We start from the raw sequence: 576716 nt of genomic DNA on the forward strand, positions 1-576716 counted from the left end.
TTTTTTTTTTTTAATGTAACCTCCAAAGTGCCCCGGCTGAGAGTTCAGGGCTGTGTCAAAATCAACACGGCAGAGGCTGGCCTCTTCCTGGTGCTTGGCAATGGCTTGATAGGTCCTTGTTGACTGAACGAACTTTCTAACCCGTCAGTAGGATGGATGCTTAAAGATCAGAACCGTGGCTGAGCCGACTGCCTGCTTTGCATATTTACAATGAATTCAGAGTGACAGTTCAGTCCCTGTAGTTTAAGATCATCACACTCTCCTTGTCCTCCAAAGTCAGTACACTGCTGACTTAAAGCGGGTCACTGTGCCTGAATGGGAGACAGCCGGAGTAAACTTCAGTGAGATCAAAAAAGGATGCTAGTGCGAGCAGAAGAAAACATCACAAGACAGCCCCTGGTTTTGTCGTTGGGCAATGTTTCCATGCTAAAATTACAGCTTCACATGCGTCTTCACTTTTTTCCCCACGCCGACATTTCTCACTTCTCAAATTGCCAGGAAACAGATTTTGGGGCAGTTTGGAAGGAATAAGAGGAGAGTAAAAATATACATGCTGGGTGGAGGGAGAGGAAAATGTATTTCCAAATCTAAAAATATAAAAGTTGAATGCCAGCCAGAGGAAAGGATTTCTTTTTTTTTTTTAATGTTATATGCAGTGCCAAATATTCTCTCCTCGGGGACGCAGAATAGAAATAGAAACTGTTCGAGTAGATCAGTATCGTGTGGAAGTTACAACTTTAGATCTGTAAGGAAACACAGAAGGCAGGAAACCCAACCATGAATGCTTTCATTCATAAATGCGGCTTCACGTCTGCCAGGCATCTCTTACCTCCATCTTTAAGAGACTGGAAATGAGACAGCACTCTGATTATCGACAACAGCACTGCCTGCTTACTCCCTAAAGTCTGAGAGGAAGGGCTACGTACATGGGACACGGGTATTCTAATTGCCTGGCAGTATCTGATGATAAAATCCTAGAAATCATCATTTTTCAAACCATGTTCGTGATGGTGAATTTGGGACCAAAAGTGTTGTTGGTCATTTAGTGAACCCTGATCAAGTTGGAAATAGGAGAAAATTCACATAACATGGCAGAATCCTAAAGGGATCGTAAAAAAAATAGAAGAGATGGAGGGAGGAAGATCTGGTGCTTGTCTCAGAGAACACGCTTTTATTTGAAAAAGATGTTTCCCTCCAACGTGGAAGGATGGGTGGCATTTGGCACAAACATTTCCCCCATGGACTGACTTTGTCAAGAAGGTATGCAGGGGAAGTTTATAAAAAATTATTCAGAAAGGTCTGGGCCAATACATTTAATAGAGTAGTAACAAGGGTCTGCCCTCAGACCCCCACCCAGCAGGCACGTGTGCAGGGGGGCAGCTTCGATTGAACTGGAGGGTGGGGGGACGGGGACCGGACAGCTTCTTGTCTCTCGATGCTAATAAGCTAACCTTCCAGAGTGGAAGTTGCCTGAATTCTGAAGTTCTGTACGTAATAGACATTTAGAATATCATCATAAGAATGAATCTGAGTATTTCCTTCCACCAAACGCAGATCTGCTGTGGCGGATCCTGGACTCTGTCAGCCTGGAGGGGGAGGCGCTCAGGACCCGTGGCGGGGAGAGGGACAGTGGCTGGGGTAGGCGGGTAGCGGGGACGAGGCCGGGCTCAGCTCGGGGCTACGGTTTCCTCCCTGGCCCGCATCTCTCAGCCCCCGTGGCCCCAGAGGTGACAGCACCTCTGCAACCAGCCTGCCCTCAGGCCCCTGGGGAATACATCACCTCACACAGCTGAAGGCAGTTCCCCCCCCCCCCATTTAGCTCCATTCCTTCCCTTCCCTCCCCCAGGACCCTGGGGGGCAGGTTTTAGGTTTTAATGAGGTGGGCGGGCTCTGGCCTTTCCCTGAGGCCTGTCCACGATGCGCTTCTCCAGTTCTACCAGAGATGCAGGGTGAACCAGGCGCCCCCACCTACACCCCGCCCATCCGCTCTGTCCCCAGGGCTCAGTGTCCGCTGGTCCTATTCCCATCAGGTTCTCAGCTTCGGCCGCTTCTTCAGCTCACCTGCAGGCCTTTAAAACCCCGAAGGCCAGGCTGCCCAGACCATCAGAATCTCTGCACATGGGACCCAGGCAGCGACTTTTACTGAAACTTCCAAGGTGATTCTACTGTGAAATCGGGGCTGAGAAATACCAGGATAGATCAAGACACAGGTCTTAGGAGAGAAACACACCTGGGAGAGGTAAGACTTTGTCTACAACCCCTAACGCCTAATCAATTACAGGTTCTTGGTCTTAGTCGGCTGATTTCAGCAAAAGACTATGGAAAATGTACTTGTAGCAAGGCACTGTTCCATGGAAATAGGAAGCAAGCCACATAGATGATTTTAAATTTTCTAGTAGCCACGTTAAAAAAAAGAAGAAAAACAAATGGGTGAAATCAATAGCACTATATTACAGTATTACTAGTAATTTATTTTAGTAATCTATTAGTAATCTATTTTATTATTTAACCCATGCTATCCAAAATATAATATTTCAACAATTAATCAATCTAAAACATTAGAGGTATTTTACATTAATTTTTTTTCATCGTCTCCAAAATCTTTTGTGTGTTGGGCACTTATGTCACGTCTCAGTAGCCGGATGTCAAACGCTCAGCAACCACGGGTGACCGGTGGCTGCTATATGGGAGAGTGCAGTTCTAGCAAATTAACTAGCAATGATTTAAGAAGCTGAAAAATACAGTTATCGGTGCATATAAAATAAAACCACGTCACACATAAAACCACTCCTCTATCCACAAAATGCACACATGCACACTGTCAAACAGGCACCCCTTACCGGCCAAGGTGCTCACGGCACCTCCCTCTTGGCGCCTCCGAGAGCCACAAGGCACTGAATTAATTCATGTGATGTCTTGGAACCCAGTACTCCACAAGCACATTGAATATTTGTCACTATTATCATGAGACAATCAACTTCTTCGAAAGAAAATTTTCCACCGCCGTTGTTTGTTTCTACTGACCCGTTCACGTTTTTATCTGCTGGCAAGTTTCTTGTGAAAAAAAGAAAGACAAAAACAGGTACTAAGGTTTAATATATATAAACAATATATATCAATATACATATTATATATATTAACTATATATCAATATATATTATATATATTAACTATATAAATCAATATATATTATATATATTAACTATATATCAATATACATATATATTAACTATATATATCAATATACATATTATATATATTAACTATATATCAATATACATATTATATATATTAACTATATATCAATATACATATTATATATATTAACTATATATCAATATACATATTATATATATTAACTATATATATCAATGTATATATTATATATTAGCTATATATATTATGGTATATTGTATATATTAACTATATATGTTAATATATATTATATATTAACTATATATCAATGTATATATTATATATATTAACTATATGTGTTAATGTATATATTATATATATTAACTATATGTGTTAATGTATATATTATATATATTAACTATATGTGTTAATGTATATATTATATATATTAACTATATGTGTTACTGTATATATTATATATATTAACTATATGTGTTACTGTATATATTATATATATTAACTATATGTGTTACTGTATATATTATATATATTAACTATATGTGTTTATATATGTGTGCATATATACGTGTGTGTGTGTGTGTGTGTGTGTATATATATATATATATATATATATATATATATATATATATTGGGGTGGGATGCCCAGTGTGGGAGGATTAAAAATAAAGTGAATGCCATCCGTTAACTTTGTTGTTGATGATGGTGGTGATGGAGGAGTACAGGTGTGAACTGGGAGGATATTCCCAGTGTTCCCTACTGGCCAAGAGCCTCAGCAGGACCGTGGCCAGTGGTGACTATTGCCAAGAGGGGGAAAAGGGAGGAGGGAGGGAGATTGCAGGGATGGCCAGAGTGACATCCTGGGAGGAACCAGCTCTGCCCCGAGGGTGGCTACGGTAGCACTTCCCAGAAAGGAATGATTACTTAAGTAAAAGTGTAATTACTGTCAGTGATTATTGCCACAGCTTTTCCTCTTTCAATTTTATTTTTTACATTCACTTATTCATTTAGATATTTATATATACACGTCTATTATTTAACTGGATTACTCTTAAATACAATAGGCTTTACCAAAAAGAATAAGGTGTGATTTGATGTGATTTTCCTTATCTGTGATGTCTGTGCTTCCTCTTTCCTGCCGGTTCTACAAATTTTGAGAAAATGGACTCAGATTGCAGTTTTAGTCAGTTTTATCTTTTTCACCTGTTTCTTCAGTCTACTGATACACAGTCACGCACAGAACAGAAATGCATCGACAATGAACTGAAAGACTGAAAAATTGCAAAGAAAAATAAACTGCCCAAGACTCTTTAACCAATCAAAACACGTGAACTAGGTAGGACACTGGAAAGCTTCTGCTTTTCACAAGCATGTGGAAATATAATACTTGGCAAATTGCAAAATCTCATTTCACAGATAGTTGAAGATTTTGCTGCTGAAAATACAATCCATGGACCAAGCATAGCATCTCCCAGGAGCTCATCAGAGTCTCAGGACCCTCCCAGACCTACTGAATCAGAATCTACATTTTAACAAAATTCCCAGATGATCCACGTGCACGTTACAGTTTGAGCAGTATTAGTTCAAGGCATATTTGGGTTGAGGGCATTTGTGCAGCTGATACAATTAAACTTAAGCTGCTGCTGTTAAATCTCTGGAGGAATGGAGCTTGTGACGCTAACTAAAAAAAAGGCATAACCTCACTTCAAACCACCTGCATGATCACAAAAGGCTTAAAATGCAGATGTCAGGAAACAAGTGTTTATCTGATGATGATTTATTCTTCTTGCTTTTATAGGGAAAAGAGACCTGAAAGGTAGGGGGAAAGACTCTGAAAATGAGGTGGGGTTGAAGACAAATACAGTGATTTTGCCAGGCATCTTCTTCTACCTCCAGCTATGTGAGGCAAACAGAAGCTGAGTCAGAAGGTTCTTTCTGTCTGGGCCAGCTGCTCTCACATGTGTACACATGTGTGTGTGTGTGTGCGTGTGTGTGCAGGGACATCATCATGTAGTCTGGATAATTAACTAGTCACACTGTCTGCACGTGATATTGGAAGTTTATGGGCTTTTTTATTTTCTGAAAGGACAGCCAACTTTCTTTTAAAGGCATTTCATTCCCTGAGAATCTATTATCTACAGGGCCATTTTGCTCATCGACTTTGAAAAGTAGGGAAGAGAGATGTAATTAAAATATATTTGGTGACTAAGGAGTGAATTGTTTAAAACATCTTTGGACTTGCAGGCGGCGGCTGCAAAGGGAAAGTGCTGTAGACCCTGCAGAACCCTTGCATTCCTCCGGACAGTGATTCCAAACAATCCTGAACCCTCCTATGCTTGCAGTGTTGTTTCATGCACGTGGTTTTGCTCTATCTTTTTCGGGGGGGGAAGGGAGGATTTGTTTTTACAAAATAAACACCACATCAAATATTCCCAGGTGTATAATGAAGCAGCAGTTCCTGTCCCCTCCCCCAATCCCATTTCTATTTTTAAAAATATTTTTCACTTAATGTACAATCCCTTTTTAAAAATATTTATTTATTTATTTATTTGGCTGTGTCGGGTCTTAGTTGCGGCACACGGGATCTTGCTGTTGCAGTGTGCGGGCTCTCTAGTTGTGGCGCATGGGCTCTAGAGCTCACAGGCTCAGTAGTTGCGGTGCGGGGGCTTAGTTGCCCCGTGGCATGTGGGATCTTAGTTCCCCGACCAGGTATTGAACTCCCATCCCCTACACTGGAAGGTGGATTCTTAACCACTGGACCACCAGGGAAGTCCCCCAATCCCATTTCTGATGCCTCCCCCTCTAAACAACTCCTCCAGCTCCATCTGCCATTATTTATCTGCATATTTCTTTAAAAAATGCTTATACTGTTGCTTATTGATGTCTTTTCCAATATTAGACATTATTTACTGAGTCCATATTATGGAAGGTGAGAATTTAATCTTCTTATACGATACACATAGACATGCAATTTTTCTCCACCAATCTCCCCAAATAATTATACACCATTTTGGGTAAATTCATGTTTTTTATTATGATGGCAACGTAAATATTGTTCAGAGCTAAACTATAATGCACTTGTATTTCCTTTTTGTACAACTTTTTGTTTTTCTTGGAGTTAAGGATTGCTTCCATTTTTATGGTTTGTTTACTTTTAATGTACCTATTACTAATTCATTCTCAACCTCTATTCCACAGCTGAGAAATTCCTTTCAACATGATCAATAATTCAGAATAATCTATCATTTCCTTTTATTTTTTTCATTGACGTATCCTTCCTAGAGCTGTCCTCCTGTTGTAATGTGGGTGGGCCAGTTGGTTTCTAGGACTGTGATAGAACTGTCTTCCTGGGAATTCTCCTTACCATTATACAGAGTCAAATGGCCTATATCCTATTTCCTGGATCCTTTTTTTCTCTTTCTTCACTCACTTCTTTGTTTTACTGGAGCACATTATTTAGAAGAATTGAAGGTGAAACGTTTGGGGCTTTTACGTATTCTTCTGATTCTTCTATCATTCCTAGTGCTTGATAGTTTGACTAGGTCGAGAACTCTGTTAGAAATTTCCTCTCAGAATCTTTTTTTTTTAATTAATTAATTAATTTATTTATTTATTTTTGGCTGTGTTGGGTCTTCATTGCTGTGTGCAGGCTTTCTCTAGTTGCAGTGAGCGGGGGCTACTCTTCGTTGTGGTTCGCGGGCTTCTCATTGTGGTGGCTTCACGCAGGCTTCAGTAGTTGTGGCACATGGGCTCAGTATTTGTGGCTTGCGGGCTCTAGAGCTCAGGCACAGTAGTTGTGGCGCACGGGCTTAGCTGCTCCGCAGCATGTGGGATCTTCCCGGGCCAGGGCTCGAACCCGTGCCCCCTGCATTGGCAGGCAGATTCTTAACCACTGCGCCACCAGGGAAGCCCTCCTCTCAGAATCTTGAAGGTTAGAAATAATTTTTTTTTCTCTTGTCATCTAGCTTTCAGAGATGCTGGTGTCTGACATCACTTGATTTCTAATCCATGCATATATGAATCTCATCTCACTTTATACCATTGGATCGTCTCCTTCCACCTTGACTGTGGGCCCAGCTAGAGGACTCACCTTGGTCAAAAGGACTCTAGTAAACAGGGTGCAAGTGGAGGTTTGAAAAGTGCTTGTGCATTGGGCTGGCCCCTTCTTGCTGCTGAGAACCCTTCCATCACCCTAGTGAACAGAACAAACTAGTTTCCTGGAAGATAAGAGATTGTGTGGAGAGAAGTCCCAGCCATCCCAGGACACCCCAGACACGTGAGCGAGGCCGTCTGGGATGATACAACTAACAAGCATCCAGCTCGGACCAGAAGAACCACCCAACCAACCCACAACTTAAGTTGCTAGGTTTGGGTGATTCGTTACACAGCAAAAGCTAACTGATACACTTCCCTTCCATTTTCCAGAAGCTGTTAGAAGAGTCTCCTTATCCCTGCTGTTCTCAAATTTCAAAGATGTGCCTCGATGTGGATTTTTTTTTTTCATCAGTTGTGTTGGAGACTCAGATCTCTTCCACTCTCTGGAAACTCATATTCTTTAATTCTGAGAACATTTCTCATATTTTCAAAATTATTATTTCTTCCCATCTATTTTCTCTTTCTGGAGTTCCTATTATTTAAATATTGGACCTGAAAACATGCCCCATTGGGTTAACAGAAACTGGTGACTAACAGAAATTCTTGAGCTTGTCTTACAGAACAACAGATAAGGGAACAGATTGTTAAAAACCCCTCCGCTTGTGACCTGCCTTCACTGACCAAGCTCACCTTAATTATTTTTTGGCTCCCTAACTGCCCCCTATAGATAACACCTTTGAAGTAGGGGTTGCTATAGTAATGGGGGCTTAAGTTGTTTTCCAGGAACTTGGAGTTGGCTCCAGTGCAGTTGAAGCTGGGTAAGACTGGTTAGGAATGCCCACCCTAAAATTTGGCCTGCGCAGGTGTCCAGTGAAATACATCTTGACATCAGAGGGCTGAAAAACTCCACCCTCAGATCGTGCTAAATGCCTCCATTTTTTTTTTAACAGGCATCCCGTGGAAAAGCATGTAACCCAGATACACCTGCACACAACACCGGTTACCTCACTTTTTCCCTACCTCCAGTCACCTTTTCCCACACCTAAGACCACCCTGCTCCTTTATCCCATAAATATCTCAAGCCCTTGCCTTCGGGGAGGCAGATTTGAAATTTGTTCTCCATTCCCCTTCCTTGGCTGCCTTGCAAAGAAACCTTTTCTGTGTGACAAACCTCCATGTCTTAACGTTTGGCTTGCTTCAGGTCAGGCAAATAAACCTGGCTTGGTAACAGACCTACTAGATTGCACTCCCATTTTTTTTTTCAAGCTTTAATTCCTACTTCCTGTCTCTATGTCTTTTTCTTATACTTTCTGGGGTATTGCTTCAATTATTGAATTTTTAATTTATAATAATAACATACTTTGTTTCTGAATGTAATTTTTATAATATTTAGTTCTTCTTTTCCCTGCATGAAATACCTTATCTGTCTGTGGATCTTAGTTACAGCATTATCTTTTTAAAAAAATCTCTGTTCATCCCACTTTTTTTTTTCTGTTTGTTTTATTCTCTCTTTTGGGTTAGAGGCTGTACTCAGCTGTTCAGTGGCTTTTGATTATTCATAGTTTTGGAGGGGTTTTTGTGGGGTTTTTTTGGTTAATATTTATTTATTTATTTATTTATTTTTTTTTTATTTATTTTGGTTGCACCGGGTCTTAGTTGTGGCAGGCAGGCCCCTTTGTTGTGGCTTGCCGGCCCCTTAGCTGCAGCAGGCAGGTTCTGTAGTTGCAGCAGGCAGGCTCCTTAGTTGCGGTACACATGTGGGATCTAGTTCCCTGACCAGGGATCAAACCTGGGCCCCCTGCATTGGGAGCACGGGGTCTTATCCACTGTACCACCAGGGAAGTCCCGATTATTCATAATTAAATGTAAAGCACCACAAAGCTTCTTGGAAGCTGTGTATATTGGCAGAGTTTGTGAACTGGTGGCTCTCCCTTTAGGGTGACCATGTCACAACCTGGTCATTTTATTGGAAGGATGAAAAATGTGAATATCTATGAGGCTTTTCTCTTGGGTCAGGCGATTTCCCCAGGAAAAGTTCTCCAGTATCCTACTGGGGGGGTTGCAGGGTAGGGTTAAATCTCACTGCCAGCATTCTGGGACCTACGTAAGGCAGGGTCAGTGAGCCAGCTCTTACTTAACCCCGATTTCCAATGCGGTGGTCTGGAATGTAGGGGACACGGGTTCGATCCCTGGTCCGGGAAGACCCCACATGCCATGGAGCAACTAAGCCCGTGTGCCACAACTACCAAGCCCGTGTGCCACAACTACTGAAGCCCACCCACCTAGAGCCGTTGCTCTGCAGCAAGAGAGGCCACTGCAATGAGAAGCCCGCGCACCACAACGAAGAGTAGCTCCCGCTCGCCAACAACTAGAGAAAGCCCGTGTGCAGCAATGAAGACTCAACGCAGCCAAAAATAAATAAAATAAATAAATTTGTGAAAAAAAATCATAATAAAAAACATTAATTTATCTAAAATGTTATATAATTATTTGGGGAGATTGGCAAAGAAAAATTGCATGTCTATGTATATGGTATAAGAAGATTAAATCTTCCCCTTCTGTAGTATGAACTGTGCTCTGAGAACTTGCTTCCTATGCCTCTCCAGGGAGTAAGGCTGTCCTCTTCTCCCTGCCGTTGTCCCTGCCTTGTCTGAATCCTGAGCCTCAGCAGATTCTGCACTGGGAATCCATTGCCTTGCCCCTTGGCTTTTCGTCCTGTAGTTGCTGAACTCTCAGCTTGCTTCTGTCTGCTAAATGAGTTTACTAGCATCTGTAACTGTGCGGCTAGTTCTCATCGGCTCTTGTCTCCTCCATTCTCTTTGTTCTTATGAATTTATGCCTTTAACAAGTTTTTTAATTCTCTTTTCTTCTCATCTTAAGTGAGGTGTTGATAGGAAGCTCATGTGTGCAGCTCAGCTTGTTTCACTGAAACCTGTAGTCAGCTTTTCATATGAATGGTGAGTGCTGTTGTACAAGCTAGTTACCCGAACTAAAAATAATTGATTACATGGGTGGTTGGAGTCAATGCATCTATCTGACCCACTTATTTTATAAAGAAATAAATTTTTTATCTGAAGGCAACTACCCATCCCAGCTGTTTCATTGCCAAGCACATTGCCAAGGATTTATCAAAATGTATACTTACTGGGCACTTTGTCTTTTCCACTTGATCTGAAGGAAAAGAAACAGAGTAGCAAGGGATGAAACTTCAAGCTCTTTGCTTGTTTAAGTGTCAGAATGTTGTCACGATGAATGATGGATGAGAGCCTGGGTCAGCACTATTTACAGAAAAGCACATGATGTTTTGTCTCAATGAGCAGGAAGATGTTTCCTGATAAAATGTGGTAAAAGCTTGTCGTTTTTTCCAACTAAGCAGTAAAAGGAAGTACACAATGTAAAATGATCAATGAGACGCTCTGAGTCATCAGTAACATAGGAAAATGTGCAGCTAGGACAGGAATGGTGTTTTTTCTGCAGGTTAAAAATAAGGTTGAATGCGCTGAAACAGAAAGCAATAACAGCATGGCCTAGGAGCCCAAGTAACTATGGGACTCCAAGGCATTTAAATGTAGTTCGTGCTTTTTAAATAAAGTTACTGAGTGGTGGGGACAATGAGGTAAACCATGGTGATTCTATTTGCTTTAGAGTCAGGTTTATTAAGGTATAACTTACATACAGTAAAATTCACTCTTTTCAGTGTACGTTCTATGAATTTTGACAGATCCATTCAGTGATGGAGTCACCACTGTGATCAGTCCCATAAAACTCTCCCCTAATTTCCTTCTGTTCCCCAACCCCAGCCCCTGCAACCAATGATCTGTTTTCTGTTCCTGAAATTCTCTCCTTTCCAGTTTATCATATAAATGGAATCATACAGTAGACAGAATTTTGACTCTGGCTTAAATATTTCTGTACAGGTTTTTGTGGGAACATAAGTTTTCATTTCTCTGGGATAAATGCCCAGGAGTGCAAGCTGGGCTTAAATGGTAGTTGCATATTTAGTTTGTAAAGAAACCACCAAACTGTTTTCCAGAGAGGCTGTGCCACTTTACATTCCCACTGGTTATGTGGAAGTGATTCAGCTTTGAATTTTTTTGTAAATTTGTGTTAAACTGCTGAAACTGTCAAAGATTTACTCGGGTTAAAACGTATGCACTTTTAAGAATGTTTTCTTTCTGGAAGTGTCATGACTAATCTCACTGTAATAAACAAAACTAAGTCACTCCCAAAAGGGAAAACAAAAATCATGCTGGCCTTACTCTTTTCCCCCAGAAACTTTAAACACCAGGGAAAAAATGGAATAATGATGTTTACAAAGTTCTTGGCGGGGAGAGAACATGGGATCCATGAATATCCAGCCAATATTCTAATCAGGCATCTCACAGACTAAGGAGCTCTGGGAACAGAGCAGCAGCCCCGCGGGGCCCCTGGAAAACAAAGCAAAGCAAAACAAAAAGAAAATACTGTAATGAAATCCAGCCAAACCATAAACGAATCGAAATGAAGAATGGAACGAGAAAATTGTAATAAAAAAATGGCAGTGCTCATTACATCCACTCAATTATAGACGGAAATCAAACAACTGGAGGATGTGTAGTTGTAACACAGATGTATATATAAGTTCTGAAAAGTAACAATAATACAAGCAACATAATCAGGAGACTAGGGCAGAGCAGACAAAGATCATTACAAAGATCATTATAGCTTTCATTACAAAGAGACAATAGTGCCCTAAATGGAAACTTACGATAAAAAATACTTTGATCTCAACGATTTTCATTAAGATGTTGAAAACACATATACTATATATGACGTAATATAATATATATCTTAGGCATTAAAGGAAACTTTTAGGTACCCTTATTTCTTTGGTAGTCAGTAATCTATTTAGTTTTAACTCAGTTCATTTGGAAATGACCAAAAAAAAAAAAAAAAAGACTGGGTGTCCTGCCAGGTATACTGCGCAGTGAATACTAACCAGCTGTACATCTATTTATAAATACATTTCAGCATTCCTGATTGCTTTGTGTGGTTTAAATTCTGCTTTGAACCGATTGCGACATCTTACTGGTTCTTTCATAATGAATGAGTTGAAACCTTTGTCATGTGTTCATTTCATATTTGTATGAGAATCACAATTTTACCTTTTCTAAAAATTATCTTTTAGCATTCATTTAATGTAGCACATTGAGGGCAGTTGGTGGTGGTGGGATGAATTGGGAGATTGGGATTGACATGTACACACTAATATGTATAAAATGGATAGCTAATAAGAACCTGCTGTATAAAAAACTAAATAAAATAAAATTCAAAAAAAAATAATGTAGCACATTGGGTTTTGCTGATAGGAAATTGTCTCCGAAATTTCTCCCTGTTGAAACACCTGGCAGGCAGGTGAGCTTACGTTGTCAGTCTGCCCTCCTGGAGCATTTGTAGAAACCTTGGACATGGGTTTGTGCCCCAGGGACTGTCACATGCCTCTGTTTGGGGGCTTTTGGAAACAGTGCCTGGAGCTGAGCTTGGACCTTGGTGGGGGGGGGGCGTCTTTCTTGGGGGGCCTGCCTACTTCCTCTGTCATCGCTCTCTCTACCTGCCCTGCCTGGGCCACACATCTGGGCAGGAGCTGCTGAGATTCCTGTGGGGCAAGTAGGGCCCCAGGGCAGTTAAGAGCTGTGAGGGCTTTGAATTTAGACTTCAGTTATGTGGGTTGGCTTGACCTCTGCAACCTGCCCCCCAGAACTTTACCTTTATTTAAATAACTCAAATTTACATTTGAAAACTGCTATTCCATTCAGTTATTTGAAAACTTAGCATGACTGGAACCATTTGGGTATGCCAAGCCACTTTTTAACCATACATTTTATGAAATCTAAATGCAGAACAAGAATTTCCTATGACAGTTTAGCTCCTGGATTGAAATATGCTGCAAATGTAAAATACACACAAGATTTCAAAGACTTAGCACCAAAAAAAACAAAAAAGCAAAACATTACATTAGTTTTTTTTTTTCCTACTGATTACATGTGAAATGATATTTTTGATATACTGTGTAAAATAATATATATATAATTGCAATTAATTTCACCTTTCTCTTATGTTGTGAAACATGATACTAGAAAATTTGCGATCGCATGCATGGCTGTTATCACTGGAACAGGCCACTCTGGACTGTGAATTCTCCCATCCCTCTCCGCTTCCTTCCTCATTTGCCAGGCGGCACCAAGTGGTCCTGAACCCCGCTTTTCTGCTTTGGGTTCCTAACCCCTGGCAGCGTCTTGTCTTCTTCCCGGAGGATCACTCTGCCTGCTTTCCCCTGTCACTCCAAGGAGGGGTTTTGAAATTCTGAGAGGGAAGACCCCCGACTTTACAGGCTTTCCCGGCTCTGGCCGCCAGAGGGCGCTGCGTCGCCGCCGCCGTTGCTAAGCAAGTCTTGGCCCGGAAGCAGTTTCCCATCCCGCCCCGCCCCGTGACTGCCGCGCACCAGACGACTTCCGGTGAGGCGGGCGCCGGGTCGCGGCGAGCGGGCTCCAGCGGTGGCGGCGCGATGACCACTCTCCGGGCCTTCACGTGCGACGACCTGTTCCGCTTCAACAACATGTGAGTGAGGCGCGCCCGGCCCAGCCGCCGCCGGCGCGTCCCCGGGGTCGTGGGGGGAGGGGGCCGGGCGGACGTGCGGACGCCCCGCTGACCTTGGCCGGGCGGCCGTCCCCTCGCAGCTCTGCGCGCGGCGTGGGCGCTTCTCGGGGGCTGGGGGCGCCGGGCGGCCGTCCCCTCGCACCCCTGGGTGCGGTGTGGGCGCTTCTCGGGGGCTGGGGGCGCCGGGCGGGGCGGGGGCGCCTCTCAGGGGACGGGGCGGGGGGCGCCGGCCCGGCTCTGACCCCCGGCTCCGGCCCGCGTTCCCCTCCGGGCGGGGGCCGTAGTGGCGAAGTTACCTTGTATCCGCGCGGGGTAGTACTGTGGCCCCGTCCAGGGCCCGGCGGGTTTGCGCGTCTCGTTACTGTTGCTGCGCATCCCGGCGGGGGCATTGCTGCGGGAGGCCCAGGGCATGCACGTTTCTTCATTCTAGTTAAGTCAAGGACTGTGACTTGCAGGTACCATTTTTTTTTTAAGTTTTATTATGAAAGTTTCTATCAACTTAAAAAGTTGATAGAATTTTACCGTGAACACGTGTAGACTATCAGCTGGACTCTACCGTTAACATTTTGCTACATTGGCTTCATCACATTTCTGTCCACCCACCCATCCATCCATGCACCCACCAATCCCAGACCCACTTTAAACACCCCGGGGCAGTTATGTGAAAACTAGGGACCAGAGAGTTCAGATTCAAGTGTCAGGAGGATGGAAAGAACTTGAGATGAGGTGGCTAGAAACATTCAAAGAGAGGCTAAGCCTTGAAGATGGGTTAAGTGTGGACAGGGGTGAGGAAGGAGGTTCTGGAGGAGGAAGCAGGTGCGGGCGTGGCCGACACCTGGGAGGTGAGTGATGGTAGGAGCGGGATTCTGTAACTCAGCGGTCAGAGAAACTGGTGAGACTGGACTTCTGCTCCACTATTGGGGGAACTTTCTGTGGGGCCTCTCCCAGTCGGAGCAGTGTAACTAAGGCGACTGTTGAGGGCTCGCTGTGCCTGGCACTGGAGTAACCCATTTCCTCCTGACAATTCTGTGAAGTAGGTGCCCTTCTCATCCCCGGTTTTGGTGTGAGTAAACTAAGGTCCTGAGAGCGCAGGGGAATGGCCCAGGTGGTAGAGCCCTGTGTGGGAGTGGGCGGAGCAAGGAGACTGATCAAGGAGATTGGCTCCAGGCGGATGGTTCTTAGAGTGGTCCGTGAGCACTGGGAACTTTTTGGAAATGCACGTTCCCGGCCGCCCAGGAGCCTGAGCTCGCCACCACAGAGCTGTGTGCCGCGGGCCGGCTGGAGGAGGTATACCAGGCAGGTGAGCCATTTAGGTGGTCTTGGCAATGGCCCGGAGATGATGACTTGACAAAGGCTTGGGTTTGGGAAGCGCAGGCCCTGGAGGTGACAGTGTGCCTTGAAGCTTCAAGAATAGATGAGACAAAGCCTGATGGAGAACCAGTTTTAACCGAAGACCTAGGAAGGGTCAACACTTTTATACGAAAATGAATAGAGTACAAGAAAAATAAGCATGACCATTTATTTATAGCAAAACATTTGATTTCCAAGAATCATGTAGCTTGTGAAGTCTTCTTCAGAATATGCCAATAGGGGAACTCCTCTCCCTCCTCGTTTTCTCCTACTTCTCACTTTGATTAGGGCACTTCTATCAAGAACTCCGAGAATCACTGGAGTAGGGTGTTGCAGTAGTAACTGAAAGAAGCAATGGATGTAGAAACGTTGCAGTTAATTTAACAAATATTTTATTCTTGGCAAAATGTTTTATGTCTATTGTGCACCAGTGCTGAAGAGACAGTAGTGAACAGAACAGAAAAAAAATGTTATCTTTATGGAATTTACAGTTTACTTATTTAAATTGGCTGTGCTGTGCGGCTTGTGGAATCTTAGTTCCCTGACCAGGGATTGAACTCGGACCCTTGGCAGTGAGAGCCGAGTTGGGGGAGTCAGAGTCATAACCACTGGACCGCCAGGGATTTCCCGGGATTTCCCGGAATTTACCGTTTAGAGGGGAGAGTAAGATAGAACTTAGCGTTCAGTACAAAGGAAAAAATGTGAGCTGGAAAGGGAAATAGGGAGTGAGTGGGGATTCGGCTTTGGGTGAGGTGTTCAGGGAAGGTGTCACTGCAGAAAGACCTGCAGGGGAGGGAGCCTGTGGGTACTGGGGGCAGGAGACTTCCAGGCAGAGGGAGTAGCACGGGCACAGATTCCTGTTTCGGAGGAGGAGGAGGCAGCAGGAGGAGGCAGCGGTGCTGGAACAGTGAGTGTGGGGGTGTGAGAACACCAGGTGGGATCGGAGTCAAAGGGCTCGACCTTGGAGAGGCCAGCATAGGACAGCAGGTCTCCGCCAAGGGCGCTCAGACACCCAGGTGGAGAAGTCGGCTGGGCATCCGGACGTGGGAGTCTCAAGTTTAGGTCTGGGCTAAAGATAGAAATTTCGTGGTCAACACCATGTGGGTGGTATTAAAACCAGGTGGCTAGGCACTTCTCTGGCAGTCCAGTGGTTAAGACTCGACGCTCCCAATGCAGGGGGCCTGGGTTTGATCTCTGGTCAGGGAACTAGATCCTGCATGCCGCAACTGAGATCCCACACGTGGCAACTGAGATCCCGTGGTGCTGCAGCTAACACCCAGTGCAGCCAAATAAAAACAAACACAAAAAACCAGGTGGCTAGGTGACATCAGTGATGAGTGAGTGCGGACAGGAAAAACGAGGTTCCAGGAATGTGCCCCAGGGCATCACATGTTAAAGGAGGCACAGTGGTCCTGTGAGGTGGGAGGAAAGCCTGATGGTGGGTCTGGAGTCAGAGAGGACAGCATTTCAGGAGGACGGAGCACTGAACTGTGTCAAGTCTGCCGGTGGCTAAGTGTGCAGCAAGTTTATACATTTCTTTCAGGGGAGCAGAGTCCTGGGTCCCGAGAGGTGGGGGGATCTGCTCACCAGCACTCCAGGCCTGGGTCCAGGAGAGCAGGTGGAGTGTGGACGCAGAGGCTTAGGGTGGGTGGGGTGGTGGTGGGACCTTGGTGAAGCTTTCTTCTTACTGCTGTGTTTTCTTCTTGAAATGGGAAGCAGCTGAGATGGAAGGGGGAGTGTTGAGGAGACAGGAGAGGGTATAGAGTAGTCCTGAGAAGCAGGGGAGAGTGAGTCCCGCATGGATTAGTGATTCTCCAGGTGTGGCCAGGGGCGCCTCAAGATTGTTTTGGGGGTTCTGCAAGCCATTTTAATGATAACACTAAGGGTTTTGTTTTGGGGTTTTTTTTGCCTTTTTCATTCTCATTCTCTTACAAGTGCACGGTGGAGTTTTCAGTGTTTGTGATCGTGTAATACTAAGCATAACAGGCACCAAAATTAGAAATCAGCTGCCTTCTATTAAACCAGACATTAAAAAGATCTGTAAAATTGTTAAAACAATTCCATTCTTGTCACTAAATTTTTGTTTTTGAAAATAGTGACTTTTTGGTTTTAAAAAAAAGTTATTCATATTAATGTATAATTTATTTTTTAAATGAATGTTTTAAACATTTAAACCTCAATAGATGTAACCCACATAAACAGAAGTTCTTGGGGTCTTCAGTAATTTTTGAGTGTAAAGGGATTCTAAGAACTGCTGGTCTCCAGAAATGCAGTGTGACTGCATTGTTAAGGGTCCAAAAGAAGAGTTTGTGCAAGAGGAAGAGTTGAAGGTAGCTGTTTTTGGGTCTGGCAAAATATTGGTTCCATTAATTGAATAGGAAAGTAAGGGGCAGAGTTCTTTGTAGACAGAGGCAGGTGTGCATTTAAGAAACGCTGATTCGGGAGTGTTGTGATCGGGCGTGGCAGGCGCTCAGCAGCTCCAGAGCCAGATCAGGAGCTTTCCTCTGGGAACAAAATTGAAAGTATGGGAGTGGGGGCAGTGGGGGGGCAGAAATGTAGAAGAGTGGTGAGCAGAAGCCTGAGTGGTGAGACAGCCCGCATTTGGAGGGGGGAGGGAGGGAGGAGGAGAAATTGGCAGGGAGGGTGCTTGTCAGATGCTGCAGGGCTAGGGTTACTACCCCCATCTGTGATTGACACGCCAGGTTGGTCCCCAGTTCTGGTAACAGTTTATTGCCATTTAGAAAATGGAAGGTTTTAGGGACTTCCCTGGCAGTCCGGTGGTGAAGACTTGGTACTCTCACTGCTTTGGGCCCGGGTCCAGTCCCTGCTCCGGAACTAAGATCCCACAAGCCGCTTGGTGCAGCCAAAGGGGAAAAAAAAAAGGTTTTGATGATGTATTAACTATAAAGTAACTTGTAAAGAAGAAGCAGTTAAATGAAATGTACAGATGTCTTTATAGTGGCTGTGATGATGGTTCATTATGGTCATTAGGTAAATTAAACCATCTTTCTTAGCTGTAAAGTTGGTTTTAAAGTTGTGGATTTAACATGTTTTGTTTTCCCTGTGCATGTTATTTTTAGTTGTAGTCTCCTTATTTAAACTGGTTTTGTAAACACTGCTTACTGTTGATATTTCTCTTGTTTCTTTTAGTAATTTGGATCCACTTACAGAAACTGTATCCTTTTTTAAAAAGTTAAATGAAGACTTACTAAGAGTAAGGAAAATAGAGGATCAAAGGAAAAAATAGACTGGAGTACTGAAAATGTTTAAAACTTGGAGGTCAGGAAACATAAGCAACATTGAAAGCAATTGAAAATAAAAACACTAAAAACCTGGGAACAAGAGTTATCTTACACCTGTTGACAAGCCGCTAATATAATGACCTCATAAATCAGGAAGAGTACAGTCCCCTGCCCACCCTGCCCCTCAGTAGTAAGCATAGCTGTGAGCAGCAGAAAGCGGTGACTTTAGCAGGAGGGGCTATTCCTGCCTGATGTGAATGAGTCTAGAGTGGATGAGCAGTCCTGGTGGCTCTGTGACGTCCCCAGCGACCAGGCTCGGCAGTGGAACCACTCTCCCGTTCCCGGGTGTTCCTGGCGTCCTGCCCAGGTGGCTCCGAGCGTACCGCATCCCAGCCATGTTCCTGGCAGGAGGATCCACAGAGGGGAAGGTGAGTGTTTCCTTCCCAGACTCCCAAGGGTACCTCTGGGAGGTGCCACGCAGCCTTCTGCGTCCTGTGGACCCCTGCCTCGTGCTACACCTGCCTATCTAGAACAGAGTCTGGAATGAGCCTGACTTACATTGGGGCGTGTTGCTAAAGTGAAAAAAGGACTTTGGCTGACATTAGCAGTATTTCTCATGCTCCCCGCTAGAGACACGGGCAAAGATGTGTGAAGTGAGGGTTTTCTGACCCTAACATACAACCCCCACCCTCTCAGGAGCGTGAAACACAGAGCTGGACTTCCGGGCTATGTGCCGTGTCCACTGTGGGGTAGGAGGGTAGTATTAATTGATAATTTAACAAAGAGGGCATACAGGATGCTATGAAAATATTAAAAAGAGTTCGGTCTCACCAGTTAAAAGACATGCAGATTAAAACCAAAATGAGATACCATGTTTTATCTATCAAATTACCAAGGATTTCAAGCAGTGATAAAACTCAAGGCTGATGAAGGTGAGGTGAGGGGAGCAGTCTCATAAACTTCGAGTGACAGTAAATGCTAGTCTTTCTGGAAGGCACTTTGGTAATGTAATACCTAGTAATTCAATGTCCTGGAAGCTGAAGATAATAAGAAATAGAGGCAATTATGTCAGGGGTTGACACACTAATGTGCATGGGCCAGGTTTGGCCCACTGCCTGTTTTTGTAAATAAAGCTTTATTGGGCACAGCCATGGTGAATAATGTACATATTGTCTGTGTTCTTCTCCTTGGTTTTCACAGTTTTTTTTTTTAAATTGAAATATAGTTGATTTACAGTGTTGTGTAAGTTCAGTAGTTTTTTGTGGTAAGAATGCATAACAAGCTAGAAATAGAAGAACCTTTCTTAATTTGGTAAAGGTTTGATATTAAAAACCTTCAGTAAGCATTATACGTAAGTGAGAAATTAGATTCGTTCTCTTTAAGATTGCGTGTAAGATGAGAATGCCTACTGTCACTACTGCCCGTTACCATAGTTGCAGAGGAACTGACCAAAGGTATTGGAAAGAAGAAAGAGGTGAAAGAAAGTATAAGGATGAGAAAGGTAGAAATAAAACTGTCATTATTTATAATTGATAATACTCATCTATCTAGAAAACAGAACAACCTGTTAAGAATAAGCGAGTTCAGCAATGTTAGAACCAAGATCAAGTTTTGAAAAATCAGTAGCATTTCTGTACACTAGCAGTAGAAATCAAGAAAATATTTTTAATTGAATACTTAAAACATGAATACCTACTTAACATTATGCATAAAACTAAAAAGTTGAAAGAATGGAAGCAGATTTTTTTTAATATCTAAAACTGACAGGAAGTGAATAGCTGGAATATATAATGAATTTTTTTTTCTGTTTTGTGCCATTTTTTTAAAATTTTATTGGAGTATAATTGATTTACAGTGTTGTGTTTCAGGTGTACAGCAAAGTGATTCAGTTATACATATATTCATTCTTTTTCAGTCTTTTCTCCTACAGGTTATCACAGAATATTGAGTAGAGTTCCCTGTGCTATACAGTAGGTCCTTATTGGTTACCTATCTTATATATAGTAGTGTGTGTATGTTAATCCCAAACTCCTGATTTATACCCCCCCCTCCCCTCCACGTTTCCCCTTTGGTAATCATAAGTTTGTTTTTGATATCTGTAAGCCTGTTTCTGTTTTGTAAATAAGTTCATTTGTATCAGTTTTTTAATTAGACTCCACATATCAATGATATCATATGATATTTGTCTTTGTCTGACTTACTTAGTATGATAATCTCTGGGTCCATCCATGTTGCTGCAAATGGCATTATTGTCTTCTTTTTTTGGCTGAGTAGTATTCCACTGTATATATGTATACCATATCTTCTTTATCCATTCCTTTGTCAATGGACATTTAGGTTGCTTCCATGTCTTGGCTATTGTAAACAGTGCTGCAGTGAACATTGGGGTGCATGTATCTTTTCAAATTATAGTTTTCTCCTGATAAATGCCCAGCAGTGGGATTGCTGGGTCATATGGTAGTTCTATTTCTAGTTTTTTAAGGAACCTCCATACTGTTCTCCATAGTGGTCGTACCAATTTACATTCCCACCAACAGTGTAGGAGGGTTCCCTTTTGTCCACACTCTATCCAGCATTTGTTTGTAGACTTTTTGATGGTGGCCATTCTGACCAGTGTGAGGTGATACCTCATTGTAGTTTTTTTTTTTTTTTTTTTTAGATTCCATATATATGTGTTAGCATACAGTATTTGTTTTTCTCTTTCTGACTTACTTCACTCTGTATGACAGACTCTAGGTCCATCCACCTCACTACAAATAACTCAATTTCGTTTCTTTTTATGGCTGAGTAATATTCAATTATATATATGTGCTGCATCTTTATCCATTCATCTGTTGATGGACACTTAGGTTGCTTCCATGTCCTGGCTATTGTAAATAGAGCTGCAGTGAACATTTTGGTACATGACTCTTTTTGAATTATGGTTTTCTCAGGGTATATGCCCAGTAGTGGGATTGCTGTGTCGAATGGTAGTTCTATTTTTAGTTTTTTAAGGAACCTCCATACTGTTCTCCATAGTGGCTGTATCAATTTACATTCCCACCAACAGTGCAAGAGGGTTCCCTTTTCTCCACACCCTCTCCAGCATTTATTGTTTGTAGATTTTTTGATGATGGCCATTCTGACCGGTGTGAGATGATATCTCATTGGAATTTTTTTTTTTTTTTTTAAAGAGAAAAAAGGCTTTCTTAAATCTGGAAAAAGAAAGCACAGAAGAACCAACAATGTTTCAAACAAAGTCACAAAAATTATCATCATCATCATCAGTTCACTCAGTCCCATGTAATTTTTTTTCATCCTGATCTTTTGTTAGCACTTTTTTGAATTCATCAGTTTTCCATTAGAGTTATGAAAATACTTATTCATTCAGTTCAGCAGTATAGTCAGTTACCAGAAACCTGTACTTGTCAGAGTCTTTTCCATGAATTCCTTGAAGATGAAACCCTTTATAGGAACATTTTTGCAAAAGCATCAGAGTACACCCAGAACTGTCTGTAAATGACAAAAGACTTAAAAATGACCACGGTTTAAGATTTGATGAAAGTTCATAATAATGCAATTGACAAGGAAATTTAGTTATTTCTGAGATATACATTTTAAAATAATAACTAGAATTATGACTTATAACATTATACCAGAACATATAAGATTTTTAGGAATTTCATGTAATGTCTGAAACACTTATATTAACATATTTCCATACAAATAACCCAAAGAAAGTTTTAGTAATAGTTGGTTTTTTTTAATTTTTAAATTTTATTTATTTTTTTATACAGAAGGTTCTTATTAGTCATCAGTTTTATACACATCAGTGTATACATGTCAATCCCAATTGCCCAATTCATCACACCACCATCCCCACCTCCCTGTGGCTTTCCCCCCTTGGTGTCCATACGTTTGTTCTCTACATCTGTGTGTCAACTTCTGCCCTGCAAATCGGTTCATCTGTACCATTTTTCTAGGTTCCACATACATGCGTTAATATACGATATTTGTTTTTCTCTTTCTGACTTACTTCACTCTGTATGACAGTCTCTAGATCCATCCACGTCTCAACAAATTACCCAATTTCGTTCCTTTTTATGGCTGAGTAATATTCCATTGTACATATGTACCACAACTTCTTTACCCATTCGTCTGTCGATGGGCATTTAGGTTGCTTCCATGACCTGGCTATTGTAAATAGTGCTGCAGTGAACATAGGGGTGCATGTTTCTTTCTGAATTATGGTTTTCTCTGGGTGTATGCCCAGTAGTGGAATTGCTGGATTATATGGTAATTCTATTTTTAGTTTTTTAAGGAACCTCCATACTGTTCTCCATAGTGGCTGTATCAATTTACATTCCCACCAGCAGTGCAAGAGAGTTCCCTTTTCTCCACACCCTCTCCAGCATTTGTTGTTCGTAGATTTTCTGATGATGCCCATTCTAACTGGTGTGAGGTGATACCTCATTGTAGTTTTGATTTGCATTTCTCTAATAATTAGTGATGTTGAGCAGCTTTTCATGTGCTTCTTGGCCATCTGTATGTCTTTGGAGAAATGTCTATTTAGGTCTGCCCGTTTTTGGATTGGGTTGTTTGTTTCTTTAATATTGAGCTGCATGAGCTGTTTATATATTTTGGAGATTAATCCTTTGTCCGTTGATTCGTTTGCAAATATTTTCTCCCATTCTGAGGGTTGTCTTTTTGTCTTGTTTATGGGGTCCTTTGCTGTGCAAAAAGCTTTCAAGTTTCATTAGGTCCCATTTGTTTATTTTTGTTTTTATTTCCATTACTCTAGGAGGTGGATCAAAACAGATCTTCCTGTGATTTATGTCAAAGACTGTTCTTCCTATGTTTTCCTCTAAGAGTTTTATAGTGTCCGGTCTTATATTTAGGTCTCTAATCCATTTTGAGTTTATTTTTGTGTATGGTGTTAGGGAGTGTTCTAATTTCATTGTTTTACGTGTAGCTGTCCAGTTTTCCCAGCACCACTTATTGAAGAGACTGTCTTTTCTCCATTGTATATCCTTGCCTCCTCTGACATAGTTTAGTTGACCATAGGTGCGTGGGTTTATCTCTGGGCTTTCTATCTTGTTCCATTGATCTGTGTTTCTGTTTTTGTGCCAGTACCATATTGTCTTGATTACTGTAGCTTTGTAGTATAGTCTAAAGTCAGGGAGTCTGATTCCTCCAGTTCCGTTTTTTTCCCTCAAGACTGCTTTGGCTATTCGGGGTCTTTTGTGTCTCCATACAAATTTTAAGATTTTTTTTTCTAGTTCCGTAAAAAATGCCATTGGTAATTTGATAGGGATTGCATTGAATCTGTAGATTGCTTTGGGTAGTATAGTCATTTTCACAGTATTGATTCTTCCAGTCCAAGAACATGGTATCTCTCTCCATCTGTTGGTATCATCTTTAATTTCTTTCATCAGTGTCTTATAGTGTTCTGCATACAGGTCTTTTGTCTCCCTAGGTAGGTTTATTCCTAGGTATTTTATTCTTTTTGTTGCAATGGTAAATGGGAGTGTTTCCTTAATTTCTCTTTCAGATTTTTCATCATTAGTGTATAGTAATGCAAGAGATTTCTGTGCATTTAATTTTGTGTCCTGCAACTTTATCAAATTCATTGATTAGCTCTAGTAGTTTTCTGGTGGCATTTTTAGGATTCTCTGTGTATAGTATCATGTCATCTGCAAACAGTGACAGTTTTACTTCTTTTCCAATTTGTATTCCTTTTATTTCTTTTTCTTCTCTGATTGCCGTGGCTAGGACTTCCAAAACTATGTTCAATAATAGTGGTGAGAGTGGACATCCTTGTCTTGCTCCTGATCTTAGAGGAAATGCTTTCAGTTTTTCACCATTGAGAATGATGTTTGCTGTGGCTTTGTCGTATATGGCCTTTATTATGTTGAGGTAGGTTCCCTCTATGCCCACTTTCTGGAGAGTTTTTATCATAAATGTTGAGTTTTGTCAAAAGCTTTTTCTGTGTCTATTGAGATGATCATATGGTTTTTATTCTTCAGTTTGTTAATATGGTGTATCACATTGATTTGCGTGTATTGAAGAATCCTTGCATCCCTTGGATAAATCCCACTTGATCATGGTGTATGATCCTTTTAATGTGTTGTTGGATTCTGTTTGCTAGTATTTTGTTGAGGATTCTTGCATCTGTATTCATCAGTGATATTGGTTTGTAATTTTCTTTTCTTGTAGTATCTTTGTCTGGTTTTGGTATCAGGGTGATGGTGGAGTGTTCCTTCCTCTGCAATTTTTTGGAAGAGTTTGAGAAAGATGGGTGTTAGCTCTTCTCTAAGTGTTTGACAGAATTCACCTGTGAAGCCATCTGGTCCAGGGCTTTTGTTTGTTGGAAGATTTTTAATCACAGTTTCAATTTCATTACTTGTGATTGGTGTGTTCATATTTTCTATTTCTTCCTGGTTCAGTCTTGGAAGGTTATACCTTTCTAAGAATTTGTCCATTTCTTCCAGGTTGTCCATTTTATTGGCATAGAGTTGCTTGTAGTAGTCTCTTAGGATGCTTTGTATTTCTGCAGTGTCTGTTGTAACTTCTTTTTCATTTCTAATTTTATTCATTTGAGTCCTCTCCCTCTTTTTCTTGATGAGTGTGGCTAAAGGTTTATCAATTTTGTTTATCAAAGAACCAGCTTTTAGTTTTGTTGATCTTTGCTTTTGTTTTCTTTGTTTCTGTTTCATTTATTTCTGCTCTGATCTTCATGATTTCTTTCCTTCTGCTAACTTTGAGTTTTGTTTTTCTTTCTCTAGTTCCTTTAGATATAAGGTTAGATTGTTTTGAGATTTTTCTTGTTTCTTGAGGTAGGCTTGTATAGCTATAAACTTCCCTCTTAGAACTGCTTTTGTTGCATCCCATAGGTTTTGGATCGTCGTGTTTTCATTGTCATTTGTCTCTAGGTATTTTTTGATTTCCTGTTTGATTTTTTCAGTGATATCTTAGTTATTTAGTAATGTATTGTTTAGCCTCCATGTGTTTGTGTTTTTTATGTTGTTTTCCTTGTAATTCATTTCTAATCTCATAGCATTGTGGTCAGAAAAGATGCTTGATATGATTTCAGTTTTCTTAAATTTACTGAGGCTTGATTTGTGACCCAAGATGTGTTCTATCCTGGAGAATGTTCTATGTGCACTTGAGAAGACAGTGTAATCTGCTGTTTTTGGATGGAATGTCCTATAAATATCAATTAAATCTACCTGGTCTATTCTGTTATTTAAAGCTTGTGTTTCCTTATTAATTTTCTGTCTGGATGATCTGTCCATTGGTGTAAGTGAGGTGTTAAAGTCCCCCACTATTATTGTGTTACTGTCGATTTCCTCTTTTATAGCTGTTAGCAGTTGCCTTATGTATTGAGGTGCTCCTGTGTTGAGTGCATATATATTTATAATTCTTATATCTTCTTGGATTGATTCTTTGATCATTATGTAGTGTCCTTCCTTGTCTCTTGTAACATTCTTTAAAGTCTACTTTATCTGATATGAGTATTGCTACTCCACCTTTCTTTTGATTTCCATTTGCATGGAATATCTTTTTCCAGCCCCTCACTTTCAGTCTGTATGTGTCCCTAGGTCTGAAGTGGGTCTCTTATAGACAGCATATATATGGGTCTTGTTTTTGTATCCATTCAGCAAGCCTGTGTCTTTTGGTTGGAGCATTTAATCCATTCACGTTTAAGGTAATTATCAGTATGTATGTTCCTATGACCATGTTCTTAATTGTTCTGGGTTTGTTTTTGTAGGTCCTTTTCTTCTCTTGTGTTTCTCACTTAAAGAAGTTCCTTTAGCATTTGTTGTAGAGCTGGTTTGGTGGTGCTGAATTCTCTTAGCTTTTGCTTGTCTGTAAAGCTTTTGATTTCTCCATCGAATCTGAATGAGATCCTTGCGGGGTAGAGTAATCTTGGTTGTAGGTTCTTCCCTTTCATCATTTTAAGTATATCATGCCACTCCCTTCTGGCTTGTAGAGTTTCTGCTGAGAAATCAGCTGTTAACCTTATGGGAGTTCCCTTGTATGTTATTTGTTGTTTTTCCCTTGCTACTTTCAATAATTTTTCTTTGTCTTTAATTTTTGCCAATTTGATTACTATGTGTCTCAGCGTGTTTCTCCTTGGGTTTATGCTGTATGGGACTCGCTGCGCTTCCTGGACTTGGGTGGCTATTTCCTTTCCCATGTTAGGGAAGGTTTTGACTATAATCTCTTCAGATATTGTCTCGGGTCCTTTCTCTCTCTCTTCTCCTTCTGGGACCCCTATAATGTGAATGTTGTTGCATTTAATGTTGTCCCAGAGGTCTCTTAGGCTGTCTTCATTTCTTTTCATTCTTTTTTCTTTATTCTGTTCCACAGCAGTGAATTCCACCCTTCTGTCTTCCAGGTCACTTAACCGTTCTTCTCAGTTATTCTGCTATTGATTCCTTCTAGTGTAGTTTTCATTTCAGTTATTGTATTGTTCATCTCTGTTTGTTGTTTTTTAATTCTTCTAGGTCTTTGTTAAACATTTCTTGCATCTTCTTGATCTCAGCCTCCATTCTTTTTCCGAGGTTCTGGATCATCTTCACTATCGTTATTCTGAATTCTATTTCTGGAAGGTTGCCTATCTCCACTTCATTCAGTTGTTTTTCTGGGGTTTTATCTTGTTCCTTCATCTGGTACATAGTCCTCTGCCTTTTCATCTGTCTGTCTTTCTGTGAATGTGGTTTTTGTTCCACAGACTGCAGGATTGTAGTTCTTCTTGCTTCTGCTGTCTGCCCTCTGGTGGATGAGGCTATCTAAGAGGCTTGTGTAAGTTTCCTGATGGGAGGGACTGGTGGTGCGTAGAGCTGACTGTTGCTCTGGTGGGCAGAGCTCAGTAAAACTTTAATCCACTTGACCGCTGATGCATGGGGCTGGGTTCCCTCCCTGTTGGTTGTTTGGCCTGAAGCAACCCAACACTGGAGCCTACCTGGGCTCTTTGGTGGGGCTAATGACAAGGAGGGCTCACGCCAAGGAGTACTTCCCAGAACTTCTGCTGCCAGTGTCCTTGTCCCCACGGTGAGCCACAGCCACCCCCACCACCTCTGGAGGAGAACCTCCAACACTAGTAGGTAGGTCTGGTTCAGTCTCCCCTGGGGTCACTGCTCCTTCCCCTGGGTCCTGATGCACACACTACTTTGTGTGTGCCCTCCAAGAGTGGAGTCTCTGTTTCCCCCAGTCCTGTCAAAGTCCTGCAATCAAATCCCACTAGCCTTCAAAGTCTGATTCTCTAGGAATTCCTCCTCCCGTTGTCGGACCCCCAGGTTGGGAAGCCTGACGTGGGGCTCCGAACCTTCACTCCAGTGGGTGGATTTCTGTGGTGTAAGTGTTCTCCAGTCTGTGAGTCACCCACCCAGCAGTTATGGGATTTGATTTTACTGTGATTGAGCCCCTCCTACCGTCTCATTGTGGCTTTTCCTTTGTCTTTGGATGTGGGGTATCTTTTTTGGTGAGTTCCAGTGTCTTCCTGTCAATGATTGTCCAGCAGCCTAGCTGTGATTCTGGTGTTCTCACAAGAGGGAGTGAGAGCATGTTCTTCTACTCTGCCATCTTGGTTCCTCCCTCCCTCATTGTAGTTTTTTTTTTTTTTTTTTTAATTTTATAGCTACTTTATTTATTTATTTATTTATTTTTGGCTGTGTTGGGTCTTCGGTTCGTGCGAGGGCTTTCTCTAGTTGCGGCAAGTGGGGGCCACTCTTCATCGCGGTGTGGGGACCGCTCTTCATCGCGGTGCGCGGGCCTTTCACTATTGCGGCCCCTCCCGTTGCGGGGCACAGGCTCCAGACGCGCAGGCTCAGTAGTTGTGGCTCACGGGCCCAGCTGCTCCGTGGCATGTGGGATCTTCCCAGACCAGGGCTCGAACCCGTGTCCCCTGCATTAGCAGGCAGATTCTCAACCACTGCGCCACCAGGGAAGCCCCCTCATTGTAGTTTTGATTTGCAGTTCTCTGATATTAGTGATGTAGAGCATTTTTTTTTTTTTTTTTTTTTATTATTTTTTTTTTTATAGCTACTTTATTTCTTTATTTTTGGCTGTGTTGGGTCTTCGGTTCCTGCGAGGGCTTTCTCTAGTTACGGCAAGTGGGGGCCACTCTTCATCGCGGTGCAGGGACCGCTCTTCATCGCGGTGCGCGGGCCTCTCACTATCGCGGCCCCTCCCGTTGCGGGGCACAGGCTCCAGACGCGCAGGCTCAGTAGTTGTGGCTCACGGGCCCAGCTGCTCCGTGGCATGTGGGATCTTCCCAGACCAGGGCTAGAACCCGTGTCCCCTGCATTAGCAGGCAGATTCTCAACCACTGCGCCACCAGGGAAGCCCAAGAGCATTTTTTAATGTGCTTTTTAGCCATCTTTTTTTTTTTGGAGAAATGTCTATTTAGATCTTCTGCCCATTTTTTGATTGGGGGGTTTGTTGTTTTGATATATAGCTGCATGAGCTATTTGTATATTTTGGAGATTAATCCCTTGTCAGTTGCTTCATTTGCAAATAGTTTCTCCCATTCTGTGGGTTGTCTTTTCGTTTTGTTTATGGTTTCTTTTGCTGTGTAGAAGCTTTTAAGTTTAATTAGGTCCCATTTATTTATTTTTGTTTTTATTTGCATTACTCTAGGTGGTGGATCAAAAAAGATACTGCTGCAACTTATGTCAGAATGTTTTGCCTGTGTTTTCCTCTAAGTGTTTTGTAGTGTCTGGCCTTCATTTAATTCTTTAATCTGTTTTGAGTTTATTTTTGTGTATGGTGTTAGGGAGTGTTCTAACTTCATTCTTTTACATGTAGCTGTCCAGTTTTCCCAGCATCACTTATTGAAGAGACTGTCTTTTCTCCATTGTATATTCTTGCCTCCTTTGTCGTAGATTAGTTGACCATAGGTGCGTGGGTTTATCTCTGGGCTTTCTATCCTGTTCCATTGATGTGTATTTCTGTTTTTGTGCCAGTACCATACTGTTTTGATGACTGTAGCATTGTAAATATAGCCTGAAGTCAGGGAGCCTGATTTCCTCCAGCTCTGTTTTTCATTCTCAGGATTGCTTTTGCTATTAGGGGTATTTTGTGTTTTCATACAAATTTAAAATTTTTTTGGTTCTCGTTCTGTGAAAAATGCCATTGCTAATTGATAGGGATTGTAGTTGAATCTGATTGCCTTGGGTAGTATAGTCATTTTGATAATATTCTTCCAATCAAAGAGCGTGGTATGTTTTTCTGTTTGTGTCATCTTCGATTTCTTTCATCAGCATCTTATAGTTTTCACAGTACAGGTCTTTTGTCCCCTTGGTAAGTTTATTCCTAGGTGTTTTATTCTTTTTGATGTGATGGTAAGTGGGATTGTTCCCTTAATTTCTCTTTTTTGGTTTTTCATTGTTAGTGAACAGAAATGGAAGAGATTTCTGTGTATTAATTTTGCATCCTGCAACTTTACCAGAATCATTGATGAGCTCTAGTAGTTTTCTGGTAGCATCTTCAGGATTTTCTATGTATAGTATCATTTTATCTGCAAACAGTGACGATTTTACTTCTTTTCCAATTTGGATTCCTTTTATTTCTTTTTCTCTGATTGCCATGGCTAGGACTTCCAAAACTATGTTGAATAAAAGTGTTGACAGTGGACATCTTTGCCTTGTTCCTGATCTTAGATGGAATGCTCTCAGCTTTTCACCATTGAGAATGATGTTAGCTGTGGGTTTGTCATATATGGCCTTTATTATTGTTCAGGTAAGTTCCCTCTATGCCCACTTTCTGGAGAGTTCTTATCATAAGTCGGTGTTGAATTTTTTCAAAAGCTTTTTCTGCATCTTTTGAGATGATCATATGGTTTTTATTCTTCAGTTTGTTGATGTGGTGTATCACACTGATTTGCGGTTATTGAAGCATCCTTGCATCCCTTGGATAAAGCCCACTTGATCATGGTGTATGATCCTTTTAATGTATTGTTGGATTCAGTTTACTAGTATTTGGTTGAGGATTTTTTTTTTTTAAAGATTTATTTATTGATTGATTGATTGCTATGTTGGGTCTTCGTTTCTGTGCTAGGGCTTCCTGTAGTTGCGGCAAGCGGGGGCCACTCTTCATCGCGGTGCGCGGGCCTCTCACTATTGTGGCCTCTCTTGTTGCGGAGCACAGGCTCCAGACGTGCAGGCTCAGTAGTTGTGGCTCACGGGCCTAGCTGCTCCGCGGCATGTGGGATCCTCCCAGACCAGGGCGCGAACCCGTGTCCCCTGCATTAGCAGGCAGATTCTCGACCACTGCGCCACCAGGGAAGCCCCTGGTTGAGGATTTTTGCATCTATGTTCGTTAGTGATAGTGACCTGTAATTTTTTTTGTGTTATCTGTCTGGTTTTGATATTAGGGTGAAGATGGCCTCATAGAATGAGCTTGGGAGTATTCCTTCCTCTGCAGTTTTTTGGAAGAGTTTCAGAAGCATAGGTGTTAACTCTTCTCTAAATGTTTGATAGAATTTGCCTGTGAAGCCATGTGGTCCTGGACTTTTCTTTGTTGGAAGTTTTTACATCACTGTTTGAACTTTAGTACTTGTGATTAGTCCGTTCATATTTTGTATTTTTTTCTGGTTCAGTCTTGGAAGGTTGTATCTTTCTAAGAATTTGTCCATTTCTTCTAGGTTGTCCATTTTATTGGTATATAGTTGTTTGTAGTAGTCTATTATGATTGTTTTTCTGTGAGGTCAGTTGTAACTTTTTCATTTCTGATTTTATTGATTTGAGCCCTCTCCCTTTTTTTCTTGATGAGTCTGGCTAAAGGTTTATCCATTTTGTTTATCTTCTCAAAGACCCAGCTTTTAGTTTCATTGATCTTTTTTGTTGTTTTCTTTGTCTCTGTTTCATTTATTTCTGCTCTGCTCTTTATGATTTCTTTACTTTTACTAACTTTTGTTTTTTTTGTTTTTGTTCTTTTTCTAGTTGCTTTAGGTGTAAGGTTAGGTTGTTGAGATTTTTCTTGTTTTCTGAGGTAAGACTGTATTGCTATAAACTTCCTTCTTAGAACTGCTTTTGCTGTGTCCCATAGGTTTTGGATTGCTATGTTTTTGATGTCATTTGTCTCTAGGTACTTGATTTCCTCTTTGATTTCTTCAGTGATCCATTGGTCGTTTAGTAACATATTGTTTAGCCTCCACGTGTTTGTTTTTTTACAGTTTTTTTTTTCCTGTAATTGATTTCTAATCTCATAGCTTTGTGGTCAGAAAAGATGCTTGATGTGATTTCAATTTTCTTAAATTTACCGAGGCTTGATTTGTGGCCCAGTATGTGATCTGTCCTGGAGAATGTTCCATGTGCACTTGAGAAGAGAGTGTATTCTGCTTTTGGATGGAATGTTCTATAAATATCAGTTAAGGCCATCTGGTCTAATGTGTCATTTAAGGCCTGTGTTTCCTGATTGATTTTCTGTCTGAATGATCTGTCCATTGATGAAAGTGGCATGTTCAAGTCCCCCACTATTATTGTGTTACTGTCGACTCCTCTTTTTATAGCTGTTAGCATTTGCCTGATGTATTGAGGTGCTCCTATGTTGGGTGCCTATATATTTACAATTGTTACATCCTCTTGGATTGATCCCTTGATCATTATGTAGTGTCCTTCCTTATCTCTTGTAACAGTCTTTAAAGTTTGTTTTGTCTGATATGAGTATTGCTACTCCTGCTTTCTTTTGAATTCCATTTGCATGGAATACTTTTTTCTATCCCCTCACTTTGTCTGTATATGTCCCTAGGTCTGAAGTGTGTCTCTTGTAGATGGCCTATCTATGGGTCTTGTTTTTGTATCCATTCAGCCAGTCTGTGTCTTTTGGTTGGAGCATTTAATCCATTCACGTTTAAGGTAATTATCAATAAATGTTCTTACTGCTGTTTTGTTTGGGGTTTGTTTTTGAAGGTCTTTTTTCTTCCTTTCCTCTTGTTCTCTTCTCTTGTGATTTGATGTCTATCTTTAGTGTTGTTTGGATTGCTTTTTCTTTTTTGTGTGTGTATCTATGGTAGATTTTTGGTTTGTGGTTCCCATGAGGTTTTGATATAGCAGTCTGTATAACTACAAGATTGTTTTAAGTTGCTGGTCTCAATTTCCAGGGTATTTCCAGTATCCTGCATTTGTACTCTTCTCATGGTTGCTGATTTTGATACCATATTTATGTGTGGTTTCCTGCCTTTATGTTTGCCTTTACCAGTGAGCTTTCCCATTTGTAATTTTCTTGATTCTAGTTGTGGCCTTTTCCACATAGAGAAGTTCCTTTGTTTTGTTGGGGTTTTCACAGTTTGAGTAGCTGCAACAGAGGCCATATGGTCCACACAGCCTTGAATATTTAATGTCTCCTTTTTTGTTTGTTTTCTTTTTAAATTTTTATTGGAGTATAGTTGCTTTACAGTGTTGTGTTAGTTTCAGGTGTACAGCAAAGTGAATCAGTTATACATTTACATATATTTTCTCTTTTTTGGATTTCCTTCCCATTTAGGTTACCACAGAGCATTGAGTAGAGTTCCCTGTGCTGTACTTTAGGTTCTCGTTAGTTATCTTATTTTATACATAGTATCAATAGTGTATATGTCAATCCTAATCTCCCAATTCATCACCCACTCCCCCCACCCCCCAATCTGGCTCTTTATAGAAAATGTTTGTTATTTTGTTAGCCCCTGAGTTATGTCAGTAACAGCAGTAAAAATCAACTATAGATACGTGCAACAGGGCTACATATCAGAAACAAAGTTGAGTGGAAAAAGCAAAAAAACCCTCAATTTTCATTTGTATTTAAAAAATTATGACCTATTAAAGACTTCTCCATGTTTATAAAAAAGTAAAAGGATTTTGAAGAATTCTGAACGACAGAAAACTTTTCACTGTATATAAGGGAAAGTATTAGGATGCAAATCAATTTATGTGGTGTGCTTCCCGTTACACTTAAAAGTTTTTGGCAAAAGTCCCATAATCCAGGTGAGGCCATGTTTCAGAGTAACCTGCCAGGGCTTCTTGGTCCATGAGCTTGAGCCAGGGGCTCCTCCAGTAGCCAGAGAAGAGATGGTTATGATGTCAGTGGCTGGATGGCAGAAAGACTTGTTGGCCGCCACGTTAAGGGTTATGTTTGAAGAGACAGAATAAAGGCAGTCCTTCAGAGGAGAGTTTGAAGAATTTACACTGAACAGATTTTCCAGGAAGTTTAAAAAAAATGGTTGATGGTGTCCCCTTATAGAACTGCATCAGCAAGCTTATACTAAGAAGGACAGGAATGAGTACAAGTCAGCAAGGACACCAGGGTTGAAGAGTTAAGTACTGAGCAGTACTCAGGCATTCACTTTTTTTTTTTTTAATTAATTTATTTATTTTTGGCTGCGTTGGGTCTTCGTTTCTGTGTGAGGGCTTTCTCCAGTTGCGGCGAGTGGGGGCCACTCTTCATCGCGGTGCGCGGGCCTGTCACTATCGCGGCCTCTCTTGTTGCGGAGCAGAGACTCCAGACGCGCAGGCTCAGTAGTCGTGGCTCACGGGCTTAGTTGCTCCGCGGCATGTGGGATCTTCCCAGACCAGGGCTCGAACCCGTGTCCCCTGTACCGGCAGGCAGATTCTCAACCACTGCGCCACCAGGGAAGCCCAGGCATTCACTTTTAAGTCAGCTTGTTTTTTTTTTTTTTTTGCATTACTAGAAATGGAGACCTTGAATTGGTGGAGGGGAAAAACTGGGTTTGTTAAGTAGCCTCTGGAAATACTTAAGTTTAAAGTTATTTTCACTGTCCCATGGCTGAAGCTAATGTAGGAACTAGTCATTAATTTCCCAGTGCAATTATGGAAAAATAAACATTCTGAGCATGTGCTGTTTGCCAAGTGCCAGGGATAGAGGGAACATGGCATACGTGTTCTAAGGGGAGACAATAAACGAGTAAGAGTATCAGGTGATTATCGATAAAGTGCTGTGCAGGGATCTAGACACATTGGCAGCAGCAGGGAGACAGACAGTAGAACTTGGGAGCCTGGTTCTCTGCTGTCTATTGGATGCTACTGTCTCCAGTCACATTTGAATTTATATATTCAGGCAATTTTCTTAAAAATTAGTGCTAACCTAAATATTTCATCTAATAAATTGATTATAGAAGTCATACATATGGCTGGGGATAAACAATATGCTTTTTTAAAGGAAACTTCGAAATACCCCTTTCATGAAGAAATCTGACTGTCCATTACTTTGCATCCTCCTTAACAAGACTCTAGTATGGGATTCCTTTTTACTTACAGTACCTCGCCCACTGGCCAGAGTACTTCATCGTTGCAGAGGCCCCTGGTGGAGAGTTAATGGGTTACAGTAAGTATAATACCACTAGTACTTGTTTGGATAGGCAGTTGAGATTAAAATATAGGTTTTAACTGATTATTTTAGATTGATCACAGAACTGGAAGTATAATCATGATGCCCATAATTTTATTTCCTTTTCAACCACTTGACAGCTCACTGACCCTTCTGTTTTAGGTACTATGCTAGGCCCAGGGGATACAGCAGTGACCCAGACAGACTTGGTCGCATTGCTAACAAAAATTTGAGCTGTAGATTGTCTGTTATGTGTACATGACACACATACATACCCACATGAAATGTAGATATTTTTAAAAATACATATCAAGTAAAAGCATTAATAACAATTAGCTAGATGACTTTTAAGTATTACTTGCAGATCAGAAGTTGGTCATTAGTTTCCTTTATTATCATGTACCAAACAGCCTTTCTGTATGTGTAAATCCTCATGTTTAGTTACTGGATGTGATCTTTCATTGGCAGTCATGGGCAAAGCAGAAGGCTCGGTGGCAAGGGAAGAGTGGCATGGGCATGTCACAGCTCTGTCTGTTGCCCCAGAATTCCGACGCCTTGGTCTGGCTGCTAAGCTTATGGAGTTACTAGAGGAGATTTCAGAAAGGTAGGCACCTGCTTTGCAAATGATTTTTGAACTCTAACCATTTGAGTTTTCTCTTGGTGAACGTTTTATCAGATTTTTTCCTTCAGATTGAATATCTGTCATGATGCTCAGTTTCATAGGAATTTCATTTTCAGCCTTTAATAGTCCTTACAACAATTCTGTCACATATTCAGAGTGATATTATTGTCCCTGTTTGGCCACTGAGGAAAATTAAGGCAAAGTGAGTGACCTGCCATAGGCTTATGAGCTGGGTAATTGGTGGAATCAAAATCTAGCCCTCAAGGTTTCTGTTAGTGTTCTTGCCACTGTGGCAGGTGTTTCCAAATTCTCTGTTAACACTGTCCTTGGCATCTCAGTAATTTTTTCATAGTGCCCTAGGCTAAAGAAAAGTGTAGTCTTAAGCAGTTGTGTCCCAGCAAGCTAGTAGCTATTCGGAAAAAACAAATTGAAAGAAAAAAATATTTCCATTTCATTGTTAAATAACTGTGGTTACCTCCTAATGAGATGCGTGCACCTGCTGGGCATTGCATGGCTTCTCAAATCTTGGAACCAGATTCTGCAGAACTGCCAGCATTCTTGTTTCATGTTGATTGATTTTCATGTGGTCCTGGGGTTTTTTGTTTTTTGTTTTTTTTTTTAAGTTATACAATTTTTATTTATTTATTTATTCTTGGCTGTGTTGGGTCTTCGTTTCTGTGCGAGGGCTTTCTCTAGTTGTGGCAAGTGGGGGCCACTCTTCATCGCGGTGCACGGGCCTCTCACTATCGTGGCCTCTCTTGTTGCGGAGCACAGGCTCCAGACCCGCAGGCTCAGTAATTGTGGCTCATGGGCCCATTTGCTCCGCGGCATGTGGGATCTTCGCAGACCAGGGCTCGAACCTGTGTCCCCTGCATTGGCAAGCAGATTCTCAACCACTGCGCCACCAGGGAAGCTGGTCCTGGGTTTTTTAATCACAGGAACTGCCAAAAGCCTGGCTTCGTAAAGATACTATGTCAGTCACCAAAAGGAATATAATGTGATATGATGTGTATTTGTGAACTATATAAAGCTAGTAGTTTGCCAGTGTCCAACATGTAAGGTTTGCCTATGTTTTCCCCAAACATTTGAAATATGCACCTCCATGAGTTTGAGAACTGCAAACATTGTGGCTTTTTTCAGACCTGTTTTATGTATCAAACAAACACTATGTGTTACTTTTATTAAATCCATTAAAGTGGAACGTTAAGGAAGTAACCATGGCCTGAAAACACTGAGCCAAGTCAAGGGCAAGAGGAACCTGAGCTCATTCTTAATTTAGCTGAAAAAGTCTAGTCCTTAAGAACTTAAAAAATTCTTCCTAGAGTGAACACAGAAGAGGAGAAAATCTTTAGCAAGATTGTAGTTTACACACATTGGTTAATGGCATATCTTGTTGAAAACAAGTATTTGGCATTATCATGTATAGTTGACAGGGAGTTAGGAACTGTGTTCTTCTAATTGCACATCAGATTTAATGTATTTATAGGATAGACCATCTCTTAGAGTAGAAAACCACTATGCTCCCTTCCCTTGCAGTTTCTAAACTTTCATTACTTTACAGTAGTTGCTAAGATTTAAGTGACCTATATTTGTATAGGGGTGTGTGTGTGTGTGTATACGTATATACACACATACATATATACATGTATTTTTAATGTACAGATTAAATGTGTACACTAAAAATAGAAACAGTATATAATATCCAAAGAGAAAAATAGAATAATAAAAATCAATTCAAAAGACGAAAAAAGTTAAAGTAGCAAAACAAATAAAAAGCATGAATAAGGTGGTAGCAATGAATCCAAATATAATTGATAAATACAACAGTAAATGTTAATGGACTAATGACTCCAGTTAAAAGACAAAGACATTATGCCAAGTGAAGTAGGCCAGTCACAGGAAGACACCTAAAGTAGTTAAATTCATGAAGAGTGAAATGGTGGTGGCTGGGGAAGGGGGAAATGGGAAGTTACTAAAGTTTCAGTTCAGCAAGAAGAATAAGCTCTAGAGTTTGATGTATAACATTGTATACCTACACTCAAAGATCGTTTACATTTAAAATTTATTGAAAGGGTAGATCTCATGTTAAGTATTCTTAGGACAGTAACATTAAAAAATGATAGACTGTCAGAACTGTATTCTATTTACAGGAAATACGTATAAAGTTAAAGATACTGAAAGATCGAAAGTAATTTTTAAAATTATCATGCAAATTCTAACCACATGAGGGTGTGCTTAAATTAACAACAGTCACATTATAGTTCAATAATTATGAGAATAAAAAAGGGTCTGCATACTGATAAGAGTTAATCAGGGAGATGTAATAATTAAAAATTTTATGTACCCAGTGACAAATTCAAAGTAAAAATGCAACAACTGACAAAACTACAAGAATAGACAAATCATCATAATTAGAGATGCGAACATGCCTCTTCCTAATTGTCAGGACAATCAGAAATTGATTAAGGGTACAGAACAGGGGTCAACAAACTTTTTCTGGGACAGACAGTAAACGTTAAGGCTTCACAGGCCACCTCCAGTCTCTATTGCTTTCATATATGTATTTTAACAACCCTTCAAAATTGTAAAAAACCATTCTTAGCTTGAGAGCAGCATTAAGAATAGGTTGCAAGCTGACCCCTGCCTTAACTAATTTCAGTCAGTAGCCAGAATCTTTCCACAAAGAAAGCTATGGCTTCTGTGGCAAATTTCACCGACAATTTAAGAAATAATGACACTAAGTTTACTTTTACACACAAAAAGGGAACAATCACAAAACCTGACAAGAGACATGAGGAAGGAAAATCTCATGACAGATGCAAAGTCCCAGAAAATTCTTAGCAAAATGGATTCAGCAATTCATGAAAAGGATGACATATCAGGGGAAGTTTGTTTTAATATTAGAATGTATTCTACCAGTTAATAGGCTGAAGAAGACTTTTTTATCTCAGTAAATGTAGAAAACGCTTTGATACAATCCAGTGTTCACCCCTGATAAAAACTGTTGTTAGCAATAGAAAGGGAAAACTTACTTACTTAACCTGAAAAAAGAGTATTTACTGAAAACCTGTAGTAGAGATGAGTGGTGATGCAGTGAATGCTTTCCAGGACAGGACAGGATGCCTAAAGTCGGCTTCTCTTCAGTAATTTACTGGGAATCCTCTACCATACAGTGAAGCAAGAAAAATAAAAGTTAGGATTGAGAAGAAACAAAACCGTTATTTTGGATAGATAAGATAGTACAAATAGAAAACCTACAGGAAGGAATCTACAAATGCTTAGAATTTTAATAAAAGTTAAGCTAAGTTGTTGTTGGATAGAAAGTTTTAGTATAAATTAAATTGCTTTTCTACACAAACAGTAACATTTAGAAGAGGATGTGATTTGCATTGGCATCAGTATATTAAGCCCTTAGGAGAAATCTAACAAAAGCTGTGCAAGACCTCTCTCAAGTTTATACAACTTTACCCAGAGACAGTACAGATGACCTACCTAAGTGGAGGGAGGAACTGCCTCTGCAGCATAGTTACCCGTCTCTACAGTAGACAGCTAACTGATCCACAGAGTCAGTGTAACTGCAGCCCAAATGTCAAGTCTTTTCTGTGCGACTTGTTGATTCTGAAACTTAAGAGGGAATGGAAGGAGCCAAAAAGAGGTAAGACACTCTTGAACAACAAAAGAGTGAGTGGAGTAATTGTCTAGGCTAGTGGAACAGAATTTGAGATGCAGACTCAGGAACACATGGATTTAGACACACCTTGGAGGAGGCAACTGCAGATCCGTGGTGGGAAAGGATACACTTTCCAATAAACGTGGTGGGACCACTGGATATCCATGTGGGAAAAGATTTTCCCCACATTAGTACCTTATACACAGATCAATTCCATATTTATTAAAAACCTATATGTGAAGAGCAAAACTAAAAAGCCCTTAGGAGCACCTTCAAAGGAGAGTGTCTCCATGACCTCAGGGTAGAAAAGAACTTCTCAAGCCCTAAAAAGTGCTAACTGTAAAATGAAGGTTCATATATTCAACTTCACTACAGTGTGGTAACTTTGTTCATCAAAAGATACATAAGGATAATGACATGTCACAAATTGGAAAAAGATTTGCAAATTGGGGAAAAGACTTGCACCATCCTTTACACAAGGTTGAATATCCAGAATACAGAGAGAACTACAGGTGGGGGAGAAAAATAAAAAATGTGTGAAAGACCAATAAAGACCATACAGAATGAGAAATCTAAATGGTTGGCACAAATATAATCAGCCTTGTTAGTAATCAGAAATGCCAGCTGAAATTGCCCTGAGATGCCACTGTATCATAAGACTTTCGAAAATAAAAATGTCAGCTGCTCCAAGCCACCCCTGTGGGGTGGAGTCTACCCGCTCCTGTGGGAGTGTCAGGTGGCACATGTGGGCTGGGAGACAGGCATTATCTGATAAAGTTGAAGGTGTCCCTGTGAGCCAGCAGTGACACTCCTAACTGCAGACCTTAGATATCGTACCATGAGACCCACAACAAAAATACTCATAGCAGCATAGTTGATAATGTATAGGACCACAGACATCTCATAGTGTGTCCATACAGGGACACACTAAACACAGGGAGGATGGACAAGCTCCAGCTGCCCCGGGGCTGACTCAGTACCGACTGAGAGGTGAGTCACTAAAGAGTAGATGAAGTATGACTCCATTCAGGTGACGTTCACAAACAGGAGAAATTAAACCAGAACAGGTGGTAAGTCTACTGCATAAAGCAAGGCGCTGATGATCACACGAGTCAGGACATGGAGACCTGGGTAAGAAAGGGGCTGTCACTGACCAGAGGGACCCAAGGGCTTCAGAGCTGTGACCAGTGTCCTGTAGTTATACAAGGCCACATTGATGCTTTCTTCAAAACCTTTAATTTGTGCATATGGGTGAAACTATTGTATGACTAATTGGTAAAATGAACATATCAATTACTATAATATCAAATACACAGTAATTTTTTAAAGCCAGGTAACAGAATTGTGGTAAAAAAAAAACAACTTTCTTTAAAGTTTATCTTTTAAGAAAACCTGTAGGTTTTGAAATGTTACAGAAACGAAGTTATCTTTTTGTACTGCAAAATAATTGCTATAAATCCTCAGCAGTAAGAATTGCTAACATGATGTAATCAGCTGCAGGGTTCCATAGTACCATCCTATGAATAGTCGTCAAAGTAGTTTTAAAAATTATGTATTATTTTCAAGGATTTCTCCTATTCTTTTTTTTTTTTTTAATTACAGAAAGGGTGGATTTTTTGTTGATCTCTTTGTAAGAGTGTCTAACCAAGTTGCAGTCAACATGTACAAGCAGTTAGGCTACAGTGTGTACAGGACGGTCATAGAGTACTATTCGGCCAGCAACGGGGAGCCCGACGAGGATGCTTACGGTGAGCTCCCTTCTGGGGTGGTGTCCCCGAGAGGAAGCCGAATGTCTGCATTCATCCTGCAGACTGAAATCCTCAGCTATTTTAATACACTTAAGAGAATCATATTTAAAATTTGAGCTATAATATTTAAATCTGCTTTAACCTGCCCTTATGAACCTACCACTGATTAACTTACATTAGCTAACCACTGGTTAATTACTATCAATTATTGTTTTACTGGTACAGACACATTATTTTACTAAGGTTCTGTCAAAAGAACATTTGTAGGAAGAGCTGGATCCCAGCTGGGGTTTGGTGTACTCGCGATTGAGAGTCTCACTTATAAATACATTTCTCTTAGAATATGATAGAAGTAGGGGTAGGGGACAAAACCTCTTATAGTTTTTTTTTTTAACCTATACACTTTAAATTTGATATAAAATATTCTGATATTTGGGTACTTACATTAAACTTTGCTTCCTAACAGATATGAGGAAAGCACTTTCCAGGGACACTGAGAAGAAATCCATCATACCATTACCTCATCCTGTGAGGCCGGAAGACATTGAATAACCATGAGCAGTGGTTCTTAGGCTGATGATGCTCCAGATATTTTATGGAAAATATTATTTTCATTAGATGATCCTGGAGCTCTATTAGGAGAAAAGGGAATCGTTTAGATCTTAAAGACTTCAAGAAAAAAACAGGTTATAAACTTATTTTAAGTCTTGTTTCCTGTTAGCAATATCATACCTTCTAAAGCTGTCCACTGTAATAAAATTCAGCCAAAAAAGGCAGCTAGGTCAAAAGGAAACATTCCACTGTTATGGTTCATAATGTAATATTCATGGTATGCTGGGGAAAAAGCTTGCTCCAATCTCCTCCTAAATTCTGTGCCTGAGAACCACTGCGGCATATATATTTTTTATTTTGTATTGAACTGTTAATTGAAGCTTTAAAAAGCATATATGAAAAGTGTAAATCTAAGATGTATAATAAAATGCACTGTTGACTCTATGAGTATTTTCTGAAAGTTTGTTGGTCATTTATAAACCTCAGGTTATCAGGATTGGAGAAGGTCATCATTTAGGGTATATGTTGTTTCCCTTACATTTTTCATTTATATACAAAGCATTGTTTAAATGCTTACTTGGACAGTCCCTGCCCAGCACACTTAAGCGTCCTTCTTATTGCAAAGTTCTTCCCAGATACTTGTTTCCATACTGCCGGTCTCAGGTCATTTCTTTGTCTAGTCTCACAGTGCTTTGCTTAAATCCTGCCTTTCAAAATACAAAAAGATGCTAAAATAAAGGGGAAAAAGAACCTAATTCCCAAAGAAAGGCCATGTAATTAGATCACAGGCTAACCACATATTTTCTTGTGTAGTTTTCATCGCATGCAATATCTGAAAATATCCAGTGAGTAAAAGTAGCTAAAGAAAACGAAATAAATCACAGAAATGATTTTTAAATCCTATTACTTTTGAAAAGACTTATTTTGGTGGAGTTGAGGGTGAGAGAGAAGGGAGGTTCTCCCAGGAGAGTAATTTTTTCTTTCATGCATTTCACACTGGCACGTTACCTGCCCGAAAGTGGCCTTAGGAGTTTACATGAGAACTTGACTATTTTTTTTCCTTACACACACATGCGACACAAACAGAACATGATCATGATTAGTCACTTAGAGTAGCATGTGGCCTGTTCTCATTTCACCCCATGGCCCTGTGCACTTAGCCAACTCAGAGCACAGTGCCCCTCTTCGCTGACTGGACAGACCCTGGAACTCAACAGTCAGAGCCTATGATCCCAGCAGCCGACACTGGTCAGGTGACTGAAGCAGCGAGGCTAAGAGTAGGTTGCTTTCACCTGCTAGTCCTGTTTCCTTCTGCCCCCAAACGATTTTCAAGATACAATTTAACACTATATTGATTAGCTTTTATTCCCTTGGGTGAATAATACACTTGAAAATGTAATAATAAATTTGCAAACAATAAATTTGCTAATTGGCCTTATAGGTGAAAAAACACAAAGAGATGGTTCTAGTCAAACAGCTTGCGCAGTGAACAAAAAAAAATAGGCTTGAGAAATATAGGCTGGATTAAAGGAAACAACCTCTCAGATGAGTTAAATTAAGGCAAGTATTTTTTGCCTGAGAATATAAGCATATCAGCCAGCACATTATCATCTTGTGCTGCTTTGTTTCATGACTTAGCATATAGTTACCTCAGCTGTTTTTCACGTTCTAAATCGAGGCTAAGTTGAACGTGTCAGGTTTTACAGGTAGACAGTCTACTGCAGCACGCTGGGCAACATTTATTGGTGTTCTAGGTAGAGATGATTCCCTTGTCCATTAAGTTTGGGAAACACAGCCAGCATTGCACCTGGGGATTCATAATGTATAGGAGTGTTGTCAAGGGCCCTGAGAAGCCTAACGATAAAGAGATTTGTCAACAAGGCTTCCCAAACTCACTGGAGCATGGGACATTGTTTTTCACAGCTCTTAACATTACTATTCTTTAAACAAGCCACTGCAGAGCTCAACCAGTTTGGGAGACTGATTACAGCATAAGTGAAATTCAACTAAAATGGTTTTGGTAAAAGACCTTGTTCAGAAATACAGTAACTAAATTATTTTCTAACTCGTGTTTTCAAAAACACTTAGTATAAATGGCCATTAAGAAGGTACAGCTATTTAGAAGTTAATCTAAGCACATTCAATTCCACAAGAAATGAACATATTTAAGAAAGTGGCCAGGAATGAACATTTTATTGAGCACTTACTCTGTGCCAGGAATACTCCCTTTCTAATTTAATCTTCAAAATGAGCTGGCAAAAGCCCATTTTATGAGTGAAGAAACTGAAAATAAAGGTTAAGTTATGTATCACCAAGTGGCAGAGCTGGGAATGGAACTCAAGTCAGTGTGACTCTTAAGATGTAAATAAGTTACAGGATTCAGATGAATGCATAAAACATCTTTAGGAAGAAGGCAAGCATGAGAAAACTTCACCTGAAAAGTTACTGTGAAATGTAACTGAGAACTTCTAAAAAAAGACTCTTCCAAAATTTTGCAGTTCCATCTAAAAGACACGCTAAGTGTTACCTTAATGAGATTTCCTAATGCATGATGCATTAGGACAACACAAAATGTTGAGACTCAGACGAAGAAATCCAACAGTTAAAAAAATTCCTTTACTTGCAACCCACCCCTAACTAACCCAAGAACCTTTTAAAAATAATTCAAAAGTAGCTGCCAAAGATTCCCATCAATTCACCACTGGTGAAATATCCGAAAACTTACAGGAGTTGCAAGAGTTCCAAACTATAAATCTACAAAAATAATAAAACGTCTCTCAACAGGAAGAGGAAGGCCCGGATTCCTGCTCGGCAACGTCCGCATCTGGGTCTTGCTCGCCAGGCTCCTTCTCCTGCTGCTGTTTCTTCCACAGTTTGGCCATGGCCAGGAGCTTGAGGTTGGGCTGGTTGGCAGCATCTTCCGGAAAGATGTAATCGTAGTATTCTTCCCAGCCTGCATCCGACTACAGGAAAAAAGTAAACAGTTAAAAGATAAGCTAACACATGGCTGGAATACATTTCAGTTAAAGTGGAGAATTCTCACTGAGAAACCCAGGGTTCAAATTCAACTTATCTTCATTATGCAAAACAACATCAAAGTCTACTTGGAAAGTAGAATTTTCAAAGAGAAATTAGAAGGGCCTAGCCCAGTAGAGTGGGCGTGAGTAATTGCTGTTGGATGGGTGTCGCTGCAGCTGTAGCTCACTGAGAGCTACAACCTGGTGGAAAATGCCCTAAAAATCTAAGCATAGCTCCTGTATGGTCAATCAAGAAGACAGTCAATGTCTTCAACCCCATCTTGCAGTCTTACGTGTGAGTCTTTAAATTTTTAAAGATTTACTTAGTATTAACCCAGTAGTGAAAGCCATAAATCTGTGATTATCCTGACTCCCTGACTTTGCATCCCACCTCCAATCGGGCACTGATTTCACTTCCTAAAGGTCGCCCTGGTCCCAGCTCCCAACACCACCTTGCTTTGCTTACAATAGCCTCCAGACAGACCCTCCTCCAACGAAGCCCCTCAAATCAACCCGCAGGAGACACCAACTATGTCAGAGCTTTACTACAGCCTAAAAAGCCTTCTCTGGATTGGCTCCTACCTAAAGGCTGAGTTTCAATTCCCTCCACCCTGACCTCCTGCTTAATGCTCTGGAAATACATTTCATACAGTTTCTGGAACCAAGCACCAGGAAGAACCTTTGCCAACCCCCACCCTCCGTTCTCCAGCCCTGGGTGGACCATACACCCTGCTGTGTTGCCATGGTAGCCAGACTGTGACTGTCTCCTCCTCCAGCTGTCAACCCCCTTTCTCAGATTGTATACATGCCACTTAAAAGTACACATTTCAAAGTCGGGTGCATTTCTGCTCAGCTGGCATGAAAGGACCAGCTCAGGGGCTCAGTTCTTACCCCATCATCAGCTTGGACCTTTCTTCTCTTCTTGACTTTCTCTGGCATGAGTTTGTCTACTCTCTCCTTATCTGATACTGTTCCAAATTCATCTTCAAAGCTTCGCCAAGATTCCAGCAGCATAAGTCTCTCTTCCTTTTCTTCACAGTTTCGCATGGTTTTGTTAGCCTCTTCATAAATTTGTCTGCATTTAGCCAAACTTCCTTCCTTCCCTGAGGACAACTCAAACTGTGCAAAACTGATCCATACCTTAAAAAATATTATTACAGAACCAAGTTAACCATGTCACCCAGAAAACAACATAATAATACAGCTAATTTCTTGTTAGTGACATCTGAGCATAGTAATGTGTTCATCTCTAGTATTCCAATACAACATATTGACTAGATGCTTCTGTAATGCTGAAGCAGTCTGCTTCTATATCCAATTAGGTGTCTGAAATAGTCTCAAAATCCTGAAGTTTAATTTTGTATTCAACCCTACGGTATCCAAGTTATTTACACGCAGTATAAATATTGACCTGGTATAAGCTTAACATTCCAAAGTTGTCTGAGACTCACAAGCTCTCTGTAAAAGGAAGTCATTTAAAATAAATATATTAAAAAATCCCACATACTTAAAATATAGAAATACACTATTTCTTCCGGACTGCTGATTCAAGCAAAATCAAAGACAACCCACAAAGCACAGGATACCTTGACATGTTGTGTCCGTTGAAGCAATCGTCGGTAAAGATTTCGTGTTCTTTCAGTTTCTTCCTGCTCAATTTCAAAATCAATATATGATTTCCAAAGCACCTAAGAAAGATAACTTCATAGGTCAGTCTTGACATTTAAGAAGCAACATGCTCCTATCCAAAGCACAGCCTAACTAGCATTCCAATCTAGGAAATCTAGGAACCTAGAACTTTCATGACCAATTAAGGAACAGACAGTATGTGGATACAAGAAATACTACTGGTGTTTACAGACTGGCCAAAATTTGGCTAAGAGTCTACATTATAAGAAAAAAGACCTTGGGTTCATTTTCAGATTCTCTTCTGGACTTACCAAGAAGAGCAGGGAAACTTGCCAAACCTCCCAGGCACCGTCTTGAGGCTGCCACATACCAAGGACTTGCGGGGAGAAAACAGGCCTGGATCGGCCACTGCACACCGTTTTTGCCTCCACTCTAAGTTCCCTGATGTGCCTGAGTCCAACTCAACAAGCATCCAGGGCACAGCTGCCCACCCGCTTGGCACAGCCCGTCAGGGCACAGGGACCAGGAAGATGTGGCCCGGACGCTTGGAGGCCGCAGTCTGTGGAGTGGCTGAGGCCAAGTGATGGGACCAGTGACACATAAAGCCCTGCCCAGTGCAGTCGGCGGGGCCTGGTGAACCGGTCAGTGCAGGGTCACACCAGAGCAAGAGTCCCTGAGCGAGCTCAGTGGTTCCTGAGAGGTTCGCGCTGTCCTAGCTGTGGTTTGGCGCCACCTCGCGGCTCAAGCTTAGATCCTGACGGGATGATTTTAGGCCCTGTGGCCAGCTGGGCCGGCCTGGACAGGGGCAGTGGTACCTCCAGGAACATCCTGGTTTAGTGAGAGCCTAATCCAGGCAAAACTGCACCAGAGGGATCCCGGGCTGTGCAGTCTCAACCTTTACCTCCCTTGTTCTCCGGGTGGCCTTGACTGCGCTGCCCTGGCTCATCCTCTTTAGCCTTCTGTTAAGAGAAAGGGAGGAAGATCCCACCCATAAGATCCCAATTCATCCTGGTGTCACAGTGGGGCTGTGCTGTGCTGTGCTACCCGACTAGAGAGGGCTGCTTCCTGTCTCCAAAACAGGAAGTCCTAATCTGAGTGGAAAAGACTATAGGTGAGATGGTCTTTATGCTCTAAGAGGCACACATATTCCGAAGGTCATCTGAGGTAACACTGGGCAAGCGTCTAAGATAAAGCCATAGTCACCCCGTGGGCCTCACCTCCGGCATGTCCAAGCGTGGCTGACTGATGGCTAACTCGTAGATGGCCCGGGCTCTCTCGATATCGCCAAGGATTGTCTCTAATTCTGCAAATTTAATCCAAGAGGTACAATTTTCAGGCCCAAATTCCAGGAACTTTTCATAAAGCTTCCGGCATCTGTCAAATTCTCGAAGCTGTAGCTCCAGTTCTATGTAACCTTTAAATAACTTGTTCTTTGGACACTTGCCTATGGAAGTTCCCTGGAAAAGAAGACAACCGACCACTGTGATGCCCGAGTGGGTCTGACGTGTGCAGACATCCTCAGCCTGGCCTAGAAGCTGTTCTCCGCTGAGCAAGAGCCTTGGCGCGTCAACACGGCACACCACCCTCTCCCTCTGCAGTATCGCACTGCTCAAACCGGCTCGACAGAGACCAAAGGAAACCTTCCAATTCACTTAGCTGTCAAGTGGGCCTGTTTCGCAAGAGATAGTGTTCCAGAACCGTTCGGAAAACTATTTTGAATTTCACCTGGTTTCTCAGGATGTCCTAGTGAATGCGGATGTCAGATGGACAACACCTCCCATGAGTAAAAGGATAATCAAGGGACAAACCCTGCTGCCCACAGCCAGGGTGAGAGTAGCTTACCAGAAGGATAGCTGCATCTGATCCTATTAAGAAATTTTAGAACACTTGTTAAGAGGAAGGTGCACTTAATACACCAAAAATCTTGTACAGGATCAGAATACTAAAGATCTAAGATTCAATGTCTCTAGCCGGAGGAAAGATCTGGTAACTGGCAGCTCTAACTGTCCAGTGTTGACACAGAATAACTTAAGCATCATCACCCAATCCTTCTTCAAAGGCCGTGCTTTCGAACAAGTCTCAGGTTATAAAGGCACAGTATTTCTGCTGCCTTCTCAGGAGCAATTACATAACCTGTAAGCATTAAGATTTTAATTTCCTTCTCGAAGGACTTAATGATGCATCTTGAGCCTTTCTTTACTCACCAAAGCTCTTCTGGCAAATGGTAAATTTTTCTGTCTTATTTCAAACTGTGCATACAGTAACCACATTTTGGCAAATGTGAACTAGAAAACAAAAGCACAAAAACTCACATAAGTTAAATTTAAATTAACAAGGGCCACAGATGAACTTCCCTAAAGCTTCAGAGCTAGGACGGACATATCTTCTCATTTATAAGCTAAGATGACAATATTTGCCAGCAATTAGGAACAGTCATCTATACACTTCACTGTAACGCAGGGCTCTGCAGCCCCTACTGAGAGGCGGCTTTGTTTGTGGGTGTGCTGTGATCAGGCAGAACACGCCCCTCTATTCTAGAAGGCAACTCGGTCAACACCTCTGTCTCTCATGCTGGGAAATACACAGAGATCACGTGTCAACCATTCCCAGAACACGCGTGTTCCCTGCACCTGCGGACGACCACGCAGGTGTCAGCAGCCGGTTGGCTGTGCCCTCTCATGCTGAGCTCAGTCTCTTCTGATTACCATCCTCCTGGAATTTCTCCATTAGCATCTGTATCAGTCATTGGTCACTTAACACAGGCTGTCTGCTCAACTAGACTGTAAGCTGTTTTCAGAGACAAAGAATGTTATCTTATGTTTTCCACAGAGCCTAGCACAGGGAAGAGCCAATCAATAAACATGATTTCACTGAATTATTTCACAAGTAACAGATGCAGGAGTTTGATGTGTATGGAACAGAACACTTAGAGCAAACATACCTTTTTATGAGGAATGAGTTCCAAAGAGGCTTGGTAAACTTGTCTTGTCCTCTCGGGATCCTGCATTAGGATACGAAATTTGCACAAAATATTCACGTCTATTACTAATACTAATTTCACTATTACTAATAAAAATGTACACCCCTAACATTGAATGTTTCTACAAGTTATTTTCAAACACTGATTGCATTTATGATCAAAATTGAACTGCCTTTGGCCATCAAACTTTGATCACAGAATCACCCACAATACAGCCCTCAAACTCTTTAGCCTGACGGCAGAAACAAAGATGTTCTACAGTCTCGGATCAGCAGCAGAAAGTTAACCTTTTCCTATTAACTTTCACACAACCAATTTCTGAAACTTTGCTAAAAGAAAGAATGTGCAATCCAGCTGTGATCCCTCTTCATGAGAAAACCCAGAAAACTATAAATAATGAAACTAAGGGCTAGTTCATTGTTCCCTTTCAAGTTCCAAGTAATAATCTTGTTGCACCTCAAGGTTTAAAAAAAATACAGCAAAACTAAAAACCACCTCCCCTGTGTCCACTACAGGTGTATAGAGTTTAAAATGTGGCAGAGGGGACTTCCCTGGTGGCACAGTGGTTAAGAACCTGCCTGCCAATGCAGGGGACGCGGGTTTGATCCCTGGTCCAGGAAGATCCCATATGCCACAGAGCAACTAAGCCCATGCGCCACAGCTACTGAAGCCCGCACACCTAGAGCCTGTGCTCCCCGCAACAAGAGAAGCCGCCGCAATGAGAAGCCTGCGCACCGCAACAAAGAGTAGCCCCCACTCCCTGCAACTAGAGAAAGCCTGCATGCAGCAACAAAGACCCAAAGCAGCCAAAAAAAAGCCCAAAAAACAAAAAACAAACAACCTTATAAAACGTGGTATCAGTTCCCAGCCGCACCAGCAGGGCCAAGGCACAGGGGGAGAAGCCCGCCCCCACCCATCCCAGGACTCGACTCTGCACCTTCGCCTCCAGCTCCTCGTAGAGGGCATAGTTGATCCATAGGTAGATGTAGCGCTTCCAGTGCCTCTTCTCCTGCACGGGCGGCACATTGGCAATGGCTCGCTCGTAGACTTCCCGCACCGTCTCTGCCTCTGCGTCGCTTTCCACCAAGCGCAAGTAATCGAACCATGCGTCGTAGTTGTGCGGGTTAGCCTAGAAAGACAAGGTTAATAATTAGAAACCAGGGCTTCCCTGGTGGCGCAGTGGTTGAGAGTCTGCCTGCCAATGCAGGGGACGCAGGTTCGAGCCCTGGTCTGGGAGGATCCCACATGCCGCGGAGCAACTGGGCCCGTGAGCCACAACTGCTGAGCCTGCGCGTCTGGAGCCTGTGCTCCGCAGCAGGAGAGGCCGTGTCAGTGAGAGGCCCGCGCACTGCGATGAGGAGTGGCCCCCGCTTGCCGCAGCGGGAGAAAGCCCTCGCACAGAGACGAAGCCCCAACACAGCTAAAAATAAAATAAATAAATAAATAAATTTAAAGATATTCAAAAAAATAATAATAATAATTAGAAACCAAACCCAGAGCTGCACCTGTGGGACTATGTGGGCTGAAAGAAGGCAGCAGGCTGACTTTCTGTACTCTAGCAACTTTTTTCTAGACTTTACAGGCTATTTCATTTAAAAATACCATTCTTGAGATTCTATAGTAGGAAAGGAAAAGGACTATAGAAGACAGACTATTAGCCAGAGGTCCCCCCAGCAAAGCCCCTTGTATCTACAACAGCTTATTTTTTTGGACTATACCAATTTTTCATTTTTTTTCAAGAAGGTATAAGTGGAAAGATGACTTAGAGACAAATACATAAAGATCGATAACAACTAATGTTTTCTGCTCTTTTGTTCTTCCTAGTGAAGCAGCAAACGGTGATCAGAGCGGACCCCTGTTCTGGTGGCGCCCTGGGTGCCTCTCCCCCGCAGGGTGAAGGGTGCCAGCTCCCCGTCTTCCCAGCCCCTGGCAGCCACCACACTTGGCTGAGTAAGGACCCCTGCTGGAGGGTCTGGCGCACACGAGCGGGTGACGTGGAGATGAAGCACACTGAGAACTGGTTTGTGGAAGCAGTATCCATCGGTGGGTCAGTCATTCCCGGCCAGAGTGAAATGTGACCGTCTCATCTCCTGCTCCAGGACTTTCTGCAACTGCCCTGATTCCCGCCCATTTTCCAAGCCTGCTCCTCCAGCTTCCTATTGATTCTGTAAACCTCCCAGTATCTATAGCTATGAAAACAGACATCTATTTTTTTCATAAGTGTCTTTGTTTATACATGTGACTCCATAGCACTACGCCTAGATTTACAATTCCGATGGAATTATACCATGCTTACAACCGCAAAACCTGTCTTTTCAATTAACAGCAATATGTCTTGAACATATCTTGCTGACCCCATTTAACACCAGACTTAGTCCTTTGTTTGGAGATATCTTAATCAATTTGGCCAAGCAGAAGTATTTTAAAATACAGAGCAGAGCAGTAAAGGAAAACACTACTACCTCTGAATTCAAATCAAAATAGTACGTTACAGACAGAAATGAGAATGGAACCCTAACTACAATACGTCTTTTGTTCAAGCAATTAAGCCAAAAGGTAATGTATAAAAATGGGTTTTTTCGATCAATCTCTGACTCTTCCATCTTCTTTAAAAAATGAGCTCAAATGGATTTCAGACTGCTTTTGCTCAAGTTCTTTGTGTACAATCAGCAACCAACAAAGTGACTTCCAACATGCGAGTGGCAGAGCAAATCCAAGCGCTGTCTGCTTGCCTTTTCTACCAGCCCCGTTTACCTCCCCACCTGGAATGCCAATTTACTGCAGACACATGACGGAGAGCGATGCTGTCGCCCAGGACTAGCCAGCAGGTCCCTGCCAGCACAACGACTCACCGCCAGCACTCACCTTCACCTCCTCCTCGTACTGGAACCTCCGTTTGCTCACGATGATGTCTTCAATGCCCCGCCTGTCACCAAACTTCTTCTCAAAGACGGTGTAATTTTTAAAGAGCTCCTGGGCTTCCTGCTTTGAAATTCGATCCAGGGCATACTTATAGATCACTCGTACCCTCTCAAACTGAAAGCAGACAGGATGATTATCTTCCAGAACACAGCACTCTCATTCTAGCCACAACTTGAAAAGTAATTATGACATAAAACATTACTTGTAAGTTAGATTATGAGGCCTCAAAATGTCCAAAGTATGACTTTTCTTCTCCCTTTTGCTGAGGTACTTTCAGCCAGGATGGACAGACACTATCCTCTGAGCCCCACATTTAACAGCGTACCTAACGCTGCCAGCTGGACGTCGTCCGCGCATCTCAGACTCACCCGAGCTCGCTCCTCCCACCCAGCTGGGTCCCCCGTCCTGGGGAGTCACACCCCCCACCCTGATCACACACCTGCTCTGTCAGGGGCCTCCCCAACTCCTCTCTCCTGCATTCCTCACACTCGCTGCTTCCACAGCCCAGCCCTCTCTACCTCCTCAACACAGCCCAGCCCTCTCTACCTTCTCAACACAGCCCTTCACTTCTCCCCAGGCCCCTGCCGACCCACCTCCATTTCTCCCTGGACCATGTGAAAAGCACCCCCATGCCCACTCTGCCGTCCTCCCCCCAATACACTCTGCATGAACCAGCCAGAGGCTCCCCTCACAGCACAGATGACAGCCGACCACTTCCTGCTTAAGACCCTCCACACTTCCCACCAGCCTGAGGAATCTGAACTCACCTCTGGGACCTGTGCAAGACCCTGCATTCAGATCCCAGCCAACCCCTCCCAATCCTGTATTATTTGAGCTACATTACAGGATTATTTTCCATGCACATACTATGGGAGAAAATAACTGACTTCTTCTGGGGCAATCTCTGTTTCCATTTCATATTCTGTTCTCTGTACTGAGGGCTCTGGGCTTTTTGTTTCCCAGGTTCATTACCTGTAAAGCCCTTTAATCAGGGTATCAAATGACTCTCAGTTTACAGATAATATTCTCATTCTAGGTTTAAAGACTTAATTTTGAAGCAGAGCACAACAAAATTAAGACAGTTATAATATAATCCATAATCACTCACTCCCCCAATCTGCAGCTTGGCCAGATATATGCTGTTTTCCTTGAGAAATCACGTTTTCATATTTTGAAAGCATTTTCTCCAAGGGTAAGTGAATAAGAAAATGTAAATGAACTCAATGTGCACAAAAAATAATCTTTTCTAAGCTGTTCTGCAACATAATCAAGTTCCTTTAAGTCTACTTACTTCTTTCTGATTTTCCTCAAATTTGGCAAAGGCAACATAAAGGTGTTCATCCATATGTTCATCCCCAAAGAATTCGACAGCTCTCTCATACACCTTCCGCGCATGGGCAAAGTAACCATGCTTTTCTTCAAAGCGGGCGTACTTGATCCAGTTCTTCACATCAGGGTGCACAAGAACAAGTGAGCGGGATTAAAGAAAAACCAGGCAGAACAACGTGGCTTAAAAAACAAAAACCCAAACCCAAACCCAGAACCTCAACACCACACACTATGGGTGGCTACAGGGGTGACAAAACATGTACAAAGGTGGAGACCCACTAACCTGTGACCACCCAAGCGGCCGTGTCTTGTTTGTGTGGCCTCCTCCAATGCTTACTCAGTATTCTAGGAGTGGTACAAACAGCAGTCTGGAGCCACGAAAAAGCTGAAGCCTATGACTCGCCATGTGATCTGGACAAGTCATTTATCTTATCTAAGCCTCCGTTTTATCATCTATAAACAGAGGAAAATAATACCAACCAACCTCATTTGATGACTGCCAACTTTAAATGAGAAAAATGTGTGTAAAGCTCTTAGCAATTTCAGGCCAAAAGAATGTGCTCAACAAACGGCACTTTTTGTAGTATCTGCTCAGTAACGTTAGTATTTGAATTACTGATTAAGAAAAAAACATGTGGGAGGAGTCAAGATAGCTGAATAGGAGTACATGGAGCTCACCCCACCCCACAAATACATCAAGAATACATCTACAAATGGAACAGTTCCCACAGAGCACCTGCTGAACACTTGCAGAGGACCTCAGACACCTGAAAGGGCAAGAAAGGTCCCTGCATAACCAGGTAGGACAAAAGAAAGAAACAAAAAGAGGAAGGGGGATGGGACCTGTGCCCCTTTGGGGGAGCTGAAGGAGTGGGGAGGTTCCCACACCCAGGGAAGCCCCCTCCCTGGTGGGGAGATCAGCTGGGACAGAAGAGGAGCTTCAGGGAATTGCAGAAGATCACAGCAACTGGTCTGTGGCAGGCAGGACAGAGTGTGACTGACACAGATGGTCCCTGCCTCAGCCCTGCACACCCCAACCTGAGATGTGTGTCTGCCGGTGCAGAAGGGGCTGGGTGCTGGAACGTGGCGTTGGAGAGCAGATCCGGGGAGAAGACTGCCATTGGCTGCACAAGACAGCCTGGAGGGACAGGAGTTTGGAGCTCCGCAACCAGGAACGTTTGTGGAGGAAGCTGAGGCTGCCATTGCAGCCTCCTTCCCCACGTACCAGGCCCTGCCTCCATGCGCACTGGGAGAGACTCCCGCCTGGGTGGGCTTGAACACCCCGATTCCTGGCCCAGCCCCCTCTGACCTGAACCCAAGGAGGAACAGGCCAAGATACATATTAATCAAAGTGACAAAAATTAAATACAAAGAAATGATATCAAAGCAACAAGGGAAAAGCAACAAATAACACACAAGGAATCCCCATAAGGTTATCAGCTGATTTTTCAGCAGAAACTCTGCAGGCCAGAATGGAGTGGCACCATATATTTAAAGTGATGAAAGGGAGAAACGTACAACCAAGAATACTCTACCCAGCAAGGCTCACATTCAGATTCGATGGAGAAATCAAAAGATTTACAGACAAGCAAAAGCTAGGAGAATTCAGCACCTCCAAACCAGCTTTACAACAAATGCTAAAGGTACTTCTTTAGGTGGAAAAGAAAAGGCCACAACTACAAACAAGAAATGGGAAAGCTCACTGGTAAAGGCAAACATAAAGTAAAGGTAGGAAATTATCCACACACAAATATGATATCAAAACCAGCAACCGTGAGAAGAGGAGAATACAAATGCAGGAAATGGGAAATGCACTTGAAATTAAGAGACGAGCAACTTAAAACATCCTTGTATATATATATACATAGACTGCTATATCAGAACCTCATGGAAACTGCAAACCAAAACACTACAATAGATACACACACACACACACACACAAAAGCAATCCAAACACAACACTAAAGACAGTCATCAAATCACAAGAGAACAAAAGAGGAAGGGAAGAAAAAAGACCTACAAAAACAAATCCAAAACAATTAAGAAAATGGCAATAAGGACATACATATCAATAATTACCTTAAACATAAATGGATTAAATGCTCCCATCAAAAGACACAGACTGGCTAAATGGATACAAAAACAAGACCCATATATATGCTGTCTACAAGAGACCAACTTCAGATCTAGGGACACATACAGACTGAAAGCGAGGGGATGGAAAAAGGTATTCCATGCAAATGGAAAGCTGGAGTAGCAAAACTCATATCAGACAAAACAGACTTTAAAATAAAGACTGTTACAAGAGACAAGGAAGGACACTACATAATGATCAAGGGATCAATCCAAGAAGATGTAAAATTGTAAATATAGATGCACCCAACATAGAGCACCTTGATACATAAGGCAAATGCTAACAGCCATAAAAGGGGAAATCGACAGTAACACAGTAATAGTGGGGGACTTCAACACCTCACTTTCATCAATGGACAGATCATCCAGACAGAAAATCAATCAGGAAAACACAGGCCTTAAATGACACATTAGACCAGGTAGACCTAATTGATATTTACAGAACATTCCATTCAAAAGCAGCAGAATACACCTTCTTCAAGTGCATATGGAACATTCTCCAGGATAGATCACATATTGGGCCACAAATCAAGCCTCGGTAAATTTAAGAAAATTGAAATCATATCAAGCATCTTTTCTGACCACAACACTATGAGATTAGAAATCAATTACAGGAAAAAAACTAAAAAACACAAACACCTGGAAGCTGAACAGTATGTTACTAAACAACCAAAGGATCACTGAAGAAATCAAAGAGGAAATCATAAAATACCTAGAGACAAATGACAACAAAAACACAACAGTCCAAAACCTACTGGATGCAGCAAAAGCAGTTCTAAGAGGGAAGTTTACAGCAATACAATCTTACCTCAGAAAACAAGAAAAATCTCAAGTAAACAACCTAAACTTACACCTAAAGCAACAAGAGAAAGAAGACAACAAAACCCCCAAAGTTAATAGAAGGAAAGTAATCATCAAGTTCAGAGCAGAAATAAATGAAATAGAAAAAAACAAAAGGAAAAAAAATCAATGAAACTAAAAGCTGGTTCTTTGAAAAGATAAACAAAACTGATGAACCTTTAGCCAGACTCATCAAGAAAAAAAAGGGAGACGTCCCAAATCAATAAAACTAGAAATGAAAAAGGAGAAGTTACAACTGACACCACAGAAAAACCAAGGATCACAAGAGACTAAAGCAACCATACGCCAATAAAATGGACAACCTAGAAGAAATGGACAAATTCTTAGCAAATTCTTAGAAAGATACAACCTTCCAAGACTGAACCAGGAAGAAACAGAAAACATGAACCAACCAATCTCAAGTACTGAAGTTGAAACTGTGATTAAAAACTTAAAACAAACAGAAGTCCAGGACTAGATGGCTTCACAGGTGAATTCTATTGAACACTCAGAGAAGAGTTAACACTGATTCTTCTGAAACTTTTCCAAAAAATTGCAGAGGAAGGAATACTCCCAAGTTCATTCTACAAGGCCACCATCATCCCGATACCAAAACCAGAAAAGGTACCACAAAAAAAGAAAATTACAGGTCAATATCACTAATGAACACATGCAAAAATCCTCAACAAAATACTAGCAAACCTAAGCCAACAATACATTAAAAGGATCATACACCATGATCAAGTCAGATTTATCCAAGGGATGCAAGGATTCTTCAATATCTGCAAATCAATCAGTGTGATACACCACATTAACAAACTGAAGAATAAAAACCATATGATCATCTCAATAGATGTAGAAAAAGCTTCTGACAAAATTCAACACCCATTTATGATAAAAACTCTCCAGAAAGTGGGCACAAAGGGAACATACCTCAACATAATAAAGGCCATATATGACAAACCCACAGCTAACATCATACTCAATGGTGAAAAACTAAAAGCATTTCCTCTAAGATCAGGAACAAGGCAAGGATGTCCACTGTCACCACTTTTATTCAACATAGTTTTGGAAGTCCTAGCCACGGCAATCAGAGAAGAAAAAGAAATAAAAGGAATACAAATTGGAAAAGAAGAAGTAAAACTGTCACTATTTGCAGATGACATGATACTATACTTAGAAAATCCCGAAGATGCTACCAGAAAACTACTAGAGCTCAATCTGGTAAAGTTGAAGGATACAAAATACACAGAATCTCTTGCATTCCTATACACTAACAATGAACAATCAGAAAGAGAAAATAAGGAAACAATCCCATTTACCATCACATCAAAAAGAATAAAATACCTGGGAGTAAACCTATTACCTAAGAAGGCAAAACACTTGTACTTACAAAACTATAAAATGCTAATGAAAGAAATCAAAGATGACACAAACAGATGGAAAGATATAACATGTTCTTGGATTAGAAGAATCAGCATTGTCAAAATTACTATACCACCCAAGGCAACCCAGAGATTCAACGCAATCCCTATCAATGGCATTTTTCACAGAAGTAAAAAAAAAATTTTTAATCTGTATGGAAACACAAAAGACCCCAAAACAGCCAAGGCAATCTTGAGGAAAAAAAAACAGAGTTGGAGGAATTAGGCTCCCTGGCTTCAGACTATATTACAAAGCTACAGTCATCAAAACAGTATGGTATTGGCACAAAAACAGAAATATAGATCAAGAGAACAGGATAGAAAGCTCAGCGATAAACCCACACACCTTTGGTCAACTAATCTATGACAAAAGAGGCCAGAATATAAAATGGAGCAAAGATAACCTCTTCAATAAGTGGTGCTGGGAAAACTGGACAGTTATATGTAAAAGAATGAAATGAGAACACTCCCTAACACCATACACAAAAATAAACTCAAAATAGATTAAAGAACTAAATGTAAAGCCAGATACTCTTAGAGGAAAACAGGCAGAACACTGACATAAACTGCAGCAATATCGTTTTGGTTCCACCTCCTAGAGTAATGAAAATAAAAACAAAAATAAATGTGACCTAATTAAACTTAAAAGCCCTTGCACATCAAAGGAAACCATAAACAAAATGAAAAGACAACCCACAGAATGGGAGAAAATATTTGCAAACGAAGCAACCAACAAGTGATTAATCTCCAAAATATACAAATAGCTCATGCAGCTCTATATCAAAAAACCAAACAACCCAATCAAAAAATGGTCAGATCTAAACAGACATTTCTCCAAAGAAGACAGATAGATGGTCAAAAGGCACATGAAAAGATGCTCAACATCACTAATTATTAGAGAAATGCACATCAAAACTTCAATGAGGTATCACCTCACACCAGTCAGAATGGCCATCATCAAAAAGTCTACAAACAATAAAGAGGGTGTGGAGAAAAGGGAACTCTCTTGCACTGTTGGTGGGAATGTAAATTGATACAGCCACTATGGAGAACAGTATGGAGGTTCCTTAAAAAACTAAAAATAGAACTACCATACGACCCAGCAATCCCACTACTGGGCATATACCCAGAGAAAACCTGAATTCAAAAAGAGTAATGTACCACAATATTCACTGCAGCACTATTTGCAATAGCCAGAACATGGAAGCAACCTAAGTGTCCATCGACAGATGAACAGATAAAGAAGACATGGTACATATATACAATGGAATATTACTCAGCCATAAAAAGAAACGAAAGTGAGTTATTTGTAGTGAGGTGGATGGACCTAGAGACTGTCATACAGAGTGAAGTAAGTCAGAAAGAGAAAAACAAATACCAGATGCTAACACATATATATGGAATTAAAAAAAAAAAAAGGTTCTGAAGAACCTGGGGGTAGGACAGGAATAAAGATGCAGACACAGAGAATGGACTTGAGGACACAGGGAAGGGGGAAGGGTAAGCTGGGACGAAGTGAGAGAGTGGCATGGACATATATACACTACCAAATGTAAAACAGATAGCTAGTGGGAAGCAGCTGCATAGCACGGGGAGATCAGCTCGGTGCTTTGTGACCACCTAGAGTGGTGGGATAGGGAGGGTGGGAGGGAGTCGCAAGAGGGAGGGGATATGGGAATATATGTATATGTATAGCTGATTCACTTTGTGATACAGCAGAAACTAACACACCATTGTAAAGCAATTATACTCCAATAAAGATGTTTAAAAAAAAAAAAAAACTAAATATAGAACTACCATATGATCCAGCAATCTGGGCATACATGTGGAGAAAACTGTAATTTGAAAAGATACATGCACCCCATGTTCATTGCAGCAGCATTTACAATAGCGAAGACATGGAAACAACCTAAACGTCCATCTACAAAGGAATGGATAAATGAGATATTGTACATATATACAATGGAATACTACTCAGCCATAAAAAAGAACGAAATAATGCCATTTGCAGTAACATGGATAAATCTAGAAATTATCATACTAAGTGAAGTAAGTCAGGCAGAGAAAGACATATATATATCACTTATATGTGGAATTTAATTTAAAAAATGATACAAATGAACTTTTTTTGCAGAGAGAAACAGACTCACCAATATTGAAATCAAACTTAACAGTTACCGAAGGGGAAACGTCAGGGGAAGTGATGGATTGGGAGATTGGGATTAACATACACACACTACTATATATAAGATAGATAACTAACAGGGACCTACTGTATAGCACAGGGAACTCTACTCAATGTTCTGTGGTAACCTATATGGGAAAAGAATCTGAAAAAGAATGGATACATGTATAACTGATTCACTTTGCTGTACACCTGAAACTAACACAACATTGTAAATCAACTATACTCCAATAAAAATATAAGGGGAAAAAAAAAAAAAAAGGAAGTTCCCTAGCAGTCCAGTGGTTAGGACTTGGCGCTTTCACTGCCATGGTCCAGGTTAAATCCCTGGTCGGATAACTAAGATTCTGCAAGGTGCATGGCACAGAGAAAAAAAATCTTAAAAAAAAAAAGAAAGGAAGAAAAAAAAAAACATGTCACAAAAGGAAAACTTCTAACCAGAGCCAAGAGAAAGTTCTGAATTACCATTTACTTCTTCACAGGACGTATGTATTTTTAATCCACCTTCCGTGAAGAAATTGTTAATTTCTAAAGTAGTACTACATTCAAATAGGGCAACGATGTAAAAAGTGCAGGCTCTAAAGTGGCTACTGGGTTCAAATCCCATCTCCATCACTACCTGAGAGACCCTCTCCTGCCTGTTTCCTCATCTGTAGAATGAAGCAATTTCCTGAATCACAGGGCTGTGGTGGGGATTGAATGACAATATCTGTAAAGTGCTTAGAATAATGCATGGCACAAAGCAGGCACTATAAATGCTGTTGTTAAACTAGTCATATCCAAATGAGTAGTCATATTTAAGATGTTAAAACTGCATAATAAAGTTGAGTCTTGTATCTCGCAGTAGTTATGTTCTATGAAGTCATTCTGCCTAGCAAATACCATATCACTGCTCCTAGGGGAAACACATACACACACGTATATATATATACACACACACATCTCACACAGATTGTGATTTTAAATCCTAAAAACAACTAATGTTGGTAGATTCTCTTGTCTTTATTTCATGAAAGAGAAAACAAGTCTCAGAAGTGTTAAGTGACTTGCCTGAGGCCGCCCACTCACTGGTGCTAGAGAAAGGATTCAGCCCTGTCCAGCTGGCCCCAGCGCTGAAGTGTCTCTCTCTCCCCTGTACCGCCCCTCCCATCCCTCGCCCCGGTCATCCTTGCAGGAGAGCACAGACAGAAGGCAGATGCTCGTCTTGTCTGTCCTCAACTGGGACCATGTGTCTTGGGTGATTCAAATTTTTCATCACTCTGGGCTTGTCTGCAAATGACTGCCAAAGTACCACAAATACTGATTTTGGGTTTACAAATAAACTTTAGCAAGCAGAATTCACGAGTACAAGAACAGTGGAAAAGTAGAATCAACTACTTCAAGTTGCTGAGAGTGCTTTCCTGTGTTACCATCTCCTCTTCGCAGTCAGCCCACAGCGGGAACTTTTATTTTTCTTTCAAAGATGAGGACACCAAGGCTCCAAGGAGTTACCCGACGCATTGAGGTCACACGGCTAGTAAATGGTGACCCTCTAGATCGACTCCAGTACCAGTGCTGATGACCAACATACACCCCAGAACAAACCAGGACCCACTGCAGTGGCCAGGGCCTTAGGATGTCACCTTCCACAAGGAACCACAGTGTTAATGCCAAAGTATAAACAGACCAAAGTCTCACTGGAAAAGATTCAATTATCCAGACCACAAACTTTTTTTCTGACCAACCTGTGTCCCTAGAAAATATAAACGAAGTCTATGGAGCAGATGTTGACTTCTAGGCCAACACCAATGACCACATGTCCCAACCAGACCACAGCCCCACGGGAGTGCAGCAGCTGGGAAAAGGGCACCACGCAGACCCGTTAGAAGGATATAGCGCTCATAAATGGTGCGGGCCCGATCCACCTCCTTGTATCTCAGCTCGAAGTTGATGTAGGAGTGCCAGGCCTGCTCCTCTGGCTGCCACTCCATCCAGCGCTCGAACACCTGCCGGGCACCCGCCATGTTCCCCAGCATCTCCTCCATGTACGTGTACTTGTACCTTGAACAAAATCATCCCCAATTATCTGTCATGGTCAAAATGACTCAGGGAAAAACACAGTCTCTGGCAATTTCTAGCTCTAACTTTGTTCAACATGAAGAACATTTAGGGCTTTATCTTCCCTAAAGGTTAAGTCAAACATGTTTTCTTATTAAAATGTAAATCTGAAAAGGATCAACCATTGGAAAAAAGGATTTTTCTCCTCAAAAGTTGCTTAGTTTGACAAGCTGATTTTTATGCATAAAAGATTACAACCAAAATTTGTTCTGATTACACAGCTATTATACGTTGAGATTGTAACTTAGCAGACTAGAGGACATTAGAAAGTACTGATAGTATGTTTAAAGAAAAAATAAGATGTAAGATTAAATATATATACAACTATAAACAAAATAAATACACAAAAATGTGGAAATTTGCAGTCTACAAAAAGCCATTTCATTAGATCAGAAACTTACCAGAACTGGTTGACGCGAGGCAGAGTCGTTATGGCCCGGTCCCAGATATTTCGGGCATGGTTGACCTGGCGATTCTTCATTTCCATTTCTGCATATTTCAGCCAGAGTGTAATATTTCGATAGTCCACATCCAAAGCACGTTCGTATATGGATCGAGCCCTAGAGAAGCAAGATTTGGAGGGTATCAGAAACAGTACATGCAACACACATGGCAAGCATTTGAAACCATCTGCGGGGCTCTGCTATTTTGTCAGGTGTTTACCGTGAGCCGGGTTCTGGGCATAAAAAGGTGAAAAGATGTGATGTTCTCAGGAACCTTAACAAGACTTAGAGAAAGACTGACATGCGTGTAATTGCAACGCAATGTGATAAATGTTATAGTCAAGGTCGGCACAAGGAAGTAGAGGGGAAAGAAAGAAAAACGTCTGGTGGAAAAGGCCAGGCAGTAGGTAAGAACTTGGGAAAAGGTCCAGAGGCCAAGGTGGGGAGGGAGGAGGCTCAGTGCAGGCAGAGAGAACAGCCAAGTGTCAGGTCGAGGAGGCAAGATGTGCTCAGGGAGCGGCAGGTTCTCAGGCCCAGCCAGAGCAGGGGGCATGCTGGGAGAACGCAGAAAGGGGGACAACAGGAAGGCTCAGGCTGTGATGTCATCTTTTTGGCCACTGGTTTTCAGTGGAACAATTTTTATTTAAAAAAAAAAAAAAATCCCAATATGGAGAAAGCAGATGGAACTGCACTTCTCTGGCTACAAAGTGTGTGCCCATGGTGAGACCCACCTTGGAGAGCCTCCACTGCTCCCCGCAGGACTGTTCCACCACAGTGGCCCTCAGGCCCCTCAAAGGAACCCTAGGGTCCCATGGAACAGACTTTGAAAATTATTACCAGAGGCACACGCTTTTACTCGTGCTTTAACTTTTTCTATGTTTTAGTATCTGGTGATCTATGAATTTTTATTTATACAATTACATGCTCTGTGATTTTTACCTTTGAATCTCCTTTAGACTCTCTTCCCATTGTGCATATTTTATCCAGTTACTAATCACGGTCCTGTTTTTTCTTATGTTATCTTCAAAAGTCTGGCAAAAGGCAAAAAGTGTCAAATTAAAGGGAAAGTGACTAAAAATGGCATCGTCTTTTGTCTATTGATCTTTGTACCAAGAAGTTTATTCATTTTGCTCTTATTTAAGAGAAATTACATCCTGGAAGCCTTAAGAAATAAGAAACCTACTAAAGAAGGTTATGGTCACAAGTGTTTCCTTAAAGTCTTACATGCAAACAAAGAGAAAAACTTTAGATAAAAAGAATTATTAGTAGAATTGTTGATATTTTCTCTTATTGCTCATGACAACTCACTGGTACTTTAACATACTCTACACTTTTCCTAATAAGAAAACGTTTTTACCTATTTAAGTCCTCTCAATGTCTCAGAATTTCATACACAGTTCATTGAGGATAACTAATAAGTAGATACAGTAAGATCAGCAGTTTAAAATGATCCCACATCCTAGGGTGAGAAGGTCGGATCAGATCCCCAAGTCTTCTCGCGGCTCGATCCCAGGTGTTACCTCTTAACACACAAGGCGGTACAGACACAAGAACATAATGCAGTCTCGCTAATTCCACCCCTCCTCCAGCTGTCTGTTGTTCTGCCTGTTAAACTTCCACTCATCTTTGATTCAGCACCAAGCATTCTGTCTCTGATGGATTTAATTTCTTTAAGACAGACAACTCACGGCATATTTCACAGAGCTCAGCACAATGCAATCACCTGGTAACCAGAAGTTATACTATTCATGTGGCTAGAAAAAACACTCACCTCTTCTTAGCTTATAGTCTCTCTAACCAGTGAGGAACTTTTCAAACTCTGACCTATAAATTCCTAACAATATCAACAGACTAAAAGAAATCACATGGACCGACCTTTCTCTTCCTTAGTTTGTAATCATTTAACTCTTCTTCATCTGTGATCTTCTGTTGAGGGGGAGGTGGAAGAAGCTCAAGTTCTCTTTCCTTAGCTTCTCTTAGCAGTTGCTCCGCAGTTATCTGCACCTCAGCTGGGGCTTTGTTTTTCACCTTTTAAGACAGGAGACATTTCTATTTTTAGCAAGTGCTCTTCGCAACAAGGTTTAAGGAACAAACGAACATTTTTCTGGATGTGAACTTTATAAACATTATTACAAGATGCCCTCTTTGCATGACATGCTCCCATTTCTCTATGAAACAAAGTAAAAAAAGTTATTTTCTATCTTACGCAGGGTATCCATTACAAAGCCATAGGTAAAAGCCTCAAGAGACAAGAGAGCAAAACCAGCAAGTTTTCCCTTTTAGAATAGTATAATAATAAACTTCGAGGCTGCCTTGGTAAAATTCTCACAAAAGGTTTTGTTTTATCAAGATGTGTGCCATTTCTTATCTGGCATTTCAACCTCTATTTACAGAATTCTTCAATTTCTGCCCCAGGTGGATAACTGCGTTTGATTTTTCATGGCATTTCAAAGACATATTCAGTAAGTTCCCATCATTAGACTGTAAGCTTCTTGAGGTCTCAGAGCTGTGCTGTCCAACACAGCAGCCATGAATCATGATTTGGTGAGTCCAAACTGGGCTGCAAGTGTAAAACACACACGGGATTTTGAAGACTTAATATGAAAAAGAGAATAAACTACCTAATTAAACTTTTTATATTCCTCACATGTTAGAATGACACTATCTTGGCTACACCGGTTAAATATAATATATAAATTAAAATTCACGTCACCTGTTTTAACTTTTTAACACAGCTATGAGAAAACTTACAATTACCTATGTGGCTCATGTTATATTTCTATGGGACCCATGGAGCCCAATAAAAGTTTATGGAACTGAATTATAAGAAATATTAAGTATTTAATGCCATGTGTGGAATGATGATGGTGATAATGATAATGACGATGGCTCATACCTAATGAGCATTAACTGCCAGAAGCTGTGCTATGTGCTTTCTACGCATTACCTCAGGGGGTCATCTACATGGGTATGTAAAGGACAGGCTCCAGAAACAGACTGGAGGTAGAGTATCTGTAAAGGCTTAGAACAAAGCCTGTCACATATATTAAGCACTCGCTAAGTATTAGCCGCCGACGGAAATATCAGCGCGTATCAGATATTTTGTTTAATTGCTTAAATTATGCCAACACACAGCTCTTGTCATCTACTCTCATTCCCTCCACTCTCAGCTGGGTAATTCCTATTCCGACTTCAAGGGTCAGCTTAACCATCTCTTCCTCAGCAAAGTTTACGCTGGAAACCCCTCACACAAGCCCAGATGCCACGGCATATTCCACTCGGCCTCAGTAGCCTTTGCAAAGTTACCATTTTACCCTTAAGGTAACTTACTAGAGGACTGCTCGTCGCCCGCCCTCGTTGGAGCCCCCCAGCGCCTAGAGCTTGCCCGGCTCAGCTGGCCTGTATTGAAGGACCCCACTCCTTCCCCCGCAAAACACCTCCCCACACGACGGCCCCGCGGACACTGGTGTGCCTCCCCGCCCCCCGCCCCCCAGCGGCTGGCCCTTCCCTCCCGCTTCTCCGCGGTCCCGCACGGGGCGGGCCGGCTCCCGGGACCACACGCCTCCCGCCCCGGGCATCACCTAGGCGGAGCCAACCCCTCCCCTAGGCCTCCTTCCACGAGGCCCCGCGCCGCCGCCTACCTTGGCCACTTTGGGGATCCTCTGCTTCCCGGCCGCGGTGGAGGCCGCCATGGCTGCAGCGGGAGACTCAGGCGACCCCTAGACCCCACAAATGGGCCCAGAGACCTCGCCCCCACCGCAAAACTCTCCGACAAGCTGGATCCCGGAACGGGAAGCGGAAATGGCTGGAGTGACCTTTGACCTCCCCTCCCGCGCCGTGACGGAGGCAACGTCGTTTCTGTGGTAACCGGGCTGCGCGTCCTCCTCGGAGCAGGGGTTGGAGCACGGCGTCTGGAGTTGCAGGTGAGGTGGGGAGTGCTGGCTGCCCGGCAGGGAGGCGGGCAGGTTCCGGGGCGTCCGGGGCGCATTCTCATGTCGCTTCAGCGACTGGGATGACCGTGCGAGGACGGGTGGCTCTGTGGAGCCGCGGCACCGGGCAAGGGAACAGGAACCAGGCTCCGGTCCGGACGCTCGAGGGCGGGGGAAGAGAGGCCGGCCAGAAAACTACCCTTCCAGGCATGCCGAGCGCGATCTGCTGCGCTCCTCGGCGGCTCGGCGGCCCGGCGCCGCGGTGCATTCTAGGCTTTGTAGTCCCTGAGGTCTACTCCCACTTGGTTTCTGGACAGTTGTGACCCAATAATTAACTCTAAGGCTTGTAACTAAAAGCAACTGAAGGTATTTTAAAGCCAGATAATAGAAAAAAGTGAAAATAAGTCATCAGAGTACTAGTAAATAAGCCAGCCTTGTGGTCAGATAAGCAGATATTTAAAGTTTCTGTGACTGTGTCTTAATTTCGTCAATTCTCTTAGCCCCAATGTCCTTAACTATACGACAAAAATAGTATCTATTTCACCAGGTTTAAAGAGGAAATCTATGTAAAGTGCCCAGTAAATGTTAGCTGGTATAATTCTTGACCTGTTTTCAGAAACAGAAAAATTAATTATGTGCACACAAATGGTTAAGAGAATTTTTAAATAATAGACTTTATTTTTATAGAGCAGTTTTAGGTTCACAGAAAAAATTGAATGAAAGGTACAGAAAATTCCTATTTCTCCCGACCCCACCCCCAACCCCCCCACTATCAATAGTAGTACATTTGTTACAGTCCTTGGACCCACATTGACACATCACACATCATCATCACCCAGTGTTCATAGTTAACAGAGGGTTCACTCGTGGTGTTGAACAGTGTATGGGATTTGACAAATAATACATTGCCATGTATCCATCATAATAGAATGGTAAAGAATAGCTTCACTGCCCTAAAAATCCTTGCACTCCACCTATTCATCCCTCCCTCCCCTTTTGCTTCTGCAACCACTGACTTTTTTTGTCTTCAATGAGTCTTTTTCAGAATGTCATATCATTAGAATTATATAGTGTGTAGCCTTTTCAGATTGGCTTCTTTCACTTAGTAATATGCATTTAAGATTCCTCCGTGTCTTTTCATGGCTTGATGGCTCATTGGTAATTTTTGACAGTTACAAGTCACTTATTTATATATTTATGTATATATTTATGTACTTAGAACTATCACATCTACCTCTGCTTTCAAAAAAATATTGCTTTCAAAAAAATTTTTATGCTGATTTCTCAAACGGAAGTCATTCATAACCGATATAAAAACATTTGCCATAGTTCTGTACCACCATATTATTATTTAAACATTTTAAAGGTATCTCATTTTTCAAATCTTGGATAAATTGAATGAGATTTTATATAACTGCAATAAAGAGAAGTAAATAAATAAATAAATAGCTATTAAAAAGGTATTTCCTTTGAGTTCCCTTAAATTTGTAACTCAACACAATTGATTTGACAAAGTTTAATCATCTGTAGCTGCCTCTAAAAGATTCAAACACCTTAGAATGTTTTATTTCTGATTGCCTTCCTTCCACCTCACAAGTTTTTAATTGTCTGGTAATTCAATTCACCTATTGTTTTTAAAGCAAAATTCATCATCATTATTACTTTTTTTTTTCTGGCCATCAGTGCTTATTTAGATACACATGCATGTTTACTAGTCTCTCCCCAGCGTTTCATCTGTATTCTGCTCCTTTCTGATTTTAATTTTCTTCTTCCTGATATACATCTTTTACTAGTCCTTTCAACCAGGTTCTTTGAATGGTAATTTCTCTCAGTCTTTGTAGTAATTGTCTTATTTCACTTTCATTTTTAAATGATCATTCAGGTAGGTATAGAATTCTAGGTTAATGATTATTTTTACCTCTGTATTTTTAAAATACTGTTCTGGTGGTCGGGAAATGATAGCCCATAGGCCAAATTCAGCACATTATCTATTTTTTGTGTGGCCCATGAGCTAAGAAATTTTTTAAAACATTTTTAAACAATTGAAAAAAACCCAAAAGAATATTTCAGGATACACTCACTATTATAAAAGTCAAATTTCAGTGTCCATAAAGTAAAATTTTATTGGAATACAGTGATCATGAAATTTGTGCAAGAATATATCTAAACAGCAACATCAGAAAGCCAAATGATATAATACTGTGTTTGAAAGAAAACCATACACACTGTATAATTCCATTTATAGGGTGTTCAAAAAGTGGCCAAGGCATCTGTATGATGGAAGTCAGAATGGTGCTTACCTTTGGATGGGGCAGCCTTCCAGGGCACTGGGAACGCTCCATGCTGCTCTTTTTATTTTTATTTTTTTAATGTTTTAAATTTTTTAAAATATTTATTTATTTATTTATTTTTGGCTGCATTGGGTCTTTGTTGCTGCATGTGGGCTTTCTCTAGTTGCGGTGAGCGGGGGCTACTCTTTGTTGCAGTGTGTGGGCTTCTCATTGCAGTGGCTTCTCTTGTTGCGGAGCACGGGCTCTAGGCGTGCGGGTTCAGTAGTTGTGGCACACAGGCTCAGTAGTTGTGGCTCGCAGGCTCTAGAGCACAGGCTCAGTAGTTGTGGTGCACTGGCTTAGTTGCTCCACGGAATGTGGGATCTTCCTGGACCAGGGCTCGAACCCGTGTCCCCTGCATTGGCAGGCGGATTCTTAACCACTGCACCACCAGGGAAGTCCCCACGCTGCTCTTAGAGTCAGTGCAATGGCGGAAATGAACTTCCCAATGGCTAAGAACATAATAAGATGTTTTTCCTTAGGAAGAAAGGAGAGAGTAAACAGAGAGGAAGGGAGGGAGAGATGGACGTAGGAAGGGAGGAAAGGAAACAGAGAGGGAGGGAGAGACACACACACATTGAGGCCTCGAGACATCGAGAGAGAGAGAGATTGAGCTCATTTGCTGCCTGCTGTTCTGTCAGCAGCATCCCCACCGTGTCTCTCTGAACATGAGACTCTCCACCGTTGCTGTATTAGAGAGTCTCCTCAGATTGGCTGTGGGAAAGGCCGAGTTCTACAAAGAAAGCAGGTACTTTATCCTGGAGCTTCCCAGAGACTTTCATGGGCATAGTGGCCCCTGCGGAAGGCCTTTGCAAGCAGCGTCTCTTACACTTATTTGACCACAGGACTCTTTTCCCTTCAAAATACCTCTCAGGACTGCTGCCCCTCAGGGCTCCAGTTTGGGGAACTCTGTATGGACCATGGGTGGCAACTGTATTTCCCCTGTAACTCTTGACCACGTGCCATGGCGGCCAATTAAATATGAAGATGCTGAATCAGTAAATAATTCCTTTCAATGTTCTTCAGTCCTATTGTTTGAATATTTTAAAGCAGCCTTGTGGGAAACAAAGAATACAGTTGCAGACATTTCTAGACAGGCCAATCCTCAGAAACATCATTCTCCTGGAGAGACACGTGTCAACTGGTTTTTGGGGACAGTCGTCACAGCCTACCCCCAGGGGAGATGCGTCCCACCAGCCACGCTCGCTCTGACCACATGGAAATTGGAGGAATGTCCTGTTTCGTAAGTACTGAAGCCAGACTGGCTTGTCATCTCAGGCTAACAGTGGGCTGTTTTTCTCTCTTTCGGGGACAGGATCAAAAATGTCAGTACTCACTTCTCCAAGAGGAAAGGTGGAGGTGGTTCATTGCCGAAGAACAGAGTCACAGGATATTTATTGCATCAAAAACCTCATTAGAAAATTTACCCAGAAGCTGTTTGGGAGTCTTAATATCATCTCTCTTCTGTAAGTACATAGCAAAGGGACTCCACTCCTTTGTCCTTAGGGTGGGGCTTGTGGCAAGGAAAGGGCAGCAGGAAAGTCTGCCCTACTGAGCGGGAGATCTCGGGGAACAACCATTGCTAAGTCCCATAACAACATGTAAATTGAAAAGACTTCTCGTGACTTTTGGATTCAGGCAAACTAGGGTTCAAATCTCAACTGCCCCACCCACTAGTAGAGTCACTTAGCTACCCGTTTTGAGAATTTATTTTCTTTCAGACTCTGTGCTTTGCCAACATCATCTTGTTTAACTCTGAGGTAGCCACTGTCATGCCCATTTTACAGATGAGAGAGTGGAGGCCCGCCCAAGGTCCAGCAGTTAGTAAGTGACAAAGCCTGGATGTGCTCTTAGCCACTCCTGTTGAAATGTTCTTCTAATCTTCAAAATATGCCTGGGGGTTTTTTATAAATCTTTTTTCTCCCTGTTTTGTTTTTTTTTTTTAGACACCAGAATATGAATATCCTATAAGCTGTTCCTCATTATTTTTATTGAAAATGGTAAGAGAGAGCACAGTGTTTTGGATTTCATAAAGCTTCAGGTTAAATACAATTGAAATGTTTAAACTAGGCCAGCCTGAGACATTAAAATTTGCAGTTTCTGATCACCACACTGATGAATGTAATGTAAATTTGGCACAGTTTTGTTGGAGAACGATATGTGTATAAAAATGCTTTAAAAATATGTATAACAATGAAATGATTTCATTTTTTTTGGCATTATGGTGAATTAAACACCTTAATGATGTCCTCTGGATGGAAACATGTTGATACATAAACACACACGCACACACACACACACACACACACACGTACGGACTGTGCAGAGAACATTGTCAAAATGAAATCAGAAACTTCAGGACAATAGCAGGAACCCATGCCACTTTCTCCTTGAGGATTTTTGCTACATTCTAGAAACCTCATAGTTTTGTTTTGACAGGTTTGCAAAGAACAGAAGATAAATAGTCCATCCACTTAAGGAAGGAAATATTAGATTTCTTTGTATAAAACTGTGCTGTTCTTTGTAAGGATGGAGACAAACCCACTGCATAAAAGTAAGGAAACTAGCCTGTTTCAACCTCAGCATGAATGAAGGGGGATAAAGCCTCCCCCAAGAATTCATAAGCACGTGTTGATTCAAGGTCTGTGTTAATTATCTGCATGGTCCCCAAAAGCTTCAAAACTTCCCAAGTAATGAATGCATTTTCAGACCACCAAAACTAAGTTAGTTTACCCATAGACTGAATAAAGTAGAGGAAGTGGAGAATTTGATTAAAAGTGGTTGCACGTTAGTAGTGTGTCCAGGAGACCCACTGGAATAAGTACAGCTCAGGTCTGAAGGGGTGGAGCTTCAGCTCAGACTTCAAATAAGACTCACAGGTAAAATTCCAAGGAACATGAGCTCACAGTCGAAAATCACAAATATACAAGGAGACATTCACCATTAGTGAGAACCAACAACAAAAAACCATACAGCAGAATCAGACTCTCAAAGACTTCAGATATTAAGTCAAAGAATATAAAATAACTATGCTTACTTTGTCTAAAGTGAGAAGATATATTTTAAAAGACCATAAAAATGAAAAATGAGAACTGAAAACAGTCTAATAGACCACCTAGAAAAAAATAGAGTTAATATTAAAAACTCTGTGGATGAATTAAACATCGTAATAGACACAGCTAAAGACAGAAGTAGTGAACTGGAGCATCAATACCAATAAATTACCTAGAATTCAGCACAAAGAGACAGAGACAAAAAATTTAACAAATAGGTCTAATCAGACTTCTAAGAAGTGCAAGAGTCAATATTTGAAGAGATAATGGCTGAGAACTTCCCAGAATTGTTGAGAAACACCAATTCTTCTAGAAAACTCAATGGATCCCAAATAGGAAAAATACACAGAGAATTCTACAACTAACCACATCATAATGAAACAGCAAAACACCAAAGCTAAAGAGAAGATCTGAGAAATAACTATAAAGAAAAGACAAATTACCTGCAAACAACTAAAAATTAGACTAATGATGATTTCTCACTAGCAACAATGGTACCCAGAAGATAGTGGAATGTCTTTATTATTGGAGAGAAAATAACATCAAACTAGAATTGTATACCTAGAGAAACAATTTTTCAAAATCTAGGGGAAAATGAATGCATTTTTTAGACAAACAAAAACTAGTTTACCAGTGAACCCTGAATTAAGGAAATTCCTCAGAATATACTCTAGGCAGAAGGAAGAATATCTCAGCCGGAAAACCCAAGATAAAAGAAGGAATGTAAACAAAAATATGTACAAATATGAAAAAAATCTAGCTTGTATAAAATAATAACATTAATAATGACTAATCTAGTATAGGTATTAAATATAAATGGTAAGTTATCAGATATGAATAATAAGTTAGTTAAAATACAGGACAAAAATAGCAGATAAATTGGGAGTCATGTGATTAGATTGAAAGTTCTCTTAAGATATTGTTCAGGAGGAGGGTGTGGTAGCTAGTATTCAAAGGTGCTCCCCCTCCCTCCCATGAGCCACATGTCCTGCATTAAGTCCTTTTGTAGTCCCTCCTTGCCCTGAATCAGGGTTGGCCCTGTGTAACCAATAGAAGTCAGCAAAAGTGATGCTTTATGACTTCAAGTCTAGATGATAAGAAGTCTGAAGCTTCCACTGGGCTCTGGAATGCTCCCTCTTGGAACCCAGATGCCATACTGTTAAAGGCTCAAGTCATGTGGCCACACGCAGGTGCTTCACTTGGCATCCTCAGCCGAGCTCCCAGGCAACAACCAGCATCAACTGCTAACAGTATGAGTGAAGCCGTTCTAGACATTGGATATTCAGGTGACTCCGACCATCAGCGCCAATTGACTGCCATCACCTGAGAGACCCCAACCAAAAACTGCTCAATCAAGCCCAGCCAGCCCACAGAACCATGAGGGATAATAATGAATTGTTTCAAGCCACTAAGCTTAGGGGTGGTTTGGTACATGTCAGTTGATAACTGGAGCAGAGGGTAAAGACTTTGTTAGAAATATATGTTAACGTGGCTAGAATAATCATTTAAAGATAGGTGTAGAGATTATAGCTTCTGATCTATAGAGGGAAAATGGAACAAGAAATTTATAACAAACTGTATCTCAAAGAAGGCAAGAAAGGAGGAAGAAAAAAGAAACAGAAAACATAGAACATATTAAAATGTAATAGGAAGATAGAAAACAGTTCAGTTATATCAGTAATCAAATGTATTTGAACAAATTTTTCAGTTTAAAGGGAAAGATGGGCAGATTGGCTGAAAACAGAACAAAACAAACAGCAGTCATATTTTATATATATAAGAGACACACCTAATATATAAAGTCACAGAAGGATTTAAAGTCAAAGTATTGGGGAAAAAAGATGCCAGCCAAAAGCTCATCCCAAAAAAAGGCTAGTGTTGCTATATAAATAGCAGACAAAATATACTTTTGGCAGAAAGGATCATTGCAGCTAAAGAGGGTCATTATAGCAATATAATGATAAAAGGTTTTGTGCTTGAGGGAGGTATGACAATTTAAACTTGTATGCTCCTAATGACAGTCATAAAATATATAAAGCAAAAAATCAATAGACCCAAAAGATGAAATAGACATACCCACCATCATAATGGGAGATTTAATATACCTCTCTTAATAAATGAAAGGTCAAGCAAACTGAAAATCAGTTACAACAGAAAAGATTTCAGCAAGAACCCAATTAAAGAACTTGATCTAACGGATATATGTAGAACACTGTAGCCAGTGTTAGAACATACATAATCTTGTCAAGTAGACATGGAAACATGTATAAAAACTAACTTCCTCTTAGGCCATGAAGCAACCCCAGCAGTGGTTAGTACCACATAGCGCGTTCTTTTTTTTTTTTTTTTTTTTTTAAATTTATTTTATTTATGGCTGTGTTGGGTCTTCGTTTCTGTGCGAGGGCTTTCTCCAGTTGTGGCAAGCGGGGGCCACTCTTCATCGCGGTGCGCGGGCCTCTCACTATCGCGGCCTCTCCTGTTGCGGAGCACAGGCTCCAGACGCGCAGGCTCAGCAATTGTGGCTCACGGGCCCAGCCGCTCCGCGGCATGTGGGATCTTCCCAGACTAGGGCTCGAACCCGTGTCCCCTGCATTGGCAGGCGGATTCTCAACCACTGCGCCACCAGGGAAGCCCTAGCGCGTTCTTTGACAACAATGCAATGGAGTTAGAGATCAATAACAAAAAGATAATTAAGGAATGCCCATATATTTGAAAAGTTTTAAATGCAATAGTAAATAATCATGGGTCAAAAAAGGAAAAGAAAAATTAGACTACATGAGCTGAATGAAAATAAAAATATATGTTAGATATATAATTATACGTATGTAAATGTAAATACACACAATACGTGAAATCAAGTTAACTCTGGTGTTGCAGCTAAAGCAGGTGTGGGCGTTGATGACATTGGAGGCTCCCATGCCTCCCCTATTCTCTGGACCTCTGTGTTCCTCCCCGCACTGTAGCCCCTGCCTCTGAAATCAGCCTGGAGCTGTGACTCATCCAGTAGAATGTGTTGGACATGTGCTGTGCTGGTCCCTGGTCCCTGAGCGCCCTACCCCTGCTGGGCCTTGGAGTGGCTGTAAGGGTGCCTGGAATCCATGTGTCTGATGTGTTTATGCATTTTCTGAATTGGCAGATACAAAAAGCGTAACTTACATCATGTGGGAGGGGAGGGGTGAAAGTTTTTTTAATGTGAAAATGGGGCCCTTGTAACATAACATTGAGACCTGCCTTAGAAGCCAGCCTATTTTCAGAAGTAAAAGTAAATTTACATTTTCATTAGTGTCCTGGAGCTCCCCAAAGAGCTCCCTTGCTACCCAGCCCTTGTAGCCTTTCGTTTTCACGTTAGGTAACTAACTCCCATCCGTTCGCCCGGCCAGCCTCAAGCTTCCAGACCCATCTTACGGGCATTTCTAAAACTGGTGGTTTTTCTTTTCTCGTTTATTCAGTTTCCTTTTATTGACTGCTGGCTCAGTCACAGAGATACAGGAATGAGTAAAAGTGGTCTCACCTAAAAACCCTGCTCAATTTTAGGGGAGGACGTGAGCAGATTGGGCAGAGCGGGTGAGCGGGGAAAGGGCCAAGAGAGTGGGCCACTTGGCGTGCACATGGCACAATGCAGTCAGGCGGGGCGGAAACTCCGCGGTTCAGAGCACGCGGAGGGGGACGTAAAGGGACTCTGAGCCCTGTTTCACTCGCGCCGCTTAATGAGGCAGAAGATGCGGACACTGTTTCACCAAGATTTCCACCAGGTACGGTTAAGTAAACCGAGTGTTGGCTGAACTTGGAAAACTCCTTAAACCAATTGAACAAATGAAGCACTGCTCTAATGAAAAGAACTCTGATTTCTATTGCTGGATAATAGCTTCGAGCTTTCATATATTTTCTGTGAAATACATACCTGTGCTCGTGCGTGTGTCTATGTATTTTTAAGGGCTCCTTTGGTTTGGATTTGGCTTATTACAAAGAATAATTTTAAACCAGCTTTAAAGGAACACACCTTCTCCCTCTACCTTTTTCCTCCTCTCCCTCTTTTGCTCCCGCGATGATTTTTTATCTGTCCTGTAGAGGGCCTACTGGCTGAGAGGTAATAAGAAGTGAAGTTGTACATGCAAAAGGATATGCTGCCAAAGTTACTTTTTTGCAGTCAGGCTCTCTGGAAAGTGCAGTGCATTTTCCCACTGAAACAACGTTATTGGTGACTGGCTGCCCACAAAAGCCTATTTAATCTATAATGTCTGTGCCATATAGTACCCTGCTAATTGTACTACAGAACACAACCGCCACCCCAGGTTCCCAGGGGTAAATGCATTTCAAGTTCAAATTGGGATTCCAGGAACACGTTTCCCTTGCTTCCCTGAGGGGATGGCAGCTGCCTGCTCCCAGCTCTTGCCCACTTCCTCCTCCACCACCTCTATCACTATCCTTGCTGATGCTCCGTGGTCCTGTGCCCTGGGCCTTTTCTCATCTGGGTTAGAGTGAGGACTGTCAGCGTGAAGCCGTAGGTTGTGGCTCTGGGAGCCCGGAGCAGGGGAGCCCAGAGGACCAGGAGCTGGAGGGAGCCCTGCGGGAGTGGAATGAGGGGTAGGGGCTTTCAGTGAATCAGACGGGAGGAGCTGGGGGGCTACCTCCTCCCGCTAACGAGCGCCCTGTGTGGATCCCCTGTTCTCGGTACCAGAGGGCAGCCAGCTGCAGTGCCTGGGCCAGGGGCAGCCCTGGTGGAGTCCCCAGTGGCTGAGGACTATGACCTTCTGTGAGAGGGGACGGCGGCTGGAGGTGCTGAGATTGGTGTCCTGCACCGTGTTTCCCAAAGGTGCCCACAGCTCCGGTGGTACCCAAGTGATTTGACTCAAACCATGCAGAGCCATTTTTGTTTCAAGTGTCATCTCTTCATTTTTATAGTTACCTTCTGTTTCTAGGAAGGTATCATGGTTTTCCATTTATGATAGCGATGTAAAATTTTTTGATTGAAATAGACTTATTTCAGCCAAAAGTGAACTGGCTTAAAGAAAATAATTAAGTACTGGAAGTGCATGTGTGTGAGGGACACATAACGTGGGCCAGTTGGCCATCCTAAATGTACGTGTTTAGGGCAACACAGTGGAGCTGGCAACATGGAGAGGATGGGAAAGACTACAGTCAACAGTCTCCCCAGCCTGTCTCCAAGGGAGGGGTGTTGGACACTTTATATCATAGATGCGACACCTTTCTAATGAAGTGTAATTTTCTGTAAAGATGTGGTTGGTAGCACCAGGTGTCCTGAAAGATGCACTTCCAGAGTTGCTGCCACATGGCTCCCACCTCTTCCAAAGGCTATCATACCTCGTGCAGTGGTTGCCGAGCTCCAGTAGCCAAAGGTGGGAGAAAACGACACCTCTTCATCTCACTTTTGGTACCTTCCTCATGTGTGCAATTGGAATCGTTTCCACAGGGAGAAGGCAAACCTTGCCATCACTCTCCACAATGACCAGGAGGAGATCATGGCCCAGGCCACCTTCCTGGACTATCCCAACTGGAATGTCGCCCCGCAGGACGACTGGGTGTCTGTGTTCCGGGAGCTGGACAGTGAAATCCCATGCACAGTGAGTAACCGTGCACGTTGCTTATGGGAACAGCTTGAATTTGGAAGGGAAGTCCTATGTTTGCTTATAGGTCTTCTCAGTTTTTAGACTGAGCAGTTCAAAAGTCACAACAGAAAGTGTGTGACATCATGACAGACAGAAATGAACTTATCTGGTGGAGAGGGAAGGGGAGTCTGAGAGCAGGAAGCCTCAGAGGAGGACTGGGGGTGGAGCACTGGCGAGGAATTAGCGCATCAGGACTGCACTTCCCAGGCCTCCACGCTGTGCTCCCAAGTCTTTGACCTGCTGGGAGGGACCTGCCATTTACACATCTGCCCCTGAAATAATGACAACAGAGCCTCAGATTCAAGTCACGCTCTGTAATTTTCAAAGTGCCCTCATGGGCTCTGGCTTATTTGATGTCTCCCAGCTGCGGACACAGGACACCCTGTCGACCCACAGAAGCCAGGTCATCGGGTCTCAGGGAGTTGGGCGTTGGTAGCCTGAGCTGTCCCTCGGCTGCCAGAGCCAGGCCAGCATCCGGCCCCAGTTGCTGCAGAGAGCCAGAGGCTGCATCTGCGGGCAGCACGCTTGCCCTGTCAGTGGAGTTCAAGAGCGCGCCTCGGAGCCCTGGGGAATGGCAATTGTGTGAACGAGTGGACTTGCGCGCAAGCACACACGCAAACACGCGCGGCCCAGCACTTAGTTACCCAGCATCTGTTCAGCTAGAGGCTGCCTCCCCCTGGTCCCCTGCGCTCACAGTCACCACTGTCAGAAAAATTATCTCAAGCTTGGAAATAGGCCAAAAAGATTCTTTCCATTGTGCTTGTACTTTTGATTGATTTTCTATTGACTGAGCTATTTTACAGTTCCGTAGGAACAGTGATTAACTGGTAGATTTTTGTCCATTTGAGATGTAAATAACTTCAGTGTGGTGGAAGAGATAACCTCAAAGGTTACAGTTTCTGGCCCAGTGGGACCTGAACTCTTTTGTATCTAGCTGGGCAATCTTCTAACATTTCCTCATTAAAACTGCCTGAAGCCAGCTTCTCAAGTGCAATGAATTGTTTTTTATCATCTCACTGGCCGCCTCATGAATTGATGGGTTGAATCAATCTCTGATACGGTGCATTTTATATTTGCATTAGGGTCATGATTTTACCTTTTTGAAAATTATAAATTAACACCATTCTTCCTAAATTCTTTCCCCTTTTGTTCCTTTTCTTGTTCTTTTAAAATTGTTTCTTTTTAAACTACTTCCTTCAATAGTGTAGAGCTGGGCCCTCCTGTAGGGTACATCAGCCATATGTAGCTATTCCGGCACTTGAAATGTGGCTAGTTTGAACTGAGATGAGCTCTGAGTATAAAATATGCACTGGACATCAAACACTCAGTAGGAAAAAAAGAGTATAAAATACCTTGTTGAGAATTTTTATATTTACTACTTCTTAAAAGGATAATAATGTGAATATATTAGGTTAAATAAAATATACTAACATTAATTTCACCTGTTTATCTTTACTTCTTTTTAAAAATATATCTACTAGAAACTTGAATATTACATATGTTCCCAGCATTTGTGGCTTGAATTATTTTCCTATTGGACAGCATGGGTATAGAGGCTTATGGCTTAATGGATTACCTACCCCGGGGGTATCTGCAACTAAAATAATGATTTCTATCTTAAAGCTAAGGAATAAATATTGAACTGTAATATTTTTGATGGAAGAGAGAATTTGGGGGATAAATCAGCCAAGTAATAAACCATGCACTAGCAAGGCGAGTCCTGATCAGAATGTAAAGCAGATGCCATGGGGTTAAGTGAGCCCATGCATGGGACGTGCTCACATTGCGACATTGACCTGTCACTGTCGCTGTTGTTATCTGGACTCTGGAGTTCGTGTTGCTTGCCTTTGGGGAGTTTTCAAGCTCATGAACTAAACTCATGATTCTTCTCTCGCCATTTTATGCCCGATAAACACCTTCTGAGTGTTCCTAGGGCACGTGCCACCCAACAGGAGGGGAGACCAAGGCACACGGATGTGCAGGTGGTCACCCAAGGCCGTCTATGAAATTGCTCGGGAAACAAGAGACACAGAAGTGCTCCTGTTGTCCAGATCGAGGTGCAAGCACTGCCCTCACCTCACCGCTCAGCCCCCGCCCATTTGCATCGTCTCTAGAATTTGAGGATTCGTCCGTAAACACAGGGGTACTGAGTTGGACAGAGGGATGTGGATGTGTAAAGCAACTCCTCATGACCAGCCACTTAGAAAGTCTTCAGTACAACTGAGTCACGTTGCTGTACGGAAGAAATTAATACAGTGTCGTAAATCAACTATACTTCGATAAAATTTTTAAAAAAAGTTACGGGGCAGCGTTCTTTAAAACCCCTAAAGACGTGACCCGAAAACCATGTTAGAATCTTGCTACTTTGTTTTCCGCTCCCAGGTTTTTTGGGTCCCGAGCGTAGTATTTGCTTCTGACTCTGGGAATGTTGAACAAAACAAGCCGTTGGATTCCTAGTGGGGCATCTGCCTTCCATCCTCCGAATTCATGAGAGGCGCTTTCCCTGGTGTCACTTGAATAGAGCAGCAGCTGCTGACTCCAGAGCCCCGGGGGAGGGGGATTGTCTTTCACTTGGGCTGAGGCGCCCTGGGGACAAGACCACTGAGTTCAGAATCGACTTCACTCCCCCGCAGGCACCCCCCCTGCCCACGGCCGGCCGTAGTGAGGCGGGAGGAAGGGCCCGACACGCTGGACTCATTTACAACCCCCCTTTCCTTGAATAATTCCGAGCTAGGAGGACGGAAAGTGGCTCGAACCCTGCCTGGGTGTCTCCTTATTTTAGACATAAAATATCTTCCACCGACACCAGGCAGCTCTGTGCCGTGGCTGCCCCCAGACCCTCCCCCTATCTCCCACCCCTCCCCTTGCTCTGACTCAGCCTCTAATCGTGTCCTCTTTTCTTCTGCAGCCTCTGAACACGTTGTTCATGCACCTCTTTGTGGCCGTGGACGAGTATTCTGTCGGCTGCTGCAAAGAGATTATTCGGTGAGTGGCCACGGCGTGGCAGACAGTGACACAGGACACTGGCAGCAGCATTGTAGACGAGACACGTTCATGTCTTTATCATGTCTTTAACTATCTGGATAGTCAAAAAAATTTTTTTAAAGGAAATTCTTTGAGGTGTTCAATTTGCTTGTACTTTCTGGCTCTAGTCAAGCATTTACTCTGAACGGTGGTGATGTTTCTGAAAGAAAACAATCCTTCCTTTGAATGGACGCCTTTAACTACCACTGTTGGAGGCAAACAGGTCACGCGGTCATTTGAAAATAATGGATTTGGGGGGAGGAGGGGAAGAGAAAAGGTCACAGGCTTGGATGTTTCTAAAAATAGTTTTCCTCAAGCTCATCCTTAAACATGTTATTAACAGGACCGCCTGCAGAAACCTGATCCGCGGGGCTTCCGCCACAACGGGTCTCTGCCAGGCTGCACAGACATTTGGGGGTGGTGGTCTCAGCTCTCAAGTCACTTTGCAGTGTCACACCAGACCATCCAGATGCCAGGGCAGAGGTTAATCTCAGCAGAAACCTGGTGCGCCGTGGGGACATGGTGCCTTGGTTCTCGCTGCCTCCATGGAACAGATAGAAGAGGGGGCATTGGAATCCAGGGAAAAGCAGAGAAGAAAAAGGAATTGCCTCGAAGACGTTCTTGCCTTTGCAGGCAGGGAGCAGGGCGCCCAGGTGGATCTATGAACGCCTCAGTTTTGTAGTGAAGGCGTTCGTCTCGCCAGGTGCTGGCTAATAGGATTTGTTGACACGCCGTCCCCTCCCTTTCCCTCGCCAGGACCGTGTTCGAGACGGTGCCAGACCTGCACTTCACATTCCTCATCGTGCCGTCCTACATGAGCCTCGGTAAGTCCTCCTCCACCACCTCCGGGCCCCAGTCGCTAACCTCGGGAATTTGTGCTTAAAGTGGGGCTTTGGGGATGGGACATAAGAACCATGGGTCTCCAGGTCCTCAATGTATAACGTGCCCATTCGATTGCAACAATTAAAACACACGTTAGAATGGAAACTACATTTGTCCTGAAGTCCTAAAGTTATTCCTTGGTAAATCGAGGCCTCACTTGTTTGTCTCTGGGATTTAGGCTCGACTCTCATAACTGTGTTTGACCAAGTGGGGAACATTCCAAGCCTGACGTATGATGAGGACTTTGCCGTGCACATATGTCACAGGCACAGCCACTACCCTCAGCTACACATCCGCAAAGCCAGGTAAGTGTGGAGCCGTGCCTTTTGTTACCTAAGCTTTACCCTGACGGTTACCTTACAAAGAGTTTAAAAATTGCCACGTCTTACAGTAAGTGATTATAGCTTGAATGAAATTGCTTTATAATACCCAGAAGCATTACTTCATTTGGAGACGTTTACAATTCCCCTTGATGACATAATTTGCAGGACTGAATATCTGATGAGACCCATTTGGTGCCGTGTGGTCAGCAAAGCTGTGCATTTACTACTTAAGGGTTTCTGAAGACACACAATCCTTGGCTCCACACTGAGTGAAATAACTTTCAAATAAAACAAACATAGAAATGAATCTGCCTATTTAGTTTTCCCGGTAAAGCCCACCTTTTTTCCAGCATTCAGTGAAAGAGGGTTCTGTTGACCCCAAAGAGGAGTTTTCCAAGCTGAAAGTCTTTACCATCCACGGCCCACATGACGTGCCTTGTAGGTCAGCAGTCTCAAGGCGATAGCTGTGGCAGATTCTGTTTTCCAAAGAAGGCCATCTTCTATCCTGCACGCTCTCCTATAATGTGGCCTGGTCACTCTTCTCATCAAGAGGTGGGGTCCGTGTCCACTCTTTTTGAGTCTGGGTGTTTTATGGCTGCTGTGGCCCACACAGCATGGCGGAAGGAATGCTCTGTGACGTGGGAGGTTGGGAGGCTTCTGCCTGGTTCTCTTGGGATGCTCGCTGTGGAGGAGACGAGGGGGAGAAGTCTGACTGCCCTGAGACCACCGTGCCGGAGAGGCCACGAGTCAGTGCTGGGCCCGCAGACCCAAGGGGCTACTGCTGACAGCATTCACCGTGTAGACGTGCAGCCCAGGAGAACCCCCAGTGTCTGCAGCCCCGCTGACATCTGACTGCAGCCGCATGAGAGACCCCAAGCACGCACTGCCCAGCTGAGTCCTCCCAGGTTTCTGATGCACAAAAGTGTGAGCAAAATAGAACGGCTGTTTTGAAATAAGAGGGCCTATAAAATCATTTCACAGGGGTGGTTGGTTCCTTTATCAGTGAAGAGTAAGCTGCATCTTTTGGGGGCAACCATTGCCATATTTGTTTTTGTTTGTTTGTTTGTTTTTATTTTGGGCCGCACCACGTGGCACGCGGGGATCTTAGTTCCCCGACCAGGGATTGAACCCGTGCCCCTTGCAGTGGAAGCACGGAGTCCTAACCACTGGACCGCCAGGGACTTCCCACCATTGCCATATTTGATGAGTGCTGGATTTCTTTAGCAAGTATCGAATCTAAATTTTTAAAAAGCAAGAGCCTAATGTTTACCAGGCACGTAGTATTATGGCATAATTGTTAAGAATTTGCAATAATGACATCGGGTAGATCTTGATCCTGATCTTGGTTTTACTACTCACCAGATGGGTTAACTTAAAGAAGGAACTGGGCCTCCGCAGGCCTCAGTTTCCTCTCTGTCCGTGGGTGTGAGCATATTGTCTGCTGTATGGGACTGTTGTAGTGATGGGATGAGCTGATAAAAAATCAAGTACTTAGCACACTGCCAGTCACATGTAGGTGCCCAAGGAAATTAAATATTATTATTAATATTATTAGAGAGTTATGTGGGGGAGAGAGACCCATCTATGATAAACTGTGATGCTGTGTAGCTTGAAGGAGGGAAGGACAGAGACGGATGAAGACAGCTTCAACCCCCCCAGGCCCCCCAAATCTAAATATCCATCAACATGTAAATGTTCACAGACTGTGGTACCTCTGTACAATGGATACTACTCAGCAATGAAATGGAATAAACTACGTATACACACAATTGCATGGATCAATCTCAGAAAGCTTATGCTGAATGAAAGAAGGCAGACATAGAAACAAAGACCATATACCGTTGATTTCACTTGTATGATGTACAAAACAGGAGAGGTCAGATCAGTGGTTGCCTCTGGCGGAGGGAAGAGTGATGGTGGGAGGGATATGGTGGGGAGACAGTGCTCTGTGCATTGATCGGGGTGCACGCAGCTGTCAAAGGTCATCGAGCTGCACGCTTAATATCTGTGCACTGTACACTATACTGTTATACCTCAGTGGGGAATATGTAAAAGAAAAGAGGCTTCATAGAGAAGATAGCCTCTGAATCTGGTCAGGAAGCATGAGTCAGAGTTCAGCCAGATGGACAGAATGGGCAAAGGCATGGAGGCAGGAAAGCACCCGGAATGTCTGCTACCAGGCAGGTGGGCAGATGTGAGGAAGAGCAGAACTGTGATGAACAGGCTTTAACTTGCAGCCAGCAGGGAGCACTGAAGACAGGCGTGGTATGGGCTGTATGTTAAAAAGAACTGATTTTCATGTGGCCAGTGGCTTGCAGGGGAGGAGCACAGAGCAGTCTGGCCAAGAATGATGCCGGCTGGAATTCAGGCAGTGACGAATCAAAGAGGTCCAGGTTGGGGAATGGATCAAGGCAGGTGCATAGATGCAAAGAAATGTTTGAGAGGGAAGGTGCAGTTTGATCGCCAATTGGTTAGAGAAGTTGAAGGATGAGAATGAGTTAATGGTGACTCGGGGTTTCAAGTTTAGGGGGGATGGTGGATTCATTAACTGAAAGTGGAAGTAATAGCACTAGATGGACAGGAGACAGTTGGAAATACAGGGCTTCTCATGAATGAGGAGACCATGAGAATAAAGGAGATGGTCTAGTTGAGGGGGAGATTTTAAAGTGAAAAGCAGAGGATTAGAGCACAATTTTGAAAGATGAAAGTGAGCCGTTAATGATTGTAAAGAAAAATTGGAAGAGGAGTATTGTAGAAGTCAAAGACTCTTAAAGTGGCAAATCAAATAATTCGTAGGGAAATAGAATAATTTGAATACAAAAAAGGGACCGTTGGATTTGGTAATTTAAAAGACACAGATGAGATGAATAAAATTGATGAACTACTAGCCAAACTGACCAAGAAAAAAAAAAAGAGAAGATATATCACTGATACCAGTATTGAAAGAGGAGATATCATTACAGATCCTATAGACATTGAAAGGATAAAGGAAGACTGCAACAACTCTATAAATTCAACAATTTGTGTTCAAACACAAACTACCAAAACTCATTTTAAAAATAAGAATAGGACTTCCCTGGTGGTGCAGTGGTTAAGAATCCGCCTGCCAATGCAGGGACACGGGTTCGAGCCCTGGTCCGGGAAGATCCCACATGCCATGGAGCAACTAAGCCCATGTGCCACAACTACTGAGCCTGCGCTCTAGAGCCTGCGAGTCACAACTACTGAGCCCCGCGCGCCTAGAGCCTGTGCTCCGCAACAAGAGAAGCCGCCGCAGTGAGAAGCCCACGCGCCACAACGAAGAGTAGCCCCCGCTCGCCGCAACTAGAGAAAGCCTGCACAAGCAACGAAGACCCAACGCAGCCAAAAATAATTAATTAATTAAATTTATTTTTTAAAAAAAGAATAACTTGAGTAATTCTATACCTATTAAAGAAAAGTCCAGTGAACTTTGGGTGAGAGGGAGGGTGGCTACCTGCCCTGACACTGGCCCCTCCCCCAGCCCCCGCCCATCCTGACTTGCTTCTTCTCTTTTCTTTCCTCTTGTTGTTGTGGCCCTGAACTCTGCCCCTTCCAGGATCTGGGCCTCAGCTTTCTCCCAGGCTCATCCCTTTGGCTCCTCTGCGCCAGTCTTGGCCACTCAGTCCAGTGCTCTACCTCTGGCCACTTGGCAGTTTTTTAAATTATGTTTTGAGAAATTTCTGAAAATTAACTTCTTAGGCTCTTGTAAGTAGTCTCACAATTGCTGTAATTTTGTCTTCATTTCATTCAAAATGAAATTATTAAATAAAATTTAAAAATCTCATTTTTTTTCTGCCAGTTGCTAATTAATTTGGGACATGGGCTCATTTAATAAAATGAATTATATTTTCAAATCAGAAAAAATTTTAAAGAAAAAATTACTCATTGTTTCAGTCTTCTATGTGAGTATGTAACTATACATGCAAATGCAAGTACGTGTGTGTATTCTCTCTCTCTCTCTCTCTCTCTATATATATATATATACGCACATATATGTCTATAGTCATGATAATATGTTCTGTTAATTGTATTTTCCACTTAAGGTAGCAGCTCATCCATCTTCCAGATCAATTTTGTTCTTTTTCATGGCTGTGTGGTATTTCATTGTGCAGTTCTACTATAATTCATTTAAGTATTCCTTATTTATGGAAATTTGTCCTCCTTTTTTTCTATAACAAGAAATGCTGTGGTAAACAGCCTTGTACATATATTTTTAAGCATTCATGCTATTTTTGTCTGTAGTATAGATACCTACAAGTGGAATTCTGGGTAAGGTTGTATTAAACACTAAAATTTTAAAATAGATACTACCAAATTATTCAACCAAAATAGTCATGTCAATTTATATCCTAACCAATAGAGTCTCGTTTTCTTGCACCCTCATTTATGCTGGACGTTTCAGTTATTAAAACTGTCTCCAATACAACAGTAATTCGTGGTAACTGGTGGTTATGAGCTGGTCTCCCGGTTCCCTCCTTCCCACCCCCTCCTTCCTTTCTTCCTTTTACCCTTAAACACTTGAGTGTTATGAGTGCTAACCTTCATGGGGACAGGCTGTCCTGGCCTGAACTAAACCTCACAATTCCTTTCCCTGAGGTCATGCTTATTCAGCCTCTGAGGGTGAAATGTCCTGCTGGTCCAGAAAATCTGCAAGAAGCAATTCACGAGAGGAACATAGTGCTGGTGGCAAAGAGATGACAGAGGGTACTTTGTAATGAGGAAGGGATGTTTATAAAAAGAGAACTTTTTAGTATATAGTAGTGAAATACAGAGATAACTGGCATTATGAGAGTTGATGCTTTTGCTTGCAGAAGGGGAAGTGTAACACATTTTAAGAGGCCCTCTGTCTACAGCGTTCATATTAGAGTTTTGATACTTACAGGTGTAGGACTTCAGGTATCTGGAAAATGTACTTATGTGGATGATCTCCCTCCTTAAGGATACAGGAAAAAAGGACACTTCAGAGTCAGATGGGCGTGGCCCTGCGTCCACTTAGACTGCCTCATTTCTCTTGTTTCCCCCGCATTTATTTCTCAACATCTGTTTCATCAGTTGTTACTTGCACTGATAATTAATGGTGAAGAACACAGTTCTTAAGACACTAAACCAGTGAAGAGTTTGGGGATGTAATTATCCTTCTGCGATTTACCTAGCAACGCATTCAGAGCCAGCGAATTAACGCTGTAATCCCCAGTCCCGTTTCTTTGATTTACCCATGTGGAAAATTGTGCTGTAATGTGCCCCTCTACTTAGACACAAATTACTGAAGTTCCTGTTCTGTATTTTGCATAATATATGAAGTAAAGCATAGCTGCTTCTAGACACACCTTTATAATCTGTAATGGGCTTGATTAATCATTGGTGGTGGATTTGAGATGTTCTCAGATTTAGAAGCTATTGGAATGGCCTTTCTGGGGGGAAACCTACCTTTTTCAAGTCCTCACAGGGATAGGAGAGGACTCACTAAGGAAAGGATTGTGTGCTGTCAGTCAGTGTTGTAAAGTAATTTAAAGTTTCCTTTACATAGTACTGCTTTTTTGCTAATAACAAAAATTAAGTTAGGTCAACATTTAGGACTTTACATCAGTTTAGGACTTTAAAATGTAAGATGTGGTGTTTTTTAAATGCTAACTTCTCATCTTTTAAAGCAGTTATTTGTATTAAGCGTTTGAGAGTCTCATGATTATTAGGAATCCACTTAAGCTTGACTTCTGAGCAATTTCATGTAAATGAACATTCTGATGCTTAAGTGATAAATATCCTAAAGCATTCAAAAGAAGTTGTAGGGCAGTTAGGAATTTCACCACTAGTCTTCTTGAGTCCTGATAAGTGACCCAGCAAATGGATTTGGTTCACAATCCAGCTGGAACTATGGTGTGCCAACGTAGACTTTTGGATCAGATCCCAGTGGCGTAAGTGCAGGGGCCTCTGGCCCTGAATGTGCTTTGAAGCACTTCATTCCGAAGTCGTCCATAACTTGTAAAATCATGACATTTTCCAATGAGTAGAAGCTAAATGGTTCCAAAACCCATGTTAAAGTTTTGAATGGAATATACAGTTTAGAAATGATGGATTTGATTCTCCTAAGGAAGACCACTAGAGGTCACAAGAGATCTTGGAAAGAAAAAGGTGCTTTGTTTTACACATCTGAATAAAAAGAAAAATCTAGTTGCTTAGCTGGCGCCCACTGTAGGTTCTCCAACCCCAAGCTGAAACTGTTCGTGGTAAGGGTTGGTTTAAGCCAAATACATTGCATTTTTTAGCACTACCCCTAAATTGGATTCTCTGAATTTTTCTTTATTCATTGATTTTTTTTTGTCAACATAGAAATTTATTTGAATTCAAAATAATATGGTTATATTTAGGATGATATAATAATTATGTAAAGCACATATCATCGTTGGCTCTGAAACAGTTCTAAAGATGTCATTCTTTTGAAGTCAAAAAATATGTAGTAAGCATGTACAAGGAAGCAAAAATATAAAAAATAAGTTTGCTGAGTATTGGGAGTTGTTACAAGAGGGGCACACCAAGGTAATGTAACAGAGTCCAAATTACATAGCATGCAGCAAGGAGTTCTCTTGCCTTATCAACTCCTGGAAAATGAACCGGTAACCTCAGAATGCAAGAATACCATCACTGGGTTAATAGGACAAACTTTCTGAGGGACACAGGGAGTAATTCACTATACTTCCCCTTTCTCTAACCAACTCCTTTTCTCACACCGATTTCTTTTCTTTCCTCCAGGATAGGTTTTATCCTGTGGGAAAAAAATTTGGTATTATTTGTAAAGTGGAGTAAATAATATCCTGATTGGAGTAGGCAACGTTTTAGCTGACGATGCTCAAGAATCAAACTTTTGAAAAAGGTCAATCAGCTAGCTAGCAGAGACCATCAGTGGCTTGCAGAAAAAAAACAAATTCAGATAATATGTGCTTGCTAAATAGATAAAAAGGATAAGCAGTTAAAAATGGGTGAAAAATCCCAGGGTTTACTGTGACCTAGACAATCAAAAGCAGACAGGTGACCTTTGATTAAGCCCATTTACTTGTGGAGTGAGCTATAAGGGGCTCCAAGATAGAGTGTGGTTTCCAACAGCATCCACAGCCAAAGGGCAAACTCAGAATGTCTCCTCCTCTCGTAGAAACTGGAACACGGATGAGAAGTCTTTTTGGAGTAGCCCTTCACACACATCATCCTGTAGATCTGATGGGTCTGAGTGCCCAGAAAGATTCAGCTCTTCGTGCTGGTAGCAGAGTCTTTTGTTAATCTCAGATCCTTAGCCATGAGTGTTGTTCTGAATCCACCCTGATAGTTATCAGCCGAGGGAACTCCATCCGTCACCCCAGGTACAGGATTATAAGTGTCACTTGACCAACATCGTCCTGAGCTCATATTTAGGATTTTAGCCCAGAGTTTTGGGTCAAGCCCTAACCTGATTCCCAGATTCATAGCTTCAGCAGTTCCGGTCATACTAATAGCTAACAGCGAGTTGTTGCAGATCTTCGCAGCCTGCCCACTCCCAGCAGCTCCACAACATGCCACATTGGAGCCCACGCATCCCAGCAGCTGTTGGGCAGCAGCAGCAAATTCTTCTGCGACTCCTCCCACCATAAACATGAGGTTCCCAGGCCGAGCAGCTCCCACACCACCAGAAACAGGGGCATCCATGAAAACTGCTCCCATTTTCTCAACTTCTTTGGCCAATTCTTTCAAAACCATAGGATCAATAGTGCTGGAATCTATTAACAGTGAGCCTTTCTTCACTTTTTTCAGAATTCCATTTGCTCCAGAATAAGCTTCTATCGCATCGATGCTGGTGGGCAACATTGTGATAATTCTGTCAGCTTTTTCAGCTACATCTGCTGGGGAAGTCACTACCTGTTCACGTGCATCTAGAAACTCTTTGCGTGCATCAGGGAACACATCATAAATACTGAGTGGATAGCCATGTTTCATGAGATTTTTTGCCATTGGACTCCCCATGTTGCCTACTCCAGTGAATCCAACTGGAGTCTTAGAAGCCACTGACCTAGAACACACGGCTGCAAGGCTGGCCACTGCTGGTTGCTGCCGGCGGCTCCACGGAGCCATAAGGAGGCTGCCATGCTGCCCCCACCCTGCCTCCCCGTGGTGACTTCCGCGGCTCCCAGCTCACCCACTGACTGCTAGGGTGCGCAGTGCAGCGGGTGGGATCGGCTGCAGCTATTCATTGATTTCTTAAAGAATATGCACACATATATACACACTCTCTCAGGCTTAAATAAATACAACATTTATGGCATTTAAATATCAGAATCACTTTTCCAACGGTACATTTTTAAGTCTAGCTAATGAAATGCGGATCCTCTCTGGTTGTGGAAGATGCCATCAGACAGGAGAGAGGAGGCCATGCCAGTATTCTGAACACAAAGATAGGCTGCGGCCGTCCTTATGGCCCCTAAGCAGGAACTTTCCATCTGTAAGTTCGCAGTGGTTTCTTTGCTGGCAAGGAGACAACGCACACCTCCCGCATCCAGGGAAGCCACCTGTAGGTTCTCCTCTAGGCTTGTGATGCTACAGAAGAGTGGTCCGGATGCTGAGAGGTCCACCTGCCACCAAGGGACAGTGCCAGCCGGCCGGGCAAGTGTCCTGGGGTCTGGCATCGCGCTGCTCCTTGAAAGCCCCGTTCACTGATGTAGTGGAAGTGGTGAGTGAGTTTGTCCTCCCTTCTCCCCACCTCTGAGGAAGCCAGCAACAGCCACCAGGGCCCTGTCATCCTTCACCTTGTCTTCTCCTGGGTTTACAGGACACCCAGGCCCCAAGTGAGGTGTCCTGAGAGGCTGTTGATTTTCTTCAGTTTCGGATCCCACCCCATTTTCACTGGCATGTTTTTCAGAGTTCGATGGACATTTAGGGGCCTGGATGATCAAACCTGTTTCTTTGGGATGGACCTTTTGTTTCCTCCAAACAAGTTAAAATAAAATAGTCTAGGGCTTCCCTGGTGGCGCAGTGGTTGAGAATCTGCCTGCCAATGCAGGGGACACAGGTTCGAGCCCTGGTCTGGGAAGATCCCACATGCTGCGGAGCAACTCGGCCTGTGAGTCACAACTACTGAGCCTGCGCGTCTGGAACCTGTGCTCCGCAACAAGAGAGGCCGCGACAGTGAGAGGCCTGTGCACCGCGATGAAGAGTGGCCCCCGCTCGCCGCAACTGGAGAAAGCCCTTGCACAGAAACGAAGACCCAACACAGCCATCAATAAATAAATAAATAGATAGATAGATAGATAGATAGATAGATAAATAAATAGTCTATAACCCATTACATTAACACGCACGTGGTCGCCTTCTCCAAGCACGTGCTGGCTGGAAGCTCCAAAGGAAGGTTGATCCTTATTCAGCGGTGTCGGCCTCATTGTACTTTGTGTTGATCAACCCTAACCTTCATAATCATCACCACCTAAACTCTGGGGGTCACGGAAGTGCTGGGCACGTGGCCCTGCTGTGCCCAGCGGCTCCACGGGAAGCTGTGGCTCTCCTCCTATCCGAGCGGCAGGCAGTGCTCAAATTTAAACATTTTACTGAATGAATTGTTTTCAGTAGCCAGGGTGTCTGTTTCCATGGGGCTGGACTTTGTCATATGCCATTTGAGACTCTGCGAGGCTGATGTCATACTTTATCATTAGCACCGGGGCTGATGCAAGATCATAAATCATCGATTACCCCAAGGAATGCGTTTCGTAGAACAAGTTCCTCTTTATCCATTGAGGAAGGGCTGAAGGGAGAGACTCTTCAGAGCTCCATGATTTGGATGTTTTCTTCTTATTCCCAGAAGAATAAGTGTTGAGGTGTGATTATGGGTCACTTTGTTCACGGGCTGCCGAGGGCTCACGATTAGGCTTACGGCCCCAGGTCTCTCTGAACCTTTATTCCTGATTTTTATACCACAAAGTAGTATTTTTGTGTCCATCATATAGATGAAAGCCCATGGTACACAGTGGTAGCTGTCTTGATCCACTTAAGAAGATTAGGATATTGAATTACTTTCACATAATTTAAAATAATTATCTCTATTAATAAATACTGATGTGGACTTTATTTTTTGGCAGGATATTTGAAAGTGGATTTGTTGGCTGTTCTCTCCTAGAATCTTCTTGTTTTGTTTTGTCTTAACCAGTATCGTCCAGGACTCTTTTTACAGAGAAAAGCCATCTCCATTAGCAGCACCCTTTTGCGGGTGGTTTTGCGGGGAAGTGAGGGGTTTCTAGAATGCACTGGGGCCTTCTCGGCCCTTCTAGCCGAGGTCCTGGGCTCTCAGGTGTAGGCAGCTGATGGGGGTTTCGGGGCATATCAGATGGTGGGGGGACTGTGAAGTTCCCCACAGCAGATGCTGCCGGGGGCCGACTGCCTGCCTGAGAGTGACCTTGAGGGCGTCCCCACGCTGTACCCTCCCTCTCTCCTCGTACCTGCCCTTGTGCAGGTGAGACACCAAGGCTCAGCAGCGAGGGGACTGGGCCAGTTTCTCAACCAGGAGAGGCAGAGGCTGATTAGAGGGCTGGGAGCTGCCAGTGTGGAGCGGGGGTCACTCCCCAGAGGCACCCCCTTGGGCCACACGTCCGCACCTGCAAACAGGCCGAGCGACGGCACCCCAGCGCTGTCAGTGCGTGCGGTAGGGCCCCATCCACGTTGGCTGTCACTGTTGCCCCTGGGCTGTGGGCTCCAGGGTGTGCAGATGTCAAAGGTCAACAAAGCCGGAGGATGGTAAGGACAGATTTTAATCCGTAATAACCGTTGTGATAGGGGGAAACATACAGGGTGGACTGAACTCAACTTTGACTTGTACGGAGGTGACTGGGCCTTTTTTTTTTTTTTTTTAAACAGCAATTTTTTTTTTTTCCTTTATAGCTACTTTATTTATTTATTTATTTATTTTTGGCTGTGTTGGGTCTTTGGTTCGTGCGAGGGCTTTCTCCAGTTGCGGCAAGTGGGGACCACTCTTCATTGCGGTGCGGGGACCGCTCTTCATCGCGGTGCGCCGGCCTTTCACTATCGCGGCCCCTCCCGTTGCGGGGCACAGGCTCCAGACGCGCAGGCTCAGCAGCTGTGGCTCACGGGCCCAGCCGCTCCGCGGCACGTGGGATCTTCCCAGACCAGGGCTCGAACCCGTGTCCCCTGCATTAGCAGGCAGATTCTCAACCACTGCGCCACCAGGGAAGCCCGACCGGGCCTTTTTTTTTTTTTATTTTAATTTATTTATTTTTGGCTGCATTGGGTCTTCGTTGCTGCACGCCGGCTTTCTCTAGTTGCGTTGAGTGGGGGCTACTCTTCGTTGCAGTGCGTGGGCTTCAGTAATTGTGGTGCGTGGGCTTCAGTAGTTGTGGCATGCGGGCTCAGTAGTTGTGGCTCACGGGCTTAGTTGCTCCACGGTGACTGGGCCTTTTGAAGAGGAAAGGAGGGAAAATAAAACATAAATAAAACATAAATAAATAAATAAAATTAAATAAAATAAAGAGAAAATGAGGGAGCTGGGAGGGGAGTGAGCAGGGTCTCAGTAGAGTCAGGGAAGTGACAAATTACAAAAAATGGGAAGGCGGGGTTGGTCCCTGTGAGACCCATCTGAGTCACTCACTAGCCCTGATGGAAATTAGGCTCCTGACCTCCCACAGAGGCTGGGAGACGGGGCCTTATCCTCAGGTGTCAGCTGGAACAAACAGGAACTTCTTCTGGCAGCCCTGAGCTTTCTCAGGCAGGCACTTTCAGGGGGTCTCAGGTCATTCTAGGGCTGTGGCCTTGAGCTGTTAGGAACTGTTAGTGTTTGTTCACGTCTTTTCAGGCCTAGTGGAAAAGAGGCTCAGGGTGTTCTAGGCTAGGGTCTGGTCATGGAGTCTTTGTCACTCATTAGATGGAGCTGCTATTAACATCAAAGAGAACATATTAGAAGATGAAGTGGGATGATGAAGATGGCAGAGTAATGAAATAAGGGGGAGGGAGGATAAAGGTAGTAGCCAAATCAGTTACACTAGAAAAAAATAATACGAATATGGAACATTTTCAAAGAAAAGGACCAGGAAAATATATAAGAACATCCTAGACAGGTAAAATAGAGTAGACTTAATCAAGAATCTGCTAAAAAGAAGAAAGGAATGTGGAATATGGCAGCAAAATGGAGGCCAAGGACCAGCATCCTCGTGCTGCTGTAAACCTGGTTCTTGGGTCCTCCTCTCCCCACCCACACTGGTGGTCGAGGTCACGGTAGAGGTCCTGAGTAGGAGGGTTGAGGTAGACGTGCCCAGGATGGTGAGCAGACCTTCGTTACCTTCAAGCCAGCATCTCCCCCTCCATGGAAGTAGAGAGACGTTTTAGGAGTAAAGGGTACCATGGGCCCGTTGCATGGGAGGAATGCATAAACAAGCTTAAATATTCTTTATCTTAGTAATTCCCAGAGTCTTTATAACTGTGACGATCCATGAGGGACCCTATAGCGGAAAAGTGTTTTTAGACAGTGGATTTCTTCTAAGGGGAGGAAGGGCTGCTGGAAGCAATATCATAGAAGCAGTGCTCCTTGGAGCACTTTTGGGAGGTGCTGTGCCCACCTTGCTGTCCTTTGGCTCGTGAGTGATACTGCCCTGCAGTCCACGCCCAGCCGGGCCGAGCGTGTCCCCTCTGCCTGGGACATCCCACCTCCAAGTCTCGACACAGCTTCCTCCCCGTCTCTTCACTCAGGTCTCACTCAAGTGTCACTCCGTGACCCCGTCACTCTCCATCCCAAAGCAACTTACCACTCTTTGAAATGTTCCAGGTGATTTGTTTGTTACATTTTCGTTGTCTGTTCCCCCCATTAGAATGTAAGTTCATTTCGTGGGCGTGTTGCTCTATCCCTGGCATTTAGAACAGGGTCGCAGGAGCAAGCAGAGTAACCAGCACTGAATTTAAGCCTTTCCGGTAAACAGGGTGGAAGATCACGACGACCTCGTGCCAATATTCCTGCACCATGACACCATCCTGAAGGAGACTTATGGCGAATACTTCCTGGCTGAACTCATAGAGGCCCAAGATGAAGAGAATCATGCCGTCGTGTGTGAGGTGCGTGATAACCCACCTGGGGGCCCGCTGAGGGAGAGGGATGAGAAGTGAGCAGCTCTGGTCCTGGTTTGCTGAGCATCCTGGGAGCTGCCTCCCTTCCTCCTTCTAGGTGGTGTGCCCGGCCCGCCTCCCAGCTGTGCCATCACCCACCTCCCCAGGGTTCCCGCTTTAGGTTTTCAGGTTTTACGAGGTCCTTCCAGATGCCCAGTCTTAACAGGCTCCAGCTCAAACTAGATGCAGCTGACTCCAAGTTCCTGGAAAACAACTCAGGCAAACATCTTATCGTTTGGGCTATGTGCCCCTTGGAGAATGTGCAAGTCTTTGGTAGCAACAGTTAAAGCGAGCTTGAGCATGATGGTGGGCTCCAGGTGTGATGGATTTAACTGATGATTACCCTTGGTTTCAGGAGGTGAATTCTATCTCAGAAAAAATTTCTGATGCCAGGATGCACTGAGACCAATGAAAGCAATCTTTTGGGGTAGAGCACATCAGTATATTTAAAAAGCTCCCCACGTAATTCCAATGTGCAGCCCAGGTGGTAAAACATTTATCTACATGATGGAGAACACATCGGGTGAAGAACAGGATTAATTTAGATATACATGGGCGTTAGTTTCTTAAGGTGAGACCTGGCCCTGAAAATTAGATTCTGATATACTAGTCCATGATAGCTGTTTCTTCTACATTGAAATACTTAATTTTTATTCTTTCATGTTTAGGTTTTTGCATTGTCTTTTAAGGACTTGCTTTCAAATATTGTCGTTTGACCTTTAGCTCCAGGCTGGTGACAGAAGGAAGGGTCAGGAAATATTTGGGCCCAGCAGCACCATTTTGAAAAGCCATGTCTTACACGATGAGACAAAAACTACTGATAATTAAAATGATTCATACAGACCCAAATAAGGGCTTTTAATGATCCAACTGTACCTATTCAGTTTTGTCAGGTCTTTGTTTTTTGGAGAAGACCTTTATTTATTTGTTTTTACAGCTTTATTGAGATATAATTGACATATAACGTTGTATAAGATTAAGGTGTACAATGTGTTAGCTTGATACACTTATATATTGCAAAATGATCACCACCATAGCATTAGCTAACACCTCCATCATGTCACATAATTACCATTTTCTTTTGTGGTGAAAACATTTAAGGTCTACTATCTTAACAACTTCCAGGTATATCATAGAGTATTATTAGCAATAATCAACATGCTGTACATTAGATCCCCAGAACGTATTCATCTTATAACTGGAAATTTGTATCCTTTGATCAACACCTCCCCTTTGCCCTGTACCTAACCCCTCATAGCCACCATTCAACTCTCTGTTTCTTTGAGTTCAACTTTTTTAGATTCCACATAAAAGCAGTATCATACAGTATTTGTTTTTCTCTGGCTGACTTATTTCACTTAATATAATGTCCTCAGGATCCATCCTTGTTGTCACAAATGGCAGGATTTCCTTCTTTCTCATGGCTGAATAATATCCATTACATATATGTGCACATATACATGTATACATACATATGTACATACATACATACATACCACATCTTCTTTATCCGTTCATCTGTTGATGATCACTTAGGTTGTTTCCATATCTTGCCTATTGTGTATAATACTGCAGTAAACATGGGAGTACAGAGATCTTTTCAATACCCTGTTTTCATTTCCTTTGGATATATACCCAGAAGTGGAATTGCTGAATCATATGGTAGTTCTATTTTCAATTTTTTGAGGAACCTCCGTGTTGTTTTCCATAGTGTCTGCACTAATTTACATCCCCACCAACAGTGCACAAGAGTTCCCTTCATCCTTGCTAACACTTGTTATCTCTTGTCTTTGGTGGGTATTTTTTTTTTTTTTTTTTTGGCCGCACTGTGCACCACGTGGGACCTTAGTTCCCCAACCAGGGATCGAACCTGCACCCCCTGCATTGGGAGCTCAGAGTCTTAACCACTGAACCACCAGGGAAGTCCCTTTCTTGTCTTTTGATGGTAGCCATTCTAACAGGTGTGAGGTGATAATCTGATTTTGATTTGCATTTCCCTGATGGTTAGTGATATTGAGCATCTTTTCATGTACCTGTTGGCCATTTGGATGTCTTCTTGGAAAAATGTCTATTTAGTTCCTCTGCCCATTTTAAAATCGGGTTGTGTGGTTTTTTGCTATTGAGTTGTATGGGTTCTTTGTATATTTTGGATATTAACCTCTTATCAGATATATGATTTGTGAATATTTTCTCCCATTCTGTAGGTTGCCTTTTCATTTTGTTGTGTCTTTTGCTGTGTAGAAGTTTTTGGTTTGATACAGTCTCACTAATTTTTTCTTTTGTTGCTTGTGCTTTTGGTGTTATATCAAAAAAATTGTTGCCAAGACTAATGTCAAGAAGTTTTCCCCTATGTTTTCTTCTAGGGCTTTTATAGTTTCAGGTCTTATGTTTAAGTCTTTAATCCATTTCCAGTTCATTTTTGTCCGTGGCATAAGATAAGGGTACAATTTCATTCTTCACCATATGATTATCTCATTTTCCCAGCACCATTTATTGAAGAGACTACCCTTTCTCCATTGAGTCTTCTTGGCTCCCTTGTCAAATTTTAGTTGACTGTATATGTGGGAGTTTATTTCTGGACTCTCTATTCTGTTACATTGGTCTATGTGTCTATGATGCCAGTAGCGTACTGTTTGTTTTTATTTTAATTTATTTTTAATTTATTTATTTTTGGCTGCATTGGGTCTTCAATGCTGCGTGCAGGCTTCTCATTGTGGTGGCTTCTCTTGTTGCGGAGCATGGGCTCTCGGCGCATGGGCTTCAGTAGTTGTGGCATGCGGGCTCAGAAGTTGTGGCTCGCGGGCTCTAGAGCGCAGGCTCAGTAGTTTTGGCTCATGGGCTTAGTTGCTCCGCGGCATGTGGGATCTTCCCAGACCAGGGCTTGAACCCGTGTCCCCTGAATTGGCAGGCGGATTCTCAACCACTCAGTCACCAGGGAAGCCCCCATGTACTGTTTTGATTACCATAGCTTTGTAATATTGCTTGAAATCAGAAGTGTGATGCCTCTGGCTTTGTTTTTCTTTCTCAATGTTGCTTTGGCTTTTGGGGGCCTTTTGTTGTTCCACACAAATTTTATGATTTTTTTGTTTTCTGTTTCCATGGAAATGCCTTTGGAATTTTGATAGGGATTAATTGAATCTCTGGATGGCTTTGGGCAATATGGACATTTTGACAGCATATAATTCTTATGGTCCATGAACATGGGGTATTTTTCTATTTCTGTCTTCTTCATTTTCTTTCATCAAAGTCTTGTAGTTTTCAGTGTACAGATCTTTCACCTCCTTAGTTAAATTTATTCCTAGGTATTTTATTGTTTTTGATGCTATTGTGAATGGGACTGTTTTCAGTATTTCTTTTTCAGAGATTGTATTTCTAGTGTATAGAAATGCAACTGTGTGTTGATTTTGCGTCCTACAACCTTACTGAATTTGTTGATTAGTTTTAACAGTGTTTGGGTAGAGTCTCTAGGATTTTCTGTATGTAAGATCATATCATCTACAAACAAAGACAATTTTGCTTGTTCTTTTCCGATTTGGATGCAGTTTATTTCTTTTCCTTGCCTGATTTCTCTGGCTAGGATTCCAGTACTTTGGTGAAGAGGAATGGTGAGAGTGAGCACCCTCATCTTGTTCCTGATTAGAGGAAAATCTTTCAGTCTTGCACCATTGAGTATGATGATAACTGTGGGCTTGTTATTATTGGCCTTTGTTACGTTGAAGTATGTTTCTTCTATACCCAATTTGTTGAGCATTTTAATCATGAAAGGATGTTATATTTTGTCAAATCCTTTTTCTACATCTATTGAGATGATCATATGATTTTAATCTTTCACTCTATTAATGTGGTGTATCACATTTATTGATTTGCATGTATCAAACCTCCTTGCATCCCAGGGATAAGTACTGCTTGATCATGGTGTATAATCCTTTTAATGTGCTGTTGCATCCAGTTTGCTAATATCAATATTTTGTTGAGAATTTTTGCATCTGTATTTATCAGGGATATTTATCTGTAGTTTTCTTTTCTTGTAATGTTCTTATTTGGCTTTGATATCAGGGTAATGCTTGCCTTATAAAATGAGATAGGAGTGTTCCCTCCTCCTTAATTTTCTGGAGGAGTTCAAGAAGGATTGGCATTAATTCTTCCTTAAATGTTCGTTAGAATTCACCAGTGAAACCATCTGATCCTGGGCTTTTCTTTATTGGGAAGTTTTTGATTACTGATTCAATCTCCTTACTTGTTATTGGTCTGTTCATATTTTCTATTTCTTCATAATTCAGTCTAGGTAGCTTGTCTGTTTCTAGGAATTTATCTGTTTCTTCTAGGTTATCCAATTTGTTGGTATATAATTTTTGTTAGTAATCTTTTACCCTTTGTATTTATGGAATCAGTCGTAATGTCTACTCTTTCCTTTCTGATTTTATTTCAGTCTTCTCTCTTTTTCTTAGGTAGTCTAGCTAACAGGTTGTCAATTTTGTTTACCTTTTAAAAAAACAGCTCTTAGTTTTGCTTATCTTTTCTATTATTTTTCTGGTCTCTATTTCATTTATTTCTGCTCTGATCTTTGTTATTTTCTTCCTTTTGCTAACTTTGGGCTTAATTTGTTCTTCTTTTTCTAGATCTTTATGGCATACAGTTAGGTTGTTTATTGAGATCTTTCTTTTTTCTCAATGTAGGCATTTACCACTATAAACTTACCTCTTAGACCTGCTTTTGCAGCATCCCACAATTGGTTTATTATATTTCCATTTTTGCTTGTTTCAAGATATTTTTTGATTTCCCTTTTGGTTTCTTCTTTGACCTCTTGGTCTTTCAGGAGTGTAATTTAAAATTTCCACATACTGTGAATTTTTCAGCTTTCCTCCTGTTATTGATTTCTAGTTTAATACCACTGTAGTTGGGAAAAATACTTGGTATGATTTAAATCTTCTTAAATTTGCTAAGACTCATTTTGTGATCTATCATATGATGTATCATGGAAAGTGTTCCATGTGTTCTTGAGAAGAATGTGTACTCTGCTGCTGTTGAATGGGATGTTCTGTACACGTCTGTTAGGTTGATTTTATCTAAAGTATGAATCAAGTCTAACATTTTCTTGTTCATTTTCTCTCTGGGTGGTCTATCCATTGTTGCAAGTAAGGTATTGAAGTCCCCTGCTATTATTGTACTGTTGTCTATTTCTCCCTTTATATCTGTTAGTATTTGCTTAATATATTTAGGTGCTCCAATATTGACTGTATATATATTTATGATTGTTATATCTTCTTGATGAATTGACCCCTTTATCATTATATAATAACCTTCTTTGTCTCTTGTTAGTGTTTTTGGCTTAGTCTGTTTTGTCTGATATAAGCATAGCTACCCCTGTTCTCTTTTCGTTTCCACTTGCGTGGAATATTTTTTCCATCTCTTCACTTCAAACCTATATGTGTCCTTAAAGCTGAAGTGAGTCTCTTGTAGGCAGTGTATTGTTGGGTCTTGCTTTTTATCCATCTAGCCACTCTGTATATTTTGACTGGAGAATAAAATTCATTTACATTTGGAGTAATTATAGGTAAGGACTTACTAATGCCATCTTATTGTGTTCTGGCTGTTTTGTAGTACCCTTGTTCCTTTATTCCTTTCTTGCTGCCTTCCTTTATGAATTGATGATTTTCTGTAACGAGATGCTTTGATTCCTTTTTCTTTATCTTTTGTGAATCTACTGTAGATGTTTGCTGTGTGGTTACCATTGAGGCTTACATAAAACATCTTACAGATATAACAGTCTATTTTACACTAAAGACTTAATTTCAATTGCACACAAAAATTTTACCCTTTTACTTCCCCTGTTATGTTTTTAATGTAACAATTTATCTCTTTTTATATTACATATTCATTAATAAATTATTGTAGCTATAGTTATTAAAATATTAAAATTCTTGTCCTTTAATACCTACATTAGAGTTACATGGTTAATGCTTCACCATATTAAAGTTTTAGCATATCCTGAACTTGACTATATACTTACCTTTACTATTGTGTTGTATATTTTTATATATTTTCATGTTATTAATTAGCATCCTTTCATTTCATCTTGAAGAAATCCTTTAAGCATTTCTTGTAGGGCAGGTCTAGTCGTGATGAATTTCCTCAGCTTTTGTCTGTCTCAGAAAGTCTTTCTCCTTAATTTCTGAAGGACAGCTTTGCTGAGTAAAGTATTCTTGGTTAGCAGTTTTTTTTCTCTCAGCACTTTGAATATATCATCCTGCTAACTCCTGGCCTGTAAGGTTTCTGTTGAGAAATCTGCTGACAGTGTTATGAGGGGTTACCTTGTAAGTCCCAAGATTTTTTTCTCCCACTGCTTTCAAGATTCTCCTCTTGTCTTTGATTTTTGAGTTTTATTATAATGTGTCTTTGAGAGGATCTCTTTAAGTTGATTTTATTTGGTGACCAATGAGCTTCATGAACTTGGATATCTATATCTGTCACCAGATTTGGGGTGTTCTTGGCCATTATCTCTTTAAATAAACTCTCTGCCCCCTTCTCCCTCTCTTCTCATTTTGGAACTCTGGTGATTCACAAATTGGTCCTTTGGATGGTATCCTATAAATCATAGGATACCATCCTGTGACCCTTTTCATTCTTTTTACTATGTTCTCCTCTGACTTGATACTTTTAAAGTTCCCGTATTCAATCTCATTGATTCTTTCTTCTGATTGATCAAGTCTGCTGTTGATGCTCTCTGTTGCATTTGCATGTCATTTGTTGATTCTTCAGCTCCAGAATTTCTGGTTGGTTCTTTTTATGGTTTCGCTCTCTTTGTTCAACTTCTCATTTTTTTTTTCCACACACACACACTGTATTTTATTTTTACAAGAGATAAATAGACTGACACCAAGCATTGTACATGGATGACCACAATAAAAGCAACAGTGATTGCAATTACCAAACATGAAACACACTCATACTATGTCATAATATTGACATTCAGTCCAGTAATCCTCCACTGTAACAGCTCCTTTACTTTGCAGTGAAAATTGATTTGTATATTCTTTGCCTCTGAGTCCTTGTGGGATTTTTTTTTTAATTCAGACAGAAATTCACAAAAATTATACTCATCCTCATCAGTTCACTCAGTCCCATGTAATTAATTTTTTTTTATCTTGATCTTTTGTTAGCACTTTTATGAGTTCATCAGTTTTTCATTAGAGTTCTGAAAATGCTTATTCATTCAGTTCAGCAGTACAGTCAGTTACCAGAAACCTGTACTTGTCAGAGTCTTTTCCATGAATTTCTTGAAGATGAAACCCTTTTATATGAACATATTTGCAAAATCATCAGAGTACACCCAGAACTGTCTGTAAATGACAAAAGACTTAAAAATGACCATGGTTAAAGATCTGATGAAAGTTCATAATAATGCAGTTGACAAGAAAATTAGTTATTTCTGAGATATACATTTTAAAGTAATAACTAGGATTATTACTTATAACATTATACCAGAACATATAAGATTTTTAGAAGTTTCCTGTAATGTCTGAAACATTTATATTAACATACTTCCATACATATTTCCATACAAATACAAATATAAGATTTTTAGAAATTTCATGTAATGTCTGAAACATTTATATTAACATATTTCCATACATATTTCCATACAAATACAAATATAAGATTTTTAGAAATTTCATGTAATGTCTGAAACATTTATATTAACATATTTCCATACATATTTCCATACAAATACAAATATAAGATTTTTAGAAATTTCATGTAATGTCTGAAACATTTATATTAACATATTTCCATACAAATAACCCAATGAAAGTTTAGTATTAGTTGTTTTGTTTGTTTTTTTATACTGCAGGTTCTTATTAGGCATCAGTTTTATACACATCAGTGTATACATGTCAATCCCAATCGCCCAATTCAGCACACCACCATCCCCACCTCACCGCCGTTTTCCCCCCTTGGTGTCCATATGTCCATTCTCTACATCTGCGTCTCAACTTCTGCCCTGCAAACTGACTCATCTGTACCATTTTTCTAGGTTCCACATACATGCATTAATATACGATATTTGTTTTTCTCTTTCTGACTTACTTCACTCTGTATGACAGTCTCTAGATCCATCCACGTCTCAACAAATGACTCAATTTCGTTCTTTTTATGGCTGAGTAATATTCCATTGTATATATGTACCACAACTTCTTTATCCATTCGTCTGTTGATGGGCATTTAGGTTGCTTCCATGACCTGGCTATTGTAAATAGTGCTGCAATGAACATTCGGGTGCATGTGTCTTTTTGAATTATGGTTTTCTCTGGGTATATGCCCAGTAGTGGGATTGCTGGGTCATATGGTAATTCTATTTTTAGTTTTTTAAGGAACCTCCATATTGTTCTCCATAGTGGCTGTATCAATTTACATTCCCACCAACAGTGCAAGGGGGTTCCCTTTTCTCCACACCCTCTCCAGCATTTGATGTTTGTAGATTTTCTGATGATGCCCATTCTAACAGGAGTGAGGTGATACCTCATTGTAGTTTTGATTTGCATTTCTCTAATAATTAGTGATGTTGAGCATCTTTTCATGTGCTTCGTGGCCGTCTGTATGTCTTCTTTGGAGAAATGTCTATTTAGGTCTTCTGCCCATTTTTGGATTGGGGTGTTTGTTTCTTTGATATTGAGCTGAATGAGCTGTTTATATATTTTGGAGATTAATCCTTTGTCCGTTGATTCATTTGCAAATATTTTCTCCCATTCTGAGGGTTGTCTTTTCGTCTTGTTTATGGTTTCCTTTGCTGTGCAAAAGCTTTTAAGTTTCATTAGGTCCCACTTGTTTATTTTTGTTTTTATTTCCATTACTCTAGGAGGTGGATCAAAAAAGATCTTGCTGTGATTTATGTCAAAGAGTGTTCTTCCTATGTTTTCCTCTAAGAGTTTTATAGTGTCCAGTCTTATATTTAGGTCTCTAATCCATTTTGAGTTTATTTTTGTGTATGGTGTTAGGGAGTATTCTAATTTCATTCTTTTACATGTAGCTGTCCAGTTTTCCCAGCACCACTTATTGAAGAGACTGTCTTTTCTCCATTGTATATCTTTGCCTCCTTTGTCATAGATTAGTTGACCATAGGTGCGTGGGTTAATCTCTGGGCTTTCTATCTTGTTCCATTGATCTATGTTTTTGTTTTTGTGCCAGTACCATATTGTCTTGATTACTGTAGCTTTGTAGTATAGTCTGAAGTCAGGGAGTCTGATTCCTCCAGCTCCATTTTTTTGCCTCAAGACTGCTTTGGCTTTTCGGGGTCTTTTGTGTCTCCATACAAATTTTAAGATGATTTGTTCTAGCTCCATAAAAAATGCCATTGGTAATTTGATAGGGATTGCATTGAATCTGTAGATTGCTTTGGGTAGTATACTCATTTTCACAATGTTGATTCTTCCAATCCAAGAACATGGTATATCTCTCCATCTGTTGGTATCATCTTTAATTTCTTTCATCAGTGTCTTATAGTTTTCTGCATACAGGTCTTTTGTCTCCCTAGGTAGGTTTATTCCTAGGTATTTTATTCTTTTTGTAGCAATGGTAAATGGGAGTGTTTCCATAATTTCTCTTTCAGATTTTTCATCATTAGTGTATAGGAATGCAAGAGATTTCTGTGCATTAATTTTGTAGCCTGCAACTTTACCATATTCATTAATTAGCTCTAGCAGTTTTCTGGTGGCAGTTTTAGGATTCTCTATGTATAGTATCATGTCATCCGCAAACAGTGACAGTTTTACTTCTTCTTTTCCAATTTGTATTCCTTTTATTTCTTTTTCTTCTCTGATTGCCGTGGCTAGGACTTCCAGAACTATGTTGAATAATAGTGGTGAGAGTGGACATCCTTGTCTCGTTCCTGATCTTAGAGGAAATGCTTTCAGTTTTTCACCATTGAGAATGATGTTTGCTCTGGGTTTGTCATATATGGCCTTTATTATGTTGAGGTAGGTTCCCTCTATGCCCACTTTCTGGAGAGTTTTTATCAGAAATGGGTGTTGAATTTTGTCAAAAGCTTTTTCTGCATCTATTGAGATGATCATATGGTTTTTATTCTTCAATTTGTTAATATGGTGTATCACATTGATTGATTTGCGTATATTGAAGAATCCTTGCATCCCTGGGATAAATCCCACTTGATCGTGGTGTATGATCCTTTTAATGTGTTGTTGGATTCTGTTTGCTAGTATTTTGTTGAGGATTTTTGCATCTATATTCATCAGTGATATTGGTCTGTAATTTTCTTTTTTTGTAGTGTCTTTGTCTGGTTTTGGTATCAGGGTGATGGTGGCCTCATAGAATGAGTTTGGGAGTGTTCCTTCCTCTGCAATTTTTTGGAAGAGTTTGAGAAGAATGGGTGTTAGCTCTTCTCTAAATGTTTGATAGAATTCACCTGTGAAGCCATCTGGTCCTGGACTTTTGTTTGTTGGAAGATTTTTAATCACAGTTTCAATTTCATTACTTGTGATTGGTCTGTTCATATTTTCTGTTTCTTCCTGTTTCAGTCTTGGAAGGTTATACCTTTCTAAGAATTTGTCCATTTCTTCCAGGTTGTCCATTTTATTGGCATAAAGCTGCTTGTAGTAGTCTCTTAGGATGTTTTGTATTTCTGCGGTGTCTGTTGTAACTTCTCCTTTTTCATTTCTGATTTTATTGATTTGAGTCCTCTCCCTCTTTTTCTTGATGAGTCTGGCTAATGGCTTATCAATTTTGTTTATATTCTCAAAGAACCAACTTTTAGATTTATTGATCTTTGCTATTGTTTTCTTTGTTTCTATTTCATTTATTTCTGCTCTGATCTTTATGATTTCTTTCCTTCTGCTAACTTTGGGTTTTGTTTGTTCTTCTTTCTCTAGTTTCTTTAGGTGTAAGGTTAGATTGTTTACTTGAGATTTTTCTTGTTTCTTTAGGTAAGCTTGTATAGCTATAAACTTCCCTCTTAGAACCGCTTTTGCTGCGTCCCATAGGTTTTGGGTCGTCGTGTTTTCATTGTCATTTGTCTCTAGGTATTTTTTGATTTCCTCTTTGATTTCTTCAGTGATCTCTTGGTTATTTAGTAACGTATTGTTTAGCCTCCATGTGTTTGTCTTTTTTACGTTTTTTTCCCTGTAATTCATTTCTAATCTCATAGCGTTGTGGTCAGAAAAGATGCTTGATATGATTTCAATTTTCTTAAATTTAATGAGGCTTGATTTGTGACCCAAGATGTGATCTATCCTGGAGAATGTTCCGTGCGCACTTGAGAAGAACGTGTAATCTGCCGTTTTTGGATGGAATGTCCTATATATATCAATTAAATCTATCTGGTCTATTGTGTCATTTAAAGCTTCTGTTTCCTTATTTATTTTCATTTTGGATGATCTGTCCATTGGTGTAAGTGAGGTGTTAAAGTCCCCCACTATTATTGTGTTACTGTCGATTTCCTCTTTTATAGCTGTTAGCAGTTGCCTTATGTATTGAGGTGCTCCTGTGTTGGGTGCATATATATTTATAATTGTTATATCTTCTTCTTGGATTGATCCCTGGATCATTATGTAGTGTCCTTCCTTGTCTCTTGTAACATTCTTTATTTTCAAGTCTATTTTATCTGATATGAGTATAGCTACTCCAGCTTTCTTTTGATTTCCATTTGCATGGAATATCTTTTTCCATCCCCTCACTTTCAGTCTGTATGTGTCCCTAGGTCTGAAGTGGGTCTCTTGTAGACAGCATATATATGGGTCTTGTTTTTGTATCCATTCAGCCAGTCTATGTCTTGGTTGGGGCATTTAATCCATTCACGTTTAAGGTAATTATCGATATGTATGTTCCTATGACCATTTTCTTAATTGTTTTGGGTTTGTTTTTGTAGGTCCTTTTCTTCTCTTGTGTTTCCCACTTAGAGAAGTTCCTTTAGCATTTGTTGTAGAGCTGGTTTGGTGGTGCTGAATTCTCTTAGCTTTTGCTTGTCTGTAAAGCTTTTGATTTCTCCATCAAATCTAAATGAGATCCTTGCTGGGTAGAGTAATCTTGGTTGTAGGTTCTTCCCTTTCATCACTTTAAGTATATCATGCCACTCCCTTCTGGCTTGCAGAGTTTCTGCTGAGAAATCAGCTGTTAACCTTATGGGAGTTCCCTTGTATGTTATTTGTCTTTTTTCCCTTGCTGCTTTCAATAATTTTTCTTTGTCTTTAATTTTTGCCACTTTGATTACTATGTGTCTCGGCGTGTTTCTCCTTGGGTTTATTCTGTATGGGACTCTCTGCGCTTCCTGGACTTGGGTGGCTATTTCCTTTCCCATGTTAGGGAAGTTTTCGACTATAATCTCTTCAAATATTTTCTCTGGTCCTTTCTCTCTCTCTTCTCCTTCTGGGACCCCTATAATGCGACTGTTGTTGCGTTTAATGTTGTCCCAGAGGTCTCTTAGGCTGTCTTCATTTCTTTTCATTCTTTTTTCTTTAGTCTGTTCCGCAGCAGTGAATTCCACCATTCTGTCTTCCAGGTCACTTATCCGTTCTTCTGCCTCAGTTATTCTGCTATTGATTCCTTCTAGTGTAGTTTTCATTTCAGTTATTGTATTGGTCATCTCTGTTTGTTTGTTCTTTAATTCTTCTAGGTCTTTGTTAATCATTTCTTGCATCTTCTCAATCTTTGCCTCCATTCTTATTCCGAGGTCCTGGATCATCTTCACTATCATTATTCTGAATTCTTTTTCTGGAAGGTTGCCTATCTCCACTTCATTTAGTTGTTTTTCTGGGGTTTTTTCTTGTTCCTTCATCTGGTACATAGCCCTCTGCCTTTTCATCTTCTCTGTCTTTCTGTAACTGTGGTTTTTGGTCCACAGGCTGCAGGATTGTAGTTTTTCTTGCTTCTGTTGTCTGCCCTCTGGTGGTTGAGGCTATCTAAGAGGCTTGATGGGAGGCTCTGGTGGTGGGTAGAGCTGACTGTTGCTCTCAACTTCTCATTTTGTTTGTGTGTTGTTTTCCTGATTTTGTTGAATTGTCTTTGTTTTCTTATAGCTCACTGAGTCTCCTTAACACAGCTATTTTGAATTCTTTATCTGGTAAATTAGAGATTTACCATTTACTCTTGTCTTTGGGTTCAGTTACCAGAAGATTATTGTGACCCTTTGGTGGTGTCATACTTCCTTGATTTTTCATGATCGTTGAGTTTTGCTGTCTTCACATTTGAATAGCAGTCACCTCCTCTGGTCTTTGGAGGAGAAATAACTTCTCTCAGCTCTGCTAGAGATTCTGAGGCTTCCTCAGACCTTCTATGGGTATGCCTACTCCATGCTTCTTGCTCTCTCTTGTGGCAGAATTCTTAAGCTTCTATGTCTTCTCTGGACCCTGCAAAGCACCAGGTCGAGTGCTTCTGTATTCCCAAAGGTGGCACTACAGCTCAAATTTGTGGTCTCTTCCTGGCCCACAGATTGGGCTGACTTTCTCCACATGCTCCTTAGCCATCTGCCAAAGTCTGCTCACGGCACCATTAGGAGCATACACGGGGAGCTGCCACAAGGTGGGCTGGTGTGTGCGTAAGGCATGTGGAGCACTGGGGGTGCTCGTGGGCAGGCTGGCAGGATTCATGGGTGAAATATTCCCAGTAGCTCGTGGGTGGGCTTCTTGATAGAATCCATGATGCCTGTTAACGTCCTCTGGGGGGTCCTACCTGCTGCTGTCCCAGACTCCTTCCACCCCCCAGTCGTGAGCTCCCAATTTAGTACTCTGGATCTGGCAAGAGAGAAATGAACCCCTCTGGCAACATCCTGCATCGCTAGGGAAGCCAGGTGCTCACTTACACAGTCTCCCTTACCCGCCACGGGATAAATTAGGGGGATAAATCTTGGCCCTAAGCTGTGCTGCCTTGGAGGATGGGTGTTGTGGGGAAAGGCAGACTGTTTGTCTTACCCACTCCAGGGCATCCAAACTGGTATTTTTTTTGCTCCAATGGAGCTGAAACTTCTCCTCGGGAAACCTGAACTTCATCAAAGGCTCTCTCATCCATGAGTGATCGTCTGAGTCACTATTCTCAGGGGTTCCTGGACTGAGGCTGAGAGAGGTTAGAGCCAGTTCAGCGGCCTCTGCAGGGTCCACAGCTGTGACCGAGGTCTGTCTGCCTATTTCCTGATGCAAAGGTGGGCAAGACTCCTCCCAGGCCCCTTGGTGGATGGTGCTGGATCCCACAGCTCCTTCAAAGGCACTTTTCTTCATGGATGGATGCCGAATATTTGCTGTTGAGCAGGGGACAAAAATAAGGGGTGTCTTATACCACCATGATGCTGACCTCACTCTGGAGAAGGCTTTTAATTCTTTGGTTTCAAGGTGCGAGTTTGCACCCAAATCTCTTGAGTTAGTTCTTGTGAAGAGCAGCTGCCGTGACCTCTTCCCTCAGTTCCTTCCCTCTCGTGTCATGTGTTATCAGTGTGTGTAAATATCAGAGGAAAGTCGTAGGCTGAAAATTGCAGTCCCAACCCCGCAGGGATCCTTTGGTGTCTCCAAAGACACAAACGGAATCCAGGCTGATCTCTGAGAGGCCGTGCTGCCTCAGACATCAGAGATTGCATGTCCCATGGAGATGTGACCATGGGTCTCAACCTTAAATGGAAGGGAAGGAGCAGGACCTGTCAACAGTGAGCAAACCAGCCTAGGATCTGGGAGTGAAACTCTGGTCTTCACCAAGCCCTATCAGGTGTCTTAAGCCTTTCTGGGTTCAAGATCAGTGCAGTCACCACCCTGCCACCTACCTGCCAGGACCCTCCTCCCAACCACCTGGGCTTCCTCAGACCTGCCTTTTGGCAGCAGTGTGCTGGAGCTCGCTCACCCTGGCTCACGAGAGCCAGCTGCTAAAACTTTAGGAACTTGGCAAGCTGCTTGTTAAACACAGCCATTGTCAAAAATTAAGTTATATCAACTAACAGTGTAGTAAATTATACTAAAAACAAAATTAATAAATCCTCAAAATTCATTACTTTGTAATTGTTTTACTCTTATTTGTCCTCTTGGGGTCATTTATATCTGTGGTCTCTGCAGAGTGGAAATACTGTAGCTACGGCTACTGCACATCTTCTCCCAATTCTCTACTCAGTGACATCACACCAAGAACTTACAACGGGCTGCAATGGGAATATTTACACCACAGAAATTGGCAAATGTTACAAATAAGCTTTTCCCTACAATGCCGATTAGGCATTAACCAGCACACTATACTTTTAGGTGACCAGAGATAACGGACATAGTACACCAAGCCTGTCCCTTCCCAAACCCGTCCATGGGTCACAGGCCATGGGTGTGGATGCCCTGAGAGCCATGTCTGCACCACTGGGGGACCCTCGACTAAAGGCTTTTAACTGCGAGCACTTTCTTAGACTTAATTGCAACTTTGGAGGAGTTCTGAGTCATCACTTTGCTGCAAGTTGCTTTTCATAACTTTATCCTGGCTGACCTTGACATCTGGTGTTTACTCCAAACTGCGATTTCAGGGCAGGGCGGTTGGAGGCCAGGGGCAGCTCCTAGAGACAGATGGGCAGAGCGTCTGCCTTGGCAGCATCCGCGACGTGGGCAGTAGTGGTCCGAGGAGGCACTGGAGCAGAGCCTGCCAGCCCAGCCATGCCTTTGACATCAGGTAGGAAGGATCAGAGCTGGCAGTGGTCACAATGAGGGTACCCAGAAGGGGTGGGTGACGTAGGGCTTTTTAGATGGAAGCATGAACAATGCAGTGCACATGGGCCTATAAATGGACCTGCTTGTGAAGGCGCGGCCACTGCACACGTGGTTTATAGCGATCTGAGCTTTATGCATCATCATATGGACCCTCAGGGAAAACCAAGGACAACAACAAACTCCCAGTTTGCTCTCCAGTGTGAGATAATTAAAGGCACCTTTGTGGTGGAAAGTATTGGTTACCTGGAAGACAGACAGCAGCCAGCAATCAGTGCCTTTTCACTGTACACGTAAGAAAAAAAAGTCCATCAAATCAATTTATTTTTCCAGAAAACACACACACACACAAAGATGCATTTGAATACTCCCACAGATTCATATTTAAGAACAGTGTTTCTCAAATCAGAGCAGTCATCCCAAAGAAACCCAAAGGAAAAAGCAGACACTTCCACAGTACGTCCTTGCTCTATTGAGTCCGTCATTCTTCACTTTTGTGAATTGTCACAGTCCTGAGATGAAAGATGGGAATATAACAGGTTGCAGAATTGGAGAACGTGAAATCTTTGTTCCTAATGGTGAAACGTGTTTTTCTCATTTTCATCAGAATGTGTGATCCATGCCATTTGAAATCAAATTCCAAACATGACGAGCCATTAGTGTAATAGCTCATTACTAACAGCAGTCTTATAAATAATACATTCTTATCATGCACATGCAGCTCGCCATGAAGCCAGCAAAAGGTATTTCAGGCCATGGAAGTTGCATCGTGCCAGCGTGGCTCTAGATGAGAAGGACATCTCCATGTGAACCAAGATGGATGCCAATTTTCCCTGCCGAGAGGGAGGCTGGCCGGCTCTCTCTGCACATATGGTAGAGGGATTGGTTAATCAGCGTCTGCTGAGTCTTGGGCCTAAAATTACAGAGAAGCCAGACAACTGTGGCTATGCAGCCTTTGTTCACGCGTGCAAACAAGACAAACAATCACTTGTTATTTGGGAAAAAAATTAAAATGTGTATTTTGGACTTCTATTAAAGTGTCGATGGCTTTATAAAACAGCTGTGTAAATCCAGCCTTTTACAGCTAGTATTTTGGGGAGCATGTAAAGAAAAGAATATGCATGGAAAAAATTAATTTTTAAAAATTCTTTTTGTATTCCAGTATTTGGGAGAAAGTACAGGGAGTCTTTACTTTTCAAACACATCTTTGAGAACAAGTGGTTTTAAACCAGAAGAGAACATTTGAGAACAAACAGTTTAATACCTAATTTTTTTCTCTGTTGTTTAAAGGAGTGTTGTAGCTTCTTTCTCTACTTTAGGAAGTTAAAGTATTAACCATTTTCTCTGACTGGGCATTTATGGAATGATGCTGCATTCTTAGGAACAGGGAATGCTGACGATTGTTGAGTTTGTTTGTTTTTTTAAATTTATTATTTATTTTTGGCTGTGTTGGGTCTTCGTTGCTGCACGTGGGCTTTCTCTAGTTGCGACGAGCGGGGGCTACTCTTCGTTGCGGTGCACGGGCTTCTCATTGCGGTAGCTTCTCTTGTTGCAGAGCACAGGCTCTAGGCACGCAGGCTTCAGTAGTTGTGGTGCACAGGCTCAGTAGTTGTGGCTCGCGGGCTCTAGAGTGCAGGCTCAGTAGTTGTGGCACGTGAGCTTAGTTGCTTCGCGGCATGTGGGATCTTTCCGGACCAGGGATTGAACCCATGTCCCCTGCATTGGCAGGCAGATTTTTAACCACTGCACCACCAGGGAAGTCCTGTTGCATTCTGCTTCCTGGATGGAATGGCTGTCTAGAGAAATAAAGTCTGAATTCTGGTGGGATCGCACCCGCCCAGTAAATGCTGGTTTCTTATAAGAGCTGTCAGAGTCAAATCAGTCACCAGAATTTGCTTAAAACTCACATAATGATCAAAGGAATTATTTATGTGAAATTTATCTATTTTCCTTTTTTCCCAGTTTTATTGAGATATAATTGACACATAACATTGTATAAGTTTAAGGTGTCCAACCTAACATTTTGATTTATGTACATATCGCAAAATAATTACCACCAAATAAGATTAGTTAACCTAAGAACTCTGCATTCTCTCTCGCCTCTTTTAAAATTCTAAATGCTTTCCTTGCAGAGAAGAATGAAATACAGAATTACTGATGGAACATAATAATTTCAATCACAGTCATCTCTCAATGTGGTATTAAAATTTGATAGAATTAAAATTCGTTGTTAATTTATAATATTTCAGTACCAGTAATAGGTACTAGCTCAGCTAGGTACTCACAAAAAGATAAGTTGTTTCCTCTACTCGCAATACTTATGACCCCAAATGTGTTGCATTTTTCCCATACCAGCCAACTCTCCAGCTTCCTAGACACCAGCTAGGTGTCCTGCAGTTTGATTCACTTCTGACACTGCCCAGACTTAACACAGGCCCTACAGTTTAAGGACTCAGGCCCACAAGACTGTCCCCTGCCCCTGTCAGATGCCAGTCACAAGACCCAGGTTGTCACCTGTACTTTCAACTGACCGACTATAAATCAGGGTTTCCCATGACCCCCTCCTCGGGTGTGACAATCTGCTGGAAAAGGCTCCCAGAACTCAGGAGAACACTTTACTTGCCACCATCGATTGATTGTAAAGGATACAATTCAGGAACAGCCCAAATGGAAGAAGTGAGTGGGGGGAGGTGGGGAGGAGGGGGTGGGGAGCTTCCATGCCCTCTCTGGGCTCACCGCCGCCCAGCACCTCAGTGTGTTCACCAGCCCGAAGATCCCGAGCCCCATCATTTAGGGGTTTCTCTGGTGGTTCCATTAACGACTGATTAAATCATTGGCCACTGGTGGTTGAACTCAATCTCCAGCCCCCTTCCCTTTCCCAGAGGTCGAGGGGACGGGGCTGAAAGTTCCAACCCTCTAATCACAAGGTTGATTCCTCTGGTAACTGGCTCCCATGCTCCGAAAGTCACCTCTTTAGTGTAAACTCAGGTGTGATTGAAAGGGGCTTAATTATGAAAAACAAAAGATGCTCCTCTCAGGAAATTACAAGTGTTTTAGGAGCTTTGTGCCAGGAGTGAGGGATGAAGACCAAATATTTCTTATTATGTCACACTGTCACCCTCATCTTCCCATTTATGTGTTCCTCATCAAAGGCCTAAAATGATGAGGGCCATTGCAAGAGGTTCAGAATCAGGTAGGATGCTGGGAGGTGATGCAGTTGTAGGTCAAACACACCTGGTGAACAGGTGCAATGAGTTTATTTCACTCAAAGCTTCCCACCAAACCTCCTTCCTCACATCTCCTCCCCATGAGACCATCCAATCAAACAAATAAATGAGTTTAAGAAAATCGAAGAGTTCCTACCTGATGAGGAGTGAACAACCATGAATTTTCTCTGAACCGGGGGTCAACCGGATGGCCACTGGAACAATGGCCAGTCTTCCTGAGATCCGCATGGTGGAGGGGAGGAGAGTGGATGGGAGGGCTGGGCTTGCAGTGGGGAAATAAAAGGATATGGGGCAGGCAGGGGCATTGTCTAGGCAAAGTTCCAAAGAGCTTTCCCTAAGGAACAGCCTGGTGGCCTCCCTAAGTTATATACCCACCTCTGGGATTGCCCGCAGTGGTCGTCCATGGCATCGTTTTTTGAGCCTGTCCTGTATGCCGTGCATTGCTCTGGACACTAGGGCTGCTCCCTCCCTCAGACATCTCCGGGTGCCCATGGGCTGGGGCTCCTGGGAGTTTCATGATGAGCATTCACCTGAGGTCGGACAGTCATGAGATGTTTTGGACGTTTCAGGTGGAAGGTGTAGCTGTCGGGTTCATGAGCGTGTGCTCGAGAGTGAACATGCAGCTCCTGCATGAGTGCTTTGACTTGGGACCCTTCCACGGACTCTGCACCCCGCATCCCGACGACGTCCTGGAGCCACCCCAAGAGCTAAGCGTTCAAGGAAGTTCAGGTACAGTGGCCATCACAGGAGCGTGTCAGGAATTCAAGCTTTACATGCTGTGCTGTGCTCTTGGCTACGTGCTGGAACTAGGTGGCACCTACTATAGCTCTGTCTCCAGTCCCCTTTCAGGAGTAGTTCCTGGTCCAGCTCATCCTTGTGCATGTATCTGTGAGCACAGGGAGTCAAGGGTGCACTGCAGCCTTGCCACTGAAGCTTTCCTGAATTCAGAACATCTACCTTCAGGATGTTCATTGTTAGAGGTAAGCTGTGGGGAAATAATTGATAGCATTTCAGGATTTTACTCAGACACACACGTACAACACAAAACCTGAATATGATGAGTGAATTTTTCAAGTCAAGAACTCGAGAAATTATATTAAGTTTTTTCTTTTTAAAATGTTTTAAAAATTGAAATATATAGCTGATTTACAATGTGTGTTAGTTTCAGGTGTACAGCAAAGTGATTCAGTTATACATATACATATATATTCAGTTATACATATATGTGTATATATATACATATATATTCTTTTTCATATATGCCTTTAAGTTTTAATCCCAGCAGTTAGAGCTTCTGTGTTTATGTCTTCAACAAATTATTATGTAATACAGGTCTATTGCAAGTAGTCAATACTTGAACTGATTCTAAAATAATGTCTGTATTAGGATTTTCACCAAGTGAAACTAGGTCATCTCAAACTTTGGTATTTTAATTTAATGAGGTCTTCCTGCATCCATGAGTATCTTTGAGGTTAAGTGTTTCGGTTCTTAAATCAGGCAGATACAAAGAGAGTGTGTAAATTCACTTCTCCAAACCTGGGTTTCCTCATTCATAGAATAGGAATAGTAGTAATACATCCCACGTGGGGTCTCGCCGAGACCACTCACATCCAGGGCTTTATTCAGTGTCTCGGGCAAAGTTAGCGCTCAGTCAGCATGGACCATCATTTCGAGCGGTCATTATTATCACTTTGTGGTTGGCCTTTCACCTAGTTGAGTCTTCCCAGGTTAAAATCGGGGCATTTTGAATTGCTCTACTTTCTTGTGTCTGAGAGAGTATACCAAGACTGTTCAAAAAAACAGGAAGAGGAGCGTGTTGGGGGCATGATTGACAAGCAGAGGACTTGTTGATCTAAACAACGGCAGGTGTGGGTTTGGCAGCTCTTACCTGCTGGACGGGAAACCAAGTGCAGGGAGCTCGTCTGAATGTTCACAGTCGTTACAAAGAACTTGCAGAGCTGAAGCTGGAGAGGTGGTTCCCTTTTGTACTGATGACAGTGCTCTTCCCGAAAGAGAGTTTTGAGGTCTTTATTGTCTAATGGTGAAGGCTGGCTTGCCCTTGCTTCTCAGCAGAGACGCAGGAGAGTTCTGAAGGACTTTTCAGCATGAGACAGTCCTCAACAAAAAGTTATCATTGTCACTTTCGAATGTATCAATACAATATAAATTCTTCTCGAAGGCAGCATTAAGTAAGTTTTATGGCTCAGTTTTCTCATGTCTAAGATGGAGATAAAAATAGTATCAAACCCAGAGAGTTGTTGGGAAGATTAAACGTTAGAATCTACATGATGTCCTTAGCTCTGTGCCAAACACAGAGTAAGTTCTGAAAAAATTGAAGTCATTTTTCCTCTGCCTGTGACTGTTGTCATTATTAAAAATAAATTGAAAAGATATAGTCCTTTCCAGTGTGTTTCTGAGTGGCTCTGAGGTTACATAGAATGACTCGGAAGTTCCTATCTTAGAAACTTTATGGGCAGGAACAAAATTCAAAATTTAGGCTGAACCCTGGACTTCAAAACACACATAATCTATTTAGTACCTCTGTCTAGCAAAAAGCCCCAGAGATATGGAAGCTGAAAGAAGTCTTACTTCTCTCTACCACCTTTAATATTTTTACTTAAAATTAGTTGATCTAGAACAGGATGGTAAGTAAAGGAGATAGGAAAACTTCTCTTGTTATTTTGTGTGCCTTGTTTACTTTTGAAAATCCAGCTTTCTGTTCACTGATGCAAAGGTGATTATGAAGTTGTCTCTAGGGAGCACTATTGTAGACTTCCAAATAACTCAGGGATGGATTCTCAAATCGTCAGCAGCTCATTATATCTAAGAAAAGAGTCATCAGCACATTTTGCTGCGATCTTCCCATCAACAGCAGCAAAGAATGAGGCTCCAGAGAAAATCTGAAATGTCCTATGATCTGCTGTCCATTTTTTTTTCTGATGAAAGTCTCAAGTCAAAGGAAATATAATTTCTCTAAAATATGAACTAAAATGCTTGTTTCAATGGGCACACACCATTATGCCCTATGCCTTCAATTTTGTTTATGCTTTTAACTTTTCAAAGGATTTTCATGTATATCATCTCATTTTATCCTCATAACTTGATGTAGGAGAGCTAGGAAAGGTGACACCTGCCCACACTCCTAAAAGGTGTTACAGCTCAACAGGGGCTGACCCAGAACCCAACTGAGGCTTCAGCTTGGCAAGGTGACTTCTTATCTAGGATGGCTGTGATTGAAAACTCCAGTGGTGGGTCTGTTACACAAATACATCATCAATTTTTTCACTTCAATGAGTTATCACTTTTAGGAGTTCTAGGTGACGTCTATGTATATGCGCGTGCACGTGAGTGCTTTGGACAACTTCCATCTTCTGGTATCTCCACCTCTGTGTCTGTGGGATTTGCCAGAACCGTGTGAGGCCACTCTGCCCTGCTCCAGAGGCAGGCTGGAAGTGCCAGGACATTGACACCCCAGGAGCAGCCTCTGCTTCCCTATTTCTTGTCCCTGCACCCCTAGTGCTACTTTCTCCACCAACTCCCAGGTAAACAGTTGTGCTTGAATCCTTGACAGACTGTACCTCTGAGAGAACACACCCCAAGGCACTGCTGGTCTAGTCTTTTCCCACCAGCTGTGAAAACATTTATTTACACACAACTGACAAGAGTCGGGGTATAAATACCCCAGCTCCCTCACCCCTCGGGTGGGATAGCTCTGAGACACAAGTTTTTTGCTGTTTCTCAACGTTTCTCCAGTATCACCTCCAGCTGGTGATCCGTGTGATGACATGTGTTTTGTTAGCTGCCTTCCTTTCCCATTCTCTCTTCCTCACTTCCCTACTGTGCTTCCTGGAGTCACCTCCCAAATGAACTCTTGTTCTCAAATCCTGGACTCAAGGTCTGCTCTTTTCCCACAAGCCGTGAGACTTGCAATTTCACATGAACCTCCACCCTTCCAAGCAGAATAACAATGTCATGGCTTGACATTCCTGAGCTCACACAGTGGTCCCCCTTCTTTAGCTACTGCACACATTGTGATTGACTTGCTATCTCATCATTTCAGCCATATCAGAAGTTTCCATTGGATCTAAAAAGTGTAACCATACACATTCACTTTGCATTTTACTTGAATAATTTTTACATGATCCCATTTTTTTAGTCACCTATTCTTCATATACAAATTATTACACACACTTGTACATTTGGGTTTTTATCCACTAAACCTTGGGACTAAACTGGAACCAATGTGAACAAAGTCAAAGTGATCTCGGGTGGCCTCGGCCTGCAGTGGCTTGAAGCAGGATTTCAGTTCCCTGACCGGGAATCAAGGTTGGGCCACAGCAGTGAGAGCGCTGAATCCTTGCCAGTAGACCAATATCCAGTGACAAGGCCCTGCCCCTTCAGCTTTGCAGAAATGAATTCCCACAAAGTCGGAAAGTAGTAAAACAAAGTGTTTATTAGGAGGAAAGAGAGTACGTGTGAATAGACACACGGGCGGACAGAGAGAAGGTGGTGTTTTAAATCACTTACATGGGGCATTTCTTCTGGGTTTCCTTTGGCCAATCATCTTGCTTTGCCTGGTTCTGAGTCCATATTTGGTTTATCTCAGGGTTCTCCCATGTGTGTGTGTGCATCTCTTAGTCAAGATGGATTCTAGTGGAGAGGCCTATGGGTAGGTTGATATCACTCCCCTTTTGACCTCCAAGGAGCCTTTCTGTGCATGTGTAGTCGGGAAGGTCTCCTTGACCTCGAGAATGAGAAACATGTGGTCTCTATCTCTTATCTAGGCGGGGCTCAGCCTCTCCTATTAGCCTCCTGCTATTATCTCTACCTTGGAGTATCTGTCCACAAGGGACAAACTCCAGCTGCTCAGCCTGGGGCCCATCTATCTCCTGCCTCATAAGCATGCAGATTTTGTCCCAGTATAAGGAAAATCTAGTAAAAGTTTATTTTTTATTAAGTGGAGTACCTAGTTTAGAAGTAGCAAGTTCCCCAAATATTGGAAGAATTCATAAAGAGTCATAGCTGCTCAGGAAAGGGCTTTCTGCTTGTGTGGGAGATTGTACTAAATGAAATCTAAGATCCCTCAAATGGCAAGAGTCTGAAAGCTTAGTGAACACGCAGCGGCGACCATGTGCTGGCAGTTTATGAATATTTTCCTTCAGCGACAATACAATGGCTCAAGACAATATTTTTTTTTCCAGTTGGCTCCACCACTGGCCCTGCCCAGCGACTGCAAATCAGGCTGTCTTTTGTTGACTGCATCATCACAATAAAGACTTTGGAACCAGAATGAGCTGGCAATTTTCTTGATGACGCAGAAGGCAAAATAGGGCACAGCCTGCATTTCCACAGCTGTATTGGCATCGAAACATTTACCAGTTAAAATTAAAAAACTGAAAACAAGTGGAAGACAAAACTTTTGTTTGTCACGTTGGCTGGTGTGACCTGGGGAGTGGGAGTCTCGGTTTTGAAAGAGCCCTGAAAGGTGAATCTCAGTACGTACACAGGGCCCACCACACAGAGTCTCTGTGACCTCGACGTGCCCTTGGCAGGGAGAAATACAATTTCATACAACAGAATCACGGGCGTCCCGAAGAATATCCAAGGCAGCCCCTTATAACCAACCCACCCAGGAAAAGTGCTGCTTACTCTACCTTTATTTTATTTTATTATTTTTTAAAATTTATTTATTTATTTATTCTTGGCTGCTTGGGTCTTTGTTGCTACACGTGGGCTTTCTCTAGTTGCGACGAGTGGGGGCTACTCTTTGTTGCGGTGCGAGGGCTTCTCATTGCGGTGGCTTCTCTTGTTGCAGAGTGCAGGCTCTAGGCACACGGGCTCAGTAGTGGTGGTTCGTGGGCTCTAGAGCGCAGGCTCAGTAGTTGTGGCGCACGGGCTTTGTTGCTCTGTGGCATGTGGGATCTTCCTGGACCAGGGCTCGAACCCATGTCCCCTGCATTGGCAGGCGGATTCTTAACCACTGCGCCACCAGGCAAGTCCCTTACTCTACAGTTAAAAGGCCCTTTGAAATATAATTTTCATAACATCTCCATCCAAAAACATAGCAATGTTGCCTTTTAAATGAAAGAAAATCACTCTTGCTGTAAGGAAATGTTTCTTTGTGTCTTGTTTAAATTTCTTTCATGGAACTTACACTTGCTTCTTACCTCAGGGTCTCTCCTCTGCAGGGCGAGGAAATGTCTGGAACAAAGATGGCAGGGCTAAGAAACAATGGCTAAACCGAGTCTGATTTATTGGATGGTGATAGCCCAGGCCTTCTAGCCTCTCTTCCTAAGGTTAGATTTTATATGCCTGGGTGGCTTTCTGTTTTAGTTTATTCTTCTTTTAACTTGGATTCCAAATGTGGATGAAACATTCATCTACAGAGCATAGCAGTATTTCTGCCAAGAGGTTTGCATTCTGTATCTCAGACCATGTATTTACCACCTGGTACGTTCCGTAGTTATTGAACTAGTGACCCACTAGGACTCTGTATACGTTTGCTCGGGCTGTTTTAGCAGAGTACCACAGACCATGGGGCTTAAACAACAGAAATTCATTTTCTCACAGCTTTGGAAATACAGAAATCTGAGATCAAGGTGTCAGCAGGGTTGGTTTCTTCTGAGGTCTCTCTCCATGGCTTGTAGATTCTTTTCCTTGTGTCTTCACGTGGTTTTCCCTTTTATTCCTGTCTGTGTCCTAACCTCCTCTTCTTATAAGGACACCAGTCACATTGGCTTAAGGGCCCAGCCATCTGACCTCATATTACTTTATCTCTTTAAAGGCCCTTTCTCCAAACATAGTCACATTCTGAGGTATCAGGGGTTAGGAGTTAAACACGAGTTTTGTGGGGACACAATTCAATGTGTAATACCTAGAATCCAGTGTCAGCCGTTCTCTGGAGCCCTGTGGTCAAGGCTGTATGGTAATAATGCCGATCATGGCAACAAGGTCCCTTCTACTTAATGTTCATGAAAGCCTGATATACTGACTTATATTTGTCACAATTTAAATTTCATCTTTTTTTTAAACCACCAAATGTCTTTTTAGTATATGAAGGTTACAAAATTGCGTTCTTCTAAAACTTTAGCCACTCTTGCCAACTTTGATTTTCTAGAAGTAACTATGTGAGTTCTAATGCTTTGTTAAAGATGTTGACAAAACAAATAAATAATTCCAGACTTATGCCCAGGCTGACATGATTATCTCCAAGGTTGGCAGTGTCTACGAAAAATTAATCAGTCACTCTAAGAAAGAAATGGGAAATTTTATTGGAGCCAAACTGAGGATTATAACCCAGAAACAACCTCTCAGAAAGCTCTGAGAACTGTTTTACCCCTTAGAGGTTAAAGCACAGTTACACAGGTTTTTGAGACAGAGAGCTGTACATTAAATGATGTAGATAGTTTGCACAATCCAGATCTTTAAGTACAAAGTGGTGGGTCATTGTGATCCCTTACAAGGTCAAGAAGGAATGTTACCTTATTTTTTATTTTTAATTAATTAATTAATTTATTTATTTTTGGCTGTGTTGGGTCTTCGTTTCTGTGCGAGGGCTTTCTCTAGTTGTGGCAAGCGGGGGCTACTCTTCATCGCGGTGCGTGGGCCTCTCACTATTGCTGCCTCTCTTGTTGCGGAGCACAGGCTCCAGACGCGCAGGCTCAGCAGTTGTGGCTCACGGGCCCAGTTGCTCCGCGGCATGTGGGATCTTCCCAGACCAGGGCTCGAACCCGTGTCCCCTGCATTAGCAGGCAGATTCTCAACCACTGCGCCACCAGGGAAGCCCAGGAATGTTACCTTTTAAGGAGCTGGCTTGTGGGTGCGGGGAGAATGTTGCTGTTTATGGTTGAGCAGGTACTTCCGCCAGTGGGGAGGTCTGGTCCATGCATAATGTCGATACACAACGCAGATACACAGCAGAGGGGTAGAGAGGAGAACAAGGGGCAGAGAAAAATGTTTACGTTTAAATTTTCCATGACTTTCCTTAGAATATGAATTTTTACTTCATCAACAGTATAAACTCTTGCATGGGTTCCCTGGGTGGAACCCTTGGGCTGGTAACCTACCAAGAAGGAGGCCATCCAGACTTGCAACCAGTCTTGTCAGGGTCATTGCCCCGGAAGCCTTTTGATTATTTAATAAAACCTAGTGCTGATTTTCCACCTTCATTCAGATACTGGTTTCTAAGCCCTTTTGAAATCTTTAAAAACAGCAGCAACGAATGAGGGTACCCTCTGAAGACTCCGTTATTACACAGAGCGCAGGATGACTGGGAACCACGTTCCTACTCCCCTCAGCACTGGGAGCCACTGGTTAAGTGATGATTCTGCTGCGCTCGCCGCCAAGCAGATTCATTTCTCAGTGGTCGAAATACAAATGCATTTGTATATAGGACCTGGAGGTCTTTGAAAGAAAACTGGCGTTATTTATATTCGTTATGATCGTTATGTACTGGGATTATTTTCTCAGTAGGCGATGTGTCTTTTGCCCATATTTATGAAGCAGGGGAGAAGGCATTTAATGAATTTCAAGAGTGTATTTGACTGTAAAACACACCTCTCTTAGTACATTCACATGTAAATAGCCCTTTTATTTGTTCTCTCTGGTGACCTTTCTTCTTTTGGGGGTAGATCGCACTTTGTTGTTGTTTTATATTTCCAAATGGGAGACTGAATGATAATAATGAAAGATTATGCAAAAAATCCATGTTTAAAATAATGTTGATATGGCACTTGTGTTGCAGGATAATTATAGTAATTTGGCTCTTACACTATATGGAGTCAGGAGTTAGTTGCTAGAAAATACGGTGGTAAGGGTGATTCAGAGGGTTTTCATCCCAACAGGCTGTTTGATCCTGCTGACTTTTCTCTTGAAAATCAATTGCTTGCGATGAATACTCTGAATTCCCCCTTGATTAAATTGGCTGTCGGCGGGCTGCACCCATTGCACTGGGGTCACTGTGAGTTCTGTGTCTGTTTACACAGGGGTTTTGACGACTCTTAAAATATCACGGAGCAAATTTAATCCAAGCAAGCGAAGCAACTGAAGAGGCAATTGCTAAAAATCAGTCTTTGCACGTGGCAACAAGGGAAAACATATTAATTCTAAGCCCAACGTGAAGCCAGTTAATTTCATTACGGGGTTGCAAGCCTTTTCTCCACTGCATAGTGCTCTGGCTTTGGGTGTTTTCAGACTTCCAGGAGCACGTGGGCTCACTCAGTGGAAGACCGGGGACAGTCACCTTGGACGCTGGTTCCGACTTCAGGTTCATGTTTGACGATGTTCCATTTCCCCTCAAGGTTACTCACATATTCAGATTTTCTATTTCTTTTGAATCAACTTTAGGAAATTAGATATTTCTAGAAAAGCATCATTTAGTATACGAAGGTTAAAAAATGATTAGTGTACAGTTGTGGATCTACATATGTATGTATCTACAGTGTGTATGTTTGTATATGTATATATACATACACACACGAACACATATGTATATAACAGTATATATATACTCTTAAAATGATTAAAGAGGACAATTTAGGTGATATAAACAAACTTTATTTAACACTTCATGAAGTAGACAGTCTCTTTTCAGAGAACTGCAAAATGGCCGAGAAAGCAGGAAGCTTTTATAGGATAAAGAATAAAGAACAAGAAAGAGAAAATACCTGATTGGCTGGGGTCCTGCAGTCACCCTTGTTTGGGGTGAGAAGGTCCAGGGTTGAGTTGGTGGTTGGGGATTGACTGAAGGATCGACTGCATTTCTGGTCGTGTTGCATTTACGAGGACACGAAAGTGACCCAAGTTTTGGTTTGCTGACCTGGCACGCCCCCATCCCCACCCTGGGCAGGAGTGGCCCCATCTTGGGCCTAGAAAGTTATTTCAGTTCTTTATATATTATGTCTCCAACTCCGTGTGGAAAAAGACTTGTCTTTTTTTATTGAGTGCTGATTTCAATCTACATAAAATATTTTTAGAGAAAAGAGAAACATAAGTAAATCCCCAAACTAACTATACAAAAAATTATTCATAATAAGTGTGGGAAAATATTCAGCTTCCATAAAACTAAAATGCACGTTAAAACCCAAGATGTTTTTCTCCCCGCTGTTGCCTACTAAGTTATAAATATGTGTTGTAATTAAGATGCTCGGTTCTAGGCAAGAAGCTTGGCAACTAGTCCTCGGTTTCTGACAGCTATGAAGGTTGTATTTCTGGAATACAGTCCAGAAATGGTTACCAGAATCCATTAAGTGCTCATATTCTTTGACCTCAACTGTAGCAAGTCTGAGGAAATAATCCTAAATCTATAAAAAGATACACGTTCAAGACTTTTCCCTAAGCTTAATCATAATACTAAAAATGAACGAACAGAAAATATCCAAGTAAACAGACAAATTAAAAAACCCCAAATCTCCCTTAAGAGAGGGATGGCTAAACTTGTGAGTATTCGCTGGACAGCTATGCAGTAGCCTTTAAATTTATTTATTTATTTTTGGCTGTGTTGGGTCTTCGTTTCTGTGCGAGGGCTTTCTCTAGGTGTGGCAAGCGGGGGCCACTCTTCATCGTGGTGCGTGAGCCTCTCACCATCGCGGCCTCTCCCACTGCGGAGCACGGGCTCCAGACGCGCAGGCTCAGTAGTTGTGGCTCATGAGCCCAGTCGCTCCGCATGTGGGATCCTCCTGGACCAGGGCTCGAACCCGTGTCCCCTGCATTGGCAGGCAGACTCCCAACCACTGCACCACCAGGGAAGCCCTGCAGTAGCCTTTAAAAAGTTTACAGACAGTGAAGGGAAATGGGTACGATATAATCTTACGTGAAAAAAATAAACGCGACGTGAATTGAAGTGTGAGTAAAACTGTCTAAGAAAATGACAACATGGAGCTAGTCACAGACAGTTCCTTTTGTTGAAGACAAACCTTCTGGCTTGTAGCTGATTGCAAGAGCTTTCAGGAAAGCATCGGAACAAAGCAATAACTATTTGTGGATGACAAAAGACTTAAATGGCTGTGGCTGAAGATCTTATGAGAGTTCATTTAAAAATTACTCAGTTGACAAGGAAACTTGGTTGTTTCTGTGGCATACTACATTTTAAAATAATAACTGGCATATTGGTAACATTATGTTGTCCTTGTTTAATATCAGGCAAAGCAGTACTGGGACATACGGACTGCAAGGACATTGACAAATTTCTAGGCAATTCATGTAATTCCTGAAATATTTATATTAATAACACTTGCCCATACAAACATAACCTAGGGAAAGTTAAGCATCTGTTCGTGTTTGACAGTGCTTTTCATGCAACTCCACACATCTATTTTTTTTTTCCTCATTTTGTTTGGTGGCTGCATATGGGTGTGCCGTAGTTATGTTCATTCTGTTCTCTTTTTTTTTTTTTAAACATCTTTATTGGAGTATAATTGTTTTACAATGGTGTGTTAGTTTCTGCTTTATAACAAAGTGAATCAGTTATACATATACATATGTCCCCATATCTCTTCCCTCTTGCATCTCCCTCCCTCCCACCCTCCCTATCCCACCCCTCTAGGTGGTCACAAAGCACCGAGCTGATCTCCCTGTGCTATGCGACCGCTTCCCACTAGCTATCTATTTTACGTTTGGTAGTGTATATATGTCCATGCCACTCTCTCACTTTGTCCCAGCTTACCCTTCCCCCTCCCCATATCCTCAAGTCCATTCTCTAGTAGGTCTGTGTCTTTATTCCCATCTTGCCCCTAGGTTCTTCACGACCATTTTTTTTTTTTTTAGATTCCATGTATATGTGTTAGCATACGGTATTTGTTTTTCTCTTTCTGACTTACTTCACTCTGTATGACAGACTCTAGGTCCATCCACCTCACTACAAATAACTCACTTTCGTTTCTTTTTATGGCTGACTAATATTCCATTGTATATATGTGCCACATCTTCTTTATCCATTCATCTATTGATGGACACTTGGGTTGCTTCCATGTCCTGGCTATTGTAAATAGAGCTGCAATGAACATTGTGGTACATGACTCTTTTTGAATTATGGTTTTCTCAGGGTGTATGCCCAGTAGTGGGATTGCTGGGTGGTATGGTAGTTCTATTTTTAGTTTCTTAAAGCCTCCACTGTTCTCCATAGTAGCTGTATCAATTTACATTCCCACTAACAGTGCAAGAGGGTTCCCTTTTCTCCACACCCTCTCCAGCATTTATTGTTTGTAGATTTTTTGATGATGGCCATTCTGACTGGTGTGAGATGATATCTCATTGTAGTTTTGATTGCATTTCTCTAACGATTAATGATGTTGAGCATTCTTTCATGTGTTTGTTGGCAATCTGTATATCTTCTTTGGAGAGATGTCTATTTAGGTCTTCTGCCCATTTTTGGATTGGGTTGTTTGTTTTTTGATATTGAACTGCATGAGCTTCTTGTAAATTTTGGAGATTAATCCTTTGTCAGTTGCTTCATTTGCAAATATTTTCTCCCATTCTGAGGGTTGTCTTTTCATCTTGTTTATGGTTTCCTTTGCTGTGCAAAAGCTTTTAAGTTTCATTAGGTCCCATTTGTTTATTTTTGTTTTTATTTCCATTTCCCTAGGAGGTGGGTCAAAAAGGATCTTGCTGTGATTTGTGTCATAGAGTGTTCCGCCTATGTTTTCCTCTAAGAGTTTGATAGTGTCTGGCCTTACATTTAGGTCTTCACACGTCTATTAATTTCTGATATCTTTCTTTTACAAGGTAAAAGAACAGATCCTTTGAGATTTTCTAAGGGGGCTCTCTGGAAAATCAGTTCAAGATCAAGCTTTTATTTAGGATTTGATTTTGGGAAGACAAAATACCAAAGGTTGTCAAACACCTTTAAAGGTTTGAACACCTGATTTTATAGGACCACAAGTCACTATGAAAAAATACCTAGTTACCTATTTAATCAAAATAACACTAAAGAATCTAAAAGTAACTATAGGAGGTGACATGGTTGTAAAAACAAACAAACTTTAGCTCTTTTAAAAGCAAGACTTAGTTCTCTTAGTCAAGGACATAATAAAGGTCCACATAAAGCACAGGAAATTATTCTAATAAGACATAGAGTCTTTGTTTCCTAGGCAGATTACTTAAAAGGTAAATAAAAACCTTTGCTATGTCTCATTAAGATAGACCAATAACCCAAGAAAACTTTGTTGTTTCAATAGAGGAAAAGCCAAACTCTAGTTTTGCATTCAAGTGTTATTGATACTAAAGCTCATTAAAAAAAGAAACCTTATAAGTAAATCTGTCCAACCTTTACCAGCTTTGACCAACCACTTAACATAAAATTTCATTCCATAAACCTTCTACAACTTTCTGTATCATTCAGGTTTTGTCCTATTCCTTCCATTTCTTATTCTGAAACGAGTCAATTTCTTTCTTTTTTACCTTAACAAAAACACATTCTACATTCTTTGCGTATTTTTCATACTAAATTGTTTCCCTTTATCCTTAATATTTCTAGTAATTTCAATTATGTATGTTGATTATAATTTTTAACCATTATAGCCTTCATTTTATAGAGAAAATGAGGAAGTAGACAATTGTGGATTTTCTGTCATATACTAACATTTCCTAGCAGACTAGCAAATTTCATGAATTTCATAATTTTTAGAGGTATATGCTTCTTTACAGCACAATTTTTTGACATGGCATATCCAAATAGCTTCATTAACAGATCCAAATATCTTTAACCCCTCTGTAAAAAAAAAAAAAAAAAAAATAGAAGCCAAAAGTATATAAACTTAAACTTAGTAATGAATGTTTTAATGTTTTATCTTCTTTAGAAATGATTTAGAAGTTTGCTAAATGTTTATTACTTAATTTAGCATAACTCGAGTGTAGACAGTCTTGGGGTGTGGTAATGAAGAACGGGTCCTAGACAACTTTGCTCAATTCCCCACTTCATGTTGGTGTGCCTTTCACATTTAGATCTACCATCCACATGGAATTGATTTTCATGTGTGCTGTGGCAGAGGAATTGTTTCATTTAAAAAGTATAGATATCCAATTGACCAAGCACCATTTACTGAAAAGGTCATCATTTCCCTCATTGTAGTGCCACCTTTGCGTAAATCAATTGCCCATATTGTATTTGTGGGTTGATTTTTGGGATTCTTCACTACTTTTTTTTTTTTTTTTCTAATTTATTTATTTTATTTATTTATTTTTGGCTGAGTTGGGTTTTTGTTGCCGCGTGCAGGCTTTCTCTAGTTGCGGAGAGCAGGGGCTACTCTTCGTTGCGGTGCACTGGCTTCTCACTGTGGTGGCTTGTTGTGGAGCATGGGCTCTAGGCGTGCGGGCTTCAGTAGTTGTGGTGCGTGGTCTCAGTAGTTGTGGCTCGGAGGCTCTAGAGCGCAGACTCAGTAGTTGTGGCACACGGGCTTAGTTGCTCCGCAGCGTGTGGGATCTTCCTGGACCAGGGCTCAAACCTGTGTCCCCTGCATTCATAGGTGGATTCTTAACCACTGCGCCACCAGGGAAGTCCCCTCATTGATTTTCAGTTGTTCTTCTTTTCTAAAATGAGTGTTTAAACTATAAGTATTCCTCTATGCTTGGATTTAGCTGCACCTTACAAGTTTTGTTTTATAATGTACTCATTATCAATATTTTTGAAATTTCATTTTATTTATTCTTTGGCTTATAAGTTATTTAAAAGAATATTTACTCCCAAACATATGGGGATATCCTATTTATCTTTTTTAAAAAAATTTTTATTATGGTAAGAACACCTAACATGAGCATTACTTTCTTAAATCTTTAAGTGTATACTGGAGTTTTGTTAACTACAGTCACAGTGTTTTCAGCAGATCTATTCATCTTTATTCATCTTGCGTTACTGAAACTTTACACTTTTGAATAGCATCTCCTCATTTCCCCCGCCCCTCAACCCCTGGCAACTACCATTTTACTCTCTGCTTCTATGAGTTTGACTTTTAGATACCACATATAAGTGAAATCATGTAGTATTTGCCCTCCTGTGACTGACTTATTTCACCTAGCATAATATGTTCAAGGTTTATCCATATCATCACATGTTGCAGGAGTTCCTTCTCTTTAAGGCTGATTAATATTCCAGTGTTTGTACATACCACGTTTTTTCTGTCCATTTGGATAGTCTCGTTATCTTTTTATCACTAGCTTTTAGCTTAATTGCACTAAAGTCAGAGAACCTACTCTGTGATTTTGACCCTTTAAATTTTGTTGAGCATATGGTCAATTTTGGTAAATGTTCCTGGAGTCCATGAAAAAAGTGTATATCCTCTAGTTGTTAGGTGCAGGGTTCTATATGAATCAGTCACGTTTGATAATAATGTCAAATATTTTATCCTTTTGACTTCATCAATTGTTTGAACAATTCATGAGAGGTCTGTTAAAGTCTCCTGCTTTGATTGTGGATGTACCAATTTCTATTCATAGTCTATAATTTTTAGTTATGTATTTTGAGTCTATGTTATTAGGTGCATAATTTTTAAGTCATTATGTCTTCCCTGAACTTAAAGTAAATCAGTTATGAAGTGTCCTTCTTTATCTCTAGTGACATTTTTTGCCTCAAAGCCTACTTTTTCTGATTTTAATATGGCACACCTGCTTTCTTTGATTCATATTTGCACGTTATATCTCTATCCACTCTTTTATTTTCATCCTTCCTATTTCCTTACATGTTAGATGTATCTCTTATAAACAGCATAAGTTTGGTTGTTATTTTTATCTAGTGTGACAACTGTTGTCTTTTAATTATAGTATTTTGTTCATTTACATTTAATGTTCTTATGGGTTTATATCTACCGTCTGACTTTATAGACGTCCCCTATGTTTCTGTGTTTTATTCCTGGTATTTTGTATTTGTGTCTTATTTTCCCTTAGTCTCACCAGTGTCAATTTAATTGGTATTTTTCAAAGAACCAGCTTCAGTATTTACTTGATTCTCGCTGTTATATTTTGTGACTGCATCAGTAGTCCATTGCCACAATAATGCTGCTAACAAACAACTGCAAAACCACAGTGGCATCCCACAATAAGTGTATTTTGCTCATGCAGCTGGGGTCAGCTAGGCAGCTCTGCTGATCTTGGCTGGGTCTTCTCACATGTCTTGGGGTCAGTTGCCTCTTGGCAGATCTAGGCTGGCCTTGGCTCTGCCCCGTGTGCCTCCCGTCCTGTAGCAGGCTGGATGGGGCATGTTCTCATGGTGACGGCAGAGCTGCAAGAGACCAAGTGGAAATACACAAGGCCTCTTGAGGTCTAGGCTTTGAGCTAACACATGTCACTTATCCGAAGCAGGTCCCAGGCTGAGCCCAGAATTGGAGTGGAGGCCACCATATGACAAAGGGCCTAAACAGAGCGAGGCTGAAAAATCAGCATCATGATTACAGCCCATGTTCACAAAAAAAGAATAACGCTGGTGATTTTTGTCATGGCGTTCTTTCTCCCGTCCTCAGGAGACACAAACTCCAGTTTTGCCTGTTGGAGGCTAAAACCTACAGTCTCATGTCAAGACAGTGATCTGGGAATTACCAGTGCACTGAGCTCAAGTTCACTGTACTCTATGGCTTGGAGTCTGCACTGCAGTCCAGGAGGGAGTCACTGTTTCCTTGAACAATATGGAAAAGCTCATTGTCCTGCTTTCATGCAGCCTGCGAGTGTTTTCCTTTGTATCATTGTAGACTTCATCATCAGCCTCTTGCTGTTCATTCAGCTAATACATCCCATATACTAGCCTTTGGGAGCCTGGCCTAGTACCTGGTGAGCCTTGCACGGTCTAGTGGCAGGATAAACATGCAAGACAAATGAATTTATAATCAGAGATTTGTTGTGAAGGGTAGAAAATTGTGGTGGGACCACAACAGAGTTATACCTAAGTCATCTTGGGAACATTAACATAGACTTCATAGAAAAGAAAGCTTTTGAGTCAAAACTTCAAAAACAAATTGGAGCTTTCATAAAGATTTTCCTGGCAGAGGGAACACAATGTGCCTGTGCAAAGTAAGGAGGTGTTAGAGACCAGGGCGTATGAGGGGAAAGCACCAGCTCAGTGTTGCTGAAGCGGGAAGTGAGGGGATGGCAGGAAATAGGAAGCAGGACAGGAGATGGAGGAGAGGCAGCTGAGGTCTTATGAGCCCTCACAAAAGAGTCTAGATTCTATTTAATCACAACATAACTGATGAGCAACCATCAGGAATCTTTAACTAGAAAGGGATACACCGTCAACTTCTAGTTTCTGGGAAGACTTTCCAAGGGCCACTGGACTGTGCTGGAAAGAGATGAGGGGCTGAACCAGAAGCGTGATTGTGGATGAACCTGGGAGATATTTTGGAGACTTAATGGAACTTGATGTTTTACTGCATGTGGGGAAGGAAGACTGTGGAAGAGGGAAACCTCAAGGGTGACTTCAGAAACTAGGTGGATGGTGGAACCGTTCTGCAAGATGGGAATAAGAAGAGTGAGTGAATCGTTTGGTGGAGGTGCTGTGACTTCGGATTCGGACAAGTTGAGTTTACCTTCCTAGGAAGCACTTGGGTGGATACACAGCGCCCAGGTGCTCCCGAGCTTAGACTGAAACGTGACTTCCCGAAAGATGTTCACATCCCAATCCCTGGAACGTGCAAATGTTACCTTAGTTTTGGTAAAAGGTCTTTGTAAGTGTGATGAAGGATCTTGAGATGAAATTATCCAAGACAGAGGGAGCCTGGCCCTGCCAACACCTTGACTTCTGCCCAGGGATACTGTACTGATTTTGGACTTCTGGCTTCCAGAACTGTGGGAGTATACATTTCTGTTGTATTAAGCCACCAACTGAGTGGTAATTTGTTACAGTGGCCACAGGAAACTAGCACAGTTACAAAGAAGACCAAAGGGTCAGAGGCAAACCAAGGAAGGAAGCAGGTCAGGAAATAAGGACATCTCCACTCTTCAGCAGAAATGCTTGATAACACTGTCTGCTCACTGTTTCCATCTTCTTACTGTCTCGAGGCTACTTCTTATCCTTCAGATCTCAGCTTAAATGTCCAGAGGGACGTCTCTGACCACTCAACCTTGAAGCAGCTCCCGTGCTCTTATTTTCTGCATCTAGCAGGGCTTAATGTTTCCTCCTTCTCTTACTGACTTGCTTTGGGAGTGCAAGTTAGTCTTGTTCATTGCTGAATCTTCAACATCTAGTTTGTTAATGTCTACCAGATGGTAGGTGTAAAATATAGATTTTTAAATGAAAGAATGAATCAATAAGTGAACACGCACTGTGCTTTGTTCATACCTCTGCTTTAGCAACTTTCACACTGCAAGATCATTAGAGGTGTGTGTGTGTTGGGGGGGTTGGGGGGGTGCACTCACACCCTAATTACTTGTGAGCCTCTTAGAGTGAGGACTACATCTGATTCATTATGTACTTCGCGGTACCTCTAGAGTGCCCTCAACTCCTCGTTCTCCACCGAACTTCAGTCGAATGAATGATTTAACTTGAACCTCTAATCTTTCCTCTTCTTAAAGCTGAGTGGCTTAAATTCATTTGTCAGTCTTTTCTGAAATCATAATATTAAAATACTAAACAAAATGACCATTTTGTGATATTCTGAAGATAGAAATTTACGTTTATAATTAGACATTTTGGGGGGAATCTTAATTGTGTTAATAATACATGAAACTGTCCTCCTTTAAAAAGTTAGGATAATGCAGTTAAAGTTGAATTCCCTTTGGTCAGTGGCCAAGCCTGGTTCTCCCTCCCATCCCCAGAAGTGGCCATTGTTGTTAGTATGCATCCATCCAGACCTCTTTTTATGCACGTATTCATAGAAAAAACACTACCATCTTGTGGCAGTGTTTTTGTTTTTTTGGGGTTTTTTGGTTTTTTAAAATTTTATTTATTTATTTTTTTGGCTGCGTTGGGTCTTCGTTGCTGTGCACGTGCGTTCTCTATTTGCAGCAAGCAGGGGCTACTCTTCCATGTGATGCGTGGGCTTCTCATTGCAGTGGCTTCTCTTGTTGAGGAACACGGGCTCTAGGTGTGTGGGCTTTCAGTAGTTGCAGCACGTGGGCTCAGTAGTTGTGGCTCGTGGGCTCTAGAGCACAGGCTCAGTAGTTGTGGTGCACGGGCTTAATTGCTACATGGCATGCGGAATCTTCCCGGACCAGGGATCGAACCTGTGTCCCCTGCATTGGCAGGTGGATTCTCAACCACTGTGCCACCAGGGAAGCCTGTGGCAGTATTTTTTACATAAATGGCACCTTTTGGGTATGGGACGTTCTGAAATTTGCTTCTTCACTCAGCTCTTTGAGATCTAATAACATTGATAAGCTTAGGTCTGCGATTTTCCTTTTATCTTCTGGGTAGGATTCCACTGTATGGAATGGGCCACATTTGTCCTTAGATGGAAATTTAAATTGTTTCCACTGTTTTGGTATTGCAAACTGTGCTGCAAAAAACATCCTTGCACACGTATCCCTGGGCCCCTTGCAAGAGTTTCCACAGGCTATATTCCCAGAATCGTTCTTGTTGGGCCTGGAAATACATTGCCACCAAACATGGCCATAGCAGTGGCCTTCCTCCAGAGCCTCTCCTAGTTTTCCAGTATTTAGTGTTGTCAGCATTTTTAACTTTTGCTAGTATGATAGCTGTGAAAGGAGATATTTTTTTAACTTCATTTCTCTCTTACTGAGGTTGGACACTTTTTATGTGTTTATTGGTCATTTGCATTTCCTGTCCATTCATTTCCTTTGCCTATTGTGTTTTTTTTCCTCTTTCCCTAGAATTCAATTGTTGGTCTATCATGTGTGTTGCAAATATTTTCTCCATGTATCTACTTATTTAAAAAATAGGGGGTTCTTTTGACAGACAGAACTTTTAAATTCTGATGGGGTCTAGCATGTCAATATTTTTTTTATGACTTCTGCCTTCTACATTTTTAAGGAAGGGTTTCTCCACCCCCCGGGATAATAGAGATGTTCTCCTATATTTTCTTCTCGTAATTTAAAAGTATTAAAAAAACTTTAAGCTGTTAATATATCTGCAAATGATCTTTGTGTATTGTATGAAATAGGGGCCCAAATTAATTTTTTTCCTTATGGTTAGCACTATTTATTGTACAGTTTATTCTTCCATTCTTCCCGCACCAATGCTACCTTTAACATATATGAACATTCCATAATTATCTGGCTCTTTTCTGGATTCCATTCTGTTCTGTTCCTACTCCCAATAACCCTCTGTTTTAATAACTATGGCTTTATAATATGTCTTTTTTTTTTTTTTTAGAAAAGTATCTCCATTTTTATTTTGGGATTTTGTGATTAAATAGTTATTTTTTTAATTAATTTTTATTGGAGTCTGGTTGCTTTACAATGTTGTGTTAGCCTCCACTACACAACAAAATGAATCAGCCATACACATACAGATATCCCCTCCCTTTTGGACTTCCCTCTCATTTAGGTTACCACAGTGCATTAGGTAGAGTTCCCTGTGCTATACAGTATGTTCCCATCAGTTGTCCATTTTATACATAGTATCAATAATATAATATGTCTTAATATTCATTAGAAAATTTGGCCTGCTCTTTGTTGTTATTTCTTAAAATTTTGTTGACTAACTGTTCTTCCATATTTGCTCTTTTAGAATCACTTTGTTTCATTTCACAAAAAAATCTTGTTAGGATTTTTGATCACTATTTTAAAAAAATGTCAAAACCCACCAGATTGTACACTGTTACTTTTTCCTAAAGCCTTCACAATGTATTATTTAGCTTTCCCTCTGTATTATTTCTGTTAAAGAGCAAGGCAGACACAGGTCTTGGGTCTATACAATTTGGGAGCTCTCTTTAAGAAAAATAATACAAAATTAGGAATGCAATAGTGGGTGCTGTGCCTTGGGAGGGACCTGGACCTCCAGCTTTATTTGCTTCATGGTAACCCCGCCTCAGGGTAGCAGTCTGACTGAGAGAGAAAGTGCTAGTAAACGATGCCTTCGCTCCCACTAGAATAAAGCCCTAGTTCGTGACTACCAAGCTACTTAGGTGGTGTAAGCAATAAAATAACAGTTAAATTTGCAACCTCAGTCGTGTTTCTAGCTGTGTGTTGTATAATACCGCTGCCTTGACTTTTCGCTGGGACAGCACCTCACATCTGAGGATCTCAGGGCACATTAAGAACATTAATTAATTAATTAAACCCCACAAAACCCCAGAGACACAGGAAGGAGGGACGTGGCATCACCTTGCCCAGTTCTGAAACGCAGCCACCTCTGGGGACGAGCAGGGCAGCTGCTTCTTAATAAATGGCAACGCCCACAACACTTTAGCCCAGACAATTAGTCGTTGTCGTTGGTAATTGTCTTGTGAACATTAGCCTGTCAGACGGTGAGGGCTCCAGGATGAACTGTTCACTGCAAACCTAATTCAGTCTCTGAAATTTCTGGCTTTTTAGTAATTTTGTCCTAATCATAAAGTATATTAAATACATAAACAACAAGGACCTACTGTATAGCCCCGGAAGTTATACTCAGTATTTTGTAATAACCTATAATGGAAAAGAATCTGAAAAAGAATATATATATATACACACACACATATACATATACATATATACATAAAACTGAATCACTTTGCTGTACACCTGAAACTAACACAACATTACAAATCAACTATACTTCAAATAAATTAAATAAATAAATAAATAAATAATAAATGCACAGGGAAACTCTAGTTTTCTTTTAAACTCGACAGTGTTTTTGGTAGTTCTTCAAATTTAAAACTTAAGATAAGAAAAGATTATTTTAAAAAAATAAAGTGCAACTTAATAGGGAGTTATTGATAACTTTTTCTGTTTGTTTGTTTTTGATTCAAAACTTTGCTGCTGAGCAAAATGAATCAGTGATGGTAGAAGTCAGGACAGCAGCTACCTTTAAGAGGTGTGTTGGCTGGACAGCAGGTGAGGGAAACTTCTGGGCCCTGGAAAAGGTTTAATATTGATTTAAGGGGTTGTTAACGTGCGGTACATACACGTAGAGATTCATGCACTGTGCCGTATACATGTTGTATCTCAATAACAAGCTGAATTAACCTGAAAAGCACTCTAGTCTTGCTGTTGTGAGAACACTGGAAACACTGTACAAACGATCTGGAAGGTTTTGCAAGGAGCAGGACGTATCCAGGTGCTAGAGACTCGCTAGGTTTCGTTCTCCCCAAAGCGTCTTTCTTCAGAAGAGCGGTTCTGAGTGCTTTGTCCCCTCTCATGTCATGTGCTCTCCACCCAGAAGAGCTACTTGCTCTGCTGGGGTGCCATTCTCTCATTGTCCCTTCAACGTTATGTGCCTCTTCGTCTCTGCCCTTTACACCTCCCTGGGCATCTGATTCTTCTCTTAGGATTTCATTCTACTTCATTTGCCTGCATCTTTGCCAGAAGCAGGTATAGGGCATGAGTAAGTGGGGATTTGGGGTTGAGAGGCGTCTGCAGGGGCCGTTGCACTGGCTGTTGCTGCAGGAACAAATGCAGTGGGAGAGGAGGATGCGGAGAGGGTAGGCTGCCTCTGGTGCCACTGCGTCTGCTGTGATGCTTAGAAACAAGAAGACGGGGCAGCAGGCCACGCTGGCAGCCCAGTATCTGGGGCCTCCAGCAGGTCCTGGGTCCCTCCTGTGTATGTGCGGACAATTCTGAGGAGGGGCAGCCCCTGGGCAAGAGCATCCTAGGGCTGCTCTGAGCTAAGGCCGAAGGGCTGCAAGCAGATGTCAGGGCTAAGAGTCCCCCAGTGGAGCAGACACAGAGTGAACAAGAAAGGAGGGGCCGGGGGTGGCGAGAGAGCGGGGGAGGGTGGGAGGGAGAGAGTGAGACAGTGGAAGAGAAGGTGGGGTGGTGGTGGGGAGAAAGACAGACAGGAACAAGGAAAAGAAAAGAGAGTAGAAGGAGAAGGAAGAAAAGGAGGGGCAAAAGAACTTTTCAGACAACATGGGAAAAAAGTTTTTTCTACTCTAGTTTTTGGTGAACGGTAAATATATGAACACTACCCCGATTATTGACTTTCCAGAACATATTAAAACAATAATGTATAGTTAGCTCCAGGTCTTGCTTAGAAAGTAGAAAAGCGAACATCGTGGCCTCTGTCAGATGCCCGTTCACAGTATTTCCCAGCACGGGGAAAGCAGCCCTTATGCTAATCTCTGTGTTCTGAGAGCACTGACATAGCCGATTGTGGTCTTTTCCATATTCTGCCTTAAAATCATTTCAAAGCCTGCCATCCAGGAGGTTGATAATCAGTTGTTTACAAACTTCAAAGGGGCTCCCGTGAAAGGATCACGGAGCTCGGTCTCTGGCAGGTTCGAGGGCCTCCTGGGGGGCAGCCCAGCCCAGCCCCATCCTGGCCTCAGTTTATGTCCACAGCTCCCTCGGGCCAGGTATCACTGGACCCCCATCCTGTGCGGATGGAGGCACGGAGAGGTCAGAATCCGAGTGCGCTGCGAAGACCCTGTTCTCCCCACCTCGCGGCGCTGCCCTCAGCAATATAATCCTTCAGATATGCTGCAGTTTAGAAACACATGACCACGCTGCCTCCAATTTCCTGTGCTCTGCAGATATTTACCATCTCTTTTCTGTCCTCTTGTCCCTTTTTCTCTGAAAGGCGCCGAGCTCAGGAGCAGCAGCCAGGAATGGCAGCAAATAGTCAAGGAGCCGCAGGAAGCTGTCTCCCCGGAGGCCGGGGAGAGCATCCAGGTAACGGAGATCATCCCCCCAGCCTGGTGCTGCTTGTGCCGTCGGGGTCAGGGGTGTTCCTGGCGCCGGAGTCACTCCCGAGAAGGGAAAGGTCTCACTGGCGTTAAGATCTGGGGGACAAGGGCGGGGAGGAAACAGGCTGCGTGTTTGTAACCAATCAGCCTCACAACACCCTCAAGAATCCAGCTCAGGATGGAACCCCATCCCTTCTCCCCCTGCCTTCTCACTCATCCCCTGGCTTCCGGAGGCTGATGTGGATAAAGCAGCTCGCTTAAAGGTGGTTAGAAAACCCACCTTGTTCACAGACTCAAATGAGGCAGCATTTTCCTTCCTGCCCCACTGGGCCCTGCAGGCTCTAGAAGCACCTGCCACAGCTCCCTGGATTGCTCCTGGCCCACTGGCCCGGCCTGGCTTCAGCAGGGGCCCCTCCCCACACCCTCCTGCTCTGTGAGTGCTGCCACCCTGACCTAAAGGGGGCACACCCCACTGAAGGAGGCCACGGTCAGCCAAGTAATAGAGGACATAGGATTTGGGGGATGGGCCCGGGGATCCAACCATTGTTCCATCTCTGCCACCCTCTGACCACTGATGGCTCACAAAAATGCAAACGCCCATATTGACTGGGCTCTGGGTCCTCACCTGCTCCTGCAGGACCTCAGGGCATGTCCCTTGTGTCCTCTGGAACTGGCCTCACCAAGGGGGCGGGGAGAACGAACGGGCTTACCTCTAGGCTACCGTTGGCGGCCTGGCCCTGCATCAGCACTGCGTGTGGCCAAGAGTCCCAGCACGCGTTTCACTGCACGGGCCCTTCTGCTTCTGGTTTTCCTGACGTTTTCCGTCCACCTGCGGCCAGGATGGGGGCTGGTGCAGTGCCATTGCTTCCTGGACTCCAGCCCCCAGCTCTCTCTTTTTCTCCTTTCCAATCTTGGACAAAATAACATTCCCCCTGCCCATCAGCTCATGCAAAGAAGATCTTGGGAAGAAGAGGAGTCAGGGAGGACCTTTATCTTAGCATTAGGCCACCTGGCTCGTCCTGCTGCATTTTCACATTGTCTCTATGGAAAATGCCTTCTTATACCGCAAACCACAAAAGGACCCACCTGTAGCTGGGTAAGTGTTGTATTTCGAGGGCTGATTTATTCTCTGCACAGAGGTTGGACGCTCACAATGGCCAGGCTCTCTGCTAGGTGCTGAGGGTGCTCGCGAGACCAAAACACAGCCCCAGCCTTCAGGAGGTGGTGCACGGTGGGAAGAGGAAAGCCTCCTAATTCAGTATGTGGAAATGAGGGTGGAAAACATCCCAGAAGAGGGCACGAGGGACACCTGAAGCTTTTAAAGAAGGTTGTTTGGCATGGACTGGATTGTGGGAAATGAAGCTGATGAATGGAATTAGTAAAAAGAACTTAGCGCGAGGGATTTCTGCCTCTGGCAAAGATGGCTAGATTTACTTTTCTGCCTGAAAAAAACAAAAAAATGGCCAAAGCATATGAAATAAGTTTTTAAGACACTGCTCATCAGGTAACAAAGGAGAGTGATGCCCGGGAGGTGGGAAACAAGCCAGGTAAGCCCTCCGAACATCCTGGCCTCCTGCTTTGAGAGAGTCCCTGACCACGGCACAGGGCAGGAGGAACCATGGAAGCCAAGTGGTATGTCCATGGAGACTAAAGCCACTAAGGTTTGCAGGACAGAGTACCAGAGAGGAGAGAGCTGTACAGAGAGATGGTTGACACCAGCGAGGGTCACTCTTGGGTATTCAGCTGAGTACTGATCAGCACATGCTGAGTACTGATGTGTGCATGCACATCAGCCTGATCTTCAAAACTACTGAGGATCAGGCTGAGGAAAGAACTTCCCAAGAGGATTAGCATTAACAGTGCACAGTGCTCATACAAGGCTGGGAATAGTGCGTGTTCCATCAGCCAGACCAGGGAACCCTGTGACTCGCAAGGCATTGGGAGAATGCACAGAGGGTATTGCATCAGTAGCGAGGAATAATTAGCTCTGGAGAGAGCACTGCTCCAGTCCTATCTAACAAATCTTTAGAGCAAGATCCAAAAGGACCAAACTGCTTCCAAGTAATTTGAGTTCCAGAACAAAGTTCAAGAATATTTGTAGGGCTTCCCTGGTGGCACAGTGGTTGAGAGTCTGCCTGCCAGTGCAGGGGACACGGGTTCGAGCCCTGGTCTGGGAGGATCCCACATGCCTCGGAACAACTGGGCCCGTGAGCCACAATTACTGAGCCTGCGCGTCTGGAGCCTGTGCTCCGCAACAAGAGAGGCCGCGATAGTGAGAGGCCCACACACCGCGATGAGGAGTGGCCCCCGCTTGCCACAACTAGAGAAAGCCCTCGCACAGAAACAAAGACCCAACACAGCCAAAAATAAATAAATAAAAAAATAAAAATTAAATAATGTATAATTCAGGTGTACTTTAAAAAAAAATAAAAAAGAATATTGGTAGGAATACAAAATTATCCAGCACCCAAGTAGATTAAATCACAATGTTTGGAATTTTTTTTTCTTAAAGACATAATGCTTTTGCACACTTAATGTCCTACAGTATAGTATAACATAACTTTTATATGTACTGGGAAACCAAAAATTCACATGACTTGCTTTATTGCAATATTCACTTTATCGTGGTGAATGAACCTGGAATATGAACCTGCAATACCTCCAACATATGCCTGTAAAAACACCCCAAATAAACCTTCTAGAGATTAAAACTACAATTCATGAGATGAAAAATACACTGGAAGGATTAACCACAGATTAGACATTGCAGAAAAAGGGATTAATGAAACAGAAATGAGAATTTAAAAAAAATATCAGTGTATCAGTGAGCTGTGGGATAACTTTAAGTACCTAATATGCGTGTAATTGGAATTCATAAAGAAGAGGAGAAAGATGTTGGAACAGAAAAAAATATTCGAAGAAATAATGACTTAAAAATTCCAAATTTTATGAAAACAGTAAACCCACAGGCACAAGCTCAACCAATAACAAGCACAAGAAACAGGAAGAAAACTATACCAAAGCCCATCATAATCAAATAGTGGAAAACCAGTCATAAAAAGAAAATCTTAAAAGTACCCAGAGGAAAAAAAAAAAAAAAAAAAAAAAAAAAGTACCCAGAGGGAGAAAAAAAAAGGACAAGTTGGGAACAGAGGCCCAAAGATAAGGATGGCAAGCAGATTTCTTGTTGGAAACAATGTGAGCAAAAAAAGACGGTGGAGTCACATCTTTAAGGAACTGGAAGAAAATAAACTGTCAACCGAGAATTTTACACCCATTGAATATCTTTCAAAAATAAAGGTGAAATAAAGACTCTGCCTACACAGAAAAGGGGAAAGAATTCATTACCAGTAGACCCAACTACAAGAAATGTGAAAGTCCTTCAGGCAGAAGGAAAATGATGCCAGATGGAAATCTGGATCTACACAGAGGGCGATGAATACTGGAAATGGTAACTAAATGGGTAAATGTGTAAGATTTTGTTTTTATTATTTATATCTCTTTCAAAGATAGTTGACGGCCTAAATAAAATAAAAACAACATAGTGTGGAGCTTTCAACATGTGTAAAAACATCTGACGAGAACAGCACAAAGGCCAAGAGGGCACAATGTAAGGACCCTATTTTAGGGTCCTTATACTACACCTGAAGTGATGTTTTATCACCTGAAGATAGACTTAAAGATGTAAACTATAAACTAAAAGAACACGAAAGTTACAAATCAAATTCAGAAAGTTATCTCTAATAAGCCTACAAAGAGGTAAAGTGGAATCATAAAAATATACAATTACTCCAAAAGAAGGCAAAAAGAGAGGAAAAGGGGAATAAAGAACAGATAGGACAAATAGAAAACAAACAGCAAGATAACAGACTTAAACCTAATCACATCAATAATTACATTAAATGGAAAATGGTCTAAATATCCCAATTAAAGAATGTATAAAGCAGATATAGATTGGATTAAAAAGCAAAACAGTTACATGTGGATTACAAAAAATGCACTTTGAGTAGATACAACAGGTTCAAATGAAAAACATGCAAATAGATACATCATGGTAACACTAATCAAAAGAAAGCTGGAGTAGCTTTATTCATTTCAGACAAAGTGGATTTCAGAAAAGGGAATATTACCAGGGATAACAAAGGTCAAGAGGACATAACAGTCCTAAATATTTATGCACCTAATAGTAGAACTTCAAAATACATGAAGTAAAAATTGATAGAACTGCAAAGACAAATAAATAAACAAACAACTATATTTGGAGATTTCAATATCCCTCCCTTAATCATTGATAGAATGAGTAGACAGTAAATCAGTAAGAATGTAGAAGATTTTAAGAATACTGTTGACCAATTTGACCTAACTCTACCCAACAACGGCAGAATACACCTTCCCACATCCACATGGAATATTTACCAAGTTAGATCATATTTCAAGCTAGAAAAGAAGTCTCAATAAATTTAAAAGGATTCAGGTCATCTAAAGTATGTTCTTCCCCAACAAAAGACATCACAGGGAAATAAAACTTCAAATCAACAGCTCTCATAAACATTGATGGAAAAATTCAAATAAAACTTTTAATAAATTGAATCAGTATATTAAAAGGACAATGTCATGATCAAGTAGGGTTTATTCTGAGAATGCAAGGTTGGTTTAACATAAGAAAATCAATGTAATTCACCATATTAACATTCTAAAAAAGAATACTTATATGTTTATCTCATAAATGCAGGAAAGGTATCTGAAAATTCACATTCATTCCTCATAAAAACTCTCAGAAAATTAGGAGTAGAAGAGAACTTCTTCAATTTGATAGAGGTTATTGTTGAAAAACCTATAGCTGACATCATCCTTGGTAAAAGACTGAGTGCTTTTCCACCAAGGTCAGAAACAAGACAAGAATGTCTGTTCTCACCACTTCTATTCAGAATTATTCTGGCGGTTCAAGCCAGTGAAAAAAGACAAGAAAAGAATTAAAAGAATATACACAAAATTAACATGCAAAGTTCAATTTTATCTCTGTATAATGGCAATGAACAATCAGGAATTTAAGTAAATACCATTTAGAACAGTACAAATACACAGAATACTTAAATCTGACAAAAGATGTTGTCAGATTTAAGTATTTTGTGTATGCTAAAAACTACAAAACATTTCTGAGAGAAATGAAATAAGACCTAAATAAATGGAGAGATATCCCCTGTACGTAATTTCGAGGGCTTGATATTGTCAAGTTGTTGATTGATCAATGAAATCCCAGTCAAAATTTCAGGAGGAATTTTTAGAGAAATTGAAAAAGTGATTTCAAAATTCATGAGGAAGTGGGAAGGACCTAGCACAGACAAAGAAACTATGGAAAGAGAACAAGGTTGTAGGACTAATGCTACTGACTTCAAGATTTATTATAAGGTTCTTGTAACCGAGACAGTGTGGTAATGATGTCAAGGTCAACAAATAGATGAACGGAACAGAACAGAAGATCCAGAAATAGACTCAGCATATAATCTACAGTGACAAAGAGCAGATCATTGTTTGCCTGTGGTTGGCAGAGTGGCCCCGGGTGGGAGGAAGAGCCACACAGAAACACAGAAGCTTTGGGGAGTGATGTATATGTTTATTATTTTTATCGTGGTGATATTATTATAGGTCAAAACTTTTCAAAAGCTACACTTTAAATATATGCTGTTTACTGTATGTCAATTATACCTCAATAAAGCAGTTTTTAAAAAAGCCCTAGTGCATCTTTTAAGTTACACAGAAGAATAAGAATAAAGGAGGAATAACTAACATCGACAGAGAGTCAGAAGATGCTAAGCATCTCTCCATCCACCTGTCCTTATTTTATCCTCAGGACAACCTTATGAGGTAGGTGCTGCCCTTAGCCCCTTTGTACAGATGAGGAAACTGGGGCTCCCTCACTTTCCCAACGCCACGTGCCCTGTAAGCATGGAGGCCAGGATCTGACCCAGGCAGCTCATACAGAGCTCGGGCTCTGAACCACTGTGGGTGTTGATTAATTCTCATGTCTTGCCTTTGTCTTTTGCAGAGAAAAAGCACAGAAGAAGCCGCAATGGAGGAAGCTTTATCACCAGTCCAAAGTGGAAACACTAGTGAGGCGGAGGTAGGGCTTGCGAGGGCCCTGGAGGGGGCCGGTGCGGCTCACTCCTCTCCACCTGTGTCTTCGTGTACTTTCCTCGCCAGGCCTCCCGCCTTCTTTCCCAGTTCAGAGCCGCCTCCTTACTTAGGACCTGCTCCACAAAGCCTCCCTCGGTGAACTCTCACTCCACTGTCATTAGACCTTTATTCTGTATCCGTTGCACAGCTCGGTCCTAGAAGTTACACTTTCTACATCAATAATTTGCAACCATTTCAGTAAATAGAATCTTTCTCTTCTTCCCATTGTCTAGAGAGAAAACATTTTGGAGGGGCAAACGTCTGTAAGAGTTTTCTCCTGCTCTACGTAGAGTACATTCATGTACACACTTATGTGTCTGATGTGTCATTCACACGCATCTCTGGTTCCAGGAACTGCTTCCTCCTGTTACAGATTCAGGCCAAGGGGTGATAGCATCTTCCACCAGTTGCCAGGAGTGGGACGTGCTTCTGGAAGGAGTGGGCCCCAGGCGGGCACAAGTCCGCTTTCCGAGCCTCACGTTAGCATGCGCTGCAGGCCCACTACCAGCTTCTCTGGCACTGCTCACCCCCCAGCACCCTGAGGGTGGGGGCTTCAGTGCCTGCTCTTTCCCTGGGGCTGTTCCTGCAGGCAGGTTGCCACCTCTGGGGGCAGTTGGAGAATCAGCCCCCAGCTCCTCTGCCTTTTGGGTAGGACGGCTCCCAGGGGTGCTCTCCACATCTCCCCGAGGTCTTGGCGGGATTGACAAGTAACCCACTTGTTCATTGCCCCGCGTTGGGGTCCTTCCCTTCCCTCCTCACTCGCCCACTCACCTCGCAGAATTTCCTGGCATCGCTCCCCGCGTGAACTTAGCTCCTTTTGCTTCTGGGGAACCCACATTAGGGTGCCCACTCCTCATGCCCCAGGGAGGAGGGAGCAGGGCACGCAGCAGAGGGGAACAATCTCTCTCCAGTATTTCTAAGAGGGTAGCCATTCCTTTAGGGACCCAAACGAGGATGTGGAGGGGCTCAGGGTGGTCCATACTGCATTAGAGGTACTGGCATCCCAGAGGGTATCCGGGCCAACAGGGAGGATTGATCTCCCATGTTTATCTCCTCTCCCTTCTGGAAAAAACCACCAAAATAACCGTAAGGGAAGAATAAGGGCACAAATCCACACAGACAGGAAGACCGGGAGAGGAGATATTGGAACACGAACACTTTAAAGGTGTTTAGAAAGAAGGAAATCGATGGTGGGGTTTGCACTGGCTCTTCACAGCTGGGGAAGGTGGAGGCCAGGCACCGTGATGAGGAGGGATTCCCCACATGTGCCCACAAAGAGCCCGGGCCCTGGGGCTTCTGCAGAAGGCAAGGGGAGGGCTCTGTGTGACAGTCTGCCAGGCAGTGTTGGGGACAATAGATTCCCTGCAGAGGACACTTAGCTTGTCAACTACCCCCCAAGTGAAAGGACCAGGTGATAGTTCTCTGAAGGGTCAAGCAGAAGCAGCTCCAAATCCAGTGCACGGTGCGAGGCTGTGTGATGGGGAAAGACAGAGAATAGGCGGATCAGTGGGATTCTCCATTTCACGTGAAGGAACCCCTGCCCTGTCCTCCCGCCCTGTTCTCCAAATACAGAAGCCAGCATAATAGTATTCAGAAATATAGAGGTAAAGGCCAAAAGAAAGGAAAAAGATGAAAATGCTAGTCAATGGGGGAGTAGGAGGCTCCTGATTTTCTTTATAACTTTTTAATGCTAATATTATTTTAATTTTTACTATATGCACGCATTACTTCAATTTCAAAGAACTCCGAGAGGATCTCGGAGTGAATCATGTTCCTCTCACTGAGCTGTAACACCTCCTTCGATGCCCTGAAAATGAGACCTGACAGGACTCTGCTCTAACTCTCCAGGTGGCTACGGGCAATTGACTCTCGGGGCTCCCCCTCACTAGCAAGCCACCTGAACAGCCCCAAGATCCAAAAATTCTTGTAGCACAAAATCACAAGGAAAACTGGGGACAGAGGTGTTTTGTTTATGGAATTAATACGCATGTAATAGTCCCACGCTCTAACCTCTATCCAGTGATGCAGTTAAAATATGGATCCCGTATCAAAGACCAACTGAGACCGTTCGTTTTCTGACCTTCGCACGAGAACCTGTTTCCATCCTCAACAATTTTGAAATCTCATTAAGAACACCTCCTTAAAACCGGGCCTGGCTCGGGACGGTTTGTTTCAGGTGAGGCAATCACATCTGTCCTGGGAACGGTGTCCTGTGGAGACAAGGCAGCCACTAGCCCATTAAATGGTAGAAAATAAATAGGATTCCCAGTTCAGTTCCTCCTCTCTCCTTGCTGTAGGACACAGAAAAACTCAGTCAAGAGTACAGTGTGGATTACACGGATTACTGCATCAGCAATATGAGCTCAGCGGCCATCTCTCTGCCTGAAGAGACCAGCAACTTCCGCCCCATCTACAGGGGCGCCTCCACTGCCTTCTGCATCCAGCTGTTTTGTATTGACGAGAAGCACGAAGCAAGGCAAGTGCTGGTCCCCAGTGCGTCTGCCGCGCAAAGACCTTCTCCTGGCCTTGGTGGCCCAACACTTGAATCTTGCAGAGCCAGGGGTTTCCAAGCCTGGCTGCACCTCCTCATTTCTGGGGGAGTTTTTAAAAACCACAGATTCCTGAGCCCCACTTCCAGACTCCAGCCCATAAAATTTGGGTCAGACCCACAGAACTGGGCTGCCCAGGGGCTGGAAAATCATCCCTTCCTTAGCCACATGTTGTTCCCCATTCTCTAGAGTTTGCATTTTGGGGGGACTTTGGGTTTAGGTTGCTGCTTGTCTGCAGTCTTTTAGTTGCAAGTAATAGAAAATCCAGCCGAAACTGGCTTTGGAAAAATGGAACAATTGCCTCACGTAAGAAAGGATAATCCAGTGGTGGGACCGATTTTCAATGTGGCTTGATCTAGGACTTATTAGATACCCCAATCACAGGCCAGGCTTCTCGCTCTACCCTCTACCCTATTCCTGAGCTGACGGCGGGGGGCCAGGCCAGGCCATGATGATGGCTTTGTCCCTTGCTTTGTGCTCCCCACTGAATCGGGGCTGGAGTCTCAATCTGAGAGGGATGTTAGCAGGACACCAAACAAGAATCCAGGGCAGCTGCCACAGGTTGGAGGCCTGGTGCCGGGCACACGAGGCTTCCTGTCCCTCCAGAACACCCCCGTGTTCAGTGCTCGCTGCCCCCTGTAGTCTGGATTGGACCCCTGCCCTCGGTGCCTAGATTCCACAGCCCCTTTGGGATGCCCACATAGTCCACCATTCCGTCCACAGAACAATGTTGAAGAGGAAAGATTGGCCCACTTTGATAGACTGGAAGGTTCCAGAGTATCTTTAAGACGACCAAGAGCACCGCTGGACACTCCCTTTTTAGAGGATGTATTTAATCACATTCCCGGTCTCGAGCTTTCCTTAGAACCATGCTTTTCTTGGACTTTTTTCCTCTCGAGTTTTCGTTTTCTTTGGAATTGAAATTCAATTGAAAGGTTGAAAAGGGAAATCTTTTTATTCTAATTATATTGCAGACATCTAAAAAGCCTGTAAACCCTTCTAGATCTGTCGTGTATATTTATTTTCCCCGGTGCATTCGGATAAGATTGTGCTTTTTGAATTTTCAACAGAAATTTGATGACCCATTATGGTTCACCTATAAATACACACCTGCAGCTGGTCAGAAAATCTTTTGCATATAAAAGAGAAAAAGATCAGAGTAGCTTATAATATGCCCATGTCTCCCCCCCAGCGCCTCCTAAAAGGAAGGGAGGGATCATGTCCACAGAATGACTATCTTGCTTTTTGAATGTGTAGAGATTTTTAATTGCTATAATAGTACTTTTGGTTCTAGAAAAATACTTCATTACTGACATTTGAAGCTTATGTCTTCTGCAGCTGATTACTGTTCAGTTAGACACAAATTCTGGTTACTGGTTGGCTAATCACTGCCTAAGGGGGGAGAGCCATAGGTCTCTTTAAATGTGCACTGATGCTGCATTTGCTTGCAGGTCAGTGACAGTTTTTACTGTCTTGTTTACAGGTCACTGGACTTTATGAATTTTGTTTTCAGTCTTTTTCCTGTAAGTACATGTTGAATTTTGAGTAATATAATTGGTTTTATAAGCTAGAAAAATTATAAAAAAGTAGGATGCCATATTCATTGTCCAAACATTTAATCTGCTATGAATGTTAAGGTTGGAACCACTTCTCTGTTCTGAAAAAAAAGGTTGAATGACATGTCCTGAACTCTTAAAAGTAGAAAAGATTGTCATTTTCAATAATTTTTCAGTCATGCTGTTGTAATAGTTTTCTTTCAATGCATAATTTAATTTAGAGATTGCTTCATCAGTGTCTTATTAGAATCAAATCATGAATAGAATGCTGGTAGTATATGAAAATGTCAGGAATTACTCTAAAGTGAGTTAGACTGTTGTATTACTTTATAGTTTGCTTTGGCTCAAAGAATGCTGACACCATTAGATTGCTTTTCTGAGGGTAGGAAAGTGGGAACTTGCAGTTGATCTTCTGGTTGGTGTCGCCTGACACATGGGATTGACTTGACCCTCTACGGTTGGTTGGTGGATGGCCCCAGGCAGGCACCCAAGTGCAAACAAGGTTCTCCACCTCAGGGTGTCCAGGCCACCTCCTCCACTTTTGTTTCATGGTCGTCAAGGGATAGAGATTCTGACCAACCTCTCATCACTTTGTTGGAGGGAAGAAAGTGGGGCAGGAAGACAATTTAGGTTCCTTAATAGGATTTTTATGACTTTTTTCACGGCTGGTCTATCAGTTTAGTCAAGTCGACAACCACACTTCTTCAGTTAGCTAATTACGGGCAAATTATCTATTGTTTTATTTTTCCTTGATGTTCTTTATACCAAGGCTAAAAAACAAAATAGGTTTAATTCTGTTGCCTGAAAGCTATGTGATCATAGATTGTATTTCCTCATTTTGTTAAGATGATGAAGACTTGGCAATGATGTTCTCCATCGTAATTTTTTTGAATTAATTTTAAGGCATTTTGAAGCTCATAAAACACTGTAGATGGCCCTGAGGGAGGGTTTGCAAAGCCGGCTTCCCTCCAAGATGCCCCAAAGTAAATTCAGTAAGTTCAGTTCATTCCTATTTTGGAGTCCATGCAGAGACAGATCTTCAGTATTATTACAAAAGCAATGCTGGCTTTAAGATAGTAAAAGACATGTTTACTTTTAATTAATTATTTCAGGATATGGGGAGACAGAAACAAAATACCTTCGTTACTTCATCCTTAATCACTCCCATCCATGTTGAAGCAACTCATTACGTTCATTCTCTTTTATGGCTGAGTAGTATTCCATTGTGTATATATACCACATCTCCTTTATCCATTCATCTGTCAATGGACATTTTAGTTGTTTCTATGTCTTGGCTATTGTGAATAGTGCTACAATGAACATTGAGGTGCATGTGTCTTTTTGAATTAGAGTTTTGTCCAGGTATATGTCCAGGAGTGGGATTGCTGGATCATATGGTAGGAATTACTCATTTCTCCCAGAGGAAGCCCCCCAGGGCTTGGCACTTAGTCCTTATTTTCAGCTTGAGTATTTCGACAACGTGACTCGCAAGTTCCCCAGAAGGAGCTGTGTTATTTTGCTAGAAAGAAGGAAGATCAGGTCAAACAGTGATTCACTCCTTTGGGTTGCACACGTGTCCCCAGGGTTTTGGATTTGCCCAGGCAAGGCCTTCACAGGGTTCAGGAGGAGGTGAGATCCCAAAGGGACAAATGAGCTCTGGGAAGAGCAGGCTGCTTCTGCAGGCACCTGGCAGAGAGGGTCACGGTGGACGTGAGGAGCACAGACAGTCCACGGCAGCACTGTCCCATAGACAACAAACTCTACATGTTCCAGCAGCCACATTATAAAAAAAAAGTAAAAAGACACGGGTGAAATCAATTTTAATAATATATTTTACTTAATGCAATATGTCCAAAATTGAATGATTTTAATATGTAATCAGTATGCAAAAGTATTAATGAGATCTTGTACATTCATTTTCTCAGGTTTTAATGTGTATTTTACATTTAGGGCACATCTCAATACAAGCACTAAATTGTCATCAGAAATCCTCGCTCTGCTTTTAGAGTTCATAAAATTTACAGTTGAATGAGTAGATTCACATACCCACATTGTTCTAAACATACATAAAGCTTTTCCAATAACTGAACTGAGTATCAGTTTTTATTTTATCATTTTTTTCTTTTCCATTATGGTTTATTATAGGATATTGAATGTAGTTCCCTGTGCTATACAGTAGGACCTTGTTGTTTATCCATTCCATATGTAATAGTTTGCATCTACTAACCCCAAACTCCCTGTCCAACCTTCCCCCACACCCCCTTCCCCGTGGCAACCATAAGCCTGTTCTCCATGTCTGAGTCTGTTTCTGTTTCGTACATAGGTTCATTTGTGTCACATTTTTGATTCCGCATATAAGTGATATCACTTGGTATTTGTCTTTCTCTTTTTGACTTACTTCGCTTAGTATAATAATATCTAGGTCCATCCATGTAGCTGCAAATGGCATTATTTCATTCTTTTTTTATGGCTGAGTAGTATTCCACTGTGTATATATACCACGTCTCCTTTATCCATTCATCTGTCAATGGACATTTCGATTGATTCTATGTCTTGGCTATTGTGAATAGTAGTGCAGTGAACATTGAGGTGCATGTATCTTTTTGAATTAGAGTTTTGTCCGGGTACATGTCCAGGAGTAGGATTGCTGGATCATATGGTAGCTCTATGTTTAGTTTTTTGAGGAACCTCCATACTGTTATCCATAGTGGCTGCACCAATTTACATTCCCACCAACAACGTAGGAGGGTTCCCAAGTATCAGTTTTGAAATGTAAATTTAATCAAAATGAAATAAAATTAAAAATTCGGTTCCCCAGTCTCACTAGCCACATTCCAAATGCTCGGTGGCCAGACTCAGCTCCTGGCCAGCATATTGGACAGCGCAGATACAGGTCAGGACACGCAGATCCCACTGCCCAGGTTAACCCGCCCTTAGATCTCATCACCCAGGTGGGACCATGCCCTGATAAAATACACAGACATCCATTGATGTGTAATCACAGGACTTTAGAGCAGAAAAGGCCTGGAGCACCACGCTCTCATCTCACAGAGGTGGGGACCACGGCTGGTGGCTGGTGCAGCATCACTTGGTAAACCCAGGGCCTTTGCCATGATACTGTGCAGCCTCGTCGCTCCTGGATACAAGTGAATTTGCAAACGCAAACGTCCTTAGTTTAAAACTCTACTTCTGGAAAAGAGCTGTGCTGACTGGGTCCTATGATTCACAATATTCCTTTATTCGGGTTTCAGTCAAACACAGATATTTTCTCCATATTCTTGCAATTGCTTATCTCCTGAATTTTCTGATTACTTTCCAAATGATAGGAATCTTTAACTTGAATATCATCTCCTTTACACATTTTACTCCTATTTAGTGTTTTACGGCAGGAATTTGTTTAGTGATAAATGATTTTTATCTGGTCTCCAATCACGCCAGGACAAGAACTTCTGCATCATTTCTCTGCCACATCTCACCCCTGAGTTTGTCCTCATACAGAACTTCGTGAAGATCGTCCCCTTCAACAACTGCACCCTGGACCAGGACCTCTACGTCTTCCATCGGGCAGGATTGCTCAAGTAAGCAGACGCGCCTTTGGCCAAAAGATAGTCCATGAAGTTAAAAAAAGAGAATGGAACAGGAGCTCCATGACATTTTAATTTAATGATTTATTTTTAAAATTGTCTTATTGGTGGAAAACTTGATCAAGTGATTTTAACCAGTCCATTTAGGGGAAGAGTCATAGTGAAAGTTGCTGGTCCAGTCAGATATTAGAGCATAATCTAACTCCAAAATAGTCGAAACAATAGCCATGTTGACATTTCTATGGGTGGAACAAGGTAACACAAGAAAGAGTCCCACTGCAGACCCCAAAAGAATAAGAATTGAACGCATGTCTGTGTGTAAAGGTATTATAGACTGATGTATATGATGGCATTTGTGTTACAGTGAGAAAAGGAAGGATTATTTTGTAAATGGTGGGGCAAAATAAAGACAGAAATGTTCTTCATATTCTACAGTAAAATAGATTCCCAAGTGATTGAAGAGTTAAATGTAGATATTGCAATAGTTAAAAATTAGAAACTGTTACCTACAGTGCTAGGTTCTGGGCCAGATTCTGAGAATACAGCAGTGAACAGCCTACTGGTGTGTCCCACATCCTTTCAAAGCTTATAAACACTCCTGTAAAAGTAAAACTGCAGCTGTGATGGGTGTACCAGCAGTGGGTCTGTGGGACTGTGGAGACGTATCATTGGGAGATTCAGCCCAGTCAGAGGAAGCTTTCCTGAGGAAGAACACTGAGTTCTAGACAAGGAGTGTGAGTGAGGATTGAACTTTATTGTGCCTCAGGATGGGGAAGGTCTTTTTAGAACATGGAAGAAAAAAACTAAGATTTTTTTTTTTTACTATATGAAACTTTAGAACCACTCTAATTTAATTAAAATGCAGCTGACTAATGGAAGGATATTTTTAACAAATATAACAGACACAAGGTTGGTATATTTTATATATAAAGAGCTTTAATAAATCAATAAGAAGACTAAAACCAAAATAGAAAAACTAACCCCCCCCCACAAATGGCCAGACTGTTTGCATATGAAAAAAACAAAAAAATCAATGGGTATTAAAAAATCTTCAAACTTATTGCTAATAAGGGAAAAGAAACAAAAGCAAGAATGAGACATCATTTTTGGTCAATTGGCTAGAATTAAAATATAGAAACATTCAAATCTAATGAGAAAAATGTAACGTTTGTCAGAATGTAAGTAGACATAAAATTTAAAAGGGCAGTTTGGCCAGAACGTTAAGGTAGTTTATATTCTTTCACTCTTTACTTCCACCCCTAGATAGAAACATATCCTAGGAAACTTGTTGCAGAGATGCAAACAAAAATTTACATCTGAGGATTAAAGAACATTGGAAATACTCTAAGCATCCAATAGTAAGAGAATGTTTAAATACTTTATGGTACCTATAGGAAGTAATCTATAACTATGCTTACAGTTCATTTTAAGAATATCTAATGATTAGAAAATGCTCAGAATGTAATGTTAGGGTAGAAAACCTATCAATAAATAAAACAGCATTTAAATATGACCAAAATTTCTAAAGAAGGAAAAAATGCATGAACAAAGTAGACTAAAAGGACACGTGCAGATGTAGTTCATGCCACCCAGGCCCCCTCATTCAGTACTAATTTCGCACCTGCGGGATGTGTGGGCGCCACCAGCTTGAAGCTGGGTCCCCCGCCGAGGAGACTGCCCTGGACAGAAGAGAGGGCTTTGCCCAAGGTCCGCCCTCCCGAGGGCAGCCTGCATCCAGCAACTAGTCTGTGTGTGTGGAGCGATGGGGAGGGACACCTCTGAAGGGTCTTCCCAGGGCCAGGACGCCCCGAGGTGTCAGCTGGGCATTTGTTGTGACCCCATGGCTCGCAGTCCATCTTCCCCTCTGCCCCGTCCTGCCCTGCCCCTCCCCATAGGTGTGGAGGGTCCCAGGAGCCACCCTCATCACCCCCAGCATGCGGATCTCTGTGTGAGGCTGCCTCCTGGGGAACCCGGCCAGTGGCGCTAAAGATGGCCCGTGGTTGCCTCGGGGTGGTAGGAGGAGTGTCATGGGTGATTTTTAATTTCCTTTCTCACATTGCCTAAATTTTGGAATTTTCCTACACCAACCTTGGATATAGCAAGTGGTTGAAACCCATCAAATAGGCTTAAGTAACTGGAGAATTTATTACTACACAGAACCAAGGGAAGACGCCGAGGGCAATTCTGGTTTCATAATGTGGTTTATTAGCCCTGTTGGATCTGTCTCTTCTGAGTTGACCCCTTCTCAGACACAGTGGTTGCAGGATGAGTGAGGTAGCTCCAGACCCTTTATCACTTAAGTCCACCAGGTGAAGAGTGGTAGGGATGTTTCTGTTCAGAAGCCCCAACACGGAAGTCTTACTGCATCTCAGTGGCTCAGATTGGCCCTCTGCCGGCTGACTTTGAACCCATCACCGGGTCAGAGGCTGCTGGTTGGTATCCCTTGGGTCTGGTCCCAAAGCTCAGGGCTGGGTGGGGGAGGGGTGCATCACCTATACAGATCTGGAGGCTTTTCTGGAGAAATGGGCAATGGAGCTGCTCCCCACACTTCCATCTTGGGATAGGACCAACTCGATCAATAGAAAGTGAACAGTAGATCTATTACAGGAACAATGTCAATACCGTCCATTTTCTATAATTTAACTTTTTCAAGCTGTCTTATTCACATAGTCTCATTCTTACAAAATATTATGGAGCTCATCAAACTGCGCATTTAAAATGGGTATATTTAACTGTATGTAAATTATGCCTCAGTAAAGCTGCTACAAAATCTTGTGACAAAGGGATTGGTAGAGTAGTTTCAGAGAGCTTTCTCTATAATTGATATATTAGCCTTTTAAGTGAAACTTTGAGAAACCTTCTAAATGATCACTTTATAATTGGGGAATGGTTAAATGAATTTTGGCATATTCGTTCAGTACATTATTACGCAGATTTTGAAAAAATAAAAACAGATCTATATCATGCTGTATGGAATGATATCTGGGATGGTGAGAAAAGCAAGGGTCAGATGATAATAGTAATAATAGTAATGACAGCTTACATTTATGGAAGGTTTGTAGTGTTTCAAGGACTTTCTTAATCACTTTCCATGTGTCTTTACGCACAGTGACCTTATTAGCTAGATACCATTATTATTATCCCCATCTTACAGGTAAGGAAACTGAGACACAGAGAGGTTAAGTAACTAGTCCAAAATGCACACAGCAGAAAGTAGCAGAGCTGGAACTGGAATGAAGGCAGCTGGCTTCCAGAGCCAACTCATAACTGCCTCACGTATTGCTTCTTATGCTGTGTTTTCAGCGTAAAGCTGTTGTAGCAGAGAGACCCTAAAGCACAGTGGCTTGAGCCAGAGGACAGTTCCGCCTCTACCACACAGTGGTCCAGACAGGAGCAGGTGGTCTAAGGAGAGTCGTGGCTTTTCCCCACGAAGCTGTCCAGGGACCCAGTTCCTTCTCTCATTGCTCCTCCATCTCATAGAGCAAGGGTCTTACCTACTGTCCGTGTGGAGAGTCAGGGGTCTGCGAATTTGGATGGGAAGAAAAATTACATCTTTCTGTTACTAACCTCTGATTGAAGTTTGACGTGTCCTTCCACTGTGAATGGAGGCAACAAACCTCAGAAGTGTCAGCGAAGCCGTGACTTCGTAGCCCATAGGAGTCACGGATATTCTCGTGTCACCTTACGGTTGTTGCAGATGTCTCAAAATATGGCTGCTCATCGTACTTTGAAGTTTCAGTAAATTTATTCTCCACCAAAACTTGTTACTTGATGCATTAATGAGGAGGCAGAGATATTACCAAAACACACATTTTAAAAAACATTTTGATAGCTCTACTTGATATAATTTGTCGTCTTTGATTTTACACGTTGAAAAGCATTAGTCTGAGAAGGGGTCCCGAGCACCCCCAGACTGTCAGAGGGGCCCATGGGGCACACAAGTGTTAGACCCCCGTCAGAGTGAGCTCTTTTCCTCTTGGTGCTGTGAGCCGGCTCAGGGCACCGTAGTCACATTTTAGCCACGGGGAAGGGTGCGAAGAGAAAGGAAGGGGAAGACTGTCCTCTTACAGAAGTTACATCACTCCTGGTCATAGTCTGTGCTCAGGAAGTTGGTTGCACAGCCCTGCCGAGCCGCGGGGGAGGCCAGGGGGACAAGTTGCTGGCGGGTCAGGTGTGCGCCCGGCGAAAACTCAGTTGACTCCGTTATTAAAAGGGAGAAGGCGAGAGGGAAACTGGGGGACCATCTTATCTAGTTTTTATCTTGCATATGTAAAGATGTTCTAGAAGGGTCCACGGGACTTTATTAACCTTTTGGGCTTCTGGGGAGCAGGATGGGGACGTGGCGGTGTAGATGGCGATGTACTCTTTGCTTTATGTCTGTCGGTTCCGTTTGATTTTTTTCATTAATAAACTTTATTTTTTAGAGCAGTTTTAGGCTCACAGCATAACTGAGCAGAAAAAGTGCAGAGGGTTCCTACAGACCCCTTCCCCAGTCCCCCCACAGACTCTCCCACAGTTAACATCCCACACCAGAGCTACACCATTTGTACCATCACGGAACCTACAGGGACTCACCATTATCAACCAGAGTCCACGGTTTACATGAGGGCCCACTCTTCTGTTGTACACTCTCTGGGTCGGGACAAATGTGCAATGACGTAACCACCACCACACTATCATGCAGAGTAGTTTCTAAAAATCCCCTCTGCTCCCCCTATTCGTCCCTCTCTCCTTCCCCACAGCCTCTGGCAACCACTGGTCTTTCTCCTGTCCCCATAGTTTTGCCTTTTCTAGAATGTCAGAGTTGGAATCCTACAGTACGTGGCCTTTACAGATTGGCCTCTTTCAGTTAGTAATGAATATTTTAATGTTCCTCCGTGTCTCTTCGTGGCTTGACAGCTTATTTCTTTTTAGCCCTGAATAATATTCCATTGTCTGGATGGACCACAGTCTATTTATCCAGTCACCTACTGAAGGACAGCTTGGTTGCTTCCAAGTTTTGGCAATTATGAATTTCAGCAATTATGAATCTATGTGCAGGTTTTTGTATGGACGTAGGTTTTCAGCTCATTTGGGTATATACCAAAAAGCACAACTTTAGATTGTATGGTAAGAATATTGGGTTTTGTAAGAAACTGCCTCCCTGTCTTCCAAAGTCCTCCACCATTCTGCATTCCCGCCAACAACGAAGGAGAGTTCCTGTTTCCTCATATCCTCGCCAGCATTTGTCAGTGTTTTGAATTTTCGCCATTCTCATAGGTGGGTAGTGGTATGTTGTTTTAATTTGCGTTTCCATACTGACTTACGGTGTTGAGCATCTTTGCATTTGCTATTTGCCATCTGTATATCTACTTTGGCGAGGTGTCTGTTCATATCTTCTGCCCTTTTTTAAGTTTGGGTTGTTCATTTATGTTTGATTTTTAAAAAAATTATGGGCATGCATTACTTCCATAATAGAAAGTGTAGTTAATTTTTTATCACTGAGATTTTAAATTTTATTATGACTCAGGTAAAACTTTCATTAGAATGTTATTTACGCTCTCTGCATTCTTACGTAGAGTGTATTGGTGACATTTTCTTACGACTTGGGATTCTCTTTATGAATAAATACACTGATGAGAGCAACCGGATGATGGGATCAGGATAGGGCCATGGGTCTGCCTGAGGTAGTGGCCTTGTTCTTAGTGGCTTAATTACTTAATTCACAGTCATATTCTTTTCTTGTACACTCTCTCTCTTATTTACTATGTACATGTATTGCTTTTGTTAACAATTAAGTTTAAGTTTTTAAAATAATGAGACTTTCAACACTTGTCTGGAAATTAGTCCTGGTTGCAGCAAGGCCCTAGTTTTTCTTTCTAACCATTTGCAGTGTCAGCTTCATTTTTGTTTTGTTTTGTTTTGTTTTAATCACTCACGTGTAAAGTTGGAGCAAATCATGTACACCTGGGTTCTTTTCTGAAAAATTAAAGACTCACAAACCGAAGTAGTTTCCGTGCCTTTAGAAAATCATGATCCTTGTCACCATTCCCATCTGAGCCCTCATTGGGAGCTTTCCTTTGTTGCTCTGAGTTTTGTCGCCAGCCCACTGACAACTGCACACCCGGTTCTCAGCGTGTCCAGTCTTGTAGTCCAGACTTTGCACTTTTACTCTTGTTCCTGTCTCTCTTGTGGCCATGGCAGTGGGTCACTGTTCTCTAGAGCAAGCTTAGATTTTTAATTCTTTAAATTCTAAACACAAAGAGCTTTACAAATGTTAGGAATGGTAGTTTTGCCTGTAGGATCGCTCAGCTCGTAAAGGGAACACGATATCGGAACCGGCTTCTTCCCTCTGCACTTTGAAAGCCCAAACCACAGGGCCCCTTCAGGCAACTGAGCTTGGCCGCAGGAGAGGGAGGAGGCCAGCTGACCTGAAGACCTTCCCACAGAAACATGGAGGAAGGACAAACTCACACCTTACATCCCAGAGGTATTAGTATTTTTTTAAAAAAATATATTGGTGTTAAGCAGTGGATTTGGAGGACGTTCATATGTCACAAAATGAAGCTAAGAGATGTGAGTGTAGAACCACCTCGAAGAAGACCGGCCGTGCCCTCAGGTGGGTCCCTGGCACCAGATTTACCCCAGGGGCCCTGCCTTCACGGGCCTTCCCTGCCTGCCCCGTCTCTGAAAGTCCCCAGATGTCATGTCCCCCTCCCCCCTCGCCCCCCGCCCCAGGCACTGACAGCCAGAGGTACGGGAGCTCCAGGAGCAACACGGCAACCTCTGTAGGCCAGGCCCCGTGTGGTGAGGCTCTGGGACCCCTGGCCTGTGGGGCTCACACTTGGGTTTTAGTCAGCGAGGCCTCACAAGGGTCTGTTGGTCCGTGATGTCAAGAACGACCATCTGGCGTGGCTGGCAGCCCCGCAAGGCCATCATGGACATGCATCTTGTACCTTCCTGCACCTGGCCTCACCCTCGTGCAGGGAGAGTTCTGTGTTTCAGAGCTGCTGCTTCTACTCCAAGTGCTGTCCATGGATGAGTACCCACCCAGAACTTGCTGAAATGCAGGATCGGAGCCCTGCCCCCGGCCTTCTGAGTCGGTTTGCCTGGGAGTCTGTGTTGTGAACAAGGGCCCCGCTTGATTTCTATACCCATTAAAGCCTGAGAAGCGTTGAAGGTGCTTCTGCTTTTTATGAATAAATCTTTTGGTAGAGAAGAATGGTGATTCTCACTCTCCTCCAAATACGGATTTTCTGTAACCATGTAAGCCACGTGTACTTTATTTTTTTAGTTTTTATTTTTTGGTTGCTTTGGGTCTTCGTTGCTGCATGCAGGCTTTCTGTAGTTGCAGAGAGCGGGGGCTTCTCTAGTTGTGGAGCACGGGCTTTAGGTGCACGGGCTTCAGTAGTTGCAGCACTCGGGCTCAGTAGTTGGGGCACGTGGGCCCTAGAGCACGCTAGCTTCAGTAATTGTGGTTTGCGGGCTCTACAGTGCAGTGCATGCTCAGTAGTTGTGGCGCACTGGCTTAGTTGCTCCGTGGCATGTGGGATCTTCCTGGGCAGGGGTCGAACCCGTGTCCCTTGCATTGGCAGGCGGATTCTTAACTACTGTGCCACCAGGGAAGTCCCGCCACATGTACTTTAAACGTTTAGTTTCTGGTAGTTTTTGGTTCTGTTGAGGTCTTTTTTTTTTTTTTTAAAAACATCTTTATTGGAGTATAATTGCTTTACAATGATGTGTTAATTTCTGCTTTATAACAAAGTGAATCAGTTATACATATACATATGTCCCCATATCTCTTCCCTCTTGCGTCTCCCTCCCTCCCACCCTCCCTATCCCACCCCTCTAGGTGGTCACAAAGCACTGAGCTGATCTCCCTGTGCTATGCGGCTGCTTCCCACTAGCTCTCTACTTTACATTTGGTAGTGTATATATGTCCATTCCACTCTCTCACTTTGTCCCAGCTTACCCTTCCCCCTCCCTGTATCCTCAAGTCCATTCTCTAGTAGGTCTGTGCCTTTATTCCAGTCTTGCCCCTAGGTTCTTCACGACCATTTTTTTTTTTTTTTAGATTCCATATATATGTGTTAGCATACGGTATTTGTTTTTCTCTTTCTGACTTACTTCACTCTGTATGACAGACTCTAGGTCCATGCACCTCACTACAAGTAACTCAATTTCGTTTCTTTTTATGGCTGAGTAATATTCCATTGTATATATGTACCACATCTTCTTTATCCATTCATCTGTTGATGGACACTTAGGTTGCTTCCATGTCCTGGCTATTGTAAATAGACCTGCAATGAACATTTTGGTACATGACTCTTTTTGAATTACGGTTTTCTCAGGGTGTATGCCCAGTAGTGGGATTGCTGGGTCTTATGGTAGTTCTATTTTCAGTTTTGAAGGAACCTCCATACTGTTCTCCATAGTGGCTGTATCAATTTACATTCCCACTAACAGTGCAAGAGGGTTCCCTTTTCTCCACACTCTCTCCAGCATTTATTGTTTGTCGATTTTTTGATGATGGCCATTCTGACTGGTGTGAGATGATATCTCAATGTAGTTTTGACTTGCATTTCTCTAATGATTAATGATGTTAAGCATTCTATCATGTGTTTGCTGGCAATCTGTATATCTTCTTTGGAGAAATGTCTATTTAGGTCTTCTGCCCATTTTTGGATCGGGTTGTTTGTTTTTTGATGTTGAGCTGCATGAGCTGCTTGTATATTTCAGAGATTAATCCTTTGTCAGTTGCTTCGTTTGCAAATATTTTCTCCCATTCTGAGGGTTGTTTTTCGGTCTTGTTTATGGTTTCCTTTGCTGTGCAAAAGCTTTTAAGTTTCATTAGGTCCCATTGTTTATTTTTGTTTTTATTTCTGTTTCTCTAGGAGGTGGGTCAAAAAGGATCTTGCTGTGATTTATGTCATAGAGTGTTCCGCCTATGTTTTCCTCTAAGAGTTTGATAGTGTCTGGCCTTACATTTAGGTCTTTAATCCATTTTGAGTTTATTTTTGTGTATGGTGTTAGGAAATGTTCTAATTTCATTCTTTTACATGTAGCTGTCCAGTTTTCCCAGCACCACTTATTGAAGAGGCTGTATTTTCTCCATTGTATATTCTTGCCTCCTTTATCAACGATAAGGTGACCGTATGTGCGTGGGTTTATCTCTGGGCTTTCTATCCTGTTCCATTGATCTATATTTCTGTTTTTGTGCCAGTACCATATTGTCTTGATTACTGTAGCTTTGTAGTATAGTCTGAAGTCAGGGAGCCTGATTCCTCCAGCTCGGTTTTTCTTTCTCAAGATTGCTTTGGCTGTTCGGGGTCTTTTGTGTTTCCATACAATTGTGAAATTTTTTGTTCTAGTTCTGTGAAAAATGCCAGTGGTAGTTTGATAGGGATTGCATTGAATCTGTAGATTGCTTTGGGTAGTATAGTCATTTTCACAATGTTCATTCTTCCAATCCAAGAACATGGTATATCTCTCCATCTGTTTGTATCATCTTTAATTTCTTTCGTCAGTGTCTTATAGTGTTCTGCATACAGGTCTTTTGTCTCCTTAGGTAGGTTTATTCCTAGATATTTTATTCTTTTTGTTGCAACGGTAAATGGGAGTGTTTTCTTAATTTCACTTTCATATTTTTCATCATTAGTGTATAGGAATGCAAGAGATTTCTGTGCATTAATTTTGTATCCTGCTACTTTACCAAATTCATTGATTAGCTCTAGTAGTTTTCTGGTAGCATCTTTAGGATTCTCTATGTATAGTATCATGTCATCTGCAAACAGTGACAGCTTTACTTCTTCTTTTCCGATTTGGATTCCTTTTATTTCTTTTTCTTTGATTGCTGTGGCTAAAACTTTCAAAACTATGTTGAATAATTGTGGTGAGAGTGGGCAACCTTGTCTTGTTCCTGATCTTAGTGGAAATGGTTTCACTTTTTCACCATTGAGGACGATGTTGGCTGTGGGTTTGTCATATATGGCCTTTATTATGTTGAGGAAAGTTCCCTCTATGCCTACTTTCTGGAGGGTTTTTATCATAAATGGGTGTTTAATTTTGTTGAAAGCTTTCTCTGCATCTATTGAGATGATCATATGGTTTTTCTCCTTCAGTTTGTTAATATGGTGTATTGCATTGATTGATTTGCATATATTGAAGAATGCTTGCATTCCTGGGATAAACCCCACTTGATCACAGTGTATGATCCTTTTAATGTGCTGTTGGATTCTGTTTGCTAGTATTTTGTTGAGGATTTTTGCATCTACGTTCATCAGTGATATTGGCCTGTAGTTTTCTTTCTTTGTGAGATCTTGGTCTGGTTTTGCTATCAGGGTGATGGTGGCCTTGTAGAATGAGTTTGGGAGTGTTCCTCCCTCTGCTATGTTTTGGAAGAGTTTGAGAAGGATAGGTGTTAGCTCTTCTCTAAATGTTTGATAGAATTCTCCTGTGAAGCCATCTGGTCCTGGGCTTTTGTTTGTTGGAAGATTTTTAATCCCAGTTTCAATTTCAGTGCTTGTGATTGGTCTGTTTATATTTTCTTTTTCTTCCTGGTTCAGTCTCAGAAGGTTGTGCATTTCTAAGAATTTGTCCATTTCTTCCAGGTTGTCCATTTTATTGGCATATAGTTGCTTGTAGTAATGTCTCATGATCCTTTGTATTTCTGCAGTGTCAGTTGTTACTTCTCCTTTATTATTACTAATTCTATTGATTTGAGTCTTCTCCCTTTTTTTCTTGGTGAGTCTGGCTAATGGTTTATCAATTTTGTTTATCTTCTCAAAGAACCAGCTTTTAGTTTTATTGATCTTTGCTATCATTTCCTTCATTTCTTTTTCATTTATTTCTGATCTGATCTTTATGATTTATTTTCTTCTGCTAACTTTGGGGTTTTTTTGTTCTTCTTTCTCTAATTGCTTTAGGTGTAAGGTTAGGTTGTTTATTTGAGATGTTTCTTGTTTCTTAAGGTAGGATTGTAGTACTATAAACTTCCCTCTTAGAACTGCTTTTGCTGCATCCCATAGATTTTGGGTCATCATGTTTTCATTGTCATTTGTTGTTAGGTATTTTTAAATTTCCTCTTTGATTTTTTTCAGTGATCTCTTGGTTATTAAGTAGTATATTGTTTAGCCTCCATGTGTTTGTATTTTTTACAGATATTTTCCTGTAATTGATATCTAGTCTCATAGCGTTGTGGTTGGAAAAGATACTTGATACGATTTCAATTTTCCTAAATTTACCAAGGCTTGATTTGTGACCCAAGATATGATCTATCTTGGAGAATGTTCCATGAGCACTTGAGAAGAATGTGTATTCTGTTGTTTTTGGATGGAATGTCCTATAAATATCAGTTAAGTCCATCTTGTTTAATGTATCATTTAAAGCTTGTGTTTCCTTATTTATTTTCATTTTGGATGATCTGTCCATTGGTGAAAGTGGGGTGTTAAAGTCCCCTGCTATGATTGTGTTACTGTCGATTTCCCCTTTTTTGGCTGTTAGTATTTACCTTATGTATTGAGGTCCTCCTATGTTGGGTGCATAAATATTTACAATTGTTATATCTTCTTCTTGGATTGATCCCTTGATCATTATGTAGTGTCCTTCTTTGTCTCTTGTAATAGTCTTTGTTTTAAAGTCTATTTTGTCTGATATGAGAATTGCTACTTCAGCTTTTTTTTGATTTCCATTTGCATGGAATATCTTTTTCCATCCTCTCACTTTCAGTCTGTATGTGTCCCTCGGTCTGAGGTGGGTGTCTTTTAGACAGCATATATACGGGTCTTATTTTTGTATCCATTCAGCCAGTCTATGTCTTTTGGTGGGAGCATTTAATCCATTTACATTTAAGGTAATTATCAATATGTATGTTCCTATTACCATTTTCTTAATTGTTTTGGGTTTGTTATTGTAGGTCTTTTCCTTCTCTTGTGTTTCCTGCCTAAAGAAGTTCCTTTAGCATTTGTTGTAAAGCTGGTTTGGTGGTGCTGAATTCTCTTAGCTTTTGCTTCTCTGTAAAGGTTTAATTTCTCCATCAAAACTGAATGAGATCCTTGCTGGGTAGCATAATCTTGGTTGTAGGTTTTTCTCCTTCATCTCTCTAAATATGTCCTGCCACTCCCTTCTGGCTTGCAGAGTTTCTGCTGAAAGATCAGCTGTTAACCTTATGGGGATTCCCTTGTGTGTTATTTGTTGTTTTTCCCTTGCTGCTTTTAATATTTTTTCTTTGTATTTAATTTTTGATAGTTTGATTAATATGTGTCCTGGCATGTTTCTCCTTGGATTTATCCTGTATGGGACTCTCTGTGCTTCCTGTACTTGATTAACTATTTCCTTTCCCATATTAGGGAAGTTTTCAACTATAATCTCTTCAAATATTGTCTCAGTCCCTTTCTTTTTCTCTTCTTTTTCTGGGACCCCTATAATTCGAATGTTGGTGCATTTAATGTTGTCCCAGAGGTCTCTGAGACTGTCCTCAATTCTTTTCATTCTTTTTTCTTTATTCTGCTCTGCAGTAGTGATTTCCACTATTTTATCTTCCAGGTCAGTTATCCGTTTTTCTGCCTCAGTTATTCTGCTATTGATCCCTTCTAGAGAATTTTTAATTGCATTTATTGTGTTGTTCATCACTGTTTGTTTGCTCTTTAGTTCTTCTAGGTCCTTGTTAAACGTTTCTTGTATTTTCTCTATTCTATTTCCAAGATTTTGGATCATCTTTACTATCATTATTCTGAATTCTTTTTCAGGTAGACTGCCTATTTCCTCTTCATTTGTTAGGTCTGGTGGGTTTTTGCCTTGCTCCTTCATCTGCTGTGTGTTTCTCTGTCTTCTCATTTTGCTTAACTTACTGTGTTTGGGGTCTCCTTTTCACAGGCTGCCGGTTCATAGTTCCCGTTGTTTTTGGTGTCTGTCCCCAGTGGCTAAGGTTAGTTCAGTGGGTTGTGTAGGCTTCCTGGTGGAGGGGACTGGTGCCTGTGTTCTGGTGGATGAGGCTGGATCTTGTCTTTCTGGTGGGCAGGTCCACGTCTGGTGGTGTGTTTTGGGGTGTCTGTGGGCTTATTATGATTTTAGGCAGCCTCTCTGCTAATGGATGGGGTTGTGTTCCTGTCTTGCTAGTTGTTTGGCATAGGATGTCCTGCACTGTAGCTTGCTGGTCATTGAGTGGACCTGGGTCTTGACGTTGAGGTGGAGATCTCTGGGAGATTTTTGCCGTTTGATATTACGTGGAGCTGGGAGATCTCTTGTGGACCAGTGTCCTGAACTTGGCTCTCCCACCTCAGAGGCACAGCCCTGATACCTGGCTGGAGCACCAAGAGCCTGTCATCCACATGGCTCAGAATAAAAGGGAGAAAAAAAAGAAAGAAAGAAAGAAAGAAGAGAAAATAAAATAAAGTAAAATAAAATAAAGTTACCAAAATAAAAAATAATTATTAAAAAAAATTTTTAAGTAATAATAAATTTAAAAAAAGAAAGAAAGAAGAGAGCAACCAAACCAAAAAACAAATCCACCAATGATAACAAGTGTTAAAAACTATACTAGAAAAAACAAAAACAAAAAAACGGACAGACAGAACCCTAGGACAAATGGTAGAAGCAAAGCTATACAGACAAAATCACACACAGAAGCATACGCATACACACTCACAAAAAGAGAAAAAGGGAAAAAAATATATATATATCATTGCTCCCAAAGTCCACCACCTCAATTTGGGATGATTCATTGTCTATTCAGGTATTCCACAGATGCAGGGTACATCCAGTTGATTGTGGAGCTTTAATCCGCTGCTCCTGAGGCTGCTGGGAGAAATTTCCCTTTCTCTTCTTTGTTCTCACAGCTCCCGGGGTTCAGCTTTGGATTTGGACCTGCCTCTGTGTGTAGGTCGCCTGAGGGCGTCTCTTCTTTGCTCAGACAGGAGGGGGTTAAAGGCGCAGCTGCTTCGGGGGCTCTGGCTCACTCAGGCCGCGGGGGAGGGAGGGGTACGGAGGCGGGGCGAGCCTGCGGCGGCAGAGGCCGGCGTGACGTTGCACCAGCGTGAGGCGCGCCGTGCGTTCTCCCGGGGAAGTTGTGCCTGGATCACGGGACCCTGGCAGTGGCGGGCTGCACGCGCTCCTGGGAGGGGCGGTGTGGAGAGTGACCTGTGCTCGCACACAGGCTTCTTGGTGGCGGCAGCAGCAGCCTTAGCGTCTCATGCCCGTCTCTGGGGTCCTCGCTGATGGCCGCGGCTCGCGCCTGTCTCTGGAGCTCCTTTAAGCGGCGCTCGGTATCCCCTCTCCTCGCGCACCAGGAAACAAAGAGGTAAGAAAAAGTCTCTTGCCTCTTCGGCAGCTCCAGACCTTTTCCCGGACTCCCTCCCGGCTAGCTGTGATGCGCTAACCCCTTCAGGCTGTGTTCACGCCGCCAACCGCAGTCCTCTCCCTGGGGTCCGACCTCCAAAGCCCGAGCGTCAGCTCCCAGCCCCCGCCCTCCCCGGCGGGTGAACAGACAAGCCTCTTGGGCCGGTGAGTGCTGGTCGGCACTGATCCTCTGTGCGGGAATCTCTCCGCTTTGCCCTCTGCACCCCTGTTGCTGCGCTCTCCTCTGTGGCTCCGAAGCTTCCCCCCACCCCCTGTCTCTGCCAGTGAAGGGGCTCCTAGTGTGTGGAAACTTTTCCTCCTTCACAGCTCCCTCCCACTGGTGCAGGTCCCGTCCCTATTCTTTTGTCTCTGTTTTTTCTTTTTTCTTTTGCCCTACCCAGGTACGTGGGGAGTTTCTTGCCTTTTGGGAGGTCTGAGGTCTCTGCCAGCGTTCAGTAGGTGTTCTGTAGGAGTTGTTCCACATGTAGATGTATTTCTGATGTATTTGTGAGGAGGAAGGTGATCTCCCCATCTTACTCTTCTGCCATCTTGAAGCTCCGCCAATCAATGTGATTTTTAGTAGACAGTACAGGTATCTTCATGACTAAGATAAAAAAGAGTTATGGAGGTCAGAAATCCAGAACACCAAACACTGGGGCTATAGGTGCCGCTGCAGTGGGCTGGCTGGGGCTCGCCTTCCCTCCGCTGCCTCCGCCGAGGCCAGGATGCTGCTGGTGGTGGCTGCACTGGTGGGCGGCTGGACTGCCGTCTGCCTGACAGACTTGGTGCTGAAAGTGACAACCTCGGGTCTAAGGCACAAGCCCACGGTACCCAAGGTCGGGGCGCAAGGCCCGAGGCCTTTTCTCTTCCCCCACCTGCACTGGAGGCGGGTGGCCAGTTCCCACGTGCGGCCTTCCGCTGGGTGCCGGGTCCGTGGAGTAAATTAAGCAGAGCAAGTTGCAGGCGGGCTGTGGCGGGTCCCACCCGGGAGGCAGGCGCCGCTAGCGGGCTCGGAAGGCCGCGCGCTGCCAAACCCCGCTCTGCACCTGGGAGGGAAATCAAATGTCCGCCTGGAAAGGCATTGTTTGCCTTCGTTGTCTGCCTTCGCTGTCGGCCTTCGTTGTCTTTAAGGCTGCAACCCTCCAGAGACTCTGGTATTGGAAAGAATCTAAATCAAGTTTCTGTTGAGCTCTTAAGGCCCTTCTGTATTGCATAAATAGACCCCTGGGCTAGATTTTATAATAATATTTGAACAATGGCAGTCTTGTGGATTTTTATCTAATACAAAGTAATGTTTTAATTTCTCTTATCTTTTTCTAATTCTTTTTTTAAAATTGAAGTATAGGTGACTTACAATATTACATTAGTATCAGGTATACAACATAGTTATTCAATATTTTTATAGATTATACTCCATAAAAGTTATAAAATATTGGCTATATTCCCTGTGCTGTACATTGCATCTAATTCTTGTCTCTTCATAAACACGCTTCTCACAACATGAGTTCTTCTAAAACCATCTTTTGAAATTTTAAAACTTAGATTATCAGTGGAAATGTTTTCAGTTGGAAATAAAAAAACCCCCAACTCAGAATGGCTTCAGACATAGGGCAGTCATTGACCTCCATAGCTGGGAGGTCTGGAGACAGGCAGGGCTTTGGGGTTTGAATCTTCGGGGTCCTGGCTTCTTTCCGTGTCCGCTCTGCTTCCCCCGTGTCAGTTCCAGCCTGAAGTTGGCGTCCCTCACGTCGGCCTGATGGCTGACACCTGTGACCACCACAGGGTGGGAGCTGGCCGCAGGTGGGCTTTCTTTCCCAGAGGCCCCAGGCCCACGCCCCCCTCATTCACCCTGTACTTGACGTTGAGTGTGCAGGGTGTGCCCGCCCCCATCCTAGGTGCTGGGGAAACAGAAGTGACCCAAACCGACAAAAACCCTCGCCCTCATGGTGCCTGCACTCCAGGTGGAGGAGAAAGACGTAAAGAAGGGAGAGCGAGAAGATACAGCGTGTGTAAGCGTGAGGGTGACCGCGAAGAGGGATGAGAGATGCAGGTGTGGGGTAGGGTGGGGGGGAAGGAGGCAGGGGAACAGCCAGGTGGGCACGGCCCTCCACACCCACGCTTTTCCTGCCGTGGCTTTAAAATACATCATGTCCTTCCATTTTTTTTTGTTTCACTTCTCTTGACATTTGGGATGGATCGTTCATGCCCTTAAGTTTGGTTACTCTAAATTTCATGACCCTGTGTCCTGGTCTCCCACCCGATCGCGTTCCTCTTCCCTTGGGAAATTATATTTGTGTCTGTCACCTGCCCTTTGGCCATGCTGCTGAGCACGGGGACAAATCACTCACTCAGTCGCTAGCAATGCCACCTCTCTCGTCAACAGGTTCCACGCGAGGGCCCCTCTCGTTTCCTTTGTGGCTGCTGGTCTTTGAGAGGATGGTTCCCAGTATTTGTTAGCTTTCATTTGGAATGTGCATAAACTAAATGCTTTTTAACACTGTACTTCACTGAGTGATCTCTGGGATGTTTCCGCATGTCACCTGAGTCTGGAGTGTGGTACAAGAACCTCTTTCCTTTTCCTTCTGCTGCCCTTCATAATCACCCCGGCTCTCCTCCTTCTTTATTCATGAGCAGAGGACACATTTGGGTGAACCAGCCACTTATTCCATCTTCCTGCCCTTCCAAACCATGTTTTCTGAAATTTGCCATTTTTAATTTAGGGGACTATGTTTAGAACTTACTCATCCAACTGATATTTACTGTGCCAGAAATGATTTTCTGTGAATAAATATTGACAGCTAAGTTGAGTCATACCACCATTTGTCAACTTTGCTCAGCAAATAAAAATGCCCTTAGGTAGTTGGCTTTTAAATGTTTCCTTCCCTCAGTGTTTTTGTTTTATGTGTTTTTCCGTGGGTGACTCACTCATGCCTGGTTGTCATCTTTTTCTAGAACGTCACCGTTATACCTATTTTGGGCTCATGTTGTCACGGAGGGTGTTTTAGGGATATCAGTCTTTCTGGTGCTTTTAATCAGCTTCCTTGAAGAGAAGGCAAGAGAAACTTTATTTTGTGGTTATTATTTTGTTTTGTTGTTTGGATTAAACTGAAATGCTGATGGCTGTCGAATTATTTTATGTTTCTATTACATAGATCACTCCTTTGGAATTCAGAAAGACTCAAATTACTTTTTCTTCTTTCCATCATTTAATTTTAATTTACTGGCATCAAAAAATTGCCCTATATTCTGTAAGGCCGAGGGACGACACACACATAGACTGCTAGGTGTCTAAAATCATTCATTCGTTCAACTTAGGGTCGAAAACTCAACTGTTAAATCTTTTCCCTTCTATTTTTATGTATGATTTTCTATTTTGTTATGCATGCAGTCTGATTAAATGCTATAAATTCTGACCTTTGAGGCCAGAGTCTGCCAAAAGCAGGAGAAGAAAAACTCCTGGGAAACAAAACTTTCCAGACCCAGGAAGGGACCAGTGGGCAAGGGCGACATCATTTCTTCGTGGAGAGGCATACATTTCCTGAGGCATCCAAGCACATCAGAGGGAGGACGTGTGAGAGAGTAGTGCCGTGGGGAGGTGAAGGACCACGGGGAAGGGTCAGGAAACGAGGGAGCCCCACGCAGGACCCTCTCAGGAGACCTTGCTTTTTCTGTGGCTGGAGGAAGCCCTGTGGATGGATGAGGACAGCCACAGCAAAGTTCCTCTCTGATTCAAGGCGGCTTTAGAACCACGTGTGAGCCCTTGAGGAAAGAATGGCTAAGCCATCCTGGCAACTGAGCGCGTGTTCACTTCCAGGAAGGTCGTGCAGGGCGACCTGCATAGCAGGTGGGAGCTGGGAGCGTGATTTCCTTCCCGGTTCCGCACCTGGTTATGGGATAGAGGAAGGGGCTCAGTATAGAGGTTATAATGAAAGAATGAAGATCAGAAACTCCTCATTCCAAACTTGTGGAGAGATGAAAGTGGGACCACGTTTAGGTATATCTGGTGGGCCCGCCATCTTTTTCAGTCCCGCCAGGCCCCAATTCTGATATGTAAACATCAAAATGAACTTTGTCTCTTTGGATATTTATTTAGCACATTAAAAGTTCATTCCACAGAAGGTCTTGGCATCATTTTGTAAACTCTCAATTGACTATTCTTAATCTTTATGATTTATCTGAAAATATGGCAAGAAATAAAGATAGCTGCTTGATAATTTGACAATAAATGCAGTCTCCTTTTGGTGTGTGTATGTGTGTGTGACACCCATATATATTTCAAGAAAATTTCATTTTAATTAAGGATCACACGTGTTGAGAATAAAACACTAAGCATCCTTACAACTTTCTTTTTTTTTTTTTAGCATCTTTATTGGAGTATAATTGCTTTACAATGTTGAGTTAGTTTCTGCTACAACTTTCTTTTGAAGTCATTTTATTTTTCCAGAGGTCCTCTATGGCTAAAACATAGACTGAGGTCTGTGTAACTCCCCGTCCATTTCTAACCTCATTCTCATCATTTAAAACTTGAAGGGATTTCAGAATTACTTCTCCGAAGATAGTTCTGGAAGCAATAGTAGGTCAGCTCCACGAGGGCAGGCATTGTGGACTGTCTTGTTCCCAACACCCAGGACATGCTGGGCACACAACGAATGTTTAGTCAGCGTCTGGCTGACTGAGTCAGAATGACTGACTGAGTCATTCTCAATAAAGCCGCTTGAATCGTTGATTTTTAAGGCATGCATTTTAATTGAGGATCTGTTTCTTACGCATATTCATTTTTCTCTTTTTCTGGGTGCTCCTGTCAATTGCCACATAAAAGCAATTAGGACACATACCTATTGCCACAGTTTCCCTTTTGCCGTCTCCAGGTCCTCATCGTCTTATTCCTGGTAAAAGCAGAACTAACAGGCTCCCGATGTGTAAGCAGGTCGTATCCACACCAGCCACTTGGCCTTAGAGCCCTGGTGAAGAGGTCACTTGTGGAGCAAAGCTACATTCTGCTTTTCGAGCTAAGCAGAAAACAATTGAAACATAGCATTCAGAGGCAAACACGAAGCAATAGAGAGCAGCCTTTTCCAATAGAACTACGGAGTGAGCCGCAGAGTATGTGATTTTAAGTGTTCTAATAGCCTCAGTAATTTAAAAATCAAAAAAAAGTAGGCAAAACTAATTGTAATATTTATCAGTTAACCCTTTGTAGTCAAAATATTATTGCTTTCAAATATAATCAGTATAAAAAAGTATCAATGAGATCGTCTACATTCTCGTTTGGGGCCAAGTCTGCAGAATTCAGTGGGTATCTTGCATGGACAGCACATCTGGATCCAGAGATGCTACCTTTCAACGCTCAGCAGCCACGTGTGGCCTGTGGCCTCCAGACTGGACAGCATGGCCTTAGAGCAGGGCACAGACATGCTGCTGCTGCTCAGTCCTCCCCTGAAAGTCCAGGAACTTTCGTGTAAATTGTGAAACACTCTTCTTTGGTAAATGTAAGTAGCAGAGATGAGAGCTTCACAACATACCACAAAATGGTCGTGTTCCCTAATCGACAGTGGATTTTCAAGGACAAACTAACGAAATAATGTTTGAGTTTTTGTGATACTTGGCAGTAAAATGGCCCCTTTCCCATTGAACATGTGAGCACTGCTTTGCGCTAGGAAGAGCCCTGGGCTTTCAGAGTGGACCATGATGTGGTCTGAGCTGTGAGCCTGGCTCGGGGAGGGGTGGGTGGAGGGGGACGATGCCCACATCCCAGAGAGCAAAGACCAGCACAGTGGCTCCCCCAACACTTTTAATAACTCAGTTGTAGAGTTTGTCATGCACAGAAGCCTGGGGGAAATGCTCTGGCCGTCTACGTGCAAGCTGTATCATTCACTCATTCAACAGATGTTGCTTGAACACCTACTAGGTGCCAGGTGTTGGTCTGGCCAAGGGGAGGCAGCAGTGGGGCAAACAGACCCAAATTCTTATCCTCATGAAGTTTTACTTTAGTGAGAGGGGACAAGCAATGAACAAAATAAACAGAAGGTAGGAAGTACTATGGAGAAAAATATGAGATGAGTCAGAGGAGAGATCCCAGAGGAGGGGTGCTCAGCCATCCTAGGACTTTGGCAATCATTGCTGAGGCCCTTAACCTTGGTCCACAGGGAGAATTCAGGAGAAAACCGCATCTTTATTTTTATTAAGACTTAACTAAAATCTAGCATTTCCTTGCATTGTAAAAGTAGGCAACAAACCACAATATTATCAGTAGCACCTGTAACTTTCTCTTCCATTGAAACAACAGGTATTTTCCTATCCTGTCATATCGTGGGATTTGCAGATATCTGCAAATGTTGCTTAAGGCCTATGCTCATTTATACAGCAAAAGTATGGAGATTATTAGATCACTGCTGAATCATGTTGTTTAATGAGGCCATAGAGTGTAATCCTACATATTTTATTTTGTGCATTTAAAAACACTTTTCTGAGAAGGGTCTTTGGCATAAAAGAGCTTAAAACCCCTGCATTTACTGGGATTTGAGTAGAAGAGTGGTATGATCTGACTTAGCTTTTTATTTATTTATTTTTTTTGCCTGCATTGGGTCTTCGTTGTTGCACTGGGGCTTTCTCTAGTTGCGGCGAGCAGGGGCTACTCTTCATTGCGGTGCGTGGGCTTCTCATTGCGGTGGCTTCTCTTGTTGTGGAGCACGGGCTCTAGTCACATGGGCTTCTATAGTTGCAGCACGCAGGCTCAGTAGTTGTGGCATGCAGGCCCTAGAATTCACGGGCTTCAGTAGTTGCAGCTCGCAGGCTCTGGGGTGTGTGGCCTTCGGTAGTTGTGGCTTGCGGACTCTAGAGCATAGGCTCAGTAGTTGTGGCACACGGGCTTAGCTGCTCCACGACATGTGGGATCTTCCTGGACCAGGGATCGAACATGTGTCCCCTGCCTTGGCAGGCGGGTTCTTAACCACTGCGCCACCAGGGAGGTACTGACTTAGCATTTTATAAGTGTCACTCTACCTGCTTTGTTGAGGATGGACTGTCGGGCAGCAGAGGTGGGAGTGAGGAAGACCCATCACGGTGCTGCTGCAACAGCCCAGGGAAGAGGTACTGGTGGCTTGGCCAGCATCCGAGGTCATGAGAAGTGGTTGGGTTCTGGGTGCATTTTCAGGGTGAGCCAGCTGACGTGCTGCCGGGGAGTGAGGCGTGCGAGAAAGAGAACCAAGACTAAGCCAAGGCTTTGGGCCTGAACCACAGGAAGGATGGAGCAGCCATTGACTAAGGCAGCTGCCAGAGGCTCTGGGATGGTAAGAGTGAGATGACAGGTAGAGGGCCAGGCGTTTTCATTTGGGAGAAACAAGATCCTTTAGATTAACTTTATCCAGATCTTCAACAGTATTTTAAACCTTTTGCCCGATACCAATTTGCGAGCAAAGTGTCTCAAACTCTAGCAATATGATGGTGGAATTCGTCATATTCTTGTCATAGTTATGTCAGTTTTTTAATTCAGTATTCTGAAATTATATTGTTAGATCTCTACAGATTTGATATTGTTATATCTTCCTAGTGAACTTTTACTTTTATAGTTAAAGACCCTCTTTTCCTCATAATGCTTTTTGCCTTAGGGTCTAACTTACCTGATATTATTTGCCGCACCAACTTATTTTTTTGGCTCTTCATTGCCATTCCCCTGCCCTTTTCCCTTCATCTTTCTTTGGTATTGTATATATGTGTATTTTGTAACAGCTTTATTGAGGTATAATTCACACTATACAATTCACCCACTCAGAGTGTACAATTCTGTTGTTTTTAGTACATTCACAATTCATCACCCCAAAGGATACCCCTTACCCATGCTGCAGTCACCCCTGTCCCCTTGTCCCCCCCCCCCAGCCCCCAGCAGCTAATCTATATGCTGTCTCTATACACTTGCCTATTCTGGGCATTTCATATAAATGGAATGAAACAGTATGTGGCCTTCTTTCACTTTTCAAGGTTCATCCCTGCTGTAGCCTGTGTCAGTACTTCATTCCCTTTTGTGGCTGAATAATATTCCAGTGTATGGATAGACCACATAGTGTTTATCCCTTCAGAAGTTGATGGTCATTTGGGTTCTTTCCATTTTGGGAACTATTATGGATAATGTTGCTACAAACATTCACGAACAAGGTTTCCTGTGAACATGTGGTCTTAATTCTCTTGGGTATTTTAATAGTACTTTTGTGGTCTTGTTTTTTACATTTATATCTTTAATTCATCTGAACTAGATTTTGGCATAAGGTGGCCATATCAGAATCAAGTTCTTATCTTTCACTTAAAAATTGCTCATACTATTTGTATTATTAAGGTGATAGTAAATTGATCATCTTTGTATCAGTTAATTATAGATGTAGATTGTTCTTGGCAAATATGCTGCTTTGTCCATAGAACGGAAGCATGCATTAGAATGTAAGCACAAATATTCACTACAAGTGAAAGCTAAGTAGGTTAGAGTATTTCACTTTATTAATAGTAGGAGGAGTAGCCCTGCTCTATTTGGTAATAACACCCCAATGACTGGAGAGCATGCATTATATGAACCCTACGTCGTATGCAGGGCCCATTACAAAACGAAAATGTGGGACTCCAGCCTAAGGTGGAGAGGTCATCTCCCCCTCGCATGGGCCCACCGCTCCATCCCGTGGCAAACAGGCACCGGCATACCCTACATACCTGGGCACGGGGTGGACTAGAGTTCCACACTGAGTTGCCGGCCGAACACAGCATGGCACTGCCTGCCATGGGTGGGGACCCTGGGCGAGGACAGCCACCACCCTGCTCTGATTAGACTCCAGGGGCACACGCCTGACCCCGATCCCCCCCATGCCCGTGTCCAGGGCCCCAGTGAGGGTGGAGCGGGATGGCTTAACATGGGACTCCCCGATGCAACCCAGTCGTCACCCCTGGCAGAGGGTGGCAACAGTCACAGGGCAGGGACGGGGAGGTGCCAGGGGCAAGGTACAGATGGGGGAGAAACCATCATGGGTGCTGGTGCGAGGTGGGTACCACGTGTGAACCAAGGCTCCAAGCCCCAGACGTGCTCCACTGTCCTACTTGACTTCACGTAAAAACACGAAATCAAAAATAAAATTATTAAAAATTTCGAGACTCATGAAACCCGCCTGGGTTCAGTGTAATTTTTTTAACTTCTTAACATACTTTGAAAACTGGGGGAAGAATTTGACTTTATGTACAATGTAAATATGACATAAAGCATGGTGCTGCACATTTTAAATTAAATGAATTTAAAGTGTGACATTGTGTTGTCTGGTTAATGGGTATAATCAGTGATTTTTTTTAACCTTATTCTTTGTACTTTTTAAATTTTTATTTTAAAATTATTTTTTAATTTTATTTTTTTTAATTGGAGTATAATTGCTTTACAATGTTGTGTTAGTTTCTACTGTACAATGAAGTGAATCAGCTATGTGCATACCTATATCCCCTCCCTATTGGACCTCCCTCCCACCCCACCATCCCATCTGCACCAGTCCCGCCAGGCCCCAATTGTCTCAGAACAACCCATCTAGGTTGTCACAGAGCACCAAGCTGAGCTCCCTGCACTGTACAGCAGGTTCCCACTAGCTGTCTATTTTACACATAGTAGTGTATTTATGTCAAACCTAATCTCCCAATTCGTCCCCCCGACCCCGCTTCCCCCACTGTGTCCACATGTCCGTTCTCTACGTCTACATCTGTATTCCTGCCCTACAAATAGGTTCATCTGTACGATTTTTCTAGATTCCACATATATGTGTTAATATACAGTATTTGTTTTTCTCTTTCTGGCTTACTTCACTCTGTATGACCGTCTCTAGGTCTATCCACATCTCTACAAATCACCCAATTTCTTTCCTTTTTATGGCTGAGTAATACTCCATTGTATATATGTACCACATCTTCTTTATCCATTCATCTATCATTGGACATTTAGATTGTTTCATGTCCTGGCTATTGTAAATAGTGCTGCAATGAACATTGGGGTACATGTCTCCTTTTGAATTATGGTTTTCTTAGGGTATATGTCCAGTAGTGGGATTGCTGGGTCATATGGTAGCTCTATTTTTAGATTTTTAAGGAACCTCCATACTGTTCTCCATAGTGGCTGTACCTATTTACATTCCCGCCAACAGCGCAAAAGGGTTCCCTTTTCTCCACACCCTCTCCAGCATTTATTGTTTGTAGATTTTTTGATGATGGCCATTCTGACTGGTGTGAGGTGATACCTCATTGTAGTTTTGATTTGCATTTCTCTAATAACTAAGTGATGTTGGGCATCTTTTCATGTGCCTCTTGGCCATCTGTATGTCTTCTTTGGTGAAATGTCTATTTAGGTCTTCTGCCCATTTATTAATTGGGTATGTTTTTTTGATACTGAGCTCCATGAGCTGTTTGTATATTTTGGAGATTAATCCTTTGTTTGTTGCTTCATTTGAAAATATTTTCTCCTATTCTGAGGGTTGTCTTTTCGTCTTGTTTATGGTTTCCTTTGCTGTGCAAAGCTTTTAAGTTTAATTAGGTGCCACTTGTTTATTTTTGTTTTTATTTTCATTACTCTAGGAGGTGGGTCAAAAAAGATCTTGCTGTAATTTATGTCAAAGAGTGTTTTTCCTATTTTTCCTCTAAGAGTTTTATAGTGTCCGGTCTTACATATAGGTCTTTAATCCATTTGGAGTTTATTTTTGTGTATGGTGTTAGGTAGCATTCTAATTTCATTCTTATACATGTAGCTGTCCAGTTTTCCCAGCACTACTTATTGAAGAGGCTGTCTTTTCTCCATTGTATGTTCTTGCCTCCTAGTCATAAATTCAGTGACCATATGTGCATGGATTTATCTCTGGGCTTTCTATACCATACCATTGATCTATATTTCTATTTTTGTGCCAGTACCATACTGCCTTGATTACTGTAGCTTTGTAGTATAGTTTAAAGTTGGGAAGCCTGATTCCTCCAGCTCAGTTTTTCTTTCTCAAGACTGCTTTGGCTATTTGGGGTCTTTTGTGTTTCCATACAAATTGTAAAATTTTTTGTTCTAATTCTGTGAAGAATACCATTGGTAGTTTAATAGGGATTGCATTGAATCTGTAGATTGCTATGGGTAGTATAGTCATTTTCACAATATTGATTCTTCCAATCCAAGAATATGGCATATTTCTCCATCTGTTTATGTCATCTTAGATCTCTTTCATCAGTGTTTTATAGTTTTCTGAGTACAAGTCTTTTGCCTCCTTAGGTAGGTTATTCCTAGGTATTTTATTCTTTTTTTTTTTTTTTTTGCAGTGGTAAATGGGATTGTTTCCTTAATTTCTCTTTCTGATTTTTCACTCTTAGTGTGTAGGAATGCAAGAGATTTCTGTACATTAACTTTGTATCCCACAACCTTACCAAATTTCGTTGATTAGTTCTAGTAGTTTTATAATGGCATCTTTAGGATTTTCTATGTATAGTATCATGTCATCTGCAAACAGTGACAGTTTTTCTTCTTCTTTTCCGATTTGTATTCCTTTTATTTCTTTTTCTTCTCTGATTTCTGTGGCTAGGACTTCCAAAACTATGTTGAATAAGAGTGGCAAGAGTTGACATCCTTGTCCTGTTCCTGATCTTAGTGGAAATGCTTTCAGTTTTTCACCATTGAGTATGATGTTTGCTGTGGGTTTGTCATATATGGCCTTTATTATGTTGAGGTAGATTCCCTTTATGCCCATTTTCTGGAGTTTTTATCATAAGTGGGTGTTGTATTTTGTCAAAAGTTTTTTCCTTGTCTATTTAGATGATCATATGGTTTTATTCCTTAATTTGATAACATGGTGTATCATGTTGATTGATTTGCATATATTGGAGAATCGTTGCGTTCCTGGGATAAATCCTACTTGATCATGGTGTATGATCCTTTTAATGTGTTGTTGGATTCTGTTTGCTAGTATTCTGTTCACAATTTTTGCATCTATATTCATCAGTGATATTGACCTGTAATTTTCTTTTTTTGTGATATCTTTGTCTGGTTTTGGTATCAGGGCTTTGTAGAACGAATTTGGGAGTGTTCCTCCCTCTGCAATTTTTGGGAAGAATTTGGGAAGGATAGGTGTTAGCTCTTCTCTAAACGTTTGATAGAATTCGCCTGTGAAGCCATCTGGTCCTGGGCTTTTGTTTGTTGGAAGATTTTTAATCACAGTTTCAATTTCATTAGTTGTGATAGGTCGGCTTATATTTTCTAATTCTTCCTGGTTCAGTCTTGGAAAATTGTACCTTTCCAAAAAGTTGTCCATTTCTTCCAGGTTGTCCATTTTATTGGCATATAGTCGTTTGTAGTAGTCTCTTATAATCCTTTGTATTTCTGCGGTGTCAGTTGTGATTTCTCCTTTTTCATTTATAATTTTATTGATTTGAGTCCTCTCCCTTTTTTTCTTGATGAGTGTGGCTAAAGGTTTATCAATTTTGTTTATCTTCTCAAAGAATAAACTTTTAGTTTTATTGATATTTGCTATTGTTTTCTTCATTTCTATTTCACTTATTTCTGCTCTGATTTTTATGATTTCCTTCCTTCTACTGACTTTGGGTTTTCTTTGTTCTTCTTTCTCTTTTTTTAATTTTAATTTTTAAATTATTTTTAAATTTTTAAAAGTTGAAGTATAGTTGATTTACAATGTTTGCACTTCTTTAAATGTGTGTTTTGCAGGTTTTCTAGAATGAAGAATTACTTTTGTAGTTAATCAAACCCCAATGTTATGCAAAAAATATTTTACCAGATATTATTTTATATAAGTGTGATCTGTTACAATTCTGTCTCCATTTGGGTGGAGGAGGGAATACATATTTTAGTACTTTAACCTGAAAAAGAAAATGTGTCTCTCCTTACCCAGGACCATTAAAATAAGATTAGCCACTCTCTCGGATACTCCTGGTGTTGAAAATCTCGTCAGCACCCTCATGCTGAATAAAAGCATATTGGAAGATTTACAGCAATACAACGAGGCTCGCAGGGATCCTGTAAGTACCTGCTATGACCAGACTGGCTTCTTTTCCTCATTTTTTGGGACCATTGTGACCCACGTACGTTCAACCCCGATGTTTCCTTGGGCCTAGTTGGAGAATCGTGTGGTGGGGAGCGGCGGAGGTGGTGTTGGAAGGTAGGAGGGAGAAGAAAAGAACAAGGAAACTGAGGTTTAAGGAAGTGGGGCTGTTCTTCTCACTAGTGGCCCTATGAGGGCTGATCAGATGCCCTAAATTCTTATCACAGGGCTAGAAAGTTTGAACTTGATCTAGACAAATATAACAAAATTAGATTTCAGTGCTTGGAACAGGCAAATCTGACCAAGGTTAGTGGATCCTTGGGGTGCCTGGTGCCCATCCCAGCAGCACCCCATTTTGCCCTTCTGGGTGATGGGTCTGTCCATACCCTTGAGGATGCTGGCTGCATCCTCAAGGATTGGATTGGCTCAATGCTGGGTTCTCTTTCTAGTACAGTAACTGTATTGTACTTTTGCCATTGCAGAGGGCAAGCTAGCAGTGGTCCTTACATCATCGCTGCTTTCTTAAGGACCAGGCCAGTTAACTTCACCAGACATGGAACAATGCATGTAGCTAGGGAAATGCTTAATTACTTTTTGATGAATTTTATTAAAAATTTTTTTTCACTGAAGCATAACCAATAAAAAGTTTGATGGCTTTCACAGTTTGAATACGCCACATAACGAGCACCTGTTTCAGGAAACAGACTGACTCCAGCCCACTGGAAGTCCCTTCCAAGCTCTCATTTAGTCACTCTTCCCCCAGTTAGTACCACCTTGACTTCTAAGATCATAGATGCCTGGCTTTTGAGCTTTATTTAAAGGGATCATACAGTGTGTTTTCTGACATCTAGCCTCTTTTGCTCAGTAATGATTGTGAGATTCATCCACATTGTGCTGTAAAGTATTGATACTTCATTGCGTGAATATACCTCAATGTATTTCTTCATTCCACCTCTGGGGTCATCTGGCGAGTTCCCAGTTATGGGCTCTTTTGGATAAACCTCTCAGTTAATTTTAAACTCATCAAGAGGGAGACAACAAACACTAAACGTGGTGAGATGTTTAATATTTATAAAGGCACTGAATTAAAGTAAAACTTCCCTCCAGCACATGTTTTTTTTTGTTTGTTTTGGTTTGTCTTGGTCTCTTTGTTTCTTTTTTTTGTTTGTTCCTTCCCTCCTGGCTCGCTGACACAGGGGTCTCCAAGACACACGCAGGGAGTCTATGAGGTAAAAACTATGCTCAAAATAAGAGTAAGAAATTATTTTCCTTTTCCACTGAATTGATATTCAGCGGAAAGGCAATGGTGGGCAAAACCTCAGGGACCTCAATGTGGATCAAGGCAGTGTCACCAAACTTCCCAGTGGTCTTCGAGTTTGCTGCGATACACTCACAGCAACAACAGAAACAGAAAACCCACAATGGGATGTCACTGTGCACCAGGAGAATGGCTAAAACAAAGAAGAGTGACACCACTCAGGTCTGGCGAAGGTGCGGGGAAATTGGATCACTCCTGTGTTGCTGGTGGGAATGTGAAATGGTACCCCTGCTCTGGAGAACATTTTGGCTGTTTCTTAAAAAACAAACAAAATGCAACAATCATCTCTGAGCATTTATCACAGAGAAATGAAGACCTGGTCACAAATGTTTATAGCAGCTGGAATCAGCCCAGATGTCCTCCAACAGGGGAATGGGTAGGGTGAGCCGTGGCAACTCCATGCAATGGAATAGTGCGCAGCAGTGCAAAGGGATGCACCGGTTTTTTTTGTTTGTTTGTTTAAGTATAGTTGATTTATAATGTTGTGTTAGTTTCAGGTACAGCAAAGTGATTCAGATAAATATATGTGTATCTATACAGTAAGTCCTTGTTGTTTATATATTTTATATATAGTAAGTAGTGTGTATCTGTTAATCCCAAACTCTTAACTTATCCCTCCCTCCCCTTTCCCCTTTGGTAACCATAAGATTGTTTTCTATGTCTGTGAGTCTGTTTCTGTTTTGTAAATAAGTTCATTTGTATCATTTTTTTTAGATTCCACAAATAAGCGATATCATATGGTATTTGTCTTTCTCTGATTTACTTCACTTACTATGGTAATCTCTAGGTCCATCCATGTGGCTGCAAATGGCAAATTTCATTCTTTTTATGGCTGAGTAATATTCCATTGTATATATGTACCACATCTTCTTTATCCATTCATCTGTTGGTGGACATTTAGGTTGTTTCCATGTCATGGCTATTGTCAACAGTGCTGCTATGAACATCGGGGTGAATGTATCTTTTCAAATTAGAGTTTTCTTCTTTTCTGGATATATGCCCAGAAGTGGGATTGCTGGATCATATATATGGTAGTTCTACTTTTAGTTTTTTAGGGACCCTCCATACTATTCAGGAATGCACTGTTGATTCATACATCAGCTTGGGTGGATGTCCAGAGAATTATGCTAAATGGAAAAATAAGCCAGTCCCTAGAGGTTACATACTGTATGATTTCACTTATATGACATTTTTGAAATGACAACATTTTAGAACTAGAGAACAGATCGTTTGTTGCCAGGGTTAAGGATGGAAGTGGGGCAGGAGGCAGATGGGTGTGGTATAATAGGCAACCCAAGAGATCCTTGTGTTGGAACTGTTCAGTATCTTGACTGCAGTGGCGGACATATGAACCTACACAGGGGATACAATTGCATAAATCTTAATACACACACACACACGCGTGCGCGTGCAAAATGGCATCGATGTGGGCTCCCTGCTTGTCATATGATACTAGTGTTTTGCAAAGGTTACCATTATGGGATACTGGGCAAAGTGTAGAAGGAATCTCTCTGTATTGTTTTTTTACAACTGCTGGTGAATCTGCAGCTACCTCCATAGACATTTTAATTAAAATTCAAAAAAAAAGGGAAAGCCAGTTTCCCTTGAAGCTGTAAACATTAACTTACTAAGTCTTAGCCCCTGAGTACATGTATTTGCAGTATTCTGTGTAGGAAAATGAAACGTGCGCACACCGCTCTTGGCTGCAGACTGAAGTATGTTAGTTGTTTCAAGAAAAACGTTTCTGCAGTTGTTTGAATTGCAGGCTGAAGCAGCACCGTTGTCACAGAACAGCTGGCAGACAAAATATGGTAATTCAGTCCTGGGGAGTTGGCAGACTTTTTCTTAAAAATGAATGAGGTGAGAGTGTCCCTCCAAGGAAACAACTGACAGCATGTGTTCCCCCATGACAAAGTCCACGCTTTCAAGAAAAAATTAGACTTTTAGAAAGTCAGTATCTGCCATCATGAGCTTGACAGCTTCCCAAAACTTAAAAAACCTTTTTCTGATGAGACTGGTGGTGATATTACCAAATGTAATGTTTTGATATTTTGTAATGAAATAGGTCAACATTTGGAAAATCTGCATAAGCTTGGTGAATCAGTATTTTCCAGATAGACAGTACATGATGTTACAAAATCATGCATGGGTAAAAGATTCAAAGTGCAAAAGAGACCAATAAATTTTAATGTAGTAGGGTATGCAAAGTTCACTGACATGGCTTCAGAGCCACATTGCAACTTATCTTTAAAACACTACTTACTCCATGTTGAGTTTTGGTGACGCATCAAAGGAGAATATCCATAATTATCTGAAAATATTATTTAAATACTCCTCCCTTTTCCAACTACGTATCTTTGTGAAGACAGGTTTTTTTTTGCATATATTTCAACCAAAATAACATGTTACAACAGACTGAATACAATACAGAAGTAGGTGTGAGAATCCAGCCGTCTTCCATTAAGCCAGATATTCAAGAGATTTGCAAAAATATGAAACAATGCTACTCTTCTCTCTAAATATTTTTATCAAACTAAAACATGTGCTTTAATTAATAAATTCAACAAAAATTAATAAAAGAATTCAAAATTTTCTGTTTTAATTTCTAATATAGAAAATAGTGGTAGACATTACATACGTGAACCAAAGCTCTTTAGCATCCTCAGCACGCAGGGGGCCTGGGGTGACAGTGTTTGAGAACCACTGATGTCACGCTAAAGAAAACAGATTCCCAGTCAAAGGAATGTGGTTTGAATCAATAGATCCATCCTGTACCAGCTGGAGATCTTGGCAAGGCAGCCTCCCAAGCCTTATTTTCTCGTAAATGAAGTAGAGATATAATGGTAATACTTACCTCAGAGGGTTGGAGTGAGGGTTAAATGCATACAAAGAAGGCATTTAACCTATTACCTGGCCCAGAGGTAAGTGGTGATAGGATGGTGGCTTTATCATTGTCGTTATGTGATCACGGTTGAAACCCTTTATTGACAGCTTACGGAAACACTAATAGCAATATTTTTTAGGGTCTTAAAATATCTGCTTCTCTTGTCAGGATGGAACACCACTGCAGGCATTTGTAGCCGAAGTTGCAGAACAAGTAGTTGGCATTGCAGTGATCAGAGATGAAATGGTAAATTGTGAAGTGGATACTACTTCCCTTGATCGTGCCTTTCCCTCTCGTGAATTAGCACACAATGCCTCTTTTGAAGTTTCATTTTTACTTATTTAGGATGAATGTCTCCTTTTCTGAAGGCTGTAGATCTGCTTGCATCCCACTGGGCAGCCTTTCAAGTCTCCATTTTTTTTCAGTTCAAAATGTTTAAAATATTACAAAGAATACATGAAAATATTCACCATCTAAAAATTCAAATAACCCTCAATCACCAAAAAAAAGTCCCAGCTCCCTCCCCAAAGGATTACCATTATTAAGAGTTAGGGATTTGTCCCTTCCAACATTCTTCCTTGCACTTATTTTCATGCATCGTGTGTGTGCGTGGGTGCGTGTGTGTGTGTTAAGTGGACATCTAATTTTATTTTGTCCCAGTGCATAGCCAATTATTCCAAAGTATTTATTACTGAGTAGTCCATTCTTTCCCTACTGATTTAAAATGCTGCCTTTATATTATTAAATTTCCATGTGTCTGTGTGTATTTTTGCTCTCTATTTTGTTCCATGGATTTATTTGTTGATATCTGTTGCACTATCACGTGCTTTGGTATCTGGTAGGGAAGTCTTCTCTTATTTATATTTTTTGCCTAAAATTTCTTGGTTAAACTTGGGTATTTTCTTTTCCAGATAAACCTTGTAATACTATGAATTTATTTGTGCCTATGTAGATTTTACAGAACAATTTAGGCAGAACTGATAATTATAATATTGAGACTTCCCTTCTGGGAACATGGCTTCTGGAAGATACCCTTTATCATGTTAAGGAACTTCTCTCCTATTTCTAGTTTACTAAAAGTTTTTGTTACGCATGGGTGTTGAATTTTATTAAATGTGTTTCGGCATTTATTGAGATGTTCGTATGACTTTATTTCTCTAATGTGTTCAAACTGTCCTTGTTCTTGGATTCATTTCTCTTTTGATTCAATATATCTTTAAGAATTCTTGGAGAGTGAGTGGAAGAGGGTAGGGTCTCTGAGGCCACACACATATACAAGTTTTCATCTGTCCTCACACTTGAACACTCATTCAGCTGTGAATAGAATTCTTATGCAAATTATTTCTCATCAGAGTGCTGATGTTTTTACTCTCATCATCTTCCAGTATCCAATGTTACAGATAAAATACAGTCTGATGTAAATAAATGTATGTATGTTTGCTTTCTCTCTTGAGAATTAGTTTTTCCCTTTTATTCCAAAAATTCTTATGAAGTATCTTATGCCTCTTTTGAGCTTGGGAACATCTTTCTTCTATGATTTCATTAATGATTTCTTCCCTTTCATTTTCTCTATTCTCCTCGTCTTAAATTCCTTTTTGGATGGAAGTGACCCTTCACTGTCTCTTACCTTTCTTCTTGTACTTTTTAATCTCTTGTACTTCTTACTCTTCATTCTAAGAGTTGTCCTTGATTTTATCTTCCAGATTCCTAATTTACTGTTCAGCCACATCTAGTCTATTACCCAGGCCTTCTATTTGAATTTTAATTTCAGAGTTCATGTGTTTAACTTCCAAGTCTCTTCCTTGTTCTCTTATTGTTCCTTTTTTGTAGGAGCTTGTTTGTTATGTTTTATGCGAGATCCTTTTTTGGTATCTCTGAGGACACTGAGATTCTCATGTCTCAGAGAATTTTTAAAAAATTCTCCTCCGTTTTCTGGATAACCTCTGTTTCCTCTGGAGTGAGCTGTATGTTTCTCTAACTGGTCTTTTGCATTTGTCAGTTTTCCCCAAAAGTCTCTCCATGTCATGAATGAGAGATTATCAGTGTGGATGGTTGGCATGGGTTCTTTGACGGTTGTGTATATCTGCTTCTCCATTGCATTGCTCTGGCCACTGGGAGGCTGTCCATGAGCAGGGACTCAAGGCTCTCCAAGTTTTTAGCACAGCTGTGAGGAACAAATTCCAAAGCTCTGAGCCACCCTCCAGAAGTAAGCCATCAAAGCAAGTGACTTTCAGGAAACATAAGTTTTAGCTTTTAAAAAATTAACAATGAAAACGAGATAGTAAATAATAGGAGGGAAAAACTCACCTCTTACTATTGTACCTAAAGTCATTTTTAAATGATGTTTCTCAGAAAGTGCATGCCGTTTGCTTAAAACCTTCTTAGATGTCCTTTCTCACCTCTTTTTTTAGGATATAGAGTACATACGATCCCACTACAATATTGAAGACTTCATATACTTTAGTCACCACCAGCGCGAAGAGCATGGCCACCTGTATCACTTTGCCCTGAACCCCATTTTTCAGCACTACACCAAGTTTTTTCTAAAGGAGATCCTCCGTTTAGGATATAAGTCCTGTCTCTACTACCCTGTTTACCCGCGAACCAAGGAAGGCAAGGTAAAAGAATGTCTTAAGTCACTTTTCCAGCAGATCTGTGTCACGGTGTCATTTGTGTCCTGTGCCATATTTTATTTCTTCTTCACTCCATGTATTTTGATTATAACGTGGCTCTGAATTTCAAATGGCCATATTGAATTTGGTCCTTTTCTTACACTACAGTGAAAACCCAGAAGGCTTTGAATTTCTGAAACCATCACAACCCATATAATTAGTAGGACAAATTGTTGGCTTTTCCATATCTACAAAGCAGACACTGAAAGCTATGGAAAAACACTCTAAGGGATGTGAAAATCAAATTATTTCTCATGTGAATTAGTGAATGCCAAAATGTCCTATGATGTTCTTCAAGCAAAGAGTGTTCTAGTAGTGAACCCATAGAATAAATTAGCTCAGTCCTTAATACTGGTGTGCTATCATGGCATTGCAAAACAGCAGTATAACATGCCCATAAAAGTGATGGATAAAAAGTGGAGATACGTGTTACTGATGTAATCTTTATGTAGTAGATACCTCTATGTCTGCATAATACTTGTACTTACATAGAGCAATACTTCTATAGCAAACACATATCTACTGTGTATACATTATGTATATTGTACACAAATAGCAAGCTCTTGCTTCCTGCTTCTGTGTATCCTGCTTCAGTCTCCTTCATAGCACTTCTCACTCGCTCACATTCTGTCTTGTGCCGTAAAGCTGGAGCTGTTAGTCCTGTTCAGAGCTGCAGCCCTGTTACGTAGAAGAGTCCCACACACTCACATGCGCTCACACGTGCTCACACGCAGTGTCCTGCTTGCTCACAGGCAAGGGCTTCTTGGAGCTGGATCCCCAAGCAGTTCTTTCCTGCAAGATGGTCCCTCTGTCACTGACAGTGTTGATGCAGACTTGAGGGGTGTTGAGAACTGAACCCCCAGGTAGAAATTTCTACCCCCCCTAGGTAGAAATTGTCCCATAAGATCCCATTCGTGACCAAAAACTTTCTTAGTCTCTGCCTAGAGTCTGACATTGTCACGTTTCTTCTTAGTTACCATGGTGAGCTAAGTGGGTTTTTTAAATGCTCTGAATTATTAAACTTAAAAACAATCTAAGGTATATGGGTACATACACATAACAGTAATTTTACCAATGTATCTTATTTGACAAATGCCTTTTGGGGAAAAACAGAAGGAATGGAGGAGAAAGGAGAAAAAACATGGAAAAGATAGGTAGCGAATGTAGAATATGCTCTAGTGATGATTTTTTTCCTATCAAAATGCAGCCCTATAGCAATGTGAATGCCCCAGATTTGAACCTGGGACATGGGAAGTTTAACAGTTTTGCCTTCAAATCCCGGTCCTGCACAATTTCTTTGTACTTCACATTTGGCCAAGTGCCAATTTGGTGACCTTTAAGGATGTGATATTACATTCTCAGTTTTTATTCCCAATGTTGCCTGCCTGTGCCCAGTTGGTAGAAAGTCCTTTTGCATGCATCCTAAAAAATGGTGACTTGAACTGAACTCATTGAGTGTTCACGTATTTCCCTCCATGGTGTGGAATTAGGACCATGTTACGCACTATTGTATATATAACATAGAAACACACTTGGAAACAGATTTCCTCTCTGTCTGCACCTCTAGTTGATTTATACACGTACATTTAAATAAGTGCAAGAAGCAATACCAAATAGTACAGGTAAGAATCTCCAAATTCTGCTATAAATCCCCAGTTGACTGCAGTACAAGTGAGCTTTTGGCTGACATGAGGAAGACGGTTTTCTCCATACCCTCCTGCGAGAATATGTACTGAGAGCTCTTCCAGGCTTAAAAACACAGCTTTGGCTAGAGATCCCTGGGTTCTGTTTTTCAGTGTGTAAAATCAGGTGGTGAAGTTCAGTAGTGAAGGGTTTTAGAAATCCCTTCCAGAAGCTCTAAGAAAGGCCTAGGGGCTATTTTCAGAACCACAAATAAGTCATGTGTAAACCACGTCATTTATTAAACTACAGCTACAGTTCCGTTTTACTTTCTTTGCTTTCCAGGTTAAATTCGGTAAATGTCTCATTAAAAAATTTTGGTTTGACAGTTTAACTCTTGAGGTTTACACAGTTGAAATACCCAAAGCTTAGGGGTTTCACCAAAACCCCTAAGATTTCATAAATGTGAAAGAAATAAAGATCACCATGTTCAGTTTTCTCTGCCAAGTCTAAAAATTGGATAAAATTAATATTTAAAGCATTCGCCTAAAACATGATTTATTGTAGCCCATTTCAGTAAGCATAAATCCAGCTCATAATTTAGTATTAATATAAAGCAGAGTAATCTGGTCCAGCCCCCTTCCCCCTCCACTCCCCCACTCTCCGATTTTATCCTTTTGTTTTAAAACACTTATCTGATCAACAAAGGTCCAGCTGAAGTAGCAGTGACTTTTCACAAACATGAGGATTTTCACATCTGCGCCCTATTGCCCCTCAGATGACATTTTTATCTATGTGCCTTCTTAAAGCAGCTTGTGTGAAACACGCAAAGGTTACCAGGACGCAGATAACACAGCTTAATGGGGTCAAATCGAGCTGATTCATGATCACTACGGAGAAGAATATCCTCCTGGGGAAAATACTTGTGCTGAAAAATCCCATAAACCAAACCACTTGTTTATCTGTCATTCCCACAGAGATAGTAATGCAATTACTCCCGTAATTATCTTCATTAGTGTCAGGCATTATCTACAATTCATTCCTCTGGTCGAAGAGTATGTTTGTTTATTTGCTGGTTTCCCCCCCTCTCCGGTTTGGCCGGGTTGGGAGTTTTGTATTTGTCGAGGCGCGCGCCGGCAAATGTGCGCGCGGCTCCCACGCCCTCCCCCCTAAAATTGAGGTCGCTGTCTCCCAGTTCCAGAGCTCCAGCGCCCACTCGCTGACGTCCGCCCTCCACTACTTGGTTCCCGTGCGGCCCCGACGACAGATTGTCTATCCCCTGGAAAAGCTTGGCATCAACGCCCCATCAAAGGAGGTCTCCAAGGACGCGGTGGGTAGCCGGCGGCAGCAGGCGGGGCGCAGTGCCAGCGCGGGCGAGCGAGCGGGCGGGCGGGCGGGCGTGGCAGATGGGGCGGCGCTGCCTACGCGGAGCCGGAGCCCAACGGCTGCTCCTTCATCCCGGAGCCCAGGCTCCCTCCCAGCGGCCCCTGCCCTAGGGTGGTGCTTCCGCAGCGAGCCCGGAGCAGAGCGGGCGCCACGTGGTCCCTCGTGACGCGCCCCCGCCCCGCCACCGGGGACGCGGCCGCGGGCTGCTGCGTCTCAGTACCACTGGCTTGGGGTTCACCTCCCAGCATCTTTCTGGGTTTAGCCCCCTTGCTCCAAAGCAGACTCCCCTTTCCTTCATGCTCTGCGTTCTCGGTTTGAGAACCTAGGTCTGGCTGCGTGAGGACGTTTGCGGCTGAGTCCTGTGCTAGGTTTGTTCACTCCTGGGGGAGTCCGCATGATGAACAGGACCGTCTCAGCTGTCCTGGGTGGCAGGGGCTTTGACCTTAGATTGCACAGCCCTGGGACACTCTTAGTACCAGAACAGGAAAAGGGACCAAACAGAACTTAGATTTCGCTTTCAGTGGAAGTGTGCGTGTAAACAACACGAGCCGTGTTCAGGAGCTTGGCTGGAAGCGTGACTTTGTCAGGCTGACTTACATGTAAGCTTGTACTGTATGCACACACTTCCACTTAAATACAGTAGAAAAACACCCCTCAGTGGGCTGACACTTGTTCTTTGTGAGAGAGAAAAGAGGAAAGTGGAAAGTTTAAACTCTCCAAACGTTTAGCCAAGGAGCTAAAAATGGTGCTGGAAATGGTGCTCAAATCAACACCCCAGTTTTGCAGGACATGCATCACCCCACGGTCCTGAGCTCCTGCTTTACATATGGCGGGTGGGTCCACCAAGACCCATCTTAGAGGCAGCTGCTTACTGTGACCCAGGCTGCTCTAAGTCCTATGTATAAAGTCCTAAGTCTTTATATTTGTAAAATAAAAAATAAATTTATATTTATTTTCTAAGTTCTAACTTTGTATTTGAGTAGAGACTAAAAACAAATAGCAATTCTTTTGCCCTCCCCAAATCTTCATTATGGAAAATGTGAAGCATGTACAAAAGTAGAGCAAGTTCTACAAAGCAGGGATTCTCCTTCTGTCTGTGCTGAGGGACCTTGTCTTCTTCTTTTTTTCATGTACAATCCCTCATAGACTGATAGTTTTGTGAAATGTGAATTCCTAGAAGAAGGAGATTAAAAACAGAGACCAAATTCAGGTCCTATTATTTTATCACTAGGTTTAACAGACACAGAATTACTCTGCCCACTTGCTCTAAAAGCTTCTGAAGGCAGATGGGCCCGTGTTTCAGCCCGCACGATGGGCTGCACAGAAACAGCTCCAACAGGGTTCAACTCTTGGCCAGTTTTGCATCTTCTACGGCCCCACCCACTTCTCCTTCCTCCCTTATCATCTTGCAACAGATACATGTCATCACTTCATCCAAGACCACAAGTGTGTCCCTAGGTAGCAGGGCCCCAGCATCACACTCTAGAGAGGAAGGGGCCCCGGGCAAATCTGCAGGACCGTGGGGTCGACCACCAGGGGGTCTGCTGGTGTGTGGAGATCCTGGGATTGGACTCCTTTGGAATGAGAGCCAAGAGAGCGCGTCGGGGTCAGGAAGGGTGGCCTCATCTATATCCGTCACTGAAACACAGCTTATGTGATGTCCTGCTGATCCCAGGAGAAGCGGCCACAGGTACAAAGTACAGAGATGCAGCTTCTGTGTGAGAGGTGCTGCCCTCTTGCAGCCACTGCTGAGATGCCTTTGAGTTGGGATAGACCACGTGGCCAGGCCGAGAGAAGCCCTCACATGTCGGCGGCAGCCCGCGGCCCCAGCACCTTCAGCCGGTCCTCAGGGGGCGTGAGGGGTGTGGCTGGGCGGACGGGGAGCAGCACGGGGCTGCCACCTGCTATCAAGAGCCGTGTTCCTGCACCTCTGGAGCTTCCCCATCCTCACCCCACCCCCACCCCTGGGAATCTCCAGAACTGGATGACTTTGAGGTGAGCTGGAGCTCCTGGTGGGGAAAAAGCCAGAGAAAACATTTTGTTTCACTTAAAACAACCCTACCGGGACTTCCCTGGTGGCGCAGTGGTTGGGAGTCCACCTGCCAATGCAGGGGATGCGGGTTCGAGCCCTGGTCCGGGAGGATCCCGCATGCCGGGGAGCAGCTAGGCCCATGCACCACAACTACTGAACCTGCGCTCTAGAGCCCCATGAGCCACAACTGCTGAGCCAGCGTGCCACAACTGCTGAGGCCCACGCGCCCGGAGCCCGTGATCCGCAACGGGAAGGGCGTCCGTAGTGAGAGGCCCGCGCGCTGCACCGAAGAGTGACCCCCGCTCGCCGCAACTGGAGAAGGCCCGCGCACAACAGCGAAGACCCAGCGCGGCCACAAATAAATAAATTTGTAAAAAATAAATAAATAAAATAAAATAAAATAAAATAAAATAAAACAATCCTATCATGACTTCCCAGGTTGCCATGAGTTGAAATCATTGCTTACATTTAATAAGCTTTTCCATGGCCGTCTCTCTGTGCTGTGTCCCCACAGAGCCCCGGCTTATTTCAAGACATAGCAGAGGATGGATTTTGTTTAATTAATTAATTGATTGATTGATTGATTTTGGCTGCGCCGGGTCTTAGTTGCGGTACGCAGGATCTTTGTTGCGGCATGCATGTGGAATCTAGTTCCCCGACCACGGGTCAAACCCAGGCCCCCTGCATTGGGAGCACGGAGTCTTACCCACTGGACCACCAGAGAAGTCCCCAAGGATGGGTTTTTAACTCCCTGCTCCAGGAAGACAACCACTTACCAGATGGGCGGGGCTGGTGCTCAGTATCCGACACTTTGTGCTGTGTTGTTTACTCTGTTGGTGAATTCTGACTTTTTAAGAAGTACTTTACTGCTGCTTGTTATATTTATTCTTGAGAAGGGTTTAGTAAAGATTCAGATTTAGTAAACAAGGTTTAGTGAAAATGTTAGAAATCTTAAAGTTGGACCAGAGGATTATCGAGAGCATAATCCACATGGGATGAGCCTAGATGTTCAAACGTTAAAATACTACATTACATGGGGCTTCCCTGGTGGCGCAGTGGTTGGGAGTCTGCCTGCTAATGCAGGGGACACGGGTTCGAGCCCTGGCCTGGGAAGATCCCACATGCCGCGGAGCGGCTGGGCCCGTGAGCCACAACTGCTGAGCCTGCGCGTCTGGAGCCTGTGCTCCGCGGCGAGAGAGGCCGCGGCGGTGAGAGGCCCGCGCATCGCGATGAAGAGTGGCCCCCGCTTGCCACAACTGGAGAAAGCCCTCGCACAGAAACGAAGACCCAACACAGCCAAAATCAATCAATCAATCAATCAATCAAAACATACGCATCTGATTCAAGATCCTCATTAAAAAAAAAAAAAAAAAAAATCCATAGCAAAACAAATCACTGTTAAAAAAAAAAAAAAAAAATACTACATTACATTATTTTACATTTTAAAAAACATTGTAGGCGGATTTAATGTTTTAGACTGATTATCTGAGTCAAGGTGAGCCAGATGGAAAATTTTTAGGAGGACTTTCTACAGTGTCCTAAGCACATTGATTTCTTAGCAGAGCAAATAGTATTGTAGCCATTGAAGTTGAGCGATTGTCTTACTAAATGAATCCCTCTTTGTCCCTTTAAGTTTTACACTCCCCTCTGCCCGGAGCTGCGAGCATCCCTCTGCGCCCTCACATGTCCACACACTGCTCTCGCTGGGCACTGACCTTTCATACTTTTTATCCCGTCTCAGACTGACCATCCGTTCCCTGGCTTTCACCTAGGAAGCCAGTCTTCAAGGGAACAGATCACTTCAGGCATGAGTAATGGGATAGAAAGCGTTTCATCTCGGTGGGTTGCCAATTTGACTCTGGCACAAGCCAGCAGAGATTGAAATTCATCTCTGGGTGGCAAGGTAGTGTGCTCCCCCCACCCCAAGGTCAGGAAGCTGCTGCCTGGTTTAGATGAGTCGGTGTCCCTGCCACTGAACTGTCCCTGTCATTCGTATCAGTTGACAGTGTGCCCCGTGTCAGGTCACAAGAAAGGACCTGGAAAACATGTGAACGGTTCTCATCACACATCACAGAGGTAGGCCCGGAAGATTCATCATGTCACCACAGTCAACCAGCAGAGATACATGGATAAGAGAAGGCTTTTTCCTAACCGTAATCCACGTGGCATGGACCGAGAAGATTCGTTTCTTAGCTTGAATGGGCTGTCTTGGCCTGTGCATTTGCGTTCTGAGAATTATTCTGATGGGAATTTTTAATGAAATGAATCAGTGTGGCCCACGTGCATGAGAACTATGATCAGGGAAGTACTCAGAATTTGGCTGAATGAACTGATGGCCATATTAATTAAAGACTGTGGACCAATTTGACCCACACTTAACTGTCGGGTGGTTCTTTGGGCAAGCTGGCTTGCTGTCCTTCCTGCCTCCGCATAGGGATTCAAAGATGACCGTGACAGGGGCCCTGTCCTCGGGGAGGGTACAGCCCAGTGTCGGTATTAACGTGGGGCTGCTCAGGGCTGGTTAAACCAGGGATGGGAGAGGGCTGCATGGGTCCCTGAGAGTGAGAGCCAGACTCGGGAGGAACAGCCCTGCCGGGGTCAGACCTGTTCTGCGGAATCCGTTGGGAGGGAATGTGTCTGGTCGGAGGCATGGTTTCCTTTCCAAGACTGGGATTTTAAATGACTCTTACTTGTCATATTAAACACCAGAAAATCTGCTTTGAACTTAAAAAGCTCCTACCTTTGCTTCAGTATTAAGAGATGCTCCCCATCATCCACTTCAGTCACTTTGGTTCTCTGTGTTGATTTCTAGTATTCATAGAATTACCGTGTCAACTCACCTCTCCATTTTTTTTTTTTTTTCAAAATTTTTTTGGACCAGATCAATCCATCATCTTTCAGATGACAGAATCATCTCAGGAATCAGACTTTCAGAGTGATCAACGCCTGTTATTTTTTTTGTGGTTGTTTATCGGTGACGGTCTGTTTAAATCTCAACTAATGAATTATTTGAAGCCTCCGTTTTCCCTTTGTCCTTCTACAAAAGAAAAATGACGGTTTGTTTAACCCCCCTTCTCGGAGCTAAGTGCTGGCCCGATTTTTCCTAGTGTGTGATCTCTCAGGAAGATGTCACGCTCTGGCATTCGGTTACCCTTTGAATCGCCCCTTTCATCTGGGCTGTTCTTCCCCAGTTCAGCTATAATTACCATCTGATGGACTGTTGCTGGATACTGTTTCACTTGTACATCTGCTGCCCTAGGAAATTGCATTATTCTCCCAGCACCTGCTAGATTTTCCCCAGCTTAATTGTTTCTCCAACCCCTTCCTTAAACTTGGAAACTTTCACTGCCCATGTTAGACTTTCCTTGGTTGTACTTGTGTGTGTGTGTGTGTGTGTGTGTGTGTGTGTTTAAATTAGCCCTTTAGAATCTCCTTGGTAGAAGTTGCTAAAAATGCAAACCCATATTTTTCGACATCATATATGCACTGAACATTATTAATGTGACCATGGTGATGATATTTTCCTGAAATGAAATTAACCCACTTTAAATCACCGCCATGAGTCCAGTTTGCTTTTTCAAGCCACTTCCCTGCCATTTCCTACAGTTACCCTACCTATGGGAAATGCATTTCCTCCTATTTATGATGAACCCTTTTCTCTGACATTCTTAGAATAATTTACATAAATTCCTTTGTGAGCTTTTTTTTTTCAAACAAAGAATACAGGTTGTGTGGTCATTTCTTTCCAATTCTTTGAATACTATCTAGTTTAGTATTGTACATAGTGTATATGTGTACATCAAAATGACCTATGAATCAGTGATTTATTCTCCTTGTTATCAAATTCCTCCCTCTTAGAAGGGTTACAGAGTAATAAACAACAACTACTACTACTCTTACTAACATGCTGTCGCTAAAGGCTTCCCATTAAACGAGTTATCTCGTTTAATCCTCATATCAACACTTGTAAATAGTTACTGCTACTGTCGTCTTCAATGTATATAAAGAAAACAGGCTTGCAGGAGGGAGAGTAAGTGACTTGTCCAAAGGCGAATTCTTGACAAAGCTTCAAACCCAGGCAGTTGGATGCCAAAACTCATACCATTATATATGCTCTCTTATCTAAAAAGTTGAAGCAGTGATATCATGGCTTATTGTAGGAAAACCAAACCACAGAAAAGGAAGATGGCTTGACAGAGACCTTTTGGAATCTCCCAGATCTTTGGCACCAGCTACATAATCAAAAGGTGACCCACAGATAATTGGCTTTCCTCCCGAACAGCTGGATTTTCCTCCTGGCTGAGCCATCCAGCCTTGGGTTTGTTCCTGTGCCAGCCTGACCCTGGCTGGGCTGGGAGCAGACACAGGGGTCCAGGATAGAGCCCTGGGGTCAGTTTTTGGACAGCAGCTGATCCGGGCTATCTGCATGTCTCTCTTTGTTGTGTCAGCTCGTTGTTATAAACCTTTCGAAATTATAGTGGCAGCTGCTGAGAAAGGTGGAAAAAAATAATAACCCCGTATGTGGGTCACATTATCTGTTTTTCAAGATTCACTTCCTTGCTATGTGTGGCTTCACGGTGTTGTTAGAAAACCCTCAAGTAAATGCACAGGATGAGCGACTGAAGGTTTACTCAGGAGGTGAGGGGTGGATGGGGGTGCGTGGCGTGATGGACCCGCCTGGACACTGTTTAGAAATTGAGTTGCGGTAGAGTAGCAAAAGGAGGTCTCTAGGGTGTGATAAGAAATTGTGAAAAGTAAAGTTACTTCTTAACATCTCAGTATTGTCAAAAATCAATCCTATATCTTATCATCGTTTTCTAGGATAGATATTATAGGAGAGTTGATCTCTTTCTCTCTCCCCCCCCACCCGCCATCTTCCTCCATCTTCCCTCCCCCCCTTAACAGCTTTATTGACATATAAATCACCTCCCATACAATTCACCCATTTAAATTGAACAATTTATTGGTTCTTAGCATATTCACAGAGTTGGGCAACAATCACCGTTTAATTTTAGAACATTTTTGTCACCCCTCCCCAAAAGAAACCCATTAGTAGTCACTCCCTATCCCCCTACCCCGAGCCCTAGGCAACTACTATTTTACTTTCTGTTTCTACGAATCTGCCTTTTCTGGGCATTTCATATAACTGAACTATACAATACATGGTATTTGTGACTGTCTTTTTTCATTGAGCATCTTTTCAGGGTTCAAGCAATTTGCAGTACGTATCAGGATTTGATTCCTTTGTTTTTGGCCGTGCTGCACGGCATGGGGGATCTTAGCTCCCCGACCAGAGATCGAGCGCATGGAAGCACAGAGTCTTAACCACCGGACCGCCGCCAGGGAAGTTCCCATTGATTCCTTTTTATTGCTGAATAATACTCTGTTGTGTGTACATACACCGTTTTACTTGTCCATTCATCAGCTGATGGACGTTTGAGCTGTTTCTCCTGTTTGGCGACTACGAATACTGTTGCTGTGAACATTTGTGCACGAGTTTCTGTGTGGATGTATGTTTTCATTTCTCTTGGGTATTATCCCGAGGCGTAGAATTGCTTGGTCGTACGGTGGCTCTAGGTTTAATATTTTGAGGAACCTCCAAACCATTTTCCCAAGTGATGGCACCGTTTTACACTCTCATTCTTAGATCAGGCTCCGCATCTCTGCTGGGAAGTGGTGAGGTGCTGGCCAACGCAAGGCCATGCGTGAGCCGTGAACCTGACTGTTCCCTCAGTTTCAGGAGTGGAGCTTTCTCACCGCTTTGGGAGAGCACCATGCACATATTTGGCAGTACACCACCAATCTAAGCTTCAGTTCTTTGGAAAGCAGAGATTTTTTTTTTCTAAAATAAAATCTCTCCTGCACTTATCTTCCCTGCCTCACCCTCTCTGGCCCATCAGCCTCCCAGGGGCCTGCACGAACGTTTCAGAGAGCTCCTGCGGCACAGGGAATGCCCATCCAGACCCCAGGAGTGATGTGGAGGACTTTCTGTTTTTCACACCAGCATGTCCATCACTTCAGCCCACCTTTAATAATGTGATCGCTTTTAAAACAGCTACCAACAGGAAAAAAAAAAAAAATTCTGAGGCTTTCTTAGATGCTGATGGGGTTCTCGCCACAACCCAGTAGGGGGAAAAATGCATTCTGTTCCCTGCAGAGCCAGGGTAATGAAGGCCGCGGAGGTCCAGAAGGGCCTCGGGATGCACCAGCTGCCGGCCGCAGAGCTCTGGACGCCACGGCCCAGCAAGCAAGGCTCCCGGGTGGACCCGAGCTACCAGGCAGGAGCTGGCCTTCGCAGCTAAGTGGCTTCTTCAGAATCCGCCTTCAGGGAGGAAAAGCACGCCCGCCAACAGGAAGCTTTGCTTTGTGTATTTTAAAGGAGCTGGGGATATAAAACGACAAAGGGGACAATTAGAGCTGCAGATGCCCACTAGGGAAGTTACATCTTTCCCTTTGATTAAAATAATATATGTGGTTACAAAAGCAGTGCATATTGATGGTAGAAATTTTAGGGGAAAAAAAAAAGTAAAGAGAAAATGGATGAAACCTGCAATCTGCTATAGATTACCTTTCTTAATATTTTGGTGTTTTTACTTCTAGATTATTTTCTGTGAAAAAAAATACATGCAATTAAATATAGGGTCATACGCACATAGTGTTTTGAAACAAGCATTTTCACTTCCGATGTTGTGAACATCTTGCGTGTCACTGTGTATTCTAGAGCGTCGTTTGGGTGGCCTCCTTGTCCTCTGTGCCAGGCTCTGTGTTATGTGCCCACTTGGATTATCTTGCCACATTCTCAGAGAAGTTTATGTGCTATTTTCTCCATTTTGCAGTGGGGGAAACTGAGGTTAGGAGAGGTTTGGTTATGTAACTGAACATTAATCCAGCAGGACTTGTGGGAATAATCATGAGGCCCCTTGATCTCTGTCTCCCGTCAGTCACCCTGAGAATACGTCCCCCGTGGCCGGGTTTCCCATGCACCCGGACAGAGAGTGGGCAAGTCCTGTGACTTTTCTGGTCAGTTTTAGGTAGTTACAGTGGGTCACTCCAAATCACAAAACATGGTCTTAATTCCGTAAAACGTCCAGTTTTATTTTGTGTAATAATCAAAACTCAAACTCAGTTGTCATCTAAAGATTAGAGTCTGTCCTCCCCATATCCCCACTGAAGCCTGTAGCTGGGGAAGGAGGGCGGCGCCTCCTTGCTCTTTCTAACTCACTATGCCCTCTTATTAGCATCTATTTAGCTTATTATTATTTAGCTTTTGGAAAGAAAGCCTGTTAGTTTCTTGTTCTTGTTTAGCTATATTTCCGGTCCTTCTGGAATTGGGACCAGGGCGGGGAAGGACAGGTGGGAAAGCAGGCATGTGTCAGAGGGTGGTTCCTGCCCCGTGGGCTGGGCGGCTCTTCTCATGCACGTGCTTGGAGCTTCTTTAGAGATTCCTGTGCCTCAGCCTCCCACCTGCATCCCGTAATGCAGGCAATGCACCCTCCAACTCTGCGGCCGGAGTCTGATTTGCCCCTGGAGGCGGCCCTACGGGAAGGACCTCCGATAAAAGCCCAGGCTGTCTGGTCAGCAGATGCGCCCAGCACGGCCACCTTCCCTCCGGCCTCCCAGCAGCTGGCCGGCTCATCAGTTTCGTCAATGTGGGTGGGAACCACATGCCACTGTGCTGTGTCCACTAATTGTGGGAACTCATTCCAGGGTCTCTGAGGCTCCCAAACCCTCGTCTTGTGACTTGAAGGACGAGCCACCCCCCCTACCCCTCCTCCTAGGGGTGGAGTGGCATGCGACCCACAGCACATCAACAGCTCTCATAGAGGAAATTTCCAGAAAAATCCTCTTCTCTCCATTCTTCCAACGCTTTTGTATCTTCATTGTGAACGAGGGGTTTAAAAGTCACTTAACCAGTGTTTGCCCACCTGCTTTCCCATTTTCACGAGAGCAGCTCCTGTGGAATGCAGCATCCTTTGTCATCCTGCTTCACATGTCCTTGGTGACATCAGCTTCCCCAGGCCGAGCAGCTGCTGGGCTGAGGCCCGGGGACACAGTGTAGGGATGCCAGATCCCGAGAGCCACCACTGCTGCTTGTAGCCAGTTCCCTAATGTTTTTGACAAACTTTTATCATTATAAACAACGCCACCATGTCCATCCTTATTTTTTTTGAGTACATTCATCATGAGTTCATTTCAGTAAATTCCTAGAAACAGTTCTGCTAGGTCAAAGGTAAAGCTACTATCTCTTTAATCAAAAGGGATAACGTTGTAGAATTTGAAAATGAAAGCTTGTGATTCCCAACTTTGAAAGATGATTTCTCCTTGCAGTGTGTTTGCGTCATCTAAGTAAACCGCCAGCATGAGGAACCCTCTCTTTTATTGTGAGATGTAGATTTTTTTAAATTCATTTTTTTTCTTTTCCATTATGGTTTGTCCCAGGATATTGAATATAGTTCCCCGTGCTATACAATAGGACCTTGTTGTTTATCTGTTCTATATAAAATACTTTGCATCTGCCAATCCCAAACTCCCAATCCATCCCTTCCCCACCCCCTCCCTCTTGGCAACCACAAGTCTATTCTCTATGTCTGTGAGTCTGTTTCTGTGTCTTAGATAAGTTCAGTTGTGTCATATTTTAGATTCCATATATAACTGATATCATATGGTATTTGTCTTTCTCTTTCTGAGTTACTTCACTTAGTATGATAATCTCTAGGTCCATCCATGTTGCTGCAAATGGCATTATTCCATTCTTTTTTATGGCTGAGTAGTATTCCATTGTATATACATATACTACAGTGAGATGTAGATTTTTAAGCAGATAATCAGGTGTGCAGATGGCCAACAGCCTTTCATTTCCCCGTTTTCCTTTAACTCAGCTGAATCTCTGCTTGGAGCCTCCATTCCACCTGATGGGAGGACAAGGAATCTCCATTGATTCCAGGCACATTTAGCCATTTACCATTTACATGGAGTCCATTCAGGAGTGTTCCCTCCTCACAGGCATTCGCTCATTTTCAGAGCTTCAGCCTGTATTCAGCCGTCCCTCATTTTGGTATCCAGCCTCCCAGCCGGCCCTCAGGGCTCGCAGTGGGGTCCCCTCTTCGGGTCAGGACTCAGGTTCTGGAGCATGAGCGCCCTCTCTCTCCCTCCCTCCCGCACCATCCGGGCTTCGGAAAGCTCCTGGCCGGCCTCATCCTCTCTTGCCCTGGCTCCACCCTCAAACGGCTCCACCTTCTCGGGAGAGGCAGCCGGGCGTCCCCATGAGGCACAGGCCTCTCTACCCTCCGTGTTCTCCAGAACCCACTTGGGGGTCCTGCCCTCTCCTTCTGCTTTGCGGCCTTAACTGAGGGAAGGAGAGGGTGGGCTGCATTTACCTCTCTCTCTCTCCCTCCGACCGGCCTCCTCATCTGGTCTTGGGACAACAGACTCTGCCATCACCACGTGCTCTTCTGAAATCTGTTGTTTGAAGCATCAACTCTGATTTTTTGGGACTCAAAAGTCAGGCTCTCATGAGGCCGAAAAGCCTCTCAACCTGCTCTCTGCGTCGAAATGAAGAAGTGCGTGCGTACGACGGCTGGCGTCTCCTGGCTGCTGCTTGAGGGTCAGGAGGGGCTGGGGACTTGGCAGCAATGAATTGCATCTGTTAATATAAAACAGTAGCCGACTATGATGATGACAGTGATGTACACAGGGACTGCAGACGCGGCAGGCTGCTGGCGGGGCCGGCCCACTCCCTCTAGCCCCTGGAGCAGTTACACAAGCATAGCCCCTTCGTTCCGACGTGATTTTATGTCAGTAGATGCCTGTACTAGAAAGGGCATAAGTCTAACTTTTAGGTCTTTTTGTGAAAGTTTTTAGATGGTACATCTTGTTAATAAATTCTAGTGGAAACAATGTAGGATATGCTTTCTTGAAAGATGTGAAAGACTAGGAGAAACACCAAACAGACCAAGAGCCTAGGGAGGTTTTGCGTTCAAATTGAGCACAGGTGCATTAAAAGTCTTCCACATTTTAGTAATTTTCATAAAGCTGTCTGAGTTTATTTATCATTATTTACACAGTCACTGAATCTGAAGGGAAAATGGCATTTGTGTTCATCGGAGGCAAAGGATTAAATGAGCCTTGGAAACTGAAGTGCTGGGTATCTGGGGGCGTGGCCTTTCTGCCCATTCTGGCCGCATGGCTGGGGAGCTGCTGTGCCCTCCCCGACGATGTGCCCTCCCCAGTGCTCTGCCCACCCCCATGGTGCGCCCTCCGCCATCGTGTGCCCTCCCCCATCGTGTGCCCTCCCCCGTGGTGTGTTCTCCCCCATCGTGTGCCCTCCCCCATCGTGTGCCCTCCCCCATGTGCCCGCCCCTGTCAGAGAGGCAGCTTGAAGGCCTCAGACCTCAGGCTGCTGCTCTTGTCTGGGGTTGAACCTCTTTCAGGAAGAATAAAAACCTTTACCCCGTATGTTGCCTCGAGACCATTAAGCTCAGTCAAGATTACTGATGTCATGATCTCCATAGTAACCAACTTAATAAGCAAGAAGAAAACAAAAAGCATGACTTAAAAACGGGGGAGAAAAAAAGAGAATAAATAAGGTGTGGAAGAAGCGTGGGAGCCAGAAAGGATTTTATGGCTGCTCCTTCGCGATATCAAACATGTTTCAGCCACCGTGCAGCCGGCTCCCGCCCTCCAGGGCTGGGGACCTGTGGTGATAACCGAGAATTACACACTATACCCTGGCTCCTGCCTTGGCGATCTTCAACCATGTCCTGGCTTTTGTTTGTTTTGTTTTTTTAAAAATATAATTCAATGCATTGAAATGATCACCACGGTAGTTGTTATAATCGAGGGTTTTATGGTAGTTTATGTGTTTAACCAAAAGGAGCCGTGCTTCCAGGGAATCAGGCTCAGGCAGCACTTTCTGGTCACCATAGTGAAGCTCTGCTGGCCAAAAGCACCCCGATTTCACCTCAGTATGGTGCCTTCGTGAAACCAGAGGTGATCGCTGATTTTACAAAGCGAGCCGGGTATTATTATCTTTCACAAGTTACAGTTTGCGAGCAGGTCACAGAGATGGTCTGACCTGCTGTCTGACCTGATGGTCTGTCCCACGGAATTATGTACAATTGACAACTATTTTAATTTTTACTAGACGGCCTCCCTCCCCACCCCCTGGGTCTTGGGTCACTCTGGGTTGGTAGGACCGAGGCTACAGACAGACACACAGACAGACAGATACATATGCCGGTGATCTGATTCACCCCAAAGAGGGGAGCAAGTGCCAGAGGCGGAAGGAGTTTGGATGGCTGGGCTCACTTCTGCCCCCGCCCTTGGCTCTCCCTCCCCTTTGACTTCTCAGGTGGAGGCGCCTGACTTACCCCTTGTGGGGTTGTCCCCGCCATCTCCCCTCTCGCTGTGTCCTGCTCCCTGAGAGCTGTCTGCTCTGGGGGATGCTGCTTGGAGCCCGAGAACCCTTGACTCCACTCAGGGCAGCCACGCTGAGACCTGGGTTCCCCTGAGCACGAGGAGGGATGACCTGGCTTCTCCTTCCCAGCTGGCCTGCCCTCTGGGGACTCACCCCACCGGAGGGCAGATGGGGGATGCATCCCGCCAAGCCCAGATTCCAAAAGAATCTCCAGGCCCTGAGTAATCAAATGCATTTGTGTGTCTGTGTGTGTGTGTGTGCGCGCGCGCGTGTGTGTGTTATTTAACTATGGGTTTATTTCAACTTTCTAGAAATATGCATGCATAGGAAATGTATAGAAACAAAACTAGTTGTGTTTAGTGCTTGCGTTGGAGAATTAAAGTTTTTTTCTGAATATTATTGACTTTACAAAATAAAACATAACAAAGCACTGGGTAATTGAATGAGACTATTCAATTAGTCTCATTATATTTCTTTTCAAAATAAAAAAAATATGCTAAAAGTAAGAACAACCAAGTAAAGTCAAGAGAAATGTCAATAATAGTTAACATTTGTCATGTGTTATGTGTGAAAGGCACTCTTCTGTATTCCTTATAAGAATTAGTACATTTAATCTCAACAACCACCCATGGTCTAGAAACTCTCCTTATTGATAAAGCACATAGTTAGGTTTCAAACCCAAGTCTTCTCAAATGCTGCTTATGAACCAACCTCCCTCTCTCTCATTCTCATTCTCTCTCTCTCTCTCTCTCTCTCTCACACACACACACACACACACACACACACACACCCCACAATCACCATCCCTAGAGAAGTGCCCAAATTCCAAGCATGTCTACACCTAGTCAACTCCGAGATCGCAGTGGGTGACCACAGCCTGATTCTGAGTTCTGTTCTTCACCAGCCTCCCCTGTCCAGGTCCTCCCCAGGTGGAGCCTGAGCCCGCTTCTCTACCCACGGCATCACTTGTCCCGGTGTTGTGTTCTTTGTCCCGACTCTGATGCACACCACATTGTGGACCCACCTTTCCCAGAGTCACCCCTGCCCCTGCGTGGACAGGACCCAATGCCCCAGGTCCTGTCTGAACCTCGGGCCCGGGTCCGTCCTGCATGGATTGTTGGGAAGCTTGGAGATGGACAGTTAATTTATGTCATTTGTTCCATCAGTGTTTATTGTGTGCTGACCATGTGGAGGGCCTGTTCTGGGCACTGGGGCTGCAGCAGTAAGAAAGTGGGCAAATCCCTGCTGCCCTGGTGGCTGTGTCCAGTGGGGAGGTAGACAAGGGACAGACGGAAAAGGATGCTCTGTGCCAGGTGGGGCAAGAAGAAAACCCAGGCAGGGCTGGAGGGTGACTCCGGTGTCGGTCATTTAAGCAGAGGCCTGAACTGATGGGGCAGAGGGGTGGTGTGAGGGCCAGGAAGGTTTCTCTTCTTTCTTTACACCCACAGAATGCAACCTGGCCCTGAGCCCTATGGACACACTCCCAACGATGCAGCACTGATGCTTTGACTCCTAATTCATGGTTATTTTAAAGGAATTTAGTTCCAGAAATCCATCAGATGCAGTGGAAACATTTCAAATTATGTTCCCCCTGTTCCTTTTCAGTCTTCCATAGCTTGCTCAAAGCAGAACTAGAGCTAGGTGGGATTGTAATTCCCCTTGAAATGATTATTTCTATTTTTAAAAGGAACAGGGGAAACCCATGGACTCAGATAAGAGTTTAGAATTTCACATGGCCAACTGTTTGGAAAAGGTTAAATATTTTACCTGGATGGCAGTTGGCCTCCCACGAATTCCTAGGAGGGCGTTGTATCTGGGTATGAAAATTGACAAAGTAACTGCTATTTTGAAGGCTCTATTTAACAGATGTGCAGAGTATAGAAATCTATGTATTATTAAATAATTCTTTATAATATGCTCAAGAATAAGCAATTGGTAAGCTTGTTTACATTCTCACCATCTGGGTGCATTCTGTCACCCATCTGTTTCATGTAATTATGTAATTATCAATATAAGGAAAGAATAGGTGATATAATTAACAAAAAAAAACTGATCCTCGCTGCAGAGTAAAAATGACATGCATCTGTTGAATTGCTTTTTGTTTCTCTTTCTTCATTGTTAACTGTTTTTTTTCGTTTCACAGTTGCATTCAGGCTGTCACCTTGTGTCACACCCTCAGGAGAGCTGTTTTTGTCATGCTGCACGCTCTCGCTGTGTCTCTGTCTCTGTCTCTCTGTCCGTCACACACACACACACACGTACACATGCACACACGTGTGCAGAGGCAGAGTGATTAATCAAGAACTAGAGGCACCAACGCCACTTTGTAAGAAAAGAGCAAGGCCTTCTTGGTCTTTCATCCATCCTCAGCCCCTGAGAGAGCCCTGAGAATCATTTCCAGAACATGCCATATAACAGCTAGAACTCTCGGAAGTATTTAAATTAATTAGTGACAGATGGAAGGACAGGGCGAGTGTGTGGTGCTTTCACAGGATACTGGATAGGAACACTGCTTGAGAAGAATCCCCCACTTGGTGCTTTTGTCTGAACGTCAAGGCTTAAGCAATACATGTTACATCATAATAGGACAACCGTCCCGGTGGTTGAGGTTCACGTCCACATAAGCTCACCGGAGTTAGTTGCTGGAGTGGCTCCTTTGTGCGGGAGAGACTCATGGGCCTGTGCATGGAATTGGGCTGCTTCCACACGTGGCACGCCTGGCCAGGTACTTAGGACAGCAGGGGACATCGAGTGGCCCCCCCGCCCCTCTGTCTGCCCAGGCTGGGCTCTGAAGTCCTCCATCAAAGGACGGATGGCTCTCCCTGGCAATCGAGGAAGCCGTCCTCCCAGACTCACTTGACAAAACCTGGGATTTCAATCCTAGAGCGCACAGAGAGGCGACCCCAGGAGCCACTGAGATGACAGTCAGCCCTGGGGATGAAGACGTTGGTATCCTGACATTGAAGTCCTTCCACAGATTCAGTGATGGGAGCAGGGCTCCCAAGAGGGCGTCCTGACTCTCCTGCCCCACCTGGTCCCCCTGCTACAGGGATGCCCTCCTCTGCCTCCTGTGCTGGGGCTGCGCCCGCAGGGGCGGGGGAGAGTGGATAGGGAAACCCGCCTGTCACGCAGGCCTGTAAACCTACACGTCAGCTCTCACCAAGGAGTTAAGCCGGACTCACAAACTGAGCTAGAAATCTCTAGTTCAGTCATCTCTTGACTTCTGCCTAAAACTATTTAAAAAACAAAACAAAACAGTGCTGTTCACTAAAAACAGAGCTTCCTCTGTTTCCTCTTGATAAGTGATCCTTTTACGTGTCGACATGGTGTTATTTCAAGGATCCATCCTCCTCGGAGTATCCCGTGACAGAGCCTCGGTCCAGGCTGGGTCTGCTGGTCCGGGAGGCTTGTGTCAGGGCAGCTAGGGGCTCCCACCTTCACTGTTCCGTGTCTCGGAAGAAAACAAGTAACTCGTTCCCACCTTTGTCTCTCTTTGTTCCTTTGAATCCAACTATTCTTTGATGAGTCCTCCATAAAGCCAGTAACTATCGCCCAATCTATCTGTATTTTGAATTGTTATTTCCATGGATTTTTTTTTAAAGCCGTGGATACCCATAGAACAAGAAAAAAGGAAAAAATTACCGGGCACCCTGTGGGGAGAGGATTTTAAAGGACTAAGTAATGGGGACAAATGTGGCTCGATTACTCAAGGGAATTGGTTGGTTTTGACTTTATATTTACTTGTTTCCTTAATTCTAAGTTAAAATGATTTAATTGCAACCATAACTGACCGATCCATTAAGGATTTCAAAGGGAAGAATGCCATTTGAACCTTTCTTTTGTCATTTCTAGTTTTGAAAAGGTTTTAACATTGATTTCTTTTTCAAGAAACATTTCAGTTTGTATTTTTGAGTATTTTTGTTAACAAAAGAGCATAGACTGGTTGTTTCTCAAGAGAAAATTATTATAGAAGAGTTATTTACATGCATATATCATGCTCAACTTAAAAATTTAAAAATCCCTGTGTTCTATACCAAACCATATTGAACATCATTAAAGCTTAGACTAAATGGTTTTCATTTAACCCGCAAAAGTGGCATTAATTTTTCAAGTGGTAACTGTTGCTTAAGACGCTATTGTGCCTGAGTGATAAATGTTTAATGATTTGGTAGTACATGCATGGCTTAAAATCCATTATTTATTGCACCTTCTCTTGCCTGGCAAAGGTGATGATTTTATAGCCCCAGCAGTCATGCAAACACGTTTATACAAACCGACGGCGGATAATAAATTTCCTTACTGTAAATGTCAGTGGGTTTCATGTGTTGCTGCCATTACATCTTGTTTGGAAGCCGAACGCTACACAGTTATGGGAGCCGACAGATGGTGTCATTAACACGAACGCTGGGGCTGTTTACCGCTGACGTGCATGCGACAAATGAAAAGTTCTGGGCCTGTCTTTGCACTGAAGCGTGATGTCAGCCGTGCACAGGTGTAAAAGACAGAGCAATACGCTTGCCTCTGCCCTTCCGCCCCAGCAAGAGCCATTTTAGTTGTTGTTGTTGTTGTTTTTATACTTTGTGTTTGAATACACAGCAGAGTGAGCAAAGGGGGACATTTTCCCCAGGTCTTCTGCTTGATTTGATACGTGGAGATTCAGACACCCTGCCAGAGACACCTGCCATCCCATGGGTGGTTCCCACAGGAGCGGCAAGCCAGCTCCCCTTTTAAGCCCTCCAGGCCTGGCCTGGCCTTTTGTGCTAATTAATTACAGCATGATTGTTATTGCTGTGCGTGTGTGTGTATGTGTGTGTGTGTGTGTGTGTGTTGTAACTTCAGATATTTAAAATACTTAACTATCTTACTATGATGGGAAAGTTTCCGTTGAGAGCGTGGAATTAGTGTCTCTCAAAAGTGCTGTCAAAATCATCAGGAATGGATTCAAAGAAAGAGGGGAAGGAGCGAAGTAGAAATCTTCTATACCGATGTCCTCTGTGCAATGAGCTCTTCTTTTCATAAGAACAAGGAGCGGAACAAGGCTTTTGCTTTCCCTGATCTGATGTGAAATACCTGCGTGGCTGAAGTTAGCCTCTGTGTTTTATTCACACGTGTCCCCACCTTTGTTCAGCTCTGGCCACTCCCGTTTATGGTGGCCAGCTTCCTTCCTGTTGTGGTTTCTGCTTCGCTGTCTACCAAGCTCTCTTTTAATTTCAATTTAAAAATAAGCTGGGTTTGATTCTTTCCCCCCTGCACGTCCTTCCCTCGAACCAAGAGGCAGGCCCACGGATTCTGATCAAGGTCCTTTGAACTTTGTTTTCAGCCTTAGCGTTCTCCATAGGAATTTTCAGAAAGGCTTATTCTTTCACAAGAGTCGTTGTGTGTTGCTCACACAAAAGCCGAGTGCACCTTTCATTTAGGTGTGCAGAAATGTCAAGTCATGTGCAAGAGAGTACAAACAGTTGTTTGCATCGAGGTGAAAGACATGATGTGCTTAATTTCTTCAGAGCAGCTCTGAGATACTGTTGGATGTCAACGGAAATACCGAGCCTTATTGAAAGACTAAAAGTGCGCATGAAGGCACACCTTAGACGTGAACAGAGGAGCCCTGCTTACAGGACGTGCAAGTGTGTGCTGAAAAGATTCAAGAGTGAAAATAAAGAAACGGCTGCGGGGAGACAGCCAGATTGAAAAGTTGTATCTATAGAATAGCACTCGCGTGGACAGTTCTCAGGAACATGAGTTCTTTTTCCACTGCTGTCATTTTCCTGGCAAATGAACCCGAGGCCTAAACCAGCAGTGCAAATAGCCAGGGACCTGACCTGAGCAAACAGCTTGTTCCCAGGGGGAACAGAAAGTTCCCATCGTGCTCTGTGCCCAGAGATGCCAGGGTCTCTCCTGACCCTGCTCCTCCCCATGCAGCCCCTCTATGTCTGCCTCCCGTGTGGCCCACGCAGGACCACTCTGCCTTCTCAGGACATCATCTGAAAATGCACGTGTAGAGGCTAATTTGTTCTTCAGTGGGACGTGTCACTCTTCCAGACCCTTGCACCGGCTTTTCCTCCCATCCAGAAGGCTGTTCTCTCCCTCGACCACCTGGGAAGGATCCTTCTAAACCCAGCTCAGCTGTCATTTTCTCCAAGAAGACCTTCCTGACTTCCCTGCTGTCATGAGTTCAGTGAACACTTGTTCTTTTAATCCACTCAATCTTGGACTGGTTTGTTACACAGCCATAGCTTCCTGATACACTGCTGCATTTTATTTGTTTACATGTCTGTCTCCTGACTTAATGAGAATTCCTTAAAGACAGGAGCTGTGCCTCATTCTTACCTCAGGGCTGAGGTCAGTGCTTGGCACATGAGAGATGCTCAATAAGTATCTGTTGGATTGAAATTGTTGAATTAAGGTCTGTGTTAAAGTTTTGATGGAAGGATATCAGGCATCGGGATTCTGGATGGATTATCCCAGTGCCCTCAGAATCACTCCATGTATCCAACTGCCTTCTCTGCCAACAAGTCAGACTGACTTGTTGCTAGAATGTTGATTTCATACAGACAGTTTTTCCCAGAGTTGCTTCTCATGCTGGGGAAATGACTCTATGCCATAGAAACTCTTTGCTATATATTTGTCACTTGCTTCTATGGGAATAAGGGTGGATTCCAGTCTACTTCTGGGATATTAAATGCAAAATATTTTTAAGCCTGTGCCTAAATATCAACTGTTCATGCATCCTGATAAAGCACATGTCCCAGATCTGGGATGGAAATGGAAGGATGGCCTGAAGTCCTCTTTCTTGAATCAAATAATGTTCAGACAGATGATACCTGACACATTTTCTGTAAACCTTCTTTTTTTTAGCAAGCGGAAACAATTAACAATACAACTTTTTCACTTAACAAAAATCCTGAGAGAACAAACTTATCACCGATCATTTCGTATATTTCTCTGATTCCTTACCTAATTATTAAGACATTCAAATTCTATATTATAAACATACATATATGTATATTTTTAACATCTTTATTGGAGTATAATTGCTTTACAATGGTGTGTTAGTTTCTGCTGTATAACAAAGTGAATCAGCTATACATATACATATATCCCCATACCCCTCCCTCTTGTGTCTGCCTCCCACCCTCCCTATCCCACACCTCTAGGTGGACACAAAGCACCAAGCTGATCTCCCCGTGCTATGCGGCTGCTTCCCACTAGCTATCTGTTTTACATTTGGTAGTATATATAACTCCATGGCACTCTCTCACTTCGTCCCAGCTTACCCTTCCCCCTCCCTGTGTCCTCAAGTCCATTCTCTATGTCTGCGTGTGATTCCTGTCCTGCCCCTAGGTTCTTCAGAACCATTTTTATTTTATTTTTTTTAGATTCCATATATATGTGTTAGCATACGGTATTTGTTTTTCTCTTTCTGACTTACTTCACTCTGTATGACAGACTCTAGGTCCATCCACTTCACTACAAATAACTCAATTTCGTTTCATTTTATGGCTGAGTAATATTTCATTGTATATATGTGCCACATCTTCTTTATCCATTCATCTGTCGATGGACACTTAGGTTGCTTCCATGTCCTGGCTATTGTAAATAGAGATGCAGTGAACATTGTGGTACATGACTCTTTTTGAATTACGGTTTTCTCAGGGTATCTGCCCAGTAGTGGGATTGCTGGTTCATATGGTAGTTCTATTTTTAGTTTTGAAGGAACCTCCATACTGTTCTCCATAGTGGCTGTATCAATTTACTTTCCCACCAATAATGCAAGAGGGTTCCCTTTTCTCCACACCCTCCCCAGCATTTATTGTTTGTAGATTTTTTGATGATGGCCATTCTGACTGGTGTGAGGTGATACCTCATTGTAGTTTTGATTTGCATTTCTCTAATGATTAGTGATGTTGAGCATCCTTTCATGTGTTTGTTGGCAATCTGTATATGTTCTTTGGAGAAATGTTGATTTAGGTCTTCTGCCCATTTTTGGATAGGGTTGTTTGTTTTTTAGATATTGAGCTGCATGAGCTGCTTGTATATTTTGGAGATTAATCCTTTGTCAGTTGCTTCATTTGCAAATATTTTCTCCCATTCTGAGGGTTGTCTTTTTGTTTTGTTTATGGTTTTGTTTGCTGTGCAAAGGCTTTTAAGTTTCATTAGGTCCCATTTGTTTATTTTTGTTTTTATTTCCATTTCTCTAGGAGCTGGGTCAAAAAGGATCTTGCTGTGATTTATGTCATTGAGTGTTCTTCCTACGTTTTCCTCTAAGAGTTTGATAGTGTCTGGCCTTACATTTAGGTCTTTAATCCATTTTGAGTTTATTTTTGTGTATGGTGTTAGGAAATGTTCTAATTTCATTCTTTTACATGTAGCTGTCCAGTTTTCCCAGCACCACTTATTAAAGAGACTGTCTTTTCTCCATTGTATATCCTTGCCTCCTTTGTCATAGATTAGTTGACCGTATGTGCGTGGGTTTATCTCTGGGCTTTCTATCCTGTTCCATTGATCTATATTTCTGTTTTTGTGCCAGTACCATATTGTCTTGATTACTGTAGCTTTGTAGTATAGTCTGAAGTCAGGGAGCCTGATTCCTCCAGCTCGGTTTTTCTTTCTCAAGATTGCTTTGGCTATTCAGGGTCTTTTGTGTTTCCATACAAATTGTGAAATTTTTTGTTCTAGTTCTGTGAAAAATGCCAGTGGTAGTTTGATAGGGATTGCATTGAATCTGTAGATTGCTTTGGGTAGTATAGTCATTTTCACTATGTTGATTTTCTGATCTAAGAACATGGTATATGTCTCCATCTGTTTGTATCATCTTTAATTTCTTTCATCAGTGTCTTATAGTTTTCTGCATACAGGTCTTTTGTCTCCTTAGGTAGGTTTATTCCTAGGTATTTCATTCTCTTTGTTGCAATGGTAAATGGGAGTGTTTCCTTAATTGCTCTTTCAGATTTTTCATCATTAGTGAATGCAAGAGATTTCTGTGCATTAATTTTGTATCCTGCTACTTTACCAAATTCATTGATTAGCTCTAGTAGTTTTCTGGTAGCATCTTTAGGATTCTCTATGTATAGTATCATGTCATCTGCAAACAGTGACAGTTTAACTACTTCTTTTCTGATTTGGATTCCCTTTATTTCTTTTTCTTCTCTGATTGCTGTGGCTAAAACTTTCAAAACTATGTTGAATAATAGTGGTGAGAGTGGGCAACCTTGTCTTGTTCCTGATCTTAGTGGAAATGGTTTCACTTTTTCACCATCGAGGACGATGTTGGCTGTGGGTTTGTCATATATGGCCTTTATTATGTCGAGGTAAGTTTCCTCTATGCCTGCTTTCTGGAGTGTTTTTATCATAAATCAGTGTTGAATTTTGTCGAAAGCTTTTTCTGCATCTATTGAGATGATCATGTTTTTTCTCCTTCAATTTGTTAATATGGTTTACCACATTGATTGATTTGTGTATATTGAAGAATGCTTGCATTCCTGGGATAAACCCCACTTGATCATGGTGTATGATCCTTTTAATGTGCTGTTGGATTCTGTTTGCTAGAATTTTGTTGAGGATTTTTGCATCTATGTTCATCAGTGTTATTGGCCTGTAGTTTTCTTTTTTTGTGACATCTTTGTCTGGTTTTGGTATCAGGGTGATGGTGGCCTCGTAGAATGAGTTTGGGAGTGTTCCTCCCTCTTCTATATTTTGGAAGAGTTTGAGAAGGATAGCTGTTAGCTCTTCTCTAAATGTTTGCTGGAATTCACCTGTGAAGCCATCTGGTCCTGGGCTTTTGTTTGTTGGAAGATTTTTCATCCCAGTTTCAATTTCAGTGCTTGTGATTGGTCTGTTTATATTCTCTATTTCTTCCTGGTTCAGTCTCAGAAGGTTGTGCTTTTCTAAGAATTTGTCCATTTCTTCCAGGTTGTCCATTTTATTGGCATATAGTTGCTTGTAGTAATCTCTCATGATCCTTTGTATTTCTGCAGTGTCAGTTGTTACTTCTCCTTTCTCATTACTAATTCTATTGATTTGAGTCTTCTCCCTTTTTTTCTTGATGAATCTGGCTAATGGTTTATCAATTTTGTTTATCTTCTCAAAGAACCAGCTTTTAGTTTTATTGATCTTTGCTATCGTTTCCTTCATTTCTTTTTCATTTATTTCTGATCTGATCTTTATGATTTCTTTCCTTCTGCTAACTTTGGGGATTTTTTTGTTCTTCTTTCTCTAATTGCTTTAGGTGTAAGTTTAGGTTGTTTATTTGAGATTTTTCTTGTTTCTTGAGGTAGGATTGTATTGCTATAAACTTCCCTCTTAGAACTGCTTTTGCTGCATCCCATAGGTTTTGGGTTGTTGTGTTTTCATTTTCATTTGTTTCTAGGTATTTTTTGATTTCCTCTTTGATTTCTTCAGTGATCTCTTGGTTATTTAGTAGTATATTGTTTAGCCTCCATGTGTTTAGAGATTTTTAGAGATTTTTTAGAGATTTTTTTAGAGATTTATTTATTTTTTTTTATTTTTTAGAGATTTTTTTTTCCTTTAATTTATATCTAGTCTCATATCATTGTGGTCAGAAAAGATACTTGATATGATTTCAATTTTCTTAAATTTACGAAGGCTTGATTTGTGAACGAAGATATGATGTATCCTGGAGAATCCTCCATGAGCACTTGAGAAGAAAGTGTATTCTGTTGTTTTTGAATGGAATGTCCTATAAAATCAATTAAGTCCATCTTGTTTAATGTATCATTTAAAGCTTGTGTTTCCTTATTTATTTTCATTTTGGATGATCTGTCCATTGGTGAAAGTGGAGTGTTAAAGTCCCCTACTATGATTGTGTTACTGTCGATTTCCCCTTTTCTGGCTGTTAGTATTTGCCTTATGTATTGAGGTGCTCCTATGTTGGGTGCATAAATATTTACAATTGTTATATCTTCTTCTTGGATTGATCCCTTGATCATTATGTAGTGTCCTTCTTTGTCTCTTGTAATAGTCTTTATTTTAAAGTCTAATTTGTCTGATATGAGAATTGCTACTCCAGCTTTCTTTTGATTTCTATTTGCATGGAATATGTTTTTCCTTCCCCTCACTTTCAGTCTGTATGTGTCCCTAGGTCTGAAGTGGGTCTCATGTAGACAGCATATATATGGGTCTTGTTTTTGTATCCATTCAGCCAGTCTATGTCTTTTGGTTGGAGCATTTAATCCATTTACATTTAAGGTAATTATCGAAATGTATGTTCCTATTACCATTTTCTTTATTGTTTTGGGTTTATTATTGTAGGTCTCTTCCTTGTCTTGTGTTTCCTGCCTAGAGTAGTTCCTTTAGCATTTGTTGTAAAGCTGGTTTGGTGGTGCTGAATTCTCTTAACTTTTGCTTGTCTGTAAAGGTTTTAATTTCTCTGTAGAATCTGAGTGAGATCCTTGCTGGGTAGAGTAATCTTGGTTGTAGATCTTTCCCTTTCATCACTTTAAATATGTCCTGCCACACCCTTCTGGCTGGCAGAGTTTCTGCTGAAAGATCAGCTGTTAACCTTATGGGGATTCCCTTGTATGTTATTTGTTGCTTTTCCCTTGCTGCTTTTAATATTTTTTCTTTGTATTTAATTTTTGATAGTTTGATTAATATGTGTCTTGGTGTGTTTCTCCTTGGATTTATCCTGTATGGGACTCTGTGCCTCCTGGACTTGATTGACTATTTCCTTTCCCATATTAGGGACGTTTTCAACTATAATCTCTTCAAATATTTTCTCAGCCCCTTTCTTTTTCTCTTCTTCTTCTGGGACCCCTATAATTCGAATGTTGGTGTGTTTAATGTTGTCCCAGGGGTCTTTCAGACTGTCCTCAATTCTTTTCATTCTATTTTCTTTATTCTGGTCTGCAGTAGGTATTTCCACTATTTTACCTTCCAGGTCACTTATCCGTTCTTCTGCCTCAGTTATCCTGCTATTGGTTTCTTCTAGAGAATTTTTAATTTCATGTATTGTGTTGTTCATTATTGTTTGTTTGCTCTGTAGTTCTTCTAGGTCCTTGTTAAACGTTTCTGTACTTCCTCCATTCTATTTCCAAGATTTTGGATCATCTTTACTATCATTACTCTGAATTCTTTTTCAGGTAGACTACCTATTTCCTCTTCATTTGTTAGGTCTGGTGGGTTTTTGTCTTGCTCCTTCATCTGCTGTGTATTTCTCTGTCTTCTCATTTTGCTTAACTTACTGTGTTTGGGGTCTCCTTTTCGCAGCTGCAGGTTCGTAGTTCCCATTGTATTTGGTGTCTGCCCCCGGTGGGTAAGGTTGTTTTGGTGGGTTGTGTAGGCTTCCTGGTGGAGGGGACTGGTGCCTGTGTTCTGGTGGATGAGGCTGGATCTTGTCTTTCTGGTGGGCAGGACCACATCCGGTGTTGTGTTTTGGGGTGTCTGTGAACTTATTATGATTTTAGCCAGCCTCTCTGCTAATGGGTGGGGTTGTGTTCCTGTTTTGCTAGTTGTTTGGCATGGGGTGTCCAGCACTGTAGCTTGCTGTTCATTGAGTGGAGCTGGGTCTTAGTGTTGAGATGGAGATCTCTGGAAGAGCTCTCACCAGTTAATATTACATGGGGCCGGGAGGTCTCTGGTGGACCAATATCCTGAACTTGGCTCTCCCACCTCAAAGACTCAGGCCTCACACCCGGCCAGAGCACCAAGACCCTGTCAGCCACACGGCTCAGAAGAAAAGGGAGAAAAAGAAAGAAAGAAAGAGAAAGAAAAAAGAAATAAAATAAATAAACTTATTAAAATAAAAAATAATTATTAAAATTAAAAAGTAATTTCAGGGCTTCCCTGGTGGTGCAGTGGTTGAGAATCTGCCTGCCAATGCAGGGGACACGGGTTCGAGCCCTGGTCTGGGAAGATCCCACATGCCGCGGAGCAACTAGGCCCGTGAGCCACAATTACTGAGCCTGCGCGTCTGGAGCCTGTGCTCCACAACAAGAGAGGCCGTGATAATGAGAGGCCCGCGCACCACGATGAAGAGTGGCCCCCACTTGCCGCAACTAGAGGAAGCCCTCGCACAGAAACGAAGAGCCAACACAGCCATAAATAAAAATATAAAATAAAAATAAAGTAATTTCAAAAAAGAAAGGAAAGAAGAGAGCAACCAAACCAATAAACAAATCCACCTATGATAACAAGTGCTAAAAACTATTCTAAAAAAAAAAACCAAAACAAAACACACAAAAAACTGGACAGACAGAACCCTAGGATAAATGGTAAAAGCAAACCTATAGAGACAAAATCACACAAAGAAGCATACATATACACACTCACAAAAGAAGAAAAAGGTGGGCTTCCCTGGTGGCGCAGTGGTTGAGAATCTGCCTGCCAATGCAGGGGACATGGGTTCGAGCCCTGGTTTGGGAAGATCCCACATGCCGCGGAGCAACGGGGCCTGTGAGCCACAACTACTGAGCCTGCGCTTCTGGAGCCTGTGCTCCTCAACAAGAGAGGCCGCGACAGTGAGAGGCCCGCGCACCGTGATGAAGAGTGGCCCCCACTTGCCGCAACTAGAGAAAGCCCACGCACAGAAACGAAGACCCAACACAGCCAAAAATAAATAAATAAAGTGTTAAATTAAAAAAAAAAAAAGAAAAAGGAAAAAAATATATATATAAAAATAAAGGAAGAGAGCAACCCAATTAATAAACAAATCTACCGATGATAATAAGCTCTAAATACTAAACTGAGATAAACATAAAACCAGAAACAAATTATATGCAGAAAACAAACTCCAAGTCTACAGTTGCTCCCAAAGTCCACCTCCTCAAATTTTGGGATGATTCATTGTTGATTCAGGTATTCCACAGATGCAGGGTATATCAACTTGATTGTGGAGATTTAACCCACTGCTCCTGAGGCTGCTGGGAGAGATTTCCCTTTCTCTTCTTTGTTCGCACAGCTCCTGGGGTTCAGCTCTGGATTTGGCCCCGCCTCTGGGTGTAGGTCACCCTCTGGTGTCTGTTCTTTGCCCAGACAGGAGGTGGTTAAAGGAGCAGCTGATTCGGGGGCTCTGGCTCACTCAGGCCTTGGGGGAGGGAGGGGTATGGAATGCGGAGCGAACCTGCGGTGGTAGAGGCCAATGTGACGTTGCAAAATTCTGAGGCGCGCCATGTGTTCTCCCGGGGAAGATGTCCCTGGATCATGGGACCCTGGCAGTGGCGGGCTGCACGGGCTCCCAGGAGGGGAGGTGTGGATAGTGACCTGTGCTTGCACACAGGCTTCTTGGTGGCTGCAGCAGCAGCCTTAGCGTTTCATGCCCATCTCTGGTGTCCTTGTTGATAGCCGCGGCTCGTGCCCATCTGTGGAGCTCATTTAGGCAGTGCTCTGAATCCCCTCTCCTCGTGCACCCTGAAATAATGGTCTCTTGCCTCTTAGGCAGTTCCAGACTTTTTCCCAGACTGCCTTCTGGCTAGCTGTGGCACACTATCCCTCTTCAGGCTGTGTTCATGCCGCCCACCCCTCTCCCTGGGATCCGACCTCCAAAGCCTGAGCCTTAGCTCCCAGCACCCGCCCGCCCCGGCGGGTGAGCAGACAAGCCTCTCGGGCTGGTGAGTGCTGGTCGGCACCGATCCTCTGTGCGGGAATCTCTCCGCTTTGCCCTCTTCACCTCTGTTGCTGCGCTCTCCTCCGTGGCTCCGAAGCTTCCCCCCACCCATCCCCCGTCTCTGCCAGTGAAGGGGCTTCCTAGTGTGTGGAAACCTTTCCTCCTTCACAGCTCCCTCCCACTGGTGCAGGTCCCATCACTATTCTTTTGTCTCTGTTTTTTCTTTTTTCTTTTGCCCTACCCAGGTATGTGGGGAGTTTCTTGCCTTTTGGGAAGTCTGAGGTCTTCTGCCAGCGTTCAGTAGGTGTTCTGTAGGAGTTGTTCCACATGTAGATGTATTTCTAACGTATCTGTGGGAAGGAAGGTGATCTCCACGTCTTACTCCTCCGCCATTTTGAAGATCCCCCCCACCATATATGCATTTTGTATTTAATATATACAGGACCATTTTTATCCTTGGATACCTGTAGGAAAATGCCATCATTTAGGAAGGGCATTATTTAACAGGAAGAATGCCTTTCATCGCTTTTGAATTTGAGTGTTTTCCAAACCTTTGAGGCCACACCTTCATTTCATTTCATTAAAAATGGGTCCTTCATAGGGCTATAGAAGTTGAGAATGGTTAGGCAACTACATGCTAAGTCAATGAGCTTTTGAGAATGGTTAGGCAACTACATGCTAAGTCAATGAGCTTTTTCTAAGAGACACAGATATAACATAATAGTAATTTGTCATTGATTCTGCAAACCATTTCCCTGCCATGGATTTGCTTTCTCCCTGCCTTTTGCTGTCTGTTCACCCCAGGGAGGTCATTTCTCCGGTTTTTGGCTGACTCTGTATTGACAGTGATACCTGGAGGTAGCCAAGTAGCTGAACCCTAACAGACAGGATTTGCTGGGTGTGATGCGGGGCACAGAGGACATTTGTAAACACTTGGCACCACTCCAGGTGGGAAGGGGAGGGATGTGGAGCCACTTGAGGTTATCCTGGCACCTGTGCTAGCACCCCCACATTGGGAATCAGTGAGTCATTGTGTCCCTGAAAAGCCAACAGTGGGTCTCCCTTGCCCATGCTCAAGTATTGCGTCAAATAACCATATTTTCAATGATTATATAACTACTTGTTCAGGCTGTTACCTAATTAAAAACAAGTGAATTTCATCACCCGTATCAAATCTAAGATGCCATTATTATTAGATGGACCCTTACTTTATGTACCATTAAGAAAAAAACATGGCCAATTAAACTGTGACACAATGTCTTAATAAGAGCCCTGAACAGAATATGAATCAGTCATATGTCTTATTGCTTTGAAATTTCTTTTATCTATTCAGAGAGGAGAGCCAATTTACGTACCCTTCAATTGCATTGTTTGCTGCGTGATGGGAAAAAAACTTTTGCATGTGTCTCGGTAACAAAATGTGACACAGCTTCGTCTGCTTGTAGGTATCTATCATCCCTGATTTGTTCCTGTAAAGCATCCGATTGTTTCATTGCAAGAAAATATGGAATTACAGCCATTCCCTCCAATGACTAATATTTGCTTCATTAATATCAAGTTTGCACCCTGCCGCTCGGTTTCTGGGCCTTCATGGGAACATAATAAGTGTTCATTTCGATGCCAAATCATGCTGTAATCTTTTTGAAGGCGTTGTCAGCAGCAGTTAAACTCAACACATGTTGTCCCATAATGCACATGACTCTCCGGAGATGATGACAGTGAACAGCCTTGACCAAGTCATCTGTGCCCAGGAAAGGACAACTGTGTCACTGCTGCTACCTGGCCAATCCCAACGGCTAAGGTGACATTGACCGCGAGGCTGATTTCAGGGATGCTAATGTGGAAAAAATGTGCATCCTAGAACTGACGAAATCCAGTAAAGTCACTCAACTTCTAAAACACCTTTTTCCCCCACATATAAATGTATAAGAATGGGTGCCAGTGATTGTCATGGGGTGGCAATAATTTGAACTTTTAAAAACGTTTGCAAAATAATGATAATAGCCAGGTTGGGAATATGGGTGTAGGAGGGATTGGGACAGATGGAGTTGATAAGAAAAATATAAGAAAAATGCAAGTTAAAGAAATTTACTCATTGAATTATAGAGGCTTAAGGAACAACAGCAAAGACCATGAATTGCCCCCAATATCCATTCCTCCCTTTAGCCTTAGTAAAGAGATCTCAATTTTGTGCAAGGCAGCAATGCACCGAACTAAGAGAATATGTTTCCCAGCCTCCCTTGCATCTGGCATGACCATATGACTCAATTTTGGCCACTGAGCTGGAAGTAGAAGTAGTTGGAATGGGAATTCTGAGATGGCTGCTTAAAGGGCGTGGCTCACTGGAAGGAAGGCCCTTTTTTCTTTCCTTCCTTCTCCTTCCTGCTCCCTGGAATGAGGACGTGATATCTGGATCTCCGGCAGCCATCCTAGGCCATCCTTGAGGATGGAAGCCAAGCACTAGGATGGGGAGTTAGGCAGGTAGAAGTCTGGCTCTGCCTCAGTAGCCCTGGATTATGTATTTCCAGATTTCTTTTGCATAAGTGAGAAATTATCTTCTATCCTGTTAAAGCTACTGTTTTCTGTTTAAGCTGCATTTTCTGTTGTATGCAGCCAAGCCCAACCCTAACTGAAACAGGACCCTCTTCTTTAACTAGGGTTCAAGCTCCCACTGTTTGCCTGGGATAATGTGAAGAATGTAAAGGAACTAAAGGTATTATACTTCTTTAAAGAAATAAGAATTCTTCATGGGTAGGGTTACTAATAATTTTGCAGAGACCAAATTAGTGCCTCATTCACTTCCCAAACTTTACTGTGTGCCTAGCTTGTGCCTGGTGCAATGGTGGGGATGCTGCAGGAACCCCAGCCCACCCTTTGGCCCACGTTGCACGGTTTTGAGTACACTCCTGCCCGTGATAGGAGAGTAAGCCTATCACCTCACCTATCACCTTTGACAATGACTCAAAGGGTCCTTGAGTCATTGTCACTCTCAGCAGATGCCAGAGACAGAACAGTGTGCATTTTCCCCACGTGCTGGAGCTGCAAGAAGTGTTAGGAGCTCCCCATACCCTAACAAAGAGGAAGGTTAAGGGAATCCTTCAGAAAACAAGGCTGAAAACCATGGCGTTGTCTTGACTGCCTCCTCATGCTCTGCTAGGACAGAGGTGATGGCATTCCTATCCTAGTTTTGAGCCCTTTTAATGATTTTAGCAGAAAGGTTTTTCAAAATTGCATTTTGTGTCTGTGGAAGAGATGCCCGACTTATTGGTTCTTGTTTACATGTCTGTATCTCCCTACTCTTTATGTATTTGGTAAATATTGCAATACTTTGCCCCCAAGAGGTCAATTTGTTTACTTTGAACTCTGAAACTGACACTGATATTTATAGCGCTGTCAACCTGTCATTATTTGTTTTGATCAAATTGGGGAAAGGGGAGCTTCTCAAAAAGAAGAGAGAGAATGGAAAAGTGTAAGGAGAAAAAATTACATTTATAAAGCAAAAATAGGCTTATTAAGAATTTCAGAAATTCTATTTCTAAGGGCTTTGAATCTCTCCGTCTTCCATTTTCTTGCCTGGACAGAGCTCCCTTTGAAGTCTTTGGAAGCTTTCTAGAAGAAAAAATATATACACATGGGTGTGGAGCTGAAAATGGAGCTCCTTGTTTCGCCCTTTTAAAACATGTTTTTCGAAGATTTGCCTTTCATATTGCAGATGCAAGAGAGGATGTGCAATTTTACCTTGTGTAACATCTTTGCCTGAAAAGCTCCAAGTATTTGTAGACGTTTTTTAATGAATAGTTCCCATGTTTGCCTGCTGAGGAAGGCAGAGGTTTGTGTAATTTCCTTCCATTTTACACCTGAGGAAACTGATGTTTAAGGAAAAGAGGCTCAGAATTTCAACCAGTAGCAGAGTTAAGAAAACAGTCCCTGTTTGGACTGGGCCAATGATGCCCAGTCCAATGATCCTGGAGGTTGAATGTGACCCCCAAACGAAAGGGTATCATTAGAAAAAATTCACCGTAGACGCTGTCATGTCCCATTTTAGTATGAATTGGGTTTATTATGTGGGATCATTTGTAGTTATTTTGACTGCTTTCTAGTTTAATGGCCTATTTGTAATTTTAGCAACTTCTGATTTTGGATCTATTATTGAAACCGAGTTTTTTTTTTTTTTTTTTAAAGAAATTCACGTTCTTTTATTTATTTATTTATGACTGTGTTGAGTCTTCGTTTCTGTGCGAGGGCTTTCTCCAGTTGCGGCGAGTGGGGACCACTCTTCATCGCGGTGCGCGGGCCTCTCACTGTCGCGGCCTCTCTTGTTGCGGAGCACAGGCTCCAGACGCGCAGGCTCAGTAATTGTGGCTCACGGGCCCAGTTGCTCCGTGGCATGTGGGATCTTCCCAGACCGGGGCTCGAACCCGTGTCCCCTGCATTGGCAGGCAGATTCTCAACCACTGCGCCACCAGGGAAGCCCCAAAACCGAGTTTTAATACTGCTTTTGTTGTCATTCTAACTCATTCTAAGTGCATGAGAAAAACTAAACCAGATATGGAAACACAGAACTCAGGTCTGTGTGTATCAGATAAAATTATACTTTGACTAATGTTTCTTTTTGTACACACAGAACAGTTAACAAACATGCATAAAACTCAAAACTGTGTCTTTAAGGTCTCTTGATAAATGTATGTGAATCACAGCATAAACTCACCTGAGCATGTACGTCACTATCATTTTTACTAAAAAGATCAAATTTAATCCTAAGTACTTCTCATTATATCTAAATCATTTGTTTGTCATGTAAGCCACTGGAAAAGCACCAAGAGAAATAACCTGAATCAGTAGAAATTACGTCAACACCCTTTAAGAAGGGCTCACGGAACGCAAAATCAGCATATCTGTCCTTTCATCATTTACCAGATGTCCAAAAATGTGTGGCAGGAATTGTTCAGATAAAACAAAACTAAACTAAAACTAAACGAATGCCTCAAAAAAACAAAGACATAGCCCCTGACCTCAGAAAGCAAACAGTCTAGGTGGAGGGCGGCAGACAAACCAGATGAATTAATAAAGGGACCAAACTGCTCAATGACTCTCTCACATGCACAAGGTGTTCTAATTCAGAAGCTCATACGAAATTACAGATAAATAGCTTAAAATTTAAACATGTGCTTGTTTCTGTTCCCTATTTTCTCATCTCAACAACCCCCTCACCTGACCTTTATCGTCACTTCCCTCTGAACCGTCCACACTCCCTCCCCTCCCCACACCTCAAGCCTGGCTCTAGAATTTCCAAATAGGGAGTCCCATTTTATCATTCTTTCTTCTTCCATCTCAGGGATGGAACTTAAGGCTTGTGTTTTAAACTTATTATGAGAGCCATAATCAATTTTAAGGAACATTTCTTTCAGCCTTGAAAGGTCAGCTTATACATGATATATGGCCTATTCCTTCCTGCTGGGGTACCTGTTGATCTATTTAAACTCATCCGTTTGTCTAAAAATACTAACTTAGTGTCATTAGGAGAATAGAAGCATAAATGTCTCCAAAGAATATAGAGGTAAGAATCTGATTTCTCACCCGTATTATCACTGATATGGTATGTAGTTAAATAGCTTACAGAGACTCCTCTGTTTCATCTTTGATAATTTACTATTACAAGGCACATTTAATTTCTGTCTATAAAATATGAGTCAGTAGATATGGCTTTTATTTTTAGTTTGCTGTTAAGGAAATAAAAAACAAAAACAAACATCTAAAACAGGATCTCCAGTGCACGGGGCATTTTTGGTAGATGTTCAGACCAAGAAAAGGAAAATCTGGCTTGGCTCAGAGGGTCTTCCATACCTGTTTTTCTTTACTGGGAAAACCTGTAGTTTGAAGGAACATAAAGGAAGGACATATTCTGCTTTCTTCCAAAAATGCCTCGAGCTTCCGGCTTATGGGCAAAACAAACCCTTTGAAAGCAGAAGAAGCCGTCTTCATTTGCAGTTGTCACTGAAAGATATTTCCAGGCTGGAAAGAATTTCTTTTCAAGGTATTTAAAAACCATCTATCTTAACAAAAGAAAAATGTGGCTTTTTCAGGTCACTTCTTCATACCCAATGATGAATATGTTTTTAATTAAAGCCTGGGCACCAAATTGGGTTTCGTGAGAACCATTGTGATGCCTGATCACTCTCCTGAGACACCCACCACCGTTGGTACTGACGCTAACTCTTGACACCCGAGGCCACTTTGTGTATTCAGAGGTTAGAAAGGTGATTTCTGAGGCCTGGCAGCTGTTGGTGTTAAAGCTATTGTGTGGGAAATAAAAGCCATTCTGTTCTGTTCCCCGGGTGCCTTTGTATCATTGATTCAGGAACTGTTTCATAAATGGGGTATAATTCTTTACCAGGGAATTTCATTACTGCCCACGTTTCAGTGTTAGTATATGCTTCCAGACAGCAGAGGGGAATGTCTGAACATACCTCCTATGGAAGGAATCTTGGGTTCTGACCTCTGTGAAGATGCTTGCATCTTAAGTCTCTTAATTAGACTTGTGACTACATGCCTTCATACCACCATTTATGCTTCCTATCTTCCTCACTCTAAACCACCAGACCCAATCTGCTGCTACCAGGCTTGTCTTGCAAATTAATGGGAACACAGTACACACTGGCAGCCGGATGTACCAGTGTTAACTAGTTTTCTCGCAGAATTCCTCACTGGCCTGTGCTGGGAAATTTTCATAGGGCGGATCAGAGTGACATTTATTTGAAGAACAGATACTCTTTCACCCAGATGATATATTCATTATTGTCATTTAGAAGGTCTATCAGTTTAGGAAGTTTTTAGTTGCATGTAAAAGAATCAAACTGACCCAAAGAATCAAGGAAACACAGTGGGTTGCAGTCTTTCTCCCCAGCTCTTCCTCCCTCCCTGTGTTGTGCCCTTGCTGTGTGACTTTGAGGTTCCTCCCACTACAGGGGAGTCTGCTTCCCCACCTCATGGGTGTTGGGCTCCGCCGTGTGACTTGCTTTGGCCAGGCTGAAGAAGTATTTCTTATTTTCATTTACCTTCTTGCACTTCTGCATTGCCATGAGAAGAACAGACCCAGCTCTCTCTCATCAAAAAAGATAGGAGAGGGGCTTCCCTGGTGGCGCAGTGGCTGATAATCTGCCTGCCAATGCAGGGAACACGGGTTCGAGCCCTGGTCTGGGAGGATCCCACATGCCGCGGAGCAACTAGGCCCGTGAGCCACAACTACTGAGCCTGCACGTCTGGAGCCTGTACTCTGCAACAAGAGAGGCCGCGATAGTGAGAGGCCTGTGCACCGTGATGAAGAGTGGCCCCCGCTTGCCGCAACTAGAGAAAGCCCTCGCACAGAAACGAAGACCCAACACAGCCATAAATAAATAAATAAATAAATAAATTAAAAAAAAAAAAAAAGGATAGGAGAGATGTGAGGCTAAGCTGAAATCTGCAGAGTGGAGCCAAAGCCAGCTGAATCCCACTGACATCAGCCTTCTTCCAGCTGACTCAGAGTTACATGGGTGAGAATAGATGGCAATTTTTTAAGCCAGTGCATTTTGGGGTGGTTTGTTATGCAGCACTGTTTGGCGATAGCTGACTGATATTTATTGCTCATGTAACTGAAGAGTCCAAAGGTAGCATGGGCTTCAGGTAGGATTTGAAAGGAATTCCTGTTCTATTTCTTTGTGATTCTCTTGGGGCTTCATCCCAGAATGGTTTCCCTCTTGGTGGCATGATGACTGTGCTATTTCAGGCTTCACAATCTACACCTTGTACCATCTGGAAGGCAAGAGGCTTTTCTTCTTAAACCATCACACAAAAGTCCTGGGCTTCACTCTGATTAGGCCAGCATAGGTCACGTGTCTATCCTGGGCCAATTGTTGAGCAAGGAGGGTGGGATTATGCAACTCGGTTTATGTCAACCAGAGCCCCCTCTTAAAGATGGGAGTAGGTTCAATCTTTTCCAAAATCCCCGGTGTGTCTCATTAGAGGTGGGAGTGGGGGTGGAACAGATGCTGAGAGGCACCAGCAATGTTAATTATGGAGAGAGTCTAAAACCTCCAAACTTTGTTTTGAATTTCTATTAATACCTTATTTGGCTCAAGACATTTTTTTACCTCCATGTTGCTGGGCTAGCTCGAGCTAGAGAGAGGGGATTTATCCTCTAGATCACATATGTTGCCAGGTAAATTGCAAAGCATGTGACCCCACCCATGCTGCCTTAGGCACTGGAAGGTGGGTGGGAGCCCAGCTTTCCATAGGACTTTACCATTAGCCTGCTGGACTTCCAGCTCTTGGTATCTCAGGATTTTAAGAAAATTAAAAATAGGTTTGGTCTACTAGAATTTGAAGGTCTCTGACCTAGAGGGTGAGTTAATGCTAATGTAATGAGAACTTGAACGAGTGGGACACATTGGTGTGGATGTCATTCCACTGACTCCTGTCCTCCATTGCTTCTGATGAGAAGTCAGCTGTAAACCCTGTTATTGTCCAGACATACAGGAAGCATCAAATAAAAATGTGTATTGAATTTATGAATTAAAAAAGAGAATCAAGGTCTTCTGACCCAATCCAACGTTCTTTTAAGAGTACCCCAACTTCCCTGGCATTCCAGTGGTTAAGAGTCCACGCTTCCAATGCAGGGGGCATGGGTTCGACCCCTGGTTGGGAAACTCAGATCCCACATGCTGTGCATTGTGGGCAAAAAACAAACAGACCCCACCACCTCTTTGTAAAACCTTCCATTGTACATTTCATGCTCCAACTGAAGCCTCTGCAGGAAAGTAACCAAACAAATCAATCCAGGTAATTTTTTCAAACACGGACATTAAAATGATCACCTGTTACTTTCTGTGCTTCTAAGAGTCCTCCCTGACCCTAAGTTATTTGAAAGACTGAACAATCCTTATCATTCAATATGCTTTTGTCATTCAACACATTTGTCATTCTATAAATATTACTGAACACCTGCTGTGGTCCAGGTGTTGTGTGAGGGATGCAGAATTGAATGAGAGTTAATACCTTCCATCAGGCACCCAGCTACTGTAATCTAGTTGTTCAAACCTTGGACAGAAGGAAAGATTGGGACCTTTGATGAAACTACAGATTCACAAGGAGCAACTTGCCTGTCTTCTTGGGGAATTATTTACCTTATCATCTCTAGTCATAGATGGCCTGGGTTCTATATGAAACATCTGTCAACAATAAGACGAAAATGATCTAAATCAAGTATTTTGATGTGAACCAGCCTAGGTGTTAGGTATATTGCCATATTCTTACACTAATTTCTTAAAAATTACTTCCCATAAATTTCGTCAGGGCTGCACAGGGGCATTTTTCAGTTTGATTTGCTGGTAATATCCTGGTTAAGTAATTGCCAATTTGGGAATGCAGACTCAGCTACATTTTCCTCAAGTCCCTTTTTCTCTTTGTATTTTTTTCTAGTTGAGTTATGCCTTGAACCATACAAACAGAAAACTAACGTTGGAACCTAAAATAACTGTCAACGCCAAGATTGTAGTGGTTGGTGCGTCCAGTGTTGGAATTTCCTTCCTAGAGACATTGATATTTTGGTGAGTTGTTTTACTTTGTTTGTTTTTAAAGGGGCCTTTCTCTTCCTACACCTGAGAGGATCCCTTGAAAGGACAGACCTGAGCTTTTTGCCACCTCACATACGTTGCCTATGTGGATTAATGAATCAGTGGAATATTCTAGATTAGGGGTTGGCAAACTCTAGCCCCCCAGGTCAAAACAGGTCCACCTGCTTTTGTAAATAAAGCTTTATGGGAACACAGTCACGCTCATTTATTTATGTGTTGTCTCTGTTTTGTTGATACAGCGGCAGCTTTGAGTAGCCGTGACAGAGACCATTTGGCTGGCAGTGCCTAGTATATGTCACTCTGACCCTTTCCAGAAGAAGTTTTCCAGCCCCTATTCTATACTGGTGCTTCCCTTTTTTGGCTGGATTATAAGAATCACCTAGAGAATTTGTTAAAGATGTAGATTCCCAGACCTCACAGACATAGAGAAGCAGAAACTCCTATGGAGGGCCCTGGGAACCTGTATTTTAACAGGTGTTCTGTGTGATCAAGCAGGTTTGGGGACCAGTTTTGACTGTATGCATCACAAATAGGCTTCAGAAGTGGCAGACAGTCCAGGACCTTTCCTTCAACACCTGCATTTCAGGTGCCAGGGAACAGAGTACATTTCCCCAGGACAACTGAGGTCTGTGCAGCTGTTTGATGTGTTTTCTTTTATCCTCAAAGCGCTGCACAGTTTCCTTGCAGAGCCCATTTTCCCGATAGGTGATTCCTGAGGGTTCTCAGCTCCCCCAGTTAGCTCTCCATCTGCTCAGCGAATTTCAGCCTCTCTTTAACAGGAAGAGCCCTGGGTTTTTGTCCAAGAACTTGGGTCCATGGCCTGGCATTGCCACCACTGGCATGGAACCCTTGATGTGTGCCTGACTTCTCTCAGACCCAGCTTCCTCATTCATTTCGTAAAAAGTCTCTAGATGTTTTCAAAGACCCAGGCTTTGGAGAACCACAGACTCCTAAGTTAGGAGAATCCAGTTTTTCCCAAATCTTTTGCTCAGGATCACATGAGAAACTTTAGCTACTGTTCAAAGCTGTAGGTGCTAAGAGGAGAGTGGCAGATGGGGAAAGGCATCCCCGCCATGACTCCTCCCTCCGGACAAGGAAAAGCATGGAGGAAATGACCCCTAGAAGGTGTTTGTCCTTGGTGGATATGGAGACGAACTAACCCAGATGGTTATTTTGCTCATTTGACATCATACGTAACCAAAGATTTTTTCACTTTCGAGCCAATTTGTTCAATTATCCAGAACACACCCTTAGTTAACCAGAAATAAGTCGCCTGTCTTTATTGAAATTAGCAACCAAGTTCACAGGCTTTAAATACTGTGGTCAGTCTACAGCAAACTCTCATTGCAAGAAAGAAATCCTGAGAAGCACCCAGGAATCTCCATTTTCCTGCCTATTCCACTCTGTAGTTTGAGGGCTTTCCCTGTTCTGACAGGTCTCTTCACCTCAGACTCTGAACAGCAATCTGTACAGCCACTTTTGGAAGATGAATGATCAGGGTGGAGCTGTGAAATTACAGTAGTCAAGAAGTTATCATAAACAGATCTTAAATCTTAATTTAGCTATATATCTTGTCATTATGTCTTCTTTAAAATGATTACATTAAGATATTCACATATAATTTTCTTTTTGTGGAATCAACTTAGATTTAATAAAGACAGGTATAAATTTTGATATAAGTACTTGGTTGATTAAATTCGTCAATCAGACAGGCCTTTTTAAAGCATTTTAAAGTACTCATAATTCTCTATCATCGTTATACAGATGACGTGCACTAAAAAGAGACCGGGATCAGTTTACGGATATCAAATCCTGAAGAGAGGAAATAGTTCTCTCATTATTTTCTCTAATTATTTCAGATCAGCGGTCACCATAGTAACCTGCTGCAGATTTTACTTTACCAATTTAACTGCCATTTGAACTAAATTTTGTAAATGATTTGAGTTGGAATGAAATTGAAGAAACAGAGTTTTCACCAAACACTGACCTCCAGTGAGGATTAAATCCACATTTTGGAGGCAAGATTTAGGAAAATCGCCCTCCTACGCTCATGCCCTGCATTATTAAACTCAGTTGGGGGGCACTGTAGTTCCTGGAAAATCCATTTGAGGCCCAGTACAGCCGCCTCTTTTTCCAGAAAATCTGGTCATCCTGTCATCTGGTGACAAAACAAGCACAACTCTTTGTTCTTATATTATTTACATGCAAAAAAAATTGCAAAACACCTTTGGTCTCCTCTTCAAAGACACCAAAAGCAGTCCTTGCAGAAATACTCTTCTTTCCACAAGTGCCACGGTGCTACTAGGGGTGCTGACGTGATTTGCCCAAAGTCACCAACTAATACAGACACCAGGATATAAGCTCCATGTGGGGTGTGAGTGTTGGGGGGATGTTTTGGGTTTTGTTTTCTAGTACAACCTTCTGTCTGGTCTTCAGCTACTCCCAGTCTACAGTTACACCTGTACGGAGGACACACTTTCTTTTCTGGTTGTCAGGCCTGTGGGTCACCCTGCATCTTCTTTTTGTCCTTACAAGGGCAAGACCTCCTGGGCCCTCCAGTGCCTGGTGACATGAGTGACAGGTGTTTTCTAGGGACACACACCAGCCCCCCCCTGTGGTTCTCCGTGTCCTCCTGGTCCTGGTGAATATTCCAGCGCTGGGCTGAGTGGCAGCCCTGCCCTTAGACTTCCTGCAATCTCCATGGACCCTCCTGAGGCCCCTGGCTAGCTGATGCAGAAGGGCGAGGGTGCAGGGTGATTCAGGGTGGAGGTGAGACTTGGCTAATTTGTCCCCCCACCCCCGGGTCTTGTGCATCTGTCTTCTGAGGGCACTGTGCCCAAGCAACTCCATGGAGGGCAGAGGAGGGAGCGTGTTCAGGCTCCCAGGCCCCACCCTGCGGGCACACACACCCTGGCCTCCTTTCCCCTCATCACCTGCCTTGCCGGGCTGTGTGCCCCCTGGGTGGGGACCAGGGGCTGGGCGGGGGAAGGACAGCAGGCACAGAACCAGGGCCGGGGAGCTTTCTTGGGGTGGGGGGCATAGAGGAGGAAACCCTCACTCATCCTATGGAATAGAGGGCAGTGAATTGGAGGGGAAAGGCAACTCTTAAGACACTTTGCTGTGAATTATCTGTGTTTCTCATCATGCCCAAGACATTCAGGTGACGGACCTGAGCTATTTTTAAATTGTGGTTCTCATGTGTTTGTTTGGCTGCCTGGCTCTTTGGGACGGAAAGGTGTTGGCTTGGGCACCATAGGTGTTTCATGTACATTATCCTTCTTGGTACTTCTATTAATAAGACCTCTTCAAAACCCCAAACATTGGTTTTTGGCAGAAAGATCTTGGCCTCAGTCATCAGCCCACCTCTGCTACCAACCAGTGCTGTGGTCCTGCCCTCCTCTGATGAGGGAGGGTCACGGCAGGGCCCCCCTGGTCCTGCCAGCCCTGGGTGCTGTCACACTAGGAACTCCATCGACCGTATCAGAGGTCTAAAGGGAACTCCCTATTCTTGGATCAACAGCCAAGGCCGGAGGGGAGCTTCTGTCATCTGTCAAGGAAATGCTATTTCCCGAAGGAGAACTTCGCAATGAAGTCTGAAAGCTCTTTCCAGAAAGCAAGGGGCCTCTTTTCACGCAGCTTAGCCAGTCATATTTTTACCAGTCCCTTTGTGTACCAGGTCTGGACCTGATGAACTCCCCAAATGTAATGCTTTGACTATGTCAGGCTTTCCACAGTAGTACTCCAAAATCATTTTTAAGAAAAGAAATATGGATACGCTCTACCAAAAAAGGAGTAGCAACCGGGCCTATGGACTCATCCTACGTCTTATGTCCTTTTTACTCAAAAGTTTGGTCTGGACTCCAGCAGGATTGGTATCGCCTGGGAGCTGATTAGAAACACAGAATCTCAGGCCCTGCCGCAGTCAGTGTCCCAAACAGACATTTTATTTTCCAGAATTATTCACAACAGCTTCTTCCCTATGTCTTGGGCGTCAAGTCACTGAGCTGAAGCAGTTACTATTTGATTCTGTTTCAGCTCGTACGTCTCTATGCTTTGTGTATTATATTATTTACTCCCAATTATGGAGCAGTTCCTTTTACTCCATTATTTTAAAATCTTTCCTAATTCAGTTCTGATGTAAATAATCTCTCGAGGAGCCTATAACGGGGCTAGAAAAATTCATGAATGACTCCTGGGATGACAGTGACTGAAGGCAGCCCTGGGTGGCATCCCGCCGAGGCTGGGTGGTTAGAAGAAGATGCACTTTGGTTCACGGGAACCACCCACCGTCACCTCGGCTTCCACTTCCACCCCCGGGAAGAGATGTCTCAAAACACCCACCAAGTCATCTCACCAAAGGGTGAAGTTTCTGGTTTTGGACCTGGGCATTGATCCCTCATCTGGTGGGTGTGTCGAGGTAACTAAGACTAGCTGGGAACGACAGGGCACGTTTGTGAAGCTGCCGTTGTGGCTGGAGGACCAGAACGCATGTTATCGGGCTGCACAGGACCACACAGCATCCGGCCCAGCTGTGGGGTCTGGCGGCAGCAGCCGAGCGCTTGCAGCTTAATGAGGCTTCTTATCTTTACCTTTGTCTGAGGACATCTGAAGCCTTCGTTGTGGCTTGTCACTAATTAGGTGACTAATTAAGTAGTCAGTGCTTACGTGCTGATCTCAGAGCTGAACCCCGTGAACAGGTTAGTGGCTGTTCATGCTGTCAGCCTCTGCCACGTGAATTGAGGGCTGTGTGCTCGCCCCAGTCACCCTTTGGGTACCAGGGAACTGCAGGGTGGTGGCCAGGCCCGTGGCACGTGCCCGGGGCACAGGTGGAGATCCATGGGGCAGGTCACATCTCACCATCTTGTTATGTTGGCATTACAGTGGGGCCTGTCGGGGCTGATACAGAGGCCCCTCTGATGGCCCGGTAGGGGGTAAATAGAGGGGTGGGGCAGTATGTCAGGTTCAAAGGCTCAGCCTCCCCAGGCAGAAGGACCTGACATCCTGCCTCCAGAAAATACTGACCTGGAGCTGTCCCCAGTTCCTAATCACCATCCCGTTTCCTAACCTGACTCCAGTATTTAAATGTACAGGCATCCCTGGTTTTATTGCGTTTCACAGATACTGCTTTTTTTTACAAATTGTCTTCACGATCGCACAAAACACAAACCGCATACACGGGCCAGTAACAGACTCGCCTGCTCAGCCTCTGTCCTCTACTATCAGGTCATTTTCAAATGACGACATTGGCTCCGTCTTGGCTTGCGGTCCTGCAAAAGCTGAAAACAAAGAATTTGGTGCAAGTAGTTTATTTGGGGGTGATCCCTGGGAACTACCCGAGCGAGCCGGTGAGATGGGACCAGCAGGAATGCCAGCAAAGCCCCCAAATCATGTGCCTTCGGCTCACCATGGGCAACGAGGCTCAGTCCCGCCGGGACCCCCTCTGAGGACACAGCTGGGAACGGTCCCTCTGCACCCGAGGAAGTGGGGTATTCACCCACCAGTTCCCGTCCATCTGGGCACCCTGGGCTGTGCTTCCAGCCTGTCTCTCAAGCTGCCACAGTCAGGGGGAGACCCCGGGCAGAGAAGGCAGGAAAGCATGGGACGGGAGGACCATTTGCAGGGGATGCGGGTGGGCCCGCTGCCGGCCCGCTTTCTTTCATTTGTTCTCCTTTCTTGATGTTCGTACAGTTGCCCTTTAACGAAGGCATGGGTCTAGAAAAAGGCAGAGGGAAGCGAGGCCAGACGAGAAAACTGTGTCGGGAGCGTCTCCTGATCTCCCTCCACCTCTCTTCCCGGGCGTCCTGGCAGCTCTAGAGAGAACCCAGGTGCTCTGCTCCACCAGAAACCTCTGCTGGAACAAAGAGGGACAGTGGGCCTGTCTTGGCAAATACTTGATTTCTCCTTCGGGATGGAGATGAAATTAGATCAGCAGTTTTCACCTTTAGCGCCGCCTGGGAACCTGTTGCAGGTGCCGATACAGGCCCCCCTGTAAGGACTGAATCGGAAACCCGGGGCCGGAGGCTGGGACCCGTGTTTTCACGCCGGTTTTGGGAGCCCGAGAACCACTGAGTTGGGGTAGAGTCAGCTCTCTGCCACTACTGCTGGGGCCCAGGTGGATCATCTGACCTCTCTGAACCGCCGTCGTTTCCACACCTGTGCAACAGGGAAAGCACCCAGGATCTCTCCTCCTCCACTGGCAAGAAGGCAAAGCACCTAGAAAGACCTAGCACTCAATTCTTGCTAGACTGACACCTCCCCGCTAATGCCATTTGCATGTCCAGATCCCGGTGGGAGCTGAGCAGTTGTGAGGGAATTGCCTGGAGAGTCATGATGTAGGAGGTGCCCTCTTCCCCAAGGACTGGGGATGAACCAGAGGCGTTTCCTGAGGAGTCCGTGCCTGCTTCCTGGGAGAGCGCCTCGCCTGGCACAGACGGTCCCCTGGAGTCCAGTTAGAGTGGCCACCACCTCTGGTCTAACATCAGGAGGACCCAGCAAGCAGCCTAGCACTCTGTGATGTGTCCATGTTGCAAAGCTGCCCGGCTCTAGAGAGTTTTTGGCTGTCTACTTAGACGGGGGGAGACCCAGATGCCTTCTGGACCAAAGACGTCCATAGTCACAATGGCCACATCTGCAGCTCCAACTGACCATCTCTGCCTTGTGGGTGTTTCTTCTGGATGTTTCTTGGGTCCTTTTCTGATGTTTGGATGGTTTACAAATCTGAATTTGGACATCCTTGTGGCCTCTGTTCTGCCACTAACCTCGAGTTTATCATGTGATTCTTAGGGGACTCTGGCTGCACCCCTACCCCGAGCCCAGGAATTCTGCTGCAGTAAAAAAAAACAAAAAAAACAAGGCCAACACAAAAAGTTCAGTCTTTACTCAGGTCCCTCAAATATTTAATGGGATCATATGCTTCCTGCATAGAAACTTATACTAAACTGTACCCTCCTTCCTTGAGCACCCAGCCCCCTGGGAGCCTCTCAGTTTTCTCTCCCCAGTGTTGTCCCGGGACCACCAGCACCGACATCATCTGGGAACTTGTTAGAAATACAAACTCTCAGGTCCAACCCCAGACCAGCCGCATCAGAAACTCCGAGAATGGGGCCCGGCGGTCTGTACCGCGGCGAGCCCTCCTGGGATTCTCCTGTGCAGCCTCACTCCCCAAAAGGCAGAGGACACGGCGCACCCTCGGTCACACCCCCGCCACCCCTCCTCAGCTCTGACTCCAACAGTCACCTTCCTCCCGGCAGAGGGAGGGCTCAGACTAGGACACCGCCCACTGGATTCTCTTACCCAGGTGCAAACAGGCAGAGGAGTCCACACCGCACTGAGGGAGTCAGGGGGTGTCAAACCCCTCGCCCGCCGCCTTACGGCATCTGATGTTAGGTGGAAACGTAAGCCAGGGGCCTTCCGTAGAGGTGCCCGGAGCCGTGATCTTTGGAGAAAGGGAGCACCTGGAGCCATTGTGCGAGACCCAGACCAGGCAAGGCCGCCTACTGAGCAGAGACTTTATCTCTAAGTGTAGTTCTCTGAAGAGGGTTCCTTTCTAAGGAACACTCGCCACATGGTAAGGTGCGCGGGCTTGGCAAAAACTGCTTGCATTTCCGTTTTGATTTTAAGAATTGTGGTGAAGAAAAACGTTGTTGGTCAGCTTCCTAGACCTCGGGGTTAAGGCGGAGTAACTTTCCATATAAGCAACAGTCTGTGGAAATTCCAGACTCTACAATCCAGTACCTCAGAGCTACTTTTGGGGGTGCGGGTAAGGGTGGGGAGGTGGTCGTTATAAAAGGACAGCTTCCTGGACCCCTGTTCCTGTGGTTACAATTCACCAGGTTGGAGTGGGCCTCAGGAATGTGTATTTTTAAGACTCTCCAGGTAATTCTGACATGCAGCCGGGTTTAGTAACCATTTATGTAGACATTTCCTCAAACTTGGCAGTCTCATCTATGAGGAAACCTATTTCCCCCTCTGACTGCTCATTGTAACTGAGCTGTTTTTATGGGCTGTGTTTTCCAGACCATATTTTTATACTCTCAACAAATCATAGAACTTCTAAGTCACATCATTACTTCAGGGCTTACCAGGCATAATTATTAATGTATCATTAAACCTTGCATAGCTGAAGTCATTACCCTAAGTTCATAGTATTTACATGCTGAATTGGACCTAGTAGAAAGCATTTCACAAAGCTTCATGCTTCAGCTATTCACCATTGAGAATGAAGGTCCAAGGAGATATACCTGCCAAGCATGAGGAAACCTGCCCTGACGGTGTCAATAAAGCCTTCCTAACTCCCAGCATTTGCCCAAAGCATAAAACCTTTCCTCATCCTTCGAGATCGGAAGTGATCTCACTTGCTTTTGAATTCCCATAATGCTTGGTTTTTCCAGTCCTGTGGGATGACCGATTTTGTCTTGTACTTGGCCATCTCTTGTGTGCGAAGGCTTTCCAGCTTGTCTCTCATAGCTGCCATCTTGGTATTTACATCTTACATTTATATGCTCAAAGGATAAATGTATGACATTTTTACTTCATGTACATAGAGATGAAAACATCATAAATCATTTCCCCTAAAACATAAAGCAAAACTCAATTTCATTTTGGTCTTTTTTGCCAGAACTCCCAAATTTTATTCTTATCTGTTCAGTGGACATTTCAAACATTACACTCATTTTCTCTTTTTCAGTAAGGATTTATGTTTTCCTTTCATGCAGAGATACATAAGCTTTTCATCTGAAATCCTGAATCCCCAAATCTCCCTCCCCCAAACCCCTTTACCCTGGCCACCAGCCCCTTCCCCTGCCAGGTCCCTGGAGAATCCACAGAGCACTGAGGTCCCGCCAGGCAGGCGATTTTACTGATTGTTGGATCCAGTGCTGATCAGAGATCCTTGCCCCAGGACACGAGGCTGGACTCAGGCAGGCTGAAGAGACTTGCTCGTTGGTCCCTTCCTCTGGGCTCTATCCCGGTTCCTACAGGGGCTTCCACGAGCAGGGGAGCCGTGGAACATGGCACTCACCCCATGAACACTGAGTGCATCCCTTCTATCGATAGAGAGCCCAGAATCCTTGACCACACGCCCCTACCCCTCTGGTCTCCCCCAGAGGTCAGGGTGTGCTGTTACTGACAGCTTTGTGGCCACGCGTGCAGCTGCTGTGTCATTTTTACTCACACAACAAAAATGAAGTCAGTAGCCAAGGACGTTGTCCAAAAGTCTCTTTTGTGATCTAAGAGGAAAAAATATTGCTGAAATTAAACATTTTTCGAGGAAAAACTGTAGATTCTCTTAACTGGTTCTCTACTCATAATAAATATTTTGTTTTGATTTGTTTTGTCCCTATTTTTCCTCTCCTACTGGAAGTTCACATAACTCCTAACTTTTAAATCCCATCATTTTATCATTAATTTTGTGGAATTATGTGGTATCATTAAGACCAAATTAAGTCGGAGTTATTCTTTGACAAGTCACATATGCAGTTAGGTTAAATGTCTATCTTGAGCTGGGACTTACTGTCAGTTGGCAAATATTTTTGTCATTGCTTGAGCAATTCAGAAAGCAGAGATTTTAGTAAATTAAATTGTAACATTTAGATTGATATGGGATAATTAGTTTCCCTCTACATTATTTGTTCAAATAAAAGCATTAATGAAAACAGTTAATTAAATCCCTTGCTTTGGTTGTCCTTGTTATGTGCCCCCCCCAAAAAAAAGAAATCAGCAAAAACATAAAAATAAAAAATAATAAGCATTCACCTGGCAGGTTGACAGGTTTCTACCGCTCAGAAGGGTAAGCAACATGAGAAGTGTTATGTTTCTTTTACCATGTTCACCATAAATTGGCAATGTGACCCTCTTTATTTGAAGAATAAGAATGCTCAGACCTAATTTTGTAGCTGTCCTCCCGAAGCATGGAATGAAACGCAATAGCTTTTACTTATTTCCCTGGATACTCTAATCCCTCCCTGCTTTACAAGTATCTTTGAGCTGTTCCTCCCTCTGTATCCACAGCAACGTGAAATCCCACCGGAATTATCTGCTGTAGAAATGCAGGTGCACTTGTTTAATGTTTCATTGGCCTGAGCGCTTCACTTGAACTTTTTTTGGTTCCACAACATGGTGACCTTTGATTTTAGAGCAGAGGGCTCACAATGATGCTAGATTTCGTTTCTACACGTTAAGCCGATACCATTAGACCTGAGATCGTGCTTTTCCCGAGGTGCTGCTGCTTCTGCCATCTCATCTAACACATGTCCAAACCAGGATGCACCCCGTGACCCACTTCCATGTGCAGGAACTTTTTTTTTAATTCATTAATTAATTTTTGGCTGCGTTGGGTCTTCGTTGCTGTGCGTGGGCTTTCTCTAGTTGCAGCGAGCGGGGGCTACTCTTCGTTGTGGTGCGCGGGCTTCTCATTGCAGGGGCTTCTCTTGTTGTGGAGCGTGGGCTCTAGAGTGCAGGCTCAGTAGTTGTGGTGCACGGGCTTAGTTGCTCCGCAGCATGTGGGATCTTCCCAGACCAGGGATCGAACCCATGTCCGTTGCATTGGCAGGCAGATTCTTAACCACTGCGCCACCAGGGAAGTCCCTGCAGGAACTTTTTGAATATTCATAGGTAATCAGAATAAAAGTCTTAAATGTTTTATATCCATATTTCATCCTCAGAAGAGCTAAGATCTATTTGTACATTATAAATAGTATAATGACTTTGGACTGATACTCTTAGATAGTTATAAATTTAAGAAATCAAATATTTGGATGTTTCTAAATCAGATGACAGAGATAACTATCACAGAAAAATATGAGGTTGGAGATAAAATGGAAATGCTGATGGTAATTTCATATAAAGTCATGAAAGAGACAGGGAACCTTCATGGAGTAGCAAAAAGGTTGATGTTACAAAGAAGAGTGAAGAGGCTAGGTTAGGCCCCAACCATAAGGGCCTGAGATACCATGCTCATGAATTTGGACTTAGTATTTTGGTTATAAAAATAGGTAACATTCACTGAAAATGTTTTGTGCAGCAGGCAATAGTCTTAAGCATTTTACAGATATTATTTCATCTCATCCTCATAGCACCCCTGTGAGGAGCTAGGTTCTATTATTCCCATTTTACCGGCTAGCAACTGAGCCACAGAGGGGTTGAATACTTGCTCAAAGTCAAAGAGCTAGGAAGTGCTCGGGCCAGGAGTCCAGTGAGGCAATCTGACCCCTGAGCCCATGGTCTTAGCTGCTCTGCTCCGCATCTACCCAAGCGGTGAGCAGACATAGACGTGAGATGGGATTTAATTTAAAAAGAGGTTTCCAGTAGCCGTGTGGAAGATGGGCAGGAGAGAGGCTTGTGCCGGGAAGACTGACCCTCAGACTGTTTTCTCTGGGCAAGAAGGTGAGTGAAGGCAGTGTGTCCTGGGAATGGCAGGTGTCGGGCACTCAAGAGATGTGGACGACGTAGACATGACTGGACATGGTGACCAATTGTGGGAAGGGAGAGAGAGGGTAGGAGTTTGAGGTTGGCTCCCAAATTCCTGACTTGTGAGGCAGTCTGTTGACCATGCCTTTGATGAAGTTAAAAGAGGAGTGGGACGGGGCCACATGGACCTTTGTTTGGACACGTATGGAATTTGGGATGCCTGGGGAGGGGCCACATTAGGACCGATGGGCATCTGGAAATTAGGTTTCTAGCTCAGAAGAAAACTATAATGTAAAGATGTAAGATGAAGGTGTGATGTCAGTCACATCACCCAGGGAGCTGGGCATGGAGACTGGGAAGTTTGGCAAAGGATAGATGGGGCACGGAGGAGGAGCTGGTGAGGGAAGCAGTCTTCAAAGAGAACCTTAAGACAGTGCTGTCTCAGACCGCGTGTTCTATGGCGGTAGCTCCTGGGTGGGGCCTCCTGCATGGTCCCAGGTGTCCACATGTCCTCCAGCCCTTGTTCCTCGGGATTCCCACCAGCAGTGGCACCCCGCCCACCATTGCTAGTCCCTGGATGAGCCCCAGAACCCTGCCCACACCTCTGCCTTCACTCAGTCAGACACTGTGGAGTCAGCTGTCTACTTCCTGCTTGGACCCTGACTGATACAAGCATCTTCCCTCATCACCCCCCCACCTTTCCTTTAGGAGTCAATACATAGAGATTTCTAGTTGCTTTCCAGTGTTTATTTTGTACTTTGTCCTTGATAACAGAACTCTGGGCAGTGTGGTTCTTGGAAAACCCATTGTGTTTCTCTTTGAAAAGCCACATTTCCCAGCCTTCCTTGCTGCTATATATGGCCATGTCACTAAGTTCTCCCACGTCAGCAGAAATGTCATATGAGACTTTCAGGGAAGCTCCTTAATGGGCAACCCTTTCTACCCATTCCTCCTCCCTTCCGCCTGTAATGTGGATATGGGGTGTGATGGCTGGAGCTCCAGGAGCCACCTTGGACCTGAGGTGACCTTGAGAATGGAAGGCACACACTGAGAAGTGGAGAAGCAGGGCCTGCTGACAGCGTGGCTCCACCTGTTAGCACTAGACAGGTCACTTCCAGGTTTCTTAAGTGCAGTTGTAAGAGAAACTTGCTGGGATAGGGAGAGGGAGAGACAGGAGAGGAACTTGAAGAGGAGACAGGGTTAATGGGACACCCCTCCCTTCTGAATGGGGGGAATGGAAGATGGCTCTTGTAGTTGTCTCTGGAGGTGGCAAGAAGGGAAATGGAGGGAGGAGTCTTGCCAGGGGACTAGTTTCTGTTCTCCTTATGATGTGGGAGATGTCCTCACTTGAGAATGAGGAAGGGGGATAGTAGGGACCTTGAAGATTGGATATAGAACCAGAACAGCCACAATGAAGAACGCAAAAGGAATTTGGCTAAGGCTAGAGAAGAAGGGTGGAAAGCTGGTTCCTTAATAGATAAAAAGTAAGAAAACGCCCCTCCCCCAGTCTTTTGGCGAAATCTTTAATTGTACAATAGCATAATTCAGGGCAATACAGTGTGGTAATTCGGCAATTTACAAGTCATTTTACAAGTGACCCATGTTGTTAGATAGTTCAAACTGTTCAGTACCAAAGAGATTGTTTCTTTAGTAAAAAATACCGCTGGATAATTACGAAGCCACTTATTCACATAGAGATGTAAAAAAGGCCTGTATATAATTGTATTATTAGTACAACATAAACCACATTTTAGTCACATAGGCTCCAAAGCCCAAATAAATTTTGACCGCGTGTGAGTGTAAACACGTATTATTATTTGCATTTTCCGTTAAATGGTAATAAATCAAAGGCTTGCAATTGGTGTGTTTGCAGACTGCAGCCATAAGTAGTCGGGGTTAATTGTGACCTTTATGTTACTTGAACGTATTCAAAAGTTTTATTCTTATTATTAGGGGATGAAATGTGCTTGGTTTTCTTTGTATCAAATAAGAATTTTCATTCTTAAATGACACACATCCTGAGAGACTTTAAAGCAAAACCTTTCCTAATATTTAGCTATTTTTAAATGTCAGGTGCAGTTGAGTTTATTCCATTGCCTGCCGTGCCATCACCAAAAGTCTCCTGCTTTTAATGGTACTTAACAGATTGTCCGCAAATTGATAGCATTTCCACGTTTGGAAATTTTCCAGTTTCCTCCTGGGAAAAGAGGGCAGGTGTTTTCCTCTAACTTGGAGAAGGTTTCTTTTTCTGCATTTGGTTGGTCTAAGGGGAGGGGTGAACCAAGAAGAGATTTTTAGAAAAAAAGAATGTTTTTCTCATCCTGCTGAAGCGCAGGAGATCAGCCCACCCATAAGATGTTGCTGACCGTAGCTGGAAGGCAGATCTGCAGCAGGAGGATCTTAAATATTTCAGGGAGACACGGAGGCAGCGCTGAGGAGTGTCTGCTTAGTGTGCTGGGCTGCTGCTTACCATCCCTGGGGGATTGGTCCCTGGGCCACCTGGGTGAGTGCAGAGGGCACTACTCGGGGTCAGAAGACGTGGCTTTCATTTCTGGCCCTGCTGCTTCTGAGCTTCGTGACCGTGAACAAATTACCTATCATTTCCAACCTCGATTTTCTGTCTGAAATACAGAGAATACGAACCTGCAACGCCCCCCTGCCACCACCCCCGGCAGAAATTGTCCTGAAGATTAATCTCTATGACGACGCCCGTAATCATGCCTCGGGCCCTGGAAAGCCTGATGCAAATAAATATAAGGCAGCTTTGCTCTTGAAAGGAATCTTCTAGAATTCTCTCCTCTGTGATGCTGTGCTCTCCTGATCTGAGTAGTTACATATATCTGAAAGTCATAAAGCTAATGTTGACTATGGGAATTAGATGATCTTTGCATCCCTGCCCACAGGTTGGGGTCTACAGGGCAGTGAAGACCAAGGTTAGATGAGAAGATGCTAAAGCCAGATGGCCTGAGTTCACACCCAGCGTCCAGATTTCCTGGCTGCACCGTCTTAGGCAAATCACTTTGCCTCTGTTCCGCATAATAAAATCGGGGTAATAATAGTACTGACCTCATCGTACTGCTTCCAGGACTCAGTGAGGGCCTTGCAGAGCACTTGAGTGTAAGCACTCAGCAAGTTTCACCATGGTGGTTAGAATTCCAGGCCGGCTCTCAGAAGGAGTCTGAAACTCAAACTTTGAGTTGACTTATACTAAATTTACCTGCTTCCTCCCAGTTTGGGGTTTTATTTTGTTTTACTCTGAGAAGCAAATTTTAAAAAGTTAAATGGCACCTGCGTTCACAAGGTCACAGCTTTTGGAAGTTTCTGCCATTAGCTGCTCCGGCACCCTCTCACTTCTTTCATTTAAATGGTCGGTTCTCTTGGAAGGTTTGTGCAAAAAGAGTTGCTACGTTCAAAGAAAGACTCAACAATTGGAAGACACGTGAAATAAGGTTAAATTGAATTGTAATAAACTTTCACTGAATTGTGCTTTACCTCTTTTTTTTTTTCTTCTTTTTTTCTTTCTCCTTAGCTCTCACCTGAAGTTCAGTAATCTCACCCTGATTTCAACCCACGGACTCCCAGGGAAAAAACTTCTGGGCACTGAACAAAGGAAGTTTTTAGCAAGCGAGTATGAATTCTATTTTCTTTTTTTTTAAATTTTATTTTATATTGGATTATAGGTGATTTACAATGTTGTGTTAGTTTCAGGTGTACAGCAAAGTGACTCAGTTATACATATACATATATCTCCTCTTTTTCAGATTCTTTTCCCATATAGGTTATTACAGAATATTGAGTAGAGTTCCCAGTCCTATATAGTAGGTCCTTGTTGATTATCTATTTAATATATAGTAGTGTGTGTATGTTAATCCCAATCTCCTAATTTATCCCTCCCCTGCTTTTTCATTCTGAAGCCTAAATGTCCTAATTTGTGTGCAGTCCTTTTTCTGCTAAATGGTAGGAAAGGGAGGTGGCAGGCTTTTCTCCTGAGTTCAGATGTTCCTTAGGAGATACAAATGCAAGTTAAGAGTGAATGGCAGGTCTGGGAGGATGCCGGCCCTGTTCCAAACAACTGGGACGGGTCTGTGACCCAGATACCACCTGCTTTTGGGTTCTGAGTGACACTCCAGGGCATGGGAGCTTGGTGACTGTATTTGCATCAGACCAGGCAATTTGCCAGAGGGAGCTAAAGTCTGGGCACCTCCGTGGGATGAGGGTCTCAGGCCCACCTGGCCCTTTGTCATCAGGGCTGATGAGGCAGAGGCCTTCTGAGTCCTCTGAGTCTGTCATTGTTTCTGTCCCAGTGGAATCAGTCTTTGACAACATCCCTTCTAGAAAATGCCACTTCATTATCACACAGCTTCCATTCATTTTAATTTCCTGTAGCAAAGCATGAGTATAAGAATGATTAGGCTCCCTGCCTCTAGAAACAATGTCCCAATTTTTCCAACGAGGAGGGAGGAAATTGTTCTCTCTCAGGGGGTTTTCATTTTAGATCCACAACGAAGGACCCTCTTTCCTTTGTGAAAAAGGCTGACTTTGCCTTCAAACTGTGAGAAAAATGGCAGTCTCCTTGCCAGCAGAGCTAGGCTCATTTTGCCCTAATACTTTTACCAAACTATAAACTTTGGGGTTTGGGGAAGGACATCATCAGGGTGCAGTCAAAAAGACGTGGGTTTTGAGCCAGGTCGATGAATTCAGATCCTGCTCCCATCACAAAGCGGATTTCATCTCTCTGAGCTTTGGGGGTTTTGACTGGAAATGTGTATGATAAGCCAGCCTTGCTGGAGTTTTTGGTTAAAATTAGCCTAACACCAAGTTCTGGCTGAGCATGGAGGATCAACCCACGTACACCCGCTTCCCTCACTTTCCCTTCTTTCCAAATGACATAATTCCCAGGAAATGCTGGTGTTCCTGATAAATGTCTCACGAGGAATTTCATTCAGTCGGCCTGGCAAAGGTTTCTGTCAGTCCCCAGGTCAGGGGTGTTCCAGGAGAGACAGGCTAGCAAGTGATGCTCTGCTGGCCTGATTCTGTGGGGACCCGCGTGTGGCTGGGTGCACGGTCACCTGGGGTCTCTGCCTCTGTCCTTCTCCCTCCACACTCCCCATCCAGTGGCCAGAGCAAGCCTGCAGAAACGTGAATCAGATCCTGTCAACTCCCGAGCGGCCTGGAGCTGCTCTGTCCAGTGTGGCGGCAGTGAGCCACATGTGGCTGCTTAAATTTCAATTAATTACAGTTAAAGGGGATTAAAATTCAGCTCGTTGATTACATGAGCCACATTTGAAGTGGGCGGCTAGCCACGTGTGGCTCGCAGCTGCCCTATCAGACAGCCCAGCTGCAGAAGGACTCTGTAGTCACAGAAATTTCCAGATGCTCCAATCTGAAATCTGCCCCTGTTCTGCTGGCTCCTCTGACCTCCTCTTTTTTTAAAAAAAATATTTATTTATTTATTTCTGGCTGTGTTGGGTCTTCTTTTCTGTGTGAGGGCTCTCTCTAGTTGCGGCGAGTGGGGGCCACTCTTCATCGCGGTGCGCGGGCCTCTCACTGTCGCGGCCTCTCTTGTTGCGGAGCACAGGCTCCAGACGCGCAGGCTCAGTAGTTGTGGCTCACGGGCCTAGTTGCTCCGCGGCATTTGGAATCTTCCCAGACCAGGGCTCGAACCCATGTCCCCTGCATTGGCAGGCAGATTCTCAACCACTGCGCCACCAGGGAAGCCCCTGACCTCCTCTTTTACTATTTTTGCCCTTGTTCTCTCTGCTGTCACCACACCAGCCTACTTGATGTCCCTCGAACACAACAGGCAAGTCGGGGTCTTTGCTTTTCTCTCTTCAGGTCTTTGCTGAAATGTCAGCTTTTACATGAGACCTACTCTGAGCATCTAGTCGTCTGTAGCCAACTCTCCAACACACTCTAGTCCTCCTTCTCTGCTCTCTTTCTTGCTACTGAAATCCTTGTAAATATTATACAATTTGCCTTTTAAAATTGTTTATTCTGAATCCTTCAACTATGATGTAAACTCCACAAGGGCAGGAATTTTTTGCCTTTGGTTCACTGATGGGTTCCCAGCAAAAGGGACAGTGCTTGGCATTTAGCAGGTGCTCAGTAAATAATGTCAAATAGATGACAGTTACCTCCGAAAGTACCTGAAGAAGTCCTCTCCATCAGGGTGTAGACAGGGACTAAATACCACAGCCATATAAGATGTCTCTGGATGGGTACCTGCATGTTATCCTCTTAGAAACCACAAATTGAAACATCCACAGGATGTTGCCTTTCAAACGTTCCTCAGACCCCAATACAGGAAATTATGTCTGGTCATGGAGTTTAGAAAGAACAAGTGCATTGATGTCCAAAAATTTAATGATTCGAATTCCTCACGCTAAATACAAATTCTGAACTTTTCCGTAACCAGTGTTTTGATTTATTATTGCTGTTACTACTTTTTGAAAAGCCATGTTTTGTCTCCCCACCTCCCCTGCCCGAACCCCGCCCTGTCCAGCCTCTGGTGGACATGCTAATGATGTGCCCGGGATGCAGCAGAAAGGAGGGCGGAGGGAGGGGAGGAGGAACCGGCAATGGGAGAAACCCACTAATTGGACAATCAGCTCTGAATAACTGAAGGTTAATTATGGTGCTTCTTCTTCTGGGAGTGTCACGGTAAACCCTTGCTGGAAACCTCTGAGGTTCTTTCCGGTCCTGCAAGGTTCTGATTCCATGAAGTGCAGGTCTTCGCCACACTTACATTTATTCCTCTGGAGTTTGCTCTTAATTTTGTACCTGGAACTTTAGGCTAAGTCTTCCCATCACTAGGTTTGGGGTCACTGCAACTTTGAGCAAGCTGGCCACTCTCCACATAGGTCCTGTTCCAGCAATTCCCCCATCCTGCATTTCTACTTTTTTTCTCCTCCTTATTACCTGTCCCCAGAATGTTCTGTGAAGACAAGCTTTCACATTATTTTTGCGTCAGACTCAAGGTCACTTGAGAAACATGAAGTTTCATTGACCTACCTTTTTGGTTCCTTCTCTCTCTTCCAGAGGACGCTAGTGGAGATATTTCTCTTGTCCTCAAGCCTGGAGATGGTCCCTGCCCTGTGGGAATCTTAATGCTCGTTAACTCTGCTTAGGAAATAATTTTGGAGAAATATCACTTACAGTCTCCAATATCTAGTCTCACTACCTGATGGGTAAATTAAAGAAGGTCCAGAATGGATTCTAATATCCGAAACAGATAGGCATCAGCTACACACAGTGTAAACTTCTCAGTTTCTAAACTGAGAAATGTCATTCCATGTGGTCACAGGCTGTAAAAGCAAGCACCCCACATTTTTCAGTGCTTCCTAAGGTCCCTGCAACCCCAGTGTTCCTGGGTGCCAGTTCCCACTGGACAGAGCTTCAGATTTTATCTCTGAAGTATGCATTCTGAAATTATCAACACCGCTGGCCTACTGTCATTAGAAATAACATCGTCTTAGCCTTCCCCAAATTTCCCCTGAGAACTTTCATCTTTGAGCAAATCCTCATATGACAAATCCCTGTGTATTAACTACATTTAATTTTTCCTCATCTTGGACGGCTGACGGTACTGCTCCTGTTAGGAACGGATCACGTCCCAAGTAAGAACAATCCCTCGTGGGTCTCTCATAGATGTATGAAATCAGTGAAGCCTCCTGTTTTCCTGTAAAGCTACCAACATGGCTTTTTATAAGAGAATTTCATCTCACTATCTGTTATTTTCCTGTGGCAGGCCAGCCCCCGATTTTCTTTTCTTATTAAGAAGAAATTTTCTTTTTTTTAAGTGTCATTGTGTGGAGAGATACAAAGCCCAGACTCCATTCTCTTTCACAGGCCCTATAACAGGGTCTAATGTGCATCCATTACCAGGATTCTTTTTGTGTGGTGAGAGCACACTCATGCGTGGATCAAAAAGAAAAAATGGTCTCCCATTACCACTTCAGAATCCTGTTTGCCTCCAAGGAGAGTAAACAGGATTGTGTATCATTAATATTATTTGGCATAATACCCTTCACATATGCATCCCACTTGACAGACAGCATCTCTTAACATTCTCGTGTCCATCCCTTGCAATGCTTGAGGCATGTGAGGAGGGGTCATTTTCCCCTGCTGAGAGGTGAGGAAACTGAAGTTCTAAAAAGGGGTGCAGAGTCCCCAGGGTCCATTTTCATCGGCGACAGAGCAGGGACACAGACCCTGGCACGGGGAAGCCTAGATTTAAACAGACTCTCGCTGTTCTGCTGCCCTACGCTCTGCGTCTTCAGAACAGGGTTATTAAAACGTCATGTACATGAGGTCAAGCTTTCCAGAAAATTCTGGAAACAACCCTCACAGGACTCTAAATAAACCCAAAGCCACAGGAAACTCACTTTTCTCCCATTACAGTATTGTGTTCACCCTCGAATAGAACCCAGAGAACAAAACCCGTCTACCCTGGGCCTGCTCTTATGGAAGCAGCGGTCCCCGTAAATCACCTTTACCCTGAGAAGTGACTCCCCAGAGTCCCCAGGGATTGTACTGGCTGCAAACATAATTCCCTAATGGACATTTTCTCTAAATAAAATGCGTTTTGTTGTTTTGGCATGAATCCATACACTAATTCTAAGAATGAATTAGTCATTTATTGAAATTAGTCATATATTGAAAAGCCTTAGCAAATAGGCAGGGTTCTCGATATTCTGGACCTTGACCCCTGCCTGTGAGAATCCTCAGATGTCACTTTCTTCATCCTCATTCGCTCCGAGTCTGTGGTCAATATGACAGATCAACTGCTAAAGTAAATTTACACCCGCCATGAAATGGAAGCAAGAGTATATATGAATGATTACACACACACACACACACACACACACACACACACACACACACACACACACACACACACACACACACACACACACACACACACACACACCCCCTCCCTGTTGTGGACTGGTCTACCCCAGGCAGAACAATTTAGCTTTAATGGGAAGATGTCAATTTGCGACTAAGTGTCTCATAAGGACAAATCTCCTAGCTAGCCTGGGTCCCGGTAAACTCCCAGCAAGAGCACAGGCTCGGCCCACCAGGGGACTTGAACCAGCTCACCAGATGTCTAATTAATGCCCGCTGTCAGCTGCTCAAATGTCACTGATGGAACCTCTCTCTCCGCAGCCACTGTTATAATGACAAAGATCACACGCTGATGTCGCTGTGCTCCTGGGTCAACGTGGTGGTTGGTAAAATGACTGCCATAGACCGAGCAGCTAAGCAGGTCATCGTTTCCAGAGAAGAAGTCGTGCCCTACGACCACCTCATCCTCTGCACCGGGCAGCAGTACCAGGTGAGCCCTCGGGGATGGCGGGGGTCACGTGCTGACCAGGCCCACGTCTCAGGGTCAAGAGCGTGCCTCCCACCTGCACATGTGACCGGAATTGGGTCCAAAACCCTCCTGGAAACCCATTCCAAGAAATTCTGCTCAAGGATAAGAATCACAGCAAGTTGGAGAAATGTCATCCTCAAAGCTGTTGTCCAGAAGTCTAACACGTACTGCTCACCAGAGCAGAATCCAGACGCAGCCCGGCGTGCATCTGTAGAAAATTAATTTATGCTTCAAGAGGCTAACATTTGGCGGTGGCGATGGGCTTGCGAGAAAGTATTTCAAACGTGCGCACCTTCTGTCAGCCTTATTTTATTTTGTCTCTTGGTTACAAAGCTAGGAAGTGTGGCTGGTTGCTTACCTGGTGACCGTGCTTTCCATCTCGATTAAATTCTCAAGCCACATTCCAGGGAAGTGTTGCAAGATGTGACCTATTCAACGTCCGACAGAAGCGAATTTGAACATTCTCGCTTTGCAACACCAGAGCATTTCATGCAGAAATGCCACAGAAATGGGGCATCTCTTTGATGAAAAGAGATTTAGATGATGGAGTCTTTTCATTACATTTTCTCTCAGGGACTGGATAGGCCTCCAAGTTGGGTTTGTAGGGAGTTATCCCCTGTCCACCCCAGGCACTGGTCATGTTTTTCTGCTCCTGTCCTAGGCCACCTTGGGGATGTGCTCAGGCCTGCTTCTCACAGATGAGCCAGGGGAGGCCGGCCTGGTGGGGATAGACAGCCCAGCAACTGCGCGCATCACTGACTTCGATCGCTGAGCCTGGGCTACCCATTGAGAGCACCTGGGGCACTTTTGAAATAAACCCAGGCCAGGGCCCCGCCCCCAGAGGCTCTGTTTTAATTATTCGGGGGATGAGTGGGGTCCAGTCATCAGTATTTTTCTGAAGCTCCCAGGTGATTCTAAGCTAAGGCGGAGAAACACAGACTTGAACTTTCTCGACCTAGAACCTCACCTGTACCTTACAGCAGCACTCCTCACGCTGCCATGTGCACACACATCCCCTGTGCGTCTCGTTAAAATGTAGATGCTGAGCAGGGGGTGGGGTGGGGGCCGTGGCTGAGATACCTCGGTTCTAACACGTTTCTGGGTAAGGCCAAGGCCGCTAGTGAGGGGCCCACCTGAGGACCCAGCTTGGATCAGCGTCTGAGTGATTTCTTTTCTTTTCTTTCTTCCCCTTCCTCCTCCCCTTCTTCCTCTTCTCCTTCTCCTTCTTCTTCTTTTAAAGGAATCCAATTCTCAAAGTGTAGGAAAGGATTTTTTTTTTTCTGGATAAAGGAGAAAAATAAACTGGTTACTTAAGTACTCCTCTTTTTCAAACGTGAAACCAGAAGAAAACACCAAGCACCCCTTTGTCCCCCCTCACCTGCCCCTCCGAGTTCCAGCTGCTGCCTGCGACCGTGGACTTGGGAAAATGTGACAGGAAGGCCCGGCCAGCTGTCCAGAGACTCGGGCATCTGCCCATGTGTGCCCAGCTGCCCCTGCGGCTTTAGTCTGTGGCACATTAAGCTCTTGCCCTTTTAACAATGGGAAACACGAAATGAAGTGATAAAGAGAGTTTCAATTTAATTCTTCCAGAAGGACGTAAAGATTAAAGGTACATAGACTGATATAAAAAAGGCAGCTGGATTCACTAGGAGCTTCCGGCTCTTATTTCTTTCCCTATTTCCCTTCTCCTCCACTCTCACGGTTTTGCCCCAATTTTGTGATTTAAAAAAATACCAACAATTTAAAGTGATGAAAATAAGCAAGAAGACTACCTGTTATAAAACATAATTACAAATCTTAACCTCTAATCTGACCTGTAAATGTCATGTACCAGTCTAAAATATCGTGCAATATTTTTGATATCCAAATCCATAGCACTGATTTTTTTAAACAGAAAATCCATGCACAAGATACAGTGTGCTGCAGGACTGCGTGTGAGGAGCCCTGGTCTCTACTTCCAAGCCCTCTTGCCAGGGTCAGCCATTCTGCGGCATTTCTGTTGTTCGTTCTTCATTGGTTACCCCCCAGAACTACAAACAATGTGTTTATAGAAGTTTTCCCCTTGATCGGTCAACTTCCGACATTACCTCTGACCTTTCTGCTTTGGACGATGACGGTTCTGAAAAGCTGTCTGCAAGACCTTATAACCAGGGTCCCTGAGCCCCCTCCCTGGCTCATGGAGCATCGAGCAGAGACAGAGAGATGCCCACTCCCACGCCTGGGTGTGGGTCATCTCAAAGAGAAGAGGGATAAAAATGTGTCAGCCTGAAGTCAGATGGGTTGGCGTGGGCCATGAGAAAACCGTGGCTGGGACTCCCACGGGGTGGCACTCAGGGAAAGCCAGCCGGGGGGTGGGGGGCAAGAGCGTGCAGCCGGGCGAGGGCAAGTGGGGTGTGAGCTCTGGTGAGCTTGGTGTGGGTGAGCAACGTATGTGGTCTCCAAGGAGGCGAGTTATGTCTCAGACGGGAGATAGAAGAACGTGGCATCCGGGACAGTGCAGGCCCAGGCGAGAACCTGCTGCAGAGGGTGGACAGAGCTGCATGCGTCAAGGTGCCACCCCTTGTCGTTTGGCAGCACCCAGCATGAAGAGACCTCCCTGTGTTGGGGTGGATTAAAGGGGAAAATAACAGCATGAGGCCAAAGAAAAGAGGCCGTTGTGAATCAAGACTTCAGATTCCCTGAGGCTTCTCCCATCAGAGCCAACATCTCCTCCCCTTGAATCTGGGCAGGCTTGTGACAGCCTTGGCCGGCAGAGTACGAAGGAAGTGACATGGCGTGAATTTAAGTCCAAGTCAAAAGCTAGGCAGCTTCTCTTTGTCTGTGGGAACAGTGGCTCCTGGAGCCCTGAGCTGCCACATAAGGATTCCAGATACCCTATGACTGCTGTGCTGGAAATGCCATACATGGGTTCTCCAGTTGAGGGTTCCAGCCGAGCCCAGTCTCTCAGCCATCCCTGCCAAGGCCCCAGACATGTGAGTGAAGCCATCATGGACCCTCCAGACCAGACCATCCATACACTGAATGTCACCAAGTGCCCTCTATCTATAACACGTGGAATAAAAGGATTGCCCAGCCAAGCTCTACCCGAACTTCTGGCCACAAAATCATGAAAGGTGATAAAACAGTGTTGGTTTAAACCACTAAGTTTTGGTGTGAGTTTGTTGCACAGCAAGAAACAACTGGAACAAAAAGATAACACAGAATAAGAGAAAAGAGAACAACATCTAGAAAAATTAGAGCAAGAACATACTTTTGAAAATATTCCAGAAGGCAGGAATGCAGGATCCTCTCCCTCTCTCTCTCTCTCTCTCTGTCTCTCTCTGCCCCTCTTTCTCTGTCTCTGTCTCTGTCTCTCTCCCCAGGACACTGTGTATCATCCTCATTACGGTCTCCATCACAGGAGCCAAAGACATTCGACAAGCAGGGTCTGAGCTGAGAAGACCACAGGGTGAGATGAAAAGGGAGATGGGGAGTAAGAAAGGATTGATGTTAAATCCCCATCAAGAGACAGACCTGCTTCTGTACAAGTTGGTGATGTCAGCTGAAGACCAATCACAAAGCTCCCCTGGAGGGTGGAGGCAAAGGACAAAGGGATACATTGGGTGCCAGAGACAAGAAGATACGCTAGAGGTGAAGGCCATGCCTGGACAGTGCTTCTCCCAAAGAAGAGGCCCAAACACATGTAATAGAGACAATAAAGATATGCTAGAAGAAAACTTTCCTTACCTGAAAACATCATCCAGTTGACCACATTCTTGGCAAAATCAAAGAAGAATTTTCTCAGTTACATTCTGATGAAATTTTGGTTCTATGAGAACGGTAGGGAAAACAATGAACAAACTTCAAGAGAAAAATAGCAGATTACCAACCCCCCTGCATAAAAAAGAACAAAAATAAGGCAAGCATCAAAAACTTACCTCTCCAGCCTTCAGTGGGTTAAGAAAATGAAACTGGCTGCTCAGAATTTTGAAGAAAATGGGCAATTCAGTCATCGCATGCTCGCCTAAGTGTATCCTATTGGAGGATGGCAAAAAGTGTTCTTTATGGGCCAGGCCTGAGAAAGAGGATCTTCCGTGGTCTTTAATTCGCACTCTGTATAACGGAGACAGAAAAGAACTGGACACAGTAGTATAAAAGGACACATGGCAACACCACAAACAATTTAAAAGGTAATCCAGGGGCTTCCCTGGTGGCGCAGTGGTTGAGAATCTGCCTGCCAATGCAGGGGACAAGGGCTCGAGCCCTGGTCTGGGAAGATCCCAAATGCCCCGTGAGCCACAACTACTGAGCCTGCGTGGCTGGAGCTTGTGCTCCACAACAAGAAAGGCCGCGACAGTGAGAGGCCCGTGCACCGCGATGAAGAGTGGCCCCCGCTCGCTGCAACTAGAGAAAGCCCTCGCACAGAAATGAAGACCCAACACAGCCAAAAATAAATAAACAAATAAATAAAGAAGCTTTCATTTAAAAAAAAAAAAGGTAATCCAAATCATTTTTATAAATCTGAGAATAAATCCAAGATGGGCAATAATGAATCTTACTCTAAAGTAATCTAATCAAAACCAAGTTCCTGAAAATAGGGAGAGAGGTGGCCAAGGAGGACTATGCAGTGTCTTAAATGGGGAAGCACAAAGGCAATGTTTCATTCTTGACTCTTATATTTAGAGGAAATAAGGTTAAAGAATGCTTTTGAGCAGCCTAAATAAATTCACCTTCCAAAAACCGGAGAAGATAAAATGGAAGAAAACATCCTTCATGTAACCAGAGGCAAGAAAAGAAAGAAAATAGCCACGATGCTTACACTTGAAAGTATGAACCAGAATGGCATAAGGAAAAAAAACTAACAGTTGTAACAGCGAGTGTCGTGGTTTTAAATTGCCCCCATTACAAGACCAAGGATCTGTTTTTACAGGGACGTCGAAATACAAGAGGAATACAAAACCAACCACACTCAGAGTTTAAGAGTGAAAAGATAACCAACAAAAGATGTCAAGCAAATTCAAACAGCTGTTACGAGCAGCAGCAATAGTCATATCCGGCGAAGCAGAATCAACTGGAGAAATAAGAGCACTGATCCTGACAAAGGGTGAAATTCGTGACGACAACGTGGAGGTCACGAGCCCATTACGTGGCACAATGTGGTTGTGTCACAGAGTGTATCACAGGACAGAAGTGCACCTGCAGCATGATGTGCATTTCCTGGTGTCACACGTAAGGGAAGGAACCAGCTGAAGCACCTCCAGAGACGAGAGGTCACCCCGGATGTTTAGCCAGAGGGGCAAAGAGTCCGATGGCTGAGGGTGTTCGTGTAGAAATGAATTCGACTCGGACAGTGTGGCCCGGGAAGCAGATAACGACAGACGTCAGAAGCCATGGGACTACAGCACGCATCCATCCTAAGAAACTACCTCCTAAGGGTCAGAGCCTCCGCCAAGAGGGACTGTCTGACCAGGTACAGTGGGCAGCCGGCAGGAGAGGTCAGAGCACCTGACCTAGATCGAGCACTGGCCTTGCACCACACCAGTGCTCCCTGAGGTCACCCTTGTGGGAACACCCTGAGCTCCCTGCCACTCCCACCCCCATTTCGCAGGTGAGGGAACCAAGCTGCAGTGGGGCTGAGGTCAAAGGTCAGACAAGACAACTTGTCCAAGGTCACACAAGGGTGGCAGACTAGGGGCTAGGGTTTGAGCCCAGGTGGTCTGGCTCCAGTTCTTCGCCGCTGCCTATCTCTCTCCTCTCTCCCTCTCTCCCTTTCTCCTTCCCCTTGCCTCCTCCTTCCCTCCTGCCCTCTCCCATCCATGTGGTGCAGAGGTTACACTGGATGGCTTTAAAAGTCTTCACAACTCACAAATTCTAGAACTTACCGTTTATAGCTAGAGTCAAATAAACAGTTTTTTTTTTAAGTTTCTTTTTTTTCTCTCTTTAAAAATATCTGGAGAAAAGCAACCTCAGTTCTGGTAAGGTGGCTTCCTGGTGTCCTCAAGAACCCAGGCCCTTCTGTCTTTTGTTCTTCCACCTTTGGAATGTGGCTTCCATCCTCAGCGTCTTGTGGTGACTGCTGTGCTTCCAGCCATTTCATGTGCAAGAAGCAGGAAGGAGGAAAGACTAGAGAAAAATGACCTTTCGAGTTGCCCTCCCCCTGCCCCCGCAAGGACACCTGCTTTTCTCTCTTGACCTCTCAGGTCATGAGTTGGGAAATGTTCCAACTGGGCCTATGTCCCAGGAGTCTGTTACTAAGAAAGAAAGGGAGACAGGATATTGGGTAGGCCACCAGCATCCCCTGCTGCCATGTTAACTTGCCAAGGAGAATGGGGTGGCCAAGGGGCTCTCACCAGCAGGTGATTCTCCATCCCAAATCATCTGGAATGGTTGAGAAGTGTCTGCTTCTCTCCAATCACGAGTCAGTGCCAGTTCAGTGGTGGTAGAGAACGCTCTGCTTTGGGGAGCCAGCGCTGATGGTGCATCTTCAGTAAATGTGCCCACGCCTCCTGTTGAACTCTACTCCTTCCTGTCGAACTCTACTCCCTCCTATTGAACTCTACTCCCTCCTTTTGTTGATGACATAATATGATTTTTCCCCATAGATCCTTCTTGATGTATTGAGTTTTGCTAAACTCTGTGTGGACAAATTAATTAGCTTTGGGATTTAAAATTCTAGCTCCAGTTTTGCCTATTTTGTGAAATGCCACCATGCGAACATGAAAATATATTATCCCTTTAATTTCTCTAATTCTTTATAGTTAAAAATGTGCAAAAACAACTCCACCCATTTAAGTGCATGGAAGAATTATATGGATTATCAGAATGCAGTTACATTTCAGGATTGTAGCAAACTAATTCTCGTTTTTGACCTTCTTCCTTCCCCCCCACCTCTTTTCCTTGTTTTTTCATCTGAACACCCACTATTTGGAATGATGTCATTGAAAGTTTTATAAATTGAATGGCTCTCAATTTGTTCTTCAGCCCTGCCTTTTTCTGCTAAGGATTTTTCCTGACTTGTTAAAGCATGATTTACTAAACTGGTATAATGTTACCCCAATTTCATTTTCTCTTATACTACAATGCTTGTTGTAGTTCTGGTAAAGTTTCAAACCTCCGAAGCACAGTATTCAGTATTGTGCACTTTAAACCATTCACCAAAGCCCCCAATGGAGTGCTTTATGATAACCATGAATATACTAATGCCAAAATTTTAGTGTGATATTGCTAAATAAATTATATTGCTAATAAGAGCTTTCCTCCACAATTTTAGTTGTAGTAAATGACCACTACTTATTGGGTTGTTCCTTTTTACTAAATATCATTTTACTGCAGCCTCTTCATGGAGAAAGGACATCCAGCTTTAAAAATAGATTCTGTTTTTTTTGTTTTTTGTTTTAGTCCAGCCTGAAATTGAATTAAATACATCACAGCCATGTGCCAAGGCTTTACCATTTCTCTTGAGGAAGGATATACCCGAAAGTTTCCTAAATGTCATCTGGGGTTTAGTGAAGCCCCACGTGTCCGGGCACCAGCCGGCATTCACGTCCCCCAGCACAGCAGGCATTGCCCGCGGTTGTCGGGGAGGAAGAGCCTCCTCAGATCCCGTGTTAGTCTCTGCTGCCAGTGAATGTTTTGCCCTTCGTAGCTGTAGAAGGAGTCTGGCCTCACATCCTTAGGCCTCACTCCACAAATGTGCAGGACGGCTGGTGCGGGGCCTCTAACAGCAGCCGAGCTGCCTGGGAGTCTTGCCCTAGGTTCCGGCCTCGTTATCTCCCATAATCTCCACCTGCCGCCAAATAAACCTCGGAGGGGCAGCACAGGGGCCCACTGGGCACACCCGCCCCACTGTGCCGTTTGACTTGGCTTCCACAATGGCGTCTGTTTGCTCGATTTTAATTGAACCAAAATAATGAACAAATCAGGAGTCCGCATAAAGAACCCAGGTATCTGGCCTTTCTTGAGCGATCAGATCTGGCCACCCTGAACCCCTGCTCTACCCTGACAACGACTGGATGGCGTTGAGTCACAGCTGAACGCTCTGGCCGGGGCCTGGGCGTCCAGCTTGTCATGGCATCCTGGACAACAGGACAAGAGTTGGCCATCATCCGTTATTGGGTTTGTGCTGTTGCTTTCCCTACAGCAGAGGAAAGCGTATGTCTTCACTCACGTCTATATCAAAAGTGAGGGAACAGGAGCTATACTGGGAGGGCTCTGTGTTGAGAGAGAAAGAGAGAGAGAGAGAGCACTTCTTTGACAAAGTGAAAGATAATCCTATAATTTTCACAAGTAAGTAGTAGCCCACTTCCCTCATTTGGTGGGTAGACCCTCTATGTGCTTGAATTTCAATCCCTTGATATAATTGCCTCGGTGCAGATTGTTTTTACCAAAAACAGCGACATCAAATCCAGTACCACGTGCTCTTCTGTGGCCCCGCCCCCCTTGCAGGAACAAGCGGATCCTGGGTTCCCTCCCCTTGACCCTGGCCAGGCCTCTGTGAAGACCTCCGTGACTGAATGTGGCAAGAGAGGCCCTGCTGGGCTCCCAGGACCAGGGAAGAGAAGAATGTGGAGCTCTCTGGACTGCTACCCTCTCCCAGGACATGTGCCCCGGAACTCAACCCCCCAGCCCCCCAGCCGTGAGGAAGCTCAGGCCACAGGGAGAGGCCCCACGTGGTGTTCCGGCCGACAACCCCAGCTGGGATCACAGCCAGCACCAACTGCTAGACATAGAGTGATGACTTGTCATCTTTTTAAATACCCACCATGTTTTCTTGGGGAAAGAAAAAGGATTGAGAGAGTTTATCTCCAGGTGATTCCAGCCCCCGGCCATCAGGTCACCACCCCCAGCCTTCAGGTCTTCCCAGCTGAGGCCTCCAACATTGCTGAACAGAGACAAACTGTCCACCACCATTCCCTGGCTGCATGGCTGACCTACAGAATCTGTGAGCCTATGGAATGGGGGTTTTGCACTACCGAGCCTTGGAATAACTTGTTACGCAGCATCAGATGACCAGGGCAGCTCCTTCTGAGAATTAGCTCCAAGTGGTCATTTCACCCATTTGGTTTTTTTTTTTTTTTAATTAAGACGTGATTATATCTGGAGACAGAAAAAGGCACACCTGTACTGGGTATTGCTTTGTTTATTTTAATTAATTAATTAATCAATCAATGAATTAACTCATTCCTTGTGAGCGCTTCACCTGTTACCACTGAAATAAGCATCTCTCTGTAACGTATCTCAGGTCCCATGCCCTACAGGGGCCGACATTAGTCAACACCCGACAAACAGAGAAGTTCTGAACAGCAGTCTGCGGCGGTACGTGGGCCCGGTTCCCTGCAATCATTTCACCCTCAATGACGAAGAAGATTGCTTGAAAGCCCTGACTTGGATCAGGAACAACTCCATTGCTGCAGAAGGTAAGGATGCTGGTAACTGTGCATCTTTTCAGAACAGCATTTTATTTTTATAATGAGTCTTATTCTTCGTCTAGTTCCAGTATATAATTAGTGCCTAATTAATTCCAACCAAATCATTCATCTGCCATGCTTTGTTTTCCAGATTAATTTACAACTTGTCATTTTTGGATACCCAGCATGTTTGCTGGGGGAAAGAAAAAGGCTTGAGATAGTTTAATTATCTATAATTATTTTATTACACAAAAATGAATATCCAAAGAGCAAAGCATGGCTAAAATCATTAACTAATTAAAGAATAATTTAATAAGCAAACATGTTTAGCAATTATATGGAAAATATGACTCCTTTTGTGAAGCTGAAAAGACCTCGGAAGAAAAAGAAAGGTCTGAGTTGGAAGGGCTCTTTTCTTTCACAACCCATTGTTCTCCCTCGTGGTTGCCTGCACAGTCCTTCCCACAAATGAACATATTCGAGTTGCCTACCACTTCCTGAAGCCAAATGAGAGAGTAAAACATTTGTACAAATTGTTTTCTCAAGCATCTTCCTCTCTATTGCTTGGATTAATGGAAATTGTTTGACTAGTAGAATAACTAGAACAGGGCCTGGCTGCCTATTTGTCTTTAATTGAAACCTGGGGAGTCAAGTTTTAGAGATGACTTACTGCAGCCCCTTCATTTTACCGAAAGCGCAGGGAGGATCAGGGACTTGGTTGGGTTATACAACTACCTGTGATGGGCTGGGCTTCTAACCCAGACCTTTGATTCAGTCCAGGGATGGAAAAATCAGTAAGTGACTGGAGTGTGGAGATCAGTATATAAAATTAAATATATTAGTTTATTGAATGTATTTGTTTAAATATAATTTCATTATGTTAGTTAATATAATTAATATATTAAAATTAAATACAGTTTCTTCTGATTTTTGGTGGAAGATTTAGGTGTTAGTTAACTTTTTGTCAAGTTTCTACATTTACTTCATTAAAAATCAAAAATAAGTATCAAAGGATATTTGATACATTGCTGAATTCAATTTGTTAGTACTTAGAGGCTATTTGCATCTAAACTCATGAGTAAGATTGGCCTGTTTTCTCTTCATTAAAAATCAAAAATAGGTATCAAAGGATATTCGATACATTGCTGAATTCAGTTTGTTAGTACTTAGAGGCTATTTGCATCTAAACTCATGGGTAAGATTGGCCTGTTTTCTCTTTTATGCTTTACTTGGCAAGTTTTTGGAATCAAGGATATGCTAGTCTCACACAGTGTTTTGGGGAAGTTTTCCATATTTTTGGTGGGTCAGAAATACTTTGTATAACCTAAAGGTTGGACAGGAATCACCCATAAAACCAACTGGGTCTGGAACCTTTGGGCAGAGGTGGGATATATAGATATATACTGGGGACCCAGAATAAAAACTTGTCAAAGTATTCAATATTTTAATTTTTGCATTAAAACTCGGTATTATTTTCAGTTTTGCATCTGTATGTGTTTAAACCTGTTTCAATATTTTAGTCATTCTTTAATCATTGCCCTATGACCTAAGTACACTTAGGGAATTCTCTGATCTGAGGGTCAGCAAACTTTTACTGTAAAGGGCCAGATAGCAAAAATTTTAGATTTTGCAGGCCATATGGTCTCTGTCCCAACTACCCAACTCTGCTGCTCTGGCAAGAAAGCAGCCACAGACAATATGTCAATGAATAAGCATGGCTGTGTTCCAATAAAACTTTATTTACAAAAATAGGGGATGAGTCATAGTTTGCAGAACCCTGCTTTTATCCATACAATTTGTGACAACTCATTACCATTTCTTCAAGTCCAGACCTCAAAATGTAACTTAAGCTTGCTGAAAGTACGAAAGCCAATGGTTCAATACAAAATATACATTATGTCTTAGGAATGTGCCCAGTCCTGTTATAATGCAGTGTTTTAATCGAACTGTTGGCTGTTTTGAATGTTAGGATTCAGGAGCCTTTTGACCAAGAAAAGGGCCTTTGAATGTGGCAATGGAAGTTCTTAAGGTTGAATACTTATGGCAGAGAACTTAGAAATTCCAATGTAAGAAGCTCTTGGTTCTCAGATGGGGGAATAGCATCCAGCTATCATGTTGCCTTGACTAGCGGTCGAAGATGGTGATACTCTGGTGCCCACTTAAAGGGAAATAAATGCTTTTGCAAGAGTTAAGAGTGTCTCCCATTAACCATTGCATAAAACCCCTGCGTGCCTGCTTTTGTCCACTGAACGGCCAGGTTAGGGAGTTTATAGACATTAGTTTCTTGTCCTAAAAGTAGGCTGTTTTCCCCAGGTCCAGTGCTTAATGACACCCCCAGGGCATCTCCCAGGTAGGTGGTCCGAACACTCAGATGCTGGGCCCAGGTTCTGGGAGGCGTCTGAGAAACAGACCCAGCCAAGTTCATTCAACTTAGGGTAGTGACCCTTTTCAAATGACTGTAAGGAAAGTTGGAAAGAAAAATGTTAACCTCCTGCCTTGAGGAAGCTCTTTCTCTTTGTAGTTTTTCCATAATTAGAGTCACATTCAGACTTGAATTTAATTAGTGCCATTCCAGATATCTTCCTCACATGGGCTGCTATCAGGATTAAACGAGATAAATAAGATATTACATGTCCAGCTCAGGGCAGCGTCTTTTACACAGTAGGAGTTCAATCATATGGGCTGTTGTTAGCCTTATGACTACTACTACCGCTACATGTGATAGGGTTGTTTCTCCAGGGTGTAGGTCTCAGCCCCTGCCATCCTGGTGATGGTGCAGCCTAGCACAGTCTCTACACAAAAGATGGGGAGCCGTGTGCACCAGGTACCAGTCTGGTTATAGAGAGGCATCGTGACCTTCATGAGAGCCCTGGAGGCTGTGAAGTTTAGAGAAGGTTTCCCCAAGAAAGGAGGATTTGAGCTCAGCCTTAAAGAAGGGCAGGATAGGGGCTTGTCTGGTGGCGCAGTGGTTAAGAATCTGCCTGCCAATGCAGGGCACACGGGTTCGAGCCCTGGTCTGGAAAGATCCCACATGCTGTGGAGCAACCAAGCCCGTGCGCCACAACTACAGAGCCCGTGCGCCACAACTACTGAAGCCCACGTGCCTAGAGCCCATGCTCCGCAACAAGAGAAGCCACCGCAATGAGAAGCCTGCACACCGCAACGAAGAGTAGCCCCCGCTTGACGCAACTGGAGAGAGCCTGCGCGCAGCAACGAAGACCCAACGCAGCCAAAAATTTAAAAATTAAAAAAATAAAAAATTTAAAAAAGACTGAAATTGCTGGAAAAAAAAAAATGAAGGGCAGGATAAGCAAAGGAAGAGAGAGGTTGGGGGAGTTTGATTTGTATCCAAAGACCATGACCCAACAACTCAGGCCGGGCAGACTCCGTGAAGGGCAGCAGTGGGAGGGGAAGGTGGAGGGGCCAGGGGAGTCCAGGTTTAACTGGTCACTTTTTAGAGGCTGGGGAACCAGGCGTGATGCTGTGTACAAAACAGCACGGCAGGAAGGCAAACTCCCATCTCTGGCACCCACGGCGGCAGAGAGAAAGCCCTCGGGGAAGGATGGGTGAGGGCTGGGGTGGGGCAGCCGTTCAGGCAGGGGCGGGCTGGAAGCAGCCATCTCTGATCCATTTGAGGTCCTGCTGGCACAGCCGCATCTAGCTTATTTCCAAGTCAGTTATGGGCTGATGGTATTTGAAGCTGGAAACTGGAAGTTGGCACTTCATGAAAACGAGGAGCAGGGCTTTGTTCCCACATCCATTACCGTCACTCCGCCTGTCAGCCCTTGGTTTCTAATAACACCAGAAAGAATGTGGACATTTTTCATGATAGTTAGCTTTTGCTCCCTCAGTGCTAATTTTCCTTTTTCTCAATAGTTCAGGCTGGGGTTGGAGGGAGGGAGCTGAGGATAGGGCCCTTCTCCCAAGAGCCTGAGAAAAAAACTCCTGTGTCTCACGGGCTGTGATTGGGTCGAATGTCCATCCAGGAATCACACCCCGAATCCTGGGAAACTCCAGGCCTAACTTTGAAGCACACAGACTTGAGAGGAGGGGCTTGTTTGCTGAGGATGGTGGAGGGATTGTTCTAGAAGAACAGAAGGATGCTATGTAGCAGAAACAATGGATTTTTTTTTTTTAAATAGGAGGAGGTTAGCTTTCCTCTGAATTTCTGCCCCTTGAAAAGGCACAGATATCTCCCCCAAAGCATCAACACTCTCCCCTGCCCCTGTCTCCGTTTTATCATGTCTTCCTCTGCTTCCAAAGGAGAAACAGTTGTTCTGTGATGGAATTAGTCCAGTCTGAAGGAAATTGTTTATTGGTCTCTGGAGTTGGATGAGTTTATAGATGTAAATTATCCTAAACTATTAGAACTGCTCCAGTATCCTGGAGAATAGCTGACATCACTGGCTTTCAACTGCAAAAAAAACCTGGAGGGTTTAGCCGGGGGGTGGGGTTCAGATAGAACCCAGCAACCTAATACATTATAACAGTTTATGGCATTAATTGAAACTAATTGAAATTCATCTGCTATTACCTCTGTACTTTCCATGAAAATGAAAAGTAGGATGAAAGTAAAGTACAAAAAAATACACCGCCTTGATGGCCCGAAATGGATCAATTATTTTTATCTTTAGCTAAATACAGTTTACTGCCTTATTAAAAGCATGTTTGTAAGAAAAGTATAACATTAAAATTCCAGTGCATGAATCACCGAACAAAGCCTTTGTTATGCTATATCTAATATATTCTTCCCTTTTTATTTGACAGAGCAAAATGAGACGTGTCATAGAAATCTTATGCTTTGACTTATAAAAAGTAAAAAGAGTATTTTCTGGTCTATTCATGAACATAATATGTTTTTTAAGTGTGTGTTTATTTCACAATTTATTAATATTCTAGGGTATCTATTTAAAATTCTTTCATTATCTGGTTATTCCCTAAAGTTAATAATACAGATACAATGCCGATTAGAGTAGTTTTTAAGGAACATGTTATATATCCATCTGCAAATATAGTGCAGTGGTGTGAGCACTGGTTCTGAAATCAGACCTGGCAGGTCTGAGTTCTGCTGAACTATCTACTGCTGTGTGACCTGGAGCTTCTTACTTAACCTCTCTGTCCTCAGTTTTATGGAGAGCATAATAAAACTTTTCTCATGGGCCTGTTCTGATCTTACATAATCTCTGTTTCTTTTGAAGTGGAAAGGAACCATAGTTCTTCATTAAAATACAATGGAATATGTAAATATACATACAATAATAAAATAATTTAAAATACATAAATTATAAAATGTAGTATATAATTCTTATTTTCTCTGGTCTTAAAAATGCAATAACTATGAAGAAAAATTCGTATTAATATCTGTGTGCATAAATCTTGAATTTATTTCTTATCCTCTTGAGATGTGAGTTCCTGCCCAGAATGCCAGATCAGAAAATCCTTCCCTTTTCTCCTTTCCGAGTGATGGTTTTCTTCCTGGAGAATCCTTCATCTTTACATCTTGTGTGGGCTTGCCTTATTTTGGTGGTCACACAATCAGAGTTGCTGGTGTATTCATTTACACCTTCAACAAGAGTGTATCAGAAAGCAAAAGCATCACCTTCACGTTCATGCCAACATTTCAGACGGCTGGTCTTAGCGCTTTTTCAGCCTGAGGTGGAGAAGTGACAGCTCACCCAGGTGGTGATAGGAATCATCACGCCCCCTCTTCCTCCCCAGCTGGGCCCCTCTTTCCTTTGGAAGCTCCCTTGCACATTCTGTCCCAAAGGTCGTTGCAGGCGAGCGTGAGAGAGAGACTGGGTGCCCCTTCCCGCCAACTTTAACTCCAGGGGCTTTCACAAGGTCGTCTTTTCACCACCGTGCCCTCCTTGTACTCTGCCTCCCAACTCTGCTCTGTACTCTCAGTAACGCATAATTTATCCCCTAGAAGGAGCAACAAAGATCGGCCTCCCATGAAAACTGGTATGGTTCTATTCCATTGCCCCCTATTGAAAATCCACCCAGACTGTTCGAATCATGAGTTATCATTTGCCAGTTCAAAGTAGGGCCGCCCACCACTTCCCCTCTGTCACCCATCAGGTCAAGTGCAAAGACTGGTTGTTTCTTATCTGTTAAGTAAACTGAGCTGCTTCGAAGAAGACAGTGACCAGATCTCTTAGCATAAAACTGATATCCAGGGGGAAATCCTCAGCTTTTCCACTCTGTTTCTTCCACATATGCATAGAAACTTCCAAAGAATATATGCGAAATCCCAACTAGATAAAGGAAGCCCCTGCAATGTGTCACCTCCTTCAAAGTATTTGCAAAGACTCCGTGAGTTACAGAGCACCTAAGTGGTGGAAATGCATGAGCTCAATGAATCTTTAATGAACCGGGGTTGTCTGACCTCTTAAGCCCGCTGTAGATGACAGATGCCGTGGGTTCCACATACCCTGGGGCTGCCCCCCTTCCTCCACCAGCCGTTAGGATGTTCTGCGCCAGCAGGACCCCAGCCACCCGCCTGGTCCACTCGGAGTGGGACACACTGTCAGACCCAGCGTCGCCCTTACAAAGCCCTTTGCAGTGTTGTTATTCACGGCCCAGTTCCCCCACCCCTCCCCCACCTCACAACCACTTTTTCTCACCTGCTTTTAAACTCTTGCTTGCTTCTAACTCAGCCAGTAATGGAAGAAATCTATTTCTCTGAGGCGTTCTGGGTTCTTCTCTCTCTCTGCCCCCTCCCTTTCTTTCTCCGTTTCCTTCCCTCTCCATCTTCCCTCTTTGATTTGGCCCCAAATTCACCCAGCTGTCCACAGCGTGATAGTTACACAAGGGCTCACCTCCCTGTAAAATATCCTTGGTCCCTCGGTTTAAACTGCACCAACATGGCATGAGTATTATTTTATACTGTCGTGTTGGAGGCACACACAGTTTTGGTTGCATTTAGGATCGTGTAGGATTTCGTGGGCTAGAAGGGAAACCTAATAGCCAGATCTAACATGTTTCTGTGTTACAAATCTCAGGTATACAACCCATCCTGTGGCTGGACTGGTCTTGTAGTGCCAACTTAATAGTGAATACCAGGTCGAGGGCTTCCCTGGTGGCGCAGTGGTTGAGAATCTGCCTGCTAATGCAGGGGACACGGGTTCGAGCCCTGGTCTGGGAAGATCCCACATGCCACGGAGCAACTAGGCCCGTGAGCCACAATTACTGAGCCTGCGCCTCTGGAGCCTGTGCCCCGCAACGGGAGGGGCCGCGATAGTGAGAGGCCCGCGCACCGCGATGAAGAGTGGCCCCCGCTTGCCGCAAGTAGAGAAAGCCCTCGCACGAAACGAAGACCCAACACAGCCAAAAATAAATAAAGTAGCTATTAATTTAAAAAATAAAAATAAAAAAAATAGTGAATACCAGGTCGAAATACGTAGTAGGAAAACCTGGCCAGAGTGAGGGTGTTCTGCGGTAAATATCGACAGGGCCCAAAAGGAAAGCACAGTTAGTTTCGGATCAGCAAGCTGATAAAGCTCAAACACTCATCCGTGTATCTGGTCAGGAAACGTTTTGTCACACCCATTGCAGGCCAGGCTCTGTGTGAGGCCCCAGGGTGGGCAACGTGGGCAGGGTGAGCCTGAAGTCCTCCCCCAGGTAAGCCAGGGCGTGTAGACTGCCGATGCAAGGAAGGCAAGGCAGAGACGGCCTCGGGCCTGCAGGGACCTCACCTGCCGGGGGCTGGACCTTCTGCTGGGGCCCAGGTACAACCACAAGCACAGCCCAGTCCAGGGGGCTTCAAAAGCCCTAGTTCCACCCCATCCATGCTAGTAAAATTACTCTGATAAGTATAAGTAATCATATTTTTATACCTAGATTGATTTGTCCCGAAACGAATACATTAACAATCAAAATCTTTGTCTGCTAGCTTTTGTCCTGGGGACTCCCCAAAATATGACTTTGTTTATCCTATGAATTATCTTCATGCTTATATTTTTACTGTTAGCTTATGAAAAAATTACTTACGGGCATTTGCTTGAAGCCAATGTTATTGGTAACAGTTCTAAATGTTATTGTTACTGGTAATAATAATAATAATAATAATGGATTGTGTATTTTTTTAAAGAATTTAGATAGGGGGCCTGGCCCAGAAAGAGAGGTGTTACCAGAGATAACTTTTTATTTTCTTTTGGCCATGCTGCGTGGCTTGCTGGATCCCCGACCAGTGCTCGAACTCAGGTCCCTAGCAGTGAGAGCTTGGAGTCCTAACCACTGAACCACCAGGGAGTTCCTGGGATTGTGTATTAAAGTGCCTGGCTTTAGGCCAGGTATATAAGAGTCATGAGATAAACAGGAATTGAATCTAAAAATTATTTACAAAGAAAAAGTGGGAAATGATATAGAAAGAACTCACAATTGCACAAAGATAATGGAAAGAATAATCCCCCCCAGAGTGGAAACATGTAAAAGGCAAGGGATCAAACTGGCAAAGAGTAACAGGCTGACTTTGTAACATTGGGTCTTGTTATGTATGTGGAGGAATGTGATCTGACCTGTGACATGTTCTTATTTAGGTAGTAAAAAAATTATAATGAGATTTTATTCTGTTTTGTGGGTAATGAGACCATGTAAGTAAATAATCATATAAAACACGTTTAGATGAAAAATTTTAGATGACATCACATAGGCATGATTTACTATGTGCCCAATATGAGTGTGATTTTGGACCGTTGTTCAGCAGATATGCACACACACACATCCCCACTGTGGGCAGAGTGTGCTTCACCCCCTTGGGCGGGTGCGGGTGTGGCCGCATGACTTGCTTTGGTCAATGGAACATTAGTGGATGTCTTGCAAGGAGAGGCTTAGAAAGTGTCTGAGCAGTTGTGCTTGCCCGCCTGTGCTCCTGCACAGCTCCCGAAAGAGAATATGCCTCAGGTCACTGTTGGTCCAAAGAGGATGAGAGAGACGTGGTGCAGATCTGACCCCAACCACAGCTTGGAGCCACGTCAGCCAACATCAGCCAGCCCACAGACGTGTAGGCCAACCTGCAACAGGCTTACTGTTGTTTGGCATTGAGTTTGGGGGTAGTTTGTCATGCAGCATTATCGTGGCAATAGCTGACAGTTACAATAACTGAAGTCTCGTATTTGGGGGAGGCGTTTCAAATTAAACTAAGAGATAGACAAAACTATTTAGAAGTTAGCATATCTATTAATAAACGTCTAATTTAAATATTAGAGGTTTTATGAAATGTATGGAAGTCCTCATCCTCTCCAGCTGCCTACAATCTGTGGGCAACCCTGGCTAAATAACCCTGCATTGCTGGGGCTTCCATGAGCCTGTAATGAAAAAGCCCATCTCACAGAGTAGTTACTAAAAGCCAACATGAAGGAGAGACTGGAAAAATATTAAACTCTGAGTTGCATGGGGCCTAAGCACTTAAATCTGTTTCACTGAAAAGGAATATTGTTTTTGCATGCATATTTTAAAGGGGCAGAAGACCTCAAACCTATGACAGTTTGAGGTTCAAGTTTTGGCTCTCCTGGCAGGCTAGTTCTTTGTTGTGTCAGACCGCCAGGATTCATGTTGCACAGCAGGTGGGAGCCTCAATAATTTAAGCAAAATGTTGGCTCTTTCAGCCAAGGAAAAGGCAGCTCACCCAGGAATGCTGCACTAGCGCGTCTGAATAGGGCGGCAATCAGAGCCCCCAAATCGGAGCGTCCTAGGGAAGCCAGGAAGGAAGGACCCTGCCCCTGGCTTCCTTGCCCCCTTGGCTTTCCACGTTTGAGCAACAGGAAGTAGGGGAGGACTTTCCAGAAGCTCTTAACCTTAGGGAAGCCATCTGAAAGCTATTCTAGTTCCTTTCCTTCTAAACAAGTAAGATAAGCCATTATACGTCCTCTCAATTTTGGATCGAAATAGATTTTTGCATAATTTATTCCACCAAATTGAGTAAGTACACTTGCATTTATTTTGTCTCATAAAATTCCTCTTCATATCATTTTATAAACAGGAAGAAAAAGAGAGGTAGATTCACAAATCTATCATTTTGTGGTAAAATTGTTACAGCTTGCCTGAAATGTGAGCCTACAGCAGTTTCTGTCTTTGTGAAGAGGTAATAATGCCAATTCAGTGTCAAAAACAGCATATAAATAGCATATAATACATCTCACTCATGTAATAGGATCATTGGTCTTAACACTTATATCATTAGTAGAAGAGCATATGTAATTACTTCTATAATATTTTTAAGAAATATAAATAAATCGTATAGACTGTTACCATCAAAATGCTCTTACACAGGGAAATCTCTCAAAGTTATTTTGTGATTTTATTTTTCCTCACCAAAAGAATACCTGTCAATCTCTTTTGCTAGGTCTTGACACATTAAATCCTAAAAATCAGAATTTGAATCTTTATAAAATTATCTGTTGCAAAGCAGAATGTTCTAGTCTTTAGTTCTCAAAGAAGGAAAAATGTCCTTGAAATCAACACGATTCAACAATTAAGTATTAAAATATCCGTACCATCATGCACATGACAATTATTTTCACCATTGTCCTTTTCATCACTCAGGAAGGACTTGCATTTATTGCAAACTTTAGCCATTTTTCCCCTTAATAAGTGTAGCAAATAGGGAACAAAAACAAGGTAAAAGGTTTTATTCTCACCAGTTTCATTTAGCATAATTTCAACTTTCAAATTATAGGAACATAAATGAATGTCCTACTTCTGTGTTAAAAGTACTTGACTACTTTGTGGGATGTTGTGTGCCCATTCTGTGCTAAATTATCTTGGTCGCTGTTGCTAGGTAACACCGCTGGCTTCCCACAGCTGAAAAAAAATGAGAGGGTTGGAGGGAGCAATTCGGCATTATTAGCATTTGACTAATAAGGTTGTTGGGTTTTTTTTAAACTATGTATCTAAGCATTTGTCCCCTTCTCTAGGGAATGTCATCGTCTATGGGAACACAATTGACACATACACCACGGTGGAGACGCTCTTGAACTTGGGTGTGAGGGGCTCCTACATCCACCTGGTGCAGCACCCACCCACCTCCATCATCACCTGCATCAACAACTACGCGGTGGAGGGCGCGGTGGAGGATGTGCTCCGAGCCGCGGGGGTGACCGTCTACCGGGACGCGGTCCTGGCTCAGTGGAATGATGGCCTGAACCCAGACCCCATCCACAGAGCCAGCTTCACCACACCCACCAAGCCCTTCCAGCTCCCCTGCTCCGTAAGTAGGTTCCCAGAACCTCACTCACCACCTTTGGGGGACTTGGGGCCTGAAAGGTGGTAGGTGGTGAATTTACAGTCACAGGGTATTTTTTCCCCTAAACGTTCAGATTTTCTATTGCTGAGAAACGAGCCACCCAAACTGAATGGCCTAAAACAACAACAGCCATTCCATATTCTCTCTCGTGGTCCTGGGGCTGGACCGGGCTCCGTCAGCAGTTCTCCCTGGAGGTCTCTCCTGGGGCTGACGTCAGACTGGGGTTGGGGCTGGAATCGTCTAGAAGGTGTGTTCACCCACTTGTCCGGCTGCTGGTGTCAGATCAGCTTCAGGTGAGATTTGGACCTGAACACTTACAAACGGCCCCTTCATGGGACTGAGCTTCCCCTCTGCATGGTGGCTGGGTTCCGAAAACAATGGGACAGAGACAGAGAGAGAGACGCAGAGAGAAAGAGAGAGAGAGACAGCATATCTCCTTTCGTGACCTAGCCTCAGAAGTCAAGCCGCATCCTTCCACCGCATTCTGTGCCCTAGAAGCATGTCACTAAGGCAGCCCACACTCAAGGGGAAGGGAACTGGACCCCACCTATTCCTGGGCAGAGTGTCAGGGGGGGTGGCTTTGAAGAGGGCCAGCCCCACTGAGAGCTTCCCATGTCCCGGGTACCATGCTGCACACTTGCAGCGCATTCTGTCCCCTCCTCACAACAGCTCTTTCAAGGGAAGCATCCCCACCTTACAGACGAGAACACCGTGACTCCACGTCAGCTGAGATCCCAACCCAGGCCATCAGGGCCTCAAGGTCCATGCTGTGTCGACCTCCTAAGATTCTGGAAACAGCAATAGTGGATCTTCCCCCATGATGTATGGAGAGAGTACTTTGCTTCGCGGCTTGTCACAGCTCAGCTCACACCCTGCTCAGGAGATGAGCAGAAAGCAGGAGGGAGGAAGAAGAGAAAGGGGCCAGTTGATGTGACGGAGAAGCAGGAGACCCCTCCGAGAGAGGGGGCTGCGGTCCGAGTGAGTGCTGCAGCTATGGGGGTCAAGGGCTGTGTTGGCAGTTGGGATAAAGGATGCCAGCAGCATCTAGTGGGCAAGCTGGCTGGGGACCCCCGTGGGGGCTCATAGCAGTCCCTCACCTGGCAGTAGGAGTGGGTCAGCCTAAGTCAGGGCTTCTCACCCAAGGGCCCCTATGGGCCACCCTCATCCCCCCAGAGTCTGGACTGGAGCTCAAGGCAGACCACCCGCACAGAGGGGGTTTCCCTGCCACCTCTCGTTTCATTCTGACAACCCAGGGGGATTTTGCATTCTGCTCTTCAGTACCTTCCTTTATTCCTTCACTCCACAAACATTTATTGGACACCTACTAGGTCTCAGGCTTAGTCCTAAGTGTGAGGGATATAGCAGTGACAAAGACAGAAAAAGTTCATTTTATTTTAACATAAAAGTGACACCATCTACACATGTATGTCACAATACCTGTATAAGATAGGGAAAATCAACATCTTTTCACCAAAAGTTTCCTCCCAAAATGATGATCGTGGAAGATGTATGCCCAGGTTATCCTGGGCAACTCTGGGGGTGAACACATACCCTGCTTAGGGCGCATGGGTGCAAGAAAACCTCCCCCAATATCCAACTGAATACAGGTTCTGTAGCAGCCCCTGCTGGCCTTCACTCTCCTGTCCAGGTCAGAATTGGAATCATGGCAAAGACATCTTGCAGATACTCTCAACTGCCTTGATCCAACACACCTTCCTGCCCAAACTTCACCCTAAATGGATGAGTCGGACGTTGGCCTGCTGTCCTCAGGTCCTGTCTCCAGCTTCCCCTGCTCTGCTCTGTACCACGACGAGGGGCCTCCCAGCCCCAGTTTCCCCCGACTCTCATCTGTGTTTGACCAACAGTAGGTTGGCCAAACTGGCAGGAGATTAGAAACTGGAAGAAGGGAACAGTCAGGGTATTTGTCCCTCCCAATCGTCAGCTTTGGGTGGCATCTCTGCCAGGGAATTAGGAGACTTTTGATGGGCACGAATATATTCACAATCTCCACTGTGGCCATGTGGTCATGGTGTCGTGGGCTGAATTATGTCCCCCCAGAGAGATACGGTCCTAAGAACCAGTACCTGTGGGTATGACCTTATTTGGAAATAGGATCTTTGCAGTTGTAGTCAAGTACAGAGAAGGTCATCCTGGTTTGGGGTGGGTCCTAACTCTAATGATTGGTGCCCTTACATGGAGAGAGAGACTTGATGACAGAGAGGAGGCCCATGAGGAAAAAGGCCCCATGCTGATGGAGGCAGAGGTGGAGTGATGGCAGCCACGGGTCCTGGAGCAGCAGGGATGGCCAGCAACCACCAGCAGCTGAGGAGAGACGAGGACCTCTCTAAAGTTCTCTGTCTAGCTAGACATTTGTCAATTGTATTGATTTTTTTTCCCCCCAAAGAACTGGCTTTTGAGTTTGTTAATTGTCTCCGTCGTCTGTCAGTTTTCTCTCTCATTGATTTCCGCTCTTAACAATTATGTTCTTTTTTCTGCTTGCTTTGGATCTACTTTGCCTTTCTTTTTCTAGTTCCTTAAGGTAGACCCTTAGGTCATTATTTGTAGAAGCATTTAAAGCAGATGTTCCTACTTCATATTTTCATCCACTATGTACTATTCAGTTGGCATTACAGGAGCACGTGAGTTGTGTCTGAGAGGTCTGAGAGGTCTGTAACTCAGAACACGTGCTCCCACGGACAGTGTTGGATTTGCTGATCCGACGTTCACTCTATTCCACAAACCCCTATGTCCCAAATGTAACCGTAGCATCAATGCCTACGCCAAAACCATATAAAATAATATGATAGAGGTACTGATAGTCTTTAAAACCCAGGAAAACAAGGGCTAGTATATGTATGTGCCCCTTAATAAAAGAGTTGTTTTAAGTAGGAGAAAAACTGGGTAGGTAGAAGAACTTTGCAGGGATGCTAAAAGGGGCTGCTGAGCATTAATGGTCCTGTTTTTCATGCATAATTTCAATTCAAATCAAATGTCCTTCCTATTTTTCTGTGAGTGGGAAGTCTGTTTCTATAGAGATGGGAAAGGAGTAGGGGAGAAAAAAAAAAGAGGAATAGAGAGACAGAAAGTTTCAGAGTCAGGGACTCAGAGAAATATATTTTTCTGTGGTCACTGAGCAAGGTTATAAAACAGAAAAATTTTTAAAGAGGTTTGAAAGAAAGAAGCTGCCTGGATGAGAGTAATTGGGATAGGATTAGACATCTGAGTGAACAGAGACAGGGAAAAGGGCAAAGGCCCTGCCGGTTCCCTGAGGGAGAAGAAAGGACGTCATAGGGATGGTGGATCTGAGTCCAGTGCTGTCCAATAGAACTGTCTGCGATGGTGGAAATGGTCCACGTCTGTGCAGTCTAATATGGCAGCCACCGCCACCTGTAGCTTTTGGGCATTTGAAATAGGCCACCACAACTGAGGGTCTGGATTTTAAATTTTGTTTAATTGTAATTAATTCAGATTTAAATGTATATAGTCACCCGTGACTAGTGGCTACTGCAGGCTCATTTGTGGCTCATTCCTCATTGGCGCGCCATTCCTAGGTGTGGGGAAGGGCATGGAAGGGGGTTACCTCTGGCTCAGGACAGCTGATTTCTGTACGTAATGGGGCAAGTGAGGTGGGTAGAGCTGGCGTGTGAAGGAAGCAGGGAGTGTGGTATCCACCAGTATGATGAGGACCCAGGTCATATGTTCATTTCTTAGCATGCCTTTAATAAGGTGGCAAACTGTGTTTAGGTAAAGATAAAAATGATTCAACTTAGCTACTTCAGTGACAACTGAAGACTTAAAAACAGCTAACTTGGACTGCTTTAATGACTTAACATCAATATGGAAGATGATCTCCAGATAAGTATGAGAACGCATTAAAATTTGAGCAGAGAATGGAGGGGCCTGCAGGTACCTTGTAAATCTTCACTGAATCAGCATCTGCCGTCCCAGGGCAGGAAGTAACCAGGCAGGAGCCCAAACCTGGTGGGTACCAAGGCGGACGGGGCTTGCATCCTCTCTGGGGCATCCTGCAGGGAGGGACAGGCTTTCTAGGTTTAAAGGGGCAGGATTGGGGCAGCCTGAAGCTCAAAACTGGACGAAGTGACCCCAAGAAGGAACCTGGCGAGACCTAAGTGTCAGACGCAGGAGAGGAAAATGGAAGGAGGCTGAGAAGGAGCGATTCGAAATGTCCGAGAATGAGGGGAAAGTGGTGTTTATGAATGTAAACCTCCTTACGGGGAAGAACGTGCTCTTGTGGGAGATATTCCACCACGTGGCACGCTCGCCACTGGATGTCTAGATTGAGCAATAAAAAAAAAGAGTGACATTGAGTGATCTTAATTTCTTCTTCGTACCAAAGATACACACACCATTATGACATACTTTTCGTAGATTTAGGTTTTCTTGTGTGCCCCAAATAATAAAATAGAGACTCTTCACCCTGTTGGGAAGGTACAGTGAAGAGTGATAACTAGAAATAATGTGATTGTTCACTTTGTAGATGTTCTTCAGCTTCTGTGAGAAGAACGTGGATTACGAAACATTCAGAGCCTTCAACGACGCGTGCCTTGTCTACGACGGCCGACTTGTGATCGACACCAACTTCCACACCAATGACATAGCCATCAGAGCTGCCGGCTCCCTCACCAAGTTCTCCAACAGGTATTACTCGAATGAGTGGACTCATAGCAACTTCAATTCCAAGGAAATTGGCTTCCAGCTGGCAGCAACGATGCTCAACCTCTTTGACCCGACCCTCGAGCCTGTGACTGAGCCGCCGGCTGACCTTGACCGACTCATCCCCATGTACAAGGGAGCCAAGATCAAAGGTATGTAGTGGGCCACCTTCATCCCTGTGGTGGAGCCACTGGTTGGATCTGGACCAGCCAGCCCTCTGTTTCCTGTAGGTTTGGTGAGGAGGCGCCTGTGTCCCTCAGTGGGTTTGCACAGAGACACGGGAGGGCTCTCTCTTATGTTTAACTATTTATGATGGACTTGATTTTATCACACCAGAACTGATGTGATAAAATTTTTCACATAAGAATGTGATGCTCACTTTACATATAAGGAAACTGAGACTAGGGGATGATCAGTAACTTGCCCAGAGGTCCCTCACAACTGGTGTATGGTTTGATGCCCTGACATCTTACCAAACTTTCATTCTCAATATAAGTTGAGAGGTAAGGAGAACTTCCAAGCCTCCCAGACTTTGGTCTGCTGTCTGGATGGATAAACCAGACCATTAGCAGCTGTAAAACGGTCCAGTTTTATCCCCTCAGCTTTATTGACCCCTAAGGAGATCATCATATGAGTGACACAGAACTTTCTTATATTTGGGAGGTGGGAGTTACCCTTGAAAACAGTATCTTTGAATGTTGTAGATCTTCTACCAGAAAAATGCACATGTTTACAAAACTGTATGTTTACTTCCAGAAGGTTGATGGAGCAACCCCCATAGTCATCCATGGACCCCTAGGGGGTCTGTGAACCCTAATCCAGTAAACAAAACATCAGGCTAAAGAGACAAAAGCCCTGTATTGCAGTCCTTGTGTTTATCTATGCAACTAAATGGTCTCCGAGAGGTCGTGATCTCCTTCTCACTCTGGATGAGACCTTAGGAAAGGTGGTGTATGTGGGAAAGGAAGACAAGGCATGGGTGTCAGAGGCTGATCAGAGCTAGACCAGGCTCGGGCTTCTAGGGCAAGCTAGAAATAGTAACAGTTTCATAATACGAGTTTTCTAAAGCATTGAACAAGAACTTTGTTGATTTTCCTTATAACATTTACTTTCTTAGTATTTTGGTTACATAGTGGAGGAGGATGGAGAATGGGAACACCACGGCAACATTTGTAGACCAAAGTCTTGGTTGGCTTTAGCAGGCAGAGATTAGAATGCCACAAGTTATGGGAAATCAGGATGCACGGGATCAGCTTGGCCCATCTTGGAACATTGGTGGCTATATTATGGGTTATAACGGCACATTCACGTTGATTTTATTAAATAAAATAAATCGCAGGGTGTTCCTTGCTAATAGAGGTACTTGAGTGGGAAAGTTTGAGTAGCATACACCACGGCAGGCATCTCTGGTTGTCCCGTGGTACAGATGTAAGCCCTGTTACCCAGTTGTTACCCGACTGAATTAAAATGTGGAAAACTTGCCATTTCCACCAGGAGGCATCCTCCCTGGGTCGTACCATTATCTGCATATCGCCAAGCCCGCCATCCCAACCCCATTGGAGGTACAAATGGCCCAGTCTGATTTTGTAAGTATTATTCCTGAATTTCATTTTACTTTCAAATATAACACTTTGTTTATGGGGGTAGGGGTGCAATTCTTAATTCAGTCTTTAGTGTAATGTATTGGTTCATGCATCAGAAAGCCGTGTGGCAGTTTGGCCCCCAAAACGACCCCCACTGACTCCCACCCCTTGGTATTCATGTCCTTGTATGGTCCCCTCCCACACTGACTAGGGCTGACCTGTGTGGCCAGCAGAATATTGTGGAAATGACAGTGTGTGACTTCCAAGGCCAGGTCCTGAAAGATAATACAGCTTCCAACTTGCACCCTCCTGGGTCACTGCTGCCATACTGCAAGGTCACCCAGGCGGCCCTTCGGGAGGTTCACGTGGAGAGGGATTGAGGATTTCTGCACCAGCCTGTCGTGTGATGGAGCGACCGTGGAAGTGGTCCTCCAGCCTTAGTCCAGCCTTCAGATGATGCAGCCCTGGCCAACATCTTGACTAAAACGTACAGGAGACCATGAGCCAGAATCCCCCAGATAAGCTATTCCCAATTTCTGACTCCCAAAGACTGAGGTTATAAAAATGTATTGTCATTTTAAGCCATTTATTTTTTAGAGCAGTTTTAGATCCACATCAAAAGTGAGAGGAAAGTACAGAGATTTCCCATATACCCCCTGCCCCCATTCATGCACAGCCTCCCCCATTATCAACATCCCCACCAGGGCGGTACATTTTTTACAATTGATGAACCTACATTGATGCATCATTATCACCTAAAGCCCACAGTTTACATTACGGTCCACTCTTGGTGTTGTACATTCTATGGGTTTGGACAAATGTATAATGACATGTACCCACCATTACGGTATCATGCAGAGTGGTGTCACTGCCCTAAAAACCCCTGCTCCACCTATTCATTCCTCCCTCCCCCCCTGCAACTCCTGGCAACCAGTGACCTTTTTACTGTCTCCATACTTTTGCCTTTTCCAGAATGTCATAGAGTTGGAATCATACAGCATGTGGCCTTTACAGATTGGCTTCCTTCACTTAATAATTTGCATTTCAGTTCCCTCCATGTCTTTTCGTGGCATGAGAACCCATTTCTTTTTAGCCCTGAATAGTATTCCACTGTCTGGATGGACCACAGTTTATCCATCCACCTCCTGAAGGACATTAAGCCACTAAGTTTTGAGGTAGCCTGTGATGAATCCATAGATAATTAAAATAACCACCTCTGTGGCAATAGCAAGTAAATTGCTTAGGGTCTGGGATGTCTGTCCAGGCCCCCCTGTTCTCCTGCCCTCCCTGGATGACACAGGAAGGGCCAGCGAGGTGAAGCTGGAGCTGCATGTGCTTGGGGGTTGGGAGGGGCGTTCCCTGTGTTCAAGGTAACTAGAAAGGACACAGCATGGTTGGTCGGTTGGTGAGCTTCTCAGGTAAGATTATTGGACATTCGGTCCCAACTGGTGTTTGTTGTCAACTGGGGTTTCCTTTCTGGTGCGTCGTGTTTGCTTTTTCGTCAGTGAGGCAGATGCTGGAGGTTGCCTGCTTCCACTCCCGTTTTCTCATCCTGAATTTTTTTGAGGGTTAATGATCTGACTAACTTAAAATAAGCACATCTCCCAGATTTCCTTGAGAATGAGGTCAGCCATGTGGCAGGTCCTGGCCAATGAGATGTAGTAGAAGCTGCTGGAAAATTCCGTAAGGGGGAGCAGACTCCAGATGTCCCAGGCTCCTGGCCCCTCACCCTCTCTCTTCGGGAAGTCAGAATCCCAGCTCTTCCGTCAACTTCCCATGGACTTTGGACAAGTTATCAACTCCTCTGCATTTCTGGGGTTATTAGGGATCACATATAAAGTAACACTGCCTTCAAGGAATAAAACAGGTGACCCATCAGTGGTGGATGTTGTTAATTATAGTTCCAGAAAAATAATGAAACCTGGTTCTTCCAAGGAAAGGATGGATGCTGTGTGTTTAAAACTTATTTCCCTTGGGCCTTTCCCAGATTCTTTCAGGTGTGTCCTGTATCCACAGTCTGATGCAAAATGTTCTTACAAGTCAAGAAAGGACCGTAGCGAATGGTGCTCCAGTCTCCACTGCTGTGTAACAAAACTTAGGGACGTGAAGCGGCCATTGGATTCCACTCACAGATTCTGTGGGTCAGGAATTCGGACAGTACACGGTGGGAATGGGTTCAAAAGCTAGGAAATACGGGACTTGGTTTCACACAGAACCAAATTCTTCAAGGACAGTGTGTGATTTCTGACATGCAGTGTCATGTATTTATGAACCACTGGTTCTCTCTCGGAATAAAGTCAGAGGAGGAGCCAAAGGGAGTTTTAGATAATGAGAGTTTTGATAAGAATGGAACTTGAATAGCTTCTTTGGCTGGTGCTGTGACCGTATTTGAGCAGGAACCCTGACTGTAATTAACCGTTTTGCCAGGTGGGCCTCCTTTTTAATTAGTACAGAAGATCTAAACAGATTTTTTTTTCCCATTTTATTCACCAAGAAAAAAAAAATGTAGGATGGTTCCATGGCAATCTTTTGGATTTGGAATTAATTTGATTAAGTAAAATTGTTGCCAAAATGGTCAGGCAGTCGCCTAAATATGGCCAGTGGATCGAGAATGGAGCCCATTGAGCAGTATTTCACTAGAGAAACTAAATTACTGTTCTTGCAGCAAATGTAGTACAGATGAATCTCATCAGACTCTTGCAGCACTCATGCGTCGGGATATTTAAGTAAGGAGATGCTTTAGTAATTCATGAGGTAAACCGACAAAAGGAAGACAGGGGACCCCAAGTCGTCTACATAATGAACGGATCCGCAGATTCCAGTCCGCATGCTTTGTTGGCTTATCCTCCACGGAATAAAGAAATTTGTCACAACAAACTCTGCCTGGGTACCATTAAATTTAAAATTGTGTATTCATCGTGGGAGCTGGGAACCTGGTTTCTTGCACGCCGAGTCTGATTACCCCTGGGTCTTCCGTTTGGCATGAATTCCAGAGCCATATTCCAATCTTTGTCAAAATCGTAAAGGAGCTCAAAAGAATAATTATATTCAGGAGAAAAGGAAGAGAAAAAAAAAAAAAAACCACATCAGAACCCGTTACTCTGTCAAAATTTTAAACTCAACACCCAAATCTCCTAACAATTTATTCATATACTTAAAGGAAGAAACTAGCCACACCCCACAGAATTGGAAAGTGTATGAAATCATCATCATCGTTAGCCCAGAATCCCTCACCGGGTGGCAGGGCTGGAAGCTGCCTTAAGTCCTTGTTTAGTGGAGTGATTTTCTGGGAGGATAAGCAGAAAGGGTCCTGGACTTCACTGGATTTTCCCATCTGTCAGCAACAGTGACTGGGGATGACCTCAGAAATTTAGATAAGTCTGCCCAGCCCCACAGGGGTAACTTGTGTCTGAGAAACCCATCTGTAGGCGACTTGTCTTTCATGTCAATGCAAACTATTCTGATGCCACATGCCCAGGACGGCCCCCTGGTTATGTGATCGCAGTGCCAGATCTCATTAACAATGGTCACGGTCACTTCCAGAGTCAAGATGTGCTGTCTTTGTACCACTGGGCATTTCTTTCCTCCGTGTGCCTTTAAATTCAACCTTTAAATTAAAAAGTAAGGCCAACTCCCCTCCACCAAATAAACAGACCCATGATGACACATCACTGGAAACGATGCTGACGACACAGCCCCTGTGGAACAGGGTGACCTCACAGGGCGCGTGATGCTGAGACACCAGGCACGGAGTCACCATGGCCCTCGAGTTGAGGTGCTCAGTATCCACTGAATCAGCCCCCAAATACAAGTGCTTGTGAGCAGAGGGTGGGATATTCAGTGAAACTCTTTGCCAAGTCAAAAATATTGTCAGCCACGTGGCTGGATCCCGAGATGTACCCCTCTGATGCCTGAGTTCCCTTCCTTAATCACTCAGCATAAAGGAATGTCAAAGAGGAAGAGGAGGGTCCACAACCTTGTGGGATCTGCTGTCCACTGAGGCCAGGGAAACCTGGTGCTAAAACTATGCCAGAACTGCGGCCAGTGCCCCCTCTCCCAGACCCCCAGCCGCCCTACCAGCAAGGCCAGGGAGCAGCCCCTCCCCCAGACACTCATTCCACTTCACCAAGGCACCCCTGACTGCGAAGGGGCCTCCCCAGGGTCAGCTTTACTTGGTGGCTCATCATATCAAACGCTATTTCTGAATTAAATACACACAGAGCTATGAGAGTGACGAATGCGCCCATCGCGAGCATCTCTAAGAATAAATACAAGACTTTAAAGACCATTTGAGTTTGGCACCAGCAGCTTTAGTCTTAGCCCCCTCCATTAACATTTTGTTAAAATGTTGACACAAAAACAAATAAACGATACCGCTTATTTTTATGAAAATAGAATGATTCTCTACAAATTATAAAACATTACAAATTTTTATACTATACTTCTATAGTATAAAATGTACTGGGAACATATTTTCCTGTTATGAAATAACTCACCAATAATTTCTATTGGATGCATTGAATCCCATTGTGTGCATATACCATTGTTGCGTTAGATAATACCTTACTGGGTGTTTTTTTAAACACTTTGCTATGGAGGTAGATTTCCTCTCTGTATCCATCCATCTCTATGATGCTGGGCCTCATGCACCTCCCTGGGGTGCTGTCCCCCACCCCCTTCCTAAGCTGTGTTTGTTCTGTCCCCCAATCTCGTGCATATCCTTGGGGCTGGCCCAGGACTTACCTGGCATCCCTCCTGTATGTCTCACCTTGTGCCTTTATAGTTGGCTGGTTCCTCCTCAGGGTTTAGTCACGTGATACACAAACACCCACCAGTTGCTTCAATTTACTTAAAAATCCAGTTAATCCGTGTGTCCTTGTTTAGACAAAGTCCCCAGGGGATGTCCGGGACTCAGTAAATGTTTGGGATCAGTGCAGTTCAACTTGCCCTGGATTTCTAAATGCCACATTCAAGTTCAGAGCAAAAGCTTAAATCTATATGCACTCAGGAGAGATTTACTGAGTGTTACTGTGTACTGAGTTCAGAGTCCAGGGGCAAAGTCTGCGGGTTCAGCCACCACCAGCCAAACCCAAGTTTGTACATGGATGTTTTGTTTGTTGCTGGAGCCGGTGGGAAGCGTGTCTCTGACTCATCAGTCAGTGGCCATCAGGGGCTGAAATAGAAAAAGTGGTCGTGACTGGGGTAGAGGGGCATCTTTCCTTGTCGTTTGGGTTCACATGGTGGTTTAGCCAGTTTCTAGGGGACATAAAGCCATGAATCTACACCTTTCACAATTTACAAACTAACAAGTAGCCCACAGAATGGTATGTATATTTCCCGTGAACTTGAACCTTCTTCCCGGGAACAGACCCTACCAAACAGTTGAACCTCCGCAAACCCAGCTGTCAGGGATTCACCTTTTTCCTTGTTTCCTTTGTTCAAGTAGAACTTTAAAAACTGAAATTCCTTTTGCGCACGTTTGACTAGGAGGTTCTTCTCAAAATGGTGCTGTGAAAAAATTAAAGTTAACAGTCTTTTGACACCGCGCAGGAGAGAATAGACCCAGTTCCACCTACTGGCTGTGTCAGGTATTGAATAACGGAGAATTGACCGTAACCTAGCAACTAATTTAGAAACGTGGAGCGATATAATCACAGTGTCAAATACCCTGAGGAACTTTCAGTCATCAGATTCAAACACATGGTTTCTGACACGCACTTATCTTCAGTCGAGTTTGGTCAATATCTACTACTGTGATTTGCAACAGGCGATAAGCTCTAACCTGTCCATTATATTTGAAAAATAAATTGCTATGATAAAGTTCCCAAAGTCCAGAAATGTTTCTAACGTTGTTTTTCTGATGCACTCCTCCGCCAGGGTTCAGAAATAGTAACAGGTAACGTGAAGAACGGGACTTACTTCCGAATCCACACCAACAAGTACAAGATGGTGGAAACCATCACGTGCCTTTCCAAAGTGCCTTTCCCTACCTCCAACTACATCCGCCTGTTCGGCCAGCACGAGCAAGTCCTCAACAACCTGTGCACTCGGTACAAGGACGGGCTGGTCCCAGACCTCTACAGGTGAGCTGGGCGTTGCCCTTTCCCGGGGGTTGGGGGGTGGGGGGAATGCAGACACAGGCCATGGATGTCTTGTGAATGAGGGAGGTGTTTTGTAATGCGCCAGGAAGTACACGGGAACCCCTGGGAGAAGCTAGAGCTTCTCAACAGTGAGGAGTATGAGATCCACCAGCACTGGAGAGGCCCACGGAGAAGAGCACAGGCTCTTGGTGTGTCCACAAGTGGCCGCACGGCCATGCGCAGGCCTGGGTCCCAGACACATCCGTGCACGGCCTCCACACCACAGATGATATTCAAGTCTCTCTTGAGACACAGGCTGCTAAGAGCAGTGGTCAGAAACGTAAGAGGTCGATTTGGGGACAGGATGGAGGTACCTGGTCCTGGGGGGAGTTCCAGCACCCCGGACAGGCTGTCTGTGACCCCAGCCTCCTCCTCACGGCACGTGCTCAAGCAGAGGGGGCGACCGTTTGCCTAAGATGTTGGGAAGGAATTCTGCTCCAGCAGGTTGGTTAGACTGGGCGCTCTAGATCCCAGTCTTTCAAGTTCAGAGACACTCTCTTGTCCGATACCTCTAGGAAGGCTAGAACTGTAGAGTAGAAATCCACTTCTGGATGCAGTCTGCCACTTAGAAAGGTTAAGAGAGCTTCCGTCTATCCACAAAACAAGATGGTGACAAATAGAGACAGAGGACATAAGTCATAGAATTCAGGGTCCTCAGTACCCGGGGCGGGGGGACAGTCAGGGTCAGAAGCAATCTCTCTTCCGTCTTAAAATCGTTTTTAAATCGTAGAATACATCATAGAAACAAAAAAAAAAAATAAATCAAACATGTAGGTACACTTTAAAGGATAGTAGTACTGGAAATCTATGTGCCTTACTTCAAAGCCCCTGTCTGATCACACCCCCTCTGTCTGCTGGGAGGTCGCCACTACCCTGCAGTTTAGGTTAATCATTCCCTTTCTTTCCTGTAAAGTAGGGATCAGCAAACTTTCCCTATAAAGGTCCGGATGGTAAATAGCTTGGGGACCACACGACTTCTGTCACATGTACTAAAGTCTGCCACTGTGCCGTGAAAGCCGCCACGGACCATCCATAAACAAAGGGACGTGGCTGCATGCCAGTAAAACTTTGTACTGAAACGGGTACCAGGCCAACCCTTGTTTCAGAGGTGTGCCACGTACAGTATATGGTTTCCTAAATGATGTACTGGTTTGTTCTGCCTACGTTTGAATCAGTTCTGTGGCCCCTGGAGAAAGCCAGCCCTCCGTTTGGGGCCCCGTTTGCGAGCCTGCGCGTGGCAATGCGTGTAGCTGGAGTTTGTGTGTTTTCCCTGCTCTATGGAATTCCGTGTGTAAGATAACCGTGTCACAGCTCCTCCGTCCATTTTCCTGTTGATTGATGTTCATATTGCTCCGGTTTGGTGCCATTGGCATCGTGGGCACACCTCCTGTGCAGGAATTTCTCTCGGGTGTACTGGGTGATGCCCAAATGTTCCCCACGGTAGCGGTGTCTGTTCCCCTCCCTCCAGCCGGCCGTGAGAGCCCTCCGCAGCCCTGGCAGTCCTCGGCACTGTTCAGCTTGAACATTTGGCCACCCTGGTGGTGTGGAAAGGTGTCTACCCAGGGTTTCAGTGTTCCCTTCCCCGATTTCTAATGCAGTTTAGTGCCTTTTCATTTGTTTGTGGGCCATTCATGGTAGTTTCTGGGGAAATGCCTGTTTATGACATTTGTCCCTTTTTGGGGGCAGGGGTCGTCTTCTCTTACTAACTCACAGGAATTGTTCGTATATTCTGGATACAAACTTGGTTGTTTACGTTTCCTTCGTATGTCTTCTTCCATTCTGAGGCTTGTCTTTTCACTTTCTTTATGGTGTCAGTTAACAGATATTCTTCATTTTAACGTCATCTGTCTTTTTCTGGATGTCTTGGATATTTTTGTCCCTTTGCTCTTCCAATAGTTTTACAGTAAACTTGTGACGCTCCATGAAATCCCCACTGGATTTGATAGGAAATGCATTAAACCTTAGATCAATTACGTAAGAGTTGACATCTTTGATATTAATTTTAGTATCATAACATACTAGTTAACCCTTGAACTATAGTGTCAATATAGTCGAAAGTCGAAAGTCTGAGTATAACTCACCTTCTGCCCTCTGTGTCTGTTGTTCCACATGCTCGGATTCAACTAAGGGCCGATCAACCAAGCATGGATCGTGTAGTACTATAGTATTTACTACTGAAAAAAAGTTGTGTGTAAGTGGACCCACGCAGTTCAAACCACAATTGTTCAAGGGTCAGCTGTGTAGATCTTGATTTATGTGGGTCTGTTTAATATCTTTCAATAAAGATTTATCATTTTCTCCATCAATGGCTTGCTTAATTTTTGTTTGATACGATCCAAAGTTCTTTATATTTTTATTGCTGTTGTAAATATCATTTTCTTACTGATTGCTCCTATATAGTGTATAGAAATGCGCTTTTTTATGGTTTTGAATTCTGCAAATTTGCTAAACTCCCTCATTCATTCAAATAATTTACCTGTAGATTCTTTTAGATTTTCCACACAAAAAAATTATATCATCTGCAAATAATGACAGTTTTGCTTGTTTCTTCTTTTTAAATCTTTGTAACTTTTATTTCTTTTTCCTGTCTTACTTCACTGGCTAAGATTTGTGGTAAAATTTGGGATAGAAGTAGTGAGGGATGACACCCTGGCCTCATTCTTAATTTTAAAGGGAATTCGTTCAATATTAAGTGTGTGACGTTTGCCATACATATTTTTGTAGACACCCTTTATCAGGATAAGGAAGTTTCTTTTTATTACTGGCTTGCTAAGCATTTTTATCATGCACAGATTTTTATTTTTTCCCAGAAAGAGTACTTAACTTTTGAAACCTTTTATGTGTGAGGATATCTTCCTATATGTTTCCCATTATAAACTACATTTTGATAAAGTATCAAATTCCTTAATCATAGGCTTCCCCTCCTCAGATCTTTGTAGACATGACTCCAATATTTATTTAAAATAAAGAAAAATACAAGTATTTAGAAAGTGAATTCATTTGTTCCTCAGCTTGTGGGTAGGATTTTATTGTTGCTCTCAATCTTACGCAAAATATTTGAGTTAGAGGGGAAGCAGTTGTTCGTCAAAGAACATTTTTATGGGAGCTATGTATTAAGAGTCTTCTCTGAAAAGAAATTGTTTTCAAATTTGACCAAATTCAGTTTGTCTTCCCTGAGAAGAAGAGATGCTGAAAGAGACAGACTTTGTGAGCTTGAGACCAGTGGTCTGGGCACAGCTGTTAACTGAGGACAGTAATAATTTTAAAAGTGAATTTGATTTGCTAGGAGTGAATATTTGGGATGGCAAAATGGGACAACACTGGCTATTAAGACGTGCCAACTGACATCTGTAAGAAAGGGGACAGGGGGATGGTGGCTGATCGTGTTCTAGCGTGGTACCCAGGGCGCCGCCAGGCCCCGTCCGCCCCTCCCGGATGCCTGTTAGCGCACGAGCAGCTGCAGCCATGTTCTTTCCAAGTGCCACGAAATGCTGCCAGGGCCCGTGCTGACTCTTGGCCCGGCACTGCTCGCCCTCTCTGTTGTCAGACCGACTGGCAAGGCTCTTTCCAAGCAGGCAGGGTGAATGGTTTAGCTGATTTTGGCCGAGATATGATTACCGATTGTTTCCCTGACCAAGGCAGCACCAGCAACATCTCTTGTTCAAATCTGGGCGCGTTTCCATCTGTTGCATCTGGGGGTACCTTCCTCCAGGCTGGGAGGGCTGACCGTTAATCAGCCGCTCTGTCTTCTGCAAGACAGACATGACCTCAAGGTCAAGTTCCTCTCCGGGTTCAAAGAAACCCTCTGGATCCTTTCTCTCCACTTCCCTCAATCTATTCTCACCCCATCAAGGGCCAGGACAGAGGAGGTGCTGGTGGCCCCAGTGGGAGTTGTGGCAGCCACGCAGGCAGACGCTGTAGCAGCCGAGGCCTCGCCAGCCGTGGCTCTGGCTGCCTGCGGACAGGCTCACTTGGAGCCGTTTGGGGACACGTGGTTGCTGCCGAGCGGTCAGCCGCTGTGATACCCAGGCCGACAGCTGTCACAGGACAGCAGTGCCGCTGAGGGTCTGGAGCCAGGCTGGCTTGGCTTCTACCTCTGTTTCATCCTTTGTCTTCCCCTTGGCGCTCCAGTGCAAACCACTGGTGATGGAGAGAATCAATTCACCACTGGTGACTGTGTGTGCGCGTGCGTGTGAATGTGTGTGCCTTTGTGTGTGAGTGTGTCTGTTAGTGTGTGTGAAAGAGAGAGAAAGAAATTGATGGGTTGACGGATTTAGCACTTTGGAAAAAGAATGGAGTCCCTGTAATTCATCTGTTCCTTTCTGAGCCAACCAGCATTGAAAGTCACATAACAAATGCGTTAGAAAATGGACTTTTCCGCAATCTTCCCCTCGGAGCACCTGTGCCCTGCAGTGTCCCACGCACACGTGCACACGCCTGTCACAGCCCCTGCAGCTCCCACCCACCCCCTTTGACGATGTTTAGAAGGAGCAGCTCCTTCCCTCCACCTGCTGGTGCTGCTTCGCCCTCAGACACTGGGGCAGAAGCAGCTTCCATGGGGGTGCCAGGAAGTCGGAAATGGGAACCGTGCATGGCGAGGAAGGGGAGGCCGAGGCGGGTCCCTACGAAGTCCCCATCACGGGGCTCTAACAAGGCCTGTCCCGTATCCTCCCTCCTTCCTTACCTCTGCCTCGTCTTCATTTACGCCACTTAGCGGTGGCCCTGCAGAGAAAAGCTCCTGCCTACAGACTTCCCCCGCACCATGGCCTTAATTAACAGTCTGTAGCATCCTTTATCCTCACGGCGTGAACAGGTCTTGCCCCGGCTTCTTTGTGTGAGCCCATCAGATACTCATAAACCTTGATTAAATCACCTCTTCTCACATCTTAACGTGCTCAGCTCTCAAAGGCTGCCCTCGCCCGGCCCTCTCCTCCTGCGAGCGCTGCGTCCCCCTCCATGCTTCCCAAATGCTCGGATGCCTATTTGTAATGGGTAAGTGCTGCTGTGCACAGTGTTCTCAATGGGATTTGAGCAGGCCCTTTAAAAGGCTGCCGTTACCTTTTTGAACCACGAAGCCCAAGGAGTGACTCCCTCAGGAAAGCTGCCGTGCGCCATCTCTGTCTTCAGAGAAGCCAAGTAGGACGCTGCCAGCCCGCACAGCCTCCTAATTCCCTTATTAGACTCAATTGGAATCATTTAATCATGACTTACGTGTTTTTCAGTTCCCCTGTAGACAGTGGCCTTGTGCTATGCCCAGTAGGATATCACACACTAAATTCTAGGTGCCCATTTTTCCAGACTTATCGAAATTTTATTGAACTATGGCTGCCCACTCCAACTTGGCAATTTTTTGGTGCATACCTAAAATTTGTTGGATAATAGTTCTCCCAAGATGCAACTTTCCCTGTTGGCTGCTTACCGAGTCACCCACCTGCCTTTCTGGAGACCCTTTAGATCAGTGTTCCTGTCCGTCTTTCATTTCAGATAATGCCAATTCCATTTCATAGCCTTATAAAGAATCCTTTTTCAAGTGATTTGCTAAAATCAAAATCCATCCTCTTGGGACTTCCCTGGTGGTCCAGTGGTTAAGACTCCATGCAGGGGGCCCAGGTTCGATCCTTGTTCGGGGAACTAGATCCCGCATGCCACAACTAAAGATCCCACATGCCACAATGAAGATCCCTCGTGACTAAGACCTGGCACAGCCAAATAAATAAGTAAATAAATAGATAAATATTTTAAAAACTCCATCCTCCTCATTTTGCTTCCCCGTTATTTAACTCTATTTCTCCACCATTGTGCACGTTCACACACTTCACCTGGGGCTCCTCACTGGTCATTCCCTGGCCTCCTTTATCCAAGAGGCAACTCCTTGCCCACTGGTTTTCTCATACGATCACATTGCATGTGAGGCTGAACCCATATTTTGGAACATCCCTCATTACTGAGATGGTCAACCTTAGGTCTCAAAGTATAGACCAATGAAGGGGCCAAATTCCATTTAACACAACCTATGTCCATTTTTATTTGTAATATTGCTCTGACTAAAAGACTAGGATTCTTTTTTTCTAGTATATGTCACCTCCCTCCTTCCCACAGTGCCATTGTGTGGCCTTAACCTTTCCTGGGATGAAGGGCAAGATTGTTTTAAGCGGTCCTGAAGTCATGGCCAGAACGTGTCCCTTCAGATATTCATCCCAAGATGATAATGTGCAGGAAAAACAAACGCAGCATGCACACGGTCAGGGCTGAATGTTAAGGTAATGACTCTGGAGCAGTGCTTTGAGTCTGGAGCTTTTCTTTTTCATCTCTTATCCAATGTGTTCCAATAATTTGCCTCATTCGTCATGAAATTATAGTTTGGCATATTATCTCAACATTTATCAGAAAGGCCTGGATTTTTTTTTATGGTTTTGAGGTATCAGGAAGGTACATTTTCTTATTTCAAGTGCCTCAGTCTCATTCGTGTTAGTGAGAATCTTTGCCTTGAGGACAGTGCCCATAAGTGAGTGAAAGAAAAGTGCGTATCCCATCTCACAGCCAAGATTCATTTCAATGTTAAAGGCTTTTATTAATGAGAATGTGTAAAGACTCATCAAGCACATGCAGTGCCCATTCCCATCAGTCTAAAGTGAAGGATGGGGGCTTCCCTGGTGGCACAGTGGTTAAGAATCCACCTGCCAATGCAGGAGATACGGGTTCAAGCCCTGGTCCGGGAAGATCCCACATGCCGCGGAGCAACTAAGCCCGTGAGCCACAACTACTGAGCCCGTGTGCCACAACTACTGAAGCCCACGCGCCTAGAGCCTGTGCTCTGCAACAAGAGAAGCCACTGCAATGAGAAGCCTGCGAACCACAGCAAAGAGTAGCCTCCGCTCGCCGCAACTAGAGAAAGCCCACGCACAGCAATGAAGACCCAATGCAGCCAGAGATAAATAAGTAAATAAATTACTTTAAAAAATAAATAAAGTGAAGGATGAGGGACGGGAACACACGTTTCTTCACCCGCCTGGTTCCATGTGAATGCCCGTGTCCTTATGTCACCGCCTCTGAGCAGGCATCACCATCTTCTGAAACAGAGGAGCTTGACAGTCTCCCTACTATAAGAGAAAATGATTGCTTTCAGTATCTGAAGGGAAACAAGGATATTTAAATCACATCTTGGTACCTGGGGGAGACGCCTGCAGCGCAGGGATCCAGCATCCTAGACAGCGTGCTGCAATGTGACCCATACGCGGGACAGTTCACGTGATGTGGGACACATAACTCATGTATGCATCTGTTGGACCACATCTACAATATTATGAAAAATTTCAAACTTTTCACCTAGCTGTATAAAAATAAACAAAAACACTTCATGGCGAAACCACCACTGCCATCTGTAAGCTCTAGATAGCCCCCCATCTCCACAGCTGCCGAACAAGCCACCGTTTCCGTCACACTTGCCTGTACACTCGTAGTATATATCCTAGGGGAATTTGGTGTGAAAACCCAACAGTGGGTAAGAGTGAATCCTTACCTCTCCTTCCTAGAGTGGAAAGGACGCTAGACTGAGACGGGTTCAATTTCTGCGCTGTTATTTGTTAGCCTTGCAAACTTGGGCAAGACATTTAATCTCACTGAGCATCTTCTTCCTCATCTCTGAAGTGGAGATATCACCAACGATCAGACTGTCCACATCACAGGATAAAAGCAGATGATGGTGTGGAAGTATTTAAAAGACGTAAAGTAATATACAAGTGCCAAGTTTCGTCATTACTTTAGCTCAAGTGTTCACGTTCCCTCCAAGTCCATACTAGCCTTCATGCAGAGGCAGACTCTTTCAGCCTTTTACACAGTTTTCCTTCTCACTCCCAATTTAATGCAAATTTAAGGAAATACGGTGCTTCTTTTAAAATCAAGTAAGCAAGTGTTTTAAAATTGCGTTTATATATGTGCTTGCTATGTCCTGTTTTAAAAATTGTCTTATTGGAGGTACTCATGAAATTTCATGTGCTTTTTTTTTTCAGAGTCATGCTCTGAGAAAAAAAAAACCTGGGGAGAGGTCATTATCAAGAATTAAATATGTGTGAAATCAGGTGCTTTATTCAGAGTTAGTGATGTATGAAGACTGTACCTCCCAGGGCGCTAAGAGCAAAGGAATGGGTCACACGTTTCTGTATAAGCAACACTTAAAAGACGATTTCATTTCAAGACACTGGCACCAAAAGCAACCACGTAGGCTCTGAATAGCATACAAAATTTGGACTTACGAACTGTTTGAGTTATAAAGTACGTCTAGAATCTAATATCATATGGTTTTAAAAATTGCTTTGGAAAATTGTTTCACGCATTGTGAAGAGTTACCAACGCCTTAGATCTGCACTGTCCAATATGACAGCCAATTGCCAGGTGTGACTTTTAAGTTTTAATTAGGATTAAAAAAAATTAAAAGCTCAGCTCCTTGGTCACACTTGCCATGGCTTGCGTACTCAACAGCCACACGTGGCTAGTGGCTACCATATTGGATAGCACAGAATAGATGACATCCATCATGGCAGAAAGTTCTACTGGACCGTGATGGTGTAGGCCAGTCACATTCATGGGCATGGTAACGAGTGGTGTGGGGCACAGCATCTCTGAACAATCATTTCCTAAAATGCTAATCACCAGGCCCATTTGGTTCTGAATCCCTGACTTGCAGATGTGGTAGCTCAGAGATGGGTGCTCAGTGAAAGCCCCAGGGGGGAGAAGGAGGATGTGATTTCTCTCTATACCTGCTTTTGCGGGGTCAACTGGAAAGGAGATTCTCCCCAGATCACATGCCAAGGGTGGACAGAGGGGGAGCAAGGACAGCGTGGGAGAAGGGGCGGGGCAGTCGAGCTCCCTGGGGCCCTTGGTCACACTAGGGGCTTCCTTGTGTACAGTTCAGTTGACCCCACCCCAGCCAGCCCGCACTTCCTCACCAGTTATCCTCAGCAGACTCAGTTACTAACATTCTAGCCCTTGTCAGACCCCGGGTCTTGATCTGGGGCTCAGCAGATCTGACTGGTATGTTCAGAACTGACTTCTGGCCCTCTGAGCATCTTTTCAAACTTTTGCTGCAGGAGCTAAAGTCCTTTATAGATTTTCTTCCTCCTTTTCACCTGGTGGCCTGTGGGTCAAAGGTATTATTTATGAGTCTAAAATAATAGCTGATGAGCCAATGGTTATCTCCAAGGCTACCAAGTTGCTTTAATATAAATACCTCTTTACCAAGCTCCATGAAACAACAGAATTGTTCTATTGTTATTGGAATTGTCAACATAAACACATTTCAGAAATCCTGTTTTCAGTCTACTGAACCGTGAGAAGAAACTGGCCTGCCTGCCTACATTTTTTATGGCCAAATAACGCAAAAAGATGCTCCAAAGCCACCTGGGAAGAGTGGAGTATCACGCACGCGATGCTCTCATCCCCCTCCCCCTAGGCCTGGATCTTTATATGTTCCTTTTTGAAGATTATTTTGTACATTTTTTTACTCTTCAGCATTTTCCATTACAAAAGCAATACATGTTTGTTATATAAAATTTAGAGAAATATTTTAAAAGCTAAGTAGAATACAAAGTCCATACCTAATCCCACTACCCAGAACCTATTTCAGATGACTGAGCTATCCGAGATGAGAAGAGTTGAAGGGTCACTGCTATTGGCTCCTAGAATTAAGACCTGCAGCAAGCTTGTGGATGGTCCACAGACCCTCTCTTGTGACCAGGTGCTAGGAAGGACCTTAACTGTGGTCTAGCATGCTCACCTCGGAGATGAGAAAAGCAAAGCGGCAGGGCTGGCCGTGGCTCACAGCCACAAGGGTGGCATCAGGAACCCATCAGTCCCCTGCCTCTGAGTCCAGTTCCCTTCATACAGGACCAGAGGAGCATGTTTCCCATTGTGCAGTGACATCATTTAGAGAAAGCACCTGCTTGCAACATGAGAATAGTTTTGCTTCTCTGACAAAATACCTCAGGGGATGACCAGGATGATTCACATGTGGAGGAAGAAAACATTAGAACTTCTGTTTATATTTTTATTTTAAGAAAAAAGGAGAGCAATCAGCTTTATTCGTATTTGAAGCACAAATACTGGCACCCTCTTGGGCCAGATGAAAGACAGATGTGTGTTCTACATGGACTCAACACATCGAGTGTTACAGGGGGATGTCACAGCTTAGAGGGGTCAACCTTATTAGTGAACTTTGAACTACTGCAGTTTTTGTGCATCTGGTTTTGTGGATTTATAAATAATGATCTGGTTTTAACTAAACTAACCTCCACAGCATGGGCAAGATCATTTAAAGGACTCCTCCAAAGAAACCACAGATTGAAAATCCTGGGAAAGCATGCATGCATAAACCAGGAAAAGGCAGAGCTGACCTGTCCCCAAGTCCTCAGACAGGATCTTTACCAGCCACATTATGAGTAAGCACAACGATGAATCCTCAGTCAGGGTTCAGTTGCAGACAACAGAATCCTCTCTGGCTAGTTCAAACGGAACGCGACGTACTGCCAGTGATAGGTGGTTAATAAAATTCCTTGAATGGGCTGGAGGAGCAGGCTTTAAACTGGCTTCCAAGGAAAATTCAGAAAGCAGCTCTACAGACCTGGCCAACCTCTGCCACAGTGAGGAATTTGTGGAGTCAGGAAACTGCCAGCTCCACAACCACACCTTCTCTGCCACAGTCCACACCAGCAGAATGAGTCCCCTAAACCCTGCCTCTCACTGCCCATGGGATTCTGGTACAGCCAACACCAAATGCTACCAGGACCAGGCTTGCCAGCAAAGGAAGAAAAACAGTGGAAACACGGTCTCCGCCTCATGGTACTCATGCCCACCTTCCAAGTCCTCCATGAGGGTGTCCCTTTGGAGGACGCTTGGTCTCACGTAGAACCTACACCAGAGACTCGGTCCCAGGTAGAACCCACATTTCCACTGCCTGGAAAATGTAGTCTTTCCCTTTCCTACCTGGTATTTTGGGTAAGTCATGCTACCAGGGGTCTGGAATGCAGCTGGATGAACTAGTCTGTAATATCTCCCATAACTAACTAATCAAATCTGACCAGAAATCGGCACCACCCCACCCAAATGCAAAACCATCAAGAAGAACACTTGAAATTTGAATTTACATCTGTCATCAATAAAGATGAACTTTGTCCTAATTATTTACAGGTTGACAAACCCTTATCCAACATCCTAGGAGCAGATATTACATTTAAAAAAAAGTTGTTTGGGGAGTAGATTTATCCTCTCACCTGAAATAACTAAAAAACTTTAGAAAATGTGAAAAAACATTTAAAAATAAATATTGGACATAAGACAATGAAGGACAGTGATCTCTGAGAGTCTGGAAAGAAAGAAGGTGAACCCTGAAATTACTCCAGCTTGCTGCCTTAGAATTTCCAAGCCTTGGCAAAGGGACAGGATCCCAGCAGACTCCCTGAGTTGAGGACTAGAACTGTGAGTCTGCGGAGGCCAAGGCAGCTAGTGTTCTCAGGACAAGGAACTGGAGAGGAGATCGCTGCTCAGAGAGAGGAGCGTGGAGATCAGCAGGAGGTCCCCCTTGAAAATTCAGTCTAGTACTGATCAGTGCATGCAGGAGAGGAAACCCCCCAAGTCTGGGAAAGAATCACTCAGAGGATTAGAGGTTATATTTCGTGGCACTCACACAGGGCTGGGAACAGTGTGTATTTCCACCAGCCAGCCTGGAGAACCTCAAGATTCATCAGCGGGTAGAGTATACACTTATGGTCTCCCCTCAGTGGTGAGAAAAATGAACTTGAATCCAAAGACTCAGGAAAATACAACCCATAATGAGGAGAAGAATCAGTCAATTGAAACCAACCTAGAACTGACACAGTTGTTAGAATTAGCAGACAAGCATATTGAAACAGTTATTATAACTGCATTCCACATGATCAAAAAGTTAAGTAGAGATGTAGAAGGTATATGAAAGACCCAGATAAAACTTCTAGAGATGGAAACTACAATGTCTGAGATGAAAAAATACACTGGATGGGATTAATGGAAGATTAGACCTTGCTGAAGAAAAGATTAGTGAATTTGAAGACACACTAGTTGAAACTACCCAAAATGAAACACAAAGAGAAAAAAAGAGTTTAAGACAACGAGCAGAGTGTCAGTGAGCTACGAGGCAACTTCAAACAGCCTAAAGAAATAATGACCAATTTTTTTTCCAAATTTGATGTAAACCATAAACCCACAAATCCAAGAAGCTCAATGAATGTCAAGCATGAAAAACATGAAGAGGAAATCAGTATGGAGGTTTCTCAAAAAACTAAAAATAGAACCACCATATGACCCAGTAGTTCCATTCCTGGATACATATCTGAAAGAAACAAAAATACTAATTCAAGGGACTTCCCTGCTGGTCCAGTGGCAAAGATTCCATGCTCCCAGTGCAGGGGGCCCTGGTTCAATCCCTGGTCAGGGAACTAGATCCCACATACTACAACTAAGAGTTCGCATGCCGCAACTAAAGATCCCACATGCTGCAACTAAAGATCTCGCATGCTGCAACTAAGACCCAGAGAAGCCAAATAAATAAATTTTTTTAAAACCCACTAATTCAAAAAGATACATGTACCCCAATGTTCATAGCAGCATTATTTACAATTACCAAGACATGGAAGCAACCTGAGCATCCATCAACAGATGAATGGATAAAGAAGGTGTGATATATAGATACATACAATGGAATACTACTCAGCCATAAAAAGGAATGAACTTTCGCCATTTGTAACAACATGGATGGACTTGGAGGGCATTATGCTAAGTGAAATAAGTCAGACAGAGAAAGACAAATACTATATGATGTCACTTATATGTGTAATAAAAAAAAACTAGTGAATATAACAAAAAAGAAACAGACTCACAGATATAGAGAACAAACTAGTGGTTACCAGTAGGGGGAGGGAAGGGGGAGCAATATAGGGATAGGGGAGTAAGAGGTACAAACTACTAAGTATAAAATAAGCTACAAGGATATATTGTACAACACAGGGAATATAGCCAATATTTTATAATAACTATAAATGGAGTATAAACTTTAAAAATTGTGAATCACTATATTGTATACCTGTAACATATAATATTGTACAATAAAAAAAGAAAAAAATTACACCAAGGCATATCATAATCAGACTGCTCAAAACGAGTGATAAAGAGAACATCAAGAAGGAACAAGAGAAAACATTGTTTTCAGAGGAATAAAGATAAGAATGACAACAGATTCCTCATCAGAAACAATGCAAGTGAGAAGTCAGTGGACCAACATCTTTAAAATACTGAAATTTTTTTCAAATTTGAGGACAAGTTTATTACATATTATATAACATTTCCAGCCTAATACATAGCATAACATCCCCTTATATTACATAGATTACCCTACCTACCCCCAACCAACATCTCTGAGTCATTTTCTATCCCATTACCCTGTTTAGTTCCTCTATTGGTTTGTTCTCCCACTTGATAACACCACCATGACCCCAGAATTCATATGTTGAATCACAAATCCCCAATGTGACTATATCTGGAGATAGGGTCTTTAGGAGGTAATTAAGGTAAAATGAGGTCACAAAAGTGGGACCCTAATCCTGTAGGACTGTGGCCTTATAAGAACAGGAAGAGAGAGAAGGACGTCTCTGTTTCTGTCCTCCATCTGAGGACACAGTGAGAAGGCAGCCGTCTACAAGCCAGGAAGAGAGCCCTCACCAGAACCTGACCATACTGGCACTCTGATCTTGGACTTGCAGCCTCCAGAACTGTGTGAAAAAAATGTCTATTATTTAAGCCACCCAGTCTGGGGTATTTTGTTATGACAGCCTGAGCTAGGGCAGATTTACATCCCAAGTTTGGTGCTGCTTTATCTCCCCACAAAGGCAGAGGGTATTTTGCGGCCTCCAACAGCTGCCCGCCGTGCTGCACAAGGCACGTGGTACCCCCTGGGCACTCCCATTCAGCCACCATGGGAACGACCTCCATGTCAGCTTGTCCTGGGTTTGACCCCTACTTCTGACATTATACCAGCCTCAAGTTCCTTATCGGGAACTTGGTTCTCACTCGGTGGTGATAAGGTGTGAAAAGGAGAGTGCACATCTCAGAAAACACACCTGGGGGTCCCTCAGACCTCACTTACCAGTGTTGTCTTAGGCAGGTAACTCTGCTCCTCTAAGCTTCGTTTCCCTTACCTGTAAATGGGGCTTACACCAGCTTCCAGGGCTTGCCGTGAAGACTAAACAAGATGACCTGCAGGAAGTGTTCGGCTCAGAGCCTGTCCTGGAGGAGCCATGGCACAAACACTCTCTTTGCTGCACTTCTGCTCCAGGCGGGGCTGGTGGCTGCCCGGGGTCGCCCTGCCTCAGGCCCTGTGCATCCCCGGACCTGGCGCCCACCCAGGATCCCTTGCAGAGTGACAGATGGCATAGCCCCAAGTTCCTTCTCTCCAAAGACACTTTTTGTCACCCACCCAGCAAACTCTGAGCTGGGTTTTTGTGACTTATTATTCCCTCTATCTGGTAATTTGGGGAGAAGAGAACTCCAAATGCCACCAGCGACACACCCGCAGCTGCTAATAGGAGCCGCTGTTTGCATCCCACGGTCCTGTCTTGGCCCCAGCGGCTCCGACAGCTGCCGGAGCGCTGGCTGCCAGGCCAGGATACGTGCCGAAGGCTCTGAGGGCAGAATAGAGCCCAGCACAGTCACGCTGGGATCTCGGAGGCTCGCAGCATTAATAATCTATAGTTCAATCATTAGGAGCAAATCCAAGTGAAATAGGAAAATATACACCACGCTGGAGGCTGTGAGGCTGCTGGGAGGTGGCTTCGCTGCTCCGTGGCGGGCTTAACGATCCGCTCCCGGCCACCAGCAGCCCCAGCTGACAAGCGGCGCCTGCAAGCTGCAGGCTTTCTGCACGTGATAATTGAACAAAGCTAGGCCGCCTTCAAGATGTTAACACGGACTCGCCACCAAGGATCTGCCAGGCTTGTCAGGCCCCCGAATCGAAACCTCTCCAGGGCACCCCGAAGGGTGTCCATGGGGTCAGTGATTGCCCTCTGGACAGACCTGCAAGTGGATCTTTCTGGATGCAGGTCTGAGGCTCCTGGGGTCCTGGCAAGGATTTAATATATGAACTTATATAACCCCACCCTGATTTCTCCAATTACAAACCGGGCCAAAGTGCTAACCTAGGGCTTTTTTGCACCGGGTCAGGCTGTAGCACATGCAGTAGGAAGATATCTGAGGCAGAGAAGCATTTTTAATTTCAGGGTTTTCTTTAAAAAAATCAGTCATTTCAAGTTGGATAAAATGTTAAAATTTTTTGTTGTTGTTGATTTTCTTCCTGGTCATAACCACTAGTCGGGAACCTCTGTCTGCAAGTGACAGAACTGAAACCCCAGAAGAGACTGTAATGTCACCCCCCCCAAAGCACCCCCTCCCCTTCCTGCACCAGCCAGGCACCCCCTCCTCCCTCTCACCCTCCGTAAGAGACTGGAGGCTTGTTCTTTGGAAAATGTGAACTGGAGAGACTCAGACGGGAGGGCAGCAGACCCAGGAGAGGAAAAGTGTGAAGAGAGAAGGAATCAGATGAACGTCCCGATACTGACCGGTAGAGTCCCTCGTCCCCCTCTGCTGCCCTGTCCCCAGCATGGCAGTAGTCGGAGCAGAAGTATCGGAAGATGAAGTCAAGGAAACTTCATGAAAAAGAGAACAAGGTCTTTTATCTGACTAATAGGAATTCCTGAGACAGCAGAGAAAACTCAGTTGGGCGGAAGGTAAAAAAAATGCCCAGAACTGAAAGATACCAATCTCCAGATTGAAAAATGCACAATAAATGATAAACAGCCCGAGGCTCTCTGTGATGAAATTCCAGACCCCAGGGATAATGAGAAGCTCCTAAAAGTGTCTGGTGAATAAAGCACGTCACTTAGAAAAGAACAAGGGTCAAAATAGCACCAGGTTTCTCAATAGCAACCCCAGAACCAAACAAACGATGGGCAACCTCCTCATCCTTCTGAAAGGAAATATTTCCAGCAGTAATTCTATGACCATCCTTCAAGGAGGTACCAAGGACAGAGAGCTGTTCCTGCCCATACGTGAAGGAGGAACGGCACGGTTAGAATGTCACCATTTTGCAACCCCTCCTGAATGAAAGGACATGGGGATGTAGCTGCTGACACAGAAAAAGACACAGCCAGACACTCCGTGCTACTTGTCGGGAAAACACACCACCTTGAAAAAAAAATTGAACCTGAATCTGTCCAGAACCTTAGGTCGACCACCAGTTTATGGGAAATAGAGGAGAGAGAGAAGCATATTCACTAAAACCACAGAGCTTCAGTCCGCCAAATTCAGAGTGTAGGAAACTCTACGGAACAAACAGCCTGACTCCTTCCACAAATAAACTGCAAAAAATGAAAGAGAGATGGGGTTGGGAGCCTGTGGGTTAAAATAGACTTTATAAGCGTATCCACTGATTTGGATCCTGATTCAGATAGGCTGTAAAAAAAATTATGCCCTTTATGACGTTATTGGAAATTTGAACACTGGATGTTTGATGAAGTTAAGGAATTATTCATTTTTAAATGTGAAGATGATATTGTAGTTACACATATTTTAAGAGAAGTATCTTTATCTTTCAGAGATACATATTGAAATATCTGGGATATTCTTCAAAATAACCCCGGAGGGAGAAGAGTAGATGGGGCTAGAAATGACACAAGATTGGCCATGAGTTGATAGCTGTTGGAACTGGGTGTCCTTCTAATTTAAAAATATTTTAAAATTCTGCATAATAAAGAGTTATTTTTTAAAGATTATACTCCACTTATAGTAATTATAAAATATTGGCTATATTCCCTGTGCTGTACAATATATCCTTGTAGCTTATTTTATACCTAATAGTTTGTACCTGTTACTCCCCTGCCCCTATATTGCCCCTCCCCCCTTCCCTCTCCCCACTGGTAACCACTAATTTTTCCTCTATGTAAGAGTTATTTTTAAGAAGCAGCCCAAGGACCTACTGTATAGCACAGGGAACTCTACTCAATATCTTGTAATAACCTGTAATGGAAAAGAATTTTAAAAAGAATATACATATGTGTATATATGTGTGTATGTATGTGGATATATATATATATTCATATATATATATATATTCATATATATATATATATATATATTCATATATATATATATATATATTCATATATATATATATATATATATATATATCTTTGAATCACTTTGTTGTATGCCTAAAACTAACATTGTAAATCAGCTATATTTCAATAAAAATTTTTTTAAAAATGTAAAAAGAATATTACCATCAAAAAAAAAAAGGAAGCAACCAAAGTTGTAAATGAAGAGGTTCCAACACTGGAGAACAGTGTGGAGAAGTCCCCATGGGCCCAGGGGACAACCAGGCCAGGCCAGGCCAGACAGGAGCACAGAGACAATAACATAAAGGGATCCTGGGGAAAACATAATTATTTTGATTATTTGACATGTGTATGTGGAAAATAATATTGAAGGGCATTTTACATACCTGCTGGAGCATTTTGAAAAAAAAAAAACTTGTACTAGATACATTGAAAGCTAAGAAACAAAAACAGGGCCGTCATTATTTCTAAGAAAAGCAAAAAGTTATACAAGAAAGAAATGTAGTTAATATTTGCATTGTTAAAATAACATAATCATAGATACTAATTTAATCAAGAATTGCCATACAAACTGTTTGGAAAGTTTGGGATAGGGAGAACTGGGGGTTTTTGTTTAAAAAGATAAATCCTCATTTACCATAACAAGGAGTCGATAGGTATACTTGAAATTAATAAGTAATAATTTGTATCATGCATATAACCAATCACATTTATAACAGTAATTACTGGAAAAACCAGCTGACGTTCTGTCTGAGGCACTTAGGACTCTGGCTGCAAGCAGCAGAAACCAACCAAAGCTAGATGTAAGCTAAAAAGGAGAATTCATCTTAAGGATTCACGGTTGTATCTCATAGGAACAAAGGGCATCGAGACGGCTGCATCTCAGGACGGAGACTACAGTCAGTCAGGAAGGCTGAAGCGGGTAGAAGCCAAGCAGTGGCAGCTGCTTTCTCTCTGCAGGTCGGCTTTCTCGGCTTGCCCCTGCCACAGCCCCAAACCCACAGAGAATAACCAGATGCGTCTCAGTCCCAGCTCCAGGTTTCCCGCAGAGTGACTGGCATGGCTTGGGGTGGGGGGGGTGCAGCTTCAAATTATTTGGCACTCTTCCTAAAGAGAGATGGGGCCCCCTCCCTTGAATCTGGGTGAGCTTGTGATGGCTTTGACCAGTGGAGTGCAGCAGAAGCGGGGCTGTGTGACTTCGGAGGCTGAGTTATAGAAGGCCCCGTAGTTCCAGCTTCTTTGCTGGAACATTTGCTCTTAGAGTCCTGACCTGTCAGGTAAGAAGTTCAAGCATCCTGAGGCTGCCATGCTGTGAGGAAGCCCAAGCTGTTTGGAAAGACCAAGTAGACACTCCAGCAAGAGTCCCAGCTGAGCCAAGCTTTCAAGTCATCCTAGCACAGGTGCCAGATGTGTAGATGAAGAAGCCTCCAGATGATTCCAGCCCCGGCCATCAGAGTGGCCCTGAGGCATTTGTCTTCCCATATGAAGTCCCTGCAGTCATGAAGCAGAGCCAAGCCACCATGAGCGTAATAAAATGGTTTTCCCTCTGTGCCACTAAGTTTGGGGGTGGTTTTTGCACATCAGCATGTAACTAGAAGGCTTAGATCAGATGCCATCTTGGCTCCATGGAATCATGAAGTCACAACATGACTGCTGGGGACCTACCCCCCAAAGAGGTAGGGATGCCAGGAGCAGAGCAGAGCCCAGCAAATTATGGCTTGACAGAAACCCCTCAAGGTGTCCACTCCATTGCCTGTCCTGGTCTCCCGGCAGCCTGTTCCCTACCTAAGCAGAGGTAGATTGACCTCTCTTGAGCCTACTTCTCAGTTCTTGCTCTCCCACCAGTGGAATGAAGGGAAGAGGGAAGAGGTATATGTGACATGGTGACATGGTGATATGGTAAATGGTATCATTCGTTCCTTCCCCTCCCAGCCCCATGGTGGTCTTCCAGCAGAAATAGTTGCCAAGAAGTGGGGAAGAGCCTCAGAGCTCTGGCATCTTCCCTCCATCTCCAGGACAGAGGAGCTCTTTAGAGGGCCCTCGTGTTGCCTAGCAACCGGTGAATGCTGTTTGCTATCATGTCATTAATATGATATGAAAGTGTTTCATAGAAGACATTCATCTTGAATTAATGAAAATCAGATTTGCTAATATGACACAAAATCTGTTCTTGCTTGTGACTTTCTGTACTTAAGTAGCTTATTTATTGAATTAGACTGTGAGTGGTTTTAAGCTTGAGACTGTTAAAGGATCATAATAATGACTTTGTTTTCAATCATATCAGATGGCTGTTAATGATGTGATTACACACCTATAACCCTGTGATCACCAGCCCAGACCAAGCCCCCTCCCCCGAGGTCCAACCCCACTGCCAGTTAACTGTCTGCCACCCAACTTCTTACCGTTGAAACCTCAGCTAAGACAGGATTCTGGTTTGAGCTGGTGTACTTTCCAGACTATCCACATCTTTCTTTGGAGCTCAGAGAACTGAAGAAGCACCTGTGGCCTAAAGAAGGCTCCAGTGAATAAATAGATCTCATGTCATGTAAGCATGAAAGGAACTACCAGAATCTATTCAGCCATCCTCTTCTTTCTAAAAAACAATAACAAAAAACCTTAAATATACCAGACACTAAACAGAGGATAACACGGACAGTCCCCTACTTTCAAACACAATTTACTCTTGAGAAAACAAGAATGGAGTTGAAATGTGCAAAAGCCAGTAATAGACTAATATCTTATAAGGGGAATTTCCTTTCCATAGAGTCAGAGGGCGATCGCTCAGTGTCCTTTAGTACCTTTAGCAGATGAGGCTCTGAATTCAGCACTCAGGAAGGAGTTTGGGGGGCATCAGTGGCTAAGATGTGCACAGGCAAGTGGTATTACAGTCAAATACACGGAGCTGACATCCGTTAGTCAAGGGCAGCCTCTAAAGGCATCCGGAAAGAAAACTTCCGAGAATCTAAACTGCAGCACTCTATTTCTAGAAGTTTTTTTTTTTTTTTTTTTTAATAATTTGGATAGGCCATGAGAATAATTCCTTTTATTTATTTATTTATTTATTTATTTATTTATTTTTGGCTGTGTTGGGTCTTCGGTTCGTGCGAGGGCTTTCTCTAGTTGCGGCAAGCGGGGGCCACTCTTCATCGCGGTGCGGGGACCGCTCTTCATCACGGTGCGCGGGCCTTTCACTATCGCGGCCCCTCCTGTTGCGGGGCACAGGCTCCAGATGCGCAGGCTCAGTAGTTGTGGCTCACGGGCCCAGCTGCTCCGTGGCATGTGGGATCTTCCCAGAACAGGGCTCGAACCCGTGTCCCCTGCATTAGCAGGCAGATTCTCAACCACTGCGCCACTAGGGAAGCCCGAAGTTTTTTTTTAACAAACCTTTTTTTTCTCTATTTACAAATGTAATATATAATCACTGCATAACCCAAAGGAAACACGGATATAAAACAGAGAAATGCGAAGAAGAAACCAAAAGTTGCCCGTAAGCAATCACCCAGAGACAACCATGGTACATTTTTTGTTTTGTTTTGTTTTGTTTGTTTGTTTTTTAAAATTTATTTTATTTATTTATTTATTTATTTATTTATTTATTTATTTGGCTGTGTTGGGTCTTCGTTTCCGCGCGAGGGCCTTCTCTAGTTGCGGCGAGCGGGGGCCACTCCTCATCGCGGTGCGCGGGCCTCTCACTGTCGCGGCCTCTCTTGTTGCGGAGCACAGGCTCCAGACACGCAGGCTCAGTAGTTGTGGCTCACGGGCCCAGCTGCTCCGCGGCATGTGGGATCCTCCCAGACCAGGGCTCGAACCTGTGTCCCCTGCATTGGCAGGCAGATTCTCAACCACTGCGCCACCAGGGAAACCCCTACATTTTTTGGTGTATGTCCTTCCAGGACATTTTATCCTATGAATATATAACTATTTATATATATTTAATAATATTTTCAGTGCTGATTTATAGCTTGCTAATTTGGTTTATCAGGATAGTCTGAACATTTTTTCACTTCTTGGAATATTATTTTAATGGCATGACTTTTCAATGCCTGAAAAGTGTTCTACCACACCAATGTGTCTTCCTTCGTTAATCAGGTTGCTTCCGGCTTTCTGTTTTGATAATTAACACTGCAATAAGCATCCTTAATGATACATCTTTGGGCCCTATCTGTGATTATTTCCATTATAGTTTTTTAAGCATTGCTAATTCGTGTTCACTCAACATATATTTATTGAACACCAATGTGCTGGGTACTTGGGATATAGCCACCAAAGAGAAAGACAGACAGGCTTCTTTCCTTCACAGTGCTTGAAATTAAGTAGCAAAGATAGAAATGTTTCAATGGAGGTTAAAAAAATTCTACCATCACCCAAATGAGTGTCTGTCCTCCTTCTCAATCCGGCTCCTCTCCCCAGCACAGACCACATCGTAGAGGTGTGAATGTGTGTGTTTCTCAAATATACTGTATGTATTTTTCTTTATTTTTCTTTTTTCCATTAATAATGCATATTGAACGTCTTTCCGTGTCAGTACACATAGGTCTCATTCTTTTTCATGGCTTCTTTATATCCCATAGAATGACTAAATCCCAGTTTACTTAGCTATTTTCTTATTAATGAATATTTAGGTTATTTGCTTTTTTTTTCTGTTATTGTAAGTAACATTCCCATTTTATCGGCATTAGTGGAATTTCTGGATCGAAGGGTATGCATATTTACTTTTTGATCAACACATTAGCTTAGGGACTTCCCTGGCGGTCCAGTGGTTAAGACTCCGCCTTCCGATGTGGGGGGTGTGGGTTTGATCCCTGGTCAGGGAGCAAAGATCCCACATGCCTCACGGCCAAAAAACCGAAAAACATGAAACAGAGGCAATATTGTAACAAATTCAATGAAGTCTTTAAAAATGGTCCACATCAAAAAATCTTAAAAAAAAAAGACATTAGCTTAAATTATCCTCAAAAAGGGTTACTCCAATGTATACCCCCCCAATAGCTATGAGAGGGTGTGTTTCTCCCCACCCTCACCAACTCTGATATAGTCCACGTTTTAATTTTTGTCAATCTGCAGGAGGAAGAAAGAGTAAGAAAACTATTTTGCACTTTCAGCTTGCATTTTCTCAAATTCCTTGTTTCTATCCTTTGCCTATTTTCTATTGATTGATTTTTTCTTTTTGATTTATGTATTTATGATAAAATAGGACTAATAATTCTCATGGTACACATGGCAAATATTTTCCTGTATATCATTTTTTTTAGTTAATAGACTTTTTTTTTTTAAGAGCAGGTCTAAGTTTACAGAAAAACTGATGGGCAAGGTCAGCATTCCTACATACCCTCCCCTCCACACACACAGTTTTCCCTGCTATTTATGTCTTGAATTCCTGTGGTATATTTGTTACAATTGATGAATCAATACTGATACTTTATTATTAACTGAAGTCCATAGTTTGCTACAGTTGATTCTTTGTGTTGTACTTTCTGTGGGTGTCTTGACAAACATATAATAAGGTGTCCATCATTATCATGTCACTACCCTAAAAATCTCCTGTGCTCCACCTGTTCAGCCCTCCCCACCCCATCCCACCGCCACCAAAAAAAGAAAAGAAAAGAAAAGAAAACCCTGGCAACCACTGATCTTTTTACTGCCTCAATAGCTCAATAGTTTGGCCTTTTCCAGATGTCATATACTTGGACTCATACAGTATGGAGCCCTTCAGGTTAGTTTCTTTCACTTAACAATATCCGTGTAAGTTTCTTCCATGTCTTTTCAAAGCTTGATAGCTCATTCCTTTTTACTGATGAATAATATTCTATTGTCTGGATGGACCACAGATTGTCGATCCACTCACCTACTGAAGGACATCTTGGTTGCTTCCAAGTTTTGGCAATTAAGAATAAAGCTGCTGGAAACATTTGTGTGCAGGTTTTTGCGTGGACATAGGTTTTCAACTCGTTTGGGTGTAAACCAAGGGGCATGATTTGGGATCCTATGGTAACAATGTTTTTTGTTTTGTAAGAAACCACCAAACTGTCTTCCAAGGCGGCTGTAGCATTTTGCATTCGCATCAGCAATGAATGAGAGTTCCTGTTGCTCCACATCCTCGCCAGCATTTGGTATCAGTGTTTGAGATTTTAGCTGTTCTCATAGGTGTGTCGTGCTATCTCATTTTTGAGATAATTTTAATTTGCATTTCCCTGGTGACAAATGATGTGGAGCATCTTTTTCTATGCTTATTTGCTCTCTATGTATCTTCTTTGGTGAGGTGTCTGTTAAGATCTTTTGTCCATCTTTTAGTTGCATTGTATGTTCTTTTATTGGTGAGCTTTAAGAGTTCTGGATATTTTGGATATTAGTCCTTTATCAGATATGTGTTTTGCAAAGATTTTCTCCCAAGTCTGTGACTAGTCTTTTTATTCTCTTACATCATTTGTTTATGATTTTTTTCATATAAATGTTTTAATTTTTACCTGATCACATCTTTAGAGCTTCTGAATTTTGTCTCCTACTTAGGAAAATCTCTTCCAACTGACAATTATAAAGTACTCTATTTTATTTTTTCACTTTTGTAGCTTTTTGTCACATTGACATCTTTAATTCATCTGGAATTTTTTTCATGCTTCTGTATAGTTTAACATGAGACTCTAATTTTACTTTTTCTAAGAAACAACTTTCCCAATAACTTTTAAAATAGTCTGTGTTTTTTTTTCCTATTTAATTGATATGCTACCAATATCATATACTGAGCTAAATTCTTTCATACAGATGAGTCCATTTCTGGACTTGCTATCCTGTTATTTGCTATCCTGTTAAATGAAATGTTATTTCATTTCTGTTTCTGGATTCTGCCACACTCTTTTAATTACTATCGCATTACAGTTTGTTTTGATGTCTTTGATGTGCAGTTTTCTTAGCTATTCTTGTACTTTTCCAAATGAATACCATGTCTAATTTCATTAAAAATTCATTTTGGGATTTTAACTGTGTTTTTGAATTTAATTTTTAGGTTAGTTTGGAACATATTTATAAAATTGAATATTACCATTCATATCTTTGTTTGCTGTCTTCAGTTTGGTTGTTTTCTTCTGATAGGTCTCTTCACAGAGCTTGCACATTTGCTTTTAGATTTATTTTAGTATTGTTTATTGTTTTGTTGCTATTGTAAATGGGATCTTTTTATTCTATTACATTTTCTAATTTAAAAAATATTGGTAGATAGGGAAAATATTGGTTTTTGTAAGTTGCTCTAGTCCTGAATTCTTTTTGTTTAAATGTGTTTTAGTAGGTTATCTTCATATTTCTAGGTAGATGATTATCAGCTGCCAATAATGACAGCTTTTCTTTCCTTTCCAATAGCTATACTCCCTATTAATTTTTCTTGTTTTATTGACTTCCCTAGAATAACTGGTGTCATATTAAATCATAGTGGAGATAGTTGCCACTATTGTCTTTCTCTTGCCTTTCATGAAAAAGAGACGATGACAAGTGATTTTATTTTTTTAAGAGAAACTAAATCAAGGACTTGGAAGTCTAGTCCAATATTTCATAGATTGGGGTCAATAACATTGATGTACCTTCTCATTATAAGTTTTATTCCCTCAGAAAAATTAAAATGTCCCCAATGAATATAGATACGCTCCATTTTACATAACGATTTGTCTCCAAAATGGTCGGTGTGGGCTCTTATCTTGATTTTAGTGGACTCTCCTGTGGCTAAGGTCACGTGTTTATATCTTTGCACTGCCATTATCTTAAACTTTGGGTAAGAAAAACATTTTTAGTTTATGTTATAACCAAGACCTTCCCTAAAGAGGAAATGGGTTAACTATCCCAGCTTAGGAAGGTAATTTAAGGAAGAAGGGAAATGACCAAATATACTTTATGAGTGAATCACTAAATTTCATCCCAAAATGGAAAGCAGAAGATGCAGGAGCATTTGAATCCCCTGAAGGTCCCTCTTCCCTGGAGTTTCCTACATCTTTCTTCCCGATGGGTCAGATCTCTGTGTAGCATGAGTCGCTGGGCAGTCGCCAGGGGTGAGGTCAGGTCTCCTCTGCCTGGAGAGAGAGCTCACAGTCTTGGGTGGTCCTCCCACCCTGCTCCCAGGCACCGCCCGTCTTGCCAGAGGCCATGCTGAAGCCACGTCCATGGTCCAGCTGACACAAGCAGACCCGACTGGTTTCACTGCTTCTTCACTTTGAGAAGTGAGCAAGCCTGTTTTAAAACCTGGGCTTTAAATAGTCACTTGATATTTTAACTTGCTGGATTAAACCTGCTGAATAATCAAAGCCAGTTTGCTTATGTTGATAGAACCCACGTTACAAAACAATATTCCAAATTGTCTGTGTGCCTGAAACAGCTATCTGTTGATGGTGGTCATGAGGCGAAGCAAAGTGACCCTGACCTTGGGCCCCTGAGCTGGCTACGTTCCAGCTCACACACCACTGTGTTTTCCCAGTGGCTGAGCGCCTCAGAACAAGGCACATCTTCACCTGTGGATCCTCAGCACTTGGCATGGTGCTTGGCACATAGGGACAGACATCAGATGGACATGTGACTGTCCATCTGTCTGTCTGTCTCTGAAGGAATAAACTACACTCAGCTCATTTCCTCTGCAACACACCCCTCCCAGTTAAGATTTTGATGGTCTCCTAATTGCAAACCCAGCATAGTTTTTGTTTTTGTTTTTAAATAAATTTATTTATATTTTGTTTATTTATTTTTGGCTGTGTTGGGTCTTCATTGCTGCGTGCAGGCTTTCTCTAGTTGCAGCGAGCGGGGGCTACTCTTCATTGCGGTGCGCGGGCTTCTCACTGCAGTGGCTTCTCTTGTTGTGGAGCATGGGCTCTAGGCACACTGGCTTCAGTAGTTATGGCACGTGGGCTCAGTAGTTGTGGCTCACGGGCTTAGCTGCTCTGCGGCATGTGGGATCTTCCCAGACCAGGGATCGAACCCATGTCCCCTGCATTGGCAGGCGGATTCTTAACCACTGTGCCACCAGGGAAGTCCCCCAGCATAGTTTTTGATCTATGCTTTTTATTTACTCATTCATTCAATCAACATTTATAAAGCACCTGCTGTGTACTATGTTCTGAAGATACGGTTGAGAATAAGACTGAAAAAAGCCAGCCCTTCTGGATTTTATATTCTAGAGAAGGAAGGCAGGCCACAAGCAAGTAAATAAATATGGAAATAAGGCCATGTCAAATGGTGCTAAAGGCTACGAAACAAAGTCAAAAAGAAAATATGGCAAAGCAGCACTGGGCAGGAGTCGAGGTGTGCGGGGCAGACTCTGAGGCAGTCCTGGACGCTGAGACACAGTCAGACCTGCAAGATGTGAGGGAGAGGAGTCCAGAGGGAACAGTGGGTGCAGAGGCCCGTGAGTGGGAGAGGTATTGGTACGTCTGGGGAACACGAGCCATAGCGGAGTGAACGAAGGTCAGAGGAGCTACATTGTGTAGATCTCTGTAGGCGGAGGTTTGGGCTGAGATGCTTATTTCCACAAAGGAAGGGCAGGAACCTGCCAAATCGTGCTTTAAAAAGTTCACCGCAGCTGCCACGGAGAATGGACAGTAGCAGCTATTGGGAGGCTCTTGCTGGTTTCCCAGGTGAGAGATGGGGCGTTGGACCAGATGGATGCAGGGTGAAGCATTTGGATTTGAGATGTGTTTTAGCGGCAGGGTGTGCGAGACATTCTCTAAGCTCCGGCAAAACACCCAACTGCTCACTTGACTCTCAGACTTACCCAGAGAGAACTCGTGGCCCTCCACCTCTGTCATGGGCACTGCTGGGGCCCACCTCCCCAGCCCTTACTGGTCCAGTGCCCACATCCTCCCATCCCCCCCTCCGCCCCGCCCCCCCCCCCGGGGTGAATGTGGGCTTATAACTCACAGCTGCCCCCTGGAGGTAACGAGCTGGGAGCCACCTTGCCCGGAGCTTCCAGTCTGCCTGGTCCCGAGGAGCCCACGGCTGGTGACAGGCACGGCCTCCAGAAGCCCCTGCCTCAAGGTCCAGCCAACCCTGTGATGCAGCTCACGCCCAGAGCCCCCCCGGGCCCAGGCATGGGCCAGACTCCAGTTCAGATCCGTTCCCGCTCAGCTCCTAGAGAAAAGGGGCAAGAGGATCCCAATGTTTCCATGTCCAGAGATATGGTTCAGGAAGGAGGACGGGACGTGCGGTTCAGCAGAAGCTAAGAGGATGGCGTGTTTGCAAAGCGAAGCAGTGGTCACCTGTGTCGTTTCCACGGAGGGGCTGCATCAAGGACAGAGAGCTGGTTGGTGGATTTGGCTTTCATAAGAGCTGCTTCAGAGCAGATGGGGAGGTGGAAATAGCCCAGGAGAGAGTTTATGACCTGAGGAACTGAAGATGCTGCAGCGTCCAATTTGGAGAAGTTTTCTGTGAAGTGGAGAGAGATCCGGGGAATACTTTGCAGGGGGGAAACGGAGTCAGGAGAGGGCTTGTTAAAGAGGGAGGTGGTGAGTCTTGTCTGTAAACAAATAAAAGATGCAAGGGAGAGAGGACAGTGGCAGAGCCGGGACAACTTTCTATCCTAACAGCCGCAGGGGCAGGGTCACGGGAGAAAATCAGGTCTCGGGGTGAGAAGACAAGCCAGTGCTTGACCGCTTTTATTTTCTCAATAAAGCATGAGGCAAGGTCATCGGCTGAGAGCAGAGTAAAGCAGAAAGGGGTGTTGGATGTTTGAGGAGAGAGAAAAAGTCATCTCAGAGAGCAGAAAAGTGTATTCACTCAGGCAGTGTCTGGATGGCCAGGCAGTGCTGCATGCCCGTTAGAATCTGCGAGGATGAATGGGCATGAGAGCCAATCTGGCAGCATGGTCGCGTGGGGTTCCTTCCATCTACGTTCTGCTGCTTGGGTGCAGGAGAGAAGTAGGCAGACAACCTGGTGAGAGGGTGTTTGCAGGGGAGGGTCCTGGAGCTTCACCTCTAGGGAGCCGCTGATGGGAGGCACTCTCTCTTCCTTCCCCGTCTCAGCCTCCTGGGTCCATTCTGAGAAAGTGAAAAATGGTCCCAGAAGCCAGCAGCGCGGCCGTGATACCCAGTGCTCACGGAATGCAGCCGTGATCAGAGCACGCCCCCCGTGACCTGGTCTGAGATGGGACAGGGAGGGGACACAGCGACAAGAACCCTGCGACACCCCTCTTCTGCAAATACGAGTGACCAGGGATGGCTCTGGCCCTGTGTTAATCCTCCCGCCTCCGGGACAGAAACTGTCATGTCATCAGACTGTCTGCCGCTAACACAGACCTGCTGCCCTTCACCTCTACCCTCTGCCCTTCACCTCTACCCTCTGCGAAACCACCGCCCAAGCCCATACCCTGTTCTAGGCCCCTCCCAGCTCCATCTTATCCAGACCCCTGGACTCCCTGCTCCACTACTGCAGAGCTACACACACTCACTCTGCTTTACCACCTGGGCCCCTGGGTGTGTGCCTGGTGGGGCTCCGCAGGTCCCTCCTACACTCCCGGTCACTCGTGATGCTGCTTTGCTCCAGCTCCTCCCTCCGCTCCCCCACCCCACCAGCCCCCACGAGATACTGGTGTTGCCCCGGCTTCTCATCAATCCTCTTGTCATCTCTTTCTTGTGTCTCCATCATTGCCTCCAACCTGGGACGGCTGCTCAGCCCTTTTCTGTCGGGAGCCTTCACTTGTGAAATACACAGGCCAGGTATTTTGTAGAAGTCTACCCATGTGGGTCTGTCTGATGGTTCCTCATTATTCGTTTCGGGCTGTGCCTTCTTGGCAGGAACTGCAGGAGCAATGCTCTGTCCCCCTCTGTGCATCGCGTGCAGGTTTGTCCTTCTACTTGTGTTGTTAACTGTGGTCATTTGTAAACTGGAGGATGCAGGCTTCTCTGTTTTTACCTTCATAATCAATTAGTGATACTTTGAGACTATAAATATCCTATTTTCCATCGTCCTTTTCTCCAATTATTTTAGCATTCATAAACAATTCTTGCCTGAAACAACTGTTACTGTGTTGTTTGCCAAAGGGTGCTTTTTGTCTAGCTCCAGCATTCATTCCACATTTATTACTTGGCTTTCGACTGTAAGGAAGAGTTGTCCCTTCTCCTCCGTTTATTTATTTATTCACTTATCTATATCAGCATGCACTTATGGATGCTTATAGACATGGTCGTATCCATTCCCCTCATTATTGTGCTGTAGGGAAATAAGAACTGGGAATATGTTAGTTGAATTTTAATATGTGATTTTTGGAAACTACAAACCTGAAAGCATAAAAGTGGCAAAGAAAGTGAAGGAACAGTTTGTAGTTTGTCATCGTCTCTATAAAAGCTTTATCAGTTAAAAAACATATTAATTAGAAAAACTGTTGTTATGAAAGGTAATTATTTTAAATATGTGCTAATCACAATGATTGTAAACATATATCAAACATGCTGTATATATTCTGTACTGGTGAATGGTATTTCTACTAAGCAGTCCTTTAGCATTTAAAGAGCAATTCATCTAACCAGAGGACTTGTGAGGTAGCAAAATATCTTGCTTTCTGGGGTTTGCTAGCTCCTGTGGCCTCGGTCTCACAAAAGGTAATTCCACTGATTCCTTTGTTCCACCCCCCCAAGACTTCTGGGGGGTTATGTGTGCATATATACACTTTTTTTTTCTTTTCCTACAGAAAATAGATAGGAAATGGCCATGGCTGTGAGCATGGCTGAGTGGCTGAGTGGCCTAATGCTAGCCTGTGCTCTCTGCAGCCTAATTAAAGGAAAATGGTTGTGCTTTCTATGAAGAGAGGCACAGAATAGGAGGAGGGGGCACAGGAAGGGAAGCCGAGCACTCAGAGCTTGCCTTTCTCCGCGGAATTAAACGCTAACCTCGCCTCCTCCTCTGAGTCCTGAATGTATAAAACAAATCAATGTAAATAGCTGGACAACTTCCAGGGGCACTAGATTTCTCGTCAAAATTCAATTAATGCAGCCCCTAAGAAACCAGCAACATGCAAGGAAATACCGCAGATGGACTGAAAGGGCAGGTACGTGGGGCTGGATGTCAACTGGTCCCCGGGCTCTAGGCTTAGAGGGCGGCCGGCCAGCTCCCGACTGCAGCCAAAGGTCTGGGCAGGTGATGTCACAACTTCAATGAGAATGGAAAGGTCAACTTAAATAGAAACAAAATTCTTAGCTATATAAAAATCATGCTATTTCTGTGAGAAGACTGTTTTGCCCTGGCAAGTCAGGCAAAAAAAGCAGGTCAGAAGATAATCCGGTCCAGCTGGGCGTTGGCGGGGGGGGCCTGTATCCTCACCCCACTAGTTTCCTCTCTGCTTCTGCATACATCCTACCAAGGGCTGGGTTAACCATTGTGACTGATTGGCTCACTCTTCATAATAAACAGGCAAAAAGAGGGAACTCCACGTAAAACACCGTTTATTTAACTTCCATCAGCTCAGACCAAAATAAGCAATCGAGGCCACAGTTGATTTATTCCCATGTAACTCTCCAGTACACAACAGAACTTCATGAAGGCTTGTCGTGAAGTCCCTCTTACCTTGATCGCAGCTAAAACGAATTGCTACTCTAAAACAGCAGCTACATGAATTTATGCAGACACCCTGGAGTGGAGCAAAAGCAGTCCCCAAGAAGAAGAACTGCAGAATTATGCCAAAGAAAGACTTTCAATTACATGGCAAACAAAAAGTGTTTATTGTAATCATTTATTTGGTCTCTAACTCACACCAGAAAGGGTCTGAGGCAGCTTACACAAAATACATGCAATAGGATAATTAAGAACAACAACAGCAGTAATAATAATAACAAGAAGAAGAAGAACACAATACACAGGCCCTCCGCCCTGCGCCAGGCACACAGCCAGACCTCTTTCCTGCAGTGTCTCCGAGAATTCTGATAGTCATTCTTTGCGGTAAGGACCATCATTATCCCCATTTTACAGCTATGAAGACTGAGGCTGGGAGGTTAAAGCAACCCAGCTCAAGATAACATAAGCTAACAAGTGGCAGAGCTGGGGTAAAAAGAAAGGCCATCAGTAAAAGGGCAGCTACGGGCAGGCCAGCAATGCGAAGCTGAGCCCAGGTGGAGAGGCTGTGCCCTCCACAGTGCATGTGCTTCTGCAGTGAACTCGAACACTTAGCTTTGGGTTCCTTCTGGGACAAAGCAAGGAGGGAAATGTGTATCGGTGGCTAGATTTGCAGGGTGCCTGAGAGAAATGTATTCCATTTTCTAAGATGAAGCACAGCTTTTCCTGGGCTAAGTGTCCAGGATTCAGAAAAACAAAAGGTCAGCAGACAGATCTTTCGGAGAATCGTGTAGGAATAGCATTTCTGGAAACCAAGACTCCGGAGGCAGGGCTGGCAGGCAGGCAGGCAGGACTCCCATCCTCAGCGCGATCTGGGCACCGACACAGACTCAGGACAAATGTGCTCTGGGATTCTGTGTTCTTACAGACTCGTGCTTGAGAGATAGCACGGCCTCCCGGCACCTCGGCTCGGGGCCGAGGGTGCATCCGCTCACAGGCAAATAAATCACACTGGTTCCGGTGCATCCAGCAGACAGCAGCCTTCACACTCCAAGCCGTTCAAGACTGTCTCTCCTGGCACCTCTGCAGCCAGGCGGGGGCTCCCAGGGTGCCCGGCCGTAGGCAGTGCCAGCTTCTGGTTCCTGGCACACCAGGGTAACTGGCCAAACACCAGCTCTGCAGAGCCATGAGCTGACCAGCAATAAGAGAGAGGTTGCTTACAAGCCAGTCAGAAGATGGTGACTTCTGCCAAAGATCAGAATTTTGCTTTTAGCGCCAGGGCATCGAGAGACATTTTTCCTTAGAGCAGTAAACATCCTTTATCTGGCGATGCCTGTTGTAGATTGCGACAACAACACTGTAGCCGAATTATATTCAGAGGAGACTTGGTTTTCTGTTATCTAGATCTTGTGCAGGTGACAATTACAACTGATCTCAAATAACTAGTTGGTTTTGTTTTGAAAATCATTCATCTTACCTTTCTAGATCTGCCTCGAAGCAATAAATGAACTAGATAGCGATTCTGGCAAACTTGAGTTGGACAGGAAATAGTCACATCAAACTTCCATTTTGGTCTTCGGGATTTTTTGTCACAGTGTGTCACGGGGCTGTGTCTGCTCGTGTAATATGTGGCATCCTTGAGTAAATCCACCACCCCAGAAACGTGTAATTTAATTTCCAAGCAAACTTAGGGCTAACTGGAAATGCTTATTTGTTCCTATTCTTATTTTTGAAAACTGTATTGAAATGCATGAATCCACTTTCTTTTATGGGCAGAATAAAATGACCAGAATGCAACCTCACAGTGGGAACACAAATTGTTCTTTCCTCTCCTCTGCATTTAAGCCAACTCAGGCCAGATGGGGATGTGGAAGACACCAGGGCTTTCCCATGGACTTGGAGGTGACTGTCACGTACAGAAAGTAGTGTGTGTGTGTGTGTGTGTGTGTGTGTGTGTGTGTGTGTTTCCACAATGCTTACTTTGGGGACAGGTTTAAATCTAGTTAAAGATGTGTTCTCATTCTGGGAACTTCAACTAAACACACTTTCCCAACTTATGTAGATTTAACTTTAAGAAAAGATTTTTAAGTAGATGTTGTGGAGTCTATTGGGTATCATGGCAGACAATGTCTGTTCTCTCTTTGCTCTTCAGAATCCTGAGTTATAGGATGTTATTTTGTACCTAAAATAAATGACAATGATCCCCAGACTCCCCTGCAGCCAAGGAAGCCATTTGACCAAACTTGGCCAGTAAGATATAAATAGAAGTACTGTGTGAGATTTCTAGGCATTGTTCCTAAAATAAAGAATAAGGACCCTTTTTCCATCCAAGAACATATCTATGATGACTGGAGCTCAGCAGCCATTTTGCTCTGTGAGGCCAAGGGCCCTATGGTTAGTGCTGTGATCTGATGTCTATGGAACCACCATGCCAATCCTGGACACCCCACCTAGACTTTCTTTATATGAAAAAAGTACCGCTATGCCTTTTTAAAAAAATTTTTATTTATTTACTTATGGCTGTGTTGGGTCTTCGTTTCTGTGCGAGGGCTTTCTCTAGTTGCGGCAAGTGGGGGCCACTCTTCATAGCAGTGCGCGGGCCTCTCACTATCATGGCCTCTCTTGTTGCGGAGCACAGGCTCCAGATGCACAGGCTCAGCAATTAATTGTGGCTCACGGGCCTAGTCGCTCCGTGGCATGTGGGATCTTCCCAGACCAGGGCTCGAACCCGTGTCCCCTGCATTGGCAGGCAGATTCTCAACCACTGCGCCACCAGGGAAGCCCCTGCTATGCCTTTTTAAAGCCAGGGTTATTTTGAATTTTTTAAAAAAACTTCACTCAAACCTAATCTTGTCTAATGCAGGGGATACCAAGGAAACTAGGGTGATTCATAAAGTTGCTAGTTGCTCAGGAGATGAGATTTGGTTATGCTGTTGTTCAGAGCTAGAACTGTCAGGTCAAGCAGAATTATGGTTAAGACCCAGTTCAGCCACTCATTAGTTGTGTGACATTGGGTAGGTCACTTAACCTCTCTGAATCTCTTCCCTCACCTGTAAAATGGTCCAGCAAGTCCCACTCTAGAGGATTGGAATTAGGATGAAGTGAGATAATGTACAGAAACTGTTTAACACAGTGTCTGTGAGTTTGTGTCCCCAGCTGACAGCACCTCCACCATCAAAGCGTAATAGAAAACAGTGTCCCAGGCAGCAGACAAGGTGCTTTAGGTGGCAGAGCCACACATCTTACTAATGATGGAATCATTTCAATAAGAATAAGAAAAAAGTGTAACTCACACATCAGACCTGCGCTTTCACAGGCATTATTGCTTAGGACAAGGCAATGGAAGTTCTTTCAGTTTTTTTTTAAAAAAAGCAAATCAATCTAAAGGATACTTATGAAGTAATTAATAATACAGTCCATGCAAAAATTGATGGGTTCCCAAGGGGCTGAAGTTTGGCAAACACTTGCCCGAGAGGGGTGGACATAGAAATGCAGCGACAGAAAGGACGCAAATGGGAGGGCAGCCGCCCCACCCGGCCCTCTGCCCCACCCCGGCCCTCCACTCCACCACATCCACCTTTGTGTGTGCACTTTGGGGGTGGGGACCACAGTGCCCAGCAAAGCATCTGCCACCAATGGCTGTGATGGAGTAACAGCAAAGAATCGCCCCCTCGGTCGTCCCCCTCGTTGCCACTTTGCAGCCACTGAGGTCAGCTCTGGCCGACGCCTCAGACAGAGAGGAGGGGAGAGCACGGCGGAGAAGGAACAAGCATTCGCTGAGGGGCGGGTGGAGGCTGCAGAGAACAGAGGACCAGACCACAATGGGTGTCGGAGGGAAAGACAGAGGGCTTTGAAAGGCCTCACTGGACCTCTTAGGAAGGATGGACAAATGGACAGAAGGATGGAAGAAGAAAGGAAGACAGGACGGCATATGTGTTTTGGGCACACATACTGGCCTGGGGAAGGGGATGGGGGCAGGTGGCTTCAGAGAACATGTTTACACACCTGCTTCTGTTACCAACCCTTCGAGTCAAGTCCCAACAAGGGTCCTCCGGCCCCGTGTCACTTGTGCCAATAGAACAAGATGGAGATGGGCTCAGAGCAGAGGAAAGCTTTCTCCTCTGATCACAGAAGGGAGAGGTGCAAGCTCCTGCTCTAGAGCACAGGCTCTCTGGGACAGCCTCGGACGGGACAGGGACGGGGATGCGGATGGGACTGCTTTATAGGCATCTCACCGGCGGGAGGGATGGGGCTCTGGGGGGTGGCGGCGTAACTGTGTTGCTCCGGCTCCGGGCCCAGAGCTGGGCACAGCCTCTCTGCACACGCCCAGCTCAGCTAGGGTGTCGGTTCTACAGCTGGGAACTCTAATCCAACACGTTAGGTGCGAGGCATCTGCACACAGTTCCCCTCCGGGCAAGTGAAACTAGACTGAGCACAAAAGAAGAGTTAGACCTTATCACCCAGATTCCATCTCATTTTCCCATTGGGCTTTGCTGGTGACACCGCCATGTCACCCAAACCGCTTAACCAGGCCTGGTGGGCACACCACATGCCCACCGTGGCCCCATAGGTGAGGGATGCTGGCCAGGCTGGGAGATGGACCACAAGGGACTGCAGGGGCATCTGTCCGTTGAGCTGGTTGCTGCCATAGAACAACGAGGACCCAACGTGGCCAAATCTGACCTTTTAGAGAAAGGCCGAAAATCCAATTTCCAAATGCAGTTCAGGCCAAAGCAAAGATGTCTCTAGGTCACACCTAGCCCCCAGGGTGTCTGTTTGCAACCTGGATGATGGACCCTGTCGTCTGTCACTTCCTTTCTTCTGCATGTGGAGTGTCCATGGGAGGGCCGAGGCCCCCCAGCCACGCTGCAGCCCAAAGGCTGAGGCTTCCTGCTTGGTGTCACCTACTCCCAGGCCTGGCAGGAGGAGAACGTCTGTCCTCCACCATGAGTATGTGGTGCTGTCAGTACAAGAAAGGGCCTGGACCATGAGAACATCATGCTCCGGGAAGGCCTGTGGGCCCCCCAGCTGCAGGGCCCCCCACCCTCCAGGAGAAAAGGCAACTCTTGGGTGAGTTTCCAGCTTGAATAAACCTCTGTGCAGGTGTGAGGGGCAGCTAGGGACCCTCTGATCAGGTCCAAAAGCAAATACTGACTATTATCACACTAAGATAAAATTAGAATGCTTTTCATTAAAAAAAAAAAAAAAGATCTTGGAGGGCAAGGTGTGTTTCTTCTCTGCCACTCTCTGCCTTTTCCAACTGTTGTGTAGTTTAGCATTTCCAGTTGAGCCTTGCTCTTCTGAAACTCTCTCTCCTTCCCTACCTGCTGCTGAAGGGCCCTGGCCTTGGGCTTGAGATCCAGGACCTGAATGAACAGCATTTATCCACCTGTCTTTCCCCTTAGACACGTCCTGCTTCTCCCATGGCCGGCGAGTGCAGCCTCACCGGCGTGTCTTGTCCATTTGCTTTTCTCAGCATCCAGCGTGGCCAGTGGCGGAGCTGGTTACCAAATCCCTACCCCGTTTATGTGATGGTGTCGATCAACTAGGCCGAATGACCAGACGAGGATGAGCTCTGGAGAAGTCTGATCAATTCCTTAATGACTGCACCACATCGACCAGAATGGTTAATTCAGTTCCACAAGTTGACATTTCTTGGGCCTTCTGAGAAAAGCGTATCATTTGCAAAAGTCACGGAGAATCTAAGTCCCCCCAAATAAACCAGGCCAGCCGGGGCAAAATGAACAGAGACAGTCACGTCTTCTGTTTGGGTCCTGGAGCGTTTGTGTAAGCTGTTTCTCATGGCTGTTCAGAAATGAATTTCGTGATGCAAACACCCAAGTCTACACAGCCACTTAGAAACCACACGTGGCCGTGCTCTTACCAGAAAGTGTCTCCTGAAGATTGCGGGGCCACCAACTATGGAGGTCTTCCATTTTGAATGTAAACTGGGAAAGAAGTTATTGTTTTCTATTTTTTAAATTCACAGTGTTCACGGAAATATACATTTCTCCAAAGCTCAGCGCTAATGCAACTATCCATAGCACCTGGGGCTGTTAATGCAGACCTGCCCCCCATCCCACCAGCCTTGGCAAGGATTCCAGAAGCCCCTCTCCTTTCTATGAAGAAGGAAAGCAACTAAAGCACCGGAGCCATTCAGTTTGGGGGAAAAACTAGACCTAAAGCTTTTCCTAAAGTAAAACTTCCTTCTAACATCATTATAGCAAAAGGAGATGATCTTCACTTGACTAAATGTTCTCATCCATTGCAAAATGAGTTCTGTTAAATTCAAAGCTCTTCCAATTTTAAGAATGAAGGCTGCCATGTTTCCAGGATGATTTCAAGGAGGCCCACAGGGGTCCATGCCACTCCAAACCCCCTCTTGCCCACCCTAAACGGGGTCACCGCACCAGCGCAGAAGCTCTCCACAGAGCGGGGGGAGAAGCAGGCCCAGGTATCCTCACCTGCGCCTCCAGTCTCCTGAGAACCAGCCTGTGCTGGACGCCGTGGGGACCCGTTGCCCACCATGCGTTAGAGGTCAAGACACTCCCTGGGTCAGCTTTCCCGCACGGTCAGAAGTGTCCCACGCGCTGAAGTGGGTGGAAGCCTTCAGGCCACGAGTTAGCTCCACAGAGGAGGTTTGCACTGGACGTGGGCATGGTTGGCACCGGGGAGGTGCAGACGTGGACACGGGTCCTCTGGGCTGCGCATCAGGCAGGAGGGCCAGGGTGGAAGGTGTCTGGAGGGGCCGGAGGAGGTGAGAGCCTCGGACCCTCCACAGGGAGAAGGCAGCAGAGGGAGCAGCGAGCGGTCTGGGCGCAGCTTTGGAGCCAGGAGAAGGCCGAGCTGGACGCGGCCCCCAACGGGGTGCCCTGACTCTGCCGCCGCCGGTCAGCACCCCCCAGCCCAGAGCTCCAGCCTCCCACCCCGGGCAGAGGGAGGACGCCTGGAAACTCCTCAGCCCACAGCTAGTTCGGAAGGGCAGTTGACTGTGACTTTCCAGGACTCCAGTTCCCATGTGGCTGGGATAGCCAGTCTAACAAAGGCTCAGCCGGGTGCCGCCTGCCACAAAGGTTAAGACAGATGTGCAGAAGCTCCCCTCCCGACAGTGGAGGAGCCCACATGCTCCTTGGTGACGCCCGGCTCCCCGGCATGGGCGCTAGCATTTCATCACCCCCTTGTAAGCGGCCCCTAGGGCACCGCTGAAGCTGCAGTAAGACTGAGAAGGAGCCTTCAGAAGTCAACTGGTTGGCTTAGTTTGAAGGGCATGACTGTCCCCAGACGAATCCTGGGAATGTGCACAGCCAACAGTTTGGAGAGATTGTGAGCTTCTGGACAAGAATCCCCAAACGCTTGACCACAGGAGGCAGTGGCAGGAGAGTGGAAGGAATGAAACTTCAGGTCTCCTGAGTTACTGTCTGCAAACAGCTCGACAGGCTGTGATGAGAATAGCGGGCGTCGAATTTCCAGGTGAGAGGCCGTGAGTCCAAAGCAGCAGAAGAAAGAATCTGCAGGAACCTCGGCTTCCTCTTTGACACCCCAGGCCCTGTGCAGACGGGCATAGCAGATACATTTTCAGAGGATTAAGGCTTCTCCAGCCATCTGTGCTCAGCCTCCTGAGTGGAGGCGATGGGGATGTGGGCACAGAAGATGGGCCAGGGCCCAGGGTGGGCTGCACTCATTCTAAGAGAAGTGGGTTTCCCCAGAGCCCCCTCTTGGAAGCACACGATGCAGAGTCACTGATGGTAACACAGAGGCCGGGACTGTGAAGGTGCTGGGCGGGGAAGACGCCTGAACAGCACCTGGGTAGTTGGAACAGGGCCGTGCTGGTGCCAGGAAAGCAGAGACAGAGGCTATGCCGCCTAGAAGGCTGTGACTGTAGACCCCGAAACCAAGAGGGTAGAAACTCCTGATGCTGCCGTGAAAACACACACGGGAGGAGGGGGCGTCTGAGCAATGCAGGAAAGATGGCGACAAACATAAAAGCGCCCACTGGTCTCTAACTCAGGCTTCAAGTGGTTTCAAGATTTGCAAGTCCACAATTCCCTGAAGCTTTTCTAGAAGCTGCTGAGACCTAAGAGGCAGGGACCATCCTGGCACAGCTGCGCTTGAGTGTCTGGGCTTAGGCATTACTGATGCTTTGGTCCAAGAAGCTACCGTCTGAGGAGATGTGTCGAAACATCACCCCACTGAGTTGATGCCTCCCAAGGTGGCCGGCTCCGCATCAGTGCCTTTGCTCCAGGAATTAGATGGGTGTTGGATGTCGGCCTGGGTTTGTGGGGGCCCAGAACCCCAGCCAGAACCCCCATCAACTCCATTCATTCAGGATTCAGCAGCCTTGAGTCACTCACAGCTCTGACAGGTTTCCACGAGTGCCCCCCGGACCCCCTCTGCCCTCCCTCCGGGCCTCAGGGCTCAGGCAGACCACCCTTCAAGCCTGGGCTCACCCACGGCTCTCCCCCTGTTCCCGTGAGGCTTGCTCTTTGGTACTACTGCCCATCTTGGGGCACTTTGCAGTGTTTTATCACCTATTTATTTAGCAGAACTTTATTCTATATTAATGAAAGACCAATCAGGGCCAGGCAGTATGGAGTGTATACCGTGCTGTGTGCAGTTCACGCGTTCATTATTCCTTCCTTGGTTCAGTGAACATCTATAGGACGCCTGTTGCACACAGGTGCTGAGCTAGACAGCCGTGGAGCTATTACACAGCACGTGTGAGTGCACTCCTGCCTCCAGGATCATCCTTCCTGCCCATCACCTTCCTAAGCTCAAACCCTACCACCACCACCACCCCGCACCCCGCCCTGCTTATCTCTACTCCACCTCCTTGAAGGCCAGGCACATTCCTGCCTCCGGGCCTTTGCACCTGCTGTTCCCGGAAGGCTCTTTCCCCAGAGCCCCATGTGGCTCACTCTCTCCCATCTCTGTCCCTCGGGCTTTACTCACTAAGTCACTGTCTTAGGTGAGAGCCTTGCTCTGTGTCTCCCGTCCTCACTTGATTTATGTTTCCTCCTAAGCAGTTCTCATTTGCATGCTGAACATGGGCTTATTTATCTCTTGGATATAAGCTCCACGGTGGCAGGGATGTTTGTCTGTGTTGGTCCCTGCTGTTTCCCCAGTACCCAGAACAGTGCTGGTCACAGAATGGGTATGGAGCCCACATCAGTGGAATTAATAGTTGGATGAAAATATGACCTGAACAACAAAGTAGGTAGTTAAGGATGAAATTAGGTCACATTCTGGTCAGGCAAACAGGTGATAGGTACTGAGTGGTGTAGCTGAGTGCCAGGTTGATTGTACGCATGCTTGTCAGTGCCCTGGTCCTTTAATGCCTCGGTGTCCCTGGGGCTCGTTACCTCCTTCCCAAGAATTAACTTGTCTCGGAAAACAGAAGGTGCTCATCTGCACGTGGGCACCGGTTTTTCTTCCCCTGGACACACACGTGACATCCACTAACAGTCCCAGGAACGACAAACTCACATCCAGAGGAGCTCACCTCATCCACGTGTCTCTAACCATGAAGGAGCGAAGTTTCCTGTTCCGAGACACTGAGCATTAAGACAAAGTAAGAGTTAAAATACCAGTAAATGTTCTTGGTTCTTCCAAGAATGCATCAAATATTCAGCAATCTCCTGTAAATAAAGGATGGCCATACTGTCTTCCACATAAGAAAGCATATGTTCAAACAGTTTTCAGGGCAAAGTTAGCAAATAGGGCCACGAACAGAACTGCTCTCTGAAGAAAGATTCAATTAGGCTTCCGTGCAGTTGCACGAAGGCCGTGTTGCAACACCGAGGTGGCCTGTTTTTCTGGTCATTATTAATCCAGAAACCTTAATGATGAACAACATTTGTGTTATTGTCTCCCCAAATTTAATTTGTTTATGCAGCAGTTCAGTTAATCCTGCAATCTGTTTTTCTCAAACGAGGGCAGATAATGGAGACACCGTTCTTTACAAGTCTTCAGGCTTTTAAATTCTGATAAAATCAGGGTTCTTCACTGGGTCTTGCCCCAGCTCTGAATTAAACCACTTTAAATGTAATTATGGAAGCTGGCCTTACATCAGGGACATCCATTTACAAAATTGATTGGCCGTGCTGTTCGGCGAGCCATTTCATGAGCAAACGATTGCAAAAGGGCCAGAACCGTAATTTATAAAGGCAAAAAAGCAGGTAAATACTTTATTAGTGGTAATGAGAAAGTTTCCAACTAACTGAACCTTTCTCTTCCCTCACCAGCTACTTCACGGAGCCGTGGTGCATGGCCCTCTTTCACGATCGTTTTATTGATCTCCGGAAAGAGTTACGCCAGATCTTATCCTCCAGGGAGGTAAGAGTGATTAACGGATATGTAGGTTATTCCTTGCAAATTAGAAGCAGTTACAGTTGTTGATCATTTAGACTTTTCCCTACCTTCCCACTTTACGGTTTCACTTTGAAAATCAACTGTCCCTCACAGAAGCAAACTACGGAGTAGGTAAACATAGATGGTGATATTTCAGGGAATGTGAATTGTTCAAATCTTTTACGCGGGGCAAATTTGTCTTCCCCTTTTACAAGTACCTGTACTTTCATTATCCGCTGACAGCGAGGGCTGAAAGTGCGGTGTGGGTGGTATCTCCTTGCCCTCGAGCACGAAGGCTGCGTTCCTATAGTTTCTGTCTGCATTTGCCAGCTGTTCGCTAACCATTCGTGTGCGCGCGTTGTTCCAAAGGTGTCAGGGGACTCAACAGGTGTCCAAATGCACTCCTTTCATAACCGAAACTTCTTTCTCCAAGCAATGTAGGATTAACTGGAAGTGAGGCTGCACACCCCACAGCCTCCGTACTCGGCAGGAAATTTGACTCTGCCATGTACATAGTAAAATATTCGTGAAACTTTGTTTTTTTCAACACCTAGAGTCCTTACCAGAGTTGCGGGGAGTTTACATCTTTGGCCAAACGTCCATTCTAGACTCCTCCTCGATTCGCTCGGACGAGGGCTGGGGCTCAGCTGAGCTTCCCTCTCGTCTGACTGTCTAGACGGGCAGGTTCTGCGTCTCTGTGTCGCCCCCTCGTGGGTCCCCGGGGTGTGGGCTGCCACACCGGATGCACAGACGCTGCCCAGGTCCCCAGGCCCCTCCTTCTAGCCGCTGCACGCCCCACCTCACCGAACCACGCAGGGACCCTCCGAGGTGGGTGGAGGCACTGTTGTCATCGCCTCCACTTCACCCATGAGGAAGCTGAAGCCAAGAGACGTCACGCAACCCCAGGGTCTCCCGCTCCAAAGCCAGGGTTGTCGGCACTGGACCGCAGCGGTGGCGTGGTACCCTCTCCTCATTGCCCCGCCCCTGTTCAGTTTCATCCCTGGGGGGTCCAAGCTGGGAAACTGACGTAATGTTACTAATCTGAAGTAGATTCAGATTGGGAAACATAGGTTTAAAGTTTAAACCAAACTCAGTTCTCTTTGGTGCCCACAAAGATAGGAACCAGGCAGGGGAGCGTAACCCAAGGGAAGCAGAGGGGCCGACGGCTAAAGGCCCAGGTCAGCCACGGCGAGAGTCATTCAAATTGGAAATGAGAATAGTAATGAGATAGAGATAGAGATTTAAGATGTTACAGGTCAGCCAGGTCCCTGCACTTCATTCGGGGCTGTGAGGAAGTCGGTCCACATCCTGGTGCTTACTGAGCTTTGCTCAGCTCCCTCCCTCCTTCCCTCCCCAAACAACCTGCAGCTCACCACTGCCCCATAAGAAGCAGTCATTAGTATTCTAGCTATTCCATCAAAACTCTATGCCTAAACCTTCTAAACCCCAGATCTGAACTCCTCAGTTAACCTTTTGCACAGAGCCAAGCGGTTTTTGGTGTCAAGTTTAAAACGGAAACTTTTCCTTCGTTTTCCCAGGCACACATCCTCAAACGCAATGGCGGCTGCTTCTCATGGCTCCCGCTGAGCCTCCCGAAACCTTTTAGGCAGGAGAACATGTTTGCCGTGGGTCACTCTGCAGTGCATAAACTCGGCCTGGCAGTGGGCCCTGGCAGGAGAGCAGGGAGACTGCAAGTGGCCTTTGCAGAAGATGCTCTAAGGCTTCCCCAACCATCCTTGTGGGTTCTCTACGTTTCCAGAAAGGGGAACCTCTGCAAGAAGAGCCTCCACTGGGGGACTGTGCTGACATCTGTCAAGTGCAAAGGCCACAGGAGGTGTTGGGGCCTGTAGTGGTGTCTGCCTGTAGCTCAGATACACATGGAACAGGGACTCAGAGAGCTGGGGGAGGAGAAAGGGAGGGCTTGTGTGCGAGCACGGGCACAGAAGAATGGCCCCAAGGAAGTGCCGGCCACCAAAAGTCAGAGTGACTGTGAGAGGTATGGTGGAGACAGGCCAACAGTGAAAGTGGTAATGAGCTAGAGATAGAGATTAGATAGAGATAGAGATTAGATAGAGATAGAGATTAGATAGAGATAGAGATAGTCATACAAACAGACATGCAGGAATTTCACTGAGGAGTCTGGTAATAGGAAAACAAAGCAGATAGCCTTCACTACAGAATAACAGTAATTCCTTTTATCAAATATTGAGATGATGTAACCCACTTAATTTCACTTTCTACCTTGTCTTCAGGGAAGTACAGAAGTTCAATCCCATTAACTATGATGTCCTAGCATTCAGTTTATCAATTTTCCCCTCCCTCCACGTGTGGCGAAAGAAATAAATGACTATTATCTAGGACTGTCATCATAAGTCATATGTAGATTTTAAATGTGTATATGATTTATTTTGAAAACAAGATCATTATAAGACATCTCAAATCCTTTTGTGGAAGTCAAAAGGGGAATGGCTTATAAATCCTCTGGTCATGCATCTAGCCAAAGAGCCACTGACCAAGGTGAAATTCTGTGTAGTCAAAATCATCCTTCAGAAAGATGGATATTGATAGAGTCGGGAAAAAATAGTTTGAAAATAATAGAGACTTTAATATCTCACTTTCAGTAATGGATAGAACCAGGTAGAAGATTAACAAGAAAATAGAGGACTTGAATAGCACTATAAACCAACCAGACCTAACATATATACAGAGCACTCGACCCAACAACAGCAGGATGCATGGTCTTCTCAAGTGCGTGTGGAACATTCTCCAGGACAGGCCACCAAACAAGTGTCAATAAATTTTTAAAAACTTAAACCATACAGAGTATATTCTCCAACCACAATGAAATGAGACTAGAAATCAACTAGAAAGTGAACAACAGATTCTTAAGCAACTTCTTTGGTTTCAAAGAAGAAACCAAATGGGATGTTAGAAGTACTTAGAGACAAATGAAAATGAAAACACAACCAACCAAAATTTATGGGATGCAAAGAGAAAACAGTTTTCATAGAGAAATTTATAGCTGTAAATGCTTACATTTAAAAAACAGCAAAGCCCTCAAATCAGTAACTTAATTCTACTCCTTAAGGAACTAGAAGAAATAAAACCAAACTAGAAAAAGAAAACCAAACTAAACCCAATGCTAGCAGAAGGAAGGACATAATAAACATTAGAGTGGAGATAAATGAAATAAAGAATTTAAAAAACAGAGAAAACTGATGAAACCAAAAGCTGGCTCTTTTAAAAGTTCAACAAAATAAACCTTTAGCTAGATTAATCAAGAAAAAAAGACTCAAATCCCTAATGAAATGAAAATGGGGACATTTACCAACCTTAAATAATAAAGGTTTAAAAAAGAATATTATGAACAATTGTATGCCAACCAAACAGATAACCTAGATGAAACAGAGAAATTCCTAGAAACACACAAACTACAAAAACTGACTCAAGAAGAAATAGAAAATCTCAAGAGACCTATAACAAGTAAAGGTATTGAATCAGTAATCTAAAACCTCCCAACAAAGAGAATCCCAAGACTGGGTGGTTTCACTGCTGAATTCTACCAGACATTTGAATAAGAATTAACACTGATCCTTCTCAAACTCCTCAGACAAATAGGAGAGGAAGGAACACTTCCTAGCCCATTCTATGAGGCCAGCATTACCCTGATACCAGAGCCAGACAAAGACATCAAAAGAAAACTACAGAACAATATCCCTTATGAAGTTATGATGCAAAAATCTTCAGCAGAATACTAGCAAACTAAATCCAGTAGCACATTAAAAGGATTATACACCACGACCAAGATTTACACCAGGAATGTAAGAGTGGTTCAACATATGAAAATTAATCCATGTAATACACCACATTAATAAAATGAAAGAGGGGGAGAAGTGCTATAATCTCAATTGATGCAGAAAAAGCATTTGACTAAATCACACATGCTTTCATAGTAAAAACACTAAAAAGCCAGGAACAGAAGGAAACTGACCCAACCTGATAAAGAGTATTTATGAAAAGGCCACAGCTAACATCACACTCAATAGTGAAGGACTGAAAGTTTTACCTCAGAGATCTGGAACAAGACAAGAATGCCTGCTTTCACCACTTACATTCAACATTGTACTGGAAGTTCTAGCCACAGCAATTAGGCAGGAAAAAGAAATAAAAGGCATCCACATTTGAAAGGAAAACTATCTCTATTCTCAAAGGACATGATCTTATATAAAGAAAATTTTAAAGAATCACAAAAGAATATTAGAGCTAATAGATGGATTTGGCAAAGTTACAGGATGTATGATCAACATACAATAATCAGTTGTCTACATTAGCAATCAATAATCCAAAATGAAATTAAGAAAACAATTCCATTTACAATAGCATCAAAAATATTAAAATACTTGGGAATAAATTGAAGCAAGGTGGTGCAAGACTTGTACACTGCAAGCCACAAAACATTTCTGAAAGAAATTGAAGAAGACCTTCATAATGAAAAGACATCTATGTTCGTGGATTTGAAGATTTAATATTGTTAAGATAGGATAACCTAAATGGGAAAAGAATCTGAAAAAGAATAGATATATGTATATGTATAACAATCACTTTGCTGTATACTGAAACTAACACAACATTGTAAATCTACTATACTCCAATATAAAATAAAAATTTTAAAAACCAAAGTGCCAAGTTTTAAACTAAAAAAAATATTAAGATAGGAATACTATGCAAAGCAATCTACAGATTCAATGCAATCCTATAAAAATCCCCATGGTTTTTTTTAGAAAAAAATGGAAAAGCCAATCCTAAAGTTCATATGGAAATGCAAGCTAAAACAATTTGAGAAATTTTTTTAAAATTGAAGGATACACACTTTGCAATTTCAAAACTTAATACAAATCAACAGTAACCAAGACAGTATGGTACTTGCATAAGGATAGACATATGGATCAATGGAGTAAAATTAAGAGCCAAAGTAAACCCATTTATATGAAAAGATGTTAACATCATTAGGGAAATGCAAACCACATCATTAATCATTAGGGAAATGCAAACCAGGGCCACAATGAGATACCACTTCATGCCCACTGGGATGGCTATAGTTAAAAAAAAAAACCAAAACAAAACAGGAAATAATGAGCGTTGGCAAAGATGTGGAAAAATTGGAACTCACACATTGCTAGTGGGAATGTAAAATTATTATGCAGTTGCTGTGAAAAAAATGGTTTGATGGCTCCTAAAAACTTATAAACAGAATTACTATATGACCTAGCCATTGCACTCCTAGGTATATACCCAAAGGAACTGAAAATCAGTATCCAAACGAATACTTGTATATGAATGTTCATAGCAGCACTATTCAGAATTACAAGATGGAAGACAGAACCCAAATGTCCATCAAGGGACAGGTGGATCAACAAATGTGGTCTATCCACACGATGGAACGTTATTCTGCCATAAAAGAAATGAAGTGCTGATACAGTCTAGAAACTGGATGAACCTCAAAACACTGAGTTAAGTGAAAGAAGCCAGACGCAAAAGGTCATGTGTCGTCTGTGGCATTGTGAGGTGAGCTGCTCACAGGTGAGCACGTTGTGGGGGGGGGTCACCCTGGGCAGGGGTGGTCACAGTGTTGGGGAGAGGTGATCACACTAAGAAAAGGTCACACCAGGAGAGGCAAATGTACAAAAATGAGTTTACGATCTAGAGCAGTATTTGTATTCCGTAAATTTAAAAGCTCCATTTTGTGACTTTACACCATTTACCCTGATGTTAGAACAGCATCATGCAACAGGAGCCCAAAATCTTCTCTAATTTTTGTATATTCACTGCTTATGTTTGAGACATTTTTCCTGAAAAATTAAGGGAGAAAGAATCAATCTCAGATATACTGCATACGTGCTTGGGCAGTCAAATGTTTCAGCACCTCTAATATTTAGTTCTGGGCATCCCTTGCCATTTTCTCTCTCACCGTCTTTGTTGAGCCGATTTGGAGTCCCGGCCCCCCACTGACCGTACTTCCAGGTGATGTGTGTATAATCTGCCACACCTGGCAGTGTCTCACTTACATAACCAAGTGATAATTACCTTATGTCTCCATATAGTTTGAATCTATTTTTCTAAGTTCTTACTATTAATAAATTAATGATCCAGTAGAACTCTGCAAGTTATCCGCTTTTTTTTTTTCTCTGCTGTTAAAAAAAAAAAGAATTATTGGAAGGTCAAGTAAATATACCATCAAAGTCCATCTTCCTTTAGGGTAATTTTCAATTATTGTGGTGTTCAGAAAGCACACAGCTCAAATCTCAATGAAGTGCTTTTTTATTTTGGCCACGCCACATGGCATGTGGGATCTTAGTTCCCTGACCAGGGATCGAACCTGTGCCCCCTGCATTGGAAGCACAGAGTCTTAACCACTGGACCGCCAGGGAAGTCCCTTTTTAAAAACGTTTTTTTAATTTTTTGAGTGAAGTGCTTTTTATAACAACCCTCCTATAGATGGGCAGGTAGGTGATGAAGCAAGTATGGTAGCCGTAGAAAGCAGGTAGTGTGTATGCAGGTGCCAAGCGCACCCTTCTGTCAACTTGCCTCTGTGTTTGAATCCTTTTATTTTATATAATAAAATGTTGGAAAAATCTCTACTGTATTGTAAACATGCACAGCATATGCTTCTCAACTTCAAATAACTTTATTCCCTCTGAGCCCCATCTTTAAAGATATCAACGAAATTTGCCTTTACTCAGAATTTATTCCAGGGCTTTAAAAATCCCATTTCTTGGGGACTGTCACCAAGTAAAGTAACCATCTAGGAGTTTTCATGTAAAAATCTTTAATCACCTCCTTTCTTATTTTTAAAACAAGCCTGATATACAGATCTTTTCTATCTGTATATTAAGAGCTTAAAATTAAGAGCTTAAAATTACTACCCTTGCTGAACCTTGAAGACATTATGCTACGTGAAGTAAGACAGTCACAAAAAAATAATAGTGTTTGATTCCATTTACACGAGATGCCTAAAGTCAAGTCATAGAGAAAGGAGAAGGGTGGTCGCCAGAGTCTGGGAGGAGAGGGATGGGGAGTCAGGGGTTAAATTAAAGAGTTACAATTTGGGAGGATGCGGACATTCTGGAGATGATGGTGGTGATGGCTGACAATGTGAAAGCCCCTAACACCTTTGGATCTTACACTTAAAAATGGTTAAAGTGGTAACTTTTATGCTATGTGTGTTTTGCCACAGTTTTAAAAAAATTTTTTTTAAATCTAGAAAAAAAAAAAAGACCAACCCTGGGGAGTTCTAGTGAAACTGCCCTCTTACTGTGGAGCTAAACCCAAGTAATTTCAGTATCTGGCCTCTTACGGTGTTTTCCAGGAGGAAAACCTTCCTTCCATAGAAGAGTTAGCCCGTCAGATCGAAGATGAGGAAATTAACCTGCCCGAGAAGCCCAAGAATTACCTCAAAAGAGTTTTCCAGGAAACCATCTACAGGCCTCTGGTGGAGAAGAGCATCCTTGACTATCTGCGCTATAATCATTACCACCTGCCCATGTACGCGTGGCCGGGCATCATTTAGCGGTGGCCACGGCCTCCACTTGATTGTTTCCACACGTGTCGTTCCGGGAAGTGCTCCGTAGAAGCAGGAAACCTCTCTGAAGCCTGGCTGAACCGCCAGGCACCTTCGTGGTTCCGTCCTTTCTTTTCCGTGTCCATCGATGCCTGTGGTTTCCTATCGTCCCAGTAGGTGGCGCACGGCGGTGCGTCTCGATTCTGGGGCAGGGAGACGCTTTACCAACACCAGGCGTGTTCCTGGGCAGAATAACCCATTTTAGCAATAAAATGAGAGCGTACTGTGTAAAACTTGTTTTTTTACCTTGGGCGTGGTTCTGTTTAATTTCCTGAAAAGCCCTGCCGCCAACGCTGTTAGTCCTTTACATGTTTACCCGGTCATACTCGTGGGCGATAAAAAAAGAAAATCGTGTGCCCAGCATGGAAAATGAGTAAAACAGATGACAGGAAATTATCTCTGTAATTTAACATCAGAAGGACTGATTGCACAGACAAGTTTACAAGAACTCTTGAAACGAGGAGGCTGCTCTCACGGCCCCTGTATTTCTACTTCCTGTTCCAGATCAGGAGCATAAATGCACCGAAAAACTGGAAGATCAACTCAGGTTCACACACAGGTTTTAGACTAGAAAACGGTGGTGGGAAATTAATCTAGGTCATTTCCTTTGACCCTCAGCGCTGTTGCTTTGCATCGGCCCCCTCTGGCACCTGTCACCTGTAATGTGGGTCAGTAGCCCTCTTTCTTGTAAATAAAGCAAATTAAGTGCCTAGCACAAAATATGGATTCAGGAACAACACATAAGACTGTTTTCATTTATTTAAATCTCTTTTAAGCAGATAGTGTGACACAGTTTGTGTCTGAATTTTTGACCAGTAGGGCTTAAAACTGGCTTTCATGGACAGAATTACAGTTTTCGTTCCTTTTTTTTTTTTTTTTTTGGCATTTATGTTAATATTTAGCAAAAGTTGGCTTAATTACAATGACTACACGGTAATTTGGAGGATGTTATAGTTGGCATTACAGAATTACCCACCCATTAACAAACTGATACCTCTCAAAAATAAAACGGTTTTGGAACACTAGACTCTGATTTTCTAAGGCAGGCAAAAGCAAGCAATAAACTCCATTAATTCCTGCACACGTATGTTTTACACAAGCACATGGGTCATTCAGAGGGAGGGCCCAGCTCCCACCATATGGTACAAACTGTGTAACTCTTGTGGAGAACAATTGCTACTGGTCCCCTCTTCAAACTGCAAGCCCAACACACATGGAACCATATTTCAGGGCCTGCAAATGAGTCAGCTCAAGAAACTCTCCTTCCCCCACCCCCTTCCTCTGAGAGGCCCTGGATTAAATTCATCAGCAAATGGAGTGAGTTTCTGTGACAGGCCCTGGGACCTTGGGTGGAGATTAACAGTACAACCAGTTAGAGGATCAACAGTTATGACTTCTGTGACTAAGTACTACCATTAAAAAGCTTCTGGTCACATAAAATTGATGCCATATGATAGTGCCAACCTTAATATCAAATCATGCATACACTTTACAGTAAGTTTTCCTTTGCTGCCTTTTTAAAAGTAGTCTTGGGCCCCCATAAGTATCATGGCAGACTTGAAAATGTCTAGAATATAATTTAGTCTACATAGTGTATTGGAGGAAGTTACTGATCATTGCTCTATATTCAGAAAGTGAGTCGTTTCCTGAATCTAGGCAGGAATTTTAGCATATATGTGCAGACAAGCATTTTGTCACTAAGGAACCACTTTTCTAATAAGACACGAACCCAAGAGTCGTTGATCATAGCTTGAAACTGGCTGTTTTAAGGGCTTTAGGAAAATAAAGATATTTATTCCTCAGTGATGATGAATCCTGGCAGAAGAAGGGGCTTCATAAAGACCAAGATTTGGACTTCTCTTGGGGAGCCCTGGCATGGCTTCTGTAAGAGACATGAGTGCCAGGAAGTCCCCAGGCATTTCAGCGTGCTGCTCAGCAGGGAGTCTTGAACTCTAAGCCCAATCTTTCTGACAGGAAAACACCAAAGTTAAATTTCCCACGTTGTATTCCCCCCAAATCACATGTAACAACCATGCCTCACAGTTGCCTCTAATGATCTTCTGATATAAGTCGGTTTTTCCTAGCACGTGGTCACATCCTTCCCCAAAATGGCTCCTGAGACGCCACCGAAATATCCCAGGAAGGCGAGAGAAAAAGAGAAGATGATGTGGGAGAGGAAAGAGAACACTGTACGGAGGAGAAAATGTGAAGCCAGCCAATCAATATTTACCCTCAGAAGAGGGTGTGTGTGTGTGTGTGTGTGTGTGTGTGTGTGTGTCTGCGCGTGAGAGAGAGCGCGCGCGCACACGGGTGCACGGCTGAGTGTTAGCCAAGGAGCAGGGAGAGGGGCTCGAAAGTCGTCGTGAGCGAGGAGCTGTTGATTGTTTTCTGGTTGAGAGAAGAGGTGATGATAAGGCTGGGATACAGTGCGCGCCGGGCCGGGCGGAGCGACAGCTGTATGCTAATACTCGCAGAAACCAGCCTCCGCGTCCCCCATTAAAGCAGGCGGCCAGGAGGCCACACATCACTGAACAAATAGGCTCTCTCTAGACAAATAAAATAACACACGTTGGCCTGCGGGGAGTGGGGAGAGCCAGAGGGGGAGAGGAGCGGGAGGAGAGGGAGGGAGGGGGAGGGAGGGGAGGGGAGGGGAGAGAGGGAGACCCTGAAGGAGAGAGGGTGGACGGGGAGAGAGGGGAGGGGAGACGAGGTGATGGGGGGCAGGGAGGGAGACCAGGGAAAAGAATGAGAGGGACAGTCCGAGGGGGAAAGGGTCGGGGGTGGGCAAGACCGTGAGGAGGAGAGAGATGGGGGAGTGAAACATGCGAAGAGAGAGGGAGAGGTGGGACGGGGTGGGCAGAGACGGTCAGGGGAGAAAGAAGGGAGCGCCCGGGAAGGAGGAGAGGAGGGGTGGGGGAGGGAAGGTGGGAGAGAGAAGGAGGCGGGGAGGCCAGAGAAGGAGGGCGAGAGGAGGAACACGGACACCTAAACCCAATAGCAGCAGCAGGACGGACGGAGGGGGGGGGGCGGACAGAGGCCCAGGCGGACAGCGCGCCCCTCCAGCCCTCCGGGCGCCTGGTTGCCTCTCCGTCGGGCCCCCCAGGGCGGGCGAGGACTGGGGACGTTCGGAGTCGCCGTGGTCTTTCTGGTCAATTTTGCTGGGGTTTCGTCGCTGCCTTTCCTGAGACTGGGGCGAGCGGGGAGCCGGGCCGCCCCTCACAGGTGGGAGCCAACCCCCTGCGCGCCCCACGCTCGGGGCCCTCCCGCTCCGCTCGGTGCCCTCCCAGCTCTTCCCGGCCTCATCCTCTGCTTAGGACTTTCCCACACTTCCTGGCTTCTCCTTCGCCCTCTTTGGCCAACATCGCCCTTCCCGTCGCCCGGCCCGGGGACCGTCCGGCCCGCCTCCCCTGCCCGGCCCGCGACAGTCCCACCCGAGGCGAAAACAAACAGCCCCGAGGGCACTTCAACGAGCGTGCGGAGGCCCGACGGCACACTCGGGAGGATGAAAGGGGCGGCCGGCCACCCCGTGGGCCCCGGCGAATAATGGGCGCGCGGCAGATTGCCGGGGGCACTTGAAACTCGAGGGGAGGGAACTGCTGGAGCGCGGTCCCTCCCCGCGCCCGGCGGACGGCGCAGCCTCGCGGATTCGCCCTCGTCCGCCCTCTTTCATGCGCTCTCCTTTTGTGTGGAATTATTTAAACGGGAGATCCATGGCAGCTTTATGCTAATGTGCCGAACAAAGGCGACGGCCCGCCGGCGGGGGCCTGGAAGGTGCCTGGAGGCCGGAGCGGGACGGCGGGGAGGCAGCGGGCTGCGCGTGGCTCTCGCGTGCCCCGGGGCCAGACACGGCCGCCCCTCATTCCTGCAAACACAAAGCCTCTCCGGCTCGGGCCGGCGCGCGCGGCGCACGGGGAGCTGGGCCCCTCCGGCACCTGACGGCGGGCTCTGCGCCTGGAACGCGCGGTCAGGCCCGGCCGTGGCTCGCGGGCCGGGAGGGCCTCTGCCAATCCGGCAGAGGCGTCCGCAGCCGGCCCGGGACGGCGCTGGGGGCGCTGACCACTCCCTCTCGCGCCTCCCGAGCGTCTCCAAACGCGCCGCGCGCCGCGGGGTGAGACTGCGGACCCTCCCGTCCTCTCCTCTTAGGAGCTTAGGGGCTGCCTAGTCCCGGCGACATCGCACAGGGCAATTCCTGGGCCGAAATTCCTCGCTCTAGCGCTTATCTCCAAGCTTTGCGCTTCCAGCAACTCCCTGACGCTAAACTCGGGAGCCGGGGGTCACAGTGAACCCCACTGCGTTCCCCGACGGCAACCGAGGACTCCAGGACAGGAGAGCTTAGAGCGGCCGAGGCCTCCAGCTCTGCAGCGATCAGAGGAAGAACCCACCGCGGGGTCCGCAAGGACGAGAGGCGAAGAGGCCTCTGGATTTTTCCCAAGCGCCGGCCAGGACCCCACAGGAAGGGGAGGAGTCGCTTGGGGCCTGGGAAGGACACTTCGGGACCCTGCCTGGGATCCCTTTGCTCGCCTCCTCCCGTGAAACTCCCCAGGAGGGGGCAAGTCAGCGCTCAGTGTTTTCCCCAGCCCAACTCCACGCGGCCCCTATCCGGAATCGCAGTGCGCAAAGGCCCGCCACCGCGGCGCCGCGTGGTAGCGCTTCGCTCTCTTCCAAGAGGAAGGCAAATATCTGGACTCACTGTCCAAATGCCCGCGGGCGGGCAGGTTCTGAGAAATAAAATCACGCAGAAGACGCAAACCCACGGCCGGGTGCAAGGGTGCACGTCCTTGGAGGTTGCCGGTGTGTGCATGAGCGCAGCCTAATTCTTCCTCAGCCCTGGGTTATGAAATTAGTTTCTAATACTCGGACCTTTCAGGTTTCCATTTGTTTTGACGGTACCTGTCTGAAAGCAGATTTCATTTTCGCTGGCAAAACTAGAAACCACAAAGAAAAAGAAATGGATCCATTGAATCTCAGTATTTCAGTAGTGTTCAATAGATTCTCTTGGCTTAATTCAGAGCCCTGTTTGAATTCGCTGCATTCAGGCAGGGGTTTTGTTTTGTTTTGTTTTGTTTTTTGCCTCCCACCCCCGCCCTCTTTACAATTATGGGTGTTGTTATTTTTAAAGGATTCACAAGGTGACTAACTCTCCCTGTTATCTGTTGAATGAAAGGAGTGTTACACATGTAAGACCAAATACCCGGCCGTCAGTTGGGGATGGCGGGCTGAGCCCCCGCCCTATTATTCCACAATCCAGATGGGATTCGTGATTAGAAAATAAAATTGGCCAAAGCTGTCCCGGAATCCCTTTCCCACTTCTAATTTCATCAGCAGTATCAATCAGCGCTCAAAAGAGCAAGGAAATAACATCAGTTACTTTTAGACTGAAAGATATATATAAATTTTAGATAAACTCATTTTAGAATTTCTAACTTTTTTCAGGACTAGCATTCATCGTAGTTAGCATTTTTAAAACGAGGATGAGAGTTTTCAAAATATATTCCATTATGTGTATTCTTCTCTTTTCAGTCTGTGAGTTAAAAAAGAAATTACAAACATAAAATCACCAAATATTTTCCCCTTGATTAGTCAACTTGATTAACCCCTTGATTAACAAATTCTAACAACTGTCCCCATTACAACTTATTACTCATGTGGACTCTTTTTTTTTTTTTTTAATCTTTCATTTCCACGCCAGGGTATTTTCACAGGGAAAATCCAAAACAATGAAATACCTTCAGTGGAATCAAACGTAAGCAAAACTCAGCAGAGTCTATCTGAGAGCACAGAGCTTTTCAGAAAAGTGTCCGTTTCCTTATCTTTCAATAAAGTGACATTTTCTTCACAACATTTGACATTTTCTGTGGTTTTGCAATTTGTTCCCTAGTGATGGGCGATCAGGGCCACTACGCACCCTTGGGGTTCTGCCCCCGTCCCCCGGAGATTCTGCCTTTTGTGTTTCCTTGGGGCAGGGCTGGGAAGAGGTTGGAGGCAAAGGGCCCGGTCTGGGGTCCAATCGGGGTGGCGGGGCTGGGGGGGGGGGGTGGATTTTCACTGTTGTTTTTTCCTGGTGGCACCGTGGGGGGGGGGGCAGGGGGAGGCGGCCTGTCCTCTCCGAGGCCACAGCCTGCCTCAGAGGACAGATTGCCCCCCTCTCCCCCCGGCCGGCAGCACGCGCCTCTTTTGAGTCCAGATTGGCCGCGACCGGCGCTCAATAGCGGGAGGTTAATTTCCTTCACAAAGGTGAAGGGGGCACGGCTCCGGGGGGCCCCGCGCCCAGACAGGCGGCCCCTTTATTCCGCAGCGCCTTGATTGGAGCCCTTGATTTAGCATCTGATGTCAACCGACAGACAAAATGCCCGCTCGAAATGAAAATGCATGAGGCCGCGCAAGGAGAGCGGAAACCAACTTCACTGGGGCGCACGCGGCTGGCCGCGCGTTTCGGGCTTTGGCCAAGTCCACCCGAATCAATCTGGCCCTGGGCGACGCGGAGGCTCCGAGCAGCCTGGACCGGGCCCCTCCAACGATGCCAATCCCGGAGCCTCCGGGAACTTAAAAAAAAAAAAAGTTCAGAAATTCAAGGTTTTTGGAACACAGCCCAGCCTGCCCCCTCCCCCATCCAGCGCTGCGTCTGCTGGCGATTGAAGAAGTGAGGTGCCAACTGTTTCTCAAACTCGAGAGAAACCTTCCCGAGGCCCGAGAGTGCGCGGTGGCTGCGGACACAAACATCGCCCTCAGCTGCAGCCAGAAGTCCAGACCCTCCACCCAAACTTGGAACTCCAGGGTCCCATTTTCGCTTAGACCCTGGGTCCCCCGGCCCATCAGTCCGAGGCCCGGGCGGGGCTCTGGGCGGCCCGGGCTTTGCAGCTATTTTCGATTCCGAATTATTTCCCAAACACCAGGAGGAGTTCCTGCGCCTCCCCCAACCCCTCTCCCGCCCCGGCCGCCTAGCTCAGATCTCCCCCGCGCCTGCTGCTGCCCACCGCCGCCCCTACCCAATCAGCGAGCACGACTTCCCCCTCCGCTTCGGCTCGCGGATTGAACCCTCCTGACATATTTGGGGCCATTCTTCTCCTTTGTTGCTATTTTGCTCGCGACCCGCGGGTAATCCCAGCACGGGAGGGGGGCGAGCATTGTCGTGCTGATGGACGGGCCCATTTGGCGGCTCCGCGCCCCCGGGAGGAGAGACACAAAGCCCAGGCACGTGCGCCTCCCCATAGAGGAGCAGCAGACCGTGAAGGGAGGCGGGGCCGGGCGTGTGCCTGGGCCGGGCGGGGCGGTGGCGCCGGGCGGGGCGGCGGCGAGGCGCGCGCGGGGGCCCCGCGCCCTCAGGTACATCTGCCGCACCTACCGGGCGACCCCCGAGTCCCGGCCCCCTCTTGGCCGCCGCGTCGCCCTCCCAACCCGACCGGGCGGAGGAGCTGCGGGCGCGCTGATTGGCTCCGGGGGAAGCGGGAGGCGAGAACAATGGCCCCCTCCCCCAGTTAAAAGGGAGCGGCTCCCGGGCCCGGGGACAGGGACGCGCGTGCAGGGCGCAGAGCCGAGCGGAGCCGCCGCCGGCGCCACGCGAGTTCCGCCGCCGTCGCCGCCGCGCCCGGGCCATGGGTCGGGGGCACTGAGGGCCGCCAGGGCCGAGCGCGAAGGTGGGACCGAGCCAGCGCCTCGCCCTCGCCCTCGCGCCGCGCCAACATGCCCCGCGGCTTCCTGGTGAAGCGCAGCAAGAAGTCCACGCCCGTGTCCTACCGGGTCCGCGGCGGCGAGGACGGCGACCGCGCGCTGCTGCTCTCGCCGGGCTGCGGGGGAGCCCGCGCCTCGCCCCCGGCGCCGAGCCCCGGGCCGGGCCCTCTGCCACCGCCGCCGCCGCCCGCCGAGCGCGCCCATGCGGCGCTCGCCGCCGCGCTCGCCTGCGCGCCGGGCCCGCCGCCACCCCCGCCGGGGCCGCGGGCCGCGCACTTCGGCAACCCCGAGGCCGCGCACCCCGCGCCGCTCTACAGCCCCACGCGGCCCGTGAGCCGCGAGCACGAGAAGCACAAGTACTTCGAGCGCAGCTTCAACCTCGGCTCGCCCGTCTCGGCCGAGTCCTTCCCCACGCCCGCCGCGCTGCTCGTTGGAGGCGGCGGCGGCGGCGGGGCCAATGGCGCGGGCGGCGGCGGCACCTGCGGCGGCGACCCGCTGCTCTTCGCGCCCGCCGAGCTGAAGATGGGCACGGCGTTCTCCGCGGGCGCCGAGGCGGCCCGCGGCCCGGGGCCCGGCCCCCCGCTACCCCCCGCCGCCTCCCTGCGGCCCCCAGGCAAGCGACCCGCGCCCCCCGCCGCCGCCGCCGCCGAGCCGCCCGCCAAGGTAGCCAAGGCCCCAGGCGCCAAGAAGCCCAAAGCCATCCGCAAGCTGCACTTCGAGGACGAGGTGACCACGTCGCCCGTGCTGGGGCTCAAGATCAAGGAAGGCCCGGTGGAGGCGCCGCGGGGCCGCGCGGGGAGCGCGGCGCGGCCGCTGGGCGAGTTCATCTGCCAGCTCTGCAAGGAGGAGTACGCCGACCCGTTTGCGCTGGCGCAGCACAAGTGCTCGCGCATCGTGCGCGTGGAGTACCGCTGCCCCGAGTGCGCCAAGGTCTTCAGCTGCCCGGCCAACCTGGCCTCGCACCGCCGCTGGCACAAACCGCGGCCTGCGCCCGCCGCCGCCCGCGCGTCCGAGCCCGAAACCGCTGCCAGGGCTGAGGCGCGGGAGGCGACGGGCGGCGGCAGCGACCGCGACACGCCGAGCCCCGGCGGCGTGTCCGAGTCGGGCTCGGAGGACGGGCTCTACGAGTGCCACCACTGCGCCAAGAAGTTCCGCCGCCAGGCCTATCTGCGCAAGCACCTGCTGGCGCACCACCAGGCGCTGCAAGCCAAGGGCGCGCCGCCGGCGCCCCCCGCCGAGGACCTACTGGCCTTGTACCCCGGGCCCGACGAGAAGGCGCCCCAGGAGGCGGCCGGCGACGGCGAGGCGGCCGGTGTGCTGGGCCTGAGTGCGTCCGCCGAGTGCCACCTGTGCCCAGTGTGCGGGGAGACGTTCCCCAGCAAGGGCGCCCAGGAGCGCCACCTGCGCCTGCTGCACGCCGCCCAGGTGTTCCCCTGCAAGTACTGCCCGGCCACCTTCTACAGCTCGCCCGGCCTCACGCGGCACATCAACAAGTGCCACCCATCCGAGAACAGACAAGTGATCCTCCTGCAGGTGCCCGTGCGTCCGGCCTGCTAGAGCGCGCCCTCCACCCCGGCCCCCCGAACCGTGCCTTCGCTTGGAGACCCACGAAGAGAGCGCGCCCCGACCCCGCGTCCGCGCCAGGGGCACCCACCCCCGGTGAAAGTGTCGTCTCCGCTTCTCTCGGTGTAGCGTGACGGTAACCCCGATCCTCTCGTTGTGACTCCTTTTGGACCCCTCGCCCCCTTTGCGTTGTGTCCCCTTCCCCCCCATGGCGCAACAGGAGCCAGTCTCTTTCTGTACAAGGGAGAAAAGCTGTACGCGTTTGTCTCGTGGTTGGAAGCCTCCCCTTGGAGGGGAGATGTTTTTCTTGCTAGTATTCTCTGTGTTCATGGTCTAGAAACGCGGTTTGCTCTCGCCTACCAATCTCTGCTCTCTATGTATGTAGCGTACGGGTTGTTTTGGGTGAATCTTGAGGAATAAATGCCTTTATATTTCACAGGCTGTAAATTGAACTTCCCACACGATTAGCTTTATTATGGCTTGTGAACTGCTGGAGTCTGGCTTTACCTTTTTGTATGTGAACAAATCAAATTGCTTAAAAAAGAGTTTTCTTTAGTCTAGCCACAAATGCCTTGAACTGTTGTCTGTTTGGGATTGTTTTGGGGGGGGGAGGGAAGGGAATTTTCAGAAGATGCTGTAGAAACTGCCTCAATATTTCACGTAAGACTTTTCGGTTTGATCATCTTTGTTGAGGTAGGACTATATGAGTTCCCTCTAAATGTATATGTTGATTTATGAGTAATTGTTATTTATTCTTTATTTATTTATATTAATTATGAAGATTATGATATTATTTGATTGCAGATTTTTTTTGGTGCGCTTCCCGCCCCCCCCCCCGCCACTCTTGACATTTCACTGTGCATTTTAGAAGAGAGCCTTTTTCTAAAGGGATCTGTTAAAAGTTTTAACTTTTATACCTATCTGAGCGAATTACAGACAACCTACCATTTTATTCTGCTTGGAGCGCCCCCAGGGCCCTCGTACAAACGACAGCTCTTACTTTTAAATGCAATCTCTTTTCTACATACATTATTTTCTTAATTGTTAGCTATTTATAGAAAGCTTCAATAGAACTGTTTCAACTGTATAACTATTTACTATTCAAATAAAATATTTTCAAAGTCAAAGTAAGGTGGACTTATTTCTGCATCATGTGGTTTCCACAAGGATTTAAAATAGAGCTTCCAATGATTTCTTAAATGTGTGTCTATTGTTTATTAAGAAAACCCACCACCATCACTAGGATAGTGGATTTTTAGAGCTGAGCCTGAGCTGCCAGATTCTGCCCTTCTGGCACTTCAAGGGTATAGGCTCAAAACAGCTAAACTGGAGCCAAAGGCTTGTTAGGGGTCCTTAGGAATGTACTGGAAGGTGGGGGTTAGAAGGGAAGCTGTGCAGATCTTTTTCAGAGAAATCTAGATAAATGTCCACACAAACCTATCCTTTTAATCAAGGGGATATAAGAACACCACTTTAATTTAGCAGATCCTTTATTTCCTGACAGTTTGGGGCTCAGTGTAACCGTAATTCCTCAAGTAAAATGGGTAATTTCTGATCCTTAAGTAACAACTAGGAGAAAGTAGAAACGATTTTATGGTCAGATTTTCAAAATAAGGGAAGCAGACCAATTCTCATTTGGATGCAACAGAAGTTAAGCAACTGGGTTTGGGGTAAGGGCTCAGAAATAATTTTCCAATCAGGTAGCAGTCCATTTTTGGGGAAAAAAATGGAACACCATTTGTTTGGGGTATTAAATTTAATAACGGTAATTACAGTGTTTTCCGTTATGTGTCACAAAGCTCTTTGAAGAACAATCCTGACACTCACCAGTTAATATTTTGAGTTGTTTTCCTCTGCCTTTGAAACACTTGATCACGGAGCCGAGCTAAACATCACAATTGTGCACACCCTTCCCTTCCTGGTGTGTGTTTGCTGCTTTTCTCCTGTGGCACACTAAATCTAAGATTTGCCCAGCAAAGGGATTTTAGAAATCTGTACAGTAGGAGCTGCATTTCCAAAAGGTGTAGCTGGCGTGATGGTGGGAAGGGCAGTACGTGAGAAACTAGGAAGGAAAATGTGACGAAAGAGATTGTTTTCAGATTTTGAGCCTAAAGTTTTATGTGGGAAAGGGTTTACTAAAAGGCTCAGCTGTCAGGATGGTGGAGTATTCCTCCCTTTGTGAGGGTCTTGAAATAGACTCAATAACAATAAAGGAGCAGCCAGCACAGGTAAGTTGCCTCCAGGACAAACTGCCCCTCCTCTTATTACTTTTATTATTTACCAGTTTGGAAAATACAAGAAGACAGAAGCTTGGTGCAGCACAACATGAAAGCATAGGGACAAAGCTGTGTTTATAACATCCTGAAAAGTTGGAATGAAAGAAGAACTCAGATTTGTGGCCTGATGATTGCTCCCTCTAAGCAACAATAATGTGAGACTTTTAAAAGGTTCTCTCTGAATTACACCTCACAATAAAAGATCCTGCATCCTGAGGGTCAACGTATGCTCTATGCCAATAAAAAGTATCCTTAAAAACCTGGTGGTTGGCCTGCAGGGATGTCGTCTTGGCATCTATGTTTGGCTTACTTTTTCTTGTCCATAATCATAAATCGTAAACCCTAATGTCCATCTTCATGATGGTCAATAACATTTGGTTGTTTGCAAATGTGCTCTTTCATCCCCTGTGGAAATTTATTTCGATTGACCAAATATACGTTTTCTCGAAAAGAAACCAAAATTTCATTTATGTGAGATACTAAGTGAAATCATATAGTGAAGGGAGCACATTGAAGGTGACTAAAAAGTATAGAAGAAATAGAAAACCTTGGTCAATTTGTTTCAAAGTAATGCAATGTGAGTCAGCAGAATATTCCACAGGAAAGAAATCAGACTCTCTCTCTCTTTTTTTCTCCCTCCCTGGATAATAAGTTCCCAAGAGCTCCTATTATAAACTATCAAGTGGAAATGCACCCACCTTCTTCACAAGTGTGCAAAGGATGCGGAGGACATTCCCCTGCGTCTGAGGCTGCTCCAAACTTGGATGCCCACGGGGTGGAAACCAGCCACGCGGGGACATTTTGCACTGAGTTCAGCCTGGGCAAGGGGGGCGGGGTCCGAGGCCTACCCTGGGGGGCGCTGTTCCTTCCGTGTAGCACCATCACTACAGGTGATCCCTGGGCCCTTTGGCTTCATTCTGGGAGCCCAGGTCACATGGTGGGGGCAGCCGCGCCAGGGTGACATGTGAGCACGTGGAGCGAGGCCCAACCTCAACAGCTGCACATGATGACAGCGTCGTGGTGCAGAGCAGAACAAGGCTGGAGGCTGGCTGCAATCTGGCCCCTCGGTGGCACATGTGGGTATACTGGGGTGCTCTGCAGAGACCTGGGTGCACAAGGTTGGGCCGGGCAATGCCAGTCACCGGGCTCCTCTTGCCTAGCGTGTCTGCGCCCAGAGGCTGCCGGTGAGGGGCCCGGTCCTCACGTGCCACCATTGCTCTGCAGGAGGCTCCCTGGGACAGCCGTCTCCTTCCACCAGCCACCCCTCCATCCCCTTGGACTTCATTCCACAGCCATCCACAACGTCTCCAAGTCTAAGGAAGCAGAAGAATCTCTTAACAGTCCTATATGACTTCCTAGGAATTCTTCACCCACCAAATATCTTGAGGAAGGGAAAGGTCTAGAAGTAGCTTGGGCAACTCCAGGGCTTCCTGCAGGCCTGTCTCCTCATCTCTAAACCAGAGGGAATGGGCTTCTGGGAGACACGGTGAGACACTGGAGAGGACTTCCTAGACTGTGAGAGGAAAGGCAGTCGGGACCCCAAAGGGAGCAGGTAGGAGAAAAGCTCCATCCGGGGAAAGTGTCCTATGGTATTTAGGATTAGTTATAAACCCACTGGCCTGTGGCAGGCAGGCTTTGAGCAGAACTTGCTATCTTTTTGCAGAAGGGACGTTTTGGTCTTGTGGAGAAGTTTTCTGCCAAATAGACCCTAGTGTATGGGGTCAGATTGTCATCCACACATACTGTGTGTGTGCCACCCATGTAGCCTGTTACAGGGCCAGGTTAAGTTACGGTCTTTTGGTGGCTAGGCTAGAGAAAGCTGTGTGTTTGGCAGTTAAAAGCCCATGCTGTGGGATTTAGAGAAGATCAAGCAAGAAACTGACTTGTAGAGAGAGACCCACGAGGTAGCAAAACACGCCAGAGTGAGAGGACCAACTGAACAGCACCAAGCAAGGATGTTGGTTCCATTGGACTGCCGAGGTGGGACCAAGCCATGGAGTACAATATGGCGGTCCAGAGACACTTAGGATTCTAATCCTAAATCCTGGAAACATCCAAATCATGTTTTGGCAATATAACCTGAAAGTAAGAGCCTGAGAATCCCATTGGGTGGAGAAAGAAGCAGCCAAATCATCTTCAAGTTATACATATCTTATATGGTGAAGCTTAGTGTGTCTTTATGACCAACCTGCAGCATCAAACAACCCATACTCATGGGGAAAGGCTGGGATATGCAACACTCCTGCATTGTAATATGGTAACCGGCTCTATCAGGCCCGTCAGCATCACAGAGAGCAGTTCAGATGTGAAGCCAGGTCACAGGACTCACAAGAATGTCCCCACCAAGTGGCCCTAGGAGAAAGAAGTAGTCCCAGACACCCAGATGAGAAGGCCACCCTCTGAAGGGCTGCTCCTCGTCCTGGCACTTTCTCCCATCCCCCCAGCCCCTCAGTCGACCACGGCTCCCTGGCGAGGCCAGGGACCTTGAGTCCACAGGAAGAAGGGGCCAGAGGAGAGAGCACCCACCTGCCCAAGGATTTCCAGGAAGAGGGAAATCTTTTTTCACCAGGAGAACTAGGGAACTCCTGAGGTTGCTAAGGAAACCTAAATAATTTCCGGTGGATTCAGCAGCATCTCCTTGCCTTGTGCAAACAACCAGCTACAGGTTTTGGTGTCATCAAGGCAATTTCCCACTCGAGGATTTTCCGAAGACAAATGTGTCCTGTTTCTCTGGACAGTTAGGAGGAACTGCAGGGGTAATTATCACAAGCCAGACTGGGTCTCGAAAGTGACCGAGCCTGATGGGAGGTATGACGGACCTTCCTGGTGAAGGGGAACTGATTTCTCAGGGTTGCGTGAGAGAAACACCTTGGCTCCCACGTTGACCACTCCCCACTGGTTTTGGGGCATCATGAAGGCCTGATATGCTTCTTAGAATCACTGAACATTTTTGAGCATCTGATTTGAAGTCAGTTACCATATTTTCACTGACCCAAATACACATCCCTTCATCTCTTAAACCCCAGCTGTCATCATTTGTCTGCGACACACTTTTTATTATTGTGGGTTTGTTCTATCGCATCTGGAAAGTGGAATGTTGAGGACAGGCATGCTTCCTCTGGCAGCATATATGGTAAGCAGATGGCTTGTGGGGTAAACTTGTTCATATTTGTCTTGTTTGAAGATTTCTAGACTGTATGGTCTTCCTGGTGGCGTTTCCACCCAAAGCATCAATATCCATGTTTTTTATTTAGCGCATCGCACAAGCTCACACTCCTGAGATAAACCGGTCTTAGAATATCCTCCATACTGAAATGATACCTGTACAGTGTTTACCACCAGTCAGAGCACATTCAAGGGCATGATTATTGAGATCCAGTGCTTCACACGTCATACTCACGCTGTGCATTTCCACCAACGTCTATAAGAAGCTTGTCCACACCATTTGCATTCATGGTTCACCTGTAGTGCCTTCCCTTCATCAGAACCCAGGTGTTCACTGTTCCCTCCACTTGGCTTAAACTAGTAGACTGATCATCGCCCCAGGGGAAACAGTAACGGCAGAAACTTCCCCCTGAATCCACCCCTCTCTTCCTTCACTCATCAAAGAAGGCCCTTGTATTTGAAGACAACATCTGCTCCATCTGTTGTTCAGGATAGGAGCCCCGATGCAATGCCCCTTCTCAAACACCACAGCCAGGTGACGGTCACACCTGACGGTGACGGGATGGACTGAGTGAGCCAGGATGTTATTGTCTGTGGGATCTGATAGGAGACAGAGGAGGCGTCAGGGCACGGAAGGCTTCACAGGACGCTCTTTCTACGGGAGAAAGAAAATTAGGCTAGAATTTCCTCTGAACACAAAGGACAGAAAAGCCTGGGGAACTTGGGCTGAAACACACGTGTACAATATTGTTGTTGAAAAGCTCGTAACACCAATGGATGGCCATTCTTTTCTACTGCGATCTGTCCTACTGTATTATGTAAGATGAGTCTTTACCATTTTAGAATACAGCTACAAAGGGGTTATTATTAGGTGATAGGCAGAAACCGACAGGAATAAGGTACATGAGAATGATGTGATTGAGAACTGTCAGGCATAAAAGGAGATGGACGAATCGCCATCTCTGGGTGTCTAAATCTGAACAGAATCATCTTAGAGCCCATCAAATATTTTACACCACAAAGGAACATACTCTTTTTTCATTCACCTCTTGAAAAGAAGACCTTTATTGATCCTTTGAACACTATTATTATCCTTGATATCTTCTTGAAGGTTTTCACCTGAAAATTTTAAATCATTTTAGTGAAACACTTATTACATAATTAAGATTTCAGATTTGCATACCCAAAACTTTTTGCTCTGTTAACCATAGAGAAAATCATGAACATTCCCCTTTGTATTTTCAAAATGTGATAATCGATATTAAAGAGAACCCAAAATATAATTAACCACATATTATACCATCTGGCCTTCTTTGTTGCAGCAACTGTGATTTTATCTTCTAAGCTTATCCTGAGAATCCAGAATTATTGCCACCATTGCAGTATTTCACCATCTCTATCATTGTAAGAGAAAAGGCTAAAGCAGAGGTTGGCTAACTGTGGCCCATGGCCAAATCTAGACCTGAGCCTGATTTTATAAATAAAGTTTTATTGGAGCATAGCCACGCGCATTTACTTACTTACTGTCTATGGCTACTTTCATACCGAAGTGGCAGAATTTAGTCATGAACGTAGAAATTATATGGCCCACAAAACCTAAAATATTTATTATTGGGCCCTTTATAGAAAAAGTTTACCGAGCCTCAGGGCTAGACAATAAAACCGTGTGGTTTTATAGATCATGCAGATTTAAAGAAAATATTGTATAGATCGCCCACATTCCTGCCCTTGATGAGATGGAAACTTGGTCCTTAGGAAAACCTGTGCTTTTCTCAGTTGTGTGTTGAGTGCCACAAACTCCAGGACTCAGCACACATACTCCTGAAAATTGCAAAACTGAGTCCTACGGATTTTCACAGGTGTTACCGTCTCAGGCACCACTTTAAAAGCCCTGATCTCCTTCCCCCTCCTCCCACCGCAGAAAAAAAAAAAAAAAAAAAAAAGCCCTGATCATTTAAATGAGAATGTTAGCTAGGCAGGAAGCTGCCTCCAAATGGTGTTATTCATACTGTCTGTCATGTCAACTGCAGCGGCTCTCAGGCAATAGGAACAACTTCCAACCTGTTAGGCCGTTCACAGAAATCTAAATGGAAGAAGCAGCTCGTCTCCTGGTTTGAACGTTGTTTTCTTCACTGCAACAGTGGCTGCATTTACCAAGTGAAATCGCAACTGTTCAGTTGAATCGTAAGAGATTGCCATTTTTATAGGTAAAATGAAAAGTTTAATATCAACAAGTTTGCATGGTTCTACTTAACCTTTCAAGGACTTTTGGTAACTATTAGCTTAACAATTGAATTAAAGAGAAGACAATACAATGGAATATTACTCAACCATAAAAAGGAACGAAATTGAGTCATTTGTTGAGACGTGGATGGATCTAGAGACTGTCATACAGAGTGAAGTAAGTCAGAAAGAGAATAACAAATATCGTATATTAATGCATGTATGTGGAACCTAGAAAAATGGTACAGATGAGCCAGTTTGCAGGGCAGAAGTTGAGACACAGATGTAGAGAATGGACATATGGACACCAAGGGGGGAAAACTGCGGTGAGGTGGGGATGGTGGTGTGCTGAATTGGGCGATTGGGATTGACATGTATACACTGATGTGTATAAAACTGATGCCTAATAAGAACCTGCAGTATAAAAAAACAAACAAAACAACTAATACTAAACTTTCATTGGGTTATTTGTATGGAAATATGTTAATATAAATGTTTCAGACATTACATGAAATTTCTAAAAATCTTATATTTGTATTTGTATGGAAATATGTATGGAAATATGTTAATATAAATGTTTCAGACATTACATGAAATTTCTAAAAATCTTATATTTGTATTTGTATGGAAATATGTATGGAAATATGTTAATATAAATGTTTCAGACATTACAGGAAACTTCTAAAAATCTTATATGTTCTGGTATAATGTTATAAGTAATAATCCTAGTTATTACTTTAAAATGTATATCTCAGAAATAACTAATTTTCTTGTCAACTGCATTATTATGAACTTTCATCAAATCTTTAACCGTGGTCATTTTTAAGTCTTTTGTCATTTACAGACAGTTCTGGGTGTACTCTGATGATTTTGCAAATATGTTCCTATAAAAGGGTTTCATCTTCAAGAAATTCATGGAAAAGACTCTGACAAGTACAGGTTTCTGGTAACTGACTGTACTGCTGAACTGAATGAATAAGCATTTTCAGAACTCTAATGAAAAACTGATGAACTCATAAAAGTGCTAACAAAAGATCAAGATGAAAAAAAAAAATTAATTACATGGGACTGAGTGAACTGATGAGGATGAGTATAATTTTTGTGACTTTCTGTCTGAATTAAAAAAAAAAAATCCCACAAGGACTCAGAGGCAAAGAATATACAAATCAATTTTCACTGCAAAGTAAAGGAGCTGTTACAGTGGAGGATTACTGGACTGAATGTCAATATTATGACATAGTATGAGTGTGTTTCATGTTTGGTAATTGCAATCATTGTTGCTTTTGTTGTGGTCATCCATGTACAATGCTTGGTGTCAGTCTATTTATCTCTTGTAAAAATAAAATACAGTGTGTGTGTGTGTGTGTGTGGAAAAAAAAAATAAAGAGAAGACAACTTTAATTCAGCATTGATCAGTTTTAAAATAATATGAATTCAAAAGCAACAAGCACCTTTCTGACATCTCCTGACCTCATTCAACTGTGCAAATATTTGAGCATTGGGGGCATGTAGATCAATGTCCAGCAGGGAGAAGTCAGCTCTGACTTGAAGTTTTCAACCTAGAATGCAAGTTGGTGCAGCCACTGTGGAAACAGTATGGAGGTTCCTCAGAAAACTAAAAACAGAATTAACATAAGATCCAGCAATCCCACTCCTGGGCATATATCTGGACAAAACTATAATTCAAAAAGATACATGCACTCCCTATGTTCATAGCAGCACTATTCACAATAGCCAAGACATGAAAACAACCTAAATGTCCATCAACAGATGAATGGGAAAAAAGATGTACAGTAATGCAATATTACTCAGCCATAAAAAAGAACAAAATAACGCCATTTGCAGCAACATGGATGGACCTGGAGATTATCATACTAAGCGAATTAAGTCAGAAAGAGAAAGACAAATACTGTACAATATCACTTATATGTGGAATCTAAAATCTGACCCAAATGAACCTATCTACAAAACAGAAACAGACTCACAGACGTAGAGAACAGACTTGTGTTTGCCGAAGGGTGGGGGCAGGCAGGGATGGAGTGTGAGTTTGGGATGAGCAGATGCAAAACTAGTACATATAAGATGGATAAACAACAAGGTCCTACTGTACAGCACAGGGAACTGTATTCAATATCCTATGATAAACCATAATGGAAAAGAATATTTTTTAAAAGTATGCATATATATGTATAACTGAATCACTTTGCTGTACAGCAGTAATTAACACAATATTGTAAATCAACTATACTTCAATTTAAAAAAAATTTAAAAAAGAAGTTCCCAATCTCTTCTTGAAATTTTTTCTAGGGCAGGTTTCTGACCCAGTCTCACAAGTGAGTCAATTATGGCAACAACAATGGAGAACTTGTACTTTCCTAGCATGTATTTTTCAGAGCCTTGTTACTCAAAGTGTGGGCCACCAACCTGTAGCATCTGTATCCCTGGGGGCTGGTTAGAAATGCAGAATTGCAGACTGCACTGCAGACCTACCAGATGAGAAGAATCTGCAGTTTCACAAGATCCCCGGGGGCCTGTGTGCCTGCTGGTGTTTAATGTGCGCTGGTGGAGTTCGGGGGTCTCCATCACACACAGAGTGTTCCCAGCTGTTGCCGCCAACAGGAAGTTTGGCCTGAGAAGAGTTGACGGCTTGAAGTCTTAACCAGAGGCCACTAACCCTGACTAATGATGGATTGATTTGTAACAATACTATCCGTGAAAAGTCATTGAGCCCTTATCACTGACATGAATTACTCGCTGATTTCTCACAATTACTCTGTGAGGCTGTATTGATGGGGAAACGGAAGGCCCTAAGAGGTGACATGACCAGGAAGTGGGGAAATTTAGTTGAGAGCAAGGACACTGGTTCATAGAGATAAACTCTCGGGGGTAGGGAGGCAGGGGCAGATGTGCTCGTGTGGGAGAATTCAACTGGAGAGTAAAATGCAAAAGTCTTGACTCCATCTCCTTGTCAAGGGGCTACCTAGGCATGGAGCGTGATGTGACAGCATAAGGACGTATATGGTTCTAATCCCACATCGTGGAAACAACTGATTTGTGCTTTGGCAATTTGACTCCAAAATAATAGCCTGAAAATTCCACCCGGTGAGAGGGAGAGAGAGGAGCCGAGTAGGTCATCCTTTCAAGTCACCTCCTATCTTTTCCATTGGAGAAATTGCTGAGTTCTATACTACCCAACCTGCAAACTCAAATAACTGACACTCCTGAGACACAGGTTAAGGTAGCCCTCCACGACGGTAACTAAGGCTATCACGCTGGCATGATCGCAGTACCAAATTCGCAGATTCTGGACCATTTTCACTTTGCTTTAACGTGCTCCAGGTGCAAACCGTAAGACGGTGAAACGCACGAGTCCCTTGTGAAGGATGGAGTTTGAAGCAGCACCGCAGCGAAGACATCACCCAGCGCCAGCACGCCCCAGCCGCCTCCACTCCGGCTCTAAAAGCACTTGGTTGTGGAAACCACTTACTAGTTGACACCTGCAGGCAAGTTAACAGGCCAGCCCAGAACCATGGCAACCGGCAAGAGCGAGAGAAGGAAAAAGCCCTGAGCTCAGGGCACCAGGCATCCCTGCTCAGCCTCAAGCAAGGGCGACGCCTGAGACTCACAGTTGAGTCGCCGTGAAGCAGCGGATTCTGATCCCACTAGCAGGCCCCTGCCTTGATCCTTGTTTCTCGGAGGTGGCCGTGCGGAAGGCCCAGCGCCCTGGTGTGAGCTGCAGTGGGACTTGTCTGGTAGGGTGATTTGGATGTTGTTCCTGGCTCTTTTAGCCCCAAAGTCTGATCGTGCGGCCCCCCAGCACAGTCTGTGAGGTAGTCAAGAGCCCTGAGTAAATTATTTCCTTTAGCTGGCCAGGGTGCATCTGGCCATCTGCATCCAAGTACCGCCCACGCTGCTGTGGAGATTGTGTTATTCAGGTCAAGTGCTGGTGAGAACTTGCTCATGATCATTGTTATTTGAAGTTCTTTGATCTCCATCAGCTCCATCCGCTGGATGAGAGAGAATACTGATTTAAAATTGTATAGAATGTTAATGCTCGCTGATGTAGGTTTTAAAAATATTTCCGCCAACTCTTTGATGCACCTTCCACTGACAGGTGGCGTCTGGGTCCCTCCCTTGAAGCTGAGCAGACCTTTGTGACTGCTTCCTTGAATCAAATGCAGTGGGAGTGACTCTGTGTGACTCTGAGACCAGGACAGGAAAGGGCAGCAGCTTCTCCCTGGGGAGCCCGTGGTGCTCACAGACTCCAAGCTCTGGGGAAGCCCAAGCTGCACACAGAGGCCACACGTAGGTGCTGGGCTGACGGCCCGAGATGAGATCCCAGTCAACAGCCAGGATGGACCCCAGACACACAGGGAGGAGGTGAGCCCCTGACTCTGGCCCCTCCATCGCCTGGGAACACCTGCGCGAGAGAGCCCAGGGCAGAGCAGCCCAGCTGGGCCCCATCACCCCAGAACCATGAGAGAGTAATAAAGTGATCGTTGTTTTAAATCACTAAGTTTTAAGGTGATGTGTTGTATAGCAGCAGATAACTGGAATACACCTTTCATTTTTAGAGCATTGTCTGGTTTCCAGGTGCCTGAATGTGTTTTTTCTATTCAGTCTTCACATCAACTCTGTATGGAAAGTATTCAGACTCACTAATCTGGACATGAGGGAAATGCTTATGAATGTTGAATGCCTTGCCCTACATCACAAGGCTCATTGTCTGAGACGTAGGGAGACCAGAACCTGGGTCTCTGGCTCCCTGGCCCAGCATTCTTCCTGTGTAGTGATGTGGTCAGGGTCCGGAGGAATGGGGTCATCATCTCACCCATCACGCCATTTAAAGCACCATCAGAATGTGTCCTATGTACGTGCTTTCTGTACATCAGCATCTTCCAAACAACCACTAGGTCAATGTCCCAGTTACTACAATGGTGGAACAACAAATCACCCCAAAACTTAGTGGCCTAGAACAACAATAGTCATTTATTATATTTCATTGTTTCAGTGGGTGAGGAATTCAGAAGCAGCCCGGCTGGGTGGTTCTGGCTTGGGGTCCCTCGTGAAGTTACCATTAGATGTCACCTGTGGCTGTAGTCAAGTGAGGGCTCAATGGACTGGAGGCTTCACTTCCAGAATGGCCACCTTCCACGGTTGTCGGTCTCCCCAGCACTGCCCGAGTGTCCTCCCCTCACTGTGCCTTTCTCCAGAGTAAGCCATCCAAGGGGCCAAGGTGGAAGCCGCAATGTTTTATGACCTGAACTTGGGAGGCTCACACCATCACTTGTACTGTGTTCTCTTGGTCCCCCTGGTCCACTCTGAATCAGTGTGGGTGGGACCACACAGGGTGTGATCACTAGGGGTGATGGTCCCTGGGGCCATCTTTGAGGCTGGCCACCACAGTCAGTATTATTACCCTAATTCGCAGGTGAGGAAACAAGAGTCAGAATGGTTGGGATTCAAGGGCTCGAGGTCACGCAGGGAGCATGCAGCAGGAATTTGAAGGCAGTGCTATCTGACTCCCAGGCTCGTGTTCCTCTCCATCTACGATAAAAGGTGAATTCATGGAGTGTTTTGATGCATATATGTTAGTATTTTCAGAAACATCCTCAAAGTCAGGAAATTCCTTGGAGCGCCATCATGGATGGAAACATGGGGCGTGTGGGGGGCAGTAAGCCGAATGGAGGCCTCACTTTCTTTAGTCAATAAAGGCCTCATTTTATCGCGGCTGAAATCCTGCCTTTTACCTGGGTGCCCCTTTTATTTTTTTTTTATTTTTTTTTTTATTTTTTTTTAAATTTTATTTATTTATTTATGGCTGTGTTGGGTCTTCGTTTCTGTGCGAGGGCTTTCTCTAGTCGCGGCAAGTGGGGGCCACTCTTCATCGCGGTGCGCGGGCCTCTCACTATCGTGGCCTCTCTTGTTGCGGAGCACAGGCTCCAGACGCGCAGGCTCAGCAATTGTGGCTCACGGGCCTAGTTGCTCCGCGGCATGTGGGATCCTCCCAGACCAGGGCTCGAACCTGTGTCCCCTGCATTAGCAGGCGGATTCTCAACCACTGCGCCACCAGGGAAGCCCCCTGGGTGCCCCTTTTAAAACAACGTTTCCTTTTCTTAAGCAGGTGGGTAACTTAATGAGTTCCCTCCTGCAAACATGGGAAGACACTGGTCTCCGCTTCGCTTTTTTATAGACCCCCAAAGCTGACGTTAGAGAATTCTAAAATGACCAAATAGTCTATTAGGGCTAAAATTACATCTACTTTCTTTAATTTTAATTTTTTGCATACTTTACATTTTTTACTTGAAAAAATAGTGAACACTAAGAGCTAACTATGAAAAAGTATGTTTTGCTACAAACTTAATTACATAAAAGCTGATAAAAACTGAGAAGAAAAACATAAAGATCGTAACAGATTAATAGAAGAAGTAAATGCACAATTCACAAATATGGACCTATAGTTAGCAAAGAAACGTGAGAAAATATTTAGCTCCACTAAAAATCAACAGGAAGCTAAAGATAAAATAATTTTATAAAATTCACAAAGAAATTACATCTACCTTCTGCCTCAGTAATTTCACATTTGGGAATTTAACTTACAGAAATAAAAGCAGCGGCTATATGTTAACTATAAGGTGAGATGGTGTTGATCGCAGGTGCACTTGTTATAACAAACATTGGAAACCACCCACATGTCCACAGATGGTTGAGTAAAGAAAAGTGTGTCTACACTAAGGAATAATATACAACTATTTGTTCTTAATTAATTATTATTATTATTTTTTGCTGCATTGGGTCTTCACTGCTGCGCGGTCTTTCTCTAGTTGTGGCGAGCGGGGACTACTCTTCGTTGCGGTGCGCGGGCTTCTCACTGCAATGGCTTCCCTTGCTGTGGAGCACGGGCTCTAGGCGTACCAGCTTCCGTAGTTGCAGTACATGGGCTCAGTAGTTGTGGCTCGCAGGCTCTAGAGTGCAGGCTCAGTAGTTGTGGCACACGGGCTGAGTTGCTCGGTGGCATGTGGGATGTTCCCGGACCAGGGCTTGAACCCATGTCCCCTGCACTGGCAGGTGGATTCTTAACCACTGCGCCACCAGGGAAGTCCCGCAACTATTAAAAGGGTAAATTAAGGGAGGGGTGCCCATGACATATTGCAAAGCTTAAAGAGAAAGCTATAGAATGATGTGTGTTGTCAAATGCTATTTCTGTAAAAAAGGAAAGCCTGTGTCTTTGCATTAATCTGCAGAGAATCTGTTTATTGATCGGGGGTTTGACGGGCAGCGGGCAGATGTTTAGTTTTAGAAGGAAAAAAGTATAGAACCCACGGTGTGAAGTACAAATCTATACTTTGGCTATTTCATTAAAATCTCAATGCTGATCAGTAATCAATCTTCCTTGATTAAGAGAAGCCACCGTTTTGCATTTTCTTCCCGGCACTGCCCTCTCCTTCAGGGGGAACAGCGGCAGGCCTTCCTTTTCCCGGTGCCTAAAATGAAGATGCCACAATTTCCCTGGAGGAAGGGGATGGACGTAGCTGTTTCCAGTGGCCCATAACCAGCCATCAACATGGAGGACGAGGTGACGGTTTTTTAAGGAAGGGGGAGGTGATGCCATTCACGTGCCACCCTCGCTGGTTCCAAGTGTTGGGGGCGCGTGGCGGGGGGAGAGCTTTGCTGTGGGTGCTCTGCCTGCTGGGAGGGAGGGAGGCCTGCTGGGAGCCCTTTGCCTGCACTTAGCCCAGCGGCCTTTTCTGAGGGAATATTGATCACAAGTGCTCACCTCTGCCATCGGAGCAGCAGAGGGCAGTCCCCGAGTATTCATGGAAAAAAGCTTTTCTTTGCCAGGCTCTTTTCTGAAGTCAGAAAGATCCATTCAGGAGCTCTAATAGCAAGCCCCTGCCCACTTCACACCCGCCCGAGAGCCACACTCTAATTTTCAGGCCTCCAGGATCCCGCTTCAAGGTGGAAGCTGGTGAGTGTGACCTCTTTATAGAAAAGATTCTCCGTCAAACCCAACACGTGTCTTGCTAGAGGGTGAGGTGGGACATATAAGTGGAAGATTGAAAATTACACCGGGACACACAGGGAACCGTATTCTTGTCCCAGACAGAATTTATTCATTTTTTTCTTTATTTCCTAAAATAATGGTAAAAATAGAATTTTGATCACATATGCAATGTCATCTGATATTTGTGGTGGGAATATTTTGGTTTGAATGTTTAAAAAAAGAATCTAGTCAGTGTTTTTATATCTGACATGGTCCAGAAGGGAGGCTGCTGAGAAATCCTAATTTTTTTTTTTTTTTTGGCCTCAACGTGCAGCTTGTGGGATCTTAGTTCCCCGACCAGGGATCGAACCCGCGCCCTCGGCAGTGAAAGCACGGAGTCCTAACCACTGGACCGCCAGGGAGAATTCCTAATTTCTCCCTTGTTCTGTAAGAGGCAGAATCTTCCAGACAAATATCTCTTACCATGACAGCTGGTTATAAATTCTCACCCCTTTCATCTCATCCAATTTAACGTAGGCTAGTGGAGACTTAGGTAGCAGAAGTATTTTTCAATTAAAATGTTCACGACAAAAAAGAAGTAATCTCCAATTCCAGAAAATTCTTTAATATTACTCAGAAAGTATCATTTCAGAGCTCCTGCTGCTTTTGTTGCTGCTGTTGGATTGTAGTGGAGGGCGAATTGGAGAGCATTTGATTTGGGGAAGAGAGTATTCCTATGATTATAGATGCCCCTGACGCCCTGGGGTGTCAGCTGGCCGTGCTTTGTTATCCGGGGCAGGAGGTGTGGCTGGAGCCGAGTACAAAAAACCTCTGATGTAGGTCTTGGGAGCAGGCTTCTTTTCCTAAGGGCATGTGAGGCCATTGATGTGTCTTTCCCTCCTTTCCCTTGAACTCCTGAACATAGAACTTTTTTCAGGAGACAATGAACAGAAAATTCTGGCCAAACTTCCCCGAGTGCTCAATGACTCTGAGGCTGTGTGTGCACAGAGAGCAGAGGGGTCCTTCCAGAGGGTGGCAGGCCTGCCTGGGGAATCACCGCCGCCAAGCTTGGGAAGCCTGCTCCCGCTCCGGGTTCTTCGCCAGAAGCCCACTGTTCAGATCTGAAGATGTGAGCAATTCGTCTTTCCAGAGAGGTACCATCCAGCAGTTCCTGGGGCCCCAGAGAAAGGCCAGGCCCGGTGTCCTCTTCTCTGCCCACAGGGAGGGTCTCCCAGGAAACAAGTTCCCTGGTCCTCGCTGGGCCTGGTCTATATGAGGACCGCCAGGTGGCTTCAGACTTGGCCTCAGGGAAACGTGTCTGCTGGCTGAAAGGAACACGAAGCTACATTTTCACGAAGCCGAAAGGAACGTGTACACTGGTTAAGAACAGCGACTGCTACTGAGAGAGGTGTCATCAAGAAATGGGGCCCCTGCCTGGAGCCCCACTTTCCAGCTGCGGGACCCCAGGGAGCCTGGGTTTCAACAGCTGTAGAAGGAGGTGGTGGGAGTGGAGGGATGGCCCTTCCAACTAGACAGTTGGGCCTTGGTGAGCCGGGTGCACCAGAGCACGTCCACTGGGCTCCACATTCATGACTTCCGCTTTTTGATTTGAAAAATGAAAGGCAATTAAAACCATTGCCATCTATAGAAAGAAGGTGAATGATAAGAGTTCCCCTTGACATAAACTGTTTAATAAATCAAGTGGCCCCGATTTAGTTTATACACAGACACAGGACCATAGCACTACCTCAAAGGTGTACAGAAGTGAACAAATACAAACATCTGCATCTAGAGAAGAGGGCAGGTGCTGCCCTGAGCCAGCTGCTCTCGGTCTCCCCAACGCCCCACACTCCCGGCCCCTCCAAGATGCACATGCGGGAGGGACTGCAGGTGAGGGCTGCCCAATGCATCTCGATGGGGCTGGTCCAAGCGCCTCAACCGCAATCCTTCTGCAGATCAGAATGCTTGGGGGGCTTGAAAAAAACAGACGATGGGTTTCTACCGAGACCTGATGATCGGAATCTAGGTGGGGGGTTGGGTAGGACTCAGCATCTTACGAAGCCTCTGTAACGAATAAAATCATCCGGCTTCCTTTTATGAGGGACTAAGTATTAAAGGCACAACATACCTTCAAGCGAGCTCTTGCTAACAGTCAAAAGCTAAAAAAAGCCAAACGGATTCAGGCTCTACTCGGCTCCCAGGAAGGCAGCTGGATCCCTGTGGAGGTCACTAAATGTCTTGTAAGTAATAGGTACTCAACAAATATTTGCAGATGGACGAATGGATGCTTTTTACAAAGCTTGACTGTCTAATGTCCTGGAAGTTCCCTGCTGTCCAGAGCCTGGGAGTAGCTCAGGATGCTGGCAGGGGCCACCTGGCCAGGTGGTCCGAATGTGGCTGGAGTCCTGAGTTGGGGCCACAACCGGGCTTCAGCACACCAACAGGAGGCGTTATTACATCCTGCCTACCACTTCTTCACAAGACAAACCCTCAAAGCTGGCCTCTTGCTGAGCAGGGTCAGGGACTCCAGACCTCTGGAAGGGTGGCTGGTGCAGAGGCTGCCCTGGAGAGACGGGAGCCCAGGCCGGGGCTCACTGTGGGCTTTGATACACACCCGGCTACTTAATCACGAAAACAGGAGGGACTTGGATATAGGAGGTCAATGATGCTTGGTCTTGGCATTCCAGGGTATGAACTGAGAGGTCAATTTTTACATGAACACATTGGCAAACCTCCCTGTATCCATACTGGCTACCATTTTGGATACATATTAAGGCTTTGGTTCAAAAAAATGCTTTTGAACGACTTCGTCTGATAAAAATGTAAACCATCTTTTGTTAGATGCCAGGATAAACTTTATTTTCCTACAAACTATAATGAAAATAAGAGAAACATGTGGCACATGAGTACTGTGTTTCTACTTTATTAAGTCGTCACAGTAAATCAGAATTAAAGACAGAGGGCAAACTGGAGAGTCAGGTAGTGGCCATCGGTGAGCCGTGTGCTTCTCCGGGCGAGGGTCGCCCCTTGCCACGGGGCACCATGCCTGCCAAGTGGGTTACAGGCAAGGTCTACACCGATGGAGGTATAAGCCCAGATGTGGAGCATCAGGAAAATTAAATAACAAGAGACAGCAAGATAGAAATCAAATGACACCCTATAACTTAATTTACCATGTTTATCAAATTTCGTCCTCATTTACATGTACTAAATATTGTAGACCTGAAAACATAAGAAAACATTCACTTAATGTGTATGTCATACATAGGTACTGAGTGCAACTAAAAGGTGGTTGTTTCCTGCTGAATTTCCCTTCGGATGCGGAACATTCCCCTTCAGTAGCTATGAAGGTAGCACAGTTACATCTACGACATCACAGTAAACATGAAAGCATCCTTCAAACCTCCAGATGATACAGATATGACAGTAAATGAAGCACAGGTGGTCACACCTGAGGAAGGTCAGGAAGACGTGATTTGCATTGTCTACCGATCCGCATGATCTTGTTGGTAAGGCTAAGGTCCCATAAGCCAGCCTCTCTCACAGGGTCAAGGCTGAAACCCCCTCCTTCCCAGTGGCCGTTGGGAACTGCAGCCTTAACCGCAGGAAGACGCTGTGACAGTCGCTTACCCTAGCTACAAGTCCTCACTGCTGTCTACTTAAGGTTTTACCACTTAAAATGTCATCATTTTGTGGAATTACTATTTTTTTAAGTACAAAAACCTACTCAGTGAGACTATAGAACAACATCTTTGCTTCAGATGGAAATCAGCGTGCAGAGAAGTGAGGGGACTGGCCTGGCCCTGCCTGGAAGCCAGCAAGTCTTATCTATTTTGGGCCACTTAGGGCCACTTTTGTTTACAGATGGCTGACCTACTAATGTGACGAGTCAGCACTGTGACTCAGGTGGGGTCCCCACCGGATGAGTGACCCTCGGCAATTTTGCTGAAAGGCATTTATTACAGAAGCTCAATATTTGCTTTTCTAAGTGAAAAAAAAAAAAAAACTTGATCATTTCAATTTTCCACCCCAAATAACAAGAACGATTCAAGTGCATGTGAGTGCAAGCAAAACTGGTCGCTAGAGTTCCTGTCTCCCGGTTCCAAATCTCCAAACCAAAGCTGTTACTGCGAAGAGCCATAAAACTTCTGGCTGTCCTCTAGGGTCATGGGGCTGCCAAAAATCATTAGGGATTATAGGAAGGTCTACCTATTTGCTACCTACAACCGGATTTCCCACTCCAGGTCAGGACTGGTTCCTGGAGATGAAATGGAAGTATGGTACAGGAGTCCGGGTAGGTTCAATACGATTCTGAATCCTGACACTGACTAAATCCAAGAATTCTGCAACAGGGGTATTCTAGAGCCTGAAGGTGACACATTCTCCCAGAAGCTAGAGCTTACGTGGCACTCGGGAGCCCAGGAGCACGCGATGCCCTTCCCGCAGGAACGAGGTACCACGTGGAGCAGCAGCAGGAGTGCTGAGTCCAGAGCCACGTGGGCCAAAGCACGCCAAGCAGAGAGCCCACAGCACTTAAAGTTGGGGAGGGGGTGCCCGGGAAGATGAGAATCGTGACAGCTGCTAACACAGCAGAAAAGGCTGTCACTTCCAGTCACCCTTTATGTTGCCACTAAGCCCCCAATCAGGCAACAAATCGGCCCCGTTTACAGGCCAGCCCGGAGCGCTGCTTCTGTTTGGAATGAACCTGGTTCTCTCAGGTCCCAACGGTGCTCGAGCCGCCCCTTTCTGTGGGCCTGGCCTCAAGTCCTGCCTGCAGTCCTCTGTAAAACAGAACAAGCTCCCTCGAGAATTAGAAGTCCCCTCCTTCCAGGAAAGCCTTTCTCCACTGTCCTCACACCAAGGCTGGCTCCTGGGTCTGCCCACCTCTCCTGCCAACGTCGGGTACCAGCCCAGCCACCTGGACCTGGGTGGTCAGGGAAAACGGCAGCTCTGCGGGTGAGTGGGCTCAGCAGGAAGGTGGCCAAGGCAGGCTGGGGGTGTGCACAGGTGAGGGCAAGAGTGGAGAGGCGGAGGGCAGGGGAGGGCGGGGAAGCACCTGCACGGAGACCTTTCTAAGCCCTTAGCTGGCAGCTCCCCTGTTCTGAGCCCAGGGCTCACTCCGCAGATGGCCCGAGGGCCTAGATGACAAGCAGAGGGCCTGCATCCAACACCCCGACCCCAGCAAGAGCGCCCGGCAAGCACAGACGGAAGGTGGGGCTTTCTTTCTTTCTCTTTTTTTTAAAAAGATGCACCAGGCCTTCCTTGGGGAGGCAAATGGGTACAAAGTAGGGATCACACACCCTCTGCTCGGGATCTGTCACCCTAAAGCTCTGTGTGTCAGGAAACGTGTGTGAGGCCCCTGCCGGCAGGGCACCACAGGGCAAAGCCTTTGGAGGAGCCTGGAAGGGAGCTTTGCAGGGACAGGACCCTGTGTTTCTAGAATCACCTGAGCGCTCTGTGATAGAAGCTTCACCGTCATCACCTGGAGGGCCTCCAGTAGGGCCAGAGGCAGGAAACCTCTCCCCAGTTAGCAGGCATCAGGAACCAGGTGGAATACACACAGCAACAGAGGTAAAACTTCTCCCGGGCTCGAGACTCTAGGGAAAGCCAATTTCCATGATGATGAAATTTTGGACTAACCATAAATCCTAACAGAAGAAGAATGAGCAAAATCAAGGCAGGGAACATTCCTCCAACAACCTGACAGGCATTTGGCCGGCCCCTCGGTGAAACATGATGGGTTTATAAACGACCGGGGGACAGAGCCAGCTGCCCCCCGCCCTCCCGGAACGTTCTCCTTTTTCCTCTGTTAGGGCAGCCCCACCGGCGCCGCATGACAGTGGGCGAGTCTCCGGTGGTTGGCAACTTTTCCTTTTCTTCTTTCGAAGCCCAAGGTTCTTGAGATGCCACCGCCAAGGTTCCTGAGATGCCACTGATGCGGATCAGTTTGAAAGTCTGATCCGCAGCATTTCGGTGGGATTCCTCTTCAACTTCAGAAGACGGTGAACGGGGAGACCGGCTGAGGGCACCAGCAGGGCAGCGATGTTCCCGAAGTCTGGGTTTGGGGGTTCGGGTGGGGAAGTGGGGGACTCTCAGCCATCTCCCCCTCCCCGAGAGGCGCCGTGCGGGAGGCTCAGCCTGGCAGCCAGGGCCCTGGAAGGAAGCAGAGGGAGGCCCACGTGGGCACAGGTTGGAGGGGGGACGTACCACGGCCCCTGGAAGAGGGCTGGACCCCCACCCGGAGCTGCGCGTGCAGAGGTGTTTGCTGAATGAACCCACAGCCCGAGGTCTTTCTTCCCAGCCTTTGCTCTGGACTTTCCTGCAGCATAAAAGGAGCTATGAATCTTTTTGAAATTCACTGGGCCTTACCGTCCAATCTGCAATAAAGAAGGAAGAGAAAAGGCACTGACGACAGGGCGGGGAACAGGGGGAGCCAATGGAACAGCACTGCCCAGAGTCAATGAAAGAGCAAGAAAAACTTCAGGGGTAGCTTGTGGATCGGTCGGTGTTATTATTTACACGGATCTACATGCTGATACTTTACATCAGGAGTTACAACTCGATTATTCCCCAAGGGGTCTGAGACAGGAGGTCAGGACTAATTGAATGCATCCAGAAGCGCCTACAGCTGTTGAGCTCCAGAGGGAAAAAGGAATGAAGCTGAAGCCTGCGTGCCCACCGCGCCCCCAGTCCCCAGGGCTGCTCGGAGGAACCCAGGCGCCCGCTGCTGCAACACCGGGCCGCTGTTGCTGAGGCAGGTCCCCTGGGCAGTGCTTCGAGGGAGGACCGTTTCGTCACCCTCCTAATAACCTATTTTTAAACCCTGCTGGGCTTCGCCCCAGCTTCCTCAAAAGCAGGCTTTCTAACCTTCTCCCGACATCCTTCGCTTCTGGGGCTTTGGCTTCTGCCATTTCTATCATTACTGGCCTTTGAAATTAATTTACGCAAGTGACCTTATTCACAGACAGCATCTTCTGTCATTTTCGGACCTGACCTCATTGTTTCCAGGGAAAGCCTCTGGAATCAATACCTGCAAACACGCCTGGACCCAAGGAGGCCACCTTCCCCGGTGCTGTTCCGAAATTCAGCTCCTTAAGGTCCCCCAGCCCGCGCTTCTGTCTCCTCCCTCTGGTTCCAGAAAGGTCGGGCAGAGAGAAGAGTTGTGGGTCTCTCTCCTGCTGTTTTCGTCTTTGAAAACAGGCTGCTTTCGCTAAAAGCAGCAGAGCTGTACCGCCATCCGAGGCGGAGACGGTGTTGGCTACATCGCCCATCACCCTGGAGCCAGAGGCGGGCATAGCATCAGCATGTAGCCCAGGGGAGCGGGCCGCAGGGCGAACAGCCCTGACTGAATCCCAGCTACGATTCCAGTTTGAATACCTTCACTTCGAATTGTGTAAGACTTCACGTTATTAACTAGGAACCACCCCACCCACTTTGTAATCAGATCGATTGGGAGTGGGACCCCCTTCCCAAAAAATAGCAAGTAAATGAAAGAGATAAAGTGATGTTCAAAGAACTGATATTAAGTGAGAATACTTCTGGACCAGAAGGGAAACATTTAACCCTCCACCCTCACCAGGGAGGCAGGAGGGGGCGCCTCTTGGTCCTGCACTGCAGGGTGGCATGTGGGCAGGGTGATACCAACTTCAAAGAGCTGCAAAGCTCTTGCGGCAAAGCGGCCTTCGTGCATCTGAGGGCAGGGGCCCCGCCACCGGGGGCCCCGGGAAGGTCACGCCCGAGCAGGAGCCTGCCCTGCACGCCCCCGGCATTCCTCCAGTCCCCACCTTTCCGTTGGCCCGTCCCCTGGCTCCTGTCGTGCCCACTGCACCCCGTGATTGATGGGGAGGCGGCAGCTGCGGACCGAGCAGGCCGGCCGCAAAGGGGGCGATTCCACTCCTGGCGGCTGACAGCCGCTGCCCCCACCCAGCCTTTCCTCGTGCTGGAAGCCGGGGGTCTGTTCAAAGGACACTGGAGCCCCACTTGGCCACCTTTGTGGAGGAGCAGGACAACACGTGTGGATACGGGGTCCCAGCAAATAAAGGCTTTTGCATGAATCCCCACTGCTGGAGGGGACTGTACAGCTGCTCTGCCCGGCCGACATGGGCACCTGGGCTTTGTGGCTCGTGTCGCCCTGGGGGCTGGCCCCAGTGAGCCCGGGGTTGGGGCAATTCCGTGGCTGAGGGGCTAAGAAAGGGCAGCTGGGTTGGAGGGTCAGCGGCAGTGGCCCCGCCTGGGGGAGGTGGGCGGTGCTTCGGCTAAACCAAGAAATCTAGACCCTAACTTCCCCTCCACATCTACTCAGGCAGTGACGGCGTCTGTGCTGCAGCTCCACTGTGGGTGACGCGGCTGATAAATGACAGCTCGCTCCCTGACCTGCCCCATCATCTTCCTCATCATCTGGTCTCCCTTCCACCTACGAGCCCACGAGTGGGTACAGCCCAGGCCAACCCGAGAGGCTTTTCTGCAGCACTGCTGCAGGGTGTCTGCCGTCCATCGGGGCACACAGGAAGGGCCTGGACCCCAGACCGGGGCAGAAAGGGGAGGCCCACGGAGGTCACACCTGCCGTGGCTGGCCTGCCCTCTGGGTCCTAAACCACAGCAATCCCGGGGTTCTCCACCCTCTGAGCTCCCCCAGCTTTTGTCTGCTCTTCCTTTCCCAGCTGTTCCATTCAGCAGACCCGGGATGACCTGCCCTCCCCAGCCCAGGCCTCGGAGGCCCCATTAAGGCCAGCGGTCAAAGGCCAGCCCGCACGTGCTGCGTCTTATCGGCCCATCTCAAGACCCTGCTCCTCCGGGCTCGGCGACAAAAAAGGGGGCGGCCCCGGGTCCACTGGCTCCCCGAGGCCCCGCACACAAAAGGGCGGGTGACAAAGACATTTTCTGGGATGGCAGGTGTTGGTGTTGGATTCCACCCGGAGTCCAGGGGCCGAAGAAAGGCCAGGCTGGGTTTCCCGGGTGGGCGGGCAGCGCAGACACGCAGGGCAGAGCCCCTGTGGAGGAGCAGGAGGCAGGAACCTGTGGGGCATCTCAGCGTTGAGTCAGACACGGAGGGAGATGGGTTAGTGAATGAGCAGGGTGGTTGGCAAATCCGCTGAAGTGTCAGTCTTACCTTGTACAAATACTGCGCCGAGGCCTTTACGTATCTGAAGGGAAAGAACATAAAATGAAGTGAATGCGAGCCTGGCACACGCACAGCCCAACTTGCTATGAGCACAGTGCTAAAAATATGTTTATTCCTGGGCGGCCTGAGTGTTCTTGCAGTTTCAGAGATCATTACGAATTGGAAACTCCCCTACAAGTCCCTCGGCAGGACAGAATTCTAGCTGGTGTCACCCAGATAGGTGTGAAACGAAGGTAACGTTAGCTCTCCCAGGATGTGTGACAGATGCCCTTGGGAGCCCCACAGACACTGGGTGGCACTGACCTTGGTATCCTGTCCCTGCTGCCTGATGTTTCCTAAATATTTGGTCTAAGATACAGTCAAAGAGAAGAGTTTTCAAGACCAGCCGTTGGAATTCTATGGATGCCCTGAAAAAATAACTGACACCCTCTAAGTGTACAAGTTTACACGTCTCCAAGTTTCATTTTACAGGTTTTGAGTGGTACACAGTGTGTTAGTTCAGTACGGGTGGCACCTGCGATGTGACAGTCCCCAGGGGGGAAGCACGCAGTGTGCTGTGCAGGGTGTGGCTGCGAGAGGGACCCTGCAGAGGCGACATTGGACCCTCGCGCACAGAGGAGCAGGACCCCAGCAGTCCTGCCAGACCCCAGAGAGGCTCTGAGCTCTTTCGTGCTTTGTGATAGTTTTTCTTAACCACCCCACTCCCCCCTCACCACGGCCATCCTATTTCCCACGTGGGTTTCCTTAGCAAACGCAGCCTCTTTCCGCGTCAGGGGACCTAACCGCCACAATGCTCCTGAATTCAGTGTCACTAGACCACCATCATATCCGGACAAAGGACATTTATCAATGACACGGACTGCTGTCTGTCCGGCCGCCGTTGTAAACTTGGATTGTCTGCCGACCTCGCCAGCAAGGCAGGCACGGTGACCAGGGCCAGTTTCTAAGACGGATGCCGTCGGAGGAGGGACCACCGACAGATCTTAGGTGGGGCTCTCCGGAAGAAATCTGGGCTTCTCTGAAGCTGTATTGTACAATCTATCAATGAAAATTTCACTCCTCCCCACCCCCCAAAATTATGTGGGGTTGGGAACTTCAGGATAAATAACCGACCGTGATGATGCACTAGGCTTCTCTGTCTTACTTGATTTCTAGCTACTGTTAACGGCTCCTTCTTTACACGGTGATCGAGCTCTAGGGGCACAGGAAGTTCTCAAGCAGGGTTGCTTCCTGGTGCTGGACTGGTATGTTTTCCGAGGAACCTCTAGACAATGTGATGATCTAGATTGCCTGTCTTCCCCCAATGCATCATGTGCTCCTGGAAGACGGCAATCGTGGGACATCTCTGGGTGGGTCTTCCTCCAGTGGACGGGCTGGGCTTCCCAGGGCCCCGTGCTGCACCCTGTCCCCACGCAGGGGCTTCTCGGTCCCCCTCCCCTGCAGCCCCTCGGCCCTGGTGATGCTGGGCGTCCAGGCACCCGATTGGTGGAAGCAAGCAGACAGATGGTACGTCTGACAATGGAGGGCTTGTTTGTAATTGCTGATGAGGACAGCCTGCCCCTCTCCCGGTGTGTCCCCAGATGCAGCCCGGTGTGCTGTGCTGGGCCAGACAGAATGTCTCAGGAACTGCCAATCCATGGCCGAGCTAAGGAGATGCAAAAACAGAGGCAGTTGGGGGCTGCCGTAATTATTCCATGGGGCTCAAATGTCACTTGCCCTTGACACACAGACAGTGCTACCAAAGGGCGGGGGCCCTGTGCGTGGCACAGAAGAGCAGGCTGTCAGCGTCCTGATGCCTCCCTGCGGGTCAGCAAGAGGTACCCACCACCCTGGGCAGTGGTGGAGACACCAGAAGAGATCACGGTGCTTGGAGCTGCGTGATGCCCAGTGGCATGGGAGACACAAACGCTAATTATTTCATCAACCGGGTGCTTGGTATGTGCCAGGTACTGTTCTAGGCTCCAGGTGACAGCGGTGAACAGAGCAGATGAAAGCCCTGCCTTTGGAAGCTTTGGCGGCGAAGTTAACGGCATGCCATTGGGGGGCAAAAATATCTTACTCTTTATTTGTATAAAGCGCAGATGCAAGTACAGAGGATATGCAGGTAAACGGTATTTCTGTGGTGTTTCAGGGGAGGAGACAAATTAGGAAATAAAAATGTCTTAGAAGCCTCCCTGGTGCGGCAGGAAGAATAAACGGTGGAGAAACACTGATTGTACGGGTTAATATGCATCTTAAATTCAGAGTTTTCTTACACGTGAGTGGTGCTGGGAATCAGGAGTCGGCCCCGCTCACATCTGAGAGCAGCTGAGCGAGATGCCCCTGGGGAGACCCTTCAGGAGTAACTTGGATGCCAACGGGCCAACTGCGGTCACTCAGCGGCTCAGACACAGAGCAGGCGTCTGGAGCCTCCAGAAGTCGCTTTTAGAGAAAGATGTCCTACTTCTTGGGCCTTGTGAGACTCCTTTGACACCTGGATATCCACAAGGGTTTCAAGAGACACAGGAGACCACCGTCTTGGTTGGAGATTTGCTGTGCTCTACGCAGCTCTGTCGGAGGCTTTTCGAGAACTGGTGGGCCTTTCTGTGGCCTGTTTTCTCTGGCTGTACTCACCGGAGCGCAAAAGAGCAAGGATTTGCACCAGGCGTCTTATCTCCGAGGCAAGGCTGCCGTCCGGGACTGTCCCCTGGGATAACGCTGGGCAGGGTCAGAGAAGAAAAGTGGCTGCTCTCCCCGGGTCCTTGTTACTGAGCCGTCAGTGTGGGAAATGACGAGCTGGTTCAGGATAATTAGCGAAGGGAATGGTTTTGAGAGCTGGCATGGTGAGGGAGAGAAACAGTGGGCTGGGGTTCTAGCTTTAGGCGAGCGCTAAATACCCTCCCAGCAGGAAGGCGGACCGAGCGGGAGATCAGAGAGCTGTCTGGGCTATTCAGACCCCTTGGAATGGCTCTGAGGACCAAGAACAGGTGCAGCAGTAGACGGGGTAAGCTTACACACTCAACTCAACACTGGCAACCCAAGGCCAGTGGGCGCTAGCCAGCCTAATTACCATTTCCAAATGGCCCAAGGATGGCTTCCAGAATTTCCAACCCAGCAGAAGGGGCTGTGTCCTGGCCCCGGACTTGGCTCTGGGCTCGGCTTCCTCTTTTTGGTCGTTGGTCTGGCCCATCAACTTGGGTTCTGAAGCAGAAAGCTAGGGCAGCTGGACCGAGAGACAGACGGGCAGAGAAACTGCGTGCATTGTGCCCGCCCGCCTGTGCGGGGGCCTGGCCAGCGGGTGGAACGTTCTTGAAAACGCTTGTCTGGCATTTTTCTCTTCCCCTTCCGTGACTATAATGTACATTTATGCATCTATGACTGAATTTAACTAAACATTGAGAATTAATGTCTTGTTGGGCCCTCGTGGAGAAAGATGTTTCCAGACCCTCCCGCTAGCTCATGGAGCGTGAACACAGAGACCTCAGTCCTTCCCGGCCATGGAGAGACTGCTCATTTTACCAGATTGAATTATTCACATCTCAAAATGGAAAAACAGTACAGAAATGTTTATAGCAGCAATATTCACAATAGCTAAAAAAATGGAAATAGCCCAAATGTCCACCAAATGATGAATGGAACCAAAGTGTGCTCTGCCCTTACAATGGAATATTATTTGGCAACAAAAACATGTAAAATACTGATACAGGCTACAACGTGGATGACCCTTGAGAACGTGCTAAGTGAAAGAAGCCAGTCAGCAAAGACCACGTATTGTCTGATGCCATGTACACGAAATGCCCAGAACAGGCAGATCCAGACAGACAGAAAGTAGACTAGTGGTTGCTTAGGGCTGGGGGTGGGGGGAATGGGGATTGACTACTAGTGGGTTTATGTTTTTGTTTTTCAGGAGGGATAAAAAAGGTTCTAAAATTAGATTGTGGTGATGGTTGCACAACTTTGCGAATATACTAAAAACACTGAGTAGCATACTTTAAATGGATGAGTTGTATGGTATGCAAATTATATTTCAATAACGTTGTTTTTCAAAAATGACAAAAAAAGAATAGAAGTTGGCCTGGGCACCACTACTGCCAGAGCCCTTCCAAGAGGGAAACAACAGAAGTGGCTCCAAGTTCTAGGGAGAAATCCCCCATGGGACCCAGGGAGGCAGGGGGCCGGGGGCAGCTGTGGGGTTCAGCAGGAGCCCCAGCCAGGGTCCTCCCGAGCCACGCCACACACCGCGAACCATCCTCAAAGCAAACGGTGCTACCCCTCGGGTGACACATTGCTCTCCCTGCAAGGTTGTCTCCCAGCTTTATTCTAACTTCGTCTGTTTTATAAAAACTCAGGAGTGGCCTTGGGTGGCGAGGCGGGATTACACCGGGATTCTGTGTGCTGCTGGGCACTGGTTTTTAAATTCCCCAGTAATCAACAGCTCCAGGAAACACAGCAGTTACGTCTGTGGTGACTCGCGGGAGGACGGTGAGTTCTCCGTATCGGTCTGAGGAAGCAGTAAAGGTGCAGTGGACTGTCTGGGTCCTACGGATAAAAGCTGTCCTTTGGTCTTCAGGTGTGAAGGAAGCTGCTTTAGCCCACAGCTAAGATGTTTTCTACACGTGAAGTCTTCCTGCGCTGCCCGCTTCTAATGTAGGAAATACTTTGGTTAGCTTTCAGTTGGATTTCTCAGTTATCCGTGCCGAAAAGGGGGTGCATTTTCCACCTTACACCTTGTATAGACCACAAAGCCTCCGAGATCGTCCTTTCTGCCTGTGGGGAGGAACATTTTGCCTTTGCCACTAAGGCAGGGCTCTTCCCCGCACCCCGCTTTTCACTTCTGTGAGTGTGTTCCCCACAAGCAGGGGTCCTTTTGGGGTGGGTGATGAGTCTCGTTTGGGAGAAACCTAAGCCGTGACCCCGGTCTTGACACAACAAAAAACACCCAAGGCCGAGCACAGCTCCAAACTGCCGAAGGGCTCACTCTTGCTCTGCTGAGGGCAGACGGTGGGGAGCGTGTGCAGGAAGCTGCAAATCCCCACGGGGATGTAAAGAATTACTGTCCATGGATTGTTCTAGAGACCATTTCTATCAGAAATGCCAGGGAAGCTCACCCCATGTTCCAGCCCTTCTGGGTAACTGGGAGTCATGTTAAGTCTCTCCAGATGATGGAGAGGTACCCACCGTGATCCTTCACGCAAGCTCGTGGGTTCTGGTGTGAGTCTGGGGGTCTTAAAGGGGTGAGCACAGGTCAGAATCCCACCCAGTTCCCCTGAAGGAGGGGTGTCACTGCGCTCTCTCCACATGTGCTGGCTGGCTTAGGGCTGCGTTCCGTGGCCCCGGGCTGAGGGGGCTTCTCTGGGGGCCTCTCTTGTGGGCCCACAGTGAAGGTCCGGGGAGAACAGCTCTTGAACCACCCACGTTCTCTCCTTAGTCACACATGCACCATGTGCCTGCTGCGTGCCAGGTGATGGGCGTGCATTTTACCCGGCTGGTCTTCCGCCCACCCCTCCTGAGGAATATGCCCCGCAGAAGCCAGAGTGATCTTTTCAAACAAGAATCACAACATGTCACCCACTGCCTCACACCCCCAGGGAGCCGCCAGTCTCGCCAGAATAACAGCTGAGGTCTGTGCCTGGGTTGAGGGCCACTCTGACCATCCTCCTCCTCTTCCGTCCCCACCTCACTGGGCTCCTCGCTGCTCCTCACATGGGCCAGGAGAGCTCCTGCCTCAGGGCCTTTGCTCTCGCGGTTCCCTCTGCCCGGACTGCTTCCCCCAAATTCCAAATGGCTCCCTCTCCCTTGTCTCCCTCAAGGCTTCCTGCAAACGTCACCATGTTGGGGAGGCCACCGCTGCCACCCCATTTCAAGTGCCAGCTGCAGCGTCTGCCCGGGCGCACTTCTGCAGCCACGCAAGGCAGTGTGTGCTTCATGGTCCCGCCCAGGATCAGGGCTGTGGGGCAGAACCTTGCCAGAGGGTCCTGGAAGACCCGGCGGCTTTCCTCACCCCCAGGTGACCACACGGATCAGCCGATCCCGCTCAGGAGGAGAGATGCTGGGTGGCCCGCGTGGGGGCCCAGGTAGGTGCAGTGTGTCCTGTGCAGCTGGGATTCATATTCTGGAAGCGGTCAGAGGATACGGTTCTGCCTGTTCCTTCTCAACACTCTCTGCACTGACGCTACTAGGTTTCTCAGGTGCTGAGAAATGAACTCTGGCCACGTCAATGCTGTCTGCTTCATGCAATCTTTTTTTTTAAATTTTTTACAAAGTTGACTGGCATGTTTCCCATTTTTAAGGGACTTCTTTAAAGCCTTTCGAGGGACTTTAAAGGCCAATGGGAAAAGAGGAACCAGTTTTCCTCTTTACTGTGCTATTTAGAGGTTTATTTCCTGGTCATCATCATATATTCTTCAGGAAAAGGAGGGTATAAAATATTCTTCCTTTTCTTCTTCAGCTGTCTTCAGTGTTACTAAGAGAGGTCCCATTTGGCTTCTGCTTTGGTTGTTGCTAAACAGAAATTCAGGCAAAACCATCGAGGCTTCCAGGAACCCACCCTGACGGCCGAGGCTGTGTTCCCCCTGCTAGAACCTTCTGGAGGTGAGGGCCCCAGCCATGGCTCACAAGGCATGTGAACCTGTGGTGTCAGGAGCTCCAGACTCTTCCGAAACAATTTCTCAAGGTTATTTCAAATAAGCTTTAAGAGTCTTTTCCAAAAACTGTCTGTGAGAAAAATTCTTGGTACCTGCCGGCCATCTCCTGGCAACTGCTGTGTGTCCCCCGGGGCCGTAATTAACAGTGAGGCAGGAGGAGGGTGCCATTCGCACTTAAAACCCTGCAACGCTGAGAAACCAGGGCAAACCTAAGGCAGCACTTCACAGAAAAAGCAGCAGCTTCAAGTTCTCCCAAAGGAACACATCAAATGTCATGTCGATACTCTGGAATGCATCGTCTCGGGTCCCGCCTTTTCCCGGGAACCTGGGACCAACCTCCGCGCCTGCCTGCCCGGGGCAGGAGGGTCCCCACCCCCCCACTGGCTCTGAAGGACTGGTTTCTTTCTGCATCTCATTCCCTTGTCCGCGGGCCTTCCAGTTCTGAGTCCCCATCTCAGCCAGCGTGGGAAACTTACAGGCTGACCAGCAGGGCGCTGAGTGGGACAACGGACACACATCAGGCAAGTTTCCATTCTTTCCAGGCTCACGAAGCAGACGGCAAGGCCGGCTCAGGGAAATCTCAACAACTGACCCAAACCACTGACTAAATGTCTTTTTTTTTTTTTTTTGATGAACCTTTGTGACATGTAGTTGTGGTTTGGAGCTAACTGATCTGCGCTTATTAATAAGTAGCCAATTTTGGTGATTCATGAGTGTCTACTTTTCCCCAACAAGAGTTCAAGCTCCAGGAGGGAAGGGGAGGGACAGAGTGCAAGGTCTTCAGAGCCCTCTGTGCTCCCCTGAAACGCCCAGCAGAGTCCTGCTCAGGGGCGGCTGCGAGAGGGTAACATTGTTTTCTATCTGATCAAGTGGAACAGATGTTTGTCTCATCTCTTGCTTCCCTCTTCCGGAGCTGACACCAGGGAGAGTAAAGAAGTTTTAGAGGAAAAAGGGATGAATAAGCACGAGGCAAAATGTGGTGTGAAACAGGGTAGTCGAAAATTCTCTTTAAAACCCTCAGTATCACTTAGGAAAGCATCCTAACCAAGGTTCAGTTATTCCAACTGCGTCACCCAGTCTGTGGAGTAACCAGGATGCTGGCTGCCCTGCCTGCCCCACACCCGGGTTGGGCCCTGGTGCTCTTCACTGGGCCACTTTCACTAGGAGACCAGGAAGGTCGGGGGGCGGAGAATGACAGCCGATTACAGGTGTTTGTTCTGGCTCCTGCATCAGGCCTCACACACATCTGTGGTCTGGAGACACCTGGACCCCTTAAAGCAACAGCCAGACTCCTTCCTGCCTGCATTTCTACTGCAATCCTGTTGCATATGACGTAAGAAAGAAAATTATGCATCATTCTTTAAAGAAATTACAGCCCATTATAGATAGAAGAAACACACACAAGACAAAGCCTTCCTTCCACGTGCTGAGAAAAATCAAGAAGTGAGATAAGTTAAAGGGAGCTGGACCGAGGATGGAAATATCACAGAATTGCCTTCGAGTGGGACAGTGGTTCTCAGCACTGCTTAGTTTTTAAAGGAAAGTCCCCATGCCCAGACCAAAAAATCCAAATCTCTGGTGGAGGGACCATCTGGATGGAATGGCTTCAAGGGTGACCCAGTGCACAGCTGAGCCAGCACCACCGGGTTCGGGTATGGGATTATGGGTTAAAAAAATTCCTATGGATGCTTTATCATCTTTCCAAGAAGATACATTTTAAGTTTTTAAAGAAGTGTCATATGTACAGGGGTCAGGCTGAGCCGGCGGGTGGCATGGGAGGGAGGGAGGGGCTGGGTCTCACAGCCCCTGCGGGGTGGTCGGTGGTTCTCAGGCCAGGTGGCAACGTGGTTCAGATGCAGTCCGGCGCGCTGTGGGCAGAGTGGGTGGCCCCGAGCTCTTGAACGGACAGCAACATCAGAGAACTTGTATTTGGGGGACACTTGTGGATGGCCTGAGTATAGTTCTGGGCTGTCCTGCTCTGTAGCCGTGGCTCTGACGTCTGGGACGGTCCCCACAGGCGGGGTGTCTGGCCAGCATCTCATGGGTAGTGGCCCCGTTTGCACGCCCCCCCAAGAGACGGGCCAACGCAGACGGAGGGGACTCCAGGACAAGAGGAGGAGCCAGGAGGCACAAGTTCCACGTGGAAACAGGAGGGAAGAGGGTGGCACAGGACGGAGTGAGGAAAAACCCAGACTGGTGGGGTGGTGAGGGGACCGCCCAGGGGACGTCTGTGGAGGGCTCCTACGTGCCAGCCGCTATCCTCAGCCCCTTACACATACTAACTTGTTGAGCCTTCCGAATGCCCTTCAGTTCGTATTATTGGGTACTATGTAGAAGGTACTGCTGTTAATCCATTTTACAGAATCGGACTATGGGCTGCAGAGCAACATGAACTTGACCGAGGCCACAGGCTGGACAAAGAGGACACCAGAGCCTGGCCCTCTGATAGGACACATCCCCCTTGCAGCTGGGGAGGCTGGCTCCAGGCTGGAACTGGAAGGTTCTGGCCAGTGTTGAGCATGGGGTCAGTGGGATCTGAGGAGGGAGCGAGGGCAGGCCAGCCCCCACCGTATCCAGCACCAAGGGAGGAAACTACAAACCCCGGGACACGAAGGGTGGCCCGAGGCTTGCTGACGGCTCCGCCTTCTGTCTCCACTCCAGTACTCGGGGCCCGGATCCTGCTGTGTTCCTAGCACCCCCAGAATGTTGAAGCCCCTCGCGGCCTTGGGACAGCCCCCTGGAGCCCTGGAGCTTGACCCACCCGGGCACCTGGGAGCATCTGACGTGTGTCTGTTGACTATATGAAGTCGGCGCATACTCTGGGCTTCAGTTCCCTTATCTGTTCGATGTTGCCGGTTAGAAGGATTCTGTAGCTACAGCTGCTAGGTGACCCCACAGACCTTCACGGTCCCACGGGCGTACAGGCCAACAAACGCAGACACTGCCACCGTGACAGGAATGAGCAGAGCCCACAGTGTCACACAGCGTGCGCTGGGAGCCCCGGTTCCTGCGGTCCTGTCAGCGTCGTTCCCAAACCCCACTCCTATCTCATGAAGACTTCCTGAAGGACCACAAAGAGGGAGAAATAGCTTTCCCCAGCAGGCTCGGTTCCAAAAGACACACTGAGACAGTGTTCACTTCTCTCCTCCCAGAGAGGCTGCACGGGTTGTTTAAACTGAAAAACTCCCTTCTCACTGGCTGGTCAGGAGCTCTGTGACCAAGGTCACCAACAACCAGTGTTAGGTGACAAACTACCCGGGGCAGCGGGGGCTGAGGGAAGCGGTCACCCTCTGAGCCTGGGATGCTGTCCTGACACGCGTGCTGACCTCACAGCGAGGAGGAGAAGAGGGTGGAGGGGCTGAGGCTGGTGCCCCGGGTCGCTCCTCATCGCTGGTGCAGCTTATCAGAATGTGAGGGGCTGGACGTGGGGTCTCCTGAAGCCCCTTCTAGCTTCACGTTCTACGATGCCCTTGGCTGGTTTCAGCAAATTAATGAGGAAGGAGAATACATACTAAGTGCTATCCAGCAAAACCTTATTCAGACCACTTTTACAGGGAGGGAGGGGGGGAAAGAGGGAGACATATCGAATGAATCTGTGAAGTGACCACCCTCATCGAACAGGGAAAACCTTTCATCTTTGGGGGGTTAGAGTCAGTTCCACCTTGTGCTGTTTCTGGCGACTGACTTGATGGCTTACCGCCCAGCAAATGGCCGTGACGGGGTCACTGCAGAAGGGCTAGGACACCTGCCGTCGGGGTTCTTAGCAAGCGAGAGCTGGGTGCAGCTTCCTCCTCGACGCAAAGGCTGCTGGGCTATCTGGCTGTGTAGCATCCACACGCCAGGTTCACTTTGCGGCCAATGTGTAACACATCTGCAGCCTCACGAGGACACTTACTGGCCACCAGAATGACCCAGTGATCCCAGGCAGGGTCTTCTGCGAACTTTAAACAGCGATTTTGTTGTAGAAAAGAATGACGAGTCTTTTTCGTCAGGTAGGTGAGCACAATAACCCTTTCCAAGAGTGCACCCTCCTGGGCGTGCAGATGCAGGTCTGCCATTCTTGCACAGTAGCTGCAGCGGTGGCAGCAGCCTGACACCGACTCAGGCTAATCTGGTTTAGGTTCCAAATATGACCTACATGAAAAGTGGCAGAGTCTGATGGGGCCTGGTGAGGAATTTCCTTCCACTTGCTCTAAACCCTGGAGCCTTTACAATCCAGCCTATTGTGAAGGAGGAATTGCTTCCGACCAGATCTGGAGAAATCAGATGTGTTTATGCAGGGCTAACAAATAAACAAAGATCTGTGCTCCCTCTGCTGGCTCCCGACAGCAACATTAAAGCAGAAAGCCATCTTCAGCAAACGCGGTCAATTCACGTTTCCGGAGAAGGACCCCTCATTTAACCTGGTTTTAGGCATTCTTTGAGAAAAACCCATCTTTGTCAACTTCTGAGCAAGGTACTTGAAAATGCTTACAATCAGACATCAAAGTACACGTGCCAATAGTCCTCCACTCCCAAATTGCTAGCTGTGACTGTAATAGTGATTTGGGGATTCATTTATCAACAGACATAAGTGGATTCCTCCAAGACTTTAAGGTCCAGACACGATCTTTTTTTTTTTTTTTTTTTAAAGGATTTTCTATTTTATTTATTTATTTATTTATTTATTTTTGGCTGTGTTGGGTCTTCGGTTCGTGCGAGGGCTTTCTCCAGTTGCGGCAAGCGGGGGCCACTCTTCATCGCGGTGCGGGGACCGCTCTTCATCGCGGTGCGCGGGCCTTTCTCTATCGCGGCCCCTCCCGTCGCGGGGCACAGGCTCCAGACGCGCAGGCTCAGCAATTGTGGCTCACGGGCCCAGCTGCTCCGTGGCATGTGGGATCTTCCCAGACCAGGGCTCGAACCCGTGTCCCCTGCATTAGCAGGCAGATTCTCAACCACTGCGCCACCAGGGAAGCCCCAGACACGATCTTTAAAGCAGTTCTGGAAAAAAAAATCTCAAGTCCAAGCTAAAGTCCCTCTTTTTTTTTTTTTCTCCTTTAGTTTATAAGAGCAGCTTCCAAAAAGTAAAGATTTGTACTATTTATAGCCTTTCCGATAATGTCAAGCATTAGACTTGATTTTCCAAATCATTAGCATGCAGAAGAATGACCTCATGGTGAACAGATGCACTTGGCTATGAGCTGCAGTGATTACATCAGTCCCTCCCCTTCCAGTTAACTCTTTAAAGGCCTCTCTGCCCACCCCCTTGCCTGGAAGCATGATTGAAAACACAAACTTAGTCTCTCACCCCAGTGTATGTGTGTGTGTGTCTGTGTGTGTGTGTGAAATGCACATATAAATACACACATAAAACATAGATATGTACTTATGTGTGTGTGTGTGTTCACTGCAGCCCGTATTTTATCACTGGCCACCTTTTAGAAATTGCTGGTCAATAAGGAAGGAGTCAAAAGAGATGCAAACTACAGAGCTGGGTGGAAAGTCAGCTCAAATACCTTTTATGCTCTGGGCATTATCAACATGAGTAATGGGCAGAAGAGATACAGGGCAGGAGGTGTTTAAAATAACATTTTTCTGACTGGGAAAATAGTTGTTTTGAATCTCTTTTAATAAGCTGAGCACCCACCTGTTAGCCTAACAATAGAAGATCCTACGTCCTGGTGTTGACAGTGAGTCCAGAGGCCCCTCTGGGCTGCCCTGCGTGACAGGCGGCAGTGCTGAGGTAGGGGAGCCTGGGAAGAAGGGGAGGCATTTCCCAGGGCACAGTGTGGGCCGAACACAGCGTTCAGGCCACTGTCCCTGTGCTTGACCACAAGGCCCTGTTGCAAGGACACAAAGAAGATCTGAGCCCCGAGTTCCTCAGACTGTGCCTGTGAGCGGGGGCCTGAGGCCCTGCTCTGAAGACACCGCTGCCGAGATGGTGTGATCGCATCCTAAGAGCGCTGTGGGAGCTTAAGCCGCTCAGGGTCAATTTTTCCAGCTGGCTTGTCGCTTGGAAGAGCAGACCTCACCTCAATTTCTTAGTTTAAGCTGCCTGGCTCATCTGGGTTTGACTGTACTTGTCCCAGGAAAATAAAACACAGTGAAAAACGTTTTCATCCGTCAAAGTGGTAACCGACAGGGAATAGGGATTCCTCAAAAGCAAAACGGGTCTGAAAATGAGAATATGGTTCTGAAAGTGGGCCTGTAAATGGGACAGAAATGTACCCCTCAGATTCCTGGGCAAACCAAGTTCATTTCTAGCTCTTTCCTGATGGCTGTCGTGGGCAGATACGCAAAGCGTTGAAAGAGAACATTAAGCCCAGACTTATAATCGCGCTCGTGGGTTGGTGCTATATGCGTAGAAAATGTTATCACTCCATACGGAGTACCCTGAACCCTGCGTGTTATGACATGTGATACTGCTGTCAATAATTTGAAAAGAGGAAGGACTGGCGTTTGTCTTGATATCTCATCTTTGGTTTCATGTGCCTTTCATACAGGTTCCCATGCCCACTCTTAACGAGCTGTCAGAACCTTTATCTGTTCAGTGACATTCTTATAGCAGCCTGTCTCCAAATGGCAGGTCTTAAAAACCCCAAATCACTCCTAGAGACTCACTGAAGATGTTGCCTACACACGGACTCATTTGAACTGCTTTAAATAATTATGAACTTCTGGGAAAGAGCAAATTAATTTATATAGAGACTAAAATAGACATAGAAAATAAAGTTCCTCAATATTTGTTTCAATAACATCTTAATCAAGAGCCTTAAGAACATAACAGTTAAGAAGTGGAAACATCTAGTTATGACTTAATTTCTTTTAATTTTAAAAAACAAAAAGCCTTTTCGAGATTAAAAAACAACAACGCTGCACTAAAAACTTCAGTCCCAGTACTTCATGAGGATGGGAAAAAGCTGAATGAGATCTTTAAAAAACTAGCTTTGCTGTAGATCCTTCATGTTCTCTCACCTATAAATTAGAAGTGATTTTAAACCTCTAGCCAGACTGGGTATGAAATCTTCACTTCCCTTGAAACCGATTTTTGTTTTTTTTTGGTTTTAGATAGAATGTTGGCAGAGTGTATAAAAGAATTCAATTCACAGCTGTTCTACTTTTTTAATGTAAGAAACATTAATCAAAGCTTTAAGTTATAAGCTTTTCTCATGTTGCTTAGTATTCCAGTTCAACAGAGATCAATAGAGGCCATCCCTGTGTTTCTGGACGCCTCGCCGGGGAAGCAGAGGCGTGATTATGTTAATCTCGCGGCTCCCGCACCTCCGTGGCCGCTTATCTCCCAGGCCTTCTGCCTGCTGCTCCTGGCTCCGCGTGCGGGGCCAGCCTCTCCCTCTTATCTCCCGACAAAGCTCGGGGAGGCCAGGACTGGAGCCAGCGATGCTCAACAATGATGCATGGCTGATTTTATTTGTAAGTGATTTATTTCACCGAATTTAATTTTTTTCACTTTGTGTGTAAGATATTTGTTAACAAGTCAGGATGGGAGAAGCCAGGCAGCGATCAGAGGCAACTGACACAGGGCAGAAATCTATTAGGCCCTCTAACAGTTGTGCCCGCCCTAGCGGAAGAGAAGGAAGCCCCTCATCAAGGATTTCAACGTGCACTGACTCCATATCCTATTTGCTTTCTGGAAGGCAATTAATCTGTAATTACATACAGAAATTTACAAGTCATTCTACTCTTTGGGGAAAAAAAAACCCCACAGTAATCATATCATCAGTTTAAGTGCCAGCACATATTTTTTTTTCTTTCCTAAATTGGAAATATAAAAAGAGTAAAACCTAAAAACAACATTTTTTGAAAATTTCCACTGGCCTAATAAGTGAAAGTGATTGTGAGCCAGTGTCAGAGCAGGTCCACACCGGGTGCTGCTCTCGGCGGATGGTCCCTGGGACGCAGACAGCTCCAGAGAGAAAGCCAGCTCGCCGCACTGCTGTCACCATGGCCAGGGGACGCTGTCCTCCCATTGCTCCCGCGTTAATCCCTGACCCGAGCATCTCAGCAGCATAATCCCCATTAAGCGTCAGTGGCAACGGCTTCGACTGTGAGGAACTCTTTTTTGACAAGCAAGCACTGATTCGGGCATCGCTCTTAAACAACCCACACCCCCAAGTGAACCGGAGCACATGACTGAGAACAAGTTCATTAACCTCGCTGGATGCGGAGGTTAACAGGATGGCGGGAGAAAAGGACGGGGCGAACAGCTTGGATACAAAACAAATGAGAATGAATGTCATCACTCCTTTTGATATTCATTAGTGGATTCAGGGGGAGAATGCGCTTCGTAAATTTGCGAGCATTTATCTGTGAAAAACAGGTGTACATCTGCGGCTCGAGCGTCTGGAGGGCATGAGGGGAGAATAAAGCGGCCACTCACCAGTTCCGCTGACGGAGTAGCTGGAAGACGGGGAGAAGACCTGGGCTGTGAAATCCTCAAACGTCATGACTTCGCGGTGGTTCTGGATTACTGCTTCGAGATACAGAGCTCTCTCCTCGTAGCTGCAGGAGTCGGTTAAGGAAACAAGTGCTCATGCAGAATGACACGCAGAACAGTGACAGAGTTCACTTTGTTTTAAATACAATCATGCATCTTTTACCCTTGTGTGGGAAGAGGTACCTTGCAAGTTCGTAAACATCCTGTTGGAGAATTAAATATTAGTCGTAATTCATGAGAACATTCCAATTTGGAGGCCTAAGTTTCCCTTAGATTTCAACTGCACCCAAACTAGTATCACTGAAAAAATATATAAACCAATACTTCCAGAATCACAGCAAAAGGTCATCAACTGGATTGGAAGAAACGAAAACAGAGACATTGGTAGTGGCCTCTTCCCTTTCCACCCACAACCGTGGGACAGCGCTGGACCGCCCCTTCTTAGTTCTGTGGACGAAACGTTCTTCTCAGCCTACAGATAAAATGAATCGATACTCCAAGCAAGAATTGGTGATACACACTTAAAAAATAAGACCACTGGGCAGAGGGGAGGCCAGGAAGTTATGCTCTGAAGGGCACCAGAGCCTCAAGCCGAGATAAGCCACGAGCATTTAGAAAATAAGAATAAGTGGGGAGAATCTAGCAGGGAGCGCACAATGCAATATTAAAAAAGAAGACTATTGCCTTTTAATTAAAACTGCAGTCTGGAACACACGCATTCAAATGTGTAATCAAAAACCAGTCACCAATAAAACTTAGAAGCGTAACACGCTGAAGCAACTTTCCAGCTGTCTTAATAGGACCCCTGCGTGTGGCAGCCTTTCACGGGGCAGAAAGCAAATCTTCCCCTTTTGTGTGCGGCTTCTGTTTCCTCGGAAGGTGAATCACGCCTCCCAATAACAGGATAACGTCAGGACAATCTGACAGCGGATGGAGGTGCCGCACGTAGGGTTTTATGAATTAACACTCGGGGGAGTCGGCGTGATGTCTCATCCCCCCCTTCCTGTGATCAACGCAAAATTTAAGAGACGTGTTTTAGTCGTTTTGAAAATCGGGCTAATTCTCCAGGAACAGGGGGAATGCGGGTCACCGCCAGTTTATTATTTGCAGCTCCAGAAGGGCAAAAGTAATTCTAGCATTTCTCACCATATTTTCAAGCGATCTTTTCAAAATGGCCTCTTTTAACAATGTAAGTTGGGGAAAATTATGCCCTACCAATAAGCTGTCGATAAGCATGTGTTTTAAAAGAGGAGAATATTTTTCTGTTCTTTTGGCAGAGGATGCTCATGAGTTCCCCGGGATAGGCTCTTCCCCTCCTCCTCCTCCTTTAATTACATTCAGGGAAAGGTTTTCACCCTGGGAGGAGACCAGAGACATTCTAGGGCTGGCTGTGCAAACATGGTAGCCACGAGCCGTAGGTGCCTAGCTACACTGAAATTTAAATTAATAAATACAAAGAAATAGAAATTGGGTTCTTCTGTCCCACTCGCCATATTTCAAGCATGCACAGCCACGTGTGGCCAGGGGCCACCGGCCTGGATTGTGCAGACACAGGACACACCCATCGCTGGGGAAAGCTTTCCTGGGCTGCGCTATTCCAGAATTTCTCTGCAGGCTGGCTCTATGCAACTTTTAAAGAGGAACATGAGTTTAAAGGTTCAAAAGTGGCCCCTCTGATGATATATGACGGTTTACAGAGATGGTCACAGCATCCTGAGGCCTGGCTGCATGAGCCTGCATGGCGGGCTGAACTCCGGGTGACTCGCCTTCCCGGACAGGCTGCCCAGGCCTGGAGGGACCCGCTAATGCCATTCACGTCTCATTATGAACACGCTTATTCTGCACAGCACTTGGCTGTCACTGAGTGCGGCCCTCCGAGCCGCTGGGCCGCGAACAGCAGGACGCTAGGCCTGGCCGGCCGGCTGGCGGACAGGCACCGTGACACTGAGCTGGCACGTGCGGGCCCAGCAGGGGCCAAGCCAGGCGTGACAAATTACTCAAAAAGCTGAGCTCAACTTACGGCTGACGACCACCTGAGCCTGTGGCCCTGTCAGCGCCCCTTCCTGGCCCCCTCTTGGTGCAGCCTGCTCTCGGCCTCTGCAGGCCCGTCCTGCTGGGTCCCGAGGCCCCGCTGCGCCCAGACACCCACACACAGTGCTCGGACGTGAGGACGCGCTGGGCTGAAGACACGGCGGAGGCCACACAGCTGGAGGGGCGGCCGCGACGCTGACCGAGCTCACCATCCACCACAAAGGGACGCCGTGTACACCACCACCTACAGGACCCGCAGGGTGGCCTGGCAGCCCCGTCCTGAGTGACACCTTCCTGTTGTCCATAAATTTGTCCCTGTCAAGGCTGAGAGATCTGGGTTCCCAAGGGCAAATCCAGCACTGGACTCTTGGGTTGATAATCCAGTTTTGAGATTCTCAGGTGCAATAAATATTTATGGTCTGACTCCTCAATGGAGGTACCATGGGAGACAGAGCACAGAAGGTGTGTCCAGAACAGGGTCCTTGAGGAAGAAGGGTTGCTTCCTAGAAGGTTCCCTGGCTGTCACGTGGAGCAGACACCCCCCACCCCAGGCTGGGCTACACTGTGCTGAACTGGGTGTCGTCTCTCAGACAAACATGTGTTAGGGAATGGGGTGAGACCAGGAGAGCATGAAATGCGTTTTCACTCACAGCCCAAGCCAGGGCATGTAAACGCCATGACAAAGAGAAAACAAACATCACCCCAACTCTAGCACCATTTAGAAACAGCCAAGGAGCTCATGCGTGCCAAAATCTTTTTTTTTTTTTTTTTTAAGTAGCTTTAAGAAAATGTAGCTCTGGGATCTTAACGGAATTTGTTAGTAGCACTACTAGTAAGGGCAACTAACCAGGAGCAGTGTCTTCCATCATTTTCTTACCTAACATCCTTAAGGCTTCAATGCTGGTTGCTTTCTATTCAAAAAGGCATTTATAATTTAGACATCAAAGGCTTTATAAGGTTTGTCTCTTCACGTGTAAGACATGTTAAGACATGAACTGAATGCTGAAGTAATGCCAGGCAGTGGATGATTAGTGACCTTTGACCGGAAGCAGGTGGCTACAGAGGCACCTGGTCACACATCCAATACCTGTTTCAATACCAGCCTTTGCCCTTCTGCTCTCAGCAAGTCCACTAACAAATGTGAAACTTATATTCTGTCCTGAATTATTACCTCATTAAATACCACACACAGTACTTTTTAAAGAGAAAATTTCCCCTTGATTCCTCAATTCAGAGAACATTCAAATTACTAACTAGAAATCCATCTCGGTTTCTGGATATTTTTGAGTTTTTTAGTGACCTACTCTGTCTACTCAATATTCCTCCACTTGAATAAAGAGGCCATATGTCTTCACTGGTTACATTTTCCCAAAAACCTCCAAGAGAACTTTCCTAAACCCTCAAGATAAACTCTGCTGGGTTGCAAGAGCCTGAGAATCCAAACCCAAGCCCCCAGATTTATTCTGATTATTATTTGTTTTAATTTTTAGCAATGACAGTAGCAGCATGACAGTGAGAAAGGAGCTTGCTCTTCGCAGGAGGATGGGCTGGAGCTTGAACCCCACCCGCCAACTCCTCCCCAGTCCCCAACCTCGGCTGCCTTCTGTGTACGGTGGGGACACTGACATCAGCTCTCGGGGCTGTGGAAAGATTAGATAGACTGGATAGAATCATCAGAGGAAGCACTGACCCAGGTGCCAGCACACAAGAGAACCATGATAAATGTGGATTGCCTGTTCCCTCTCATCCCCAATGTGGGTTTATGAGTTTGTCTTCCAGAAAGAACATGGTGGATAAACGAGGGGGTCTTCTGCATCAGGCTTTAGGCAACAGCCTCCTTTACACTAGACCCACGTGAGCTGGGGTGAGTCCTGTGGTCTCCATGTTACTGATCAAGAATGGATGCTCAAAGAGCTCAAGTGATTTCTCTAGAGTCACAGTTACTCAGGGGTGCAATTGGGACTAGAACTCGGGTCTTCTAACTTTACTGCTTTCAGCTAATATTGTAAATTCTAAAACACATAAATTCTAAGTTCATGATCCTATGCAAGGTTGGGAATTAAACTCCAAATGAGAATAAATCAACTGACTTAAATATATATGGGCATAAAAGTCAACCTATAACTGAAACTTGAGTACATAGGTTTAAGCTGCATTGATACCCACAGACCACGCTGACTTTATACATTCATAAAAATAACAATTATTACTTCAATTTTTGGCTTATTCAAAGCCAAAAAGTTATCTGGGAATAAATCTTGGGATAACTCCATTTATTTATTTATTTATTTAAATTCAAGGAGTAAAGAGAACTGTTTGAAAGAGGCTATGTTGCAGATGGTACTTTTTCCCAAATCTTGAAACCCTTCTTGCCTGGACCTTCTCTGTATTTCCTAAGAGTGGACAGGGCCTTGGAAGAGGGGGGCCTCTGGATGCCCACTGATAAATGTAGCTGCACGGTGGAATACTATACAGCACTGAAAATAAACTACAGGTCTGTGTATTAGCATGAATGAAACTCAAAACAACATTCAAGGAAAAAAGCAAGTTACTGAAGAACACACACGGTGAAACTCTATTTACATAAAATTTAAAAACAGGCAAAGTGAAACATTGCTGAGGGAAGCACACGTACGCAGTGAAACTCTAACCAGCGTTATCTCAGGGGCGGGGGTGGAGGTGGCACATGGGAGGGTCTCAAACACATCGGTTGGTGCACATGGGGGGGTAAATGTTATATGTTTTCTAGCATGTATAAAACAGTTCATAATAAAAATAAGCATCTGGTGACAAGGGAATATAGCACAAATCAAGTGGATCCTTTCTTACCCACTGGAAGGACAGAATGAGCTTCTTTAAGCCAAAGGGGGGGATATGAAAGGTGTGTTGGTTGTTAGGGATAATGATGGTAGAAAAGTCCATTTGATTCAGACACGGAGAAAGCAGAAAAAAGCCAGTGCCATTTTTAGTCAGTTTTTAAACATTAGCTAAAAATATTAGCTATTTTTGTTGTTGCTGTTTTTTGGCTGCAGTGCGTGGCTTGAGGGATCTCAGTTCCCTGACCAGGGACTGAACCCGGGCCATGGCAGTAAAAGTCCAGAATCCTAACCATTAGGCCACCAGGGAACTCCCTAGTTATTTTGATTAGTTCCAGAAATAGACCAAAATATTAGAGTTCAAAATTTTCAGAATGTCACGGAGAACTCTGACAGGTGGGATTTAAAGAGTTTGCGTCAAACACGGATACACACACCATTCAGGGGGCTGGGGGTACGACTGCGAAAAAAATATGTTTTCCTACAGAAATTCTTTGCTAGAATTGCTATGCACCAAGGATGACAGAATGGGCTGAACTAGAGAGTGGTCAATATCTTACAGATATGCGTGGACCCATGCGTATGATTTCTGCGTATTATCTCACTCTGCTTCGAAAACCTGATCTCGAGTGACTTGGCCCTTTCCAAAAAGCAAGTCCATCTTCACGCAGGTGTTTAACCGTTCAAGAAATGAGTACTGAGCGCCCACGTGAGCCCGGTGATGGGCATGCAACTGGGAGAAGGAGACAGATGCTGTCCCCGCCCTCGCCAAGCCTGCGTTCCAGCAGGGACAAGCCTGCAGGCTAAGGCCCACTGTCCTCACGTTAGTGCAGGTAGGACATAGGGACAAGAGGGGCAGGCTCTCTGAAGAGGTGGCAGGGGAGGGGGGATGATAAGAGCATTTCTGGTACCAGGAGTCAGGAGCTGGAAGGAGCGCAGGGAGTTTCAGGGGAAGGAGGTTGGAGCCACAAGGCAGCAGGAGGGGCGGGAGGTGCAGCTGAAAGGCTGGGTTGGGTCACTGGAGGCCTGCATGGTGTGAGGCACGGGAGCAGCAGTGTCTTCCCGAGGTGTTTTGCTCACCCTTAAAGATCTGCCACAAAGCACAGAGCTGATCTCCCTGTGCTATGCGGTTGCTTCCCACTAGCTATCTATTTTACATTTGGTAGTGTATATATGTCCATGCCACTCTCTCACTTCGTCACATCTTACCCTTCCCCCTCCCCATATCCTCAAGTCCATTCTCTAGTAGGTCTGTGTCTTTATTCCCGTCTTGCCACTAGGTTCTTCATGACCACCTAGAGGGGTGGGATAGGGAGGGTGGGACGGAGGGAGATGCAAGAGGGAAGAGATATGGGAACATATGTATATGTATAACTGATTCACTTTGTTATAAAGCAGAAACTAACACACCATTGTAAAGCAATTATACTCCAATAAAGATGTTAAAAAAAAAAAAAAAAAGATCTGCCAGCACTGAGGCAAGTCCAGAGCGCCCTCGAGGTTTGAAGAGGCTGAGGCTGACTTGCATCTCTATGTTCAAGCAATGGGCTTCTACAAACGTCTTAATATTTTAGACTTATTCTTCGCCTAATTTCAGAAGTGAATGACATATATATGTTGGGCAAGCGCAAATGTGAAATGACCGGAAACTCTGAGAACGGTCTTGACAGAGAACGGGTCAGGTTGGCTGATGGCCCTGACTTGGAGGGAAGAGGGTGTGGAGCAGAGGCAGGGGAGGAGGCAGCCTCCCCGGGTGACCACGGGAGGAAGAGGTACAGGTGAGAGGGTGGACACTCCTCACACAAGGACAGACCCCGGGCTCACAGAAACCCGGGGAGAAGGAGATGACTTGGGACAGCTGTGGATGCAGGAAAGTGCCCCTGAATATATCCACAGATATATTTTAAACCTAGGAAGACGATAAGCCCACAGTGGCAGACTCTGAGCTCTGAGAAGGAACGGCTAAGGATAGTTGACAAAACTAGGAAATGAATGAGCTGATGTCTTCTGTGGGGCCCACGAACAGGAGCTTTTGGAATAGATGCAGAGGATGATAATAACACATTTTCATTTCTCAGGTGATGTTTTGAGTATTGACCAAAGGATAAAGCTTTAAAATGCTACTGGTCTTAGGTATGACACCAAAAGCACAAGCAACCAAAATAAAAATAGGAAAATTAGACTTCATCAAAATAAAAACTTCTGTGCTTCAAAGGACTCTATCAAGAGAGTGAAGACACAACCCACAGAATGAGGGAATGTATTTGCAAGTCATTTACCCGATAAGCGTCTCATATTCAGAATATATAAAAATACTTATAACTCAATAATAAAATACAGCACAATTAAAACACGGGCAAATGATTTAAATAGACATTTCTCCAAAGAAGATATCTACATGACCGACAAACACATGAAAAGATGCTCAGCATCCTTTAGTCATCAGGGCAATGGAAATCAAACCACAGTGAGATAGCACCTCACACCTACTGGGATGGTTATGATCAAAAGGACAAGAATGAACAAGTGTTGGTGAGGATGCGGAGACACTGGAGGGAAAGTAAAAGGGTGCAGCCGCTGTAGAAAAGTTTGGAAGTTTCCCATAAACTTACACATATGATCTAGGAAATCCACTTCTAAGTATGTACCCAAGAGAACTGAAAATATACCTTCACACAAAAATGTGTACACAAATGTTCACAACAGTATTATTCGTAATAGCGCCTAAGTGGAAACAGCCCAATTGTCCATAAACTGACGACAATGTAATATTGTTCGTATATTCATAAAAAAGGAATAAAATACTGAACATGCTACAACATGAGTGAAACTTGAGAAGGGAACTATGTTACGCGAAAGAAGCCAGATACAAAAGGCCTCGCGTTGTGTGAACCCATTTCTATAAATGTCCAGAATAAGAAAACACACAGACAGAAAAGAAATTAGTGATCGCCAGGGATGGGGTCGGGGGGAGAAGGGGATGAGGAGTGACTACTGATGGGGATGGGGGCACAAAAATGCTCTGGAATCGGACAATCTGGTGAAGAGACTAAAAACCACTGAATTTTAGGGTATGTGAATTATACCTCAAAGAAAAACTGTCCCCCAAATGCCTCTGAGCACACGGTACATGCGATGCATTGTGGGGAAGGCCTTCTGATAAAAAGGTCCTCACTGACCACAATCCAGAACAAGTGGAAAGGTGGCCTGGCCATGCTAAAAGGCGGCGTTTATTCACGGAAGATCCCTGAACCGTGTGCCAGGGGTTCTTCTAGGAGTTGGAGAGACCAGGATCAAAAAGAGACAGTGTTGTCCCTCATGGTACCCACAGCTTATCTGAGAAGACAGCCACAAACTCATCACTCGCCAGGCGGGCAGGACCTGCGTAGGGCACAGGGACCCAGTGGGTGGAGGGTCTCCCTGAGGGCCTGTGGTGACGGCAGGAGCGCAGGGTCTCTAGCCCCTGGGAGAACCACCGCTGGAGGTTCTGCAACAGCAGCCAGGTGTACTCTGTACTTGAGAGGTCATGGGGCGGGGCGGTGGGGATGGAACAAGGGGAGGGACGTGTGTGGAAGGGCCCAGAGGAAGGGTGACTAGTCAGAAAGAGGGAGGAGATGCGGGCCTCTGGAGAGCAGAGGTGGAGGGGAGCGGAGGTGCCGTGGACCGCAGGATGCTCTGGTGGGCGTGGGGACACTCGCTCTGGCCAGACCGCGGGGCTGTGGCTTAGGTGCAGATGCTGATGCAGAGGATGGAGAGGGGACGGGAGTGTGCAGGGCCTGAAGGCGTCAGGGGAGCAGTACTGGGGAGGAGGCTCGGCCCAGGCCTGGGCTGGAGATGAACGGCCCCGAGTCACGGACTTGGAGCCGGTCCTGGAGGAGACCAGGGGAGGACGCACACTGGGAACTCCCTCCTCCCCACTTCGGAGTGTGGGCAGAGGCCAGCGAGCAGGAGCAGGACGAGGGCACGGAGGAGGGAACAACACGACGGGAGAGGGCGGGCAAGAGCCCGGGGCCATGCGTTTCTGGAGGGAGGGGCCTCCGCTCGCATCTCAGGTCTGCTCCCTTAACCTCTTCCCTGGTACCTGCCACCCGGAGGGAGGGAAGCTCCACAGGTGGGCTGGGCTGGCATTTGATAATCCGAAATAAATGGATGAAATTCCATAATAAATCAAGACAGGAGCAGGTGCCAGTTACAGCCTAAAGCCATACATCATTTTTACAAAGATTTTGTTTGCCTTTCAAATATAATGCAAATTTAAATTCTAGGACTCTTTAAGACCCCGAATAAATGAATCATTCAAAGTAAATGTCACAGCCTGGAAACAGATAAAGAGGACGACTTCACTGAACAATGTAGCCAAAGAGATAGATGTTTGGGAAAAGGAAATTAAACACATAAGATATTAGATTAGGTTTCAGACCCTAATGGTACACTCCTGGAGAGGAAACAGTGCACCACTGCTAAGAAAGGAGAAAAGACACATTTAACCAAGTTTAAGCATAATTCTGAGGAAATGACCAGAGTAAATGGAAATGGGGAAAAATAGATTTTCTTCAGGCTATTAAATTACAGACTTTTGGAGAAGGTCTGCTCTCATAGGCGTAGGGAAAGGAAGGTCTTGCTCTTAGGGTGGGAGGTGCTCCGAGGGTGCGAGGGACTGATGGACAGTTTCATTAGGAACGTTCACATCAGCTCTTCGCAGGGATCCATGTGGGAGGAGCACACCCTCAGTCACGCGCTCTCCATTTCCATCCTCCCCAGCGCCCCGTGCGTCTCACCTTCCGTAAACCACCAGGCAAGAAAGGGCCCTGTGACACCATCCCTCTAAGCCTCACCTCAGTAAAAACGTAAGTGATGAGAAAAACAGGCATTTGGCCTCTTCCCCATCTAGAGGCCGCACTGTTGAGTGAATGAGCAGAGACAGCAGAGACCCGACTGGCTGCTTCACTGGTGAAACGACCCAAGAAGTGACTGATCAGTACGGACCACAGTTGGCCAGGTTGATGCCAATAACTTGGTTTCTGGGTGGAAGGGAGTCAGTGTCACCTGAACTGTTTCTCTTTCACAGATTCTCACTCATCCCAGAGATACGGTGTGTTAGGAGCTAACAAATGTGCTCTCAACGTCAGTTACAGAAATGACCACTGCTGACAATTTGTTGGCGTTTAATATCCGCGAAGTTACAACCAAATGGAAAACAATTAGAAATGCGGAACTGTCTCTGTCTTAGACTCTCTTTGCGGCAAGGAATAAAAAGGGTCGACAATTAAATAGCAGTACACGTGGATTTTAAACTCTAACTTTATCATCGCTGACTGTAAGGGACAAGTTATTAAATAACATATGTGACAGGTATTATTTAGTGCAACGTAATTTCAACTAAATCATCCAATATTTAGTCCTCAACCACTCTCACTATGGAGAAGAAAGCCAGTCCCATGTGACCTATGGATTGGTTTCTATCCGGGTTGATTCTAAAAGTAAAATGGATTCATGATGATACATGATAGATAAGAGAACAAAATCAAAAAGGACAAAAAAAGTCTTCTGTGGCAGATATTCTGGTTACAATTTTCTTGAAATATTCTCAACTGTTGTCCATCACCAACCCACTGGGCCCAGATGAAGTCAGGGTGGGCTCAGGCAGAATTAAATGTTGCAGTCCCAAGTATCTGCACCAAGCTCTGTACAGATTTTCTTGAGTTTTCATTTCCAAAAACAATTTTGAGGAAATACTCCTTTTTATGATGTTTAAAAATTTTGAGCTGTATTTAAAAACAATAAATAAGACTGTATCTGAAAACAGAAAATAGTATTTCTATATTTCTGTGAAATAATTATAGCTTAATGGCATCTGAGTTTTCCAGGAAGATACTCATCTTAATACCAAATTATCAAATGACAAGAAGAAACTCCAAGAAAAGTTAGGGGTTTACCAAATGCAAGCGACCTGGAAACTGAGGACAGCAGCGCCTGTGAAGGGGGCAAAGTGGCCTCCCGGGGCCCATCCAGACCCAGTTCTAGTGGGTAAAACAGGGCGTCACTCACAGCACACCTGAGTGATAACCACAGCAGCTGACCCGTGCCTGAAACTCAATACACCCACAGGCTTATCACTTAGAGCGAAAAAATACTGCCCTAGTGATCGAAACCTAACGGAAATTTGGGGGAATTCTAATAACGCAAAGCTCCTCCGTGATCAGGAGTAGCAAAACTGTGTTTGCCACATAATATTAAAGCAACTAATTTCTGGCAATTAGAAACAGTGTGTGATGCCAGCGGCTCACATAGGTTACGCTAAGCGGACACAAGGGTTGAGTTGTCCTGCCAAGTGGCCCCGGACGCAGCCCTCTAAAGGGCTACTCATCTGTGGGCACGGCCGGGCCTGTCAATGGATCCGGGCCCCGAGCTGACCACAGGGGCCAGAGAAGCCTGGAGAACCCCAGCCTTGTTCGTTCTGTGACCAGGAAAAGGGTTTTGAGCAGCTGGAGGGCAAAAAGCATCTCTTCTACTCTTTTTACACCTGTCTCAGCATTTGGATCAGTGTTAGGTTAAAACAAAGTGATGATCTGGAAGTATAAAAAGTCACTTAAATAATGCAGTGGGAAATTGTTGTGCTTTGCCTTCAAGGTTGGCCAGACTTCCCAGGGGTTACTGGAATGACTCTGGTTTCACAGGGGATCGATGTGGGGTTCTACGACCTCTGCTTATCTTAGCTCTAGGCTGTGCAGAGAAAAAAAAAATACATACACACAGTTCTGTCATAAACAGTTTGTCTAGAGGAGAGTCTAGGTGCTTGAGTGGTCCTTCCAGCACCTTCCAAAAAAGGGAGGAGAGAAATGGCACTTCCTCATGAGGCCCCAGTTTAGAGCGCTGGGTAAGGACCCGCCTGTGGCCGCGTGTTCCTGGCGGGGGAGGGACACGCCGTCTGATGAAGCCGAGGAGGCCTGGGGGATGCCCAGTGCCAGCATCCAGCACGGATGCTGCAGGTTCTCAGAGACAGGGGGCACCTCACGGAGTACAGGCCACGCGTTCACGAACTCACACGAGTCCTGTTCTGACAGCCCTTCAGGTGAGGTGCCTGTGGGTGGCACAGAAATCCAAAGGTGCCCCAAGTGTGAGCTCCCCCGCCACAGGCTCTGTTTAGACGGTGAGACTGATGGAAACGGTCAAGTGCTTTGCAGGGTCCAGCACTGGGCGAGGCCTTTTAGAGGCCGTATCTGCCTCACTTATCCTCACGACCCCGTGTACGGTCTGTACCGTTACTGTCTTTTCATAGAGGAGCAGGTTGGAGAGCAGGAAGCAGAGTGTTTGGCTCCAGGCCCCGAGATGGTAAATGCCAACGCCTGGACCCCAACCCAGCGCCTGACTCAGGGCCCCAGCTCCCAGACGCGGCCCTGCCTCTCGACCTCAGAATTCTCCCCTGAAGAGAAGAGACTGGTGTAGCCACAGCCAACAGAAGGCCCAGTTCCATCCATGAAGGACAACAGATTCAACATCTACACTACATCTTAAAAGGTACCTTTGAGTATCTAGAAATTTCCCATTTTGAAGAGTAATGCAGAAGGAAATAAAGAAACAAGGCTGTCCCGGTGGGAACAAAGATCAGAATTAGAAAAATCCCTCACAATAACATACACTCTAAAAAGAAGATGTACAGATGAAAAAGGATGGGTGTTTACATCTTGATTTTATATGGTTTTATATGCTGGGATAATTCTACTTTATACTTTAAATGAAAACTGCCTGCTTTTATATTTTATATTCAAAATTCCCTGTCAGAGGGCCCGTTCGTTCTGACTAAAATATATTCATCACATTACACACAGAAACAACCCAGAATGCCGTTAAAGATAAAATTCCCAACTCACACAATTCTCTGGGACTTTCCACATTTGAGTCTCATAGAGTCACTCGATATCATCTTCGTGACTAAAAATATAACTGCAGTATTACTTAAAATTATAATCAAATCATTCTCTTGCAAATTAAGACACTTACTCTTGGAAAAATAGCAAAATTGAATTAGGTGTGTCTTTTCTTGACAGATCAAAAACAACTCCATTAAGCCATCAGTTTTATATTAATGGCACGAGACACGGCCCAGATGAGGAAAATGTCCTTTGGAGCCATTTTGTACTTTATTTAAAGAGAGATGGAGATGTTCCTCACAATTCAAACGTGAAGCAGAACTGTATCACAGGTCCCCAGACCAAGAGGCCAATATGATCCCCATGAGGTAGCCATGCACAGCAGAGAGCCCAGGTCTGCCTTCCCTCAATTCCTTATTTCTTCCAATTATTGTGTCTGCCACCGACCCATCCATTCATCCATCCATCCACCCACCCATCCACGCATCCATCCATCCATACGATATTTACTAAATGCCTCCTATGTATCCATTATTCTTCCTTCAGCTGTAAGAAAACTTCCTTGCTGCTCAACTCTCTTCTAAGTCTTGGCTTCCACAATACCTGACCATCACACTGAGTGTTATAGTATTCTGGGGGGATTCTAAAACACATCGTGGTGAGGTTACATTATCATTAGCCTGAGTTCTGTTGGGATGATAGCTCTCTTAGAATAAAAGATACACTCTTTATGTAATAAGTAAGAACAACCTACCCAGTGTTGGTATAACGCTCTGCCCTTTTGTAGCCATGAGCCACTGGATCCTCCTGGAAACCTCTGTCCACAGATGATAAGGTGGAGATGGAGCAGAAATGATTCTTCCAAGACCATCCAGCTAGTAGTGAGTGCGGCTCGAACTCAAGCCCAGGTCAGTCTGTTCCCAACGCTGGTCTCTGCTTCTCTTACACTGTCTCAGTTTAGTATGAATATTAGTTGAGAGTTTGCAATGTTCATGCTAAGTTAATTCACAAATACTGTTGCTTGGTGCTGACAGGAAGGTAAGAACAGACAAATTAGATCCTTCTCTCTCCCTCCAGAACCAAGAGCAGCACAAAATAAACTGGCAAGTTTTATAGCTAATCTGGCATAAATGGTGACTTCCTAGCCAAATTATTATCTGTAGGACTGACTTAGGAAGCCGGGATACAGAGTGATAAACTTTATTAATTCAATCCTTTCATTTATGTGCCAGAGTTTGTTTAAGCCAAATTGATCTTACTGTGCTTATTTCTGGTCACATTTTGAAGATAACCAGTGCGGAATTCTAAAGTTTTATTAATTAGCTATTTCGAGTGGACATTTTCGAGGAGAGGATGGCTGAGCACTGTCGGGCAGAGGTGCCAAGGTCAGGACACTGGACACGGCAGCACTGTCCGCTGGGAGGTCCGTTTGGCTTCCGCTTCACAATTAAAACACTGAGCCGCAATGAGAATGGATTGTTCTTCCTCAACTGCTATCTTCCAAAGGTCATAAAGCTTCTTGGCAAATCCTTATTTTTAATTATGTGCCATTTGGTGTCATTCGAAAACACTGGAGAGGTTTAAAGCATCTGTGCAATGACTCGGACTAGAAACGCAGGCCCTGCATCCCGTGCGGCGGTGGGCAGCACGGTCAAGGTCAGCCCCACCTGGGATTCAGCTCCGCTGAGTGCGGCTGTGTTGCCCCAGGCAAGCAGCCTGCCTCCTGGGATCTTGGTCCTTCATCCGGAAAAGGGGGTCCCGGGGTGACCTGCAGAAGCAGAGGCCGTGTGTGCCGAGTCTGAGCAGGCAGAGTACCTGCCCATGACAGCGCTCGGCCCCTGCAGCGCCCACAGGTGGAACCCACCAGAACAGCTGGCAAAGCAGCACCGGGGTGTGTGGAACCCGGCGTCTCGGAGCGGAGGGTGGAAGGCAGCACAGGCTTGGAGCTGCAGGCTGATCCATTGCCTACTGGCCGCTGGTGCTCAGGCGACTGGCCCAGAGTCGTAGCCCTGCCGAGGGCTGAGGCAGCAGGTCCCCCGTGTGTGGGAAAGCTCCTCCTCACCCCTCGTCCTCAGCCTGAAATCGCTTCCTCCAACAGGCAAAAGGAAACATTTCAGGGGAGATGTTTTTCTCCGTTAAAAATGGAAACAGGAGGACCAGGGACTAGGGGAGCAGTCACTTTAAATGATGGAAACTTGGGTCCCCCCTACAGCGGATCCTGAACCACATCAAGTGTGCTGGGGATTTACTTTGTAAACTGAGGCTTCTGACAGTTTTCACTACAGAAGGAAATGCCTGGGTCATTTTCTACAGAGACGGTCCGAGGATGTGACTGCCCTCTTGAACCTGGCAACGAGTGACTGCCAGGGCTTTCCTTTGGTGACAGACTTAGCTGCCTGGTGTCACAAGCCAGGTGATCATGTGAGACAAAAACTGGGGGAAGGGTAAGAAGTTACCCGCGGTGGTCCCCCGAGCTTTGTGAGAACGCTAATCTTATTAAAGTTGAGCGATGTCACCTAATAAGCTTTATTTTTGAACTTTTTGGAAGACAAATTAGAGGCACCTACCTGGACTTTTTAATCACTTAGTAATGCCAAACAATTCCCTTGATTGGAGAGAATCAAAAATAAAGGCCACAGTAAATCCTTGTTGTTTACCTATTTTATATATAGTGGTGTGCATCTGTTAATCCCATACTCCTAATTCCACCCCCCCTTCCCCTTTGGTACCCAAAAGTTTGTTTTCTATGTCTGTGAGTCTGTTTCTGTCTTATAAGTAAGTTCCTTTGTACTATTTTTTAGATTCCACATATAAGTGATATCATATAATATTTGTCTTTCTCTGTCTGACTTACTTCACTTAGTGTGATTATCTCTAGGTCCATCCATGTTGCTGCAAATGGCATTTTTCATTCTTTTTTATGGCTGAGTAATATTCCATTGTGTATATGGGGTGTGTGTGTGTGTGTGTGTGTGTATGTGTATATATATATACACACACACACACACACACACACACCACATCTTTTACTGTATAGCACAGGAAACTATACTCAATATCTTGTAACAGACTATAAAGGAAAAGAAAAGAAAAAAGAATATAGATATATACGTATATATGTATAACCGAATCACTTTGCTGTACACCTGAAACTAACAAAATATTGTAAATCAACTATACTTCAGTAAAAAAATAAATAAAATTTAAAAATAAGACAAAAAAATAAAGGCCACAGCATATCTTTTGAAAACAGTTATGTAAAGTTAATTATTTAAGGGAGACCAGCAGACTAATTCAATGTTGGGAAAACAGATTCTGCCATGTTGTATGCACATGAGAAGGCAAATAATTAATTTTTACTTCAAATTATTTATTTTGAAAGAACAAATTCTGATCTCCCTCCAAATAGCTTTGTCTCTGGCTTTTGTTGTTGTTGTTTTTTTAAAACTAGCTGGCCTCCTCTTTTTGCCAGGAAGATTCTCTATCATTGTTAAATACACGAAGTCCTGAAATTGCCCATCTTGGAGTTGTCCATACGAGAAGCAGCTGCTCTCTGCCGGCCTCTCCATCAGGGCAGAATCTCCACTCCAGCTCCCTGGAGGCCCACATCTGGCTGGTTGCTATGCCCCCAGCATCTCCTAGGTGTATCTTGCCCGCGCTAATTTAAGAAAGACCATTCAAATTTATTGACAATCCGTTAGCCATTGTCACTTCATGCCACAAACACAAACATTTTTATCCATCCATCCATCCGTCCATCTGTCCATCCATCTGTCCATCTACAAACATAATTATTAATCCTATTATGTGCCAACCATGAGCCAAGATTATTAGAATAATTCTTGGAAAATTCTATGAAGAGAAAGTATTGCGATTTTCACTTTAAAGCCGGAGAAACTGAGTCTCTAATAAGTTAAATATTAGCTGAACATTGGTATTTTCATGGTTCAATGTAATAATTTGCCCAGAGCTGGGGTGGGTGGGAGGTTGGGGGGTACTGCATTCCTCCCACAAAATATTTGGAAAGAGGTGGAAGAAACTAGGAAAGGGACCTAAACCCAGCTTGGGGTGGAGGTGTTTGCAGAGGCTGGGCCATGCATCTCTGGAGGTTGCTCATCTATGACAAATCAGGAATAAGCCCTCTGACGGAAGTAATAAACACAAATTCAATTTAAAAACGTAGTACGTTTCTGAAAAACTGTATCACCAACAGTTTGACTTATATCACAAGACTGAAATATTTCTCTGATGAGGTCTAACAACTGTAAATATTCATGCACAAACCCACTCAGCTCACTTAAAGCAAGCTCTTAAATGAACATGTTCTCACTTTGGTCAGCATCGAGCACCCAAAGGACTACAGAGACGAGCTTGCCTGACAAGTTACACAGTCGGGATATTTTCTTGAGAATGAAGACAACATTCACACAGAACTAGGCTGGGAACCTCGGCTTCAACGCGCAACAGATAAGGGCTAAGATGGTTTAGAAATGCAGTCCACAGTGATGGAATTCTGACACTTTCCAGAACAGAACTCAGATCAAGTAAGAAATTCAATATTCCGTAACGTGTATTTCATATAGTGAAGAGAAGTGCACTTAACGGAAACGTAGATAAAGATTTTGATTACATTTTTGTACCATCATAAGCCCTCGGTTTTAACCCTGGCATCTGAGACACGGCACATAGCCGCAGAGCATCTGCAGTGGAAGGAAGAGAGAACAAAGGGGAGTGGGAATGCACGGGGTGACTATGACTTGGTGTCTGAGAAAAACCCTGGAGAACGGAACCTCAGTCATTTAGCAGGTCAGGCAGTGAGGAATGAGGTGTATATAAGCACAAGGAAAGCAAAAAGTAAAGCAAATTTTAATCACACGGTTAGCTGTGGAACGTATCCACAGCTGTCCTGGAGCATATCCAATAGCAAAGTTTATATTAACTGACTATGAGGTATTTATACCATTTTTTTTCATACTTCAGTTAGTTTTGGAATCTGCCTTGTACCTACTATTTAATTAACTTATTTATTCACACTCATAAGCATCAAATATTTAGTACTCTCAGTGGTAAATTTTAGCTGTGTCTTGGGCTTAAATTCAATGGAGTCTAATATTTCCTTTTTTAACTACTCTGTGTAAAATGTTAGATCACCCAAGGAAAGGGGAGAAATAGCAGTAGTTGCTCTTAAGGTATTACTTGCCTTCCACATCTTCCTAAAGAACAGGATTTGGAGTTTCTCCTTTATATAGAAGTGTAACTTAGGGTATTAATATTTGCAATTAAATATTCATCAGTTTAGGAAGCCTGTGTTTACCTGGAATGGAATATGTTTATTATCAAAGAGTCCTTTTTTCCAATCCTGTACATTAAATATATATATTTTTAAAGAAAAAAAAAAACAGCTGTCCCCACACACCGGCCTCACGCGAGGATTCGGGAGAAGCACCAGCATCTTCTCTTAGTGATGCTTCTGGAGAAGGCGCTGGGTTGAGACTGACATCCACAGGGCCTGGGCTTTGAAAGCAGTAAGTTCAAGGCCAGAGTGGATGGGAAAGGGCAAGAGCACGTCAGCCACGAGTGGAGCTGCTCCCCCTCCACCCCACCGAGTTCTGCGGGTTGTGTTTCAGCTACACCCAGAAACTGCTGAGGGCAAGTCATGGACATCCCAACACTAGAACACAGAGGTGTTTTCAGCTAAATGCTCTGAGGTGAAGGCAAGGCAGAGGAAGGCCATCCCCCCCGATGGGGCACGCTCGTTTTGAATTGGTGTGACATCATCTTTCATCGCTTCGAGTCAGAGGACCGTATTTAAATTCCTTCTAGAGAGACGCATTCAAAGTAAACTTAGGACAGGTACACTCTATATAAAATAGCAAAACGACCAGGACCTGCTGTATAGCACAGGGGGCTATATTCAATATTTTGTAATAACCTATAATGGAAAAGGATCTGAAAAAAATATATGTATAACTGAATCACATTACTGTACATCTGAAACGCTGTAAATCAACTATACTTCAATTAAAAAAAACCCCGAGGTTAACTTAGGAACAATTACACAAGTTATTCTTATGTGTTCCACCCCTATGCCCTGAAATCAGATAGGATGTCCCAGAGAGGTGGCTCCTTTGGGGAATCTCCACCTGCAGTCACAGAATCCGATCTGTCCCAATGCTTGAGGTGTAGGGGGCTCACCTGATTCCAGGAGCCGGGGACACTGCAGCCCCCGTCCGTGCAGGAGGCCCTGCACAGTGTCCTGCGTGCTGACGACAGCCTGCTGTGTATCAATGAGATGGTCTTCCTGCTGCTGGAGACTCCTGGTCCTCAGCTCAGCCCTCGGTGAAGGGCATGGCCATGGGAGGCAGCGGGAGGGAGAGAGGATCCAAGCAAAAATACGAAACTCAATTCCACGATGGAAAGGCGGGGGCGGGCAGTGAGACTGTCAATTTAGCGTGTTCTGTCATCCCTGAGCCGAGCGGGTGCCGCTGGGTAGGGAGGAGAGAGGGGCGCACAAGGGCTCCTGCTCCCCCCGGCTCCACCTTGACGGAGGAAAACATACACAGATGCAGCTGATGTGGAGCAAAAAAGGAAAGAGGGTAAAGAATACACTCTGCAATCAAATGCAAGCTCACTAAATTATATCTGAGGGAGAAGAGGAGGGAACAGGGCCGTCCTCTTACTATTAATATAAAGGCCGTTGGTGCAGAGCTGAGGACGCTGCCCCCCCAGGCAGGGGGAGGGGAGGGCAGGGGAGCCGAGACGGGGCAGCTCCATTCTCAGCAAAGAAGGAGCTGCGCTGACGGTGGGCTTGTTGGGAGACCGCCCAGAGTCCTGTGGTGAAATGGGGGGGCTCCGTTCTCTCCATTAGGGGAACGAGGGACCCAACGAGGGGGCAGGTCTGTGGCACCCCCCGGCCCCCCCGCCCAAAAGGCAGGAGCTGCATTCCATTCCCTTTCCAGGCACTGTTCTAGGCTGAACACTCACGGACCAGAATCGAGATCAGGTCTGTGGACAGGATTAGTAGAAGTTTTCAGAGACTCCTTGCTCCAAATTCTGTTGAAATGAACAATCCTAGAAATACTGTAGCTGCTGAAAAGGGGCTGAATGACGCATTAGGTTGAATCATGCAAAACTGCTGGCTTCTGACCTACAAAAGTGGCAGTTCCACATGGTCTAACCTGATTCAGAGTCTTGGATCGCTTTGGAAGGCCCACGGCCCACGACGCTCCCCCTGAGCTGGCCTGGCCACAGTCTCACCTGTGGCCGCTTCTTCATTTTCAGGCCACAGGCCACTTGCTCGCCAGGGAACTCGGCGGCCTGCAGCATGTAGTGCTCTCAGAGCCCTTCAAACAAACCCCACAAAGGAACCACTGAGAGACTGAACCCTTGGTGCCGTTATGTCCCAGCCCCGCAATTCAAGGCCTTTACAGATAGGTTTCACATGAGTTTCCTGAGAAGATCTCAGTGGATTTGTAAATATTGCTCCTACTAAGTCAAACATCTTAATAAGATACATCTTTCCTTTCTCGAAGGTGTCACCTAGTCCCCCTCCTAACGCAGTTCCTACCAGGAAGGAAGAACAGACTGGTGGCGGATGGAGAAGGTGTACTTAGGTGCTACAGCCATAAGCAAGTTATGAGGCCCGTGTCTCAGCCAGGCAGCCAGGGCCAGGCCAGGCCTGGGGCACAGAGGTGAAGAAACAGCAGCACGGCAGCGAGGGCCGGGAGGCGGGCACTGGGATGGCTCTGAAAGGTGACGACAAGATGACACTGTTGACTCTGCCGCCCTAAAAGTGGAGGCGGGAGAGCCATCTAAACAGAAGGAACAGAGCCCTGGCCGTGTCAGGGCCATCGGGTCCTGGGGAAGGAGATGCTGTGCTCAAGGACCCGGAGGGCAGGGAGCAGAGTTACCATCCTGACAGCCCTGCCCCACCTCCATCCTGCCAGAAGCCCGCGGCCTCAAAGCCTGTGCATCAGCCGGCGCTGGGCAGGGCCCTGGGCGCACCAGACCCCCGGCTCCAGGATGACTGCGGGGGTGGTGCTCGGAGATCCAATGGTGCCTGCAGGACCCTGGCAAGTTCTCGCCCTCCCTGAGACGTGGCCGCCTCTGTAAAATGGGTGCGTTACAGAACCCATCCCTTGGTACATGTGTTATATGTAATACCTATAATGAAAAGGTAGCTAAACAAATGCTGTTCTCCAACAACTACATTCATATATATTCCCTTTGTCCTTACAGAGTACTTTTTGTAAAGTGGGGCCTGAAAAATACATCCTTTGGGAAAGAAAGGCATGATATGGGGTCATTTTCCACTGGAAAATACCCCACGTGTGAGCCGGAGGAAGGGGATTACTTTTATGAAGCCAGCATCCTTGCAGACCCTGTTGCACTGGTAACTTTTATGGACCATTGCATTGACCCTTCCTTTTCACAGATGTGGCAACTGAGGCCAGGACACATGACCTGACGTGGCTCAAGCCCCCTCCCAATTTATAATTTAGAGGCCTGACTACCATTGGATTAAGAAGCACTGAAAACACTGCAGAGCTGGCACTCGTCCTTAAGCAATCCTGATAACTCTTTATAATTAGGTGCCCCTGGACAGACTAGATGCCCGACTGGAAACATTTTTCTCATTTCTGTTTTCTAATGATAGAGACTGACCTGGGTGTGGGATTAACCCACAGAAAAGCTACCGGCAACAGTTAAAGTCCCTCTGAATCAACAGGCGCATGCACGGCTTCAGAGCAATGCAACACAGGTAATTTAATTTCATAAAAGGATCTTTCCAGAGTTTGTTTTTTTCTTCCCAGCGTATTGAAATGTACACATCACGAGTACAAAGTACAAGGCACCGCCAGGCTGTAATTTTACTTCTGCACATATTTAACGTGCTGCTGGGGATGAACCATTTCATGGTTCCTGTGCTTTCGCAAATGAAATAAATCAGTGTTGAGAGAGAGTGATTTTTTTTTCTTGCCATTTGGGGGAAGTGCTCTTTACTTGTCTATTAACATGAACTTAATGAACCGTTTCACATTCACAACCCCTTAGAAAGGTCGTAATGCTTATTTCTTAATTAAATTTTTTGAAGTCCAATAATGCTAATTTTCTTTTATACCTCCGTGCAGGGAGCAGTGCTTTAAAGAAATTACTGAGGATAAACAACAGCACAGAATGAGGACTATTTCAGTTGGTTAAACATAGATGCTTGCAGGGCTCTATAAAGGAAGATAAAGAGAAACGACCAGCAGTTTATTAAGGATAATCAAAGAACCAGGGATTTGGGGTTGCCATGGAATTCGGACCTAAATAAAGTTTATCATTTGGCGATGGCTTGGTGTGAGGCTTGCAAACAGGCAGCATCATCGAGCCAACAGGCCTTAAGAAACAGGGGTCACTCAGGATGTAAGTTCCTTTCCAGAATTTCTCCTAAATGTTGCTGCTGAAACTTGCCAGCCTGTGTTGAAAGGCTGAGGCCCCCTATGATGCAGAGACAGGTACTTGAGGCTCACTGCTGCCTTGTTCTCAACGGTCTGATTTATTTTTCCGTCCTAATTACAGCAGACAGCATCGCAGCTTTGTCAGCGTTACCTGCTCTCAATAGAGGCTCTCTCAGGCCCCTGGTCGCCGAGCTGGGAAGAAAGCAGGCTCCCCAGTTGGCAGGAGTCTTGGATCCTCGCCCCCAGCCACACTGTGCAATCACACTGTTTATTCCACTGTAACAATCAGACGCCGCGGACAGAGCACCTGGTCCTCCAGGCTGGCCCTTCCTTGGCAGCTGATGGGCAACCTCCCTGCCAGGTGGTCGTGCTTCAATGACATGAGCTAGCCATTCTAGGGTTAACGAGGACCCACTTTCTTCAGAACGCCCCGGGAAAATCAGTTATTCATAAAGGACACTATGCCTTTTGTTGATCGCTGAACAATGTTGCTGAAAAGCCATTAAATTAAATTCTCTTTATTGGACTGAATAATGCAATAGCGATAGCCCCAGTGAGAAGTTTGCCCGTTTATTTACCAAATTTCTGAATAATTTATACATGGATCCTGGCTCTTTTTTACTGAGTGGCCAAATGCTTCTTCGGGACAGAACAGTGTAGCTTTGCCTTCATTTTAATGTGGGTTAATGCTCACTCGCAAATAAAAAACAAACAAAAGCAGAATTTGAGTGGCCAGGGAATGAAGTCTCTCTCATTTTAACTGAGAATTCACATTCTACTTTTCTTTTGCAGGAGGACTTTCATATATATTGGCATGAATTTACATCAGATGCTTTTTCTTTCTTTCTTTTTGTTTTTTTTGGATCTCTCATATGATCACCGTTTCCATGATAGAAAACGGAAGAGAAGGAAACAAGAGTAGGGCGTGTGAAGGGTCGAGAATCTCTAAGTTGGGGAAGGGCTTAGGTGGGAGGTGGTCCTGGGGAGGTGAGTGTCGGTGGAATTTGATGGTGGCTCGGACGTCCCCTCCCGCCCCACCTAGAGCTGCTCGCGGAGGCCTCAGTGGGCAGCGGCAGGTCACAGTGGGACAGCAGTAGAAAGGAGCCCCCTCCCCTCCTCCCCCTCTGTTTCTCCCCTCCAGGGGTTGACAGGGGGGGTCCCCGAAGGGGCCGTCTCTTCCCTTCCCGAGCAGTCTTTAGTGTCCTATGGTTAGATGCCCAGGCTGGTCTCACGGATTGAACATGCAGACAAAGCTTAAAGTGGAGGGAACGTAAGGGAAACAAAGGTGAACAGAGATCCAACAGTTGTTTAAATAACCTTGCCCTAGGGATTTAGCCTCAGCTGTCTGGGAGGTTGTTTTAAAACAGAATTTTTTTTTTTTTTTTAAATTTGGAGGTAGCATTAACAAAAACATCACAGAAAGTTAGATTATCCTAAAGTACATATTGGTTACCAAAAAGAACATAAAAATTTCTATTGGATTTCACTTTTATTTAAGGAAAACAACCCTGCCTTTTCTCAGAGATGAAGGAGAGGGTCTGAACAAATTTAAACAAATTTAGGAAGACAGGTGTCAATTTTAGTAGATAGGCAAAGTCAAAGTCCTGCGTGTGAGTATTTTTAGCAATTAGGGACAGTGCAGTTGGGAAGTGGAGGACGTGGGTGAGGATGTGGGTGAGCACGGGGGCTAAGGCTGTGGATTCCTCTCCGCCAACGGCCCAGAGGCTCGGCCAAGTCACCCCAACTCCCTCTGTGCAGCAACCCCACTGTGAGTCGTGACTGACTTGTGTCCCCACACCCCAAGGTCTCGCCGAGGGTGGCTGCTCAGAGAATGTTCTGCAGGAGCTGCCCAACCCCCGGCATCTCCTCCCTGCTCCCCTGGTCTTGGCCTGACCCGGGCTGCGAGCACGCGCTCCGGCCCCTGGGCCCCATCATGCAACCCCTTCACTGGTTTCCTCCGCAGTAAAACCTCAAAGGCAAAACCAAACTGGAACCCAGGGCCAGAACAAAGCCAGCACCAGAGAGCAACTTTCTGTTACGTGGCTGATGAAACACCAAGAGCCCTGACTACAATCGGACACTGAGAAACAAATGTTTTAGTTTTGCTTCCTGATCATTTTCGACAAGCGCTTTGCCTTTGCCTTGGCATTTGTCTTCCCGAGGCAGCCTGCTGCCTGGTCACAGTGTACGGCTCTCATGACATTCTCTCTGAATTATGAGACCCACCTGGAATGAGGCTCCCACACAAAGGTATGAGGATGTGCCGGTGACAAGCAGACGCTCTTTTGCAGCTCAAAAACAATGGCTGACACTTCTGCGTGAATAGACAGAAAGCACATCAAAGGCAGCCTTTTATGCAGCAAAATTGTGTGATGCCCACTTTAATCTCTCTGAAAAATCTATGCACAAACTGAACCCAATTTCATTTTTCACATAAATGCTGAGGCTTGATACAAGGACATTTCTTCCTTTGCAGTTAAAAGATGAGGTGACAAAGACGCGCTAGTGTAGCCTTTGCCCTTTTTAAAGCTATTTCAATGGGCCAGGACACTTCAGCACTGATACAAGGGCAGGGACTTGACAATAGCTGCATTTGAAGCGTTCTGACTAAAACCAGTCATTGTTAGAGATTAAAGAAAGGCAGTAAGATCTACATTTTCCTTAAAGCTGCATACTTTTTATACCTTAACCCTTTGATCAATTGTCAAAGGTCTGAAAAGGTAAGATGGTGATATTGCAAGGGCTTACACAGTTACAGTGGCACAGGGAGGTGATCTGAAGGGGATCAGACTCGGCCCCTGGGTGGGGAAGGGTGCAAAAGCACCTTTCTGGGCAGGGATGGGGAGTCAGCTCTCCAGCAAGCAGACGCCTAGAACTGAGGCCACCCAGGCACTGAGTCTTCCAACGCTGCGTTATTTTGGGGCGACTAGGAAAGGGTGTCTCCGGATGCCTCCTGCCCTCCACCTTCCTCTCCTTGTACCTCTGGGTCCCTCTCCGGCCTCGGGTGCCCCAGACCAGGTGCCCCAGCTGTGAAGCTGGTGCTGTTTGCCCTTCACGGTTTCCAGCCACCTTCCTGGCGTCCCTGCCTCCTCCTGCCGGCCGGGTTGCTAGTCTAAGTCCCACTGCGGGACATCCTCGTGCAGTGGAGTCTCTGTCTGCGGTCACACTGCCCGTGCCCCGGGTCCGCCCCCGCCACTCATCCAGCCGCGCGCTCCACAGCACAGCAGCCACTGCTTCGGGCCTCGGGTTCCTCATGGGTGACGAGTGAACGCAGCGGTCCCACGGGAGGAGTGAGTCCAGCACCCAGCACAAACTGAGCCCTGAGCCCCAAAGAAATGCGAGCTCCTGGCCACCACTCCTGGTGCTGAAGAAAACCGGGGAGCTTCCTGACTCTACCCACCACAAGCAGCACAGGCCTTCCCTCCCACGCCTCGGGCATCCGTGAACTCCTGAGAAGGGTGCTGCCTGAGGCCTGGCTGTACATTAGAATCACCTGGGCATGGATTAATCTCCACTCCAAGCCCAGGGAACCAGAATCTGGGGGGCGGGTCCTGGGCATCAGGGTATGTTGCAATTCCCCCGGCGGGTCTAGGGTTGAGAACCGTGGCTGAAGGCTATGCAGACGAGCATCTGCCCTGAGCCCTTCTCTGGCACAGGGCACAGGACCAGAGGGCAGGACCTCCAGGGGCCTGGGAGCTGCAAGCAAGCAAGGTTTCTGATCTTAAAAATAATGCAAATTCATGGCTTGTGTTTACTTGAATAAAAAATGTTGTGAATGATTAACCACCAAGTACTGCTGCTGATCTGCAAAGGCAGCTTAGCTTCTCGCTGGACTTGCCTGCACCCTGGCTCACTGCCGGGTTCCCAACTGGAGACATTCTAACATAACGTCGGCCTATCCCAGGAGTGTCTGAGTCTTGAAAAGAGAATCCTAAAGGCAGAGAAGCCTTCACACCCACAGGACTGAAGTCAGGATGGCGGGAGGGCAGAGATCAGGACAAATATATTGGTACCAGGTTGGCTGCGGGTATGGGGGCCACTGAGTGAGGTTCGCTGAGCCACTGGATTCAGAAGCTCAGGGGAGCCTTTAACCTCATCCTGGCTTTGGCTCAGCTTGTGGCCTTGCCGGGCGAACATCTCCCGGAAAGGACTGCTCCTGCAATATCTTGTTTTAAAAACAAACCAAAAGCAGAAAAGCCCAATCACCTCCTCCCTGCCACCCTAGACAAGGCCATCTTCCCCAGGGCCACCTGACTGGGACGATCTCAAAAGTGCCTCCCCTGCCTAGCACCAAACACTCGCATTACCTTGAACTGTCAAACAGGCCTTAAGACTCACATTTCGATGTGATCTTAATTATAAATAGACTTTATCAGCTTGTCCAATGTGTTTACCCTTCTGAGAACCAGCCTGTAAAGAAGTTATACTCTTAAAAAGAGGGCTTCCCTGGTGGCGCAGTGGTTGAGAATCCGCCTGCCAATGCAGGGGACATGGGTTCGAGCCCTGGTCTGGGAAGATCCCACATGCCGCGGAGCGGCTGGGCCCGTGAGCCACAGTCGCTGAGCCTGCGCGTCTGGTGCCTGTGCTCCGCGACGGGAGAGGCCGCGATGGTGAGAGGCCTGCGCACTGCGATGAAGAGTGGCCCCCACTTGCCGCAAATGGAGAAAGCCCTCGCACAGAAACGAAGACCCAAGATAGCCATAAATAAATAAATAAATAAAATTTAAAAAAAAATCCCTTTTAAAAAAAAAAAAAGAAAGAAGAGCTAGCAGAATCCAGCAACTGCTCTGAAAGCACTCTAAGATCTGAATTTGTAAGCATTTCCTGAAAAGCGGAAATCACAACGTAGCCAACGCTAACATAGTCACTAGCATGGAACAATGCCTGCCTGTTTTGAAAAAAAAAAATTAATGACTGAATTTACAAATATAGTCGATTTTCTTCTTAGAGCCAAAGACATCACTTCCTCTGCTGGATGACCTTTTGCCCTCGTTCTAACAGAAGCTGCGGTCAGCAACATTTTTTATTCTTACTGAACTACCTGTTCTTTATAGAGATCAAAATTGTGACCTCCTTGGATTGTCGAGTGAATGTATACGCTTCTAGTTAGTAGGCGTGTACAGTTAAAAACTGAAAGTTATAAAACAGAAAAATTGGGGATTTGTCTCCTCTCAATTTCTCCATGTTGAGAGTTTCACTTAAAAATAACTGAAAATCATTTAGAGAAATAAAAAACAATTCTAAATGAATTCTACGTTAGTTAAACACCTAGGGTGGCACGTTATCAACCTTTTTTTTGGAAAGCATCACATCTTCTGACAGTGAGAGATGCACATTTCAAGCCAGGTTTTGAAATTAATGAGACAGGGGAGAGGAGGGGCAGGAGGGAGGGGAGAGAGAAGGGAGAGAGTGGCATCGACAGTTACAGCGCCGTGAGGTCACAAGACCACTGTGGAAACTACCTGAATTCATGCAGCGAGGGGCAAGCCTGCGTTGTGCCCCAGGTGACACAGAACGCAGCTGACGTGGGCTGCCATGTGCAGAGGCCAAACATGACATAGTGCCCGATGGTTTTATGTATAAATGATAACGTGACTTACTAGACTGGACTTATAGGTCCTGAGACTTCAAAACGTCTGGGCCAGGATGGGCTGGGAACACTGGGTAACCTCCCTGGAGTGACAAGTCACCGATCAGCTGGGCTGGCTGTGCTCAACTGCTCACTCTGGGGCTGAATCCTGCTCTGAAGCCCTCTGGCTGCCATGGTTCTGCTGGACTTTGGTTTGATGGCCCATCTGCCATGATTCAAAATCCACTTAAACTGGTCTCCCAGCTGATTGGCAGGCATAGTATTTTAATGATCTCACTCGTAGATTTTTAATATTTTTAATAAAAATTGCATATAAAGCAGAGGTACTTTTTTCCATTTACAATTTTGATTGCAATGATATAATGGTGGTTTGAGTCCCCATTTTATGGGTTGGTAAATGAAGGATGAAGGAGGACTATCCACTGCCCAGCACCAGAAGGGGGTTAGCTGTTGGGGTCTTTGTCAGTCTTGAGAGTTCGCTAACCTGGCAGGCCTTTCGAAAGTGTCCCAGGTGAAGACGTATTTCATCTGTTAACTGATTTTTAAAGCCCTTATCACAAAACAGGGTTGGAGGCACTGCATACAAAAACAATAATGAAACACCATTCACTGGGCACAGGGCCCAAAAAAACCAGCCACACAAATAGAAGGTTAAAGGAAAATGATGGTCTCAGAGAGAGAGACCAAGAAGGTTCAAGATGTAGCTACCTCAACAGCTGGGGGTTTCAGGAACAAGCAGCCTCTCAGACATGGCCCTGGGCTCCGGGAGGTGTCCTGGCAGGTGGTCAAACCCTCCTCACAGCCCCCCCCCACACACGGAATTCTCTGTACAGTTAATGGAGTTGATGTTCATGTATAATACACATTTTGGGAATCAAAAAATCAGGTCGAGGGGCTTCCCTGGTGGCGCAGTGGTTGAGAATCTGCCTGCCAATGCAGGGGACACGGGTTTGAACCCTGGTCTGGGAAGATCCCACATGCCGCGGAGCAACTGGGCCCGTGAGCCACAATTACTGAGCCTGCGCGTCTGGAGCCTGTGCTCCGCAACAAGAGAGGCCGCGACAGTGAAAGGCCCGCGCACCGCGATGAAGAGCAGCCCCCGCTTGCTGCAACTAGAGAAAGCCCTCGCACAGAAACGAAGACCCAACACAGTCAAAAATAAATTAAATAAATAAATTAATTAAAAAAAAAAAAAAGAGGGATAAGTTTAAAACAAAAAAAATCAGGTCGAATTGTTTGACAATGCCTTTTTTCACTAGGTCAAAAAAAGGTCAAAGGTCAACAATTTCATGTATTTCAACCCAATTTAAAACACGGCGTGGAGCTCACCTTGCAACCTGTCTCTTTGTGATCATGCAGCTATTTTCCCAAGCACCTTTAGAGAGACAAGGCGGGACGGTTCTGGATCTGGCCATGTGGACAGGGCCTCAGGGCCTCCCCCAACCCCCGTCAAGGACATCGCCAAGGAGGGTGCCACGTCCCCAACCACATGTTGCTCAACGGACGCTGGGGGAGGGAGAGCCAAGTGGGCCCCCTTCTGGATAATAATCCCACTTCATCCACACGCGAGCGTTTCCTGGCGCCGTTCTAGCTGCCTTGGTCCCACGTACTCTTCCAGCTCTTTAATCCCTTTTGCTTTTATGCTCATGCACAGGGGTACTTAGTTTGGAACAACTTTAACATTGATTTTCAGATTTATTAACTTTATAATGATTAAGTGAGAACACAAATACAGTTTTCCCTCTAATTCTGGTGGAGGTAGGTAAAAATGCTTTTTTTGAAGAAATGAATCTTCAGACATATTTTTTGCCATTATAGGAATAGGAGCTAATCCTGTAAAGAAGAAAACTGAATACAATATGAATGTGGGACTCTCATATTTCAGGATGGAAAGAAGTTCTAGGATTTGAGGGCTCTTGACAGGGTAGATCGGAGTTTAATCTCTATATTAAATAGACTTTAAGAAATGGCACACGAATCACAGGTATGGTTTGTATTTTTTATTTTTTTATAAATTTATTTTATTTTTGGCTGAGTTTGGTCTTCGTTGCTGTGCGCGGGCTTTCTCTAGTTGCAGTGAGCGGGGGCTACTCTTCGTTGCAGTGTGTGGGCTTCTCATCGTAGTGGCTTCTCTTGTTGCGGAGCACGGGCTCTAGGCATGCGGGCTTCAGTAGTTGTGGCGCACGGGCTTCAGTAGTTGTGGCTCGTAGGCTCTAGAGCACAGGCTCAGTGGTTGTGGTGCACGGGCTTAGTTGCTCCACGGCATGTGGGATCTTCCCAGACCAGGGCTCGAACCCGTGTCCCCTGCGTTAGCAGGGGGATTCTTAACCACTGCGCCAGCAGGGCAGTCCACAGGTATGGTTTTTTTTTTTTTTTTAGAAATCAAGATTAAACCCCAGGTCTTAGTTTGTAAAAGATGTTTTAAATAAATGAACATAGCTAGGTTCATACCTTTTGTTGTATTTATCAGATTTATCAGGTCTTTGAATTGATGCTCACAAAACACCTCTAAATCCAGACAGAATTTTATAATATACTAAAAATAAAAGGTAATGAATTATTTGTGTTTTTTTTAAAGAGTTTTTTGATGTGGACCATTTTTAAAGTCTTTATTGAATTTGTTACAATATTGTTTCTGTTTTATGTTTTGTTTTTTTTTGGCCACAAGGCATGTGGGATCTTAGCTCCTGACAAGGGATCGAACCTGCACCCCCTGCATTGGAAGGTGAAGTCTTATAACCACTGCACCGCCAGGTAATGAAGTTTTAAAAATGTTTTACTTGAGTCTTACCATTTTCCCAGAAGAAATGGATTCAGTTTTTATTCTATTACTTTTAATAAAATCTATGCTACGAAGTTTCTTAGGCAATTCCATAAAACAGAGATACTGGAAAACAGTATTGATATTTTTGGTATTTGGGCATTTCTCTAACTTTAATCTCAGAAGGGGAAATCTCAAACTAACAAGTGTATTTTCACTGCACTGAAAGGAAATAGAGCTTTTATGTGTGTTTTTTCACTCTCACCGAAGAGCAAGAAATTATAAAAATTGATTAATAATTTACTTAACTCAAAAAGCGATCTGCCTTTGGGTTTATGAATATATAATGAAAGAAAAAGTAAATGTGCTTTCTAGTCCAGACTAACAGAAGCGAGTGAGTCCACAGCCAGCACCAAGCACGGCGGGCTTTCTAGAATCTCACCAGGGGAACCTGGAACGTAGGTCCCATTCAACAACCTGAGAAGACAGAGAGCTTTTCACAGGCGACGAGCACATGACGAAGTTCATTAATTAAACAGCGCGGGTGGAGCAGATGGATGCTACCTACGCTCCAACGACGCTAAATTGGGACAGAGGTTTGTAGTCCTTAATGAGGCGTCATAAAATGAATGATTACACAGGAATCACAAGTAAACAAGCCTGCCCAAGCGCTGGATTATCAGGCAACAAGTCCTGCAACATGGTAACGAGAAGACCAGTGTGAGTGCAAGTATCTGATACACAAAACCTCTGAGGTCATTCAAGCCCAGCTTGTCCCTGGAGGCTGAGGAAAGCAGTCTGGTCTACAAAGGGTTAAGCGCGAAATGACAGTGGGGCAATAATGCGAAAATGCCTGGTCATGGAAATGAAGGGAACAGAACCCTTTTTTGTCACATAGTCAGTGCATGATTGAGAATGAGACACTCAAGTTTCCTTTTATCTTTACAGGAAAACAGAGATGCAAAATGTCAGGTGCTTGGGCTAGCAGCTATCCAGAAAATGTGGGCATTAAGATTATTTTTTTAATGATACTTTTTTTCATATCGCTAATTAATTCTTTACTTTTTCAGCTATGTCAAACTCTCAACTTTTTTTTTTTCCTTTTAGGGTCCTAATTAGCCTTTGCTGCACATGGACTTGTGTATCAACTCAAAAGATATTTTTTGGAATCATGGGTAGAAGAGAAATTATTTTCATGGGAAAAATTTGCTCTACATATATGTTACTGTCTGGAACATAAAATTTTGAAACTAAGAACATATTTCTTTAGAATGATCTACAGTATTATGTTTTCCAATGTAGACAATATAATCTCATTAACAGAAACTGAAAACTATACATTACAGTGCAGCTGTAGAGGTCACAGTAGTTAACGGGGACCCCTGCTTCTGTCACCACGGCCCCCACTGGGATGCCCCATGTCGTGGTGCTGGGCCCTTACTTCCTTTGATTTTCTCTTTCTCAGGACACATGACCTTTACTGCAAATTAAAACCTATTTTTGAAAGAGGTAGAATATAAATAGCGTCAACATATAGAAATAAATGTCTTGCTTGCAAGACCCAATATCACCTTGATAGAACTGTGTTCTCAATCATTTATCAAAGCAAAAGCACAATGAGTCATGCCAATCAGGTCCTTGTTTTGAGCTAGACTCTGTTGTGAGATAGGTCACTGAGGATATTTACACTTAATGTTTTCTTTGCTTTTTAATTTGGAAGCCACATGTACTTAGGCATAAGGGATGTACATACGGTATCACAATGGGTCCATTCGAATTTATGATAGTTTTGTGGTCATCTTCATTCCATAGAATCAAGATTTAAAGGGCTAAGACCTCTTGTTAACAATAATGATGAAATAGGCTAAAACTGAGTGGAACTGCTTCGCTTTTTAAAAGCAATATACTTCTCCCCCCAGTTTTACTGAGAAATAATTGGTATACATCACGGTACAAGTTTAAGGCATACAGTGTGACAGTTTGATTTACATGTATTGTGAAATGATTATCACAAAGGTCCAGCTAACATCCATCTTTTTATATAGATAAAATAAAAAGAAAAAAAGGAAAAGAAAAAAGGAAAAAAAATTCTCCTTGTGATGAGAGCTTTTAAGATTTACTCTCTCAGCAACTTTCAAATATACAACATAAAATTTTTAACTATAGTCACCATGCTGTACACTACATCCCTGGAACTTATTTATCTCATAACTGAAAGTTTGTTCCTTTGACCACTTTCCTCCAATTCCCCCTCCGCCCACCCCCTACCTTTGTTAATAAGTCTGATTTCTTTTTGTATGAGTTTTTTTTTCTTTTTTTTCTTTTTAAGATTCCACCTGAAAGTGAGATCATATAGTATTTGTCTTTCTCTATCCGACGCATTTCACTTCTCATAATGCCTTCAAAGTCCATCCATGTTGTCATAAATGGTAGAATTTTTTCGTTTTTAAAAGGCTGAGCAGGACTTCCCTGGTGGTGCAGTGGTTAAGAATCTGCCTGCCAACACAGGGGACACGGGTTTGAGCCCTGGCCCAGGAAGAGCCCACATGCTGCGGAGCAACTAAGCCCGTGCACCACAACTACTGAGTCTGCGCTCTAGAGCCTACGAGCCACAACGACTGAGCCCGCGCGCCTAGAGCCCGTGCTCCACAACAAGAGAAGCCACCGCAATGAGAAGCCCGCACACCGCAAAAAAGAGTAGCCCCCACTCACTGCAACTAGAGAAAGCCTGCATGCAGCAACGAAGACCCAACACAGCCAAAATTAAATAGATAAATAAATAAAATAAATTTAAAACAAATATTAAATAAAAGGCTGAGTAACATTCCATTGTGTGTGTGTGTGTGTGTGTGTGTGTGTGTATACACACATATACATATATATATGCCACCACTTCTTTATCCACTCATCCATCGATGGACACTTGGGTTGTTTCCATGTCTTGGCTGTTGTGAATAATGCTGCTATGAACATGGGGGTACATGTATCTTTTTGAGTTAGTGTTTTTATTTCCTTTGGATGTATTCCCAGAAGGAGAACTGCTAGATGATATGGTAGTTCTATTTGTAATTTTTTGAAGATCAAAGCTACATAATTTTGATGGCCTCTTGTTCTTAGGTCAAAAGTGTGGACCACTGAGAAACAGCAGGGAGGCCTCAGAGTCAGGCTGGCCTGGGCTCCCATCCTGGCCCTGCCCAGGCTGTGGGGCCTTGGCCAAGACTCCTGCATCTCCAGCTTCACTCTCTCCATCCGTGTGGCTGGATGAACACGGCCCTATTCTGCAGGGCTGTCACTAAGAGCAGAACAGTGGGCCAGTGGTCCTCGTCTTAGGCACCTTTGATCAGGCTGTGCTTCTGCACATTACCCACCGCTGCCCCAAACTGCCCTCTGGTTCCGCATATGCTTCTGGTAACTCAGCTGATGGGAGAACATTTTATTGGTCACCTGCAGATACAAGCTACTGATCAACAGTTCGGTCTTAGTAGTAGTGTCCCTGTTTCTATCCCTATGCAATTATTTGGATATTCTATTGCATTGCACCCACATTTCATAAAAATGAGTGGAAACAGGAAAAAAACGGAAGTCCTGGCACTATTAATGACAAACATAGCTCTCCAACTCCAGGCAGTAGAAGCAAAACTGGAAATCCTTTCCTTGGTAAGCTCAAGGAAAATATTTTTAAAACTTCAGTACCTGTTTAGTTTTAATTTCGCTGTCATGGTGCATTTTAAGTGTCTAATGAATTTTTGGGTTCACAGAATACACACCAGCTCACTTCCAACGGTGAGGTTAAGAACGCTAGAAACACGCTAGGAAAACCACATCAAATACTAAGATCTAGAAAGCGAAGCACATTTAGGAAGTTTATATATTCTGTTTCATTTTCTGAAAACAGAATGCCTTTTATAAGAAGTCAGATGCACATCTGAATTCCCATCTGTAGAAAAGAAAGCAAAAATTTTGGATTTCAAAATGTAACCAAAAGGAAATATTAATAAGGAGAATACGAGTCTCCAGTCCCTTCCCCCAAAGAAATCTTTTGGGGTTGCAAAAAGTAATCAATTAAAAAAAATCTGTATTATCTTCCTAGGGTGAAGTTCCTTTAAAAATTCATGCATTCGCCAAATTCTGATTGCAAAAGCTCTCATGTGCCAGACTGACTACAAAACACTCAGTGATTCAGTCCATAATTAGAAACTGTCTAATCATTTCTGTTGGCCATTCTTGACTCTGAAATGTTTAAATAAAATGTTCCATGAAGGATTATTTGTAAAAGAACCAATATTTTGATCATTAATTCAAAGGGGGTCCTGATTGTATAAATGCAAATAGCTGCCTTATTTTAGTACATAAAATCTCAGATTTAGACATCTATTAGCACAACTGATCCTAAATAATTTAGTAGGAACATTTTTTAGACTATCCCCACATATTTATATTATAGTTTGAAAAAAATGTTCTCATGTAAATTTACAATCTAAATTTGTTTTGGTAGAATTTGATTATTTAAATGAGCTGTGCATTTTGTACAGTAGAGACTGCAATACCATATTCGACAAAAGAACCAACATTCTCTTGTAACTCAGAGATATTCTAAAGCTCCATACGCAGAGTCGATACAGGATCAGCTGTGGTTTCTATGGAACTTTTAAACGAGAAAGTTAATTTAGAAACAGTTTCTAGTGTTCTACCAATATGGTGCCTTCGGACTGGTTTTCTAATAAAACAGCTTAAAAAAAATCAATCAACCAAACTGTTAGACTCTTCCATTGTGAGAAAGGAACAGAGTTTAAGCTTAAAAATTCCCTTTCTCTGGAGGAAAGAAAAAAGGTCCAGAAATTTAAAATTAACCTCAACCCAAAGCAAAGCAAGACATTCAGATGCTTTCAGTAAAGTGTAACATTTTACATAGCGGTCCAGAAGCCACTGTTCTAGATAGAGCTTTGCAACTGAAGACTTTTTAGCCGCAGGGGTTAAAAGCGTGGGTGTGGAAGTCAGCTTTTGTCTGAAAAATTAGCAATGCTATGAGTCATCGTGCATCAGCAGCAGAAGAGTTGTGCATCTTGTACGAATCCAGACGCCATATGCCACGCGAAGGCCTATTACTTTATTCGGTGCCACCGCTGACAGGCAGCTACGTGGGTATCCCCAGTGGAAAGGCTGTCTCCTCCGGCGGGCGGCGAGGACAGGGACCCAGTGAGCTGAACACATCCAACATTGTGCGGAGCAGCAGGAACAGCTGGTAAGCCAGCCAGCTCCACGGCCGGCCGCGCGCGGATGCTAATGAGCCTGGCGACAATGCCGGCCTTCAGAGGGGCGACAGCGGCGTCCTGTGTCTCCACAACAGCCTCGAGAGCGGGTCTGCTCTCTCATGCCTTCAGTCTCATTAAAACATAATCCTGGTGTGTGTGGTTTAGCAAAATCGGTTGTAAGTCACAGCTTAGAAATCCACCCAACACACCCGACGTGCTCTACAAAGTTGCGCTGAAATGTCTGCACCATTCCGCGGGCATCTTTAGGGACCGCGGGGAGTGGCGGCAGCCTCTGTGGGGTCCAGGTCCTGGCTCACCACTAACACAGCTGCGTGGCCTCGGGCGGGTTAGTTAACCTCTCTGGGCCTCGGTGCCCTCAACTACATTTTCAAATAAAATCAGATACATAACAGACTTTACTAAGTAAGACACTGTATGTTTGCATAACGTACTAAAGCAGGATAACCGTACCTTCCGCACAGGATTGCTGTAAGGACCAAATGATGGTACATATGTGTGACGTTGGTAGTGCCTGGGACAGAGCAAGGGGGGAAAGCTCTTCCTGGAACCAAGGCGGCAGTTGCTTCACCTCCTAGCTGTGTTTTTCCCGATGCCTAACGCAGCAGCGCATCCCATTATCAGGGGTTGGAAGGCAACTGGCAGACGCGGCAAGATGGGTTGGCGGTGATGAGGGGAGTAGGGGTGGAGCCCTGGGGACCCCGTGTGATGACTGTTGATGGGTGGGTATGCCCTCCCAGTGGCATGTGGGGTCCCCAGACCACTAAGTTCCCTGAAGGTTCCAGGTTTCCTGAAAGCTCAGTTCTGCTGGAGGCGTTTACTCCTTCCTTTGATCAAGTCCCCTGACTCCTAGTCGCCCACCAAATGCCCCCTCCTAGGGACGCCTTCCACTTTGGGCTCCGGGCTGAATTCTGGCATAGCCATTAGGAAGCTCTGCAGACCCCTCTTTTCCCTGATGTTTTCCACACTCATCAAGGAGCTGTGAGGATGGGTCCTGGTACCCTGCCCTCCACTTGTGACCTTCAGCAAGAGCACAGGAAATGGCCAACAGATATTTTGTTGAACAAGTAAACTGATGAAAACAACTGCGTTTTAGACTTGTCATTTTCAGACTTGGGACCTGGGAGTGTGAATGAGATGCTCAGAATCTGTTGATCACTTTTTCAGCAAGATTTTTTTTGTAAAAGCTCTTAAGTAAAAGACATTTAATGGACAGATAAGCTCCAGCAACAAATGCACTTCGGTCTCTATTTCCTAGGGTTGGGGGTGTGTAAATACGATGAGGGAACTGCCTGGTACTCAGAGCAAACCTGGTCTCCCCCGAGTCTTCCTGCAAGTCAGCCAGCTCAGGGGGTCTCCCAAGGTGATGTCTGTACTTTCTGAAAAATAGAAAGCACGCGTTTGCCCATGGCGTGCAGATCTGTGACAAGACCTGCCGCAGAGTTTCAGAGGCTATAAAGACTGAAACAAGACTCTCTCATGCCAGGAGAGTTAAATTTAAGGAAGTACAGTGATAAATATCCTGAGGAACTCTGTGTAAAATACGGTGTGGAACTCATTGATGAGTTCACGCATGTTTTAATGTGGAAAGCTGCATTCCTGGAGGAAGTCTCTGTCCTCCCTGAGTGGCAGCAGCAGCGGACCCTGGGCTCTGCCCGCCACCGCGGCTGCTCCTCGAAGGCTGGGCTGGCACAGCAGCCAGTGCTGTACCTGGTTCAAGTTCGTTATCTCCCGTCTATTTGCTGTCTTTACATCCAGCCCTTAATTTCTGTAGCATCCAGAGCTCCACAGACAAAATCAGGATAACTAGATATGGAAGTGAGGGCTGGAAGGGGCTCTTTCTGACTTCCCGCTGCTTACGGAGGACGCACAGTCAGCAGCAGTTCAAGAGCCAGTCCCCTGGCGGGGGCTCCTGAGGCACCAGCGGTCCCGGGAGAGCCGGGCCTTCAGCCCTCAAGTTTTTCTCTTGGTCACAGCCATTCAGAGATGGGAGGGACACACCATGTTCATTATCTTCTAATGATCTTTTGAGGGCAAGCAGTTGCTGGAATAAGAATGCTCTTTACTCACTGGGATTTTAAAGATTAAAAAAAGAAAACTTTAACATTTAGAAAATACCCAGAGGGCTTTCCTGGTGGCGCAGTGGTTAAGAATCCGCCTGCCAAGGCAGGAGACATGGGTTCGAGCCCTGGTCTGGGAAGATCCCGCATGCTGCGGAGCAACTAAGCCCGTGAGCCACAACTACTGAGCCTGCGCTCTAGAGCCCGCGAGCCACAACTACTGAGCCCACGTGCCACAACTACTGAAGCCCATGCACCTAGAGCCCGTGCTCCACCACGGGAAAAGCCACCGCAATGAGAAGCCCGCGCACCGCAACTAGAGAAAGCCCGCGCGCAGCAACGAAGACCCAACGCAGCCAAAAATAAAAATAATTTAAAAAAAAAAGAAAATCTTTAGCTGTGTTTTTCAAAGGAAAAAACAAAAGAAAAAAAAAACCCCACGATAGAAATAATTACGGCACAAGGCTCAAGACTAGACAACACAGCCCAGGAGGCAGTTAAGATCCAGAGCAGCAGAGAGAGAGCTGGTAGAGTTTGGGAAGGGGGCGAAACGTGTGTCTGAAATTCACATACACAGGCCCCCAGCAGCCCACGACCTTGATAAGCTTCAGCGGAATGCAGATCCATGGGCGAGGCTATAAGGAGCACACATGCCACGTGGAAGGTGGTCCTAGGAAGGACGCTGTGAATCTGAGCCACAAGCTGCGGCCTCCACAGCCCCAGGACTGTCACCTGAGCGCCTCCTCGCATGACCTGCTGCAGGCTGCCTCTTATTAGAGCTATCGACCCTCTCGCAGAGGGTCTCGCTGTGCACAAGGAAGGTGAGCGGCAGAGCACACAGCTCCGGTATTGACCGGCGCAGCCGGGGGCTGCGCTTCCACACGAAGGTCAGCGCTCCTTCACAGCACCTGGAAGAGTTCCTGTGCCGTGTGCATCGGGGCACACGGACAGGGGGGGAGAGCCGGGCCAAACGCCAGGGCCTGGGGCCACCTCCTCTCGTGTCGGCTGTCACAGTACCTCTCAGAGAAGCCGAGGATGCCAAGTGAAATCTTGGGATTTATAAAAAACATGGCAACGGAAGCCTAGGATGGGCATTTGTGCATTCCTTCAAGGCAGACAGACCAGGGCCACAGAGAACTGCCAGAGGCCATGTCCAGAAGCTGTCAGAACAATGTGCACGTTCCTAGAGAATATCCCTCCAACGTCTGAGAGGTTCGCCAAAGCCAGGAGGACAACTCTTATTAGAAAACACAAAAACCTTTTCCCCGCTCCAAGTTGATCCCTCCCCCCACTTAGAGCAGAACATTTAAAAATTGGCCCAAACTGACATTCTCCTTAAGGGCATCTCAATGATATAAACGGCTTTCAAAATATTTTTGTGAAGACAAACGTCCACAGGCATAAACACATAAAATCATCTAAAAAAGTCAAGTAAAATTATGAAGTACTTCACAATTCGTGATTCTTGGAGGCAATATAAAATTAAATAAAGGATTAATGAGAGCAGATTAAAATGAAAATAAGGAACCCAAAGAAATTAAGCTAAGAACAAAATGCACCCTTTAAATGTGTGTTTCATTGGACAGGAAAGCAGAGTGAAATCAGTTTTATTGCTTTTATGATTAAATTCTTTGGATCAAGAAGTCATTTATAATCATTTATCTCTCTTTGGGATCCATTTTAAGTCATTTCCTCCTTGTCAGCATAAAGACATCTAGTGTCATGAAATAGATGGTACTAGAGTCCACTTTCCCCTATTAGAAATTCCTTAAAGTGTTTGCATTTCAGATTTTAATTGATCTAACACCCCCTGAGTTCTTATCAGGTCGGATGCTGGAGACTAAAAGACCAGGAAGATGTGGTCTTTGTCCAACGTGTGGGGCAGGTGCATCAGGATGTGTCCTGGCCCAGGTGGTCAGACCACACTTTCTGTGGAAGCCAGGCTGGGGTGCCCGCCGGCCGCCCCCCTCCCTGCATGGCAGGCTACTGCTGCCCTCGGCAGGTTGACCCTCCTCCCTTGAGTCTGGGCTGGCTTGGGGACCTGCCTTGGCCAACAGCTCTGGGACTTCCAAAGTTAGATGGGGAAAACCCTCGTGCCTTCCCCTGCCTGGGTCTCTGGGAGCTCTGGGCAGCCATATGTTCAGTCTGGCTGCTGGGAGGTCACTTTGCTGTGAGGCGATCCCAGCTTGCCAAGTGGGGAGGTTGCCAGAGAGCGAGGACGCCTGGCCGGCCTGCGGCTGGTCCAGTTGTGCCAGCGCGGGCACCAGACCCGTGTGCGAACCACCCAGCTGAGCCCAGCCAGGCCGGAGGATGCGCAAGTTCCCCCCTCCACTACCACCCTTTCAAGCCTCTGCAGATGACCTGACTTTATCCTGCAGGCCTCCAAAGTGAGAGGACAGGCTAGGACCTGTATTAAAACTCTAAAATTCTGCTAAAATTAAAATCTTTTGATCTAAAATTGAGAAGGAAATTCAGCTTCACTGAGATTTAACACACCGCCTGAGTGAGGCACTCTTCCTGCCCTGTCATCTGCAGTTGGCCGGGTCAGGACCAGTCCTGAGGGTGAGCTGGGCAGGGCTGAGCCCAGCTCCCTCATTCACCACACGGGGCTGCATCGAGGTTCACATGACCCTCCATGCTGAAGTTTTGGTTTTTTTTTTTTTTTGGCCATACTGTCCGGCATGCGGGATCTTAGTTTCCTGACCAGGGGTCAAACCCACGCCCGCTGCAGTGGAAGTGCGGAGTCCTAACCACGGGACCGAAGTTTTGAATTTTATTCTTAGAGTATCACCCCTCCCATCTAGTGTATGGAGGCAGGGCAGGAGATGCAAATCTTTCGTACCATGTGATGGTTTGCTCTTTGTCTCCCAGGAAAGTTCTTATAAAAGCTCTTGAACACAAAGATGAATTACTCATCTTTCTTTTTGATGGAAAGACAAATGTTCTAAATTTGGCAACCTTTTCTGTGATGACAAGGGGCTGAATTTATTCATTCAACAAGTATTTATGGAACAAAATGTGGATGCTGGGACAGGTGGGGAGGCCACACCCAGGGCTGGTATTCACCTGGAGAGTGCCTGCATGGGCGGCCTCCTGGCCTGCGCCCCACTGGTGCCCTCGAGGTCCCTGAGGTTGGATATTTCAACCCTCGGAAGCTTCAGGGAACACAACAGACAAAAACCCTGCCCTCACGTGCGGGGGCGGGACGTGAGTAAAGTGAATTAGTAAATTTACATAGTAAATAGGGTGCAGGTGAGCACGGGAGAAGGTGGAGGTGTGTGCACAGGCGTAGGAGGTCCTGGCGCGGGGTGGCGGGGGGAGGCTGAGCCAGTGGACATCTGGAGACCAGCGTTCTCGGCCGAGGGCACTGGGCACTCAGGCCTCGCGGGAGGACTCCGGCCTTGACTCTGAGTGAGGCGGAGCCCCTGGAGAGGGTGGGCAGGGCCGCCACGTGGTCTGACCCACATTTTAGCAGGCTGGCTGAGTGCAGACTGGGGCGGACGCGGGGCAGAAGCCAGACACAGTCAGGAGGCTGTGCTTGGCACTACAGCCTTAGCTGTTACCTCAGGGAAAAGGGGGAAGTAATTGGAGGCTTCTGAACTGTGACATGCTCTCATTTCTATTTTAGAGGAAAACTCTGGCTGCTGGTGAGTTTTCCAGGGAGACAGGGACTGGCTGTGGCACTAGCCCAGGGAGGGATGAGTGACGAGGACGCCCAACCCGGGGTTGGGGTGAAGCAGCCGGATTGGGGTTATGTTTTGTGGATTGATTCATTTTATATATACTTCACTCCATACATCCTTACGATAATCTGTCTGTGAGGAATTACCATCCTCATTTTACAGATAAGGAAACTGATCGAGGTAAAGATACTTGTTAAAAGCCAAAGAACTTTCCACTGAAACTGAAACCCAAGGTCTGTGTGAGGCCAGCCCCCAGGCATCACCTGCTAGTTTGAGCACTACATCAAAAAGACGCACCTGACAATGCACCTGGCCCTGGTAGGAATATCGCTGCTGAGGAGGGAAGAGAATGTCCCCGAAAGCTTCTTAGTCAGAATCGAGACTTGACCGGGAGGGTCCACTGTGATGCTCAGGGATACTGTCCAACATGAGAGCTAGCAACAGGTTTTAAATGTGTCTTCTCAAAAAAAAAAAAAAAAAGTTTACTCTCCTACTGAGTTGTCATCAGTGGAACTTTGGTTAAACAACTGGTCTAATGACAACCCCACCGAGGAAATTGGGGGACCCCAGTATGTGTACCTCACGGTCGGTCGCTCAAGCAGCTTGGGGACCCCCAAAGCACAGGTGATCTGCCACCCTGTGTACTCTTGACAACCAAAAGTGCAATAATTGGGGCAAATGAATCCAGGAAAAGGAGTGATTGAAGAGGATGGACGTTTATCTCAGAGTAAGCCAATAAATTAAAAGGAAAGCACATACCATCCTGATCTAAAACCAACAGTTAGAGTAGTCTGAAATTCCACAAAAGGTAGAGTAGTTTATGTGCGGTGTTTATGCACAAATATATAGGCATTTGGGGGACAAAATTACAGCACAAAAACACAGAAATAATCTGTTTTCTTCACTGAGATAATTTAAATGCTGTTTTCTGATGTAGACTTCTGATGTGCAGAGAATGTTTATCCTGTCAGAGAGGCGTAAATTCTATTTTCCCAAATTAATGAGTAGACAGTATTTCCAAGACATGCGAAAGAGGCTCTCCTTTACTTAAAGGGGTCAAAAATCCTCTGAAAATATTCCTTAAACTTAAAACGAATTTCCATTTCTTCCTCATATTAAAACCTCATATTGATTTCTTGGGAGTATGAATTCAATTCATCTCAGTTCAGTTCATATCATTTTAAAAATGTGAAGGGAACACACATCCTACTTATTTTCTCCCAGCCAAGCTAAACTCTCCTCAGGAGGAACAGCATGATGACGATTTTCATCTTCTGGGAGAAAGTTCTGGTTCTCGGGTGTCGAAGGCAGAACACAGTGGTGAGTGGCAGAGGCTCCCATCGAGTCTTTGCCTTCTTTAAATTCCACTGAGGATGGCAGTTTGGATGGAGACCCCAAAATCTATTCTGTCCATCTGTTTTATTATTCTTAGAACAACTGTCAAAAGTTGCCCAGGGATCAAGTTGCAAACATACTAATTTGCCTTTGAAAAGTAGGCCCTGGGGGAGTTCTGGAACTCCGCTTATAAATTCAGAATCCCATCAGCGCTCATGCCTGCTTCCCTTTGTGGAGGTATGAGCCTGCACTTCCAGGCTCACAGCTGCCTCCAAGCCAGGATGTGCCCATAGACTCACATCCCACTTCATAGGCAAATGAAGGCAGAACCAAAGGGACTTGGCATCTTAAGGGCTGGCTTAAGATGACTAGCAGACCCCGTTTTTTAGGAGGCAGCCTCTACACTGATCACGGATGGATTAAGGACGAAAGCTTTGCACTGGAGAGCTTAAACGGGTGGACACGGCAGAGGGACACGTTTGGTGCTCTTTTACATCCTAGGACTGAATTAGGAAGCTCAGAGACTGGAATGAAGCATTAGAAGAAATAAGCTGAAGAAAGAGAAATATCATAAACCACTAAATACTATATAGTTTCATTTTTGTGATTCTGATGAAAATGATGAGAAGATCATTTGGACATCTGTGATACGAGACGTGTGTCTGTAAGTAATAACGAGCAATGTCCAAGGAGGTGTCAGGTTAAAATATTGTGGCATTTTCAACTGAGGCAGCTGTGTATCTCTCAGGTTAAAGGCATGTGCAAAATACAACCCAGAGTCCATCGTGATGACGGTGGAGGAGGGAGTGGTGCAGGCACTGGCGCTGATCCTTAGAGCTTCCACCTCCCCCCGCTGGCCCCAAGGGTCTCTGTCAAGCCTCAGGGAATAAGGTCAAAATGCTTTCAAAGCACAGGACCCCAGAAACATTCGAAGCACAGCATTCAAAGTACTCATTTTAGGGACTTCCCTGGTGGCGCAGTGGTTAAGAATCTGCCCATCAATGCAGGGGACACGGGTTCGATCCCTGGTCCGGGAAGATCCCACATGCCACGGAGCAACTAAGCCCGTGCGTCACAACTACTGAGCCTGTGCTCTAGAGCCTGCGAGCCACAACTACTGAGCCCACAACTACTGAAGCCCATGTGCCACAACTACTGAAGCCCACGTGCCTAGAGCTCGTGCTCCATAACAAGAGAAGCCATCACAGTGAGAAGCCTGCACACTGCAATGAAGAGTAGCCCCTGTTCGCGGCAACCAGAGGAAGCCCGTGCGCAGCAACGAGGACCCAGTGCAGACATAAATAAATAAATAAATAAATTTATTTATTTATTTAAAAAAACAAAACAAAACAAAGTACTCATTCCACAGAGTGAACTAGAAAGGACACCGTTTCAAGGCTAACATGATGGCATTTGGGTTGTTCTCACCAACAGATTACCAAAGGACTATCCCGCTTTGATTAAAAAATTTACTGGAGTGTGTTGCAAATTACTCCAGCGCTGAAACCTGCTGGGACCTCGCTGCAGACACTAAGGCAGACGGGCCCAGAAGGGGTCACCATTTGGACTCGCTGCTCTGTCCTTCTTCGGCTTTGCACAATCTCTTATTATAACAAGACATGTGTTATCCTTTTTGGAGATGTAAATAACAGAAAGTCTCACTTTCAAATATATTGCTTACAACTGCAGAGTCAACTTAACGTTCTGGGATGTTGCTTATGGCATGATGTCCCTTTTAAAATGGGACCAATAATTAGTAAACTGAAATCTGATTAATGTTGGATTAAGAGGTTCTGATGTCTCACTGTGATGTATTATTTCAGTCTGTGGGCACTGGAAGAGACTGTCCTTAGGAAGCTCCTGTCTTCCCCTCTCCAAGATGGGAGGATGAAATTAAAACCCTGATTTTTTAAAAAAAGTTCAGTTTGTATGCAACAGTTTATAATGTAGGATTCAGTTTTTTCTCCTTTTGTTGTTTTCTCACTTTGAAGCTGAAACCAATGAATTAACTATTTGAGAGAGAACAAAATTGACTAGAAATAAAAGTCTTCCTCCAGGGACTTCCCTGGCGGTCCAGTGGTTAAGACTCTGCACTTCCAGTGCAAGGCGTATGGGTTCGATCCCTGGTCGGGGTACTAAGATCCCACATGCTGCATGGTGAGGCCAAAAATTTTTTTTCAATTAAAAAAAAAAAAACATCTTCCTCCAAAAACGCCAAGGGTGAACCCCCTGGTTCTGGCAGAGGGACTTGACATGTTAGGTGGCTCAGGCGGGCTCAGCTCTCACCAAGCTCAAGCACAGAATTCTGAGACCCAGGAGACCTTCTCTGAAAGGTATAGATATCAAAGGCTGTGAAAATGACCACTAGATAATCCATGAAGGAAAAATTTTAAATTAATACCACTTTGTGCTCTTTACAGTTAAGGCTAGGGATCCCTCTTGTTGTTTCGCTTGGATTATAAAAAGACCTGTAATGGCCAGAATTTTCTCCATGCTCCATGGCAAGAAGAGTCCATATTTCTTCCTCACCTACATTTTAAAATTCATACTCTTGTTTGCCTACTGCTGAAGAGTGTGGCAGAATCAGGAATAATGGCTCCCTTCGAAGCTGTGCCAGTCCCAAAATAACCACCCGGATGCTAAGGAAACCTCGTCATCTATGGAATGATCTTTCGCTCTTTGGATATTCAGACACTAATAAATGTGAAGTGCCCAGAAATCCTAGCGGCACCATGAAAAAAGGTGGGTAAGGGTCAGCAAATACCCTCTTGCCTGCTTTTGCCAGGATGACCATTTCCACTTTTCTAACATCTTTCTAATAGCAAAATGTATTTGGGAACAACAGCGGAATTTGTGTCATCATGACCAAATGATTACGGTGCAAACCGAGGTTTTTGCGGGGCCCAGCAGGCTTCTGGTCCCTATGGAAACGCAACTCAATATTGTCCTCCACTCAGCTGGAGGACGGGCGGCCAGGCTTTTGTGCTTGGTGAGATTTCTTCCACAACCTTCCAGCACCAGACCCTAGTGCTTCCTCCCGACTCTTTTCTAATTGAGATGCAAATTAATCTCTCTGGCTGATTACACTTCCCTTAAAGCTACTGACACACGCAGCTGTAACCAGAGTTTGCAGACTCCCCAACAAGTGACTTCAGCTGACAGCCTTGCCCACGCGGCCTGGCCAGTGGCTGAGTCTGGACTGCGAGGGCTTCCCCGGGGCTCACAACAGCCCTGCGACTACGTCCCTGTCCTTAGGATTTAGAAACAGGCTCTGAGGCCTGCGTTATTTAAGGTCTCCAGACTGAAGGGCCACTCCCCTCCCCGCAGACCCGGGCTTTCCTGACTGTGCCTTTCCTCCTTTCTTTCTTCCATCCTTCCCAGCTGCTGTTCTCTGACCTTAACACTGTTTGAATCCATCTCTCCCTCTAACTAACTAAACTTACAGCTCTAAGAATGTGGGATTACTGAATAGCTGTCATTTACATTTCATGGCTCTCAATAAAATTCTATTAATTTAAAAATCAAATATAGGGCTTCCCTGGTGGCGCAGTGGTTGAGAATCTGCCTGCTAATGCAGGAGACACGGGTTCGAGCCCTGGTCTGGGAAGATCCCACATGCCACGGAGCGGCTGGGCCCGTGAGCCACAGCTGCTGAGCCTGCGCGTCTGGAGCCTGTGCCCCGCAACGGGAGGGGCCGCGATAGTGAAAGGCCCGCGCACCGCGATGAAGAGCGGTCCCCGCACCGCGATGAAGAGTGGCCCCCACTTGCCACAACTGGAGAAAGCCCTCGCACGAACCGAAGACCCAGCACAGCCAAAAATAAAAATAAATAAATTAATTAAATAAATAAATTAAAAAAAGATACAAGTCTTAAAAAAAAAAAAAAAAAAAAAAAAATCAAATATAAAGTCGTCATTCTAATTGTCGGGATTTCCACCTAAATGTCCTTCAATAACATTTTGGGGTGGTGGTGATGGAAGCATTATTATTTAGAACGCAAAAGAAAAGCAAGATGCCCCAAATACTCTATCGTTCAACATAAAGAAAAATACACACAAAATCCAATTTTTCAGTAAAAATGCTAACATGGTTTTCTCTTGACTACTACCATCTATGTGTTTTCACCAACGAGATTCACTCAGGAACTGTGCATTGAGCACCTACTCTGTGCCAGGCACGCTGTTCCAAGTGTTGGGGATCCGGCTGTAAACTAAACACTCAAAAATGAGCAAAAAGGGGCTTCCCTGGTGGCGCAGTGGTTGAGAATCTGCCTGCTAATGCAGGGGACACGGGTTCGAGCCCTGGTCTGGGAAGATCCCACATGCCACGGAGCAGCTGGGCCCGTGAGCCACAGTTGCTGAGCCTGCGCGTCTGGAGCCTGTGCCCCGCAATGGGAGGGGCCGCGATAGAGAAAGGCCCGCGCACCGCGATGAAGAGTGGTCCCCGCACCGCGATGAAGAGTGGCCCCCGCTTGCCGCAACTGGAGAAAGCCCTCGCACGAACCGAAGACCCAATACAGACAAAAATAATAAATAAATAAATAAATAAATAAATAAGAAAATCCTTTAAAAAAAAAAAAAAAAAAGAGCAAAAAGGACTTAAAAATGTATCTATCTATACATAAAGAGATACATACTCTGTAGAGCTATATTTCTTGGATAATAAAGGTTTTCAATTTTGAAAAAATTGCAATTTTACAAAATATGAGTTGTTTTTGCCTTCTGCTTTCCAAAATTTTTTTAAAATTAATTAATTAATTAATAATTATTATTTTTTTGGCTACGTTGGGTCTTCGTTGCCATGCACAGACTTTCTCTAGTTGCGGGGAGCGGGGGCTACTCTTCGTTGCAGTGTGCAGGCTTCTCATCGTGGCGGCTTCTCTTGTTGCGGAGCACAGGCTCTAGGCGCGCGGGCTTCAGTAGTTATGGCACGTGGGCTTAGCAGTTGTGGCTGGCAGGCTCTAGGCGCACGGGCTTAGCTGCTCTGCGGCATGTGGGATCTTCCCAGACCAGGGCTCGAACCCGTGTCCCCTGCATTGGCAGGCGGATTCTTAACCACTGCGCCACCAGGGAAGTCCTTGTTTTTGTTTTTAAACCAAATCAATCTCTTTCTCTCTGTCTCTCCCTTCACACACAAACATATGCATAATGTCCTAGCAGGAATATGTGGGAGGGACAGCAACAGGATGGGCAGCTTCTGGTACAATCAGGAGAGAGAAGAGGCAGGAGGCGGCCAGGTCTGGCAGGGAGCGCATGGAGGGCGTGCACGGCTGCGGGAGGGGAGGCATCTGGGTCACAGCAGAGACCCGGGGGCGGCTGCTGGGGGCGGAGGCCACCAGCGTGGCCAGGAGGGGAATCCTGGGGGCGGTCCCATGCCCAAAGGCCCTGCAGTGGGGAGGAGCACCCCCTGCAAAGGATGGGATCTGAGTGGGAAGCAAGGCCGCAGCCCGGTTTCTGCACGGATTGTTAGATTTACACTGGCTTTTCCTGAAGGGATGGCTTTTTGCCTAACAGTGATAAGTCACAAATCTGCAGCAAAAACGGAAAAGCAAAGTGGTGTCTCCCTCACCCTCCTTGAAGGTTCCCCTGCACAAACACGTGCTTCTCACAGGCCTGGCTCCCGGGCCCCAGGGGTGGAGGCAGCATGCCCCCTCCCCCCTGCCCCCGCCCAGGGGGCACCTTCTACACGTTGGGAGGGAGGAGCGGTCTCCAGAATTCATCCCAGCACCTGCGATGCTGAAAAGTACTTCCGAGACCTAACTCCACAGACAAGTGCTTCCACATTTTACAACAGAGGTCTGTAACTCTGATATTTACGGGCGCCAGGCTGGCAGCGTGACAGTAACAACTGCGGTGACGCCTACTGGGCTCTCACCCAGGACCGGGCACTATTCCCCCCGCGTGGCCCACCAACCACCTCCTCTCCCTCCGAGTGGGACCAGCTGGGGCTCCGGGCCCCGGCGCTGGGGAGCCGTGGTCCAGGGGGCTGTGGTCAACAGGGGGGGACACGTGGCCAGCGGGTCAGGAGGCTGAGTGCTGCCTTTGTTGCCAACAGCAAAGGAGGCCCAGTGGGGTCAGAGGTTCTGACTCTTCAAGAAATATCAGAAATCTAGATTTCGACGTAGCTGACAAACTCAATTTTTATGAGCAATGCTGGAGGCCAGCACAGCTCAAAGGAAGCCCATCTGGGGGCTGCATTCAGTCTGCAGGCAGCTCGTTTGTGGGCTCTGGTTTTGCATGTTTGCTTTGACATTGAGCTAAAACCTGATTCCCGGCTGTGTCTGTTCACTGCTCCCCATTCTGCAGTCTTGTCTCCTCTTTGAACCCCCGAAGCTCCTGAGACCACTCCTTCCTGGTTTTATGGGCTCCCTGAGCTGTAAGGCCCCTCTGTACCTGCTGCAGGTTGCTGGGGCTCTCTTATGATGTGGTCCCGGAGTGGCACCCCGTTTACGATGTGACCCGAGGCCGTAGGGGCACAGGGACCGTGCCTTTGCTCCTCCTGGTCACGTCCCTCATCTCAAATCTGGGCTCCACCACGATCCTCGGGTGTTTGTCGCAGACACCGCCTGCTGCCATGCTGAGCACCCTCGGCTTGTAGGGACCCAGCTAAACCCAAGGTGTGGCTTTTCACGCTACGGCCTCGGTCTCATCTGGTTGGTTTGGGTCTGGAAGTCTCGTCTGTTGAGATAATCCTCATTTCTGATTTTGCCTTGGGTCAAGTTAGTTAGCCCTCTCAGCTCTCCTTAAAAATGGTTATTTATTTTGATAAACAGGTGCTCTAGACCTTTGTGAAAGTTGCTAGATGGAAGAGGGCTTGAGCCAAGCCTTGGCCCACACGGGACCAGAGGCACGGGCCCCAGTTGATCGGTGTCTGTGAATGAATGCATTTAGGTTTGGCTGCAGTGAAGTCACCCAGCTCCCAGGGGCCCAAACCCTCTCCCATCTGCCAGCTGATTACGATACTTTATCTTGTGTTTTACCAAAATTAAGATTTATATTTACAAGCTTTCTCTAACCTCTGAAAATAGTGATCTTATCAAACACCATGAGTATGTTTGGGATACTTTATTCTATGTGAACTCATTCTTTTCTTGAGGCTCACAAGCTATTTAATATTTATCAAGTCTAACAATTTTACAAGGGACCCAGGCAACATTCCAAAATTCACCCTTAATTCTATTTGAAAACAAGGAAAATCTTTTCCTGTTTTCAGTTCTGGGTGCATCCTTAATTTACATGACTTCGGATGAAACAGTTCTTATGGTTCTGAGATTGCTGTCGGATGAAACAGTTCTTATGGTTCTGAGATTGCTGTTGTAAATTTGTTCTACAACCTGGGGTATGGTTACTTGCAGGGGCCAATTCTTTTTTTTTTTTTTTTAATTACTGTGTTCTCAGTACTTTGAGTTTTAATTGATACACCATGACACTTTTCTGCCACCTCCCAGAGGAAGAAGCTGGAGGACAAGCGGGATGGGGTCCACGGTGAGGGCCTCACGCAGCACCGCTCGGAGCGACCCTCTCAACCCGATGTTCCGCAGACCGCACGCGGCTCCACTGGCTGCTCGCCTGGGGCCTCCCCCTTTTCTTTCTCACAGAAAGTTTTCATTTTCTAACAAAATATATTCCCCTTTACAGGCTCAAGCCACCCCTATAAATACAGTAAGTCCCCTACATGAGAACCTTCAAGTTTTGAACTTTCAAAGATGTGAACGTGCCCCTGTATGCCAGCTGTTGTACTGCACTACCGTACTTTTCAAGGTACTGTATTGTAAGATTAAAAACATTTTTTTGTTTTTTATGTATTATTTGTGTGAAAAGTATCATAAACCTATTACAGTACAGTACTATAGAGCCGATTATGTTAATTGGGTACCTAGGCTAACTTTGTTGGACTTACGAACAAACTGGACTTACAAACGTGCTCTCGGAACGGAACTCGTTCGTATGTAGGGGATTTACGGCATGCCATTTCCTCATCTGATCTCTACTTTTTGAAATGTGCTTCCAGAGTGTCAGGGCACAGGTCTGCTTGCGCTTTGCGCCCATTCTTGTACAAACTCTGGGACAAACCCGCTACTCTCTGCAACATTCAAGTCAGCCTTTCACGTCGCTGAGCAATGGATCCAAGATAGTAGTTCCCCTCGTTTGCTTCCTGTCTTCTGAGAGAGGGTCTGATAGCCAAGAATTTATCAAATGCTTGCTGCCTTTATTAGGATGTACCTTGGAGCCGACATCGAGTAGCCGAAGCCCCTATCACAGCTCTAGTTTACCTTTCGGGCGGCTTGGAAGGGAGATTAGAAAAGCACAGCGCACGCCCCCACGTGGACTGCGGTGCCCCACCCGGCGCATTCTCCATCCCCCGCACTCTGACCCCACCCGCGAGCATTTTCTTTCTCGGAGGTACTGCTATTATCTGGTATGTGTTTGCCTCTTTCCTGAAGTGATTCTGCTCTGGGTCCTGTTTTACCCAGTTCTCCAGGTGAAGACTGGGCACTCTGGTACCAGCCATGGCTGAGCCCCTCAGGGACATGCGTCCTGCTTGACTGCTCTGCCGAGGTGACCCTCCACTTCCCTACTCCTCGATTTTCTGGGAAACTGTTCTCTCCTTTTCCTCCACCGACCTCTCTCTCTCTCCCCCTCCTCCCAAGCCTACTCTTCAAAGGTGATGCTCCAGGGAGTCTGGCCTTAATCTTCTTCACATTGCCCTCCACACCCACACATCTAGCAGACCCCACCCCAATCAGTCCACCTGCCTGGTGGAGGCGCCCATCCTCCCCCGATGAGGCCACAGACCAGGCCCTCACTTCCCCTCAGGACCCCTTCCGCTGCCCCTGCAATGCCTTCATCACCTCTATCTTTCCCAGGAGTGTGTGTGCATGTGCACGTGTGTGTGTATGTATGTGTATATGTGTGTGTATGTATGCATGTGTGTGTATGCGTGTTTGTATATGTGTATGTATGTGTGTGGGTATGTATGTGTGTGTATGTATGCGTGCATATGTGTGTATGCGTATACACGTGTGTGTATTTTTGTGTGTGTCCGTCCCACACTCTGCTGTACGGAAGCATCCGTGGTTCTCAAACAGGATGCGTTCTCCCAGAGCTTGGTCCGAGCAAATGCTGTCTCCTCACTTGGAATATCGTGTTCATATTCCTATTCCGGGCGGCCGGGACAGTGCCTGGCACGTGCGAGAGCACAGTAAATGCTGACAGATCCATAACTCGCTCTGCGCGGTCCCGTCTGAGTCCTTCTCCTACACTTAAGTGTGTGAAGACAAATGGAGGAACGTAAGGTCTTCCCAGGAGAAAGAACCAAAAGTCCAGGGGAGAGGGAAGAAACAGGATGGTTACGGCTTTAGGAAGAGGGGCCATTTTTGAAAGTGTGTAAATTCAGAACACGACTGAGCAAAGATATGAAGAAGTCATGAGTCTAAGAGAGACGCTCTGGAATCATCAAGTCTACCTCCTAATTGAAAATGAAACTAACTTTCACCTGTGAAAGAGTGGAGGCCAACTAGGCAGCTGGGTCCTCCCATCAATGACGACAGTTCCAGGGAGTGGGGGGACATCATTGCGAGCACTGTGCCCCCGGAGGGGACGTGCACTTTCAAAGGCCGCCAGCCGTGTGGTTCCGGGAGAACTCCTCCTAATGGGCACACCGCGGGCCATGGCAACCTCTCGTGACACAAGCTCTCCGAGCAGGAGCACGGAGCCCTGGCCCGATGGTTCTGGAAACCTCTCTCAGCAGACCGTGGTCTGATTTTGGAATCTCGAGTTGGCTTGGGACCTGTAAACACCACGTGTGGCAAGTTCCCCATCCACAGCCCTCCAGACACAGGCCTGGGCCCTCTGATTGCCCACGATGGGCAGGAAAAGCTGATGGCAGGTGAGCTGGCCCTCATCGCTTGGGAGGGCGGGGGCCGCAGGATGAAGTCTCCACTCGATGGACTGGACTTGCCCACGGAGGGCGTGACTAGGAACCCCCCCACGGAGGAGGTGACCAGGGACCTGGGAGGCACAGGGGCCCGGCTGAGATGTCACTGAGGGCACTTTCCCAACATCCCTACCGCCTTCACTTTCTTTTTGGATCACATAAGACAATGGCATTTTTCAGTCTCCTATGAGCCTTCAACACACACTTGCAACTGTTTGATCACTTAGCCGAGGGTACCCCAAACGAGAACTCCTCTGATATTAACTTTAAGCTGGAGTTACTGTTTGAGAAAAGATCTCCAAAAGGCAAATTCATTCCAACAATGCCCCCAGTCCTCCGCTTAATAACAAACATTGTATTTTCTTGAACATTACTGAAAAAATTGATATAGAAGTAGTTAAATATTATACTGAACTGAATCTCAGTGGACACTATTTGAAGGCAGTTGAGTATCAGTCACTGGCTGGGGTGGGGGGCTGGCTCCCTGGGGAGGCCATGCTCTCCATCTGAACCAGAACTCGCAGTGAACGCAGAAAGGCGGCTATGGTGCCCTAAGAAACGTGAACAGCCAAGGAACCCTGTGTGTCCCTAGTTGTGTTACTTCCCTGTATTAGCCAACAGTTTACTCTAAGAATGATGACATAGAAGGAAAGGGGAAAACGGCACCGTGGTTCCCTTTCCGGTCAGCTCTTCCTGACTCGTCCGTAAACTGAGGGTAAGTTTTAGCACATAGGGAGAGTGAAATAAAACCAGGTAAGTAGTTTTGTGCCATGTTTCCACCGTCCTAGTCAAAACAAAATATATCCACGTACAAGTTATGAAGTACGAACGGGTGATTTTGGTGATTTCATACATGAGTTAAATGCTTTTATATTTGCATATTAAACTGGCACTGCACAATATAAAGAATGATAAAATTAATGCTAATAATCTAAATTTGTTGTATTTCTTTACTTAAACTGATAATAAATAGCAAATTAAAAAACACCATGACAAGTCAGAGAAAAACTGCAGGAGAATGGAAAAAGCTTTATAGTTTAGCATCTTTAAAGGCACTTTCCCTGCTTTTTGAATAAAGGACCCCACATTTTCATTCTGCACTGGGACCCAGAGGTTATACAGCCAGCCATGGTTTCAGGGGTGTCCCAGGTATTACTGATCTTCTCAGCTCTTGGGAGGGCTTGCAGGGGTTTGGGGTAGTGGACCCTACACCCACTCCTGACCTCTTCCCCTGGCGTCAGGCGACTGTGATGCTGTCCTAGGATGTGAACTTTCAAGGTAGCCATGAGGTGAAAGTTAGGGTCCCCTCAGCTCCCCTGGTCCTGCTCAGAAGACCGTCTCTGCTGGAAGCTCACTCCTACGGCTGAACACTTGAGAACACTCTGAGTCCCTGTGTTTACTCTTGTGCCCTCCGCCTGGGACCCGCCCCTGCTCCCTGGGGACAGAGCCTCTCGCATCCCTCCAGCTCGGCCACCAGCTCTCTCCCTGGCCATCTCAGCCCCATTCCCCAGTTGCCCTGGAACTTGATTAGTTTGCCTGTCTTCTCAAGGTAGCGTGGGGCAAGGACCATGCCTGCCTGCTCCCCGTGGATCTCAAGCCCAGCACTGGGCTGGGCAGATCCTGAGTCCACACTGACTATTTGTTTGGTAAATGAATCAGTGCAAGAAGACACCCATGTTAGGATGTGTTAGGTTATTCAGTGTTTTTCAAAATTCAAATCTAGGGCTTATCTCAGTGAAGCAGCGAATTCCAGACATTAGCTGCGACACCAAATAGCTTAGACTTTTGCTAAAGCATGTGAGGACCAGGATGTATTAACAAAATGTTAAAAGAGCAATTCATTATTAATAGCCTAGGCAGATATCTATAAATATTTAAAATTTTTTAAATTAGTAATTTTTTAAAGAACAAAAATACAAACACTCCCACCTTCCTTTTCTCTTATTTTTTCCACTTCTAACTTTTCTTCTTCTCATACCTTTGGTTTCTAGCCTGAATATTAGCTCTTTTGCAGGCAGAAATTAAAGAATAGAGTAGTTAAGTGATTGCAAAGCTTTCCCCATTAATTACATCTCTATAAAGATTATTTATAATATTTTATTTCTTGTTTCAAATAATTTATTAGTACCAATGACATCTTCTCAAGGCATAACGCAAAAGAAAAATGTTTAACATTTTATAATGATCAACATAGTAAGTTTTGTTACTTTCTTTTTCCTAATTTCTGTGCTAAGTCATCCTCCAAGATGTTGACCTGGCTATTTTATGAGTGATTTTGGAATAAAGCATTTTCTAACTCATGTTGGCATCAGTAGCCCTAAGCCGGCACCCACTTTAGTCAAGTGTGGTTGCTTGGAGAGTTTTTAAAGTGATGCTGAATCCTATCCTTTGAACTTTTAAAAATATCGTTTTCCCTTAAACCTGATTATTCTGAAGCCACGTTAATTCTGACTTGAGAAAGCAGTGTCCAACAACACAGCAAAGCATGGCTCTTGTAACAAGCAGTTCCATAAGTGGAGAAGGTGGCGTGACAAAAATCACAATGGACTTATACAAGACGGGATTTTCCTGTTTGCAAATGGCTTTTTCTTGCCTTGGTCCAACGTCCTTGACTGATGAGTGTCCAGCTCATCATGCAAACCGACAAGCCAATTGCTAAAAAGGTCTTTCTCATTTCTGCCAAGAACCTCTAAGAGTGTGTGAAATAAAAACGCCACGCGCAAGGCTGAATCGACACCAGCCGTAAGATTAAGTCCAGAGTGCCGTGGAGATCACTGCACAGAACGCCTTCTCCCAAACACCACCACCACCGGACAAAGCAGGAGGGAACAGGCCGAGGGGATAATGCTGCCCAGGCCCCCAGGGAGGGACCAGATGGGACCTAATAGCTCTTTTCTACTACTAATTTCTATGATAATTCCGAGTTGCCACATGGCATATGTATTTTTTTTTTGACCTAAAGACAGAATATCTGTCAATGAAGTGACCAGGATTTTAATGAAAGGTATTTTTCATGAACTGTATCTATTCACACGTTATATTTCTCACCCACTCCTCACCCCCACTCTCCAGCAACATGTCACTGATGGTAAGGTTGCGAGAAGTACAGAGACAGAGGTCAAACACAATACGCTTATCATCATTACCAATACTAATTAGAAACAGAGATCCTGAGTTTTATTAGGAGGTCAGATGCCTTTCGCAGCGATTTTTTTTTTTTTTTTTTTGCAGCGATTTTATGAAGTTGCCTTAATTTCTTTTTCTTATGGTCAGGGGTCATGCCTGAATTTAAAGATGACAGCATGCCAACTAATGTTGGAGAAAAAAAAATTACACTAGTGAAATTTCTTCTGTTTTTAGAGAGAAGACCAGAAATGAGAGAAGGAGATATTAATGATTTGGGAAAATGACAAAAGGATTTCCAGCCATTCTCACTGATGAGTTCAAGTACAACTTTGTTGAGGGTGTCTTTCCCTGTCCTCCCGACCAGACGCAATGTCCCCCTCCCCCGACCTCCTGGAACACCATTTGTGCTTCTCTGGTGGCACTTGCTATGTTCTTTGATTTATTAGCGTCATTTCTGGTAGGCACTTGGAGTGACCCCGTTGCATTTTCTCAGCACCCCACCTTACACACAACAGACTGCAGCAAACAGGGAGGGAGGAGGAGGAGACCGAACTTGGGGAGAAATACCCCAGGAGGAATGAGCATCTTGTCATAGGCACCACTTCTTAGCATAAACATATGTGACTTGATTATGAAAATCAACTCTTCTAAGTTTGATGTAGCACAAAATTATTATATTTAATATAAACTAAGGAATGGTATGAAAATCACAGTTTTTTTCAACCCAGATTGAAAAAAATTCCCTCTTCCCTCTTCCACCCAGTTGTTAAGACTTACCTCTCGTGAGAAGGTTCCTGGGAGCTGGATGCTGGGATGGTTAATACATTACACACTTAGCGCAAAAAGATACAAGCTCTGGTAGAGGGGGATGAGGCACTTCACGGCCCTGCTGGCGTTGATGCAAGTGGCACAGATAAGGCTTGGCAGGAGCTGCCCACTCACGATTGCTCCATCAAACAGGGGCCCAAAAAACGGAACCTGTTGATTCAAGACAAAACAAAACCAAAAAAACAAAACCACTTAATTAAAAAAAAAAAAAAAACCCAGTAAAAGTCAAACCAAAGACATGAGAACAGCGGCTTGATGTCTCGGACCTGTTACAACTGCACAGGCTGCCACCCACAGCCTGGATGCTAGACATGGACCCAGTTCCAGGGCTTTCGGATCAAGCCAAGCAGGATTGTTCCATGACGCTCCTCTATTGCGAACTCTTTGGCTAAGCTTCTCATGACAAGATTGTCACCAAGTTCTTCTTTTCCTTCTCGCGTTGTCATTCACGGGATGGCACTGTTCTTTCTAAGCATCTCCACTGTGGGGATTATGCACAGAACACAGCCGGGCCTCACTGTACACCCCTAGCCTGGCAATCTTCTGAAACCAGTTTTGGAACTGGCAACATTTTTGCATGAATCCCGATGCATGTTAACTCTGAAAGGAGATGACAACTGTCCCCACAAGGTCCTTCTCCTTCTTGAACCTTCTTTCCCTCTGCTTCCGAGACACTGCATTATCCACATTTCCTTCTACTTCTTTAATAGAGACTCGGCTTTCCTTCATGCCTGGGCCACCCACAAGGGTTTGGTGCCTGTCTTTTTTGGATTTCTTTTTTCTCTCTCTCACCGTTTGTTTGTTTGTTTTTTTCATTAGAATTTCATCTAATCCATTCACTACTATGGAGATTGGCAGCTCCATGTGGTCAAGGACTGGGTCTTGCTTATAACTCTTGTATGTATTCCTATCACTTACTTATTCATTTATTCAAAAATATTTATTATGTGACAGACACTGTTTTATTGACTGGTGACACAGCAGCAAATAACAAAAAAAATTCCTGATTTCATTGAGCTTAGAATTTATTGGAGGTTTCAGAGAATAAACAGTTTAAAGACATAAAATAGGTAATATGTCAGGTAGTAAAGTGCTAAGGTGAAAAAGAAAGCAGGGAAGAGCAATAGGACTCCTTCTGGGGGGGGGGGTCCTCCAGTTAGAGGTTGCACAGCCGGGGGCGCTGCAAGCAGAGGACTGGACAGAGGGAGGGGTGACCTCAAGCTTCGAGGACGGCTGACAGGAGAGCATCCCAGGCAGGGCAACAGCAAGTACGATGCCCTGGGTGGGAGCAGAATCCGTATGTTTCAGCAACAGTAAGGAAGCCACGGTGCTGAAGTCGAGTGAGCGAGAGAAAGCACGGAAGGAGATAAAGTCAGACAGGTAATAAGAGGGGCTGTGAGGGGAATTTTATAGATCTGGATTTCCGCTCTGAGTGAGGCAAATGCCTTCTGGAGGGCTTAGGAAGTGAGGGATATGATCTAACCTGTATTTTTTTTTTTGTCGTGCTGGACAGTTTGCGAGATCTTAGTTCTCCGACCAGGGATCGAACCCACGCCCTTGGCTGTGAAAGCGTGGAGTCCTAACCACTGGACCACCAGGGAAGTCCCAAACCTGCACTTTAAAGGTATTGCTATGGCTGCTATGTTGGGAAAACTGCGAAGAGTGAGCATTATGGAAACCAGTTAGGGAACTACTGTGTGATCCAGGTGAGGGGTGATGCTGGCTTGGATGCCAGTGGTAGCAGGGGAAGTGGGGAGGTAGAGCTGAGAGGATTTGCAGAGAATTACTAATGAAGCGGGAGAGAAAAAGAGGCATGGATGATGCCACGGTGTGTGGCCTGACGACTGGAAGGTTGGAGCCACCGTGTCCTGGAAGACTGGCGGGGAGGGCCATGAGTTCAGCGTTAGACGTGCTAAGCTTGAGATGCTTTTTAACTGCCCAGTGGTGATGCTCGAGGGCGGCAGTGGACACATCGAGCGGGAAGCCAAGGGGGAGGCTCAGGCTGGAGATTTGTAAGAGTTATTCACTGATACCTGGTGCTCACGGCCATGAGGCTGGATGTTCAGACAAGATAGGGCACGTACAGGGTGGTATGGCCATAGCCCAGGCTGGGTATTCAGATGAGCAAGAAAAGAGGTTCAAGAACTACATCCTGTGGCCCTCCAATGTTTAGAGGTTGGAGACATGGGGAAGAATTATTGAATAACACTGAGGAGTGGCTGCAAGTGGAGGAGAAAAACCTCCAATGAGCAGCACTGACCCTGGTACACGGCTGGAATGCAAATGAGTAAAATTCATTAATATTTGAAATAATTTAAATAAACTAATAAATGTGGGTCTCCAGCCTAGGTCTTTTGACTCATGTCAAGGACTATTTATCTGTACAACACCTTTTCTGTGGTTAGAATTGGGGGAGGGGCTTGGCATACACAGTGAATGAAAGACTATCTTTGCCCGTAGGAACTGACATGAGGAGCTGACACAAGAAAACTATGCACTAATATCCTTCAACAAAAATGCAAGAACCCTTTACAAATTTTTAGCAAATTAAATCCAGCAATATATAAAAAGGACACTGTATCTTGACCAAGGGGTACTTTCCATAAAAAAAAAACCAAGGTTGGTTCAATACCCATAAATCCATCAATGCAATTTACTACATTAATAGAATAAAGAAGAAAAACCATATGATGTTCTTAATAGAAACATGAAAAGCATAGATAAAATTCAACTCTCATTCATGATAAAAAAAAAATAATTCCCAGCAAACTGGGAATAGAAGGGAACTTCCTCAATTTGATGAAACCTTCGAGGGAAAAAAATTATGGCATAATTCATGGTAAAACAATAAATGTTTTCTACCTAAAGACCTGAAAAGGCAAGGATGTCTATGCTCACCTCTTTTAGTCAACATTTTTAAAGGTCCTAGTCATTACAATAAAGAAAAATAAGAGAAAGAGAGGAAGAAAAACGAAAGGAGCATAAAGATTAGAAAGAAGTAAAGTAATTTTTATTCACAGATAACATGATTATGTACATGAGAAGTCCAAAGGACTTTAACTAGAACTAATAAGTGAATTGTGAAAGGTCACTGGATACAATATACCCTCCAAATAATTGTATTTTTGAATGTTAGCAACCAATAATTGGAAAATGACATTTAAAAATACTATTCATAATGGCATCAAAAACGTCAAATACCTAGAAATAAACTTGACAAAAGATACGCAAAACAACTATACTTAAAACTACCAAACATTGCCGAGATAAATTAAAGGCAACCTAAATAAACGGAAAGATGTACAATGTTCATGGATTGGAAGTTTCCATATTATAAAAATGTCAAGTCTTCTGAAACTGAATTATAGATTCAGTACAAAACAAATAAAAATTCCAACAAGCTGCTTTTATAGATATGGACAAGCTGATTATAAATTTACATGGAAATGAAAATACACAGATGAGCCAAGACAATAATAATAAGACATATTACCTGATTTCAAGAAATACTATAAAACTATAATAATGACTATAACATAATATTGGAACCAGGATAGACAAATATATCAACAGAACAAAATACAGAGTCCAAGAATAGAATCACACATATATGATAATTGATCTGCAATAAAGGCAACATACCAATTTTATGGGGAAGGAAAGTCTGTTTCAATAAAGACACTGAAACAACTGCATAGACATATTGAAAAGTGAACCTTGACCTCTACCTCATACCACACACAAAACTGAGATGGATTATAGATTGAAATATTAAAGCTAAAACCACAAAGTTTCTAGAAGGAAACATGAAAAAATCTTTGCAACCTTGGGTGAGGCACAGATTTTTTAGGGTACAAAAGGTACCAACCAGGGACTTCCCTGGTGGTCCGATGGGTAAGACTCCATGCTCCCAATGCAGGGGGCCCAGGTTCGACCCCTGGTCGGGGAACTAGATCCCACATGCCACAACTAAGAAGTCCTCAGGCCGCAACTAAAAGATCCCACATGCCACAACTAAGACCCGGCGCAGCTAAAAAAAATAAAAATAAAAAATAAAAGTACCAATTATGAAAGAAAAAAATAAATTGGATAATAAAAATTTTTTAAATTCTGCTCATCATGAAAGTGAAAAGGCAAGCCACACATATTCCACCAAAGTGGATATATCCTAAATGTCCATCAACAAGAGCATGAATCAAAATTTGTGGCATATTGACTCAACAGAATAGTCCACAGTAATGAAAGGAACAAATCTATAACATCATGGGAATGACCGCAATATAATGCTGAGTGAAAGAAACAGACACAAAGAAGTTCACACTATATAATACTATTCAAAAACAGGTAGAACTAATCAATGTTGACAGAAATCAGAATAGTGGCCACTTTTTGGGGGGATTGGTGATTTCTGGGGGTTGGTAATATCCTGTGTTTACATCTGGGCAGTATTAAATTGTCTACTTTGAGGGGCTTCCCTGGTGGTACAGTGGTTAAGACTCCGTGCTCCCAATGAAGGGGGCGTGGGTTCGATCCCTGGTTGAGGAAGTTATGCATGCTGCACGGCGTGGCCAAAATAAATAAATAAATAAATCGTCTGCTCTGAAAACATTCATCAAGCTGTGCATTTACAATTTGTGACCTTTTCTTTATGTTACATTTCAATGAAAATATTTTTTAAAAGTAAGAATACAGACGATTCGAACAACACAACTGACAAACTCATCCTAATGGATACATACAAAATACAGTCGCAGAAGACATGTTCTCTGCAAGAATGTGCAGAATTTTTTTTTTTTAATTGACCATATTCTAGGCCAAGGATATAGCCTGTGGGACCTAATTCCAGCCTGGTGCCTTTTTTGTATGGCCTGCAAACTTAAGAATGGTTTTTACTTTTTTCAAATGGTTGGAAAAAAATATTTTGTGACATGACATTATGTGAAACTCAAAATCAGTCCAAAATACAGTCTTACTGGAACATGGCCACTCTCTTCACCTGTGTCTGCTTTCACACAGCAATGGCAGAGCCGAGTAGTTGTGACAGACACTGCATGGGCAACAAACCCTAAAATGTTTACTACCTGGTCCTTTAAAGAAAAAGTTAGCTGGGCCCTGTTCTAGGTCACAGAGCAAGTCTCAAAAAATGTCAAGGGGTTGAACTCATATGATCCGTATTTTGTGCCCAAAAGAGCTATTAGCTAAAAATCCACAGCAAAAGGAAAAACAGAACAAATCTCTATGTTCAGAAATGAAGAAATACTTCTAAATAACTCAGGGGTCAACAAAAATACTGAAATGAATATTTTAAAATATGTTAAGCTAAATAATAATGAAAATAGTGGATATTATAACTTACATGTTGAAACAGTACTCAGAGGAAATGTGTAGGATTAAATGCTTATATTAGAAAGAATAAAGGCTGCAACTGAACGAGACAGGCATCCATCTCGAGAAATACTGGAAAGCCAAAAGAATAAAATAAACTCGAAGAGTAAAGGGAAAGAAAAAAAAGGCAAAACTAGGCATTAATGAAATAGAAACACAATAGAGAGAATAACCAAGATCAAAAGTTGGTTCTTTGAAAAAAGTCTAATACAATTAATTGACAGGTCTTTGGCAAGATGAATCAAGAAAAGAAGAAAGTTACAAATAAATAATATTAAAAATAAAAGGGGGACACGACCACAGATGCTTAGAAAATGTGTACAGCTTTTTATGCCTATTCATTTGGAAATTTAGACGAAATTGCTAAATTTCCAGTAACATACAACTTAGCTAATATAGATACAAGATGATATATAAAAACCATAATTCTATAAGCTTTAAAGTAATTGAATCACAGTGAAAAAAACTATTTTAAAGAGGAAAAGCCATCCCAGATAGCTTTACTGGCAAATTCTACAAAACCTTTAAAGAACAAATTATTATTTTAGAGACAATTCCAGTGTATAGGAAAAGGGAAACCAAACCCATTCATTTTATTAGGCTAGTGTAATCTTAATAACAAAATCAGGAGCCAATCTCACTCATGAACATGCATGCAAAAATCCCAGCAAAATTCTAGCAAACCAATTCAATAATGTGCAAAAAATAATAAAACATCATGACCAAGTTGAGTACATCCCAGGAATATGTGTGGGTTTTCATTAAAAATCAATCTATATACTTAACTACATTAGTAGTAGAAATGAGAAAAGTCAGAGGATCACCTCAACAGATGTTGAAAACAGTGTTTCATAAAATTCAAAATTCATTTATGATAAAAAAAAATTCTTAGCCATCTTGGAATAGACAGGAACTTCCTTAATCTGTTAAAGAATATCTACTAAACCCTACAGAAACCACTAAACTTAAGCATTAAACATTAAAAGCTTTATGTATGTATGAGAGAAGAATGTCCCCTTGACAACATCTATCAACATCTGTGCTGGAGATCCTTGCCAATACAATAATGCAAGAAATAGAAATAGGAGATTATGAATTAGAAATGAAGAAGCAAAACGGTCATTATTTCAGATGACATGATTATATTCACAGAACCTCCAAAAGAATCTACAGAAAATGCTCTGAATTCATAAGAGGGTTTACCAAGGTCAATGGACACAGCATAAACAGAAAACTCCTACTGCATTTCTATCTACCAGCAACCAATGGTTAGAAAATGAAATGAAGAGACACTATTTACAACGGCATAAAAATATGAAGTCCAGAGGAATAGATCTAACAAGGAAAGTATACAGAAATCTTTAAAACTTCACTGAGAGACGTTCCAGTGGTCTAAATAAAATACATGGAAGGATGTATCTGTTCATGGACCCGAAGACCCAGCATTTGTTATTTCCCATCCCAGACTGATCTGTGGATTCAACACACCGTATCTGATGAGCTGCTTCTAAAATGTATATGGGAATCAGAGAGGCCAGGAAAAGCTAAGACATTCCTGAGGAAGAACAAGGTAGGGGCTGGCCTCATTTTATAGCAAGTGACACCATAAGCTGTAGGAAGCAAGACAGTGTGACAGAGGCCCACTGGACCCAGTGGAGCTGAGTGGAGGGGCCTACATGCAGGAAGATGGTTGAAAACTCATCTCCCATGCTCACTGGGACATACTGCCATGTGAGGGTGGGATACTGACTTATAAGATATGGTATGTCCTTGGAACCAGGGACCGATACATGGTGGCCTTTCTTCCGTAACCAGAATACTCACATCTAGGTATAGCGGGGGAAGGAGAGTGCCTCTCCCATTCCTCCTCCTGACCCACATGTAAGTTTTTTCTTTTGCTCCTACAGTGCTGGTCTCTGATGTTAGTTTTCAGTATGGAAGGGAGCAGCAATCCTACCAGAAGAAGCCACTGTGGTTCTCCTCAGCTGGAAGGGGAAACTGCCCCTGGTTATCAGGCTCCCCAGATCACTGGACAGCAAGGTGGTACAGGGAGTTCTGGGGTGGCCTGGGTGAGTGGCTCTGCTACACAACAGGGATGGGGAAAAGGGAATCTCCTGGGCACCCCCTCCTGTTCCCATGCTCAATGGGAAATTTAATGGAAGACTACATCAAGTATTAGGCCTAATCATAACGTCAATTCATCACTTCGTCCTTGTTGAGCATGTATATTCACAACCAACTAAAGCTTCTGCATGATGACCAAATCCTGGAGATTAATAAGATTTTCCAAGACTGCTGACAAACTAGATTTCCTTTCCAGCTGCAAATTAGGAGATGCATGTGGAGCCCCTCTCGTGTGCTCCGTGTTGAAAGAAAGAACAGCTGTGAGAGGAAGCACAAAGCTAGAAAGTACAGCCCCAATGATTTTCTCCTCATCAGACCCGGGTCCAGTCCAAGGCACTTTCACAGCCAGGTTCTCTTGGCCAGATCCCGTGAAAGCAGAGAAGACTCGCATCTGCAGAGAAGTTCCTGCTGCAACACTGTGCAGCCTAACAGCACAGGGATGCACCCAGCTGCTGGAGCAAGGACAAGGGAGAATCCTTGGGACACACAAAGTGATCGGAAATCTCCATTTGATTTGTGGGAATTAATCTTTCAAGGACTCAGTCGAGACATTTTGGATAATCAACAACTGAGGTCTGTTCCAGTTCCTCATGGATGAACTCTAGCTTCCAGAACTGGAACACTGCCACGAGATCCAGGCCTGCTGAGCCCCAGGCTGTGCTGGAAGCTGTAAATGCAGAGTCTGGGTGGTGTGACTTACCCAGTTTGGTCAGTTATGCCTCCCTTTTTAAAAACTAAAGACATCTGTTCATAACAAAGATATGGCCACGATTTTTGTGCCCAGCTCTTCGACACTGCTTTTCTCATGTAAGAGGTGGGTGACTTAATCAAAGGTCTAGGATTCCGCACATATGCCTGTAAAGTGTACACAGTCCTTCATTAATAAGCCTCTGCACACAGGTGTGACAACTAACACTCTTCTACTCAGAAAGAGATCGACGCTACTGGGATTCAAATTCTGGACTTGGTTTGGCTACCCGAAAACCAAGTTTGCTACACCTGCACCAACTGTGGACGTATTTGGAGCCCAGAAGCAGTGTGGTCTGCCCTACTGCCCTCACAGACTGGCTGAAAGGTTCAAATGCTATATTAATAAGTGTGGTGCAAACAGTACTGTCCTAATGAGAGGGAATGTAGAAGAATCATATACTTTTGAGATAAGGGTGAAAACTTTAAGAGAAATATAAGGTATGTTTCTGAGAAGGAGAATGTTTATTTCCAAATATTTTAATCTCTTTATATGTATAAATATGTTCTCTAAATATCAGAAGATAATTTTTGGAAAAAATGGATAATCAGAGGACTCTCAAATTTTGCCTGAAACTTCTGAAGAGTACACAGAATCTTTCTAGGCTGAAAGGGGCAGGGAGATCAGATTTCATCTGTTTCATAGTCACGTATTTGCCTGCTTTGAGGGCTATAGAGGAATACAGAGAAATAAGTCACGGCTCTTACCCACAGGCAGTTTGCACGCAAGATAAAAATATGTATTCAAGAAGGCAAAAAAATGAAGAGAAAAGAAGAGCTTTAGGGTGAGTACATACATAACGTTCTGTAGCCAGAGAGAGTCCTCTTCTAGCTGAGAGAAGCCTCGGAAGCCTTCATGTAGGAGGCGGTCATGACCGTGGGCGTCAGCAGAGACTGGTGATGGGAGGGGAGGTACACCCCAGGCAAATAGCGTAAGACGGGAAGGAAAGGGTGAGGGGGCACTGGCTCTCTTTGCTAAGGCAGCTTCCCCACCACGTATGTCAGGAGGTGTTAATCCAGCTGAGCATTAGTTGGTGTTGTGTGAAAAGACGTGCCTAAAAGGTTACAGATAAATAAAGAGCAAGGGTGTCGACAGAACCGGGCAATGGCCTGCACGCTGCTGCCGAGGGGCTTCCTGGGTAAGTCAGAGGCTGGGCACTAAAGGAGGTAAGGCAGGAGGGAAGCCTAGACTGTGGACTTGAGAAGATTGTAAAGCTCTGGAATCGGTACCTTGGGAAATGCATGGAGCATTAGAATCACTGAGAGACACAGGAAAATACTGAAGAACAGCTGGGGGACCCAGCTGACAGCGGACTCCGTGAACGCCCAGCAGAAATAACCAGCTCGTTTTCACAACTCGTCGCTGCTGTATTTGCCCACCTGCAGCCTCTCCACCCTCTCCACCTAATGTCCTGGGAATCCAAATGCAGGCAACACAGAGCACCAGGTAAATTTTCTACGCTTATTCATGAGATGAAAAGGCCACGATGAAAGCATGCTCTTCAAGTCTGTGCGTGTCGCTAGGAGATACAACCTGGTAGAGGCCACAGAGCTAACCTGGAGATGGTCTTTGCAAACTAAGTGGTCAGGAACCAAACGCAGAAGTCAGGTAGGGAAGAATGCATGTCTTTATACTCGGAGGGAAAAGCCACCTTACAAAAAGATGGGAGTAAAGCAAGGGCCTGTGAAGTGAAGAGTAATGGCAATAATGACCACAATCTCTATGAACAGAACTTTGTGAGCTGGAAAATAATGTTAGAATAAGAGGTCAGGAAGGAAAGACACGGAAGAAAAGAGCTTCTACACACGGGCGACTAGGCGTGCGGGGAGACACCCATTCCCCCAGAGAAGCGTCTGGTTACCTACCCCGAAGCCAGAACCGCTTCATCACCGACGGGGACGGGGACCATCCCTGGAGATGTGGTCCTACAAGGCTCACATTGAGGGGCAGGCCTTCACGTCCATGAACCGAGGCACCAGGGCGGAGCAGCCCCACCACCGGGGACACCACGTGCCTTGCCCTGAATCCTGCCTACGAACCGAGGAGAACAGAACCTATTTGGGGGCGTTTCATGAAAATTGCAAACAGCACAGTTTCTCACGTTTCTGACCAGATCCCCAAAGTCAACCTAAAACAACCAAAAAGTTACAATGAACAATGAGAGAATCAAGTGCCAGACTGGAAATAACGAAGGGCCAAAATGAGAGGCCAAAGGGAAAGGAGTGATTTCTGGGCGTGGTTATTCACAGGGCTGTAGGCACCAGGGATGCTGGCTGCACAGACAGACTGACCCTCACAGGGTCATCTGTGCGTGAGTGAGGTCAGAACCGGTGGTTTCTCAGGGCGCTTCTACCCCCGGTGTCTAGGATTCCAGGACCTGCCAGCTTCCCCCTCTGGGAAGCTCATGATCCCACGATATGAACTTCGGAACTGAGAGGGTGTGTTCTGGCCCTGCATTTGTGCCTGAGATGCCAAAGTGGGTGACAGATACATCGGTTAAAAAATTGCATTAAAGTATAACAACTTTTCCGTTGGAAAAAAAAAATTAGTTATGTTATTTGTCAGAAAGACTGAGAAGTCCACGGACTGAAAGTTTTATAAAAAGTAAAATGTGTTAAATTCCAAGCACTTCTCATGTGCTCCATGGTCCAGGGTGGGATGTGGAGGGGGAGGCATGGCCCTGACCTCCAGACATGCACGTACGTGTGTGTGTGTGTGTGTATTTTATATACATTTTACTTCTTTTAGTGTTTGCCCTTGAGTTTGACATATACATTTATAACTAATCCAAGTCCTCTTTCAAATAACACTTACTGCTTCACAGGTAGTGCAAGTACCATATCACAGAATATTTCTAATTCTTCCCTCCCATCCTTATAACACTGCTGTCATTCATTACTTATCCATAAGTTATAATCACTGAATGCACTGTTGCTATTATTGTTTGGAAAAAACTGTTATTTGTTAGATCAATTAAGAATAAGAAAATAAAAGATTTCAGTTTACCTTCATTTATTCCTTCTCTAAAGCTCTTCCTTTTTAAAGTAGATCTGTGTTTCTGATCTGTGACATTTTCTCTCTTTTTGATGAATTTATTGTAATATTTCTTGCAAGGCAGGTCTACTGGCTACAAATTTCCTAATTTTTGTTTGAGAAAGTCTTCATTTCTTCTTTCACTTTTGAAGAATACAGAATTCCATGCTGGTGGTTTTTTTCTTTCAACACTTGAAATATTTTACTTCACTTGCTTCTAACTTAAATGATTTCTGGCTAGAAGTCCAATGTAATACCTATCCTTGAACCTCTATAGTTGTTATTTTTTTTCCTCTGGCTTCTTTTAAGATTTTCCCATTGTTTTTGATTTTTGGTAGTGTCTGTTTGGGCTGCTTTAACAGAGTACTATAGACTGGCTGGCTTATAAACAACAGAAATTTATTTCTCACAGTTCTGGAGGCTGGAAAGTCCTAGAACAAGACGTCGGAAGATGGCTGGTTCATGGACGGCTGTCTTCTCTCTGTGTTCTCACAAGCAGTAAGGGGTAAGGGAGCTCTCTGGGGCCTCTTTTATAAGGTCACCAATCCCACTCCTGAGGGCCCCACCCTTATGACCTAATCACCTCTCTACCCCTACCCCTAAATACCATCACACTGACGGTTAGATTTCAAAATATGAATTCTGGGGGGTGGGGGGGGCACAAACATTCAGTCTGCAATGTGCAGTTTGAATGTGATATGTCTAGGTGTAGATACTTTGGTATTATCCTCCTGGGTGTTGTCTACGCTTCCTGGATCTGTGGTTTGGTATCTGTCATCAACTTGGAAATTTTTCACATATTATAATTATATATTAAAATATATGTTATATAAAAATATCTTTAAGTTATAATTTCAAATATTTCTTCTGTTCCTTTCTTTTTCTTTTCCTTCTAGTATTCCCATTAGGGGTATATAACACTTTATAATTATCCCACAGGTCTTGAATGCTCTGTTCAGTTTTATCATTTTTTCCCTTTGCATTTCAGTTTTGATATTTCTATTGACATGTCTTCAAACTCACAGTTCCTTTCCTCACCTGTCCAGTTTATTTGTGAACCCATCAAAGGCATTCTTCTTTTCTGCTACAGTGTTTTTGATTTCTAGGATTTCCTTTTTTTTTTTTTTCCTTTTTTTTTTTTTTCTCAAACATCTTTATTGAAGTATAATTGCCTTACAATAGTGTGTTAGCATCTGCTTTATAACAAAGTGAATCAGTTATACATATACAATATGTTCCCATTTCTCTTCCCTCTTGCATCTCCCTCCCTCCCACCCTCCCCATCCCACCCCTCTAGGTGGTCACAAAGCACCGAGCTGATCTCCCTGTGCTATGCGGCTGCTTCCCACTAGCTATCTATTTTACATTTGGTAGTGTATATATGTCCATGACACTCTCTTACCCTGTCACATCTCACCCCACCCTCTCCCCATATCCTCAAGTCCATTCTCTAGTAGGTCTGTGTCTTTATTCCTGTCTTGCCACTAGGTTCTTCATGGCCTTTTTTTTTTTTTTTCCCTTAGATTCCATATATATGTGTTAGCATACTGTATTTGTTTTTCTCTTTCTGACTTACTTCACTCTGTATGACAGACTCTAACTCCATCCACCTCATTACAAATACCTCCATTTCATTTCTTTTTATGGCTGAGTAATATTCCATTGTATATATGTGCCACATCTTCTTTATCCATTCATCTGTCGATGGACACTTAGGTTGCTTCCATGTCCTGGCTATTGTAAATAGAGCTGCAATGAACATTTTGGTACATGACTCTTTTTGACCTATGGTTTTCTCAGGGTATATGCCCAGTAGTGGGATTGCTGGGTCGTATGGTAGTTCTATTTGTAGTTTTTTAAGGAACCTCCATACTGTTCTCCATAGTGGCTGTATCAATTTACATTCCCACCAACAGTGCAAGAGTGTTCCCTTTCCTCCACACCCTCTCCAGCATTTACTGTTTCTAGATTTTTTGATGATGGCCATTCTGACCGGTGTGAGATGATATCTCATTGTAGTTTTGATTTGCATTTCTCTAATGATTAATGATGTTGAGCATTCTTTCATGTGTCTGTAGGCCATCTGTATATCTTCTTTGGAGAAATGTCTATTTAGATCTTCTGCCCATTTTTGGATTGGGTTGTTCGTTTTTTTGTTATTGAGCTGCATGAGCTGCTTGTAAATCTTGGAGATTAATCCTTTGTCAGTTGCTTCATTTGCAAATATTTTCTCCCATTCTGAGGGTTGTCTTTTGGTCTTGTTTATGGTTTCCTTTGCTGTGCAAAAGCTTTTCAGTTTCATTAGGTCCCATTTGTTTATTTGTGTTCTTATTTCCATTTCTCTGGGAGCTGGGTCAAAAAGAATCTTGCTGTGATGTATGTCATAGAGTGTTCTGCCTATGTTTTCCTCTAAGAGTTTGATAGTGTCTGCCCTTACACTTAGGTTTTTAATCCATTTTGAGTTTATTTTTGTGCATGGTGTCAGGGAGTGTTCTAATTTCATACTTTTACATGTTCCTGTCCAATTTTCCCAGCACCACTTATTGAAGAGGCTGTCTTTTCTCCACTGTATATGCTTGCCTCCTTTATCAAAGATAAGTTGACCATATGTGTGTGGGTTTATCTCTGGGCTTTCTATCCTGTTCCATTGATCTATATTTCTGTTTTTGTGCCAATACCAAACTGTCTTGATTACTGAAGCTTTGTAATATAGTCTGAAGTCAGGGAGCCTGATTCCCCCAGCTCCATTTTTCGTTCTCAAGATTGCTTTGGCTATTCGGGGTCTTTTGTGTTTCCATACAAATTGTGAAATTTTTTGTTCTAGTTCTGTGAAAAATGCCAGTGGTAGTTTGATAGGGATTGCATTGAATCTGTAGATTGCTTTGGGTAGTAGAGACATTTTCACAATGTTGATTCTTCCAATCCAGGAACATGGTATATCTCTCCATCTATTTGTATCATCTTTAATTTCTTTCATCAGTGTCTTATAATTTTCTGCATACAGGTCTTTTGTCTCCTTAGGTAGGTTTATTCCTAGATATTTTATTCTTTTTGTTGCAATGGTAAATGGGAGTGTTTTCTTAATTTCACTTTCAGATTTTTCGTCATTAGTGTATAGAAATGCAAGAGATTTCTGTGCATTAATTTTGTATCCTGCTACTTTACCAAATTCATTGATTAGCTCTAGGAGTTTTCTGGTAGCCTCTTTAGGATTCTCTATGTATAGTATCATGTCGTCTGCAAATAGTGACAGCTTTACTTCTTCTTTTCCGATTTGGATTCCTTTTATTTCTTTGTCTTCTCTGATTGCTGTGGCTAACACTTCCAAAACTATGTTGAATAATAGTGGTGAGAGTGGGCAACCTTGTCTTGTTCCTGATCTTAGTGGAAATGGTTTCAGTTTTTCACCATTGAGGACAATGTTGGCTGTGGGTTTGTCATATATGGCCTTTATTATGTTGAGGAAAGTTCCCTCTATGCCTACTTTCTGCAGGGCTTTTATCATAAATGGGTGTTGAATTTTGTCAAAAGCTTTCTCTGCATCTATTGAGATGATCATATGGTTTTTCTCCTTCAATTTGTTAATATGGTGTATCACATTGATTGATTTGCGTATATTGAAGAATCCTTGCATTCCTGGGATAAACCCCATTTGATCATGGTGTATGATCCTTTTAATGTGCTGTTGGATTCTGTTTGCTAGTATTTTGTTGAGGATTTTTGCATCTATGTTCATCAGTGATATTGGCCTGTAGTTTTCTTTCTTTGTGACATCTTTGTCTGGTTTTGGTATCAGGGTGATGGTGGCCTCGTAGAATGAGTTTGGGAGTGTTCCTCCCTCTGCAATATTTTGGAAGAGTTTGAGAAGGATAGGTGTTAGCTCTTCTCTAAATGTTTGATAGAATTCGCCTGTGAAGCCATCTGGTCCTGGGCTTTTGTTTGTTGGAAGGTTTTTAATCACAGTTTCAATTTCAGTGCTTGTGATTGGTCTGTTCATATTTTCTATTTCTTCCTGGTTCAGTCTCAGCAGTTTGTGCATTTCTAAGAATCTGTCCATTTCTTCCAGGTTGTCCATTTTATTGGCATAGAGTTGCTTGTAGTAATCTCTCATGATCTTTTGTATTTCTGCAGTGTCAGTGGTTACTTCTCCTTTTTCATTTCTAATTCTATTGATCTGAGTCTTCTCCCTTTTTCTCTTGATGAGTCTGGCTAATGGTTTATCAATTTTGTTTATCTTCTCAAAGAACCAGCTTTTAGTTTTATTGCTCTTTGCTATCGTTTCCTTCATTTCTTTTTCATTAATTTCTGATCTAATCTTTATGATTTCTGTCCTCTGCTAACTTTGGGAGTTTTTTTGTTCTTCTTTCTCTAATTGCTTTAGGTGTAAGGTTAGGTTGTTTATTTGAAATGTTTCTTTTTTCTTAAGGTAGAATTGTATTGCTATAAACTTCCCTCTTAGAACTGCTTTTGCTGCATCCCATAGGTTTTGGGTCATGATGTTTTCATTGTCATTTGTTTCTAGGTATTTTTTAATTTCCTCTTTGATTTCTTCAGTGATCTCTTGGTTATTAAGTAATGTATTGTTTAGCCTCCATGTATTTGTATTTGTTACAGATATTTTCCTGTAATTGATATCTAGTCTCATAGCATTGTGGTTGGAAAAGATACTTGATATGATTTCAATTTTCTTAAAATTACCAAGGCTTGATTTGTGACCCAAGATATGATCTATCCTGGAGAATGTTCCATGAGCACTTGAGAAGAATGTGTATTCTGTTGTTTTTGGATGGAATGTCCTATAAATATCAATTAAGTCCATCTTGTTTAATGCATCATTTAAAGCTTGTGTTTCCTTATTTATTTTCATTTTGGATGATCTGTCCATTGGTGAAAGTGGGGTGTTAAAGTCCCCTACTATGATTGTGTTACTGTCGATTTCCCCTTTTACGGCTGTTAGTATTTGCCTTATGTATTGAGGTGCTCCTATGTTGGGTGCATGAATATTTACAATTGTTATACCTTCGTCTTGGATTGATCCCTTGATCATTATGTAGTGTCCTTCTTTGTCTCTTGTAATAGTCTTTATTTTAAAGTCTATTTTGTCTGATATGAGAATTGCTACTCCAGCTTTCTTTTGATTTCCATTTGCATGGAATATCTTTTTCCATCCCCTCACTTTCAGTCTGTATGTGTCCCTAGGTCTGAAGTGGGTCTCTTGTAGACAGCATATGTATGGGTCTTGTTTTTGTATCCATTCAGCCAGCCTGTGTCTTTTGGTGGGAGCATTTAATCCATTTACATTCAAGGTAATTATCGATATGTATGTTCCTATTCCCATTTTCTTAAATGTATTGGGTTTGTTATTGTAGGTGTTTTCCTTCTCTTGTGTTTCTTGCCTAGAGAATTTCCTTTAGCATTTGTTGTAAAGCTGGTTTGGTGGTGCTGAACTCTCTCAGCTTTTGCTTGTCTGTAAAGGTTTTAATTTCTCCATCGAATCTGAATGAGATCCTTGCTGGGTAGAGTAATCTTGGTTGTAGGTTTTTCTCCTTCATGACTTTAAGTATATCCTGCCACTCCCTTCTGGCTTGCAGAGTTTCTGCTGAGAGATCAGATGTTAACCTTATGGGGATTCCCTTGTGTGTTATTTGTTTTTTTTCCCTTGCTGCCTTTAATATGTTTTCCTTATATTTAATTTTTGACAGTTTGATTAATATGTGTCTTGGCGTGTTCCTCCTTGGGTTTATCCTGTATGGGACTCTCTGTGCTTCCAGGACTTGATTAACTATTTCCTTTCCCATATTAGGGAAGTTTTCAACTATAATCTCTTCAAAAATTTTCTCAGTCCCTTTCTTTTTCTCTTCTTCTTCTGGTACCCCTATAATTCGAATGTTGGCACGTTTAATGTTGTCCCAGAGGTCCCTGAGACTGTCCTCAGTTCTTTTCATTCTTTTTTCTTTATCCTGCTCTGTAGTAGTTATTTCCACCATTTTATCTTCCAGGTCACTTATCCTTTCTTCTGCCTCAGTTATTCTACTATTGATCCCATCTAGAGTATTTTTAATTTCATTTATTGTGTTTTTCATCATTGCTTGGTTCCTCTTTAGTTCTTCTACATCCTTGTTAAATGTTTCTTGCATTTTGTCTATTCTATTCCCAAGATTTTGGATCATCCTTACTATCATTATTCTGAATTCTTTTTCAGGTAGACTACCTATTTCCTCTTCATTTGTTAAGCCCAGTGTGTTTTGAGCCTGCTCCTTCATCTGCTGTGTGTTTTTCTGTCGTCTCATTTTGCCTATCTTACTGTGTTTGGGGTCTCCTTTTCACAGGCTGCAGGTTCGTAGTTCCCGTTGTTTTTGGTATCTGTCCCCAGTGGCTAAGGTTGGTTCAGTGGGTTGTGTAGGCTTCCTGGTGGAGGGAACTAGTGCCTGAGTTCTGGTGGATGAGGCTAGATCTTGTCTTTCTGGTGGGCACGTCCACGTCTGGTGGTGTATTTTGGGGTGTCTGTGGCCTTATTTTGATTTTAGGCAGCCTCTCTGCTAATGGATGGGGTTGTGTTCCTGTCTAGCTAGTTGTTTGGCATAGGGTGTCCAGCACTGTAGCTTGCTGGTCGTTGAGTGAAGCTGGGTCTTGATGTTGAGATGGAGATCTCTGGGAGATTTTTGCCGTTTGGTATTACGTGGAGCTGGGAGCTCTCTTGTGGACCAGTGTTCTGAAGTTGGCTCTCCCACCTCAGAGGCACGGCCCTGATGCCTGGCTGGAGCACCAAGAGCCTTTCGTCCACACGGCTCAGAGTAAAAGGGAGAAAAAATAGAAAGAAAGAAAGAAAGAGGCTATAATATAGTGAAGTAAAATAAAGCTATTGTAAAGCAAAGCTATACAGACAAAATCTCACCCAGAAGCATATACATATACACTCACAAAAAAAAGGAAAAGGGGAAAAATTAATATCTCCTGCTCCCGAAGTCCCCCTCCTGAATTTGGGATGATTCGTTGTCTATTCAGGTATTCAGCAGATGCAGGCACATCAAGTTGTTTGTGGAGTTTTAATCCGCTGCTTCTGAGGCTGCTGGGAGAGATTTCCCCTTCTCTTCCCTGTTCGCACAGCTCCTGGGGTTCAGCTTTGGATTTGGACCCGCCTCTGCGTGTAGGTCGCCTGAGGGCGTCTGTTCCCCGCCCAGACAGGACGGGGTTAAAGGAGCAGCTGCTTCGGGGGCTCTGGCTCACCCAGGCCGCGGGGAGGGAGCGGTACGGAGGAGGCGGGGCGAGCCTGCGGCGGCCGAGGCCGGCGTGACGTTGCACCAGCTCGAGGCGCGCAGTGCGTTCTCCCGGGGATGTTGTCCCCGGATCCCGGGACCCCGGCAGTGGCGGGCTGCACAGGCTCCCGGGAGGGGAGGTGTGGAGAGTGACCTATGCTCACACACAGGCTTTTTGGAGGCGGCAGCAGCAGCCCCAGCGTCTCACGCCCGTCTCTGGGGTCCGCGCTGATCGCCGTGGCTCGCGCCCTTCTCTGGAGCTCGTTTAGGCGGCGCTCTGAATCCCGTCTCCTTGCGCGCAGCGAAACAAAGAGGCAAGAAAAAGTCTCTTGCCTCTTCGGCAGCTGCAGACCTTTTCCCGGTCTCCCTCCCGGCTAGCTGTGGTGCGCCAACCCCTTCAGGCTGTGTTCACACCGCCAGCCCCAGTCCTCTCCCTGCGATCCGACCGCAGCCCGAGCCTCAGCTCCCAGCCCCGCCCGCCCCGGCGGCTAAGCAGACAAGCCTCTCGGGCTGGTGAGCGCCGCTCGGCGCCGAGCCTCTGTGCGGGAGTCTCTCCGATTTTCCCTCTGCGCCCCTGTTGCTGTGGGATCCGCGCTGATAGCCGCGGCTCGCGCCCTTTTCTGGAGTTCGTTTAGGCGGCGCTCTGAATCCCCTCTCCTTGCCCGCCGCGAAACAAAGAGGCAAGAAAAAGTCTCTTGCCTCTTCGGCAGCTGCAGACCTTTTCCCGGTCTCCCTCCCGGCTAGCTGTGGTGCGCCAACCCCTTCAGGCTGTGTTCACACCGCCAGCCCCAGTCCTCTCCCTGCGATCCGACCGCAGCCCGAGCCTCAGCTCCCAGCCCCGCCCGCCCCGGCGGGGGAGCAGACAAGCCTCTCGGGCTGGTGAGCGCCGCTCGGCGCCGAGCCTCTGTGCGGGAGTCTCTCCGATTTTCCCTCTGCGCCCCTGTTGCTGTGGGATCCGCGCTGATAGCCGCGGCTCGCGCCCTTTTCTGGAGTTCGTTTAGGCGGCGCTCTGAATCCCCTCTCCTTGCCCGCCGCGAAACAAAGAGGCAAGAAAAAGTCTCTTGCCTCTTCGGCAGCTGCAGACTTTTTCCCGGACTCCCTCCGGGCTAGCTGTGGTGCGCTAACCCCTTCAGGCTGTGTTCACGCCGCCAGCCCCAGTCCTCTCCCTGCGATCCGACCGCAGCCCGAGCCTCAGCTCCCAGCCCCGCCCGCCCCGGCGGCTAAGCAGACAAGCCTCTCGGGCTGGTGAGTGCTGCTCGGCGCCGAGCCTCTGTGCGGGAACCTCTCCGCTTTGCCCTCCGCACCTCTGTGGCTACGCTCTCCTCCGTGGCTCTGAAGCTTCCCCCCTCTGCCCCCCGCAGTCTCCGCCCGCGAAGGGGCTCCTAGTGCGTGGAAACCTTTCCTCCTTCACGGCTCCCTCCCACTGGTGCAGGTGCCGTCCCTATTCTTTTGTCTCTGTTATTTCTTTTTTCTTTTGCCCTACCCAAGTACGGGGGGAGTTTCTTGCCTTTTTGGAGGTCGGACGTTTTCTGCCAGCGTTCAGTGGGTGTTCTGTAGGAGCAGTTCCACGTGTAGATGTATTTCTACTGTATCTGTGGGAAGGAATGTGATCTCCGCGTCTTACTCTTCCGCCATCTTCTCCAATCCCCTCCAATTTTCCTCTAGGATTTCCTTTTAATTCTTTCTTGGAGTTTGCATCTCTCTGCTTCCATTACTCATCTCTTCTTGCATGTTGTCCATTTTTTCTATTAGAGCCTTTAGCATATTAATCACAGTTCTTTTAAATTCCTGATTTGATCATTTCAAAATGTTTGCCATATCTGAGTCTGATTTTGATGCTTGCTCTGTCTCTTCAAACTGTGGGGTTTTTTTTTGCCTTTTAGTATGCCTTGCAATTTTTTTTGTTGAAAGCTGGACATGATATACCAGGTAAAAGGAACTGAAGTAAATAGGCCTTTAGTGTAAGGCTTTATGTTTGTCTGGCTGGGAGTTAGGCTGTGTTTATGGTTTGCTGAAATTGTAGATGAAGGTGTCAGAGGCTAAAGCTTCCTTGGATGCCTCTGTTTTTGACTCCCCTGTTGTGTCTGGGTTTCTCTAGAGACTTCATGGATAAGGTCTCAGATGTGCAGCTCTTTTGGTTGTTTCCTGTTACTATACAAAAGTCTGGCTGATGCCATGGTGAGGTGTGGGGGAGAAGTGCTCCACGGACCTGTCATGAGGTCCCCAACCCTAACCCTAAAAAGCAGTCCCGTAATCAGTGAGATGGAGCTGCGATTAAAGAATTCATGAAGAAAACTAGACAACAAAAAACCCAACTACAATAAACAACAAACCAATGAACTTCAAGTACAGCACAGAAAGTACGCCTCTTGTTCTGGGGCGGTGGGCCTGTGTCCTGCTTATGGAGGAGTTCTCTACACTCCTGACACCCCAGCCTGCCTTGCCCAGCTTTGGCCGAGGGTGCGTGCAGCCGCGTGCAGGAGATTTGAAAGGCACATGCGTGTCTGCCGAGGGGTCAGAGAGCGGGCATCGTGGGCCCGAAGGCCCTTCCTGCTGAGGTCACTTGGGGCAGAGGATGAGAACTGTCCTACTTTCTGACACAAAGCGGGCTCTTCCACTGGCCACTCAGGACACATTTACGCAGGCTGGCTCTGGCCAAAGGACGAGGATAAGGCAAAAGCAGGAAGATGTATTATCAAAGACCAACTGAATAAAAGGGAAAACAATGGCAACTTTTGAAGAAAATCAATTGAGAAGGAATTCTTAATAGCCAAATTGTTGTGAAAGATAAAACAGGAGCTATGAGTTAATAATAGGCTATAGATTTTTTTCCATCTGTACTGAGGCTTATCTTATAAATAAATGTTCCTTATTATTCTTTGGCAACTGTTTGTGGGTGACTCAGATAGTCTTTCAAAACTGGACAAAAGGAATAATATAGATCTCTTGTATCCAGGGAATTCCTCAAATTAGGAGTGGCCATGAATTAGAGAAGAAATTTGATTTTGATACAACATCTGCAAATGACAGCTGCCTTTTCACAAAGTTCCCAGTGTCATTCCTCTACTTTAAAAACTCCCAATAACGATAATAATAAATTACCAAAACAGAACATATTGCAGTAATCCACTTAAAAACATATTTAGTGAATTCTGGTTATTCAGTATTCTCAGTTATCTTTTCAAAATAAATGATCCTTTACATATTCAAAAACTAACAACTTACTTTCCCTGAGAATGTCCCAAAGTATTTTAAAATATATGACTTAATCTCAAAAAGGTTATTTGGTTGGGGTTGAGATAAATAAGAAAATTGCACATTTGAAATAAGAGGAAATTTACATAACCATGTTGCAGTCAAACACATTCCCTTTATAATAAAGCCACGCTAGGAAAAGATTTCCTTCCAAACACAGGTGCCAACACTGGCTCCTCTTGGCCTCACATGTGCAGATGCTCTTGTGGCTTTTGGTGCATCAGCCCTAACTAGCATTTTGAGCACTTACTCCAGGGGAAGGTCCTGGGCTAGGTGTCATTCTGGAGAGACACACACACACACGCACACACACACACACAACAGCTGCTGAGCCTGCAAGGGAGTCAGAAACTACCTCAACGGCAGCTTCAGGGCAACTTAGGGAAAGGATGGGCATCTAGGAACACGAGGACCCAAGGAGGGCCCATCCTCTTTAAGGGGTGCTTAGAATCCCCGGAAGGACTGTAGACACCCTGGTCCCCAACCTGAACGTTACACCTGAGGAAGTTAAGGTCCAAAGACATTAAGAGACTTGCCCAAGACACCCCCCACTGTGGCAGCACAGGAACTGGAACTTTGGGGTCCCCAGCTCCTATCCTATTACTCTCTCCTACCTGTGCTTCTTAGAAAGGACTGAATCATCACCTGTTTTCCTCCCCGGCTCATAACTACCATGGCCAAGTAAGGAGAGTCTAGAAGATGTTAACATGTTTTTCATTTACAAAATGGACACTGGTTGGGGTGACAAAGAGGACCCTTTCCCACAGCTTCCTCTTGTCTTAACTGCTCCTGGTCAAGGCTGCTTCGGCTCATCTACCCTTTGGTCAGATAGTCACCAGCCAGTCACTCATGTGCCTGGAGAGAAACATGACAAAAATGCTAAAACGTACCTTCACAAATTCATACAAGCCAATGTGCTGAGTACCCATACTGTTTCCAATTACTGGAAGAAGGAAAGTAACACGGGTACCTCCTACAGTTTGGAGGCTTTACGAATCATTTTTCTGCAGGACAAACTGGGCGTTTTAACAAACCCTGTAAATCACTCACATTCTGCCCCATGTGTACGTCTTCTCTGACTGCTGACTTAGTAATACAAGTAGGAAAAACCACAAGTCTGACAACAGCACGTTTCTTTTCCGTGACCAAAGGCTACGGTGTCCACATTTATGGAGACAGACTTATCTTGAAAGTAACCTAACAATGATATTACGTTGCTCAGCACACTGATTTTTTTTAAATGTATCTTTTAAAAAGTTCAATGAAAAGCTCAAGAAGGGAGCAGACCCTCTCAGATGCCCGCCTGACACGGGCACAGCCGTGGTCCTTCGACATACCGTTTTGCAAAGGCTGTATTATGAAGAGGAGGCGGATTCTGCCAGGCACATAATTTGTATATTTAAGGGAGGTGTATGGATGAAAAAGCGAAATATGTTAAATTTCAAAGGCCTTGGAAGCAGTGCTGTGTGTGAGCTTGTATTACAAACAGCCTCACATTATTACACAGGCTATTAATGAGGCCCAGTGAATGAAAGTACAATTTGAATATGCATGACTCTATCCAGTGAGCAGGACTTTTGTGTACTGATGAGGTTTGTTTTTTTTTTTCCCCCTCCTAAAGAAGGATTAAAATTATTCTTAGAGAAGTATGGCTACCCAGAGGCTGGTAAAGTGTACTCAGACCACAAAGTCACACCACGTTCAGATAAAAGATACAGGTCCTCCACGGACAGCTCTGATGCTACCTATCATTTTGGAAACTCGTGCACAGCCTGCCTTCCCGAGAAGGAGCTTCCTCAACTTCAAGCGGCTGCGTCATGACAATTTCTAAGCAAAAATACTGATTTTGGTAGCGATCCCTAAAAGTAGGCAAGGTTAAATAAACCTTTCAAGTACAAAGCCTTCCCTTCCGTGGTAAGGCGCTCTGGTTAAAATACTGGGGAATGGGTAAATTATTGCACCAAATGGCTGAGAATTAATCTCTGCTGACTAGCTGTAATCTAACGAGGCGTCTGTGTCCCCGGGAGCCCGCAGCGCGTCCCTGGCGGTATGTGCAGTGTGTCGAGTCTGCGTGGCACCCTTTGTCCCCGCTCCCAGGCGGCCTTTCCCCTCATTGTCCATAATATCCTCATGCATCTGGGACGCGTGGAATGCATTCATACTAACAGACTTACCATTGTTTTCTCTCCGAAGCTTTGTTGAGCAAAGGCTGCATCGTGGTTACTGATAATTATATTGCTTAATTAATCAAGACAAAAAAAATTTGCAAATCATTGCCTGGTTGCCAAGCAGGGAGATAAAAAATGACAACAATACAAGCTGAAGCAATATAACAAAAGTAACAGCTATCTGATCAGAAATTCTTATATAATGAAGCTATTAATGCTAAATCGGTTAATGTTAACATTGCTCCAGGTGTCTCTACTTAGATGCGAACAAAAAGGCTAACATTATGGATATAAAAGGCCAAATGTTGCCATGGATTCTGTAACCTGATAGAGAGGACAGCCTTTTCATTTGATTAGGGAATGCAATTTAAATACCAGGGACCGAAGCCAAACAAACAGACTTTCCCTCCACAAGCCTCTCGCATTCACCCTGGGGTCAGTGGTTGGTGAGCAAAAGGTCAGCCACACTTGCCCTGGAAATGTCTGGATTAATTTTATTACATTGTAATGGTTTGTCCTTTAAACGTGGGGATAACACTAAATTTCCAGTTGGCCATTATTCTCTTCTTCCCTTTAGGCTTTTTGAATTGAAGTATTAAGAAAACGATTTGCTCGATTCATCTTGTCAGAATTTATGGCCAAATTTATAAAACTTACACATTTTTTTAAAGAAACTTGTTTTCATGCATTGTAATACCTTTTCAAAAATCACTTCGACACTATGAAGTGAACTCAAATACCTTTTATGTTCTTAATTTACTATAAAAATAAAAGTGACATTTTTAGGACATTAAATGACATTTTAGAGGGCCGTGTTGAAAATGAACTAATAAAGCCAGTTAATCCATACTAAATATTAAAGAAACACATTCTCCAGTTTTGAAAGCTACAGGATACTAAATTTATTGGTTGTCTAATATTAAAATTTTCAGTTTAATTTTTTAAATTAATGTCCTTCATGGACACATGCAAATGTTATTAGCACTAAGAGCCATTTTCTTATACAAACGTGAACACTTCGCATGCACAGAGACTATAACCAAAGATAGCACAAATATTTAACATGAAGAACTTCGGCATCTTTGCTCCCTGAGTAGAAAAGAGGGTTCCCCTTATGTCAGGCTTCTCACCAGCCAGAGTAGGGGCTTTTCTGAGTTCAGGAGTTGACTCGCATTGTCATTATTTATTCTATTTTCATGGTAGTAACAATAACAAAAAATAATAATAGCAATAATAATAATAATAATTGTTATTATTATTATTAACACTTAAGTAGCTTTTCCTCTGGACCAGGCACTGTTTGAAGCACCTTCCATTTCTTAGCTCGTTTAACCCTCACAACTTGAACACTTTAGATTAGGTTATAAATCCCAGGAAACCTTTACCTACTATTTTTAAAGCTTAAAAATAGAGAGTATTTAGAACAGTAACTTATAGCTCCTGCAGGAGGACAATTTGGAATGGAAATGAAGGTTGTATTTAATATCAAGCTGAAATACACAAAGTCATTTTCTTGAGAAGGAGAGACTTAATACACTAAATGTCTAATTGAAAAACTAAAAAAAAAAACCCAAAAAACTCGCCTTGTATTAATAGTTGCAAATAAAATCAAGTCATTGTATGAAGCACTGTTAAACCACCACTAAAGGCAGGGCAAAGACAGAAACGGAAGCCAATCCAGGTTCCGGCACTCAGGCCCTGGATGGTTCTGGCTGTTCCCGTGATCGATGCCAATGGACCCGGCTGAACTGATGGGTGGCAAGGCACGTCCATCGTTAGAAGCCCCGACATGGGCCAAGCCACGGAGGCCCAGCTCTTCAGGACTTTTCCGCGATCCTTCAGGACTGACCCCCGTTAGCAGCAGCAGAGGCAAGGCTGGATCCCGTACCCACAGCTACCCACAAAATGCTAGATGTGACAAGGGGCTCATTCAACTCTTACTGTTATTAATCAACATGCCCCAAGTTCTAAATGTCAATTTCTTTAAATTATAAAATCTTAAAAATTAAAAACATTTAAAAAACCATACGTGTCTTTGCATTATAATTTTCAGAGTCTCAGTAATAAAATACAGAATTCTGTGCTCCTGATGAAAGATTCTTTGAAAATCCCAATTCATATGTAATTCCTATTTAGCATGTGTAATTCACATACGTGTAAAGTGACCCCTTTAGCATACTGGTATCACTGTTTTTCAGTAACAGTGAATCATATGGCAAACGCTTGTACGAGCCAGAAGAATAACGTGGTGAAAACATACCTCGGGTTTCTTCGTTATCGCGATAAAGAACATGTGATTCTTCATGGGGTAGATGATGATTGAAACGTCTCCGAAGGCGGTGGGGATGATCCCCCTGCGGTAGTCCCGGGAGTGTTCAGACCAGATGATGTGGACCTCGTCATTCCCCAAGTGACGGAGCTGCAACGGCAAATTGGCTCCTTATTAATCAGAGCGATAACAGCACTTTAGGAGGGGTCGTGGCTTACAAATTGAATTATTATACTCAGAGGCAAAAATAATTCACCACCAAAAAAGGCTACAACACCGATGCCTTCTGTGGGGATTTTAAAAAAGCACAAGTACACGAAAAAAACACAGCTCGCCCTTCTATGAAACACATTGGAAACAAGAGAGAGAGGCACGTAAGCATCGCAGGTACAAGGCCTTTTCCAGGATTTGTTAAAAATTTAATTTTACTCCTGCAGCAAAGCCTTATGCAGTATGTGGCTGGGCAGTTTCTACACAGTGGACGGTGTGAGACTTTTATTCCATATTACAGTAGAGCTTCATTAGGCTCTGAATTCAATGGTTATTAAGAAAAACAGAAGATGAGTGTAAGAGAACAGAAGCCATTATAACACAATCCTTACCAAATGCATAAAAACTAGATTTATGACAAACCTTTAAGTATGTATAACACTACCTTTGTCTAAGAAACTAATGTGTTACTTAAATTTCTTAAGAGACTAATACCAAGCACTAGTACGTAGCATTTGAAGAGTGCCTGACTGTAGAGAAAGTCTGTTCACACATACATCTTGTTCAGTCTTTCCACTAACTCTCTGAGGTAGGCCACGTTATCTTTATGTTGTCTGACGAGGAGGGGAGGGGGCTCGGGAAGGCGGGGCACGCCCCTGCCACGGTGTAGGAGCAGCGTGGGGCAGGGCGGCCTGGGAGCTGGCTGGGGCTTCTGAGCCACCTGGCCTCCACGGCCCATGGCCATCGAAGCTGCAGCCAGGACAACTGCCCTGTCACAGCTCAACTCCCCCAGCCTTCTCGTGTATCACTTTATACACAAGAGGCCACGTGGTCCAAAAACAAGTCTGAGACTCCTGGCCTCTCTGAGGAGGGCTTCCCATGCCTCCAAGGAAGGGAACCTGTTTGTATCCCTCAGGACCCAGCTCGGTCCGATGTAAGAACACTCTCGACAAAGCTCCTGCACAGTGACTGCGCATCCCGGGCTGGAGAAAGTGCAGGTGAGGCGCGTCCCGGGCTGGACAAAGTGCAGGTGCGGTCATCTGGGCAGGCCTGGCGGTGTGACTCAAGCAAACTCGATTATAAAGGTTAAAATGCTGGCTGAAATTGAAGTCCTAAACCCACAAAGGCTGACTGGTGAAGGCCCTTGGATGCCTCCTAAGGATGTGAGGTCCCGGCCCTGCACACGCTGCAGAAGGAGGCCATCTACCACCATGACAAAGTGTGTCTTGCTTCCTAGCTTATTTAACAGGTGAACCCTAAAAGTGACTGAATTCGGAGGCACTTCAGTAAAGCAGAGATGTTATGTCAAAGCTAATGCTTTGGTTTTGTCTTAAAGTATAAAAAAGAATGCTCTGAAGTACTGTGTATTTAAAACACTTTAATATAAATACAATTTCTTTATAGACTCTCTGACCACAAAGGGAAAACCTGAGATCACCCCAAAAGGTCTCCTTTCTGTTCACAAGGTCACAAAGGAGGCTGGTTTGCTGCAATGCCTGCTTCTCCCTCCATCACACCTCTGGGGACCACTGTACCTCTGCACCTACGGTGAGGCGCGAGCTCAGGTGGCTCCTAGGTGAGGTGCTCTATTCAGCTGAGTCTGAACCTGGGCTCTGGGACACATGCCACTGCTGGCGTTGAGCACGAGGCACGACAGTGCAGAAAAATTCAACGGCGTCTACAACTTTCTAAATGCAAAATCACCCAGTACGTGTCTTTTTCCTTCTCCTCCTCTCTTACATATAAAGACTAAAAGGGTAGCAGGCAAAAGGTGTACCAACCCGTTACATAAATAGTTAAAAAAGAAGACCCCGGATTTTCACAGTAACACTAGGCATCTGTCTCTCTCTTTCTCTATTTCCATTTTTCTTTCTTTTTCCTTTTCAATAAAGCATGCAAGGAGTTCACAACGCACTTCTGAAATTCAATCCTTTTGGAGTCAAACACGTGGTAGCAGCTCACCGGCAGCACAATAAAGGCATGTTTTTGAGGGAAATAGGAGTAGTTTCAGAAGGAAACTTTGGGAGGAATTTAGAGCAGCAGAAGGGGACTGTGAGAGCTGGGGCTGCCCCGGGGTGCACACCCACCCTCCTCGCCCCGCAGAGAGAGCCAGCCTTCTGGGTAGTTTTGTGCCCCTTGATGCAGGGCTGGCATGAACTTCTGAATGGGACCAACACACCTACGGAACAGCCTTCCTGTGTGGCCGTCCCGCCACAGGCCAGCACCCCAGAACGTGGGACAGCTCCCCGGCCAGACGTGTAAGGTGCAAGGCATTAGCTCTGAGGTAATACGGTGACTACTGAAATTTTGCAGTTACCCTCCCTTTTCTAAATTAGGTAACTCGATTACATAACCCAATGAAGTCTCTCTTAATTCTGTCTGCAACTATATCCTCAGGACTGGGGCAAGGGAGGACGTTATCACAGGAACGGGCCCACCCTCCCAGCGTGGCGATTCTGCAGGTGGTGATAACACGAGATTCATCATCTGAAGGCTGCTTTCAGGGTCACGTGCCTCAGACCTCCGCACGTGTCAGTTTAATTAGGCAACGCACAGAACTAAGAGCTGAGGCCACGGGACCGGTCGGTCGTTGATACATCCGGAGCAAAGATCAAGGACACACCCTCTTCTGCCCACGACAAGAACACAGGCAGGTAAAACAAGTAAGATCAACCCAGCCAAATTGTCAACCACGTCAGAACATACGGAAATACTCTGGAAGCTTCCAAGTATCGCTTGATTTAAAGGGGGTTTCATTACGGAGACGTTGTTTTGTGAGTTTTGGAGAATTCTGACGACAGGCCCTCAAGTGGGAAACCCGTGCACACAAGTCACGTTGACCAGAGTCGTGTGTCATCTGGACGGAGCCGTCCTTCACGCCAGCTACTACTTCAAACACACAAGAGGCTTGGAACAAGCGCTCAGGGCTTAAGCCTTAAGAAATCAGCTCGTGTGCTGCCACTTCTCATCCTGACAGAGTTTTGCAGTCCCTCTGCCCGGGCCTTTCTGCCCGCCGCTGCCAGGCGGCGCGCACTGTGACACTGGCCCTGGGACACACCTAATGGGCTGACCTCCTTTCCCGACTAATTGCATTACGGCGCCAGCTGGCTCCAGAAGGAGTCGTCTGTGTGATTGAAGAATTCCTGCTCCTCAGTGGGCCCGGCTGCTACTTTTAACTAAGTAACAGGCAGGCCTGACATCCCCATTGTTCAGCTGACAGTGTGCCCATCCTAAAATCTAAGTTTTATTTGTAAATTAACCAAGAAACTTCCTGCCAGAACAGTGCTGCCTGCAGTCTGATAATGTGGGCCTTTCATCCCATCCACTCGCACTGTATCACTGCCAATTTGTTTTTTATGTGGCTGGGCAGCCTGAGGCTATAAAAGCCTTGTAAGACATAAGTGCAATTATAGTCCTGGAGTCAAATGAATTGGACAAATCCAATAGCACAGCTCTGTCCCCACTCTGCAAACCCCTACAGCAGTTAGATTAGCTGTGAAAAATCTAATCTAGCTGGAGCTAACAAATTTCTGCAGTGAAGGATCAAGAGTTCAGTATGGGGTTGCAACCAGATTGCAGGGATGAAAAAGTGCCCCCATGATGGGGGCAGGGGAGAGCATGCATCACTTTAGAATTTTGCAGCTCATTTTTAAGCTGTTAGGGACAATTTAGTCACAATAAGTCAAGGAACTGTGGGGCTGCTTTTCCTGTGACTGATTTTTAGTTGAGCTGTGAGACATCCTGACAGAGAGAGTTTGTCACTAATGATGCTAAATCTTGGAGCTGCAAAAGGTATCAGCTGCATTTTGATTATTACAGTAGGGAACTTACAACCCGGCCAAGCCCCGAAAAAGTATTCATAACATGGTGTTTTATCAAGAAAACACTGTCTTTTCTCAAAAAAACAAACAAACAAACAAACAAAAAAACAATCCTACTTGGGAAATAATTTTAAAAAATGTTTAAAATATAAAGGTGTCTTTTAACAAAATAGTTTTCAGTCATATGAAAATCGTAGAATATGGTGACACATTTGCAGAGTAGCAGCGATTTACAAGGTACGGCCAATAAAAAGGAGGTGTAAGTCTTGCCTAGGGTCTTGGTAATCTGAGGTTGCATCCCTGCGGGCAGGGTCCCCTTCACTAAGAACACCGCCGCCACCAAAACCTAAGACGTGGAGGCAGCTCCCCAGGCCCTCGGGAGCCAGGACGTGGCCACTGAGTGAAAGCCCGTGGTGCTCTGCCCATCCGATACCCTTGGTCGCTGTGACAGGGATCTGCTCATGCTGTGACCCAACTTCTCAGGTCCCACTAGCACTGCTGCCCACTGTGTACGTGGTCCAGATGTCCGTGGCTGCAGTGATGAAAGAGCAAAACCGCGGAGGAGAGAAATGAGGCAGGTGCAGTGAGGCCCTCTGGCCAGTATCACTCACCTGCCTAATGGGCCAGGAGGAAAGAGTCCATCAGACCGGTCAGCAACAACGGGGGCTGCCGGGCAGGGATGCTACCAGCCCCACGCCCAGCCATTTCACAGGCATTGTTCACCTACTGCCCAGCAACCCTGGGACGTGGGCTGTGTTTTTAATCTCACTTAATAGATGGGAAAACTGAGGCACGGGTGAAGTACCTGGAGACACACTTGAACCCTGGCTGCAGCCACCAGGCTAGGACCCCACCCCCACCCCCCTGCCATCGCCCATCAGGCATCAGAATGGCCTGCTTTCCACCCACCAGTTACTGCCCTTGGTTCCCGGCATCCTTGCAGGAAGAGAGTGGGTGTGAGGCAGGGATTCCGGGCTCTGCCCCTCACCAGGAGGCGAGGCCCAGATGTTCTCATCTGCAAACAGAGACGTGGGTCGGATTCCTAGGCTTTCTCCCCAGAGTAAAAATCCTCTTCTCTTAGGATGTCCCTCACTTCCTGCAAGTCACCTGAGATGGACATCCTGCAGGTTAGAAAGCATAGGGAGGACCCTGCAGAGCTTTCTCAGAGGTGGAGGAGGTTTCCTTTGAACTCTGGAGAACAAGAGGTGGGGGCCCGAGAGGAGGGCAGCCAGGTAGCAGCACACCTGCGCTTGCCATTTTGACAGTCATTTGCTAAGCTGCCCCCCGGCAGCCCTGGTTGGGGGGACCCTGCTTTCTCTGACCCCATCAGTACAGGGTCCTTACGTCAGATGACCTTGGCCAACCCGAGAGGTTGACAGCATCATTTTCTCTCAGTTAATAGTCATGTGAGGGAAGATCCAAAGTTAACAACATTTAAGACCCTTCCTTTTCCTAAATCTTAATCTCAGGATTTAAGACTTAAATGACTGATTGCTTTTCATGCATTTCTTTATCTAGTTTGTGCCAAGCTGGGTTATTTCAGACTCATGACAAGTGTAGCTTGAGGAGAGCGACCCCAAGGTCGCATCCAGAGGAAACCGGTCTCCGTGTACGTCAGGCCATGGCCTTCACTCTGTCCCAGGGGTGCCTCACCTACAAACCAGGGCCGCCAAGCATGGTCCCCAAGGAGGCCCTTTACCTTTTTGGTGAGCGAATCATCTGAATCTGATGGCATCCGAGTTGAAACGTGGAAAATCACTTCCACAGTCGAGGTAGCATAGTAGGGGGCAGTCTGGCCCGTGCTGCCGTTGCGTTGAAGTCCGCCCATGAACCCGCAGTGGGTTGAGAGGTCCACCTGACACAGTCACGAGGGAAAGGAGTGGAGGTTAAACGGGAGCCATTCTTATTCACTTAGCAGGAATGCAGAGTTTTTAAAAAATCTAAGTATGTTCATTTTTATAGTTTTCTGATTATAAGCAAATGTAATACAAAGTTAGATGACATTAAATATTAAAGAAACATTAACAATGAAAGGGCTGCAAAATCCTACCAACTTAAGAAAACCACTATCAAAAGTTTGGTGCATATTTCTCCAACTTTATCCCCTCCTATACATAAATATGTATATACGTATAGATACACACGGAGCTCCCCTATTGCTGGATTTGTGGGATTTTCTGTTTTCTCAAACCAGAAGGAGCATTCAAAGCAGTGTTTCAGGTCAAGGGGTACGAAAGTTTCCAAACTTAACAGCCATTCCTAAACTGCCTTTCAAAAGGGTTGTTCCAATTTATACCACTGCCAAAAGTCTCTGAGTTATAATTCTTTTTCAAGCTATGTGTGAATGTTCACTTAGTCAGTGCCTAGATTCCATTTTGGTATTTTCTTTTTTTTTTTTTTTTTTTAACTTTTCATAAACTATTATTCTTTCCGTAAAGCACCTGTGGTAACACAACTGGAAAAAGAAAAATAGAAGAATTTCTTCTGTGCTAAAGACAATCAATACATACACTGAATTAATGTTCTAGTCTTTTCTTAAAACTCTAGTTTAGAAATGTACGGTTTAAAAATGTTGGTTAGGACTTCCCTGGTGGTGCAGTGGTTAAGAATCCACCTGTCAATGCAGGGGACACGGGTTCGAGTCCTGGTCCGGGAAGATCCCACACGCTGCGGAGCAACTAAGCCCTTGTGCCACAACTACTGAAGCTCGAGTGCCTAGAGTCCGTGCTCCGCAACAAGAGAAGTCACTGCAATGAGAAGCCCGCACACTACAACGAAGAGTAGCCCCCGCTCGCCGCAACTAGAGAAAGCCGGCGCACAACAACGAAGACCCAAGGCAGCCAAAAATAAAAATAATTAACTAATTTTAAAAAATGTTGGTTAAATAATAAGTATATTCTATGACAAGTAAGAAGTCGTCTTATTGGTAAGAAGAACAGTTTATTGAAAGTTCAGTAACTCTTTCAGACTAAAACCTACTTGACATTTCAGAAAGTATATGGTCTTGACCTTGATGTACCCTTACCCTGTCCCCCCCTCCACATCGGTCCCTTTGCTAACACTCAGCTCTCAGAGGTAAGTCTCGCTTAGGCACCCAGAGAGTTTCCCACAGCACAGATAACCAAGAAACCAAAACAAAAGTAATAAAAAGTAAGAAAATTATTTCAGATATGCTGATTTCCATTTTAACTACTCTGAATTCTTTTAGATTCTGGGAATATGTTCTGGAGACAGATATATGTGTGTGTATGTGTGCATGTGTATAAATGTAGAGATGTCTTTTGGTCAGAGTATGATTTAGTAAAGAAAAAACAAAATTTTAAAATATCAACCATCCTGGGATCTACCTTAGGGAAACAGGTTGAAAGCTAAACCATCACGGCTACCGTCAAGTCAACTTTTGACTTCATCCAACTCTTCATTTTTCACCTATAAGTCATTGATTTCTTTTCCAACCTCCATGTAGGGACCAAAGCCATTGCTTCCCTGACCACTGTCCTCTCTTACTACACACTGTCTATGGCTGGGAGAGCTGATCTGACTATTCAGTTCTGATGAAAAGCAAATGAAATCATATTAAGAAGAAAGTTAAGGGGAAACAAAAGTTTGTGTATAAAGTACAAAAATAACTGATAGAAGATGTCAAATTCGATATATTCTTCAACTCCAGAACTCTACCCATGCTATATTTGAATGTAAAAACATACACAAAAATTTAGACCATCAATGACTAGTTTACATACATCCTTAAATAGCGCTGATCGATAAACGCCTCCTGAATGAAATGAATTACCTCCCATCCCAGTCCGGCAACAAAGTCTTCGTACGCTCGGCTTCCTCTTTCATTGGAAAGGATCGAGCACTTGTCTTCTTGGCCATCAGCAACGTAAAACACTGCGATTTTGTGCGTTTCACGGCTGTAAATTTTTAGATTTAAAGGAATTAGAATACTTACATACAAAATTTTGTTTTACTGCTGCCACCTATGCTTCTACTATACAGCTTACAGTTGCTGAGAACTTACAAGGGGTCAGGCACTGTTCCAAGAAGGCTCAACACACGTCTCATCTATCCCTGCAGACGCCCTAATGAGACAGGTCTTATCATCACCTCCTCGTGGACACGGTGGAGAGGAGGCACAGAAAGTGACAGAAAAGCACTCGTAGCAAGCAGGACACCGGGAGCTAAGACAGGGCAGTCTGGGCTCCTGAGACCACTCTCAGAGGTATGATGTACGAACAGCATGTAAGAGCACATGGCTTGACAAATTCTCTCCAACTTCGGTAAAAAAATACCTTTGAAAGCATTTCAGATAGGTATCAGTTGTGAACAGATCCTTGTGACCACACATATTTCACTTCCCATACTTTTTTTTTTTTAATTTATTTGTTTATTTATTTATGGTTGTGTTGGGTCTTCGTTTCTGTGCGAGGGCTTTCTCTAGTTGTGGCAAGCGGGGGCCACTCTTCATCGCGGTGCGCGGGCCTCTATCGCGGCCTCTCTTGTTGCAGAGCACAGGCTCCAGACGCGCAGGCTCAGTAGTTGTGGCCCACAGGCTTAGTCGCTCTGCAGCATGTGGGATCTTCCCAGACCAGGGCTCGAACCCGTGTCCCCTGCATTAGCAGGCAGGTTCTCAACCACTGCGTCACCAGGGAAGCCACTTCCCATACTTTGAGATAAGGAAACCGGGGAGCTCCCTGATTGGAACTGTAAAATTGGCCGAGACTTTGTGAGAAATGGAAACTACTTCTTCAAAGCAGAACACACTTAGGTACTTTCTTTGTGAGGGGCGGCACCCGCAGGGTGGACAGCTGTCCAAGGAAACTTCTTTGGACGTATAAACTGTTCGTCCACTTCCTCCATGATGGATATGGGGCACTTTGCTGTTAAATCAGGTAAATGTGACACCACTTTGAGGAAAGCAGCCCTGCTTCTTAACCTTTTGTGCATCTAGCATGGTCCTTGGTGCATAGAAGTTGCTCAGTTAAAACTCTGTTGAATTGACCAGAGATACGATGATATATTTGAACATGTCAATAACCATTTCTATAAACTATACCCTGGAGTAAAGTGTCAAAGTCACTAGACCTACACCAAGTGATCTGGAGACAGTTCAGAGGCAAAGACACCACTCTTATTGGACCAGAGCTTTAATCAAGAACCATTCCTCAGCTCCATCACCCAAGACCTTGACTCCAAAATTTTAGATTATCATTTCCAGAGCAGTTCCACTCTTCTCCTGATTTCTACCATACACTTTGAAAAAAATCTCATAGGAAAAACTACCGAGCACTTAAACAACATGGAAATGTTTCTGTTGCTTTATCGTTCAATACCTCAACATTATAATCCGATTAGACATCAATAGTGGTAGAATCTGGGCTCTGTATTTTAACATATTCTCCAATATCTCCTTCTGCAGGAATATTATTTTTCTACTTAATTAGCAGAATGAATTGAAACTCAGCTGGAAAGTCATAAAAGTAAATCTACGAGGAGAGTACGCTCCTTTTATTTGTCTAGATAGCTTATTCATGTCCCCCCATAGTTTACATGAAATTACCATACTTAGAGGAAAAATTAGAAAATATAGAAAGGAAAAAGAAGAATTAAAAAAACCCACTAATGTTCTTTGCTTCTATGTTGAAATCACAACTGTTACTACTTCAGGATGCATTTTTGCATACAAAATGAGATGCTACTATCTTGTGTTCTGCCACAGATTTTTTCACTTAAAATATCTGTGAACACTTTTTTTAATTGTGTAAAATATACATAACCGAAAAGTCACCATTTAAACCGAATTGGAGTGTGAACATTTCTATAACATGTGCTTGTCTAACAAAGTTACTAATAATGGTTGTGTAAGATTCCATTATATTAATATTCCACATCCTCAGTCCTTGCTGTTGGACATTTAGGTTGCTTCCATTTGAAAGATGTTTTCACATGATCTTTGGTATGTCCTTAAAATAAATTCATGGACATGGAGCCTTGGTCATTGCCCACTTTTAAGGCTTTTGAAGTGTATTTTCCTGCCGCCAGTGGGGAAGGTGGGTGTCCTGAAGGCCCTGACAGACACGCTGGTGGGGTGCTGCTCTCAGGGGAACAGATGTAGGGGGTGATGGATGCTAGCGGGCGGTGCTCTAGCAGAGACCTTGTGCTCTCAGCCTGTCGGAAAGCTTGTCCTCAGGCACATGGAGCCTGAAACTGTGACATCATTTCCTTCCAGACTGCAGGCAGGGCTGGCCAGCAGTCTCGACTCTGACTAGCTTATTCTAAGAGCTGTAATCATTTGGGGGCTTGGATGGTAAGAGAGGTCATAACCTACGAACTAAAAGACAGTCTCTTTCAACAAATGGAGAGAAAAGGATAGTCACTCAATTCCTTTCCGCAGCTCTGTCTGTATATTTAAAAGTCCTCAGCATTTAATTTTTCTCTATTCTATACACTTTACATACATAAAACAATCTCAGGTTTATCTGAAATGATTTTGTCTGTTCTCCTTAAAGTCCAAGCTTTTTACGTTGTAGCTGCTTACAGGTCCTCATCAACTCAATGTGGAGCAGAGAGAGCTCGGCCCGGTGACTGTGTGACTGATGGAGGTGTGAGCAAAGGTGACCTTTAGCTGTAAACACTCATCAAATTTCACAGCCTCCAAAATGTTAGCACCACAGAGAGCCTGGGAGGATGCAGATGCTGTGTCTGGCCTTATTAGAGCCAGGCTTTTGAAATGACAATTAGCAACATCAACAGCACTGCATATCCACGAGCTGCAGGACCAGGGCTCGAAGGAGCAGGTAATTCGGGAGCACACGTACAGAAAAGCAACCGTTTCCTCTTCCTCATTAGAACGCAGTTTTCTTTCTTATTAGGAATAGACCAGAATCGCTCAGTTTCCTTGTGCTGTCACATTAAAAAGCCAAACGAGGAAACACGACTGTAACTTTCACTTTACCGTGCGGTGGCGAGAGGTGTTAATATTGAAAAGGGGAGCCTCCTTTAACTTGTATGTACATTCACCACACTATTTACAGCTTTGCTAACTTCACAGTATACAAATCATAGCTGTGAGGTGGTCTCTCCTTTTCCTAAGAACATGCTAAGCAGAAACTCTGCCTTGACAGCAGGGAAATAAATTGATGCCAGAAATAAATAGAAACATCCTGACTGGAAGTTGAGGGCCGAGGTTATGTTCTTACCTGCTAACTGACTGGTACATGGGATCTCAGAGCTAAAGAGCCCTCAACTTATTTCTGGTTTTTTTTTTTCTAAAAAGAACCTTGAAAACACCCTTTACCATAAAGTAAGTGGATACCTTTTCAGATGTTGAGAAGACACTAAATCCAGGAGTTGGGGTTTTAGGTGAAGGTTAATCGGGGCGGGGAGAGGACTTGCCAATCAGCTCTCCAAAGCCGTATTATACTGCAACAGCCCCGCCAGGGAGCTTACTTCGATTGTACCTCATGCAACTAAAGTGCATTAACACTCAACAAATTGGCCACAATCACAAGATACCAATGTCTTCACTTAATATGAAGGAGCATGAAATAATTCAGCATACGTTTGAAAAGCTGAGTTTGGAACCCATGTGACCGCTTGTTTCCTACCGGAGGACAAGAGGGAAGGGGCAGTGAATCCCTGAGCCCTTCAGCAAAAATCCACCCCCCCAAATTTCCACAGAGAACTCGGTCTCTTCCTCTGGAGAAAAAGCAGCACAACAACCATTAGGAAACTGAACGTGGGGAAGGACAGTGTGAGGAGTAACGGCTTCAGGTTTTCTTCTCTAATGAGATGCCTAATGATGCTCCTAAAGGGAATACAAGAGGAACAGAAAGGTATTTCTTTTTTAAATGAGTTTTTAAAAACTCAAGATTAAGGCTGCAGTGTATTCGTTTCTTCCAAGCACCCGTTATGTACCCGGTACAACACCAGCTCCGGACTGAGATGTTTTCGGAAGCACACATTTCCCCAGACCAAACACCGGTCAGAGCTCATCTTTAGAACTGCTTCTAAGATTGTACAGAAAAGAGGTAGATCTGAGATCCGACCTGCTTTGGAGAACGAGGTTTAGGGCTAGAGAGCGCCTGATTACAGCACCGGGGTCTTAACCTTGCCTACCCCCCAGAGCAGAGACCACTGCACGCCGGCCCATGGAGTCAGACTCAGAGGCTCCAAACCACGAGGCCCGTGAACATGGGCGGCTGTGGGACCTGGGCCGGCCTCTGCTCCTCGGCGGGACAAGAGGGGCTACAGAGATGAAATGAGAACCAGTGTCCACTGGCTGAAAGGTTCTCAATCAAGGCAGAGGTTAGGGGACCTCTTCCTTGTGTAGCAAACATGTAAGTTTACTGCTCAGAGTAAAACTACCAAAGGTATGGCCTGTGCAAATGCCACCAGCTGCCAGGTCTCTGCAGGGGTATCACTTCTGCAGCCATATCCAGCATCCCCCCCCCCCCAACACAAAGACACACAGGAATAAGGCAGTTTGATCTACTTTCACATACCATTGTCGGGAGTCCAGATTTTTTAGCTCTCTCAGTAATTTTGAATTTTTCTTCAACAGATGGAAATTCTTCCTATAAAGGAAAAGGAATGGAAGAAAAGTCGTGTGATCACAGATCAATTTTGCCCTTTGCAATCAGTCAACGAACAAACCTACCTGTTCATCCATCCGTCTACCCACCCACAACCACATCATTCACCAAAGATTTGTGGCCGAAGCCTATAGAATGAACTTCATTCTTAAGATATTCGAAGGCATCACGATTCCACTGCATCCGGTTACTGTTCAGGGACACCGGGTGGCTGTGGTCCATGAGTGCATGACTTGTGTGTGTGCCTGTATCTCTGTTTCCACTGTCAGCTCTGCCATGAGACCCTTCCCCATCTCTGCGGCTCAAACCCACCCCTTCCGCAGACTCTGCTCCACTGCCCCCTACTTCTGGATGGCCTGGCAGTTCTTCTAGAGGTCCTGAGTCACACTGTCTTTCATCAGAGTTGTATCGGGTACTACGGTACAGAAAAACCCAAACAAACTTTTTGGCCAACTCAATATTAAGACTTCTTCCCTCACCAGAGCTAAGGAGAGACTGTGGCTTATTCATCTCTGTAGTCCCTTGGCATCTTTAATGAAGGCAGAAGCAACAATGGACAGAGCAGTAATTAAAACACACACACAGAATAAATGCTCGATACCCTTTAAAATACACAACAGATGTTTGGAATTCAATCTGTGCATCAGCACAGCCCAATTAATTTCACTTCTAGCTTTAATTTAGCAGCAGAAAATAAGCAATAAATGCTGAAATAGAGAAAAATCTCCACTTCTGTTCTGCTTCCCAAACCCGAAACGGATAAGAACTGTCACACAAAAATAATAAGACAGTTGAAGGTCTAGAGTGGATCGTTACCTTCTGTCCCAAGAATTCATTCCCAAGTCATCGAGCAGCAACCTGCAGAAGTAAAAGGCTCCCCGGGGCTCCACCGGTGATGGCGGCTCCTGGCTGGCAACCTTCATGGCCGCGTCCAAGTCGCACCTCTGGACATACTCGTCTTCCTGTGCGCTCTGGCGCAGGAGGATCTCGGTGATTTCCTTCTCTTGGGCACGGTTCATTCCACACGGGGGTGGGGAAGGCTCGTTGAGATGGAGCTGTGACGGTAAAAGGCATTCGGGACTCGTGTGGCCAATGTTTTCAAGTAATTTGTTGAGGACATCCTCCCCCTGCTCAGTTTGAGAATGATCCCCCTGAGGTCCAGGCGTTTGGTGATGCCAGCCCGAGATCAGGAACGAGGGACTTCTGCCCTGTGGGGCTAAGCAGCCTTCCAGAGGTCCATAGAGCACCTTCCCGTCCCAGGAGTACTTCCCCGAGATGTCCCGCACGATCACTCTCACGTCCGAGGGGGCGCCCGCTGGCGACCCGCCGGGAGGACCCGCCGCGGGTGTCTGCAGGTAGGAGATGAGGGTGCTATCGTTGAACACAAACAGCTGCAGGTTCGGGCTCCTGAACACGTCGGGGGAGAGCTCGGCAGCGTCGGCGTGTGTGTTGTCGTGGTGCTCGCTGACCAAGCTGTGCAGCACGGCGGGGCCCCCGCGCAGGGGGAAGTGCCCCAGGTGGTTGACCAGGTGCGCCATCACCATGCGCGCGGTCAGCGGGATCAGCTCCATGCTCCTCCGCCTCCTCTCTGCCGACAGCAGGACGACAGCAGGACGGGGACACCGAGAGACAGCGGAGAATGAAAGTGAAAACGGACCACCACCGGATTGTAATCCATCCCTAGCACAGTGGATTTTTTTTTTTTTTTTTAGTCTGGGGATTTTTTCCACCCGTGTTCTTTTTTTGACATTCATTCTACTTGAATTTAAAAGCACAAGTTAGATAGATGGCTGAAAGAACCAACTTACGTGAAGATCTCATTCGGAAAGGGACATTTAAAAACGTGTAGATACAGACATAAACCAGAGACAGATCTCGGTCCTGAAGGGGTGACAGTTCTAGGAGCTCCAGGAGGGGGACATCTGCCGTTGGACAGGACAGCAGCACGGAGGGCTGGGGGCTGGGGAGGTGGCCTCGCTCCCCTCAGTGGGTGATGGGAGACATTCATAAGGGATGAATTAAGCCTGGGACTGCTGAAATATATTTGAAGCAATTTGCTTTAGGATTATTGTGGCTATTTATGTTTTGCTGTGAGGTCATTTTAAATATTTAACAGAATCTGATATATTAATAATTCATGGAATTACTTAGAAGGCTTTCACTGAATTTGTAGTTGATGATTAAATGCCCAGGAGCAACTAATTTATAAAATTTTTAAGACTTCAGATGTATAGAAGGACTTTGACAATAGCATGTGAAAGGGGGCTGTGTGAAATGTTTGCGATATGAGGGAGAAGCAGATGAAATCCACAAGTTGGGACTGAAACGATTACTTAAGCCTGAGAGCAGTTAGGGAAATCTTAATTCACCAAATTTACAAGGGAACTGTGCATTAATCTAAGAAGAGGTCAAAATAAAACCTTTTAATAAAAACAATCACTAGATATTTAAATAAACTAAGATTTCTAATTTGGGCTTAAAGGTTTAGGAAATACTTGATTTCTAAATTCACAGCATGAAAAATCAAATATTAATTAAAACACCAATAACTATAAATATGCTTTCTCATGCTAACCATCCTCTCTCTCAGACAGCAGAAATCTAATTGACTTATTTATACAACATCAATTTTATGATGTAAAAATCCTAGAAACAATCAAGTCCTGGAATCTAGGAAATTCTGTGTGATGAGTGAGAACCATACTGTCCTCACTTTTCTTGGATTTCTTCTTAATTTTTTCTTTTTGAGGAACAGGAAATCACGTGTATTCAACAATGCAAAATAAAACTTCATTTAAAAATCCTAACTTTTTAGAAGCAGAGGAGGTCATCTACATCTGTCTCTGAAATGAAATGCTTCTTCCCGACCCTCTGAAGTGCGCATGATTTCCATACAGCTGAGAAATTTAAACACCTCAACTCATTGCCTTGAAATCACAGTTATGAATGCCTTTGCTTTTGTGTCCATATTAACTTTTTCAAAAGTTACAGATGCTTTTTATTCATGCTTATCATCCCATATGAATACACGCTCCATCAGAAATGTTAATGCTCCAACAACAAAGGTGCAGCCAGCTGGGGGCTCAGGAGTCTATAATGTAAGACACCGCATGGTGATGACACGGTAGCACAGGCTACGAAACTAACAAGAAAGGTCCAACGGGATAAAGGCCATGGCAGAAAACAACAAGTGGAAAAGCAACTTTCCTCTACTTTTACTTACACAGGTTGTGTTTTCAATTTGCGGTAAATACAAATTTGTATTTTAATGAAGGTGCTTGAATTCTAAAATGGGCAATTAACCTGGAGTCACATCAATCAAGTCATAAACCATGACACACCCAATAAAAACCCCAAATATCTTTGGTACTGAAAAGTAAGGAAAGGGAGTATTTGTGAAATAAGAACTGTTCTTGGGCTTCCCTGGTGGTGCAGTGGTTGAGAATCTGCCTGCTAATGCAGGGGACACGGGTTCAAGCCCTGGTCTGGGAAGATCCCACATGCCGCGGAGCAGCTGGGCCCGTGTGCCACAACCGCTGAGCCTGCGCGTCTGGAGCCTGTGCTCCGCAACAAGAGAGGCCACGATAGTGAGAGGCCCGCGCACCGCAATGAAGAGTGGCCCCCGCTTGCCGCAGCTGGGGGAAGCCCTCGCACAGAGACGAAGACCCAACACAGCCAAAATAAAATAAAATAAAATAAATAATAATTAAAGGTGCTAATAATTAAAAAAAAAAAAAAAAAAGAACTGTTCTTCCCTGGCAGACTTCAGCTGCATCAACTGCCCGGGGCTGCCCTGAAAAATAAAGAGGAAGTCTAGACTCCATCTATGAAAAAACAAGCTCGTGACTTCCAAAAAGTCTGCAAAAATATATTCCAAATATTTATTTTATTTTTCTAAATTTAGAGATGAAATATGAAAGCAGTAATGTTAGGTTGTCCTTTAACTTTCATTTTTTTAAAGCTCCTCCCTTCCCTCCTTTTTAAGCACTTAGGTTTTAATGATGGGAAAAGTGAGCAGGTGTCACGCCATTGATGGTTCCTCCCCAAGCTGGGCCAGCAGCCGCCTCAGCTGTAGGTGGTTGGGTCTCTCCCGCTTGTAACTCTATTTGAAAGTAGTAATTACATCAAATGTGGGAAATGGTCTATGAAAGAATCATCTGAAAATAATAGATAAAAATATAACATTGCTTATCAGAAACATTATCTGAGTAGAAACAGTGTGGTTATAAATGATGAATTAATGACACCGAATGAAAAAAAACCTCTCAAATATGAGCACGTTTTGTTTAACCTAAAATACCTATCTTTATTTTTCCTCTTCATTCTTAACGAGGATGTACTTATTTGGCAAGAGAGTCTGTGGGTGCTAGTATGTTTTTAAGCGTCTTTGTTTTTTTACTTAGTAAAAATGTTAGAGAATTTTAAAACTCCTTTGCCATAGAAGTTTAAACTGCATTTTGAGTAACACAGAGCTGTGTTAGGACAAGTTTGCATAAGGTCCTGAGGTTTTCTGGAGAATGAATGGTCAAGTCAAAGAGTGCTGGACATTGAAAGAAAGTGGTACAAAAATTTAAATGTGCATTTTTAGGTTGATCCTTTTTCATTACCCTATTAATCTTCTGCCATTTTTCTGTGAAGAGTCATAATCAGCAGTGAACCTATTTTTGGACTACAAGGTAGGAAACAGCAAAAAGAAATAGATCAAAGGTCATTTTACTGAAAACAAAAATGTTTTGAATTTACAACTGTGGGAAAAAAATGTCAAGAAAAGATTGCAACTGGAAAGAACAGGGGACTCCAGAAGGAGACCCACAAATGACGAAGCAAACGGAGGGCAAAAGGGCGACACAACCTGACGAGGCGCCTCGTGCTGCCAGCCGGCAACACAGCCCCGATCAGTCTTCCGTCTCCACTACGCAAAACCCCGAGTGAAGAATTCGCTGTTCCAGGACCCTGTGGATAAACCTTAAATCCACATTCCACCTCTGTTACTTCTGACCTGTACACCCTTGGGAAAATCCCTTTGCCTTGGTCTGCTCGTCTATAAAAGGAGCTAAAATGAGGCCTCACTCCCGACTGGCGCCCCACTCCTGTCCCCCCCTCCCAGCCAGAAGCACACTCCGGCCTCTGCAATCTTGCAAGCACAGCCCTGGACCTGAACCCTCACTGGCTAATGCTGCTGTGTCCTTGCTCCCTTCCCAGGAGGCCCCACGGGGGACTGTCTTGGGGCTCCGAACAGTCACGCCCCAGGTCACCTGCTCATGCTGTCTGGCTGCAGACCAACCACTCTGTGCAAAGTATTCAGCAAAACCCACCACCAAACACTTGGTTGGGAAATAAAACAGCTGCTGTTCTGGTCTCACCCTCCCGGAGCTTCTGGAAGCCTGTGACCCTGCTGACCTTCAGCTCCTTGTCTGCTTTCTTCCCTTGACCTCCTAGAAATGACTCCTCTTGGTTCTTTGTCCATTTCCCTGACTTTGTTTTCCTGGTGACATGCCCTCGCTCCTTTTTCTCTAAGGAAGTTTTACCCGCAAGGTTCTGTTCTTAGGCCTAGGTTTTTAACTTGCAAAGTCCATAACATTTTCATGGATGATCTAACACTATACCCACATTTTTTTTTTAACTCTTAATTTCTGAGACAATTGAAGATTCACACGCACTTGTAAAAAACAATACAGAGAGAGCCCAGATATCCTTCACCCGAATGGTAACATCCTGAGTAACAATAGTACAGTATCACATTTGTCACCGCAAGAATTCATCAGTCTTCAGAGTTCACTAGTTTTAGTGTGTGTGTGTATGTGAGTCTATGCATATAGATGGCATATATCACACATACAGATGACACACCCACATGCTGACTCATATTCCAAGGCCTAGAGATGGGCTCTTGTCATTTGGGGAGAAGGTGGTTAGGGGGGTAAGCCCAGCCCCGAGGTCCTGACACACCCACATGTCTACGATGGGGCCTCTGCTGGGAGCAGAGTGGCCTCACACCATCCCTTTGTGATGCCCGCCTGATCCCGGCGCTCTACCAGCTCCTCGCAAAGTCAGCCTGTCCTTCCAAGTCTGGCTTAGGTCCTTCTCCATGGGAAGCCCCTATGGTGCTACCAGGCCACACACGAGTCCCTCTGCCTGAATCCTGTCGCCCCCCCCACCCCCGCCACCATGAGATGAAAAGCTCCTTGGGGACAGAAAATGGACTGTGTTTGTGGGTTTGTGGGTCCCGTGGGTCCTCGATAATACAAAATTCAACTAAGATGGGAATAGAAAGGGGAGGAGAACAGAAAAAGAGAGGAAACGAGGAAGGAAGGACTTGCTATCACAGGGCACTCTAGAAACCTGGATTTCAACCACCGGATTCTTAAAAAGTAACACAGCGAGTATTAACAAATGGCTACCATCTTTCCTTTTCCTGCCAACTGGAATGACTATTCTGAAGAATCTTACCCTCTTCGACAGTAAGCAGGTTGCCCAGTTCTGCTGATGAATGAAATTGGACCGGCTCAGAATTCTTCACGTTTGCCAGTGGGAGGAAGGGGTCGTAATCCGCGGACGACAGGTCAGCCAGGGTCAGGGTGTAGCGGCTCTGCTGGGTGTACGTGCTTGAGCCGCAAACACAGCAGTGCAGAACCTGTGAAGCACGGAAGGGATTGTGTGCCAGGGATGCCCCCAACCTCCTGCCCCCTGACGACCTGTCAAACTGCAACAGCACTTAGGAGATAACTGGGACCATTATACTTTTTCTTCCTTTGATAAACAGATCTTGCCCAACTAAGGCTGTGGATATTCCTACAACAGAAACAGTTCTTTTCATAATGAAGCAGATACAGACCACGTCCCACGAACACTGGGGGATTCTGACCAAACTGCAGTTGTTTGACGATAACAGTCGGGGAAAATGCGCACGTCGTGAACTGGGTAATCACTGCTTCTCTACAATTGTAACTGTTCTGCTGTCACTCCTTAAGTCATTCATTTCTTTTAAAATGTTGAACCCCCATAAATCCTTGTCAACAGGGCACAGGTAAGTACGTGAATGCCTAAAACCTGTTTTGGTGACTCTCTGATGCTGCAGTCCACGCTCCGTGCCCCGGGGCCCGGGGGAGACTCACCCTGTAGATGTAATCCAGCAAGGGGGCCCGGGCCGTGGGCTGCTCGTCCAGGGCCGCCGTGGACACGGGGTGGAGGAGCGCACCCGCTGGCAGTGCCATGCACCAGTCCAGGAGGCAGAGCAGCAGGGACACGAGGAACTGGAAGACGAAGCAGACCCAGAGCCTCAGGCTGCAGCCTCGCGGACTCCGCCGCAAGCGACAGCAAACAGCAGAACCTCCCCGGCATCGCAGCCATTACCCAGGGACACAGGAATGAAAGAGGAGTTTTGCAGAGAGGCTGTTAGGGCCAGTCCTGACAGGGGATGTTATAAAGGATAGCCCTGCACGTGATAGTATTTGCCATCTGTCTTATTACATTTTTAAAAAACAAACTCTAGAGATTGGGATTGACATATATACACTAATATGTATAAAATGGATAACTAGTGAGAACCTGCTGTATAAAAAAATAAATAAAATTCTAAAAAAAAAAAGTGCTATTCTCTAAAAAAAACAAAAACAAACTCTAGGGAGGACTTAGCTGATGTACCACTTACCTTCTTATCTGTTTCCACTGAGGAATATTCTGCACTTGGTAAAAGAAAAGCGATTGTGGCCACGAGGATCTGCAGAGAAGACAAATTCCCAATCAAACAGACCCCAGTAACGGTTCTGGAAGCCGTGTGAAAGGGGGCCCAGGATGGCCTTGCCACTAAAGCCAGCCTGGTGCCAACTCCCAGAGGAAGGTGACACCAAGCGAAGAGTCACCTCAGAGACTTGTGTGACCTGAAAACCAGAAGGCGATGGCCACGCCTGTTTCCACTCTGCTGGCAGTGAAATCGGGGGCCCAGAGGAAGGAGTATTTCTCTCTGCAGTCACACAATCTCCATTATCCGTCTCCACACTTCTCACAAGGAAAGCGACAAATACTTGCAAAAGTAATTATGAAGATGCTCCCATTTACTTTTCTTGTAAATTACCCCAGGTCTCCCCACACCTGCGGCTGCAGGCTAAGGGCACCACTTTCATCCTCAAAGGTATTCCCGTTTAGGTGATAAATTATACGGTTGCCCTAAAACCCAACTTTACATTTTGCAGCAGCTTATATGCCTATCGTCCAAAGTTCTGTTTCACTCTAGGTCCCCTGAGGTTGAAGATCGCTTGTGATTTCTGCTGTATCTCTGAGAGAACAAAGCGACCTCACGGGTGAAATTTGTCTAGGGCCGAGAGAAAATAAATCATATCCCTTCCTCTGCGCTGGGTGTGTACAGAACAGGGCATGTTTAAAGAAGGGCAGCTACAAAACCTGGCAGGAACAGCCGAGCCTCACCAACCACACCTGCAGGGCGAGGAGGGTACCTGGCCCTGTGCAAGCCGGCACCCTCACATGCCACTGACGTCCGGGGTGTTTTCGTGGAGGAGGCTCTTCCTGTTCCTCTTGCCCCCGCCCTCCACCAGTGACCCCACGGAGGGCATGACAGTCGTAATCTCACTATAGCCGGGTGATCACGCTATGGCACAAAGCTCGGTCCGGGCCTTCGGTCTGGGAGAGGCCCCCATACCCCACCCCCGCCCACACACACACAGGGCATCACAACCAGCTGCCGACTCCTCGTTGGCACCATCCAAATTACTCTGGATGAATGAAGCCCAATCGACAAAAGGTCTCTTTGTTGTGGTCGTGTCTGCCTTTCAAACTCCCCGAGTGTAAGGCTGCCCTGGAACACTGATGGCTTCTTACGTGGTGCCTGAAATCGCAGCTGAGAAGAAGCAGCACAATTTACTCCGAAAATGGGTGACTCACACGGCAGTTTAATGGTTGGTTCTCCAACCATTATTTGAGTATCTAGAATTAATTAAATATCCAATGTAATAAAAGGGAAACGCTGATGTTTGAGCATTATGGGAAAGAGACTTACTTCTGCAATTTTCCGAGGCAGGGAGGTTTCAAACATCTGAAGCTTTTCCCAGTAGGAAGCCAGCAACTGAAGCACATCACAAGCTACCTGGGCCACGGTTTTGTTAGGAAACTAGAAAAGGAAACAAAACCCCAAACGAAATAACCTCACTTCACGTGTGCAGTATTCCTAAAGAAGAACACAACAACGATTTCTTTCCAGCTCCATTTGGGGATCTACGTCCCTGGTTCTGCATTAAATATATGAAAAACGTTATCTTATCACCAGACAGTTTGTACGCGGTCACCGTCCTGTAACTGCCTTCTGTCTAGACTAGCTGTACTAATTTACATAACATTCTATGGAAACAAGTAGTTGTCATTTAATCATTTGGAAATTAAAACCATAACTTCAAATGCCTCATTCAGATCACACAAATGATAGTTTTGCCAACTGGAGGAAACTGAAATGTAGTACATTATTGAGTATCCCCTGTGTACTGAACCTTTTACAAGAATTGTACTCATTTTCGCCTTGATAACTCTTCATTAACAGCTCCGTAAGGCAGACGTTACCTTCATTTTACACTTGGAGAAACAAGGATTGATCGAAAGCCTTTCTATCTGATGAAACTAAACTTAACCTGCACATATAACATTCTAAGAAATATAAAAAATGTGGAGCTAGGAGATCATAATTCAAAGTTATGGGATATTCAATTATTGAGTCTGTTTTCTGCGTCTGGCGTGGGCTCAGGGTCCTCTAGGTGCCCCTGTTTCTTGGGAGATGGCACAACAACGGGGCAGTTCTCGCAGGGACTGGGGGCTGGGGGCGTGTGGGAGGGATGAGGACTCCCGGTGCTCCCTCCCTGGCCAGACCCTGGGCCACACTGCCATCCACACTCCATCATCTAGGGCAGAACGTTTTGTCACCAAATCTGTGCCCCTGTCTAGGGAGACCTCTGGACTTGCGTCTCAGCTATTTCCACCCCAGGAGCTCCAGGTTGCAGGAAGCAGATGCCAACTGACCAGAGGGCCACAAAAACAACAGAGAGAAGTCAACATTTAACACCTCAGTGACAAATCACAGTATGAGAAGGGAAAGGTGGTCAGTTTTACTTCTACAGAACAGTTACTGACTGCTCCCCTCTTGACAGGCACAAGGAAACCTGGGGTGAGAGCATCTGCCCCAAGGGGCTCTGCACAGCCTCCTCCGGCCACCCAGATCTCCCGCCCCCTGACCCTCATGGCCTCTGTCCACTCCTCAAACACTCTGACTTATTTCTGCCCCAGGGCCTTTGCACCTGCTCCTTGCTCTGCCCGGGACACTCATTCCCTAGGTCTGCACTCGGCAGGTGCTGCCACATTTTTCAGATTATGGCTCAAGATGTCATCTCCCCCATGAGGCCACCAAGCCTGTCCAAAGGCGTGGAGCCCACCCCCTCCAGCTCTTCCGTTCCATCCTCCTCCCCTGCTGTAATTTCTGGACGGCATTAAGGGCTATCAGAGCTGATCCTCTGTGTTTGTTTGCTTGTTCTTTTGTGTGTTTATCTTCTTGCATCTTATTCTCTGTCGTATTCCTAATGCCGAGCACAGCCCCAAGGAGGTCTGAGGGGACGTCGGAATGTGGAGGGAGAGGAAGAGTAAGAGTGTGCACCGGGGGCGTTTCTGCTGCATCCCGCTGGTCGGGTCACGTGGTAGAAACATAAGGTTGGCATGGCTCTTGCATCATGGCCGGAGACAGACAAGGTGACAATGGTGAAATGAGGGACATGGCAGACAAGAGGGCAGAGAGGGGTGAGGCGTGAGAGGTGGGGGCAGATGGCAGAGAGAAGCCACTGGGGCTGGGGCAGGGGGGAAGGGAGGGGGAGAGCTGCGCTGAGCCGGGAAGAACGCAGGGTCGGGCAGGGGCCAGTTTCCTTCCAGGCAGTGGGCCCAGGGCCCAGGGTGCAGGCACCAAGGCAAGAAGAGTCAAGAAGAGTCGCTATGAAGGGCTGTGAGGGCGGTGGTATGCCTGACACGTGGAGGGCTGCGGGACGTGGAGATGAAACGTATCACCCACTTGCTCACCAGCACATGCCCACGGGGTACCAACAATGTGCAGGCACTGAATTAGCAGCACAGAGGACAAGACGTACAGGGTGACACAGTCCCTGCTCTGAAGGAACTGGCAGCTTGGTGCAGCAGGCAGGGGCCCACTCACGGACGTCCCTCTCTGGCAGCAGCACGGAGGGCAGATCTGCAGGTCCAGGCTCGGGCCATGGGGGTCGGGGTGGGGGTGGGAGCCGAGGGAGCCAGCTGCGGGAGGGGTGGCCCCGGGCAGCAGGCGGGAGTGATCGAAGGCTGTTCAGGACCCGGTGACCAGGACCATGGTGGTGAGGGAGGGAGAGTCGACCATGGCTCCTAAGATGGGCAAGGGAAGGAGGACAGTGGGGCTGAGGGCAGGAACGCAGGGCCCGAGCCCGAGCCGATGCTGCCACTCGCCCATGAGGACGCCGGAGTCTGTAAGTCTGGCTCTGGCTTAGCAGAGCCCCACCCCGCTGCCCACATGAGGTCCCACCCGCAACAAACAAGTAGCCGAGTGGACTTCTCCAGTGGCTGCACAGCACTTTGTTCCCATCGCTGTCCTGGCCAGAGGCTGGTTTTTATCGACATCCTCTGGCGGGTGCTTCCCTAGCTTTGCTGCCCATGCCCTTCCCGTGCCCAAAGGGACACCTATGTCAACCTCGCCAAGTGCTCCTGGAGGGCACGGTTCCAGCAGAGCAGAGCCCGGAGACCGAGCCACGCAAAGCCCACAGGCAGAACTCGTGCCCCCTGCTGCCGACAGGGCAGGTAGGGCCGGGCCTCCTCCTCCCCCTCCCTCCTCCCCCTCCTCTTCCCTCCTCCTCCTCCCCTTCTCCCCCTCCTCCCCTCTCCCTCCTTCTCCCCCTCCCCTCCCCCTCCCCCTCTTCTCCCTCCTTCTCTTCCCCTTCCTCCTCCTCTCCCCTGCGCCCTCCTCCCCCTGGTAGAGCCCCAAGCCCCCTAAGGCCCTCTGCCCAGCGTGGCTGCTCACTGTCTCCCGTGGTCCTCAAGGCTGCTCTTTCCTCTCTGGCCCTCGGTTCCTCAAGGCTGCTCTTTCCTCTCTGGCCCTCGGTTCCTCGAGGCTGCTCTTTCCTCTCTGGCCCTCGGTTCCTCGAGGCTGCTCTTTCCTCTCTGGCCCTCGGTTCTCTTATACTGATGTGCTCCCCCTTCCAACCAGCACAGCGACACAGGCACTGAAAGGTGGGGGGGCTGCCCCAGGGACCAGGACTTCTGTCCAGGAGTTCGCCTCTGTTATTTACGATGTTTAAGGGGAGGCCAATCTGGCTGATCCTGGCCCTCTGATTTCTCAGCAATTCAAGCTGGAGCAAGTTCCTTGGACTTCCCCTTAGTCGCCTTCTCTTTTATTTCTAAAATGGGGGAAGCAGCAGCGTCCACAGGGGTGGCGGGATTCCATGGCTCAGTCCGCGCACTGCGCTGGGATGCCCCTGACAGGGCAAGGGCTCGACACGGCAGGTACATTCTCTTCTGCTGCCTTAATGTTTCTCCTCATAATTATAGAAAAATTAAAGAACTTTTTGAAAATTTACAGAAATACTAAGAAAAATCTGGCCCAGCATGAGGTGAGCACATGGCAGCTCCTCTTACTAACAAAGCAAAGGAAGAAAGACATCCTCAAAGTGCCCAAGGCCCCACTAACGTGAAGCACTCAGGCTGTTGCCCAGGAGCTGTCTGGTCTCTCTTGGTCCTGCCGAGGAGGCCAGGGCATGAAACCCCACTTTCTTGTCACTCCAACCCACAGGTGACAGGCGTCCTGCTTGCCCCAGGGGCTGCCCAGCAACCAGAGGAATCCACTGGGCCACTGGGCTGGTCCACGAAGCTCAGGCTACAGAAAGCCAGGCTGCAGCCACCAGGGGTAAGCAGCCATCGGTGGCTTTGCCAGGACCCCTCACAGAACGTTCAACGTGGCTCTGAGAGAAAAGATTTCTGAATCAAAACTTCTCTGTAATGTAGGGAGAAACAGAAATGGGGCTAAGTCAAACTAAAACGGGTTGAATACCTGGGAAACAAGCTTAATGTCAAATACACATGACGAACTGGCAATACCTTCAAAGTGACGCCTATCACATTGACGGCCTCTCTCAGCTGAGGATGGTTCGTGCCCTGTGCAAGCTCTTCACAGATCCAGACCCCAAGGGAGCAAATGGCAATGCACCTTTTGAAAAAGAAGGAGACAAGGAGGAAAACTCTCATGAAGAGATGCATTTTCTTGGTATTTTCAAATGACAAAATATTTTAAGCCTTGTTTACAAAGTACAAAAGTTACAGATACATTAACAAAATGTCTTCTTGAGAAAAAAGATAAGGTACCCTCAATAGACCAGTTTTCAGGACAAATAGAAATATTCATAATGGTTAGTGATTAAATATTTAATGAAATAAATGGTATATTTTCTGTTAATTGTCACAGCACATGTTATCACTTATTTTTGCTGAAACTAATTTTTTATTACAATTTATTGCTTCAGGATATTTTTGAGGAAGAATCAAAAACATGAATCTTACAAGATTGTTGGAAATTGAGTTTGTAATTGTTTTCCTTACAATAAAACACACAACACTTACCAAAAACAGAGGACAAATCCTATATTTTATCGTAAAGAATATCTGAATACAACTTTCAAAATAAGTTTCACTGTTACTTCTTTTAAACAATGTGTTAAGAAAAAATATTCTTTAAGTTGCATACTCCTTTCAAAATTACCTTTCTCAATTATAAATCAAGATTGGATGGTAATTCTCTTTGGAACTGATACACTCTACTTCCTATCTTTTGCAATGATCAAAAAGTCACATTCTTCTGAATGTTTCCTGAATGCATGTATATGAAATTTAAATGCTTGCCCCCCAACCTGCTCACTTTCTGAACAAAAAGGGGCTTCAAACCACTACTTGGAACCAGATGCTTGCTGTAGTATGTAATATGCTGTTCTCTGTAGCAGGAAGTCATATCCAGGGCCAGTCAAACCGGACACACTGCCCATCCCTCCACACTGAACGTCCCTTTGCCATCAGTATAATTCAGCAATTAAAATCAAGCTATTTTGAGGTTTTAAAACCACCATACTTCACTGGATTCTCACCTCTTTCGATCAGAATGGACTAAGTGCTTCAGAACCAGTTAATTAAAACCCCTTTGGCGACCATGTCACCTTCTACCAAAACTCCCTCGGTAACAGCTGTGCTTTTACCTCGGTTACAAGGTGTGTGCTGGGCCTTTCTTGTTTCTCCGGCCCCAGCATTAGACGGAGCTCCACACCTTCCTGACTGTCTAGAATTGTCTACATGTCTCTCTTCTCTTGCCCAATTCCTAGAAATTGACCTTTGCATCTTAGTCCATAGTTATTCCCATGAACTCTATATTCTTTCCCAAAGCCTCTTTATCTTACCTCAGCTGAACTCAGACTGATTGTTTGACCCATGAAAACTATACCACTCGGAATTATGCCCCAAATCATACTGTTACCATTTTAAGAGCTGCTCTTCCTTTGAGTGCATGTGTGTGTATATATGTGTGTGTATTCTTTTTTTTTTTTTTACGACCCATTAACCTATTTGTTAAGTGTAATTTGTTAAGAGCAAAGAGCTCTCGTTTCTAGGAACACCTGCATTTCTCTGTAACTATTAGCCTTGCACTATGCAGAATACTGTGACCTGTAAAATGGTTTTATAACCTAAGCTACTCTCACCTGCCTTGAGTTTTAAGCCACACTTGCTTGCTTGTAACAGCTCTTGCTGCTATTTTCTCTCTTTGAAATTCATCATTTAACATCCCCATTTAGCATCTTCCTATTCTTACACTCCCAGTGACTCCTCATGTTCTCTATATCCCCAGGATGTCCTTTGTGATTGTGAATGAGTTTTATCTATCAAGACACTTTTTTAAGCTAATGGCAGTATTACCTTACTCTCAGTCTGTATTCCAATACACTCTCTTAATACTGTTTGCTACCATGCCATCTCATACCACTCCAATTTATATAACAAAAACTTCTTGTTTTTTCTTAATTTTTCTGAATTACTATCACTCACAATTATAACTATATTCTCTGTCAATTCTCCTCCACTTATTTGAAATCTTGATCATATTTCAGTCTGCTTGCTTATCTACACTCATACGACCTTAATTTCATTGCCTAACTCCTTTTACACACAACTAAGAAAGACTGACCATATTATACATATTTCTATTCCACTTTTAACTCCACAGGAATTTGGCTTTCTACACTAAAGGAAAAGAGGGAAAAAAGGTACTGCCAAGACTTGTTGAAGGTCTGAATGTAGCAGGTGCAGGTAAAGGAGAAATCAAGGATTTTCCCAAGTTTCTGAATTGACAGTCTGGGCAGATGATGGTGACAAGTACTGAGATGATGTCTGAGGACAGTTAGGCTCTGGGGCAGACAGCAGACTCAAGGCTTCAGTTACGGTTGTGTTAAGTTTACATGTGTTAAGACACCCAAGTTGAGATATCAAGTAGGCAGTTTAATATATAAGCCTGAATATTTAAGGGGTTGACAGAAGGGGCCAGGAAAATAAATTCAGTATCATCAGCAAGCAGATGGTGTTAAAGTCTGGTGAAACGAATAAGAGCACCTAGGAACGTCATGGAGAGGGAAGACAACCAGCCCTAAACCCCGAGTCACTCTAACCCCCAGAGGTAGGTAGAGAAGGCAGACAGGAGAGGAACAGCTACAGTGACAGAAGAGCAAAATCAGAAGATTACGTTCTAAGGAACTGGCATCGTTCAGGAGGAGGATAAAGACAGACTAAGAACTAGTAAGATAAGTATGCATATTAAAATTTCTAAGGCAGCCTCTAAAAGAACTGAAAGTCTATGACTTCTAAAACAATAGAGGTAATAAATGGAATGTGAAAAAAACACAATCACTCCAAAAAAAAGGAAGGAAGGAAGGAAGAAAAGGTGAGTGAAAAAAAAAATGAAGGTAAAAAAACAGGAGAAAATGAAAGAAATATTGAAAAAACAAATAGCAAAGTATAAAATAAGATGAAAGAATTACATCCAAATATATCAGTAACTACAGTAAATGTAAATGAACTAAAGCTTCAGTTAAAAGCTAAAGATCAGACAGGATAAACACATAAAATCAAGTATGTACAGTTTTTGCAAAGACATTGAAAAGAGAAGAATATAGAAAGGTTAAATTTAAAAGAAAATATTATTTTAATATATAGCTGAATCAATATCAGACAACTGGTCTTTAAGATAAAAAAATCACCCTTAAAGATAAAGAGATCACTACATAAATATAAAAGATTTGATTAACTACAGAGATAGGATAATTTTATACTTCTGTGCAGCTAATAACATAGCTTCAAAATATATAAAACAAAAATTGACAGAAATACAAAGAGAAATATATATAAATGCACCATAAAATTGGGAGATTTTTAACATATCTTTCTCAGTAAATGATCTAGATGATGAAAAAAATAGAAAGAATATGTAATATTTGAAACACATGATTAAAAAAATTAATCTAATGGACACATCTAGAACACTACACCCAACAACTGAAGAACAGTATATACATTCTTTCAAGCATATATGGGACATTTGCAAAAACTGACTACATATTGGACCATAAAGCAAATCTCAACAATTCCAAAGACCAACAACATTTTTGATCCACAATGCAATTAACTAAGACATCAGCAGCATAAAGATAAATAGAAATAACCATATTTTTGGAAATTAAGAAATATATTGCTCAATAAATCATGACTCAATGAAGGAATCATAATGGAAATTGGAAAAACTTTGTAATGCAAAAATATTACATTTCAAAACTTAAAGAACTCAGACAAAGTAGCACCTAGAAATAAACATATGGACTTAACTTTATATTTGTATAAAAGAAAGGCTGAGAATTAATATACTAAGTATACAACTTCAAAAGTGAGAAAAAGAATTATAGAATGTAAAGAAAGTAGAATGAACATTAAAAAAAGAGCAGAGAGTAGGAAATTAAAAACAAATATAGAATAGAGAGGTTGAACAAAGACAAAAGTCTCTTCTTTGAAAAGACCAATAAAATTGACAGATATTTGGTAAGACTAGTGAGAAAAATCAGAGAACACACAAAAAGTGTCAGAGATTAAAAAGTGCTTATAGCTATAGAAGTGAAAGAGATAAAAGATAGCAAAGGGATAATGGAAACACCGTGGATGCCACAATATTTCAAAACTTGGAATGGACAAGTTTTTAGAAAATTTTATTTTATCTAAACTGTCAAAAAAAACCTTTTTCTTAAAATCATTGAAGAAAATGAGTCCGTGGTGAACCTTCTTATAAAGAAAATACCTTGATAGTTTTACTATCAAGGTCTATTAAATAAATACACAAGACTATCAACTCCAATTTTACAAAAACTCTTGCTGACTAAACAGAATGAAACAGCACCTCGCTCATTTTGTGAGACTATATAACCTTGTAATCAAACCTGAGATGGACAGGATGGGAAGAGAAAATTAAAGGCCATGAATATAAATGCAACTTTCCTGAACAAAATGTTAGTCAAATCAGATCCAGTGCTGTATAAACCAAGTTGGGTTTATCCCCAAATGCAAGGTTACTTAATATTATCAAACTGATCATGAACTTACAGCTTCTGGTAATGGCAGACTAGAAAATTGTGACTAAACCATCCACTGAAGATAAGTGAAGAAGTTAGACAAAATACAAAAGAAAAAACCCTTGAAAATTGTCGGAGAGCTAACAAGACAGTGCAAGTGCCAGCTGTTCTCTTGGAACCGGCCCGGAGGGAGCAGGACATGAGCAAGGGGTGGAGCTGGGCTTCTGGTGACCTTACAAGCTTGGAGGTGGAGGATCAGAAACTGGTGTGCCCTCCACCAGTGCTCCCCGCTCCAGGCTTCACCTGGGGAGAACAGGTAGGAACTTTTCACTCTGTACATGCCCCAGAAAACCTCCCGTCTTGGCCACAGACTGCCAGCAACCTCAGATGCCTGGTGGAAGCAACCAAAATGTTTCCAGACATTGCTGAATGTTTCCTGGGGTACAAAATCACCGCCGATTGAGAATCACTATCCTATAAGTACATCATTTTTATAAGTTTTGGTTTATCCTTCCATTTTCTTCCTTGTTAAAAATATCAGGGAATACACCTATGTATTCACAATCTTGCTTTTTCTTACACAACAGGTAGCATATGCTACACACAATCATCTACACTTTGTGCTTTTCACTTAATAATGGCACCTTTTAAAAAATTAATAAAGCATTTTCCCCACGTAATTCTTACTGTACTTTTTAGTGTAAGAGTAATGTGAAAGAATAAGTATTTTTAACATTAACCGATTACACGTGAATGTGTATCTTAAAATTCTAAACTAGTTTACCTTTTATTTAGTATTTACCTTGCACACTCATTTGGTTCCTCTGTGGCATTCTTCAGTAAAATACTTATGAGGTAGTGCTAAAAACACAAAATGAAGTAAAATAAAAACCTTGTTTAGTAGTTGATTTCCCACATGTTCTGTCCTCATTCTAGGCAGTGAGGGGCCACTGAAGGACTGGGGGAAGGACACAAGGGGCTCAGGGGAGCAGCAAGGTGGTCTCAGCCGGGGGCTCCCAGGGCTTTGAGCTTGCCTAGGGAAGAGCGTTTCTGTGTATACAATAAAAACCAAGCAGAGCAAATGACTCTTCATCATAGGAAAAATCTCGGTTTTCTTTTACTTTAACTGGATTATACATCGTACACTGAATTACATGTTGTACTTGTGTACTATAGATAGATAAATTGATTGATTGATTTGAAAAGCATTTTTCTTTGCCCCAAAGTCAGCTGAGGAGAGACTGTTTAATTTTATTCTCCAAGGATTAATTTAGAACCTCAAATAGTAGTAGTATTTAATCAGGCCAACAATGGGATAGAATGTTTAGCTTATTTCAATCATTTCTTATAAATTCATTTGATGCACTAATGCAGCAGAGTTAAACTAATAAAATTATTACAAAGAATGATTCATTACATAATCATGATCCGTAGGCATGATAAACAGATCTAATAAAAAACACCCAAGGAACCTAACCATCGCTCTCCATCTAGTTCATTTAATCCCCCCAAAACCAGCCTTCTAAAAAAACTGATAACATCTAAACGATATAGCAAAACTTTCAGGGATAAGCAGCTCAATGCATAATAATGGAAGAGAGAACCACACAGCTCGAGTTAGAAGATGCTAACCAGGGCTTCCCTGCTGGCACAGTGGTTAAGAATCTGCCTGCCAATGCAGGGGACATGGGTTCGATCCCTGGCCCGGGAAGATCCCACATGCTGCGGAGCAGCTAAGCCCGTGAGCCACAGCTACAGAAGCCTGCGCGCCTAGAGCCTGGGCTCCGCAACAAGAGAAGCCATCGCAATGAGAAGCCCGCGCACCACAACGAAGAGTAGCCCCCGCTCGCCTCAACTAGAGGAAGCCCATGCACAGCAGCGAAGACCCAACACAGTCAAAAATAAAAAATAAATAAATAAATAAATAAATTTATAGAAGATGCTAACCTGAGATTCGGTCATTGCATCACGTACCTTGACATCTTCCGTTCCCCTGGTGACTTCAGTAACTTCGGGCACCGGCTGCCACAGAGGGATCTCGCGGTAGGTGTTGGGAAAGCAGACCAGAGACCCAAGAATGGTGAGGGCTTCCAAACGAGGGGCCTGCACACGGCAAAGGGAAGTGAGACACACATTTTCCTTCTGGTTATAAACGTTAGATAAGCAACAACATGTTTTACTTTTTCATGATTTTGAGGCAGCCCTGCTGGGGCAATGGCATCAGGGGTGAAGTTTACTGTTGACTGTTTTACTTCGTTTTTTAAATACAAAGATTTGAGACTACTAACACCAAAATGTTCAGGTTTTTCAAAGTCGGTCAGTGAGAACACAGCTTCTCGTTACGTGACCTCCACAACACAAGACCCACCAGTTCCCATCCAGGCCTGGTCTCACCTGACCCCCCACGGCAGGGGATGCAGCTGACAGCTCCCATGCACCTGGGAGCCCTTCCATCGCTTGGACACCTTTCTTGGTTCCCGAGGGGACCTGACAGTCTCCTTGCTGGAACCCTTCGCTTCCTCAGGATGTAGACTCCAGGGTGCTGAGTGCGGTTCTCGGCCCTCTTCCCTCCGAGATCTACACTCAACTCGTCCGGGATGTCCAGACCCAAGGGTTTAAATGCCTCCTACATGTCGCCAACCCCTCAACACCTCTCGGTAGCCCTGGCTTCCTTCCTGAGTCCAGATCTGTAGATCCGACTACCTGTTTGCCATCTCCACTCGGGGTCCAGAAGGCATCTCCGCTGACAAGCTCCCCCTCGCCACAGGGTCCTGTGATTACGTTTGACACCACCCAGCCTCCATCACTGCCCTCTTACCTGCTGCCTTTACCTTCCTCTATTTTCCTGTTAAGAAAATCTCTAAACGTAAAAGTAGACAGAATATTATATCCATGCACCCAATGCCTAGACTCAAGATGTTACCACTCTTGCCTCATTTATCGCCTTTTCACTTTTTTCATTTCAATATTTAAAATTTGTTTAAAAGTTTTCCACTTTCAGTTTTAAAGCAAATTCAAGACATCGTGTCATTCCACCTCTGTGTCCTCCAGCATCCCTGCTTTGGGTTTTCCCTTGGTATTCATCACTTCCTGACGACGCGTTATGTATTCATTTGATGTTTGCATTCCCCACGAAGACAGGGGGCAGACAGTCTTCGTCACTTCTCTCCCCCGAGGACGCCCAGTAAACACCACCTGGGGACAAGGTGGTGGCCGCGGTCCTCATTCACGGACGGACAGGGACCACCCTGCAGGTCTCCGCGTCAGCTTCGCTTCTTCCATGAAGACTTTTCTAACAGATGCCTTCCCTTCCAGCTCTCATCACGCAGAATTAACTGGTCCCACACTGGCACCCCTCTGGGTTCTGGAGGTGCTTCTATTGTGGCTGCTAGAAACTTATGTGCAAATATTAATGCTTAGTTTACCTGTCTGATTCCTGGAGGATGGGGGCCCTGTCACACTTACGCAGGCCAGGTCCTGGCATATAGTAGGTCCGCAGTCAGTGTTTCTCCCACAGACTTGTTTTTTCGGCCTTCACTAACGGTTGTCTTGACCCACCAGACAGTCTTGGTTTGAACCTCGCTGAAACTGATTTTTTCCCCTAAGTCGTGTGTGACTCTGTAACCACTGGATACAAAACAATAGCTCCTACATAAAATAAAGAGCCGTTACGCAGCTTTATTCAAAGAACGGAGTAAATCTAGATAATTTTTTTGCCTGGGTACTGGGCCTGTGGTGAGCCCCAATTTACACACAGAAGAGTGAGGCCCGTGAGTCTGTTGCCCCAGGATGGATGACTAGTACCCGCAATGCTGGGAAGGACCCCGGGCCTGGCTGGGCAGGGCTGCAGGATGGAGAACGGGAAGAGAATCACATGTAATATCCCACGCTGTGTGCACATCAGGATGCATCCACTCTGCCGCTGGTGGACTTTCGGATCGGCTCTAGTTTGGAGCTGTGATAACAATGTTTGCTGAGCACGATCTTCCCCCACCTCCTGGGTACTTGTGCACGCGTTTCTCTTTCCCTCGCGGCCTCAGCAGGCAGATCTACGTAGCAGGAGTCCTCCAGGCTTGTTATTAACTTGTGTTAACGGAAAATTTTAACTGAGCAGGTGTGTCCCTATCCGAACACCTCTCACTAGTTCTCTTACAATTTTAAACCTCAAGTTTAAACTGAGAGAGTGATTCAAAGTAATTCAGAGTTATTGTTCCTTTATGTAATATAAATCTTACACTCACATTCTCATATTTTCTCTCTCTCTCTTTCTCTTTAAACAAATGTTTTGGAAGGCCACTTTAATAGCTCATCTAGCTGAAAGATAAATTTTCACAGAGAATGACCACCGTGCATGATATTATCACTAGAAAGGGCACCAGCATTTTCACAGGAAACTCTCAGAGCAAGTAAGGAAAATTTCAATAAAGTATTTTCCTTCCTATATCCTGTTTTTTCCAAAGTTTTTCCATTTTTTCCCCAAAGTTTTTTCAATGTTGATTTGAATGGTTAAAAGTAAATTAGAAGGTTCCTTGAGAATGATTATCCTACAAAGTTTTTCAGAAATAAGTATGAAAAGTTGTTGTCATAGTCTTTACAAAAAAAAAAAACAGTTGAACAAATTCAACACTTTCCTTCTTCCTTCTTTTCACTCATCCGTCCCTTTTGCTCCTGTCTCTCTTCCCTCCCCTTTGCTTTTTAATTTACCCGTAGAAGAAAAAGTGCATGAAAGTGCCAGCATGAAATACCAGCTATACAAAGTATTAAAAAACAATTTAATTCAAAACCCAGGGTTGGAGTTTGAATTTGCCCTGAAGTGAAGAAATAAGTAGAATAAAAAAGTAACAACGGGGCTTCCCCAGTGGCACAGTGGTTGAGAATCCGCCTGCCAGTGCAGGGGACATGGGTTCGATCCCTGGTCCGGGAAGATCCCACATGCTGCGGAGCAACTAAGCTTGTGCGCCACAACTACTGAGCCTGTGCTCTAGAGCCCGTGAGCCACAACTACTGAGCCCGCGTGCCGCAACTACTGAGGCCTGTGCGCCTAGAGCCCGTGCTTCACAATAAGAGAAGCCACTGCAATGAGAAGCCTGTGCACCGCAACGAAGAGTAGCCCCTGCTCACCGCAACTAGAGAAAGCCCGCGCGCAGCAACCAAGACCCAACTCAGCCAAAAATAATAAATAAATAAAATAATTTAAAAAAAAAAAGTAACAACGTGTCAAACAAAATTTAGGTAGCTAGATACTCACACTGATTTCAATACAAGTCCCTGGCAAACAGTAAAGCTAGTTTTATTTACACCATTTAAAGAAGGGAAAACTGGCTCTGAACAGGTAACAACTTTACAGAGCACAACTGTGAGAGGCCTTTAAATTGAAATGGGTGACAGTGTCCTCTCAAAGGCGTTAATACATCGCCCTAATAGTGGAGGTAAAGGTGGAGATTACAAATCAATTCTTTTCGTACCCCTTAGCGCTCACTTAGTCCACTTGCTTCTAATTTCTTAGTACAAGAACTCTGCCAGAGTTTTATGGCATATGAATCCAAAGATACATATTAATTTCCTGGTTAAAAATTTTAGTGTTCTAACATTTCAAGAAAATATTTTCTATTCGACTTATAATAACTAAGACTTAATAATAGAAAAAAAAACCTTATTGATGATGTACACTTAAAATTCTCTCTTGACCACAGACATTAGCGTCTGCGCCACCATTTACCGAAAAATGCTAATAAGATTCTAGGAGACCAGTCCTGCCTCTGACTGTGTAAACGTGCTGCAATATTAGTGAGGACATGATTTCTCACACTCTGGCCTTTTGATGAAACGCCTTTCCACTACCAGTGTGTCATCTTATCCTACAATTTCACACATCAGCTGCCAGGGCATCTACCCGAGAGCCCGGTTTCACGTTGCACTAATGAGTCAACACCTGTTAGGAGTGGAGAAATCTGAACCTTGTTAGCCGCTGTGAAGCCTCCTGGGAGCCGGGATGCTGAGCATTGTCCCACTCACCGCCAGCGTGTCTGCACTGAGGACCCTGGCAGCGGCCGTGATGAAGTCCCCCACCAGCATGGAGAAGCCAGGCAAACCCAGGGAGAAGAAGCGGGGTGGGCAGTGCCTTACAATGGTATTTAAGATATCCTAGAAGGGGAGAAAAGAAAACACAACTGTAAGTTTCCAGACCAAAATTCCAAAGTCATCAGTTCGTCCGTACATATGACTACTGTGAGATTATCTAAAAGGACACAGGGCTTCCCTGGTGGCGCAGTGGTTGAGAATCTGCCTGCCAATGCAGGGGACACGGGTTCGAGCCCTGGTCTGGGAAGATCCCACATGCCACGGAGCAACTAGGCCCGTGAGCCACAACTACTGAGCCTGTGCGTCTGGAGCCTGTGCTCCGCAACAAGAGAGGCCACGATAGTGAGAGGCCCGCGCACCGCGATGAAGAGTGGCCCCCGCTTGCCGCAACTGGAGAAAGCCCTCGCACAGAAACAAAGACCCAACACAGGCAAAAATAAAATAATAAATAAATAATAAAAAAAATAAAAATAAAAAAATAAAAGAACACAGACCACGGAACTTTTTCAGTGAAAAGGGTTCCAGGAGATGAGCTAGTCCAGGGGCTATTGTACTCATTTTACACGTGAGAGGATGGAGACCCTCAACTATAGGGTGACTTGTCCAAGACCTGAATTGTGGCATTGGGACTAGACACTCTTCCATCTTCCATGTACAGGTGGGCTCCTCAGACAAGCTACAGGAGTGCTGAGGTAGATAAATGAAACCTGCAAGCAGCTATCACTTCCCATCTTCTTCAATTCTCAAAAGTCAAAGCACATTGTTCTATTACAAACTCCTGAAGTAGGCAGAGATGGAAACTTGCATTCTTCGGGCGACTCCCGTGTGAAACAATGGGAGTGTGGATCCCGCTGGGACGGGTCACGTGCCAAGGTCAGGTGGTCGGTGGGGCTCCGGGTAGAAGTGGGTGGCAAGGCACGTGTGCTCAGTGCTGCGTGTGGACCATCTCCCCCCCCAGACACCTGGTGTCCCTGGGTCTGGAAGGGCCTCTCACTGGTGGGTGGCCGGCTGGCCCCTGCCCACCAGCTCTGTTCTGAGGCGTTGCCTCATTCCAGCCCGTGGCAGACCAGGGCTCTTCTCCTGGACGGCGTTCGTGCCATCCACGGCCAGGCCGCGTCTCTGAAGCCATCTGTGCGAGTGTGTGCAAAGGGGATTAGTAAGAAAACCACAAACTGCTTTTATGCAGTTCTAGGCCAAGTGCATTCATCCAATGTACTGAAGTGCTGTAGTTATGTGACTTGTAGTTATATAACCTAGAGTTAGTCGCAAAATACAAGAAGCAAAATACCAAAAAAAAAAAAAAAAAAAAACCAAAAAAAAGCCCCCGAAAACCTCTGGTTTGTTTTCTCAAATTTCAGTGTAGCTATTTGAAAATCCTTTAAAATAATCCTGATTTAATTTGATTAAATTAGAGCAAGGGATAGCAATGTGCTCGATTCTAACACATTAAGTCCTTTTTCATAAAAATAACCTCATTGAACAACTTGTAATCTTAAAAGAGAACTTTTAGGTGTTCACAAAACATTTTTTCTAAGACTTCTTCCTCACATAGCAGGCTCATTTAGTGTCTACAAATCATGCTGTTTGTGTCCTTAAAATGACGGTGCAGTGCTTTCCTCTATTAGAACTCTTATATGGTAAATTATTTAGCAAGTACTAACTTAAGGTTTTAGCATTTCAGCAGACTTTTTCTTATACCAAAAATAAACAGAGAGACAAACAGATAAATAGATAAAAGGGAGGAAGGAAGGAGGAAAGAAAAACCCGAACCACGCTTTCCCCGGGTTAATGTTTAAATCTGCTGTAATCACGTCCTTTGATACATTTCAGTGTCCACATCAGCCAAGGCAAACATTCTAGGGGCTGAGCAGATGGACAGTGCAGTTTAGAAAGTGTGTGGTCAACTCCCGCTCCGAGCGCAGAACAAAAGATCCACCTTTTTCATAATGAAGCCTCTGATTAATGCCCTGGGCTCCTCACCACACACCTGTAATTACTCACAGAGGTACGCTCTGTGCTGGGCCTCGTCTCGGGGTGTCAGGCATCAAGGTCTCGGGCAGCAGATGGAAGCACGCTTCTGTTGACATCTGCTGCCACGAAAGGATTCGTGCAAACCTGGCTCGCAAGGTAGCAGAATGCCGTGCGTGGGAAGATTAATAATGCAAACAACCATGATGTTAACTTTGTTAGGTTTGTGTTAATTCCATCTGTTGAGAGGAGGAACTGAGCCTTGAACCCTGTGGGTTTTCAACATCTTTAGCACATACCTAAATCACAGATTTTTCACCACTGGAATTGAGAGGTTTAATTTTAAAAAAAGGGTTTTCTGGGATACGTTTATGGGAATTATGGACTAAATCCTTTAACAAGCTAAAGCCAGAATTTATACATGAAATCCATTTTCCTTCACAAGATTCAGATGCGTCAAGGCAATGAGCTGGAAATGGGGCATTCCCAGAAATGACTAAGTTGCCACTGATGCTGAAGGCAGCAGAAATGTGTGCAAGAGAAAGTCACAGGCTCCCCACCCCTTGGACCTCGGCCAGTCTCTTCAACGGAACCTGTTTCTACAGGCGAGAAGGTTGGAAAGAGAAGGCAAAATAACAGATGGCTGGCCTAGCCTGCCCGCCACCCACGGAAGGCGGCCCCCAGGAGAAGTGAGGCCACCAGTTACAGCAGCTCTGGGCTGGGGTTAACATGGGGGTTAAAGAGGGGGCTGTATGGCCAGTCGTCCAAGTTAGGGCCATATGCTTGCTTATTTTGCTTATCCACACTGAAATGGAACAACCCAAAGATTACAATCTTTGTGACGACATTTTGAAATTAGGAATAACTGTGGTGCTCGAAGGAGAGCAGCTGCATCTTCCCAGCAGAGGGACGTCCACAAAGTGCTCCCGGCACTTCTGGTAGGAGCCTTCCTCTCCACACACTGAGACCACGGCGCTAGCCGGAATCCTTGCGAAAATGAAAATCTTGAGACTGAAGCTTTCTCCTGGGTCCTGGGGTTTCAGGGAGACCGGACAGGATAGTGCTTGCCAAACACAAATTATTCACGTTCAACCCTCATGCTTTTTGTCCTATTCAAGTTCAAAGTGAACATGATTTGTCTGTTTTTCAAAGTAACTCACTTTTTTTTCATGTAAATAAGAGTATTCTGGAAAACTCGTATCCTGTCATAAGTAGAAAATAACCCTTAAATCAGTACAATTATGGTAAACCAAGGCTACTGAGTTTTTGCTAAACATCCCCGTCAGATGGAGGCTCTCCTTGTTAACAGCGTGGTTTGCATCCTGGGTGGAGAGAGAAGTTCTGTGCCCGCTCCAGCCACCTGCCCGGGAGTCACAGGGCTGGCAAAGCCAGGGCCATGGCTCCCCAGGTTCGACTCAGGGCTATTCAGTGCCCCCTCCTTTGTGATCATGGTGGGAAATGCCTCTGTACTCAAGTCAGACTCTGGCAGAGTGAAAAGAGCCCCAGGCCTGGGGTCAAGGCCTCGTGTATGTGACCGTGGACAGGTCAGGTCGAGCTTAAGAGCTTCTCGTTTCTCTTCCACAGAGGGGACTGATTCCCCCTGGACTTGTGGGTAACGGGAGAGATGTGAACACATGCCTTGTAAACTGAAGAGGGTCACACAAATGTAAACAGAGTAAAAATAAAAGGGAAGGACTATGAAGGATTTTTACTTTCTAGAATTTACTTTGTAGAATTCCGTGAACTACTATTTTGCTGATACTCAGAAAGAGCTTTTTAAAACATTTCAAAGGTGATCCCCAAAGCCTCTTAGATTACATTCTCCCAGAAGTTAAAAAACCCTAAAAACTAATTCTCTCCAATAACATCCTTTGCAAAGTGTTACAGCAATTAGCCATAGTGTATATAATTTATAGGGCAAATAATCAAATAAAAACCGGAAAATGTTCTGTTTTAGATATTCAAGAGTCCATTCTTCTAAGGAGTTCTAGAATGTACCCAATCAAGTGAGTCTGGTAGCAAAAATTAGTTTCTTTTCCACGTTCTAAACAGACTGAAAATAATAAGCAAAACTATAAGCTCAATGAAAAGATGGACTCTAAAATAGGAATTAAGCTTATTCTTGAAAATTGACCAGCATGAAACTCTTTCGCATGCTTTTTGTTCAGAGAAAATAAAATTCAATCCGCAAAATGCTGTAATATGAGGAACGGACCACCAAACTAGTATTTTCCTCTCATTTTTGGTTACAAGTCCACACGCATGCTACACACTGAGTGTGAAAACTGGATTGTAAGATGATAGCTGTGAATTTGCAGCTTATCCAAAGATTCAGGTTTATGAGAAAGTAACTGGTGAGAACATCTGTCTCTTAGCACTGATCTTACAAAAAAATCAGGTAATTCAAATAGAGGCATGTTGTTTCCTCCCCTCCAAAGCACAGTTCTATAAACACAAACCACATTCAGCCTAGTAAATGAATCGCTTTAATTGGATGCTATGTACACAGTAACTGGAAAAACCATAAGTGATAAGAAAAACATATGGCGATGGCAGCAGAAATTGGTTTATTCATTTTGCATAGTGTTGTTTCTTTAGTTCTCTTATAATTGACCTTTAGAACGATAAATGTGTAAAATAATTTTGTTTATTATGGCTCCAAACCTTCCAACAATTACACAAAATGAAAATTTAAAAGGAAGGATTCATTCTGGAAGCATTTCCATTGTTTACATAATTGCACAGCTATAATTCAGTGCTCATGTTGTTATGGAAAATAAAAAAGGGCCATTACGGGCCATTTCAATCCAAAATATTGCACAGTGGTGTCAAAAATGGGGGAAAATGTTCACTTTAAAGCAGTTTAAAATGGATTAACCCTGTAAACAGAAACATTTCAATATAGTATTCTACGAAATACAAATGTTCAAGAAGTAGCCATCCTTCAGACGGAATTAGAAATGTTGCGACTGTACTTTCACACCAATTACATATATATTATTCACTTAATATTTGCTCACGGCCCAGCAGATGATGGTGGTAACACAATAGCTGGCCATCTGTCTCCCTGCTTCCTCAGAGGACTTGCGCCCGCTCCTCGGAGCAAACAGATCCGGTTATTCCACCGAAAGTCACTCAGACCTTCCAGGAGGCCAAACGGAATTGTTCAGAAACAGAACCCCTGTGTGCAAAGTCACTGGACTCCTCCTTTCACTTTGAAGAAAATGAAAATGTTAAACAATTAATGATTTCATTGCTATTTTTCAGAAGATACCTTTTATCTAGAATATTCTACAGGAAGTTCTTTTGTTTGGGAAGATGGGGACTGTTCGGATCTGGTTATCCCATTAATCTAGTTAACAGAAAGATCCCGTTCATTCCACACCCAAGTGGAATTACTAATTAGCAGAAGATGCAAAGGCAGAGGGATACTTTTAACACTACCCCTGGATATAATCTAAGCTTTCTCTAACAATTAAATAGGCAGACGTGATCCTGCAGGACCTCGAAGACAAATTTGTAAGTATCAGTTATCGCCTTATTGGCGAGGCTCAGATACGCTGAGTGACAAAAAAGTCTTAGTTACAGGAAGGGCAGATCTGCAGAGCCCTCCAAGTCCAAGGCCTGGTGTTCTCTCTTCTGCTGCTGGGTGTCTGCTCCTTCAACAGCGGCACAGACCTCCTCTACACAGCATGAGCTGCGACCTGGCCTGTCCAGGCTCTACATTGGTTCAGGGAAGGGTTTTTGTCGATAAAAAGAAAGGCTTTATGATTATGGCCTTTAAGAAAAGCACAACAGATCATGTCACGGGCACCGCCCTTCCAGAAAAGTCAATGGAAATAAAAACATAGCAGGACAAAGCTTAAAAATTACTTTCCAGATCTGGGCCAAGGCATACGTGGTACCTGCGATACGTTCTCTGTTCAAAAGGCCAAGTGTGGTGTAATCCGTTTGGAGAAAAGGCAGAGATTTTTATATGTGCTGGACAAATGCTACTTCTCTGGGTGTAACTATGTTACCAAGGCCGCGAGAAATATGACAGGACAGAGTAATTGGGTTCTGCATCTGGAGAAACAAAATCGCCTTGCACTTCTCGCCGTGAGGAATGCTCCGGAGAAGACATGGCAGCATGCAAAGGAGGGAGTGACAAACACAAAAACTTCTGACGGTCGCAGGAGCTGCTGCTTTGACCTTGTGCATGGGATCAGTGACAGAACAAGAGGGCAGATGGCAGAGAAAATCACTGCAACCCTCAAGCCCTAAAGGAGAGCCTCAAATATTTTTTTATGATTGTTTTACAATTCATCCCTCATCTGTGAAGAAAAACTCAGCTCGCCTTTAAACTGATGAAGACTGGCTGACTGCTTCAGGAAAAGGGGGAGACTGATTGGTTAACTGATTTTAAGAAACACTATATGAATTTTATCTGATACTGGAGTTGACATGTTACTGGGTTGTCTTAACTGCTTCTTTTTCTTTTTGTTATTTGTAAAAGCTTTAGATGTAATTTACCTATAATAAAATTCACGCTTTAAAGTGTACAGCTCGGTAGTTTTTAATATATTCATAGAATTGTGCGCTGTCACCACGATCTAGGGGAGACAGGCAGGGAGGTGGCAAACCCATCAGGAAATCCTGGCACATTTATGATTCCATAAGACGAGGGACACTGTCGGAGGGTCATAGAGAGAAGTGACTTGCCAGCTGCCACCCGCCCCCCGCGGCCCCAGGCCCTGGAGATGCCTCGACCTGCCTCTGTAAGGACTGTCTTAGCCGTGACCCTGATAAGCTTCAAATCTGAAACATGACAGTTTGCACAACAGGCCGGCCTAATGAGGCTGGTGCAGATGCTCCAGAGCAGTGATTAACCCCTCGCGACGAGACTTTAGCAAGTGAGAGCTTCAAGAAGCTGCTGCTGGTAAGTGGCGGGGGCTTGGCGGGGGGAGGGTGGCCCGGAGGCTGCGTTAGACTCGCGTGCGCACAGACCGCGTGCTCAGCCCGCCGGACACGGACGCCGTGCTCTGGAAGAGGATCCACCGCCCCTGACAGCCAAGTCTGCGTAGAAAGGCATCTGTGCATCCCAAGAATTTACCAGGGGACAGGGGTTGGGTGGAGGAGGGGGTTGGAGGATACTAAACTCTGCTTTCCCTGTGGCAACCGGCTGCTCGTTTCAGAAGAGGCCAAACTGAATCAGGTCTCTCCACTGTCTCCTCCGCCCCATCCTCTACAGCTTTGACCATGTTCTGCAGCAGAAGCAGAAGCAGGGAGTCACGGCATCATCAATAACAAGATGGTTAGCAACGTACGGACGGTGCCTAATCACGCGAGTACCTTCAGGATCCTTAAGGTAGTAATTACCCCACTGAATGAACCATGCACACATCTAATTCATGTAGGTACCAAAGAGTCAGGCAGCCATACTGTTCCCAGGTTCACTGTTCATCCTGTCTCAGGACTACATCAGCTAGAAATATGTTCTTCTTTGGATACTGAAAAGAAATTCTTGGAGGAAACCATAGGCTTAACACACTCAGGCGCCGCCCAAGGCCGTGGCAAAGGCGCAGGGCGGGTATAATCGACATCCCCCCTGATGCCAAGCAGAATAGTTCCTCACCCTCACGCTGGGACCCGCTAGAACCCAACCCACACTCCTGTTATCTTAGGACAAAGTACAGAAATCCAGGAGGGAAAACACATCTCTAATGAATCTGGGTGACAGTGTGTTTACCTTGTTCCTTTGGGACCATAAAAACTTAGAGAAGATCTAAAAGGTCATCATTTGATCTTTCCATTTCACAGACATGGAGTAGGAGGTCGATCAAGGCCAGAAAGTGCCCAAGGTTTGGACACAAATCCAGGTGCGCTCCTTGTCTTTATTGGAAGAGAAACTGTGAGTCTGTGGCCGATGAGGCGCCAGTGGACACCTGTGAGCGGCGAGCCTCACACGTGGAGGGCAATACTCAGCTCTCCAGTGCAAGTTATTCTTTCATCTCATTCACTTCGCCTACGAATCGCTGAAACACGCACATATATTCTTAAAGCTATACTTTCAAGTGAAATCAACAAATGGCTGCCGTGGCTTAAAAATGTGCTTCTGGAATGTATACAGCAGACACGCAGCCCTGACTGGCACAGAAGTGCAGTCACAGGATGGAACCAGGTCAGGGAGTGCGACCTTCTGAATAGGAAGGAGACTTCGCCAAGCATTCTTCCTAGGAAACTGCTAGAAACGAACTCTGTGCGTGTGTGTGCGTGTGTGCGCGTGTGCGTGCACGTGTGTGTGTGCACAGGCACGGGTGTGGGAAGCAGGTGGTTGGAAATATTCTATGGAAAGATACCAAGAAATTGCCTAGGGTTGCAACAAGAAATCGAGATTTGTATTTTTCCCTGAAAATGCAGAGAACCTACAACATGTGTGGCTTCTGTGTTCATTTACCTGTAGCTTCAACTCTGCTTGCAAGACCCAGGGCTTCTGACGCTGTTAAAGCCCAGCGTCCAGTGCGTCTACCCCCGCCCCCTCCTCACCTGCTGGAGTCGAGATGCCTGGTTCTCAGGCCCGCCTGGTGCTGCTGAGATCTGCTGGCTGTCTCCCAGCCCACGGCCAGGGACAAGTTAAAGACGAAAAACTATTTCTGTTGGAGCTTCCATGTCTTCTGGTGTGTTCTCACACCAGAAAATAAAAAAACTTTGGAATGTGATGATTACTCATTCTTTTCATTCTATGATAACACAAAATGCATGTTTCTTTAATTTGCTTCCTTAAAAGTAAAATTATTCCACATGCACATAGGAGCACAAATGAGGCTTTCAACATTTTTGTGTTCTGTTAAAAAAAAAAAAAAAAAGAGGACAACCCGGTGGTCATTCAATTCCGGGAGCCTACAGACCATCCCGCCAGCGTTGGACAGAGGACAAAGAGCTGTCCAAATTGGTACCATTTTCGGTTTCCGCTTGGGCAACAGAAGTCCAACTGCTACTCCTTCTGGACAAAGAGCTCCCAAGAATAGCTGAGATTTGAGAGAAAAATCACCAGAGGAGCCAGCTCCGTCAACCCCATTCTGAAGAAACCTCAGGCCAGAACCACTGACAAAGAAGCAGTATCAACGACCCTGAGACCCAGCCCGGCTGCGCACCCTGCGACGGAGACCATTTGGCACAAATCCCAGCAGAGCACAACGGGAGGGAATCAGGCCACCCGGAATAATTAACTGACCTCTAAAGAGTTGACACAGGACTCATCGCTTCAAATTCCAGGAATACCCGATTAACATTCAAAAATAAATGTAAAAAGAGAAAGCATTTTGTAAATTCTATAGCCTCATACATCATGGCTATCATTAAATTACAGCAGCATTTTAAATAATCTCATTAAAATATTAATTTTTGAAGGATCGATTGAAAATTGACTTGAAGTAGACTGGATTAAAAATCTATTCATTAGAAAGAGAGTCTGAAATGAAAGCCAAGTCATTCTGATAATTCCATACAAAAACAGCTAACGGTAAGCTGACAAATTTCTCGAGTGCACACTGGGCTTGAAGGTACATGGCAGCCGCTGTGCGGGGTCTGAGGCAGAGTAAAGCACGGCCCCTGCCTCCCAGCAATGTCCTCTAAGAGGCAGGGGCCAGTGGTGCACAGTTGAGAGTGAGGCCAGACCAAGAGCACAGGGATCCTCTGGGGAACAGCCAATGCTCCAGGGGGACCCAGGAGGGGAAGCAAATCGGTGACACAAAGGCACTGGGTCTTGACAGGCGCACCACAGTGCACACACTCAACCCAAGACTCAAGTAAGAGAAGGAAAAAAAAAAAAAAAGGTAGGTATTTTATTTTAACGTCTTATTACTAAAAGGGTCTCTCGCTAATATTTCTCTAGCCCACATATACCTACCAAAGGGTATTTTTCCATGGAAGAACAAAAGAAAACTGTTGTTCATGGTCTCTTTAGAAAACAATGTTCTCTCTGAAATGTGTTCCAGTAAATAGCATTAATAGCTGAACAATCTGCAATTATTACCCTGCCACTTATTGTTATGTGTTAAAAAGAAATCAACAGACAAAAAGAGATTATTCCCCACAAGGAGAGCACTTTCTCACAGAAACAAAACTTGCCATTTAAAATGCTCTTCTTGACGTTATTTCCTCGTATCCAAACCCAACATTGATGGATCATAAATCACAGTCATGATTTAAAATCTCTTACATTCAAAAATCACTCCCTTCCAAATGGGAGTTAAAGCATCCCTCGCCGGAAGTAACCATTTAGTACTTGAAATGGTAGAAACCATCTCTTTCTCAACCTCTGATTTCTTCTCTGACTAAAGAAAAAATGTGAATTTTCTTAAAAATCTTCGTCAAATTCGAAATGGGAAAAGACGATCTTGTAGGTCAACAAGAGATATTCCAACCACAGGGAACCCCTTCTGCCATCCGGCACCAGGGCCTCACCGTGCTCACCTTTCCAAGGCCCCTGAGAGAGTCTCAGGACCCTACTTCACAGGACAAGAACCTCAAGCCAGAAAAGCCCGTGTGGTCACCGACGCAAGGAAACAGGGACCTACACGCAAGGTCAGGGCTCAAGCTCCACAGTGGACGTCCCTCTCCCCAGACTGCCCGTGTGGCGGCCAGGCCAGGTGGCCTTGGAAAGTCTCCCCAGAGCGTGAGAGGCTTGCAAACCCCAAATCGGCCACCTGCCCTGACTGAACTGGGGCCCTAGACATTTGGAGAAAGCGATCATCCGTGCCCGTGGGCTGACTCTGCGCCACGCAGTCTGTGCTCTGGTCACCTGTTCCCCGTCGGCTCCCGGGTGGCCTGCGTGGGTGAGCAGAGGACCCCACCGAGCCCCCAGCCCCTCCACTCACGCCTGCAGTGCCACCCCTCATTCAGACTGGGCTCTGGGCAAAACACATCGCAGATATTTTTTGTTGACTCTGAATTAATCAGCTCACTCCATGTTGTACTTCTTCAAAGTAAAAAATAAATGGGGGGACTTCCCTGGTGGCGCAGTGGTTAAGAATCCACCTGCCAAGGCAGGGGACACGGGTTCGAGCCCTAGTCCGGGAAGATCCCACATGCCACGGAGCAGCTAAGCCCGTGCACCACAACTACTGAGCCCGTGTACCGCAACTACTGAAGCCTGCATGCCTAGAGCCCGTGCTCGCAACAAGAGAAGCCACCGCAATGAGAAGCCCGTGCACCGCAACGAAGACCCAACACAGCCAAAAATAAATTAATTAATTAATGAAAAACTAAATAAATGGGGAACTTTACCAGCTCAACCGTAGGAAACTGCACCCCCCTTTTTTGAGAAACAGTCTCATGTTGGCAATTTCCATACAGTTCAACCTAAAACACTTGCCTCTCTTGCTTTAGTCTCCCTGGTTAAACCTTCGTGTGCTTTCACGTCCTTGGTTACACTGAGAGCTGCCTTTCATCCTCTGATGCCTGTCGAGCTTTGTGGGTTAATTCACAGGGCCTGGTGGCACCTGTACAGCTTCTCTTCGAGGACAGGGTTTCCCAACCTCAGCACTGCTGACACTTCAGGCTGTGAAGTCTTTGCTGTGGTCCTGGGCGCCTTAGGGTGTGTGACATCCCCAGCCTCTACCCACTAGATGCCAGTGCAGCCCCCGCCCACTGTGACAAACAGAACGTCTCCAGACACGCCCAATGTCCCTGGAGTCCCCACGCATCTCAGAAATCACTGTTCTCCCGTCAATGTGGGTGAGCTCCCCACCGCGCAAGGTCAATGCCTGCTTTGAAATTGACGGAGCCAAAAGCTCAACCGAAAGGTCCAGCTCAGCTGCCACGGTCACCCCCCACCCCTCCCCAGGATGCATGCGGGCTAAGGAGCTCTCCTGTTAGTCCTTCGATGCTCCGTCAATCGACACATTGATGGAGTGCCCATTCTGTCTGGGAAGAGTCTCTGAAGGAAGATTCTGGTGACTTGGTCTGCAAGAGACCACAGCAGAGTCTCTTCCAGAGAGACCTCAGGGCCAAAGAACGTTTTCTATGCTGACAAATGCAGGCCAGCTTATACATTACATGGTAAGTGTATTTAGTAGGAATAAAATCTTTTAATTTTCCACATATATTGAGTTGCTACTATATTGCATTTTTATTTAATGTATTTCACACAGTACGTGCTTATTAGACTCTGATGGCTAAATAGAAATAATTCGTATCCCTCACTGATAGCATTTACTTGAAAGAAAGTCTTGACATCTTCAGCTCCGAAAGGGAAATCAAACAAAACTCTAGTGTCTGCCTCTCAGGTGGACTTCTCCTCTCTGGACCACCCCCCATGCTATCACCTTACACCTTTTAAAGCTGTGGAACAAGTTCGCTGCACACGTGTTACCCTCATAACCGAAGCCTCCGCCATCTGTTACCTTTCACATATTTCCACTTTCCTTATTTAGGTGTCAGTGGGCTCGGTCTGCAGCTTAATGAAAATAATTACTGGTTTTACAGCTGAAAAGAAAAGGAAAAAGCTCTCCAGCCTGTTATTTTGGTGCAGTCATCTATCTTAAGTCTCCATGGCCACTGAGAGCTGAACAAAGTTATAATAAAATCTTCTTTGATGAAACTTGACTAATCTATGGCTTGTCCATTCTCATGAAACCTTCTGGGAAACACTCAGGAACCAGTGGATGTTACTTGATGATACAAGACTAACTCTATGATACAGGCTACATTTCATCACTCTTGAGTTTGTACAACAAGCACATGATAAGAATTATTATTAACTTAACGATACATGTCAAGAGAGGACTGACATACACTGCCTATCTTTATATATATTCTTCTTCCATCAAACCTAAGTAAAACTTGAAGGTTTTGTTTATTGCTACAGTAAACTCTTATTTCAATAAAAGATCATTTAATTTGACTAAAGTAAATTCAAAATAATAGGAATTATATTTTTAGAAAAATAAAAGTTTTTTTTAAAGTGTCTAATTACTTTCAAAAACAAATAGTAGCAAAACTGGCTAACATAACACAAAATAACTGAGACTTTTAGAAGTTCTAGTTTAATAACTGTAAATAAATCTACAGTTTGCACATCATCTATCTGAATTCCGACAGGATTAGAAAACACGTTCTCCTATGTGGAGAGAAAATGTGCCTGGAAATCTTTCCCATACATTTCTACTTCCCAACAGGCGAGAATTCTTTGGGGACACCCCTGGCTGTATCCTCTGACACACCTGTGGAGCCTGTCCTGGTGCTGCGATGTCCACGGTGAGGAGGGGGTCCCGTCCTACCCTGCCCTCACCTTTTCTCAATTCATCACCTTGCCTTTCTGAACCAACGCTTGCTTTGAGAGATCATGACAATAGTGCCAGGAGACCCTGCCTTCTCAGGGCACTTACCACTCAGTCCGACACCCCACCGGTCCACGATATTCCACACACAAAATACACAAAAAGCATGTGCACACAAGTATATATATATATATATATATATATGCACACAGACAGGTATACACACACATAAATAAATAAATTCACACACGCACATAAACCCTTGTTGGGCCCGCGTTACCTGGTCCCTTTCTGTGCCTGTTGCCATCACTCTCTCCTGACCCTAATCCATCCCACAGAACCACTGTGCCTTAAACTTCTTAAGATGCTTTTTGGTCGTGTTGAGTGCTGTGCTCAGCTCCCCATTATCTGTGGGACGAACATGGCTCTGAACCAAGGCTCTCTCCAGTGCTGCCTGGATCCTCGTCCATGCATTACGTCCATCTACGTATCTGGCACTAAATCAAAACCACTCTGGTCATTGTTCCTTCAACACAGCCCGTGAAATCCCATCCTGCTTCTCGTCATCCTAACCATCGTTGAAAGTCCTGCTCAAATCCCATCTCTCCTGTGAGCTGCCTTCAAGCCAACTGAGCCCGAGGGGTGTTGAGCACAGTTCCCTCCCTACAGTATGTGTCACTCACTTGGCCCTTTTCACAAGTGGATGGATATTACGGATACTCATTATCTGTGGGTCTCATTCCACTGGATATGTCCTCAGAACCGGACTAGGTCTTTATTGTGGTGGGGAAAAATACTCAACAGGAAAAGATCATTCAAGTTTTTACTATATTTAGGAAAGGACAATGTGACCCTAATAATAAAATGCCTAACAATAAATCAGAGGACCCAGTAATGCTCAAGAGAGGGCCCCCGAGGTCCTCCAGTCCGTCTCAACCACTTGACCACCTGTGGTCAGGCAAGGTCCCCACGGCCGGCAGGGGACACAGCTGAATCTAGCGCCCAGGTCTGTGACTTGCCAGTACGAGGCTTGTCCTCCATTAAAGTCAAAGTTGAATATATTTTGAAGCCGTCGGATATCCTGAAGTCTTGGAATATACATTTCCCCATTCTAAAAAACCTTAGGAATAAGGCCTGGAATTAGTCTTTTTTTTACTCATTGTACAACCCTACAGTTTTTAAAAATTGTATTTCAGTAAAGCTTTTAAGGTAGACTTCTAAAGTTCCTCTACTGATACACATTAAGGTTATTATTTAATCCTCTAAATATCAGTTGGACCTTTAAATTTATAAATATGCATTTTGTCCTGCTAGCATTGAATTAAAATCCCATGAATTCAAACCTTGGTAAAAATCACTCACTGTACAGAAGTACTTCAGAGATGTATTAGAATTATTTCCTTGGATGGGAGACAAATCAGGTCCTTAATGTGACATGTTAATTCTTCCCTTTTCTGAAGCTGAATGCTCATTTATGTTTAGCTTTAAATATATTTATAAATTTATGTATATCTAACATACATGGTTCTAGTTATATCTAAATTTCCAGCAAAGAACAACTCTCTGTCTGAGAAAAGGTGATGCAATTATTACATATCACTGCATGATACAGGCTGTCTGGGGTTATTAAAAGAGTCAGGTATGGCCAATTTACGAGTGTCACCCCTGCACCTTGCTTTCAAGGCTCACCGCTGAGTCTTATGCTCACTGAGGGCCCCCTTGGGATCTTTTTACAAATGGCTGTTTATTATTATTCCATCATATACCTCATGAGAGGAGGTTGTAACATCCACTAAGAAAATCACAAACTATTTTGACTTCTGTGATAGAATACCACTCTATACGTGATGTTTAGAATTATGTTTTAACATTGGTGTGGAAAAGGTTCATTAAAATATAAAGTCGAATGAAAAGTTGAATTAAAGTTGCATTGAAATGTAAAGTTGAATGAAAGCAAAATGTTCCTAAAACAAGTTAAATATTCTCAGCTACAAAACAAATTAAAGGGGAAAACAAGAAATGCTGCAAGTGCCTTTAGCGCCTGAAATATGGAGCCGTGTGGAACCCGTACCATCGGCGCCTTGCAGGGCATCACTGGTAAAGCCAGGTCCTTACTTGCAGACGACAGATTCCCCTCGCTGAGACTGAGATGAGAGGGGTTTCTATCAGGGTGTTAGAGGGCTCACAGGATGCTGGAGGACCCACTCGGGAACCCTGCACAGCCAGGCACCAGCCACCGGGAGTGGTTCCCACGGGGCCTCGGCGGCCAGTGATGCAGGTGCAGCCCCAGCACAAAAGTCCCGCCCCCGCCCGCTGTCCAGAGCCACACCGGGGCCCCTGCTGGGCCGGAACCTGGCTGGATGTCGACTGGGCCGCAAGGGTCCAGCTTTCCGGCATCCATCCCACAGAGGGCACACTGCCTGGGGCGGGGAGCAGGTGGAAGGGGAGCCAATGGCCAAGGACACACAAGAAACGTCCAAGTCACAAAAGGGTAACTGGAGATGTCATTCCTTGTGTCTGGCCCATGGCAGGGGGAGGGGTTACTTCTCCCCATGGTCTGAGATTCCACGATGCCTAGTTACATTTTTTACTCAAATTATTATGTTCAAAAGTAAGAAAATATATGGGGAAGGGGGAAAAAATCAACACCCTAAGATATCGGAAAAATAAAATGGGCTCGGTTGGTCAAGGGGCTACTGTCCCCTCCTTGTCCTCAGCGTCACTGCGAGGGCTCGTGCTCACCGAGCGCTGTCGCATCCAGGCCCTGAATCGAGTGCGTTACACGCTCTACCCCCTCAAAGTCTCCCGACGGCCCTCCGAGGCGGCGCTGTAATTACCTACATTTGCAGATGAGGGAGCCCAGGCACAGTGAGGTCAGATCACCTGGCTCATCAGAGGGACACCAAGCCTGGTGCTCAGAAAGACTCGAAGCCCAGGCTCTTTTTTTTTTTTTGAATTTTATTTATTTTTTTTTATAGAGCAGGTTCTTATTAGTTATCCATTTTATACATATGTCAATCCCAATCTCCCAATTCATCACACCACCACCCCCCATCACTTTCCCCCCTTGGTGTCCATACATTTGTTCTCTACACCTGTGTCTCTATTTCTCACCTGCAAACTGGTTCATCTGTACCATTTTTCTAGGTTCCACATATATGCGTTAATATACAACATATGTTTTTCTCTTTCTGACTTATGTCACTCTGTATGACAGTCTCTAGGTCCATCCATGTCTCTACAAATGACCCAATTTCGTTCCTTTTTATGGTTGAGTAATATTCCATTGTATATATGTACCACATCTTCTTTAATCATTCATCTGTCGATGGGCATTTAGGTTGCTTCCATGGCCTGGCTATTGTAAATAGTGCTGAGATGAACATTGGGGTGCATGTGTCTTTCTGAATTATGGTTTTCTCTGGGTATGTGCCCAGGAGTGGGATTGCTGGGCCATATGGTAATTCTATTTTTAGTTTTTTAAGGAACCTCCATACTGTTCTCCATAGTGGCTGTATCAATTTACATTCCCACCAACAGTGCAAGAGGGTTCCCTTTTCTCCACACCCTCTCCAGCATTTGTTGTTTGTAGATTTTCTGATGATGCCCATTCTAATTGGTGTGAGGTGATACCTCATTGTAGTTTTGACTTGCATTTCTCTAATAATTAGTGATGTTGAGCAGCTTTTCATGTGCTTCTTGGCCATCTGTATGTCTTCTTTGAAGAAATGTCTATTTAGGTCTTCTGCCCATTTTTGGATTGGGTTGTTTTTTTTTTAATGTTGAGCTGCATGAGCTGTTTATATATTTTGGAGATTAATCCTTTGTCCGTTGATTCGTTTGCAAATATTTTCTCCCTTTCTGAGGATTGTCTTTTCGTCTTGTTTGTAGTTTCCTTTGCTTTGCAAAAGCTTTGAAGTTTCATTAGGTCTCATTTGTTTATTTTTGTTTTTATTTCCATTACTCTAGGAGGTGGATCAAAAAAGATCTTGCTGTGGTTTATGTCAAAGAGTGTTCTTCCTATGTTTTCCTCTAAGAGTTTTATAGTGTCCAGTCTTACATTTAGGTCTCTAATCCATTTTCAGTTTATTTTTGTGTATGGTGTTAGGGAGTGTTCTAATTTCATTCTTTTACATGTAGCTGTCCAGTTTTCCCAGCACCACTTATTGAAGAGACTGCCTTTTCTCCATTGTATATCCTTGCCTCCTTTGTCATAGATTAGTTGACCAAAGGTGCATGGGTTTATCTCTGGAAGCCCACGCTCTTAACTGTTACCCGACAGTATCGTGACTTCACACGGTGAGGGCTCGAGTCTGTAGCTGGATGGTCACCTCGGGGTGGAACAAAACCTATTTCCCCACCTGAGAGAGGCCTCGTGCTTTTTGGTTTGTTGCAAGACACGATAATACAACATCATAGATGAAAACGACATAGACCCACATTTCCCAAAATTTCTATATGCAAATTTGCAACAATAATTTTGCATTGATGTAAATTTTGCACTTAAAAGTGAATTTAACTTTGATGTATTTAACAGACAAATTGCATTAAGACATTAAATCTGTAAGTCATTGTTAAAAAATAGTTTACTTATTTTAAGCAAAGAAAACTTTCCAGTCTTTGATATATGTTCTCAGAAACATAAAAATAAAATTCCTTTCCTCAGCTGTCCTTTTCCATTTCACACATATTGATCTTTCCATATGTTTTAAATGACGATGAAATTAACAGGACCTGTATTTAATAAATCCAAATCCTTTCATGTCCAAATATTTTGGGGGAGACTGAGGTGAAAAAGCTGCTTAAGTATTAGGACAAACTAAGCAGAACCGGGAACAGCTTTGGGAGAGAAGCTGAAGGCGGTGGGGAGCCGGGCGGGCCACTGGGGAAGGTGTTTGCAGGCTGGGGTGGGCGGGGAGTCTGGTAAGGAGGATTCGGAGGTGGGGCAGGACCGAGGCCAAAGCCCAGGGGAGAGAAGGAGAAGGAATACGACCAGGGCCTGTTTGTTTGCACGATGTGAGTCGGGTAAGCTTATCTGTTCGGTGTGAGTCAATGGGCAAGGCAGACCGTGTGGAATAAGCCGGGCTGCCTGTGAATTCTCACAGCCTTTTTTATGTGTGGCACTGGGCAGACGTCCTCAATATCTTCTGAGCCTTAGCTATTTATACAGCGGGTTGTGATATTTATCTAACTGAACTGCAGAGAAGAATTGATGCGACAACATCATGAGTTCCCAGCACAGAGTCTGGCACTGCGGTGCTGGGGAAATTAAGACCCTCCTGCACCCCCCTGCCCAGTCCCCCACCAGACACAAAGCAGCAGGACGGAATGAAGCCAGCTGGAAGACCCCTTTACAAGCAGGCTGGCAGTCCTGCACGTCATCCTGAATCTTATTCATAATTTATAGTTATTTCCGAAAGTCTTTATGATCCTAATTATTTTCTAAATCAGCAACAGAATCAAATTTTAAAAAGTTCATAGTCAAGGAAAAATAAGGCTATTTCAAAGCATTTTCTCAATCATACTAATAAACTGTAAACTTCCACTGAACACGTACTGTGGGAAATACTACTCGGTAAGGCCCCTGTTTTATCTATGACATTGTTGAGTGATTGGAATAGCTAAAACTGGTCCAAGCAACACTGAGAACAGTTGGTTTGGAATATGCTACATTTTGAATTCTGGCTGTTTGCTATACATATTATTACTTTCTAAAATATAGAAATAACTGTATTTGTTTAAGTAATTAATTTGCTATTATATTAGATGAAATTGTGATTTTATATGATTGTAACACAGAACACAATCATACCTGTTTTACAATTTTTTTTTTTTAACGAGAAGAAATCTTCAATTACTATAAGCACTCTTATGTTTGGAAAAAAGATATTTCACATTTTAGATCTTACTTCTAATTCAACACTTTATTAGTCACTACTGGCATGATTTTGCTACTCTCAGATCTAGGAAAGCATCTGTAAAGCGGCCAGGCCACAGCACCGAGCTCCCACAGCGCTTGGTCTCCCAGCAGTTCTAAGGCTCAGTGTGGTCCATGAACCAGGCAGCCGAGAGTCCTGCAGACAAGGGTGCCACCCAGAGGCCAAAGGAGGAAATTCACCTTGGATTTTGTTGGAAGGTAAATCTAAATATTAAAAATCTAAAAATGATGTGCTATTACTTATTAAAAAATCAGGAACATTTTTACAAGGTTCTCTCTGCAGGAACGAAGGCTTTTAGTGCCAGGCTACGTAGAAGTGTAGCTCTTTGAAAACTCTCACAAGATGGAAACAGCCCTGAGATGGTCCGAGTCGCAGGTGCACAGCATGTCAACTAAAACACTGAATTTATTCTCTAGAGCAAATGTTTTCTTTTCTTATCATTAATATAACATGTGTTTCCAGAAGTCATATAAGTTCTGGAGCAACCACCATGACCTGTTTAGACATGTGGACCAAAAGTTAAACTAATTATTGGAGACATTTCTTACTTAAATGAGAAAAGTTTCTTTCATTAGAAAGCCTTCTGCGTAATTTTCTTCTGGCAAAGGAATAAAGTTTATTTAGAGTAATTCTGTTTGGCAGACAGTCAGGGCTTCTAAAACGTATACCAATAATTGTTAAGGTTAAAGCAAAACAGTCAATTCTATGAAACACATAACAACTCAAGCTTCTAATGGTCGAAACAGTAGGCTGATTATAAAATAGAGATTTATGATATCCCCGTTTTCTCTTAGAAGTCTGGATGTTGGGATTACTGCTAGCAATGGGCCATCATTTAAGATTGACATATTTTACAATGAACTACAAAAGATCAAACTTAACCAAAAATAAGGTATACATTAAATGTGAAAATTATTTTAAGTATAAAATTTGAAAACTCCTTTTTCTACACTGTAAAATCCCATTTTTTTAAAAAAATTTTGTTTAGGTCTTTATTTGTTACAATATTGCTTCTGTTTTTTCTAAGTTTTGGTTTTTTGGCCGTGAGGCATGTGGGATCTTAGCTCCCCGACCAGGGATCAAACCCGCACCCCCTGCATTGGAAGGCGAAGTCTTAACCAGTGGACTGCCAGGGATGTCCCAAAATCCCATTTTTGAAATAATGTTTTGGGTACTCAAATGTTATACAGATTTCATCTCATTTTATTGTTTCATTTTCACTACAACACAATTTAAAATAGAAAGAGGATTCTAAACACACCTATTTATGTGAGTTTCTGGAAAGCTCATTCTAGAAATACTAAGTGTTTACAGCTGACTTCAATTTTTTTTAATTTAATTTAATTTATTTTTTTATACAGCAGGTTCTTATTAGTTATCTATTTTATACATATTAGTGTATAATGTCAATCCCAATCTCCCAATTCTGACTTCAAATTTGTTTTTATTAAATAAGAAGATTCTACAGTTGATTATCATTTCCAAGTAGATGTTTTTCCTACAAATCTTAGCAAAATACTGCTTTAAAGTACAGCGTTGTTAACTAAACCTTCCTCTCTTGGTTCTGTCACTGAGGGATCTCATTATTATCTGTGAGTTAATTCTCTTCCCTATTTCTACCCCTTAATCTTCCACATGCCCTGAGTTGCATCATTCTGTAAAACATGCTTCCGTCCACAATGATGGCTGCAAAATATCTGAGCAAGGAGTAAAAACAGGTCTACTTATGCATCTCTATTTCTACATTTGTTTAGGAAATAAAAGAGCCTGTGCATCTAAGTCCAGTCTCTGCTCTACAGATGTCCACTGCACACTGCTGGAATTGGAGCGAATATGACAGAGACAACACAGTAGGACAGTATGGCTATTACTTCAGAAGAAAACCTCAGTGACTGAAGCTCGAAGTGTTTATCAGGGAATATTTTACAAGTTTTAAACAGGGCCCAAGGTAAGGCTGGCAAATCCAGAGAATGACCTCTTACATGTATCAAAAGGTCCGTGTGTCTGCATCATATATTCAAAGCATCAAATAAAGACAGAGAGGATGGCTACTTGGTAGTTCACGAATGATTCAAGTTCACTGGTAAGTATCTACAATTTAAAGGGTAAATTCTGAAACACTCCTCAAATCTCTAATCAGTCAAGAAGACTGAGCGATAAAATTAAATGCCTTCAAACCTCTTAAACCTTTCCCTTTCCTTCTTCCCATCTCCAATGCTACCATCTTCGTTCTCGCCATTTTAAAAAAATCTATATTTGTTTAATCACTTCCTAATTAACCTCCAGGCCCAACCTCCTACTCTATCCCACCACTGTCACATCTCTAAATCCATCCTCCAAGTAGTGTCCAGAATAACCTCAGGCTTCACAAACCAACCTCTTCACTTGCCTGCTTGATATTCAGACAGCAAGTCACAAGTCAGTGTTCCTGCTCGTCCAGGTCCTCTGCCCACCACCAGGGGACTTCCAGAGGGAGGAAGGCCAAGGGCTACAGGCTGATTGCTAGTGGCTCCTTTGGCCCTTCTGTTTCAACTTAACTACCAATCACATTTATTTGAGAGACATTAGCTCTTCATCAAGAGATGTCAGGATCCCTAATTTATAGGTGATGTTGTTCACAAAAACATCCTAACTCCTAAAACAGTAGCTTTCGAACATTTTTAAATGACCAAAATCATTTTCTTCATACAATAGCTAATGCAGAACCCCAACAAAAAGTGGGTGAGATAAGTATTTTTGAGGCTGACAACAGGCAGACGTTAAATCATACAGAACTGAACAGGCCAAGGGGTAAAATTCAAATTTGGCTGGTGAAATGCAGGGTCAGTGGGGAAAAGCAGCTCGGGTGAGACAAGTCAGACTCACATTTCTGAAAGGCTACTGGTATTGCTGGGTGTAGAAGACGCGAAACTACTGAGGATTTCAACATTTTGGAGGTACTTTCATAAACCCCAATTTCACCTGCAAAGAGTGACATGCACTTTCCGAACAACAGGCCACCGCGATGGCGGAGTCCCAGATACCTGGTCCTCGCTGGTTAGTCCCAGGTGCATGATGAGGTAAAAATGCACCAGGAAGTCCGAGTTGGGCAGCACGTCCTGGCGTCGGGTCATCATGGCGCAGATCAGCTTGTAGGCTTGGAGCTTGCCTTCCTTATAGGCATCGGGCAGTGTTGTCGCCTGCCAAGGAGACGTTTAGAGATTTAATCAACTCCAGATGCAGATGCATTTTGTCCTTTCACTTACTTTTCAGTTTTCCATAAAGTTGTTTATGGAGACGTGGGATGCGCTGGCTGGAGTGAGACCCAGCCTGTCTTCAAAACATGCAGTCTTGGGCAATTACATTTTTTAAACTCAATTTCAGGAAGGAAGAGGAAATTACAATAAAGGAATAAACACATATTCACTTGCCTTAAATAGCCATGATGCAAACATTCTGAGGGGTGGGATCAAGGCGGGAGGAGACGGAGAAGACTGGTTATCCAGGCTTATTGCTAGGTTATCCCGTATCTAATTCACAAAGAGGAGACTTTTAGGGAAGGCAACACACAGTTTATCCCAATGATACTTCAGAAACGTGCTCCATGGTCAAACAGCTGCTCCCAATTAAATTTCTGTAAGTTGAATGAAAAGCTACAACATTTACAAGTGTTTCTTTTATCATGAGGTCTACTATCTTTTTGAACTGTGTGGTGGTTTTAGATCTAATACAAAACTAGGGCATTGTTCTTCCTTCAATCTTAATGCCTGGAGAGGCCTTCCTGAACTCCAAATGATAAGGAATGGTTTCACAGGTTATACTGTATAAACACAAACTGTGTTTTTGGAAAAAAAAAAAAAAAAGTACTAACATGGGGAAAATGTATGTTGTGAACAAAAACAAAAACCAGAATGAAAATTGTATGGACTCTAAGACAGTACTTTTATAAAAATATGTTTATCCACAGAAATAAGATTATATATTAATATTGGTTTTCTCTGTGGATGGTGAGATTGTCTTCTTCGCATTTTCTACATTCTTCAAATTTTGTACAATAAAACCAGTATCCCTTTATAAGGAGAGTAACTAAAACTAGTGTATAATATCCCTTTAATATCCTATAGTAACAGTCTACTTGCACATTAAACGAAATAACTCTTAGGCATTTATAAAATGACCAAACTATAAGTATTATTATTTATTCTTGGATCATCAAACGTACTTTGTCTAAACATCTAAACTTCTGTTCAGAAGTTACGCGCAACACAGTTTTTATGTCAAGTGATAAAGCAATGTTCCCGTATTAGAATAAAAGGTGACGGCAGGACTTACCTTCGCTAGCTTGTACCAGAGTTCATAGAGATAGCCAAACACTCTGGCATGGATCTTGGGTGACTGGATATTATTCACGTCTCCGAGGATTCCCAAGATTCTTCGCCATAACACGGCAGCCGAGTCTGGGTGCCAACCCGTGAGGGTCCCCCCAGCGATTATGCTACAGTCATCAGCAAGGCATTCGCTGCTATCTGTGGGGAAAGATGTGTGTTAACCCTGTAAATGCAATTTTGATTTCATTGTTACAGCCTTTTTTTCTGTAATGCAAATTTCCTGTGCTTGAAAATGTACATGTTCAGAGTAAAATAAGATGAAGTGTGAAATGGCTGACAACTTGGAAGGACAGAAAAGTGGGCTCCATGAGGAAAGGTTAGATGATTCTGCTCCTTCCAACTAAAAGGGCAACAGCCCAGAGATGACAAAACAGTTCCTGGAGACCCTGTGAAGGGCTTTATTAAGCAGCAGGGGGGTGGGGAGGAGAACTTGAGCAGGATGGGTAGGGAACAGGGCCATGAAAAAAGGTGGCCGGGGAGGCCTCATGGCTGGAGTGACATTTTTGGTGGCTGTTACTATTCACTCAGGTTTATGAGGGGGGGATAAAAGTTGCTTATAATAAATTTTACCCTTCTTGGATTCAAGGACTTGTAGGAAGGGTATACGATGATGTAACTGTCACCACACACTGCCACCATAATTGATATGAAATAGCCCCTTCACTCCACAAGTGCCCCTTCACAGTCAGTCCCCTCCCCGAAGCTCTGCTCCAGACAACCATTGTCGTTTTTTGTCCCTACAGTGTCCCTACATTCTGCCGTTTCCAGAATGTCCGATAAATGGAATCCTATAGTAAGCAGCTTTTCTGTCTGGTTTCTTTCACTTAGCATAACGTGTTTATTTGAGAGATTCATCCATGCGGTTGTGTATCCACAGGTATCATAGTTTATCCATTGACCTGATGAAGGACATTGGATAGTTCCCTGGTTTTGGTGATTATAAATAAAGCTACAATTGCATACAGGCTTTTGTGTGAACACGTTTACATTTCTTGTTTGTTAAGACCAGAATCACAAACGGCACACGTTGTTTCTCTGCTTGCTTCTTGCTTTTAGTGGACCACGTCTTCCTGTGGTTGCCTGAGGAAGGTGCATGTCCTCATGTCTGAAAGTCTTGGTTCCCTGACTTGTAATTCAGTTTGGCTGGGTACAGAATTCTGTGTTGGAAAAGTGCTCACTTTCCTGTAGTTTCCTTTGTAATTTTAGAGTCAGCAGTGTTCCGATACATGAAATTTTTTTGTGTGAAAAATTATTAACTCTGGAGAGTTTCAACCTGTCTGAAACAGGTTGAAAAAGAGAGTTTCTCTTTTATTTGAAGCTTCAGTAAAGCTAGGAATTGTCCTCTTTATTTTAAATAACTCTATTAGAATTAACCTATTGTATTATTTTTTAATTTTATATTGTTTTTGTAGCTCTGTTCCCTTTTTCACTCCCAATATTTTTTCCTTGATCAATCTTGCCTATTTGTCTATTTTATTAATGTTTTTAAAGAGTGGTCTTTGTTTTCCCTATTGCTTTCTAGTATATGTTATGTACTTAGCTTTATTAGTTCCTTTTTTATCAACTTCTGTATATTATTCTGCCATTCTTTTCCTAATTTTTTGAATAAGACATTGAATAAATTAGTGTTTTTCGCTTCTAGTGTACACACCTAAGGCCACATATTTTCCTCCATATCAGTACTCAGCTACATTTCGCTGTAGTCAATTTGAAATATTTTCCAGTTCACAATTTGATTTCTTTTTGGACTTAATTTATTTGAAATGCAGTTTTAGTTTCTTAATGTCGTTTTCTTCTCTTTTCTTTTTGTTCTTCTGAATTTATTTCATCATATTCATGGAATGTAATACAGTTTCAAATCATGGACATTTGTTGAGGCTTGCTTAATGATCTAACTGGTCAATTTCTGTAAATGTTCCATGTGCTTTAAAAAAAAAATCACAGGTATTTTTAAATTAAGTTCAAAAAATTTTATACATATAGATCTACATTCAATCAAGATTAATTGTATTGTGTAAATCTTCTCTATTTTAAGATTTTTTCTGCTTAACTCATCTATTAATGAGAGCTGATATTAAAATTTCCTACTATGATTATGGTTTTATCAGTAGTTCCTAGTAATTCTGTCAAATTTTGCTTCATATATATATCTGGAGGCTATGAAGTTCATATAAATTCAGAATTATTGCTGTCACTAATAAATGACTTCTGCTTTAAAGTTTATGTGACTGACATACACAGAGCTACACCCCTGGTCTGCCTTTCTTCCTGTGTATCAATGTGCTTATTTACTTAGGATCTCCCTGTACATTATGTATTAGGGGTACCTCTGGTAAACATCATATGGCTGGATTTTATGTCTTCAACCTAACCCAAGAGTTTCTGAATTGAATTGCAAGTTTAAATTGTTTATTTTTATTGTAGTTGCTGATCTATTTGATTTTTATCTCTCACGTCTTACTTTTGGCTTTCCGTTTAAGTCACCTCTGCTTTGCTTCTCTTTGGAATCTTTGGAGGGAGTTTAAAGAGCTGTGTCCCACCCAGACACGGTGGCAACCATTAACCACTGCTGAGCATCACCTTGGGTGCGCATATTGTTGGGCTTTTTCAGGCCTAACCATAGAAATGGGAGCACAGTCTATGGACGCGAGGAGCTCAAGTGGAGGGATGACCAGGGCCGGCAAGGAGCGGGCAGAATGGGTGTGAGGAGGGGCCGGGGCAAATCCAGGGCAGGCTCCGTATGCTTCCCGCACTGTGCCCGAGACAGCTGCTGACAGCTTATTATCAGTACATTCGTTATGGAAAGATGCCAAGACCCTGAAACAGAGGATTTGATAAGGATGGTACATGTTGTCATGGAAAGATCTTCCCAAATCCAGGAGCACTGTTCCTTCTTAGAGCAAAACACATCTGTATCTCCCACATCCGTATCATACAATCAACTGAGGTGACACAGATAATCCAAGCCGGAATCCCACACGGTGTGCCTGCAGAGACAGCAAAAGCCTAATTACGGGCCTTCTGGGCTCTCAGACTGACTTTTACAAAACCTCAGAAGACAGGCTCGTCCTCCTCACGTTTACTCTGTGAAATGCGTGCAGTATCAAGCGTCTGTCAGTCCGAGAAGGTCTGCTGAAGCTTCAATGAACCTTACAAACCAACCTAAGCTCCCAAGTGAACAAGCAGCATAATGCAGCATTTATTTTTCTCAAGACGAATGCCATGAGTCTTTAATTCCTTGAGGGGTAAAAAAAGTAAGGGAACTCAGTGACTTAGAGCTTTGCTCCATCCCCAACCATCACCTGCAAAACGCAGCCATCTGAGGTGGAGATTAGCCTCCAGCCTTCTAGTCAGGCTGGGACTTCCCTTGAGTGACAGCTCCAAGTAAACAAGAGGTCAGGTGTCTTATCACCTACACCTCCCTGCTACCTGCCAGCAAACACATTCTCAGTTATGGAAGGATCCCCCCCTCCAAAAAAAGAATCTGTTTCAATACTGCTTTGCTCTCAGAAAAACGTATTCCTCAGTGATAAAATTCTAGGTAACATCCCCCATCACATTATCAAAATACAGGGAGTCTTTTCGAGGTATTTGAAACGACTGCATGCTCAATATTACTGTGAAAAAAATTTTTTAATGAGTTGAGATGTTTTTACCCAAAATTATTCCACTCATGGCATAAGTAACAGAACAGATGCTGACATTTTGCATGTAGATGGTTCCTCAGTGAAGCAGCACTTAATTAAAAATCGGGATTTGAGAGATTTCTGAAAATTTCATGTTCACCTTAAAAACACCAAACACTTAGTTCATTTTCTTTTTCATGAGCAAGCTTGTATGCTAGCCTAGCATCTTTTTGTTCCATTATTACTAAATGCTATAGAGACATTAACATTTTTTTGTTGTAGTTAAAGTAGGAAGTCTTGCAAACAAATAAAAGTTATATCATCTTTCTCCCAACACATACAGGACTTTATTACAGGAGCAATCTAAAGTTCAGAACTTTGCAAATATGCAAAGGATTTTAGCCATGAGATAAGTCTTGGTAATCAGTAAAACAGGCACTTAGGACCCAAGGGCGACTTCACACAGCAGCAGTCTCGTGGAGGGTTGATGAAACATAGCTAGTGCTTTGGAAATGATTTTCTCTTTTGAGTTGAAAACTTAACCAAAGGCACAAACCCAGAGGCTCAACAGAAACGCCTTAATTCTGGGACCAGAAAAATTAGGCCTAGACTTTGATGATTAAAAGCGGAGAAGACGCAGGTTGGCGCTCTGCTGACCGTCACTGCGGCCTGAACCTCTTCTCCTTCCTCATCTGCTTCCCAGGCACACGCAACATTCATGCTAAAGATTACAAAGGTGAGCAAGCAACCCCACGGTACTTCTCATCGTTATTTTTCTTTAGAATGTTTTATGTTTTCAAAATAGATCAAAGCCTGGTGGAAATGCCAAAAATGTCTGCAACGGCAGAGGATGTTGACAGACCATTCCTGTGAATGGTTTTGGTGGCAGGTAACAGTGATAATTAAAAGCAAAAGTTATAATTAAAAGCAGAAATGGTCAAAGGATTTCGATAACAACATCTAGAGGCAGGGCTGTGATAAATATACTAAACAAGAGAGACTTGGAAATGCAATTGTACATATTTTTAATTATCAAAAAAAGGTTAAAATTTCATTGCTGTTTTTAGCTAAATCAAACAACAGCCTGCAGCTTAAAGCTTATTCATTCACTGATTCAAGTATTTACTGACTATTCCTCTCCTGCTATGTACTGTCCTGGGAGCCAAGAATCAGCTGTGAACATGACCAGTGACCAACGATCAACGACAGTCTCGCCCCTGAAGCTTACCTTGCAGCCAGGGGGGACACTACTGACCCTTCCCCAACTAAAGCAAAATGTTGAAAACCACTTCTTACTGAACTTTATCTTAAAACGTATCACTGATTTGACAGGCACCTGGAAAGGAAGGAGAACCAAAGCTGGCCCTTACCCTTCAGGGTTCTGCTAACCCTGAGTTCTTAAAGTTTCTCTGACAATGAAAAGAAAGTTTTTCTTATGCTAAAGTTGAATTAATGACTGACACGTTTCTTATGGTTAGCTTTTTTTTTTTTTCCATCTCATTTAAGAAAGCCTTCCCTACCCCAAGGTCTTAGACATATTTTTAGAGGATATTTTCTTCCAAAAGTTTTTAAGTTTTCCTTTTCACATTTAAGTATTTTATCCATAGGGACTTGGCTGTGGGCAAGGTGGGATGTAGGGAATCTGTCCCATTTTCTGCCCTGTGGCTAAATATTGTCCCGCAGGCCTTTGTGGGGCAGTCCATTCTTCCTTTGTCAGATCTGGAACGCTGTCTCTTTCGTGTATCAGGACTCCATGCCTGTGTGGATCCAGTATGTATTTTATACTCCATTCCCTTAGTCTATTTGTCTATCCCTGTGATTAAAACTCCTTTTAAATAAATCACATAGCACTTATTGCATTATTTGTCCTTATCAGGATAAATGTCTTATTTTTGGTAAGCTCGTAAGTCAGTCATGGCTATGACTTACTCATCTTTTTATTTCTTATAGCATCAAATTCAGTATTTCTAGACTATAAGCTTATTTGCTAAATAAGAGATGAGGTCAACAGCAATACTGATTCTTACCTATAGAGTCAAAAATACTCCCCCCTAGAAAATCATAAGCTCAACAGAACAAAACTTATGCATGAGTCAACTCTAATTTCTTATTTTCGGTATTCTTGATGCTCTGGCATCTGGGGCCTCCTTGACCAGGAAGGGACTGCCCGTCCCAGGGTTAGCTAATTCCTCGAGATAGCAAACAACTCCCCAGGGAGTGTGTCTTCCACATGCAAACCCCACAATCCCAAACCCAGGCCTCCCACCTACCTCCCTCTGTCCAGCTCTTGCCATCAAGGGGATGTCCCTGTGCCCTCATCACCATGGGGTCCGGCACCAAGCAACCAGGGCCAGTGTCTGTGCTCTAGGGTCAGCTGAAATTATCCCAACTAGCCGCTCCTGAGTCTGCATAGCCTGCCTTGCCTTCCCTTTCCCGTGCAAACGACAGTAAAGGCCGTTGCCCACGTTTTCCCCTCTCTTCCTGCCCCCAACCCTGGTGCCTCCCCATGTGCCCCCCTGCATGGCATGCCGTGCCCCTATTTCTATAAACTTCTTCCTTCATGACAATCATCTCCATGTCTCCATGTCTTGCCGTACAAATCCCAGACACATTGTGAAACAATGCACCATAAATTTAGCTGTTATTCTCAGAAAACATGAAATGATTTAACTAAGAAAGCAAATATAAAACTGAACTGTTAGCTTGCCAATGATAAAGGAATTTAAGATTTTAGAAGCAGTTTATTATTCTAAGCATTTGATAACTGGTAGGATTATTCAACGAGAAACAGAGACACACTCAAATTGTTGGATCACTCTCTTTGCGTGTCCTGGAGATCAGGGTAACATGAGTTTTATTTTGTCCATTTATGAAGAAATTGTTCTCCTAAGAACAGAAAGTTAAATTCAGAACTGCGATAATCCTTAAGCCTTATCATATTACGGTTTGTCCTTTTCACAGATGACAAGATGAACTATTGAACTGAGTGTACTGATTCTCGATATTAGAATTTCAAAGAAGAACTAAGTATTTGGAGGAGTTAATCACAACAGAGAGTGCATCATATAAAATTACCTCACACGAGTTTATTAAATTGAGCGGTCCCATGCACACTCTGAGATGGGATCAGAACTAATCTTTCCAGAGGACAGACAAAAGACGTAATCACCCAATTTTCTTTCCTTTCCATAAAACTAATTAAAACTAGTCCTTGTTTAAGTAAATTCAACTTACTGAAAATTCAGTATTGCCTTCGATAGTACCACGATGATGATTTCCGTTGGACAATCTGTATATTGGACCCAAAGAAGCCATTTATTCCATAAATGTATTAATAATTCTCAAATAGTTCAGAGGGGTTTGCAGCTGTAATTTTAACAGCAGCGTAGAAGAAAGGAGTAGGCACAGCGCTGCATTTGGAGTCAGAACACTTTGGAAGCCAGTTTCAACTCTGGCACTTACTTCCCAGCAAGACAACACGATTTCTCTGGGTCTCAGCTTCTCCATCCCTAGAACAGAATTTGTATGACTTGGCCTGCTAACCATAAAAATCAAAGAGGATGACTCAAAGTTCCTTGTAAAATCCCTTGTAAGTTTATGGTATTATTATTCAAAATCATTATACATGTCTATGTATCACTATATATATGAAGAATTTTAAATCATTTCCAAAAGAACCACACATTTGAGAAGCACAAATTATCAATACTATCCAATAATTTATAAAAGTCAGCACATGGCTTTGCCAATCATTCTCCCACTGATTTTGCAAGGTTTCTACCATTGGCAGGTGTGAATACTTAGACCAAAAATGTCCACTATCTCTTAAGGATGGCATATACAGCATTATAAGGCAATGCGTTACTCACTTACAGTTAACTGGTTTGTTTTTCTTTGCTTGTTTTTCTAGTCTTAATTAGGATACCCATTAAATACACATTAAGATCATTCTCCTTGGTCTTATCTACCTCATAGATAAAAGATTTTATCCAACACTAAGGTTTATCCAAAACTAAATTTTATGAAGTTTTTATGTTACTCCATTAGGAATTTCCAAAAACATCAGGGACTGGTTAAATTTTATATTGCAATTAGTGAAAACCAGTTTGCTTGGTTAAAAAAAAAAGAAAAACACTAAGTTAAAAGTTTTGCCTTTACTTCTAATTTTAAAATGATTTTTAGCATTTTAATACCACTTTTTACTCAACACGTGCTTTGTGGTTTGCTGTTGTTGTTCTCATCAAGGACGTCTATGGACGCAGGAATGCAGGGGGCCAGGACGGACGTGGCCATCGGCATCGTCCTCCGCTGAGCCCCTCAGAACACTAGTCTCTCTCGACACTTAGCAAAACAAAGCAAAACAAAAACCCAACTTCTCTTGGTGTCCCCATCCTAGCCTGTCACAAGGTAAGGGAACTGAGCCTTTAGAGGTTCACTTTCCTAGGGTCACACGATGTGTGTGCGTGCGTGTGAATAGCTAAAACTGCAGAGTGCTTCCACACACACTGCTCTGTGCGCTTGACTCAGACGCTCACTCATTGATTCCTGCAACAACCCATAATACGGACTATTACTATCCCCACTCTACAGAAAAGAAACTGAAGGACAGAGAGATTCACTGGCTCAAGGCCACCCCGCAATTCCTTGGCAGAGCCTGGATGCAGACCCAGAAAGTTCGGCTCTGTAATCTATTCATGAATCTTAGAAATACAGATACTCAAGGCAAAAAAGTTGCAAAAAATACAGAATATGATAACATTTTTCAAAAGCTTAAAACCCGAATTAAATGATGTAGTGTTTAAGGAGACAGATATTGTGGTAAAACTATAAAGAAGTTACGGGCATGATTTTAAGAAGAATTGGGGACAGGTTCACAGGATGACGGGAGGGGAAGGACTTGAGAAGGGCCTGCTGGGGCCTCACTGGTGGGGCAGCTGTTCTACTTCTTACACAGGGTGCAGGTTTCCTGGTGCTCATTTGATTACTACAGCCCATAACTTACACATGCCTCACAACTTATCTTGTATATATCAAACATTCTACAGTAAAGTTAAAGAAAATAGTAATCAATAAGCTATCCAAATTCTTTAACTTATCCTGGATTTAGGACACATGTCAGTTGGAGAAATCACTCTTCTCTGTTTCCAGAATAAAGCACATTTGGTCACGGATGGCAACGCCTTGGCATGAATATCAGAGACCTCTTCCCATGGTGGGCAGTGGGTGTCGGCATGGCAAGCCTCCTCCCTTTTCAGCCACTATTTCAACACCCTCTCCACATGGGACTCTGCGAATTCACGACTGATTATGAACAGGGGGTTGGGGCCGGCGCACCCATGTGGAAGGAGGGAGCCCCCATCATCATTGTGCTGAGGGACCCCTAGAGTTCTTGCAACTGGCAAACCTTGGGATCTCCCAACCGGTGTTAGCACCGGCGCCTCTTTTCGAAGACGCAGCTGGTTACCTGTGAGGTTGGAAGCATCCGTGGGACTGAGTTGCAACCAGTGGCGGGCATCGGAGTCAGTCACAGCATCCGTGGGCGTGCTCAGTTCTGGGTCTTCCTCGCAGATCTGCCACGGGCTCAGGGACAGCTCTGCCTCGGTGCTGCAGCCCAGAGCAGGGTCACTGCTGACACTGTCACCTGGCACAATGGGAGACACAGTCTGAGACAGCCAAGAGCAGGGAACCAGCACGTCCACAATCCCAGCACACAGGGAACTAAGCAGCTGCCCCAGCAGGAATCGTTCTCAGGACAGGGGCTCAAAAGGTGCCTGCGTGGGGCTCCTGGTCAATGAAACAGAGGTTCCAGGCGTGGGGCACGAGCAGTCCTTATGGGCCGTGCCACCTACAGCCCAAGCAGCACCCTATTCAGGGGTCTTAACTGAGTTCCCCCAGGTACGGAGAAGATCACCTCGAGTGCTTACGCTTTCTACCCTGACTTATTCAACTACAAAACGGGGGTGGGTGGAGGAGGAGGAGGGGAATTGATTCCACCACAGAAGCGAGTTTATTCTGGCAGGTTGAAGGGCCCGAGGATGCCTTCTACCTCATGCCCGATGTCTAGACTTGAACCTGGGGTGACTCACCCAGGATCACCAGGGGATGAGGTGACCCACACAAAAGGTTTTCTTCAATAGGGACTCTCCCCTTTAAACACTAAAAAATTCTAATTTGTCATGATACAAGGACGCTTTCAAAGGCTGTGAAGCCTCACAGGGCTGTTCAGTCTAAGGCAGAACAGACCCAGCCAGCCTGTCCCCCGAAGCCCCTGTCTGCTCCACAAGGACTCGGGGTGCCCGCCCTCTCTGCCTGCAGCTCTGCCGGCTGCGTTTCGATCTGCCGCTGACGGTCCCCCAGCCCTGCTGCTTCTAATCTGCTGTCCGCTCTTCACCTGCAGAGAACTGACAGGTGTCCCGCTCACCAACCTGCTAGGTCCCTAACTCTGACAGCCCCAGGACTCTAGAAGGTGGAGCCTGAGAGGCCCTGCTCCGCCCTCCACCAGGATCCGCCAAGAAGGAGGGGGCCTGGCAGTGGACCTCAGGGAAGCGGAGTATCAGGGACTGCATTTCACTGTATGTGATGGTACGTCTCAGCATCCCAGTCAGATTTTATTTTTTAAATACTTATGCCATTGACTTCAAGGTACTTCTGAAGCTTTTGCTCCTAACCTGGGGAAACTTTCTGGGGAAGGCCATTTTTCCTTCTGGGTCTGTCTGCTCACCCAGACATCAACCTTGGTTGTGCTTCTCACCTGGAGAAAGGCCCAGGGCTGGAAAGACAGGCCTCGAAGGTACAGGTCACTGACTGGAACTATTCACCTGTACGTGCACACTAACCACCCATCTATCCTGGGATCCCAGGAATAAAGATGTCCCACTTCACAACCACGTGTCTTCAGATGATAAGATATCATTCGAGTTAGAAAGTCAAAAGGGAACAAAATGCAGCCTCGCCGAAGCTGGATGAACACAGACCACATCTGCTGGCACTTACTCTTCTGTCTCCCCCTGTATCTTCCTTGCGTCTGCTGCAAATCATCTTTCAAATCCAATTCAGCGGGGCTGCTGCTTCTTCGTACTAAGATCTTCAGACAGAAAGAAATATTGCGTTTGGTACAGGGAAGTTTTCATTTTTATAAGACCGGTAAGTTTCTAGTCCACATTTCTAAAGAAAAAGAAACAAACAATAATAACGGGCAACAAAAAAACTGAATGACGTTTTGCATTGGAAGGATACGGGCTCACAAATTACTAAAACTGAATTATAAATTACCCAAGATCTGAAATTTAAGGCTTCTACTTTGTCAGTTGACATCCAATTAAAATGGTCTACTGAGGAGGGGTGCCAAGTTATATGGAAATCGTTTATTTTGAAATTCTACTTGTACCTCTGCTCCGGCACACATGGATAACGGATACAATCCTCCAGGAAGCCTAAGTCCCCGTGGATGGCCAGGGTGCTGGCAGGGAAGGCAGAAACTCCGCCCAGACTCCCAAAGGTCATTCAGTGCTTCCCTTGTTACGTGTGCAGCAGGCTTTCCTGAGCACCGCTCAGCACTGGACCGTGGGTTAAAAACAGGGGACTAGAACACTGTGAGGCAATCCGCATGGTCTAAAATTTACATAACTGGCTTGGAAAGACAAAACATACACAAATTACACAAAGTGGTTACAATGTAGAGTAGCAAAATATGCGAGTCAACTCTCTCTAAAAGGTTTGCAGAATAAAGCATTACCTTGATCCGCTCACAGTGACAGTAGCTGTTCAAGAAGCAACAGACATGAGGTGGTAGAGAGAAGGCAGGAGGGGACTCAGGGCAGGAAGCACTGAGGAATCAGCAAGTTCTATGTGCAGGAAAAGAAGCCGATTATAGCAGGCCATACAGGGCAGTCAGGTGAAAATGGTAGGAAGAAAATGCGACCACCTTCTACAAGAGGCAGCTGCTGGTGGGCCGCCAACATCAGGCTTAGGAATTTCAACCCAGTATTGACAAAATGAGCAACCGTCTGTTCCAGACAATAGCTTATTGTGATTAGAAACATAACCAGAAAGGTAAGTCGAGTAGCTATCTGCAGGACAGAGTTAAGAAGTTGCTATGGAACTGTTACAGTGATTCAGGAGTGAGCAGATAAGGCTTTTGATGGTAGAAAAGGAGAAGAAAAGATAAATTTTAAAATGCTGCAGAATGACAGTCAAGAGCTTATATGAGAGCTTATATAAGAGTTGTACATGGGAGTGGAAGTTTAATCACAAAAGGATATGAATCTAGGGGACCATGAGAATGATGGTGACGAAAGAAAGAAGGAAAGAAGGGAGAGAGGGAGGGAGGGAGAAAGGAAGGGAGAGAGGAAGGGAAGTAGGAAAGGAGGGAGGACGGACGGATGGACAGACAATGGATAGAGGAACTTGAGAAAGTTTCTGATATTTTAATTTTCATCTTTGGGCTGAATATCTAAAGAGAATGTGCTATAAGTGTGCAACAAAAATCCACGACTGGTGAGATGGAGGATACAGCCAAAAATGAAGATATATATTTAAGGCCCTCCAGTTCAGAGTATACAAAAAACATGGGATTCAATGAGCCAACTAAAGGAATGAATATTAAACAACCGAACACGTGAAAAGGGGGGACTAAGATGTATAATTAAAGGACAGAATAATTATTAAGCTAAAACACAGAAGTAGGTCATAAATAAGATATTTAGAAGATTAACAGTATATGAAAAAAATATTACTCAGCCTTAAGGAAGGATGATATATGTCTAATATGACAATGGAAATATACCCAGGATACTTCCTTAATTGAAAAGCAGAATGTGGGCTCTTCTGCTTCTGATTCTCTGAGAGATGAAATAACCTCCAACTACAGAACTAGAACCTACATAAAAATTTGGGGCTCACAGGAAGTAAAATAAACCTCCAAGTGATCCATACCCTCTCCCTACCCCCCAAAGCAAACTGAAACCAGGGCAGTGAAATGGGGCTACTTTAGGGGTAAATCTAATGTTACCACTCCCTGTGGCAAAAGGACCAAGAGTCCAGGATTAAAGTAGCACTCCCTGTTTCCTGGAAGAAACAAATGCAAATGTTGTCCTGGTGAAACTTCATCACTTCAGACATCCAGGTTTTCTGTAGATTCAGATGAGCCAGGTAGGAACTCACAATCAAAGATGACCGAACAGCAAAGGAAATAAATAAACCACCATGCACAAGAGTCTCAGAAACAACAAATATCAGATTGATTTCAGATGATGATAAAGAAGTTAGAATTGCAACCTGTGACTATTTTAAAGGAATAAAAGATGGCAATCACAAAAATGAGCAAGCAACAAGAGATTATGAGAGACTGCAAGATACACTTGAAAAGAATTAACTTGAACTTTCAGAAGCAAAAGGTATAATTGTTGAACCAAAATACTCAATGAAAGTATTAAACAGCAGACTATTTATGAGTAAGGAGAGAATTATTGAACTGAGTGAAAGATCTGATGAACTACCCAGAATGCACCCACATAGCCAAGGAGAATGGAAAATATGAAAGGGGGCTTGAGAGACATGGAAGACAGAATGAGAAGGTCTAAATATATTTCTACCCAGAATTCCAGAAGGAAAGAGCAGAGAGAACAAAAAAGAGGCAATATTTGAAGAAATGGTTACCAAGAATTTTCTAGAAGCAATGGAAGAACAAGTATTCAAAGACACACGGCACATATACCATGTCCAAAACAGGACAAACGTATAGACCAAAAGAAAATGTACCTAAATATACTGTAGTGAAACTGAAGGACAAGGATGAAGAACAACAAGGAACAACAAATAGGATGAACAGAAGACCTCTCAACAGCAACAATGGAAGACAAAAGATAGCAGAAAAATAGCTTCCATTAGAAGGGGTGGGAGGAAGGAAGAAGGATGTGGGGGAACTATGGTAATTAAGACAGAGAGACAAAGAAACCAATGATTCAAGAAGCACCAAAATAAAGCCTTACACATCTGGGAAGCAGTATATATGAGAGAAAGGTAGCATTCAGATTAATAAAGGAAAAATGAATTCAATATATGGGACCCAGAAGTGGTCATCCATGTGGGGAAAGAAAAATGAAACTGGATCCCCACCTCACTCCATAAATATCAACTCTAGGTAGCTGAAAGACTTAAATGTATAAAGCAAAACTGAAACACTTATAAATACAAGGTAAATATTTTTATCCCTGTGCAGTTGATATTTTAAAATTTTCATAAAACACAACCACAAAAATGATAAAAGAATATCAAAATTAAGAACTTCTGTTCATCAAAAGACAACATAGAGAAAGTGAAAATGTATGCCAGACACTGGAAGAAGATGTTCACCAGAAACATAACCAATATAGGATCAGTATTCAGATTATATAAAGAATTAGTAGAAATAAAAGAGAAAAAGACAAAGAAATCAATAGAAAAATGGAAAAGACATCAGTAGGCATTCAACAGATGAAAGACATATGGCCAATCAACATAAGGAAAGATCTTAAACTTTATTAGTAATTTGAGAAATGCAAAATAAAATGAGATCCCATTTTCACCCACTTGACTCAAAAGATTTAAAATCTGACAATAGTAAGTGTTGGCAAGAATGTGGATGAATGGTAACTCTTTACACACCGCTGGTACATAAGTGGTACAACCACTTTGGAAAAAGACACATTCTTTTGTAAAGAACAACATTATGCTGCTCTGTGACTCATCAATTCCACTCACATTCTTCATGAAGAATGTACATAGCTTCATTTTTCATTAAAAAAAAAAGTGAAACAATCTAAATGTCTGTCAACAAGAGAATGGGAAAGTAGACTGTGGTCTATTCACAATGGAGTATCAAACAGCAAAGAAAGCAATGAACTAGGGCTACGTGCTGCAATGTGGACTTAGAAATACATAATAATGAGTGAACAAAGCAATAATACCACTTTTATAAAGTTTAAAAATACGGAAAACTAAAGGACATACTGTTTGGGGATATATACATTTTGAGCAAAACTATAGAGCAAAGCAAGGACATGATAAACACAAAGCCAACAGAAAGCTGCTCTTTGAGGGACCAGGATGAAGCCCACAGGCCACGGCAACAACACTGCAGATATTCTAGTTCCTAAGCTGGTGGTGAGCTTCTGGGTGTTTATCTGATTATTGAAATATACACATATAATATACATATACATATGGAATGTGTAAGCTGGTATATGTCCTTTACAGAAATGAAGACAGAGGAAATTTAACACTCATTAGCTTCCAGGCAGGGCAGAGTAGAGAGAGACTTTCTTTGTTTATTTTGTACCTTTCAGTGATGTCTGAGTTTTCTATTCATATATACTAATTTTAAAAAATGAATAAATAGGAATTATCTGCATGAATGAGTTAGGGCTACTTTTTAATTTTCTTCTTTATACTTTAAATTTGTGTTTTTAAAAAATAATAAATGCTATTTTAGATTAAAAAAAAAAAAGAAACCGTAACAGATCTTTGCAGCATCTCACTTATCTAGGAACTCATGTCAGGGGGAGGCTACAACCTAAAGTGATATCAGGAATAGGGAATCTGAACGTTTGTTTGACAGGTAAGGATGCTCCTTAAAAATAGAAAGGGCACAGACAGACCAGATGGTAAATTCTGTTTTCATGTTTATTTTTTTTCCTATTTTTGTAATTCGACTGTAATTTTACATAGAAAGTAGGCAAGACTTTAAAAGGTCTCAAGGTCATTTGGCCCTAAAACACATCCAAATGGAAAAAATTTTTAAAAGATAGCATCACACCACTAATAAATTTATGTATTGTGCCAATAATTTGTATGTTTATCTTTCATTAAATGGATATATTTTGAAAAGATCTTACTGTTATTCCTTCATGTTCTTTCTTCTCATGTCCTTTGCTCTCCTGAACAGGCCTGGGCTCTGAAGAACTCACATTCTGTGCATTTTCTACCTTTTGACCTAGAGATTTGGGAGAGGGGAGAATCAACAGCAGGAATATTTCAGATGGTAAAATTGGAAAAGGTTTTTATATGTAGGTAATTATTAAATTTTAGTATCCTAAGATGTACAAAAAAGAGAGATCTGGGCCCAGCACACTGGTAGCCTGTGGATCACGTTTGCTCCATAGACCTGGCCTCTGACGCACAGACAGCTTCACTGTCTTGGGTTACGTTACACAGGGGGCAGGCAACAAGGCCTGTCCCGGAGCCTCGGGGAAGGGGTCTCAGACAAGAGCTGCCTGAGTCAGCCAGGCGCGCTGACGGGGAAAGGAAGCAGTGAGGTGGCTCGGCGTTGCTGGCGAGAGAAATAACCAGTGTCAGTAATAAAAAAGGGAATATCACCACCAAGCCTGCAAACAGTAATTTAAAAGATCCCATTCTATGAGTAGTCTGGGGCCAATAAATTTGAAAAAAAAAATACATGAATTGAACAAATTCTTAGGAGAAACACACAACTTATCCAAAAGAAAACAGGAAAAAGAAAATATGATAGTCTTATAATGATTTAAAAATTTGAATAGTACTTTAAAATCTTCCTAGAAGAAAACTCCAAGCAACCGATGGATTCTACCAAGTATTTAAGGGAAAAAAAAAAAAGTCATAATGATCTTACACAAAAACTTTTGGAGAAGAGAAAATCTTTCAGATAATACATTTCTCAAATTATTTTTATTGTATTTTCTTATTTCAAGAGGATTTCTAAGAGGGGATACTTCCTACGCATTTGATGAGGCTGGCATGACCCTGACATTAAGGACTAGGGGATGGCTGGGTTGATCTCTTCTCTAACTCATGAAACTAAATAAGTGTGTTCACTGTTGCCAGATACGTTTAAACACGTGCTTTCACTGTAAAATACATTAGTCACTGTTTACAGGTCTAACCATCTGCCTCTTTGCCCTCCATACCAGTTGCTGCTAAAAGCTGCTGGAGAAGCTGTGTGGGTTAATGCTATTACAAGCTATCATCTTCAACCTCAGCAGACTGTGCACACTGCTAATAAACTTCTTCACAAGTCTGGTCAGCCTTCCATTCTCACTGTCGACGTTTCTCCTCGCAGCCCTTTCCTCACCCCTCACGCCTCTCCTCCCTGCCTCTGCCCTAACTTGCTGCCCTCCCTCACCTGTGGTGAACATTCTCTACCTCCCACCAACTCCAGCCACTCTGGACTTTTTTCTAGTCCTCAAACATGGCACACTTGAAAAAAGTACACACACACACACACACACACACAATTTGGATAGATTAAAATAAGTAGTTAAAATATTTCATTGCCAGAAATCACATCCTTGCAAATCAACTTATAAATTCCCTTGAAATAAATAGAGTTAGGATAAATGTAGACAGCCACACGACATGCAGCCTCTTCCCGGCCAGAATCTACGGTCCCGCGTGAGTAAGGGAAGCTGCTGGTACCCGGAGGGGCCTCTGAGCACAGCGGCTCCGTGACGTCAGGGCTGCTGCTGCTCCGAACCATTGGCTGCTGCTCGGCTGCCGCCAGGGGGCCGGATTCGGCTGCAGCTGCATTTTCCGGCTGCGGGCATTCTTCCACTTCTGTGGGCATTGACACAGAACATGCACGGATGTATTTCAAGATTTTTAAAAATAATTTCACTACTTACAACAACTGATTCTAAAAATCATAGTTTTAGATACTATTTTTTTCCACAAAAATTGTGCAGTAAGATCACTGTCTTTCACATCATAAAGTTTTCTACACTTGTTAACAGTAATATTCCACTCCAAGTGTACATTTGCCTTTTAAGTTCTACAAAGCATTTTCTTTCAATCAAAGTGAAGAAAGAAAGGAAAGCGAGCAGAATGGTTGAGAACTGTGTAAGTCATTGGAGTTTCAGGGACAGGCATGTCAAGGGAAGAGGGATCCGGGAGATGCAGGGGAAGGTCACTTACATGTGAAAGAGTGGAACATCACGCGCACGCGTGCGCACACACACACACACACACACACAAACACACACACACGCCCTAAAGGAAGATAAAAAGAAATGGGAATTTCAACTTGATTATTCTTTTTAACAGATAAATGTACAACTGTCCAAAATAAAATACTGTAATTATTTAATGACATTTCACCAAATGCAAGGTTGAATTAATCACTAAAGTACAAAAAAGACCCACTGGTGTTTTTAGAGAATCAATAAATATAGGTCATAAAATAGAAAACCACAGCTGAGCACTGACCACTGGGTGATCCCAGCTAGGATATCTATGAACCATATTCCCCTAAAGAAGGGAAGTCCCTCCAAGCTCGTTTCTAAACTTCACGGTTCATTTTAGTCTCCAAAGTCAACCCAAGGTGCTGAAGAGTCACCCCACCTCCTCTCTGCAGCTCTGGAGTTCCATCATCCCTCTGCTCTGGCATCATTATCAGCCTCCTAACTTGTGGCCTCAGAGAGGTCCCGCTACGAGAGAGATGCGACCGCGCCACTCCTCCTGAGGAGGCCCGAGGCCCCCATCACTGTCCGTCAGGCTCGCGCTCCAGGGACCCTAGAGGTCACCCCACAGGCTTGATCCCCCGCGAGGAGCTCTCCCTCACTTTAGTCTTGAGCAGGCCCCACCCACACAGCCCCTGCTGCTCCCCCCTCGAGGCTGACCTCCCCCGGGCCGCCCAGGTGCCCCTCCTGTAGGACTTGCCACGTGGTCCTGCGTGTGACCCCCACCGCTGCTTGCCCCCAGGCTCCACGCTCCCTCGTGCAGTCACGGACCTCTACACCCATATTTTCCCCAAATTTTCATTAGCTAAAGTTTCAGTCCTTCTAAAAAGGGACTCATCAAAATTCAGCCTGTACCCTCTTACCTGGAAGTGTCACCTGATTCCTCACCTGAAATGCAACGCGCCACCAAGGTGCCCCCATTCTGTGTAACCCTTTCACCAGAGCCACAATCCAAAGGGCTGGTCGGCCCCAACCAAGAAGGTGTATGTAGGAAGGTTCTAAATATAACACAGAGGATTTCACCGAAGGACTGCTGCTTTTATTTTTACTATCCACATAAAAACTCCATTTTTAAGTACACTGATACTAGTTACCAGACCTCAAAACCGTGAAATGTGTGTGATCCCTCGCTTATAATGCAAAGTCCTGGGCCACATTCTCCATTCAGATACCGACGGGAAGCTGGGCTTAGGGGACAAGCAGAGTAAGGGAAGGTGGCAGGAGCAGACAGACCTGTTACAGCCTCGTCTTTCCAGGCTGTCTCTGCTCTTCCCTGCTTCTGAATAGCCACGAGAAACACCGGACATCCTAAGTGCTCTGGGATGCTCCGCCCAGCATCCCAGAGCAGAAACCAGCCCCCTCGGCTCTACTCCCAGGCTCCTCGGCAGTGGGCAACAGAAGCCAGAGGACCCCACGGACCATCCTTCCCGCTGTCTTCTTTCCTTGTTTATTCTAGTTATGCAAGACACTGACACCTTCTGGGAAGGGTTTCTACTCGTTAATGAACCTGCTTGTAAATCCCATGTCAGCGGGTCAGCAGAGGGAGCCCAAGAGCTTCCTACTTTTCTAAAAGATAATTGGCACCCCCTGGTCTTTATGGACAGTGGGAAGAGTGGGTTTTATTCCCTTAAACGTGATGCCAAGAACTGGTAGATGTTGGTTTCTGGGCTCTGAGCAGAAACAAATAAGAGCGGGGCCAACAGTGGCAGCATCATTTTCAAGATAAAGAATGATGCCATCTGGTGGGATGCAGCAGAGCCGCAGCACCACGGCTTCCAAACTCGAGTGTCCCCCACTGGTCCTCAGACAACAGATGGACGAAGAGCCTGCCATGGCCAGCTGGTCTGCCTTCCCAACAGGCTGGCCTGATGTGGCTTTAATGCTCTGTTTTTGTAAACCTGTTGGTAGGGCCTTCTCAGATGGAGGAAGTCCAAGCCTGCAGAAACCATGGGAAGAGGTGGGACAGGAACCGCCAAGAAGAGTGGGAGGGAAGGGGAGAACCATGGGTCCGGGGAGTTGTCAGGCTGTGTGGGGATGGTGCCCTGAGCTGTCCCTGTACTTGGCTGTTATGTTGACAGAGTGTGAAAAAAAGGATGTAAATTCTCCTTATCCCACAAGTTAAACCCAATTTCCTGATTTGTGTATGTACACTTTTTGGCCTTTTCTCATACTTTGTACTAAGTATATACTCAAGATTTGTTTTGTATAGATGAACAAATGAATATCAGAAACATTTTCTTAATACCTTTTTCCTTTTTCTTTTTTAAACAGTTCTCGAGCTCCCTCTGCTGGCTTTTTATTTTTGTTAAGGCTGCGCCCCTTCTACAGGGTCAGCTGTAGCAACTGCTCTTTCATAACAGATTAAAACCATTTAACACTGATATGCAAATATCAAGGTAGAGGATTATCTGATATGCAAAATATAAAAAGGACAGTCTAGGTTATATAAAAATTGTGTTATAAATTCTGGGAGGTCTAATGCATTCTCTGTTTTGACTATCACACAATTTGAATCACTTCTAAGAGCTGAATTCTACGTCAGATTCACCGAATCATTCACTTTCTCTCAAGCAGAGCTAACCCAATAACCCAAACTCTGAAAGCACCAACTTTCTAGCTTCTTGATAGTGTAAGTTACACAACACCACTACTAAATCATTGCTTTCCAAAGCTTATTCAAAGCACCAGAAAAATGATCGAATAAGGATTAATTTCATTTTTTCCCACACTGAGAGAAGAATCGGCATGATTAAATTAAGTTGTGTAAACTCTTCAGAAACTTCTATTTATTCAGGAATCTGACTACTTTTCAAAAGAAATTTCATTCACTCTTTAATCTAAGGCTTCCTTATTCCATCTTATTAAACATACTGAGACTCATTCTTCAATCACCAAAATTCTGGGTTCCATTTACCCCTCATACGAGGTTGCACAAGCAAAATTAATTGTGCCATTTCCTAACTTTTAAAGCACTGTGCACAAACCAAGTTGACCCTATGAAAAGCACAAGAGACATAAATCAACTCAACCTTGACGTGTCCCACGAGGACCACAGGTGAATCAGCCCGAGCCCTGCCCACAAGCACATCCCGGTAACTGGGCGCTACCTGGAAGCCGGAGAACCAGATGCAGACGCAGCAAAGTGAGACTTTCAATCAGGTCCCATTAAGCCTCTTTTGGAACGAGGGAAGATCACTGATCCTCTAATTACTACTATTACAATATTCCCCAAAGAAAAATAAAATCTATCGTCTGCATGGCCTGTTAAGTGCTACAGATTGATAAATGTCCCAACATAAAAGCAGTTAAAATTGCAAAACAGCTGGAAAGAACTGTTTCCACAAAGGAGAAAAAAAGGATATCACTGAAACTGCCAGTTCCACCCCCACGTGTTCGTTTATGCAGCTATTCATACTAATTAACGGAATATAGGTGGTTGTGACTGTCCCAAAGTTCTGCTGCCACCAAATAAAGAGCCCCAAAGGGATCAGAATAAGACATCATAGTGGGTGAAGGTAAGTAACTCTCTACAGTTTCGGTTATTAAAACAATTTTGGTGGGTTGAATAATCATATAGACAAGAAACAAAACCAAGAAATGTTAACTTAAATGAAAACAAAATTAGCAATCATCTTATAGTAAAGAACGTGTGGCCAGAAGGTCAACATTAAAATTGCCCGTGTATTATGCACATGCGGATGTATGCCTACTACATCTGTATTTAGCAAAAGGTTAGCAAGATATGCCAACACCAGAATTCAAACAGGAGCACACATTTAATTCTCTCGTGTGCCAGTCAGTGGCAGATGTACAATCTCAGACTGGGGACTGACGTGCATCTCTCTGGGCCCAGACTCTTGATAGGACAGTCACACGGGACCGTGGCTCACTTTTCTGGAAAAGAAGAAATGGCTTCAGATGAGGGAGGAGCTTGTGACTGTGGTTTTCAGATGAAACAGATCAGCAGATCGTCCTCAAAGTCACCATAGTGCTAGGTCCCTTCACCCTTTGTGCTGTAAAACAAGGAGTGAGGATGGCAGAGGCAGGAAAGCACAGACCAAGCACGGCCTGCTTCACTCCACGCTAAGTCGGGGTCTCTCAAACCTCAGCATCACTGATATTTTGGGCCAGACGGTTCTCCGTGGCGGCTGTCTTCTCCATTGTAGGACGGTTAGCAGCACCCATCCACTGGATGCCGGTGGCACGACCCCAGCTGTGACAACCACAGATGTCTCCCGACATTGCCAAACGTTCCCCGGGGGGCAAATCATCCCCAGTTGAGAACCCCTGCTCTAAATCATATTCTGCTTCTGTTGGAACTGTGTATGTACATATAGGAATCAAGAATCTTAGTCAACTAAAATATAATAATGAATGAGAAAAAAGCTTCCAAAATGAAATGACTAACAGGAAGAGATTTCTTGTGAGAACATATTCTGGGCAAACTAGTTAAAAAAACTTAAACAAAATGGGAAAAAATGGGTTGTGAAAAAAGAAAACTTTTCACCATGCAGAAAGTTCCTTATGGGTGTATATCAGCCAAATAGAAGGCCAAAGTATTTTAAATACTTTATTAATCATCTCCAGGCAGGAGTATTTTTTGGAAAACCAAATTATGAAGCAGTTAATGCTCATCAGTAATTTAACTGACTGGTGGCCATCTTCTCCTGTACCATTCTTACTATTTTCCAACTTCAGTATTTACTAGGGAAAAAGAGCTTTCTAAGAAACACAGTCCTTAGTCTTCCCTCATATTCTAGAAATTAAATAATATGATATTTTAGATTCTCATCAGGGGAATGAAGCTAATTTTGCTTTGCTAAACCACAGTATGGCATGATTTAGTGCCACTCAAAGCCACAAGTAAGCTATCTCCAGTATTAAATAAATACTAGTCTATAATACCATCTTTTGGAAAATAAAAAGAACATGGAAATATTTCCCGCTTTAGCAAGAAGATTCAGTTCATCTTAGGATCATTGAAAAATAAGTAGACATAGACCTAATTATTTACTGTAGAGCAAAGTAAATCCTTTTGTTGAGGTGTCCACGCCAAAAATTTCTTCTGGTGCTGTAACATCTTAATAAACCAGAAAGTGCACTTTATATAAACAACAGGTAGCTAAACTCAATTTTAACTGGCTGAAGGCCAGGAATAACATTTCTTTGTTTTGAAAATTAGCAATTTTTATCATTTTTTTTCACTCAAAGCTCAATAATCAGTATGAATCTGTATAAACTGATCATTACTTTAAACATGAATTATTATATGATTTACTAACTCCAAGGAAGTCTAGCCTGCAGAATTTTTCCAGTTTATTCATTCTTGGGGGGAGGCCCAGCAAATATGCTAACATTGGCACACTCAGAACTGTTGCAGAATTTTATGAAGATTTCCTTCCTCTCTATAGGCTCCCTGTTGAAGGCACAGGAGGCAGGCATCGCTGTTTTCCCCTCGTAAAAACTAACGTGCTCAGCTGGGAATGCAAAGACCAGTGGTGTTACAGAAATTCTGCCTGACTATCTAATTGCTACTAAGCGTCTTAACTGCATAGAAACAATTGATATTCGTTGAAAATAAAGGCAAAGTGCAATGGCCAGGTAGGCATGCGTGACGTGGGGAAATTAACAAAGGAAGCCAGGTGCAGAGGCGAGCGGGAGTAGCCCAGGGACATGGGGGGGGGGCCACATGAGACAGCATTACAGTACCTGACAGCCTGTGAGAGCAAGAGGTGTAAGATAGACCAGGGAAGAGAGCGCTCACGGTGTGGAGGAGAAGCGGGACGCTTTTAGTGGCGGGCAAAGCCTCAGAGAGATGGGCACAGCTGCTGATAGACTGGCTTCGCTTAGCTTCCAGGAGAGATAAAGCAACAGTCATGTCAGAAGAACCGCAGGATCTTTCACTTCCTTTTCATTATTATTTTTCTGGTCTCTCTTTAAATATTCAAAGGAGGTCATTTCAAACTTTAAAGGAAGTTAGCACAAAGCACAGTATTTAATGATAGTCTCTAAATACAGCCAACTTTCAGTCATTCTGATGGCGTGGGAGCACAGGCCTTTCACAAATAATCAATCTCATTTTATAATGCTTTGTATGTTGAGCCTTTCCTTTTTTTCTGCTGTGTATCAGATACACATTTAGCTTGTTTGTTTACTTGGGCAGACATTACAACCAGTTTTCTCTTCCTAATGGGTCCAAACAAAAAGGCCACAGTGAGGGAGGGAAAATCTAACCTAAGATTAAAATGGTTTCATAAATAATCAATAATTCAAAAATTGGTTTACTGAGAGATGACTGTATTCAAAAGCAAATCATTTAGTAAACTGAATATCCTAAAAGCTTCAGAACACATAAAAGTCAAGTTGAACATTAAAGGATCTGATATTTGAGAAAAAGGTAAAAAATCTCTATGAAACCCATCCTTTTAAATCACATTTCATGCTTATTAAATCCACAATTTCTTAGTACAAAATTTATGGTGTTCTTAAGTTTCTATGTACTGCTAGTCAAAACTATTTGAGAAAATGGATGGACACAGGAAGAGAAAAGGCCTCATACATATGAAACCACCATCAGTAAAACCAGTTTTATCCTTAAAACAAAAATATGGAGGTTTGCTTGCTGTATTATTTTCACGTGATTTTATTTAACATTAACGGAATACAACGGTATTGACACGGTAGTGTCACATTTGCAAAAAGCAAAACAAGCTTTTTACTTTCCTGTCTTCCCCCCCTCTCTATCAGAATTCCCAGCTCTACAGAACTGTCTGCAGAACTGATTACAGCATAATCACAAACGTATAAGATACTATTTAGGTGAAAACGACTTCCGTGTAAACATCAAACTGACTGACTTCAAATTTCCTAAAAGATTTGTCTAACGCTCAATGTCAGGGACATTTCATTTGAGTGTTGCTTTAAAACGTTTTCCTCTTATAATTCAAATAATTGTGCATTTTTCCAAAACTGATCACTAGATATTTTAGAGATAATAAAATATAGATTATTTTGTGTGAAAATTAATTGACTTGCTTTAACCATTCACTTTAGACATGTAAAGTTTTAGCATCGTTCATACTCAGGAATGGAGGCTGACTCTGTCATTCTTAAGACTCCCCCTGCCAGTCCTTTAAGGTGCAAATGAGTACATTCTCTGTTAAATTAATTGTCACTCCCCTACTCCACAATTGCTGATTTTATATTTCCCTCCTGCCACCATCACTGACATTTTCTCAGTCTAAGTGTAGTCTGTAGGGCAAATTATAATAGAATAATCTTAAAATATTCTCTTACTGGGATTAGAAAAAAAGGTCACTTTCAAATGGGTCTTCCATAATAAACATCTTCATGGTAACAGTGCACAAACTAATGTCATGAGCTGCTTGCTGTTCTCTCATTAAAAGGTGGCCTCTACACAACCAATATCTACCATGAAAATGTTCTGGGCCTTCTTAAAAATCTAAAAATACGTAAAAATAATAGAAGTGAGTAAAAGCTCATGTAGTCTATGTAGATTACATTTATAAAACAGCATGATATAATAAAATATTCAAAAACCATTGTTTTCACAGGCAACAAAAGAGTCATAATATTTTATAATATTAAAAAATATAAAATAGGAAATACATATTTACGTATCCATACATGTATGTGTGTAGGATACATGAAGATAATAGATCTGTCCTGCTCAATAGCTCTCATCTTCATCATCTTTTAAAGGTTATGCTTCCAAGTGTTTTTAATTGAATGAATCCTACAAAGGCCAGGTTTATGGTGTTGAAGTGACATACTCTACAAGGACCTTTACATGACTTTGTATTGGGTTGGCCAAAAACTTCGTTTGGGTTTTTCCGTAAGATGTTACTTTTTGGCCAACCCAATAAAAGCTCTTAGTTTTGCATGACGTTTTAGGCCCCTGAGAACACTGATAAACAGAACCGCACGGGCATAAAGGCACAGAAGATTTTTTAAAACCTACTGGCACCTCTACCGTATTGCTAGTCTAGAATACCTATTGAAAAACGAAGATGCAGTCTCTCCTATGGCTGTGTTTTGGCCAAGTAGTAGCATAGGGAACATGCAATATACAATCATTTGCTGCTCGTTAAAATGTGAGAATAAAGTTTTAAAAAGTGCTTTGAATGAACACTTTTATCACCTCTGTAATTCAGGGGTTGTGAGGGGCAGCAGGAAGTCTGGGCAGCTCAGGCATGATGCCACCTTTGTCACAAACTTCTCTTCTGATCCCTTTTAAGGATCCAGTGATGGAAGAAAGGTATTTTAGGAGCTGGGATGAGAAAGGAAATGCGTGAATAAGCCTCCCCCAAAGCTGCCCATTACCAGAAACTAGGTCTCTCCTCAGGGAGAGGAGGAAGCAAGCAGGAGGATATAAATAAGGTGACAATGACAAATAAATACTATGGTGAAAACAAGGAGGAGTTAGGGTTAAGGCGTAATATATTTTCATTAAAACTCCAACAGGATTCTAAGCTGTCTGTAGTAAGCCTTTACTAAGCATTGGAAAAAATGTTGAGTGTCCATGAATCTTTGATTTATGACCAGAGGAAACTGTGACCTTCTCTCTGCTGTCAACATGTTGAGTATCAATTACAATTGCATGGTATTATTGATGTGAAAAACTACAGGAATCTGAGAAAAACTCATACGAATCTGTTTTAAACTTAAGTTACAGCCTCAAAGTCACTGAGAAGGTTCGGGGCTTTATTTGTTCTTATTAAAAACTGTATACAAGCTTACTTATTAAAAAGTTATCTCTTTTTAAGAGTAAACTGCAGCAATAGTTTGATTAACTGGAGGTTCCCGGTCAAGTTCTTGTTAATTCTAACAGCCTGTAAGGTCAACATCTACAGGCATGTAAAGCTCCATTTTCCAAAGAAGCAAAAAATGTAAATGTCTCCTTCCAGTCCTGAAAACTAAGCCCTTATTCTCCTTTTCTTTGCTGGAATAAGTTTCCACCCTCTCTTCAGATCAGCGTTGTTCAACAACAACAACAATGCAACTGGTTGTGTGATTACTAAGAATCTATTTTCCTCAAGGGTCAAACAAAACATCTATTTTCTCTCTTTTGCACAAATATCTCACTCGATATTAACATCTCAAGTTCTTGTTCACAATGAAGGATTTAGAAATAAATGTCACAAACTGATTCAGAAAGTAGTTAGACAGAAAGTTGAAAAGACAGAGACATCTCAGTTAATAAAAGGCCTGGTGTATAAGTTCTGAGTGGAATTTTAAAACTTTAAAAACATTTGATTCCTATAAATCCATTCCTTTGAGAAATACTGGAACACGTGCTTACCGGTTGCTTTCTGGCGGACGATGTTTCTCGCTTTCTCAACTCCCGGCGCCCCGGATGTGGTGGCACTCCTGAATCGCATGGGCTCGGCCACGTCGGGGTGGCTCCGCCAGCTCAGAGAAAAGGATCTCCCCACGGTGGTTCCTTTCTGAGAATCTGGAACACAGCCTATGAGACAAGAAAAATAATCCAGAGACTGAATTCATTACTATTCCTTTCATAGCCTGTGCTGCTCAGCAAACGTCATACATAGAATGATGTATAAGTCAGCAGATTCTCTTGCTGCAGATTAGGTACCACTTCCTTATACTACAATTTAGGGAGTTATTCCTGTATCAGGAATATGAAAATTCCTGCTGCCAAAGTATTTTTCAAGCATCTTCAACGGTCTCATGAAAATTCGCATATCTTCACAGTACTCATTCCAATATACAAAACAACATTAATAAATCTTCCTCAATATAAGAACAATGTCAAATGAAGTTACACCACTGCTCCCAGGATACTCCAAAAACTGTCTTCTATAAACCAGTACATTAGAGATCCTGATTTTAGAACAGTATTCCATCCTGTAGACGCCAACCTCTCCATGAATCCCCGAAAGAAATTTATGCCCATAAACTCTAATTATAGTCAAATAAGCAAAGTTAATGAAATTCTACAAACAATACAAAATCCTATTTTAAGCGAAGCTCCAAATAGTAAAATATTGCAGATCTGTGAATCACCTTTTTTCTCCTCTCATACTGCTCTGGACAAGTATTTTAAGTAAGTGGTCAAGGATCAAAAGAAATACAGAAGAAAAAGAGAATGAGGCACTTAGAGGTTTCTGCACGTGTACGATGTGGCTGGCGGCTGCCACCTGTGGCTTGTTTTCACACCCAGATTCTTCTGAGAGTGTAGTTTGTTTCCACAAATCTAGTGCTTGTACGGCAAGTATTTCTATAATGGATATTTAAATGTGTTTTTAGAATAAGGCAATATAATAAATAAATCAGAAATATCTGCCATCGTCATTAATTAAACAGTTAAATTTGTTCTGTATCTTTCTTGAAAATAGCATATTTTGAAGTTGTTTACCTTCCTAAGACAAGCCTATCTCTCCCTATGAATCTGTGTTTGCATAGTGGGAGGGAAGAGAATATTTTGGGAGCTGAAGGGGAGGGTGGATTATAAGAATTCCAGGAGGCAGGGAGCGTGGTTAGTTTGAGAAAGTCCTTACTTTCTGTCTCAGCCTCTCCCCTCCATCCTGAAAGGCGCCCCAGTCAGGCAGACTCTTCTGGACTGAGGGCCACAGTCCAGGGAGCCAAGTTCCTGTCTGGAAGCACCTAGACCCTCCCAGACTCTGGGTTTACACAGAGGCCCTCAGAGCTGCTATGGAGGACACTACAGAGGCCCAGGGCTCAGGCTCTGGGCTCCCTGCCCTGACTTCAATCCCAAATCTCCATCTAATATATTTTTTTTAGGAAGGGGCTCCTTACAACTTCAACTAGGGAGAAAAAAGGATCTTCTGCTAAAGTATGTGAGAACATTGCTTTAGACAGTCTAAATCTAAACGGGGATTAAACAATTCCACTGGAATGCCCCATACTTCAACTAGTTAGTTTTGGTTTCTCACTGACTTGCTCTTACTAATTGGTGCCTTGGCAAGCCACTCACAGACTGCAATGAAGACATTCTAGGAATCAGTCACATTAACTACATGGCTCTGCAGTTAACTAATCATAATTGGTTCACACTTCCCCGTATCCACATCCTCTGTCATCCTCTCCCACATTAACTCTGGGCTTCAGCACATGACTTTTGGTTGCAAAACTGAGCAAGCAGAGATTTGAAATGTACCTGAAAATCTGAGCATGTCCTCCTCTACTCCTGGAACCCTAAGCCATTAGGTGAACAGCCTGAGCTAGCCTGCTGGGTGATGAAAGATGTACGGCCCCGTCACCCCTACTGCGCAGCCGACAGCCGGCTAACCCCTAGCAGTGGAGCTGCCGCTCGCTGAGCATGTCACAGCCCGGCTGACTGCGAACGCAGCTGTGAGGCCAGCACAGCTGCCAACCCATAAAATCATGATCTGAATAAATGGTGTTATTTGAAGCCGCTATATTTTGGGGTGCCCTGTCACACAGCAAAGCTAACTGACACCATCTACACTAAGACCACTGTCGAGGCTGTAGTCGACCACAGCAAGTAACGTGCTCTCTGTAAGTCTCTGGAGGAAAAATTCCTCGCAGGTCCCAGGACCAGGACAAGCCAAGCAAGTAGCTTGTTTACACCTTTTTCACTGTGATTCTCCCGTGTTACTCTGTGATGATCAGAGTTGAATCTGCGGTGGCCCCCTTCCCGCCTCCCCAGCAGCACCAAGGCTCTTCACCGTGCATCCTGGCATTTTATCCGTGCCCGGAGCTCCACCCCTGTTCATTCCGCCCCAGTGTCCTTACGTATTTTATCCATTGTATTATGTGTATTTCTATGAGCGGCCTCAAAATCTTTACACAGTAAGCTGGAGTACAGGGAATTAATCCAAGGACTGCGTCACAGCCTTAAAAACAGTAATGAAGATGGGCTGCAGAGTGTCACCCCCAACAGAGACCAGCACTGAGGCTTCCCACCTTGATCTGACTCCAGGTCTCACAACAATTTTCACCCAGAAACACAAAAAAGCCAAAATGACTCCATGTGAAGCATTCAGAACTTCTCCACCTTCCCGAGGGGGGGCAGCAGAATAGATAATAAACAGTCGGCGCCTTGAGTGGGACTTGCCTGGCTTTGATTTCCGGCTTTACCGCTCCTTAGCTGTGTGACCCCAAGTGAGCCAGTCCCTGTGGACTCTGTCCTTGAGTTTCTTGGTCTGTGATGTGGGGAGAGTGGCATGGACCTCACAGGCTCCCCTGAGGGTGAAGGCAGAGAAGGTGCACCCAGCCCCCGCCGCTATCACTACTGTTCCCCATCCTCCTCCTTCCTTCTTCCCAGCCTGTCCGTCATCCTCACTGAGGGGACACAGTGCTAGGAGACGCGATCGAACACCACCGTTAAAAGATACTGTCTGTACAGCTGGTTCAGCTGACTATGAAAGTCTATGCGTCGACTGCCTGGTGTTTAATACACACCCCTCCCCAGACTCAGACGCCCAGTGCCACCCAGCCAGACAGGAAATACCTTTGCCTCGCTGCTTCTTCTCCTTCTGTTCACTTAATTTGTCCAGAGGTAGGTTTGTCATCTCAACTCCGTACACGGTCCTGGCAAGCACCACCGTCAAGGAGTCCATGATGCTGGCCCACTCGTGGATGAGCTCCTCCCAGTCCGTGAGGGAGGACAGCACCCCGAGGAAGTCGTCCCAGAGCTCCCGAGAGATGTACACGCAGAGGTTTGCGCGGATCCAGGCCACTAGGAGCGTCTGAAAACGACCAATCAACAGGAGAATTCAATCATCTTCATTTGGAAGAAGTGTACTTTCGACAAAACATTGAAAATCACTATTAATAAAATGAATTTTAACATAAAAAGTGCTCGGGGATATTGTGTTTAATTTCTCAAAATGCATCTGATCAACTGCAATCAAGATGTGAGCTACTGTGAAATTAGTTATCATTCTGAACAGACACTGATCAAAATGATCCTAGTGTCTGTGGCTGGTCCTGGCGGGACCTGGGGAGCCTATTCGCTCCCTCACTCCCTGCAGGGGCCACTCCGAGCCTTGTCTTCTGCAGGTAAACCTCCGCCTCCACCGGCTCCTGCCTGACTGGCAGCAGATGAGCTCAAAGCAGACTTCAGAGCACAGACCCCAGGAAACAATGCCCTGGACCTCCGCCAACCAGGCCTGCATCCGCCCGGCTCCTCCCCCACTGCAGGCCATGCAGGGAGGGGGCCCTGCTCTCCTGCGTGCCCCCCCGACCCTGAACCCTGCTCCCGGCCTCCTCCTCAGACTCTGCATTTCTGTTAACCCCACCTCACCTTGACCCCCTGCCCATCCTACTTCCCCAGCTCCTATCCATCAGCATGTAAACATGATCCAATTCTTCCTTATCTCAAAAAAAACCCACAGAAGTTCCCTTGAGCCCTGATGTCCCTTTCGAGCTACAGCCCCTTCTTCCCCTTTCAAAGCCAAATTTCTTGAAAGAATGGCCCACACTCGCTCCACCTTCCACACTCGCTCCATCCTCTGCCACCCCACCTTCTGCCGAGGCTTTGGTCCCCATCCTCATGGCTCCAGTGACCATCTGCTCACCGTTCACGTTCAACCCAGACCTCTCGAGATGCTGCTTTCCTGACCCTTCTCTCTGCTCACCGGTAGCCCACGTGCCCTGTCCCGCAGGCACCTGCCACGCAGCGTAGTTGTGAAAAGAACTCAGTTCCCTCCACTGAGAGCCCTCCAGGCCCCCCACCTGGCCTCTCCTGCTCCCGGCCTCTGCACATACCCTTCCCTCCCTCTCTTTCCTCATTTTGCTTCTTTAACTTCTACCCACTCTTCAGGTCACAACTCGGACGTCACTTCCTCCTGGGTGTCCCTGATGTCGCCCACCCCCAGCCTCCAGGAAGCAGCCTGCATTTCCCCCATCGGAGTTCGTTTCCCTAAGAGTCCCTCAGTCCCCCTGGTCTCACGGTCCACAGTACTACAGCTGCTCGCAGGGGCAACCCTACAACAAGACAATTATGCATGTATTCTGGGTATTTCCTTACCTCCAAGGTGCCCAGCTCCTCACCTCTGACAAAATATTCCGCATCCTTTAAAATTCAACTCAAAATGTATCTCCCGGGACTTCCCTGGTGGTCCAGTGGTAAAGAATCCGCCTTCCAACGCAGGGGACGAGGGTTCAATCCCTGGTTGGGGAACTAAGATCCCACATGCCACGGGGCAACTAAGCCCGCACACCACAACTACTGAGCTCGTGCGCCTCAACTAGAGAGCCCGCGTGCTGCAAACTACAGAGCCCACGCACCCTGGAGCCTGCACGCCACAACTACAGAAGAGAAAACCCGCACGCCACAACTAGAAAGAAGACTGCACACCACAACGAAAGATCCCGCATGCCTCAAGGAAGATCCCACGTGCCTCAACTAAGACCCGACACAGCCTAAAACTAAAATAAATAAAAAATAAATCTTTAAAAAAAAACACACAAACAACAACAAAAAACCAAAATGTATCTCCCTTGAAAGAAGTGCCAAGTCCATCTCAGATGAGCCCCAGATGCTTTCCTAATCTTAGTAGAGGGAATCTTTATAGCCAAAGTCTGGGGAACCTCCCTGATCTGTTGTCAGAGCTAAAATGTACCAGGTAAGGTGCCAACTCGCCAATATCTCTGCCCAACCCAGATGCAAATAGGCTCCCACTGCTGTCAGGAGTTGTACTGTGCATGGGATGGAGGTGAATTTGCTTTTTAATTTAGATGAGATTAGGCGGGTTCAGGGTGGTATGGCCGTAGACTGCTTTTTAATTAAAAGAGAAATTTTTCTAATATAGACCTAGGAAATCTTTGAGAAAAAGAAAGCAGTCTGTATCTAGACAAGCTTGCTCTGACCACCCGAAAAATCATATTTAAAGTGACCCTCATGACAATGTACCTGTTCTCTGTTTCAATTCATGTTAACTACACTTTTTAAAGGGGTAAAAATGTTAAAGTTGAGCTAAAATAGTTGAGTATATTGAAAAGAAGGTTCTAAACACTCATTAAAAATCTGGTTCTAAGATGAATGAATTTTTTAAAAATTAAGGACAATGCAAAAGGAAAAATTAAAATCATGTTACCATTTATTGTTATTAGTACTTTATTACACATTTTTATTCTGACTAAAATGCCAGCTTCTGTTCATTCATTTTTTACACTCCTGTTTTCAAAATGAGTTTGAGGTCATTACCATAAAGTGCATATACACAATAAAATTAATAAATGGTAGATCAAAAATATAATAAATTATATAATAAATTATATAAATATAATTTATATAAATATATAATATAATAATATATTTATTATAAATATAATAAATTAATAAATGGTAGATCAAAAATATAATCTTCCAGGGTCTGTCTGTCCAGGTGGACCGCAGGGCAGGTGGCCAGTGCCACCCTACAGGCAAGAGCACAGCAAAGCTGGACACACAGAAGGGTATGCAGACCACTTCACCCATCCAGTGAAGGCAAGGTAATCAGACTAAAGGTGATTATACCATGAGGAGTTAACTGAGTTCATGCCAATTACTTCTGCAGCCTTTCATACGTTTCTCATCAGGTCAAGTTCAGTCATAGTAAACTGTTCAAAATTAATATGAACAGCTGGGTTCTCTTGTGTTACAAAGGGAATATTTGGCTTTACTTAGAGTACTAATTTCTCTTTTTTGCCACTTTCACCTACAGATCCTACCTGTATTCTGGATATGCTCTTAACACATAACCTCCAAAGCCACCTTCCAGTCCCCGAGGAGGGCAGCCATTGCTCTTCCTGCAGTGTCACTCCCAGCTCATGGTCCACTCTCGTTCTCCTGCTGGATTACTCAAAGTCAGGCCCATCCACTGGACCACGGCCTTGATTGGATAGAACGTCACATTCTTCCAGAGTCCTTTCACACTGTTCTCTTTCAGAAATATTTCATAACTACTATGCATTCCATAAATACTAGTGATTCCAGAAAAGAGCAATGCTGCAAGAGGCTGCCGCCCTCAGGACCCTTTCAACTTCTTCCCAGGCCGTCAGTTCATCGCCTGCCTTCTCCTCTCTGCCCCTCAGGGTGACGTCAGAGACTCCTGCGCTGGACCCTTCTCGCCATGAGAGGCAGGAAGCGCAGCCATCTCCTTGGCTCTCCGCTCCCACTGGAGGCCAACCCGGCTCCTCACCCGGTCCAGGACTTCACCTCCGAGGTTCTCTCTGTCCCGGACGATGCTACTCTCCCTCCCTGGATCATCCCCACTGGTGAGCGAGCATACTTTACCGCCACCTTCCTGAAACCCTGCTCCCCACACCCCCGCTGGCTCCAGCTCACCCCTTCCTCCCCCCTCCCTTCCACACCATTCCCTCTGCAAAGCCATGACTCTAGCTGGGACCTCCACTGCCCAGCTCTCACTTTCTCCTCCAGGCACTCCAGGTGGGCCTCATTCCCCTAGAACATTCTAAGCCATCAACATCTTGGCAAAGCCAACAGTCGACTGGCCGTCTCCTCTTACTCAACACTGCTCTCAGGGCATCCAGGACACGTGCGCCCTTAGTTACCCTCCCAGCTCACTGGCCACCATTCCTCAGCATCTCTGGCTGGCCCTCTCCTCTACCATCGGCAGATGGCCCTCATCTCTCTGATACACTCTCCCTCCCCAGGTGATCCCACCCAGCCCTGTGGCTTTAAACACAATCACTCAGCACATCAATGGCCCTCACACGTTTACCTCTAGTCCGAACCTCTCCCATCCTATTCCTATTCCCATGCTCTGTCCATCCTTCACCTCTTCAAATCTACCTGGTCCGACACCAAGGGCATCAGCTCTTGTCATCTTCCTAATTTCCAGCAACCTTAAGCAAATCAAAAGAGGAGGTAGATGGCAGAAAGGTGGGAAGGCCTAAAAGAAGACCAGCACTAATTGTAAAGACAAGATTACAGCCTTCAAGACAAAGCTAAGAAGGAAATTTTCTAATTAAATTTCTAGAAATTTAAAGTTACTCTTATTTTACTCTTGAAATTCTCAGTGATTAAAACTAATTTGCTGTAAAATCCAATTCATTTCTTGCATTTGCAGTGTTTTAATAAAAAAGACTTACCCTAAACAGTAACCCTGCCAAGCTCTGGGCAAACAAGTCCTTTATTTGTTTATCCTTTGGCTTCTGCATGACAGCTTCTGTTATCCTGAGTAGTATTTGCAACATCTGTTCCCTGGGCCACCCAAAATAAAAGCTCATATTATTAATCACATCTCCAAAGCACTTACATTTATAGGTACAAGAAATTCTCTTAAGGATTCAGCAAAATTGATAATCACATATCATTCAGAAGTATCTGAATGCCCATTACATAATGAATACCATACTTATCAAAATAAGCTAGCTTATGTTACCACAGTTCTAAAAATACGCTTCCTGTGCCCACATCAGTAGACAGGACAACCCAGGTTTCACCCCAGCTTGACCCCTCCCCCTTGTAAAAATGGAGGCGACGCGTTTTCTCCACCTGTGCCAGCACCTACGGCACGCGGGGAGAGCTGTGCCTACTGAACTTACGCAGCACTCTCAAACTTTCACATCCATTATTTTACTTAAACTGAGCGGCCTCCCGATCTCTCTGTGTGACAGTAAACAACATGGACTTTCTGGTTCTCGTCCTGGGGAGATCTGCCGTCAGCAGTGGCGGGTGGCCGTGCTCCACAACATTCCCATAGGTAGGAGGGCTGGGAAAGGTCACCACTGGACGCTTAGGGCACGGAGCTTTGTGCCTGGAAGATCCCGACTCTGCAAACAGGGCACCCCTCGGAACCGCGGTCACAACGTCTAGATCACAGCACTCCTCGGACCGTGTTTCTTTTTTTTTTTTTTGGCTGTGTTGGGTCTTCGTTACTGCGCGCGGGCTTTCTCTAGTTGCAGGATCAGGGGTCACTCTTCGTTGCGGTGCACAGGCTTCTCATTGCGGTGGCTTCTCTTGTTGCAGAGCACGGGTCTAGGCGCACAGGCTTCAGTAGCTGTGGCACATGGGCTCAGTAGTTGTGGCTCACGGGCCTAGTAGCTCTGTGGTATGTGGGATCTTCCCGGACCAGGGCTCGAACCCGTGTCCCCTGCATTGGCAGGCAGATTCTTAACCACTGCGCCACCAGGGAAGTCCCAGAGACGGCGTTTTATGTAAAAAGTCTTTAAAGAGTATAAAACACTAGAGACACAAAATAGCACCGCTAATTGTGATGATGATGGTAAGTTCTCTAGCACAGCCAAAGGGCATTCTTCTCTCTCAGCACTGAGTTGCATTCTTCATATCTTCCCCCAGATGCCATGGAAACGGAGAACACATTATCTTCTGTTAATGGAGGGAAATCACCCCGGTCCCTTTAACTACTTCTTCGAGGTCTTGAGCACAAACCGTTCGTTCATCTCTGTAACTTTCTCCTCGGCCTGGCTCTTCAGTGATAAAACCAAGAAGTGGACAAAGTAATCTGGTCCAGGTCGGATAATGAGATCTCAAGTCATGGTTCCTTTATACTTTTCTTACATTTCTGAGAACAATGTTTTCTCTTAACACGATGCTGGATCTCATTAAACTTCTCCAGGGTCTCCTGCCCTCCTCGTGGCTGACCCCGTCTGACTTCCGTCCCGGTTTCTGCGGGTGCCCGTTCCCACTGTGCTCTGCTCTGCCTGCCCGCCCGGCCCCCTGCCCACGGACCCTGCAGGCTCAGGACTAGAGCTGTGCGGCCAGAGGATCGGGGCATGCAGGCCTGGAGCAGCCGGCGACTTTGAGGAGGATGAGGGCAGAAATGGCCCAGGGCTGGGACGGCCTGTGCTCACCCCGGCCAGCGTCCCCCGGGCCCTGTCACAGGGGCAGGGGAGGGCTGCACCCAGGGTCGCCTCTGCTGCGCACCTTGTGTGATGCTCAAGACAAGGAAAAACAGCCCCTTCCACACCCATCGTGCGAACATGAGAACAAGAAACGTAGTAACTTTCAAATAAAACCTCAGTCACGGGAACTGTTATCAAAAATGCAGACCTGACAGAGGCAAAGACCGACACAGACACAGGGCAGACTTAACTTCTGAACCTAAGAAAGCTTGGGAACCACAACATTCCCACACGGAATCTTCTGGAAGAGAATGGGGGTGGAAAACTACCTCCAGTCTGGAAAAATCTTTGCTAACAGTTCTGACCTCCGCTTGTTCCTTTGTGTTTTGTGAATCATTACCTCTGGTCACTCCTCTCAAAGGGGACCTGCCTGAAGAGCGAGCCCAGGACGGCCCACGTGTGCTGCCCGAGTGGCGGAGGAGCGGCTCTTGCCGCCTCTTTGTTCTCTACTTTGCACATCTCCTTGCACACCTACTCACTAACACCGGCTATCCCCTCTTTGGGGGCCACTACTCGGCACCTGCTGGGCTACAGCCTGGTCTCGGCCACCGTCATCCACCGCCACAGAGTCTGCGCTCCAGGCACTGTCTCTCTCCACGCGGCAGCCAGAGATCTTTTGGAAACATAAATCAATCGGGTCGTGTCACACTCTCGCACACAAGCAGAGGTAGCGGGGACCTTCCTGCAGCCCGCAGGGCCCTGTGCCCCCTGGCCTGGGGTCCCCCCCTCTGCACTGGCCGCCGTCTCATCCTGCCCGGAACCCACCAGCTAATGACCTGCAGTTCCTCCTCATGGGGATGCTCTTCCCTCCGGGCTCCGCTCAGAGAGGCCTTCCCACCCTTCACACTGCCCCCCCCAATCAGCTCCACGGTTCTTAGCGCTGAACCCCACCTGACCCCACTTCTGTGTTCATCACGTCTCTCAGGCCTGTGAGGACGGACGCCTCGGGAGGGCAGGGACCCTGTCTGTCTAGTTCACCCTCTATCCTCACAGTAGAAGCTCCCTAGTTATTTACCAGATGAAAGAAGGGAGGGAGGGAGGGAGGGAATTCACTGATCATCTGGTACTTCAATACACAGGAAAATCTGCTAGGGAAATAGATCACATCCATGGTCTATGCTCTACTGACTTTTTTTTTTTTTTTTTTGGTGAGTATTTTCATCTATTCCTATATTTTGATTTTTTATAGTTTTACCTGGAAATCTCTGAATTATTAAAGAAACAGAGAAGCATTATTTAATTTTATTTCCTAGAATTTTCACCCCAAAAAAGATTATCAAAAATATCAAAATATTACTGATACACTGGTATACAGAATTCATAGAGTTTTCAAAGGAAAAAAAAAGCATCAAAAACACTTGATACAACTGGTATGAGGAGCAGATATTTCAGTTGAAAGCTTCCAGCATTTCTCATTTCTTTCAACATTACTGACATAGCTTTTAACTTTGTTTAAATTGCCTTGTTCATCCCTGTCATGTTCTAGCAACAGCTTCTCGGAAAACAGTGCTAAGTTTAAAAGTCTGGGAAAGATGACACCAGAAGGTACAGCTTCAAATGATCATTTTGACATCTGTGGTTCCTGTATTTGTGAACCTTCTGCCCGCCGGCTTCCTCTGGGCCCATGCCCCCTCATCTGAGAAAGAAAAGGGCTGGACCCAAGGCCCTGGAGGCCCCGCCAGCTCAGTCCCACCTCACCCCCACGGCTCCCTGAGCGCCGGCTCCAGCCTCCAGAGCACGGGTCTGGGAACGGGGACCCCGAGCATTTCCGGGGGGCAGGTGCCACCAGCCCGGGTAGGAGGGTGCTGACCACTGCCAGGCAGGTAGGGAGGGTGCTGCCTGGGCGGGAGGAACCTGCAAGGACCGGACTGGAGAAGCAGAAGGGAGAGGCTGCCCCCCACCCCCCAAACCTTAGGAGCTGGAGGGATGCGCAGACACTCATCACGGGAAACTCTAATGCACTGCTTACCTCTGGGACATTATAAACACAAAGACACCAAACAAAAATAAACGACCAGGAGGAAAACACTTCACATAAGTGTATTTTAATGACGCCACTATATTTTTCACTGCACTCTGACAATTTATCACTTAAAATAATTGTTTTTCTAAAATGAATTTAAAACTTCAAGTTTAAAACCATCAAATCAGTTAAAAGTATTCTGGAGCAATTAACCAACCCTCCTGGGATTATGAAGAAGGATATTATAAAACATCAGTTACTGCTTTTCCACAAACTGTTTGATGACAGTTTAAAATGGAAAAATCTACTATTAAGTAATATGACTACTTACTCTTAATTTGAGAACTTTTTTTAAAACCAATAATGAAAATAAATGAACTATCAAAGTACTGGATACTTACCTTCATAATTCTGTTACAAAAGACTGATTATCATCTCATCGTTCACTTTGAAAAGCTATTTAATAAACGGAGGCTTTAGTATTTTAATTATTACGTTGAAAACAGAAACATCTGTTTTACAATGTTAATTAATTGAAAATATACTCACCATGTCTTTTTATTCATTGTAAGCTCCATTATCATGTGCCTAAAAATAATCAGAACAGCTTTACACGCATCAACTTGCTCCTTCAAGAGCATGGGAACTTCCACACACGGTTCCAGCAAAAAGACGTTTGCAGCGTTTGTCAAAAATACCTGAGAACCAACAAATTTTACATGAGAAAATATAATTAAACAGATAAACCTGAACAAATTTTGTTTAAAGGGAATGATATTAATTTCACCTTTGAGCTATTTCAATAAGACAAGTGGTACCAACACATACTCAAATTTATTCTAGTTCATCCCTTAGAATTACTTAAGTACTGATCCTTGAAAGACCTTTTCTAGAAAAATAATTGCCATTACATATTAATATTGCAGATTTGGAAATTTATGAATCAGAAAGGCTTCTGAACATTTCTTTTTGACACTCCCTCAAAAATTTTTTAAAAAAGATAAGACAGGATCATTGCCTGTGGGTGAGGAACCTTGGGGGGCCGGCAGAGACGGTAGGGGCCCTGGGTCAGACAGCGGCTGGAAAGAACGACCTGGCTCTTGTTGAGTCCCCAGCTTCGCTGACATGAAGGCTTTGCTGACAGGAGGCAGCCAGTACCACCCAAAGGGCAGCCAGCAAAGGGGCAGAGGCGCGTGGTCAACACTGCACACCTTCCAGCAGCATGGGCTTTCAATATGAGAAATACAATATGCAGCAGAATACAAAACCTAAGGAAATTCTTAGGATAAAAACTGAGATTTTGAACAAAATTTAGAAAGTACGCCAACTGCTCTACACTCTGCCTTTAGGATACAAGTCCCCTGTCCTGTACCATCAATAGAGAATTGTGAGGAGCACGGATCCAGGCTACCCTGTAGGGAGTTACTGCCCGGGGGCACTGCTGCAGCATAACAACATGTCATCGTTTACAGAGAGTCAGGACATTCTGAGCTGTCAACCACGTGACAAGGATGGAGCTTCTCCACCTTCTAGACCTACTACAGTCCCTCTTAGTTCTCCTCTCCATTCAACAGCACAGACACCAATGATCTGGGAACAAACAGAGCTGGCTCACTTGTGGACGAAATCCATTAACACAGCATCTCAAAACAGATGCACAAACTGACCAGAGGAACTGAAATGAGCACACTCAAAAGTCAAGTGGGCGAACTAAAATGCTGACAGCCTCTGAGATCATTTTATGCAAGATTAAAAACGTATCGTGTCCCAATTTTCTAGGAAGAATCACAAAATCAGCACTATAATAGTTGATAACAGATGATAACAGCACTTGTGAAGATTTACTAAGCTTCGAGTAAGAAAAATGAAAATAAAGAACCTTTTGACTAGCGAACTATAGTTTTAGTGACTATGTCTTTTAAAGAAGTATGCCATAGATGATGTACTACAATACAGATCCTTTTTAATTCAATGTACTTGGCTCCTTGATTTAATTTTTTTTTTTTTTTAAATATTTATTTATTTATTTATTTATTTATTTATGGCTGTGTTGGGTCTTCGTTTCTGTGCGAGGGCTTTCTCTAGTTGTGGCAAGCGGGGGCCACTCTTCATCGCGGTGCGCGGGCCTCTCACTATCGTGGCCTCTCTTGTTGCGGAGCACAGGCTCCAGATGCGCAGGCTCAGTAATTGTGGCTCACGGGCCTAGTTGCTCCGTGGCATGTGGGATCCTCCCAGACCAGGGCTCGAACCCGTGTCCCCTGCATTGGCAGGCGGATTCTCAACCACTGCGCCACCAGGGAAGCCCCTTGATTTAATTTTAAACCTTTGCATACTCCAAAGTAAAAGTGAGGAGCCTTCATATATTATATTTCTTTCACTTTACTTTCAAAACAACATCAAAAATGTTGACTTCATGACTATTTATTACCATGTTAGTATCAGTTAGGATAAAAATAAATCAACAAAATGAATATGTCCAAATTATACTTGTCAGAAGCAACTATAAAACAGTACTATCTTATCAAACCTCCACTTGGCCTCATTTTCCTCATTAACCAAATCAAGGACCAAGGTACTCGATAAAATGAGAACAAAAACAGCTATCTAAATCCAAACTAAATACTTTTAAAAAAAACTGTAGAGCTATAATCAAGTAGAAATTTTTTTTTCTTGGCTCAGCCAAGGGGATGTAAGTTCTCCTTCTAGAGAATAAATAACTCACCTGAACTCAGGGAAATAACAGGTACCTGCAACCCCCACTGGCCAACTACGGGATGCTCTGCGGGGAGGGGGCAGGGCAGGGACTGCTGCAACCATTGTTCTGGTGGGCGCACAGGTGACATTTAGGAGCTGCGCCAAAGTTCTCTGAAGCTATTCAAGTAAAATCATCTTGATTTTTTAAAAGCTAAAATTATTTGCTGATTTTCAAATTATTTGCTGATTTTCAATGAAAAATGAGAAAATTCATTAATTACAGTATATTAAACTGCCAATTAACTTGAAAACAAAAAGGATCCCATGATAAGGAATCCTCTCAAGAGACAGATGACAGAAACACGGCATCACTGAAAACTGGGTACCATGCCTTCCTGCTCCAGACCCTACGCCCAGCCTCTGTGTGGGAGGCCTAACTGGACACAGATGAACGTGGATATGGATATGGGGAGGAGGGTGGGGTGCCAGGGATCAGGGGAAAGAGAGGGACCCTGTGTTTTCACTTATACTTCTAACAACCTTCACACTGAGTGCAACCCAAGAGGTAACCTCCCAATCTCCATTTTTGAGATAAAATCCTGAGATCTGGGGAGACTGAGTGATAAGCCAAAGCTGCTTTTTCCAATGTTCCAAATGGTATTTCATATATTCATTCAGATAAATATCTAAAAATTACGGCATTAATCATTGTTCTTCATAAACACAGGCAATTTTTAAGAGGAATATTACTTATAAGATTATATAATCACCAAGTTTGTCTTACAAATTAGAATCCAGGTAACTCACTACCCATATGTGTTCAGAATGTGGCACATATATACAATGGAATATTATTCAGCCGTAAAAAGAAAAGAAATTGAGTTATCTGTAGTGAGGTGGATGGACCTAGAGTCTGTCATACAGAGTGAAGTCAGTCAGAAAGAGAAAAACAAATACCGTATGCTAACACATATATATGGAATCTAAAAAAAAAAAAAATGGTTCTGAAGAACCTAGGGGCAGGATAGGAATAAAGACGCAGATGTAGAGAATGGACTTGAGGACACGGGGAGTGGGAAGGGTAAGCTGGGACGAAGTGAGAGAGTGGCATGGACATATATACACTACCACATGTAAAATAGATAGCTAGTGGGAAGCAGCCGCATAGCACAGGGAGATCAGCTGGGTGCTTTGTGACCACCTAGAGGGGTGGGCTAGGGAGGGTGGGAGGAAGACGTAAGACAGAGGAGATATGGGGATATATGTATATGTATAGCTGATTCACTTTGTTATAAAGCAGACACTAACACACCATGGTAAAGTAATTATACTCCAATAAAGATGTTTAAAAAATAAATAAATAAATAAAAAGAAGATACTTTTAAGGTTGAAATCTCAGTCATATATTCACTGTATAACAAACCCTCTCAAAAAACTGCAACCAGTTCAGATGTCTTCTCTGACTAAAAAAAAAAAAATTTTTATAAATTGAAGGTCGGTAAGCAGAAAGAAAACTTAACATGAGAATTTAAAGGCTGTTTACTGATGGATAGCTAAAAACATCACCATACTTTATACAATGTTACCCCCAATAAACAAAATGTTCAAGCTGACTCCATCCGGGAGCCCTCCCATCTGTGGCCGGCGCATACCTGCAGCATAGCCTGGGCCCCAGCCTTCACGTTCTTATTCTCCTCTTCAGTCACACACCCTCTGCTCACAGCACTCGTGAAGGAGTAAGTTCGTCCCCAACTGGAAGATCGCTTGTGACCAGAACTTTCAGATGAGGTCTTTAGAAAATAACAATCAGTCAGCAGAGTGGGGAGAAGCACATGTTGTGTATTTAGTTCCTTACGCTCACCAGAATTCATGAGATTACAGGTTCTAGGAGGCAAGTCTCTTTTCTATTGTGTTCACCATTCTACCTCCATCACCTAAAATGGTGCTTAGCACTTAGTATGTGCTGAAGAAACAGATAACTTTTGTCCAATGACCCAGTGAGCATGACTATTGATTTGTTTTGACCTCATGACTAGTTATTAAGATGACTTCACCAATATTGAAAAATCAAATTAGGGAATTAATATAGATATTTAAAAGTGATATACCTTTGGTTACAAGTATTTTTTAATGTTTGGTGTTAATTGCCATGACAAACACCCACTTTTAGAAATAATTCTCAGACTAGATGTCAAAATAGCATGCCAGAAATATAAATACGACCTAAGTTTTTTTTTGTGCGTCATGTAGAGGCCCACTCGCACCTGTGGCTTTATCTAACATGGAATGAAAGGTCCATCATGATAGCACCCCTCTCTGAGAACAGCACCCAGCCCTGAAGCGAGGCTCGCAGTGGAGATTAATATTGTGTGTCACATTGGACTGTTGCTGGTATGGCCACTGTACAAGGAAAGTCTGCCAAAACATTCTAAATTTAGTTAAGTGAATATTACTTATTTAAGCATATCAATGATATGGCAGTGACATTTTTAGTCTCATCAGAGATGTGCAAAGTATATTGGCTTATTCAAAGACCCTCATGCAGTAGTGAATAAAGAAGCTGCCACGCACACGTGGCCAAAGCCTGAGCTTAGGATGTGGCAGAGGACCTTGAACAGCGAACAGAAGCAGCCCCCCTGAGGCAGGCGCTCATGGAACTCAGCAACCCGAGAGCATCAGAGCTGACAACAAAGAGGTGGCCTGACTGTGACCCTTGATTGAGCAGAATACTTTGCTTTATATTTTAATATAGATGCTCCCAACTCAAACAATAAGTGATAAAATATTACCTGCTTGTTATCAGTCTCTGAAAATCCTGATTTTTCAGCATCTTCTTGGGCAACTTCTTTTATGTCTGGTTCCTCCATGAACACAGGTTTGTCCTGGAGGATCCACTTTCTGTACACTTGAACTACTTTTCTGGTTACAGCTATGTCACAGGAAGGCAGCAAAAATGCCTAAAATGATAAGAGAAACTCCCTTTAACACAAGCTCAGGTCACCAAAGAGCCCAACAGACATTTTCAACGCCCATCACCAATCTCAGACTTTCCTTTGAAACACAGACTACACAGGGCCACATGTTTCTGTGCACACCAAACTTACCTGAGGAAAAAAGACAATTGTGTTTACGGTAGTTGCTTCAATTGGGCCAATTGTGTCACTGGGCCAGAAAACAAAATGCAATTTTTTTTTCCACAAAATAACCAAAATGCATACCTAGAGAGATATATTAATTGGCTATATGAACAATAATAATTGTACAACTGAGAACTTTTCCCAACAAATGAGAAATAGATGATGAGATGGTAGAGATTATAGTACAGCCAGTTGTCATGTCTCTTCCCAAGTTCACATTCAGTGACGCTGTGTTGGTAACTTGAATTGGCCATAGTGGGAGTAGTGACAACACAGAAGTTAACAAATGTTACCAACCAGGGCTTTTGTTTTCTTTCTTTTGTCTTTTTTTGCCTTTCCCTTTCCTTTCCTTTCTCTTTCTTCCTTTCCCTTCTTTCTTCCTTTCCTCCTTCCTTCCCTCCCTTCCTTTTTTGAGAGTCAGTTGTCCAACTGGTCAGTTGTAGCATTATGCATACTTATGTGAACTTTTTATCATTAAAGAATCCCCTTACATATCTGCACATAGAATTTTTGTTTAAGATGATCAGAATCCAAACGTAGACAACTATGTAACCCAAATTCAATATTACCTTCCTCCCAGAAAGCACATATAAATCCCCTCTGGAGGAAAATAAAATCATAGTAAAACCAAAATTATTTGCACAGTCTGATTAATATGATATACAGCACATTAATAAACAAATCAGAAATGTGAGAAAAGAAGTCAACATTAATAAAATCACATTAAAAATAGATAATAATTTAAACATATAAGAGATCTAGGTAAAGTATCAGAAAAAGATGTATATGAAATTGAAAAATAAAATAACCAAAATTAAAAGCCCAGTGTAAATGGCTGACAATAGGATGGATGTAGCTGAAGAGTAAACTGGAAAAAAAATCTGATGAAAATATCCAGAATGAAGCACAGAGAGACAAAGGACGGCTCCATCAGAAGAGAGGTGAGAGAGAACGCAATGCAAAGGTTATCCTTTCCATGGCTAGAGATGCAGAAGGAAAGAATGAGTCAAAAGCAGCAGAAACAATATCTGAAGATAGAATGGCTGAGAATTTTACCCCAAATGATAAAACACATCAAGCCACAGATTCAAGAATAAGAAACACAAGCAAGATACATTCAAAGTATATTACACTAAGACTGCTGAAAACCAAAGACAATCTGAAAATCTTAAAAGGAGCCAGAGGGAAAAAAGACACATGTCTTCCAAAGGAATAACCACATGACTTGGCATAACTTCTCAAAGAAACAATGAAAGCCAAAAACCAATGGAACAAAATATTCAATGTGCAGAAAGAAAACAGCTGCTGAAGTAGAATTTGACATCCATAAAGAAATATTTCAAAAATAAAAGCAAAACAAAGACATTTTCAGATAAGAAAATGAGAAAAATTTTTTTTTTTTTTAAGGATTTTCTTTTATTTATTTATTTATTTATTTATTTTTGGCTGTGTTGGGTCTTCGGTTCGTGCGAGGGCTTTCTCCAGTTGCGGCAAGCGGGGGCCACTCTTCATCGCGGTGCGGGGACCGCTCTTCATCGCGGTGCGCGGGCCTTTCTCTATCGCGGCCCCTCCCGTTGCGGGGCACAGGCTCCAGACGCGCAGGCTCAGCAATTGTGGCTCACGGGCCCAGCTGCTCCGTGGCATGTGGGATCTTCCCAGGCCAGGGCTCGAACCCGTGTCCCCTGCATTAGCAGGCAGATTCTCAACCACTGCGCCACCAGGGAAGCCCGAAAATGAGAAAATTTTTACCAAGAGACCTAATCTAAGGGAAATACTAAAAGTTATTCTTTAAGCAGAAGAAAAATAATTCCAGAGATTTGGGAAGAAATAAAGTGCAACAAAAATGGTAACTATTTGGATAAATCTAAATGAATAATATTATATATATGAATATATATGAATAAAAAGAATAAAACTGGATAAAATAATTACAGGAGTTCTGAAAGAGATGATATATATGTATATGTATATATATATTTGTGTATATATAATATATATTATATATTCATAATATGGCATTAAATGGCATACACATACATAACAGTGGTATATAAACTGAGAAGGAGTAAATGGAACTAAAATGCATACCGAGAGGTAAAAGTTGAAATTAATGCTAGATTTTAAGTTAGGGATGCATATTGTTAATGCTTAAAATATTACAAATGAGTGTAAAAATACTTATCTAGAGGAGAAAAATAGGATGCTAAATGTAATCAGTCTGAAAAAATTAAGACAGAAAGTAGAAAGTAAGATAGTAGATGTAAACACAATTATAGCAGTTGTTACATTAAATGTAAATGCAATAATGCTCCAATCAAAAGATGGAGATTATAGGGTTGGATTTTAAAAACTATTAAAAAGACCACATGCCATTTATAAGAGGACATCCAAAACATATGAAAAGGGGACGTTGAAAACAAAAAGTTAGAAAAAGATTACCATGAAAATACTAACCAAAAGAAAACTGGAGAGCTATATTCAGAACAGGCAAGAACAACTTTGAGGCAAAAAAAAAAAAAAAGGCATTACTAGAGAAAAAGAAAGTTCTTAATGATAAAAGATTCAATTCAAAGGAACATAAAATAAATCTGTATTGCAACTAAGAATTTTACTTAGTAAAATTCATATTCATATATATCAAATACTAATAAACTGTGAAGAAACAGACAAATCCAGTCACAGTAGGATATTTCTCAGCTGAGAAAACAGCAGACAAAAACAACAAGGATAGAAGAGAGCTGAACACATACATCAGACCTTCTCACTCTCCTCCACATCTCAACCTCTCATACCCTTCCTCTCTTTGTCTCTCCAAGGTGCATTCAGGATAATTTCTTCAGACCTGTCATCAAATGCATTCCCTCTTCAGCTGTATCTAATCTGCTATTAAACCTACCCATTGAAGTTTTCCTTTAATATTTCAATTATTACATTTTTTTCATCACTAGAAGTTCTATTTTCTTCCTATTCATATCTGCTTAGTCATCTGCTATGGTTTCTTGTTTTCTGCAAACATTTTCAAGTTTGTCTTTTATTTCTTTAAACGTGTTAAACATATTCATTCTAAAGTCTCAATTGTATAACTGAAATCCTTGTGAGGTTTTCTTGCCTCTTCTGATTTGTTTGTCTAGAAAAGTTTTGATGTATAAATTCCTAAGAGGAAGAAAGTGACCTGAAATTATTATATCCAGTTAAACTACTGTTCATGTGCAAAGGCAAAAAGAAAACATTACCCATCACAAAAGGACTCAAGGTAGATAAACAACAAGGATTTACTGTATAGCACAGGGAACTACATTCAGTACCTTGTATTGATAATAACCTATAATGGAAAAGAATCTGAAAAAGAATATATATATCTTCTGTATTCTATATTCTGTATTATGTATGTCATATATATTCTATAGTCCATATTCTATGTGTTATATTCTATATGTTATATTCTATATTCTATACAATATATGTTTCATATATATATATATATATAAATAACTGAGTCACTTTGCTGTATACCTGAAACTAACACAATCTTGTAAATCAACTACAGTTCAATAAATAAATAAGTAGGACTCAGGGAATAGAGCTGCCAATACACCTTCTTGAAAACAGCACTCAGTGATGAAATGAGACCAACCAAGAAGTCAATCAAAGCAAGTATTTTAGGGCTGTGGACACCAGGAGGAACGAATCTGTCAAAATACAGAACCAAGATTAAATACCTCTGCCCATCAGGATTCCAAAATCAACTGCAAATGTAAATTTATAATATAATGAATATTTATATATTCATTATATTATAAATTTATAATATAATGAAATCAGCAGATGGGGAGAGGAGGCTCAAAAAAACACAAGGCTGCTAAGCTCTTCACGTTTCATAACAAGAAATCAAGTGCCACCTAACATTAAAACATGCAGGTAAAAAGTGATTCCAACACTTTAATGCTATTATAATCTTTTTATTATAGACACATCTTCTAGCAATTAATATTTCTTGTGGTAAAGGAATATTTACTGGAGTTTCAACAATTCCTTCGGGTTTGCTGTCTTTTCTTCTGTTAAATTCAGGTAAAAATAAAATTCAGAACTACTCATTAAAACTGCATTAAAGATTCATTCAGAGTTAAAGGCTCCATTGTCATAAAGCTATTCTGCGGACCCCACCCCAACCCTACCACTTCCACACACCTGTCGTGGCCCCGGCCTTCACCTTGGTCAGCCTCTGTCTGATTCGCCTGTTTCCGTCCACGGCTGCCTGCCTGCCGGTCCACCCATCCCTGCCGGCCAAATTCTACCTCTGTCTGCCCGTCTACCTGCACCTACCCACCTGTCTGGCTACACCTTCCTGCTTATCTCCACCTCTGCTGGCTGGCTAGTCTGCACCTTCCTGTCTGTTCTATGCCTGCCTGCCAGTTTGTTTATGTCTATCAGCTCACCTGTAAGCCCTCCTGTCTAACCGTCCACCAGGCTGCTTCCTGTCTGTTCATATCCTGTCTCACCCTGTCCTCTCTGCTGGTCTCTCGTGCTGCCAGGCCAGCAGCCATCTATACACACAGAGAAATACCTAGAATGATGCTCTTCTAACACTGATAACAGTTACTTGGATGGCAGTGTTTGAGTGATTTGTTTCTGGCTTTCTCCACTATACTTATATCTATAGAAAGATACTATCTTTATCTAATGAAGTCATCTTGTTTTTAAATAAAAATAAAGTTGCTCTTTAAAATAAAACCAAACTACCAACAAAACAACCTAGTGAACAAACATCCTTTAGAGCAGTACTTTCATTTCAGATCATAACCTAAGTAAGACATTTTCCATAAGGATATATGCATTTGTGTATGTAGTATACACAAAAATAAATCAGAAGTTTCACAAAGAAATACTAATTCTTACAATATGCACTGCGCTGTGAATTTTTTTGGTCTGTTCTATTTTACTCTATTTCATTAATTTAAAAAAAAATACTGGCTCTTGACCCACTACATTGATTTCATGACCAACAAATGATCACACAAGGTAGCCTGAAAAACAGCAGTTAGGAGACAAGTTTCTGATGGAGTGACCCAGGGATCAGAACCGCCCTCCTGACGCACTCCACCCGCCCAGCCTGCCTGCTGGAGACTGCCTTGAACCTTGCCAAACCTCATCTCCCTCAGGAACCGTCTACGGCCACCGCCTTCAACTCATTGAACCATCCAGTCTGAGGTGACTGCTCCGTCAGCCCTGCCCTGAGCCGCCCAGCCCCCAGTGGTCCTCGTGGGCCTTTGTTCCCACATCATGCGTGTGGACATCTGACCTGCCTCTTGCGTTGTTCTCTGTTACGTACGCACACATCTTAACTCCACACTGAAAATGTGCACTTCTTGAATGAATGCACATTTTTAAACTTTAACAGCCTTTAGGCTTAGTCTCTGAAGGATTTAAAATTAAAAAAGAAATTATTATAAAAGAAGTCACATTTTGTCTTCCATAGAGAAAACTTCATCATTGACCAAGAGAGGGCAATGAAACGCAATGTTCAAACCCATGCCCCTTTTCCCAAATGTCTCTATTTCAGTATTTTAACAATGCATAATAATCATATTTGAGATTTCACATAAGCTTTCAAATTAGATTTGATTAAGAATAATTATAAAATGTAAACGTTTTTGAATTTCATGGTACAAAGATGGCTCCTAACTTCAGGCATAAGTAGTCTGCAGTTACCTCAATGATGCAGTTTCTACTTCAAAACTGAATTTACACTGGATCTAGGATTTTGATTGAATTTAGAACTTAGAACACATTATTGCCAGGGGTGGAATGCCAATAATGGATGCAAATGGAACTATGTGTATAATAAATAAATAAATACGCAATATAGGTAGAACCACATCAATTTAGCACTTGTCTCTTGTGCAAAATTGAAAAGCTTTGTTAATGATATCTGATTTTAAGTATTCGTATCCAAGCGTTTAAAACATTACTATAGATCAGCATCAGCAAACTACGATCCACAATGCAAATCCAGCCTGGTACTTAATTTTTGTAAGTAAGGTGTTACAGGAAAACAGCCGTGCTTGCTTGTTCCATGTTGTCCATGGCCACTTTCTCACCATTTTCTTAAGTAGAAATTTTTTATTGATTAAAATACAAAATACAGTAAAACCTCTAGAGTGCTGTGGATTGTGCTGGGACTGTCACTCTTGGTGGAGGTTGCTTTCCTGTAAGTCTCAGAGGTGAAGGTTTCCTCCTTCCCCACGCGGGTCTCGCCTCCGCGGGAAGCTCTTGGTGGTGCACGTGCGTCGCCCCTGTGTGAACAGACCCCTCCTCTCCCCCAAACAGGTTTCCGCCATTCGAGGGCCTCCCTCTCTGCTCGGGGCACAGACTGAACGACCATCCCCTCATCACACACAAGCTCTCCACTTCCCAGGGCACCGGTTCCAAGACACAGGTGGCCAACGGCTGCTCCCATGTGCCAGGCCACTGTCTCACCCCATCAAGGCCCTGCTTCCTATGTCCGAAGCTGCAGCTGAGGGTTTCTGCCCAGCAGCACTACTGTCTTGTGGGCACACGTGTCACGGGCCGGGGGGTTGGGGGGATGCTGTCCTGTGCACCATAGATGCTTAGAATCATCCAGGCTCCCTCCCACTAGATGCCAGTAGCAGCACCTCCCTCCCCACTGTGACAGTCACACAAGTGTCCAGTCACACACATGTCCAGACAGTGAATCAGCTGCAGCGGTGGACAGGCTGCTCGGGGCTGCTCTGACCTCTCCAGCATCCTCCCTTGCTGCACCTGTTTTCTCGTCTGCGCTTCTGCTCATCCCGACACCTTCTCACCCACCAGTTTCCACCAAAGGTCTATTATTTCAGCGTCTTGACCTCGGCTCCTTTCCTTCCTCTGAATCCCCTCCCTAGCCTCCTTTTTCCTCTCAGGCCATAAATACCTCTACTGGAGGTGCCTGCCATATGCCTCTGTGGGCAAAGTCCAACTGTGCAGGAACCTGCAGCTCGTGAGCTCCTACAGCCCTGGAACAATCCAGCCTCGGGCCGTCTGGGCTGTGCTCACGTGCCACGGTGGTTCAGTGCCGCGGGGGTTCAGGAGCGGCTTTCTCCTCGCCTCCCTCTGGGTTTAAAGTTTGTTATGGAAATGCGAGGTATTTGCAGGATGATTTTGTTCAAATATAAAATCTTCCCACCCCGTGTAGGAATTTTACAAAAACCAAAGTCATAAAAACACAATTAAAAATTACCAAAAAGCCCAAATCACAGCCCTTCACTTGACACATTAAATGTGGGATTAGAGAAATCATTATGGAGTTGTGTGATGGAGCCCAACTTGTCGATTATATTTCTTGGAGTATTATGAGTGAAAGGACAAGAACAGAAACCTCTCCAGCTCCGTGACCACACACACACACACACACACACACACACACACACACACTCACCTGGCGGAACACCTCGTTCACGAAGTTGACGTAGCCACGCGTGGACAGGAGGATGCGCTGGACCATCTCGTACACAGCGCGGTGCTCCTCCTCAACGCCGCAGACGCTGCAGCTGCTGAGCCGGCGCTCGGACAGGGTGCTGCTGTCCGAGTGGCTTCTGTCCTGCTCGGCCGCCCCGCCGCTGTCCAGCTCCGGCGCCCGCTCCTGCACCGCACCTCCACCCCCGACCGTCTGCAAGAAAGGCACCCGCTCCTGAGGGATCCTCCCAGACTCCAGAACACCTGGCAAGACTGAAGGCTTGCCTTGCTTTCAGGGACTCCAGTTACCATGCACTTGAAGAGCAGCGGAAATGCAGCCCTGCTCGGAGCACAAGGGAATCCTGGACCCGCACTTACCCACTTTCTAATTCACCAACTAACTCCTCCCCAACTAAGTTATTTTAATGGGAAAAGTATTGCAGGGAGGGAGGCTGCGAAATGTTATCAGCCTAAAACGTTTGGTTTATATCTGTAAAATCACAGAATAAATTATGTGTAAATGAATTTATATTATCATTACCTCTGGTCTCCACCCTTCAGCACTTAATCTACGGTCACAGAGATTTGAAAATTTGGTGGATTTTTTGCAGCCACAGTGCTGGGAAGCTTCATCTGATTCACATGAGTAAGTGACACCTTGATCGGAGGAGTGTCAATATCTTTAAAGGGTATTTTATGAGAAGGACCTTGATCTGAGTTTTATACTCAGAATCTCAGATCAAACTTAACTAAAATATTTACAAAACTTTAAATATTTAGAGGCTTTAGGAGCACAAAGAAATAAAATAATCTATGTAATCATTCACAAAGTTTAATTTGTTTTTTGCTCTCATTTCCCCCAGAATTAAAGATTTCCTCCAAACACAACATACGTGTAATTTTGCTTCAATCTTTGCAAATTACAGTATTATTCTTGTGTCAAAAATATATAACCTAAATACCACTAAAATTCTACCTACTGTGAATATTTTTTACAAAAGTGACAAGAAATGAGTCGCACAAAATAACTTCAGCGACTACCAAGGATAGTTTGAAAGCAAAGCAGATGTCCAAATAATAATCTCTAGAGAAAATTAATAGAACATTATATTGATAGTAATTTTTCTCTTCATGCCTGGGATATTAAGCCTGTGTGGCTTATCAAAGGCACTGCCACACTGTGCAGTGAGCTACCCTATAGAAATTATTTCATCTTTTTGATGGATCAACTACCTTGCAGAGAAAAATAAAATTTTACTCATTTTTACTGCTATACATACATTTTTAATCTGTAAAGCATGGAGGTTAGACTAAATCTAACGTCCTTTATGGCTTAATAAACTGTGACTTTTTGATCAGTAACTTTCATTTTCCCAACAAGCCAAAAAAAAAAAAAAAGTATACACATACTTACATAGAAAATTTTAAATGGCCACAAATTCTTTGGCACTCCCTCTGCAGAAGGGGGAAATCTGTGTCCCCTGCTTTGGATCCCCATGGGCTGGGGGACAGAGTTAACCAGCAGAACGGAAGGGTGGAGGGGACCTGTGCCTTCTCAGGACCCAGGCCCAGGAGGCTGACCACTCCCGCTTGGCATCTCTGTGAACTTTTGCTCTCGGAGCCCTAAGCGGCCAGGGAAGAAGTCCAACTGCCTTGCTAGAGGGGCTACGTGGAAAGGGAGGCCCGGTGGAGCCCAGCCTTCCAGCTGCACCCATCAGAGTAACAGGCACGGGAATGAAGTCATCCTGGACCCTCCGGACCAACCAGCCATTGACCACCACCCACTGACCTCAGCTAATGCCACATGAAGCACACAAATTGTCCAACCAAATCCCACCCAAATTCCTGACCCAAAAAGGGAAATAAGTAATATGATTAAAGGGTTGTTGTTTTAAGCCACTCCATTTTGAGGTCATTAGATAACGAATTAGATAACACAGCAATTAGATAACTAAAATCATGTACGTAAAGAATTATGTTTAGGGCTTCCCTGGTGGCGCAGCGATTGAGAATCTGCCTGCCAATGCAGGAGACATGGGTTTGAGCCCTGGTCTGGGAAGATCCCACATGCCGCGGAGCAACTAGGCCCATGAGCCACAATTTACTGAGCCTGTGCGTCTGGAGCCTGTGCTCCGCAACAAGAGAGGCCACGACAGTGAGAGGCCCGTGCACCGCGATGAAGAGTGGCCCCCACTTGCCGCAACTAGAGAAAGCCCTCGCACAGAAACAAAGACCCAACACAGCCATAAATAAATAAATAAATAAATAAATAAATAAATCCAAAAGTTAAAAAAAAAAGTGAGCTCTGTGATCCAAATAGAACATAATGATAACATAGATGAATTTCCCATCATGCCATAAACTGAAAAAACTTCTCTTGATAAAACAGTGCTTTTCTCAGCCTCCTCTAGTTCACAACAACAAAAGGATGCTTTCCAAAAACATCTGCATGTTTTAACAGACGTTTATAATTATAGTAAGTGATGAGAGTGGAAACAAACTGGTAATTCAAGTTTATTCATTTCTTGCCTCTTTTCTGAAGATTAACAATAAGAGCATGAATACGAATTAACTACAGAGAGAGGTCCATTTTCTGCCCACTACAAACAAGCTGGAATTCTCAACTATAATTTAGTATTAGTTGATTCCGGTGGTAAATATAAAGATGCTTTTTACCTCTTTGCCATATGATGAAGGCTTAGCCAGTGAAACAAGACATATCTGCTTGGACTAGGTATGTGCTGTCAGCGCTCAGGAAATTGCATGCTACAGGCTACCACTTAATCCCTCCTCTCCCCACCCTGGTTTCCTCTCAACCCATGGCTCTTACTGAGACTTGCTCACCCTCAGGGTCAGGCCAGATGAGGATACCCACAAAGCAGGTGTGAAACGAGGATGCAGCTGCCGTTCTGCTGGTGATGCCTGATGCCACTCAATTCCCCATCATCATTTGCCCACAGGGTTGGAGGCAGCCTACGCTTGCCTTGATAGAAGTAAGAACACAGAGCACTAGAGTGGCAGTCAACAGGCAAGTGGGTCTGTGTGATACACAAGCTTCCCCAGGGGTGTCAAGTTGTGTGATTCATCTTTTCTAACTGTTCACCCCATAAGATACAACAATTTCGGGAAACCCATAGCCCATGAATCATTATTGAAGGGCTGGCTCAGAATTAGTAAAAGTGGTACTTTAACACTATAACTAAAGAGTTATCATACAAATAAGTGTGATCAACTGTCTTAATATCGCACACTTTTTTTCATTCCCTCATGGAGTTCTTTGGGTTTTAATGCTTAATTAATGTGCTACTGAAATTTTAAAATCACTACTCCGCTTTCTCTAATATATGCTGAAGTACTTCTATATCACACAAAAATGAATTACCAAGGAATAAATAATAGTTCACTGAAAACACTTTAGGCTGAGATGAAGCACCAAGAATGTTCAGGTTTGAAAGGGGGATTTGTGGTCATTGTTGCCAACATGGTACCAGATTTCCAGGCAACCGTATTCTTGCTCTCCCATGAATGATGCCACCAAACAAGAAAATCTGTCAAACCAGATTCTCCGAGGGCTAAGTGAGCTAATTCCTTTCCTCCCTGGTGAAAAATACTGTCAAAGTTATTAGTTCTAGATCAAAAGGAAGTAAATTCACTTTGGAAAAACACACACACAAAAACCCCCATACATGACCTTTAACACAGTAATAGTGGCAAAAGTGTGAACTCTATTTGGAAGCAGCATTTAAAATATTGTTTGAAAGGGCTTTTATAAGAGCAGTACATTCTTTGAAAAGAGATTCTGGATCACTTGACTTAGACAGTGATGTTCACCTTACACGGATAAAATTATATTAAACCTGAAACTCCAAACAAAAACTTTCAGGAGATAAATACAATTACATGTGCTTTTATTCCTACAACTCCATTTCCAAAATTTAATATTCAGTTGTTTAAACTGCTTTTTCTCCTGTATGATGTAAATGAGGAGCAGAACAGACGGTAGACACACATGAGATGAGAGGGAAAACAGAATTGTAAGGCAGAAACGGAAACACAAGGAGACAGGTCGGCTGAATAATGACCAAGATGTCCACGCGCCCGGAATCCCGGAACCTTTGACTGCGCTGCCTTACGTGGCAGAAGGGACTGAGCAGATGTGACTAAATTAAGGATGCTGAGATAGGGAGAGGACCCTGAATTACTTGGGTGGTCCCAATGTAACCACAAGGACCCACAAGGAGGCAGGAGGAGCAGACACAGAGAAGGTGATGTGAAGATGGAAATAGAGGGAGAAATGATGTGATGAGGGGTGGTGAGCTGGGGAAATGCAGCAGCCTCTGGAGGCCAGGTAAGGCAAGAGCATGGACCCCCCCCAGCGCCGGAGCCTCCAGAGGGAACACAGAGCTGCCCACACCTTGATTTTAGCCCACTGAGACCGATTTTGGCTTTCTGGCTTCCAGAGCTGTAAGATAATACATTTGTGGTGATTAGCTACAGCAGCAGCAGGAAACTAACATAACAACTGACTGCAAGGTGTATTAACAGCCTGGACCACGGCAGTGGCCATGTCTGGGCATGGCCACCTTCAGGGCACAGTAGCCGTGGGCCTGGATGGTGTCTGCCCAGCATCCCTTCCCC

The 576716-nt window shown here is 44.3% G+C and overlaps 5 protein-coding genes and 1 pseudogene across 9 annotated transcripts in view; 3 read left to right on the forward strand and 3 right to left on the reverse strand.

Moving 5' to 3' along the window:
- Positions 1-13717: 13717 nt before the first annotated feature.
- On the forward strand, positions 13718-41817 carry NAA20 (N-alpha-acetyltransferase 20, NatB catalytic subunit). 3 transcript variants are annotated; one of them, XM_007191890.2, is made up of 6 exons: positions 13718-13845; positions 18385-18409; positions 34688-34778; positions 35250-35385; positions 40676-40821; positions 41288-41817. In XM_007191890.2, the coding sequence occupies exons 1-6, from the start codon at positions 13793-13795 to the stop codon at positions 41371-41373; spliced, it is 537 nt and encodes a 178-aa protein (XP_007191952.1). In that variant the 5' UTR covers positions 13718-13792; the 3' UTR covers positions 41374-41817. The 3 variants fall into 3 exon arrangements, with proteins under 3 accessions (XP_007191952.1, XP_007191953.1, XP_028024763.1); XM_007191891.2 differs by lacking the exon at positions 40676-40821; XM_028168962.2 differs by lacking the exons at positions 13718-13845; positions 18385-18409 and adding an exon at positions 18504-18904 and having other exon boundaries at positions 34712-34778.
- A 2150-nt stretch (positions 41818-43967) lies between these two features.
- Positions 43968-66178, reverse strand: CRNKL1 (crooked neck pre-mRNA splicing factor 1). The gene is made up of 14 exons (XM_007191892.3): positions 66014-66178; positions 64248-64400; positions 63312-63403; positions 62331-62489; positions 61706-61872; positions 53213-53391; positions 51865-52035; positions 49937-50128; positions 48961-49020; positions 48224-48304; positions 47237-47476; positions 45977-46078; positions 45282-45530; positions 43968-44336 (listed from the first exon to the last, which is right to left on the reverse strand). The coding sequence occupies exons 1-14, from the start codon at positions 66062-66064 to the stop codon at positions 44151-44153; spliced, it is 2082 nt and encodes a 693-aa protein (XP_007191954.1). The 5' UTR covers positions 66065-66178; the 3' UTR covers positions 43968-44150.
- CFAP61 (cilia and flagella associated protein 61) lies at positions 66118-328659 on the forward strand. Of its 2 annotated transcripts, none has more exons than XM_007191888.3 (27): positions 66118-66295; positions 69947-70097; positions 77116-77266; positions 80220-80296; positions 81092-81159; positions 81396-81522; positions 94491-94623; positions 114136-114295; positions 137166-137257; positions 143318-143392; positions 145743-145921; positions 147478-147517; positions 150989-151128; positions 178329-178455; positions 182849-182926; positions 185092-185298; positions 188168-188302; positions 225823-225950; positions 240913-241011; positions 246552-246720; positions 255980-256154; positions 267059-267351; positions 271886-272213; positions 273556-273647; positions 279522-279727; positions 320721-320811; positions 328193-328659. In XM_007191888.3, the coding sequence occupies exons 2-27, from the start codon at positions 69955-69957 to the stop codon at positions 328391-328393; spliced, it is 3714 nt and encodes a 1237-aa protein (XP_007191950.2). In that variant the 5' UTR covers positions 66118-66295; positions 69947-69954; the 3' UTR covers positions 328394-328659. The 2 variants fall into 2 exon arrangements, with proteins under 2 accessions (XP_007191950.2, XP_057384315.1); XM_057528332.1 differs by lacking the exon at positions 328193-328659 and adding an exon at positions 322365-324228.
- LOC103008801 (3-hydroxyisobutyrate dehydrogenase, mitochondrial-like) lies at positions 88682-89655 on the reverse strand (annotated as a pseudogene).
- A 7465-nt stretch (positions 328660-336124) lies between the features above and the next one.
- INSM1 (INSM transcriptional repressor 1) lies at positions 336125-338263 on the forward strand. Its single transcript, XM_057529671.1, has one exon. The coding sequence runs from the start codon at positions 336125-336127 to the stop codon at positions 337667-337669; it is 1545 nt and encodes a 514-aa protein (XP_057385654.1). The 3' UTR covers positions 337670-338263.
- Positions 338264-356224: 17961 nt separating this feature from the next.
- RALGAPA2 (Ral GTPase activating protein catalytic subunit alpha 2) overlaps positions 356225-576716 on the reverse strand; it is a 289245-nt gene continuing 68753 nt past the window's right edge. Inside the window, exons 10-40 of one of the 2 annotated variants that reach the window (XM_057528489.1) lie at positions 572062-572292; positions 564279-564446; positions 563142-563279; positions 559345-559493; positions 555057-555168; positions 550468-550705; positions 547312-547476; positions 537451-537588; positions 535896-535993; positions 531016-531106; positions 529487-529663; positions 520341-520534; positions 519440-519538; positions 519053-519208; positions 496796-496924; positions 492755-492883; positions 491583-491641; positions 486234-486342; positions 482131-482241; positions 480769-480837; positions 480233-480370; positions 479568-479751; positions 473934-474705; positions 473028-473099; positions 468314-468437; positions 466220-466375; positions 460481-460639; positions 434274-434401; positions 377445-377566; positions 362433-362466; positions 356225-359476 (exon numbers count right to left, since the gene is read on the reverse strand). In XM_057528489.1, coding sequence (XP_057384472.1) covers positions 362459-362466; positions 377445-377566; positions 434274-434401; positions 460481-460639; positions 466220-466375; positions 468314-468437; positions 473028-473099; positions 473934-474705; positions 479568-479751; positions 480233-480370; positions 480769-480837; positions 482131-482241; positions 486234-486342; positions 491583-491641; positions 492755-492883; positions 496796-496924; positions 519053-519208; positions 519440-519538; positions 520341-520534; positions 529487-529663; positions 531016-531106; positions 535896-535993; positions 537451-537588; positions 547312-547476; positions 550468-550705; positions 555057-555168; positions 559345-559493; positions 563142-563279; positions 564279-564446; positions 572062-572292 — 4623 coding nt within the window. In that variant the 3' untranslated portion in view covers positions 356225-359476; positions 362433-362458. Of the gene's footprint in view, positions 359477-359497; positions 359701-362432; positions 362467-377444; positions 377567-434273; positions 434402-460480; positions 460640-466219; positions 466376-468313; positions 468438-473027; positions 473100-473933; positions 474706-479567; positions 479752-480232; positions 480371-480768; positions 480838-482130; positions 482242-486233; positions 486343-491582; positions 491642-492754; positions 492884-496795; positions 496925-519052; positions 519209-519439; positions 519539-520340; positions 520535-529486; positions 529664-531015; positions 531107-535895; positions 535994-537450; positions 537589-547311; positions 547477-550467; positions 550706-555056; positions 555169-559344; positions 559494-563141; positions 563280-564278; positions 564447-572061; positions 572293-576716 lie in introns of those variants that run through there. The other variant, XM_057528490.1, reaches the window with a different exon arrangement.

This window comes from Balaenoptera acutorostrata, chromosome 15 (assembly GCF_949987535.1).
Source record: "Balaenoptera acutorostrata chromosome 15, mBalAcu1.1, whole genome shotgun sequence".
Taxonomy (NCBI): Eukaryota; Metazoa; Chordata; class Mammalia; order Artiodactyla; family Balaenopteridae; genus Balaenoptera; species Balaenoptera acutorostrata.

Bases quoted from the DNA above. Each gene is read 5' to 3' on its own strand.
- NAA20 (XM_028168962.2), top strand. From the start codon at position 18,734: ATGAGTCTAGAGTGGATGAGCAGTCCTGGTGGCTCTGTGACGTCCCCA. The intron at 18,905-34,711 runs GTGAGTGTTTCC...TTTTACTTACAG, and splicing joins GAGGATCCACAGAGGGGAAG to TACCTCGCCCACTGGCCAGA. The intron at 34,779-35,249 runs GTAAGTATAATA...TTTCATTGGCAG, and splicing joins TGGAGAGTTAATGGGTTACA to TCATGGGCAAAGCAGAAGGC.
- INSM1 (XM_057529671.1), top strand. From the start codon at position 336,125: ATGCCCCGCGGCTTCCTGGTGAAGCGCAGCAAGAAGTCCACGCCCGTG.
- CRNKL1 (XM_007191892.3), bottom strand. From the start codon at position 66,064: ATGGCGGCCTCCACCGCGGCCGGGAAGCAGAGGATCCCCAAAGTGGCC. The intron at 50,129-51,864 runs GTGAGTGCTGGC...TTGTCTTTCTAG, and splicing joins AGTACGAGGAGGAGGTGAAG to GCTAACCCGCACAACTACGA. The intron at 48,305-48,960 runs GTATGTTTGCTC...TTTGTTTTCTAG, and splicing joins AACTCATTCCTCATAAAAAG to TTCACATTTGCCAAAATGTG.
- CFAP61 (XM_057528332.1), top strand. From the start codon at position 69,955: ATGTCAGTACTCACTTCTCCAAGAGGAAAGGTGGAGGTGGTTCATTGC. The intron at 114,296-137,165 runs GTACAGTGGCCA...TTTCTCTGAAAG, and splicing joins AAGCGTTCAAGGAAGTTCAG to GCGCCGAGCTCAGGAGCAGC. The intron at 182,927-185,091 runs GTAAATTGTGAA...CTCTTTTTTTAG, and splicing joins CAGTGATCAGAGATGAAATG to GATATAGAGTACATACGATC.